General features: G+C 41.1%; 4 protein-coding genes across 10 annotated transcripts; 1 reads left to right on the plus strand and 3 right to left on the minus strand.

Annotated features, from left to right (window-relative positions):
- Positions 1–6,247: 6,247 nt before the first annotated feature.
- DCLK1 (doublecortin like kinase 1) lies at positions 6,248–331,365 on the minus strand. Of its 2 annotated transcripts, XM_060079609.1 has the most exons (17): positions 331,051–331,365; positions 325,970–326,364; positions 309,875–310,221; positions 166,820–166,919; positions 104,750–104,866; positions 84,845–84,939; positions 69,433–69,520; positions 66,406–66,514; positions 59,452–59,509; positions 58,823–58,942; positions 55,049–55,195; positions 42,927–43,060; positions 40,620–40,697; positions 40,163–40,259; positions 37,815–37,895; positions 27,417–27,530; positions 6,248–9,609 (listed from the first exon to the last, which is right to left on the minus strand). In XM_060079609.1, the coding sequence occupies exons 2-17, from the start codon at positions 326,343–326,345 to the stop codon at positions 9,445–9,447; spliced, it is 2,226 nt and encodes a 741-aa protein (XP_059935592.1). In that variant the 5' UTR covers positions 326,346–326,364; positions 331,051–331,365; the 3' UTR covers positions 6,248–9,444. The 2 variants fall into 2 exon arrangements, with proteins under 2 accessions (XP_059935592.1, XP_059935591.1); XM_060079608.1 differs by lacking the exons at positions 6,248–9,609; positions 27,417–27,530; positions 37,815–37,895; ... (6 more) ...; positions 66,406–66,514; positions 69,433–69,520 and adding an exon at positions 75,620–80,505 and having other exon boundaries at positions 331,051–331,350.
- Positions 331,366–359,377: 28,012 nt separating this feature from the next.
- Positions 359,378–437,695, minus strand: LOC132477540 (spermatogenesis- and oogenesis-specific basic helix-loop-helix-containing protein 2-like). 2 transcript variants are annotated; one of them, XM_060079939.1, is made up of 14 exons: positions 437,613–437,695; positions 437,490–437,530; positions 424,062–424,160; positions 423,788–423,841; positions 390,573–390,787; positions 382,879–382,940; positions 382,694–382,798; positions 381,035–381,134; positions 379,358–379,468; positions 367,453–367,600; positions 367,187–367,278; positions 365,839–365,960; positions 361,664–361,920; positions 359,378–360,208 (listed from the first exon to the last, which is right to left on the minus strand). In XM_060079939.1, exons 1-14 carry the CDS (start codon positions 437,638–437,640, stop codon positions 360,188–360,190), a joined length of 1,455 nt encoding a protein of 484 aa, XP_059935922.1. In that variant the 5' UTR covers positions 437,641–437,695; the 3' UTR covers positions 359,378–360,187. The 2 variants fall into 2 exon arrangements, with proteins under 2 accessions (XP_059935922.1, XP_059935923.1); XM_060079940.1 differs by lacking the exons at positions 423,788–423,841; positions 424,062–424,160; positions 437,490–437,530; positions 437,613–437,695 and adding an exon at positions 397,213–397,304 and having other exon boundaries at positions 390,573–390,800.
- A 21,145-nt stretch (positions 437,696–458,840) lies between these two features.
- SPART (spartin) lies at positions 458,841–498,579 on the minus strand. 2 transcript variants are annotated; one of them, XM_060080196.1, is made up of 9 exons: positions 498,471–498,579; positions 486,860–487,671; positions 483,234–483,431; positions 480,859–481,014; positions 478,265–478,388; positions 473,671–473,865; positions 472,483–472,641; positions 472,315–472,405; positions 458,841–459,431 (listed from the first exon to the last, which is right to left on the minus strand). In XM_060080196.1, exons 2-9 carry the CDS (start codon positions 487,667–487,669, stop codon positions 459,158–459,160), a joined length of 2,007 nt encoding a protein of 668 aa, XP_059936179.1. In that variant the 5' UTR covers positions 487,670–487,671; positions 498,471–498,579; the 3' UTR covers positions 458,841–459,157. The 2 variants fall into 2 exon arrangements, with proteins under 2 accessions (XP_059936179.1, XP_059936177.1); XM_060080194.1 differs by lacking the exon at positions 498,471–498,579 and adding an exon at positions 498,117–498,266.
- Positions 498,580–539,988: 41,409 nt separating this feature from the next.
- On the plus strand, positions 539,989–549,511 carry CCNA1 (cyclin A1). Of its 4 annotated transcripts, none has more exons than XM_060079926.1 (9): positions 539,989–540,057; positions 540,644–541,051; positions 543,936–544,182; positions 544,370–544,494; positions 544,940–545,166; positions 546,274–546,478; positions 547,439–547,552; positions 548,448–548,581; positions 549,344–549,488. In XM_060079926.1, exons 2-9 carry the CDS (start codon positions 540,890–540,892, stop codon positions 549,390–549,392), a joined length of 1,263 nt encoding a protein of 420 aa, XP_059935909.1. In that variant the 5' UTR covers positions 539,989–540,057; positions 540,644–540,889; the 3' UTR covers positions 549,393–549,488. The 4 variants fall into 4 exon arrangements, with proteins under 4 accessions (XP_059935909.1, XP_059935911.1, XP_059935910.1 ...); XM_060079928.1 differs by having other exon boundaries at positions 546,274–546,448; XM_060079927.1 differs by having other exon boundaries at positions 544,943–545,166.
- Positions 549,512–576,716: the final 27,205 nt, after the last annotated feature.

Genomic DNA, 576,716 nt, shown 5'->3' on the forward strand with positions numbered 1-576,716 from the left:
GAGGCACACGTACGCGCCGGCAACATTTTTACAGAAAAGCACACCAAGGTGTGGGCAATTCAGGAGAACCCACAAAACCACTGGGCAGAAGTCCCGTGAGAGAATCAGCAGGTGCAAGTGTTGGAATGAGGCCTCCCTCCCATCCTGAGCAGGAAGTGTTCAGTTTTCCAATTTAAGAAGCCAGTGTGAACCTTCCTCTACAGAGAAATTAGAAACAATAGAAGCTATTGATGAAGCCCAAACAGTTTGCTCAGCACAAGAGCAGAGAACTTAGCTATGTTGAAAAATGAAACATCCACAACAGTGAGAACAGAGGGGACCATGTCGAGAGAGGGAATTAAACGTGTCTAGGTTGGTTTGGGCTTTGATTTACCTGTTGAAAGTGAAAGGATATTTCACATTCTGAACAATGTTCCCATCATGACAAGTTCACCGCTTCATCGGAAGAATCCAGCAAATTAATAGGTAATTCTGATGGAATAATGAAACCTCTCTCGGGTGGCACGTTAATTATCACCCTGCTGGAGGGAAAGGTGATAATGTGGATTTGTCCCAGAAGGAGGAGAGAGGGAGCTATTTTCAGGGTCAGTGGATTTCTCTTTTCCTTTTTTTATCAGCAGTGAAGCAACATAGGCGAGAAGGAAGTGATTGTTTCCCCCTGTGAGCTGAGAAGCTTTGTGAGTTGGAGACCCTGCTCCTTGTAGGAAAGGATATACACATGACTAGCCCTTCCGTTTGCACAGGGAGGCTGCCCTCTGCAATTGCTGTGAGGGGTCCATCAGGATCCGTGTTATTTCGGGAAGTGTCTCTCATGTCCCCCCAGGAGTCATGCACCCATCTCCTCTTCCTCCTTAACCAGCGCCGGTGACCCAGAATCTGGGGCTGTTTCATTTTTAAGTTTACCCACCACATTCTGAGCACACACAGCGAGGAGATGGGCTGATCTCCATGCCTGTTCTCCTGCATGATAGCTGAGGGTCTGAGGGTCCCAGCTCCCTGGGCTGTACCCTGGCCTCCTTAGGACCACCCTAAACCTCCCTCTTACCCATTCTGAGCTCCACCATGTTCTCTAAGTATGTTCCCATGGCTTACAATATGTTCCTCCTTCTCTTGGCTGATTCCTACTTATCCTTCAGACGCTCTCTCAGGGGCACCTGCTCCAGGAAGCCTCCTCTGAATCCCCTCACCCCTCAGTCTCAGTTAGATGAACCTCCAAAGTGCCTGCAAAGTACCCCGTGCTCTCCTCTCACGGCCCCGCTCATGCTGGTTGATGTCTATTTACTTGCTTCCCGCACGGGACCTCAGTCTTCAGGGAGGCAGTGGTTAGCTCTTCTAGCTCGTGCTGCCAGGATCGATCCCAGGATCCAGCAGTGGGACTGGCACCTGACAGGAGCTTGCTGGAGATGGGAGTAGACGATGTGCCCTGATGGCAGATGGCGGAGGGGGCCCCCCAGGTTGAAATTCCTGTTCCCAGGAATTCCCAGGTTCAAGGGAATAGGTCCTCCAAGAGGATCTCGGAAGTCAAGGAGAGAATGGACAGTGAAGTGTGAGAAGTAGAACATTTTCGGGAAACACCCCACCCCCTGCTTCCTAAAGAAATGCATTGATGGTTGTATCAGTGGGGTCTTATTATTCATCCTGTCACAGGGGGTGGGGGGCTCTCCCCTGGATGAAGAGTGTGGAAGAGACCATGTTAAACCTACACTGAGGTATGTTCTATGATTCCCACAGAGCACGTCCTCGGACTGGGCCTGAGGAGCAAGCACTCTGTGAGACATTAATTCTCTTCCTTCCCTTTAAACTCCAAAATGACATACTAGGTCTTAAGACTGGGGCAGCTTTGGTGTCAGCAGCCTTCATTTCTTCCTTCCCTCCCTCTCTCCGTCTCCTATTTCCTTCCCATCCTTGCCTCCTTCCAGGGGCTTTCTAAGGGTGACACATGGATATATGAATTGTTGTAACAGAGCAGGCCACAGATGTATTTGCATGTGACTGATGGTTGGCCTGCTCACAGCACAGTCTACACATGCTGAGGGGGCCAGTCTCGGGCTGGTAGGGATGCCTCTCCCCCGACAAACTGTTGTTCCACCATCTGTGAGTGATAAATCAGGTGCCTCAACCCATGGACATCCAGAGGAGAAGAGTTCTCACTAGATCTGAGATGCTTAAGAACAGGAATGGTGTCTTGTTCATCTTAGCGTCCATGTGGTGCGTCACTCACAGTAGGTCCTGGAGAATGCTTGTTGAATAGATGTGCTAGTTACGACAGTTGTGAATCGCATGCTAATTACAAAGGGCAGAGAAGACTCTGGGAGCCTTCTACCCCAGAGGCCAGGAGCGGAGCCAGGAGCAGCACAGGGTGTGTGCACCACTGAACAGGCAGATGGTAAACACATCCTCAAGTGAGAGAATCCAAGTTGCCATAACCACAAAGCCTGATTGGATGTGATGTCCAGGTTATCTGAACCCTGGACCAGGAGTCTGAGATAAATAGCAAACCTTGCAGCTAGAAACACATTTTCTCATCTTTAAGGTCTTCTAATCCATAGCAAAAAAAAAAAAAAAAATGGACAATGGAGTTTCTCTTTTCTTTTCTAAGCCCAAATGGGGTGCCCTCTATGGTGCTGGCACTTACTCAAGAAACATTTGAATGAATGATTTGGATGTGCAGGCAAGCTGGCAAGGACATCTGTCGCAGAGCTGGCGGCCAGCACGGATTTGGCTGGTCCAGCTGGCTGGGCGGGGCTCCCCCCTTCCCTTGGTGCCCCTTCTGGAGCTGGGGACGCTGGCTGCCTTCTGAGATAGAGCAAAGCCTTTCTTCTGTGTAAGGAGGTAGTGTACAGAATTTCCTAGGACGCTTCTTCTCCTGTTTTACTTTACCCATTTACCACGATTTGCAGAACTTCCTTATCTGAACATTAAGTCCCACCTTTCAAAGTCCTGGAAGGCCTTTCTCCCAGTTTCCTGATGTAGTTTTATCATCCTCAATCCCAGAGTTGCCGGTGTTTGATGTTTCTGTGTCAGGGCACATTTTTTTCTGATGGCAGGTTTTTGGCAAAGCTGCCAGCCTCATAAAACAAGGTAATGGTCCTTAGGAAGCAATCAGTTTAGCTATTGTTTCACAGCAGTTGCCCCGAAATCCTAGAAAGGACCCAGCAATTTCACTGCAGAGGAGCAAAAGGCAAAACAACAGCAACAGCAGTAGCAGCAGCAGCATGTAGATGGCCAGGAAGGTGACTGCTAATTTTACAAGTGCTCGGAGATATTCTGGCACCTTCATAGGACACCAGGGGACCTGCAGTCACTTTTGCTGGCTGACTTTTCAATCTCCTAGCATTGAACAACTCACGTAAGAAAGAACTTTATTCCCTTGTACAGCTTGGCGATTTTCTCTAAGGTCAGTATTGCACATGGGATGCCTAATGGGACATCGCTATAAAAATGGCAGCTAATTACAGGTTAGCAGATAAAACAACCCTCTTCTCTGGAGATCTTGGTAGGTGGAAGGATAAAATAGGCCTGAATGGTATTTGATTTCTTTGTGTTTATCCAAGTCACTGGCCCAGACAGGAAGGTAATATATGAAAAGGGACATTTTTAGAATAGCTGTTTTTGAATTATGCTCATGAAATATACACTCTGCTAGGAAGGACATGTGGGAAAGCTACACTCTGACCGCATGACTAATTTTTAAAGCCTTGCATAGAGAGAATTCCCCTCAAGAACACAGCTGGGTTATTCCTTCATGGACTGAATGTGTCAATTATGAATTGAACTAAAATGAAATTTTACTCCGTTATGGCAAAGTGAACTGAGGAGTGGACACTGGAGCTCGGGTATTACGTAGCAGTTCATACACCAAGTACTATTATTTTATTAACTTTTAAGAACATGTTTTACATAAAAACAGGCAACATCAAAAAAGCTCAGTTGATAAATGAACATAATATATCACAGATGATTTCATCCACATTAACCTACATTTATTAGCTTAAACTGAGAGATTAGGGAAAAAATCGGATCTCATTCCAGCTTTAATCATGGATACAAATCGTTTGAAAGTTATCATTAAGATTCTGAAAATCAAAGATTAACTTGTGCCATCTGATCCATGCAGCAATTGATAAATTTAGTATTTTCGAAGGAAACACTGTTTTTTTTCTTGCACCAAATTGAAACCTTTCAGAAACTTGCTTAAATGCATCAGGTTCCTAGCCCACCTTTTCAGTATGCATGAGCAAAATACTATTTAATTTCACACTCAGCTAATCCTTTAATAACTTTCAGCCAGATTGAAAAAGACCATTATTAATTTCCTAATAAAATTAAAAAAAAATAGTTATCGAGGATGTGACTCTAACCTTGGACCAGTTTCAATTTCTTTTTATTTTTTCTGAGAATATATCAAAGATTAATGTCAATGGTCAGTGAGAAATTGTCCCTAGAGAACTATTCAAGGTCTTTTTCTTACCACATTTGATTGGACTGGAATGAACTGACATTATAGCATCTTTATCATCACTTTTAAAATCCGACTTTCTCTTAATACCGACAGTGAAGGCTTTTAGAACTATTATTTACTTTAAGTTAATAAAGTATATCACAGACAAAAATATACAATTTTACATTGAAGCAACATTAAGGGTCTCACATCAGTTAACCAAAAAAGAATGTTGAGGACATTTACAGGTAGGGTTTAATTGTAGAGATTGCTCTTCCTTTATGAAAAAGTATGAAACTAGAGCTCTCACTCGTCTCCAAGGGCAAGAGATTGCAAACCTCATGATCAAAACACCTGCCGGTTAGAGGCTCACTCACTGAAAAATGAGCGCATAGCTTCAGCGTTGAAGCCCAAGAATGACAACAAAAAAAACCAAAGGAAAAATAAAAACCACCCCACGCAGAGGCATTCTCAGCTTCTACGTTGAATTTCCTGTTTCCCACCAGTTTACGACCCTTAATGTTACTGGATGGATGGTTGCATATTTGAGATGATTAAAAAATAAAAGACTGCCTTAAAAGCACCACCTCCTCAAGTATGTAACTACATACAAATGAAAGATTCCTTCTGACAGACAGTCCTAGGGACCCCATTTATTACTGTTTCATGTATAAGCACCATTGAGCCAATTTTTAAAGCACATCTGCAGTGATCAAATGTGTCCTCAAGTTTCGCTGATTTTTTTGTCTTTAAACCAAGAAAGTGTGAAGTGTGTTAATTTACGTGCTTATATCCGAATTGACAAAAATGTTAATTTGGAAGTGCTTTTAATCACTATTTTCCTCAACAGACCAGAATGGCTTCATGAAACTTGATTAAATAAAGAAATCCATATCTCCCAAAGAAGCATATATCTGACCCTCTATCACTGCATGCAAAATAAGGGTCTGAGAGCATTTTTCCCAAACTCTTAATGGAAATGGCAGACAACACGCAGGAAAGGCTAACCCTTGAACTAACCAACTTCAAATTTTAAAAAATCTTTGATTGGATTCCCCCCACCCCACCCCCAAATCATATAGCAGTTTAAAAAATTAACGATTTACAAATTATAGAAAAGATACGTTATCTACAATATATGCCAGGTGACTCATTAATTTTTTTTAAACCCACATCCAAATGAATGATTACATTAAACTACCATCTTGGATCTTGGTGCTTTCTAAAATTCTGAATTCACAATGAGGGGACATACCTGATTTTTTGGTGGTTCTTTTCTCCGGAGAATTGGGCAGAGAAAAGAAGGCAGCGAACCTTCACTCTTTGGAACAGGTCCTCTATAGCAAACTTCAGCCTGGGGCACCTTTTTATGGTCAAATTAAAAACCTTTGAAATTAGAAGTTTATCATGGAAATGCTGACAGATCCTGACCCAGAGACAGGCTAGCAGGCAACACAATAATATTAAGAAAGCTCTCCCTCAAGCACAATTGCCTTTCAGCACAGGGGATAGAGTCGTCTAATGGGCACTGCTGGCCAGCAAACAACCATGATTTAATGTACATAAGCCTTGGTCATACGATAGCTCCGTGACCCTCTAAGCTAAGCCAATTTTTCTTTTTTTTTTTTCCAACTGAAATATACCTCAAAGGGTAAAGGATTGCAATTTTAGCCTTCATTCATGGATATATTGCTTTTTTTCAACAATATCTGATGGGCCTGTTAACCACCACCCGTGCGGGTCCTGAGCAGGTTCTAGGAAGGGCTCACTGAACACAAAACACCAAGCGTTTTCAGTAGTTTATTTGCAATTTTTTCTCTGCTTATTTTAGTATGCACCACGTGTAAGTTAGATAAGGGCTACAGTAAAAACATTTTCAATGACTGAAATCTTACTTTTCCTTCTAATGATCTGGAGCAAATCACATATTCATTGATTATGACGAATAAAATGATTTCTGCTACAATGTTGAGAAAAAAACGTGTTCATCAACATGAACAGTTCTCATCTACAGAGATGGTTTACATGATGCAAGTAATGAAAGTTTTTTTCTTAACAAGTCTACTACCAAACTGAAAATGAATCTTAAAATTCCCTTGAAAATACCATATGGTTGTCATGTATCAATAAAGGAAAGACAGTCCCCATCACTAGGCCACCACCATAAGAGCTATGTTAAATACTTAGGAAAAAAAATATGGAGACACTTGCGGCAATGATTAAATTGTTAATTACAGAGATAGATACACTGCCATAAGGGTACATGGTTATTCTATAATAAAGTGAAATAAAAAATAAGATCATTTGGTTATAGAAATTCCTTAAAGAACACCACCACTTAATTATTTCAAACTTGAACTATCCCAAGAATGTTGTGAAAAAAAAAAATAGAAAGTACTGGCTAAAAGCAAAAGCAGTCTGGGTACACCCACGTAATCAGCATGCCTTGTGCTTGTCTGTTAACCCTCTGAGTACATCTCTGACATTCAGGATCTCAATAGCTTAGTGCTGAAAAGATTGCATTCCATCTGATTACTCAATATTTCTACTTGACAGGTCACATTCCGCTGTTTATTCAGCATAGATCACTCAAATTCTACAGCGATGCACTGGGATCCCCATGCTGAATGGCCCTGCATTCTTCCGAGCTACCCCTCTGCAGCGTTCTGGGAAACACGCCACAGCTTCACACGTTCCACAGTCCTTCAAGACTTGGATGGAAAAAGGCCTGAGCCATGCACTGTAAGGTCAGTACACTAGATATTGGAGCAATACATGTAATGCCCACGGGAAAAGCAGTAATTCAGAGAAGGAAAATCACTATCTACTGTAGGTAGGTCTCTGCCCATAGGATTTTTTCATATTCCCACATTTAGAGTTGAGGCCAAGCTATTTACCTACTCCTTAGTCTTACTTAGAATAGTGCTTTGCTTTAGAGTTCTAGAGAAAGCAGTAGTTTCTGACCAGCTCGGGGAACTCTACTAATATGGAATCTACCTACACGCCGCACCCTTCCTCGTGTTCTGCCCTCCTCCTCCTCCCCAAAAAACCCAGCTTATTTGTGCTACTTTGTGATGTTGTGTATTAAGCTTTCAGGATCCTCTAAAAGGGAGTGGGGGGTCGGGGGGAATCTCAATAAATGATCTAATATATACATGGCAAGACAACACAGACCGAAGAGATAAACCTAAATGTGAAAGAGCAAAAAACTGGGGGAACAATTTTGCAAAAGTCATGACATGCTGTGATTTTAAAATCTAGAGTAATATAGACCATACCTTCATCAGTTGAAGAGTAAAAAGCAGCCACCGAAGATCCATCTGTATTTGAAAGTAAGAACTGACTGTGGAAGTGCTGCACACAAATTTCAAGACTTTCAGGTACTGAAGTATATTTCAAAGCCGAGACAGTGAGTGCTGTTCAGCCATCTAGATGCAAATTTCATGAGCCATCACACTCACTGGTTGTCTCCCGGGCCACAGAGTCGAGCAAGCCTTAGGAGGACATTCGAGTCGGGCCCCTGCCTCCCAACACCATGGCCAGCCTCCCCGCTAAGCATCGCAGTGACTACAGGCTGCCTCAGGCCCCCATTCTGAACGTGACACACTGCAGTAGAAGCTCACCGGGGGAGACCAGGGCTAGGGAGAAAGATTTGGTAACAGGAGTAAAATACAGGTGTCGGGCAGGACTTGGCCCAAAGAGAGAAAACAGCATCTCCCTCTGGATGGCTAAAGACAGTGCTATAAAAAGGTCATCTTAGGGAGTGGAAGTGTTACCCTCAGGAATACCCTCTAGGTCTCCCATTCCTGTTCTCCCTGAGAGACTATTATGTAGGTAACCCAGAGATGCACATGGAATTATCTTCCCAATGGTTTATTTCTTTAAAAACCTTTTTGAGACTACTCTAGATTGTTTGCCCACTCTGCTTTCTCCTCGGCCATCTTGCAGAACACCTGCCTCTGGGCCCCTATGCCCCGGTGCTCCTCCTTTTTATGGATTCCATACTCTATGTGGATTGCACACTGAAGACTGAAATGCATGAAAAAGCAGGTGAGAAAAAGAACAGGATCTTGTTGCCTCTTTCTGTTTGACATTCCAGCCCTATAGAGCACCTGGCAATTTATTGCTCTTTTCCACCAGTTGTGTGTTTTGTTTGTGTTTTCCTGTAGAGGTCTCATACTGAGCAGGCAGACCCTCACTCACCAAACACAGGACAAGGTATGGTGCGTTCCTGAGGGTCTGCGCTGGCAGTAGCAGCAGCTGAAGTGGAAGCAGCATTTCTGGGGCGTCATCAGCACATCTTCATATGGAGGCAGTTTGGGGGTGAGGGCGCCATCTATACTCTGGGTCAGGCTGTTGGTCACAGGCCCAGGCCCCTCCACTCGGGATGTAGGACTCAGGGCAGCTGACAGACCTCCAAAGCAAAAAAAGCCCCTTTCTTAATAGGATTGTGAAGAGGAAAGAGGGGGTGCTGATGCTTAAGTTATAAACCTGCCATGTTCTAAACCCACAAAAAAGGACACGCGAGATATCATTCTAGACGCTCTTCTTGTCTGGACATCTCAGCATCTAATAACAACCCCTTGATCTGCAGCAAAGCCAAGAAACATGTGTGTATAAATCCAGAGGCCTGAAAATTCCCCCAAGGGTTCCCCATAAAATCCTGTGCACTCAGAGGGTTAACAAGTGCCATGTTACATACTGCAGATCCTAGATTGACTGATGAAAACATTCATTGCTTCTATGTTTAAAAAAGTTGCAAAATAGCCTTAACCCTTTGAGGACCCGATTAGCAGCAAGTTGCCATCTCCACCAACTGACAAGTCACAGTCTCATTCAGCAAAGGGAAATTGCTACAAGGATACCAGAAAACACACTGTTCTGCTCGGCCATTCAAGCATTGAGTGCTAGGTAGATCAGATGAAACTGTTTTACATAAATTTGGAAAAACAAATCTCAGAGTCTCAAAGGGTTAAGCTAGGACTTCGAGTAAAAGGGTCTTGTTAAAAGGGCGAGTTTGGGGAGCGAACAGTCTCGGAGGAGCTCGGGGAGTAGTCTTCCGATTCCGAGTTGAGTTCGGGCGGAGCTGGCTGGGCCTTGTACCGGCTCCTCACATCCGGGTGGCGTCTTCGTCGGAAAACCTGCCTCTCCTTATCAAGAGCGGTGGTCTAGCAGGGGCATAAAATGAGAAAGAGGACAATTAGGCTGAAGGAAATGGCAAAAGGAACGATTTCTGGAACTTTCTGAGGTCAGAAAAATATGCTGGCTAAGATAACCTGTCCACGATGGCTCACTTTTGGTGACCACAGTCACCACTGCTGGGGTGCCCTCTGCCCCCCCAGAAGCGGCTCCTAAGGGCACCTGGTCATGACATCGCAGGCACAGGCAGGATGGATGATGTCGTGGGTTCAACAGCTCCCCGGCCCTCCCCAGACCTCCACTAGCGCCACATCTAATACCCTCGGTCGCTCCCAGCCTAGCCAGAGACCCCCTGGTAAGTGGGAGCCTCGGGCCTGTGTGTCTGACACGTGAGGACACCAGGCATGTCTCGTTCATCAACATTCAGCTCCAGGCAGCTGTCTAATGAAGATGAGAGGTGATGAAGCTGTCACACATGGAGACAGAGCCACAAGCTCGTCCTGTTATTTTAGCACCTCCTCATTCTAAATGATCTTATTATCTGTTGATGAGGGAGTATGGTGCAATCTCTGGCAAGGATGGGTTTAATTTCAATGAACCCAATGCCTGAAATTGAAAACTGCTTTGAATGCAATTAAACCTGATGGAAACCTTCCCATGGATTTTCCTTTACAAAGTTCATTTTCATTGTAGTGTGAGGTAATTTACAAAACTGAGGTTCGATGTTGTAGGTATTCCAACTCTTGGGCCCTGTGCCTCCTTTTCCTGAGGAAACCTCATATGATCTCCAGGATGTGCTCTCCAGCCATAGCTCTGGAAGTTATTATGACATCAGGATTGGAAAGGGCATGACTTCATTACAGATTTAATGGGTGTGAGGAGGAACGGATCATTACAGAGAAACCTTACACAGAGGGCAGAAGAGCAGGTACAAAGCCTGAAGAAAAATACAGAACACATATAAAAGTTGAAGGCATCCTTGTTTGAAAGTCCCTCTTTAAAAGGATGTAGCCTGGAGGTTATTCTGCTTTTAAGAGATTACTTTTCCTCTACAGGGATATATACCGCCATTTTTCCTCTTGGAAATTTACTGTTAGCTTCTTCAAAGAACAGAGATAAATTTATAGCCAGCCGGGTTCTGAGAACAAAGTGAAAACTAAGCCCCTCATACAATTGCAGTGTAGCATTAGAGCAATCTCAGATCTAAAATGGGGCAATCAAAGTTCCAGAATGAAGTAATAAAGAAAGAGAGGCAGTGTGCAGAAACCAGTACAGTAGATGGCTTCGTGAGGCTGAACTGTTCTGCTTTAAAAACTATCCACACGCTGAATAAGTGTTACAAATCAATGAGGAAGATAAACTTTAATAATTCACTTCTCGTTTCACTAGATTGTTAATGATTCAATAACTGGTGTGTTGAAATGTCTACCTTTGATTCTTCGAAGTGTCGAATTTTTAAGGACCCTCAACTCACATACATAGTTCTTGGTCTTACACCCACCGATTTTATGATATTTTTCAGCATCATAAATCCAAATTCCTAACTTTATTTAAAACATTGTAAAGTTACAACACATGGTATTTTGCTTTCAAAGCAAACTGAAAATGCTCTGTTTGTGTAGAGTTTAATGTAAAAAACAGGCGTCTATTTAGTCTGACACATAAAAACCACTCTGTAGTTAATCCAAGAGTAATATAAACGCTTCTCTTGGTCATAAAAAATATTTTTATTTCTACCTTCTTGAGAAAGAAAACAGTCACTGGCATGGGACTAATACTGACTAGTGGACTGAAGTTCTCTAGCGTCGGGGAGAAAATTGCACAGCGGGTTTGTAGTCAGAAATTTTGAGTCCTGTTCCGTCCACTGCTGACCGTGGGAACCGTTCACTCAGTTCTCAGTTAAATAAGGAGCAGGGATAACGCCCTCCCACCCTCCAGAGTTGCTATATGTAAAAATGGATGTGCAAATGCTTTCAAAAGGGTGAAGACTCCCAGAAATGGAAGGTGGTGTTTTGTTTTGTTTTTCTTTACAATGTAAGATATTGTTTTGAAATGAAGGAACTGCAGGTCAGAGGAAAACAATGCAAAACAAAGCTCTCATTAGAACTTCTCTCAGAGTACTTTCCCTCCCTGCCTCCTCTCACTGGCACCTTCTCCAAATTTACCTCATCTCCCCATAACTGGCTCAATTATTCCAAGTCACGCTCTTGGCTGTCAGCACTGAAATAAGCCATTTCTCCACCAATGCTGTAACGCGGTTTATGCAGACGCTGGTGGCACTCGTGGGCTTGGATGGTCCCATCCCCCTTACTTTCAGGTTCCTTTCTCCAGATGCTCATAAGGCCAGTCATAGTCTCTTCCTTACTTGTCCCTCTGCCTGGACAGCCCTTGCTCTGTCCCATTTGAGCAGCCAGTTCCGGCCACTCCTGCCAGTCTCTCTACTGAGCAGCTTTTAGATGCTGGCCTTCGTTGACGGGCCTTCATGCTCAAGTGCTCCTGAGCTTTTCAGTTGTGCTGATTCACCAGTAACTTCACAGCAGCTATGTTTGGAAACATAGCATGTCATAATCACAGGTCATGGAAAAGGATGTATAGACTCTTAGAATTGAAAGAGCATTTATAAAGCATTCTTCGCCCAGGGCTTTGCCTTTACAGGCAGGGAAACTGAGGCCCAGGTATATGGAGAGACTTGCCCGTATCGCATCACTGACTAGGAAAAGAACTCAGTTCTCCTCCCACATGAGGCCCAGGCAATTTCTTCCCATTTAAAGTCTATTGAAACAGAACTCAAAGGAGCCACCGCACTCCAGTGGTTCCCTCCTCCGGTCGCAGCCAGGGTGAGCCAGGGAGGAGATAGAGAGCACGAGCAGCATCAGAGGCCAAAAGCCCAGGGCTTTCCCGTGCTGATGGCCCGAGAGCTCTCTCAGGGACAGCAAGCCAGCCTCCACCACGTGTACAATCCCATTCTGGGCCTGTAAACACCTAGGGAGACCTGGGTCTGCTGATTGATAGGCAGTTCCTGACTCACCCAGGTCCTCGAAACATTCTCAAATGCTACACGAGCAATGCTTAGTGCTCCCAACAGACCTGCTCCCAAAGATGACTGAGAGGGCATCACTGTCCCCAGGCCGCTCCTGCTTACTCTGCTTCTGGCTCTATGGACTGCGGTTCTTTTTAAGAACGTCTCTGTGTTCCCGTGAAGCCCAGTACAGCTATCACTGCACATCCTGCCTGCAACGCAAATGACTCTGATGCACTGTCTTCCCTGCCACACTGTAGACTCTGTGGAGGGCAAGATCAAGTCTGGGCATCCTGTCTGTGTTCCCCGCAGCTCATAGCACACAGGAGATACTCTCCAAGTGCTGTGGCTTTAGAAATATGAGAAAGCACAACAGAGGTCACATTATTTCCCTCTAGAGCACCCAACCCCCAGCCCATCCTGCACACAGCTGACGGGTCAATTACCCCCAGGTCCGATTTGTTTACAGTTTCTCATGAAGTTGAACTCCTTGTCCTAACAGTCACAATGTGCTTACAATAAAAATTTCCACGGTCTAGTTCCTGTTATTACTCAGAGTGATCCTGTGATATCAGCAGACCTCATGTCCCCGTTAGTGGACACAGCATCCACTTAACTTGGTTAACCACGCCTCGGTTTCCCTTTGGAAATCCCCCGCTCACGTAATCTGTGGCTGCAGTGAAGGGGACCCTACCTCCATCTCTGAGGGTGGGGTGCAGATGGGTTTGTGACCCAGAAGCAAGCCTGTGCTGACTGTGTTCGCCAATACCCGTGATTGGTTCAGGATGGGCACCCGACCCAGTTCACGGGACATGAGGAGACTTTCACCGAGACTTCACATTCACAGTGAATCCCAACTGAGAGGACAGCGAGCCTGGAGCTGCTTCCCACATCCTGGTACCACGTGAAGTTCCAGACTAAAGCCATCACGGGGAGGCAGAGTGGAGGGATGGAAAGAAACCAAGCCCTACCGAGTGATGAATCCACACATCACTGAAGCCAGACCCAACCTTTGGACCTTTCAGATTATATAAAATCATACTTCTTCTTTTTGCTGAAAGCCAGTTTGGTTTGGGTTTTCTTCCCTTGGAATCCAAACAGTCCTAACTGATACCTCTCTGAAGGTACTTTAATCATGCTCACCTCTGCATCCTGGCTTACCGTGTTCACCAACCTGACATCACCTCTCCCACTTCCTGGAGCCCACTCACATTTCTCTATTTTCCAAGACTTGATCAAATTTTACCTTCTGCATCACACTTTTTCTTTCTAAATTCCTCAGGCAAGTATTGTCTTGACCAAACTTTTGACACTTACTGCACACAGGCCTATTACCTTTCCTTTGCATATTTCCCAAATCCCATGCAAGCTGCTCGAGGGTAGGATCTGAAACTTCTTTGCATTTCCCAGAATGCCTAGCCAACTGTGACACACATCTAAGGGACATATTAAATATTTCTTAGTTAATACAGAATTAGATTATTTTAGGTGATTATGTACTTTCCGAATAGCAATGACAAAAGAAATCAGAACCCCGAACAACTCTATAATACAAAAGAGTAAGAAGTTAAAGGTATTATGAGTCCAATATTTAAGAGTGAAATTTGTTTTAGATACGATCAAATGCTTACATTAGATAACATTAATATAACCTATAACATTAGATAACCTCATATATTTATCTACTCAACAACTACATATTGTGGTCCAATTCCTTATCACAGTAAGCACCGTTATATATGATATCTGTAGAATTTTAAGTGTAGCTGTAAAATTAATTGCCTCTAAAATCTGTACAGTTAAAATTTTACAGTTGAATTCTGTGGCCCGACATGTAGTTCAAGACAGATGAATTCAGCAAAGAAATAGAATAATAGGCCAACACATAATTTTTTAAAGTATTGCTATAAAAATATATATTATCCAACTGATAATTTTCTCCCCAGAAAACATTCAAAACATAACTTTCCCTCTGAAGTGCTGTATCATAGATTTAAATTCAGGGCCCTTTCAACCATTTCTGAAAGACTGCTTTCCTCTTTCTCAATCACAAAAATTTCCCAGATATCAAGGAAATTGGGTCTCTCCTCCCTAATGCCTAGCTTTATAAGGTAAGGTGGTCCTAAGTCTTGTTCCATTAAAACTTAAGACTTCCTAACGGATTTATTATTTTATTGGTTATTTTGCTCACGGTTTGCAGCTTCATGGAACAGACATGAATGGACTTGCAGTAGAATTCCCAAGTGTTTCCACAGTAAGTTATCACTTCATTAAAAGCTCGTAAGAGAATCTGAAGCCTGCATTATCACATTTTGGTGCTAAGTATCACAGGTTAGAGGTGAGCAAGAAATCTCTTGAGATTCTGGAGTTGACCAGTAGTAACCAAATAGGAAGCTCTAATCTAGTTATTTAAAATATGTACCCAGTAACAACGGCTATGTCGTGTGCGGGGCTATAGCCAGCTAACAGTGGACTGGGGGATCCTGACAGACCAAATAACTGACCAAATAAAATGATATGGAGAAACTAATATAAACCTGCTCTACATGAAAGAAACACTGCATATCCCTACCTCAGATTGCAAGCTCTTGGTGATCAGAGTGTCCTTAGGAGAGGCTAGATGAAGTGTGAAAACCGAGGAATGGTAAGGTCATGCCAGTTACCTCAGCAAATCTGGGGGCGACACACACAGCAGTTGGCGCTCTTAGAGAAATTCACATCCATCACATTTTGGTGCCTGCCCTAACACCAAGCATGCACGAATCAGAGACAGTGCTTGCCTAATACCCAGAAAATGCATCCCAACAATAGATACATCTTTGGCCTTTTCTGTTACAATAAAACAACACTATCCTCCACACAGTACTCAGATACTTTAAATCTTCTTTCTGACATTAAATTTGGAAATCAGCATAAATACCTAGGAGGTACCCATCTGGCCTATCTTTGCAATGTTATAGGAAAAATACAGCATGGAGGCAGAAGGTCGGGAATGAAGTGAGGATATGAATTGGAGCATTACTTTGTTTTTGCAAGTCTGAGTCACCCACATCTGTGTAATGCTTGCCCTGTCTGGTAGCTTTAGCTTAATCCCCTTGGTAGCAGCAGCAGGGGGAAGTCAGGAGAACCAGCTTTTTGTCCTAGCTCAGCTGCTTATGTGACCTTGGACACGTTTTCTAACCACATCAAGCCATTTCCCAGTCCACAGCCTGAGCTGAGGTACCGTGCCTCACTCCTAGGGAAACTTCCACCTATGAAATACCTGGATATGCTTAATATCACCATCAATCTACTAAAATGGGTTATGTTTTTCTCTTAGTAAACAACAGGCCTTCCCGTCTAAGGATCAGAAATATTTCTATTCTGCACTATGTGCAAGACCCACAAGAGAAGCACCTCATTTAAGTTCGGAGGCGACGTTTCCTGTCGTGGCAGTAATTACTGGATTTAAGTAACTGCATTTTTCAGAGGCAAATGGTGACTGTTTTTCCTTTTTCACTTTTCTTAATTTATTGCCAGCCATCCCAAACAGTCTTCATTTCATTAATAAAAGAACATTATCGTATATGTTGCCTTTGAGCCCATCCATTATTCATACTACCTAGGAGACTGAGCCAGGGATGCAGCTGTTGGGGCATTAATCTCAGGAACGCTTTCTCCTTTGCTCGCCCTTACTCTGTAGGGACTGAGTTACAATTTGCTTGCCACTTTGGAAATGTTTTGCTTGATAGTAAAATTAAACTGACACCTAGATTGATATATCCACCCTTCTCATATATTTTTTTTTTTTTTTTGGCTTGCTGTCATGCTTATTATGGTTCTGTTTCGTTTTGCTTTAATATCCTTTTGGGGTCTCGCCAGGCAGGAACTGCACAGTATCTGGGTCTAAAGACACGGTATTTCCCTAAAGTGAAGGTGACCATTTAAATGGCAAAAGCAAGCTTCATGAAACCAGCGGCCTTCAAAGCTCCTTTCTAGGTACCCGTCTCTTAAATGTGATTCCGCATTTCCTGGGGCAGGGCGGTCCCACACTTCCCCACCACATCATAAATATAGGCTCCTCCCCCTGATCTGGTTCTTAATAGAATCTCACATTGGTCCAACTCTGCAGAGGGCTGCTGATGGCCTCCCATCAGGGGGTTAAAATGATAGCCACTTGCTGAGGTCAGGTTTCTAGAGGGCAAAATTCATGTGTTTCCTCTGCCCTACGGCCCCTGATCTTCTCACAGCAGAAGCTAAGCTGAGCTGCCATGTTGTTTTTCCTTCATCATGCTAGTAAACTAAAGGACAGCTGTAGGCATAGTTTATCTTAAGAAAATCTACGAAAACTTAGAACGTACTAAGCAGGTAGATTAAGGGGTAACTCCTTTTATTACAAAAACAATTTTTTTAGCTTTGCCAAAAGCTTGGGTTGCTATAGTGGGATGCTACTGTAGAGCATCTCATATGTGATTTGATTGTCCAGACTCTTAAAAAACCACGTTTATCTTCACAATCAAGGTTTCTCTATATTAATGGTCCCTTCATGGGAAAATTCAATCATTCATTAATTTAACAAATATTTATTGAAGTGCCTTCTATATGCCGTGCATTCCACTAGCTGGTGGTGATACAGTTTTTAACAAGCCCGCCAGGTAGTGCTTTTTTTCTTTTTCTTTTTTTTTTTAATTTGGCCACGACACACAGCTTGCGGGATCTTAGTTCCCTGACCAGGGATCGAACCAGGGCCACAGCAGTGAAAGCACCAAGTTCTAACCACCAGACCACCAGGGAACTCCCTGCCTTTTAATTTAGAAACATTTTTCTCCTACAACAGGAACTGAGAAACTTTCTGGGAAGGCCAAGAGTTAATACTTTAGACTTTGTAGGCTATATGATTCTCTGAAACAACTACTGAATTCTGCCCTTGTAGAGTAGAAGCAACCATAGGTAATTTATAAATGAATGGGTGTGGCTGTGTGCCAATAAAACTTTATTTAAAAACCAGGCAGTGAGCTAGATTTGGCCCATTGGCTGGCTGTAATTTGCCAATCCCTGCCCTAGAGGATAACTTTTTAAACTTATACTTCATCAGGATTTGGGGCTATAGACTAAGTAAAATTTAATGCCCCCAATTCATGAATAATCTAACATATAAGTATTCAACAGTTTATCCCAATCAGAACATCAAAAAAGGTCACGGTTCTACTTTAATAACAAATGCTTGGATCTGGAGAGAGATCAGTTTTCCCAGGGAAATCTGTCTCTCGTGTGGTGTGGAGTGATTTTCTCCTCAAACAGTCTTTTCTGGGCTCCTCATTTGGGCTGGGTCCATGAAGGCGCTTTTGCACAGGCCACTCATGTCATCTTCACCACAGATTTGGAAGGTTGATAATTAATACTCGTCTCATTTTTATAGATGGGGAAGCTAAGAATCAGAGGAGGAACACGTACCTTGCCCAAGGTCACAACACAGTAAGTAGGACAGGCTGGATCCAAAACCAGGGCTTCCTGACACCAAAGCCACAAACTCTCCATGCACCTCTCCATGCACAGAGCTGCCAATCTTTAATCAAGTTAGTTTCATTTCAATTTTCAAGACTTTTTAGTTTCTACAAGTGTCATGTGTTTGACATGTATTTTGAGAATTGTTTGACTTCAGCATATGGATATTTACACTCTTTCTTAATAGAATAGCAGTGTGTCAATACTTATGATTAAGTTCTTTATGATTATTCTTTCCTACACGTTTATACCTGATAAAACCTACATCCTATCTGGGAACATCACTGAGGAACATACGGAGGCAAAGTATGGCAAGAAAGAATACATAGAATAGAGTGTAGGCATCTTTTTAAATCATAAAGAGGGAAAGAGGTTCTGAAGCAAGATGAAAATAAATACGATACCACAAAATTGTCCACCAATACCGAATCTCCAGGAATCTATACAGTTTACACCCAATCAGTAAGTCTTGGAATGCCACGGAAATTTCTCATTTCTAATAGCAAGTACGTTAAGTTTTAAAAAGACAAATATATATATTGTTGGGACCTGCTCTTAAGGGGGCTCTGAAGGTAAAATGAAACAAAATAAAATCTCAAACAGCAAGCAACCTGTTGTTTGACTTGGTAACATAACACAGATGTCTCCCTAGCCCCGTGTCTCTCTCTATGACCATTTGTGGAACTATAATACAAAGTACTGTGGCCCAGCTTTTGAGCCTCCTGGCCAATAACTCACTTTTTAGCATCACGGTACAGCTGCCCTACCAAGCCTCATACCTCCCCTGTACTTTTCTCTGCAATCACAGTTTGGATGGTTCTGAAGTTTAAATCTATGCCTCTTCTATGTGTTACGTGCTGGGGTACGGAGGGTGGTTAATCCCTTCCTAGAACAGAGGCCCCTGCCTTTCCTTCCTGCAGCACTTTTTACACTCATGGAGGATGGGGGGACTTCTCTCGACGGCAGAGCAAGGCCAAGGCCACCGTCCCTAAAGTAACCTGTGCCCTGCAACTTGCTGTGTGCGCCTTTGGAACCCTCTTCACACCACGCGGGGGGTTCCTCTCTTGCTTTTGTGGGAACCGGTCTTCCAAACCTGCGCCAAGCAAGATGCATTTAACTGACCCCACTCCTTTGCACACCCGAGCACGACAGCATTTAATAGCCTTGCCAGGGCTGCGTACGGCTGCTGCCGTTCTGCCTCGTTACTCACTGTTTCAGGACAGTGCTTGAATCTAGTATGCACACGAGTCACGTCAGGCCTGACCTCAACCCCCCTCCTGTCCTAGCTCACCTCTGCGTTTTCTCTTATTTGGCGTTCTTAGCGTATGTCTTGTTTTGGTATTTGTTTCATTTAATCAGGTTCTGGCTGTTGCCTTGTTGTGCGTGCAGAAGATGCAGGCATTCTTCTCCACGTGTTGCTGGCACAGCACTTGCTACAGGGACAACTTCACTTGAGAGTGGCAGGAATGTGTATGAGAGGGTGGAATGGCCCAGGCAGCTCATTCCTGGGAGAGGCTCACCTCCAGACTCTGGGGCACAGGAGCAAGGTCTCCCGGAAAAAGAAGCCATGCAGGATGCTGCTCCCCTGGCTACCGCTTGGAAGCATCCCTCTGTTCGAGGCAGGAGAATGAATGCAAGGAGGAGGCATGGCCCCCATCATTTCTCCAATCCCCAAAAAGCCTACTAAGAGGGACATGCCAATTCTGGGCACCCCGAAGAGCCGTTTCCCCAGCCTCTGCCCTGATGTGAGCTGCTTTACAAAACACAAGCTCGTCTCCCAGGCATTCCGCTCAGAGCAGTGAAAACAGCCAGGAGCACTTGTAAACACAACAATTGGGAGTGGGGATGTTTCACCTGCAATGATTGTTTATGTTAGAAAGTTGGCTGCCACCATGGTTAGACAAATGCTCCCACTTCCACGGAGATAAAAGGCGAGCATCTGCAATCAGGGAGGAGAGTGTTCATTCCGGGCTAAACGGCATAATAAAACTTCCTAATTAAGCATATACGCCGATGAGTTTTTAGCATCGTTTCTCCAATTTAGCTTTACATACTGGGTGTGCTCTTTAGTACAGCATCAACTATAAACGTTGTTGTTACTGCCCCCAGCTGGAAAGCAGAGCAGTTTATGTGGGAAAGAAAAAAGAGATTATCTTCCATCTGCTCCTGCCCATTATTCAGGGATGTGTCATTTTGTCTGCTGATGGGAACCATCGCTGGGATTTTAGTCAAATGACCTTTTTATACTTGGCTACATTTATTAATTACTGTGTTTATTTGGTGTTTTGCACCCACCCCTAAGCCCACAAATTTAGTAATATAATTTTCTAGAGGTTTTTTTGAAATTTATATGTGTAATTTGTGTTATACAAATATGCACAACTGTAATTAGACATATTTGATGCCTATTTTTAATTGTATATCAACTATACTCATAAATGTTTGGTTAATATGCCCGAGGTTAGGAGACATACAATTTAAAAAGGATGGAGCATGATTCGATTTATAGAAAGAACAAAACCAGGCAAAGCTAATTAATGCGGACAGACTCCAGGTCAGCGTTTACCCTTAGGGCTACGTGACCCTCCTGGAAGGGCCCTGGGGGTTGGGGGTCCTCTGGGGGTGCTAGAAATGTTCTGTGCCTGATCTGGGTGCTGCTTACAGTGGTGTGCTCACTTTGTGAAAATTCGTTGAGATGTGCACTCATGTGCACTCCTCAAAATGTATATTATCTTTCAGGAAAAAGTAAAAGATGGATGGATCATCTTCCATGTAAAAAGAGTCTGCACAAAGGCAAATCATGATTGATTCACCCCCCCCAAAAAAAAGGTTAAAAATAAAAAAGTTCTTTCTGTATCTATAAAGCTATTTATTTAGGTAACAAAAAGGTGGGTGTGCAACTCCTGTATGCAGATCTGTCTAGAAGATACAAAGAGCCTTCTATGTAAAACTGACTTTGATATTTATTGAAGTTTGGGTATTTTCTTGCTTTCAGCAGGCTTAGAAATTATCATGATCTTAGATATTTGGATAGTTTGTCAAAGGGTGGCCTTTTCTGCATCTCTAATGCCTTTGATTCTAATGTCTAATTATACTAAAAAAGAGTAATAATTGGGGGTTAAATTGTATATTATATATGTTATTCTTTCTTTTCTTTCCTTTTTTTTTTAACAACTTGGTCTATTCCATGAACAGCATAAGGCACCATCATTTGGGGGAAATGCCAAACCCAGTGGAATTTTTTCTTAGCAAACGCTAAGATGTGGAGCTTTACCTGGAGATCATTTCAGAAACATTAAGATGGAGGAGAAAAGTTGCCTAGGACCTCTCAGAGTTCATTCCTCATATCATCAAAACTCATCCTGCCTGTGGATAACTTAAAGAGACACAAACAATGCCCCTTGAAGGAAATGCCAGCGCAGTTGACTGGAATAGAAAACGATTGGATAGAATTCTTAACCCAGTTAAAAAAAAATCGATACCTCCCATAGTCCCTTTTGCTTGAGCAGATAAGCCAGCTAAGTAATCTGACCGTTACAAAATATCGAAAAATAAATTCATGCAGTAGCTAGTACATAAAGGGATTTCCAAGGGGAGAGAGGTAACAATAAAACAAAAACAAAATGAAACAAAAAGGTGGAGAATTTGAAAACACAAGCTTACCAACACACACAATGCATTCTATAGCTCACTGCTCGGAGGAGCTTCTATGACTAAGGTGTAAATGCATTGTTTCATCCATCTACTAAGGTTAAGGTCAGGCTTGATGATTTTAAAATGACAGTATATACTTCTATAGAACATATACTAAGGTACTATTGTTCTTCCATTTGTTAAGGGACAAAACACTAGAAATCATTGTTTTAATTAGCAACATCAGGCAAATGCTTTGACATTAACACTAAATATACTGTCCTTTTAACTGTAGGAAAATTGATACTGAGCATGTGCAATGGAGAGAAAGCTGGCAAATGTCAGTGTGAATAATGGGGTGAAAAAAAAAGAATGAGGGGGTGTGGCATCTCAATCAAGATTAAAATGAAACTGATAAAGCAGCATATGGACTGGATAACAAATCAAAAGCATGTTTATCCACTGAAGGAACTGGTTAATGGAGACTGCCAGCACGTTGCCATGGAAACACTGACTTGAGCTGCACCATCTCATACCTTATCCAATACATTCCTGGTTGTTGGTAGTAGTCCAAAGACCCTGATCTCTTGATGGTAAACCCGTGGTCCAGCTGAGCAGAGAGAAATGGGGGCAACTCAGTGGATCGACATTGTGCTAAAGTATTAAGACTCCAGACCAAGCTGTTCTTCATTGACTATATATGTATATAGAGTTACGATGCCTCTTCTGCAGGGTGACTAGCTAATATCCTAAATCTGCACATTGAAAATAAAAAGGCGAGAAAAGACACTAATCCCCCATGAATATCTCGGAGGCCAATTTGTTAGAAAAGATCTAATTTGTCAAACAAGGTTTTGAATGCACATTTAATAATATCCTCTCAATTTCAAAAGATATAAACACGTCTTCATATTCTAGAGCAATGGAAAATGCTTTACAATAAAGTGCTGAAATCAGCTTTAGCCACCTAAGAGAAAGCAGATTGGACGCCCCTCCCCCCTAAATCTTACCCCATGAAGCTTAAGTTTGAGGCCTTCATAAATATGAAATAAAAGATGAAAAGAATCAAGTTTTGAATCCCCATAAATCACAGCAATTTGGATTTCTTTAAGAGTCAATCTTCAAAAGCAGAGCTGCTCTTAAAGGTGAATCAATTACATTTCTGAACTAAAAAGATATGGTAAAAAACAGTAAATTTTCTCCAAGAAAATATAGAAAATAAAATGAAAAATAATTTTCGCTGTATATTAAAAATGCATATGTACAGTTAAGTCCTTATGATTAACAAAAGGTACAATAAATAGAAGACAGGATCAGTTCTCAAAGTTGTTCCTCCTGGAATAAGTTGTTAGCCTTTGGCTACCTAGGAATAAAAGATTCAATCCCCAGATTTGAGAAACAGTAATCATGCCGTATGCCCACTCCCCCATTCTGCCCATAAGAGGATGCAAGCTGACCACCTTTCTTTCTGGGGAGGCTCATGAGTGCTTTCAAGTGTGGTACTGGCATGATACTGATGACAGTTTCTACTACAAAATTCACAAAGGCATTTCAAAAACATGCCGGGGCACTTGTTCAGACTAAAAACTGCTCAGAAGATTTGGTATTCTGATTATAAACTAGGCTATCCCAGTGTTCACAGAACAGCAATGTGAGATTTTAATCTTTTTAAAAATGTACAGTTCGTTTTATTTAGAAAAAAAAAAATTGAAGTACACTTGCTGTTAGGAAGGTGAAGGCCTGCATTTCTGTTTCAGCCCAGGGATGGCTACTCAGTAACTGGCTCTTTATTGCCATCTGCAGGCAAAGTGCCCCATAACTCCGCATTTGGGAATGCCCCAGTGCAGAGGTCTCTCGCTTTAGAAGGAAGCTTCCCACTATCACAATTATTTGCATATTGATTAGTATGGATTTGTTCAATTAGACTGAAATGCTCTATTTGCACGACCAAAATGCAAAAGAAGAACTCGAAAGCATTAGGAAAATTGTTGGTTAAAATAATAAACAGCATTAAATGAGGAAAAATAAATTGGAAGTGACATCTGAGTCATTGGTTCTTCATCAAGCTGAGCAAATCTAATAATGCCTCCCTCCCATCCCTCGGCTCTCAAGAAGTCCGCCGTTAAAATGTCATCTCTAATTCCATTTTATGTCTATAAATTGCATTTTAATAACCTTTTGTTTCCCTTTCTCTGTTCTGTTCTGGGTTTCTTTGGTTTGGTTTGGTTTGGTTTTAATCCTCCGACCACTGGGAAAGGCAGTGGAGGAACAATGGACTCAGATTGTTGTAGTTATAAGGACAGCAATGGGTTTCCACCTAATCATGTCACCTGACCTAAATGTCAGATACCTTTTCTCCTTCGAGAAGGGCTCTATGATGCCCGTGAGCCTCCAGCTGGTAATTACTCTCCCAGCCAACTCGAGGACCTTAATATAAAGTTATCATTTGTCCTCTCTTTGGTCTTAATAATGTAGGGGGTGGGAGGAAGAGAAGAAAAAAAATGACAACACGAACAGAAAACATTAAGGTTCAGAACCATGAATGCATGTTAAACTACACTCATGTCATAAATTACACCTGTGATTAGAGTCTGTTTGTTATGACAGTATGCTCTTTTCTCCTTTGTCATTCCGAGAAAGAAAAAGTGTCATGAATTCCTTTATGAGCAGATAGTGAGGCTTCTTTCTAACTAAGGAAAGAGAACTACCGGTTAAAGACCAATGATTTAATTGCTGATTTTCTGAAAAAACAAGCTGATACTCTGTTCTAAACAGTATATATATTTTAATTTTAAAGGGTGTATATAATTTACAAAAAAGCACTCCTATAATAGAGGCAGTTTAAAATAAAATACATCATTTGATAGCCTCTGGGGAAAGCATTCATGCCCATGGGAAAAAATTCTGTCTGCATGAAATCTATGCTGAAATCAGGTTTTTTTCCTGTGTCTATCAAATAGAAGTCATAATAGTATTATATTAATTACAGAAATTTCTATCATGTGGGTAAATCAATAATTATATTCCATTATTAAATTGTCAAATGATCTTTATAGAATGCACCATTTATGAAAGCTATTCCTTCAACCTCTCACTTACATTCTGTCTCACAGCAGAATATTGTTCGTTTGCAATTACACTTCAGCTTGAGTTGGGGATATTATTTAATGCCAGGGCTCCTTTATCTTGTGATGGTCCCCTGAGTCTAATTCTGTGCACTTTAAGAATGGGAACATGGCTATGGAGTATACATTGACTTATCCGGTGCTATTTTGAAAGTTAATAACAAAGGCAGCCAACCTGGCTCGTTTGTAATTCCCAGCCCTGCCCTGCACCTAGTGACCTACCCCAGGTTCTTATGGAGGGTGTGGACATTTATGAGGGAAAAGCATTCTGGAGAAGACGAATAAATGCATATATTATGGCCGGCCAGCTTCTCCTGAAATACCCCCTGAAATTTACAGCCATATTCTCTTTCATGTTTGAAATATTAATAATAGTGGTCAACATGTGAATTGTGCAACATTAGAATTGACAAGGCACTTTTTCAGATATTTCTCCAAAAAGTCAATTATTTTGAGCCTGAGTTAAGTTGATGATTTTTTTCACAACTTTGTAGTGGATAAAGAGATTAAGTAAGCTTGCAACTAATGCACAACTCAGCATCACACAGCCCATTTTACAATTTATATTAACCAGTTGGTACAGTCTCCATGGAAACATATTAGTGATGAACTGAGAAACTGATATTAAATTGCATTCAAAATGGTCCAGTCATAGAAAAAAAAAAATATCAGTTGGACCTTTAATCTTCAAATACTAACTGAAGTTCTTTTTGGAGATCTACTTAGCTGATGTTTTAATAAACTCACATGGATTAGGTTTCAAAATTTATCCAGGTTTGATTAAAGTAGCATTTCCCCTCCCATCTGTGTTGTCTGTCCATTGGAGGATTGCCCTGAAGTTCCTGCTCTCCGTCATTACAAGACTCCCACACTACCGTGAACAAAGCATTCTCGAGCAACCAAGGCAAACTAACCAAAGACTAGTTAAACTAAAAGACCAGGAAAAACGAAACAAAACCCAAAATGACAGAGGTGGAAAAAGCACCCTCTGTAGCAGTTGTAAGCCCTCAGCAGGAGCAGAAAAGCAGTTCTTTTCATGGACAAGTGTGCTGGCAGTCCATTCCAAAAGAAAATTGTGGAAACAAACATTTTGGAATATACTTGTGTCTTACATGAATGATGAAGACAGAGGATAGAATGTCTGGTTTCCCTGAGAAGCACCATGAGATTGTTACTTTCAAAAATTACTGATTGAACATTAGCTGATAACAAAGAATGCTGACGATCGATGAAGACAGGAAGGACACTGCGCTTCTACACTGAGTTTCCTTAGAAAGAACTAAAGAGAGAGAGGGCCAGAAGAACAACTTGCAATGTTAAATCCCCAGGAGCGCCAAGAAGCATGGGGAAAGAGTATGCATTCTGTTTAGCGCTGTCAGTGTACTCCTGAACCAGTAACTCATACTCGTGTAACTCCCTGCAGAAAGGGTTCAATCAAAAAACAGGAAATGCAACTAGTCCAGCAAAGTATACGCATGCATTCGTGCCACCTGCAAATTCTGGAAACTCCTATTAAATATTTAGTAACCCAGATCTGGGATTGGTTGTATCAAATAGGTCACTTAGTTATCTTTTGCTTTACCTGGAGTTCTAGCACCACCAAAAAAGAAAAAGAGAAGGAAAAGAAAAACACCCATAGAAGTAGTTAAATATTCAGTATTGCTGACGAGCATGATGGATGTCTAGTAGCATAAATACTTTTAAAAATTCGAGATCATAGTGTCTAAGTTCTTTGTTTTAAAAAAGAAAAACAGCTCAAGTGATTTCACATTGAATATGCTGTTAAAATGTATGTACTCTGAAAAAAAGAGGAAGTTATTTAAAACTCAAGTAATCTGGGACTTGAATATATTTACTCTAGAATAGGACACTGGGAAGTATGGGGTTTCATTATTTCTCTGCCCAATTTAATCTTTGCCTAGAGCTGCTATCAAATTGCATGTAGTGTATGTCTGCATGTATGGAACAGAAAAAAAAAATCCTCCTGCAGCCACATCAACAAAATGGTAAATGTTAAAAGACCTCTCCACTTTGAAAACAGAAATTTCTAAGGAGCAAGAAATCCTGATTTCTTTGGGTGTTCACAGCAATTCAGTTTCACTGAAAATCTCACTGGGTAAGCGTCCTGCCACGTTTCTGGCTTTCGTTTACGTCTCGTACAAAGATCTATAGTGTTCCAGTCTCTCTCTGCCGTGTCCTCCCTTTCAGCTCCCCCCACCTCCCCTGCCAGGTCCTGGCAAAAGGACACTAGGAACTCTTTTTCTCAGAGCCCAGAAGTTTGCACTGGCACAGAGTCCAATGTGGGGGAGGTTTTCTGCTTTAACAAATAAATCATGAAATTAATATATACTGCAAGGCACCCTGGAGGTGTTGGATAATGATGTGACTCCCAGGGAAATGATCAGCAAAAACACATCATATATATAAGCCCCAGACCTCCCCCAGTACTTTAAATGGTCGAGCTGTCTAAAGAAATGACCCATTCTGCTGTCTCTGGGTGGAATCTCCTGAGTAATGCCCATCTCTTAGGGGAAGTGCTTTGAAAAAGTTATAGGTAGATATTTCAGATGCTTACTGCTATGACAGAAACTCCAGCTGCTGTGCTGTTCGGTTTCGGGCCTGTGTTGAAATGCTTCTTTATCTTTCCTGCTACTGACAGCTGATGTTCATTTTCTGGGAGGCCGTCATCCTGGAAAAAAAAAAATAAAAAATTTAAAAAAAGGAGAAGAAGAAAAAAATGAGATAAATAGAAAATGAGGCCAAGATATCCCAGTAACAGGCAGTAATCTTAAAATTCATAACATTTCAGGAAGAAACCAACCAATGTCCTCTCATTAAACACTGTTGTAGCAAGTACTGCTTCAAGGGCTCCTTCATTTCCACATTTGCTCTAAAATTAATTTGCTGTGTCTTCTTACCCTCTGACTTTGTCCCTAAATAAAAAATTTTATTTGTTTTTGGTTTCTAATAAAATTGATCTCAGCCATCGCTCTGAAGACATATGTCAAAGAGCAAGTTAATCTGGACAACCAAAAAAAAAAATCAATCTAAACATTTTTTTTTCTAACCCAAGAGTTTTATCCTCTTAGCCCATCATACCGACCCAAAGCCAAGGGAAACTGATGGACCTGGGCTCAGGCAGGAGCCCGTAAATAAACTCAAGCTGGTGCCACAGCTACTCGATCATCCATTCTATAATCCCAGACAACCTTCCAGGTGGAAAGTTCTTCCTTAAGTTTTAAATCCTCCTTGCTGCCTTCATATCATGTTATTATGACATACTCTGCATTGGAGCTCATTTTAACTAAGGCTTCTGCTCTCTGCCTGAGCCATCTATGATGGAGACTGGACAGATTTCTCTCCTTTGCTAAATACTGTTAGAATAACAAGAATCAGAGTCCTAAGTATGTAACACCACTTACTAGTGTGTGATGAAGAGACTGCGTGATCCTTGAAGATAGAGAGTGTGTTTTGTTCACTACAGAATCCCCGGGTCTTAGCATGTACTTTAGCACATAGTAGATGCTTAATAAATATTTGTGGAATAAGTGAATGAATGAATAATTAAGTGTTTGTTACTATCTATTTAAACCAAAATTCCTGGCAAGAATTCAATGCCATTCATCATTTTCTTTCTCTCCTTCCTCTCCATGATTTTGCATGGAATTTCTTGGCTCCACCCAAGAAAATAAATTTGCTGCTTTCCAAGCACAGCATGCTTGCTCTTTTACATAACCTGGTCTCTCCATATGGGATTTACTCTTTCTTTCAGCATTTGGCTGGACCAGGCGCTACAGTAACTGATGGGGAAATAATAGTGGCCAAAAATACTCATGGGCTTTGCTCTTATGGACCCCGTGGTCCCTCTTTTTCTTCAAAACTTGGGTCCAAATCACCTGTTCCAAAACATTTTCCGCCTATTAAGCACAATCCATTAAAATTGTCCTTCCTTAAACTCCAAATGCTTTTTTCATTATATTTATTTGCACTATTTACATTCTTTCTGGTGTTAGGTGATTGTGTGTGTGTGTATATATATATATAAAACTTATACACGTTTCTATATATATATGTATGTATATAAATGAACTCTTGCCCTTTTGTACCACATCTTCCACATTTTCTGTAATCTTTAATAGAAGCACTTGGCTCAGTGCCCTGCACACAGTGGATGCTCAATTTATGATATTCTTGGGCTGATTTATTAATGGCTAGAAGAAGGAACAATTATTATGCTTATTGAGTCACATGTGAAACCAAATCTAGAAGGAGGAGGCTTTCCAATGATGCAGAATGTATTCAAAATTTAAAAAAAAATTCTATATTGTGGAAACAGAAAATGAAGGTCAATGAGGGTACCACTGGGATGATACTTGGAATGGAAACAGGGTCAGCTGAAGTACCTACTACATGCAGGGCTGCCTTGGGGATGGCAGGGTGGGGAGAAGAAATGATCGCTGTCTGCCTGACCCTCGCAGGCTAACTGGGAGGCAAAGTTTGCACACCCCACGTCAAACAGTAAAACAAACCAATAAGATAAGAAAGACCTGTTATAGCAGGCAGTGTGCCACATGGCTCAGCTAGAAACACAGGAGTTCAGAGGAGAGAGGACGTGTTTTCAGTTAGCGCAGACTTCACGAGGAACACAGGAATCCAGCAGGTCCTTGATGGTGGGAGTGCACTGACAGGTAGAGAGCGGGGAGGTGATGTTGGTGCACAGATGTGCCTGAGTGGGAAGCCACAAGGCATGTTTGCCAAACAGTGAGTCAACCATTCCACCTCTAGTTAAGAGTTTCCATGGGAGAGTGATGGCGAGAAAGCTGGAAGAGCAGGAGAGAACTGGCCACAGATGAGTCCCCAGAACATCTGGAGCTGGAAGCCTTGGTCTCAATTAGGAATAAAGCAGTGCTCTTTAATAAGAGGGGTGTAGGGCTTCCCTGGTGGCGCGGTGGTTAAGAACCCGCCTGCCAGTGCAGGGGACACAGGTTCATTCCCTGGTCCAGGAAGATCCCACATGCCGTGGAACAACTAAGCCGTGCGCCACATCTACTGAGCCTTCGCTCTAGGGCCTGCAAGCCACAACTACTGAGCCCGCGAGCCACAACTACTGAAGCCCACGCACCTAGAGCCCATGCTCCGCAACAAGAGAAGCCACTGCCATAAGAAGCCTGCGCACCGCAACGAAGACCCAACGCAGCCAAAAATAAATAAATAAATAAATATTTAAAACATTAAAAAAAATAAGAGGGGTGTAAGTGCAGGAAGTGTGAAGGACCACCCTCCCTTTATTCACTTCCCGACTCTAGTGAAAGAGAAGTTGCAGGACAACCACAGAGAATTAGGATTATACAGTCTAGAGTTTTAAACACAAGGGTGAATTCAATGGCGTATGTAAAACACTTTTTTTTTTTTTAATGCTGTATGAAACAACAGCCCTTGGAATCTAAATTAGACTTTGGGGAGGAGTTAAACATTTGACAAGGGATGAACTGATGTGCCTTTACTGAAAGTCTTACAAGTGTCATATCTTGGGCATAATTTGGGGTCCTGCCTGAAGGAAAGGGGGCAGCCGGATACAGTGGTGCCCCATTGGGCCTCACTCCCCGAATTATACAGGTACTTCTAGTCATCTCTTAATAGAGCTCCAGGCTCCGTAAGGCAAAGCAATTTGTATGAGCTTTAGATTATAAAACAGGAGAGAAAAGGGTAAGGAGAGAAGCAGAGTTAAAAGACAGGCACGGAGAGGAAGGTGACATGAGATAACCATTATGTGGCTAACAAGTTACATATACGATCTCCTTAGTCCTCAGATTACCTTCTACAACATGCACTGTTAGTCCCATTTTGAAGATGAGCAAACTGAGGCTCTGCAAGGTTAAAAAATTTGCTTAAGGTCACAGGGCTAGAAACTGGCTGAGTCGGGCCTGAAACAGGTTGGAACTCTGTGGTCTTCCCACCACACTGCATTGCACTGTCAAGGGCATCAGGGGCATTGGTTACTAAAAGAGGTCCAGAATTGAGAAATGGAAGGATGCAATGAGTCATCTTTTCCACGATGAAAGTCACAGGATGGTAAAGAGAATTGAATTAGGGGCTGAAAAAAACAGAGGCTATTTGGACAGGGCTTTAATGGAGCCTGGGAAGCATTTGGACAGAGGTCAGTAAAAGGGGTGCCAAGCACTTCAGGGGGCCCACAGGAATGTAGTTAGAAATTAGAAACTTCTCTGCCCAGGAGATGCTGGGCATCCACTCATCTGGGATATGGGAATGTGGCCCATGAGGGCCGGGGCTCTGGAATCCTCTGCGGAGCAGGCAGTGCCAGAAGGCCTGGCTGACACAGGGTGACAGGAAGGTGCCCTGGGTCACAGTGTGGGCCTGTGACTGAATGAGGGCCAATATGGAGGAAACAAACAGTAGGGACCCCATCGGAGCAGCCTCTACTTAACGTCCTGCGGGAGAATCGGCCCTTACTGCAGTCCCATCTCACGTCCCCACCACTGCCATCTTTGCCAGAAATCTCCCTTTACCTGGCTCGCTTTTTTGTCCTGCCAGTTTTCCAGCTAAAAGCTGGCTCTCTCACCAACCTCACAATGGACTTTGTTACCATTTCCCAGCTCTTTCCTGGTCCTAATCTCCTGTCACCTCGACTCCTAGCAACTCTTTCAGATGCTGGGGCCTGGGGGTTCAGGCCTCCAGCTTTAAATTCTAGTGAAGCTTTTAGCTTCCCATGGGTTATTAGTTCATGTTGAAGCAATGAAAGTAGTGAAACAATCCTTACAAGTTGCCAGGGATGCTTTTGATTTCATAAATCTTAAAACATTTCAGGATTTTTTTTCCCAATGAATTAAGGTGCCTCCGCCAGAGAAGGTAAAACACACATACATGAGTGCGCACACACACAGACACATAGACACACACACAGACAGACAGACAGACACACACACACACCCCATCAACTAAAAAATCTGCAGTCTCTAACAATTTTGAAGGCTTTGAGCATAATTGGATTAAAAGACAAGCAACTGGCTTAGCAGGGCCCTAATCTGTACCTGAGGCATCCAGATTGATGATGGAGATTTAGCTAACTTACTATCTTGCATCAATAAAATAAATAGGGCCATTAAAAACGTACATTTTTATATATACATCTTCATCGCCACTATTGTGAATAGATTATGTGCCAAAAATGTGCAACGAATTTTCCAAACGTGACAAACCTGGCGGTATGCTACAAATAGCTCTAGTATTATTACCATACATTCTGGTGTGTCGTCTCCGGGAGTAGTTTCTGAAGTTTGACGCGGGCTGGTTGTGGTTTGTTAGCGGTTTTTGATTTAGAAATCCCCATCCACTCCTTGGCAGAGCGTTGCAACTGACAAGAACAAAACTAGTTTGCAAATGGAAAATGAACCCTCCCAGCTGTCTGGAGGAGACCTAGCCTCCCGGTCCCCGCTCCTCTGGCGGATGTCGGGGAGGAGCCGTCAGGAGGGCTGGGGGGCTCGGTTGTGAAGTCATTCAGCGGAGTGAATTCCTCTCTTTCCTCCAGGAAACCATTCCAGGGGTCACGCTTTAGAAAACCCTCCTCCCTTCATGGAGTTTTGTTTTTGAATCATGGATCTGGTTTTCAGTCTACTCATTGCTAGACCCTAGTAGTAATAATAGCTGTACATTTATGGGAAGCATGGCAGTCTTGAGCAGTTCACTACCAGAATATCCCGACTTCGTTTTAAACAATCCCAGGTACATTAGCATACTCTTCAGTAGCGGGTCCATTTCACAGGCCAGAGTGTGCCCCCTCGACTCTTGTTAACCTTCCCCAGCTGGGCAACATCCCAGGATTTCTGAATCTCTTAGCTTGGCCCTGTGTATCCTTGATGTCTACAATTCACCCTGCTCTCGGGGAGAAAATGTGAAGTAAATTAAGATCCACCTTAGAGAAAGGAGAGGGTACGATGCCCAAATGGAAAGTGGAATCCCATGTCATCATTTACAACTTTATTTATAAGTTGTACATACAGATAAGTGGTTTTATTTATTATTACAGTATCATTGGGGGTTCTCTTAATTTCTAACAAGTTAGAGGAATGCTTATATATTTTTGTATGGGTAGCACTGATTTTTACGAGCATAGAATAAAAAACTTATTATCTAGGCTCTTGTTTTTTCTTCTTCCTCGGGTTCTTTTTTTCTTGTTGAATATCTTGGCTTACCTACTCTTTTCAAAAGAGTAGGTACGTGAGAAAAAGGAGGTAAAATAAAATTTAAAGACCAGGAAGATGATAGCAAGTCTTGCACCAGCTAAGTAACTACACTTGACTTATTTAAACCAGTCCTTTCCAGTAGGACAGAGGTTCTCTATATTGGTCTCACATTATAGTCACCTGGGAGCTTTTAAAATTCCCCATGCCTAGATGCCAGTGCAGATCAGGATCAGAATCCTAGAGGCAAAACCCAGGCATGGGACCTCATGCTAGAGACCCCACTGAGCTTCGTGCTAGAGACTTCTTTGAGCCTCAGTTTCCTCATCAGGAAAAAAATTGAAGGTAAAACACAGATGGTACGAGAATAACAATGGGATAAGGTAGGTCAAAACTTTGAAAATAAAAATCCAATAACAGTAATCTATTTGAAATAGACTGCTGATAATTTAATCCTAATTACACATCAAAAAAAAAAACCACTTTGGAACCATCATTTAAGCTTATGAACTTAATCACTAACCTGCATTTTCTACCAACAAAATATCATTTGGGGAGAAAGTGGCTCAACCTTCTCCCTAATCCCTGGAATGATCCAGATGTATTATTACTGCCTCTTCCACTCTCATATGATATGTGCCCAAATCATATGGTTCTCCACTGTATGAGTAATAAGCTAGGGCAGTTCCTGCTGGGACTTTGCAGCTACCTTAAGAGATGGCCGTGACACTGGAGGACGCAGCAAGCCGATAATCACATTGTCAGGCGCGTGGAGTTCAGAGCACAAACACGGGATCATCTCTTTGGATGAGGGCTTTCCACCTTAATCAAGTTTCTCACACGCCAGCGTTGGTCACAGCTTCCATTTCATCAGCTCGTAGCCACAGATGATGGAGTTCCGGCCTTCCTCAGACTCAAATTCACCAAATATTCACCAAGTACCTACAGCGTATGAGCACTTAAGACTGTCTGCTCAGGACTTTCAGATATAAAATCCTCTCTCCATCCTCATAACCTGAGAAGTTGATTCTATTATCTCTCATTTCACAGACAGAAAAACAGGTTCAAAGGCGTGAAATGACTGTCCCAAGGTTACCCAAGGTGAGCTGGTGCTCCTTCCGGGGGTCTACATCCCTCTCCCAGACACCTGGCTGCACGCGGATGCTGCCTTTGTCCTTCTGGCTGGTTAGAACCATCCACTGAGAGGCCTCACTCATGGCTCTTCTGATAACAGAGCAGAGGTCCAGGACACCAAAGAGCACTCAGAGTGTATAAAAAATAAATGGGGGCCTAGAGGAAGCACCTGGAGTAAGGTTAAAGCAAGTGACTTTTGCTGACTAGATTTTTCTATTCTGTTGCCCCTGTGCTCTGCTCTGTGTTTCATGAGACTGCCTTTCCAATTCCAAGTGTGCCAGGTGAAAAGGGCATCGTTCATGCGATAGAGAAAATTAGGACAAATGGGAACGTGGGAAGAGCTTTCTGACGACTTCCTTAGGGCTCATACACTTATTATGACTTTTCCCCCCTTAGGTAGCACCCTCTGCAGTGATCAGATACAAGCTGATTGCCAAATGCAACATGTCTTGTTAAATGGGCTTCCTTTTACATTCCTAATTTATTTATTTTGATTGCTGGGTTGTTCATTTATTGCACTCGGAGACCTCAACAAACACTAAATGCTGGTTGTGAATGCTTATATACATATTTTTTTCATTTGTTATTTTGAGATAAAGAAAATAATCAAATTTCTAACTTAGTTATTTACTGTGTAATTTCAAAAGTTAAGCAATCACTTTATATGTTAAGTTTTTTGCTAAAATTGCTATCTTTTTCCCCTTAGAATCTAAGGTCTGTTAGAATTATATTAAAGGGTATTTAAAATTTTTAAATCTCCTAGACAATGCCTTAAATGTTATCCTTGCTTTTAGAACATGTTTTTAGGGAATCTGAGAGGGAAAACTAAAATGACAGCAGAAGTCCAAGGTCCAGAGGGAGCTGTGGAACCTAATTGTCAGCAAAGTGGGACCATGTGCACAAAGCAGGTGGAGAAGGAAGAAAGTTATCGCTGAGCCATGTATACGCTGCCCTAGGAAAACGAACAACCTAACTTTTCAAAGGCAACAGCCAGAAGTCGTCTTAATTTTGTTTCTCTACCCAACTGAGTTGGAATATATTGATAGAGGGTCATTTGGTCTGGAATCAGGGTAAGGTATTATTTTGTTTCCAATAACACCCCAGGCCCCTCACATGTATAGACAAATGTGCTCACATTCACAAAGTTATCTTATAGCAAATATCCATATCCTGCCTGAGCCGGCTCTGCAGGACATCTCTTCCCAGCCTCCTCCAGGAAGAAGCTCTGGCATCTCCTCCTCTGGGAAGCCTTCCAGGGCACCCTCCCCACACAGGCCAGCTGGGGTGGCTCTTCTCTCACTGCCATGTGACTGTCTGTTGTATCAGACAGAGCTCCTGGACAGCAGGCCCGACAGGGGGTGTCCTCTGATGAAAATGTATTTCAAACTCTAAAATGGCTATTTGTAATCTCTCTCCTCCCCTGCTCTTTGTGAGCCTTCAAAGGCCGTGTTTCAAATTCAGATTTTCCACTGTATTCTGTGTGGTCACACTCTCAGTGTTTCCAGCACTAACATGCAATTTGACAGTTTGTGGACCATGGACTTTTAATCAGCATGCAGATCGGTCCAAACCAGCTGCTGCCACTAGGAGAGCCTGCAGCTGGCCTGTGCCTCTTCCACCCTGCACGTCTTAAGGGAGAGGCACCACGACCCAGGTAAGTTACTTTGGAAAGACTGCGACCTTGTATGAACAATCATTATAATGATGCTGGTGTACATATAGTGCACTCTTCTGCACTAGTCACAGTGCTTTCATGTATAACAGAGAGAGGGTGATGCAGTGTGGTGCACAGGACTTTAAAGGAAATGGGCTTGAAGTGAGGATACCTGCCTGCAAATTCTGGCTCAACCATAAGCACAGCTACTTTGGAAGAGTCGTCCATCACAGCCTCGGTCTTTCCATTTGTAAAATGGGTACAATAATACCCACCCTGCCTCTCTTGTAGGCTTAGTATTAGGCTTACATGGGATGCTTCCTAACCTTTCCAACTCCATAGAAAAGGATAACTTTTGTTCAGCACCGTAGGGTAAATGCAAAGGTTGTAAGGCTGGAGGTGACAGCTCCTGGACTCTGGCAGCCCTGCCTGACTATCCCAAGGGCTGAGGGGACTAATATCTTCACACATCTGTACACCAGTTGGGAAGCTCTGCTGTGTAAAAATATTTAACAAACCTTATCTGTATACCTATACACGCTCGCATTCCTGTATATTCTCCTGTCACATATATATATATACACATACACATACACATACATAAAACCTCCCAGTGGGGGGCCTCCCTGGTGGCGCAAGTGGTTGAGAGTCCGCCTGCCGATGCAGGGGATACGGGTTCGTGCCCCGGTCTGGGAGGATCCCATATGCCGCGGAGCGGCTGGGCCCGTGAGCCATGGCCGCTGAGCCTGCGCGTCCGGAGCCTGTGCTCCGCAACGGGAGAGGCCACAACAGTGGGAGGCCCACATACCGCAAAAAAAAAAAAAAAAAAAAAAAACCCTCCCAGTGGGGTGGGAGGAACCAGGTTCAGGCGTGTAAAGTGCTGGAACCTAGGCCCATGGGCATCAAGTGGCAGGACATGAACAAGACTCCAAGCTGTTGTCACTCAGATGCAGTCTGTCTCAACACTGTGCTTTTAATCACACTTCATCCTCAGTCATTAGTTATCTTGGGAAAATACACTTGACTAATCACCGAAGTGATAATTCAGAAAAGTGGAACATTTTGTTGCCTTAATCTTACAGCCAGATCCCTCGAAGCAGCTGGCAAAATTCGTATCAATGAGCTAACGATTTTATACCCGTCCCATGTCTGTACCTATATCCAAATCTATGTCTGTCTCCTATTCTGGTAGCAAGAACCATTAGACCCCAGGTATGGAACTTCCACACATGTCAGCAGGGGTTCCAACAGCCCCTGGGTTATCAGTTAAAGTATGTGAGGTACTTAAATGGTCCTGGGCAGACACTATACGCTAAGCACTCTAAGTATTTATTATTATTGTTATTCAAAACAAATCTTTTCAATCAGTTATAGAGAGAGAGAGTCAAAAAATAATGACTCTGCTCTGGAGAATCCTTTCATAGCTAAAGAAATTTCGTCAGACCCTGTACTCAGATAGCAGCAGCAGCATCTGGGAGCTTTCAGAAATTCAGAGCCTCACATCTACTACATTACAATCTGCATTTTAATATGCCTCCCCCCACCCCAACCCCAGTGACTTGTGAGCACAGGCAAGTCTGAGAAGTGCTGCACTGGAGAAACTCCAACGCTGAGGCGGGGACCCCTGGGTCACTGGTATATTTGGTAGAAATGATGCAAAAGCAGCACTGACTCAGAAAATCTGCTCTGTATTATTGATGGATGCAGCCCTAATCTGGACCATGGGATGCAGTTCCCCGGTAGAAGGCAGTCCCATCTGAATCAAATGAAATGCTCTGTGCAAGGGACCGTGAGAACACATGTCAGCACAGATACATCAGAGGCCCTTGTGGAACAAGGCTGAGATCCTGTAACTGTTCTTGCATGTTTGAGAGGGAGGAACAGACACAAACACAACACTTTAAAAAGGAGGCAACATCATTAGGAAAGCTGCAATTTGAGAAAGGAATGTTTGGAGTAAATACAGGGAAGGGAGGAAGTTACTTACATTAACCCAGGGATGTTCGAGGACCTGCACGGCTGAAAATCGCTGATCTACATCCACCAACAGCATCATGGTAATGAGCTCCTGTGAAAGGAAACATTCAGTGCCATTTATGTCTAACATTGAAGGTAAAAATCCGGGCGTTTTCAAGAGCAGAGGTTCTCTTTTCGTTTGGAAAACATCTGTAAAAGCTTTAAACCTTGAATGTATCAACTCAACTTACCTATAGCTACCTAACACCTTTTAAAGGAAAGGTGAATTTTTGGAATTATAAATATATAGCTTGTAGTTGAGAGAAAAAAATATAAATTAATATTAAAATCAATTTCATAAAAATATTTTTAGTAGAAAGGAAATAAAGTATTTTGTACTTTAAAGACAGATTCCAAATTATTTAATATAGAAATCACATTTTAAAAACACTTTAAAATTTCACTTTGGCAGCTGAAAGGAAAAATGGATTTTTTAAAAAAAAGGATTTTTTCCCTTCTAACTGCAAGAGGGCATATTTTGGTTTGAAAGAAAGGAATGAGGAAAAACATACGGAATTGCCAACAGCTAGTTGGTAAAATAGAAACTATTCTTTAGTAGCCAAAGAATACAGAGGAAATCTGTTAAAAATGCTTCAAAAATTTCCAGATCAATCAATAAAAGTAAAATAGAACCATTATGAAGCAAATGATTAAATGGTTCTGAAATTAATGAATCTCCCCCATGAGCTCAAATTTATTTGCACCAGAAAAGCACGGCTTTGGCTTTAATGATGAGTCTGTCAGACATCTGTCTACTCTGGATTAGAAGTTCCCGTGTAACAAAATGGTTAGGTGCGTGTTACCTGGTCCCTCATATGCATAGGCTCTGAGTACCGCTCCGTGACAGGGATGATTTATTTCCAATGATGTAGAGATCCTACCTTCACTTTCTAACTTGGGCCAGGACTCAATTAAAGCAACTGCTATGTGTGATGCTCTCTGCAGGCGCCATGGGAGTGCAGGAGGTAGTCCTATCTGTCGGTGACTTCGAGCCCTTGAGTTATGAAGTGACAGCATTGAGACTTGGGACAGGTTCCTGAACCGTCTGCTCACAGGTGAAAACACCTCCAGCCCCACCTCTGTGGCTATATCATCCCATCTCCTTTTACTTTTGTGGCTTTTCTTTGACACTTCTCTCAATTCCCCACATTTTCCTATGGGTAGAGGTAGATGCCTGGACAGTTGAAGAAAATGAGAGATTTGGGCCCGGTATGCATCATTTTCCATGGAAAGTGCCAGGCCTAAGGAGTCAGATTTTAAATTAAACTCATACTCAGGACACAGCAAAAGGAAAGGCATGTTATTGAATAATCAAAAGATAATTAGTTCTCAACATCAGTTTTCCAAAAATTTAAGTCAATGCTTGGAGACATAATTTTAAGGGATCAACTTACAAGTTTTCATTTTTTATTTCAGGGTCTACTAATGTCTCTGTGAGATTTTTACAGTTTTCTTAGAGATTGATCTTTTAGTTTAATGGGACAAAAACCATACGCTTTGTTCCCCTCTGCCTCTAAATCCTGGCTGTCTTTCAAGGTTCAAGTTACATCATAGCTTCCCCATGATGTCTTTCTTGATCATCTTAACCCATGTTGTGCTTTCTCCACTTTAATTGATTAACTGTTTAATTCACTCATTCATTCATTCATTCATGCAATATACATTGAGCATCAGTTAGTTGCTGGTCACTATTTAGGCACTGATGATACAGCAATGAATACAATAGACAAAAATCCTTGTCTTGATAGAAATTACACCCTAGTGAGGAGAGTTAGAAAATAAACTACATAAATACAATATATCCACCTATCTGTATCTATCTAGATAAGTAGACAGCTACAGAGAGGTAGTTAGATGGTATACCAGATGGACATAGAGTGTAAGTGTTACAGAGAAAAATAAAGCAAAGGACGATAAGGTCAGCCAGGTAGGGGTTAAGAGCTGCAACTGGAAACAGGGTCTGGAAAAGCTTCACTGAGAAGATGACATTAAGACAAGACCCGAGAAGAGGTGAAGCAATAAGCTATACAGAAGTCTGAGGTGGGCTCAAGTCAGGTGTGGGCAGGGCATAACTAGAGGCTACAGCAATACAGCTGGAGTGAGCACAGGAAGGGATGAGCCAGGGGAGCAGAAGCAGTTGATGAGTTGGGATGGCTACGGACAGACGACTTTTTGACTGTGAGCTCTTGGGAAAGTGAGTAATTATGACTAAAATGCATACAGAAATCATATTTACGATATCATTTGTTTCTTTGATTCAGAATCAATAATTCCATTGAGACACAGGCTATAAGGAAGAGGAAGGCACTGGAAACCTACCTTTGCAGAATCAGAAACGTTATCCCAGTATGGAGAAGGGAAGTCCACTTGCCCCGTCAAAATCTGATCAAATAGCACCTCCTGGTCATCACCGCTTCTGTTTAGATGAAGGACAACAACGAGGAATAAACAGCAGGAAGATGCCAACTCAGGGTGTATCTTTTCATTCTTATGCATTGAAGCCCTTCCTTCCCCGCAAATGTGTAAAACGTGTGTTTTTAAGCAATCCAAAATGTCAGTATGGAACTGTTTTGGCAAATTAAGAAAGAATGAGTTTTTAAATCATATGAGGAAGATTTATGGAAGGCATGTAAATTAGCGTGCACAACATGGAAAAAATAACAAGTTCTTATGTTCTTTTCCAGCTGTAGGCTCCTTTGTGTGGGGAGGCCGAATGGATCATTCAGAGAAGGGAGAAATGCTTTGTTGGTGCTGAATAAAAGATCGCTGCCCATACCCACGGAATGGAGGGAAACCACAGAGCAGGATGTAAGTGATTACACCAGCTGCCCAGATGTCCACCTTGAGGCCATATCTGAAAAAGTAAGTGATGTCAGAGTTAGCAAAGTCAGGCCAGGACAAATTATGGGGCATGGTAAAATAAATGATTCTTCTATCATAAACCAAAACCCAAACCAAACAAAATTTTAAAAACCCACAACAAACACTAAACTACAACCCACTGGCTTAACAGAATTCAAGAAAAGAGTAATAAAAAAAAAAAAAAGACTGGGCTTCCCTGGTGGCGCGGTGGTTGAGAGTCCGCCTGCCGATGCAGGGGATGCGGGTTCGAGCCCTGGTCTGGGAGGATCCCACATGCCGTGGGGCGGCTGGCCCCATGAGCCACAATTGCTGAGCCTGCGCGTCTGGAGCCTGTGCTCCGCAACAAGAGAGGCCGTGATAGTGGTAGGCCCGCGCACCGCGATGAGGAGTGGCCCCCGCTTGCCGCAACTGGAGAGAGCCCTCTCGCAGAAACGAGGAGCCAACACAGCCATAAATAAATAAATAAATATTAAAAAAAAAAAAAAAAAAAAAGACTGGGCTCCCCTGGTGGCGCAGTGGTTGAGAGTCCGCCTGCCAATGCAGGGGACGCGGGTTCGTGCCCTGCTCTGGGAAGATCCCACATGCTGCGGAGCGGCTGGGCCCGTGAGCCATGGCCGCTGAGTCTGCGCGTCTGGAGCCTGTGCTCCGCAACGGGAGAGTCCACAGCAGTGAGAGGCCCGCGTACCGCAAAAAAAAAAAAAAAAAAAAGACTATCTAAGGTACATGACTAAAACTAAAAATGCCTACCCGCATATCTAAATATCAGTTAAGTGAAGGGTTTCAGCAAAAATGTTTATTATAGTCATATCAATTTTCAGATAGAGATGGACCCCTGAGACTATTTCACTCCTGAATTTTAGAAATAATAATTACACATAAGACATTTTCCAATTTATAAAGCACTGACATACATTATCTGATTTTGTTTTCCCAACAACCCTGTAATTTGTACAGGATAAATATTACTGCCTATTTTAAAGAAGAGAAACCCGAGGTTCAGAGGGTAAATAATTTTGCTCAAGATCTCACAGTTAGTGGCGCAGCTGAGTTCCAGCCAAGGTTTTCAAGAGCTGAACCAAATCCTCCTTCAACCCCACACCACTCCTTCGCAGCAGGCCATCAGGGCACCCACCAGAGATAATGGCACTGCCTCGAGGGAGGTCAGCCATGGCCGTAGATTGTGGGCTCGCAGTTGACTCAAATTTGATGAATAAAAAAGTGCTCATTACCTCACATCTCACTCTGGGGATTTCTCCTCTCATCTGTTCTGTATTTCTGCCTTTCTGGTCTACGGTACAAGCAGAAAAACTATCTCCACCTGTCACAGTGGAAGATACTACCTAGATTGTTAGGTTTGGGTTGGTGCCACTAATGGGAAGAAATAGTCAGGCTGTCTCTCCTTGCTGGCCCACCCTTCTGTTTAAGGACAGTGCTTCAGAACCCTGCTGATGATCCTTGGCAAGAAATGGGGCTCTTCACTGAAAGAGCCTTTTACTCGCCTAGACCTGAGTTCAAATGCTGACTCAGCTACTATCTAGCCACGAGCTTATAAGTCAATCATCAGAGACTGAGTTTATTCAGATGCAAAATGGGAATCATATCATCTATTGGAAGAGTAAGAATTAAGGAGCCTGGCATATAGTAGTAGGTCCTTAGTAAGCATTAGGCCACCCCACAATCTCCCCCCATTCTACAGATTTTCATTCATCTGTGTCAGCTGCACTCAGAAACCAGTCAATTCCCAGTGGCCCTCAGATGCCTGAGGGTATCTGCACTCCACAGATAAGCCATGGACTGCCAAGAGGGCCAAAATGGGACCGGAAGTGGAGAATAAGGACAGCTGCGAGAAGTAACCACAGTAGACTGTACTCACTGCACACAGCGATGTCTGCTGCTTTCTTCTCCAATAGCTAGTTAATTACCCTCACTGTATGTTTCTCTGTTAGTCCAAACATTTTTTACTAAGGGGTTAATAATGGCCATTCTACCTTTAACAAAGGCCAAAAGGAAATCTTAAACAAGATTGTAGTAACTGGCAACTTGATGGGGAAAACAGAGAAAATGGCTCCCACTTTCAAGTCAAAAAAAAAAAAAAAAGTGAAAAATATCTGATAACTAGTTCTATCTAAATGGGTCAGAACACTCCTATTTCTTCTATCCTTGAAGCCAACTAGCTATTTCACAAGCACAGTACTGTAGTAAATACACAAGAAGTGTTTACCCGGTCTCTGCAATGATTTCAGGGGCCACATATGTCGGGGTGCCACACACGGTGTACAGGGGGCCGTCTACAATGGTGGCCAGTCCAAAGTCGCCCAGCTTCAGCGATTTGCTGCCGTCTTGGTGTTCGTACACCTAAAGTAAAAGTAAAAAGTGAAATTGCCTTAAAACCAAGAGCTCCAAAGTTCTTTCCTCAAGAAATGAAGGGGCTTCCCTGGTGGCGCAGTGGTTGAGAGTCCGCCTGCCGATGCAGGGGACACGGGTTCGTGCCCCTATCCCGGAAGATCCCACATGCCGCGGAGCGGCTGGGCCCGCGAGCCATGGCCGCGGAGCCTGTGTGTCCGGAGCCTGTGCTCCGCAACGGGAGAGGCCACAGCAGTGAGAGGCCCGCATACAGCAAAAAAAAAAAAAAAAAAAAAAAAAAAAGAAATGAAGGACACTGTGGTTTAAATTTAATATATGTTGATCTAAAACAAACAGACTGCCAGATGTTTCTCTAGCAGAGACAGGTTTATTCGAGATCGGCACAGGATTGCAATTCAGGGTCTGCACCCACGGCAGGCCATTTCCAAGTCCCCACACGGCAAGGGAGGGAGATGCATTTACAAAGAGGAAAAGGAAGTTGGGAGGGTTGCAGAAAACAAGGAGTCCATGGCTTTTCATGGGTGGAGTCCTTGACAGGAAAAAAGAGGAGTCTTTCTTCTTCCTGTTGGGCTCTGCTATGATCACAGGGAGTGTGAACGCCGCTTCTGGTCTCCTGACTCTATTTAATTGAGGTTTTGGTATTTTAATTTTTTACCTGTATTTATTATAAAATAAAAAATCAGGCAATTCTGCAAGGATATACATACAAGAACATGTTTATATTACTGCAGAATTGAAAACTTGGTGAAGAACCCGCAAATGGAAATTGGTTAAATAAATTACGGTATGTTCACACAATGGGAGGCTACGTGACCATTACAGTGGTGATGTGGGTTTACATTTATTGAAATGAATCAAGTTTGGGAAGTGCGGACAGACTTCAGACTGGTTTTTTGCATAAAATGTCAAAGAAAAAAATATGTACAAAGGAAAATGTCTGGAAGAACATCATATTGGTGTGTCTGCCTCTGGGTAGGAAGATTATAGGAGGTTTTTCTTCCTTTTGCTTATCTGTGTTCAATGCTTGCTACAAGTCAAACTGATTTGCAGAATACAATGAAATACAGCAACTTTCTAGTGTAAAATCTCCAATTTATGAAAATAATTACCTCTGCATTTTAATATATCAGAAGCTTTAAAAATGCAGTTCTTTAGTAAACTGAACAAAAAATCCACACGTCTATTAAAATATACCTTATTTTCAGCACCCCACTTTTCCAACAAGATCTATTTACATTTTTTTGTTAATAATTGAAAGGGATATTAACATTTCATTTCACCTGTGGCAATTTGGGAAGATTTATCAGGTGCAGAGTCAGCATTCTGTCCAGGTTTCCTTATTAAGGCAGTAAAAATCTCTAGTCTTTCACCCAACAAATCAAGAAAAAGGATGCATGTGACCATAGGCAAGTATTTAAACTGCTTTAATTCTAGCCCACGATCAAACCAAATGGATCTGTTCTAAAAAGTATTCCAAACAACGTCTATTATTTCAAAGAAGAGATCAAAGGGCATTCAGAATTCTAATTCAGAGCCCTCCACTGGAATCAAGAGATACAGAAAAGAGAGCCACAGTAGTAAAAGGCAGTCGCCAGGAGATGCCTCAAGGAAATGGCGAAATTTTCCACATACATCAAAATAATTCACCCAGCCCGTCGAGGCCTGCATTTTCTCCTGTTATCGCTCTATGATCATTTCTACTTGCTACAGCAGTTTGAACCTCATGCACAGCAAGGCACATCTCCACACATTAGGAGCACCGCTACCGTTCACACACCATGTCTGCCTTCCTTTGGAAAAAGTAGATTTCACTTTTCAGTTCACTGCAGCATCAAGTGCAGATGTTTGGCCAGCTAGCTGCAGTATCAGCAATGATCATTTGGATCTAACTGTTTTGGCAGAAAAAAGGCAGTCAGATCCTCCTCTCTGGAGAGCCTGTGTCATTTCTGGGCAGAAAATATTTGTTTACATTTTCTCCACATTCAGAACATGGAGTCCTCTCCCTGAGGGCTCAACCATGATCAAGTCTGGGCTGCCCTCGGGCAGGTATCCAGAGGCTTTCAGGACCACCTGCACTTGGGTTGTTAGGGCAAGGACAGCTGTATGTCCCCCACAGATGTGGCTTTGCCCAGTTGTGCTCTGCGATGGACACTGTCCTCCCTAGTTTAATGAAGCAGCCATCCAGCCCTGGTCAGCATAAACAAGTTTGAGTCGTGGACTTTGAGGCCTCAGAGCTACAAAACACAATATCCTCCCCAGTCTAAATGCTCTCAGGCAAAAGAAATCCCCAAATTGTAGTCTTAGCATGTCAGCCATTCAGGTCATTCAAAAGACAAGCAAATGTTTTTCATGAAAAGAAATCTGAGCTGGAAATACCTAGTAGATCATCTAGTTTATTTCCCAGACAGAGCAGAATTGTTTACTTCCCTAATTCCATTTTGTTACCAATAACCTTTCTAAAATGCAGAATAACCTCTTGCTTTGATGTTCTGTTAGGTCCAAATGTTCATGGTGTGTGTTCTGTGAGGTGGTGCAGATTTCAAATTACACAGCTCCATTTATACAGAGATTCTGTGGCTTTTTTTCTAAACATACTATCCATAATCACCCAACTCTATTCCAAAGTTGGACAAAAGCAGATATTGGCAGATGCAGTCATAAGTCACATTTTAGTTCAGAATATGACCACGTAATTCTCCCCCATGCACCAAAGGCTTTCTTTTTAAGCATCTACATCTTAATAGGAATTCCATCTTACATACAGCCATATGCCAGTTATATTTAATATAGCTGAGCAATAAAGTTCAAAGTTTCAATAACTAAGAAAAAAAGCACTAAAAACTTACCTAAAGTAAAAGAAAATGAAGATTATTTAACAGTAATAATTCTCTTAAAATAAACCAGCATCACTTAAATGAAATATGTAGAATCTATCATTTTAATGTTCTTCTCATCTCTCTTTAATCACTTCTACATATCCCTTTTTTTTTTTTTTTGCTTTGAAAACCATACAGTAGAATTTTCATGAACATATAAAGAGGTTAAAGTAATGCTTATGAGAGACAGTAAGAGCTAAGACACAAAGGTCTAATCCACATAATTGAAAACATTTCTAGACCCAAGTACATTTGAAATGCTTCAGCAAAATGTTTTTGCAGGTGAATAAATGCCCAGGCCTCTCATTTGGAATTCTGTTTAACTTACTTACCGTCAGGCAGGGCGGGAAACAAGGTTGCTTTGGGTTTTTCTCTGTCAACACTTGGGGAGAAGGATACAGAAGAATATATTGTAGTGTTTCCTCTCCTCCCCTGGGATAGCGCCTTTCCTAAGTGCTGCAACGGGCCCACCTCACAATTGGACTCCCCAGGGCGCCTGCTGCCCCCTGAAGAGTGCTCACTTTTATTTCTTACCAAGCCATTTACAAAGGGGCAGGACGGAGGCCACTTAAAAATGTAATTAAAACTTTGTTAAAAATCACAGGTTGCTGAATACATGTGTTTCAAACGTGCGCGTCCACGCACACACACATCCTCACAAAACCATCGCCAGAAAGTATTTTCCCAAATGGCAGCTATAAATTCACTTTGAACTAAGTTTTTAATTAAACGTTAGGAGTCAGAAAAGCTTCTAACACATTCGCATCCAAAACACAGAGTCCTTGGCTTCTCCCACTCTCTGAATCCACTTCCTTAGCTTGTCTCCTCATCCTGACCTTCTTTCAGAAAGAACCTTAACAGGCTGCAAGTATAAGCTTGGACAGGCTGACCCAGCAAGTGGGGTTCTGGTGTAAGAAGTTGTTTTTTTGCTGTGATCGTATTTTAAAGCCTCTGTAACATATGCGCCACACGTGAGGTGGGGTACGTTAATTGCCAGTCAAAGAGTATTCACAACATGAGATATAATTTTATGTTCATCCCACGCCCTTTAAATACTGTAGATGCCCCCCCACACACGTTTTAAACAACGAGGGGCTATTAAAGAGACGGGGATTAGTGCAAATTACCCAGTATGTAGTGCTTTCACTGTTTTAACTAAGCAATAAAACTGTGTAATTGTACAACACTAATTGAATGCAGCTACACATAATTGTGGGCTGCCATATGTATCCTATTACCATAAAGACTGTCAGTATTTTGTAAGCTACTCTTGTGATCACTGCAGATGGCTACAGTCAGAAAAGTTGTTCTCTAGGGTTTATTATATGGCTATAAAGACATCCCATGATTTGACAGACTAAATGTGTTAAATGGCAACAATTATGAAAAAGGTTCCAATTAAAAGCTGAAGGCATGTCCTACCAAGAATAGATCTAGTGAAAGGTCAGGTACGTAGGTTTTTGGCATACTGGTATTTCACACAGGAATTTTCTTTTTTAAAGAAGAGTTTTATTTTTGTTTCTTTTTCGTTTATTTGGGGTTTCGCAGTGGCTGTAACTTGCTGAACAGTAGATGTTTGGGCATATGCCTGATTTCCCTTGGATCAGAAACTGAGACCATCTGAAAAAGTTATTTGAAAAAATAAAAGATTTAATATAGTCATAAAATGCAGCCGGTGGCCATAAAATAATGTGAAAATTCACAGATAACGTGAACCCAGTCAAATGGTTTCTGAGATTCCCATAATAGAGAACTAGAGCTGACTAATATAACAGATGTGTTGGAACAAACACAATTCTCAATGATAGTATGAATTCAAGGAAAACTCTGTTGAAATGCTGGCTAATGAATTGTTAGTAACCATTGAAATAGTTTTCACAGAGGAGCTCAGGAGGTGCTAAAAATTATTTCACCAAATAGAATTTAACAAAACTGGCATGAAATTGACAAAGCCATGAAAAAAAGTGAATTTACTTTTCAACAAATATGGTATCTTTTTAAAAAAGACATTGATTTTCTTCTAGCCAAGGTATTTGGCCTTTATGATATCTCCTAAAACCAGTGGATTAAATTTAACCTTTAATTTTTAAGAAGTGAAGTGTAACAACATTTATGCAGGGAATTATTTTGCAAAATGCACTTTATAGTCTCCATACTTTGAATTAAACCTCCTGGAAAAATAATTAACTCTTAAAAGAACCAAATTTAAAAAAAAAGAACCAAATTCATTTTATACCCACATGTAAAAGCTTTATGAAACAAAAAATTAAATGAAATAATAAAAATAATAAAAGTTGTACAGAAGTCAGAAGAGGGGCAACAACATTAGAAGAAAAAATAAAATAGCTTTTCAAAGTGTTACCCTAGAGATATGTGGGAAGATGGAGAAGTGAATAGAAACTCCAGGAAACCTGATTCTCATCCCTCCTTTAAAACAGTCTTGAAACTATCTAGAAAGGAGTTCTATGCAGCTGCAGTGAGATGCACAAAACACGCACATTCTGGATTCTGTAGTAATTGTACATCCCAGGATTTTGTTAAAATTGTGGGAACTCAATGTCACTGCAATTCTTAAAAACTGTTACATTTTTGTCACACAAGTAATATCCAATATGTCATTGTAGGAAAATTAGAAAAGACAGATAATTACAGAAAGAAAGGAATTAAACTCACCCATAATCCTGACACCTAAAAATAACCATTATTAACCTTTAGGGTATAAACTTCCAAGAGCTTTCTTTCTCTCTCTTTCCTGTTTTTCTTTTTTCACTGGACAGTATATCCTGAATGTTTGCCCAAGTGAATAAGCATATATTTACATCATGATTTTCAGTGGCTGCTGGATACTCCATTGTATGGATGCACCATAATAATAATAATCCCCCAAACTACTACCACTGCTGTTGACTGAGCCCCTGCCAGGCCTCCTGTTTAGGACTTCATGCTCAATATCCCATTTGATCTTCACAACAATACCATTAAGTAATATTACTGCTATTTTGCAGATAAAAAAATTGAGGATCAGAGATGTTACGTAACTTGACAAATGTTACAAAGCTAATGAGTGGCAGAGCCGGAACTTAAGCTCGGGCATGTCCAAGTCCATGATTCTAACCAGGATGTCTGCCTGCCTGCATATCATGTCATTCTTTAAAAAATCAGTGCCCTGACGTAACTGTTTCTATATATATATATATTTTTTCTTTCCATATCAAAAAACACTGAGATGACCATCCCTATGTATGTATACATATCTGATATTTTTTCTTTAGGTTACATTTTTTTTTTTTTTTTTTTTTTTGCGTTATGTGGGCCTCTCACTGTTGTGGCCTCTCCCGTTGCGGAGCACAGGCTCCGGATGCGCAGGCCCAGCGGCCATGGCTCACGGGCCCAGCCGCTCCGCGGCATATGGGATCCTCCCAGACCGGGGCACGAACCCGTATCCCCTGCATCGGCAGGCGGACTCTCAACCACTGCGCCACCAGGGAGGCCCTAGGTTACATTTTTAGAAGTAGAATTACTTGGTCACAGGGTGCACATTATTTAAGGCTTTAGTTACATATTACCAAACTTCCTTTCAGAAAGGTTCCACCAAGTTAATCTTGCACTGATTCATATGAGATGATTGGTATCCTCATAAATTTGCCAACCCAGTATATCATTATTATTCATCTTTGCTAGTCCAGTAAGGCCATGTCATTTTAAAATGAAGTGAATGAACACACCATCGTAAAGCAATTATACTCCAATAAAGACGTTAAAAAAAAAAATGAAGTGAATGATACTACTCAAGTCCTAAATGACAGAAGAAATGGCTAGCGGAGCAGACAGATGCTGATCAATCCTGGGGACACACTACACTTTTACTTCCTGTCTTCTTCCCCTGATGGAATCACAGATCCTTGGAGAAGGGCCCTCAGTGAATGTTTAGTACAGTAACTGGCATATTATTCTATTAAATCATGTTTGGGGAAAATGTTCTTTTTCTTCTATTTTCCCTCAACTTTTAACCAAATTCAGAGAGAAGGAATTTTTTTCTAAACACCTATGAAAAACGATCATTCCGTTTCTGTTTGGACAGTTTCAATGACTACAAGTGACCTGTAATAAAAGCCACTGACTTTTCAAACAGGTGTAATTGTTAGAAAGTTTCTCCTTACGTCAACCTCAGATCTGTCATTAATGTCTTCTCTTTAGTTTGAGTTTAGTGCTCACACACACAGCACAAAAACGTTCTCCCGTCTTACATCTGGCGGCCTTTGATGAGAGCCACTCTGTTCCACTTTCACCATCCCTTCTCTGGGCTGAACCCAGGCCCCTGACGTGATGTGTTCGGGTCCCTCCCACCTGGTGTCATGTGGTATAAGCAGGGCAGGGACTCTCTTGATGGCGACACTCTTTCAGTGAAAGGAGTCTACGGGCACGTTGGTATTTGTGGCAGTCATGTTACACTAAGACTCACAGTGAACTTACGGTCAGTGAATAGCCTTTAAACTGGGCCAAATTTTCCCATCACTATTTTTCTGCAATGGTCCTTAAAACAACTATACCAAAACCAACTTAGTCTATAGAGATTTATGTTTATCTCTTGTTAAATTTCATCTTACTGATTTGGGGCCTTTATGGAGCCAAAGATAGTTTTGGATCTCAAGTCTGTCACTTGATATATAGAATACATCTTCATCTGAGCTCAGGCAATGCTGATTAGGGCGGGGCTAGTGACAGGCTCCTGTGAGACCCACAGCTCCCTCCTCAGGGTGATCCCCGATCCGTTCATCAACACTCTAGTGGCTCAAGTTCATCATGCAGTGGACTGACTACAAATCCACTCAACTGTGTTTTTGTTTACAACCTCTAGTGCTCCATCTGTGGCCCTGGCCTTATCTACCAGTGTAGTTAGTGATCCTATCACAAAATGGGTTTATTTGGGGATTAAGTGTCCTGGGATTAAGGCAGAAGGAAATCCATTATCTGGTGAGCTCAGTGTTGGCTCGAAGTGGAAACTAAGAAGAGCTGGAGCACAACCTATGGTCATCACTTGGGGGAAAACAAGATAATTTATTACTAGATTCAACCCATTTCATGAAAATGAGGGTCATTAGCTGCACATGCCATTTTGATGGGCAGCGAGGAACAGGCACGAACACCTCGACAGAGAGTTGCTGAAAGAAAATTTCTGACCAAGAGAAGCAGTAACCCTGAGAAACTGCTTTCTCCTAGACAGTATTAAAGAATTTAGAAGCAAAAAGTTTTTTGAACAGAAATTTTTATATGTCAAGAAAATTACTGTGTTATTTCTGGAATCTAATAAAAACTAGTGATGTAAGTTATTTTTTGCCATAAAGACTTTAATTTTCCTAAGAAGGAGGCATCTGCATATACATTTTAAAAAGACCCTCCCAGCTCCCTGCAAAAAACCAGGCTGCTGCTGCTGATTTCTGCTGCCAAGGGTGCAAGCTTGCCATCTAGTGGTGACTCATGTAAACTGAAAGCAGTTGATCTCAGACAATTTATGGGCTGTTGTTTTTTTTTAAAGCAAAAGGTTCCTTTTTGTCATAAACTATCATGGCACTCGCACCCCCCCACACACACAAAATGGTTCCATGCATAAGTGCAGCTGGGGAAGCACTGTAATCTCTCCCCCTACTCAGAGAGTTTTAGTCTGTGGCCAACATAAGTCCTCAACGTAATAGATGAATTGAGAAATGACAAGGGCTTGCCACGGTGGGTCTGTCCTCTATTATGTGAAGTATCACCATTCACTCACTCTCTTATCTAATCCACCCTCTCATTCACCTGTCACTCATCCATATGATCACTAAGCACCAGGCCTGACGATTAAAGCAGAAAGAATCACGTAAAATCACTGGCATGATTAACTTATTTAAGAAAAAAACCCTTAGTAACAATGCAATAATAAAATTATAAGAGCTATTCCTATTGGGTCAGTTCCCAGTTTTTGCCTAAAATGTAGCTGGAAACATCACTGTAAGTCAAATTTTCTCATTAAAATGCTTTGACTTGATCAAATACTTAGACTTGAATAAATCATCCATATGATTAATATAGATCCTTAAGGCCAAGCTATGATATTTGTATATTGTTCTCTAAGAATTAAAAATAAAAAATTCTAAAAGTTCTGCATATGCAATGATGCTATATAAAATGAAATCTATAGCTGAAATGCCTACATTTATAAATAATTCTTTGCTACTTATAACAAACATTAAACACTTAATTAGCAAAAATTTATCAGCAGCCTAACAATTTAGGGGTTTTTTGAGGTCTCTTAATAGAACAGTAATGCAAAGTGTGCGGTGAGGCCTTTTTTATTTCTTTCAGTTTCCCGGTAGTTAGAAAATGGATTGAAACTCTCTGCATTAAATTTATTATAGCATTTTTCCAAAAATAGTCTCTAGCTCTACATTCTGCCACGAGATGGCAAATCCATGCCTGGGAAGATAGTAACATTTTAAAAGAAATGTCAAAAAAGATGAAAAATGATTGTTACAATGTAACATTGTACTGTTAAACAGTTTTATTTTTAGGGATAATTTAATTTTTATTACAAATAAAAGGGGAATAAAAAAGGGAACTAATAGTCCCATGGTATCTCTTTATCTTCATACAGTCCCCTTAAAGGAGGCTCAAAGAAGTATCTTGTTCAAGGTCAGAAGACTGGACAGTAGAAGAGTGAAGCCCTTGGTTTTGAACTTTTGTCCATCTGACTATAAATCCTGAGTATGTGATTTCGTGCTTCCCATGACAATTCTCTATTATTTCCACATAAAGGTCAACAGAATATGACGTTAATAGAAGTCTCAAGTGCAATTAGTGATGTCATTCTAATTTTGTTAAAATTATTCTATTCTTCTACCTATTTTATCCTATAGTAGATTTATCCCTGCAAACCTCACCAATCCTTACCACTCTCCTATAGAAAGAAATTACTATACTGGAGAAGCAGAATTACTTTGGTTGTTCATATATATATTTTAAACCTGCATTATGAATGACTGCAATGGTGTGTGTTTGTCTATATATATATGTGTACACACATATATATATGTGCATATATACATTTTTCATATTCTTAAATTAGAAAAGAAAGGAAAAAGGGAGAGAACTTTTTTCCTCTTTGGGTAATTTAAAGTAAAATATGTTCAAATGAGCACAGTACCTAAAAAGTACCCTGCAAATTGTCATTTTAGTAAAAGCCCACTGCTATGTAACCATTTATGGCATTTATAGAAACAGTGCTCTGGTGAAAAGCAGGTTGAACAATGGGTACACAAAACTGAACTGCAAAAGCAGGAAGGAAAATGAAACTTTAATTTTCAATCACTGAATCTTCGGAGCTTAGAGAAATTTTTAAACAAAGGCTCAGTTGTGAGTCCGTTCCCATGAGACAGTCCTACATAAGTCGGGACACAGGAAGAAAGAATGCAGACAAGGCAGAAGCGAATGTTTAGGCGACTGTGGAGATGTGGAATTTGAGGGGCAATTAAGTCAGAGCTCCATCATTGGACCTCAACCGCCTCCATCAGCCAGTAGCTACAAGATTACCAACTTAATAGCAATTAACTAATTGCTTGTGTATTTATTTCTTGAATGCCTACTCTTCCTACCTGAATGCCCCTCCCTGAAGGCATATGCCTCTCTGTTCCCTGACACAGTCCATGGCACAGAGGAAGCACATAGAAAACCTCTCTCCCTAATTCACGGCTTTATGCAGTCTAGTGGTTAAAAGTTTGGGCCTTGGAGTAGGACATAGGTTGTGACCTTGGCCCTTCCACTTAAGAGCTGTGATTACCTCGAGGGGGTCTTTCAACTTCTAGGCACCCCGTTTCCTCACCTGTGAAATGGGACAGTGGTAGACCTTACCCCGTATGGCTGTGGTGAGGATGGAATGAAATACCGAGATTGAAGCCCTTAGCATGGGGTGAGCACAGGTGGCCTCCACAGCAGCAGGTCTTAACAGCCTTTATTGGTGGTGGGAGTTGGGCTGTTCATCTGCCGTTGAACTTGAGTGTTCATTCAGCTGGGGAGCTGGCGGCAGTGCAGATCTGCACCCTGTCACCAGTCACCAGATTCTGATTTGGTGGGGCTACAGGGAAGCTCAGAAATTTACATTTTTAACAGGCATCTGGGAGTCATTCTGATGCAGGGGGTCTTTGGACCACCGTTGGAGAAACACTGCTTCAGAAAGAGAATCCTCATTTCCCAGATTTCTGAAGAGATGGACAAACTAACAGTCATATAATACATGACTCTTGGGGTTGGATGATGAAAGTAGAAGAAGAACTAGCATCTCGGGTGGGGGTGAGAAACTGAATATATTTCATTAACATTCCACCCTGAATAGCCAACAAAATTTATGATACTCCCACATTCACTAGTTACAGCTCCCCGATGCCCAGCCTCTGTCTCCTGAATTCTCTCAATACGGTCCCCTTAACAATGGGATTAGGAGAACATCCTCATTTGCTTGCATGGAGAACTCTCAGTGTTTCCCCAGAGACACGAAGTTCATGAAAAGCAAACCAAATGGGCCTAAAGGGAGGACGGAATGTCTCTGATCTTTAAATCTGTCGTCATCATGGTTATTTTTATGCTGAGGGGCTGGTGTCTTGAAAACTCACAATGATTTATTCTCTCAGCTCTGAGATCATATTATTAGGACGTAAAATGGGAGACTAAGACAAAGTCTACAAAGGCTTCCATTTTTTTTTCCCCCCCAGGTAGAAGCTTTCTAACACAAAAGTGCTGTTGATAAATAATGTCAGTGTAAATACTCCTCATGACTGGCCTGGCCCATGGTCTTAACCATCGCCCTAGACTTCTTGAGCTCTATTCCTGTCCCCCTGCCTCGGGTTTTTATTTGCTAATAAATTAAGTGCTCCTAATGGTACGCCAACCCTGACAGATCAACTTAAAAGACTAGTTTCCAGCTAGTTACTGAAGGCCAGCTGGAAAACAGCCTTTACGGTCTTTTTTTTTTTTTTTTTTTAAGAAAATGGAAAAGCAAAAAAAAGGAGAAACGTTCATATTCACTCATGAATGCTTGGAACTCAAGACGTCCTGCAGTTGGAATCCCTCTTACCAGCAGATTCTCTGGCTTGATGTCACGGTGGACGATGTTGACGCTGTGCAGGTATTTGATGGCGCTGGCCAGGTTGTACAGCATCCCACTGGCGTCTCGCTCAGTGTATTTGTTAGTGGAAGTGATGGCGTCGAAGAGGTCGCCTCCCTGAGACAGAACAGCAGGAGGAGAAGCACGTTAACAGATGGTCCAATGGGGCTGCCTGGAGAGGCGCCTGACACGCTATAAAGGGAGTGAAGGATGCGTTCAGGGTCTCTGGGTTCCGAGGGCTTTTCCTGTCACCTCTCTCTCCAAGGCCCGGAGACCTTAGAGTGATTTCTCTCCCCACTGTGAGAGCCAGTGACATTTCCTCCAGAGCTCAAAGGAAAGAGAGAGGATTCTCTGCCTTTAAACTCCCAGCCAGGGAGGGGAAGCGGAGCCAGGTTTCCAGGGCAGAGGCCTTGTGACACCTGGGAATCCTGGTGGCATGTGCTACCTGCCTCATGCCAACTGCCAGCAGAAGGTCAAACTCATAATCCCAAATCTCCCAAAATGAGAAACAGGTAACACTGCAAACTGCACCCTTAACAAAATGCTGCCTTGTGAAATTAACACACCACACACACACACAGACACACACACACACACAGAGTTCTCTTCAGTTCTCTAGATTTAGGTCTCTTGGCGTGGGCGTAGTGTTTTCTTTTTCAATAATGTGCTTCTTTGTAAGAACAGAGAAAAGGACCAGAAACTGTCACTCCAAAGATGAAAGAGAAAGAGAGGGAGGAGGGTGGAGAAATTTCAAAGAAAGTTTTCTAGTACCATTATCCATCTGAACTTTTGTTTCCACTGTTCCTGGCTAATTTATCGTTATTTGGTGAAACAAAGATTTTAGGCTCCAATTTTAGATCCATTTATTTGAAACGCTTTCAGCCAAGTTGGGTCTGATTTACAGACAATGTGTGCATCCTTCTTGCACATGAGGTCCCAGAGAGCCGAGCCCAGTGGCTGACTGTGTTCATCTGTTACCTAATGAGCTAAGAGATTTAATTTTTGTTTTAAAATAGCAAACGCAAAATAGAGCACATGTAGGCTGACAATGTTCAAACCCTGACCTGGCCCTCTGTGACTGTATAATCTCTGTTCAGGGGCGGGGAGTGTCTCCCACTGACCCTCCAGCCACAGCCGTTCCCAAGCTAAGCACATACATTTTTTTCCAAATGAACACTTTCCCTCTCAACATTGTCTCTTGCAAAGGCAAGGCTGCTCTGTGCGGGTTTGCAGGTGTTTCCACGCCACCTCGGGAGGTGGGGTTTTCACCGTGGTTTGCGTGAACAGCACGCCGGACCCTGTGTGGGGCGGTATGGGGTGACCCTGCCAAGCCTCCACCATCGTCCTGGTTATCTAGGCTCCAGGCAGCCTGTAATCTCATTTCTTCTTCACCCTCAGCAGATCAGTCAACAGATCTCACCAGTCCTCCCTTTAAGGCCTGCCTCTGACACAGCCTTGTGGGCCGTCCCCCGGCTCTTTACCCAAAGCACTGTGTGCAGGGACCGTCGCCTTCCCACTCGACGTCTCCTGCTCTCGTCGTGAACTCAGCGCTCCCTTCCCACGGCTCTCCCCGTTCTGCTCCCAACCCTCATTCCAACCGCCCAACCTCGTTTCCTGCCTCCACCTAGACCAGCTACGTCTACGCTCCAGGTAGCGTATGTCTCCCCTGGTCAGCCACACGGGCCACACCCCCTCCTCACTCCACACCGGCCTCAGCAGAGCCGCTTCCTGGAGTGTCCCCTCCACTCCCGTTGTCTTCCTCCCTCGTGATGACCCCTTAGCAACGGGCCCCAGGGCCACCCCGTCCACAGGCCTCCCTTCCTCCGAGCACACAAGCAGTGTGCATGTGTTTACGTCTGCAGCCAGAAGTCTAAAGTCCCGTTCTTGGTAATTATGGAATTTCACTCCTAAGAACGGTCACTTCACTGTTTTCTGGAACACAGGCCTCATTTATCCTACAGCTTCAGGCTCCCCTGGGCATCCTGCTGGCCTCTCAGGGTTTGACAAGCACAGGCCAAGCAAAATTCCTCAGGGGGGATGTCCTGGGAGACTTTCAGGTCAAGCCTGGGGTTGGCCTTCACTTCTCGGGATGCTTTCAGACCTGGCCTCACGGTGGTTCTCGGTCAGACTAAATGTAAGGGTACAATATTATAGTGGCTCAACTGAGGAGTCCCAGTGCTGGACTATGCAGACACAATCTGGCCTTGTTAGGCTATCCTGGTCACCCAGAGAGAATTCACAAAGGCTGTTAATGGACAATGTTGGTAGTTACCAAACTATATGTGGTCATTAAGTGCCAACATGAAATCTTCTGAATAAATGAAATTGACCTTTCTTCGTTGGAATAAACGGTTAGCATTTTTATCTCCCTTATTCTCAAACGTGACAGTAACCTGTGTTACTACAAACAAAAAAGCCCTCGCCCTCAGAGGAACAAATCTTAACTTGAAGTAGAAAAAGAACAGGCTTCATCTATAAACATAAATAACCACTACGTTAAAAAAGGCCAACAGATGTAAAGCAAGGAAAGCCTGAATAATGAAAGTTTGTAGGCCCTAGAACGAACATTCTTCTATATAGTAACAGATTCGTTGATTAAATGCTTGCCTGGTCTTAAATCTTTACAGAAGGAAACCCCACATTCCAGGCTGCTGATTCCCACCACCAGCTCAGGTGAGCGATTCTAGACAGGCTCCTGGAGCCCCCGCTGCTCACTGGCGCACCGCTGATGGAGAAAGTGACGTGACTAACTTATATCACTTTACAACTAATGTAGAAACTACTTACGCCTTCAGTTAGAGTAACATAATAGAAAAGGCTTGAGAAAACTACGACTTCATGAACAGGAAACATTCAATTTTTAAAAACTTCTAATTAAGAAAATTTCAAGCATGGAAGTAGAGGGAACAAGGGGGTTACCTTCCACCTAGACTCAACCATCGTCAACATTTGGCCATTCCCATATTCTATGATTGAGCGGAATACAAACTTAATTTTATGCGACAGGATGAGATTGTAACCTTCAGCGAGAGGTGGCAGACGATTCACATCATTATTAAGATGGGGCTCTTTTTCTATTCTGGTGGTGGCTCAAAGTTTAAAGCTTGTTCTTATAATAATGATACTTCTGGATGTAGTTCCTGGAAAAGTGAACAGCTTCTACTACAACAATAACAACAACTGTATTGGCATCTGATACTTTCTGTGTCACAGAAGCTGGTGAAAGACATCCCTCTTACCCTCACAATAACACTCCTAGCCATTTTTATTCCTAGCGATTATTATTCTCATTTTACACAGGAGAGAACCGAGGTACAGACAGGTATGCCTAAGATCAGGGAGCTATTTATGTCAAGGCTGGGACTTGAACTTCTGAGTATAATTCTAGGGCTAATACTCTTAACCATTATGCCAATGCACAGAAATAAGAGACTGGATGTGGGTGGGAAGAAATAAAGGAGAGAGCTCTATTATATAGAAGAGTGGGGTGGGGCTTCCCTGATGGCGCAGTGGTTGAAAATACGCCTGCTGATGCAGGGGACGCGGGTTCGTGCCCCGGTCCGGGAAGATCCCACGTGCCGCGAAGCGGCTGGGCCCGTGAGCCATGGCCGCTGAGCCTGTGCATCCGGAGCCTGCGCTCCACAACGGGAGAGGCCGCAACAGTGAGAGGCCTGCGTACCGAAAAAAAAAAAAAAAAGAGTGGGGTGCCTTGTACAGGTTTATCTCTTTCTCCAAAACACACACCTTTACTAATTCCATGACAAGATACAGCTCCGTTGGTACATCCATCTCTTCGATCAGAAGAACGATATTGGGATGCTTCACTCTTCTTAAAATAGACACCTCATTCTGGATCATGTGCTCCTGTTCAAGGCAAAAGTTACCTTAATCAATATACGCATCAAAATATATGAGGAGCTAACTTGAATGAACAAAACTATACTATTTGAAGATCAAGGGAGATGTATTTTGGGTAAAATATAAGGAGTCTATCTTAAATTCTGATATTCACATAGCCTAGAATTGCCAAGAGATGTTGAAGGTCCTTAGAAGATGCTTGTAATTTCAGAACCTACCCTGGTAAGTATAACTGCATATAGAAGGATGAAATGAAACTCAGATCACAAAAGTAACAGAAGAAGTAAGCAAACAGGCAAACACAGAGAAGGAACAGAAATAACATCCAATCATTCCCACTAACTTTTATTCCAGGAATATTTATAGAATAAAGTTATATCCTAATACGTCTATAACATTCTGTTCCACCAAAACACAGCTCCTGGCGTAAACTTATGTTTATTCGGGAGCTCATCTTTGTGTTTCGTCCTGCCTCCAAAACACTGTATTTTCATAAGAATAAACCTTATACATACTTTGCCTCGACACTTGCTTTTCTTGATAATTTTCAGAGCATACTCCCTGGCAGTCGACCTGCAAAGAGAAAGTTTAAAAAATAAATAAATAAAAACAACTTAATTTCAGATCTTTTGAATCATCCTGTTAAGGATTCATTTCTTACCGCCTTGATCTTGCACTGTGGTGTAACTATTTTGTAAAACATTCTCTTTTCCTTTTTTAAAAGAAATAAGTGAACTTTAAGGGGCTGACCAAGTGTGAGGACAACGGACATGCCAGCAGAGAAACATTCACAAGCTGCTAACACTGTCATACTTGTAGTAAAACCGCTGCTATTGCCAGTCCCAGGCCTAAGTCCCCCTGCAAGGTGGCTGCGCTCTGACCCCCCCTCTGAAGTGGTGTGGGCAGGATGTGAGTTTCTGCCCGTCCTCTTCCCAGTCTCTCTCTTGAAGTTCTCTCTCCACGAAGTGAAGTGTAGCTGTGACAGCTTTCTGGATGGCTCTCACGGCCACACTGACAACTCTCAAGCAGCAGTTCACACTCTTCACACTTGGGTTGTCTGCACCCCTGGGTGTTCTGCTGGAGAACCAGCGGATGAGGTGCTCGAGGAATACAGAAAGGGATACAGCCATTAACTGAGCATCCCGTGACCTCTTGGGCCTTTCATCACCGTCTCCCTTGACAGAAGTGAAATGGAGGTGACAATGAAAATGAACTCGCCTTGCCAGAGGCTCACGGCCGCACTAAGATCAGACCTTGGAGCTCCCGGGGTCTCTGCTTCGCATGCAGCCCAGCCAACACTGCCCCTCCGCCGTGGTGGGTGTGTGAAGGAGGGCTTAGTCACACTGCAGCTTTAAACAGCTTCCTCGTTTGTGTTACCACTTCCAAGACACTGTAGTGCCAACCACGACAGGTCTACCGTCAAAGGACACAACGCATACTTAATAATCATCAGAAACCACTACTTCACAAGCGCTGCCATTTCATATCTGCTGGGGAAACCAAGAGAGTCTAGCTTTTCACCTACAGATAAAGGCCAATTTCAGGGGTCCAAATGAATACAATGGGAGTGAAGGTGATCAAGAACAAATTTTTAAATAGGGTTTTAAAATGTTCAGTATGGAGAATTTCCCAGTTGTACATTATGGCAAGAGCAAGAGAGTGATGAGCCTCCAAACACATCGTGAGGCCAGATATTTACAGTGTGGTTCAAGGGCATCTTAGAAACCATTCATGTCATTTACTTCTAAAAAATACTTCTTCCACTATACCTCCAGGACCTTCAGGGTACTAGCCTGCGGAAAACCATAAACATTGACCAAGTTCTTATAACTGTACCTGATGAATGAAACTAGATTGAAACAATCATTTTGAAGCTGATTTCCTCCACTAGAGAGCGCTGTGGTTTGGATGCGAGGAGGTGAAACCCCTCTGCCTCAGGGCGGCTCCCCTGCCCGGGTGCAGGGTACCCCGAGAAACCCGAATTGCCTCAGCCTCGTGAAGAAATGGACTGAGAGCCCCAAGTATGCCTCTGTTGATTCTTCAGGCCCCCGTGTGGGCAGAGAACATGATGGAGGAAGGCTGAGTCAGCCCTGGCTAAATGCAGGGCTTGGGGTGCTAGATAACCCCACATAAACACTAGACCTTCAGCAAGGCTGTGTGTGTACTATGGGATGGGGGTGGAGAAAAAGCATTCAGTTAGAGGGCCAACAAAATACTTCCCATTAGAAATTTTAAATGTACGCGCAAACAGATAAACGAGAACGTGAAATTACTCATCTACGAGGGGAATCCTCATATCACAGAAGGAGCACAGGGTCCCTTTCAGTAACTCTTCTTAAGAGGCTTCTGAAGAGTATGTTTGCAAATTTGAAAACATTTAATCAAGAGGAAAACTAAAAGCTGAAGTGTTTCTGGATTCTGCTTTTCGTGAATCACTAAAAATTATGACAAAGCAAATCTAAGACTGGAATACATGAGCAATTTCCTATCTAGTTTAAGATGTTTCATTTGATGGCAGGGCATCTGGACTCTTGGTCTGACAGCTTTGATAAAAGCCAGCAGTCCCAGGCAGGAACAGAGAGCTAGAATGGAGCCGACACTTGGATTCAGTGCCTCCACAAAGGGGATGGATGTGGGATGGTGCTGGTCAGAAGATCAAGGAAGTTCTTGGCTTTGTCCTCCCCATGGCTACCAATTGATCCTCTGTTTCCCTAGAATGAGTAACACTTCAGCCTTGCTACACTCAAAGCAGAGAGCTGGTGTGGGACCCAGGAAGGCTGAAAATCCTCCTCTACAGCCGGATAGACAAGGAGCAGAATTCCCAGGGAACGAGAGGGTGTACTGGCTTCCAGGACACCAAACAATCAGGTTAGATGCTAAGCCTACAGCTGAGGGGAAAATGCAAGCAAACCTGGGCTGCAGTGGCCCTAGAGCTTACTAGGAAAAAGGACCTTGTGGGTTGACTACCCAGAACCTTACAAAATAGGATTAAACACTCAATTAGATTTACCCGTATTTTATATCAGACAGCGAGCCCTGTGGAGGACCACCAAAATGAATACTGAAAGGTTTCTTTCTGGATTTCTTGAGGACAGAACTATAAAGTCACAATAAAATCCTTAATTACTAGAAGTGCATATTTATAGGAAAGTAGCTGAATCTGGAAAATGAGACTAAAAACAGGTGCTAGGACTAAATGTACACCATAAGAATAAAAACTTCACTGCTTGCTTTAAGTTGGTAAATGAAAACATTTGGCAAAAAATAAAACCTCAAATAAAATATCTGCCTTCCTCCGTACCCTAAACTCTGAGGACCACTGCCCCCAGGTAATCATTCAGCAAGCAGTAATGAGCATGGTTCTTTGGTGGCTACAGAGGTGATAGAGACCTGGTCTTTGACCTCAAGGAGTCTACAGTTCCGTGTGTCAAGAAGGAGAGAAGACACCTGGATTGCTGTGGAACATCCAGGCCATTTGCTTGTATGCTCCTGAAATCATATTCTTGACCTTTTATGAAATTACAGAAACCTCAAATGCCACAGCCAAAGCGGCAACAGCAGAACAAGCTTTGCTTTCCTCCTTGTCTACAGGAACTCAATTTGTAAAGTCACTTTCCTATTAAGTTTGACCCAAGGCTAGAGCTCGAACTACTAGGGAGAAATGTCTGAATTTTACAAAGTTGAACTAAATCTACTTTTTCAGGTTTGTACTAAAAATGGTTTGGAGAAAGCTGTCTTGTTTAACTGAATGATTCTCAGCCCTGGGGCGGTCTTCTTCTCACCCTTTCCCTCAGCCCTGGAGAGCAGCAGAATGTTTATGAAAAGGGTGCTCTGGACCAACGTGCTTTTGTTGTTTGCTCTGTTTTGAAGATTTTTACAAAGATCGTGTGGAAGAGGAAATGTGGCTTCCCAGGCATTCCTCTGACATAGCATTTACTGAATTTCAAGGCAATCCTTTGCTTATGCATCAGGTTCTCAAGCAAAGGGGCCATGTCTTGACTCTCTTTGTAGCCCTGGAAATGGCCCAGCATAGGCCTGAACTAGCAGGGGCTCCAAACATGTTGGTGGAGTTGTGAAAACTCCAGAGGCTGGTGGCAGTTAGGATAGTGACAGAAAGACCCCCTCCCCCAGGAAAGAGGGGTTGGTAAACAGCACCCTTTGTTTACCAAGTAATCATAATAAAGCTAAATCTCAGCCTCCTCTGTAAAGCAGAAAACTGAGGCATCCCAGAGTGTCTTGTCAAACATCTTCAGAGTAGAGTTTTATTTTGAATTTGAACTTGGGCCCTATGGCTAGAGGTGCCAGAGCATCTTTAGGAAGGAAAGAGGAAAGAACACTGTCAGGTAGCTGAGAGATACTTAAAGTTCTTCATGTTGATTCATCCTCCAAATCCCACTTCAGAAGGAAATGCTTTCCAACTGTAGGTACCCGGCTCTTGAAAATTCTGAAGATTTTCTAGGTGGATGCAACCCATGTTGCTGACACTAAAGTCTTAGCTCGTTCGGGTGGGTTTGGGCCTGCCTACCTTCATTGCATTGTGTAGTTCTTTGGGTTTACAGGTGGAGGAGAGAAAGAGGGAATCACGAGCAGCTAGAATTTTAATCCAGTTCTGATGCCTACGGTGCCAAAACGTGCAAGCAGTGCAGGTGGGGAAGAGGACCAGGAGCCACCTGAGACACTGTCCCTGCTCACGACCGTATCACTGGTACCCGAGGCTTGAGCGGTAATTAGTCCACACAGAGCCAGGAAGCCAGGGATGAAGGGTGTCTCATCGTGAGCCCTCTACCCGTGCTCGGACCTCTCCCTAGTGCTTTTGAGTTTTCTTTGGGGCTTCGAAAGGCTCCGCCAAACAACTTCAAAAGTCCACCAACGTCCTTTAGCATGTCCTCAGGGCTCCTGAGGCCACTCGAGACTGCTATGGGGAGATAGGCAGAAATCGAAACAGCCCTGGCATCCCCTAGGACGGGATGTGCTGGCACGGGACCAGGGGAGGGCCGGCCTCTGCAGCAATGTTACTGCATCCATTACTGCAGGAAAACCTTCCCTGTGACACAGCATATTATTAACGGAGGAGAGGTGTACTTGCTCTTTTTAATACATATTCGTCCTTTAAAATAGGACAGAACGCACCCCCGCAAGCAGTGTGCGCCATTCAAAACATTCTTAGTCCCCTTTTATTTTCCTGGACCTCTGGAAAATATTAAAAGATTGTTTCGTGATACCTCTGGGGAGAGAGGGCAGATGCCATATGTCCCTGTTCCGCGGGAGCCGAATACTAACTTTTGGGGAGCGATCTGGTGTTTAGACTCTGACGATTCGTATGAGGCCCACGAGGTGAACTCATGCAAAACGAACACAATCCAAACCAGAAAGAAAGAAATTAATTTAGGATGGAGAAATGATAAATTTCTATCAAGGGAAGACCGGGACTGTGGGACTGAGATGCTATCGTGTTCCGAGGATGAGCACATGGCCACCACTCCAAACGCAACAGATGACACACCCTGGCAAGGAACCAGGCGCCGCGGGGGAAGGGCACGGGGATCTGCCAGACACGGGGTTTTCTGCTGCAGAGGAAATTAAGTTTAAAAGGGCCGGGTCTGCTATCAGTAAAAGGTATCAATGAAATATAAAATTATATAAATGCACACACACTTCCACCCATTACTTTGGGGATGGCTTTCCCGACTTAACTTCTGTCTTCTTTGTACAGGGACAAATGTGTTGTGTGTGACTTTGGCTCAGCGAAGCCACTTTCTTACGGAACACCCCTGGTCTGAGGCAGGAGGCACTGGCGCAGGGTGGTCCAAAGGCGTGGGTTTTGGAGCTGAACTTGCATCCACGCCTTGCTAAGTACTTCCTAGCTGAGTACTTAACTTACTTGGGCATCTAGCTTCTCCGGGCATTATTTATATGAGATGGAAACAGTTTGGGATTATATATAAGAATCCCATAACTATGGGATTATTATGAAAATTAAATGAAGTATCGTAAGTTAAGGGCCTTATATATAGTTTATGCTCAGTAAACACTGGCTGCTCCTGTTTGAGGAGGTGTGAGGCCCAGGAAAGTCATGGGAAAATTTCTGTATTTCTCAGTCATGCAACAGATGGTCAAGCTTCCTGGTGGGAGTGGGGGACTGAGGGGGAGAGGGGAAAAGCGGGGTAGCAGGATCCGCAAAGGGGTTTTTCAAGCTGCCTGTCACTCATGCCCGTCCCCAACCCAGAGCGGCTGCTCTAGGGGTCGCTGTCACCGTCCTCAGGAATGGCTTGGCCCAGCTGCTATGCTGAGTGGGGCAAAGTCTGAGACCCACTGCCCCAGGGGAGCCTAAGGAGGGCTCCACTACCTTAGTCGGGCAAAGGGTGAAGGGACGCAAATCAGTGGTCACTGGCCAAACTCAGGACCCTCACGGTGTCTGAGGCCCTGGGCAGACGTCCAGCTCTAACGTGGCCTGGATCTTCATTGCTAAGTCAAAGGACCTGGAGAAAAATAAGTTCTGGGCCTTGCAGACAGAGCCTCTAGTCTGAGACGTCCTCTCTGAGCGGAGGTGGAGATAAAAGCATTCTTTCCACACAGTGTTGAGAACTCGGCAGCGCACAGGGCCCCCTCCCAGGGAGTAGGCGAAAGCGGAGCAGAGAAAAGCAGTGGGGAAGGTGCTCAGCCCAGACCAGCCCCCAGGAAGCCAGCGGACACACTCCCTGAAGGACCAGGTGGGTGTCCCCGGCTACCCAGTACTCTGCTCAGCAGCCCTGAGAGAAAGTTGCTGGCTGACCGGGTCCCCCTTAAGAAACGAACTCCAAATCTCACGCTGGGCTTAGGGTTTGAGGCAGTCTTGATCTGGGCTATGACTATTACTTGTCACTTCTCCAACCAGTAGCCCCAGCTACTGTCCTTGATTAGGTATCAAGGTCCCAGGGATAAACTTTTCACTCTAAGTCCTTCCCTTTGGCCCACAAGAGTGCCTAGCTCATTCATTTTAAAACATTTTAATGTACTAAATGCTGTTTTCGTCAGGATCAGAACAGATACATTTTGAAGTTTTTTGAAGTTACTGTATTTAATTTTATGAAAGTTATATGTTAGAGATATACACCCCATATAAGAATGTTCTGACCTTTACAAAATGTCTCCAAAAAGTGCTGAAAAAACTATTCAATAGTTCTTTTTGTTTGTTTGTTTGTTTTTTTAACAAAATAAGAGGACTTACCTGAAAGCTCTGGCAAAGTTTTGCTGAGTACATTAAAAAGAAAAATCAAAGTCCTTAATTTATAGATTGTCCCCAGGAATCACTACATTTTTCAAATCTGTTGTTAGATGGGCTTTCCTTTCTTTTAAATATTTTTTTACATCTGGAGTTGAGACATTAACCTATTCCATATGTGCCACAGACCGCAAATAAAAACGCTGTCTCGGAAAACATAACGCCAAGTGCTTCCTTTAAAGCTCAATGCAAATGATATCCTTCTCACCTTTCTACACATTCCTTGACAACAGCAAAATTTCCATCTCCTATTGTCCTTCCGACTTTATATCGTTCTGTTATTGTGGCTGGAATCTGGAAGCCTTCCTCCAGCACTTCTGAAAGAATCATTAGTATGTTTTTATTGGTAGAAAAGGGAACACAGATGTTGCACAAAAGAGACGTTTAGAAGTATCATCTAATAGACTGGAACTGATTCAGCGTCAATATGTCATTTTCTGTATAGGGAGGCCAGTCCCCGACTCCCACCTCCTCGCCGACATTGCATCATCATCCGTTATTACTAAGACAAATGATAAACTAAAAGGAAACGTAAAATGTATGGGTTCCACTGCCACCTAGGTAAGAGCAACTTATGCTTTCGGCCGCAGTGGGGATTCTGAGGAGGAAGGTTCACTTTTCATTTCGTGCCAATTTGATCAATAGCGTTTACTGCATACCCATGGTGTCCAGAAAAATGACCTTCCTAGGTAGGGAGGAAAATGCAGTTCATAAGGGACTATGGGCCGCCTGACATTGTACAAGTATGAAAAATGCCTGCTGTTTGGACACTTAGCTTTACGACATCCTGAAATAGAGATCTCCGTAAAATTCCTTATGAACTAAAGCAATGATTGCCACCCCTCCCCAGTATCAATGAGCAGATTTTAGACAAATTTCTCACCAGCAACCTGAGCAGCAGATGTTGAGTTAAAACTGCAATATCTATTATGTCTGTGAACAGAACAGTTTTGTAGTTTCAATTATGTTAGTGCCACTAACGTAACGCATTTTCCCCCTTAAAATGCATTTTGAAATATTTTACAAATGCCTGATAATGCTTTAAATATCTAAGGCCATAAAACTAAATAAGCCACACTTAGGTCACATAAATACAATGGATAACCTTTAACATCTTAGGGGTATAAAAAGGCTTTTATAGCTGGGCTCTAAAATTTACATGCTTTAAAGTTATAAATCCTGGCTTTCCCTCAGGCAACCTGAATACAAAATGTGATGGAAGCCTAGTGTGCTTTCTAAATGTGCTCCTTTTCTGACCTTTAATCATAAACTGAGACTAAACATTTCTTCTCAAAATAAAATTAAAACCGTAGGTGGCAAATGGGCTTTCTTGGTGATTTCCGTGTTCTCCTTGAGTTTAGTCTGCAGGGTTGGGGAACGGGAAATGGAAACTCACAATCAGCAGAATGCTGCTTTAGGACCCTTACTTATTCTGGTTTTGTGATCATTTCCAGTCTGCACCACTCTGGATTCTAGAGTGGAGGAAATTTCTGGAAAGCGTGTTCAAATGTAGGACATTTGCTGCTGCTGCTTTTGTCCTCGGCATTTGTGCAACCTCTGCACCTCTTTGCAGGTGACATTTTACGTTTAACCCACTAGAAGCTATCTCAGTGGTCTCCGGAATAGAGCGAGACCTGGGGACTTACCTCCACTCCCCCCACCCCACCGTCCATCTCACCCCAAACCAAAGAAGCCACAATTTTGCCTCCGTTTGAAGGATTCAGCCTGGGGATTTTTGTCTCGCCCATGGTTATTACAGAAAATGGTTGGAGAAGTTTCAAATCCACTGCAAAGCACCCGAATTTACAAAATATCTCTCGGATGACGCGGTCTTAAGGCTCTTTACTACACGGATAGTAAAAGTAACCATCCTTAGCTGTCAGAGGCAACCCTGGCTTCCGACGGGAAACGCAGGGAGGTACTTCCATCCGTCCTTCCACTGGGCACCCATCTGGAGCACATGGCTTGGGACTTTTTTCCTGACTATTGAAAAAAAATGTATCTTTTAGGCTTTTGGCTAAGAAGACTTAGCCAAAAAGGCTCCGTCAAGGACCATTTCATTTCATTAGGTAAATAAAACGCATTGGAACAAAAGAGGCTTCTGGATGGCTGAATTCCATACTTCTGGAAATACCAAAAAAGTCTGATATTACATGGTAGTCAGGAAATAATCCTTGGGTAAGTCAGGTATCTCACGTAACATAATAAAAGTGTTTCCCCCAAACGGTACTTTATCGGAAAATTAAATATTATTTAAAACAAATAAGGGGTGCCGATTCTGTAACAGTGGCTTGATCATATCAGTTTTATACTTTAGTTTCTAAATACTTTCTCATAATTGATTTGAGCCTGATAATAACCCCCAGGGAGGAAATAGGCATATATTACAATCTCCATTTCATAGAAGAAAAACTGAGATGTGGAGAGCAGAAGAGGCTTATCTAAAACAACCCAGGAGTTAGCAAAAAAGTCTATTCTGGAATCCACGTCATCTCACCACTTTCTGAAGTGAATTCACTTAAGGTCCAAAGAATATTTTTGCAATTGCCATCAATTCATTCTTTCTGTAAAGCCAGATTTTCACATGTTGACTTCACTTAAGTTAGAGTGTGTGCTTCTCTCCTAACACAATCTCTTTCAATATCATCTAGTAGAGAGACAGAGGGACTGCAGGGCTATCACAGTCAAGCAAAAGAGTAAAGATGTAGGGGCTTCCCTGGTGGCGCAGTGGTTGAGAGTCCACCTGCCGATGCAGGGGACACGGGTTCGTGTCCTGGTCCGGGAAGATCCCACATGCCGCGGAGCGGCTGGGCCCGTGAGCCATGGCTGCTGGGCCTGCGCGTCCGGAGCCTGTGCTCCGCAACGGGAGAGGCCACGAGTAAAGATGTCTTTCTTGTTCCAAAAGTGAACAGAATTTGGAACAACAAAGGCAACAATTACCCCCTTTTATTTGCAAAGTGGGCAATAGCTGGCCTTAGTTAGGTTGCTTATACCTTCAGAGGATGGGAAACGCCTCCACATTAGGCTAACTCCCTCTTCCTGGCCCCCGAGAGTAGATACCGTCCCTGGTGGGAGCCACGTTCAATCCTACCCCCTTGCTATGAGCCTCTGAAGCTGCTTCAGGCTCATTCTGCTGGAGAAGAGACAGTTTCCTGGTGGGTGTAAATTAAGCCGGCCCATCCTCTGCCCAAGTACAAGCTGAGCCTTCTCCTCAGACACCAAGTCCAAAACTCACCACCTTCTCCAGGTCCGTCGTTCTCATCCATCGAGCTGCAGACTTTGGTGGATGCAAGCGAAGTGGAGGAGCCGCCATGCTGAGAGCTCTGGGGGGGAAACAGAAACAGAGAATAAACATCCTCGGTCCCACTACCCGAGTCTCCAGGTGCTGTGCCCAGCCCAGAATCTCGGGAGGTAACCGTACCCACCACCAGGGAGAAATTGGTCTTAACACTAGGAAAGGGAGGTTCTTAAGACTATTCAGTTAGGACTACCTCTCCCCCGACCCTATTACCCAATAATAGATGGCGTTAACTAAGTCAGGCTCATCATTGTCCATTTGGATGTTCCATGACTTTTTATTTCTTTTTCTCAAAATTCGCATTCTTTTGCTCACTGTTTAGGTTTGGCAGATTTGAGGTATCTCACCTCACTCTTCCACACTCTCATCTGCAAACAGGCTTCAGATAAGGGGTCATTCTGATCTCTCTCTCTCTTTTTTTTTTTTTTTTTTCTATTAGTACCATAGAAAAAATTTTTCTTCAGTTTGTTTTTTATGGAATATCCTTTAAAAAATATTCAGCTTTGCCACATCCTTGGAGAAAGGTTAAAGAGTGGGTTTCTTAATTCCACTTTGAGATAAAGGCATAAGCACTAAGCAAGTTATTGACACATTAAATGTTACATAGCAAGAAACATTTACTTATTACTTTTACTCCTGAGGCAAAGATAGAACTGAAAGCCTAAGCCTGTGATTCCTTTGTAAATTTTGGGTGTATCTGGACCCAAGACCCATGAGAGCAAACAGGGTAACGACTATATTACAAAGCTCAGAGGATGAAACAATACCAAATATTTAATACTGTGATCAGCCACGAGGCAGTTCTTTAACAATGAATCTTTCCATTCCTCTATCTATCCCTTGAGAAACCAATTTGCACATTTCAATGCTATTTCTAAATAGTGAACACAGCTTGTCCTAAAAGATCCTCCTTCTGTTTCCCTGGGTTTATCCACTTGGCTGGCCTGATGGGAGCCTGGAGGCGGTGAGGGGCGGCACTGGCGCATGGTGCCGGCTGTCTGTGGAGCAGAGAGAAGGGAGAGAGCGTCTGTAGTTGAATTAATAATGAAGAGGTGGCGAGAAGCAAAGGTGACCTACTTCTGCTCTGCTTACCTGTCTCCCTTCAACCTCCTCCCCATTCCATCCAGCCTTAACTGCGCACAAAGTAAGTAGGAAGAGAAGGTTTACGTACTGTCATTACGCCCAACAATATCAGGAAATTCAGAGATTTTAGTTTTCACCCAAGGGATGAATATAATCGGGCAAACGCTACTTCAGTCACTGCAGCGCCACTTGAGTCAACTGCCATAGCACATTCTCCTGGGTGCGCTAAGATGGCCACGTTCCATGGGATGAGTTCATTCATCAAAGCTGACAGGTGACACGATGGGAATACAAGTTAAATTCATGACATTGATGCATCTGCTTCCTCATAGGACTTTCTAGAAGTTTTGTGGTTACTCTAGTACACCACATGCCTGAAGGTCACCTAGTCTGTGTGATGTGCGTTTTATTTTCCAGTACTGTAATAATCCCCCAATCCATCAGCCTGGTGACTTGAGCTGTTTCCATCCTCTCTCATTCAAACTCCCTTTGTGACCAGAAGCACGCATTTGTCCTGTGGCAGGCCAGAAAGGATTCAGATTGTGACCCTGAAACAGAGTTTTTCTTGCTGGGACACTAACTGTGTTGTCATAACCAACACTGTCGAAGGCACTATAAATGTAGGAGCCTATAAGTGTGCTCTTCTGACTTTTACGGATGTTTGTTTGTGAAAACCTGATATTTATAATATTGGAATACACGGCTGAGACAAGGCATATGTACGATGTCGAGGTCTGGAGAAAAGAAACATTAACGCTACCGCATTTGAGGGGAAGGTGTGTGTTTTCCAGAACAGGGAGATCTTTTATCCCTTGTGTCGTTGCTTGTGCTGTAGACACATGGTGTTCCAAGCAGAAAAGCAGTAAGGAAATGTCTAAAATGTAGACTTTGTCTTCTGGGCCTTCTGATCCTTGAATTTCTTCCAGCAGCATCACAAATGGTGTTTAATGACGCAGACACACTGTGGTTTGGGATGGCAGGTGCTGTCCTGTCATATGGCGTTTTAGATTTTAGAATACAAAGACACATTCTTTCAGAATCAAGCATTCAAATTAATAGACTAGTAGCGTATTTCCTAGCAAAGATGTCCACGACTTATGGACTCAATTCCAAAATCTTGTTTTAATAAGAACATCAGATACTCAATACAGAATTCTGACCCAAATAATATGAAAACATCTTTTAAACTGTAATGTTTAATAAACTCGCTGGATATTATTCACTAAACTGCCTTATCAACTAACGAATTGCATTTTCAATAGTGCCACCAAATATCTGATGCCCTGAAAGCTGGCCATAGTGCCAGCTGTGTTTTTCTCCACCTTATGAACAAAAAAACCCCTCAAGTTTTTTAGGCTCTGGTTTAAAAAAAAAAAAAAAAAAAAAAAAAAAAGTAGGGTTAACACAAGTCTGCTTATGTTTAAAATTGCTTATTTTCAACTTTAGGTTTAAAAACATACTCCAAGTCATTTCAAATTTCATACTGTCTGAAGGTAACAGACAATTGTAAGAGAAAAACATTTAATTACAAACACGGTACTCTGAAAACGGAAAGTTCTCATTTTATTTACTATGCTCAAATCACGTAAAATAAATGTATTAAATTTCTAACGGTGTTATCTCTTCTTTTCCCCAAAGAAGTAAGATAGTTAACATTATACACTATTCCAAGACAATGACCATTCATGGATTCAACGAATTTCAGGGACTGAAATGGACCTTAAATATTACCTGTTCTACCTTACTTCCACTGAGAGACCAAATGCCCACTACAAAAATCCCAGGCATGTGGTCAAATGGCCTCTGTCCAAACACCTCCAATACTGAACACATTACTTCCTAAGGCAGCCCCCTAATTGTTAATGAGGCAAAGAAAGTTCTTCCTTAAGTTTCGTTCAAATGATGCCCCTCTACGTTTCCTATTTGATGTTCTTAGCTCTCACCTCTGGAGCCACCCAGTACAGTGCATTTCCCAATAGGACAATGCTTCCGATATTTGGAAAGAGAAACTTGGCCCCTTCTGTGTCTTTTCTTTCTCAATTTCAATAATCCCAGTTTTCTGGGTTGTCAGTCATCAGACAGGGCCCCGTGACCCCTTGACCCTCCAGTTGTCGATTTCTCTGGTTAATGCTGGTGCTCAAAACAAATGCAATATTCTAGGTGTACCCTGACCAGCACAGAGAGAGAAGGGTAGAGCCTTCTTCCTTGTGAATAGAATGTTAATGCACTTTAAGATCATACTGGCTTAACAGTAACAACATAACTTTTAAGCCTACACTGAGCTCACAGTGTGTTAGATATCCTTGTTCTGTATGTGAGAGGCTGGTGTTTTGGATCAAGTCTAAGACTTCTCATTTACTCATGTTAATGTCATATTTATTACATTCATATCCTTCCAGCCCGTTATTTTTGGATTCTGATTTTGTCACTTAACACTTTCGCTGTCTCTCCCAGTTGAAGTCATTCAGTAATCACCACAGCCCTTTGAGTACCCTGGTAACTACTCCTAAATATACTACCTTAGACGGCGTGGGAACATTGTGATTATTGCCCATAAGTCTGATTGAAGGATTTTGAAAATACTAAAGGGAAAATGTGTAGGTTCTTGTTCTTTAGAATTAACCCAATGAGATGAATCAGCCTTTATCTATGACCTACAGAAGCTAAAAGACCCACTTATATTTTTGCATGCTTATAAATGAAATCAATTTACTTATTTGGTTTTTCTGAGAAGGTAAACCATTTTATAGGATACATGATGATAAGATTTTGTGTTTGCTTCAGTCAGTATGCGAATTCCAAGGCATATGGGTGTACAGTGCAAAACACAGTTATGTTAGAATTTAATGCAATTAGCTGCTCTAAGAGATATTCTGACATTTGAAATGTCGTCGCTTCCAGGCAGATTTAATGGGAACCAGGTGGACAGGTTGCTGGCACCTGGATGCTTTTATGGCACACCTTCATAAAAGCACTGGCCTAAGTAAGAACACATCCTAAGTGTAGCTCTTTAGCTTTGGATCATGTAACAGATGGAGAACATATCACACTTTTTTGAAGTAAGTGAGAAAGCTGACATAACAGTTCTAACCACATTTTACCAAGATGTATCTGACGACTATGTAGTAAAAAACAGTTCATTTCAAACGTAAAATGGTATGAGTTCCTCCTGCCATTTGTATTAATGGCACTCAGCTGGGGTCCACACCGAATAATGACTACAAAAATATCCAATTGATCCAAATGATGTAATCAAGGTAGAAAAATCTCACCAGATAACTTTAGCTTTGTCTGGATAATTACATTGTTTCCACTTCACATTCTGTCTTGGCATGCAGTTATTACTTTAACTTTTTTTTTTTTGGAAAATGGCAGTAAAAGAATTTAGAAATCAACTGGATCAATTTTATAAAGGAAACACAACCAACAAATATTTAACAAACTCAAATAATTGTCTTGGTGATCCTGACTTGAGGCCTATAGAATGTCTAAAGATGATCTCATATAACAAAATTAAATCATAACCTTTGTGTAGAGAGCTTGAAATCCAAGGGACTCTGTGTATATAGAAAAAAACATATATTCATTTACTTTCCAAGTGGGTAGAGAACAATAAGTTGATGACATCAATCTACAATAACTAATAAGGCTCCATTACTTGAAACAAGGCACAAAAGTAATTCCTTTTTCCAAATTCCCTTGTCTGCTTTCTCCATAGAACGCATAACCTAAAGTTTACGGCATAGCAAACACATGCATAACTCAGAATGAATACTGAAACACGTAAAAAGTTATAAACATTTGGTCAAAGTTTTAAAAGGACTGTAGAACTGTCATTCATAAAATAGGTTTACTTAGAGGAAGAGAAAATGAAAATGGGAATACTGGCATTAAATCTATGTTAGTGAAACCACGGAGCCAAGATATCAAAAATAAACACGTTTAGTTATGACTCTGTTGTACGGGGCAGTCTGCTTTGCTGCTACCGTCTAGTCACTATGCTCACTTAAAGCCAGGATCTGTACATTTAGAATCTCAACTATTTGTCTTGGTGGGCACCAGGTCTCCTCTTAGGACTTTCTCGCTGTGAAATCATAGTTTGGAAGGGGAATCTCCTCTCAATAAAATAATGCCCTCCATGATTTACTCCTTAGTTTGCATTCCCAGCACTACTCTTTCAGGCACCTGCTCCATTTCACTTTGAAGTCTATTATATTCAGAAAGTAGAAGCACAATCTGGAATTTTATGAATTTGTAAACATTCCTTCCAGCTGTACCATTATTGCTTTGAGTACTGACTATATTTAGGTTATCATGGAAATAATAAAGAGAACCAATTAAAGCAAACTATAATTTTAAGGTTAAAATGAACCTAGTAAAAATGTTAGATTTAAAACCAGAATTTTAGACTTCTATAATAATGTTAACGTAAAAAATTTTTTTCTAACTAGGCCAGTAAACTTTCTATTCTCCCTTATATACCATATTAAGAATGAAACAGATTATGGATTTTTGTTCTATATTAAAGTTGGGTAATCAAGTTTGTTATTATAGTTATTTTATGATATATTTATTTATTTAGCGCTTTTAAAATACCTTTCATACACACACATGCACCTATATACACATGCACATTTTTCCCCCTGCAAATTAGATGACCTTGGGGAAAATGCCTTCATGCCCAGGAGGAAGTTACTACGGTTAAAATTTCTTTTTTTCAACCAGTTGCCAATTTGTTTGACATATTCACCATTAATGCAACCCTGAGAGGAAAGTGTATTAATGATTTTAATATAACCAACTAAAACAGAATTCTTCAACAAATAGTCTTATTTCATTGTTATTGTCAGTATTTTATACTTTGGATGTCATGCGATGTCAATCTGCAGTATCTCAGGTATCATCTGCTGATGCTAATTACATCATAAAACACCATAAATATGATTCTGAATGTAACCCTTACCCCACACAGTCATTTCAATTTCAATGTCTACTTATCAAGTTTTCTGAAAGAAACTCACTGAACAACGTAGGTGGTTTTTCCTGTTTATTATAGTTATTTTTAAGGTGGTAAGTGTCACAACATTAACTTTGAGGGGAATAACATGGTCCAGTGTGAAACGCAAGGTACAACATTTTACAGTGAAGCCACAGTACAAAGTGATGGAACTTTCAAAATTGGGTAGGTCAATGAAACATTTCATCATTTCGCTCTGTAAAACTCTGCTGATGGCCTCAACTAATGGACTTTTAAAACATGTTGCTGTTTAAAACATTTTAACAGCAAATGCTTTTTTTAAGAGAATACACATCCGAGCAACTCAAACTGTAAGCAGGAAATATGTCAACCTCTCTACAAAAATTTTATCCAAATTTACAACATTCATAGTGTATTTCAAAGTAAAATGTCCTTAGAACAAATAAACTCAATTCCTTGCTTGTTGATGAATATAAACTCAAAGAAACACATCACAAGAAAATTAACTTTCATAGTTCTTTGCCTATGACCTTTCAGATACCTACTACCCTGGCTTCAAAACCATTTTGTGGCCATATATAATACAAACACCCATGTATTGCATGCATCATTTATACTATCTTGGAATTTATCCATCGTCTTTACTAAAATGAACCACATTTTAAAGACACTATATATCATGCACCCTGAAAAATTACAGCTAGGGCCTCAGATTTCCTATCTTTTCCACATGCATTACAGGCACAAAGTTACAAATATTTTTCAGCTGACAGTATAACAAACTGCATCAGGCAATTGGTATTTTGAATTCAATATATCTCTAATTTTCACACTATAATTCTGTGGGATATCGTTGTCACTGACATGCACAGTTAGAGATGCTAGCCAGGCTAATGCAAATACGCATAAATAGGAAATATATGTATATATAGCATTGGGTTGCCCAAAAAGTTCATTCCCAGTATATTCATCCAATTAACATTTTCAGGAGTGTGTATATTTGCTATACACACATACAGGAAGTATAGTAGGGTTACTACTGAAAACATGTCAATACTTTAGAATCGCGTTTTGAAAGAACATACAAAACTGCCTTACAGGTTATCTGGCTTTGCAATTCAACTTACTTCAAATCAAACGCAGTTTGGATTCTCTTCGATTTATGTTTCAATATAATTACTCACCTACTCACAACCCTATAAATCAATACTTCCTTTTTTTTAGTGAATACTGACTGACAATCACCACATGTCATACACATTAGAGAAACATCAGTGATAGTATATAACCATTTTAATAACAGAATATCAGGACATAACAATATAAACATTAATGTATGCTTATATTTAATAGTTAACACAATATTGGATTTATCTGAATTTGAAATTTTTGTTTAACTGGATTCCAAATTGTTTCAAATAAATCAGTACATCTGCCTATTATTTGGAACCATTTTGCCATACTAGTTTAGCAAGCTACTTTTGAAGTTAAATATGCCTCAATTAATATGTCATTGGTGATGATTTATGACATGAAAGGTTTTACATACAATTCCACAAAAGCCAGTAACTTATAAGGCTGTGTCACAAATACCATACTCTACTATTTATGGTCTATAAACATACACAAATACTTACATAAGCACACCCATATACACACTGAGCCCTGCAAATTTATGTAAACACCTACACACCAGGGTAGATATACGGCCACATTTGAAAAATTTAGTGGTCCAATAGCTAAAATATATGGAATTATTTTTTAAGGATATTATTCTATATATTCATTCATTTGTATTAAGAAATGTGGCTTTTAGATTTCATTATTTTAAATGAAAAAAAAAAAATCATGTACAGATCTGCAGTGGATGCAACCAAAATACCCCTGCTGGTTAACACAGGGAACACATGTGGCACATGAATTCTGGTTCAAATGTTTTTAGAAGATAGTATTTGATATTTTCAATATTTACATGAGCCAATATAAGAACACAGGGATGTGTATAGATGGGTGTGGACCTGCCATGTCTCACAAGTCTATGACAGTATGAAAACAATGGGAACTCCTGCCCCACCCCACATAATTAAGCAAGACAAAGAAGAAACAAACCATGTGGCTTTCAGAACCAGTCTTTTGAGTTCACACTTAAGTTTACACTTGATTTATAATTAGGTTTTGCATTTCTAAAATGCGGAAAGCAGGGATACGTTTATTGTATCATTCTCTATGACATTTAAAGGTGAAAATGTAAGTGCCAAAGATCAAATTTTTCCTAGAGTGCAATGTCTTCACAGAACATTTAAGGTCTACCATAAGGACAAAAATGCATTGCTTTTGCTGGAGGTCTCTTCTGCCCAGTAGAACAATTTAAAAATTCAGTGTCTAATTTTTTTTCAAAAGAATTCTGTAAGTAAGTAAATCTTAGGTGCCTATAAATCATCAATTCGGCTCCACCAATAAACTGAAAACTTCTGGTTTGTTGCTAAGGATTTTTTTTTTTAATTTCTGCTTTAGTATAATGGAATTATGCTCTGCACAGGAAGAGATCTCAAAGTCTATAAATGGTGTGCTGTTTCAATCTCTGAGGGATTTTAGTTTCAAAAGTAAATGATATATATTGCCCCTGAACAGTCGTTTAATAAAAGTCATATGTTCAAAAGATTAAATGCTGTGGAATAGCATTTCCCTCGGAACTGCTTGAATGGAAAGTTGGCCATGATATCTATCGGCAATTAGTACAAGTCCAGTTTCTTTTTGCCATGTCTAAACAAAGCCCTGGGCTTCATATCAATTGGCAATATCTGCCACTTATCCAGAACAAATAGCGTTTATTGGACCTTTCTAAGCAGTAGTTGTCCATAAGATTGACAGTTCAGGGAAGTTAAAATTATTGGAATTTATTTTTTATTCTGGACCATCTGACCCCACCAGATTTAGGTTAACTGTTCCACTGCTTTCTTTGCATTTTTGACAGTTCAGTCAAATACATACTAATCTTTTATGGACTCAACTGTATTAAGTAATGCATCTTACAAAGACATAACTAGAACAGACACCAGCATAGGCAACCTCACAGATGTTTACTGTTTCAGCTAAAACAAAGCAGCCTTTTGATCTCAGCAGGAGTCTCTGTTCATTTCTATTGGAAACAGTTTTAAAATCTGAAGTCTGGAACAGGTATTATGAACTGTTCTTTCAAGATGGAATGGTTCAGTTTGCAGTTCTCAAATAACCTGCCAGAGAAGTGTCTTTCTCTGCAACAGACAGGATAATGAGGCACTAATTTTTATAAGGCTAAGTTTTCAAATGCTGTTAGGTTGCCTGTACTGTTTTTTTTCTTCTTCTCCTTCTTATGGTTGGAATATTTTATTCACTTGGAAAGTGAGATAGTAACATATGTAACTATAAACCAGATGGTAAAATTTGATAGTTGAGCAATTTATCAAGGAGATAAATGGATAACATTTAAAACAGTATATGACAACTGAAATTCTCTCCATTTTGAATCAAACATTTTGTTTTTAAATTCAATCTTCAAGTAAAATTTGAAAAAAAAAAACCAAGTAAAAGCCTCCAAGTGGCATCATACATTTTTAATTTATCACCTACTGAGATATGTCAAGCCTGTAAAATATCAAAACCATGCTACACAAGTCTTAAATTGTTAGTGTTTGAACTAGTAAAACTAAATGATCACTAGGGTATGGCTTAAATACAACAGACCATACACATTAAATTAGTTCTTAACATTCAGATTAAAAATAATTGTTTTATGTTTAAGCAAAGCTGACTATAATTTTTAAACAGAGGACTAGGAAAGCAGAATTAGTAGGTTAATGTTTAACAATAGGTTATAATCATAGATTTACTTAGTTTAACACAAAGGAGTTTTGCATATGAAAATTTCCAAAATACCAGTAAGATCCAGGATTTATCAGAGTAGAGATTTGGATATTTGGGACCTGATTTATGCAGCACCATTTAAAAGGATTTTGCTTTTCAAATTGGTTTTTTGGAATAAGTCCAGACACAATTTTTTAGGTCTGTATGTTTTTTAAAAAAAGCTTCCTAGCTTCAGCATTTACATATTTGAAAAATTATATATATGGTTGTAGGGAAGAATTATATAATTTATAGCAATGCCATTGAACAAATTCTTCATGTTTAAGCTATACTTAGGCTGTTTTCAATGAAAGATAAGTTTAAAGAGTAAAATTTACTTTTTACAACAAAAATAAGGAAAGTTCCTATGCTTAACAAGAGAGTCTTCATGAGATATGTCTTTGACATGGGTGTTTTTCCTCACCTATACTAACCCACAAAATGACAAGTAGCTCTGAATATTGTCTAGGAAGAAGAACCCTACTTGAATATTTTGATTATTTTGCAATAAAAGTACTTTAAAATCAGCAATGTAAAGTTTAAGAAGAATATAACTTTAAGAAAAAATGTCTGCTAGTGGCATTTTAATCTGCTTAGCCAGAAAATCTGTACAGAACTGTACAGAAAATTTGTATCTACATGTTTACTTATGATCAAAATGAAAACCCCATCTACAGAAATTGACTGTCTTGCTACACCATCAGCATGTTCTGAAACTAAGATCAGGCCCATAAATGAAATTCATCTAGAGCCAGGCCTGGCACAAAAAACCTCACCAATTGAGCCCGTTTGTGTTCAAGCTCCCTCAGTCAAATCAACGTAGGAGATATAAAAAAATATCTCTTTCAAGGATTAATATAAAATGCCTGGATATCTCCTTCTATATGATTTAGGCTTCATAATTTCAAGGTATGCAAAACTCTTTTGTGTATTTTGCTGTTAGACTTTTGCTTAGGAAACGTGAAACCTTCACCCAACCACAAACCATATACACTGCTCCATTGTCTCTTTTACACTGAGTCTCCTACTGAATCCAAATCATCCGAAGAGAGGGGGCGATACAGGTCCTGTAAGATGAAGGGCGGTATAGATTTGTTTACTTGGCTTGCTTAGGCGCCCTGGGGCTCTCTTAGGAGTGGAACAACACTGAATGGGCACCCTTGGTTTCTGACGTCATTGAACCCGTTAGAGTCGTCAATTGTGAATAAGAGGAAAGATCATGAAACCATCTAAATAGATGAAAAGGGTGCTTATTCTGCCTTATTGGCTTGATCCGCTCATGAGCTTTTGCCTTCCTTTGTGTCCAGTTGGGTTCTACAGCCCTTGAGGTCTGTCAACACCAATTCTGCTACTGTGTATCTAGGCAATTCTTCCTTGAACGTTTCCTTCCCATTCTGGGTAGAAGAGGAACGTGCGTACCTCAGGCAATAATTTATTAGGAGCCCCAGCTGGCATTCAGGAAATTCTGGTCCCAGAGCAGCAACTCAAGGGTTGCATTTGCACCCCGCATACACCCAATAAACATTGCCTTTTCAAAATGGTATGTTTGGAAGACAGAAAGAATGTGAACTTGACCTCCCTGCTCCCTTCCCAGTGTTTATCCCGGTTCCCCAACTGCTCACCCATCACCTTCCCTCTTCTTCCCTCCGCCCTTTTCTGCTATGAGATCCCTCTGTCGGTCACCAGGCAACGAGCTCAGATCTGCAGAGAGTGTCTGGAATCCTGGCTTCTTTTCTATTTTGAACCACCCACTCTTCACATCATTTGACTGATCAGATAATCTACAAAAGTCAGCCATGTGGGAGTATCATGGGAAGCTTCATTCCACCTACACAATACAACACTTTTCTTCCTGATGTATTAAGAAATGGGACCCCAGAAAGTTCATGGATGGAAAAGATCCTCCCGGATCTGCATCTGTGACCAAACGCTTCTAGACAGCAATTTAAATAACAGTGTTTTGGAAAAATAGGGCAGTTGCTTGGTACACTGCCATCAGCGCTTTCAAGAAGAAAAATATCTGGCATGCAGACTCCTATTGTATAGGACTATTCTAAAATACCAAAAGAGGTAACAAAAATATAATATTAAGGGAAGGAAAAAAGCTGATTAAACCATAATTAACATAAATAAAAATATAGATTTTCTTGTTTGTGAAGAAGCAGTCAAATGTCTCAATATTCCTTTAAAAAAAAAAAAGCAGCTTATATTCTTGTGTTTCAAAATGAGGTAGGAAGTGTGAGTGTGTGTTGCAGGGAGAGGCAGCCCACTCATTTTCCTGGCCATGTTGCTAGGCAACACAGAAAGAAAAAGAGAAGTAGCTACTGTTTCCCAATTTGCAATAAAAAGAGTTAATTTATTCTTTGAAGTGTCTTCTTTTAGCACTTGCCATCTTTCACTTATTTCAGTATTTCCTGCATAGGAGTATAGCCATTTGAGAAGAATATTAACCAAATTTGAAACAGGATCAGTTTTTAGGGATATTCTAGGCTCAGTTTAACTGGGAGGTATTATTTGATGCAGTCGCCTCCACACCAAGATGAAAGCTCCTCTCACTAAAGCAGCTGGGAATGTTTCTACTCATTGACATGGTACATGGATGGAGGATGTTCATTTACGGCCTCAATTCAAAAGCCTGGAAACGGAACCACCTCTAACCTATCCGCTGCTCTGCTCACAACATGTGTTTAATAAATGTTTTCAGATGATGATAAACCTTTTGTCTCCTTAAAACAAACGAGATTGTTTCTCCCTGCCAAGTACGGAACGTGCACTGGTAGTTTAAATGACAAAATGAAGAACCTACAAGAGAACCAACCCTTATGATCATTTCCCAAGCGCTGGCAGTGTTAATTACATAAGCCATTGGCCACACAGCTGCTAGGAGCCGGATGGAAATGTTCTGCCTCAGTTGGACAAAGTCATAGTGACGTAGGGACTGCAGAGGGCAGCAGAAGCAAATTCTACCCTCATTTTGCCAACAAAGGGACAGCTGAGGGGCTTCCCTGGTGGCGCAGTGGTTGAGAGTCCGCCTGCCGATGCAGGGGAAACGGGATCGTGCCCCGGTCCGGGAGGATCCCACATGCCGCAGAGCGGCTGGGCCCGTGAGCCATGGCCGCTGAGCCTGCGTGTCCGGAGCCTGTGCTCCACAAAGGGAGAGGCCACAACGGTGAGAGGCCCGCATACCACAAAAAAAAATAATAATAATGAAGGGACAGCTGAGCCAAGTGCTTTACATCCCCAAGATGGAAGTCTCCACCATAAGCCAGCAGGCGGGAAGCTCAGACCTGTAGCAGGGAGTCTCACTCATTCTAATCTAATCTCAACAACGAAGCATGAGCTAAATCCTGAATCTAATTTAATTAGCCCAAAGGATGAAGACGGATTTCTATGCCAGGTGTCGTCTCCAAAGTATACACCTCAAAAGAGAGACTATTCTATGTAAGAGGGCCCTATCTGTCCTATCTCTTTTTCTTTTTTTCAAGTCTTTATTGAATTTGTTACAATATGGCCTCTTTTATGTTTTGGTTTTTTGGCCACGAGGCATGTGGGATCTTCATTCCCCAACCAGGGATCGAACCCATACCCCCTGCACTGGAAAGCAAAGTCTTAACCACTGCACCACCAGGGAAGTCCCCAGTCTGCCCTATTTCTAATGGCTGCCTCTATAGATGGGGGCCTCACTGGGTAACATTTATAAGAAAAGCATCACTCACTCCACTAGCCCTTCCTCCACTCAACCATAGACATGTAGGAGATTAAATGAACTTGGTCCATTCTTCTAGTAGTTCACTAATGATTCCTGTACTTTAAAATGCCAGATTAGACTGCGGCCATGAAGAAACCATAGTGAAAACACTCAGCTGGAACTGGAGTCACATTATTGGGTTTTCTATCTGGAAAGAGCCTTTTATTTTGTTTTGTTTCGACTGAAGCCAGGAGAGGATAACAGACTTATCAAAGATAACACAGCCATTTAGTGGAGGAGCTGGTGCCCAGCTCCAGGCCTCATCCAATGATCAAAACCAGCTGGACCTGATGCCAGGGGGTTCAGTGGAGTGAGCAGGACAGTACGACCTGCTAAGTGGGGGCCAGGCTGCAAAGGGGACTGGGGGCTGACTCAGTCACCTCCCCCCGCAGAGGGTGTGTGGACACAACCTCAGCAGGAGGCTTGCAAAGAGGAGCTTCCCTCTTGGAGGCAGTTTAAATGTATGGAACATAAAGTCTCTCTCTTTTTTTTTTTGCAGTACGCGGGCCTCTCACTGTTGTGGCCTCTCCCGTTGCGGAGCACAGGCTCCGGACACGCAGGCTCAGCAGCCATGGCTCATGGGCCCAGCCGCTCCGCGGCATGTGGGATCTTCCCGGACCGGGGCACGAACCCGTGTCCCCTGCATCGGCAGGCGGACACTCAACCACTGCGCCACCAGGGAAGCCCTAAAGTCTCACTTTAAAGCACATAGTACAAGAAATGAAATTCATGAATCCAATCTTTGGGTTCAAAGGCTGCCAAAGAGCCCTAGCTGCTTAAAATGTCCAGGGAGCAGCATCCTGAAACCTCCCTCCACACCTTGCCTGTGAAATCAGGGCAATGAAAGGCCTCCTGTTGCCTCCACTGTGCCATGCCCCTCCTCCCCGTCCCACTCCTTTGATTCTTGCCTTGGTCTTACTGGAAAAGACAAACCGCAGAGGTTGTGAGGCGTTCCAAACAGTAGTTCTTCCATCCTGAAAGAAAAGCTAATCCCACCCCCTTCCTTAGCACAGAGAAACGAACACTGTTTCCAGTAACTTTTTTGACTTTGGTCTCCAAGCTCAATCAACTTCTCCATTATTACACAAGAAGCTCAAAGATAAATGCAGGTCATGATGAAAGAGAAGGTGCTCGGTGTGGGTTTCATTCATAAAAACACAGGCCACATGCAACCATCTCTGCAGCACAAACCCTCAGGGGCTCTGGACCACCATCCTTTGCCCTAAAGCAACTCCCACCAGGGCCCGCCCACCTCCAATCCAGGCACTTTTCCTTTTCCTTCTTAAGGAAGTCTGGTGACCAGTGATGATGTCTCTAATGAAACTCATTTCAGCTAAGGAAGCTTACAAGTCCAGTGCCATTAACGTCTTTGTGCACTCGAGACAAAAAGAGTGAGGTATTACAAAGTGAAGCAGCAACTGTCTATTCTTCCTGGAATTAAGATCAGGACAAGTTTACAGGGAAAGTTAAAGCCCCGAGTCCTAGCTAAGAGAAACCACAGCCATAATAAGTGACCCAAGGTCGGTCGCCTCCTGCCCTCGCCTGGTTCTTCCTTAGAGACAAGCAGCGCTATCATGAGAGGGCTATTTGCTGGCACCTGTACCATCGGCACCGAGACATGGACAGGTCTTAAACAAGGAGCTTGCTCATCTCCTTACCCTCTGCTTCCGCAGGCTTCCAGGGCTGGTGGGTGATGGGCTTGGAGACTTGCCCGAGCGCGGAGTAGACAGCTGACTCCCAGGGGTTCCATTAACTAGAAACACAGAGAATCACAGAGGGGAAAAGCGGCTTATTAAAGAATTCTCACAACAAACCATCTTCTCAGAGCAACAAACAATTCAAGAGGGACGTTTGCTAAAATTCCAGATACCCTTTTATCTATAGTCCTGAAAAACAGCTTCTGGGAGAAACCTTCTTTAGAAATTCACTGCTTTGTTAACCCAGTGTTGAATATAGCAGTAAAAAGAATAATAACGTACTTTGCACAACTTTCCTGATGAGTTTATGAATGATGCTCTTAGCTGTGCCCATGGAGGTTTTAGGCGTGCGGTTCTGAGACATTTTCAATGGACTTTATGCTTCCTTCTTTAGTTTAGCTTCCCAGTACAAGCCAGTGAAAGTAAATATGAGCACAGCTCACAAGTGATAGTCCCAGAGTCTTGTGAAAACAGATCACTGTCTTTTTAGAGTTAAGAACTCACTTCTAGAAGTTCCCACATCCACTTGCGCCCTGTGCACCCCCCAGCCTAACTCAGAAGGACCTGCCTCCAGCAAGACAAAGTAACTGGCACAGACACTCAGGAACTCACCGTGAGTCTGTACTGCTGTCGAGAATAGAAGCTGCTTTTTAACAGGTTTACATCACAAGAACCAACCTGACTCTCAAGACTTTTAAACATTATCCCTAAAAGGAATCAAAGCCCCAGAACTCACGTAAGCCAATCTTTGCTCTGAGTAACAACACCTCTAAAAACTGATAAAACACTTAAAGACATGACTCTATAAAGCTGTATCAGATCGCCACTATTTTGCCTGTAAAAATGTCAACATTTTTACATGTTTTACATCCACAGCAACGGAAGTAGCATTAGCAATGAGACACAAACGTCCTCCAGGGCGCAAAATAAACATCTTTCCGTGAGGGAGAGGGATCATGCATTTAACTTACCTTCTATGAGTTCTAACATGGACACAGTCTCAGTGCCTAACCTGACAAGAGCGAGAGGCGAAATCCCTTCTTAGCACTAAGCCCAGCACCGCAGGGGAGGAGGGAAGCGGTTGGATTAGTTAACGATGGCTAAGGCTGCTCCCAGAGCAGGCTGAATGAGAAGCAGGATTCCTCAGCAGATGCCTTTTCTGCGTAAGGCTGACGTCTTCCGAGCAGCAGTGGGAGGTGCGGGTTCTGTCTTGGGCTACATCAAAGGTGTCAATTCAGCCTCATGCCAACGCGGAACCACTGCAGCCCTCATCCCACCCCTAACTCCCGGAAGCCAAGTCCTTTCAGGGCTTTACACTGAATCATAACGAAGTGCCTCTGGGGGCAACAAACCCAGTGATTCATCTAAAAAAATGAAAATGACAAGAACTCTTCTAAAGCCTGGAGACTACCAGGTAACAGGGGTAATAAGTCGACCCTCACAAAATTCAGTGGTGAGGTACACGTTTGGTGATTTTTCACACACAGTGTTTGCACCAAACCTTAGGGGCCGTGGAACTGGGAAGCTCCTTGTTTTGTCATCTTCTCCAAAGACCTTTACCAAATGTCACAGAACTCATGCTGCACTAATTTGTGTGTTGCCTTTGACATGTATTTGGTGACTCCATCTAAAACACACACATGCACACACACGCACACACCTATTTTTTGTTTTTTGGTTTTTTGGGGGCAGATTGAAGTAGGAAGCACTGAGAATGCTTTAATTTGCTTGCATTCTATGGTCCCGTCTTTGTTGAATGAGCCTGACGCCTGGGCCTCCTGGCACTGCACTGCCCCGCCAGGGCCTCTGATAGGAAGGGCTCTGAAACAGGCAAGGACTAAAGAACTGTGGGCAGAGGCAGAATCCACAACTAATAAGGCATGGGATCCCCGAGGAGTTGACTGGAAAACAGGCTTTGTGAACATACTATTTTCTTTGCCCACTTTCTACATCACTTTACGTCTTTACATCCCTCCTACAGGCTACGCAGTTCGGGAAGAAATGAGCAAATGGGAAAGCAAACACAGTACTCACAGTTTTACTTTTGAGACTCTAATCTTACCAAGCCAATGGAACATAAAGAAAAAGAGAAAGCGCACTCCCAGGAAAACAGCCGTAGCAATACTCAGCTTACAAAAAACAAAACAAAGCAACAACAAAAAGCTTGTGTTTACTAAGTATTCATTATGCATGCATCTCAGTTTATTGAAGACTTATTTTCTATGGACTAGTTAACGCACTTAAACCTTTTATATTGATATACTGGGTTGGCCAAAAAGTTCATTTGAGTTTTCCGTAACACCTTACAGGAAAACCCGAATGAACTTTTCGGCCAAGCCAATATATACACATATATGCATATATACACACACATACACACACACATATTATCTCATTTAACTATCAGGATAACTCTGCGAGGCAAGCAGTATTATTTTATAGATGAGGAGGCATCAAGATGATAAGCAACTTGACCAGAGAATACAGGGCGGAGGCCGAAATCTCTGCACTCTTTACCACCACTTGCTCTGCTGCACCCACCTCCTAACCTGCAGGGAAATCACACAACTCAACTAGTAATCACAACAGAGTATTCTGAGAGGGGAAGTACTGCATGTTGCTGTTGGAATCCTAACAACCTATGGGGTCAAGACTGGCCTACACCCTACAGAGAGGGTAAGAGGTAGTGAAGCCAGATCCTCAGGATTAGTAGGAGTTTGCCAGGGGAAGGAGGGTAGGGCACAGTGAGGGAAAGTGTTCCAAGGCAAGAGGACCACGTGTTTCATGGCTGGGCACGGAGGAGGGAGCAAGTATGGTGCTCTGAAGGGACCTAAACAAGTCAGCATAGCAGCCAAGTGGAGTTGGAGGGAAGGACCTTATGAATGAGGATGGAGGAAGCGGCAGGGGTCACATAACGCGGGGTTTTGAAACTCAAGTTAAGGAGTTTGGGTTTTATCCAAAGCACAGTGAGAAGCCATTGGATGATTTTAAGCTGGAACCCAGGGGATCAGATCTGCATTTTAAAAAGCTCTGAAGAGCTCTTACCCTGTCAAGAATGGTTGAGAGGGGAACAGTAATGGCAGCAGGGACACCCCTTAGCCGAATGTCCAGGTAGGAGAGACAGGGGCACATTTCAAAGGTCCTGTGGTCAGAGAGATGGTGTGGCTCCATCTAGGGTAGTGCAGTGGAGGTGGAGGGAAATGGAAACACTCCAGAGAGATTTAAGAGGTAAAAACTATCAGATGTGGTTAATTGATTGACTGAAGAGGATTAAGGCTAGAGGTGCATTGTATGTACCTTAAGAAAGAAAGAGAGAGAGAGAGAAAGAGAGAGAAAGAGAGAGAGAGAGGGAGGGAGGGAGGGAGGGAGGGAGGGAGAAAACTTGCGTTGTAGGTTGGTGTCATTTTTCCTGTTGGGGATGAGGAACAGGTTCAGAGAGGTAACTTGCCCAAAGACGAACAGCTCAAAGGCAGCAGAGCTAGAACTGAGTCTCATTCGCATCTTACTCAAAGAACTGCACCCTTTTCCCATGAGCGTGGCCTGTCCCGGCACCTCAGGAAGCGTCCAGGACTCTTGCCCCTGTCTGGAGAGCTGGGGACGTGTAGGTTTCTCTCTCACTGGGGCACTCCAACCCACCTCCTTTATTGACAGCCTCTAGGCTCACAGCTTCTACTTGTATTGCCATCTCTCTGGAGAAATGAAGTTCGGGTTCCAAAAAGTCATCTACAATCAAACGTTTTTCGAACACGATCCGCTTGTAAGTTGGGAACGACTGCGTTCTTAAGGTCAGAGCTCTGTTCAGACTCTGCCTCTTGGCCACCTAAAAAGCATCCTCTTGGCAACTTTTTAAAATGGTTCTTGACCTCCAGAAAACATCACACACCTTATGGTTGGATCACTGCTGGAATAATTAATTTCATTTCATAAGTAAGTTTGACACATGTACCGAGTTCAGTTGTGTTTTAATCCTGTAATTCCAGAAGTCCCTGAGTGCCAGTATAAAAGGGCTTTGTCACTTATTTAATAGAGCTCATTAAAATTCAACTAACAAACGGTGTTATTTTACAGAGGCCTGTAATAAGTAATTCTTTATTTTGAATGGGAAAAATTCAACTTCATATGGTTGTTTTTAAATGGCCAAGCAGGTCTAGCAATTAGTTATCTCAATCGAAGTCACTAACATCTGAATTACTAAAGTACTCATCAGATCCACTGCCTTATATCCAGTTCTGGTTTCCTTTGCTCAGATCTGTCTGGGCACATTTTAAACCCTGTATCCTTTGCTCTGCTTGTTACCTCCCGAATGAGAAGCGCTAAACTTTAGGCTGGCTTATTCTCATATCCCGTGATGATCAATCGTATAACCAGCCACCAAAGAGCTGTGGAAGAAATCTGTGGGGCTGACTTCTACCATCTTTAGTCCATGTCCCTCTCAGGGGCACCTAAGCCTATCAGGGACACTATAGCTTGAATCTGTTACAGCACATCACTCCCCATGAAAGATCCGACCTCACCTCATCCTTCATCATTTCAGATGGATGATCCTACTCTACTCATTGGAGCCATGAATTCAGGATTCTGTAATCAACCAGTCAGCACACACAGCATGAACTTACCAGGTGCCTGACTCTGTCTAGTGTTCCCTGTCTCCCGAAACTTACAATTGAATATGAAAGTTACTAAAAAAACTCTAGAATTGGGAAATACTTGGCTTCCTTGTTAGAATTCATTGCTTCTTTTAAATGACTCTAAGCTCATGTGTATGTTAGCAAACCCTTTGTGAATTTAAAGGGTTTCTTCCCTTTACAGTTTCATTGGTAACAGGCTCAGACAGCAAGTGAAAACTAAATGTTTAAATGCCTCAAACTGGTCCCAAAGTTAGAACAATCTCTACGCAAGGCTATCTCATTACAAGGTGACTAACCTTTTGGACTTGAAAACCGATCTTGCTGTTTCCCTGTCTGCTTTTTGCACTTAAGACGGCTCATTTTTGTATGCCACTGCACTTGCAGGCAGGGGAGGAGGGATCGTGTTTGCATGTCTATGGGTCTATGTATCCGTCTGTGTGCTCAGGGGGCGGTGATTCAGGCATACTGCCCAGATCTGGCTGCTTGCCCTAGACTTTCCCTCTCTCCCTGATCGTGGAGGAGGCTGTAGATACTCTAAAATATGTTTTCCCAGCCCTTGTCCATTGCCTGCCACATTACTGAGAAGAAAACAAAAAAGAAAAAAAGCAGATGGAGTCAACTGAGGCAAAGAGAAAATAGACAAGCGTCTAATGGGTGGGGGAACTCTTGAGAATAAATGCTTTTTTCCTAATTTTATCTTCATAGGTGCTCACCCATAGGTGAGGTGGAGCCCTAATTTTCTCCATTTGTCTGCATTCTCTTAAACTGAGACAATGGGTCCAATTCAAAGGGACTATCTTATCTGTTGAGAACAATGGTAAGCAGGGAGGTCAATAGAAAGCAGTGGGGATGGAGAACGGTACATGGCTCTATAAATTAATTATTTAATAAATACTTACAAAAAGGCCCTTGAACCTCAGGAAGTCTAAGCAACTTGAAAAGATCCTACTGTTCCTCAATTCACTCATCTGGTCAACATTCACTTAGTAGTGACCATGAACTTGAAGGCGTTGTAGGATGTGTAAAGAACACATGCCCTCAGAAACCTTAAGACTTGGGAGGGTCATACAGCCTGTCACCTGTAGCCCAGGGGCCAAATCAACTGTCACACGTCTGGGGAGGTGTGAAAGACCCTCACAGAGGTCGGCGGGGCCAACCTGGTGGTGTGCGCTTTTGACCAGAAGTGACAGGGGAAGGCTTCTAGAAAGTGATAGGAATAAAGGTACGAGGTGGAAAAGTCCAAGGAGTATCTGGTGGAAATTTAAGTTGATTTATAGGCTGGAGCACAAGTCCAGAGAAGACATGGGAGATACAGCTGGAAAGGAAGACTGGGGCCAAATCAAGACAGTTCTTCATCTGAGAATAGAGTTCAGACTTTATTTAGCAGACGGTAAGCAACGGCAACAAGTCTGACATCAGTGCGCAGGGCAGATGTAAAGGGCAGAGGACAAAGGCAGGGAGGGGGCCAGCTAGCAAGTGGTTTCCGCAGCTGTGAGAAAGCGGAGTCCTAGGAGAGCAGAGGAAGAGCCACGAAGGCTGGTGACCAACGAAACGTGGAAGAGGAGGAGAAGGAGTCAAAGACGATTTCAGGGTAAAAGGAAAGAGATCTCTAATTCAACAAGAACACAGAATCATCTGGAGCTCTCTGCTTTAAAACTACGAAAATGTGTCAGCTGGGATCCCAGGATACGCCGTGGTTATTAGGAGGGAATTAGGCACGTAAGCAGCCAAGGATCAGGGTGGACGAGGGTCCTGGGACTGATGGGCTCGGGGTACTCTGCCCACACCCTGCCAGGTACTGACTGCAGGGCAGCCTCCCCTTGGAGTTTAGCCTGGGAGCCAGCCCCGGGGCAGTCCCATAATGACCCCCTGGGAAAACACGCCCCCTGAAATGGACCTTGCACGGGTCACCAGCGGTGTCCTCGCTGCCAAATCCTATGACCTAGCCCCAGTTCTCATGACCTCCCTTCAGTTTTCATGCTACTTGTCCTCTTAACATTTCTGGCCTCTTCCTCCATCTCAAAACTGTCTGCCCCTTTGACTTCCGTTACTGCATTCTCATTGGCCCCTTGTCTCTGCTGATGTGCTTTTATTTATTTATTTTTTTGCAAGATAGACGAATGAGTTTTGGTTTTTTTTTTTACATCTTTATTAGAGTAAAATTGCTTTATGATGTTGTCTTATTTTCTGATGTATAACAAAGTAAATCAGCTATATGTATACATATATCCCCGTATCCCCTCCCTCTTGCGTCTCCCTACCTCCCACCCTCCCTATCCCAACCCTCTAGGCGGTCACAAAGCACCGAGCTGATCTCCCTGTGCTATGCAGCTGCTTCCCACTAGCTATCTGTTTTACATTTGGTAGTGTATATATGGCCATGCCGCTCTCTCACTTAGTCCCAGCTTACCCTCCCCCCTCCTCATTTCCTCAAGTACATTCTCTACATCTTTATTCCTGTCCTGCCCTTAGGTTCTTCAGAACCTTTATTTTTATTTTTTAGATTCCATATATATGTGTTAGCATGCAGTATTTGTTTTTCTCTTTCTGACTGACTTCACTCTGTATGACAGACTCTAGGTCCATCCACCTCACTACAAATAACTCAGTTTCATTCCTTTATATGGCTGAGTAATATTCCATTGTATACATGTGCCACATCTTCTGTATCCATTCATCTGTCGATGGACGCTTAGGTTGCTTCCACGTCCTGGCTATTGTAAATCGTGCTGCAATGAACACTGTGGTACATGTGTCTTTTTGAATTATGGTTTTCTCAGGATATATGCCCAGTAGTGGGATTGCTGGGTCATATGGTAGTTCTATTTGTAGTTTTTTAAGGAACCTCCATACTGTTTTCCATAGTGGCTCTAACAATTTACATTCCCACCAACAGTGCAAGAGGCTTCCCTTTTCTCCACACCCTCTCCAGCATTTACTGTTTCTAGATTTTTTGATGATGGCCATTCTGACCGATGTGAGGTGATACCTCATTGTAGTTTTTATTTGCATTTCTCTAATGATTAGTGATGTTGAGCATCCTTTCATGTGTTTGTTGGCTATCTGTATATCTTCTTTGGAGAAATGTCTATTTAGGTCTTCTGCCCATTTTTGGATTGGGTTGTTTGTTTTTTTAATATTGAGCTGCCTGAACTGCTTGTATATTTTGGAGATTAACCTTAGTCAGTTGCTTCGTTGGCAAATATTTTCTCCCATTCTGAGACTTGTCTTTTCGTTGTGTTTATGGTTTCCTTTGCTGTGCAAAAGCTTTTAAGTTTCATTAGGTCCCATTTGTTTATTTTTGTTTTTATTTCCATTTCTCTAGGAGGTGGGTCAAAAAGGATCTTGCTGTGATTTATGTCACAGAGTGTTCAGCCTATGTTTTCCTCTAAGAGTTTTATACTGTCTGGCCTTACATTTAGGTCTTGAAGCCATTGTGAGTTTATTTTTGTATACAGTGTTAGGGAATGTTCTAATTTCATTCTTTTACATGTAGCTGTACAGTTTTCCCAGCACCACTTATTGAAGAGGCTGTCTTTTCTCCATTGTATATTTTTGCCTCCTTTATCAAAGATAAGGTGACCATATGTGTGTGGGTTTATCTCTGGGCTTTCTATCCTGTTCCATTGATCTATATTTCTGTTTTTGTGCCAGTACCATAGTGTTATCATTACTGTAGCTTTGTAGTATAGTCTGAAGTCTGGGAGCCTGATTCCTCCAGCTCCGTTTTTCTTTCTCAAGATTGCTTTGGCTATTCTGGGTCTTTTGTGTTTCCTTACAATTTGTGAAATTTTTTGTTCTATTTCTGCAAAAAATGCCATTGGTAGTTTGATAGGGATTGCAACTGAATCTGTAGATTACTTTGGGTAGTTGACTCATTTTCACAATGTTGATTCTTCCAATCCAAGGATATGGTATATCTTTCCATCTATTTGTGTTGTCTTTAATTTCTTTCATCAGTGTCTTATAGTTTTATGCATACAGATCTGTTGTCCCCTTAGGTAGGTTTATTCCTAGGTATTTTATTCTTTTTGTTGTGTTGGTAAATGGGAGTGTTTCCTTAATTTCTCTTTCAGATTTTTCATCATTAGTGTATAGGAATGCAAGAGATTTCTGTGCATTAATTTTGTATTCTGCTACTTTAGCAAATTCATTGATTAGCTCCAGTAGTTTTCTGGTAGCATCTTTAGGATTCTCTATGTATGGTATCATGTCATCTGCAAACAGTGACAGCTTTACTGCTTCTTTTCTGATTTGGGTTCCTTTTATTTTTTATTTATTTATTTTATTCCTTTGTTCCTTTGTTCTTTTCTGATTGCTGTGGGTAAAACTTCCAAAACTACGTTGAATATTAGTGGTGAGAGCGGACAACCTTGTCTTGTTCCTGATCTTGGAGGAAATGGTTTCAGTTTTTCACCATTGAGAATGTTGGTTGTGGGTTTGTCATATATGGCCTTTATTATGTTGAGGTAAGTTCCCTCTATTCCTACTTTCTGGAGGGCTTTTATCATAAATGGGTGTTGAATTTTGTCAGAAGCTTTTTCTGCATCTATTGAGATGATCATATGATTTTTCTCCTTCAGTTTGTTAAGATGGTTTACTACATTGATTGATTTGCATATATTGAAGAATTCTTCTATGATTTCTTTCCTTCTGCTAACTCTGGTTTTTTTCTGTTCTTCTTTCTCTAATTGCTTTAGATATAAGGTTAGGTTGTTTATTTGAAATTTTTCTTGTTTCTGGAGGTAGGACTGTATTGCTATAAACTTCCCTCTTAGAACTGCTTTTGCTGCATCCTATAGATTTTGAGTCATCATGTTTTCATTGTCATTTGTTTCTAATGACAAATGTCCTCTTTGATTTCTTCAGTGATCTCTTGGTTATTTAGTAGTGTATTGTTTAGCCTCCATGTGTTTGTGTTTTTTATGTTTTCCCTGTAACTGATTTCTAATCTCATAGCGTTGTGGTCAAAAAGATGCCTGATACAATTTCAATTTTCTTAAATTTACCAAGGCTTGATTTGTGCCCCAAGATATGATCTATCCTGGAGAATGTTCCATGAGCACTTGAGAAAAATGTGTATTCTGTTGGTTTTGGATGGAATGTCCTATAAATATCAATTAAGTCCATCTTGTTTAATGTATCATTTAAAGCTTGTGTTTCCTTATTTATTTTCATTTTCAATGATCTGTCCATTGGTGAAAGTGGGGTGTTAAAGTCCCCTACTATGACTGTGTTACTGTTGATTTCCCCTTTTATGGCTGTTAGTATTTGCCTTATGTATCGAGGTGCTCCTATGTTGGGTGCATAAATATTTACAATTGTAATATCTTCTTCTTGGATTGATCCCTTGATCATTATGTAGTGTCCTTCTTTGTCTCTTCTAATAGTCTTTATTTTAAAGTCTATTTTGTCTGATATGAGAATTGCTACTCCAGCTTTCTTCTGATTTCCATTTGCATGGAAAGCCTGTTCCATCCCCTCACTTTCAGTCTGTATGTGTCCACAGGTCTGAAGTGGGTCTCTTGTAGACAGCATATATACGGGTCTTGTTTTTGTAACCATTCAGTAAGCCTGTGTCTTTTGGTTGGAGCATTTAATCCATTCACATTTAAGGTTATTATCGATATGTATGCTCCTATTACCATTTTCTTAATTGTTTTGGGTTTGTTTTTGTAGGTCCTTTTCTTCTCGTGTGTTTCCTGCCCAGAGAAATTCCTTTAGCATTTGTTGTAAAGCTGGTTTGGTGTTGCTGAATTTTCTTAACTTTTGCTTGCCTGTAAAGGTTTTAATTTCTCCATCGAATCTGAATGAGATCCTTGCTGGGTAGAGTAATCTTCATTGTAGGTTTTTCCTTTTCATCACTTTAAATATGTCCTGCCACTCCCTTCTGGCTTGCAGGGTTTCTGCTGAAAGATCAGCTGTTAACCTTATGGGGATTCCCTTGTATGTGATTTGTTACTTTTCCCTTGCTGCTTTTAATATTTTTTCTTTGTATTTAATTTTTGGTTGTATTTGTATTTAATTTAGTTTGATTAATATGTGTCTTGGCCTGTTTCTCCTTGGATTTATCCTGTATGGGACTCTCTGTGTTTCCTGGACTTGATTGACTATTTCCTTTCCCATGTTAGGGAAGTTTTCAACTATAATCTCTTCAAATATTTTCTCAGACCCTTTCTTTTTCTCTTCTTCTTCTGGGACCCCTATAATTCGAATGTTGGTGCATTTAATGTTGTCCCCAAGGTCTCTGAGACTGTCCTCAATTCTTTTGATTCTTTTTTCTTTATTCTGCTCTGCAGTAGTTATTTCCACTATTTTATCTTCCAGGTCACTTTCCCATTCTTCTGCCTCAGTTATTCTGTAATTGGTTCCTTCTAGAGAACTTTTAATTTCATTTATTGTGTTATTCATCATTGTTTGTTTGCTCTTATTTCTTTTAGGTCCTTGTTAAACATTTCTTGTATTTTCTCCATTCTATTTCCACGATTTTGGATAATCTTTACTACCATTACTCTGAATTCTTTGTCAGGTAGACTGCCTATTTCCTCTTCATTTGTTTGGTCTGCTGGGTTTTTACCTTGCTTCTTCATCTACTGCATATTTCTCTGTCTTATAATTTTGTTTAAGTTACTGTGTTTGGGGTCTCCTTTTTACAGGATGCAGGTGCGTAGTTCCCATTGTTTTTGGTGTCTGCCCCCAGTGGGTGAGGTTGGTTCAGTGGCTTGTGTAGGCTTCCTGGTGGAGGGGACTGGTGCCTGTGTTCCGGTGGGTGGGGCTGGATCTTGTCTTTCTAGTGGGCAGGGCTGTGTCTGGTGGTGTATTTTGGGGTGTCTGTAAACATAGTATGATTTTAGGCAGTCTCTCTGCTAATGGGTGGGGTTGTATTCCTGTCTTGCTAGTTGACTGGCATGGGGCATCCAGCACTGGACCTTGCTGGCCATTGGGTGGAGCTGGGTCTTAGCACTGAGATGGAGATCTCTGGGAGAGCTCTCACCAACTGATATGTGGGCCTGGGAGGTCTCTGGTGGTCCTATGTCCTGAACTCAGCTCTCTCACCTCAGAGGGTCAGGCCTGACACCAGACCAGAGCATCAAGACCCTGTCAGCCACACGGCTCAGAAGAAAAGGGGGAAAAAAAGAAAGAAAATAATAATAATAAATTTTAAAAAATAAAATAATAATAATAAAAAAGAAGATAGCAACCAAACCAATAAACAAAGCCACCAAGGATAACAAGTGCTAAAAACTATACTAAGATAAACATAAAAATCAGAAACAAATCAGTCATGGACAGCAAACCCCAAGTCTACAGTTGCTCCCAAAGTCCACCTCCTCAGTTTTAGGATGATTCGTTGTCTATTCAGGTATTCCAGAGATGCAGGGTACATCAAGCTCATTGTGGAGATTTAATCCGCTGCTCCTGAGGCTGCTGGGAGAGATTTCCCTTTCTCTTCTTTGTTCGCACAGGTGCCGGGACTCAGCTTTGGATTTGGCCCCGCTTCTGCGTGTAGGTCGCCCGAGGGCGCCTGTTCTTGGCTCAGGCAGGGCGGGGTTAAAGCAGCGGCTGATTAGGGGGCTCTGGCTCACTCATGCCAGGGGAGGGAGGGGTACAGTAGTTATAATTGGAATGCTGGGTGAGCCTGTGGCGGCAGAGGTCAGTGTGTGTTCAGCCAGAGGTGTGCCGTGTGTTCTCCCAGGGAACTTGTCCTTGGATCATGGGACCCTGGCAGTGGCGTGTTGCACAGGCTCCCCGGAGGATGTGGAGAGTGACCTGTGCTTGCACACAGTTTTCTTGGTGGCTGCAGCAGCAGCGTTAGCATTTCATGCCCATCTCTGGGTTCCAAGCTGATAGCTTCGACTCACGCCCATCTCTGGAGCTCATTTAGGCGGTGCTCTGCCTTCTGCAGGCAGACAGGGGAAGAATCCCCTCTCCTCGCGCACCCCGCAACAATGGTCTCTTGCCTCTTAGGCAGGTCCAGACTTTTTCCCGGACTCCCTCCCGGCTAGCTGTGCAGCACTAGCCCCCTTCAGGCTGTGTTCACGCTGCCAGCCCCAGTCCTTTCCCTGCGCTCCGACCGAAGCCCGAGCCTCAGCTCCCAGCCCCGCCTGCCCCGGCGGGTGAGCAGACAAGCCTCTTGGGTTGGTGAGTGCTGGTCGGCACCGATCCTCTGTGCGGGAATCTCTCTGCTTTGCCCTCCGCACCCCTGTTGCTGCGCTCTCCTCAGTGGTTCCAAAGCTTCCCTCTGCCCACCCGCAGTCTCCGCCCGCGAAGGGGCTTCCTAGTGTGTGGAAACTTTTCCTCCTTCACAGCTCCCTCCCAGAGGTGCAGGTCCCGTCCCTATTCTTTTGTCTCTGTTTTTTCTTTTTTCTTTTTGCCCTACCCAGGTACGTGGGGATTTTCTTGCCTTTTGGGAAGTCTGAGGTCTTCTGCCAGCGTTCAGTAGGTGTTGTGTAGGAGTTGTTCCACATGTACATGTATTTTTGATGTACTTGTGGGGAGGAAGGTGATCTCCGCGTCTTACTCCTCCGCCATCTTGAAGGTCCTCCTGATGTGCTCTTATAACTGCAGATGTTCCCTGTGGTTCCATTTTCATCCTTATCCTTACAAATCTCTCCTTGGGTTGAGGGGAGAGGTATTTTACATTTCTATTATTTAAATCACTAACTACTATATGCCAGGGTCTCTCAAATACGCACTGTCAGCTCACATCTGACTTACACACCGTTCCTTACTACTTGCCCACTGATGCTTCCGAAGCATCTCACATGGGACGGGTCCAAAATGGGACCCAGGGCCTCCCTGGTGGCGCAAGTGGTTGAGAGTCCGCCTGCCGATGCAGGGGATACGGGTTCGTGCCCCGGTCTGGGAGGATCCCATATGCCGCGGAGCGGCTGGGCCCGTGAGCCATGGCCGCTGAGCCTGTGCGTCCGGAGCCTGCGCGTCCGGAGCCTGTGCTCCGCAACGGGGGAGGCCACAACAGTGAGAGGCCCGCATACCGCAAAAAATTAAAAAAAAAAAAAAAAAAAAAAAAACAAAATGGGACCCATTCCCTACCTCTCCTCCTCGACTGGCAAACCTGCTCCTCATCTCTGATGCCTCTCTCTTCCTCTGGCCTCCTATCCAGTGAGATTCCTGGTTTCATTTCCCTTTTGAAGTCTCCCCCGTTTTAAGCATTGTTGTTTAAATTCTGTCCTAACAATTCTTTCCAGGATGACCTCCTGGAGCCTTCCTGGCTCTTGGCTCTTCACATGTAGCCATCCTCTCTACCACTGTACCACTGTTTCCAAAATTCAGATAAAAATCAAATCATGGCCTTATTAAAAATCCCTTTTCACCCCCTAATACCTACAACAAAATTATGCCTTCATGGCCCTGTGCAATCTCAGCGCAACCAACGAGGCTACCACCATCTTCTCCCTTTCCTGTAATTCTACCATTTGTTTTTATTGGATTAGCCACTGCTCCTTAAACATGCCATATACTTCCATGCCTTTGTGTCTTAACTCTCATTGTTTTCTCAGGTGGTGATATCCTCCTGGCCCTTCTCCTGGCAAGATCCTTCATGTCCCAATTTATAAGTCTTTTTTCTCTGACCCTATTAATGAGATTTAGCCCCTTCTTTCTCTGGGCTGTCATAGCCCTTACTACACTATCATAGTGTTAAATATGTTTGTTTCCCAACTTGAAGACAAGAACTGCGGTTTAATCACCTTTGTATCCTTACAAACTAATACAAGCCTGGCACACAGTAGATGCTCAGGAAATATTTATTTAATTAACATGGAGCATTGGCAGTGAGGACTTTACAACAGGAGTTGACATAGAGTGCCGCCCTCACAAAGACAGTGGGTCAAGATAACGGTTCAAAGTTTGAAGGAGTATCTTTGGAAATACTCATCTGCTGAGAGTGAGTGCTAGGGGCAGTTGATGGGTACAGGGAAAGAGAATGGAAGGAGGATTCAGCATTATATGCAGCAAAAATTCTAAAAACACAGGGAATGAATCATCAGCCCTCTTGATTTTCTTGGTGCATTTTGTTTTCAACAATTCTCTTGGAATGCCAAAGCAGAAAAGATCCTCTATAGAAAAGACATGGCAGAAATCTCTACACTAAAGGAAAAAGACTGAGCTAAAAAATTAATAGCTAGCAATCTGCCTTTGAAGGTGTTTGATATAAATTTTAACAATTGACAAATTGGACCAGTAAGCTGATTAAAATTCTCTTTGCTTTCCCAGCTTTGATTCTTATCTGCATATGTTGCATAAAATATTTTTATATAACTGTAAAAAAGTAAAATTTGACTAGCATAAATAAAAAGACTTCAGGATTTCAAGAGTCACATACAAGTAAGTTTTAAGCCTGGGAAATATGGAATGATGCTTCTGTCATGGTAGAAGGTCATTAACTAAGGCATCCAGATTTCCCTCTTGCAAATGTTCACTCTTGCAACTCTCACATCACTAGTCCATGGTGGGTTCTCAATGCATACTGAATGAATGAATGGTTGTTGCTATGAGTGTTTCTACCTTAGACTATAAGCTTCTGGAGGGCAAGAAAGTGCATCAGCTCATGCTTGGGCTGATGAACGTAAGGTACCACGGGGCACTCAGTTATGTTTGTCATGGCTCGTATAGATAGAGACTCTGAACAGAAGGAGTCACTCCACAAAAAAAAAAAAACAAAAACAAAAAAAAAAACTGACCATCCATCTAAATGGGAACAAAACTAAAACAAACAAACAAACCCATGTTTTTCTAAGGAATCCAAGAAGAGGTCAAAATTTTGAAATCTCTAAGTTTTTAAGGAGGACTACAGTAATGAAAATTCAAGATAGGTAAATGTGGTTTTCTTACACTTTTAATATTAAGAAAACAATATAAAGTAAAACGGAACCTTATCCATTCTTACTGAAATTGAATGAGTGCACAGAATACTCTTATTTGGGGAGATACTTTGTTATAACTTCCCTATGCAGATATGCAGATAAAGGAATTTGTTGAAAAGAAATTCACTTTTAAATTACACATTTTATGAGATGTCTGTGTTCCAAAGACAGACACATGAATAAAGATTCAACCCATATGAAACTCTCTTTATGATGCTCTTATGTATTCTTGTTCCTTTAAGAAGCTAAAACCCGTTTTTCCCATTTCTTAGTGATACCTCATTCAATGTCTCCGCACACAATTGTCTGGGGGCTCCTTATTCTTCTTTTGTTATTAAAACTTCTGGTTTCTTTCCTTCTAGCTCCAATTTGCCTTCTTTGGACCCTTTCTGTTACAGAGACTAATAATAATTCAACAGCTATGTGAATTATGTTATCTATAAATTATATAGGGGCTTGAACTGTGTGCTTCTTGAGTGGAAGGGCTGTTTATTTCATCTCTGCATTATTAGCGCCTAGCAAGTGCCTGACACTAGCAGGCCTGAACTGGATATTTCTGAATGTCTAAATGAATACCTTACATTAATAAAACACCTCTAACTTCTTCTAGTCCCAAGAAGAGAAATGAGTAAGGAGCAAAGACAAGATTTACCAAGCATTCCCATTCTTATTCTAAGACTGACTTACAAAGGAAAGTTTCTGTCTACCACTGACATACATCCTGAAGTCAGGGTGAATCACTTCACACCCCAGAATGCTGGTGTCTGGGACTAACGCTTAGGCTTCTGTTGCAAAGGGTTATGGTGTTGTAAATTTCAATCTTAAACTAGGTACTGCATCAGTTATTTCCTTAAGATCAAAATTTTAATAAGCAGATGTAAAAAAGCAGGTATCAAGAATGGCCAGCCTGCTGTATCCAGAGCACTGGAAGCCCCACGTGCCAGCTCTGAGTTGCCACTATTAACTCTGTGATTCTGGGCCAAGCAGTTCCCCCAGCTCTATGCCTGCCTCCTCATTTAAAAAATAGAGTATATGATTATATAACAAAGAATAATGTCTTGTCTTGTTTGTTGTTGGGAGGATCAAAATAGATCAAAGAGATAAAAGTTCTATGTAAACTCTGACGTTTCATTTAAATGTAAGCCAACAATATGACCACAAACAACAAGGGAACCTACAAAGCTTAACTCTATACGATGCTCCAACCTCCATATCATGCAGGAAGATGAATATTGGAAGTAGAAATTTTAAAACTGAAGGAGAAATCATTTCAAACCTTAGGGTCTTGTGTAAGGGGGAAAAACAAAGATTACTTAATGTTAAGTCAGGTTCATGGTGGAATGGGGCTTGGGACAACATCAATGTTTAAGGAGTATTAAAGGAAAATTGTTCACATTCCAGTCCTACGATTTATGGAAAACAATGAATAGGCTATTTTCAGAAAATTCGGATACATTCAATATAGAGATAATTCACTGTTCCTTTCCACGGTTTCAAGAGACAAACCTGAGTAGAGACAGGAATCTTAGGCTAGTTCAGTGGAGGGGGCCAAGGCAGGTGATCCCCTGACACCCAGCATCTGCACTTGCCCTGAAAAGATATGTAAACACCACTGGACTTCCTAAACCCTGCGTTTAGGTCCCGGGGAAAGGGAGTGATCTTGGGGTCCCTGGCATAATCCACTCATTTGCAACCGGGTATTGCTGCTCTATAAACCCTAAATTAGAATCATCCAGAGGAAGGTGGGAAGATTTGATAGCAAGTCAGAATCAAGAGACAGTCATCACATATTATACGCTCTTATATAACCAGGAAACGATTGTATGATATCTTCTAAATCTAAATGCAAGAAGTTGAAAACTTGATATGCGTAAAAGGCTTATATTAAAGAAAACATGATCAGTGCTTTTTAATTAATCTTGGCCTAAAAGTTAAAGATACCTTGACTGAAGTGCTAATTTTTCAAGAACATATTGATTTTAGAATGGATCTGGATTCTGCTTTCTGTATGAAAATGATAACTCCCTGGCATGGCATACCTATCACACATTACAAGTGATTGCTGGTCAAACCAACCAGGTTCTAACTATAACGGAAAAGAGATTCAGGGAAACAACAGAAAATAGAAATGACTGTTTGAATCAATCTATCAATTTTGAACTAATGTATCCTATGCATTTTAAACTTCTAAAGGGAATGGTTCCAAACGTTGGCGGTGACAAATACAAATACATTTAATACATTTGCCTATCTCCTCTTTTGAGTTTCCAAAGTTACTTTTGGTAAATGATATATTCATCTTTATTTATAAGATTATAATTAAATACATTTATAAGATTTATATAATCTTAAGAGATGCTGAATACTAACTATGTGACCAATTAATTCCAAAGTGAAACCATTTCCTATATTCATTATTATCTTTTTAAGATCAGATTTGATTCTTTTTTTCTTAACTGAAATTTTAGCTTCCTTTTTGAAATAAAATAGGCTCTTCATTATTTACAAGGTTATTTATTTCTGAGCTGCAAAAATTCTCTCTCCCTTTTTTTTGCTCTGTATTACCATCTTTTCCACCTGTAGGCCTCCACTCAATCTTGGCTGCCATGATTAGACAGCCAGAAAGGGACTGTCTATAAATTATATAGGGGCTTGAACTGTGTGCTTCTTGAGTGGAAGGGCTGTTTCTGTCATCTCTGCATTATTAGCGCCTAGCAAGTGCCTGACACTAGCAGGCCTGAACTGGATATTTCTGAATGTCTAAATGAATACCTTACATTAATAAAACACCTCTAACTTCTTCTAGTCCCAAGAAGAGAAATGAGTAAGGAGCAAAGACAAGATTTACCAAGCATTCCCATTCTTATTCTAAGACTGACTTACAAAGGAAAGTTTCTGTCTACCACTGACATACATCCTGAAGTCAGGGTGAATCACTTCACACCCCAGAATGCTGGTGTCTGGGACTAACGCTTAGGCTTCTGTTGCAAAGGGTTATGGTGTTGTAAATTTCAAGCTCAATCCAGCTCATCGGTGCCAACACAGAGTGAGGAGAAGGTCTTTGCAGACCTGTCTAGGGAACAGCAGGGATTAGCAACACCCCCAGGGGAAGGCAACTCTTAGAGAACTAACATGGGCCCGGTGGTCTAGTTCTCCAGCCAACTAAGAGTCCCTTCCTCCAAGACTGACTTTGGAGGTTTCAATTTTAGTTTTTACGAGGAAAAATAGTTTATAGCACTGGCAATTTTAAATAGGGAGGTTATAACTCACACTGGGCAGTGGTGCCAGAGGTAGGCCCTGTAGCCCCAGCCTAGAGATCTTTTTACACCCCTCTGGGACCACACTGCTGAGTACAAGAAGGCTTCAATATAGACCCTATAGGTCTTGGTCCCTATTTATAAGAGCTTCCCTGCCTTCATAAAACCAGGTGACAATCACTTCGATGTATGTATCATTTAATAATTCACATTCAACAGTTTATAGCATTTAATAAATAATTCCCTTCCATCGTGAAACAGACCTTATACCTAAGACCCAAACAAAACCAACTGATTCATGTCAGTTTTGTTTTAAGATTTTTTTTTTTTGACGTGGACCATTTTTAAAGTCTTTATTGAATTTGTTACACTATTGCTTCTGTTTTATGTTTCGGTTTTTTGGCTGCGAGGCATGTGGGATCTTAGCTCCCCGACCAGGGGTCGAACCCGCACCCCTTACACTGGAAGGCGAAGTCTTAACCACTGGACCACCAGGGAAGTCCCAATTGATGTCAGATTTAAGACCAAAGAAGGAAAAGGTAGGTCTGAGGTGGTCATCCTATAAGTACACATCCTGCTCCAACACCAGCACTAGAGCCCAAGGACAGACAGGTCACAGGCCCAGAGTCACTGCAGCTACCCCAGCACCAGTCTCTCCTCACAGCTTTTAGCCCCAGGGCCATGCTGGGGCCAGAGTAAAAAATGTGTTAAACAAAGGCTCAGCAAATACAAACTGTAAACTCCTCACCAGCCAGTCCCAAGATGAACAAATGCTTTAACAGAGATTTCTGGAGCTGGGGGCCTTTAGCCTGAAAACTAATTTTTGCAGCAGAAATGATGCAAGTCAGGAGCGTACTTCTATCTGTAGGCAAGTCTGGGTTTTTTGAATCTTTACTAAGTTTTCCCGAACCTGATGCTTTTTCTTACAGCCAACATGCTAGACTCTGGCAAATCTGTTCCACCACTTTAACATGTTCTAAAATTATAAACCGGAATCTACACTCTCTTGGAATCTCACGCTCTGGGCTTCACCCACCCTCTGCTCATCGTGCGTCAGAAACAAGGCAGTCGCTGCAGGCTCCTCTGCAGCTTTACCTGAGCTGGTTGATGCCGGGGATTTGCTGCGCCGGGAAGGTCCTGGGCTCTTGGTGGTGCTCCTGCGGGATGATGACGCTATTTTGGTGTAAGAAGTGGACTTCACCACTCGGCATTCTGGGGAAAGAAGAAAGGCCACACATCATTACAGGGTCACGCACATACCATTCTAAATGTACAATAAACCTGGAAGGAGAAATACACAGCCATCCTCGGTCACACGTGCTTCCTGCTGGCCCAGTATGTGTCTATGACGACAGAACCAAAAAAAAAAAACAAAAAAAAAAAAAAAAAAAAACAACCAGAAAGGGCACAGTGGGCATCTTAGACAGCACAGTAAATACGGTTGTCCCTCTGTATCCATGGGGATTTGGTTCCGGGACCACACGCCCCCAGCCACCACCGCCATTGGCTGCTTGGGTCCTGCCCAGGTGGACCTGCAGGAGATGCCAATTTCTTTAAAAAAAAAAAAAAAAAAAAAAGAACAAAAACAAACTACACGTATCAGCACAAATTAAAAGGTGGAAGTAAGCAAGAAGCATAACATAATGGTATCAGAAGACACGATCAGAACCACCATGTGAATAGTGCCTGAGAGGGTGTCTACAGAGGTTTTAATTCCCAAAACAGAGCTTTGGACCATGTGAGGAGGACATCCACTTGGCTCAAGGCTCTGTCCACACAATGGACAACACATCCTGGAGTTTGTCCCAGCCTTTGGACGTTGGTCTGGCCTTTCAGAAGTACATTAGCAACCAAATCGGACTGCTGTAATGCTGCCTGTCCACTGGCGTGCTTCCAGTTACATTTTTTTTTTGCGGTACGCGGGCCTCTCACTGTTGTGGCCTCTCCCGTTGCGGAGCACAGGCTCCGGACGCGCAGGCTCAGCGACCATGGCTCATGGGCCCAGCCACTCCGCGGCATGTGGGATCTTCCCAGACAGGGGCATGAACCCACATCCCTTGCATCAGCAGGCGGACTCTCAACCACTGCACCACCAGGGAAGCCCCCCAGTTACACTTTTACCACGTGTCTGCTCCATGCCAGGTGCTGAGCTCTGCAGGCACAACAGGGAACACACACGGTTTGGGAACTAGAAACACCGTCCACCTGGTAGTCCAGCATGGAATCTTTTAACCAGTGAGGGTTCTTTTCTGCTAATTTTTATTTTGCGGACCTCATGTTTGAAACATGTTGGCTTATGAAACAAATTGCATAAAGTAACAACACATTTCTCAGTTTAAACGAAAACCAGGACTATAACGAGGGCAAGATGACCAAGACTTTTGGTCCTAGGTCCTGAATGTTTAGAGGTCACATAAATTTAAGATAATAATTTAAAAAGCTCGGTATCTAGTTAGCAGGGATGAATGGGTAAAAGAGAAAGCTACCAGATGGTGCACACTGGTAATAACACCCATCTGTGAGCTGCAGCGTGAGTTAAAAAGTTGACTTTAGGGCTTGTCACAGGCTGTTTGCCACAGGAGCCAGAGCTGCTAGTGATGGGCCCCACCTACCAGCCAGGGCTTGGGGTCAGCAGAATAGAACCGATCTCACCACCCCAAGCTGACATTTTTCCAGCTCCCAGAAAGAAAGTCGGTATTTTCGCCAGGTGGCTAAGTCTTACCAGAGCGAATGTAGGCGTTTTATTTGATTTTCAGAGTATTGAAAAAAACCCCGTGGACTCATGCCATGCTTCTACAGCTTCCACAGCTTCTCTTGAGCTTAGTTCTCACCATACTATTAATCTATCAAAAGTCTTCATTTACTCCTCTGCCTCCCCACCCCCTACTCCCTTGGGTACCACCCAGGCCTGGCATATGTAAAAGGACGGAATAGCTGCTCAGTAAGTATGGGCCCACACTGTTATTGATCTTGTTACTACTACTATTCATTAGAGTAATCCAACCTCCCATTTTACAGATAAGGAAACTGAGTCTCCGAGAGGCTAAGTGACTTGCATCAGAATCGAAGTCTCTTGGTTTAGTGGCTTCTTCATCACCCCAGGATCTGATGTGGTGGCCTAAGCAGGCTGCTTCATTGTGAATCAAGGCTGGAAAATTGTTATCAGTGCCCATGGTCGGAGACAGACAAGTGGGTGATGTCGGACAATGGGAAGGATGGCAAACAACCAGTTCTCATATCAACATTAAATTAAAATTTAAATACTAAAGCTGCAATTCAATCAACATGCTTATTGCATCCCCCCAAAAAAGAAACAACGAACTCTCTTTCAGAAGTGGGAGCATAGTGAAGCGAGATAGCTTGGGGGATCATGGAGTCTGAAAGATAACTACAATTACAAATCTCATACCACTTGCCTTCAGTATAAGAGCGAAGCTTCATGAGTCATACAGGGGATTAGGATAATTCTGAAAGGCTAGGGCTGAATACAGGAAAACAGAAACAAAACAATGATAGTAACTGCTTTTTTTTCCAAGGTCAAAATAAAACCAATCGAAGAAAATTGCACTGCCAAGCCATAAATTTTAAAAAAGCAACAACAACAACAAAAAGACTTCAACCATCTTTCCCATTAAAGTTTAGATTTTAAGTATTTTAATTAATTTAAATGGGAATGGTATTTTATGGTGGTAAAAGATGCCATGAAGGACAAATGTTTCATTCCTTTGGAGAGAATGCCCAAATCTTTGTCAGCTTAAAACCACAATTTAGAAACACTGTGCGTAACATGACGTACACGGCCAGTAAAGTAGAAAACCTTATTTGTTCTCACGAAGGACATTTCAGAGAGTCTGGCAAGGAAGCAGACAGCACCCCGCACCCTCCCCTCTCTTCTGGGGTCATTTGCCTTTGAGGGCAATCCCTTCATTCTGGTGTTTTGGGCACTCTCACATTAAGCAGGCTGCGCTTCCTTTGGCTGTGGGGATACTGGACAACACGGACACTTCTTAAGGAGGATGAGATTGAAGGAAGCTTCAGGTGGGTAATTTCTCTTGCTACGGAAGATCGCAGCCTACCCAAGTACAGAAAATCAGATAAAGCACATCAACTGGGTCTCTGATGACTGAACCCCCCCATAGCAAGCAAGTAAGCAAGCAAGCTCTGATTAAATCTCTGCTTCAGAAAGTCCCTGTAAGCATAGTTCTATGAGGGGGAAGGTACCATTCTCCATATGGTCTGTACTAATGTTAGCTTTACAGACGTTCTCAGAATTTGGTAAGACAGAAGTTACAACATCTCCCACCTTCACCCTGGACCCCAACTCAAGAAACAGGCCTTCTGTGATGGCCAGATTTAGAGACAACCCAGATGCAGATGTAGAGGCAGGAAACTGGAGAAGGAATATATTCTTTGGCCATGTTCCCAGTGGCATGAGAACCTCCACGTACACAGATTCTCCCGACTCAGAAACAGGTGGTAGGTGGGCTGATGTATAACGAAAGGTGCTAAAGAATAGAAATGATTATAGAACTCTACCGGCGGCACCAGCAGTTCACCTGAGCTCACACAGCAGAGATGTTCATGCATTCAAAGGAGCTCACTAGTATCTTTTGGAGAATCTTGAAAGACAAAGGTGATGTCCCCTAAATGCCTAGGCAGCTTTAGTGACATTTTGCATGCTGGCTAGAGGATATCCTTTAAACAAGGAATTTTTTACTCCTGTAATATCTTTTTTATATAAATTTATTTTATTCATTTATTTTTGGCTGCATTGGGTCTTCACTGCTGCACGCGGGCTTTCTCTACTTGCGACGAGTGGGGGCTACTCTTCATTATGGGCTTTGCACTGTGGTGGCTTCTCTTGTTGCGGAGCACAGGCTCTAGGTGCACGGGCTTCAGTAGTTGTGGCATGCGGGCTCAGTAGTTGTGGCTTGCGGGCTGTAGAGCGCAGGCTCAGTAGCTGTGGTGCACGGGCTTAGTTGCTCTGCGGCATGTGGGATCTTCCTGGACCAGGGATCGAACCCGTGTCCCCTGCATTGGCAGGCGGATTCTCAACCACTGCGCCGCCAGGGAAGCCCTGTAATCTCTTTTCAAAACCAGTAGAATAAAATCACTGTCAGGCAGAGACCTCTCAGTGATCACAACTCTAAATTCAGTTGTTCTGAGCTATTCAGAAGATGGGCAAGTTCATCTAGAAGCATCCATTATCAGCAGTAGATGCTTTGTGCTTTCTTCCCCATCCTGATTACAAAGACAAGCTTCCTCTTTAACTTGGCAAAGGTAAGAAGCTTCCAAATGGAACAATATTCCTCTCTGTGGCTATGTGCAGAAGACAGTCAGGGAGAGCATTTAGTGCTAGAGACTTTTTATAAATATGGCGCAAGCTTGGTCACCAAAAGGGAGAATCTGCAATTCTGGCTCTCTAACCGTCCAGCGAGTAGCTCTCACACGTTCGTACGCTCTGGGTTGGAAGGAACCCTCCAAGAATATCAGGGTTGTCGATGGTTACCCAATCAGCTCTCTCCTCAATTCATGAATATCCTCTCCTACTGTCTCGGTAAGGGGCTGGCCAGCTTCTTCTCGATCACCTCCAGTGCCTGGGGGATTCACCACCTTCTGCCTCAAGGTTTTTGAAGCTCTGACCACCCTGCTTAGCCTCCAGTTTGTCAGCATGGGTGAGCTGAGAGACCAATCCTGGTATGACCTAGGCCAAAGTTTACTTCCTGTAGAAACATGATGATTCTTGAACTTCAGGGCAGTATTACAGGAAAATTCAAACGCTGGAAGGGTTGATCTGCATCTCCCCGGTACAATGCTCTGATAAGGGCTGAGGTCCATCTTCTTGTTTCTGCACCACCTAGATTCGGAGCCGATCCTGACACTACAGTGAAACTCCCTTCCCTACTGGCAACGGGGTTTGGAACCAGTGTTACTTTCCTAAGCTCCAATATTTTTCTTTTTAAAAATAAAGCCTGTAGCAGATTGAGCTGGAAGCAAAGACATCAGCTGGAGTGGCTTAGCTGGAGAATAAAGTCCCAGAAACTGAGATTTTTAAAGTACCTTCTAAAAATATAGCCACGCGTGTCTAAACCCAGCACCTAGACTGGCCCACCACTTTCAGAACCCCCAGCACAGGACTCCAGATGGCACACACGTGTTCCCACGTGGCACGGCTGCTGGCTGTGAAACTAACATGAATCAGCTCTGGAGGCACTTGCTGGCTGAGCGTTGACCCTTTCTATAACCTCTGCAGAAGCTTTTCTGGTGCTGGGATGTTCCGTCCTGACATCTCAAGAGTCACCACTCAGATCTACTGTTTTAATAGCACGAGTGATTCTCTTCCCCAAATACTTTCTTTTCTCCTGATAGTCAAATAAAAGCTAATTTTCCCTAAGTAAGAGCTGAATGTTACATGGGAGCTGGTGTGCTCTAGGAGATTGCCTGGTAACCCAGGTTCCTGCTGTCTTAGGTCTGTCACCCCTCACTGTCTTCCTCTACATGGTCCCAGCCCGCTCATCGTGCAGTCTCCAAGTTTTAGCCCTCGGGGAAAAGAGGGAGGCTTCCAAACATTAGACAGGAAAAGCTGCTTTGTGCCTGTTCCACCGGATCTTCATTTCTTGACACTGATCGCATTCTTTCCTTTTCCCACAACAACTGCACCATTCGGTGCCAGTCGCTAGTTGAATCCCTGGTCTCTACCCACCGGATGCCAGTAGCACCTCCCTAGTTGTAAAGACCAAAAAACGTCTCCACGCGTTGACAAATGTCCCCTGGGGGGAAGAGCCCTTGCTTAAGAACCACTTTTGCATCTCTCCATTAGCGATCTTTCCAATGGTCTTCAATAAATTCTTCAATTCTTCCTTGAGGGCGTTAATGAAGCCATCACCAACCACCTGCCTGGGGCCCTAAACAATGCATTCTGCACATTATTTCTGTAGATTTGGCCAACATGAATGGATAGTTTCGGGCATCTGTGCATCTACTGCAGTGTAGATGATGTGATTGGCAGTGTTGAAAGCCTTCCAATTGTCTGTTAAAATCGGATCAGCATCCATTGTTTTTGCCATCTCTGAGAACATGGTGACAGGGGGTCTTGAAACGCTGGTGGTTTCCTAGTTGAGAGTTTGGAAAATGGAGGAGGTCATGGGGGCACAGTGTAGAGAAAGAGGACTTGCATGTTGTGCTGAGCAAATCCGAGGGTTGCAGAAGGGCCAGGAGCATTGCCCCTAATCCACTGCACTCTCAGTCCAGTCCTCTCCCTTCCAGGTACCACTTAACCTCTGCCATGACACGTTTGGAACCAATCCCAAAATAGTGCTATCCAAGCCATTTTAGTTGAGTGCAAATACCCAGGCAGGAGATTTTGGTTCTTACCTATTGAGACTGGAAATTTGCAACCCTATTCATTAAGCCAGATAGCACTGCCTCAAAACAATGGAGTTAATCCCTCTTCCGGCTTCCCCAGGCCAGCAATCAGGGCACACCTTAAGCCTTCCCCTTTTCCAAGATAAAGTGTTCCCACTCCTCTGCCTGTCTTTGGGTCTCTGCCAAAATGCAAATGATGGCGGCTGACTCCTTTGCTTTAACCAGCTCACAGTAAATAGCCTTCCCTGGTTCTCACTGGTTGCTCTTTATTTCCACAACATGCACGGCTCTCCCTCTTAAGCTGGCCATAAAATGAAGTAACTAACTTGACTTGAGCATCAGGTTGTATGAAACAGGCTTACCTTTCTCCATTAGAGTTATGACAACATCCACGGGAGAAAAGAGCACATGAACATCTCTCATCTCACACTTGACCTATGCTCACTGAGGCATGACGGTGCACATCATCGGAATGTCTTTTTTCTAAAGTGCATGTATTGATTTCCTGTTGCTGCCACAACAAATTACCAAAAATCTGTTGGCTTACAATGACCAAAATATATTTGCACATAGTTCTAGAGGCCAGAAATCTGAAATCAAGGTGTTGCAGGGCCACAGTCCCTTTGAAGGCTCTGGAGAATCTCTTTCTTGCCTCTTCCACCTTCTGGTGGTTCCAGGCATTCCTTGGCTTGTGGCCCCATCACGGAGATCTCTGTCTCCATCTTCACATGGACTTCCCCTAGGTGTGTCTGTGTTATCTTCTTTTGCCTCCTTCTTAGGTGGATATTTGGGATGGCATTTCAGGCTCAACTGGATGATCTAAGGTAATCTCATCTCAAGATCCTTCAATTAATTATATCTGCAGGGGCTTCCCTGGTGGCGCAGTGGTTGAGAATCTGCCTGCTAATGCAGGGGACACGGGTTCGAGCCCTGGTCTGGGAGGATCCCACATGCCGCGGAGCGGCTAGGCCCGTGAGCCACAACTACGGAGCCTGCGCGTCTGGAGCCTGTGCTCTGCAACAAGAGAGGCCGCGACAGTGAGAGGCCCGCGCACCGTGATGAAGAGTGGCCCCCGCTCGCCACAACTAGAGAAAGCCCTCCTCGCACAGAAACGAAGACCCAACACAGCAAAAATCAATCAATTAATTAATTATATCTGCAAAGAAGCTTTTTCCAAGTAGGGTAACATTTACAAGTTGACATCTCGTGGCCTTTCAACCTATCACAGTGTGTGTGACGCAACGTTAGGACAAGCCTTTCTTGAAAACTCTTGTCAGGATTCTGCTGTTACTCCCCCGCTTAAAACCCTCTATGACTCCTTGCTGTTCTTTGTGAACAGCCTTAGTGCAGCCTTTAAGGCCCCTGCCCACCTCAGCTCCTCTCTCTTCCTTCCCCTGGACACATTATTTTAGTTTCTGACAAACACTAAGCATCTTCCTGCCTCTTGGGCTTTAGGACATTAATTTCCCTGCACAGGGAACAATTCTGCCCTTGCGCTGGCTCACTTCAGCTCATACTTCCCGGCTCAGCTTAAATTCATCCATTTTGCAAATATTTACCAAGTCCGTGCTGTTTAAGTGCCGATGCAGCGGTAAATCAGAAGACAGGGTACCTGTCTATACAGGGTACCTGTATAAACTCTGATGGAGTTTATACAGTAAAAGTCGAAATGGGCCTTAGAAACAAAAACAAGAACAAGAGCTGATTTTCTAAGTGCTTTGCCAAGGGGTGAAAGGAGGCTGTGACGGTGCCTGGGTGAGTGGTTTCTCGATGGTGGTGGTCAGAGAAGGTCTCTGGGTGTAGAGAACATCAAAGGTGAGCTCTGAACACAGGAAGGAACCAGCCACGGGTAGATTACAGGAAAGAGGGAGGCAGGGGCCAGATCAACTCAGGGTTGGGGAGACCAAATGAGAGGTTTGGATTTTACTCTAAGCAAGATGGGAAGTTATAGAAGGGCTTTAAGCAAAGGCATTGTTGTGCTCTGATCTGTGAGTCTAAAAGATCACTCTGGGGCGAATCTAGGAGAGGAAGGGTGGTGGCCTGGACCAGGATGCAGGTAACAGAAATGGATGGACGAGAATGACTTGAGATATGATGTGGAGGTCCAGTCCACAAAACTTGAGGGTGGACTGGGGGGGTGGGGTGGGGAGGGCTGGGCAGGACAGTCCCAGCTAACACGATCTTTGTCAGGTACACTTCTGAGACCTACTGACTGGTCTACACAACGTAGTGGCTTCAGGTGCCAAAGGCAGGAGAGACCAAGAGTTTACCAAGGCCCATGGTCTTCCTTCAGGGTAAAGGACAGACTTTCCCACTGTTTAAAAATGCAGAATCTTTGTTCTTCTTTTGACCAACAGAATTAGAATCACTGGAGGTAGAACCTGAAGTGTTAAGAAAAATCCCCAGGTGACCCCGATGGTGTGAGTCCACAGACCAGAAACTTTTTGCCATTCTCTGGTATACAGATAAAATTACTGAAGAAAATCCAGAGGCTCAGCATTTGAAGTAATTGTGCAATGTGGCATTTGGAACAAAGGATTAAGCTAACAGCCTGAGGAGACAGATTAGCAAGATAAATCAGTCTTGAAAAAACAACAAATATCCATCCTATTGAGATTTGGTCCCAACTCAAATTTTCAAAAACAACCAACTGTCATCCTGAGACTTAGCCTAAAGCAGACTTTGGAAGAAGAACAAGAGTTCACATTTATTAACAACTCATGACCACCTGGTTTTCATTAGCTACAAGATGGAAATGATCTGAAAGATAGATAAGAAATAGGTAAATTACCCAAGAACCAAAAGGAAAAAAATGGGTACAAATTTCTCCTAGAGAAAGGAAAAAGAAACAAAAGAAACCAAAAAATAAAAAATAAAAAATCATAGAAGTATGAACTGAAAAAAATCAGAGAGCTTTCTCCCTGAGTAAGGCTACTTTTATGCCTGACTTTATCCTGCTCCTGCAGAAACAAAGATAAGTGTACATCCTTGGTCCAGTGGGTCCAGCCCAGGCCCAAGTGGTTCAGGAGCCGGGAGGTCTGGAAGGGTCTCACTGGGAAAGGGAAATGTGTGGAGTTACAGGGCAGCCCACGTGATGAATACTGAGAAGGCCAGGTGTGTCATTCACAATGGGTAAGGCCCTGCTCTGAATTATCCTGTGCCCCCTTAATGAAATTAGGACTAGTCATAGCTTAGATGGGGTCCACCCTTCTCCCATCAAAACAGAGCCACAGGGCCTCCCTGGTGGCGCAGTGGTTGGGAGTCCGCCTGCCGATGCAGGGGATGCGGGTTCGTGCCCCGGTCTGGGAGGATCCCATATGCCGCGGAGCGGCTGGGCCCGTGAGCCGTGGCCGCTGGGCCTGCGCGTCCGGAGCCTGTGCTCCGCAACGGGGGAGGCCGCAGCGGTGAGAGGCCCGCATACCGCAAAAAGAAAAAAAAAAAAAAAAAAAAAAAAAACAGAGCCACAGGCTCTGTGCTGTCCAATAGTTTGGGGCATTTTGCTTAGAGAAGTTCTCTAGCATCTTGTGCTAACGTGGTCCATGGGCGAGCAGCCTCAACATCGCCTGAGAGCTTGCAGACTCTCCGGTTCCACCCCAGACCTACTGGATCAGAATGTGCACTTTACCAATGTTCCTAGTAATTTGTATTCATATTAAAGCTTGAAAAGAACTGCTCTAGAACTATGGATGGACACCCTTACATCAGTGGCTCTGATCTAGGGGAGCATGTGAAAAACAACAGGTCCCTCAGTCCAGTCCCCAGAGATTCTGACCTCAAAGGCCAGGCATCTGCATCTTGGACAAGCACCTCAGCTGATTATGATTCTGACATTATGATGATTTCTTAAATTATGATTTCTAATTTAAGAAACAGGGCCATAGATGGTAATAAGTAGGAATTAGTAACTCTAGGAAGGCATTAAATAACAGACATAGGGCTTCTCTGGTGGCGCAGTGGTTGAGAGTCCGCCTGCTGATGCAGGGGACGCGGGTTCACGTCCCGGTCTGGGAGGATCCCACATGCCGCGGAGCGGCTGGGCCCGTGAGCCATGGCCGCTGAGCCTGCGCGTTCGGAGCCTGTGCTCCGCAATGGGAGAGGCCACAAAAGTGAGAGGCCCGTGTACCGCAAAACAAACAAACAAACAAAAAGAAACAACAACAAAAAAAAGAGAATAATGATGCAAATCTACTTCTAAGCAAAGTCTAACTGGGAAAGAATTTAATTTAGAGGTTTTGCCTTCAAGGAATAGGGACAATCACAGGGGTTGACAAAACTCAGCTGCTTCAGGGAAGAAACTGGTAACACAAATGTGTGCATTTGGCAGAGCAGAAAAAAATCAGGACATAAAGGAAAGCTGCTAGATAATAAAGGTTGACTAGGTTCTTAAGAAAGGTTTCATTTCCTTCCAAGGAAATACTTAAAAGTGCAGCAGCCATTCGTTTTCCCACAAGCGGTTAGATATTGTTCTAAATATCAGCAGGTTTTAGAATGAATGACTTCTTGGGATATTACGGAAGTACCTACCCTGAAGAAACAAAATATTAGTAAAAGTCCCCCATTGGTACCACACAAGCAATGCTTCTAAGAATGTTTTAAGAGTGCCACCAGGGAGATCCACTGGAGAAATTAAATTAAGTGCTGCATATAGATTAGTTTTCTGGGAATCAGTTCTGCCTGTGGATTTCTAGGGTACTCTTTGAAGATAGCAGCGTGAGAGAACCCAGGACACAGGGATGAAATACATTCTTTCCTTCTTTTCACAATCAGTACAGAAAATAGACAATGCCCACAATAGGACAGCTTTTACAGTCTGTCAATAGCTTTCCTGACCATTATACGGCTTCAGGGAAAACAGAAAGTCAAGTTATTTCATTTAGAGATTAAACAGGATAAAAAAAAATTTAAATTGATACAGCCACTATGGAGAACAGTATGGAGTTTCCTTAAAAAACTACAAATAGAACTACCATATGACCCAGCAATCCCACTACTGGGCATATACCCTGAGAAAACCATAATTCAAAAAGAGTCATGTACCAAAATGTTCATGGAGCTCTATTTACAATAGCCAGGACATGGAAGCAACCTAAGTGTCCATCAACAGATGAATGGATAAAGAAGATGTGGCACATATATACAATGGAATATTACTCAGCCATGAGTTATTTGTAGTGAGGTGGATGGACCTAGAGTCTGTCATACAGAGTGAAGTAAGTCAGAAAGAGAAAAACAAATACCGTATGCTAACACATATATATGGAATCTAAGGAGGAAAAAAAGGTCATGAAGAACCTAGGGGCAAGATGGGAATAAAGACACAGACCTACTAGAGAATGGACTTGAGGACACGGGGAGGGGGAAGGGTAAGCAGGGACAAAGTGAGAGAGTGGCATGGACATATATACACTACCAAATGTAAAATAGATAGCTAGTGGGAAGCAGCCGCATAGCACAGGGAGATCAGCTCAGTGTTTCGTGACCACCTAGAGGGGTGGGATAGGGAGGGTGGGAGACGCAAGAGGGATGGGATATGGGAACATATGTATATGTATAACTGATTCACTCTGTTATAAAGCAGAAACTAACACACCATTGTAAAGCAATTATACTCCAATAAAGATGTTTAAAAAAATTTTTTTAAGCCCAGAGACAAAATTGCACAGGTTTAATAGAAATAAGAGATACATTTCTAGGTGCTACACTTTCTAGGATCATTAATATAATCTAAGCTTCTCCAGAGCCACTCCCTCTTCAGTCCTGCAATCCTTGCTGAGAAGGCAACTGTGTTTTCAGCCGGATGGCAATGCAAATTGAAAGAAGAAATGTTCTGAGTTGCTTCTATTTTTGACAAACTGAAGAGTTCACCTCAGTAGATATATCCTGCTCTTCCACAGCTGGCAATCACTTAGGTGACACACTTGTCAAATATAGCTAATAAGGCTGCATGTTAAAAGCTTGGGGGAAATGACGGGTTGTCTAAGTTCCACAAGTGACCTGTTTGAGTGGGCAAGGAAGTGATGGGGACACCTGAAAACGGCGGAACCAGTGTGAAATGGGCATTCCTGGTGAATTTCCTAGCTGTTGCTGGCACTGCCTTTTTAAGCAGTTCAGATGGGTCTTTCAGTTCAGGATGAAACAGTTAAAAAAACAGTGCACAGGGCTTCCCTGGTGGCGCAGTGGTTGAGAGTCCGCCTGCCGATGCAGGGGACGCGGGTTCGTGCCCCGGTCTGGGAGGATCCCACATGCCGCGGAGCGGCTGGGCCCGTGAGCCATGGCTGCTGAGCCTGCGCGTCCGGAGCCTGTGCTCTGCAGCGGGAGAGGCCACAACAGTGAGAGGCCCGTGTATCGCAAAAAAAAAAAAAAAAAAAAAAAAAAAAAAAAAAACAGTGCACAATCAGACAAGGTATTTGCCATCATTTCTGTGACCCATTGGATTTCTGGCTGCATGATCTGGGTTGCTCACAGACCACAAAGGATGCTGTATTCGTTTCTCAACCCTTCCCTTTCACCTTGTTTCACATGAGTCATTTTTCCATGAGGGAGAAAGTCTATGAGAAAGAATGATAAGGAAATGGAATCTGGGAAGAGCAGATATTCATATCAGTTTTAAACAAAAATTCCCTGTTCCTAACTCTGTGAAAACCTGAGGAAGACCATTATCTAGGACCTGATCTCAATGAGCACAACTTAACCCCTTATGTCTGGAAGCCAGGTTATTTGTTAAGGGCAGAGTTATAGCAATATGAATAGGATAGGCACGGATTTTCAAAGGGAAGTATGTCCACACATATATAGGGAACGTAAAGATATGAATGACAGAGTTTTCCTGGACTAGACATATGTCTGAACAATTTCTTCTTTCTAAATTCTTTCACATTCATGCAACGTGAGGGAGATATTTTAAGAGTGAGTTAATTCTTGTGGGTAAGTCTCTGTATCCTATTCTGAAAACTTAAGATTTCCTTTCCTCACTTTTGCCAAAAACTGTCATATTTATTATCCTGTTTCTCATGTTTCCTTGTTACTTGACTTTCCTTTTAATGAGAAGTATCCTTCACATTAACTGCCTAGTAAAATCCTTGGTTGTAGAGTTTAATTTTCAAGTACCCTCTTCATGAGCCATTTATCTATTTTCCCTTCTATTCCAAATGACAGACATTAAATTACATCTCTGGGTAGATGTGATTAATCTTCTATTCCAAAGTGAAGAAAAGAAGAAAAAGGTTAGAAACATTTAAAGCCTCTTTTCTTTTTTACTAGGAGAAGGCAGACTATGGGTTGAAAACTTGATTTATTCCCCTTAAACCTATTTGAAGATCACCTTTAAAACAAGGGGTCAGATGTGGCTTGAAATGAATTCCCTGTGCAGTACTTACGTTAAGTCCCTGGGCTACAGTATTTCAAGGCTAATAAATATTGTAGTCACATGAAGGCAGCCATCTAATATGACAGTATATAGCATTTTGGAGGTTTTGTGGTCTTTCAAGTAAAAGGGCCTGGTTAGAAGGGAGGCATTAGAGTTGACTTGCTGGAAAGCTGCCCGAAATCAGATGATAATTCTATCTGCATTTGGCCCTTAGCCATCAAACGAATAAGTCATTATTGCAATCTAGTAGATAGTTATCTCTGGCCAAGGAGGTCACTGAATCACTTCAGCAGATATGGCTACACTTAGCATTTTCAAATATTTACCCAATAAATTGCAATGTCGAGCTAAGGTAAACTTGTATTTTTACGGCAAATTTGGCTCTTTATTTCCAAAATAAAGAGCAAAGTGTCAAGCCATATTTAAAGACATTTGATTTCACATGGAGAGGATTTTGCTTTCCTTCCCAAAAATATTAGCAGAAATGTATTTAAATAATTTTTAAAACTCTGTTTGAGTTAGAAAACAGATGAGTAATCTTGTTCTCCCCATTCTTCCTGGCACATCAGGTACCTGAGTATTTTTATTTATTTATTTATTTATTCATTCATTCATTCATTCATTCATTCATTCATTCATTCACTGGCTGCGTTGGGTCTTCGTTGCTGCGCACGGGCTTTCTCTAGTTGTGGTGAGCAGGGGCTCCTCTTCGTTGCGGTGCGTGGGCTTCTCGTTGTGGTAGCTTCTCTTGTTGCGGAGCACAGGCTCTAGGTGCACGGGCTTCAGTAGTTGTGACTCATGGGCTTAGTCGCTCCGCGGCGTGTGGCATCTTCCCAGACCAGGGCTTGAACCCGTGTCCCCTGCATTGGCAGGCGGATCCTTAACCACTGTGCCATCAAGGAAGTCCCAATATTTATTTTTATTTTTTTTAATGTTTTAAAATTTTATTTATTAATATTTGGCTGTGTTGGGTCTTCGTTTCTGTGCGAGGGCTTTCTCTAGTTGTGGCGAGCGGGGGCCACTCTTCATCGCGGTGCGCGGGCCTCTCACTGTCGCGGCCTCTCTTGTTGCAGAGCACAAGCTCCAGACGCGCAGGCTCAGTCGTTGTGGCTCACGGGCCTAGTTGCTCCGCAGCACGTGGGATCCTCCCAGACCAGGGCTCGAACCCGTGTCCCCTGCATTGGCAGGCAGACTCTCAACCACTGCGCCACCAGGGAAGCCCCCAATTTTTATTTTTAAAGAAACTTAAAACATCATTTAGGCTAAAAGAGACAATATCTAACACAATGGTCTCTCAACAACCACAGGATTCTAGACAGGTCTACCGGGCCCCACTTAATGGAGAAAATATGATTATACATAAAAGTTTCAACATTTAAAGGATAATTTCATAATTTTTCTTTGAAAATAATCTACCAAAAATATTTTGTAATGGATTTATTATTTGTATAAAGATGACCTGTAACCATTATAAAAATTCCAACAGTGCAAAAAAGTTAAAAGAAAGCAATAAATCATCCCAAACTAGGAGTCAGAAGCTATGCCATGCTCTGCCATGCTAGAATTTTCTGTGTCTTTCCTTGGCAACCACTTTTTTTTTTTTTTTATACAGCAGGTAGTGTATGTATGTCAATCCCAATCTCCCAATTCATCCCACCACCACCACTTTCCCCCCTTGGTGTCCATACGTTTGTTCTCTACATCTGTGTCTCAATTTCTGCCCTGTACCAGTTCATCGGTACCATTTTTCTAGGCTCCATATATATGCGTTAATATACGATATTTTTTTTCTCTTTCTGACTTACTTCACTCTGTATGACAGTCTCTAGATCCATCCACGTCTCTACAAATGACCCAATTTCGTTCCTTTTTATGGCGGAGTAATATTCCATTGTACATATGTACCACGTCTTCTTTATCCATGCGTCTGTCAATGGGCATTTAGGTTGCTTCCGTGACCTGGCTATTGTAAATAGTGCTGCAATGAACATTGGGGCGCATGTGTCTTTTTGAATTATGGTTTTCTCTGGGTATATGTCCAATAGTGGGATTGCTGGGTCATATGGTAATTCTATTTTTAGTTTTTTAAGGAACCTCCCTACTGTTCTCCATAGTGGCTGTATCAATTTACATTCCCATCAACAGTGCAAAAGGGTTCCCTTTTCTCCACACCCTCTCCAGCATCTGCTGTTTGTAGATTTTCTGATGATGCCCATTCTAACTGCTGTGAGGTGATACCTCATTGTAGTTTTGATCTGCATTTCTCTAATAATTAGTGATGTTGAGCAACTTTTCATGTGCTTCTTGGCCACCTGTATGTCTTCTTTGGAGAAATGTCTTTAATTTTTTCTTTATATTTTTCTGCATTTCCTATTTTCTGTACTATACAGTGTTGCTCTTTAAGTGTGAAGATGTTCTGAAGCTTTACAAAATGTGAATTTTGATAAGTGAATCCAAACAGTAAAGAAGGGCATGAAATAAAACTGTCTCTCTCCCTCTTCCTCTCTCAGTTCAGCACTCAGAGGTAATCACTGATAACAATTTCTTGGGAGTCTGTCATAAATATCAGTGCATATACAAGTGTGCACATATATATGCATTTGTGTACATATATGTATGTATGTGTTCTTTTGTACTACAATAGAAAATAATACATAATACTGATACTCTGATGTTTTTCCCCCACTTAACAATACATATTGGACAAGTTACCATATTGGCCCATTTAGGTTGGCCTAATTCTTATTAGTGACAGCACAATATCCCAATAAATGAATATATCATAATTTTTTTAGCCAGACCTCTGTTGATAGTATTTACCTTTTTCTCTAGAATTTTGTGGTTACAAATAAACTGCAGTAAACTTTATACATATACTTTTGTACACTTGTGCACAAAGTTTTCTAGAGACACAGTGTTAGATCAATGATCAAAGACAGATGTGCCTTTAAATTTTTTACAGATTGGTGCCATTTGGCACTCTCCACTCTCTTATCAACTCTCTTTTTTATGAGAGTGTGTTTCTTCATATTTTCACAACACTTTCTTTACCTGTTAAGTAAAAATGGGATTTCACTGTTGTGTTCATTTACAGTTCATTACTACTTAGTAAATTGAAAGCTTACTTCCCATATATTTGTTAAGTCATTTGGATTTTCTCTCTTATGAACTGCCTGTCCATATCCTTCATCCATTTTTCTGTTGTTTGTCCTTTTCTTTACTGCTTGATAAATACTCTTTGTGTGTTGCAAAATTTAGTCCCTTATAGGGTATGTTTTACAAATGTAGTGTTTTTTAACTTGTCTCCTGACTTTAAATTTTCATAGTGTTTTGCCATACAGAATTAATTGTTTTGCATTATAATTGGAGAACCTTTTCTTTTATAGGTTCTGGGAATTAATTATTGTAAAGAACCCATCCAATATGATATTTAAACAAAGGTCACAAACTGTTTTCAAGGAACGTTTTCATTAGGTGGGTGGCATTATAGGTTCTGGAAATGACCACAAATGTACATAAACATAGATGGACTATACAGTGGAGTTCTGTCTCAAGGAAATAGCACAAAATGTTGACGTTTATAATATTTTTTAAAAATCATTAAAATGTTTATAAAAAACCAAGCTGGAAAAACTTCCAACCTTTTGAGTTACCATTTCCTTGTAAGAGCTATAACAATCATAGTTGCTTTATCCCCAATTATAACATTACTTTTGTACAAAAAGGACTATATTATAAACCTAGGTTTATAAATACAGGATTCTTCTCTTTCTGTTTGAATAAAAATGAACTGTGGGACTGTTCAGGGGTAGGGGGTTTACTTCTGGGGTGAAGAAAATGTTCTAATCTTGATCATGGTCATGGTTAGAATTGTTTACACAATTCTGCAAACACACTAAAAGCCACTGAATCGTACACTCTAAGTGGGTAAATTGTATGGTATGTAAATCCTGTCTCAGTGATGCTTCTAAGAAATATTAAATGTGGTGAGTTTTGAGTGGAGCTGTGTGCAAAATATATTACTGTGTTTTGTCCCCTTACTGCCCACAGCATCTTCTGTACCAGCTAGGACACAACTTCATTTGGAAACTGGTTTTCGGTGGGCTCACCTTTGGAGATCCCTTCCCTCATTGTTTATTCTCATCTGCCCTCCTCCCCTTTTCAAATTCTCATGACTGGGGTAGGAGCCAGAGCAGATGGAGGGGGATTTTCTGACCTTCTCTCCATGTTTTTGTTCTTCCTCTGACCACTGGGATTATCATTCTTCCTCAGTGTAGATGCTCTAGAACTTGACATGCCACAGTGTGGGTTAGCAGGAGATGAGTAACCCTGGATGATTCAAGGAAATTCAGCTTGGTTGGTACCATCTGGGGAACATCATAAGGGACTTTCATTCTCTAATGTTATTCAGTGGTAGACTTTTTCTGCTTTTTGCATTTTTACTCCTTAAGACCTTTCATTAAAACACAATACAGAGAATAAAACTATAAGCATTATTACATTATTTCCAGTAGCTTTGGATGACTGTTACCTTCATCATTAAATTCTGAACCTCCAGAGTATGAGTCAAAATCAACGTAAACGGCCTTTCTCTCTTGCACAAATCTGCAATGAGTCAGTGATGAGCAAGAATCTCTAAAACTAATTTAATTCCGTGGAATCATCCTTAACACACATAATTGGGAAACGCTGTCAAGTTTTTTGATCCCATTTACTAACATATTTGTGAGGTTTCTAGTGCCTTTGACTTAGGAAAATGTTAATCAGATAGATGTCGGTATCTAACAGAAAGTGACCAATTAAACAAATTTTATCAAGTATTCTGGAAACCCCACAAACGGTCCCAGATACATTTTGTGTCCTTAAGGAGTACATCATCCACGATCGTGGCTTTAGTCTACCTTGTCATATAAAGGTGTTCTATGGTAAAGGAACAGTCAAGTATTTTACTAACACAGGGAGCTGCTGCTTCAACCACATCTTATTTCCCTGTTCCACACACAGGACACTGTCTGGTAGCCCCTTCTGCCAAACACCTCAGGAGCTCTGCCTGTTCATCTGGAGATTTTAGCATAGGGTAAATAGCCTTGGATGATTCAAGGAAATTTTTCGTGGCTGAAAAGATAAATGGAAAGCCCCTGATATCGTAGAAGAAGAAAGAGGCATAACTAAAATATGCTAAAACAGGAAAGTGCACGGACTCAGCTACGTACATAAAAACACAATCCATTTTCAGCAGCGGAAAAGTGGAATTTTGTTTTCAGATGGGAAGTTGTGTCTGGACACGTAGCAGGAGCCCAGTAGTACTTGCTTAATGAATACTGAATGAATAAATGAGACTCCAAACAAGGACATCAACCCTATTCTGGTAGTTTCTTTCAAGGGGTCTGAACTGGGGGGCATCGGGATTCCAGCAGGCAAAGAAAAAGGTGAAAGGGGAAGGCAGCTTGTCCAGAAGAATATGAAATATTCCTGCTGTTCACTCACAACCCCCGCTCCAAACTTATTCATTAATTAATCCACGTGGCAAATATTTCTTGAGCATCTACTATGTGCCAGACACTGTAGCTATTCAAAGATTAAAACTCCATGTCTATCCTTAAAGAAGAAAGACCAACACATTAACAACTCTGACAAAGTCATTAATAGTTACGATTCACAGAGCACTTCTTGAATGCCAGGCAGGATGCTAATTCCTTTACATGTGCTATCTTATTCAAGGCTACATGCTAGGTCCAAGTGCGACCGTTTATACAGATGCAATCAAGGCTTATCAAGACAAGGGACTTACCAAGGGTCATACAGCCACACAGTAGCAGAGCCAGGACTTGAACTTGGTGCAGTCTGAGGCCAAAGCCCCAGTGTAACTGTCAACCTACCCTGGAAAGGGCTCTCATAGCAGAAAGGGGAGGCCTGGCAGCAAGGGGAGAAGAAAGCCATTGTGCACAGAGCACCTACCTCTGCTCTACGTTCTCATCCTTTGAGCTGGGCCTACGAGTAGGAGTAAGAGTTTCCTCCAGAAAAAGAGGAAGCAACAAGAGGGAAGACACAAAGGCACAAAAGTGCACAGGTCACTGACCGCACCAGAACGTAAGTGTTCAGGGGAGATGGGAGAGCTTGAGAAGAATGCTGTGTAAACGCTGTGTGCCACGTTACTCTTACGCTCAGATTCCTCCTCTGTGATTCTTCTTGCCTCCTAAGCCTGCCAGGGATATGCAAGCAAGAGGAGTACGGGGCAGAGAAGATGGCCAAGAACTCAGATTTCAGCAGCGTTTCATCTCCAAACACTCCCAGACAACCACCCTCATCTTCAAACATTTCAACACTGCAGTGATGATGAACAAAAAGAGTGATTCCAAAAGTCAATAATATTCAAGATTAAAGATATGCATATTTTTTTCACAGGAAGGAAAACTTCAGATGAAAATCCTTTGGAAGGGTTTTTAAATATGCTTTGATCATTCAGAATTATCCTTTATAAGTAATAACAGTAGAAGACCAATTATGATTAGACGGTTCATGGTTCTTTGGGACGGCATTTAGTTTTAGATGAGCCCATTTAAGTCACCGTAGAGGGGTATTTTTTCTAAGTTGTATCTATTTTAAAGCACAGTGGGTCCTTAACGTACATACTACCCTTATTCCCACTTTCCTTGAGTAAATTGTCTTCCTTAAATGGTGTCAAAGATGGTTAGTCACATCTTCACGTTCATAGCTTGAGGTTAGCTAACTCTATGAATTATTTTATGTCAAGATTGTGGAGAACACAAATAAAGCATCTATTTTATGAGAACATGTAACCATCTTACAGTAATCTTTATAGCTCAGTATCTATATAGTACAGCAAAGAATCAGGGATGAATGAACCCATGTGCAAGATGAATAGAACAACATTGCTCCAGCTGTGGTAAGCAGTCTCCATAATGCATATTCTAGGAGAACTTTTTTCCTATCAAAGGCTATTAAACCAGAGAGGGGAAAATGAGAACTAGACACATTTTTAAAGTAGTACATCAACTAACTTTTATCATTAGTTAGGTGGGGAATTTTATTGGTGGTGATGGTAGGCAGTGGGCTAAGTCTTGCCTTCCCATGTAACTGAAACATAAAAATTCCAAATCACCCACTTAAAAATAAAACAAAACTGAGAACAACAATCAACTTTATCTCAGGAAATACTATAAAAACATACGCTTCTGACAAAGGAGTGTGACTGATAAAACTGCATTTGATGTTCAAGAACCTAGAGAATTTGTTTACTATATTCTAAACACTTTAATTTTTCTCTTATTCTTTGTGTTTGTATTAATTAAATTTCATTCCGAATTGAGAGATCATCTCCAAAAGCAATAGGCGAGAGTATTAATTTGGTAGAGGCCTTCAAATATATATACATAAACATTAAATTACTGGATCGAAAATATATGCTCTGTAACAAGACAAGTCACCAAGGCGGGCCAGATGTGGCTGGTTAACTCTTTTCTTTTAGCTTGTTTTTCTTTGTTTCCCTTCCATTATTGCTTCTAAAGGTCAATTCTGAACATCCACTTAAAGCCTATGAAAGTTTAAGTAAATTCCAATTACAGGTACAAGATTATTTCCTGGAACTACAAAATGCCTATAAATGTCTTATCCTATAAGAGTTGGCTACAGTAAGATATCTCTTCAACTGTCAGCTGAATAGTGGTCCCTGACTAGTTTTCCGGGAAAAGTTTTGCAAAAGACATGAGTCATATTTCTCAGTACCCCAAGTTCTTGAGAAGTCTTGTGAGTATACATGTACACAGAAATGTCTGGAAAACTTGCTCTTATTAATGAGTGAGAGGAAGCATTAGCAGGAAGCATTTCCTATACTACGAAGATTTCATTTGTAAATAATGAGAATCAAAAATTGGCTGTAGTCTTATTATTGTAGTATATTTGCAAGAAGAGTGAAGGAGAAAAAACTCGTACAGCCTGGATGGTTTAAAAGAAACTGTGGGGGGCTTCCCTGGTGACGCAGTGGTTGAGAGTCCGCCTGCCGATGCAGGGGACACGGGTTCGGGCCCCGGTCTGGGAAGATCCCATATGCCGCGGAGCGGCTGGGCCCGTGAGCCATGGCCGCTGAGTCTGCACGTCCGGAGCCTGTGCTCCGCAACGGGAGAGGCCACAACAGTGAGAGGCCCGCGTACGGAAAAAAAAAAAAAAAAAAAAAAAAAAGAAACTGTGAATTATCATTTTAAAACGTGTCCAAGTGTGAAAGGGTGAAATAAGCACAAGGCAGTCCTTGGTTGGTATGACCCTTGGTGCCATTTTGTTTGTGTGCTGCAGCCTAGTTACAGTTACAGTTCTTGTGCTTTAGAACATGTTTTACTTCCTAAATTACAGGCATAAAATGATGCCCTGCTTATGGGGACACACACATATACAACGACTGACACTGAGGTATACCTTAGGTCCCAGGTCATGGCCTCCTTTTTCCTAAACAAGAACAATGATTTCAACGATATTCTCAAAACGATGATCAAAAGAAGAGATATTAGTGCCACCTCCCAATCATGTCCTTATTCCTCACGTTCCCAAGCCCCCGGAGAATAATACAAGAGAGGGAGCAGCTGAAGGATGCCAGTGTTTCCTGTAATTGTGTGTGAATGAGAAAAAGAGGCATGTAGGGGTGTGTGTGTGTGTGTGTGTGTGTGTGTGTGTGTGTGTGTGTGTGTATGAAAGAGAAAAGACAATTAAAGTGTACATAGCACTACACGAGAGAGAATGTCAACCAACACTGATTACAGATACTGGCAGACTAAGCAAGTGGGGAAAAAACCCCAAAAAACAACCTTCTAAAAATGTGGTTTGGCTGTGTAGAAGGAATATTAATTACAGTAATCTCTCTGAACTGCTTACCACATGCCTAATTACCAGGCAGTGCAGTGATGAATATGTAAATCGTGAACTAGATGTCTGATTAACTTGTGCTCATTTTAACTGCAAGCTTGAACTTTGTTAATGTGCAGTCAATTTTCATAACTTCTTCATAATTTGTCACTCCTCTAGGATGGTCACTGGCCCATAACTTAAAATCGTGGAAGCTTTTAAGAAATGACAAAGTGAGGAAGGAATCAAATGAATAGTTAAATAATAATTTTGAAAAAATGGCATATATAAATAAGAACCAGAAGGAGGCTACTGGTAAAAGACACACTTACTGTTCTATATCACAGGCTATTTCTATGTGAAATTTATTTTAGATGTATTGATAGTTTGGGGAAAATGGACCCATTGGAATAAAGATCTAGCAAATTTTATAATCAAATTCTTAAAAAACATTTGTCAGGTATTATTTTAAATATAAATTTAAAAACCATTAAAAATACCCTCAGCTTTCTCTAAAATCACACCTATTCTATAATAAATAGTAATAAACACATTTACTAAGTATTTTTCTTCATTAATCAGAATGCAACATTGTGGAAAAATATGTCACAAGAATTAAAACAAAGTAATATTAATATAAGACAGAAAGAATCACTGAATACTATCAATGGAAATATCTAGAAAACTGGGGTAACATAATATGGTTAAAGAAATGCGGTTACAGGGGACAGCATAAGCCAATTCCTTTAGCTTTAAGAGACCTGAGGCTCAACTGAAAAAACATTTTACAGAAATTATTCACCAAGTTTTCTATATGGGCATTGTACAGATTTACCCTAATTTATAGCAGGTTTTCTTAACCTTGGCACTATGGATATTTGGGGCCAGGCAAGTCTTTATCATGGAGGTTGCCCTGTGCATTGTAGGATGTTTAACAACATCCCTGGCCTCTCTCCACTAGATGCCAGTAGCACTATCTCCCACCCCTGGAAGGGACAAGCAAAAATGTCTCCACATATTGCACAACTGACCCCCTGATGGGAACTACTGCTTTATAAATGTGGAAAGATGTGCAGAAATGAAAAGTTCTGTTAATGCAGTCACAGTTTAAATGCACCAGCCGAGTTCCCTATTTTAAATGAGAATTCCCTTTTTCTTTGATAAGAATTATCAAGCCACATCAAAAAATTAACTCAGCACAATGTGTTTTGTTTTATTTTCTTAAGGCAGGTGTTGAGAGAGTGAGAAAGAAACAAGAAATAAGGACATGTTCTCTCTTGCTTGTAAAATTAAGAACAGAGGGCATAAAATTAATTCAGTAGACCCAGCAGACTCTAAAAATATACTTCAGTTCTGTATTATGGTTGAAATAGGGAGATGAAAACTGAAAGATAAACCAGAGGAGACATAAGTGGGAAAAGACAGAATATATAAGATGGCGGAGGTGGGGTGGCAGTGGGGGTGGAAGCGGGGTAGAACGTTTAGAAGAAAGAGAGACAGGCCAGTTGGTAGTTAAAAGTGGAGCTTCTCCTGGCCCTCCCCCCTCTCGGCTTTCTCTCAAGTCTCTCTCCTCTTAGACCCTGAGCCCAGCATCCCTCAACCCGGGCTGCCAACATCCTCCTCCCAAGGCTGGACCCGCTGCCCTGTGCCTGTGAAGGAGGATGTTGGGATAGAGACTAGAGAGCAGGAGAGAATCACTACCAGGAGGGGAGCCATGACCCCCAGAAGGCTGGGAACTGGTGAAATGCCAGGATCAACAACCAGCTGTATCACACGGAACAATTTTTTGTGAGGAAGCGTTTGTGGGTGGAAAACAGTAAAGAAGCTAACTGTTCAAGAGAAAGGTAATGAGAGCCTATGTTAGGTTAGGGCGCCGGCAGACGAAATTGAACATAATGGCACCAATTACATCATATAATATTCTGAAGGGTAGTACCTGTTATTTGTTCCTTATAACAATCAACAACAAATTTAAAGTTGCTTTATGCACAGGAAATATTTAATAAATACTAGTTCAGTTTAATTCGATTCAATTCATGTTAAGTTAACCTACAATATCTATTTCAGTCATAAGGAAACTAAAGCCCAGTGAAGATAAATGACTTGCCTAGGATGAAATGGTCAGTTATGGAACCAAGGGTGAAACTGGTCCCCTTAATTCCAAAATCCAAAATCCACTACACTAATTGCAACAAATCTGTGGCCTGTGCGTTCATCCTCTCCATTTCTTTACCACTGCAGGCACTGCTCATCGATTCCCTACCAAGAGCTTGGACATGGTCTCAGGATCCTTCTGAAGAAAGGGCTCCAGAGAGCTACCCTGAATCAATGTTCCTGTATCTGCAATGCACCAAGGTACCCATCCAACAGAAAGGAAGAAGATAGGGTAGAGATGCTTTGCTGGCAGAACCATTACCACTCGGTAGCTGTGGGAGTAGACCCAGGGATGCGGGGGGAAGGATACATGTACATTAAGAATGACTAAGCAGCTACGTCTGGGTGACGAGGGGGACGATGACCCTGTAACAGAAGTAATGGAGCTGGGCGCAGCAGCAGAGCTGGAAGTAATATTGTGAATGAGATTTCAGACGTGTGCAATTCATAGCGAGGGAGGAGGGCCATCACAATCGCAGTTGAAGGAGGCTGTTCAGAGGGAAAAAGTAGGGCCTCCTAACGGGCCTGGTGGTCTCAGCCTCACAAACAATGGAAACTGTGGATCCTAAAGCTACATGTCCAAAGGATACTGGCCTAACAGTTTTAGGAGGGATGAAATAAGGACATTCCAAAGTCTTGATTCAGAGGACACTGCTGTGAATCATTTTGGAAGGCGAGAAGATTCTCCTATAATTCAAATAATCACCAAATAATAAAAATCTGAATTCCTATGTGCCAGGTTCATTTAAATGGGAGGAGGGGAAAAGAAAATGACTCTTCAGCAACTTGTAATTCTCCATGAGAATGATAAACAAGCTCTGTAAAACTTCACAAACTAAATTAAGTATTAAACCCTACATGCTTAACCAAAACAAGATGTTTTTATTTAGAGGGAGTCTGGATGAACTGCTTCTATAATTTGTCTTTCAGCATAAGATTAAAAATGCAAGGATTTCTATCAGCTCTATGATGTGCCTTAAATTTTATTATGTCAGGCACACTTGGCAAATTAAACAGAACACCATGGAAAATGTCTGGTTATAACTAAGAGGCAGGAATACTGCTTATGGAAACCTCAATAGGTAACTTGTTGAACCATTTCCTAACCTCAAAACAGATGTGTTTTCTATTATTTAGCATTTAATGTTTCATATTGGTTTTCCTTTTTTTTAAATCTTCAGCTAGTTTCTTCCCATTTCATTGCCATCCACTTTATGAATATCTTGCTTAAGTTATAAAATCAAGCTATAATGATCCTATTTGGCACCATACGGCTAATGTCATCCAAACAGTCTTTAATATTTTCTAAGTAACAGGATATTGTAGTTAATGCTCTCAGAACTAATTTCAATCTAAAAAATGTTGAAGGCTATCCACACACACACACATGTTTTAGAATGGAGACTGTCCACCCCCTCCAAAGCCAAGCTTTCATTAATAGCCTAATAAAATAATACCAACAATCCGAATATGCTCTTGAAACAGACTACTAAAACCACAGACAACATCATTTCTATTCAAAAGCATAAAATCACTCGTGTTCCATTTGCCAAAAACAGAAACAACAAAACATCCCTCAGGTTCATCAATGGACCTACCAATATCAATTTTTCTCTGTACTTTAGTGAATTTTATACAAATAATATATATATATACACACACACACACACACACACACATATATATATACATATATATGTGTGTGTGTATATGTATGTGTGTATATATATATATATATATATATATATATAAGAATATTTTGACCTTAAGAATTCATCATACGGTTAGTTTCATTTCCAGTAAAGCAAAGATCAAACAGGGTCTCATATACTTATTGCTAGGTATAAATCCACAAAAGGGATCTCAATCATACATTTTTTGGAAAAGTTTAAAGTTACGTGTATATGTGCTGAGTGTACAAAAAGCATCACAAAGCTATGGATATTCTAAACCAAACACTATTAAAACAGCCTTTCAAGCAGCTCAAAACCTCATGCAACATTTCCAGTCATATGGAAGTTTCAATAAGCAGTACCTTTAGCAGGGAAATCTTCTAAAAGCTCTGTTCAGCAAGGATCTCTACTGAGCACTGCACGTGCCCCTCTGACAAGAAAAAAGGGCAATGGGGAGGTGCTGGCTGGACGAGGGATTATGGTTGCAGCTCTTTTTCTACTTCTTCTTCCTTCATTTCTGTGCTTCCAAAAGAAGGGCTGGACCAAGAATGGGAGACACTGGGAAGCTCAGGAAGGCTGATCTGGGTTAGCAGGGACTTTGAAGACCCGGCAGAATTGGGGGAAGCTCCCTTTGTGACTTTCCAGATTGGTCTGGACACCTCAGCTCAGGCACTGACAACCCCCTCTGGGTGGCACGTCAGCCAATGCCCTCAGCAAAACTGCAAAGGGGCAAAGTTTGGGTTTTTGCCCTCCTCTTTTACTTTCTGAAATCTTGTCATCTTTTCTCAAGTATCCTCCTCCCATCTCTGCAAGTCATTGCCATTTCCTTCCTAACTCTTGTCACCATCTGAAATTATCTTGTTCACTGAATTTTTTGTTTGCTTGTCATTTCCTTCCTCAACTGACTCTAAGTTTCATGAGGGCAGGGACCTGGTCTGTGTTGCTCACCTCACAACCTAGCACCTGGACTAATGCCTGGCACACAGCAGTAACCAGTAAGAGGTTGATGAAAGATAAATGAACCCCTTGCCTGCTCCCTGCCTCTTCTCCCCAACTCACAGGTACCATGACCTTGTGTTGTCCTCTGGTTGGTCAGAGTCTTCCCATCAGCCCTACCCTCCATCCTAGCCTGGGGTGGACACTGTTTGCCATGCCAATATCTGTACTGTCTGGGTGGGACCAATATCACCCCCAGCTCCAGAGGCAGGACTTGATTGGACGAAGCCAGTCACAGTTTGCTCCTGGCACAGTGTAGAGGCAGACGTGTTATAATTTGGGGCAATCAGAGAGAAGCTCAGGAACTTTGTTCAATGGTTGGAGCAAGAGAAGGTTCCCACCTCCCCTTCCTCCACAGGAGCCAGGAAATATGGAGCCCTGGGAGCCCCCAGTGGCCATCTCACTCCCATGAGGTCAAGGCTGGCGCACACACAGCATGACAAAGTCAAGAGCATTTCAAAGAAATCAAGCCATATCCCTGAGACCCCGTTAATCTCTGGCTCAAATCCACCTGAGGGCCACCTCTGGATTTTCCACTTTGCTGAACTCATTCAGACTCTTGCTTTGAAGTCTGCCAGAGGTGGGACTCCTAACCGCCAACTAGCCCCATCAGAAGTCCCATTTCCCATGATAAATCCCAGCAAAGTATCATTTGATTAACTGGAAAAAAGCACGATGTAAATTAGGTTAAACTCTCCCAAAGAGTATTTTTACTTAAAAATTTTTACTTACTTGGAAACAAACTGATACAAACGATTCATTGTCTTTTCCTCCCTAAACCACCATCATTGTTAGTTTCCAGGACCACACTATCCATCCCAATTACCTGATAATCCAGAGAGGGAAACAGAACCGGCAACCACACAGCATTCATCCCTCCTTCGTCATCTTTCTAATGGGATTTGTAAGAAATGACATCACTAATAAATTTAGGAAGTAGGTGTTTTCTAATTTGCACTTTATCAGTCGGTCAAAAATCCCACTTTTTGAAATCAAGGAACAAGAGAACTATAGCAACATCTCGTGCTGTTAGTTCAATGAGTACAAAACTGAATGAAAACAATGCGTAAGAGATATATTTAAAGGTTGGTGAGGTTTCTGAGAAGAGAATGATTACCTCCGACTTGAAGGTTTTCCAAGACTTCACAGAGGTTGCATTTGTGCTGGATTCTGAAAGGATGGAAATGAGCAGCAGGTAGAGAGATGAAGGGAAAGAACGCAACCGTGAATTGCACCTGATGAACTGGGGGTGGCCCACAGCTGGGTATGAACGCAGGGAGGAAACGACTGATGAAGTCTAGAAAAGTGAGTTGGGAGCAGGCTGTGTAGGACTCGGAAGACCTCTCCCAGTTCAACTGTCTCTGGGAACTCAGCAAAGACTTTTTAGCAACACAGTGACATAACCAGGGTCGGGTGGTAGGAAAGACCAACTTGGCATTTGGTGGTAGCCTGAAGAATGGTCAAGGAAGAGGTCACAGAGACCTAAACCAGGATGGATGGGGAGGTTCTGTGGACACTAGCGAGGCGTTTGACTCCCCTCTACTCCCACCCCCCAACCAGGCCAGGGCTCAGAGGAGACTGGGACTCGGGTTCAGTGTAGGTTAAACAGTCTTCTGTGAGCCTCGGACCCTAACCATCACCTCTACTGGCCTTTCTATGGAAAAACGTTTTTTCCCCCAAAGGAGCAGCCTAAAATCAAAATTGTAGGGGCTATCGGAATTAATAATTGGCATTATTATATAAATTATCTCTAAGTTTAAAAATAACGTTTCTAAGAACATAATATTCTTTTCCCTATATTCTAGGACTGCTTTGAAATTTTAGTCTAGACACATTCACACCCTTAAAAATACGCTGTTGAGCTTAGGATCTTAAAATAGGACTGTGCTGACATTATAATACAACTCAGGGAGGAATAATGGTTGGGGTAAGCTTTGTTTCTCCTTTCCTGATGAGGTTTGAATTCATAGGAGACGGATAACACAGAACAGATAAATTATGGAAGGAAATAAAATGTTTTATAGGTATTAGTATAAAAGATCTAAGACATTTTGAATAAGGCATAGAAATTAGGAAATTTCAGCCAATACTATCTATCATTTCTCAATAGAAGATGAGAAAATTCTTATCATCCAAACAGGCCATTTTGTTATTCAAATCAAGTAGGAGAAAATGCTGGGTTGAGGACAAAGAAAAAGAAGGTGGATTATACTAATTCTAAACTAGGTTAGACAATAGAGGCTCCTCAATTCATCCCTTCTGGTGGTGCAATTTGTGGGGTCATGATGTACGTAATCAACTCCTATTGTTGATTTAGCACACAAAAAAACCCACTTCTTTTCCTTACAATTTTGTGCTAAGAGACAGTATTCAGACGCACAGATTTTCTTGCACAAGAAACCATAAAGCTTTTGCAATAAAAACACATATCTCTACAAAGTATTAAGAAATAGAAAACCTGTTCCCAGAAGTTTGTGTGACTCTGAGCAGAGGCAGGCTCCTGAGCCGTCAGGAGCGATTGTCTTAAGGAAGTTCCTATTGTGTCGGCACCGGACAGCCGACGTCCTTATCATACAGAAGCAGCTATTCAGGCTGCAGAAAAAGAAATAAGGCTGCAGGATGGACAACATAACTGTTGGCGTCTCCTCAGCCTGACCCTCTCCAGCTCTCATTCCAAGACTGGCCTCCTGGACAGGGTTCCGGACCAAATATTCATGAACATGAGCGGGCCTATTTAAATACCTACAACTTCAAGTCAGAAAGAAAAAAGCAAATAGCGTATAATATCACTTATATGTGGAATCTGGAAAAATGAAACTGATGAACTTATTTGCAAAGCAGAAACAGAGACACAGACGTAGAGAATAAACGTATGGATACCAAGGTGGGAAGAAGGGGTGGGATGAGTTGGGAGATTGGGGTTAACATGCATACATGACTACGTATAAAACAGAGAATGAGAACCCACTGGTATAACACAGGGAACTCTACTCAACGCTCTGTGGGGACCTAAATGGGAAGTAAATCCGAAAAAGAGGGGATATATGTATATGTATAGCAGATTCATTTTGCTGTACGGTAGAAACTAACACAACATTGTAAAGCAACTATACGCCAATAAAAAATTATTTTAAAAAATACCTACAGGGCCTCCCTGGTGGCGCAAGTGGTTGAGAGTCCGCCTGCCAATGCAGGGGATACGGGTTCGTGCCCCGGTCTGGGAGGATCCCATGTGCCGCGGAGCGGCTGGGCCCGTGGGCCATGGCCGCTGAGCCTGCGCGTCCGGAGCCTGCGCGTCCGGAGCCTGTGCTCCGCAGCGGGGGAGGCCGCAGCAGTGAGAGGCCCGCATACCGCAAAAAAAAAAAAAAAAAAAAAAAAAAAAAAAAATACCTACAACTTCTTCCTCTCAACCTTATCTCTCCCCAGAGAGGGTGTCAGAAATCAATATTTGAGATAAAACTGAAGACGGTATATATGTGTGAAAATCAACCTCCCCACCTGTACCACCCCCCTACACACACACAAGTTAAAAGCATGGGTCCTGGAGCCAGGCAGGCCTGCTGGGAATCCTGGCTCCCCACTTTGTGGCCCAAAACAGCAACATATATGCCGTTCCACGTTCCTCATTTGTGAAGCAGGATAACACCTACGTTGCAGCATTTGGGTGGGATTTACGAGATAATGTATGTAACGAGGCAATGCCTGGCACACTCTAAACCCTCATGAAACTCTGGCTATTAACTGCTATTGTTATTTTTTTCACAAAGAAAAAAAGATACTCAAGGCTTCCTAGAAAGGCACCTGGCAGGGACCTTAAAATCAAGGGTGAAGGAGCTCAAGGAAGCATTTTGGGTAAGAACTAGTCTATTCCTTAATTCTGGGAAAAGTGAAATGACACAAACCGCCCTAGACTTTATTACTCCTAAAAAGAAAACAAAATCTCCTCTGGGAATAAGGCCATGTCACTCCTGCCAGAAACAAGCTTGCTCTACTGCTCCACCGGGAGAAGCTTCCAGCGACCAGCCCAGCACTCCCTCTGTCCTCACTAATAAACGGGAATGCACTGAGACCTGACACAATGATAACAGGTTATTCAGCAGAGACTGAGGAGACACTTTTACATCTTTAAAATCTATCTGGGGGACCTCCCTGGTGGGCCAGTGGTTAAGACTCTGCGCTTCCACTGCAGGGGGCGTGGGTTCGATCCCTGGTCAGGGGAACTAAGATCCAGCATGCTATGTAACTCGGCCAAAAACTTAAAAATAAAAGTAAAAATTAAATAAATCTGGGATCTGCCTCTTTACAGGAGATGCATGAAAGAGAAGACAAAAGAATTTGATAAAAAACAGAGATAACACTCAGCCTGAGGATATACAACTTTTTTGTCCTGACAGTGACTGTTTCAAAGGGAATTATCAATTTTGTGCCGAATAGAAATGAGAGAGTATCCCCAAAATAATTTGAATATTTCTGTCCTTTTTCTCCTTCTTTTTCCTTCCATGCTGGAAATAGGAGAGGTTGACAAGCCTTCCTTAATACACAGATTTCCTTAAAACAGACCATTTCTTGAAGGAACAAATTCCTTTCCAATCTCGCAGGTCTCTCTTGGACAGATTATAAAGAAAACTAAGGCTGTGCTGGCCTGCTGGGGGCCACCATGGTAGCACCCTCCTGGCACAGAAGGAGCACGGAAGACCCTAAAGTGGCAAAGAGTAGACCTCTAGGGAATAGGCCAGAAACTGTTGGATTGGGGGGGGGGGGTGTTGATTAGGGGAGGTGGCAAAAAAGAAGAGTATAGTTCACACAAAAATGCTATCTCTGTTCCTTGTGCAATTAATCATTTTTAGAAATTAACACAAGAAGACACTGATTCATAATCTAGTAATAGAGGGATGTGAGAAGAGATGAAATTTTTCAAATCAAACTTCTCGAAACATCTAAGGTTTGTGGTTTCAAACCTTAGACCACAGATCTATAGAGCTTGCTCAATTTTGCCAGCAATAGCCACCTTTTCCAAGGTAAACTCCTGTACCTGGGAGAAAGGGAAGGTGTGTCACTCAACGGCCCTGACTTCCCAGGGCCAACGCAGAAATGTCTGTTTTTGTGATTAGCAGTAATCTTTTTTTTTTTTTTTTTTTTTTTTTTTGCGGTACGCGGGCCTCTCACTGTTGTGGCCTCTCCCGTTGCGGAGCACAGGCTCCGGACGCACAGGCTCAGTGGCCATGGCTCACAGGCCCAGCCGCTCCGCGGCATGTGGGATCTTCCCGGACTGGGGCACAAACCCGTATCCCCTGCATCAGCAGGCGGACTCTCAACCACTGCGCCACCAGGGAAGCCCAGCAGTAATCTTTTGATGTTTGACTACGTGTTTGCTTTTTTTTTCTCCAGCAGAAAACTCCTATACATCCTGGTTCCTCCCTTACCTCTTTACAGCAGTCCCTCAGAGCTCTCTGAGAGGCTGTCTCCTGGGCTATCTATAGTCCTCAGTAAGGTCCCCGAATAAAAGATAACATGCAACTTTTAGGTTGTGTGTTTTTCTTCAGTCGACAACTGTATATTCTTTCACCAGAGCCTATGTAAAATATATTTTTCCCTTAGGATACAGTATTCATGTGCTAAATTATTTCCTCTTAACTTCACATCTTCATGAATACTTTCCTGAAACTGTCCAACCACAAATGCTGTAGCATTTTATCACTTGGCACCATCTATTATATGCCTTTGTTTGGTAAAGAATTTTAAAATATTTGTTTCGTTTTTTCTTCTTCCTACCCCTCTTCTCAAATAAATTATTTTTAATGGAGATACACGGAAAAAGGTTAGATGCACAGCCTCTTGCCTATCACTGTTTAAATTTGCCCACTCAGTCACTTTTTACTTCTTATCTTAAAACTATAGCAGCCCAGACTCCCTTCACAATATGAAGCAGAAACAGGATAAAGATAATTCTTGTTATAAATTGTTGCTAAGTGGTTTTACCTAGCTAACCCTGTGTGTGAGAATTTTGGAAATGTTGAAAAAGTTAAGGCTCATGCTTCTAGAAAAATAAAGTCACAAAAAGATAGCACAATATAAGAATATGTTGGCAAAAACTTTGTAGCATTGAACTCAACTTGCAGTTGGCAGGTGACATGCCAGCTGATCATGGCATTGACCAGAAAAGAGCATTAATTTTCCTTCAGTTCTAGGCTGGATCATTTTTATTCCAAGTTGGTGTTGTCAGTATAGGAAAGAGGAAGGAATACTGAGAGACCAGAAAGACACATTAGCAAAATGACTGTTAATGAAAGTATTAGCCTATTATTTTCTGAGGTTGCCAAATTCTGAGTTGATTATGAGTTATCTCACCAAAAAAAACAAGAATTCTTTGAGGGCAAGAATCACAGCTTATTCATCGTTACATGCCCAGCATCTAGCTTTGTGACTGGCAAACAGTAAAATCTCTTAATTCAATCAAATAAACAGGAAGGAGATTACTTGAAAGATGAGCAGAAGATAACGGGACACAGCCAATGATTTTAGGAATTGTTTTGTGAGGCACTAAGTAGCAAATAAATATTGAAAAGAAACATTTATTGTTGCATTATGCTTTGGAATCTCTACTGATTGTACCCCAAATTTCCCATGAGGAAGTTAGGTGCTCTATACAGTGACTGAGAAAACATAAAAATAAGTTAAGCCTAAGTATAAACAGTATCATACTAAGCACTTAAAACAATTAATTTGTTAATCCTTGGAACGTATCACTTTTTTGCAGATTGAAGAAATAGGAGGATTTTTTTTCAAAGTCACAGAAATCCAATAGTTCTAGGTCAACAATAAAATCATGCTGAAGGAAATAACTTGTAAGTACTCTTCCACTGAGCCTCCTTTAACCCCAGCATCCTTAATGTCATCGATCACACAGGCTGCAGATCCCCAATCAATATTTACTATTTTTGACTCCTGGGCTTAGCCATTCAAAGCTAAATTCTGAAAGTTTGATTTGAAAAAAAGGCTAAAGAGCTATTCAAAGGAAAGTAAGCTATGTGTTCATGCAAACGTTATTGTCTTACTTATGTTTTAATTTCTCACTAACCTAGGGAGGCTACAACCAAATAAACAGTGAGCGCAGCTTTTATTTAAAGCTAATTCAAACCCTCAGGCATATGTGTGGCATACACATTGCAAGGAAGAATAAGAATAAGTGTTTTAAAACACTTAAGTAACCAAGCGAGCAAATCAAGGGAATTTGATTTTAATGACAGGAGTCCCTGGGAGTTGCAGGTCAAAGGGCTTTTTACTCTAAATCTAACCTTCAGGCTCTGGGAGGTGAGGTGCCCATCACCTGCCAAAAAGACTTCAGGTCCCAGTTTGTAAATTAACTGACATCTATAGAGAAGCCCGCACTAAATTTCCAGAACACCAGGGAGCAAAGCCCTAAGAATCCCATGAGCAAAGAAAAATAAAACATCCATAACAAACACACACCATGAACAACCTTTGCATCTGAACACAGAAATTGATCAGCTTGTTTCCAGCACAGAAAACGCCAAGGAGCACTTCAAAGGGCCCTCCTGAAATCCAGAGCCCTGACACACAACAGATAGAAAGCGTGGATTATACCACTTGGAAATTCCAGGCACAACCTCTGCTTCTCCAGGCAGCTCTCTACCCCTCTCAGACTCTCCCTTCTCCCCAATGGCCCAGTTTATCTCCCTTAGTCCTGGTTTCCTTCCTCCTCCGTGTAAGATGCTCAGACTCACCTTTAACAAAGGCACAGAGCAGGTGCTCCTTAAATTTTATCTTTCATCCTCTCATCCTACCCTTCTCCTTGTTCTTTTATCTTTTTCGTCTCTTCTTCAGCAATGCCTCCCTCTTTCTATCCCTCTATGTCCCTCTAGACATCCTTTCCTTAACTGGTCAAAATTTAAAACTAAAATTAAATTATATGTACAGTTGACCCTTAAACAACGCGAGGATTAGGGGCACTGACCCCGCTCAGTAGAAAATCCACATACAACTTTCGACTCTCCCAAAACTTAACTACTAATAGTCTACTGTTGACTGGAAGCCTTATTGAGAACATACACAGTCAATTAACACATATTTTGCATGTTATACATATAGCTACATATATTTTATGCATTCAAGACATACCGTTTTATTTTTTGATGTTTCTAGGCTATGCAGTTTGCGAGTTTTTTTCAAATTGTTGAAAATCTCCAAAAAAATTTTCCTATATTTATTGAAAAAAAAGCCACATAAGTGGATCTGGGCAGTTGAACCCATGCTGTTGAAGGGTCAACTGTCATATATATAAATGATGGTGAACATCTGTCCGTCCCTACCTTTAAAACACGATCAGTGGATCGCATATAACTAAACAGCGATGCTGGATCGAGGCAAGGTTTTTGTTGGGTTTCTTTGTTTGTCATGGTTGTGGCCCTTGGTTCCCTGTTCATGTGCCCACACCCCACGTGGAAGCTTTCAAACGATCCCGTCCCACCTCTTAACAAAACGCAAAACACACCAGCAGGAATTTAGGAGGTGGAGGGCAATGCTGCAAAGACAAAGAAAAGCCAAAAAGGAAGCCAGCTGAGACAGGTGTGATTGTTTTCTCGTTGTGTTTCAAATTAAACACAAACTGAAAACAAAAAGAAAATGGAAGCTTATAACAACCCAGAGACATACATAGTCTGAACCCCAACTGCATGACCCTCCACCTACATGTTTCAAGCACCATGGTAACGTGGCATTTTTAAAGTCATTAGTTATCCTGAGAGTATTTTCAGCAGAGATTAGCACAGCATTTCCTGTGGGCAGCCACCAGCTGGGAGGCATCCTCTAGCTGGCTGGAGACTGCACAGTTGGCCTGACACACATTTCAAAATTCGATGGATTTCCAGAGGGTGAGGCAGCCCAGAGACCCTGCCAGCTCACACCCCTTAAAGCCAGACAGATGAGAAAACAAATACAGACCACGTCCAAAACCCTGCCACTGACCTTTATTCTCTTCTCTAAACATTCTCACAAACACTATGCTTATTCTTAATAGGCATACAAAGATGTGATCATTTCGAGCGACAAAAAGGCAAAAAGAATGGATCTATTCTATAGCCTCACATAACTCATATAGAACTACATATGCTTTTATATTTCTTCCTCAAATGCATCAAATAATAGACTTGGAATAATCAAGATAACAACTCACTCTATAACTTGTATCGAGGTTTATAATGAAAAGAACAGATGAACACCTGGCAATCCACGGTCAAGGAGATGGCATAGCTTCAAACCTGAGATGTGGAGGAGTGAACCGTGTGAGGGGAGATCCTTCAAGCTTATGCAACAGGAGAGAGCATTCCAAACATCAAACTGATAGATGAAACACAAAAGGTCAATTTGATTTCCAATGCTGCAGTTATACCTCCTTGCAGTGGTGGTTTCCCGCGGACTGGATTCTTGCCATATTTTAGGGAGACAGGGATAATAAAACTAGACCCGATTTTTAAGAGCTTGATTCCAACTGTATCACTTACTAGCTACATTCAATCATTCAATGTATTCAACAAACATTAGGTGAGCAACTACTATGTTCTGGGCACTGCAGACAGAGCAGTGAACAAGACAGGCAGCAACCCTGAGCAAATTGCCTAGACTTTCTGCATCTATTAACTGGCACAGTGAAATGGACACTAATGGTGACTGACCTTACCTACCTCACAGGCAGTGGTAAGGCTCAAATAAGTACATTCATGAAAGCATTCTGAAAGTGGAAAAGGTCGATGATAATACAAGTTCTCCTATTTAATTAGTTGACATATAATTTGTCAAAAGGACCAAAAGAAACTTTCCTCCCCGAGTTTCAAAACAAGTAAACAAATTTTGTCACTAATTTAAGTTTAAAAAATGTTTTCTTTGTGTTTTCAATCTGCAGCTAGCAGACTCATTTCTTTGGGGATAATAAATATCCCTTCCTTTGTCTCGGGAGGACTTCTCTAGGCTTGTAGCATCTAAGCAGTGCCTGGGACTAGCTCTATAGTACCTTCAACAAGGCAAACAACTGAAATCCTTGGACCCCGTGATTTCAGAGTTTGTTTGCTTTTTTTAACAGAGGATCCTTTCTTCAAATCTTACGTAGAGCCCAAATGTACAGACAGATGCCAGAGGGGCTGCTCTGGCCGTGGGAAGGGCTTGTCCTCTTGGCTGCGGGCTCTCAGGCTCTTCCTGGAACCCGAGGGATCCCTGCATCAGTTTGAAAATCACTCTCCAGTCCTAGCACTCACCTGGACTCCTCTTCTTCCAGAAGACACTACAGCATAATGGTTAAGAGGGTGAGCTCTCCTGTTAGGCAGGCTGGACCTGCACCTTGGTTCCACCTATAAATAGTTTGCCTTCTCTAACCTCGCAATCCTGCTCTGCAAAACGTGGAGGCTGACTCTCCCAGGGTGTTTGTGAGAATCACAGAAATTCATCCATGTAAAGCGCTTAGCACAAAGCCCCAAAGATAAGATGAACTCATTATTCATTAACAATTGTTTTCCTCTTCTGATCCGTGTGGCACAGCCAGATTAATTTTTATAAATGACTGCATTCCATGTGTCATCTCCCTGTTTTAAACTTTACAAGGCTTCCTCCTCAGCTATTATACACCAAATAAATAACCCCCTTATCCTAGTATGTATGTGTGTACGTATGCACAGATATGTATCAATCAACAGCTATAACTATATCCACATCTGCAGATCTCCTATCAAATTCTCCAACCTCACCAGCCTCATTTTCATTCCACAGACTTGCCTTTCACATGTCCATGCCTTGACAGCTTTGAAACATAACCACGCACAGAGCACTGTGGAAGGGTCTAGCCAATGAAGTACCTGATTTGGATTTCCTAAGTAAATACCTGATTTGGATGTCCTAAGTAAATACCTGATTTGGATGTCCTAAGTAAATCAGAGAAGCAGAATACATAAAAGGAGAAAATCACAAGAGGGTCGGGTGCTGTGTTCCAAGTGCTAAGTGAATAGCAAGAACACAAACCTGAAGTAAACAGGCTGGGACAGTTGGTGAGAGTATTTCTGAGGAGGCCGAAACTAGATTGGAAAGAACATGAGCAACAGTGAGGGAAACACATGGGCTTGTGGAGGAACCCAATGAACTTTATGCGGGAGGCTGAGGAGAGAAGGCCGAGACCACGGAGGGCAAGGATGACCATGGCTGCACACACGGTGGTTCATTGAAAGCATCCTAAAAGGGGGAGGATGTGGTCCAAATGGAATTTGAGGACCACTGATCCGCAGGCTAGATGTAGAAGGAACTGGGGTGGGAGAGATAGGAGGAAGGACACCTGCTCTGAGGACATCTCTCCCCGGTGTCTCGCATCTCTCCCCGGTGTCTCTGCATCTCTCCCCGATGTCTCTGTCCCCACACAAAGCTCAGTGTATTTCCTTCCACGTGCTGCCCCCACGCAGCCGGCAGCAGTGACCAGCACACACCCGAGAAGGGACCCAAGCAACAGGACTGCCCGTCGTCCCTCACCCCTTCTCTCCCTCGCCCCCCACATTCCATAAGTCACCATGACCTCTCACCTCTGCTTTTACACATTTCTTAATTCTGTTCACTGCTGTCCATCCCCACTGCCAGCTACCAAAGCCAGGTCACCGTCTCTGCAATGACCGCTTACCTGCCACTTAACTTATCCTGCATCCACACTCTTGGGTCTGTCTCTCCATCCATTCCCATCTCTACTTCCAGAGAGATTTTATTTTATTTTATTTTATTTTTTTTATTTTTATTTTTTTTGCGGTACGCGGGCCTCTCACCGCTGTGGCCTCTCCCGTTGCGGAGCACAGGCTCCGGACGCGCAGGCTCAGCGGCCATGGCTCACGGGCCCAGCCGCTCCATGGCAATGTGGGATCTTCCCGGACCGGGGCACGAACCCGCGTCCCCTGCATCGGCAGGCGGACTCTCAACCACTGTGCCACCCGGGAAGCCCCCAGAGAGCTTTTAAAAATGTAGGTTGGCGACTTCCCTGCTGGTCCAGTGGGTCAGACTCTGTGCTCCCAAGGCAGGGGGCCCGGGTTCGATCCCTGGTCAGGGAACTAGATCCCGCACACCACACGGTGCAGTCCAAAAAAAAAAAGTAAGTTGGATCATGCCACACCCTGGTTCCTATTGTTCCCAAAATGTCGCAAAGCCTTAAAATGGTTTCAGAAGATTCACCACAGCCTGACTCCAAGCTCATTTGCTGCCACTCTTCCTCTCCGTCCCTCCACTCCAGTCTTTCTGGATTTCTTTCAGTTCCTCAGCTGTGACACTGAACCACGCTTTCTCTCTCTATGAAATCACTCTGCTGTCAGCCCACCCCTGGCAGCCGCCAACGACACACGGCACCCACACACTCACTTATCCAAGCCCACCTCGGTGGCCTGGCTGACACCTCCTAACCCTTTGGGTTTCAGCTTAAACCCCACACCCTCAGAGAAACTCCTTCCTAAACCTAAACACGTGGTCCACAAGGCACGGTCTCACAGCCCCCATACTTCCTCTTCACAATACACGTCCTTCCTTCAATTATTCATTCACTCTGTACCTCACGCTAGACTTTAAGTTCCATGAGGCAAGGACCATGTCTGTTTCCTGTAATATGGTGGGAACACCTAGAACAGTGCCTGGCCAAAGTGAAATATGTGTTGAATGAATGAAGAGAAGAAGCAGCTCACTTAAGGGGTGCCTGCAGTGACTCAGAGAATGAAAGAAGGATTTGGAGACACTTGGGAAGATACACGGATGGGGCTGATGGCTGTGGGAAGGGGCTAGGGAAGCAGAGGGAAGACCGGAGGACAAAGCAGGAATGAAGATGCCACCTCAGGAGCTGGGAGAAAATGGTATCAATGACAGAGCCAGATATCTGGTTTTTGGAATTTAACATGTTGGGTCAGAGGTAAAAATGAAGAGAGGAATACTGTGCCCGCCGTTCCGAGTGCTCCACATGACCTTGTTCATGAAGACGAACTCTATCCAACAGAAAGTGTATCAAGGCTAGAAGCCCTGCCCTGCCGCTGAAACACACAGCTGAGGGCTTGTTTCTGTTTTTGTAAACTATGACATGAGCTGAATCAAGCACCACTTTCAAACTCTGTTTCTCTTAAGCTCGTTCTGAAAACGTGACTGAACCACTGGACTGCGTTTTTAAAAGTAAATAATAGGCACTATAATTTCACAATCATGCACAGTTGGTGTCTAATAAATATTTCTCGGGGTGATGGCATCTTGTTTTAGGTATGTTCTGCCTATCACCTCCCCCAGCCCCATCACCCATGATTCCCTTGGGGAGAGGGACCATATCCTCCAAAGCCTCTGCACAGCACCCAGCTTGGAGTTGAGCACATACCAGATGAACAATAAATATTCATTGACTGGCTGTTAGACACAGAATGGAGCATTAACAGAAAGGCAGATCCGGGTTCTGAATCAGTGTCTTCAGCTGTACCACGTTACTCAGAGCCTCTGTGTCTATACAAGGTGATTGTGAGGACTGGAGGAAACAGCACACACAAAAGCACTTTGCAAGCTGTACAGAACACAGAACTGGATGCTTTCCATCATTATGAAGACAGTTTGGAATTTCGGCACTGGAAGGGGGAGGGAAGGAAACTGACATATACCAGGCATCAGCCCAGGTCAAGGAGTGAGCCAAACCCCTGGCACGTGTTATCTTTTTTCGTCCTCACGAAAACCCTATGAAGAAACAGGCTCTGAGCTGTGAGACACTCCCCCAAAGTCACCCAGCTTCAAGTGGCCCCATTGGTGCCAAAATGGATGTCTGACCTCAAAGCCCAGTGTCATCCCCTTGGGGCGCCGCATAGCTCCGGTCAGGGCACCATTTGCTCTAGACCTAGAGAAGCAGAGGCCCAGAGAGCTGCTTCCTGGGACCAACGCACAGACACAGAGCTTGAAAACCACACCTCTTGAAATGGAAAGCCTGGTCCTCTTTCCTCTGCTCCAGACAATGACTGGGCTTCCACGCTGGCACCTTAAAGAACCGGAATAACTGCTGTGAATCAGGAACTGAAGGAATGGTCGATGAGCCAGTAACTTAACCAGTGAAAGAATGAAAAAGAGCCTAAGAAAGGAAGGCAGCTTGAAAGATCTCCCCAGATTCTGCCTTCAGATAAGGAAGACATGAGAACAGATGAGGACAGCTGAAAAGGACCTTAGAAACCAGGGTCTCGGGACTCTCGGGAGAGGCACTAGATGCCCTGCCTGAGGTCACACTCTCCTCTAGCTCAGAAGAGAACCCAGACTCCTCCCGCAACTCTGGAGCTGCTTCCCAGACGGCCCCAAGCTTCACTATCTCACCACCTTTCCCCTGAGCTGTGCAAAGGGTATCCTGAGTCACCGGGAAGACGGCCAGGACTTGGTGGGCTGCCCTGGGCCTAAGAAACACTGTGAAAGAGGACACGATCGATCCTGCGGGTGTTGGGAGGCTTATGGGGGAGCAGTGGGGGGCAGAGAGGCTACAAGACAAATGATAAAGCTGGTGGTACTAAACATAAAGGACACGGGCTGGCTCAGCCTCCCTGATCCACCAGTGAGTCAGTCTGTGAGCAGGAAGCACAGCCTCGAATTGTGTTTTGGAAAAGGCCAGGGAGCTGTACTTTCAGAAGGTCTCTGTGTTCTGTTTTATCGTCAGAGCAGAAAGAGCAACCACCGCCAATGACCATTAAATAGAGCCCAGACTTTTACATTCATTAAAAGCCATGCTATATATATACATATATATATGCCAATTTTTAAATCACTGAGAGCTGTACTGGCCCCAACAAGAGGTGACCTCAAGGCAAAGATTAAAGTCTCGGGGGGTAGGGGGTGACAGCAGGCAGTTCTGCTCTGTACTAACTCTGTGATCTCGGGGGGGCTGTCTTGCCTCTCTGACCCTCACTTCCTTATTCCTATTCTTCTTGAGAAAATTAGAGATACTGTAAATAAATGAATACACACTGGCTACACAATATTCAGTCAATACAGGACAACAGCAATTTGATGATGAGTCGTAGAGGAAGCAGTGATATTTCCGTGCTGTATATTTTTTTTTTTTTTTTTTTTTTGCGGTATGCGGGCCCCTCACTGTCGTGGCCTCTCCCGTTGCGGAGCACAGGCTCCAGACGCGCAGGCTCAGCGGCCATGGCCCACGGGCCCATCCGCTCCGCGGCACATGGGATCCCCCCAGACCAGGGCACGAACCCGTATCCCCTGCATCGGCAGGCGGACTCTCAACCACTGCGCCACCAGGGAGGCCCTGTATATTTTTATATGTTGCAATTGCTGGGTTATAAGGCATCAGTGTATTAGACAGAAGTCTCCCATACCCGTCCCAGAAGGGCACCTGTTCTAGGAAGAATACCCTTGAGGGAAAGGAGAGACCCAGGAGTCTACTACTGCTCCAGGTTCATGAAGGTTCCAGTGTGTCTGGGGTTCGCCTCCTTCTAGAATAAGTAGCCAGGCAGTTAGAGCTGGAGTACGCTGTTAGCAGTACGCCCCTGCCCTCTCCATTTGTGATGATGGAGTTCTGCTAAGAAACAGAACTCCAGACGCACCAGATGCAAATTTACATAGGACTAATAATAACAAGGAAGCATCAACTGAGTCATACTTTGACTTGACACTACTCTTTATACAGTCTATTTAAGTCTCACAGTAAACCTATGAGATACAGACTATCGTTAGCCACAGCTTAGAGAGGGGAAACAGAGGCACGGAGCTACTAAGTCTACAGCTAGGACGGGTCGGAGCTGGGACTGAAACCAGGCAACCCCAAGCCCATGTGCTTAGCTGCTGCACTATTCTACTAGCTTCTGACCAGGGAGAAAAGCCTGTAGTATGAAGATACACACGCAAGCCTACCTGTTTGTCACAGACACTGGGTGACAGAGGGGCAATAAGCTCTCGAGACTCTGTGTCCATCTGATCCTGGTGGCACTCAGGTCACCTGGACACTAGAACAGCCTCTGAGCTGCTTTCCATTCCTTTGAGGTCTAGCAGACTCAAGCAGGGAACCCCACCACAGCCAACCGGGCCCTCATGCTGCCAGCGCTTGGGCTACCTGCCACAGGACGTGCACACGGTCACCACCCCACAGCCATTCCATCTGGAATACGGACTCCCAGATCTCACCTCCTGTCTCCCTGAGGGAGCTGCACCACTTTGTCTTACAGAGGAGAGCATCACCAGGTGGCCACGACACAGGGGTCCTCGTGTGGGGAGATACTGTCCCAGACACCTATTCAATAGGGTAGCACAGCCTCACTGCATGCTCCTCAGTTCAGCACATTTCTCCTTATAACCCCCCAGGAATGGGAACGCCCACCACTTGTCTGTCCAGCCATTTGCTCTACTGACAGTGCCTGGGCTGTGTGGCTGCTGGTGGCCTCCTAAAGGGGACCCACAGCGATGAGAACAATCCAATCCAATGTGATCAGATCACACCCTTGGAGCAGTAACACAAGAAACAGCCATGCACTCTACCTCAGGGTTGGAGTGGGGTGGTCCCAGGAGATTGCTCAGAGGTGGTGACAGCGCCCTGGCTCTCAAAGGATGGCCAAGAGTCCCCCAGGTGGAGGCGGAGAGGGGAGCCAAGTGAGCTGCACGGGTGAGGGTACGGGATCCCCTGCAGAACGAGGGTCAGGTGTGTCTGGGAAGTTGGATGCGGAGGGGAGCCTCGGGAAGGGGAAGCGAGGCGCAGAATAGTAGTGTCGGGCACTGGGGAGTGGAGAGAGTGTATAAAATACTAACCGCTGTCTTCAACAATATCACAATAAATTCAGGAACCCCTGACACTAATACCCATGAGACAATGAGAGAAAGATAGAAAGCAGAACACATGTAGATGTGATTCTAGACCCCATTCTAGCAAAAAGAGAGGGCGCTGTGGGCCAGGATAGTCTAAGAGGGGTCTTAAGGAGGCGGGACTGCAGCCGTGTTCAAAATTATAGGCCTGTACCCAAGTCACCCACTGTTACTTAAGTGTCACAAGCAACCTGCCACCAACCACCATCTCTTCCCAAAGCCTGCCTCGCTGCCTTTACAACGTGTCCGTGGTTGTTTCCTTTTAAAGCCCCTTGACGTCCCCTCTAGTGCAAGCCTTCTGTATCTCCATATAAACTGCAGAGTCTGAGTCTGTAATTTCTGATGTGAACTAAGTAGGACCAAAATCATCTTTTTTTCTTTTTCTTCTTTTTAAAAAATGGCTGTCCCAGGGTACCCAGCACAGCACTACAAAAGCTCTCTGTCAGGAAAACACCACCCAAACCAACAGTTCTTAACCTGGATCCATGGATGAGTTTTAAGGATATATAACTTCTTGAAACTGAAGGCTCGTGGGGGGGGGGGGGGGCGTGCGCATGTGCGCATACACACACACGCACATGCATGCAGGTGTATACATACCTGTGCATGAAAATGTTTATTTTTCTGGGGTAGCGTCCATACCTCTCATTAAGTTCTCATGAAGGAGCATATTCCCCAGAAGATTAAAAATCAATGATTCACACCAGGGCTCAGCAAACTGGAGCCTGCAAGCCACACCTGGCCACAGCCTGATTTTACAAATAAAGTTTTATTAGAACACAGCCCCACTTGTGTATTTCCGTATTGTCTGTGGCTGCTTCCACGCAACAACAGTAGAGCTGAGGGGTTGCAACAAAGACCACATGCCTTGTTAAACCTAAGTAAGATATTTACCATCTGCCTCTTGATAGAAAAAGGTGCCAATCCCCCATTTAGACAATATTTTTAGAATCATCCACTACACTTGGGCAGTTGCTTGAGAATAATTTACCATCCAAATCCAAAGGTGAGCAAATAGAATCAAAGTTTCCCTGCCCTGATTAGCAAGTTCATAGACTAGTTGATGTGCTATAGCCGGGCCCTCCTGTCCCCCTTAGAGGCCTACTAGGCAGAGTAGTGGCCAAGAGCAAGACGAGTGAGAATTCTTCCAAGGGGACCCTGCCACGGATGGCCTGGGCCAAGCTTCCTTTGCAAACTGCTAGAGAAGAGACAGTTAAGCAACAGAATAATCATCACTCTAAATAATTCAAAGACAGAGTCCTGCTGCTGGCTACAAACCAAAAATGAGAAATTATATAATTACCCGCAGTGCATTTAAAGGACTATATAAAATATGCTAATGCTCTCACCATGTTAAGGCCAAACTGCAGAAACGATGCCATCTATTAACTGGCCTATAAGATCAGTCCAAATAAAGAGAAACATCCTAAGGGTATTTTCTAATATAATACTATCAGTGAGTCTGATAGAAAACTTTTCTTGGGCCTCAGATTAAGAAAAAGTCTTACTCCGTTTTAATGTGTTTTAAGTTGCACATTTCCATTTTCAATGCATTTTTATCTTAATTTTATTATCTTTAAGTCAAGAATCTTTTTTGTGTATTTTTGGTTGTTGTTCTGGATAGCTCTCATCACGCTGATCTATTTGCTGGCAGATCGCATTATGTATACGGACTTTAACACGTGCACTGAGCACAAAGCAAGCAGATGCCATATAAACATGACCACACGTGAACCTCAAGTTATGCAGCCTTATTCCGTTAGTGTCTTCCATGCTTGAAGCCCCAAGAACTATATGCCTTACCTAAACGTGCAGTTTGCATGGGAAGCTAGGTGTGTGGAGTTAGGAGAGACAGCTACACAAAGTCAGAGGCTCTTTCTTGACCAGAGGGGGAGAAATATTTGCAAATCCAATCTTTTTTTTTCTTTTTTTAATAGATCTTTATTGGAGTATAATGGCTTCACAATGCTGTGTTAGTTTCTGTTGCACAACAAAGCGAATCAGCCATATGCAAACACATGTCCCCATATCCCCTCCCTCTTGAGCCTCCCTCCCACCTTCCCTATCCCACCCCTCTAGGTCATCGCAAAGCATGGAGCCGACCTCCCTGTGCTATGCTGCTGCTTTCATGTCAGGGACCCTCAGGAGCCTTATTCTACTCAGCAGGACACCATAACACGCTGGAACTTCTGAGCCTTCCTCTTTGGGTTGCCATGTGGCCCTCATACCATTTTCCAATCTGAGTTGATTAAGCACTGCTGCCTACCATGGATGGCCTCTTTCTGTGAGTTGCTGGTAGCAAAATTTTTCATCATAAATTAGTATCTCCTATACTCATTCACATATTGTTCAGATAAATGTCTGTGAAACAGCTCAAAATGAAGATCTAAAACCTGTTCCACTTTAATCAAGAGATGAGGGTTTCTACGTACCTGAATAAAAATAATAGTATCAAATCGTAATATTTGTCTATTACGTTACAACTCTGCAACATGATGTTCACCCACATCATCTCATTTAATCCTCGTGGCAATGTTTCGTGACTGGCACCACTTCTGTCTCCATCTGACCAGTGGACACTGACTCAGAGAGGGTGAGTACTTTGTGCAAGGTCACATAGGTGATGAGGGCAGGAGCTGGTGGGAACCAGGACCCTCCTTCTCCAGGGCTGGTGCTCTTCTGAGGGTGACTTTGAGGCTGATGCTGATGCACTGCCAGACTGATTGCAAGCTCACATAACGGAACAAGCCCCAGACTGGACGTCAGCAACCCAGCTTCAAGCCTCATCTCTAACACTAGCCTGCTGATTGACTTCGGGCAGTTAACTTAATTCCCCTGGGCTTTGGCTTCCTCACATACAAAATCAAAGAACTGAGCAAGACATTCCCTAAGTTCTTCCAACTCCAACAATTAGGAATTTTACTGAGCAAATGTAGTCTCGTTCCCAAATGATGTATCTGATGGGAATGTACGTTGTGTGAAATACGAAGTACACTCAACAAGCAGACGGAAGGGATTTTGCACATTACGTGTTGTTAAATGATTCATGCCACAGGTCCCTCTCAGTTCACTAAGAGCTGACTGTCCACACAATTGTTGAAACATTTCTAGGACCCCTGTGCAGAAACCAAATTTCAAGATGGGAGCGTGAAATGACAGGAGCCAGCCTGCCTCTCCTGAGCTGGGGGCTAGTCAATTTGCCTTTCTCTGTTTGCAAAGAACCAAAGTCTTTGATAAACTCTTTTTTTTCTTCTTCTGCTTGTTTTCTCCTCATTATAAGTGGTTGGTATTGTTACTGTTACAGAATTAACATGGATCTTTTCCCAGGATCTGGACAGAGCTCACGTTGTATAATAATAAAAAAAAAATGTATCTGGTCTTCTTCCTGGGCTCCTGGGAGGGCGTCTCTAAACCCCAAGAATTTCCCAAGTGATAGGAGTGTCCCTGTCACTCTTGCCCCTTCGAACCACACTTGAGTTTATGCTAATGAGATGACTCAAGATGGGGGCTGGTCACACCAAGAAAACCAGCCATGTGATTTGAGGGTGGGGACTTTGAGTCATGTGATATCTTCCTGATCTTCTGGGAGTGGGGAAGCTACACACTGAGTTCAATCATGTGGCCAGTGATGCAACCAACCAGGTCTGTGTAATGAAACCCCAGTAAAAACTCTGTATATCAAGCTCAGTGGAGCTTCCTGGTTGGTGAACACACAAAAGTGCCGGGAAGGTTACATGTCCTGATTCCACAGGGAGAGGGTGTGGGAGCTCTACCTGTGGGACCCTCCCAGACCTCACCCTACGTGCCTCTTCATTTGTCTGTTCTTGATTTATGTCCTTTGTAATAAAACTGTAATCATAAGTATAGCACTTCCCTGAGCTCTGTGTGTTCCACCAAACTACTGATCCTGTGGGCAATTTAAGAACCCTTCAACTGGTAGTCAGTTAGTCGGAAGTGTGGGTGGCCTGGGGACTCCTGAATTGGCAGCTGGCATCTGAAACTAGGGTGATCTTTCTGGGGACTGTGCCCTTGACCTGTGAATTCTGTGCTAACTCCAGGTAGTAAGGTCAGAAGTGCAGTGCAGTCCTGCAGCCCCCAGCCACTACAGAGCTCTGCAGGGCATCCATCATGCGCACACCCACCCCAGGCCCTTTGCACTAACTGCCCCCTTAGTGTGGAGCATCCTTCCTCTCAGATCTTCATGCCTGGCTCTATCACCTCCTCCAAGTCTGCTCAAATGTCACCTTCCTACGGAAGTATTCTCAAACTGCAGTTGATCCTTGAACAACACAGATTTGAACTGCACGGGTTCACTTATACATGGATTTTTTTCAATAAACACAGTACCTATATTTTCACTTTACAGATCTTTAAATTAACTAAGTGTGGGGAAAAGTTTCTGTTTGATTAGAGATCACAATACGCGGAATCAAAAGAACTAGAGTTTGAGTCCTGATTCTAACTAAACTGTTTTGGTGTCCTGCCCTTGGGTGAGTCAAATTTCAACTGCTTTGACTTTGAGGCAGAGAAAGCAGTACACATATTTTCAACCATGTAGGGGTTGGCGCCCTTAAGCCCCATGTTGTTCAAGGTCAACTGTACATTATTTACAGATGCGCCCCCATCCACATCCTCCCACACACCCCACACACTTCCTTTCCTTCCCTTCTCTACTTCATTCTTCTTCACAGCACTTATCTTCTGATATTCTATGCAATTCACTTATGATTTTGCTTATTATCAATAAATACCTTCCTCTCCCAGAATATAAACTCCATGTGGGTAAAAGGTTTTCTCTCTTTAGTTCACTGCTATATATCTACTGCTCAGGATGGGGCCTGGCACATAGTAGATATTCCCTAAATATTAGTAGAACCTATACCTATATGCATACACACATATATTATAAAGATCAAGATCCTTGACATAGTAAATTGAATTCATATTAATTGTCTCTAAACCCTCCTACATTTAGTTTATTCATCTATCCTACATTTTATATTTGGAAAACCCATTGTATACAGAAAAATTTTACATCTTGCTTGAGGAAGAAGAAACAACAGGACTCATTTTTCCATAGGTTTTTAAAGCTAATCATAATGTAAACTAATCTTCTGACTTCTAACGGGATGCTCAGAATAATTCTGTTGAAAGGCAATCAAGCATGAATGAACAACAAAAAAGTTATAAAAACAAAGATTCAGCTAAGGTTGAGGGGCAAACCTGCAAAAGAAGACATTTTGTATTTTCCAGAGATAATCACCTCAAAAGCTTTACAATCTGAGTTCTCAGTAGTTGGGCAGGGAGTTCTGTGGTCCTACCAGAGAAATGACTCAGCTGTCACACTGGTGGGAAGCTCCACAAGTGAACAAGAGACAATCACTGAACCAGCTGGCCCTGGTGTAAATTAATAACTAAACTAAAGGTAGAGACTGATGTTGTCTTAGATCAAAAGGATGCTAGTTTTCCCCCAACCGTCTGACAATGAATGGTTTTCCTTCATGTACTCCCCTACCCTGCACTTAGAGGTGTGGATTCTTTTGGCTCCATTGCTGGCATTTCTCAACAAGGTTGCTGAGTTTTTTTTGGCTTTGTTCTGATGATCTGACAAGATTCTTATGAATTTAGAGAAGCTCTTCTTCAGATCTGTTTGAGGTCTCCGAGAAAAGAGGGATTCCTGATTTCACAATGACTCTGTCTATTGAAACATGAAGATAGGTCACTCACACAATCATTTTTTTGACTAAGAGCTTTATCCATTTGCTTATTTTCCAGATCCATCGAGACAGAATATCTAGCTTTAGGCAGCAAAGAATCATATAATATCAGGATCTTATTATATTTCAGTTATTCCAAACACTTACAATAGTGAAAATCTGTAAAGACAACGTATACCCACACACAAATCAAATTATTAGCCTATCTTGAAACTTGATTTTAGAATTACCTTCAGATCAAGTATTTTTCCACAGTAATTTTCACTTCATCTGCTTTCTGGTAAGTAGATATTTAACTTCCCAGAACTTTCTGTGGTGAAAGCCCAAGAACGCTTGACCCACAGAAGGCTCTTAATACACTCTTGGTGTGGGAATTGAATTGGCAGATTTCAAATAGGAACAAAAGCCTGAGTGCATACGCCCTGTGGACCCATGTTAAGAGGAAAGTCCTAACTACACCCTCCTGTACTCAGGGGTATGTGTGGGTCCAGGGCAGGGGACAAAAGAACCTGCTGTCCTTCTCTGCGGGACTGTTACCCGGCTGCAGGGAGAGAGAGACCCTGCCAAAGCTGGACACTGGATCTGAGGCTGGCCTGCCATTGCCACCCCTGAGGAAATATATGAAGGTTACTGTAGCTTTTCATTTCTTTTTCTTTTTTGTCTGAGAGTTTGCAGGCAGCTATGCTACTGGTGGTCTATAGCTAGAAAAGCCCCTAGCAGCATGACTTAGTTGGGAAGAGCAGGGGCCTGGAAACCAGGAAGACCTTATTTCAGCTCTGTCCTCTGCCATTTATCCGCAGGCAGAATTTGGATGTTGAAGGCCCTTAAATGGCCAGAATTAATGACTAACATTAATAAGATGTTGGCTGGCATGAGTACAATTAAAGTACTGGATGGAGGTTCAAGTATGCAATTAGCGAAGGAGAACGTGGCTTGACATCACATCAGAAGCCCCAGAGAATTCAGCAGGCCACAAGACAGCCGGGAGCCTGCACTGTGGGGCAACTACTTAAAGAAACCATCATCACTCTTAGGCTGCATCTGAACAAGTCTGATGCCTCTATTAAGTAAGTTTATATTCTCTACACGATTTGAAGCCCCCAAGGACTACTGCTTTCAGTTCTGGGTTTATTTCAAGGAGGATATTGCTGACCATGAAGTATCCAGAGAAATGTAACTAGGATGGTAGCATGGTCTTAAGAGAGCTTTGCCTAAGAAACATGGAAAAAACATCTTTGGGGAAGTATCGGGTCTCAGTCCTCAAGTATCTGAAGGGTTGACAGGTGGAGCAGATTCCTACACCAGATTCAAGCAACATTTCCTGGGCACTTACTATACTCAGGACACTGTGATAGGTGCTGTGTTATAGAAATTAATGACACACAGGACCAGTCTGAAGGCATTTGCAATTAAGTAAGATGAAATGCAAAGAGTCTGGGATCCCCAGTTTTCATACCAATTCTGTTCCCCACTAAGTATGTGACTTTAAGCAGTTTCTTATCTTCCTTAACTCGGCATTTTTTATTCATAAAGCAACACCACAGAGTTTTTCTGACAATTAAATGAGATAAATATCGATAAAAAGAATGAGAAATCAGTAACCGACTGGAACTGAGTAGATGGGGGAAGGCTTTACAAAAAGAGGCAACTTTTAAAGTGAACCTCAAAGGACAAGAGGGAGTTAATTCTGGGTGATATGGGAGAAAAGGAAGATTAGCATTGCAGGTGGATGGGCCAGTATGAGCAAAGGCAGAGATACTGAGAATAAACAATTCTTTGGGGAGACCAGAAAGTAATACTGTGGCTGGAGTACAGAGGAAGAGTAAAGTGATGGTAACAGCTGGAAAGATACAACCCAGCTGACTTATGAAGGCCCTAGAACGACATGCCAAGGGGACCTGGGCAGTGGAGTGTGAGTCAAGTGAATTTAGGAGGGTCAGTCTGTGTTCAAACATGGCTGGAGCCAGGAAAGCAAGTCAAAGAATCTTTATAAGTCTAAGCAAGAGATTATGAGGAACTGACCCAAGATGATGGCAATGACGCTGGAAATCAGGGGGCCAAACTGCTGGATAGGAGGAGGGAAGGTGAGGGGAAAGTAAAAGACAACTCCATGACTCACAGCCTTGGGGTTAAGGAGGATGCCGATGCCATGAACTAGCAGAGGAAACCCAGAAGGAGAATAAAGGTGACCAAGAAGCTGATGAGTTCAGCTGTGGGCTGTGCTGAATTTCAGGTGGCTGTGGAATAATCGTAAGGATGTTCATGATAGTTGGAAATATGGTTCAGGAGCTCATGAGAGGAGCTGGGGTTAGAGATGTAGACGTGAGAGGAGGTACACTTAAGGAGAGTGTTGTCAAACATAAACAAACTTGGGGTTGAACTCTAGTTAGTGTGAAAGGCTAAGTTCACCAAATCTCCTTTAACTCTTCTGTCAAGAGTTAAAACTTGGGGCCTCCCTGGTGGCGCAGTGGTTGAGAGTCCGCCTGCCGATGAAGGGGACACGGGTTTGTGACCCAGTCCGGGAAGATCCCACATGCCGCGGAGCGGCTGGGCCCGTGAGCCATGGCCGCTGAGCCTGCGCGCCCGGAGCCTGTGCTCCGCAACAGGAGAGGCCACAGCAGTGAGAGGCCCGCGTACCGCAAAAAAAAAAAAAAAAAAAAGGTTAAAACTTGGGTTTTAACTCTTGACAGAAGAGTAAAGGAGATTTGGTGAACTTAGCCTTTCACACTAACTAGCTGTGTGGCCTCGGACAAAATTATTTATCACCAGAGCCTTAATTTCCTTAATTGTAAAATTGGGAAAATTATACATACTTCAAAGGCTTTGCTTATTGCATACCATCTGGTTGCCATTTGTCACTGTCACTGTTTACCATAACCATCACTGCTGAAACCATTAAGGTAGATGAACTTGGCTAGGAATAGAGAGTAATTAAGTAGAAAAAAAAAAAGTTGAGGCGTGAATCTTAGGGAACAATTATTAAGGGATATACGGCAGAAGAACAGACTTGAAAGAAGCTCAGGAATAGTCACGGAGGTGGGCAGAAGACCAGGACAGACCATGAAGGACAAGGGGGGAATCATCGAAAATATCAAATCCTTCAAAAAAAATAGGGGAGGGAAAAAATAAAGGAGAACATGGGATTTAGTGATGTGAAGGTTACCCTTGTTTAGTGAACTATTACGTAAGTGGAGTGGAGGCAGTTACGAATGTAACAGGATTCCGAATGGAACTTTCATCCAGACTCCAAAGGGATGTGTATCAGATACCCAAGTGAACTGTGAGATGGATCAGCTTCTGGAAATGTCAAAGTAGATGTAAGCAAACAACTACAGGCCTTGGTCTTCTTACCCACTTTCAAAGGTATAAAAGGCTTAAGTTAGTGGAGAGAAAGGGAATTTGTGAGACGGATTTCTTTAGAGAGAGCTGTGCTGTGAACACCCTCATTCCAAAAGAGGGGAGATGCTCCCTTCACCTCAGCTGGGGCTTCACTGGGAGGACTGAAGAGCTCGGTCAGCATCATCTGTGGATGGAGGGAAACAGTAGACTGGTGTTTGAGTGTCTGGCTTTCCCCCGAGAACCTCCGACAGAAGAGTAAAGGAGATTTGGTTGCAATGAATGGCTTATCATTGGGGCAAAAGATATATGAGTGCTGCAATGGATCTGAGGGAGTGGGCTGGCATGAAGATAATTTAAATTCTTCCCTAGAGGATCATCTGAGGCCAACAGGGAGAGCTTTGAAATCCGGGACTGAGGGAGAAATATCCCAAGCTGGAAGAGACTGAACGGACCACATCAAAGGAGAGTTGAATGTTCCCAGTGAGAGTCCCTGAAGAACCCATGAAAACACCCATAAGAGAAGGTGGCTTTGTAGAGCATCTGCTGGCCCAGAGAGTCCAAGCCATCACGGCACAGCACAGTCATGTAGGAGTCTCCACCCCTTTCTCATCATGCTGCTCCTGTGCCCCCTTCCCTACTCCAACCCTGGAAGGAGCAATAACAACACAGGGGAGGACAGTAAAGAGAAAGAAGGTTAGCAACTCCAATTGTTTTCCTTCAGAGAAAGAACTCACTACATTGGGCCCCAGATAGGTAAGGACAAGGAACTCCAATTTGGAGTGACTACTGTGTGGGACTAGATATTTCCACTTGTGCATTGAGATGGTGACTTGTAGCTAGGAGGGTCCATAACACTTGTTACTATCTTAGGAGGAAGCAGAAAAGTCTTCAGAGACTTGCCCAAGTGTCATTCAGTGGCAAGAGAAGAACTTTCACCACCATATACATGTAAAAGATAGTAAATTAAAAAATGAAAACATGATTCTTGAGTTTTCACTGTACCATTTACCCAAAGGTGTAAAAAGTGAGTCAGGATGAGTCGATGGAGGATTCAAGGACAGTGATACCTTTTAAGCTGTTTGGCAGAGACAGAAAGAGTACTGTGATTGGATGAGATGATGGACAGCTCTCTTAGGGTCGGGGAAATGTAGGCATGGCCATGAGTTGAGGAGAAAGAGACTGTAAAGCCAGGGTAAAACAACAAACCTTCAAGAACAACAGGAAGGAAATGTTGATAAGGCGAAGTCATCAGTAAGAGAAAAGACAAAGTCAAGGACACTATCATCGCCATTAGAAAGGAAGACTCTTCTTCCTTTGAAAGATGGGAGAAGGAGCGGAGAAGATGAGTGAAGATTTAGGGACATTTTGGTCTGGAAGGAAAGGAAAATAAAATAGTTTACTGTGAATGACTTTGAACATCCTGATGGTCTAGGAGGAAAGCTCATCTTCTAAGAATGAAGGCAGTGGGTGGTTTTTATCGCTCTGGAGGGCAAAATTAGGACCACTGTTGCACAAGCTAGAGTGAGATTTATTTGGGCTCAATATAAGAAAGGACTTATTAAAAATCAGCGCTCCTGGACAGTGGAACTGGCCTTCTTATAAAGGTGTAAGTTGCCAGAACAGAGGGTTCTAGTTGGAGCTGGATGAACCAGTGTAAGAAGGGAGGGTGAACTTACAGGTCTCCAAGACTCTTCATGAGACTCTTCATGTACATGATTCATTCTCAGTGTTATATTTTGTAGGTTTTTCCATGTGAACAAGTCAGGGATCACTGTTACTGAATACAATAAAGAGAAGTCCATGAGGACTGGAAGAGAAAGTGTAAAGAAAAGACTGCATATGTTATACAACGTCTTGCTTTCCTAAGGAGAAAATTATCTATTTGTAGCAAAGGAACTATCTTGTACTTGAGTTAGATTCTGTCTCCAAGGTATAATATGTCTCTATATGTCTCCAAAGTATCTATATGTCTCCACAGCTTGGCAGTGGGTTAAATTAGAAAACATCACTATGTTCCAAGAGACTTTATATTTATGCATGAGCTAAAATGTAGCCATGGTGGAGGAAGTCTCCAGAACCCCTTTAGTTTTTCCACAGCTAAGAGGCAAATGGGAACTTGCTGACAAGAGTAAAGCACGTTAGCCAATGGGCTCTCTGTTTGGAACTCACAAAAAACACACTCGATTTTCTATTCGAAAACGAAATGTCACAGAAACTTGGCAATTATTCCACAAGACAGTTATAATTTTTTTTAAATAAGAACTTTACATCCCTAATGTCAACATCTACTGAAACAATAAAGTATTCCAGCATCAGGTGTCAGCATCTCAAAGAAATCTGCCCACAGATTCAACTTAAAGTAGCCACATTGTGCAATTAAAATTCAAATCTATAAAGAACTGTCAGTCTGTTGTGACCCATCAGATATTTCACCGCAATATTTCTCCAAAGAGATAAAATACACAAGAACAACAAGCAACAATTAATATTGAGTCAAAGTTCAGCACCTAAGATCCTTTGACATCTTTAGACATAAGCAATATTAAAAGTCATAAGAGGGACCTATTTCACGGAAGTGTTACTGTCTACAATTATTGGTGCCTAGAGCACTGCCTGCCACATGGTAAGTTAGTTTAGGTTACTGAATAAGTGAATGGATGCATGCAAGACTGAATGAATTTTGTTAGCAGTACCTCAAAAGCCACTTTGTGAGGAGGTCTCGTCAATCCAGACACTGAGCATCTTCCCGGTGTTCCCAACGACCTTGTGGTTCAGCATCACCAGCCCCAGGACAGAGCAGCCGGGCCATTAAAACCCCTTTGACCCAAATCAATGTGGACCTAAGGCCTGGGCCTCCTAAACATTGTCAGTTTCAGAAGTCTGACTGGTTCTAAATGTGGTTTGGTTTAATCTTCCAGAGATTCCCTCCAGAAAAGAGTGGATATCTTCAAAGGTCTCTTAAGTTCCCCTTACCTCCATCACAGGAATAAAAGTTGAGAGTGGGAAAAAGCAACAGAAAATCACTTTTCTTGCTCTAAAGAGCACCAAAAGCAAATCTTGGTGACATCTGCCTCCAATTAAGCCCAGTCAATGCATCTACGTGGCTGAGTCCAGCTGCAGTCCACCAGGAGGTATATTTCAGCTGAGGTGTCATTCACTAACATTATTCACTAAGTAATAAGGAACACAGTTCTGAACGTGCTTTGACATTTATTATCTCATTTGAGGTCCATTACAACCCAGGGGGGAAAAAAAAGGTGTTTTACAGAATAGGAAGCAGGCTTGGAGATGTAGAGACCACACAGCAAGTAGGACATGGAGCTTGGACTAGACCTTTGTCTTCTAATCCAGGGGTCCCCAACCGCCGGGCCGTGGACCGGTAGCAGTCTGCGGCCTGTTAGGAACCAGGTCGCCCAGCAGGAGGTGAGTGGCGGGCAAGCAATGGAAGCTCCATCTGCCGCTCCCCACTGCTCCCCACCGCTCCCCACTGCTCACATTACCACCTGAACCATCCCCCCCGCCCCCTGTCCGTGGAAAAATTTTCTTCCACGAAACCAGTCCCTGGGGCCAGAAAGGTTGGGGACCGCTGTTCTAACCTTGTCCCAATACTGTTTCTACTACACTAGGTTCTAACCCTATTTTCCTATCACCCAGAGTTGGGGAAAGCAATCAGTGGTGCAGGGCGCTTCTGCTTCATCTCATTCAGGACATGAGTCCTTGGAAAGTGGGCAAGATGGAATATTTCTAGAAACATTTATCAAGTGGATTCTGGGTACCTGACACCATGGGGGTCCATAAGAGAGGAAATATCCCCTCTAGAATCACATACCCAGAAAGAACACTATACTCCACGTGGGTCTTCCTATTGCAGGAAAAAGCTGGACTGGCATTCCCCAGAGACAGGACCTGGTGTCCGTGTGGACACACACACTCAGTCTCCCCAAAGTCTTAGTGCAGTTTGAAACTTTCATAACTTCAAAAGTATAAATGCTACAAACGTAACAAAAGCATCATGTGGAAGCTTAGTTATTTACCTTTCTTCTGTACTTTTATGCTAGACTTACTATATTTCTATACTAATTTTTGTGAATTTTGAGTAACACTTTTAATTTTTGTTTCAGTCAACATTTGCCATCTTCAATCAGAGGGGCTCTATGGTTTAATAATACATGATATGCCTACAATAATACAGCAAATGAGCCACATCTCATAAGAAGGCTGCAGTCCACTAAAAGCAATCCTCACATGTGCTACTGTTAAAATACATTGCTCCTAACCAAGCTTGTAGCACTGGCTTTTTTTTTTTTTTTTTTTGCGATATGCGGGCCTCTCACTGTTGTGGCCTCCCCCGTCGCGGAGCACAGGCTCCGGACGCGCAGGCTCAGCGGCCATGGCTCACGGGCCCAGCCGCTCCGCGGCATATGGGATCCTCCCAGACCGGGGCACGAACCCGTATCCCCTGCATCGGCAGGCGGACTCTCAACCACTTGCGCCACCAGGGAGGCCCACTGGCTTTTTTTAAATTAAAAAAAAAAAAAAAAAAATGGGCCTCCCTGGTGGCGCAAGTGGTTGAGAGTCCGCCTGCCGATGCAGGGGATACGGGTTCGTGCCCCGGTCTGGGAGGATCCCATATGCCGCGGAGCGGCTGGGCCCGTGAGCCATGGCCGCTGAGCCTGCGCGTCCGGAGCCTGTGCTCCGCGACGGGGGAGGCCACAACAGTGAGAGGCCCGCATACCGCAAAAAAAAAAAAAAAAAAAAAAAAAAAAAAAAAAAAAATCCCAAGAGCTCTACTTCCTGTCTATGCCAATTCAACTTTATCTTCCTAGATACAATCCATCCTGTTAAAATTCTGTGGATCCTCATCTGTCTTCTACCATATTAATTCCCCTCCCAGATGATTTCACCCACACACCATCAACTTTCTCAAATGGGCATCTCTAACGATGCTAAACTATACAGAATCCAAGGAAGAACCTTGGGGTGTGACTCTCAGCCGACAAACAGCCCCTCCCTTCAGGGACCTTATGGGGTGAAGTCATACTGGATTAGGGTGAACCCTAATCCAATAACTGGTGTCCTGATAAGAAGAGGGACATTTGGACACACAGAGAAGCCCAAGTGAGGATGAAGGCAAAGGCGGGAGTGATGCTACAACAAGCCAGGGATACCAAGGATTAATGGCAACCATCCGCAACTAGGAAGAGGCACAGAAGGATTCTTCCCTAGAACCTTCCGGAAGGAGCACAGCCCTCCCAATACTTTGATCTTGGACTTTTGGCCTCCAGAACTGTTAGAGAATCAATTTTTGTTGTTTTAAGCCACTGTGGTTCTTTGTTACAGCAGCCCTAGAAAGCAAATACAACACCTAAGCAAAAATATGTTAAGTTTGAAGTCATGCTTATTAACACTGGAGTCAAGGACACTCGGGAATTGGTAAACAGAGAGGATGAACAGAAAGGACAAATACCATATGATATCACTTATATGTGGAATCTAAAATATGACACAAATGAACTGATCTACGAAACGGAAACAGACTCACAGACATAGAGAACAGACTTGTGGTTGCCAAGGGGAAGGAGGGGGTGGGGGGGGATGGAGTGGGAGTCTGGGATCAGCAGATGCAAGCTAGTATATAGAGAACGGATAAATACCAAGGTCCTACTGCAGAGCACAGGGAACTATATTTAATATCCTGTGATAAACCATCATGAAAAAGAATATGAAAAAGAATGTATATACACACACACACACATATATAACTGAATCACTCTGCTGTACAGCAGAAATTAATACAACATTGTAAATCAACTAGACTTCAATTAAAAAAATTAAATTAAAATTTTAAATAAAGGACGGGTGAGGTTTAGACGCCTGAGCAGGTGTCAGGCCTGGCAGGGGTGAAGTAAGTTTGTGAAGAAACTGGTCAGGTGAGTTTGAGGGTGTTGGCTTGGGGGCTGGGGGGTGAACAGAAGGTGACAGCCTGTGACAGGCAGCTCACCAAGGAGTTACTTATCCCTCCCAGGTAAGAGGTAGGCACTTCTCAACAAAATCCGCTCACTTTTTAATGGCAGCAAATCATAAATTCATCAGTTTATCATCAATATACAAGCAAAACCATGTGAAGCTTCCTGTCTCCAATTTGGCATTTCCCTTGACTATGTTTCATCATTTCTAAATTAGACCACAAGCCACGCAGGGGAAGGATCTGTTGGCCTGTCTTGTCTCTATATATAGTGCTGCATCCACCATGGTAGAAGGTGCTAAGAATCCAGTGATTGATGACGATATTGCTAAAATGGTTACATTTGGAGCTGGAAGAAGGAAGGCATTTTTTTTTTCCATGTGAAAACAGGGGAGGGACGAGGCTCCCTTGCAGTTTCTAATATTGATCTGGCTCTACCGTAGCCCCATGAAATAAACGCCTGTAATGGCAGAACGCCTCACTGCAAAGACCTTAAGAGCCATCTCCAGAAGCTTTCCCAGCAGTAATTAGGGGGATGTATTATTGCTAATCCTGAACACACTGGGAGCTGGGTTAATTTTGAGAGATAAAATAAAAGTGCTGCCTTGTGGCAAAGGACCACTTCTTGGCGCCATTAAATCAAGCACAGCCCTACGCCAGTATTAATTCAGTAGATTCCTGGGCCCCCTGCTGACGCTCCTTTTAGGAAGCTACTATGGAAGAGGCCAAATGAAGCCTCAACGTGCAAATACCATTTAGCAAGTACAAATAAGCTGGGCTAAATCATGCTCAGAGCACGCAAGGAAAGATTCAAATGTTAATACATTAGCACCAGAACATGCTGTACAAGCAACAGGGAAATTGCAGTTGTCAACGTGTGAATTTAGTCTCAGGGCAGGTTCATCCAAGGAAGTAAAAATCTCAATTTAGACTTCTTTCTACCCCCTCCCCCAATCCACGTGTTTCTCTGAGGATGGGGGAGGACACTGTTACTCAGAAATGTATTTCACACCAAGAAATGCTTAGGGTAGATTCATCCTGGGAAAGGATGTGAAGTTCTCACTTTCTCACCAAAATAGTTTGAAGTGGCCAAGCCATATGTGACGGTCAATATCCCTTGATGCGTGTGTGTGCGTGCACACGTGTGCATGTGTGTATATATATGCATTCCTATTAATAAGAAAGGTTTCTAAAGGGAGAGTACAAGGGATTTTTCTGTTGTACTTTTCAGAAAGCCTGCCTGCCCACCATCGCAGATGAACACGAATAGGCTGCGGCGTTGTGAGTTGAGAGCACGTTGTCAAGAGGGAAAGCCCAGCCCCAAGGCCACACCAAGCAAGGCAGGGTCGGGGGGAGAAGCCCCAAGTCTACCTGGGGGCTGGGTAGAGATGGAGGGCTAGGGAACCCCAGGCCAACTCTGCTGATCTGCAACTGAGCTGTATTCCTGTTCGAGTCTGACAGGCTGTTTTCCGTATCAAAGCAACAAATGAAATTCTCCTTTCAGAACGCATCTGGTCTCTCAGACCATTCTATCAGGAACAGCTATTTCCTTTAAATCCAAAGTCAAGGCAGTTTATTTTTCTCAAAACTGTCCTGCCGGCTCTTCTGCCTGACTCCTAACTCGGTTGTTTTGCACAAGGGCAAAGCTGTCTCATCCTGAAGAAGGCCCTCCCAGAGGACATTATATGTGTGATAGGTGTACATAAATCTGTGCCCCCAAGGATAGTCTATCAGAGATAAAGATGGAAGGCATTTAGAGAAAACTTATTTAGAGGGAAAGAGACACCAAACCACTCTTCCAGTTAAGCCCTTTCAACCAAAATGACTTAAATCTCTTCAAGGGATATATCGATATAAACTTTTATTGGGCATTTAAAGTTTTCATGATAAAGGGACAATCTCTCTTAGTCCCATCCCTCCCTATATACCCTAAGTCATGTTAAAATGACGAAATAATTGTAGTGTGTTTAAATGCATGTAACTCTACGTGATACGTAGATACGCCATGTGAATGTACATCAGCTGTATTGGAGCTCCAGTATTTCCCAGCCACTCACTCAAAAACTCACTGATTTACATGCATTCATCTAAGCAAGAAATTCACTATCACGTCAAAAAGTATTTCCAACTAGCAACAGTTTGAATTGTCAATAAATATATACTATGTCCCTAATTAAACCAGAAGTAATATGATCAAGGAAAGGTCTCTGTTCAGGACAATAATCTTCCCTGTGATGCTGTTAAGATTCTGAGATGATTTATGGTATCAAAAAACATCATCCTTGAAATTACAACCTTTCACATTCATTTGCTAAGATGCACCTTTCCCTCTTTATCAACTGTTCCTCCTCTAACAAATGTAAAAAAAAAAAATCACATTCCATTTTCAATGGAAGGAAGCTTCCCTTCTCTCTTTTGATCCTTCATAGATTCTAATGACATACAAATTCTGAAGCATTTAAAGGAAAAGGACACACAACCATCTTTCTCAGTTAGGACCTGAAGGATAACGGAGGCCATGCGAAAGCTGAGTCTAGACATATACTCAATAATTTTATGTTACACATCTTTCAACTACGCATTTTGACAAAAATATATAATTAAAAATGTAGAAATATGCACCATGATTTTTCTATAGAACATCAATGTAGTTATGAAATGGTTATAAATTAGCCACTGGTAATTTACCCTTTAAATGATTTAACCTTTCCAATGATCATTTCATCTGTTTTCTATATTAAAAAAAAAATCAAAGAAATTCAAGATATGGAAAAGCCATGTTGGTTGAGGATCTGAAACTGATTTGGTAGCTTTTGAGTTGACATAATCTTGGCCTGGTGCAGCTCATTTTGGAAAGCTGCCTCAAATTTCCCCTGGTTTTGAACTTTTTTTTTTTTTCCTTACCACTTTCATCTAGCAAGAAATCATCCTGGTAACGGAACTTCTCCGGTCCACATGCAATAAAAATGTCATCGTCACCAAAAAAGTCCTGAAGGCACATCACCTACAAGAGAAAAGCATGGCACTCAGCAAGGGGTCAGCAGAACAGCAATTACAACAATGCATCCCTGCAAGTGGACATCTGCATAAAGCCACTTCCCATCTAATGGAATCAACAGGGCAGCGTCTCCAGAGGAATTTCAAAAGAAGGTTTCAAGCATCTGTTACTAGTAAGAAACTTGTTCCGTTTCAGTGGTGCAGGAAGACGGGATAAGGAAAACAGAACCGGTAACTGTCACATTTATTACTTGATATATCAATAGGATATGAGGTAAGAACCCTTTATTTTCATAACAGAGAGGATGCAGCAACATGTGGAGAAGGAGCGCTCCTTCCCTCTTCTGAATGTAACAGTCCTTGATAGCAATAAAAGTCAGCATCTGATTTTAGCAACAAATACATTTTCTAGTAACTGATGCCACAGTTACCATACACACGATGATCCTTGGGGTAACAAATGGAGAAGAATAGTTATATCCTAACAAGAATAGAACAATCTACTTGAGACCCAGTCTACCTCTAGCTAAAACAAAAATGGTACCCTTCATACAAGGAATAATAGAAAAAGTCAGTTATTTCTGAGATTTAGATACGGAGGAACTGTATGCCCTGCACTCAAGCTAAGCTAAACTTTAACACTCCTGTGGGCTCCCCAGCTTGTAGTCACACAAAGGGAAAGTTTTTAAACAACTTTTTGATATTTATTCAATTTCTTCTCCAATACGAACTCTGAGAGCTTAATGCCGCTTTCCAAAGTAAACGTGGTCCAGATGAATAATTTCAAGCTTATTGCTCTCTGTCTGTGGATACGTGGACGTGCAGTGTAATACTTTTTTTGTTCACAGTATGTATAATGCCAGCAGAAGACACCGGAAACACTGCTGATTTCTATCTATTTTCAATTTTCTTTGCTTGGAGCAGATTGTAAAGCGGTCAGTTGAAGGCACCATTCAGAGCTGCATGAAATAGACTTTATTTATCTATTGCACTTTCCCTTGGATATTTAAGGACCAGAGACAAGCTTCCCTGTGTCTGGTATGTGAGATATTTTTGGTCTGTGTTTCCTACGAGCCCCTCCCTTATCTGTTGGTAGCTTCATCCACAGAGAACCTGTGGGGTTCTGTTCCTTGTCAGTTCCTGTAGCATGACCCTGACAAGTCAAAGATGCTGTAGGACTTCCAGAAATAAGTTGGGAGAACACTTTAGAGTCCCAAATGCAATGCTGTGGAGGCTTTAGAGAGTTTTTCTCAAATAATCTCTCATTTCCAAATAATCGCTTGGCTGAGGTTTTAGGAATGATATTCCTCTAACAGTCTGATAGTAAGCATTAAGTATGAGTGAAGGACATTCATGGTTGTCAGTGCTTATTCTGTCTGCAAAAGCTTTGAAAACACAGTTGTCTTAAGGGGGACTTTGAAATCATCGAGGAAGACGGACCCAAGGTCTTAAGACTCGTGTTAGAAGCTCTGTCTACTTGGGTTAAAAACAGGCTCGTTGAATTCAGAACCCACTCTCCGTTTTACTCCTCTCATGACCTTGTTCATTTTTACCTTTATGACACAGCACTCCTCACCCCAGCTTTCTTTACCAGCGTGGGTATCATCCCAACCAACCCTACATAGGCCGTTGTCATTTTACGTGCAGAAGTCCACATTGTGCCGACTGTATGTCCATTAGCATACAGCACACATGCATACAAAAATGAGTAAGAATGGGAAACCGTGTCTTTTTCGGGCACAATGTGAATTAACCCTAAAAAAGCAGTATTTCCTAAAGTGAGAATGATTAATAGCATTTATGCCCAAAATGGTCCTATGGCCAAAGAGATTTGGGAAATATTTAACCAGTATAAACAGGTTTCTTTATTTCTGGTCTTCTCAAAACCCTTAGTGTGCTAATGTACACTGCAACTCCAAGGAGGAGATGATAGAAGAACATAGTGTTTCCCAGACTTATTTGATTCTGGAACCCTTCTCACCCGCACTGGTATGAACTCCTGTTTGACAGGGTCCCTTTGGTACCATGCTGACAGCCATAAGTGACAAGAACACACAGAGGAAATAAGAGTCACTTACCTACTCCTGAGCAGCCATGTTTCTCTAGCTGATAAATATTTATTGGCTAATTTTTAAATCATTCAAACATTTATGCTGGGCCTACTCTGTGCCAGGCTTTGCGCCAAATTTATCATGACAAAGCTCTGATGGATGAAAAGTACTGTTTTCCAAAAGAAACTGTCCTTTCTTTCCTCACAGTCCCATCATTTGCATTTTAGAGCATCAGATGGCCAACGAGAAGACATTCATCTACTGGTGCCTATTTTATGCCACTGCTAAGCAGACAAATAACTATCAAAACTACAGCGTGTTATAAGCAGGTTGCCAGCTAACTCCCATCCATCATAATCCCATGACCAGCCTCCCAGACTCAGACTCAGAGAACAGAACAGACAATGATGCAGCCTGGACGGTTTAGGTATAATTCTGTTGGCAAGTGGGAACTGAAAAAGGATGAACTTTTGATGTTGTTTCCAGCTCCAGGATTCCAAGAACGTAAAAGGAACGCAGTGATGATTAAGGAAAACGAACTGTCATCGCTCAGCACACAAAAAAGGGAAAAGTCCTTTCAATGCCAAGCAACATGGATTCATTTACGTCTCAATTTTCAGTGACTAAAATCAAGAATTTGTTCAACTGTCAGAAACTGTGATGTTTTCTATGCTTTCTGCTCTGGCACCATTTAGCCATTTCCCTGCTCACAACCTCCCACCAGAGAAGGTGGGTCCGGTCAGTAGATCAAATTCAAATTTATAAAACTGCTCCCTGTTAGAAGCCTCGGTAAAACAGTTGATAGCAGAGGCTTAGACACAAGGTTGCAATAAATATGGATTCAGGATCATCTATGCCCTTCAATTCTCCGTGCTCCCACTCTTTCTCACTGATATTGAGGTTAGCTGTAAATGTATTCCATCTAACAATAAAGAATAACAGAGGAAGATTTATAACCCTTGTCTCTAGGCCAATATACTTTGAGAACCTTCCTTTAGGCATTACCATACATTCTGACATCAAAAGATTAGAAAAGATAGAGAAATGTAAAACCAATGTTGTGCAAAATGATCTGACTTTATATATTTACACGTTGCTATTCCTTTTTAAGTTTGAGGTTCTCAAAAGTCAGCGTGGTAACCAGCTTGGAGAAATAAGTTCCATTTATGGATTTAAAAAAAAACATGCTCCTTGCTACAACAAGATAGTGAGAGTTGACCTATTCTTTCATGAACTCTCTGGTTGGTAGGTATCAGCTGTTGGAATCATCCATCAGGATGAGATCCAGGGAAGATGCAAAGGCAGAGATAAGAAGTTTGAGAAAAGAAAGTCCAACCTGTTCCTGTTTAACCACCATTCTCTTGCCCCCAGAAGAGTCGGTACTGTCAGCATACACCCCCCTCCACTGTCTCCATGGCCACAGATGCTGCCTCTGTACCGTCTCCCAAGCCCAGGCCTTTCCTGCCCCTCCTCTTCACCCCCATCACCACATCAGTCCAGAGCTTGGCCTCTCACCTGTGGACCTTAGCATTTCCCTCTCATGGTTTTTCTCACTCCCATCTGCTTTCTCTCCCACCGGTCCTATTTAATTCTCTTAATCTCCTTCTCCTCGGAAAACTTTCACCATCTCCCTCCATGGCTCAGAAAAGCATCAATGGCTTATCACCAAATTAAAGTTCATCTTTGAGCTTGGCATTCCAGACTCTTCAAAATGAGGTTCCAACCTATCTTTCAAGTCTATGGTAGGTTTACCCATGACATGGTGCCTGATACTTAATAAGCATTGGATGGGTGGATGGGTGGGTGGATGGGTGGATGGGTGGGTGGGTGGATGGATGGATGGATGGATGGATGGGTGGATGGGTGGATGGATGGGTGGATGGGTGGGTGTGTGGGTGGATGGTTGGATGGAGAGATAAATCTAAGTACTATGCTCCAACCTGGAACAACCAACTATGTTCCAGTTTATCTGCTTTACTTATTCTCCTTGGAAAAGGGCTTTTTCTTTCCTATGAGTGTGTGGCTTTGGTATGATTTTTTTCCCCATTAGGCATCCCCTCCTACTAACTCTCTGCCTATTCAAATCCCTCCTATGAGTCAAAGCTCAGTTGAAGATCCTTCTCTATCCACTCCAATCCAGAGTGACTCGCCCCTGCTCTGAACACCTAATCTTCACTCAGTAACTGTTCACTGGGCACCTATTATTTGCCAGCCACCGTGCTAGGCCTTGAGAACATGACGGCCCTCATCCTTCCCCTATTCATTCCCAGCACATGTGTGCACAGACCGACACTCCTAACACACTGTGGTGAATTAGTAATTCAGCAGAGAGTAGCCTGCAATACCTTCCAGTGGTTTGTCATGGGTCTGGAGGCAGGCGGCTGGGGTGCAGCTCGGGCTCTGCCATTACCACTGACTTGAGCAAGTCAGGAAACCCTGCTTCTAAAGATCCTAAACTTTGGGTAGAGGCAGTGCCTCCCTGAGTGCGATTCTGTGCCACAACGCAGAACATCTGCTCTGGCACCACTTCCCAGGAGCACAGCCCTGTCGTCAAAGCCCGGGTTCTGCATTAACCCAGCCCTGCCCCGCAGATGCTATTCTCTATGCTTCCTTATCATATTGGTGGTTGTAAGAATTCGACTGTGAATCTGAAGAGAATAAATCCTCAATAAATGTTAGCTATTTTTATTAGCTCAAATATAGTTTTCCTTCAAAATAAGTATAAATCAAATATATACCTAATATAAACAAATAAAACATTTTTTTAAAAACTTAGTATGTAACTCCTGGGCACAACGAACAGCCTTCTTCTCTAAGTAGATTTGGGTCAAATGTAGCATATGGGTGCCCCTTCTCACTTTGAGAATAGGGGTTCTACTGGTATAATTATCTTGGTGCAAAGCACACTTTGAATTAGTATCGGAATTGGTGCAAAGCTGGTAGAAGTTGCTAACAAGAAGTTGGGGGGCTTCCCTGGTGGCGCGCTGGTTGAGAGTCCGCCTGCCGATGCAGGGGACACGGGTTCGTGCCCCGGTCCGGGAAGATCCCACATGCCGCGGAGCAGCTGGGCCCGTGAGCCATGGCCGCTGGGCTTGCGCGTCCGGAGCCTGTGCTCCTCAACGGGAGAGGCCACAACAGTGAGAGGCCCACGTACCGCAAAAAAAAAAAAAAAAAAAAAAGAAGAAGTTGGGTTCATGCCTCTGATTTCCATCCAGTTTCCACTGAAATGATGCTGTGACAGTCATCTGCAAATATGTTTACCTGCTTCCACACTTATATATATAATTCTATGAACCATTATCTTAATCAGGGCCTATCGGCGTCTGTCACCAACTTTTAGTTTTGTGGAAACCGGAGATTTGTATTCCTCTGTGAAAAGCGTCCTTTGTTGAAATGTCCCTACACTAGGAAAGAAATTATAGATGTACTGTATACAATTCATAAAAGATGTAGTCAGTTTTATGGCACACAAGGCTTAATATTCCATCAATTAATTTTCAGTTCTTATCTAACACTTTGGTTACTATGTGAAAATCTAATCCCAAATATAAACATTCCATTTATAGCATCCGACTTTATCCCTGGTGGTGGTTAGCATGATACCATAACCACCGTATCTGAAAAAGCATGGATGATTATAATTGCCAGATGTGCTGGAAAAAGCCTTTGAATGAGGATCAGGATACAGAGGTTCTGAGCACAGATTTGCCATAGTCATTGATACACTTGGACCAGTTACTTAAATTCTCTTGCTTATCAGTTTCTGTAATGGTTCTGTTTTACCACAGTAATTATGTGACGAAGATATAAAGAAAAGATGAAAATTCTCTTTGGGGTGTGATACAGCAACAAGAATATTTCTATATATATTACTATGCTTAATCTTCAATATACATTATTACATTTAAGCCCCTCTACTATGAAGGAGACAGACTATTAAACAATAGTTAGATGCTACTATTTTCCCTACCTTAAGATTTAAAAAAACTTAGCCAGATTAAACAGAAGATCAATAGGAATTTGAAACCAGGTCAGTTAGAATTCAAATGCAGGCTCTTAACTACCAAGTTTCAGGAAAACAAGTCTATTCAAATTCACAGAAACATGTACCCTTCCATTTTGTATTATAAATTTCAGTTGATAAAACCATTTAGTTATCCCATATATTGTACATTAATAGCTTATAATAAAAAGTGTCTAATAAAAATTATTAAAGCAAGTTTGAATTATTTCTTTGACTCAAGGAAAACATTATTCAGTTTTCTGACATTCTTTATGTGAAATCTGAATGCATATCTTTCCCATTAACTTGTCTTTATGCACTCTCGTCCCAGGGGACCAAGCTGCTTACATGGAGGGCGGGGGGGAAATCACAGCAGACAAATATGGACTTCCTCTGCTCTGAGCTTCCGGTATGAGTTGCTCTGCAAGGGCAGAGATTCAAACAAAGGCAATAAAAGCATCTGCTATTTACACATTTCCAAAGCAGGACTGTGGAATCCATTCCCCCTCACTGGAATGAGATCTCCATGGTGACGCTGACATCAGGGAACAGGGCGAGCGTCTCAGCAGCGCCTGTATGATGAGATTTTCTTTACAAGAGTGACCTCTACCAACGAAATTAGGGATATCTCTGCAGCCATGGCCTCATAGGTTTGAAGCCACACCAGCCACTGGGTCTTTATCAGGTGTCTCCTGGTATGTTAGAGACGCTAAAATATTTCACTGTCACCTATTTAATGTATTTTAAGTGAAATTACAAACCACCACAAAAAATAAAAGCCAAGAAATTCAGTCCATTTATTGGAATCATTGAGTATCCCTATCCTTTCTGTTTCAATTTTCTTTTTTAAAAAAAGGATATAATACTAATTATAATAATTTCTTCTTGATACCAGTTAAAGGTTCTGTTGTCTACATTTTGATGAGATAATCTTTACCAAAAAGGAATACTTAGACCTTTGAAAAAATGTCCAGTCACCTGTGTATCTAAGGCACCAGAATCAACAAACTCCTTTCTACACAACTCGTAATATGACCATTATAATTAGCTCTCAGTTAAAACCTGGCACACATAGGCCCCCTCCTCCTGTCAAAACTTAGTTTTGAGAAGATTTCTCTTCCAATTTCATTCCATACTTGGCTTCATTTCTTAACTCTTAGCATTGAACGTTGTTATGACACATGATATTATAAGTCAACCAGTTTGAATTTTCCTCTTCTATAATCATGTAATTCCATACATTTCTGGTTCTAAAATATGTCTACAATTAGTTTATAGCCAAATATTAGGAATACGTTATGTTATTGTCACAAAAATACATTCTCCACTGTTCCTTTATCACTTTTTCATTTCTTTGATGACAAACTTATGCAAATGGTAGTTTATCTTACAATTGCTCTTCTAGCTAGAAATTCTAGTGGGAAGCTGCTGCATAGCACAGGGAGATCAGCTCGATGCTTTGTGACGACCTAGAGGGGTGGGATAGGGAGGGTGGGAGGGAGACGCAGGAGGGAGGGGATATGGGGATATGTGTATACGTAGAGCTGATTCACTTTGTTATAAAGCAGAAACTAACACAACATTGTAAAGAAAGTATGCTCCAGTAAAGACGAAAAAGAAGAAATTTCTAATAAAGAAAAATATTTTCAAGAAACTCTGGTTCTTCCCCCAGAAAAAGATATAACCAGTAAGAAAAGCAATACATTATTCTAATAATAGTAAAATAATAGTAACAGAGAGAAGAAAAGAAAGATCCTCAAACTGCTTTTTACAAGTTTGAAGCTCTAGGATCTTTTTTTGCAAAAGTGGATAATATTGTTGAAATTCAGAACTGGCTAGGAGCTAACAATGGAATAACATGCTGATGCTTAAAAGAAATGGAAAAAAGAAACGTTCTCTTTTGAAATGCAAGCAATTTAATTTGCTGGGTCAACCAGAAAAAAAAAATCCAAACAATTATGGAATAGAAGTACATCTATTCCTTGAGTGTGTCCTCAGCCGCTGGCTCACACGGACATCAGCTAGGGAAGACTGCCGTGGAGCATCCTCTCTGATGGAGCAATGCGCTCTTCATACGGGGTCACCATCCTTCATGGGACAGCAACCTATTCTAAATGATTTATCTTTCATTACTTATCGTATTTTTTAAATACTAACATCTCTTTTTCTTCTTCTTCTTTTTTTTTTTTTTTTTTTTTTTGGAGTAAAGTGACCCTCTAGTACCAAATACTGACAGGGGGCATTGGCTCTGCCACCTAATAGGTATGTGACCTTGGGCAGCTATTAAACGTCCTCAGCCTCAGTTTCTGCATCTGTAAAATGGGACTTATTGTGCAGAGTTCCTTGAGAACTCAACGAATGAAGGTAGTTAAAGCCCTCAGTAACTACTGGCCCACAGGGAAGCCACAGGGGGATGGGCAGCTGCTACTATTAGTGCTGGCACTGGTCAGGCATGGTAGGTCTCTGAGCCAGGCATCATGCTGGGGAATCTGGGGCTACCATTTGAGAATGGAATACTAAATACTACCATTTGAGAATGGAATACTAAAACCTTTGAACATCTGGGAAAGAGGAGTGTAGAGAACAGAGCTGACCTCAGAGGCCTCCAATTCTGCCCTCTTGACAAGTTAATGTAACCCCAATCCCACAGCTGTGTTTGCTTTCTCCTGAGACTTCCCTCCTGTTGGCTACGACATCCTTAAAATAGCTTACTCTAAGGGCTTCCCTGGTGGCACGGTGGTTAAGAATCCGCCTGCCAATGCAGGGGACACGGGCTGGAGCCCTAGTCTGGGAAGATCCCACATGCCGTGGAGCAACTAAGCCTGTGTGCCACAACTACTGAGCCTGCGAGCCACAACTACTGAGCTTGTGCTCTAGAGCCCTCGAGCCACAACTACTGAGCCTGCATGCCACAACTACTGAAGCCTGCGTGCCTAGAGCCCATGCTCTGCAACAAGAGAAGCCACCGCAATGAGAAGCTCGCGCACCACAATGAAGAGTAGCCCCTGCTCGCCACAACTAGAGAAAGCCCATGCACAGCAGTGAAGACCCGACGCAGCAATCAATCAATCAATCAATCAATCAAATCTATTAAAAAGAAATAGCTTACTCTACCTGCCACTCTTCACTTAAGGAGTTAAACCATAGTGCAAGAACATGGCAACTGTCACACAGTCCTCTCTTTAAAGAGGGCACAAATAATCTCTGATCTGAGCTCAGAAGCAAATGCACACCACTTACCTCAAAGATGGATGCTACGGTCTGAATGTGTCCCCCCAAATCTATATGCTGAAATCCTAGCCCCCAATGTGATGGTATTGGAAAGTAGGGCCTCTGGGAGGTGATTAGGTCATGGGATTAGGGTCCTTATAAAAGAAGCCTGAGGGGGTTCCTTTGCCCCTTCTGCCAGGTGAGTTTACAGCAAAAAGACAGCCATCTAGGAAGCAGGCTCTTACCAGACACTCAATCTTGGATTTCTCAGCCTCTAGGACTGTGAGAAATAAATTTCTGTTGTTTACGACCCACCCAGACTACAGTACTTCTTTTGTTTGTATTTTATTTATTTATTTATTTATTTATTTATTTATTTATTTATTTATTTTCTTTATTTGGCTGTGTTGGGTCTTCGTTGCTGTGTGTGGGCTTTCTCTAGTTGTGGTGAGCGGGGCCTACTCTTGGTTGCGGTGGCTTCTCTGGTTGTGGAGCACGGGCTCTAGGCACACGGGCTTGAATAGTTGTGGCTCGAGGACTCTAGAGCGCACGGGCTTAGTTGCTCCGCGGCATGTGGGATCTTCCTGGACCAGGGCTCGAACCCGTGTCCCCTGCATTGGCAGGTGGACTCTTAACCACTGTAGCACCAGGGAAGTTCTACAGTATTGTGTTACAGCAGCCCTAACGGACTAAGGCAATGGATGTTCAAGCTGAGGGCTGCCACGCCCAAGAACTGGGTTATTTGACAAGCCTAATTCAAGTCATTCTTTTCAGGGCTAGAAAAAGAGTTAAACTTACATGCTGTTGCTGAGAGGATCTTCTAAAAGATCCATGTAAATAGGTAGTGGAGATTGTGGCTCAGTTTCTAACTAGGCAGAAACATTATACTATGATCACTGGAAAAAAAGACATAAAACTATTACAAGACACATGAAGCCAACGAATACAGAACTTTTCAGAGCAGATGAGGAAAAGCAATCCCCAAGGGGAAAATGTGGCACCCAGAGTTAATACTGGGCTGTCTGCTTAACATTTGAACAGAGGTACGGGGCATAATAGTAGCTTCAAACAAGTCGGAGAAATACTTCAAGCTCTCACTGCCAATGCCAAGAGGTGCTCCGGCCGCCCTCGGTGAAAGTCACAACACAGCCTGGGCCTGGCAGAGAACACAGATGAGGGAGGCGGACCAGGCACACATCAGTGGTGACTGTAGCAAAAAGGATAATAAATGCCACATCTAATGCCAGCAGCGCCAAGCGCTGTGTCACCCTGCAGTACTTTATGACTTCATATTTAAATAAGAATTGTTGTCAAATTTAATATCCCCCAACTTAAAAATATATATATATATATCTGCAACACCACATAAACAAATCCATACAAAAGGTTCTTCTGGGCTGCATTCAGTCCATGCAACTTTTGATCTAGAAACATCCATATAAAGCTCCTTGAAAATAATTACACCTTCCAGAAAGATTTATGCAAGTGTATTCTTTCATGCGTGTTTATTCCATTTGCTTGTGTTTGTGGCAGAGCAGGGTCACCGTTTGTCAATGTCAAGAGGAAGGACAAAAAAGTGATGCTCTGAGATGCTTCCACTAAATGTTCGTCAGCCTGGGAAACACCCTGAACAGGATAGGTGTGGGGTCAATTAAACTTAGGACACTGAAAAGCTGGCTTAAGGTGCTCTGTGACGGGGTTCCTGGAGTGCAGGTGAATTAGGAAGCGTGGATCACAAAGGTTGGGCTTCAAACGCAGCCCACAAAACCTGTGCAAGGCAGCACTCTCAGATATGGTTTCCCTGATCAGGAGTTAAAGATGTACTTAAAGCATTTAGCTCTCTTGCAATTTTATTGACTCTTATCTCTACATGCACATGACCAGTGAATCAGTGCATGACTTATTTCCCCCTTGATGTTTCAGGAGCCCAAGACCAGTGCAAAGGCCTATGATGCGCCAGGCCCCAAAGAGAGACTTAACTAACATTACGTTGATTCCTCACAAATACCCTTTGGTAAAACCCAATTTTTAAAAAAGGTTTACAAGAAAATCACAATCCAAAGAATTGGTATCTATTTGAGGGATAAAAATATAAAGACAAACACTCTGCTTTTCATGTTCTTGTGCACTGGCTTGTCACTTGAGGTTACAGGCAAAAAATGATATTCCCAAACCCATGGAAGCATGCTTCTTCCAGGAAAATTTGTAAATTGCTTGACATTAAAGTATGGAGTTGGTTGTTTTCAATCTTTCTATTTCTATTTCTAATCTACTTGTCTGACTTTACAGCTTGACATTAAAAGGGATTTTTTTTTAATAAAGCAGAAGCTAACACACCACTGTAAAGCAATTATACTCCAATAAAGATGTTTTAAAAAAAAGGGATTTTTTGGGCCTCCCTGGTGGCGCAGTGGTTGAGAGTCCGCCTGCCGATGCAGGGGATACGGGTTCGTGCCCCGGTCTGGGAGGATCCCATGTGCCGCGGAGCGGCTGGGCCCGTGAGCCGTGGCCGCTGAGCCTGCGCGTCCGGAGCCTGTGCTCCGCAACGGGAGAGGCCACAACAGTGAGAGGCCCGCATACCGCCAAAAAAAAAAAAAAAAAAAAGGGGGATTTTTTAATACAATTCAAATTAGTCTTCTCAAGTAAATGATGTTTTTCAAATGATGACATTCCCGTAAATCTGAGATCTCCAAAATGATGGTTACCACCATCACCACTGCCCCCATGACCATCAACACCATCAACACCTCCACAATGGGAGCGCTCCTAAAACACTGGATTTTTTTAAATGAGCTGAGGATACAGCCTTCTGTCTCCTTTGTGTTATATGTAACATACTGGTCAGTGTTCTGGATGGTGGATGCTTAACCACTTCTAGTTGAGCATGATGATTCCAGTAGTATTCAGTCCAAATGCAACCGAAAATTACATTCTAAAATTATTATATGAAAAAATTACTTTTATTGTACCCCAACTCAAACGTTTGCAGCTAAGACAAACATTTATATAGCATCAAAAATATTATTGGAGAAAAACATACTTATTCTTCCAAAAATGTATTTGAGAATAGGTTTTTTAAATTGCTAATGAAAACATTCTCTAGAATTGTTTGGAGTTGTTTGAATGATAATACTGTTTTGCATAATTGTATTGAGATCTAAGCAAAACTGACAAAAGGCTAAAAGACATGGCAATAGTAAGATAAAAAATTTTATGAAGTCCAAAATGAAGGCTTGGTTTCAAAACATGGTTTTTGTTTTTGTTTTTGTTTTTTTGCGGTACGCGGGCCTCTCACTGTTGTGGCCTCTCCCGTTGCGGGGCACAGGCTCCGGACGCGCAGGCTCAGCGGCCATGGCTCACGGGCCCAGCCGCTCCGCGGCATGTGGGGTCATCCTGGACCAGGGCACGAACCCGTGTCCCCTGCATCAGCAGGCGGACTCTCAACCACTGCACCACAAGGGAAGCCCCCAAAACATCGTTTTTATAAATAAATGCTGATATGGGTATACAATGATGAACATATACTTGCAGATGTTCCTTATTCAATGGCCTTTTAAAAAATTATATATGGTGACCAAAACACTCTAGGCCAATATTTCTTCTTTGTCTTCATCCTATAGTATGTATATTAGAGTTTCTATAATCCTTTTTATCTACATACAGAGTTCGGTAAATAACATGGGGCTGGCTGCCACTTCCCCACAATGCGTGAGCTGTAGGTGTAAAGCATCATGACTTCAAATGCTTACAGAGGCCTGGAGGGTAACACAAACAGTGAAGTGGGCCAAGCATCATAAAACCCAGCGCAAATGGGGTGGAAAATGGCAGTTAACACAGGCAGACAACAGGAAATTGGTGGGGCTCTAATAAACCGAAACCCTCCCCTCACCTAAAAGGGTCACCTCCTCAACACCTGTCCCGCAGGAAGGTTAGCCCAGTGTTGCTAGATTCACTGATTTCCTAAGAGAAAGTGAAATCAGGTTTTTATTTGAAAGTCTGCTATTCTTAGAAGTTGGCAATTCATTTTTTTTTTAATAAAAAAAACATTGTGCATTCCAAATAAAACACACCGGTATCCTGAATTCAACCCATGGGCAGGCAGTTTCCAATCTCTGGGGGAGAATTCCATACTAAGTGGTCATTAGCCATGGTTCATGTGCATAAGGCCAGTCCCCGTGGCTGTACCTAAGGTCCAAAGGAGGCCCCCAGGCCTCCTGATACACTCCAACTCCAGCAATCTCCAAAGGCAGGGTAGCCTGCAGTCAAGACCCACCGCTTCTGGAAATGGGAGTCCATGAACAATCAATACAGTTGATGCTGTATGTGTCTGTGTGTGTGGGCGTGAGCGTCCTCCTGTGCTTACTCTGGTGCGCTGGGAAAAGGGTGGATTCCTCAACTGAGATTATTTTTTGAGTCCTTCTTCTCTTGCCCATCCCTGACCATGACTCTCTTTTCTCCCTTCCTGGGAGAAAAGAGGGGAGAAACCGATGACATGGAGAATCTATAACAGGAAATTTCAGACCAAATATTACCAGCTCAGTAGAGATGGAACAAAATTAAACCCCTTTGATAAAGGCCAGAAGCACACTCTGCCTCTCTTTCCCGCCCCTTAAGTCATCCCCTGGTTATAAGGGCTAATCATGGTTTGAAAAGCTGCCAGTTTCACCTTCCAAGGGAAAGGTCTCTCTTGAAAAATAAAAATCAATCATACGCAGTATTTTTTTCTGGTCACATCTGCTCTGCCCAAATGTGAAAATCACCAGGGCCATTAAAAACTATTACAAATGTTAGCTCTAGTTGGAAGGAAACAGAGTAAATAAAACTCAGCCATCTGGGGAAATAGATTTGGGGCCTAAGACATCAAAGTGAGAGGATAAAAATCAAAGCTTTTCATAAATCATTTCTAATGGTTGATTTTTATTTATTAGGTATTTCACTAGTGAGAAGTTGACATGATTCTTCTTTCTTTCAGAAACTAGTCTTATGGTATTGATGGCCTTCTGTCGTGATTAGCTCTGAAGGTCCCTAATGGCACATAAAGGGTCAGTGCATTTATCTAGGGAACATCTAGCAAGGACCGGGAGATACTCTCAATGTTTGGATGAGGACACGTTTATGTTTCCACATGTTTATGGTCTAATTTTCATTTCATGAGACACCAATACAGGACAGCATATAACTGTAGCTTTGGATGGCTGTCGTAGCTTTGAAAAGCTTTGAAAAGCAGCTCTGGAGTCTGAGCACATCTGATTTAAAACTCAATTCCATTCATTACTAGCTGGGTGACTTGGGCCGATTACTCAACATTTAGAAATCTCCTTTTCTTCATAGAGAGAATGAAAATACTATTGCATCCACCTCCCAAGATGGTAGAAAGAATTTGATAAGATAATGTATGGACATGTGTCAGGCACAGAACAAGTGTTTAGCAAAAGGCAAATAATTGTATGCAGCCCTGGTAAAGCATAAACTTCCAAGGTTACTCTCAGAAAAGATCATGCCAACGATCATGGCATAGAAGGCAAAATAAATCAGCAGTTTCCAGTTTGTCTTTCCCTTGTACTGTTTTCATACTGAAAATTATTCCATCTAATGGCTGTCAGGCTTCAGGCAACTGTAAGGCATTAGAACTGCAATCAACGCTAACCAAAGTACATGAAAATAACATTTACTTTCCGTCTGTATATTATCCAGTTTTCTTTCACATGTGAAGAATACAGTGCAGTAACTATATAAGCTATCTCCTTACAGCCCCTGAAAATCACATTCTTTTGAAATACCTGACAAGTAGACGAGTGAACATTCTCCCCATGCTGAAACATTTGTCCATGCCAGTCATAACTTCCTTGATGTTAAAAGAAATGAACTGGAAGCATGAACTGCCACAGTGAGCAGCCATTTAAAGCTTTAAAACCATAGAAAAGGCATAACCATTCACCGTAAATCTCAACATTGAGGTTCTCTCCTTGTCTGTCATTTAGACAACCTCGTTTCAATATTCAGTCTCTGCCTCTAACATTCAGTCTCATCAGATATAAATACGGTTAGAACTACCAGACACAACAGCCATGCTTATAAAACGTATTTAAATAAAACCACTATGATAATTCAATTTCTCAAGTAATTGAGCCACAAACTTCTTTCTGCATTATTTGTAGTGTTATACTGCCTTTCAGTGTTCAAACACGTGAACAGTTAACCACATTTTTTAAACTCAAGAAGTGTCTTTGTATAGACATTTACAGGGAACAAAATAGTTATTTTTTGCAGTCTCTCAGTGAAGGCTGTGACTATGGCTTCAACTTTGCCCCACAAAATTCATACACTGAAATACTAATTCCCAGAGTATGACCTTGCTTGGAAACAGGGTGACTGCAGATGCAATTAGTTAAGATGAGGTCATGTTAGAGTAGAATGGGCCCCTAATGCAGTACGATGGTTGGCCTTATAAGAAGGGGAAGTGTGGACACAGACACGCACAGGAAGAACGGCATGTGAAGATGATGGCGAAGGTCAGGGTGATCTGCTATAAGATAAGGAAGGCCAAAAATTGCCGGCAAACCACCAGAAGCGTAGGAGAGAGACATGGGACAGATTCTCCTTCACAGACCCCAGAAAGAACCAACCCTGCTGACACCTTCAACTGAGACTTCTGGCCTCCAGAACTGTGAAGCAACACACTTCTGCTGTTTACACTCCCCAGTCATGATACTTTGTTACTGCAGCTCTGGCAAACCAGTACAGGTGTATATCTTTCATGCATACAAAAATAGAGAATAACATACAAATATTCCACAGAACACAGTAATCTCACTTTAAAAGTAGAAGGAGGAAGGCTTGAAATATACCAGATTACTGTTAAACTTAAACCTGGAGGGTTTTTTTTTTCGTAGCATCAGCTGTTAGTGGCTTCATTTTTCCATTAACTTTGAGTTCTAGAGGGATTTTTTATACATTTATTTATTTATTTTTGGCTGCGTTGGGCCTTCGTTGTTGCGTGCGGGATTTCTCTAGTTGCGGTGAGCGGGGGCTACTCCTCGTCATGGTGTGCGGGCTTCTCATTGCGGTGGCTTCTCTTGCTGTGGAGCACAGGCTCTAGGTGCGAGGGCTTCGGTATTTGTGGCACGTGGGCTCACTAGTTGTGGCGCACGGGCTATAGGGCATGTGGGCTTCAGTAGCTGTGGCTTGTGGGCTCTAGAGCACAGGCTCAGTAGTTGTGGCACACGGGCTTAGTTGCTCCACAGCATGTGGGATCTCCTTGGAACAGGGCTCAAACCCGTGTCCCTTGCATTGTCAGGTGGATTCTTAACCACTGCGCCACCAGGGAAGTCCCTCTAGAGGGTTTTAGACAGAAACTCTGAAGTCTAGGACATTCTATTTCAACATTATAGATGTTGTGCTAATCTGATAAAGGGCAACACGTGATTTTTACTCACTTCTCATTTATGCCAGTCATCACCTATGCCACAATGACCAATTCTTGATTGTATGACAGTTGTTTGCACAGATCCTGGATTAGCCAGGCTCTCTTATTTTCTCCTTGTCCTTGCAGCTTTGTTTGTTATTACTCAGTTGTATTACATTATATATGCAGGATAGAGTATTAAGAACAGGAAACCCTTTCTGGGACACCTCCTTGACTTCTCAGATAGAAACCGGCAGAGATGAGTCAAGACAAGGCCGCGGGAACAAGTGGGTCCTGGACAGAACCCGGGCCATGATGAATCAGTAAAACTGGATTCTTCTAATGTTGACTGGAAACCGCTCTCAATGGGATCCTAACATCTCTGAGGGCCAACTGTGTCTTCTCTAAGACGAGCGGTTACACTAAATGAGCCCAGGCAGTGCCTCTTGTGGCTCCTTTGCTCCATGATTTACAAAGGAACACGTGCAACAGACAAACTAAGGAGGCAAACGTTTCCTGCAAGCCTCCTAGGCCTGAGGTCGTAAAGTAAGAGGCACCTTTATCACCATAGCGAGGGGCTTCCATAGTCAGAAGGGTGGGGAACAGATATAATTAATTCTGCAAATTATTAGATGCTCTTATTGGATGTCTGGTAGGATAGGACACCATGTTTTTGCCATGTTTTGTCAATGTGAAGACTGAGATGGTTAAGAATTGATTGTATGCTGACAGGATAGAGGTTATTACTAAATTTTTGGTATGTGCTAATCAATGATAGCATTAAAACTGTTTCTAGAACCATGAAATAGTTCAGTTATTACTGCAGTATTATAACAAGTTGGGAAAAACCACTTATTTTAAGACAGAAAAAGACTTCTAGAACCAGGACATAGTAGTTAAATGTTTCCTGTTGTATTATAAAGTTAAACTTGGGGAAAACCATCTTTTTTGAGATTAAAAATACTTCTTAAAATGTAGTAAAATCCTCTTGTATTAAATGATAACAAGATAATTGGGAATAATCAGGAATTATTATGGCTCCTTTTCTATGCAGAACTTCTGGAAACGAATTAAATTTAGAAGATAAGAAGGTATATAAAATTGCAGAATTAAAGCCATTCAAAAGTAATGTGGCATGAAGTGCCAGGTTTTGAGAAGTTGTAATATAGGGTTGTGAGAGGAAACAAAAAAAAAAAAAAGAAAAGAAAATTTTCACCAACAATGAAACTATAAGAATTCCAGGAGCAAACATTTTGTAGGGACTTCCCTGGTGGTGCAGTGGTTAAAAATCCGCCCGCCAATGCAGGGGACACAGGTTTAAGCCCTGGTCCAGGAAGATCCCACATGCTGCGGAGCAACTAGGCCCATGTGCCACAACTACTGAGCCTGCGCTCTAGAGCCCATGAGCCACAACTACTGAGCCCGCACACCTAGATCCCGCGCTCCGCAACAAGAGAAGCCACAGCAATAAGAAGCCCGTGTGCCGCAACGAAGAGTAGCCCCCACTCGCTGCAACTAGAGAAAGCCCGCGAGAAGCAACAAAGACCCAGCGCAGCCAAAAATAAATAAATAAATAAAATAAAAAGATGAGTAACCTCTATTAAGAAAAAAACAACAACACATTTTGTAAGAGGAAATGAATGTGTAAACTGTACGAATGCATGACTTAAGAATTCATAGACAGTGCCAGGGTTTTAAAGCCCTCCATCATGCTCTCCTATTTGGCAGGCTCACTTTGCTCCCTAAATCTCTGCCTTCTTGAAGCCATTAAATGTAACCAGCCAAATTACTCTAAGGCAGGTGGCCAGAAATACTTACTTTCATCTTTCACATTCAAATCTTCATGAGTAACTTGATAGAACATACTTTTAAATTTGCTTGCATCTGAGTTTTTCTACACATATGAAAACCTCAGCATCAAAATAAACATTCCCGAGGACTTCCCTGGTGGTCCAGTGGTTAAGACTCTGCCTTTCCAATGCAGGAGGCATGGGTTCAATCCCTGGTTGGGGAACTAAGATCCCACATGCTGCATGGCGTGGCCAAAAAATAAATAAATTAAAAATGAGTTTAAAAAACCAGCTGGATATTAAAAACACTGAAAAAAATAATAAACATTCCTGGAAGCTCTGACTTCCGCGAGGTTCATAAACTGAGACTCATGGGTCAAATCTGGCCCTGCTGCCTGGTTTTGCACAGCCCGTGAGCTAAGAATGGCTTTTCTATTTGAAAATGAGTTTAGAAAACTCAGGAGCATAACATTCTGTGTCAGGTGAAACTGATATGAAATTCAAATTTCAGTGTCCGTGAATCAAGTTTCATTGGAACACAGCCATGCTCACACGTTTCGGGGATTGTCTATGGCGTCATTAGCGCTACAGTGGCAGAGACAGTACGGTCCACAATGCCTAAAGTACTTTCTCTCTCTGACCCTTTTCAGAAAAAGCTTGCCCATCTCTGATTTACGTCCTAACTTAAGCTGCTTGGACATGAAATCAGTACGTTCCTTGACATCACGCAGTAGAAGACGCAGTTCCTGGGTCACCAGTGCAGTGTGTTAACCCTTCAAAACCTACTAGAGTCTCCTGAACACAGGACAGGTACTTCACAAATGTGTTGTTAATGATGCTAATAATTTTTCAAAATAAATACACACAACTGTCTCTCCACAAGCATTATAGGAATATTCCTGTGCATGCCAATAGCTCACTACTCTGTTCAGACCAATGGTCCAGACTAGGCAAGCAATGACCAACTGTATCCATATGACCAGTCCATCCAAAGGCCCAGCGCCACCCATTCTATGCTCTGACTCCAACTCAACTGAATTCACACCAGCGTCAGGAGCTTCTGTACTGGGTACCCAGAGCCCTCATTCCATGTGATACTGATACACTCTTTTTTAGCCAAATTTCACTCATTTGGTTGTAAGTGATGTTTCCACATTTAAAAATATTTTTAAAGGGATCTCACTTTGCCTTCCAATGCAGGGGGTGAAGGTTCGAGCCCTGGGTGGGGAGCTAAGATCCCACATGCCTCGTGGCCACAAAACCCAAACATTAAAAAAAAAACAGAAGCACTATTGTAACTAATTCAATAAAGACTTTAAAAATGGTCCACATCAAAAAAAATCTTAAAAAATAAAATAAAATAAAATAAAGGGATCTCAGTTTACCCACTGCTGTGCAAAGCACAGAGAGAGAGAAATTCTGCTCAGTAAAACCTAGAAACGTCCTACCATGAAGGAAAGTTCATTTGAAAGCAACTAAGGGCTAGTTAAGAAACCAACTGCTCTCTCTCTTTTTCCAAGACTGACTAGAAGCCACTGAGAATCAACCCACACTTAGCCCTCAAAGTAAGGGGACAGTTTAAAAATGAATATAAGAACTTTCTGAAAATACAATTCATTACAAAACTGAAATTGGTTCATACTCACTAGGGTGGCTATTATTTAAAGAAATGACAACAGAAAATAACAAGCGTTGGTAAAGATGTAGGGAGGTTGGACGCCTTCTGCATCACTGGTGGAATATAAAATAGTGCAGTCATTGTGGGAAACAGTTTGGTGGTTCCTCAAAAAATTAAACATAGAATTACCATATGATCCAGCAATTCCACTTCTGGGTATACACTCAAAAGAAGTGAAAGTGAGGGTTTGAAAAGGTATTTGCACACCCATGTTCACAGCAGCATTATTCACAGTAGCCAAAGGGTAGACTCGACCCAAGTGTCAGTCAAAGAATGGATGAACGAACGTGGTCAAGACATACAATGGAATAGTATTCAGCCTTAAGGAAGGAAATTCTGACGTGTGCTACAGCATGGATGAACCATGAAGACATTATGCTAAGTGAAAGAAGCCAGTTACGAAAGAACAAATATTGCATGATTCCACTTTTATGAGGTACCTAGAAGAGTCAAATTTTTAGACATGGAAAATAGAATGGTGTTGCCAGGGGATCGGGGAGGGGGAAAAAGAGAGCTATTGTTTAATGGGTACAGAGTTTCAGCTGGAAAAGACAAAAATTTCTGAAGTTGGATGCACAAGAATGTGAAAGTATTTAATGCCACTGAACGGTAAACTTAAAAATGGTTAAGATAGTAAATTTTATGTTATTTATATTTTACAATTAAAAAAAAACTAAAATTGGCCTCCAGGAAAGCACTGGTACACCCACCTGTCAGATGAAATAGTGGTTGAGTCCAGTGGCAATATATACATAAGGAAAAAGTTTCATTGATTCATTTATGCATTGAGAAAAAAAAATTGGAAAATTACATTTGTTCAGATGGCGTATGTCCTAGAGTAACCGACTTGCCCCGGTTTGCCCTGGAAAGCAGCAGGTTACAGGTCTAAGCACTGAAAGTCCCCTACCCCAGGAAACCCTCAAGACCCAGGCAAACCTAGATGGTCCGTCACCAGCAAGTGAATTTTAAAATAAGCATAATTAATAAAATGCTTATAACAACTGTTGGGCTTTCCTCCCCTGAAGGTCTTGAGAAAAGGAAGGAAAGGAAGCATCGCCAGGTGGGCATCAGTGGGATTTCCTTTAATTGCCGCAACCTCTAAGGCAGGTGTCAGCATCTGCTCATTAGAGAAAGAGACACTGGGAGTGTCTGCTGAGTCACACACTGATAAAGGGCAGAGCTGGGACCCAGGGGAGAGTGGGGACGAGGCTGGGAAGAGATGAAGAAGGGGGAGAGGTGGGGAGAGAGAGGAAAGACTGAGCAGGAGCGGAGGGGGAGGGGAGGGGGGAGAGAGACCCCGGGGTGGGAGGGGCAAGCGCAGAGAGAAAACACGGAGTGTGATCTCTGTGACTACTTCCCACACCAGTCCCGGGATGCCTACACCCCACCACAGCCAGGTTCTGAGGGACTTCTCTGTGGCTTTATCTGCTCCCTGTGGCTTGAGCTGGTGTGTGCAGGTTCCTGCTCGGGACACCCCAAGATACTGGACAAGTTGGTGGGTCCCAGGCGTGCCGTGGTGATCTTCAGCAGAGGTGCAGCCCTGCTCACCTCAAATGTTCGTGCAGGCGTCAGGGTCACCTCAAAGCCCCTTGGACTCCAGGTCTGTGAGTACATCACAAGCACCGATCCTGCTCTTGGGACAGGAAGTAGTCCTGGATGACCGGAGGGCAGAGGCCCACAGAATCTCCCACGTTTCCTGGAACTGGGAGGGGGGCTGGTTACAGAGCTTTTTGACCTTTGCACCTGATACAGCAAGTCCTTTGTAGGCTTCTGCCAGCCCCTGGATGTCCCTTCCTCACCTCCAGGGCCTGTCCGCCCAGCACCCCTCCCACTGATGGCCTGGCCATGTGATGTCCCCAGGGCTCCCCTCGGGCATGGCTCAGTCACGAAAGGAGGGAGGAAAGGTGACTGGGGGCATCCACCCTCAACCTGATGCTCCTGCCCCCCAGGCCCCTCAGGTGTTAGCACTTTGTGGAGAGGACGGTTACTAAGCTAAGCACATATTTCACTGTGAAAGTTTCCCAGGCCACAAGGTGACGCGGGGAGCTCTGGCTGTCCTCCAGTCCACTCCAGACCAGCTCCCCGGGGCCACGAAACTGGACCGCTTCTTCCTGCCACAGATTCTCTAAACTGCATATCACGCTTTCTGGACCCTGGACAACGTCCACTGCCTGTGCCCTGTGCTACTAAGTCACCTGTTGGGTGGGGCCCGGGAACAGGCAGGTCGACCAGGTGTGTGTGTGTTGGGGGCGTGTCTTAGGCATAAGGGACACCAACCACTGCTCTGAGGTCGGATCCTTTGTTTACACGCAGGTCACAGAAGAGACTCCAGAAGGGAAAGCCACTGGCCCTGGGGTGGGCTCGGGGTCTTCTTCTCAGCATGATGTATAAAGTGGAGGCCAGCCGGAAACTGCTAGAATATTGGACGTAGGTTTTGGACCCCCTTGGAGACAACTTCTTCGTGCCTCCACACGCTCCCTCTCTCTGCACTCACTACTCACTATTTTCGCTCTCTCTCTCTCACACCCCCCCCATATATAAGTGTTTTGTGTTTTTTTGTCTGTTTTTGGCTGCGCTGCATGGCTTGCGGGATCTTAGTTCCCTGGACTAGGGATCGAACCCGTGCACCCTACAGTGGAAGCATGGAGTCCTAACCACTGGACCGCCAGGGAATTCCCTAATTGTTCTGTTTCATTTTTAGCCAGGCTGTATTCCAGTCCTGTCATCAGAGACACACACAACATAAAATTTAGTGTACACAACCTTGAATCTGTAATCTATACTTTTACTTCAAAATCATTAACATATATGAATAATAGTCTGAGTAGTTTTCTCAATTATGGTCTCTAATAAACAGAACTAGAAGTCTATGTACCCACAGAGCGTGTGTCTTGGAAACCACACACCCCCTGGTCCAGGCCTGGGGCTAAGTGGCAACTTGGTTTACACCTCTCCGTGTTCTCATGAGAAACAGTTGTCTTACATGAAAAAATAAGTATGAAAAATACAGAAAACAGATGCTTACACGGATTTGAATAATATAACTGGAACAAATACTAAACCACATGAAATGTGGATGATAACAGAACATGTAAGGTCTGGGCAATAAAACTCCAAGGTAAAAACTCAATAATGTAAAATCTTGACCTCAAAAGCAACCAGAACAAGAGTCAAAGCTAAGCAGTGAGTCCAAAAAAAAGAAAAGGAAAGAAAAGAAAAGTGTTGTTAAGGTTTTGTGTGTTTTTCAAAAAATACAGTTGTGGGGAATGAAACATTTTCATTTAAATCTCAAAATCAAGAGCATCCTTTCTTTTCAGCCATCAGGCAAGACATTTGATGAACACCTCTCACAGTTCCCATAGTGGTGCCCCTGCTGGTCTGGAAGGGGTCAGTTTCAAGGGCAAGAAGTGGAGACACAGCTCGATGGAGCAGAAGCCCAGGAGTCCGGGGGGACCTGGGGCCCCGAGCCCGCCGCAAGAGTTCCTTCATCCACCACCTCCTCCAGCAGAATCTCCCTTTGCTTCCCTTTCCTGAACCAGATGAGGATGCTCCTGGTGGCAATGACTAGTTTCTACAGTACTCCTGCAGTGCTCAGGGATATTTTACTTCTCCTGTTTCTATAAGGATTATAGTTCTGGAGCCAATAGTCAGGACACATAATCTGAGTGTCTGAAGTCATGAGTCCATTGGTGTGTGTAGTGGGTTGAATGGTGGCCCCCAAAGAGGTATGTCCAAAACCTAACCCCAGGTACTGTGAATGTGACACTGTTTTTAAAAAGTTAAGGGTCTTAAGATCATCCTGGATTAACTGGGATTATCCACCCTAAATCCAGTGACAGGTGTCCTTACAGGAGACAGAAGAGGAAAAGAGAGGAGAAGTCCACATGAAGACAGGTAGAGATTGGAGTGATGAGGGCACAAGCCAAGGAATGCCTGGAGGCATCAGAAGCTGGAAGGGGCAAGAAAACTCGAGAACATGGCTCTACCAACACCTTGATTTCTGACTTCTGGCCTCCAGAATCTGTAGAAGAATAAATTCATGCTGTTTTAAGCTAAGTTTGTGGCACTTTATTGCAGCAGCCCTAGGCAACCAATACATCATGCTCACTAGACACTGCACGTCTCCTCACCTGCTCCCTCTTTGCTGCAAAAGTGCTTGTCTCCACCGAACACACACTCACTCCATTGTGAAATGAGCAAAACTGATAGTGACTTAGCTGTTTAATTCTCTCACCATCTAAAGCCCCCTTCCTCCTTTCCTGCAGGAGACCAATCCCCTCCCTTTTTTTTTTTTTTAAAGATGCTTATTAGTGTTCCTAGGTTTTGCTAACCTTCTAGGCATTAAAAAAAATTTCACCCATGGCCCCAGCCAGAAACTAGTTGTTGAGGGCAGTATCAGATTAAAATAACCCACTCTCCCACATTTGACACCATTCACTTTGCTTTGATGAACCAGGCCTCTAATAATATTTGCATTTTATTTTTAAAGGTAAGATTTTCCTAGACAATCCTACTTCTAATATTCTGCCAAAAAAAAAAAAAAAGTTAATTTCATAGATATTTTGGCCAGGGGAGAATTAGCAGAGTAGGAAAGCAGGAAGAGTAGCCTCATTTCAGTGCCCTAAATGTCACTCAAGGGCTCAGTCTACACACAGGGCAGCGAAAGAAGAGAACTGAGACTGGGCAGCACGGATACCTCCGAGGCCACGGAAATGATACCACAAGGAAAGGGCCCTCCGAGGAACAGGGAAACAAGCCACCTCCTTATGAAGGTTTCATTCCTGATAAAGAAGAGCAAACGCCTCAGGAACACACCCAGTTCAGTTCAAAAGAAAACTGGGTCAAATCCAGCTGTGCAGCACCACAAAGCTCAAAGGACCGAAGTTAGGAGATTTCTGCTCCTCCACAGTGCGATGGGCTGTATCCACAGTCCACTGTGTTTTAAAAAAAAAATTTTTTTATTGATGTATAGTAGATTTACAGTGTTGTGTTAATTTCTGCTGTACAGCAAAGTGACTCAGTTATACATACACATATATTCTTTTTCATATGGTTCATTTCATATTCATTTCTATTACGGTTTATCACGGGATATTGAATATCCCTGTGCTATACAGCAGGGCCTTGTTGTTTATCCATCCCGTGTATAATTGTTTGCATCTGCTGATCTCAGACTCCAGTCCTTCCCTCCCCCACCCCCCTTCCCCTTGGTAACCACAAGTCTGTTCTCTACATCTGTGAGTCTGTTTCTGTTTCACAGCTAAGTTTACCTGTGTCATATTTTAGATTCTACACATAAGTGAAACCATACAGTATTTGCCTTTCTCTTTCTGATGTACTCTGCTTAGTATGATAATCTCTAGGTCCCATTATCTCTTGAATATTTCTTGGCAGTGAGGTGGGCAGAGAAAGACAGATTGACAGCCACGTAACTGGAGCAAAGGCTCAGAGCTGACGTAGCTCGAGGCAGGAGACGGTGCTTGGACAGAGTCCGTGACAAAGGCCCCCTCCCGGGGCCCGGCGCTGGGCTCTGGAGCCGATGAGATGACTCTGGGATGAAATCCTATCCCTGTATTTTGTTTTCATTTGGCAGCAAGACAGGGATGGAGGTACACCGACTCCTACCTTCTATCAACTAAGAATCATCCCCCCGTGGACTTGCTTTCTACGTCTAGACTAAACCCTTCCAGGCCTTCACTGACGGCACTCGCAGAAGCGTCTCCTTTTGTGACCACAGAATTAAAGTTCTCGTCCATAAACTGCTGACGGCAGACCTGGACGCCCATCCCTTTCCCACATCTCAGTTATTTCTTCAGCCTTTGCCCTCCATTCAGTTCAACAGCAACGCACCCTAACCCGATCCTGCCCACATCCTGGGACACATTCTTCCCTGCTTTCTTTCGCTTAGGATCTTTATGTGCTTCCCAAACGACGTGTAGTGAATTCTTCCCGCCTGTAGATTCCCCATCATGCAAATCTATTAACCATGAGATACCGACTGCCTACTAAGTGCTCAGCCCACATGTGTGCAGTGAGACGGGGAGGGAGGGAGACCAACTCCTTACCCTCAGAGCTACACACGTCGTGCTCAATACATATTCCCTATGAATTTACAAATCAATCATTAGGATGGGGCCAGATTACGAAGGATCTCGAAAGCCCAGGAGAGGTATTCGGCCTCGATAAGGTGCAGACTGTGAACTCACTGCAGGTGGCCAAACACAAAGAAGTGATCAGCGCGGGTGGCATTTTAGAAAGGCTGGGGCTGGGGGACACCTTGGACACAGATCGGGAAGGAAGTGCTGTCGGCCCTCCCCATCGGCACGTTCCGCATCCAAGGTTTCAACCAACCGTGGATATGGACCCCACGGATACAGAGGGCGGACTGTGATGATAAATAATGCAGTTACAACGGACATGAGACAGCAGATCCAAAAGATGGCCGGAGCGTAAAAACTACCTAACTTGGTGCTTGAGTAGGTGTGAGGGACAAAGAAAAGAGAGCTGATAACGTCCACCTTCCGGTGCAGCCCTGCCCTGTCCCTCTTCTCTCTTCTGTCCACTGAGCATCACCAGTCATGAAACTAACAGTCCCCACGCTGAACAAATGCATCATGGTTCCCACCTTCCAAAGCCTGCTCTTCCTCCCGTCTTTCCATGACATCACTACTAACCCAGCTGCCCGAGTCAGCTCCCAGAACATTCTGGGGGCTGCAGCAGAGGGGCTTCCATGAAGAAGACAGAGAAAGAAAGTTAGGAAAAGGATGAGGACCACCGGATGAAGGTGGGAGCAAGGGAGAAGAAGTGCCGGAGGAGAGGTGGTCAAGTAAGACAAAAACGCAACCAACCCTCTGGGACCCCATGAAAATCCTTTCAGTGGAGCGGCACCCGCTGAGGCTAGCAAGCTGAGCAGTAAATGGGAGCAAAGAAACTGTTCACCAGAGGAACCCAGGTCCTCTCACTTACAAGGAAGACCTCCCCACATGTGCATGGCCCACCTAATCCCTCAGGACTCATGGGCTTCTCTTTCTGGAAAGCTCTCCCCAACGCCTCTGGCCACTCCCTGATGGGCTGGATGTGCCCACATCTCCCCATGGGCTCACCGGGCTTTTCTCTCCCAGGGCACGTACCTCAGGATACTGTGATGATCTGTTTCCTTCTTGGTCTTGGGACCATGGATGGGCATCTTTGTATCCCCGAAACCCAGCCCAGTGTCTGACAAAGGGAAGATGCCCCATGAACAAATAAACGAATGAAGAAAAGGAGAAAGTGGGATGCAGACTCTCCTTCAAAAGCTTGGATGAGAAGCAGAGGAGAGAGAGGAGGAGGCGGGGTCAGGGGAGCGTGTCTATGTCAGGAGGAACCCATTCAAGGGCTGCAGTGAAGGGGAAGCCGTCATGAGGGGAAGATACAAGAGAAGAACAGGGCTTCCCTGGTGGCGCAGTGGTTGAGAATCTGCCTGCCAATGCAGGGGACACAGGTTCAAGCCCTGGTCTGGGAGGATCCCACATGCCGCAGAGCAACTAGGCCCGTGAGCCACAACTACTGAGCCTGCGCGTCTGGAGCCTGTGCTCCGCAACAAGAGAGGCCGTGACAGTGAGAGGCCCGTGCACCGCGCTGAAGAGTGGCCCCTGCTTGCCACAACTAGAGAAAGCCCTCGCACAGAAACGAAGACCCAACACAGCAAAAATAAATAAGTTAATTAATAAACTCCTACCCCCAACATCTTCTAAAAAAAAAAAAAGAGAGAGAGAGAGAAGAACAATTGCCGGCTGGGGGTCCAGGAGGAGAGGGGTCCAAGAGGACCTAAGTGTAGGAATAAGCTTGTGGAGGGAGAGAGAAAACTCACCTTCTGAGACTGGAAAGAAAGGAGGAGATGTAGGCAAGGTTTTGGGGGGTTGGAGAATGGGGAACAGTCTGGAAGTTGAATGAGTTTATGCCCTGGTACATCATTTTTCAAAACAGCAGGAAAGGCCATATATCAAATAGCAAAGTATTTGGAGACAGAGATTTACAGAGGTAACTAAGTGAAAAAGAGGTCATTAGAGTGGGCCCTACTCCACACTGAGTGATGTCCTCCTAAGAAGAGATCTGGACAGACGCATAGAGACAGACCATGTGAAAACACAGGGAGAAGACGGCCATACACCAGCCAAGAGGCGAGGCCTCAGAAAGAACCAACCCTGCCGACACCTTGATCTGGGATTCTCCCCTCCTGACTTATGAGACAAAAAATCTCTGCTGTTTAAGCCTCCAAGTCTGGTACTCTGTTACAGCTGCCCAAGCTCATTCATACACCAGGCAAGGTGCTAAGAACTTTAGCCCAATTATCTCATTTAAATCAACAGCCCTTTGAGGCAGATGCCACGGCTGTCCTCAGTCTACAGGGACCAAGTGATGTCTCCAAGGACACAGCACCAGCGTATGAGCACATCAGGCTGACCTCAGAGGCACAAATCCTACGTACTCCACGTTCAAAGACTGGGTAAGGGCTTATCTCAATCCAACTGTGATTGAAAACCACAGCTTTGAAAGGCATCGGTCCCCACCATTAACTGTTTCTCCGGCACCACCGAGCTGCCAGGGACAAGGGCAGAGAAGGCAGGTGGGGCTCTTGGCATGGACCAGGCAGAGGACGAAGGTGTAAGGGCTCCGAGTGTGCAGGTAGGAACACATGAGCCACGGTGGAGAGTCAGAGGTGACGGAGAGGAGAGAGGGGCTCTGACCTGCATGGGGCTGGAGACCCCACGGCACTGTGCCGGCCCACTCGTCACAGCACCGGCCTGCCACACCAGAAACACAGAGGTGCGGGCAGATGACATCAAGAGGCTTCTCACCCCTTCTGGACTAATCCAGGCAGTAAACGAAGGAGTGCCAGGATGGCTCCTTATCCACGTGTCGCCAGGGACACCTCCTGAGCTGGATGTCACTCCCACCGTGACCCCGATTTCTACCAGAATTTTGACACTGTCACTTTGTATAAAATGGTTCTGAAACTGAAACAAAAAAACAAAGCAAAACAAGGGAGGTCTGTAACCCCGAAGCAAGAGGATGAGTTAGCTTTTCAAAATCTTGAGTTCCAGCATCATACAGAACCGCTTATGTTTTTTTCTCTTGATTTCTTCAAGGCTCTGTCCTAACTCACCTGAAATCACCTTGAGGATTCCTACAAGAACTTGGTGCAAACTTGGTATTGAATGTCGTTTGGGCCAATCTTTCTCAGCCCTTCTTGTGTCAACCCACTAGGGTAGGGAGCCCCGCCCCCGCTCAAAGTCAGGGGCCATTTCCTTAGTATGATTTGGAAACTTCACAGAGGACCACCAGCCTCCAATCCAAAGCCAACACCTCCCCACAGTGTGTGAGGGGACACACCTGAGTTTCCCATCAGAGGAGCATATTGTTCTAAGTTGTCCCAATATTAAATTTTGCTGATTAAGGTATAGAAATGTGTGCATTTAATACTGATCACCAGGTGTGTTTTGATGATCTATGTCTCTTCCACTCCCCCAGGACACCTTGAATAACAAGACTGAGGACACACCTATGAGGTCAGAACACAGCCAGAGATGGGTGTTGCCATGACACGGAGAAGGAGGTTGAGAAGGAAAAATTACTGAGTTTAGACAATCCCAGCTCACCAATACCAGTCCACTCTTCAGCAGCTAAAGTAATAATAAACCCATGCATACAAGTCATGCCCAAGGAGTAACCACACCCAGATGTCATCCCAGCAGTGCAGAAAATGATGGAGAGGCATTCTTTTCTCCATGAGAAAAGCCAAGGTGGCAAGAAAGTTCAGAAACAATTTTGGGAACAGGTCTAACCTACTCTACACTGCGGACCAATTACACTGGTAGCAGTTCTGTGAATGTTCAAATGCCAGCCCCATTGACAGACTGGGGTAGGTAATATGAAGCAAAATGGCACTGGCCCTTAATGAAATCTTAGTATCTTGTTGCTAATGATTCATTATAAATCGGTATCAATTTCAAATGCATCACTGTATTGACGTGATATACATAATACATGAATAAAACACTTGCCCATTCAAGAAGAATTGACCTTCTGCTTTGCGTAATTCAGTGTTCCCTTTATTCAATAAGTCTACGTGCACTACTTTTATAATCAGTTTTCCATTATTTAACCTTACTCCTTGAAACAAGAGTAATAATTATAATTAAGTGGGAAAACAGAGAAATGGTACACAGAATAATTTGCCATTTTAACAACGCAATAGAATGCGAAAACTCAAAATAGCCAAGATGTAATAACATAGTTGCCCACTTGGTGGCACTAGAACTCCAGGAAAGTCCCACACTCAGCCTGAGCAATTACATCAGACTTCTATACCTGTTTTTTTTTTTTTCCTCTCAATGCCCCCATTTCACGCAAAAATATTCCAAAATAAGAATGGCATGAATTAGAAGAATAATGGGATTGTTTTCTAAAAGGGTGATAAACTCAGGTTAACTCCCAAACACTATACATACCTATGACACAAATTCCTAGTAAGAGTAATAACCAGCATTTACGGAAGGCAAGGCACGGTGCTAAATGTTTTACACATATTGTCTCATCTAAGCCTTATATACTACCTTACTTGGATGGCAGTTATACCCGTTTGTTTGTTTGTCTGTTAAAGCACATTTTTTTTTTTTTTTTGGTTGTGCCGGGTCTTAGTTGTGGCAGGTGGCTCGCCTGCTCTTTAGCTGCGGCGCGTGTGCTCCTTTGTTGCAGCTCTCCGTCTCCTTAGTTGTGGCATGCGCACTCTTAGTTGAGGCATGTGGGATCTAGTTCCCTGACCAGGGATCGAACCTGGGCCCCCTGCACTGGGAGCGTGGAGTCTCAACCACTGCACCACCAGGGAAGTCCCTACCTGTTTGTTTTTAAAGTGAGGGATCTGAGTCCTCCAGAGTTTAGTAACATCCCAAGCTGTCGCCAGTGACTTAGGCTCCAAAGAGAGTGGAGGGGGTGCCACATAGCTGCCTGGAGGACTAATGTCCAGCTGGGAGATGGGCCTCACCCATGAAAAGGCAGCCGCCCAGAGGCTGTAAACTAAGTGCCAACTGGCTGTCCAACGACTATTAAAGATCACATAATACAGCCTGTGAACCAGGAGACCTGAGGCTCATCTGAGGCTTCCTGGAAGACAGGGGACACCAGCTGGTCCTCACAGGGCGTTCAGAGCTAAGACAACCAGAAAGAGAACCTACACACAGGTGAGGGGCGGAAAGCTTGTGAAGAGCCACTGCCCTTGCTTTGCAGATGGATCACAGCCAACCCACAAGCGACACTGTTCTCAGAGCTCTCCTTCCCGCTAGATCCCTAAAGGCCCCCCCGATTTCTCACTGCTTTCCACTCCCCCTGCCAAGGCTCTGACTCACAGCATTTGGGGCTAAAAGGGAACCGACTGGATTTTTTTTTCTTCTTCTTTTCAAAAGATGCTGAGTTGGCTTCTCGGTCAAATGATGATGATTCACCGGGAACAAATCCCGGTGGTGAAAGGCCAATCATGGTCATTTACCTCATTCAAATCTTAACAGCTGGAGAGCAGAGTGTTTCTGCAGTGTGTTAGCCTGCCGGAGGGCTGAAAACGACCTTTGTCTCTATACAGACAACCGTATGCAGGCGGCTGGTCCCCCTTCTCGGAGACGTGGAGGATTCTCTGAGCAATTCTGGCATCAAGTCAGCTGGATCGGAGCACACTGGTCCTTCTGTCATGCTAGCTAAACCCCGTCAAAACTGAAGTTTGCAATTGGAAATACAATGAAATTTCATATACTTGAACAGTTGGACTAACTGGAGAAACCCCTTCATGCATTTTTTTGAAACCCTGGTAAAATACACTAACATAAAATTCACCATCTTAATTAATGTTTTTCAAGCAAACAGCTGGGCAGTGTTAAGTACATATTATTATGCATCCATCTCCAAAACTCTTTGTCTTGCAAAACTGAAACCCTGGACCCATTAAATAATAACTCCCTGTTCTCCCCTCCCCCTGGAAACCATCCTTCTACTCTCTGGCTCCAGGAATTTTAATATTCTATCAGTAGATACTTCATACAAGTGGGGAAAAAAAGTATTTGTCTTTTTGTGACTGGCTTGTTTCACTTCGCATAATGTCTTCAAGGTTCATCCATATTGCAGCATATGTCAGAATTTCCTTCCTTTACAAGGCTGAAGAATATTCCATTGTATGTATATGCCCCATTTTGTTTATCTATTCTTCTGCTGATTGATACTTGGGTTGCTTCCACCTTTTGGCTACTGTGAGTAAGCTGCCATGAACATGCGTGTACAAATATTTCTTTGAAAGCCTGCTTTTGGGCAAACCTTCAGAAGTGGAACTGCTGAATCACAAGGTAAATCTATTTTTAATTTTTTGAATAATTACCGTACTGTTTTCCATAACAGCTGCACCATTTTACATCCCCACCAACAGTGCACAAGGGTTCCAATTTCTCCACATTCTTGCCAACCCTCGTTATTTTCTGTTGTTGGGTTTTGTGTGTGTATGCATGTTTTTTTTTTATAGTAGCTATCCTAGTGGATGTGAGGTGAACCTTTTAAAACTCTTTCCAAGGTTGAAACTGTATGAAAAAGCCCTAACTGTATAACACTGCAGTAGTACTTAGGGTTAGAGGAATGTCTCACAGATTTAAGATTTAAATCGCTTCCTGCCTCTGGATTCCACCACACCACCTGGGAGGATGCTGGGTCAGAATGGAAGAGCATCGGTATGGGGTCCCAGCCCCTCCTCTGGTCAGCTCCTTTCTCAAGGGAAAGAAGGAATCAGGAATCTGACTGCCTACGTGAGGGCAAGCAATTTAAATGAATTCCAACTTAGTGAAGTCAGAATTCAAAATTCCACTAATTGTTAAACCCACAATGAGAGCCCAAATGTGAAGATCAACAAAACAAAAATGACTATAAATAACTCAACACAAGTGAATGCTTTTCTGTCAGTCTTCAGATTTGGAATATGATTTTTCAAAAACCTAAAAGCATTTTGCTTAAATCACATTCTTGGAGGGAGATACAAATGATTCCAGAGTGTCCGGTTTCCCAAATCTATTCATTAGGGTGAATGGCTTTTTCATCTGCTTTATCTACCAAGCTTCCTGTAGGGTCCAGAACTCTTAAAAAGTCAAGAGATACACAGGAACATCTCCAAGACTTTCTTTTCCAAGGTTGGTTGAGAGTTAATCTCTGGAAAGCACTTCTGCCAAGGAGCCAACCATGGTCAAACTCATGCTGGGCCTGGTTACCACCTCTTGGTCCTTCCACTACCCCTTGACCTTTCATGAACAAGCCCATGAGTGGAGCCAAGTTCAATAGAGATCCCTCAGCCCTGAATCCTTCCATCAGGAAATTAAGGGTTTGCACAGAAGAGGAACTGGCCAATACAGGAAACCAGTGAATTGCAATCTGGAAATCTGGTTTTGCCTTGACCTCCTTGACTGTGGGCAAATGGCTCAACCTCTTTGAGCCTCCACATTCTCAACTGTAAAATGGGGTGGATACCACCTACCCATAGTGGTGCAGATCTTGGCACCACTTCTGGCATTACTGTTGGTTGTTAATAAATGCTCAAAAATCGTCAGTTTTTACAACCAGAGACTAGCAGAATAATCCCCCCAAAGTTCCCTTTTGGTCGCTGACCCCAAGGGTGGGTGTCTGTCTTTTAGCTGAGGGTTCAGTCAGTGTCCACAAAATAAATGCTAATATTACCGATTCTCTGGATACCCCCGCGAGGTCTCTGATAGAGGGTTGTGCCCTTGTGAGACCCGGATGAAGCCATCCTTTGCCTCGCATCCCTCACTCCGACTAGGATGAGGAGGCTCTGGGTGTTTGTTCTCCACCCCGGCGGCTGTTTCTGCCACAGTGTTGGGGAGATCAAGTCATGGCTTCACAAGTCCCCCAATCCTGCAGGGGTGAGAGAGAGCATTTCCCTCCTCTTCCTGGCGCACTGAGGCTGGGGACAGCAAACCCTTGACCCTGGAGTTACAGGAACCCTGACACTCAAACCACCTGCACCGTCTGCCTCTGCTTGCTAAATTCGATTTCTCCCTTTCCCCTCTATGTGGGATGATCCTGCCACCATAAACCTTTCAAGGGAAAGAGAGAAATTCTCCATGTGCCCCTTCCTCTTCCCACCTGTATTCACTTTCCTCTATGATTTTCTAGAATCTCCCCGATCCAAGTATGACCTTTCTGGTCTCCCCCAGGCCTCTCTCCCAGTTAACGCCCTGTCCACCTATCTTACCTCCCAGCCCCTCCCTCTCGTGGCTCTTGACAGCCCCCACTCCCGCCCCAACACACACACACACACACACACACACACATATGCGCGCACACACACTCAAGAAGCCTCCTGTGTGTCGGTGCCCTGGTCCCAGCGGCACCATAACCGTGTCCCTGCAGTGCTTCCCATCACCATGGAAACGAGTGTTTGCAGGCACTACAGACACAGCCATTACTATGGCTAGTGCCTGTCAATCCACACGTGAGTGTGTGCGCTTAAAATAGAAGTTCTGCAAATAAAAACAGCAATTAGGGAAATTGGGCACCTTTCCGACTACAGATTCATTTAGCCCTGCTGCCAGCTGACTTCCCTGTCACCCCATCTTTCGCTACCGTAGTTCCTAATCAAGGTGTGGAAAGCCAATAAGCCAGTTCTCCCTGGAAACAATGGCTCCCGCGAGGGGGATAAGCCATCCTTGGGGACTTTTAGGTTAGGAGGATCCAAACTAGCAGGTGTGGCACTGGCAGTCCTTTTAGAAAATCTGACACTGACCCCTGTTCTCTGCTTCAAAAAATAAAATTAGGACACATAAAATACAAAGTGGGAGAAGATACGTGAAATGCAATTCAAAAGGAGCTAAGACATAAATACCAGGAAAGTAAAGGAAGTTGGGAAAAACAGCAGGCTGCAGAGTCTGCTTCGTTTGCAATTAGCAGAGTGGGTAAGTGGCTAAAAGGTAATTGACAGCTCTCCAGGCACCGTTTACTGCAAGGAAAAGGCAGCTGGCCCCTGGGAGAGAGGGGCTTGGGGGCCTGTAGGCCGAGGATAGGCTGGTGATGGACCGCCGTGCCCATGTTGCCTTCTCCAGGGCCTCTAATCTTCCCTTTCCAGAACCTTCCTCCCCTCTAGCCAGGTGGTAATGCCACCTAGCAGAACATTAAGGGCTCATTCTAAAATGTATACTTGCCCCAAATAAAAATGTATTCTCGTGGAAGAAATAGACATTTTACTGGGAAGAAATTCACATCCTCAGTACAGCAGTATCCCTATTCCTGGTTATCCCCAGATTTAAGAAGAAATAAAGAAATCCAAATAACCATAATCAGAGAAGATATCAAGAGTTCATAAGGTCTAGCTGCACTTACAAAATGGATAAAGTACATTATCCCCATTTTATAAGAGGAAAGCGAGGGCCAAGAAGTTGGGGATTTAGTTCTGAACTCAGCCTAGCAAGTGACCCCTTAAATCCTAGTGTGGTTTATTCCCATCACACCTTCTTATAGCTATATGCTGGGTATTCACTGTTGAATTTTGGCCTTCATACACACTTTTAATCAGATCTGAGTCGCCAGCTAAAGTCAAAAGCACATACTGAGGAGAGATGCAGGATTGATCACCACTTTCACAAAAACTGCAATTTTCATCATTCGGTGGAGACTGCTTCTTGGGATGGTTTCTTGTGTGACTCACGGGCAGCTTTCTGCACCTACCACCCTCCTGGAAGTAAATGACTTGGGAGGGGTGGGTGGAGAAATGCAGACACTGCTGGGACCCTCCTGATCTTAAGAGGGAGAGCAAGATCCTCCTGTAAGCAGCAGGCTACACTGGTAAGTAACCTACCCCTTGGTTTTCCAGTATGTAAACAAGGCAGTGACGGCTTGTTTGATGTGTCCAAGCACAGGACACGTGGAGGGGGGCACCTACAGAAGACAGGGAAACACGGCAGGAAGGCAGGGTCTGTTGCCTCAAGGAAGTCTGGATGATCATTTTTAAAAAGGCACTGATGTTTGCACAGAGAAGGTTTAATGTTTGTGTGAAAGCTCCACTTTCCTAATGATATTTTGCATAGAAAAATCTCAAAATGATTTGCCTTCCCTGTGCTCTCACTGAGCAGAGGAAGGGGTGGAAAATGAGGCAAGTCAGAGCTGGAGGCTGGCTCGGGATCAAATACTGACGGTGACTTCTCCATAAGGCGGGACGTGCCCACAGACGGCCAACCAATGGCCTCTCACGCGACCACAGGAGACACACATCTCCAGGTGCCTGCGCCCCTAGGCAGCTGGGCCAAGACGCCCAGAAGGACTCGGCCGGGTCATCCAGAGACTACGGCCAACCCAGCTGTGCAGCCGCCAAAGCGCCATGACCATCCCTTCCTCCGCAAATGCGTTCCTGCAGGATCTGTTAGGTCCAGCCACCTCCTTCAGCAAACACGTTTCATCCCTTGCCCCCCCTTCTCTAGGGAGGGGGAGACTTAGGAGACAGTCTTAGCAAAGAGAAATGCTTTCCTTTTTTATTCATAGCAGTGAGATGCCAGGCACTGGGCTTAATCTTTTTAATGCACATTGTCTCATTTCATATTAAAAATGACCCTGAGGAGGATCACTGCCCCTCCTTAGAGATGAAGTGGCAAGAGGCTGAGAGGAGACGTCTCACTGGCCCTGAGGTGATGAGGCCATAAGCGGGGGAGCCAAGTTGGAATCCAAGTCTATAAAACTTGCTTATTCTCCCTCAGATTTTAGGTAACCCAATACTATATGCTTCCCAGGCCAAAAGCTGACTGTGTGGAGAGTTACTTTTCTAATTTATTTCCCATGTCTGAATATTCCTAGAGCTTTTATGGTATGGTCTCCTCAATGTTTCCCACTTCTCCTCCACTAGGGCCAAGAGCATCCTCCATCCTCAGGGGTCCCCAGGCTGGCCCGGCTGACTGCAGGCTGTGCTAATGATGCGAGGTCCAGCCTCCGCTGGACCGACTTCCAGGCCACACTTCTGGGCATTCCCTGCCTCTTCTCATCACTTCTCTTTCTCCTGGCGCCTCCCAGCTCAGCCAGACCAGCCTGCCCTGGCTGAGTGGCAGCAGAGGACCAGTCCCTGAGTGTGAGAGCCACAGGCTGACGTCAGCGCCAGCAGTGGGGACAAGGCACCCAGGCAGCAGGTGAGACGTGTCACTCGTGCAGGAGGCTGGGGAGCCCGTCTGGTGCCAGTGCTGTGTAACCAGCTGCTCTTACAGTTCCCACCACCAGCGCCAGCCCTCCCACTGCATCCCGGGAAAGCCACCTGGAAGATTCCTGAGCACTCCTTCACCACGCCGCCCACCCAGACGCCAAGTCAGAGTTTCGGGGGGAGAAAGTATTAACTCATTTTTTGATTCACATCTCACAGCTTACTGTTTATTTTACCATCTATGAAAATCCCAAAGAATGGCCTAACAGAGCTTCTCCACCACACGCAGATGGCCTTCTCTTTACTCATTTTATCTCAATCTGTGGATTTCTCAACAGCTGACCCAAAGTTACAGCAACTGGTTACTCGTCACTGTCTTCTGACGTACTAGCGTGTCTTGATAAATAGCAGTTGCCGTGGAGGTGACAAAGGAACATTACCCATGCTGCAGTGAGCTTCTGACTGTACCCCGAACCATTAGCTTTCACACCCACAGTTCATTCATTATTCATCTGCAGTGAGGAAATGGCTGCAGCCCAGAACATCTCAGGAGACCTGCATCAGCGCAGCCACCCAGAACCACACATCACCAGGGCACGGCCGGGAGGGATGCCAACTCCAGGATTAAGAGCCATCGGAAATTCCATACTAGCCCTCTCTCGTCTGGGAGCACATCTTCCACAATGAAAATCTGAATTTTCAAAGTATGATAAGTTAGGAATTTTACAAATTATCCCATGATTTAGAGGATAATAGGGTGCAGCATCCATGCCATCTTCACTCCCTCCAATGCCCACTAAGTGCTGTTCTTCTCTGAGGTGATGTCCCCCATCCCTCCCAGTAACAACTCCCTTATGAATTTAATTTTTGTAAAAGATACATAGTTGGGGGCTTCCCTGGTTGCGCAGTGGTTGGGAGTCCGCCTGCCGATGCAGGGGACGTGGGTTTGTGACCCGGTCCGGGAGGATCCCACGTGCCGCGGAGCGGCTGGGCCCGTGAGCCATGGCCGCTGGGCCTGCCCGTCCGGAGCCTGTGCTCCGCAACGGGAGAGGCCACAACAGTGAGAGGCCCGCGTACCGCAAAAAAAAAAAAAAAAAAGATACATACTTGGGAATTTCAAAACGTGACCTTTATAAGGACTTTTTTCCATTTTTCACCTTTGAAAGAAATAATCTTTAATCTTAAAAAAATAGCTGATATGTGATAAACTGAGAGTTAATAAAGGCCAGATATAATCATTGCAATAGGAAAGGGGAGTGCCTAAGTCATAAATTACGGTTTTTTTTTTTAAAGAAAGGACAACTCTGGGGTAGCTCATCTTAATTATGTCCTTTTATATATGTCTAATAAAAATATGAAAATTCTATCTGAAGGCAGCACTGTTGTAAAAAGAGACTGTAATAAGCGTAGAAAATACATTTATGGTCCTAGGTCCTAACAATGTCTCCCTTTTACAACCATGTGTTAATTGTCCCCAAGGATATAAAAATAGATTTAATATCAGAATACAATCTGTACTAATACTAAATACCAAAATACAAGTTTTTTAAGAACTAGTATTTGTGTGTAACGTATTTTCTGATACTAAAACGTTATGGCATGTATTCATTACCTATATTTTGAAACATCAGAGCCCCACAGGCCCTACTCTTTATATTTTGAAACAATCTTTTCCACATCCTGCCCTGGAGAGTACTAAAGGCTGCACAGCTTTTAAAGGCAGGCTAAGATTTTCCAGAGCTCAGCAGTTTTGTCAGTAAATCAAGGCTAGGGACCATTTCTGGATAGTAAAGGGGTTTAGACTTCAGCAACATACTTTAAAAGTACTGAAAGAAAAATATTTGGCAACAGGTAGGAAAGAAAATGGGCCTCTTGTCCTACTGAGAGAGAAAGCACCTTTCACACTTGGCCAAGGTGGGAACGCTGCCAGCATCCTCATGAAGCCTCCATATTTCCTAGAACTCTGGAAAACATCACCTGCCACAGACAGGACACTCTTCAGTGCCCTTGAACATCAATCGAATCTGGCTCCTTGGCCCCTGCTCGCCGCTCTGCCTGGAGGGCCTCTCGCTGTCCATCTTTCCACCTGCCTCAAGGCCCCCAGGTTCCGTATCCACCCCAAGCCCTTCCTGGCCATCCCCCACCACGTGTTTCTGCACTTGTTGGAACTGGTCTTATACTCCGAGGCAGCGGCTCTCACTGTAATAGACACCTTCCCTCCTCCCACCTAGTTCCTAGACACAGAATCTATAGCCTCAGGTAAACATGTTTTACTTTAAGCCGGGCTTGGAAATCTCTGGATTCCTCCCAGCTCCTGGGTGGAGCTGTCTGCACTCACTGACCACCCCTGATTAAGTCAGGGCAGATGGTTTCCAAGCTCATTTTGAATTCCAAGTAAGACTTCACATGTTACTGGTTTTTGCTGATTTTTAAACAAATAACCAACGCTGGGAAACTTTTTTAGGGAGATATTTCTGAATATGTCAACCAAGTTATTTAGAATCTGATGGCTTCTCTTTTACATCATGTCTACCAAGTAGGCCTGGAGAGTAAAAGGCTGACTATGGAGAATGACATTTTCAAATTCCTGTGAAGGGCACTGACTGCCTCTGTTCTCCTCATGAACTAGGTTCCTGAGGGGGTGAGAGGATTGCCTTCTCCTTGGCAAATCCAGGTCTGGTTCAAGAACCTTCCGTGAGCTTGAAATTGCCTGCCCCCTTCTAACTTCATGTAACAGGCTATTTCATCTATTTGGAATGAAATCTAGGAAGATCTTAAACATAACACGGATAAAACTTTTATAAATGCCCGCAAAGTGCCACACAGATCACCCCAAAAAAAAAAACAAAATGACATCTCTAATCATGAAAATTATGTTTTAGGATTTCACTAGCTTGAGTTTATTTTGGTTAAATTGCCACTCGGAGAATCCTCAAGGCCACCAGTAACAAATGGCTAAATTCTTTCTAATTCACAACGAAATCACAGATAATCATTTGGTTCCCACACTCATACTTTTCTAGTCCACACTTCTTCCTCCTAAAAACCTCAGTGGTTAACAGGTGACAGCCAACATGCAATTCTGCTTTTCTGAAAGTCAAAGCAGTCTGAATCCACTTAGGAGACAAAGAATTGCCTTTGATGCGGGGAAAATGTGCACAGCCGTGCTTCCGCAAGCCAAAGACACATTGATGATGAGTTCCTGGCAGCCCATCCAGGCTCAAGTTTCTAAAATGCAGAATTTCAGGGCAACATGTCAGCAACACCAGGAAGAAGGCACATTTCTTACTCTCTTGCTTTCTTTAAGAGAAAATGCTCCTTTAAAAGGTCTGGGGTCAAGGAGGAATGAAAGGTGAAATCAGAAGGATTTACAGACAACTTTCGTGCATTTCTCACTTTCCACTGGAAGTTTAAGCCTAACACCACACTGTCATCTCAAAGCTTAAGAACCAAGGTCATGATCCTTTCCCCAGACTAAGTTTCCTTGCTGGCAGTCCTTCTCTTGCCAGTGACACCATGACTGTTCCAGTCTCAAAACCTCAGCATCTTCTTTCTCAACTAGTATGATCATAGGTCCAGTTGGCCAGGGACGGTCCCAGTTTTTGCCTGTTTTGTCAGCATCCTGACCAGTTTAGCGTTTTTCCTGGGAAGAGCTCCTGGTTGGACAATTAAATTACATGTTCACTATTTTCATCCCCCCAACCCAAACCTTGTTGATTTTTCCTTAGTGATACTTGGTCATTCACTCCCCCTATCTTTATCAACTGCACTGATAGGATACCACACACCCCCGTCTGTGACCTCCAATCTCTAATCAATTATACACATGAATCTGCTGCTCTAAAACCCTCAATGTCTTTGTACTATGCAATGGATAAAGTGCAAATTCAGGCATTCAAGATCTTCCACATTCTGGCCCTTATGCTGTTTCAAACCTTGTTTCCAATTACTTCCTTACATAGCACGTGAGTCTCACAGAACTGCTCACTCAGCTTTGCACCCATCCTGTGCACCTGGTTTTGTGATCCCTTCTCTCAGGCAGCTCCTGCTCTCTCTTACATAAGACCTATTCTCTTTTCAAGACCCAGCTCAAGTCCCACTCCCTCCTTAAAGCTTCCTCTGCTGTCCCCTGCCTTCAGTCACCTCTCCTACAGAATATCCTTGCTGCAGGCATCCTCTGAACCACTCACTTAGCACCTCGCATGGTCCACCTGACAGTCTTCTTTGTCATTTCATGTCTCTACTCAGTCTCTCCAAGGTGACCTTCTGTTCACCGAGAGCAGGGACCTTATCTTACAATTCTCTCTCTCCTCAACAGCCACCGAAGTCTGCTCACAGCAGGCAGGAGGCAATGTGAAATATAGGAAAAGCACGGGACCTAGCACAGTTTGTCTCAGATTTGTCGCTAACTAACTGTGAAACCTCAGGAAAGGAGTGGAGCCTGCCATCCTCAGTTTCCACATCTGTACAATGGGTATGATGGTGATGATGGTGATGATGATAATGACACCCACCTTGTCTTCATGACCAGGTTGTTGTGAGGAGCAGGTAAATGAACCTGTTATAAATTACAAAGTCCTACACACAAGAAGAATTAACCCACACTTTTGATAATGGTAATAATAATGATATCTAGCCACAATCTAATCAGACCTACAACATATCACATGACGCTTCAGAGACACAGCAGGAGGACCTGAGCTGACTGCATCCTGGGCAGGTATCACAGGACTCACATTCAGCTGACTTCTCTGAATACTCACGAAACAGGAGCCAGGCAATGTGTGAGACTTCAGGTCACCATATTTTTCATCCCTCCTTTTCAATGTTGATGTGTTTTAACAGCTGACTGTGGAGTATGAAAGGTAGGAAGAAGGTGGTGGGGGACCAGCTAATGTGTCTAGTTCTTACAGCATTTCAGACTACTTTCAAGTCCTTTTCTCTCATCTGCAAAAACATCCTTTTGAGATATTGGAACCGGTACTATGAGCCCTTTGAAAAGAAGGAAGAGGAGGAGGGTAGCATGTCACCTCCAAAAGAAAAAAAAACCAAAACCAAAACAAAACCTAAGCCATTTAGTGGGGATAGATTGAGGGTATGGTGATTTTGGAATGAACCACATTTCACAATTTCACCTCCATGCTTGATTAAGGTATTTCAGCTACATAGCTGTTCTGGAACTTTCCATGTAGCAGAAATCTGTGCATAGATAGATAGATGTTTGCGGCAGGAATCAAGCAAATTAGATAAAATACAAGCATGAAAGCAGGGAAGTCGTTCTTCTGAAGCTGCTTTTCTCTCTGTCAGCTTCCCATACTGCAGGATCATCAATCACATTATAGCCCACAAGAAAAATCTTGAAAGAATAGTGCTCAACTGACCTCAAGCCACATACTCTTAACTAATAAAACACCCTTGCGTCATCTCACAAGGATAAAGATTCTCAGCTAATATAAGGTACCAATATTGCAAGACAGCTTGCCCCTGGTAATTATACTAAAAATAAAAGAAGGCAGCCAACTGGTGGAGTTGTCTGTTTCTTTAGAAAAAGTATTTCACGTTTCTTCGAGCTTCATTATCAATGATTGGCTTAGATGAATAAGAGCCTTCCAGCAGCTTCTGCCCACGTCCAGGCCTGACAAATATGACATCATTTTGGCAGGGCTCAAGCTCTGAATCAGTCTTCAAATGCCTGGCACTGTACCTGAACTTCTGAACCTGACCTGAAGCTAAAATGTTCAAGCAGTTGCATCATTAAGCAACCACGTGTGACAGAACTGTTATCTCATCCACTGCCCCAAACCACAGTGCAGTTAGAGGGGTGGGATAGGGAGGGTGGAAGGGAGTCGCAAGAGGGAGGAGATACGGGGATATATGTATATGTATAGCTGATTCACTTTGTTATAAAGCAGAAGATAACACACCATTGGAAAGCAATTATACTCTAATAAAGATGTTAAAAAAAAGGCAATTAACATAAATCAGCAAAGAAAGACAAAGAGGATGGCAGTAAGAAATGGCTCATCTTTAAGATCCGTTCAAAAGCATACAGGTTATACCTGTAGCACATTCAATTTGAAAAGGTAGATAAGCCACAAATTCAGAAAGTTACGAAGAGCAATTTATGATTTTCTATCAAATAGCATATGCTGTGAGCAATTTTTTCCCCAAGTGTTTTTAGAGGTAGCTTGGAACAGATAGGATTTCTTCCTTAAACCTCTGCCCCAGAAGAATAAGACCAAGAAAACAGAGCTTCCACATTTAATTATAACTATAAGGATTGCCTTTTTCACATCAAATTGCCAATACTCCCTTCATTTTTTCCAATATCATACTGAAAAGATAAAATCTAGGTGCCTTGTTTAAAAGGAGTCAAAGCGGGAAACAACTTAGTGTTCAACTGAACGAAGTTCATTTTGTTACTAAATCTAATGCTATACATTTTTAATGTCCTGGTTAATATGTGATGATTATTTTAATGAGACAGACACACACCCAAATATAATAAAATAATGAAAAGAATTCAGGGAATGAAGAGGGGGAAACCAATTCTGGTAACTTTATTAGCAAAACCAGAATGAATAAGAACTTTTTTTTTTTTTAAAAAGAAAGCTCGTATTTTAATGTTTACTGTAGACAGGCATCCACTTTTATTTATTTATGGCTGTGTTGGGTCTTCATTTCTGTGCGAGGGCTTTCTCTAGTTGTGGCAAGTGGGGGCCACTCGTCATCGCGGTGCGCGGGCCTCTCACTATCACGGCCTCTCTTGTTGCAGAGCACAGGCTCCAGGTGCGCAGGCTCAGCAACTGTGGCGCACGGTCAGCCGCTCCGCGGCACGTGGGATCTTCCCAGACCAGGGCTCGAACCCATGTCCCCTGCACTGGCAGGCAGATTCTCAACCACTGCACCACCAGGGAAGCCCAAGAACATTTTAACTTGTATATAAGTGTTCCTTTATCTTCCTTTATTTTTACTGAGACCAATTCAAACATCGAGGAACAGTCTGAAAGGCTCTTCAAGTTCATCAATGATTAACAGGAAATTATCATTTAGAATGAAAATTTTTCCTCTTCCTAAATCATTAGACAGAATATACCGGCTTTTCTGACTAAATCCTAGGTGGGTAAATAATAGAAGATTGCTTATTTTTAGTGGCAGGCTATGATGGACAACCTGGAAGAATACCAATTAACCTAGGTATATGAGATCATACATATTTTCCATAAATCTTTGTTTCCTCACTAGTATTGTAAATGCAAGCCTAGCAGAAATATTTCAAACACGAGCAACCAGATTAAAAGTTTGCCCAAAATATCTTCAAATTAGACTTTTCTGAATTTAAGGCTAATAGTATTTTTGATCTACTCTGATTTTAAGAAAAGTTGTCAATGCTCTAAGTAGAAGAAACAGATGAAGACTTCCTTTCCTTGGCATTCACTCCACTGTGCCAGTATTGCAAACAGCACCTTGGGCAATGCCATCTAGTTCCACCTGCTATGGTTAATTTTTTGAGTCAACTTGGCTGGGCCATGGCATCCAGATATGTGGTCAAATACTCTTCTGGATGTTTCTGTGAGGATGTTTTTGGATGAATTAACATTTAAATCAGTAACTTAGAATAAAACAGATTGCCCTGCATAATGCAAGTGGGCTTCATCCAATCAGAGGAAGGCATGAATAGAACAGAAGACTGACTTTCCCTGAGCAAGAGAGAATCCTGCCAGCATATGGCTTTTAGACTTGAACTGCAGCATTGGCTCTTCCCTGGGCTTCCAACCTGCTGGCCCATCCTGAAGATGTTAGACTTACCAGCCTCCATAATCCTGTGAGCCAATTCCTTAAAATAAATCTCTTTCTCTTTACACATACACATCCTACTGGTTCTGTTTCTCTGGGGAACCCTGAATAATACACTGATTATCTGTAGGGTTATTATCCGTGCTGCATCATCCTCTGTACCCATCTTGCTTTCATCTATATGGATAGAAGAACTTTATTTCTGCACATTTAATATTGAGAGTAAGCATTTAATCTCTTGGCCACAATAGGCATTTACTATGAGCTTTTTTTTTTTAAAACACTGATTCCTGTGCTATATATTTTGCATGCATTTAAGTCCTTTAAAGCACTGTAACCACTTTTCTCTGCATTTGCACAAGGAAAATGGTCTCCCCCTTGCTAGGAAAGGAGTTTAATGAAGCTTTGAGTAAAAGGTGGGATGGAAAATGCCAGTCAGTTTCTAGAGTGGCTTCTCTCTCCTGGGGCTTTTAAATTTAAAATCTGTGAATTTAAATAAATTCTGAGATCAGACTCATCCATATACAAATGCAAAGCCAAGGACAGTCCATTTTCAATGATCTCATGATCCTCTCTATGAGCACATATTATCTGGATCAAGTTCCTTTCCACGATGAGGAAATATGAGACATTGTTGATTAAGACAGGCCCCAGTCCAACCAAAACCTAGACAGATATGATCACCTCCAATCTCTTCTCTCATCTCCCATTTCAAAGGCAAGGGGTGGGTGGAAGGTGGAAAATCACAGGAGAGCAGAAGGTTGAAAATTTGCTTTGGGGCCAAAGGACATTTTCACTGTCCTGGCTCTCTCCAGTGTGAATAGAACACACGTGGCTCTAATTTCAAGGGCTGATTTCATTCTGACAAAGGAAAACAGTTCAACAGCCAATCACATGTTTACATCTATCAGTAGTTTTTAATACCAGTGGTCACAAGGTGGTGTTGGCCTGATTAGGTTCTTTGAATAGACTGAAAACGAGTGGTTTGGAGTCAAAACATCCCTTCTCATCCAGAAAGTTCCATAAGGTTATATAAATCAGGAGGCGAAACAAACAAACCATAAAACAAAATTTGCTTCTCATGGACTAATTACTACAAATCACTTTGTTCCATTATACAGAAACACCTCAACTAATCAAATGCACAGGTTTGAGGTGTTTTGGTTAGTTTGGTCTAAAGTTTACCATTTTTGCATTGAGAGCTTTATTACTGAAAATGTATCTGAAATACAACCAGTCTATTTTCCTGCTAAGTATGGTCAACAGTTTCTCCTGTTCCAATCACAGTTTCAGACCTTTGTTCTGGTAGCATCACTCAATAAATTCTTCTTTTGACATCCTGTTCTCTCACCCTTACCTTCCTCAGTAACTTTAGTTACTGACCCCCTTTTTGATATTTTTTTAATCCATTCAAGTGCCTTAAAGTTATAAAAATAAAATAAAATAAAATTTGAATAAAATTAAAAATTGTATGAAATTGTAGGAGTCTTAGAAAAAAAGTTGGCAAAAATGTCCTTAAGATGAAGAAAAATACGACACAACATACTCCTACCATCATAAAATACTAAAAACTTTGATAAATATTCATTAAAGTGAAAGTGCTTTGAACAGAATGATTGATAACATCCTTAACAAAGGGGCCCTTTAGTAAGTGGCTGGCCCTCCTCCCCAGTCATCACCTGACATGACTGTGGTCCAGCATCACCCCCACATGGATGGCTCTCCTACCTTCTCAGGTCCTAGTTCTCCAGCCCCCTCAACTCTACCACTCTTCCTTTCACTCCACTTCCACCACTCCGAATCATCACACTTATGAGATACCGAAACTCTGAGATCCTCTCTGACCACAGGCTTCCATATTTCCTCCTCCTTCAGCACTGCCCACTGGTCCTTCATCCTTATCATGGCTTCATCACAGCTTCCATCTGCCCCATGATTGGCCATTTTAATCATATGTTCCATAGCAACCAGAGAATCCCTCATCTACTTAATTTTTTCATAACCTCTAGCTCTAAGTAAATGGCATCATCTTGAAATTTTGGTTGGGAACATTTTTCCTGGAAAAAGTCAAAATTGGATCTGCTCTCCGTTGCACATCTGGGAACCAAACTGCATCTCAGCTGGGCCCCCGTAGGCTTTGTCCCTGGGTGACAACAAATCACTGTTCAGCAGCTATTACCTACCTATGACACCACTGTAAATATTCAGCCGAATCTTTTGCCTTCCCTCCCTCTAGAATTTCCTGGAGTTGCTGTTTATTTCCTGGAATTGTTCTCCTTCCTTCCGATTTTGGAAAACAGCACATCCTTCACCTTCCCAAGGTGAAATCCTCCATCTGCATCCTAGCTGTCCCTTTGTCTACCCATCAGGAGTCCTCTTGCTTTTTTCTTTCCCCCTTGGACAGTGAGCTCACTTACATCTCCCTTATCTCAAAAAAAAAAAGAACTCTCCCTTCAACCTGCCTTGCCCCTCACGCTCCCTTCCATTTCCCCACCAAACCTGCAGAGCACACAGTCCATTCCACTCATCCACATCCCACCTCTCAACCTCTGAAAATATGCTTCCTCTGCACCACTTTTTCTGCACCTTTGTTAGCTGGGAACCTCATATCCAAGGAGCTAGTTGCACTGGGGCTGAAACCAGTTCCCCACCATGTGACAAAGGAAAGCGTCTCCCTGACCCACTTCTTCCCACACCTTCCTGGTACCTGCAGGGGATGTACCTGCTCCTTGACTTGCTTCTCACCAGCATTCTGTGATAATCAGAGATTTTACTGATAATCTGGGGGGTCAAGGAAGGGGCACCTCAACACTCCTCATCCTCCTTTCTCTTCCTTGATCTTCCACAACCACAAACAATTCTTCCTTCTTTCTTTATCCTTTAGGCTATCGTTTTCCCCAACAGAAACCAACCATACACACGGCAGACAGTCAATAAATATCTGCTGAACTAAAGTGGTAACAAGTGTATTTTTAGGATGTGGATTAAGGATCCTGTGGGGCTTACATCAAACTATGAACATTAAAAATGATGATACTACCAATGGCATTCTTCACAGATTAGAACAAAAAATTTTACAATTTGTATGGAAACACAAAAGACCCTGAATAGCAAAAGCAATTTTGAGAAAGAAAAATGGAGCTGGAGAAATCAGGCTCCCCAACTTCAAACTATACTACAAAGCTACAGTAATCAAGACAGTATGGTACTGGCACAAAAACAGAAAATAGATCAATGAAACAGGATAGAAAGCCCAGAGATAAACCCACGCACCTATGGTCAACTAATCTATGACAAAGGAGGAAAGAACATACAATGGAGAAAAGACAGCCTCTTCAATAAGTGGTGCTGGGAAAACTGGACAACTTCATGTAAAAGAAAGAAATTGAACACTCCCTAACACCATATACAAAAATAAACTTCAAATGGATTAAAGACCTAAATGTAAGACCAGACACTATAAAACTCTTAGAGGAAAACATAGGAAAAACACTCTTTGACATAAACTACAGCAAGATCTTTTTTGACCCACTTCCTAGAGTAATGAAAATGAAAACAAAAATAAACAAATTGGACCTAATGAAACTTAAAAGCTTTTGCACAGCAAAGGAAACCATAAACAAAACGAAAAGACAATGCTCAGAACATGAGAAAATATTTGCAAATGAAACAACAGACAAAGGATTAATCTCCAAAATATACAAACTCATATAGCTCAATATCAAAAAAAAAAAAAACCCAATTAAAAACTGGGTGGAAGACCTAAATAGACATTTCACCAAAGAAGACATACAGATGGCCAAGAGGCACATGAAAAGATGCTCAACATCACTAATTATTAGAAAAATGCAAATCAAAGCTACAATGAGGTATCTCACACCAGTTAGAACAGCCATTATTAAAAAATCTAGAAACGGGCCTCCCTGGTGGCGCAAGTGGTTGAGAGTCCGCCTGCCGATGCAGGGGATACGGGTTCGTGCCCCGGTCCGGGAGGATCCCATATGCCGCGGAGCGGCTGGGCCCGTGAGCCATGGCCGCTGAGCCTGCGCGTCCGGAGCCTGTGCTCCGCAACGGGAGAGGCCACAACAGTGAGAGGCCCGCATACCGCAAAAAAAAAAAAAAAAAAAAAAAAAAAATCTAGAAACAATAAATGCTGGAGAGGGTGTGGCAAAAAGGGAACCTTCCTGCACTGTTGGTGGGAATGTAAATTGGTGCAGCCACTATGGAGAAAGAATAGTATGGAGGTTCCCTAAAAAACTAAAAAATAGAACTACCATATAACCCAGCAATCCCACTACTGGGCATATACCCCGAGAAAACCGTAATTCAAAAATACACATGCACCCCAATGTTCACTGCAGCACTATTTACAATAGCCAGCACATGGAAGCAACCTAAATGTCCATCGACAGATGAATGGATAAAGAAGATGTGGCACACACAATACAATGGAATATTACTCAGCCATAAAACGAAATGAAATTGAGTTATTTGTAGTGAGGTGGATGGACCTAGAGTCTGTCATACAGAGTAAAGTCAGAAAGAGACAAACAAATACCATATGCTAACACATATATATGCAATCTAAGAAAAAAAAAGGTTCTGATGAACCTAGTCGCAGGGCAGGAATAAAGATGCAGACATAGAGAATGGACTTGAGAACACAGGGTGGGAGAGGGAAGCTGGGGTGAGTGAGAGTAGCATGGACTTATATACACTACCAAATGTAAAACAGATAGCTAGTGGGAAGCAGCCACATAGCACAGGGAGATCAGCTCGGTGCTGTGTGACCACCTAGAGGGGTGGGATAGGGAGGACGGGAGAGACGCAAGAGGGAGGGGATATGGGGATATATGTATACATATGGCTGATTCACTTTATTGTACAACAGAATCTAGCACAGCATTGTGAAGCAATTATATTCAGCATTGTGAAGCATCTATATTAATAGATGTATTAAAAATGATGATAGAATATTATCATAGAGGGTTTAAGAAATTCACTGTGCTTCAACACAACTCAGTGATTATACTGTGAGGAGCTTCTCACCTGTACCAGTCATACAGAACAGAACCTGAACAAATGAATGAATGAATGATACATTATCAAACTAGCTTTATAAGAAAATCTCTCATAAGGTTTTTTCTTACATCATTAATATTTTATTAAAGGTGCAGTACCCAAACTGAGAGATTACTATTAAATTTTTACATAAGATAATGGTATAGTGGTTATGCTTTAAAAGAAAAAGTGTCCTTATCTTTTAGAGGTACACTACAAAATATTTCCAGATGAAATGAAAATGTGTCCTGCAGAAAGAGGTGCAGTCAATGAAGCTGCAATCACTCAAGGTTTTATTGAACACTCACTACTTTCTAGGCAGCAAATCCAAAAGTAGATGGGAATGAGATAAGTAGTCATTTTAATCGTGATACAAGATTTTGATTTCCAGGTATGATTTTTAAATCCCCACAACAGATCTCAGCTACCAACACTAGCCTTGTTGGTAGACACCACATTCACTGAGCACGACCGAGGGCCTAGTGCCCACAGTTGTCACCATGGAGTCACCACGGCTTGACCAGAGAGGTGCACCCGGGCCTCCCAGGTCTCCCACATGTCACCAACGATGGTTCTTGAAGTAAAAGTCATTGGTGGTATCGGTGGCGTCAGCCTTTTGCCCTTCTCTTCTTTTGCATCTCTCCTTTCAAGGACATTTTGAAATAGAAAAACACCACTCTTTCATCTCAGGCCCAGCATGAAATGCCTTCCTCCACCTGACCAAGCGAGGCCTCCCTCATGCTGTCAGGGAGATGGAGGCTTTATCCTGATGCCTTGGACTTCCACTCTTTCTGGCTTTATTTTTCTTATCATAAACAGAAAGCCAAAATGAGGCTGGAATGTAAAAAATAGTAGTATGAAAATAAACTACATTCCTTTCTCCTTGTTACGGATACCTGGTGTGTTATTACGCGCGGGTACCAAACTCTTCTGTGAGGCAATTGGTAAAAGAAGACCCCTCCTCTCGGGAGGTGGTCTAGAATGATAATGCTTGGGGAGCCGGGGCCTCCAGTCAGCTAGTCCTGGACGGTTGATTACAGAACAACAGTCTTTTACAGACTTCTGTACAAAAATAACAAACAATAACTGCTGAAATCTCCCAAAATGTCTTAAACTACAGGGAGCAAAACTTTTGCATCTGGGACAGTGATGCTCGGAAAAGAGTCACCTGAAGTGGCTGGAAAAGGAAGGAAACTAGGTACCTGTTAGTCTCACGTGGAACAAGGTCTGTTCCCACTTCACTCCTAACCTTGTCTACCACCCCTGCATTCGAACCATCTGGCCGGCCTCAGTTCTTCCATTTAATCCTCAAGGTGAACCTTAAACCACACACACTCCAAACGGCCTAATTAAGGATCCCAGTCCCCACCCCTCAGGAGGATGCCCTCCTCCTAGAGCCCTCCTTGGGCACTCTCTACAATCACTTTTCTTTTTGCCAGGGAGTCCTAAAGTTTCATAACTTAAGGGCAGAAATAACTCAGCTTTCTTTGGATCCCAAGCTCCTAGCACAGACTCTGGCACATTCCAGTTTATGGTGGTCCAAGGGATGGAGATGAAGAAATCCAGGCTTCTGGTCTGGCTTGATCTGACTGAACCAGACATTGGCAGCTACCAGCATTGCAGGTTCCATAACCTGATGGCTGTTTGACTTGTAAGACCTCTCACTTGCAAAGCTGCATTGAGACAAAGATGTCCTAGTTTGATATCTAAAAAGAACTCATCTTTAAATATCATTATGTAAACTGGCATTATACTCCATTTATACGCCATTATATACCATTACTGAAATTACTGAAAGTAATCTAACATCAAAGTCTTTAAAAGGTCATCTGAAATATGTTATTGAGGAATTTAGACATCAAAAACAAAATGAAGCCATCTAGAATAATTACATCATGTTAATCAAATTATGTTTTTCATAGAAAACAAACAAAAGCAAAACAAAAAAAAACCTGAATATATTTTCCTACATATAAATGTAGGGAATCATACATTATTTGATTTGATATTACCAGCAGTCAGTACAAAGCTGACATTCAGTACATGTTAGTTAACTGAATGAGTGAATATGAATTTTATTCACATAACCCATATTTTCAATACGTTAAGTATGTATTCTACACATTGCTATAAAAGTATAGATATACACGAGTGATGCTTCAGTAGGAGAACAAAACACAATGTTAAAAGAAACATCTGATAGCAAAGAATGAACTCTTCCAGCATCAGCAAAGCAACAGAGTTTAATGGAAAGAACTAGCTGTAATAGGAATCAGATCAGGTCCCAGTACCTTGTCGGTTTATGTGATCCTGTGCTGGTCATTTCACTTCCCTGGGCCTCACTCTCCTCATGTGGTCCCCTCCATCTCTGACATTCTAGGTTATATGGCTCCTGTAGCAAACATCCCTTGCTTGCTAGAAGACATCTCATTGACTTTGGGTTTTAAATGGAAAAGATGTGGGGCATGAAAAATTCTGTGTACTCTACAAATGCCCAAGTTATGAGACAGAGAAGAACGGTTTTAAGAAAAACAAAAAATAGAAGACTCATCACCCTGGAAGATCTCTAAACAAAGCTTTCCTTTTAGTTTGTTTTGATTTGGTGCGGTAATTTTTTTTTTTTCTTGGAAGATGAAAGGTCAGAACCCATGGTCTGGATCTTATTGAAACCCTCTTAATTAACTGGGAAAGAAAGCACATCATTGTATAAACCAAGCTACTTGGAAGCTTTACTTGGTTTCTTTTCAGTGTCAGCTAGATGAAGCTTGGGTGCACTCTTGCCTTTTTGTTGTTGTACAAATAACCAGTTTAGCTTTGATTATCTACCTTATCTCCTTTTAGAAAGAAGTATGATGAGGTTGGAGGGGAAAAAAATCTCTTTAAAGACAATAGCTGTACTCACAAGGCAAAGTGTAATGTGTGAAAAAAATATATATCCAATTTTCATTCTGGCAATGGCCAGCTCAAAGCTTAGTTTAGGCAAGAACCAAAATATATAAACATAGGCTTTTGGATCTTTTCAAGATGTGTCATTTCTTTAGCAAGTGAGGTGACATATATGTATATTCCAAAACAAGTACAACGTTAAGTCAATTAAATGTACTGACAAATTTTAAATGTTCTAAATACTTTTGAGTTCAATTTGGTACCATCCAATTTAAGTCAAAGGACTTCTTTAGTAAAACCTAGAAAAAAATATTTCCTAGAATAATATGTGCTAGAAACTTAAGTGAGTTTGAAACACATTCTAAAATAATCGGTAGAGCTAAGCTTGTTCTTCAAAGTACCAACATACTCTTTCAAAGAGATTGCAAATTATTTTTTTCAAGATCTGAGAAGTTATTGAAGTGCTAATGCCACATTAAATTTTTGTTTCTTCCAATGCAGGATTTTAAGCAATAAACAGATATGGAAAATTTCTGTGTAGTTCTCTATTGGGGCACACAAGGAAACTTATCTTTCCCTAGAGGATCAAGAATTACAAAATAAATATTGAGGTCAGTAGGAAAATGCCTTCTTTTGGCTCATTTGCAAATGTGTGTGTGTGTGTGCAGGCATGTGTATGTTTGTGCGCACGTGTGTGTGTGCATGCATATGTGTTCTTTCAGGATTACTGCTCCTCTCAACAATCCAACATCCTTGCAGCAACTAACTGCATGATTTAATCCTCCACTGTTCTAAATCCTATGGAAAATGAACTGAATAAATTATACATTCTAAACGATTCACAGTTCTTAAGAAATCAAAAAGGGAACAATTCCAAGTCTAAGGAAAGCCCTAGCTGCATCCTGAGGGGCAGAGGAAGCTGCACCAGGACGGACCGCCGCTCTGACCCTCTCCTCCCTCACCCTCTCCTGGCCACGTGACCACGTGGCCAGAGCAGGTGGGTGTGGTCCAGGGAACCAGTGCAGGCTAGCACTGTGTCCTCAGCTATCTGCCCAGATTGTCTAAACAATCTGATCTCATCTGATACTGGAAAGCCACTTGTATAAACTATCAAATGAGCATTCTGATACCAAACTGATTCCAGTCAATCCCATGTGACTTTGGTGACTATGAGCTCAATTTTCCAAGCTCTGAAAGTTCCTGGAGCTAAACCCTGGAGACCAGGGAGGAGAAACTGACCTTGAAGACTTTCGCTCTGTCACACACAGCCGTGAAGAAAGGATCCCAGGACTGGGAAAGGGATGATGAGAACTGCGTTCTCTGTGTGTATATGTATTTGCCATTGCTCCAATTATTAAGGGTTTGGAGAAACATATTCTCATACATTTCTGGAGAAATGTAAATTTTTAAAATCTCTATAGAGAGCAATTTTATGATACATAACAAGAACCACAAAAGCTTATCCGATTTAACTTCTAATAGTTTGTCAGAAGGAAATATTTGAGGATATACAAAACATTTGCGAGACTAGAATTCATGGCAAGATTGCTGATAAGAATGAAAAAGTGGAAATATAGAGGTAATAATAAGGTACTGACAAATTAGATGTATATAAAAAATATAAAGCCTGTAAAAATTACATTAAGCATATTGATTGATGGCATGAAGAATTGCACAGTACACAGATAAGTGAAAGAGTTACAAAACCAGATGAACACTATTCCATTTTTTTAAAAAAAGATATATGGGTGCATTGAAAAGTTTGAAAGAATATAAGAGATTTTATGTAAGTAATTATGATTTTTAAGATTTTATTATCTGCAGTTTCCAATGTTTCTAATTTTTTTCTAGTAGAGTACAATTGCTTTTGCAATTAAAAATTAAAGTTCTCTCATTAAAAAGCAATGAGTAATCAAATTTTATGTCTTTGTGTTAACTTAATCATAAAGTGTTTTGTTTGTGTGAAAAAACAGTAGTTCTCAATTATTCCTCAATAAAGTTTTTAAAAATGATATTAATGGTTCTGAAAAGAAGCAAAAAAAACCCCCAAGGTTTAACTATGAAAAACATGTAATTGACAATAACAACAAAATAATATGTTTCCTGGATGCTTTGCCTTAATAACGAGCCCTTCTTTGATTACTGCAAGAGAGTCAGCATCACATGATCTTTTTTTTTTTCTTTTTTAAGTTATTTTTTGGCCATGCCCTGTGGCATGTGGGATCTTAGTTCCTGGACCAGAGATGGAACCCACGCCCTCTGCAGTGGAAGCGTGGCGTCTTAACCACTGGACAGCCAGGGAAGTCCCAGCATCAGCTAATCTTTTAAAAAGTAAAATCACTATCTGAACTGTTTCTAATAATTCAGCACACAGTCACAAAACTATTCCATTATCTTTGGGCTTCCACAGACTACCTAACAATATAGCCCCTAGCATGTTATACAAAAACTTTTAAAAATTACAAAGATGAAAAAGTTACACGCACTGGTTCTAAAATACTAGCTCTATGAAAGCAGGGGCTTTATTATTCACTGGCGAATCTCCATATCCTAAAACAGGATTTGGAACATAGTAGGGGCTCAATAAATATCTGTTGAACAAAAGAAGGGATAAAGGGTAATGTGGTAAAAAGAGGAGATGAAGGTAAGATATACCAAGAAAACCCAAAATTTTCCTGTTCTCTTAAAGAGAACATAAAATACAGTCAGAGAGGAACAAAATTGTTCGTAAACTTTAAATAGTAATAATGCTACCGTTTATTGTCTACTGTATGCAAGATGCTGTGTTTATTTTATCTAATATAATGGTCACAAAAACTCCTTTAAGTATTAATATCTTTATAGACAATGAAAACTGTGGCACTGAAATACTGAAAACCAGCATAAAACTAGTACAAAGAAACTGTTAAACCCAACCCAACTTAAGTGAAATACCACCATATATGATCCTTCCAATAGAACAACAGAATATACATTTCAAAAGCTACATTTATTTAGAAACTCTAAATAAGATAATTTTCCTATGTGTCACAAAACACAGAGAAGAAGTCTGAATGCTTGCTAACTTTAATAGATAATCATTTAAAAGCACTTGCTAAGAATAAGTATGGGAAAGGGTAACAATATTATGATAAAGGAAATCGGTTCTGAATGTAAAGAATAACACATACAAATTCATGTGCAAAAAGAAAAGAATTCCCAAAGGCAGGAATCACATCTTATCTCTCCCATTTCAAGAGGCCAGGAGAAAATGACATAGTGATGATCACATACAAGAAACTCAATACATAACCATGCGTCACAAGAAGCATATGTCAAACTATTATTAACTTCTTTTTAAAGGTCAAAGATCAAAGCCTCTTTTAAAAATGATGTCAAAGTGCTAACAAACATGTAGGTACCGAGAACAGAGTAGTGGTTACCGGAGGGGCAGGTGCAGGGGTAAGATGGGTAAGGGGGGGTCAACTGTGTGGTGATGGATGGAAATTAAAGTTTGGGTGGTGAGTACACTGCAGTACACACAAAAGTCGAAATGTACTGCTTACGCATGACACGTATGTAATGTCATAAACCAATGTTCCCTCAATTAAAAAAGGATGGCCAGGGGCTGTTATAAAGATATCCACTAACACTGTGTAAGTACCTTTGGAAAACGTTATACAACGATGCAAGAAAATACGCGATTCAAGAACAAAAGGTATAACCGCTACAGGCTGCGTTATAGCAAAGAGCGGAAGTGACCCAGGGCACAGCAGCATTCCTGTGTTGCTGGAGGAGGGGAAGGAAGTGTGGATTATCCAGAAACGTTTAGAGAAATCATGGGTTAAAGAAAAAGGAAGAAAGCCCAAACGCAAGCACATTTTCCCAGAAGCTGTGACAAGGAGTGGGGAGCCCAGTAAAGGCAGGGGTGGGGGTGATGAGGGGGGCCAGACTGACGGACACTCGGTTTAGAGAAATCCTACGGGAGCACCGGTTTAAACTGAGAAATGAAACAAGGAAGGATCACAAAAGCCACATCTATGCATGCATATAGCTGATTCACTTTGTTGTGCAGCAGAAACTAACACAACAGTGTAAAGCAATCATACTCCAATAAAGAGGTTTAAAAAAAAAAGCCACATCTACATGTGAGACTATATCAAATAAAGCAAGAAACACTATACCACGACATTAGCATATCTGCACCGACATTTACATTTATGTTTTAAACAATTCATGGCCCTCTAGTGAAACCGTTTTTGCCTGCTGTGCAAAAACCACTTTGCAGCTTCCCATGAAGAAAAAGGCACTGGAGGTCAGGGCTTCCCAGGAGAGGGCAAAGGAAAGGTCAGAGCCCTGAAAGCAGATGCCTTAGAAGAGAAAAAAATTACTTCACTTTGTTGTCTCAGAAATTGACTTTCAACCTCTTAGGCAAAGAACCTTCTATCTGAAATGACCTGGATCCAGGAGGAATTACGGAAGAGAAGAGTAGAAATTTTAAAGCCAGGGGGCCCCAGTCAAATAATTTACAGTCTCTGAGCTTACGTTTCTCCCCACCTGTGACATGGAATAATGGTAATACTTTGAGAATCAGATAAGATTGTGTATATTTGAAAGAATATATTTCAGTACCTTTTGAATTTAAATATTTGTGAATATGGAAATGTCTGAATTGCTGTTCCCTATGCTTAGATTCATAACAATTCTTTCCAACTTCCACAGTGGCATTTATTTGATTTGATGAAAAGTTAACACAAAGAAATCAAGTTTTTTACCGCTTAGGGAAAGTAAGGATGCCTGAGAATTGAGAAGACAGTGATGCCTGGTATCCTGCAAGGGTCATGTGTCATCCCTGTGGCATGTCACTGCCCAGTAAAATCACGATTGACTGCCCACCTTTCCAGTTGGGCCTCAAAGAAATTTCACATTACTATATATCACAAACCTTTGGGAACAGGTCCAAACACTAAAATCATGAATATCAAATCCATAAATGCCAAGAGTGCCTTCTTATCAATAAAGCTTAATGGAGACTTTGTATTATTTTACAGGCAGAAGCTTCAGCCAGCAAATGTAATTGCAATGTTCTAGAAAATGATTCCTGGGCTATGTGGCTGTATTAACACATTTGAAGGTAGAATCATCTGGTCTTGAATGTGCAAAATCTCTATCCAAGCCATCTATGTTCCCAGCACAATCCCAGCCATATTGCTTCTGTGAATCCTCATAACATAATAGGGTCGTGAGTAGAGATTAACACATTGATACTGGAAGGGTCTAAATAGTCTTAAGAGCAGCAGTGAAGGCCGATGAGCTACCCAAAGGGAAATGGAATATATTCCATACTGGAAGAGTACTGAATATATTCTACTCTCTAAAATAAAGTTTCCTTTAGAATATTTTCCAAATCCACACTATTCATGGGTAAAGAAACCCTTGAAAAGAGAAAGAGCAACAACAAAAAACCCAATGAAACTTGAAACTATAAGCAATTACTACCTTCAGATAACTAATGAAACAGATTTGTTCTGAATATCATGTGCATACAAACACTTTTCGCATAAGAGAAAATCTAATACAATACTTAACTGTGTCATATTCAGTGTATTTTTGTCTGTCTTTGACTTCCAAGAAATCAGGAATAATTATTCTGAGTGTCATTTATAAACCCTGAATCTTCTACACTGTAAAGGCAATCCTTCATGAGTAATTAATAAAATCATTATTTTCTAAAAATACATGTACATATTCAGGTTCCTTCTGACAACTAAAATATTTCCAATTATACTTAATTGCAATTTTGATCAATTCCAATCACCTAATAACAGGATACTATTTATTTTTAATTAACATCTTTATTGGAGTACAATTGCTTTACAATGCTGTGTTAGTTTCTGTATAACAAACTGAATCAGCTATACATATACATATGTCCCCATATCTCCTCCCTCTTGCGTCTCCCTCCCACCCTCCCTATCCCACCCGGCTAGGTGGACACAAAGCACCGAGCTGATCTCTCTGTGCTATGCAGCTGCTTCCCACTAGCTATCTATTTTACGTTTGGTAGTGTATATATGTCCATGCCACTCTCTCACTTCGTTCCAGCTTCCCCTTCACCCTCACCGTGTCCTCAAATTCATTCTCTACGTCTGCGTCTTTATTCCTGTCCTGCCCCTAGGTTCTTCAGAACCATTTTTGTTTTGTTTTGTTTTTTAGATTCCATATATATACGTTAGCATATGGTATTGGGTTTTCTCTTTCTGACTTACTTCACTCTGTATAACAGTCTCTAGGTCCATCTACCTCACTACAAATAACTCAATTTCATTTCTTTTTATGGATAATATTCTACTGTATATATGTGCCACATCTTCTTTATCCATTCATCTGTCAATGGACACTTAGGTTGCTTCCATGTCCTGGCTATTGTAAATAGAGTTGCAACACTGTGGTACATGACTCCTTTTGAATTATGGTTTTCTCAGGGTATATGCCCAGTAGTGGGATTGCTGGGTCATATGGTAGTTCTATTTTTAGTTTTTTAAGGAACCTCCATACTGTTCTCCATAGTGGCTGTATCAATTTACATTCCCACCAACAGTGCAAGAGGGTTCCCTTTTCTCCACACCCTCTCCAGCATTCACTGTTTGTAGACTTTTTGATTATGGCCATTCTGACTGGTGTGAGGTGATACCTCATTGTAGTTTTGATTTGCATTTCTGTAATGATTAGTGATGTTGGGCATCCTTTCATGTGTTTGTTGGCAATCTGTATATCTTCTTTGGAGAAATGTCTTTTTAGGTCTTCTGCCCATTCTTGAATTGGGTTGTTTGTTTTTTGATATTGAGCTGCATGAGCTGCTTGTATATTTTGGAGATTAACCCTTTGTCAGTTGCTTCATTTGCAAATATTTTCTCCCATTCTGAGAGTTGTCTTTTGGTCTTGTTTATGGTTTCCTTTGCTGTGCAAAAGCTCTTAAGTTCCATTAGGTCCCATTTGTTTATTTTTGTTTTTATTTCCCTTTCTGTAGAAGCTGGGTCAAAAATGATCTTGCTGTGATTTATGTCAGAGTATTCTGCCTATGTTTTCCTCTAAGAGTTTTATACTGTCTGGCCTTACATTAAGGTCTTGAATCCATTTTGAGTTTATTTTTGTGTATGGTGTTAGGGAGTGTTCTAATTTCATTCTTTTACATGTAGTTGTCCAGTTTTCCCAGCACCACTTATTGAAGAGGCTGTCTTTTCTCCATTGTACATTCTGCTTCCTCTATCAAAGATAAGTTGAACATATGTGCATGGGTTTTTCTCTGGGCTTTCTATCCTGTTCCATTGATCTATATTTTGGTTTTTATGCCAGTACCATACTGTCTTGATTACTGTACCTTTGTAGTATAGTCTGAAGTCAGGGAGCCTGATTCCTCTGGCTCCCTTTTTCTTTCTCAAGATAGCTTTGGCTATTCGGGGTCTTTTGTGTTTCCATACAAATTGTGAATTTTTTTGTTCTAGTTCTGTGAAAAATGCCATTGGTAGTTTGATAGGGATTGCATTCAATCTGTAGATTGCTTTGGGTAGTAGAGTCATTTTCACAATGTTGATTCTTCCAATCTAAGAACATGGTATATCTCTCCATCTGTTTGTATCATCTTTAGGTTCTTTCATCAGTGTCTTACAGTTTTTTACATACAGGTCTTTTGACTCCTTAGGTAGGTTTATTCCTAAGTATTTTATTCTTTTTGTTGCAATGGTAAATGGGAGTGTTTCCTTAATTTCTGTTTCAGATTTTTCATCATTAGTGTATAGGAATACAAGAGATTTCTGTGCATTAATTTTATATCCTGCTACTTTACCAAATTCATTGATTAGCTCTAGTAGTTTTCTGGTAGCATCTTTAGGATTCTCTATGTATAATATCATGTCATCTGCAAACAGTGACAGTTTTACTTCTTCTTTTCTGATTTGGATTCTTTTATTTCTTTTTCTTCTCTGATTGGTGTGGCTAAAACTTCCAAAACTATGGTGAATAATAATGGTGAGAGTGGGCAACCTTGTCAGATTCCTGATCTTAGTGGCAATGGTTTCAGTTTTTCACCACTGAGAATGATGTTGGCTGTGGATCTGTCATATATGGCCTGAATTATGTTGAGGTAAGTTCCCTCTATGTCTACTTTCTGCAGGGTTTTTATCATAAACTGGTGTTGAATTTTTTTGAAAGCTTTTTCTGCGTCTATTGGGATGATCACATCGTTTTTCTCCTTCAATTTGTTAATAAGGTCTATCACATTGATTGATTTGCGTATATTGAAGAATCCTTGCATTCCTAGGATAAATCCCACTTGATCATAGTGTATGATCGTTTTAATGTGCTGTTGGATTCTGTTTGCTAGTATTTTGTTGAGGATTTTTGCATCTATGTTCATCAGTGATATGGTTTTCTTTCTGTAGTTTTCTTTCTCTGTGACATCTTTGTCTGGTTTGGTATCAGGGTGATGGTGGCCTCGTAGAATGAGTTTGGGAGTGTTCCTCCCTCTGCTATATTTTGGAAGAGTTTGAGAAGGATGGGTGTTAGTTCTTCTCTAAATGTTTGATTGAATTCACCTGTGAAGCCATCTGACCTTGGGCTTTTGTCTGTTGGAAGATTTTTAATCACAGTTTCAATTTTAGTGCTTGTGATTGGTCTATTTTTTATTTCTTCCTGGTTCAGTCTCAGAAGGTTGTGCTTTTCTAAAAATTTGTCCATTTCTTCCAGGTTGTCCATTTTATTGGCATATGGTTGCCTGTAGTACTCTCTCATGATCCTTCGTACTTCTTCAGTGTCAGTTGCCACATCTTTTTCATTTCTAATTCTATTGATTTGAGTCTTCTCCATTTTTTTCTTGATGAGTCTGGCTAATGGTTTATCAATTTTGTTTATCTTCTCAAAGATCCAGCTTTTAGTTTTATTGATGTTTGCTATCGTTTCCTTCATTTATTTCTGATCTGATCTTTATGATTTCTTTCCTTCTGCTAACTTTGGGGGGTTTTGTTCTTCTTTCTCTAACTGCTTTAGGTGTAAGGTTAGGTTGTTTATTTGAGTTGTTTCTTGTTTCCTGAGGTAGGATGGTATTGTTATAAACTTCCCTCTTAGAACTGCTTTTGCTGCATCCCATAGGTTTTGGGTTGTTGTGTTTTCATTGTCATTTGTTTCTAGGTATTTTTTGATTTCCTCTTTGATTTCTTCAGTGATCTCTTGGTTATTTAGTAGTGTACTGTTTAGCCTACATGTGTTTGTATTTTTTAAATATTTTTTTCCTGTAACTGATATCTAGCTTCATAGCATTCTGGTCAGAAAAGATACTTGATATGATTTCAACTTTCTTAAATTTACCAAGGCTTGATTTGTGCCCCAAGATATGATCTATCCTGGAGAATGTTCCATGAGCACTTGAGAAGAAAATATATTCTGTTGTTTTTGGTTGGAATGTCCTATAAATATCAATTAAGTCCATCTTGTTTAATGTATCATTTAAAGCTTGTGTTTCCTTATTTATTTTCATTTTGATCTGTCCATTGGTGAAAGTGGGGTGTTAAAGTCCCCTCCTATGATTGTGTTACTGTCGAATTCCCTTTTATGGCTGTTAGCATTTGCTTTATGTATTGAGATGCTCCTATGTAGGGTGCATAAATATCTACAATTGTTATATCTTCATTTTGGATTGATACCTTGATTATTAAGTAGTGTCCTTCTTTGTCTCTTGTAATAGTCTTTATTTTTATTTATTTATTTATTTATTTTTTCTGCAGCACGCGGGCCTCTCACTGTTGTGGCCTCTCCCGCTGTGGAGCACAGGCTCCGGACGCACAGGCTCAGCGGCCATGGCTCACGGGCCCAGCCACTCCGCGGCATGTGGGATCCTCCCGGACCGGGGCACGAACCCGCGTCCCCTGCATCGGCAGGCGGACTCTCAACCACTGCGCCACCAGGGAAGCCCAATAGTCTTTATTTTAAACTCTCTTTTGTCTGATATGAGAATTGCTACTCCAGCTTTCTTTCAATTTCCATTTGCATGGAATATCTTTTTCCATCCCCTCACTTTCAGCCTGTATGTGTCCACAGGTCTGAAGTGGGTCTCTTGTAGACAGCATATATACGGGTCTTGTTTTTGTATCCATTCAGCCAGTCTTGTCTTTTGGTTGGAGCATTTAATCCATTTACATTTAAGGTAATTATTGATATGTATATTCCTATTACCATTTTCTTAATTGTTTTGGGTTTGTTATTGTAGGTCTTTTCCTTCTCTTGTGTTTCCTGCCTAGAGAAGTTCCTTTAGCATTTGTTGTAAAGCTGGTTTCGTGGTGCTGAATTCTCTTAGCTTCTGCTTGTCTGTAAAGGTTTTAATTTCTCCATCGAATCTGAATGAGATTCTTGCTGGGTAGAGTAATCTTGGTTGTAGGTTTTTGCTTTTCATCACTTTAAATATGTCCTGACAGTCCCTTCTGGCTTACAGATTTTCTGCTGAAAGATAAGCTGTTAAGCTTATGGGGGTGCCCTTGTATGTTATTTGTTGTTTTTCTCTTGCTGCTTTTAATATTTTTTCTTTGTATTTAATTTTTGATAGTTTGATTAATATGAGTCTTGGTGTGTTTCTCCTTGGACTTATCTTGTATGGGACTCTCTGTGCTTCCTGGACTTGACTATTTCCTTTCCCATATTAGGGAAGTTTTCAGCTATAATCTCTTCAAATATTTTCTCAGTCCCTTTTTTTTTCTCTTCCTCTTCGGGGACCCCTATAATTCGAATGTTGGTGCGTTTAATGTTGTCCCAGAGGTCCCTGAGACTGTCCTCAATTCTTTTCATTCTTTTTTTCTTTATTCTGCTGTGCGGTAGTTATTTCCACTATTTTATCTTCCAGGTCACTTATCCGTTCTTCTGCCTCAGTCATTCTGCTATTGATTCCGTCTAGAGAATTTTAAATTTCATTTATTGTGTTGTTCATCATTGTTTGTTTGCTCTTTAGTTCTTCTACGTCCTTGTTAAACGTTTCTTGTATTTTCTCCATTCTATTTCCAAAATTTTGGATCATCTTTACTATCATCACTCTGAATTCTTTTTCCAGTAGACTGACTATTTCTTCTTCATTTGTTTGCTCATCATCTGCTGTGTATTTCTCTGTCTTCTTATTTTGCTTAACTTACTGTGTTTGGGGTCTGCTTTTCACAGGCTGCAGGCTCATAGTTCCCGTCGTTTTTGCTGTCTGCCCCCAGTGGGCAAGGTTCATTCAGTGGGTTGTGTAGGCTTCTTGGCGGAGCAGACTGGTGCCTGTGTTCTGGTAGATGGGGCTGGATCTTGTCTTTCTGATGGGCAGGACCATGTCTGGTGGTGTGTTTTGGGGTGTCTGTGAACTTAGATTTTAGGCAGCCTATCTGCTAATAGGTGGGGTTGTGTTCCTGTCTTGCTAGTTGTTTGGCATTGGGTGTCCAGCACTGTAGCTTGCTGTCATTGAGTAGAGCTGGGTCTTAGTGTTGAGACGGAGATCTCTGGGAGACCTCTCACTGATTGATATTACGTGGGGCTGGGAGGTCTCTGATGGACCAATGTCCTGAACTCAGCTCTCCAACCTCAGAGGCACAGGCCTGACACCCAGCCAGAGCACCAAGACCCTGTCAGCCACACAGCCAGGTACATGGGCAGTTTCTTGCCTTTTGGGAAGTCTGAGGTCTTCTGCCAGCGTTCAGTAGGTGTTCTGTAGGAGTTGCTCCACATGTAAATGTATTTTTGATGTATTTGTAGGGAGGAAGACGATCTCCATGTTTTACTCCTCCACCACCTTGAAGGCCCCCCTCCGCAGGATACTATTTTTAACATCAATCATCTCCGCAATATTTATAAAGAGCTGAAGATCATATAAACAAAAATACATGTTTGCAAGAACGAACAACTTTAATATTTGCTATCTGCAAGACTTCCCCATTCAAATAAAGCTTATTTTGCACTCTTCTTCAGAATAATATTTCAGAAAACAACTATTTTGCTGCATTTATAATTTTAAATTACAGCTATAATAGTAAATAAGCTGTTTACCTTAATTTTGTCACACCTGAAATGCTTGTAACCTAGGACTGTAAGCTAACAATCTGTGAATGGCAAATGAATTTAATATAAATGAAGACCCAATCCTGATAAACTGTTTTCAGAAAATTTATCTGTAGGAGAAATGTTATTAAAGCACTTGCAATCCTCTTGGAGTTGCTCAAAGAAAAATAAAAGCAGCAGGTAAGTCAGGTAATAAACTGATCATAATTCTCAATCTTTTTACTATCCTGCAATAAAAAATTAGTCTTCCAGAAAGAACAAATATTATTGAGAAAAAAGAATCAAATTATTCAATATAATAGCGTGTTTAGATTATTGATAATTTAAAAAGCAAATGGATGTTTATTTTTTAATTTTTTAAAATAAATTTATTTATTTTATTTATTTATTTTTGGCTGAATTGGGTCTTCATTGCTGCAAGCAGGCTTTCTCTAGTTGCAGCGAGGGGGCTTACTCTTCCTTGCAGTGCACGGGCTTCTCACTGCAGTGGCTTCTCTTGTTGCAGAGCACGGGCTCTAGGCGCATGGGCTTCAGGAGTTGTGGCTCACGGGCTCTAGAGCGCAGGCTTGGTAGTTGTGGTGCATGGGCTTAGTTGCTCCATGGCATGTGGGATCTTCCTGGACCAGAGGTTGAACGTGTGTCCCCTGCACTGGCAGGCAGATTCTTAACCACTGCGCCACCAGGAAAGCCCAAAAATGGATGTTTAAATTTAAACTGCAGACTCATCAGGATGCTTCTTTCAAGTAAAACTCACAGGTTTTCAACCTTGTCCTTTTCCAATAACTCACAGAAGAATATCACATGGTTTTGTGAGCAGCTTCTCATCCTTCAGATCCTAGCTCAAACATCACTTCTTCCCACAACATTCTAATGTCCAGCTATTCTCCCTCCCTCCCTCCCTCTCTCCCTCTCTCTCTCTCTCCTCTCTCTCACACACACACACACACTTCTTTATTTGATTGTATCTGATCTATGGGCCAGTGATGTCTGTTTCATTCAGCAATATACTCCCAGCCATTGGCATATAACAGAGACTCAATACATTAATGAAGATTAAAAACCACAATGCATACCTTTAGGATGGAGCTAAATCAGTACTTAAGGGAAATAAAATCATAGCTGTAAAAAGTGTATACTTGGGGCCTCCCTGGTGGCGCAAGTGGTTAAGAGTCCGCCTGCCGATGCAGGGGATACGGGTTCGTGCCCCGGTCTGGGAGGATCCCATATGCCGCGGAGCGGCTGGGCCCGTGAGCCATGGCCGCTGGGCCTGCGCGTCCGGAGCCTGTGCTCCGCAACGGGAGAGGCCACAACAGTGAGAGGCCCACATACCGCAAAAAAAAGAAAAAAAAAAAAAAAAAAAAAAAAAAGTGTATACTTAAAAAGAATAAATATTTCAAATCAATAACCTAACACTCCACTTAAAGAAAATGGGGAAAAAAGAGCAAACTAAACCCAAAGCAAGCAGAAGGGATGCAACAATAAATCAGAGTGGACATAAATAAAATAGAGAATTTAAACAAAGGGAGAAAAACAGTAAAATCAAGTTGATTCTTTGAAAAGATCAATACAACTGACAAACTTCTAGCTCGACATATCAAGAAAAAAAAAGAGAAGTCTCAAATTTCTAAAATTCAGAAATGAAAGAGAGGTCATCACTTCCAACTCTGGAGAAATAAAAGCATTATAACAGAATACTGAGAACAGTTATATGCCAATAAATTAGATAAGCTAAATAAAGTGCACAAATTCCTTGAAAACATGAACTACCAAAGAAATAGAAAATCAGATTAGACCTATAATAAGTAAAGATCATGGGTTAGTAATCAAAAATTTTCCACAAGGAAATCTTAGGACCAGATGGTGTGACTAGTGAATTCTACCTAACATTTAAAGTATTAACATCAATACTTCACAAGCTCATTCAAAAAAACAGAAAAGGAGTGGGCACTTCCCAACTCATTCTATGAAGTCGGTATTACCCTGATATCAAAGCAAGACACAGACATCACAAGAAAAGAAAACTACAGGCTACTATCCCTTGTGAATACAGAGATAATAATACTCAAGAAAATACTAGCAAACTAAATCCGGCAACATATAAAAAAGATTATACACCATGACCCACGGGGATTATGCCAAGGAATGCAAGACTGACTTAATGCCCAAATATCAATAAATACCATATTATACCATAAATAATAATACCATATTAGTAGGATAAAGGAAAAAAAAACTACCTAACCATCTCAAAATACATGTGGAAAAAAGCATTTGACAAAATCCAACACTCTTTCATGATAAATACAGTAAAAAGGACTAGAGGTTTTTTTTCCACAACCTGATAAAAAAGCATCTACCAAAAACCCAGTGAGAACATCATACTTATCAGTGAAAGGCTGAAAGCCTTCTCACTAAGATCAGGAACATGACAACGGTATCTATCTGACCGTGCCATTTCTATTTACTGTTGGACTAGAGGTTCTAACCAGCCAATTAGGCAACAAAAACATACGATGGGCATCCAGATTGGAAAGGAAGAAATAAAACAATCTCTATTTGTAGATGACACAATTTTATATATTCTGTATAAAATTGTAAATCGGAAACCAGCTGTCTTTCTCTAGACTAGCAATAAACAATCCAAAAATGAATTTAGGGAAACAATTCCATTTACAGTAACATGAAAAAGAATAAAATACTTAGGTATAAATTTAACCACAGAAGTGCAAGACTCATACAATGAAAACTACTACAAAACATTATTGAACAAAATTGAAGGAGACCTAAATAAGTGGAAAGACATCTTGTGTTCATGGATTTGAAGACTTAATATTGTTAGGATGGCTATACTCCCTCAAACTGATCTACAGACTCAATGCAATATCCATAAAGTTAACTTTCATTTTGCAGAAACTTCAAACTAATTCTAAAATTCTTACGGCAATGCAAGGAACCTAGAATAAGCCGAAACAATCTTGAAAAATGAGAATAGGGCCTCCCTGGTGGCGCAGTGGTTAAGAGTCCGTCTGCCGATGCAGGGGATACGGGTTCGTGCCCCGGTCTGGGAGGATCCCATATGCCGCGGAGCGGCTGGGCCCGTGAGCCATGGCCGCTGGGCCTGCGCATCCGGAGCCTGTGCTCCGCAACGGGAGAGGCCACAACAGTGAGAGGCCCGCATACCGCAAAAAGAAAAAAAAAAAAAAAAAATGAGAATAAAAGTAAAGACTCAAACTTCTCAATTTCAAAACTTACTACAAAGCTGCATCAATCAAGACAGTATAATACAGGCAGAGGAGAGACATGCTGACCGATGGAATAGAATTGAGAGTAAAGAAATAAACACATACATTTATGGTCAGTTGATTTTCAAAAGGTTGCTGAGACAATTCAATGGAGGAAAGAACAATCTTTTCAACAAATGGTTCTGGGACAACTGGACACCCACATGCAAAAGAATGAAGGTATATTCCCAACAGAACTAAAACCTACGGCCATGCAAAAACATATACATGAATGTTCACGGTAGCACAATTCCTAATAGCCGAAAGGTGGAACCAACCCAAATGTCCATCAAGTGATTAATGGATAAACAAAATGATATAAATTGATTCAAAGGAGGCTTATTTAGCCTTAAAAAGGAATTAAGTACAGATACACAACATGAACAAACTGTGAAAATATTATACGAAGTGTAAGAACCCAGAAGGCCACTTATGGCATGGTTTCATCTATATGAAATGCTCAGAAGAGGCAAAAGTTTGGCATGTTTGGTCAAGGTTAAGGCTAGAGCAGGCCATGCCTAGGATGGTAAAGAGAATGGTATGGGAAAGACAGGTGGGAACAAGCTTTAAACACCATGATTAAGGATTTTCTATGTTACTCTGAAGAATTTAAAAGTTTAAAAAATGTTTTTAAAAAGTCGAAACTAATGTGACCTAATCTCTGTTTCCAAAATATCATTCTGGCAGCAACATAGAGGAGAACAGAGAAAATTGTAAAAATTTAGAAGTCTAGGGGCTCCCCTGACGGCGCAGTGGTTAAGGATCTACCTGCCAATGCAGGGGACACGGGTTCGAGCCGTGGTCCGGGAAGATCCCACATGCTGCAGAGCAGCTAAGCTTGTGAGCCACAACTACTGAGCCCACAAGCCACAACTACTGAGCCTGCGTGCCACAACTACTGAAGCCCGCGTGCCTAGAGCCCATGTTCCGCAGCAAGAGAAGCCACCGCAATGAGAAGCCCGCGCACCGCAACGAAGAGTAGCTCCCGCTCGCCACATCTAGAGAAAGTCCACGTGCAGCAACAAAGACCCAACGTAGACAAAAATAAATAAATAATACATAATTTTTTTTTTAAAAAGTCTAAGTTGGAGAATATTTGGGCCTGAATCTGCTAGGGTGGCAGCAGAGGAGAGAGTGAAGGAAATGAATTGGAATATGAAGCTTTCCTTTTGTAAACTCCCACCAATTCTATTTGATTGGTAAGTTTGCCTCTCTTTCTCTCTCTCTCTCTCTCTCTCTATATATATATATATACACATATACTTTTTTGTGTGTGTGTGTGGTACGAGGGCCTCTCACTGCTGTGGCCTCTCCCGCCACAGAGCACAGGCTCCGGACGCACAGGCCCAGCGGCCATGGCCCACGGGCCCAGCCGCTCCACGGCATGTGGGATCTTCCCGGACCGGGGCACGAACCTGTGTCCCCTGCATCGGCAGGCCCACTCTCAACCACTGCGCCACCAGGGAAGCCCTTTAAACAACTTTTGAGCACAAACATTCCATGCTCTATACAAAATACTCAGCACCACACTTTCCTCAAGGCCACCATGAATGCTCAAACCTCATCTCTGGAGTCTTAGGACTTCACAATCCAGGATAATTTCCTCAAGATCCTAAATAGTGGTGAGTCATCATCATCTGAATCTGGATTTGACTTTGGAAATTAGCCACAATCGAATTAGCAAATAATATGTGTGACTGAACTGGATAATTCCATTTAGGCTCAAAGAATAAAAACATAGAAGAGTAATTTTCTTGTGAGGCTCAGGGACTGGCTCCAATATCAACCACCAAAAAAGGAGGAGCTTCAGAAAGAGTTTGTTTCCCTACAATGTGGCTGCAAGAAGCTTGAACTCTGCAGTGCTGACAGTTACAAAGGGATCAGGGCTCACTTAAATATATATGTAGTTTCCACCTGTTAGCGTGGCAGATGCAGTAGTTTTAATAAAGACCAGTTCCCTGCACCTGAAAATAATGTAACTGTGATGGGAGGCAAGACTAACTTTGTTTTTGATTTGATGTCTTTTTTTCCACTTCTGTTAAGGTATAATTGATATATAATATTGTACAAGTTTAAGGTGTACAACATAATGATTTAATTGATGTGTATATTGCAAAATAATTAGCACACTAAATTCAGTTAACAGATATCACCTCTCTTCACAAGAAGCAAGACTAACTTTGAGAAAAACTTAATATATGATTGTTTGCTTATTTAATAAGACGAATCCATCTTTGCATAAGAGTTTGAAAATTAGAGACCCACAAACCCAGATTGTTATAAAGATGTTTTTATTTGGCAAATGCTATGCCTTTGTTGTTAAAATTAGGCCAACATTTCTGAATTGGGTAATAACAATTAAATGAAAATATTCATCTTTTCTGAAAAGTTAGAGTATCTATAAGTATTTGTACTATATTTCTGCATGACAACAGTAACCTGGAGCTAAACAGCAGCTGCCCTTGTACACAGGGCCCTGGGCCCTTCACCTCCCTAACACTCTACTTGCATGCCTTTCTCATTTCCTTATCTGTCTGGCTCTGATGCCTTTTGATTTGATGATCTTTACTCTAAATGTTCTAAGAGACTCTAAAGAAGATAAATGTCAATAAAAACCTAAATCTTTTAGCTTTCCTAGCTTTTCTATCTGGCCATCTATTGTTACTTCACGAGTCGCCATTAGTTTATTTTTTAAAAATTACATTTTATGAAGATAATAAAATAATACAATTGCCAAGAAAAAATATATATGTAGGTGTATATGTACACATATATATGAATTGCATGTATACAAAATATTTATTTTATATATATATATATCACCAAATCTGTTTTTCCTTAAGAGATCAGTCCTATGATTGGATTGCTACTAGGCCCTAAATTATTTCTTGGTAATAAATCTGATAATATAAAGAGGCTCTTTACTCTTATTAGACAGTTAAGAGTGTCAATTTGGTAAGTTGTACAGATGATTTTTGTCACCAAGGCCTCATTTATAGCAACACAAATAGATGATCATTTAATGGGGAGGTGCTGGTTACTGCATGCTGTGAAACTGCAGAGCATGAACTGCTGGTTCCCTGGCAATCTTTTGTTGTTGTCCAAATATTTGACTGTCACCTCGATGGGGGTGATGAACGGCTTTGCATACAGCTTCTGCATAGCCTGGATGTGCTTCCCTGCTGACAGAACCAACCCACGGCTCCCTGCTGGGCCCACCTGTTAGACTTGAAGGGTCAGAAGCTGAGGATCAGGAGGCTGGATGTACAGCTCAGCAGGAGAGGCACACACAGGAGAGAACAAAAGACAGGGGACAAGCCTGTGGGGGCAGACCCCTTCTATAACACTAATTAAACTTTCTCCTGCTGCTCTGGGTGGCTCAGAAGCCCACAGTGGGTTGTCAACCGGAAACAAGGTGCTATGTTTCTAAAACTCAGCTTTTCTTTTAAGCCCAAGCATTCACTGCTACTTTCATAATCAGAAAAAGAATCTGAAGACTCATAGCATGACATTCAGTTGTAACTCCCATAACTGCTCATACAAACCCTTCCATCAGCTGGGCAGTTCTGAAGGATAAAGGCCAAATGGACTCCAACTTGGCCTTGTCATGCTCCCAGGGAGGGACAGTCCCCTTTTCCAGTGATCCCTTGAAGCACACCAGGCAAGGGAACTGGGGCGAGGGGCTCCTTGCAATTCAGCTCCACTGGGCGGGACACCCTCTCCCCAGACACTCTTTCAGTGCCTTTTGCATTTTGTCCCTCTTCCACTTTCCTACTTTCTTTCATTGCAAATGCAAGGTGTAAACTTGGGTGACTAAAAGTTCCTTGGGTGGCAGAGAATTCTTTTTAAGTCGCTAAAAGTAATTCCTTGTAATAAAAACAAATGAACCAACAAAAATGAATTGTCACCCTTTTCCTGAGGCTGGGTGGGGCCCAGGAATAGGAGGGTGGATGGCTGAGATCTGGGTATCCCCCAGAAACAGGACTGATGAACAGAACACACGCTGTGCCAAACACATTCTGACTGAAGCAGGCAAACAGCAACTGAAGATTTTTCTCTTGGCCTACACTCTTGCTTCTGAAATATGAACCACTTAAAAACATTTATACGCAGTTTGTATTCAACCCAGAAGAAGCTTTTATAAGCTTGAAATAATGTCCCATTATAGTTTCACATTAAGTCAGATATGATGACCTCATTTTAATTTTGTTATTGAACTTATGATTTTGGCCATCTGGGGAGAAGCACTGGAAGAGGAGTCAGAAGACCTTCCTAGCTATCTGATTTTAAGTCACTTGTGGCCCCTAAGTCCTTTATAAAACATAACCTGTAAAGCAGTGATAATACCTGCTTTGCATTCTTCACAAGGTAATAAGAAGGTTAAGATCACATAATGTATGGTAGGCAACCTGGTGTAGTGTAAAGAACTTAAGCTTTGGAATCAAACAGTTCAGACCACTTATACTTACTACTGGTGTAACCTGAGCAAGTAACTTAACTTTTCAGGGACTGGGAGAGGGCATAAATAATACCTACCATATGGGACTGCTGTGAAGATTTAGAAAAACAAAGTATATAAAGTGTAGGCCAGAGCTTATTAGAGTTGGCACTCAATTACTGTAAGTTCTATTTTAAAATATAAGCATCTATCAAATACAAAGTATTTTGAACATTTCCTGAAAATAATATAAGCTTAATAAAATGGGCAACTGGCTATCTTTTAAATCACTGTGAGATATGATAGAAAAAGCAGAGAGCCAGGAGGTGAAGGTACTGGTCCAGACACGGCCACTAGTGAACAAGATATTTTAAAACTAACTCAAAATTTTATGATGAAGTCATGAATACAAACACTTAAAACTAATCAAACTCCAGGCTAAAAAGAAGTGTCATGTATATTAATGCAATTGTAAGAATGAAAACAAATGAAGAATAATAGAAATTTCTCGGTCGTTTTTACCCAAAGTTGAATCGACAGTAATTCAATCAGAATTTTTAAGTTACTGTCTATTAAAATTTGCACTTTGAGTTTGATGTAAATATGAATAACTCCTTTTTTTGCTTTGAGGTATACCTGATATACAAAAAATTGCACACAGTTAACATATACATCTTGATAAGTTTGAATATATGCGTACACCTGTGATACCATCGCCACAACCAAGATACTAAACATACCTGCACATCCAAATACCTATGAATAACTCTCATACAATGTACTTTTCTTGTACCTTAGTTTTTATCTCTGAAATAACAGAAGTCAGTTTTCCCTGAGGTGATCTCCTAGAAGTGACAGTAAGTACGCCTTTAAGGTTAAATACTAACTGCGGATGTTTGGGTCTTGGATTTACACACTGTTTTAAATTGTACAACTGGCCCAATGATCAATTCTATTCCCTAAATTTTGAAGGATCTAAGTCATGACATCAATTACACATATAAATGAGTAGGCAAACAAAATGAATTTTACGCAAATTTTATCCAGCCAAGCCCTGTCCAGGAGAAAAAGAAAAGCTCTCATTTGCCAATTTCCAAGGTGTAAATATTCCCATTATGGCTGATTTCAAGCTACCAACAGTTTAATGATCAGCTTGCAAAATTTCTGCATATTTACCATGAGCCAGGGAGAGGGAATCCCAGCATAGCACTGCCACTTACCATTTGAACTGAAAGGTGTTGGTAAGATACATGGGCAGGAGAAGGGACACAGGGAAGGAGCTAGTTGTAAAAGCAAAAAAAAAGACACATGAGGAACATCCCACCTGCAGCATAGTTTGAGCTGGGCCTCAAATCACTGGGGCTTCATCTTTTGCTGAAGCCCCCTCTCTTTTTTCACCATGAAAATATCAGCCAAATGTCAAGGGGCAGTGAAAAACCCTGCCACCTTCAGCCACGTCTGCCCACCACTTCTCTGCCTCTTTTTCCATCACTGTAGCTCTTCCCTGTGTGAATCGAGCTCCTTCCCTGTCTTCTGCTCTTTCCCCATCCATCTGTCCATATTCACTCCTTTCTCTCTCCGTCCACCTTTGGCTCTCTCTTCTCTCCCCTTCTACCTCTCTCCGTCTCTTGGTCTCTGTCTCTGTTTCTCTGTCCCTGTCTCTCTCAGCATCTGTCCTTTCTTTCCTGTCTTTCTACCCACATACCCCCATATCTCTGCCCCTCACTTCTTTTCTAATAACATCTCCTTGACAATGTTTTTAGAGTCGTATTGTGAGTAATCTTCTTGGGTCTCTCCTGACCTCCCAAGAATGAGAATTTAACTTAGAACAGAAACCTTCGTCTTATTACCCACACCATAACCATACATGAAACTCTTGATAACCAGCTTCTTCTTAATTATCCTGCTCTTTTTCTCCCAGTGTTTTCCATTGATGGCTATTAAGTAGTATTGGGATCCAAATAATTTCAAGATTGAATCTAATTGTTTATCAAATATTCAATCTGTGCTTTTATAATTTGGTTGCTAAAGGAAATTAGGTACCTATGCCGCTATTTTTTTTTTTTTGGATGACCACAACAAAAGCAACAATGATTGCAATTACCAAACACAAAACACTGACTATTTTTATGCATCCTTTTAATTCCTAGAAAAGCAGTGGTTGATTATACTCAACATGGATTTCAGGGTAATCTGAGTTAGGTACCACATAAAAGTGGTATAGAAAAAAATATGGATCACCTCTCTCCTTGGCCACATGCTGACACTTATAAAGATAATAACATTATCCAAATAGAAACTATTTCCCTGGGTATGATATATTGTTTCTTAGAATTCCTGAATGGCAAATCTAATAATTTCTTGACTTTCTCCATAACATTACCCCACCCTCTGCTACCAATTATAATAATGACTCCTGATATTTTATGTGCTTTTGAACCAAAAAGGGTGTGTTTGTTTATATGTGTATAAAATCATATTTCATTTACATGTTAAGCTACCAGATTTCATAGATGTTAAACATTACATACTACAGAATGATAATTTTAGTGAACTGTAAGTTTATTTTGAATGTAATTTTTGGTAAGGTTTCTTAGGGAGGTAAAAAAGAGTATTACCCACACTCTTAAAGAACATCCAATGTTGATGAGAAACTATGACTTACACTCATGAGACAACTAGAGAACTGAAATATACACTGAAAGCACAGAATTGTGTATCACAGATACACTAAGAGTTATAAGATAGAGTGACCTATAGCCTGAGGTAGCAGAGAAAGGAAGGTTTCATGGAGAAAAAAAGTCTTGAAGGGAGTTGACCTTTATTTTTACTTAAAGTAAGTCCAATAATTAACTGAGTCTGAGAGCACGATGGAGAAGGAAGAGACCATCATATCCTCTCTTGCAGCTTTCTCACCTTACAAAGGAGGAAGCCCTGTGCCAGAAAAGCTCAGTGCTTGCCCGAGGTTACCTTGCTTGCTGAGCTGGGGGCCCTTAGTGACAGGTGTGGAGAGGCAGAGGAGGGCTTCTGTGTGCGGAAGGGCAAGACCCCAAGGAGGCAGGCAGCATGCCATGGCTTCACCCCTGCTCCCTGAGGCTGGTTCCGGGGCCATGGGATGGCTGAGTCTCCCAAACTGCGTGCTAAGTGGTCAAAGGAATGAGGCAGAGAATCGCAAGATCCAAATCCAGTGACAAGAGCTCTAGAGCCGAGCTCTGGTCAGGAAATACTGAGGGCCTATGGGACAGAACTTTCTTGTAAGTCATGATCCAAAGAAGCACTGGCATTTCTTGGCACACACATTTTTTTCTTTTAATCAAATAGATACTCTCGGAGGCTTTTCTCATATGCGTTCCTAAGCAACTGATGCACAGTTGATTGTTTAGAAGTCATATACTTGGTGGCACTATTCAAGTAGTTCCTGGCATGTTTTCTATAAATGTCATGATAGTGAACATAGCTGACATTTACTTAATGTTTACTATGTGCTATGACCAACACTGTACAAAGTTACCTTGCTTAATACTAAAAACAACTCTATGCATTGGTTGCTATTTTTTTCTTTTCGCTCTGCAGTTAAGGAAACTGAGGTGGAGGAAGTTAAGGGGAAGATGCCCAAGTTCACATAGCCAGGATGTGGCACGTTTGAGGCTTGAATGAAGTGTCCCTGGCTCCAGAGCCAAAAATCTCGGTCATCTGTTTTACGAAGTAAGGCCCCAGGGGCAGAATTTATGTCTAACATCTTATGATTTGCAGCACCACAGTCTATGAAGGAAGAAGGTAGTTTACATGACTGAGCAGTCATTAGTCAAGATGCCCAGAACAGAGAACTTTTTCAGATGTTCTAGAAAATGCAGCTTTCAACTTTAAAAGTGACTTCATTAAAAAAGATATAAATTTCTCACTTCGGGTAAGGAATGACTAGGGAATTGATTTAGGAACACAGAGAATCTCAAAAACATATACGGCTTTAAAAGAAAACCCCAGAAATAACTCCTGGCCAACCGTGTATTTCTGAAGTGTGAAAATGAAACCATTGCCAGATCTTCTGAAGAAAATCTGTGAAAATCAAAGGACATAATCTGGTAGGATTTCTTCTGGCATTATAGCTATACTGAGCTGCAGACAATTTTGGTGGAAATGTTTCACTCTTCCAAAAGGCAGCAGCTGGGCTCTGGTATAAAAAGCAAACTGGTGAATAAAATTCACACTCTTCAAAATGTGTGAACATTGGTGATTTTTTTTTTTTTAGCACTGCTTTCTTCTAAAGCTAAACCAGGGAGGGAAACACTGTGTTTTAAAAATTCCTTTTTAATTTAAAGTTCTGTCAATTTTCTTGGTGAAATGTTTTGTTTACAGTGTTGTATAGTCAAGCTTAGCATGTATGTGTATACACACATATGTACACACACAAATACACTGCCCTTCTAGCTTCAAAACAAGTTACAAAGCCAAAAAATGATCTTTTGACTGAGTTAAACAAAGAACTAATTTTATCACAAAATCCTGAAGGTATGACTAAGAGCCATAAATATACTGCTGCATGGACGGAATCATGTACTCAATGTCTTCTGAACCAGTGTCTAATAATGCATACATTACTTGCTCTAAATTTAAAATTGAAATGGTCCCACTAAGTAGCAGACATTTATATAACACAAATAACTTCTAAGTTTATCATATCAATTAGATATCTAGAATGGACTTCCATCTGTTGGAATCTATGGGATTTTCTATGTGGGATTTTCCCAATATTCTTATTATTGTTATCTTGAATATTCCCCAATATTCACAGCTTTTCTAGTTTTAAATGAGAGTCTCAGATGTAAACTAAATGTGTATACCCATTATTGATTGGTTTGATTTTTGCTATGAATATCGAAACACCTATCTTTTTCAAAAAATAAACTTCATTTTTAGAACAGTTTTAGATTTACAGAAAATAATGCAAAGACAGGACACAGCGTTCCTATACACTCCACTGCCAGCTTGCCCTGGTATTAATATCTTACATTAGTATTAGTATTATGCCTTGAATCATATTACAATGAATGAGCCAATATTTTTAACTCAAGTTCATACTTTATTCAGATTTCTTTAACTTTTTTTTAAAGTTTAACTGTTTCTCTTCCAAGACCTCATCCATGATACCACATTAATCTTTGTGTCTCCTTAGGATTCTCTTGGCTATGGTAGCTCCTTAGACTTTCCTTGTTTTTGATGACCTTGACAGTTTTGATGAATACTGGCCAGATATTTGTAGGATGTCCCTCAATTGGGATTTGTCTGATGTTTCAGTAGAGTGGGACTCTGGGTTTTGGGGACGAAGACCACAGAGGTAAAGTGCCATTCTCATCACATCATATCAAGAGTGCATACTATCAATGTGACTTATCACTGTTGATGTTGACCTTGATCATCTGGATGAGCTGGCATTTGTCAGGTTTCTCAACCATAAAATTAAGCTTTTATTCTCCTTCCCATGCTGTCCCCTGTGGAAGGAAGTCACAGATGCAGCTCACTCTGAAGGACTGGGGACTTATGCTCCATCTCTTTGGGGGCAGAATACCTACATAAATTTTTCAGAATTCTTTTTCATGGAAGATTTGTCTCTTCTCCCCCATTATTTATCTATTCAGTGAATTATGTGTATCACTGTGGACTCATTCATTTTGTACCCTGGATTATAATCCAACATCACTTTGTTTAATGCGTTGCTCAAATTGATCTAACTAGGCCATTGGGAGTTCTTTCAGTTGGCTCCTGTGTTCCTCTGACATACCTCCATCATTGTGGGTTTGTTTTGTTTTGTTTTTTGAGCACTTCCTTACTGTCTGGCACTACAAGGTGCTCCAGGCTCATCATATATACTTCCTGCTCTAGTCTTAGAATCAGCCAGTTCTCCAAGGATCCTTGTTTCCTTTTATCAGAGGATGGTATTTAAAGACAAGATCTGAGCACTAGATGTATCATTGCTTCTGGGTTGTTGTTGCTTCTAGCCTTCTCCGCTGATAGAGTAAGGAAATATGTATGTGTATGCTAACCCATGTATATATACATATCTGTAAATAGATCTATATGTAACCATCTGCATCTATACTAAACTCACCATGAGTTATACTGATGTCTCCAACTCTAATCTATAACCATCTGGGTCATTTTAGCCTTCTCCCCTTGTTTATCTGTAAAATTCTAGTCCAACAGTGAGGAACCCGGCTCCCATCATTTGCCATCCATTCGCCTAAGTGTTCAAGTCTGCTATATATGTATCAGATTTGTTAACCCGTACCACCATGGGACACAACTTTATCAATCACAGGACAGTGCTTATTGTAGTTTCCTTTGCCTTCAATCTTACAGACTCCACTAATTTCCAAAGTCACTTAGGGCAGCACTGTTTCCCCCCATCTCCTTTAGTCAGGTGGTTTTATGTGTAACATAGTTAGACCGTTTTGTCACATCCGTTGTACTTTAAAAAGAAAAGGAAATTAAATGTATTAAGCTGTGTTATCTTATTCTAAATTCCAGAATACTTAAAATAGAATTATATTTTATTCTAGGTGCCCAAGTATTTTGAACACTATGTTAATCCATATGGCCACTGAGTTTTTTCATGGTGCTTATCCTGCTCTCCCCCTGCACACACCCATACTTAAATCCATTCACTATAATGAACTTTTATATAAATCCACCTGTGGAAACATTTCATAGTTTAGCTTCTAGTAGGATAAAGTGCAGCTTTAAGTATTATGCATTAGAAAGAATATAAGAATATAAAGGTACTCTCTCAGGGATGACTCCACTATAAGAATTTTAATTACTGTCTCTCCTCTTGTTTCCTCACTCCTTAAAATAGAAGCAAGGGAAATATCGCCTTGGCTTCTCTGCTTCTTCCATTACTGGGACAATTCAAATTGAGCACTGGACAGACGGGCTGTGAACAAAGTGTAAAGCCAGAGCTTTGTTTCAGTGGCTCAGGTCTTCAGTTCTCAAAGGGATGGTGACATACAAAAGAAGCATGGGCCACACATGGTGGGACATTTGGCATCCTGTCCCAGTTGTATACACTTATTGAAGACAGATTGTGTGACAGTGTCACAAGCTATTTCCAAGCATATCCAAAATTTCTCAAGCACAGATGTTAAATTATGTCTGTCTATCCAGGTATGCCCTGTTTTTCAAAAGTTCACTGTATGCCACTTTGCTTTTATGAAAGATCGACATCAGTACCTGTTTTCACTAACAGAAAGAAAGCCAAAGAGGATTTTCGCTTTTATGAAGAAAGGCTAAAAGCAAAAGTAGCCTTTGGCATTTGTTTTGCAGCGAACCCTTACAGACGCAGCGCACTCCCTGAGTAGTGATAGTGGCACTGCCAAGCTCCTTCCCTGGGACCTACACTCAGCATCTCAGCATCAAGCTGCCATAGCTTTGAACTGTATCTGTGAGCATCTGTGTTTTATCTTGATTTATTTTGTGCATTAGCAGACGTGTCCTAAGGCAATTTCTTCTTCACTTTACTCCATTTTGGCTTACAAAAGGTTTCACAGGAACCCTCTACTTCCAGATAGCAGGGGAAACTTGTATATGTCTCAGAAAATAAAGAATGGATAAAATAATTTTCATGTTTCCTCTTTTTATTGCAACCTGATTTAAAGAAAGGGTACCTGTTTATTAACTTGGCTTAGAAACCAGTGGCCAGATCTGTAACCACTACTCAGCCTTAGAAAATCAAAATCACCTAGCCTCAATGACCTCTCTCTACCTCCCAACCAAGTACTATCCATTGTTCTTCTGTGCATGAACTTACCTTTGACAAGAAATGCCAGTTAGGGTGACTCTAAAGCACTGAGGAGAGAGAATGTTCAAATAACAATGTTGTGATCAGGGTTTACCAAAGGGCGTAAACAGCCACGAATCCATAAGACACAACTAAATGTTAAGGACTACACTGCCAAGCCAGAGGCTCCCCTCATGAAAGAGGCCTCAAGTAGGCATCTAAAGAAGCCTCTAATATAAGTTGTGCTTCATGTGTTCTGCATCTTGAAGAAGCAAAAGAGATCATAATGAAACTAAGAGACATTCACTTGAAATAAAGTCAAAGCATGAAGTCAAAAAAAATGTTGTGTTTATACTATTCCATTTTCATTAGCTTTTTCTGTAAATGAGGTAAATCAGTTCTGGTGAGAAAACATTCAAAAACATTTAATATACATCTAATATTCAATTACTAAGATTAGTTATTATTCACTTTCGTCTGTAAAAGCATATTTTGGTAATTCAGATTAAATTGCAGTCAATGTAAAAATCAGATGGAGTAACATCCCACACGTAATATTTAGGTAAGTTTGTTTTACTCCACAGCATGTGGTATCTTCCTGGACCAGGGCTTGAACCCGTGTCCCCTGCATTGGCAAGCAGATTCTTAACCACTGCGCCACCAGGGAAGTCCTGATATTCTACTTCTTAAGCTGAGTAGGGGTATTAATGATTTTTCCAAAATTGTATTTTGGAAAATTTCAAATACACAGTAAAGTTGAAAGAATTTTTACAGTGAACAGCCATCTACTCAACACTGAGATTCTGCCATTGACATTTCACCATACTGGTCTCATGAATATCTATCCACCTATCCATTGTTCTATCTACCCAAGATCCATCTTCATTTCTGATGCATTTCAAAGTAGACTGCAGATACCAGTATAAGTACTTTAGTGTACACATACAAATTTTTAGAAAAAAATTTTTAAAGAAATAAAAAAATCACGCAAATTAATGAATATAATACAAGTTAACAAGATTTCCATAAAGTACAAATCTTCTCAGTCAAAATTTGACTTTGCATATTTCAGTTTTAAAACTTTTCTCATCAAATAAATGTTCCTCAGAGTCGAGTTCAGTGCTCAATAAAGGAGGCTAGTAAATGCATATTAAAGTAAATGGAAAGTTCTACTTTCTTAGCACAGTTTAGGTTAATTTATGGCCCAATTCTAAAAGAGATGACTAGCTTCCATTTTGCAGTGTGGTCTTTTTAAATAAACCCTAAGTTTATAATTAAATAATAAGATTCCTCAAGCATTATAACAAAAACCTAAAGGTTGGTTTGATAAAAGCAGTTATCAGAACCGATTGGCATGAACATTTACTTTCTTTTCCAACAATTTTCCCTCCTTGCCTGGTAAGCTTGCAGAAGCAAATGCATACTTTTTTGTGGCCTAACATTTAGCTAGAAACATGTGACTAACTTGAATGTCACAATGCTAATTGCTAAGTAATTTTAATGGCACTTTATGGTTCTTTAATCGTTCAACAGCATCTAAATTAACGCAAATTATAACATACGCAGCCAGAGTGCCTGAACAGTGATAATTTTATGACTGTGGTTTAACAGACAATGCTAAATCTAGAACATTTCTTAAAATACTTCCATGACTTTGTGGCAATGCCCAGATCCATAAATCACATCCTCAAAGAAGCCACAAAGTAAATCAGTAGTTTGAAACTTCATTAACCCTTTGCTTCGAAATCTGATGGCCGTGCCAGCCTAGAGCACATGAGGAACAGGTGATGGCAAAGAAAATTAAGTGGGACATTCCTACAAAGTGGCTGCATCAACTTTTCTTAACAGAGAAAGTCAAGGCTCAGATCCCGTGGGGGAATGTGTGATAACCCCATTCCTTCCAAATTAATGATTTTTCATGTCCTATTTTTAGTAACTCCTGACTTAAAATATATGAAATAACTAGCTTCAGGGAGAAGGACTGGGACTAATGAGACCAGACCATCAGAATGAAGTTGAAACTGGAAACTCCAAACCCATAAATATGACACCAAAAGGCCAGCAATGGTGGTAAAGTGAGTAAAGCACAAAGTTCACATGCATGGAAATCAGCTGTCAGAACGAAAAGACAGCTGCATCTACCCGCGAAGGGGACTGCCAGAACCACAGACATTTCTGCACAGACAGCTAAACCCCACGCTCCACTGCTAAACTCATGGTTTTCTCTGGCTAACTATTCTGTGGTAGCCGAGATGGAGCCAACTGATATATTCAGCACTGGATATGGGCTAAAACTGGGAATGATTAACCAGGGAGCAAGCCTTTACTGATAAAGTTCTTGAGACCCTTTTACATTTTAGTCCAAGAAAGAAACAACTAAAACATTATAAAATATTCTTTTCATATTGCTTGGGGAGCCAACAACTATTACACATCTTAATATGTACTTGAAGACAATATTATTTTACTTTACATGGAGTAATTTTTTTTAATTTTTATTGGTGTAGAGTTGATTTACAATGTTTTGTTAGTTTCAGGTGTACAGCAAAGTGAATCAATTATACATATACATATATTCACTCTTTTTTAGATTCTTTCCCCATATAGGCCATTACAGAGTATGGAGTTCCCTGTGCTATACAGTAGGTCTTTATTAGTTATCTATTTTCTATATAGTAATGTGGAGTAATTCTGCTTATATTTCCCTTTGCATATTTATGGAATATAGATCACATTTCGACTATCTGATCTTAGAATATTCCCCTGCTGATAAACACTGTATGTTCTCAGTCTTGCGTCTCCCTCACAGGGGTGGGGTTCTGAGCCCATAACAGCCATTTGGCAGAATGTTTCACTCAACTCAATAATAATTTCCAGGGCATTTGTAGACTTAAAACAAATGAGGCTGTACATTCAATTCAGTGATGTACAAGCACAAGACACTATAAGTAGCACTAAGTTGGGAAATAAGAGACTTTCGTTTCAGCTTTACTAGGAATGAGCTGTGTGCTCTTGGGAAAATCAACTCTCTTTCCTTGTCTGTGATGGTCAAAAGCCCTCACAGCGTTCGAGTTTACGACTGTATCATTCTTGAACATTTGTAAGCCAGGGGTCACAGTACCAGGGGGCAATCACTTCAAAGTTCTCAGGACTCAGTTCTCTGCCTCCTTCTGCTGGGGAAATAGCCCTGGCTTCACAAATCTATTCAGTAGGATCATCGGGCTGGAAGTAGAGGGTGGGTGGGAGCAGTTTCGTGTATTGTTTCCTACCCCAAGTTATTTACGCTATCTCCTCTTACCCCGTTCTGTTTCTTCCCTCTCCCTTTCAACTCTATCTCATAACTTCCATGCACTTTCCATCTTATCCTCCTGCACACTACTTTCCAAAGACAAGAGCAAGCCCGAGAAAATGTAACAAAACACTGCAGAAAAAGGGAGCCATTGTTGTCTGGACTGGCTGATTACAAGATGCTGGCTTGAAGAGGCTGCATATTATTTTCAATTGTTTTGTACTGCACCTGACCGTTTCAGGCAAGTACGGCTGCTTAAGAAACATGAGCATATTATGATTATTTTCTAAGAATTTGCCAATCCATCTCCAAACCCTAATGACCTGACCGAGTAGATGCTTATCTGAAAGCATCTAGCAAACTTTCAGGAGACATCTCACATTCCCACTGTGAGAATCTAGCTGTTGCTAGACCCCTTCCATTAAAGTATTACTTTCTAAAATAAACTTTCCAATTCTTTGTCCATTCTACTTTTTCATGCTCCAAGTCCTTTAACACAGCTCCCTGGCTGTCCCATGTGGTCTAACAGAACTCTGTGCCAGTTACTATTTTAGAAATTAAAAGAAAATTCATGTTTTCCTATCTTAATCATCTATTAACCTTTTATATTATTTTTGTGTATAACAGTTTTCATTTCATGAAAACTTTATCTAAAGTTAAAGATAGCAAAAAAAAATCTGCTAAATTATTCAGTTCTACAATTTATTTAATTTTCCTTAAAATCTTATTTGTGGTTCTTAAAAAGTATTTTTCAAAACTTGTGTAAGTCTTGACCCTTAAGAAACCGGTTATGGAAAGACAGCGAAAGTGGCAATAATCATAAATTTGTCATGATGAAAATAAAAAACAACCACTCTAACATACTTGATTTAAAAATCATTTCATAAAAATAGGACTTACTGTCATTGGAGAGCTGGTAAATGTTTAACAACTGGCTTTCAGGGTGGGGATTGTGTGGAAGTCTTGATTTGTAGCAACTGCTAATTTCTGTGGTGTAAATACTCCCACCATGATATCTATGACCAATGTCAAGCTACCAACTGTTTAACAACTGGCTCAGAAAATTCTTGAAATTTTAACAATCAGCTCTAACAAGCTGGTTCAAGCCAGCTCCAGCACATAATTGGTACTTACTATGTTTAAAATATTGTTAAGCTTTGGTTGTATAATTGAATATAAATTTACTACATCTCTGGTGTCATCATTAGACTCCTCTGGCCCATTAATAGTTGATTCTTTAATAATCTCTTTAAAATAATTAAATCTATGGAGTAGAGAAAAATAAGATTTCTTAGTCAACCTCAAATGTCTTGACTTGCTACAAAGCTATCTGAGAGCAGACATGAGTTAAATAAGTGCAGACATGAGTTAAATAAGCACATCCAGGAACAGAAGAGTGTCCCAAGTCTGATGTTCACTGGTGGATATCACATTTTTGGTGGACTTAGATACCAACAATGATGTAGCAGAAATTAAACCCAACAGTGAAAATCAAGAAAAATTGATTTTAATTTTAACACTGCTTCTAACCCACTGAGTACTGACTGACCAACCTCAGAAGATGACAAAATAATAACCTGGTTCACAACCTTTAAAAATCCCAGTGCCAATTCCTTTATCTGCCAAGAAATCTACCCATTGAGGCAGTATTGACATGTGAGGATTAGACCCCGTTATTTCCTTTGTGTTTTAAATGTGCTTTTTCCCTTTCCATCCAAGGATTAAGTTAATCCCTTCCTCCATTATGCATGAGGTTTGCGTTTTCCTTCAAATTATGGGATTTGCACTGGTGCACACCATCTTGACCACTGTCCCTTGTGATTAAACCGATTCAGCTCATTTCCACATTTACTGAGTGTCTTCTGCCTGTCAGGAACTATGTGAATCCCTGAAGATTCAAAGGTGACTGGGGACAGATACCCCCCTCTCTCTGGAAGTCTAGTGGATCAGGTAAGAGCCCAGCCCGTTAGAAAGAGGAGTGCCAGTAGGATCATGTAAAAAACAAAATGCTAGAACTCCAGACTCGGCACAGTGACACTCCACAAGGTGTCCACAACCACGATACTTCAGTCAACTTGGGATGATGCTCTAGCAGCAGAAACACATTTCACTCCACCAAAAAGCTCAATGTGCTTAATGAGACAGTCAAGCTATTTCCTTCCATATTCTTTACTATAAAATAAATAAATAGCTATTTAAGGAATTGAGAAAATGGTGAAAAGATAATAGCATTTCCTTATCTACTAATCCCTCCAGCTCATGTTTGCATAATCTTTGAGCAAAGACTTCGTTTTTGACCTATCTGGTCATCAACGTCTCTGGAGAATCCTCAGTTCTTCAACACACCAGAAAGAAAAGCACCAATGAATCCTCAATTGCCAAACTCACCAATCATCCCAACTGAATAACTAGCCTCAGATCACCTTACTGCTCAACCATATTCACACCTTCAAGTAGCAAAGGATTATTTCCCTTCAAGGACAAGTTAATGTTTTTTCTTTCACGACATTTGTCTCACTTGATTCCTGCCAGTTCAGATCATAAAAGCCTTTGACAGTCTATTCATCTCCATCCCTAACCCCATGTGCACTCTCATTTGTTAGGAATCATGACAATTTCCTGAATTCACTGTTCTTTTAATTCTGTTCATTCATTCACTAAATCTCATCCAGCACATGACACTGGTTTTTCCTCTGAAATTGCTCAGATCCAAGCAGAAGAAAAGCAGCTTGCTTTAGAGAACGTGAAAAATCAAGTTTCGTTGCAAATGAACAACACTAAGGTACTGTTCACCTTCATGTTTCTTGAGACTAAAAGCACAATGTCCCCTTTTTTCTCAAAAGCAGCTTTCTGAATTTCAATACTTTCCTTATTATAGTGATAGCCATCTAAAGAGCTATGCTTACTGATTAATAAAAAAAAAAAAAAGAACCTTAGAAGGGAATTAATCTGTTCAAAAAGAGACTCCATCCTACATAAGAGGGAAAAGACCTTTAATGAAAGTTCCATTATCTCCACAGAATTAAAGGTTGCCATTCTCAGGAAGCCTGAGTCTCCCGGTGATTTAAAATACAATTCTACCTGGTATTCCATTCCTATCACTTTAGAGATAGTCAGTGTAACTGCTACTGAATTTTTAAAATATCCCCCCACCATCCATAGACTTTTTGAATGTCCGTGCTTGTTCTGAGAACAGAGCTGTCCTTCTCTTAGAAAGGTGTTACTATTAGCAACAGCAAAACATCATCATCATCCTATAGGGATTCAAGGATGAATTTGTTTTAGAAGGAGCAAAATAGCAGCGATAACATTGGGGAAAGAAAGGCAATATTTCTGGGTCACCCAGAAGGGTACAGATAGTAAAAAAAAAAGAGCCAAACAACTTGAGTATCAATAATATAGAGAAGACCAACCTCAGATTGATTATTCATTCATTCTATAAAAATCCAATGAACTTCAACTAAGACTCTAGGTCAGCTACTGGGAATAGGAATCTAAATAAGACATGGTTTTTATTCTTAATGGGTACACAGTTTCCTAGAAAGACAGACACGTAAGCCAATACTGAAATAAAAGGAGAGAAGTGTAAGAGATATTTTCAAAATGTTGTAGGATTCAAAAAACAAAAGAATTGAAGCCCTATCCTAAAGGATGGAAAGGAAACCGTACCTTTAGGCTCAGCATATGCTGCTCCAGATCATTATGTGATGTACATAAAATTATATGTACATAATTATTATAATTATAAATATTATAATTATTATATGTACATAAAAGTCACAGAACCTATACTATAGAAGGGACTTCCCTGAACCCCTAGTCAAACCATCCCACACTCCCACATGCCATCTGTACTCGAATCTGCTGCTTACCTTCTGCTAAGTAATCACCCAGCCTGAGTTCTGTGAGTGAGCTTATTCAGGGATATGGTGCTTACTATCTTTGAGGCAGTCAATGCCTTTGTAAAATTCCATTTGTTCGCCCTTATATTTAGCCAAAATCACTTTTCCCTCAGTTTCTACCAATTGGCACTGGTTATTTCCTCCAAATTCTGATGGAGAGTACATTCCAATTACCCAAGATGCAGAGCTAAGTAAACCAGTATCAAAAGGAGTGCGATAGGGGCTTCCCTGGTGGTGCAGTGGTTGAGAGTCCGCCTGCCGATGCAGAGGACGCGGGTTCATGCCCCAGTCTGGGAAGATCCCACATGCCGTGGAGCGGCTGGGCCCATGAGCCATGGCTGCTGAGCCTGCGCGTCCGGAGCCTGTGCTCCGCAATGGGAGAGGCCACAGCAGTGAGAGGCCCGCGTAACTGCAAAAAAAAAAAAAAAAAAAAAAAAAAAAAGTAGTGCTATATTTCAGGCTACTTGGTCTCTTCACTTACCGTGAAATACCGTGCGTGTATATTAAGTGTCTACTACACTAAAGCAAGTGTGTGAGGTACTAAAAAGCTATTAGAATAAGAGAAAGCCTCTGTCCTCAACAAACTAACAGTGTAATGAAGAATAAACACCTATAATAAGAGGCAGAACAGGATCACCATCACAGAGAAGGACAAGTGAAGTAGAATTAAGGTTTGGCAGATGTGGCGATCACATCCCTCTTAGCAAACCTGGAAAGAGCTATGGAGAAAGTGAAATACAAAACTAACTCACAAAATCAACCAATAGTTATTTACCATCTACTATGTGCCAGGTACTGTTTGGGGGACTGAGGCTGTAGCAGAATATCAGACACTCAAAGCCTTTACTTCCAAGGAGCTTAGATTCTAGAAGGGGAAGAGAGACCACAAACAAGTAAATATATGTCATAGAGTGATAATGATAAAGAGAGTGGCACTGCTGGGCGGGGCCAGACTTCTATTTTAGATCAGAGAAAGACCTCACTAATAAGGGAGCACAGACCCCAAGGAAGCAAATGGGGAGACTATGCAGATATCTAGAGGAAAAGATGGATCTTAAAGATGAGATTAGGTTTTACCTGGGAGAGCTTAGAAGGAAAAGCATCTGTGAGGCATAAAGCAAGGAAATTACATGATACAGAGGAAACCGGCATGTGCTGCAGTTTGGCCTAATACAGGATACATGTAAGAGTCACGAAAGATAAGTATAGAAAAACAGAATTAGGGTGCAATTCTCCATGACGTTTCTACTTGCCTGGTGATAGCATGTGTCCTAAACTATCCTTGCAAAGATGAGTGTATAGCAAAATAGCCTTGGACAATAAAGGTGATGTCTCCAATGAGGTAGAGGGCAGACTTGCTTCAGGATCCAGATAATAAATGGAATCTCTCTCTCTGAGACAAGGATTTGGTAGCAGCCCTCTTATAAGATTGGCGGTAAGTACAGTAAAATCTCAGAATCCCACAGCATAGCTGGGTCCTTATCATAGCGAGAGCTGGACACTGAGCTGAGAAACTTTCATCCAACTTGAGAGGGGCAACAGGAAGTCAGTGGTCTGTTTTAAGCAGAGCAATGTCTGGTAAGATAAAATTATCAGGGTGGCTTAGGATCAACTAGAGGAGAAAATGGTGATGGAGACCGTGAAAGCTCACACTTTCTGGGCAGGCACTTTGATACATGATCTCATTTAATTCTCACAGGAGACTGTATTTTTATTTATTCATTCATTCAACATGTAATTATGGAGCACCAACTATCTTCCAAGAATTCTTTAGGCACTGAGATACAACCACGAACAAAATCACAGGCAAGGTTCCCGTGTCCATGGAACTCACATTCTAGGCGGGGGGTGGGAGGGGGGAAATACAGACAACCAACCAAACAGTTGATAGAATGTCAGGTGGTCATACATGTTTTAAAGAAAAATAAAGCAAGGTCAAAGGACAGAGTGATATGGATGCCATTTTAGACAGGGTAGTCAGCGAAAACCTCTCTGAGGAGGTGAATGTAAGAGAGGCCTGAAAAAAAATGAAGTGACTACCATGACTATGTCTATGTAAGAGCTGAGGACACTGAAGCTAGAGAGACTCTATCTTACTGCGATCTTCGTCCTCACTAACGAGTAGTGGGGTAGAGATACGGACACAGGAATCCAATTGCAGCCCCAGCATTCCTACTGCCACACTATACTACCTGGTGTGGTGACCAGGTGAGAGGCTACCCATGTCTGTGAGAGGTAATAAGGGCCAGAACCACGGGGAATGCAGGTGGAGTTAAGAGGTGGGGCAGAAACCAAAGATAATGAGAGACAGGTTTCACAAAACTGGCCACTGGGTTCACTGGAAAGACAGAGAAAGAGGTTAGAAAGAAACTGAAGCCTTGGATGGCCAGGAGAACAACTGCTACCAGAAACAGGGGATCAAGGAAGAGGGCCAGGCTGGAGGGAGGACAGGTAAAGGGAGAAACAATGATTCGGCTTCTGTACAGCAAGCTTGATGCATTAGCAGAAGTGGCTTTGAAATTTCATGTCAGGTTTGAGATATCATGGACTTGGCTCCTCTGCCCTCTGATGCTACTTTTATCTTCTTCAAACTCTAACTGTACCCCAGCCACTGGACCCTATTAGAAAACCAGCAGAGGAGAATTAACCATCCCATGCTGGTTGATCCTAATCAGCCAGCATCCTTTCTCTTAATGACCTAAGGAGTGAACTCAGCGTCTATTTTTTTCTTAATAGATTTCACATTTTTCTTTCTTTTTTGAACTAAATAATAAGGGGAAAAGCCCATCATTTTCCCAGTGCTTCTTTCTCAGTGGCTTTCTAAAGAATACCAACGCATTGGTATTCAATTTATCTTGTCTACTTATATTAGGTATAACAAATTCAGACACCATACTGTCATAAATCCATGTCACATTTTATCCCTTGGTGTGAACTCTAGGACCACCTAACTTCATTCTAACTTCTTTAGAGCTTGCCAGATCACAATGGGGTTTTAAGGTCAGCTAAGAGGTCTTTTATTTCTATTTTAAAACAGTTCTAGTTTCTTGCAGAATTTTTTAAATAGGGAATATTAAAAACAAAGTATGAACTTTAAAAAATTAACTGTAGAATAGGTAATAAAGTTATATCATTCAAACACCAGAATGTACTCAAAAGTATGTAATAAAAGTATGTATATATGCTTATATACATATATATGTACATATGCATAACTGTGTGCATATGTTCTCCTTTTCTACATAAATGGAAGCATATTATCCTGGAGGCATATTATCCTTTGATCCCTGAGGATCAAAACATGCTACTTTAGAACGACTTCCATGGACTCGCTCTTTCTAGGTAGAAACATGTACTCGCATGTGCACAAACACATACACAAAAACACACACTCAAATACATGTGAAATTTGGTCGATATTTAAATTTTTAATACTGTTTAAAGTAGTTCTCTCTTGTTATATTTTATCATCATCATCACGATCCCTCTGTAAACCACAATCAGTGGTGTGTTTGCCAAACAAATCTGTCTTTTCTTGCAGCAACATAAATCAGAACCATGGACAGCAAAATGACTTTTCCTGCCCCTTTTCCTTCACTTCAAAAGGATTTAATCTTCCAAACAAATAACTTCACTCCCATCTCTGCTTTCCTAAAAAACAAAACCCAGCAGGCATGGGCACAGGTAAAGTTTTAAAAGCTCCAAAGGGCTGAATCCTGACAAATCCTGAAATATCGGCAATTGCTTACTCAAATGTGTGTATACCACACATTTATGTATGTACACTATAACACTGGGAATGGGCAATATATAAGGGGCCATCAATGATTAAATCAGGTTGGCAAGTAAGGAACAGAAATTCCACTGTAAAGTCTGTGAGACAGGGAAAATGTGCTGCCATATTTTCTGCTTTAAAGAGACCTAAATCTTTGTTCAAGCCTTGTTTTATGTGATGCACCCAGGAAAAAATTACTTGTACTTTTAGCCCATGCAGAGTTCAGATGAGGACAAGGTTCAGGATACTGAATTCATGTAATGGGTTAGAGTCATGCTCTTCGGCCAGCATGGGCTTTTAGTTGGCCGAATAAAGCTGGTATGGGTGAGGAGGACGAGGGGAGGGATTTCAAAGCTCTGTATTCAGGGTGAGTTTATCTTTCTTCCTATGACCACTTGGCTTTGAGAGGATTTAGAAAGCCAGCCAGTCATGAATACCTCTCTGTTAAATGTACAGCCCTGTGATAAAACGCATAATATGGTTTCTGTCCTTCAGATGATTATAGATTTTGGGGGGAGGGGTAAGACAAGCTATATATAAATAGTAATTTGTGCTTAGACATACCCTAAACAATAACAGTAAATATGAAGAGAATAAGACAGTTCATAAGTGCTCTAGAAAGTATTCAGAAGAGAGAGGAAATCTGTGGGCTGGTGGTACCGAGAAACTTAATGGAGCAGGTGGGATTTGAACTAGGTTTAAAAGAAAGATGGAATTTAGACAAGCACACATGGGGTGGCAGCATCTCTGTGGAGGAGAACAGAGTCCAGTTCCCTTCACTGGACAGAGCCAAACTCCTTGTAATACTGGTTACAAGTGTCTGAGCCAGGACAAGGTTCTGGGAGCCTGATGGACCGAGAAAGGGAACTTTTCCCAAAGTAACCAAGGGCAGGGCTGTGTGAGAAGCAAGAATGAATTTCAGTAGGAGATGAAACCAGAGACAAGGGCCAAAGGCAGTATCAAAACTGAAGGCTGGGGCTTCCCTGGTGGCGCAGTGGTTGAGAGTCCGCCTGCCGATGCAGGGGACACGGGTTCGTGCCCCGGTCCGGGAAGATCCCACATGCGGCGGAGCGGCTGGGCCTGTGAGCCATGGCCGCTGAGCCTGCGCGTCCAGAGCCTGTGCTCCGCAATGGGAGAGGCCACAACAGTGAGAGGCCCACGTACCGCAAAAAAAAAACCAAAACTGAAGGCTGATGGGGCTTCCGTGGTGGCGCAGTGGTTGAGAGTCCGCCTGCCGATGCAGGGGGCATGGGTTTGTGACCCGGTCCAGGAAGATCCCACATGCCGCGGAGCGGCTGGGCCCATGAGCCATGGCCGCTGAGCCTGCGTGTCTGGAGCCTGTGCTCTGCAACGGGAGAGGCCACAGCAGGGAGAGGCCCGCATACCGCAAAAAAAACAAAACAAAAAACAAAAAAAAAATGAAGGCTGAGAGGGAGATACAACCAGAAGGCAAATTAAGAAATGTGAAGCTGTAAGAAATGTGAAGCTAACATCCAAGATTAGTCTGGGGTGAAGCACTAATGAGGAAGGGCAAAGCAATTCTAGACATAAGCGGAGAACAAGGTGAGAATGTCAGAGGTCCGCGGGTATAAGATCATGGCAGCCAGGAGTGGCTTCTTAAGAGCATAAAATTAGACAGAGATTTTAGTATTTGAGTGACTGTCTGGAGAAAAAGAAGAAGCAAGAATCATTTCAAGGACTTGAGGCTTAGAAGAACGAGAGCCCCACCGACAGGGAAGGCCACTGAGAGAACCTGATTGATGACTGAGGCTTTGATTTTGTTTATGTTGAACTTGACCTTCAGGCCAACATTTAATTCAGTCAATCAAAGGTACAGGGCTATAACTCTCTGGGGAGATCAGGAATAAGGTCCAGTCTCCCTTATTATTCTCAGGAATAGGTTATTCATGATTGGGAAATCTAGATTTCTCAATTAGCACCCAGGGCCAAAGCGGGTAATAAGGTAATATTCGATTCCACTACTTTTCTAAAAAAATTCCCACCCCTAAATCTCTGCCTTCATAGGACAACCACCCTGTGGATTTAGAATGGTTGGCCTGACCTCTCCAAATGAGACGGCAAATCACGTTTTGCAAACCCATCATCAAACTCCATCAGTACGGCCATTCAGCTTTGTTTGCTGATGAGAAACCAAATAAAATTAGCGGCTACGCCCATAGACCATACCATTGTATGCTTGAGCTCATCTGCACAGAAATATTCTTTAGGTCAGACGAAGATCAAAGCTAGGAACCCTCTCTCCTTCCAATTCCCAATAGCATTGCACCCCTTTCTCATTCACTCTGCCTTCACACAATAATACAAACACACCCTTTATTCCTGCACAGAGAAATCTTAATGTTAGAAACTTGGCATTTAAATAATACCTTTCTCCCAAGAAGTCAACAGCAGTTTATAAGCCAGCATTCTGTGAAATCATCTCAGTGGGCCTGGAAATAAAATCAAGGTCTTTGTTCCTCCAGGCAACTGTTTTCTCCACTAGACCCCAGTGGCCAGCTGCCAGCTTCAGGGGAAAGAAATCAAAACACAAAAAACAGCCACTCATCTAGAATACAGAGAGCTTGAATAACAGCAAATGGGGAGGAAGAACCATAGGTGGGTTCTGACAGGTTAACCAGTGAAATCCTTAACTACACTCACCATAGGTCGCAGCTAATAGTCGGACTGCAAGTTAGAATAAGGGGGAAACTATCCTACTTCCATTGTTCTAGACCAGCTGCTCCCTTCTGAATTTTAGAACACCACACAACCTGAAGAAGTACTCCACATGAGCCCATAACGTTTTCCATAATAAAGATGCCTTAAAAACTGGGAGTAGGGGGTTAAAAGGTACAAACTACTATGTATAAAACAAGCTACAAGGATAGATTATACAGCACAGGGAATAGACCCAATATTTATTGTAACTATAAATGGAGTATAACCTTTAGAAATTGTGAATCACGATGTTGTACACCTGAAATCTGTATAGTATTATAAATCAACTACTCCTTAATAAAATTTTTTTTCAATATTCTCTCTAAAGGTAGAATATCAATATTCAATTCACATGAGGAATCTGTACATAACATGTGTTTCAGGTGAATTCTATTTTTAATATACTAAAATGCCTATTAATCAACAATTCATTCAACCATTTCCTATTTACTCTGTATCAGATTACTCTGTCACAGCCCTACAACTGACTGTACCAAATTCCCACTTTCAGTGGTACAATGACCAGAAAGTATGCTTCTTCCTGTCCTATCATCTTCATAATCAGAACAGTTCATCACTGTGCCCTCCTTGAGTATGAAAATAAAGACTTCTAGATGTTCATCACAGACACTCCACGTTTTACTTGGCGGGTATACATGTAATCATTAATTGTGAATTACATACTACTACGGGTGTGTGTGTGTGTGTGTGTGTGTGTTGACTGGCACAGATTTCTAAAAATCCTGTTATTTTATACTGAAGTTTACACTCAGCAAGTGCATGGAGCAACAAAATCACCAAAAAATAGTTAATAGTGAGAGAATTTAAAAGATGTCTGGTTTAAAACTAGACGGCAACACACATTCCTTTCCCCCAAAGTTAGTAACATCAACTGGTAAAGATAGGACTTTAATCAAAGAACTATGCATCTGTGGCCACAGCTCAGGCAGTCAAGAATGCAGGAAGGAAGGTGCACAGAGTGCTTATTCTGTGCCCCCAAAACACCAGGATGCAGTGGCTTCAGGAAACGGCAGAAATGGTCCATAGGCTAGATAAGGAAGCCATCATTATGCCAGTGGTGATGAATGCAGCATCTGCTTAGGAATGACGTGTATAAGACTACACAAGGCCACATAAGGGAGGAAGCATGTTGGATTGATTATAACACAATCAACATTTCAGATAAGAAATCTTTCAGAAGACCAAGAGAAAGCCTGTGAGGGTGGTAATCGTGGTGGTGGTGACAGAGGGGATGTGAGGCAACGAGGCGGACAGAACTCTTACACTGAGGTCAGCAGCGCAGCAACAGCAAATGCAGAGCAGCGGAGAACCAACTAATCCCACCCTGACTTTCTTAAACTGAGAACCAAAATTTCCTCTCATCTATGGCCAGTTGCAAGATCCAATCTTGAAATAAGTCCTTGCACATTAAAAAACAAGTACCCTGGGCTTCCCTGGTGGCGCAGTGGTTGAGAGTCCGCCTGCCGATGCAGGGGACACGGGTTCGTGCCCCGGTCCGGGAGGATCCCACGTGCCGCGGAGCGGCTGGGCCCGTGAGCCACGGACGCTGAGCCTGCGCGTCCGGAGCCTGTGCTCCGCAACGGGAGAGGCCACAGCAGTGAGAGGCCCGTGTACCACAAAAAAAAAAAAAAAAAAAAAAAACAAGTACCCTGTTATACATGTCTTTTGCTATAATAAGTCAAGAGACATCTAAAGACAAATGTTTACTCCCTTCTGTGACATTAGGAGAGTAGATAGGTGGTTGTTCATACCACATACATCTTCACTTCTGGTAACTAACAGAGCACTAAAACTAGAACCAAAACATTCATTTCTCCACAAATCTCCATTTTGGTTTTTTTTTAAATTATTATTTTAACTACTGTCCTTCCACATAGAGTGACTCAAACATATTTCTAGTAGGGTACACCAGTCCACAGGATGCTTAATAAGAATAATATTATATCTAGAAAAACTGGCAGAAATGGCTTCTTGCTAAAATACCACAACCCAGACAGAAGTGAAGGGACGAAGTGTGAATGTATGCTGGCTCAGCTCACTGCTCGACGGAGATCCTAATACATCAATATTCCAAACCACTGAACATTTAAAAGTTACTTGCATCTACCCAAAACGAAGCAACAGCCAGACATTTTTCTGGCGCTGAATCCTACCGTAGTAAATTTCAATATCCTCCACAAATGTGTCACATTTCATAAAATACCATTTAAGTCAGCACCTTGGAAGCCCCAAAGTCCTATTTTTCAGACGTTTCATCTAGGAAGCAGCTGAGAACTGTGTAAATTTGGAACGCTTCTGTCAGGTACAATTCTGTTGGCGTTCTGGTTGTGACTCACACTTCAGCTGAGCTCCCTATCATTATAAAATGTCATCCTTGTCTGGGAACACCCCGGTTCTTTCACCCCTCATTATTTATATAGTGACTCTGATGTTTAAGAAACACTGTACTTAATTCTGAGAAGCCCAAGGACTACAGAATTGTTTTTGGATTTCACTCACCAATGATTTGTTTAGAAAGACCGAGACAACCCTAAATCACAGCCCCTTCCCCGAGCCTTCCAAAGGCTCACCAGATGTTGCCTGGAATCCACTGGAATGTGCATAACCATAATGGGGTCAGGGACTTTCTGTCTTGGTTATGGTTCTCTTGCCAGTGCTGAGAACAAGGCCCAGGTAATCGCTGCTAAATGAATAAATAAATGAATCACCACTACCTCCCTGACGAGTGGCCAGGGTTCACAACCAACCAAGTGGAGAGAAATACAGGGAGGCGTGAGGGAGCCCTGTCTGTGCTAGAGCGACAGGGGCATGGGTGCTGAGTCCACACATTTTGAGTTTCAGCTTTACTTAATACGCAAGTTAAAACTATTGGTTGATTCTTAAAACGGAAATAATAAGACGTGACAGCAGAGCTTCTGTAAGAATTAGAGATAATTATATCAAGTGCCTGACATATAAAATCCCCAAAGAATAGTTATGAGGATGCTGACGTTGATAGTGATGAATGGTGAATGCAAACTCTGGTGATACAGATTAAAAAAATAATAATAACAGAGGGCTTCCCTGGTGGCGCAGTGGTTAAGAATCCGCCTGCCAAGGCAGGGGACACGGGTTCGAGCCCTGGTCCAGGAAGACCCCACATGCCGTGGAGCAACTAAGCCCGTGTGCCACAACTACTGAGCCTGTGCTCTACAGCCCACAAGCCACAACTACTGAAGCCTGTGTGCCTAGAGCCTGTGCTCAGCAACAAGAGAAGCCACCGCAATGAGAAGCCTGCGCACCGCAACTTAAGAGTAGCCCCCGCTCGCCGCAACTAGAGAAGGCCCACGCACAGCAACAAAGACCCAACGCAGCCAAAAATAAATTAATTAATTAATTAATTAATTTTTAAAAAAGAACAGAGGAGAGAACTGACAACAGGTAGGAGTCAACAGGTAAACTTCTTTGAGACTAGTCTTGATCTATCTTAAATAAAAGTTGAGGATATAAACTGTCATTCAGATTTGATATTCCAATTTCATATGTTCAGGTCACACTGACATCTAATATCAAAAGGTCAGTGACCTTGACCCAGCTATCATTTGAAAACTTAATGAGGATATTTCCTCCAATGACCACAAATAATGCAAGGCCTTCAATGCACTTGTTGGCTGATGTTTGCATCTGATGTCCTTCAGTTGCCTGTCTGGAACAATGCTACCCGAGGCCTCATGAGAACAGGGCCCACGTCTGTTTAATCTGACTTGCCTGGAGCTAATACATTACCATGTGCACATGGAAACAAAACGATTTTGATATTGATCGTGATTTCCATCATCTAAGCTATGATAAAAATTATTAACTTTTAACAGAAAGGTCCTCCAAGTGTCATTAGGATACTGTGAAGTGCCTTTGGATTTGACTCTTAGATATGCTGGAAGGTTCTAGATGTCACCTTCTCAAGCTAGGGACCCAATGCTCCCAGATGTCCCAGGGACATTCCAAAGGATAGAAGAGGAAGGAGAAACCAGAGGGGATTCAGTATCTGCTGTCCTTCAAATGGTTTCTCTGCCTCATTACAAAGTTAGGTCATTGGATCATGGCTTCAGTTAGACTCTGACCATTTTCAAAATATATGAAGAAAAAATATGCACAGTTACTTTGCTTCCCAGAAACTTCAATGCCCTCAGATTCTTATTTATGGAGAAACTGTGGCATCAGTGACTTGGGAAAGGGGCAAGGAGGCCTAAGAAGAGTACAGGCATGCCCGGTATTTCAGAAGTTATTACGCCAGCCACAGCACCCACCACCTGCTAGACGGAGATTAGGGCAACAGTGTCAATGTAAGGGAATTTGTTGCTTTTCCCCTTAAGAGGAAAGGTCATGGGTACCCCTTCTGAGAAAAGAGGAACAGAACCTCGTAGAACCGTTCTCTCATTGAACTGTGGAAAGAGCCAAATGGAACTGTTCTCTTACTAAACGATAATATATAGTGGATTCTTCAGCATATCTACTTAGGAATTCAACCTTTTAAAAAGGCTTTCAAATCACAGACTTGCTTATTAACATATACCCAGTTCCCAGCACTCAGCTTGGCACATAAAATACAGGCAGTAAATAGTTACTGCATGAATAAGTGAAATGATGAGTTGATGTTGAGACAAGCAATTCCCACAAAGAGTTTCATAAATCCATTAAACAAATGATTACATTTTTTTTTTTGCGGTACGCAGGCCTCTCACTGCTGTGGCCTCTCCCGTTGCGGAGCACAGGCTCCGGACGCACAAGCCCAGTGGCCATGGCTCACGGGCCCAGCCGCTCCGCGGCATGTGGGATCTTCCTGGACCGGGGCACGAACCCATTTCCCCTGCATCGGCAGGCAGACTCTCAACCACTGCGCCACCAGGGAAGCCCAAATGATTACATTTTTAAAGCATGACTTGCAGGGTAGGTTTGGGCACATTGACAGCTATAATTCATCTGTAATAATCAAGTAAAATGAAAAGTCATAAATGTATTCCAACAGCTCTCACAAAAAAAAGTAAGTAAGAGGACACTGGGAAGAGTGATGAATACCATTCATACACCACGTTCCTGCCACATGAACAAGACTCAGACTAGAGGCAGTCACTGGGTTTAACAAATAAGATAGAAAGACGCATCCACTAATCTGAAAACTCACAAAGTATCATGGTGTATATTGCAGCAGAGCAAGTGGCTAGGAGGAAATATGTATAACAAATTGTTAATTATGTGCTCTTCTTCAACCCTGATGCCACTTAGCTGTAGGTAAGACGAAGCTCCATTGGACTTAAGTTTATAAGAATGTAGAAGACTAAGAAGGAAAGGAGTAACTTCATCTTTACTCTTTAACAGGGAATATCAGGGTCTATTATATCAGAAAAAAATGACAGAAATGAAATGTGACAATTCCATATAAAATCTTCATATTTATCCCATAATAATGGTATCAGTCTCCTTTCATCAGACTTTTATTCTCAAGTAGAAACAGGATTGCAATGCCATTACTCTGAGTTCATTCTCTTCTCCCACACATGATTACATAAGGAAAGGCATTAGTGCGCTAACGATACATGAGATTCCTAAATAACGCTGGAAACATTCTCCAATCACTTCCTCTTCTCTAAAAAGTCATTCTCTGGAATTCTTGACTTTAGACAGAGTATAAATATGTATTGATAATAGCTGGACAAAATATACAGATCATGACAGGCTAATGAATGGTTTCTCAGCTACCTGTGTCATGTAATGCCTAGGGCTTCCTGAGAAATTAGCCAGGTGTAAACCCCAGCTTCCCCACTCACTATGTGATCTTAACTAAGTTAGTTAACCTCTGTGTGCCTGTTTACTCACTTATATAATGGGAATAATAACAGCACTTATCTTAGGTTACAATTACAATCTGACAATTACAGATATTAGATGTTGAACACGTACTGAGCACAGAATAAGCTCTCAATAAATGTTAGCTAGTATTCCCACAATCTGGAATTTGGCTTGTTCTTCCTATATAAGAATGAAAAACAGGAAGGGAAGAATGGTTTGGAAAGACAACTTTTCAGTGACTGATGTGGAAACTCAAGGCCTCTCAGCTTCTAAGAACCTATCTGTAAGATTTAAGACAATTAGGCAGAGCAAAGACTCAGCTGAATAATTTGATACATCCTTTAAAAATTCTGCAAAATCTAAACTGCCAACAATTAAATAACCACTGAAATTACATTGTAAAATGGAAAAATACATATACCATTATATTATGGAAAAGGAAGAGAGGATGCCAGATTGAATATACAGAAGAATATCCATGTGCATTCTTAATCATTTATATATGAATGTATCAAAATGCTAACAGCAGTAGTAAAGATCTGAGATGTGCAATTATGGGTGATTTTTTAATTTTCCTCTTTGCAGCAAATGCTGCATTTGCACAGGGAAAAAAACCACAATATAAAAGGTAAGTCCCAGATATCAGAATAACAACAGATTCATCACCTCTAATTTGAACAGCATTTTACAATTTGCCAAGGGTTATAATATACATGGCATCATCTGCACCTCAAATAACTTCATGAAACGTGTTGAACACAAGACATTCCTGTCAGACCAAGCACCTGAAGTTTGGAAAGGTCAAGTTCTTTTCCACAAAATGTTGGGGGCGGGTAATGGGAGGCACCTGAGGTCAACCCAGGGCTTTCCCACCCGGGGCACAGTTCTTCCCAGGAGGGCCTTCCAGACCAGACAGGATCTGGAATTGGAGGATCCAAGGCAGTAGCTGCCTTGTTAATCACTGGGAACAACACTGTTTTCCTGGGCTGTAAAATGAGTCTAAATGACACTACTTTCCCAAACAGATCTTGTCCAAATAAGAAACAAGATACCATGCTAGCCTTTGAAGTAACAGCTAGTACATTCCTCGGGGAAGTTTTCATTTTGCTTAGAGGTGCTGTAATGAATTGAGCATGGCCCAAATAAATCAGGCAGCTACATCCTCTTCCATCATAAACTCAGGGATCTAGAAAGAATCTGTGCCAATAATAGAGAAATCTGTTATTATTTTCTATCTTCCTTCCTTCCTTCCTTTCCTTCTCCTTCTTCTTTCATTCTTTTTCAAAATTTTCCTTCCTTCCATCCTCTCTTTCTTTTGTTCCTCCCTTCCTTCTTTTTTTCCTCCCTTTCTCTCTCCCTCCTCTCTTCCTTTTTTCTTTTTTTTTTTTTTGGCATCATATTTCAGAAATTAACGCACTCAACAGCTTTGAGGAAAGTGGTTCTTGGTACCACACCACATCCTTCAGGATAGTCACAGGGCAACTAAAATGCCAAGACCCTGTCCTTCCACGAGGCTTCCTATCTGTTTCTCTAATGCCATCCCTTTGCCCTCGGAGATGACAGGACATGGAGTGTTCCCTGCCACTGCCTCCAAAACCACTATATTAATGGAAAGCACTCCTTCCCACCAAAGAAAACAAATCAGTTGTGTTCTTTAGCCAGATGTTTGGCCAGGGTGCTGGACATCTGCTTTAGGTAGAAAACAAAAAGTTTTCCAGTCTAGACATTAAGGAGCCAAAAAGAACTGCATATATATACATACATATATATATATATATATATATATATATGTATATATATGTATTCATATTTTTAAAGTATAGGAAGAAAAAAATTAAGTACTCAGAACACAATTAGGAAATATGACCAAACTGATTAACAGTTTTAAAGTTCACACTACCAACTTTGAATTCCAGCATTTTATATTGTGAGTCTTGAAAATTTACGGTTACAAAAAAACAAAGCCAAATGTGCTAAGCCTGTAAAGCATGCTGTTCCTATTATCTTGGCAGTAGATGACCTGGCTACTCTCATGCTGGGCAACAAAGATTAATTTCTCTGTGTTTAGTTAAAATGCTTTTGACACTGTACATCGTTTTGGCTGGCTACACTGTCTTCGTCTCAGGTTATAAATAAGAGGCCATGCAAATCAATCCTAAACTCTTTAAACAAAACCACAATAAAAAGAGCTGCTTGATATTCAGTGACTATAAGCCTCTCTAAATAAATCTTAAAGTCAGCTTTGAATGACTTCTATGTAAAACCCATATAATACAGTTTTTACAGGCCAAAAATTAAATCCTCAGATTTTTAAAATTTTACTTTTATTATTTATTTTACTCTTATTATTTCTCTTTTTATTTGTCTGCATCTTGGTAGAGCACAGTCTCTCATACAAATTTTCATAATTCTTTTACAAAGAAATCTCCAATATTTAATAACTAGTTTACTTGATCAACAAAGAAAGCTTTGAAAGAAACTTCTTGTGACAGGTCCTAAGACACAGTAATTCAAATTAAATAACATAACAACCTTCTAAAATGCTTTTAAAAGACGCAGGGAAAAAATCCATAATTTATTTCACTAGTTTCAAAATAGGGCATTTCAAATCTTCTTTCCAAGAGCATGAGTGATGAATGCTATAAAGTACCTGGTTTTTCCAAACACACTAAACTAATCTGGATGAACTGAAAACTCCAGGATATTGTAAAGATAAGCCAAGACAAAAGGAAAACTTAATAATAAAATGCATGTTACAATGTCCAAATATAGTAATCATATAAAAGCTATGCCTTCAGTCAAATATGTTATAGAGACTTATATTTAAGAGTATAATATCACGTTGGGGTAGTCTAAAGCATCTTTCAGTGTACACAGTGTTCACATTACATCACAGTAATTAAATCTTCATAGTAAAACCACATGAGATACTTAGTATTAATTTCCATTTGCCAGAAGAGGAAACTGAGGATACGATAGGAATTGAGCTGAGGAGAAAGAAACCACGCACAAGGTTTTGTTGGAAAAGTGGAGTCCAGAAAATAATGCTTGGGAAATATTACTTTGGACTAAATTTTAAATGGAGAAAAAAGCTTCAAGAGATCTTGATTCTTTTAAGAGGATCTGATTCCTCTTCCTGAATCCAAATATTAGATTAAGTTCAAATTAAGCTAACTAGCTTTGCCAACATGCAACAGAAATAAAGATAAGAAATGAAGAAATCAAGAATACTACTGGACTTCCCTGGTGGCACAGTTAAAAAGCCTTAGAATACTCAGGAACAAAAATATATAAAAGACATAATATCTGAAGTAAGTCAGAAAGAGAAAGACAAATACTGTATGCTGACACATATATATGGAATTTAAGAAAAAAAAATGTCATGAAGAACATAGGGGTAAGACAGGAATAAAGACACAGACCTACTAGAGAATGGACTTGAGGATATGGGGAGGGGGAAGGGTAAGCTGTGGCAAAGTGAAAGAGCGGCATGGACATATATACACTACCAAACGTAAGGTAGATAGCTAGTGGGAAGCAGCCGCTTGGCACAGGGAGATCAGCTCGGTGCTTTGTGACCGCCTGGAGGGGTGGGATAGGGAGGGTGGGAGGGAGACGCAAAAGGGAGGGGATATGGGAACATATGTATATGTATAACTGATTAAATTTGTTATAAAGCAAAAAATTAAAAAAAATAAAAATTAAAATATATATATATATATATATATATATAAAAGACATAGTATCTGTACAGTGCTCACTCAAAATACTGCAGTGATAAACTAAAGAAAAACTAAATCATGCATCATATATAATTATGAATTAAAAGATTTATATTGTTAATATGTCAGTTCTTGGGACTTCCCTTGTGGGGCAGTGGTTAAGAATCTGCCTGCCAATGCAGGGGACACAGGTGGGAGCCCTGGTCTGGGAAGATCCCACATGCCGCGGAACAACTAAGCCCGTACGCCACAACTACTGAGCCTGTGCTCTAGAGCCCACGAGCCACAACTACTGAAGCCCACGCTCCACGTGAGAAGCTACTGCAATGAGAAGCCCGCGCACCGCAATGAAGAGTAGCCCCCACTCACTGCAACTAGAGAAAGCCCATGCGCAGCAATGAAGACCCAACACAGCCAAAAATAAATAAATTAAAAATAAATAAATTGTAAAAAAAAAAAAAAAAAAAAAGAATACTACTAGTTATCACTCTTCCTTCAATGAGAACATGACTTAATTTGTTAAAACATATCATGGTTTTTACCCCAGGGCTCTAAGAATTAGACCACATGAAAGCAACAAAGCTTGCTCTAAAGTAACATTCGGTCACTGACAGGAAATGACTGCTGAATAACATCCACCAGGTTGGCATCACTTCCCCTTGCCAGTTCCACCAGCCCCACTGCCCTCCTGTTCCCTTCCCCTGAAATGCCCTTCCCCCTCCTCTCCACCCATCAACCTCGACTCCCCCTCCCAGAGATGGGTCCAGCCTCTGTCCCTAAATCAGCCTCCTTTACCCACCATGATCTTTCATTCACTCGGGCTGTCACAACCTCAATGCTTATTTTTATGTTGCTGTGGGATTATCCCCTAGCTGTCTCTTGGACATCCCCATCACTCTCAGAGCAGAGTTATGTGTGTTCCATAGTGACCTGCCATGCACACGATCTAAAAATTTTAAATGTCAGAATTTGGTCTTATTCCTTTAAAAAACTGCTGAGCATTCTATCCAGCAGCAGCAATGAATTACAATGATCACGAGCTGCAACAGAACACTGTAGTCGGCTAGTCAACAGAGAGTTCTTGACGACCAACTATGTCTGGTGCAAAGAATGAGTTTAGATGTACTTTTGATTCAAGACGCTTGTGTTATTAAAAAAAATAAAATCCTCAGGTATCCAAAGAAGCTCAGAACCTTACAATTCAGACTTGTTGCATAGTGCCTGAAAAGGTGAAAAAAAAAACAAAAACACCTTTCGTCCAACAACTTTGGGTCAGTCCCAGCTTTGATCCAAAGGTAATAATATAACCATAGAAACCAGTTTGTTTCTTCTTTTTATTTTTTAATTAAAAAAAAATTTTTTTTTAATTAATTTTTACTTTTGGCTGCGTTGGGTCTTTGTTGCTGCGTGCAGGCTTTCTCTAGTTGCTGCGAGCTGGGGCTACTCTTCGTTGCCATGCACAGGCTCTCACTGCAGTGGCTTCTCTTGTTGCGGAGCACAGGCTCTAGGCGTGCGGGCTTCGGTAGTTGTGGCTCGCGGGCTCTAGAGTGCAGGCTCGGTGACTGTGGCGCACGGGCTTAGTTGCTCCGCGGCATGTGGGATCTTCCAAGACCAGGGCTCGAACCCATGTCCCCTGAATTGGCAGGCGGATTCTTAACGACTGTGCCACCAGGGAAGCCCTCATTTCTTCTTAAAATGGACATGACCCTAGTTCCAAAACTGATCTCATGGGATTGTTCTGAGAATTACAGGCAACAAAGCCCAAGAAAGAGTGTTTGAAAAGATCTGAGTACTACATGAATATAAACTAGTAGTAACAACACTAGTATTCGCTGTTCCACATCCTTAAAGGATGACCAAGTGGACTCAAAAGGGATTTGAGTCACTTCAGTTATGGGTCAGGGAATTTGTACAAGGTCAGGTTAGATTTTTATCAAACAAGGCCTAAGCTCATTTTTTTCCCATTAGGTTATTCTTACTTGGAGGGTTTCTTAGATGATTGGCTGACCTCATGCCCCTTCATCTTTGTTTTTTACCAGCTATTATGTATCACTTCTCTCCATTTTTATAAAGAGACCTGAGGGATGCGGTGTTCTGGCAGAAAGATAAAAAGACACCTGCTTGGCACCAAGTAAGCTAGTTCACTTGAGCCAGTCCACATGGGAAAAAATTTTTAATAATTGCATATATATATGATAGGGTCACATTTCTGTTCTTCTATTTTGTAGCATCTTTAACACTTCAAAAAATTTTACCAAAAATAATAATGGTAACAGATCTTCTCACATTGCCATTGGATAGCTTCATTCTCCTTGGAACCCAAACTTCCCATGAAATTAAACAGTTAAAACTGCAAAGGTGTACTAAGATTTCTTGTTTCTTAGTACATAAATCTAATGGAAGAGATCAAATATATTTAAAAGAAAATCTCACTTTAAACAAATGAAATGAATATTTGTATGGCACTTTATAAGACACAGTGTGATTTTATAAATACATCATTTAATCCTCTCTGTGTTAAGAATTACTACTATTGGGCTTCCCTGGTGGCACAGTGGTTGAGAGTTCGCCTGCCGATGCAGGGGACACGGGTTCGTGCACTGGTCCGGGAAGATCCCACATGCTGCGGAGCGGCTGGGCCCGTGAGCCATGGCCGCTGAGCCTGTGCATCCGGAGCCTGTGCTCCGCAACGGGAGAGACCACAACAGTAAGAGGCCTGCGTACCGCAAAAAAAAAAAAAAAAAAAAAAAAAGAAGATAGTAGTAATTGACTACTATCTTCATTTGAGATATAAGGAAACAAATTCAGCAGTGTTAAGTAAGATGTATAGATAGTGAGTGATGAAATGGAGTAGAAACCCAAGTAAGGCCAATTCCCAATCCCATATTCTTTCTACTACACTATGTTACTTCGTGTCAAAATATAAATTAATAGCTACAATAACAGCTAAACTTTACTGGGAGTTTGCACAGGTCTTAGCGCTGGCCTCAAAGTTTAAACTGTATTATTTCATTTAAGACTCACAACAACTTATGAAGTGAGAATTGCTACCACCCCTATTTTCTAGATGAGGAAACCAAGGCTCAGGAAAACTAAAAAATTTTCCCAGCTCACACGGCTAAGAAGGAGCAGAACTGAGACTGGGATCTCATCTGAATGACGTAAAGTGCATGGTCTTAACCACTAGACTATACTGCTTTTGGGTTGCAGGGGAAATATTTATGTTAATTAATCCATATGCAACACAACTTAATTTTGTTACAGAAACTGACAACCTGCAAATCAAAACTCAAAAAATACTAATGATTATGGACTATCAAGATAGGCACAACAAAGAAACTAAAATCTAAATCTATCCGTATAGACCAAATGCTCAATGTTTAATAGATTCAAATATCTGATTAAAGCTATCCTTATTATCCTACTTCCTTCACCAGCTTCCTCCCCATTTCCTCCCGAAAGAGTTGTCTATGTTTGTTCCAATTTCTCCCCTCTCATATTTTCCTAAAGCCCTCACCTACATCAGGCTTTGGCGCCACTTTTCCACCATGCTGCTCCTGTCAAGATTGTCTATGGCCTCTAGGTTATTCCCTTCCATCAGTTCTCAGGGCACGTCTTACCTTAGCCATTAGCACAGGCCCCCTCTGTTCTCCTGGCTCTGCCTTCTCCTGGCTTCCAGGGTGTCCCACGCTGCTGACTTTCCCCCACGTAGCCAGTCATTCTTTCTCAGTCCTCTACACACTAACTTTTCTTTTCCTTGATCTGTTCTTTTTGGAGCACCCCAAAATTGAGGTCGGTCCAGGGAACTCTTCTCTTCTCTACTGACACGCATTTCCTTGCTGAGTTTATCCCGTTTCATGGCTTTAAATACTATCTATCTATGCAAATGTCCTAATTTATATCTTCAGCCCAGATTTCTCAACTGAATTCCAGACTTGAATCAACTGCCTTGTCAGCATTTCCACCTGTATGACTAACAGAGACCTTACGCTTAGCACGCCTAAAACTAACTCCTATATTCTTCACACATCTACCCCCAACATCCAGAAAAGTCACTAACACATATTAGGTGCTCAATAAAATGGTTGAGTTGAATAAACAGATACAGCCCAGTCAGATGAACATGAGTCTCCAAAGCAGAATCACAGTGATATCTGCTCCAAGTACCAGCTTTAACTTCTTTAAAAGGATTTGGTCTGAGTCAGGTATAAAACCACAAATGATTTTGCTACCCTCACAGTCATGAACACTCAAGGTTGCTATAGAACTGGAAGTCATATAATATCAGATAATCACAAAGAGTAATTATATTCGGTTGTATCATAATATATACACACACAATAGGATCTCATTATAATTCACGCTCGTCACTACATGGATTCCGGGATATCCTGGCTTGAACAACATGCTCTAAGATATTACTAGTACATCAAAGATAGCCTATGAGAAGCAAGGTTTAATTTTCAATTATGGCTCCGTGAAGAAATTCCACTGTGAGAGAATATCGTTCACACAGACACACCTACTTATCCATTCACACCATGACATATTTTGCCCTATCGAGGTGATTTATTTTAAAGGTTAATAAACATTAGCTCAACTTGAAATACTTCAATTGTTCCCGCTACAGGATTAACGTATTTGGAGAAATAAAAACATACTCAAATTCACTGTTATAGGTGCACATTAAAATTCATTCAGAAATTAATGTACATACCATCTCCACTTAAATTACAATAAAACAATTTCAAATTAAGCAACAAATAACTTGATGAGAAAAGGAAAGGGAAAACACAGACCTGCTGCTACTTATAGCTACTACTTTTAAAAACAGCTTTATTGAGGTATAATTTACACGACAAAGTTCACCCATTTTAAGTGTACAATGATTTTTAGTAAATATATACAGAGTGTGCAACCATCAGCCCAATCCAGTTTTAGAACACATTCATCACCCAGAAAGATTTCTCATGCCAGTTATTCTCCAGCCCCACCTCTAGCCCCAGGCAATCACTAATCTATATCTATCTTTATATATTTGCTTTGTCTAGAAAACAGATTCTATTTGTAAGTGCCTCTTAGGGCTTAGATACCTAACTAAATATTTCACATACGTTATCTCACTTAGTCCTACAACAACCATATGAAGTATTATTACTTGCCCACTTTATAGACAATGCACATGAGGCTCAGAGAGAGTAAACAACCTGCCCAAGGAGGAACACCAGCCTACTTAGTTACGTAGGCTTCCAAAAATAAACTGTCTGTATCTGATGATCTCCAAAGGATAATTAATACACGATGATGACCTGTAGAACGCCACCATCCAAAACCAAGCAAGGAGTAGGAATGGTACTCCACCATTCCATCAACACCCTCCATAACCCAAAGCAGCCCTCCAGGCTCGACGGCTGCAGAGGATGACTGACGAGCCCGCACCTGAGCTACAGAAGTGGAGCTTACACATGTCCTTAGCACCTATTTTGAAAATAAGGACCTTCTACCTCTTACCTCAAAGACTCATGTATCACTGACGTCCTCATGCAATATGCCCCCAAAACAAGCACATGGAACACAACAAACAGATCTGCACCCGAATTACTATGCTTATCACAGCTTATAAAGTCACATTCAAAGATATGCACAAACCAAATTAAGAATGTATTTCTAGGGCTTCCCTGGTGGTGCAGTGGTTGAGAGTCCGCCTGCCGATGCAGGGGACACGGGTTCGTGCCCCGGTCCGGGAAGATCCCACATGCCGCGGAGCGGCTGGGCCCGTGAGCCATGGCCGCTGAGCCGGCGTGTCTGGAGCCTGTGCTCCACAACGGGAGAGGCCACAACAGTGAGAGGCCCACCTACCACCAAAAAAAAAAAAAAAGAATGTATTTCTATATGAACTGCAATATCTGTTACCTGTCAATACAGAAAAGGTTGGTTACAATTTGGGGGTTATTTTTTAATTGGACTGACCATTTGGTTGTGGTACAAGTTCATGGAAATCTCTACTTTCTCTAACTGGAATCCACCATCAGTGTCCTGCTCACACACTGATTTGCAAAGATGAATAGCTGGCTTCCTTTCTTGAGTGTCCCCTGCTACATTTAAGAAAAAAAGATAGGACAGCTTATGTGGTATCTTGTAACTATAGCAATAGATTCTCTTTTGTTGAATAGGTCACTGACATCAGGTGATTGATGAAACAGATGCTTTGAAATGCTACACAATTGTCAGTTCTCATCAGCGCCTATACCTCAGCCTAACTGTCAGGATAATACAAGTCAGAAAAATCCATCAGAATCCTTCAGGCTTAAAATCAAGATGGAGGCATCACTTGAACAAGTACTAAGATCCCCACCGCCTGTCACTGCCAGGAATGAAGTCACCGGGTAGCAGACTCAGCTCCTGCTTTGTGTAGCTGAGGCTGCTCCTTAGCAACCAATGTCGACAATTGGGTTGCCAAGGAAACCAGAAAGCCCAATTTATAAAACTATGAAGCAAAGCAACTGTAAAGGCAACGTTAGACACAGAAGGTGACTCTATTCTTATCATTGCTACTGAATTCCTGACAGCGAAGTGGTGCAAATATTTTATTTTAAATGTTCAAGGAAAAAATCTAATTTTTAAAGTATACCGCATTACCCTGTCCTTTGCGTCTTTCTGCAAAAGGGTGGCAAGTGCATTTTTTCAGGTTCAAATAAGGAATGGCATCAAAAACTTACATCTTTTAAAAAAAATAGATGGTTCTTGAAGGTGAAGAATATTTTTAAAATCACCTGCAAAGTGTAAATTCCTTCCAATTCACAAGGAGAATTCTATTGACTTTATCCTGTATAAAACAAGTAGATGTATTTGCCAGGTTCATTCCCATTAGCTCTTATATACTATTACTATGGCTTCCTGAATATCACATTTTTCTCAAGTAGGGGGTAACTGATGGGAGCCCAAATTGAATGGAAAATACGAATGAGGATAGAATCAATAAAACAGAGGGATTACTTATAAGCTACATCTGATTGACTTTATTAGGAAATCAAGCATATGTCATACGCCACCAACTGCCTTATAATTTAGAGCTCCCAAACACTTTTATAGAGGAGAGTGAATGAACCACTTCTACAAAAAATTTCTCTGTATCGTCTGCCTTTTAAGATAGATCATTTCCTTACTGCAGAGCCTTGGGTGAGTTATTTAACCTGTGAAATTCAAGTCCTTTTAAGATAGATCATTTCCTTACTGCAGAGCCTTGGGTGTTATTTAACCTGTGAACTTCAAGTCCTTTTACATAAAATGTGGATGAAATTAATAGCAATTAAATGAGACTGCATGAATAGTAGTCGAAGCACAACTCAGGCACTAAGTAAATGCGAGGGCTGTCTTACCGACCCCTCCCTTCAACATGTCTTGTATTTCTTATCCTCATCACACTTTTATTTTAACTTGTAAGACTACTTTCTTTTTCTTAAGAGTAAATAGAATAAATAAAAATTGTTGTATAGGAAAACAAAACCTTTAACAAAGAGAAAATTATGGTTCAAAATTTACACAAAGAAGTGTTGAATGAGGTAAGTATACCAATTCAGAAAGTTAAGAATGGAAAAGACGTCGTATTTTTCTTGTCTTCCTGAAATAGGCAGAACTTACACTAGCAATCATGGGCACGTGCACAACTGTCACAAACCTTAACTGCAAATACCATCTTTACCTCCCTAGTCTGCACTACTGGATGAAACCAGTTCCTGAAAACTGCTGACTGCCCAATTCTCAAACACAGTCTGCACGTTAACGCAAACCGTCATCTGCTGAATCCTGAAAAAGCTCTGATTGCATCTGAGTTCTCCTTCCATCTCTCCACTCGGGCACCATTTTGATTATGTCATCCTGACATAACGCCTCTTCTATGTATTCCGGCGGAAGAACGACTTTTCAAGCCTGGTTCTCCCTGGCCGGATATAAAGACTCCTGTTCTTGTAATCCCAGTAGTGCAATGATAATAATTCAGTGATTTGCTGACTCCTTGGGATCTGCACAGTGCCCTTCCAAATGCCAAGGAAGGAGAGAGACACGAGAATAGCATACTTTTAAATTTGGAAGGGACTTAGAGACATCTCGTACAATTGTCTCTCCCAGTGGGGAAATCCCTTCACTCCGACCCCATTGGCTGCTATTCTCCTGACCCAGCTTCTGCAGGAACACGTATGGGAAATTCCTGACTCCAGCAGCAGCTCCAGCGTTACAAGTTCAGATCGCACCTGCCGCCTCTATGTCTACCCATCGGCCCTAGTTTTGCACCGTGAGGCAACACTCTTAAGTCACCTCCCCCTTCTACATGACACCCTCTCAGATGTCTGAAGATGGTTATCCTGTCCAAGGAAGAATAATGGACTGACATCCAGTTTATAGTTCCTTCTTTCACGTCTTGCTAAGAAATCTCAAAACAAATCACTTAACCCTCTAAACTTATCTTCCTTGGCTATAAGATAGATAAAATAATCCTCCTATGGAGGGCAGGAGGCAAGGGGGGTGGAGAGAGAGGAAGGAGGAAAAGTAGCCCGAGGAGTAGAGAAAGTGGTGCCGCTTCCTGAACACTTAGTAGCAGCACTTCTCCAAGTGCTAACTGCTTCTCAGCTAGCCAATGAGGGACGCACCCTGCTCTAATTTACAAATAGATACTCTCCAAAATTAGTTTAGTGAGAGCCTGGTATGCAAAAGAAATTTTTTTTTAATCATCAAAAGCTACTGATTTGTGATGTTCCACACAAAAGTAACACAGGCATACCTTATCCAATACATGGGGAGCCAAATATGTTTGGGAATTCTGAATTTTTCAGATCTTAGAAAAATAGTCCAGTATATATATCACGCATTACTTGTCCCTGCAGAGGTATCTGAAGCAGTTTCTGTGATCAGCACATTAATAATTCTGTAGTGACATGCATATCTATTCACATTAGGTGAGATAACTGTGACTATAAAGTAGGTGTGCATCAGTAGGGTCAGGTTTTGCTAACTAATGAGTAATGAAAAAGTTTGTTTCTATAGCTTTTGGGGATTGGGAATAGCAGAAGAAGGACTGTGGGGCTGTACTGAAGGTGACTGAGAGTTAATGAAGAAGGAATAAAGAAGAGTAGGACCAGGACTAAAGAGCCCATGGGAGATAACCAGTGCTAGGGTGAAGAGGCCTAAGAGAGGAAAACAAAAAGATCAAAGCAACAGCACAAAAACCAAGAGAAAATGACATCATGGAAGATCCAAGTACAAGGAAAATCAAGATGAAAGAATATCTGTTAATGTAAAAAACAGAAATACAGGAATTGGATAGGAACTAAATAAGAAGCTTTGGTCTACCTGGATTCTCTTACGTAGCTCTGGGACACTATAAACGCTCAGGAAATAGTCTTCAAGGTCAATAGCATTTCGAATCTGATATGTCAGTTTCCTTTAATCGCCTAGAATTCAACCAGCTTTTCCAGATGGTATTCCATATAGTACTTTAGTTTATATCGATCTAGGTCTAGAAATACTCTATAAAGAAAGAAAAAGTTTATTGATTCTTGTATTATTTGAATATTTAGCTCGACTTTTGATTTTTACTTAACCTCAGACATTGGTCTATAATATCATGTCCAGTGAGATTTCCACAGACACTTTTGCCCACACACTGATTTTACTTTCATTCTCTTTTTCTAAGATAAGGAGTCCCTTTCTATTACTGGGAAGAAAGGATGCAGGCTTTAAATCAGTGGTCGGTCCTCAACCAGGGATGATTTGATAATGTCTGGAGAAATTGTGGATTGCCATAACTGGGGCACTGAGTGGGGTACTGGTGGTTCTACTGGTATCTAGCAGGTAGAGGTTATGAATGCTGTCAATCATCCTACAATGCACAGGAATCCTCCCTTCAACAAAGACTTATCTGGCCCCAAATGTCAACAGTGCAACGTTGAGAAACAGTGCTTTAAATAAGTACAGACTTTTGATAGAAGTTTTACTTCACTCATCACAAAATAACCATTTCAATGCATATGGAGATTTACTGCAACATTAATTAAAAGGTTAAAATGAAAGCAACTTTTAAGAGAAAGAATGTTAGAATTAAATAATTATTAATATAATGAAGCTAAGAACTCAATTTGATGTAAGTATATTTTCCCCCAAATTATTCCGAACACCTCATTAATATCGTCTAATATCATAAAGCTTTACAAAAATAATGTGAATTTTGAAGACACAGTCGCATTACTTGGTGCATTATTAAATAACATGTTGGTCAGATTATAAAAAGATCTAATGAAGCAGAAAAAAAATTCAAAGTCACATATGAAAAAAAAATTAAGTATGCTTAAATATAACTTAAGACGACCATCCACAGTTCAAAAGAATAGAGGGTGGTTAATGGTGGCTTTCAAATGCAGACTGTCGTAGTTCCAATTTAAAAGTCATATGCAGAAAATGGGGTCTTAAAAAGCAGGTACTTGGGGCTTCCCTGGTGGCGCAGTGGTTAAGAATCTGCCTGCCAATGCAGGGGACATGGGTTCGAGCCCTGGTCCAGGAAGATCCCATATGCTGCGGAGCAACTAAGTCCATGAGCCACAACTACTGAGCCTGCGCTCTAGAGCCCGTGAGCCACAACTACTGAAGCCCGCCTGCCACAACTACTGAAGCCCGTGCACCTAGAGCCTGTGCTCCTCACCAAGAGAAGCCACTGCAACGAGAAGCCTGCACACCACAATGAAGAGTAGCCCCCGTTCGCCACAACTACAGAAAGCCCGCGTGCAGCAACAAACACCCAACACAGCCAAAAATAAAAAACAAATAAAATAGATTAAAAAAAAAAAAAAGCAGGTACTCACTTCACAGCAGTGGCATTCTTGGAAAGTTTCACTGTTTTTTTTTTTTTTCTAGTTCATTCAATTTTATTGCTTGACAGTTTTCCCACTGTACGAATACACATAATTTATTTAATTTTTGACTTTTTTTAAACATCTTTATTGGAGTATAATTGCTTTACAATGGTGTGTTACTTTCTGTTTTGTAACAAAGTGAATCAGTTATACATATACATATGTTCCCACATCTCTTCCCTCTTGCATCTCTCTCCCTCCGACCCTCCCTATCCCACCCCTCTAGGTGGTCACAAAGCACCGAGCTGATCTCCCTGTGCTATGCGGCTGCTTCCCACTAGCTATCTATTTTACGTTTGGTAGTGTATATATGTCCATGCCACTCTCTCACTTCATCCCAGCTTACCCTTCCCCCTCCCCATAGCCTCAAGTCCATTCTCTAGTACATCTGTGTCTTTATTCCTGTCTTACCCCTAGGTTCTTCATGACTTCTTTTTTTTTTCTTAGATTCCATATATATGTGTTACCATATGGTGTTTGTTTTTCTCTTTCTGACTTACTTCACTCTGTATGACAGACTCTAGGTCCATCCACCTCACTACAAATAACTCAATTTCGTTTTTTATGGCTGAGTAATACTCCATTGTATATATGTGCCACATCTTCTTTATCCATTCATCTGTCGATGGACACTTAGGTTGCTTCCATGTCCTGGCTATTGTAAATAGAGCTGCAGTGAACATTTTGGTACATGTCTCTTTTTGAATTATGGTTTTCTCAGGGTATATGCCCAGTAGTGGCACTGCTGGGTCGTATGGTAGTTCTATTTTTAGTTTTTTAAGGAACCTCCATACTGTTCTCCATAGTGGCTGTACCAATTTACATTCCCACCAGCAGTGCTTGAATTGTACCCTGTGTGCCTGGGTAAAAAGCACTGGAAACCAACCACCATCTCTAACTCCTGAGTCCACCCCAACCTCGCAGGCACACAAAGCCTCACCATTAACAGAGGGCTGCATCGAGCCACTGCTGGAATATGCTCTCTCACTTCCTCCAGGAAAAATCACAACATGTATTCAACTTAAGTAGAAAGGTTGCAGAAATTAAGCAGAAAGGCTGATTTACGTAGGCATTCTTTAGTGCAAACTTTATTTCCCTTTAGCATTCCATTTGCTCTAGTCGACTGGAGTAAGGAACAGCAATGCTTTCAGATCAAAATGATTTGGAGAACTGGTAGCGTCCCACCAGCAGCAGGCACTGGCTGAGCACTAACTAAGGAGGATGGGGAGCGTGCAACCTGTCCTCCTGAGATCTCCAGCACTGCTATGGTAGCAGTCACTTGGGCATGTCATTTGTCACTCAGACGCTAGAAAAAATGTGTACAAAGGAGCCATTTTCCCAGACGCACTGCATCAAGAAGGCCTGATGGACTCTCCAAGCGCCTCCTCTCCTGACACATCAGTGGAAGAGTTACAGTCCTTGGTTAGACCACCCTGTGAGAGCATGGTTTCCAAACCTCACTGAAATGGAAGCTGAAAGAAAGCACTAAAGTCGCTTAAATATTTTCATATAAAAAAAGAGCCAAGGGGCTTCCCTGGTGGCGCAGTGGTTGAGAGTCCGCCTGCCGATGCAGGGGACACGGGTTCGGGCCCCGGTCCAGGAAGATCCCACATGCCGCGGAGTGGCTGGGCCCGTGAGCCATGGCCGCTGAGCCTGCGCGTCCGGAGCCTGTGCTGCACAACGGGAGAGGCCACAACAGTGAGAGGCCCGTGTACCGCAAAAAAAAAAAAAAAAAAAAAAAAAAAAAAGAGCCAAACCCATGCACTGGATTAGACAACCACCTGAGCCAGATGAACCCAGTTACCCATCTAGCATTTTCTCTGCTGCATCCCTCACTTTGCTTCCTTGCTCCCCTGTAGATAGGGAATATAAGCAAATGGCCACCATCAGAAAAAGGCAAGAGTTGCCTCAGAAACTCAGTGTCTGATGAGTCAAAGTTATGGTAACAAGGAATAGGCTCTGACCATAAAATTTTCTTTAAAAACCCTTTGAGCACAAGAATCTCTAAAATCTCAGTTGAATTCCCCAACCACCCATTCAGTGTTAAACAATGGACTTACACATTCCAAACTGATATTTTAAAGGTCCTTGTGGAAGGTCAGTTCGAAGAGTAAAGAATCTATTCTTCATTAGGCCGTAAGAAGAAAGCATCTTATTTAAGGAGGAAAAGTCTAGGTTATCTTAACAGATCAAGATGGTGGCCTCAAGCCCTAAATGGTCTCTGTCAGAGCCTTTCAGCCCTAAATCAGTGATGCCAAAGGTCTTCCTAGTTCTCTAAAATATACTGGAAATTTCTAGTTTGTTTTTAACTGACCCCGGGGTTCGAGTCTCTGTAACTTCTCTTCCACTTTATGATTAATTACTCTCTGGGGTCCCTCGTCAGCTCAACTCCAGTCCCTCGTCTGGCAGATCAGCCTGTGGTGGTGGCATTCACCATCCAGATGATGATAATGAAAATGTAAATGGTAATAAAATATCCACTGCCTAGGCTGTCAATTAATGCCCATGCAATCATCAAAACATGGATGCTATAACCATCATGAATGTGGCTCACCAAGATCAGACATGGAATAGATTCTAAGAAACATATAATTGTATTGTTCACATCCCAACCAATCTGAAAGATCACCATATAACAAATAAATGATATACAGAACTCCTCCAGAAACAATATTTTCCCTTGAGTTTCCTTGTTCATTTTTTTTAATTCAACAAATATTTATTAAGAACCCACTGTGCGCCATCTCCTGTGGTGCTTCTTATCCCTTCCCTTGATCCTCTAAGGTGGGGTTGGGAAACTTGTTTTTATAAGATACTCTGGTCATTCTATTAAAGCACAAGATTAGTGAATATATATTTTTATATATATATTATATATATATATATATAAGTGAGTATATATATGTAATATACATATATACATGTCTCCAAGTCAACAGGTTCATTTCCTCTTGGATATTTCTAAATTTCTTTGTTGTTATTTTTGTAACATAATTAGAATGTGCCAGAAAAGCATAGAGATGGGTCCAACTGAGACTCCCCTTTCTCAAACAACTGTTTTTATCAAAAGGAAGAAAACGAAATTTATTTGTCTCTTGGCATTAAAAATAGACCAGGGCAGATGGCTACGTAGGGTTACACTATCACGAAGGAAAACTCAATTCCTGAGGCATAAAAACACATGCAGAAATGTCAGTAAGCATCCATGAATGTTTTTTCTCTGGCAGAATGAAAACAGTGAGGAAAAAGACAGGATTGCAAGGGTCACCAGACAGTCACTAGATTCGCCTTCTTCCGTTGCCTTTCTCCCCAGACAGTTAATGATTCTTGATTTAGAAACTGGACCACAAGGGACAACAGCTGGATATCTGATTTTTCTAATGACTGATATGCATCACTGGGCAGAGGGGTCAAATCTTGCAGAAATCTTTCAGAAATTCTTATGCACAGTCTGCTGAAAGTTATGGCTGAGAAGGGGAGACACGAAACAAACTTGAAGTTTTGGAAGTCTGCTACAAGAATCACTAAGCTGACAGCATAGAAGTGGAAGGAACTTATAAAGGCGGGGCATAAAAGCCCAGATCTGGAAATAGTTATTCTATTAGTTATTCTGTTCTATTCTAGGTTAGTTACTCTATTTCCAGATCTGTCCTGCAGAACTGTATTTTATAAGAAGTTAATTACACTTGTGAAAGCTACAATCATTCTGCTATTATCTATGTTCCCACTAAATCCCTATTAGAAAGACTACCTACAAGCATCAGTATGTTACATTAAGAAAAGTGAAAACCCAACAAGGTGTAAAAACTGATGTGAGGGCTTCCCTGGTGGCGCAGTGGTTGAGAGTCCGCCTGCCGATGCAGGGGATACGGGTTCGTGCCCCGGTCTGGGAGGATCCCACATGCCGCGGAGCGGCTGGGCCCGTGAGCCATGGCCGCTGGGCCTGTGCGTCCGGAGCCTGTGCTCCGCAATGGGGGAGGCCACAACAGTGAGAGGCCCGCGTACAGCAAAAAAAAACAAAAAACAAAAAACAAAAAACAACAAAAAAAAAACTGATGTGAGAGTAACAACAAGCCAATGCAATATGGTCTTCACTACTACTGGTACATGGCATCTCTGTTTTTTAAAATCTACTCCTGGAATAGACTTACATAAACAGCTTTCCCATCAAAAATTAAATTATCATTCCATTTTCAAAAATATCACCTGACTATATAAATCAAGATGAGCCTTTGTGGGACTTCCCTGGTGGTCCAGTGGCTAAGGCTCTGTGCTCCCAATGCAGGGATTGAGCGAGTTCAATCCCTGGTCAGGGAACTAGATCCCACATGCCACAACTAAGACCCGACACAGCCAAATAAATAAATAAATATTTACAAAAAAAAAAAAAAAACCCCACAGACTTAGAGAATGAACTTATGGTTACCAGTGGGGGAAGGGTGGAGGGAAGGGATATTTAGGGGGTTTGGGATTGACATGTACACACTGCTATATTTAAAAAGGATTACCAACAAGGACCAACCACATAGCACAGGGAACTCTGCTCAATGTTATGTGGCAGCCTGGATGGGAGGGGAGTCTGGGGGAGAATGGATGCATATATATGTATGGCTGAGTCGCTTTGCTGTGCACCTGAAACTATCACAACATTGGTAATCGGCTATACTCCAATATAAAATAAAAAGTTAAAAAAAAAAAAAGATGAGTCTTTGAAAACAAAACAAACCTACAAATAGGTATCATCTGTGGAGGAAAACTAATGTTTTGTATTACCTTATTGCCAAAGCTAAATTCTTAATAACTGATGTTTTCTTTAAGCATCCACTTTGAGATAAACTTAGATACTAAAAATATGCCTGAGGAGTCCCAAAGTAGTATCTTTATCAATATTTTAAAATAATGCTTTGATCTCAAAATTATATAAATAGGGCCTCCCTGGTGGCGCAGTGGTTGAGAGTCCGCCTGCCGATGCAGGGGATACGGGTTCGTGCCCCGATCTGGGAGGATCCCATATGCCGCGGAGCGGCTGGGCCCGTGAGCCATGGCCGCTGGGCCTGCGCATCCGGAGCCTGTGCTCCGCAACGGGAGAGGCCACGACAGTGAGAGGCCCGCATACCGCAAAAAAAAAAAAAAAAAAAAAAAAAAAAAAAAAAAAAATTATATAAATAAATTATACTGATACCCACCCCCAGGAGGAGCTTGAAACAGAAGCCTACACTCTCTAAAAGCTGTCTTTGGATACTTTAACCTTTTATCTTTATACTTAAAATAGACTTATACTGTGAACAAATCAAATGATACAAAGGAAATGAACCCTTTACAGAGTCCAATCCTGCCGTCTTTCTCAGATGTAACATCTCATCAGTTTGTTGTGGTGTTTTCTAAAACTTTTTCCTTAATATATATAATCCATAGGTTGTTTTTGTTTCATTTTGTTTTTTACTATGAAGGAAACCCTACTGCACATATTTTGCAAATTGCTTTAGTAAAGGAAAACATTACTAAGGGTAAACGAAGGCCAGGAGCCAGCTCTGCACTAGTGCCCCAAAGCGACAAGAGTCCATCTATAATTACCTTTAAAGCTTCAACCACAAAGTTCCCATGACTGCTTACATTTGCTATAATTCACCCTAACACTGTTTATCAGAAATCAACCCCCTAAATTACTACACATTATCCTTTAAAACTGAGGAAACAACCACCAATATCCTGATGTTATCAAGTGAAATTACAGTCGGGATAAACCAAGAAAGCTACAACCCGCCATTAAGCACAGTAAGCCTGCCAGCTGCTAGAGAATATCTGAAAAGGGCAAAGCCAAAGAGAGACAGACACGATGGTCACCTCAAGGGCACCACGGCACCAACTCCCGAAGCTGTCCTTCCCTTCATTCTTTCTTTGGACTCCTATTAACCTGGTGTCTGTGCAGCTTTGAGTAGACAGATAGGAACCCAAAACAGAATATTTCATTTTCATATTGTATATTTTCAATTAGCTTTCCAGTAATAAAATACATTACTTGTGTGAAGAAATACTTCAAGAACAAATCTCTACCCAAACCAAATCTTGTGGCACTCGGCACAAGGTTGGATGCTTTTATTTATTTATTTATAATTTATTTATTTTTGGCTGCGTTGGGTCTTTGTTGCTGCCCGTGGGCTTCCTCTAGTTGCGGCGAGCAGGGGCTACTCTTCGTTGTGGTGCATGGGCTTCTCATTGCAGTGGCTTCTCTTGTTGCAGAGCACAGGCTCTAGGCGCACGGGCTTCAGTAGTTGTGGCTCTCAGACTCAGTAGTCGTGGCGCACGGGCCTAGTTGCTCCGCAGCATGTGGGATCTTCCCGGACCAGGAATCCAACCCGTGTCCCCTGCATTGGCAGGTGGATTCTTAATCACTGTGCCACCAGGGAAGTCCCAGGTGGGATGCTTTTAATAAACTATTCTACTGTTGCTCTATATATTCAACGCTCACCCTTCATCAGCTACAAGTAGATCCTCTTCCCCATTCAACTCAGCAGCCAGTGTCACTGTTTATCCATCTGACATCACTGTTTGCCAGTTATCAGCATTACTTAATTAGTTCCTTGAACAGACCAAGTCAATGTCAGGAAATGCTTCTCTGCCTTAAAACACTCCCTGCACTAGCCCTCTGGAGTGCACCTCTGTACAACCTAGAATCTCCTGGGCTCCAGAACACCTCACCTGAACTCAGGTGTCTGGACAAAGTACACGGGGAGAGAGGATCAGTCCCCAGAGACGTCTGCATAGGATGACGTGAATGCCTCCCACTTCAGCTTCTGAAACACCCACAGTGACAGAGAGTGTTTGCACGTCTTTGCAAGTGGGATGCAAAGTTTCCAACAAAAGACAGCATTGATCTTCGGCATGGGTGCTGCTACAAGGAAATAAGCCTTTGTAAAGGGACCTGTGATCTCTTCACCCACAGTGCAACTAACAGAGTTAGGAGGTGTTACGTATTACATTGCTAATCAATTCTAAGCATCTCATAGAGACAAGCATTGGTGGGCACAGAAACATGATAAGACCCATCCTCGGATTATAAGAAAACTTGTAGCTTATTGGCACATACAGACATGTAAAGATGGGGCTGGAAGACAAAGCCATGTGGACTTGGGCACACAGTGGGTGTCCAAGGATACTGATGCCTTTTTCCCATTAAGGAGCCCCCTGGACATTTGCCCCTGTCTCCTCCTTACTCCCTTCTAACAGGGAAGGGCTGGGTTGGGGGAGGCGAGGGTAAATTGGACCCTTAATATACTAGGGACACCCATCCTGCTGTGGACACACCTCCTCCCACGGCTCTGTCAGGGCTGATGACCAAGTTCCCCCAGGAAACAAGGAGAGGAAAACGAAGGTGGTCAGAGACCAGGGAGCAAGAGGCACAAAACCTGTGTTTTCCGTTTTTAGCACAAAACTTAGGGTAGCCTTTGGGCAGTACCGGAGTGCCCATGTATAAAGGATGCTTTGGCTTGGTCCAAACAACATGTTTAAAAACATGATGTGGGAAAATGGTAAAGTTCCAGTGGTTTTCCTGTTTCTTCCTAACTGAAGACTCAAATTCACCTTTGCAGACTGATCCTTTCTACTTAGAGAGTTGGCTCTGGGGGCTGAGGCCTGAGCCCAGGAGGGAACAAGCAGACAAGAAGATGAGCACCCCACTGTGGGGAGGTGAGCTGGCCACTGCCACAGTGCCAGAGAGGAACTTGACCCTGGCCTTCAAGAGCAGTGCAGGCTAAAGGCTTTTCCTGCAGCTTTTTTTTAATGTAAAAAGCTTCTGGAAAGTTTTGTTAAATATCACCTTTGGCCTTAGCTCTGCTGTGGGGAAAGAAAGGCCAGCCCTCTTCCACGTTGAGGGAGAAGTGGTGCAAGGCAGGGAGCCACAGCCTGGGAAACAGGTGGTAACATGGTGAAGCATGCCCTGCAGAGGGGCCAGGCAGCCTCGGCTGCAGCAGCCCAGCTGAGGGGGGACAGTCAGCCAGGTGGGGCTACCAGACAGGCAGGGCCTCCCAGAGGCACCTGGAGATTCTGAGGGAGCAGAATCTTAACGTCACTGCTAGGAAAGTATCTGCACCTCTTGACAAAGCGAAATACTTTATTCGACTGTTTAGAAGCCCCATGACAACCACATTTCCATTTATGTCTTAGCTCATAATAGCTCGAGACGGCTCACTATTCTTAGCCTCGCTGTCTTCTAGTGCAACCATTTTCTCAGCCTGTTACACTCCTCTCCCACCGCTACTCTCTATTTCAAGGTTCTTATGGATTGTAATGTTTATGAATACTTTTAAAAATAGATGAAATATCAACAACCAGTAAAAAATTGATGAAATATCAATAACCAGGGGCTTCCCTGGTGGCGCAGTGGTTAAGAATCCGCCTGCCAATGCAGGGGACACAGGATCGAGCCCTGGTCGGGGAAGATCCCACATGCCGCGGAGCAACTAAGCCCGTGTGCCACAACTACTGAGCCTGCACTCTAGAGCCCGCGTGCCTAGAGCCCGTGCTCTGCAACAAGAGAAGCCACCACAATGAGAAGCCTGTGCACCACAATAAAGAGTAGCCCCCGCTCGCTGCAACTAGAGAAAGCCGGCGCACAGCAACGAAGACCCAACGCAGCCAAAAATAAATAAATAAAATAAAGGGGTTTTTTTAAAATCAATAACCAGTAAAAGAAATACATTTTTACTCTATATTTTTAAAGAACATTCTCAATCTGCTTACCATGATTGGTGCTGTTTAGGTAAGCAAGTTTGAGGGAGAAAAGTCTGAAATCATCTTAAAATGGCTTTTTACCAGAATCATTCCTCTGCTTTCAGGAGCAGGTTTTAATTTTCCTGTTTAGTATCTTCAATAGGCCTGATTTCTGGCCCACTTCAAATCGCTCCTCTTTTGTGTAATCTCCTACATTTATGAATAATGTGTAATCTCTTCCCTGCTTGACAAGAACAACTCACATCATAAACAGCTAGGTGACCCAGCAGGACAGGCCCAATGCCTGGGGACCCAGGGGGCCTGCGAGCCCTAGTAGAAACACAGGCCTTTCCCCAGTGTGCTCTGTGCAATTCATGGAAGTCTAACTACTTTTGGAAAGAATCTTGTTCCAAGTCAGTCGGTGTATGTCTCTTCCCAGTAAATCTCAATGTGTCCCCGCCCTCGTGACCTTCTCCACAGGACTGTTTTCCAACAGGAAGCCCGGACTGCCCATTTGTGAAAGGTTCCTATTTGCCCCAAGTTTCCCATCTCCCTCCTCCTCTTTCTACCTCAACTCTCTGGCAAAGACATCTTTTTTCTTTTTCTTTTCCTTTTTCTAAATTTTATTTTATTTTATTTTTTTGTTCTCTGTACAAAGAAACCTACAACAGGTAGTTCTGGTCACTGAATTTCCCCAACTCTCTTCTTTGTCTCGGAGGCACTGACTCTTGCCTCACACCAATAACGTTCAGCCCAGTTTGATTTCTTCTCTTCACATTTCAAATAGGAAACAAGACAAAATCTTGTTTCCTCTGGTATGAGAGTGACTCCAGCAATGCCTCCCGGGAAAGGCTGACGACACTTTGTTCCCCACTTGGCGGCATGAGAGAACCAAAGCTTTTTACTCTGCTGGTGACGAATCACTACCGAGGTCCACTGGGGAGGATTAGCAAATGTTAGAAATCCAGATTGTGTGCGTGTTTGACTACCAGAGTCCCCAAGTGTGCCACATACTTGGTAGGAATAAGCACTGGGTTGACAATCTATTACTATTTTTAAAATTTATTGCACTTTATCTTTGTAAAGTGTGAGATGCCCTACAACACACTATAAAGCAGGCTTTATTTCAGAATGGGGTGACATAACAGTTGTAGGTTTGTGGTAAGGAAAATTATTCAGCGTTTCTTGGTCTGGTGAAGGATAAAGACAAAAAGGAAAATACTTATCTTGGGGTCTGGATATTCAGGGCTTTCTGGATGAAAATTCTCACAGCATTGAGATGCTGAACCTAGGGCCTGATGGGGCTGCTCATTCTCCATTAACAGGGAAGATGTCTAAATGCTCCAGAGAAGGTGTCTTAGAAAGGAGCTCCCAGGAAGACCAGACGGAGGGCATTTCATGCAGAGGGGATGGGACTACAACGACACTGGAGGTTAAGAAAAGCAACCTGGGGGCTTCCCTGGTGGCGCAGCGGTTGGGAGTCCGCCTGCCGATGCAGGGGACACGGGTTCGTGCCCCGGTCCGGGAGGATCCCACATGCCGCAGAGCGGCTGGGCCTGTGAGCCATGGCCGCTGAGCCTGCGCGTCCGGAGCCTGTAATCCCCAACGGGAGAGGCCACAGCAGTGAGAGGCCCGCGCACCACAAAAAACAAAACAAACAAACAAACAAAAAAACAGCTAGCTGTCTGGAGAAGTGGGACTGAGGGTGTGCCCGGGGAAATGGCAAGAAATGAGGGTGGACAGGGAGCAGGGGCGCATACCTTGAAGGCTGTGCCATGCTGGGACAAAATCAGCTCTGTCTTAGCGAGCACCCTCTGGAGGCAGCATGGAGGCCCGGGTGGAGGGGACACAGGCAGGAGGCCGAGACCAGCTAGGGAACTTCTGCGGCAGTCCAGGCCAAGAGTGAGAGCACAGAGAGCGGGAACTGGATTCCCAAAGCATCCCTGGGGCACACTGGGTGACTCACTGAGGGACCCACTGGATATGGGGACAGTGCAGGGAAAGGAAGGATGTCCAGATGATGCTCAGGTTTCTAGTGAGGCCAGTGGAAACTCAGAAACAGAAGAGGAGGGCAGTAATGATCTTGTGATCGTACCTGCCTCGCGCCCCAGCCTCCTCACCACCCCATGCCAATGGCCGGTCCCCTCGTCTGCTCTCACAGGGCTCAGCACTTAGCACATGGCATTGCAACCCTTTCTTGAAATGCCTGCCTCCTGCCCTGTACTGCGAGTGTCTTGGAGCAGTTGCAGGACCTGACTCATCTCCGTATCTTCAATGGCTGGCACATGATCTCTTGTTATGTGACAACGCCTGACCTTCAACTTTTAATCTACATTTGGCCACAAACGGAAAATGACAACCCCAACTTCAGAGAAGCATCCTCTGTTTGCTTCTCTATATGTTTACAAAGTTAGTCCACACAATTTCTTTTTTTTTTTTTTTTTTTTTTTTTTTTTTGCTGTACGCGGGCCTCTCACTGCTGTGGCCTCTCCCGTTGCGGAGCACAGGCTCCGGACACACAGGCCCCGCGGCCATGGCTCGCGGGCCCAGCCGCTCCGCGGCATGTGGGATCCTCCGGGATCGGGGCACGAACCCGTGTCCCCTGCATCGGCAGGCGGACTCTCAACCACTGCGCCACCAGGGAGGCCCCACACAATTTCTTTTAGTTATAACACCCCGGAGGTATAAATATATATGAGTCAAGGCAGATAAAGAAAACAGTGTGACGTGATTAGTAGCACCTGACACTGTTGACCCCACACAACCCCAAATCCGCTTCATTTTTCCCACTGGAAGACAACAGTGTGTAAGTGTTCTGGCCTATTAATTATTTTCAAGCTGTGATATTTTGAACATATTATACAATCCCTCTACATCTCAGTTTCCTCATCTGTAAAAGAGAAAAAATAGAACTTACCTCAAAGGGTTGGCGTGAAGAATAAATTTTAAAATGCATATAAAGTGGTTAATATATAACAATTGCTGAGTACGTGTCTGCAGTCATTACGCAGATTGATTGTTTAACATTTAACGTCACCACTCCCCACCTCACTGCCCAAACACATCCCTCATTCATCTGAGATGCCTTTTCTTTGTTTTTCATTTTCTTCACTTTTCCCTCTCCTTCCCACGTCCAATCAGACACTAAATTCTATACATTCTACCGTCTAAATATCCCATGCACACTGGTCGAGAGTTCAGACGACACAAAACAGTCTGAACTAAATAAAAGAGACTCTGAAAATAAGACAAGTCAAGGAAAAAAGTGGCTTCAGAGAGGAAGGCACTGTTCCCGTCATTGATAATCGGGCCTCAATAAGAGACAGGAGCAATAACGGTACTTCAAACTAGTAACATAATGGGTCATTGAGATGTTCTTGAAATTCTCACTTTTACATCAGACCTTAAATATGTAATTGGTTTATAGGGGGGGAGAGAGATTACAAAATAATTGGATCTCACCCAAGAAACAGACAAAGCACATGGAAAGCATATTTTAGTTAAGAAAAAGCAAAAAGATACACTGCTTGAAATATGTTAATATGATTTGAAATCTAATCAGCCTATAAGTGGTATTTTTGGACTATAACAAAGAAAGTATCTCCAAATGGAGCACAGAGAAGGCAGGAGTAAAGAATATACGTCTGGGGAGCCCCCCCGGGGCATGTGAGGACAGTAATGGTTATTCCATCCCGCCATGAACGTTAAACGTTTTTCCTCTTAGTTGTCTAGGTTTGGAATTAATTCAGAAATACCATATGTGCAAAGAGTGCAAAGACCACAAGTGGTTCACTGCACTGAAATGCTGCATCACCTTCTCCGCTCCAACTTACTTATAAAACCCAAGTGAGCCCCAGTGCTGTTCAGCTGGAGAGGACGAAGATCACACAGTAAAGATTAAAGAAGGGTATACTTAGTAAACCCACGTTATACAAATGACTTCAAAGATAGAAAAAAGTCTTTCCTATAAATGCATATAGAAGGATGGGGTCGGCATTTAAAAATTGATGCAATTAAAAAGCGGATCAGTGGGACTTCCCTGGTGGTGCAGTGGTTAAGAATCCACCTGCCAATGCAGGTGATATGGGTTCGAGCCCTGCTCTGGGAAGATCCCACGTGCCGCGGAGCAACTAAGCCTGTGCACCACAACTACTGAAGCCCGCACGCCTAGAGCCCGGGCTCCGCAACAAGAGAAGCTACCGCGATGAGAAGCCCGTGCACCGCAATGAAGAGCAGACCCCGCTCGCCCCAACTAGAGAAAGCTGGCACACAGCAACAAAGACCCAATGCAGCCAAAAATAAATTAATTAATTAACAACAAAAAAGGGAGATCAGTGATTGCCGGTCTCGGGGCAAGAGTGGGGAACTTTCTGTGGTGCAAGTGTCCTAACACTGGATTGTGGCGATGGCTGCACAGCTCTATAAATGTATGAAATCACTGACCAGTACACTTAAAACAGGGAAAATTTATGTATGTAAATTATGCCTTAATAAAGCTACAAAGCTTTTTTTAAGTTGACATGTTTTAAAATTCAACAATATTCCCTTTCTATAAAATGGCTGCATTTCTGGGCAATGGGTTCCATTAAGAATGTTATTTTTCGGGCCTCCCTGGTGGCGCAGTGGTTGAGAGTCAGCCTGCCGATGCAGGGGATACGGGTTCGTGCCCCGATCTGGGAGGATCCCATATGCCGCGGAGCGGCTGGGCCCGTGAGCCATGGCCGCTGGGCCTGTGCGTCCAGAGCCTGTGCTCCGCAACGGGAGAGGCCACAGCAGTGAGAGGCCCGCGTACCCAAAAAGAAAAAAAAAAAAAAAAAAAGAATGTTATTTTTCCACTGTTAGGGATGGAAATCTTTATGACAATTTTTTAAAAAGATTCTTAGGTGCTTTTTAAAATTACTCAAAGTAAATTAATTTCATAACTAACAATCAAAATAGCAAGAAAAAGTTAGAAGAAATCAAAGCAAGACATTTCAGTAGTAACCTTCTCAACAGTTACTATTCTTCTGGCAACCCACTCAAACTATAATATTGACAGATCCCCAGAATTTGATAAATTCAGAAGAAAAGTATTTTTAAACTCCAGTGGGTAAAGTAGATAAAACACAGCAATGAATCATGAACATTCTTACAAAAAAAAAAAAGATGCATGTAAATTTTATATACTCAAAACGTCAAAACACCATATAAAGTCAAGTATGGCACTGTGGTTAAGAATGTCAGTCTGCCTCGATCATATACTAATCAATTGGATCAACCAGTTATTTCCCTTGTTTCTGCATCTGTGAAATTGAGATAACAATAATATCTACCACATAACACTGCTGATGTTGTAAAAAAGAACTCTTTAGTTAGTGCCTGGCATGTGGTAAACATTCAAGAAATACTAGCTGCTGCTGCTGTTTCTTACTGATGTTACTATTCCTGAGTTAGGTTCCATATACAGATGATTTTATTCTCTTTTCTATGAAGCCTCACACCCAGGGACAGCTCCAGGTCTTTACCTTCCTGAAAACTCAATTACTCAGCAATACTCATGCCAACCCTTTCCAGCTATTGCAATAGAAAATATCTTCCAGGGCTTCCCTGGTGGCGCAGTGGTTGAGAGTCTGCCGCCGATGCAGGGGACACAGGTTCGTGCCCCGGTCCGGGAGGATCCCACATGCCACGGAGCGGCTGGGCCCGTGAGCCATAGCCGCTGAGCCTGCGCGTCCGGAGCCTGTGCTCCGCAAAGGGAGAGGCCACAGCAGTGAGAGGCCCGCGTACAGAAAAAAAAAAAAAATCTTCCAACTTTTGATTCATTACCAGTGTGTTATCATTCATACACTGGCACAGAGCTGGCCAAACTGGTCTGACACACTTTCTTCAGACTGTGTTAAACCAAATTATTAGGCAAATAGGAAAAAGAAAAAGTCAAATGAGCAGAATCCATTTACAATGGAGTCACTTATAGTAAGGTCCTTCCAGAGGAACAAAGCATCCAAAATAGAGACATGCAATAACTTAAACACACAGGGTAAGGCTTCATTTTTCCCTTTGAAAAAAGTAATTTTAAAACCTTGAAAATAAAACATTTATTACTGTTGCTGACCCTCAAAACCATATCAACATTTCCTCTAGTCCTTCCCCTCATTCTCTTGTGCCCAAAAATGTACGTATGGGGGGTAAAAATTGCCAAAATCAGTTCTCATATATTTTGATATTCTTGTAAAACCTCAAAAATAACTTCCCTCTCACTTCAACTGATGCAAGGAAAGGAATGGTGATTTTACAGGATCTGACTGCCAACATACCTCCCTGGGAAAGTGCAGGCTAGTGAAACTGAGGGCTAGTCCATTTACTATTTATTTTCAAGCCTTCTACAATATGCCACGAGCTTTGAGGACAGGGACTAATTTAAATGTAAAGTTATTTACTAGCATGCTGGTACCCAGAAGTAGGCTTTCAGTACTATTCATGTTCTGAATGTCCCAGAAGTGTTTATTAATTAAACTATAAAGTAGAACATATTTTTTAGCTATTTCAAATGTAAAGGTATTGTTAAGAGTGTCCTGACAGTCACATTTCCAAACAGTGTAAGGATATCCTCAAGCAAGGTTACCTATACTAATCACCTCCTATGTTTTGAACATACAAATATGAGAATGCAGATTTCCCTAGCAGTGAATCTACAGGGTCCTAAAGGGACTCCTCTGCTTAGCTTAGGATTCCATTGTGAGGAATTCTTCCAAGTCCTCCCCCTACCCAATGGAGGAATACTGACATATTCCCAACTCCTGGCACAAGCCCATGCTCCACAGATGTCTACTGATCTAACAAATCTATGAGAACATACATATTCTCAATAGTAGAGGGCATGTGAATTAAACAGCTAAAGCAGGACCATCTCAATAGAACCCATGTGAAATTCTTGATCCAATTTGGCAAAATCAAAGGTGAATCTGTGGATAGCCTGCTCAGCTGACAGACACTGGCACAGGTCTTTGTTTCTATGACAACGATCAACAATGGGCACCACACAATTAAATAATGGGATTAGGTTCAATTTCCTCCACCTGAAAGTATACCAGAGGTATCAATACACGATATTCTTAGGTCCTTTCTTTTCCTATACAGTTTAATAACTGTTGCCAAATGCAAAAAAAAAAAGTTTAATAAATAGACATACTTTTTAAATACACAGTGGCTAAGTCTACCAATTTGCCATGAAATTTAAACAAAGGAGAAAACGAATTTTTGCTATAAAAGAAAATGATGTTCCCAACCAAAAAATGGCCAACATGCCCTTTATTCCTTTCCCAGCACACCAATCCCAGAAAAGGCCTGAGAGATACATAATTTTATTTTTTCCCAGGGCTATATCATCAACCAGTGACAAAAATGAACATTCTATTGCTTCTCCGTATGCTACTTACTTCGAGAGCTTATTATTTTCTTTCCCAATTTGGAGTTATGATCCCAGAGATTTAAAAAGCCCCTGATGATGAGCTCCCGGGCACTGTGTGGCTGTTTGCAAAGTCACATCTGCCTTACATGGTGTGCAGTCATGGGCAGCCGACAGATGAATTAAGCAGGCTACATCTCCCCAGTCTTAGCCTCCCAGGCTGCACTGTAAGAGAACCACTCCAATTCTGATTACAGATGATTTTATTCTCTTTTCTATGAAGCCTCACACCCAGGGACAGCTCCAGGTCTTTACCTTCCTGAAAACTCAATTACTCAGCAATACTCATGCCAACCCTTTCCAGCTATTGCAATAGAAAATATCTTCCAGGGCTTCCCTGGTGGCGCAGTGGTTGAGAGTCCGCCGCCGATGCAGGGGACACAGGTTCGTGCCCCGGTCCGGTCACTGCACACCAGTTTACCCCTCCACTGTAGTTCTCAACAGCTGAGTCTGTGATACATAAGACTCTTGGCCACTAAATTCCTAGATATACTAACTAGAAATTATTTTCAAAAGTTGCCCCTCCATTTCCTGCACACACTAAAAATTTCCCCGTGTTTTTCTGGACATCTTCCATGTTGAGAATTTTCTCATGCATAGGGACTCTACCTGACAACAGTTGGAGATCTAAAACCAACTCTTGCTTAGTGGCTTTCAATCCTCCCCATGGAAGGTATCCAGAAGGACCATGAGGAAAATATTAAATTTGTATGGCCTATCAATGGGAGCATGCAGATGACTTCCAACAGCATGCATATGGACTCTGCAGCAACCATGTACATTAAGCCCTTCATCAGGATCAGCATTTCCATGGTTATTGTTCAGCCTTCCCTGCATCTCTTAACTTTCATTTATTCTCCAAACAGGAAGTCATCCATCGTTACAGGAAGTCATCCATCGTCCACACACAGGCGGCCCACTGAGGCCAGATCGCAGGGGGCACACTCTTCATACTAATGGACTGGCTGCTATCCAGAACTTTGTTGATGGCAATCATACCTTGCCATCTGATATTAATACTGACATCGAGAAGATGCAAATAAAACTGCTAAGTCAGCTAAAATTAATGTTTAAGTCCATCTACTGAGCAACAGCATGGGTTTATCGTCTGTAGGTCTTTGGATTCCGATGCTCCATTCACACTGTCCAGTATGATCTGTGCTTGATCTGTGCCTGATCTGTGCTTCCCCAACTCTAATATGAATGTGGATCGTGTCAGGATCTTGTTAAAATGCAGGTTCTGATTCAGTAGTAGGTCTAGGGTGAGGCCTGAGCGTCTGCATTTCCACAAGCTCTCTAGTGGCATTACTGCTGCTGTCTTCCAACTCCTCTTGGTAACAAGGTTTTAAAGAACATGGGTGGAAATATATACCTGAACATACAGGACTTTCTACAACTTATTTTGTTGTATAACTAGTTACCAGTTCCCATAGTATTACTATGAAAAAGCATCAGGGGTAAAATGTCTCTCCCTTTTTTTTTTTTTTTTCAAGATAATGCTTACCTTGAATTGTTTTCTTCCTAGGAGATTTTTTTTAAAGAAAATATTGATTTTATCTTACTACCTGCCAAGATAAGTTTAGTTTATGGTTTTCCAAGTAGAGAAAAAGAAAGAGTAGAAAGATCTCTCAAAGAGACCCTCCTAGTCCTACATTTATGTGATTCTACTTATCAGAATCTAAGCCACAAGTTAAAATCAAGAAACATCATTTAATAAATATTAAGCATCTAATAAGGGTAGCCAAGAATACAGAAGTCCATATAGTACTGTCTTCTTTCTCCAGGACGTTCTGGTCTTACACAAGTTCACAAACAGTTATAACACAAGCAGACGTGATTAGGCACAGAAAGAGAATTGCCTGGTGTTTCTCCCTCAGGGAGAGACTTGTAAAGCATCATGGTGATTGAGCTCCAACTGACCTAAAAAGCCTAAATTATGTGGTATTTAGGAAACAATACTAGACTTATTTAATCAGACAGGTTTTGAAATGCGATAATAATTTTTTTCCATGAAGATTCCCAGCAGAGCGAATGAATTCTGAGACACTTTTAACCTCCAGTAACCGACTACATTGAATAACATCTCAAGAGTCACTACTCCACATGATGTCTGCCTCTCAATCTGCCTTTAGAACTCTATAACTCAGCCATAAGTCAGAACTCAGCCAGCAGATGGTCCACTGATGAGTTACTAGAGAAGAAAGCATGCTGGACAACGTGCCTTCCAAGGATCTTACACTGGGCAATAAAATAACACAATTAGAGAAGGAATGACAATAATTTCAAGACATTTCCCACATGAATGTACACAATAGCATGTGAGATTACAAGCAAGAAACCAAATTGGATTCAGAGTAGGATCTGATTTTTTTTTAAAGAAAAAAGCAAAAAGTAGGCCAAAATATTAACAAGAGCCATCTTGTCAATGAGACTGTAGGTCATTTTATCTTTTTTTTTTTTTTTTTTTTTTTTGCGGTACGCAGGCCTCCCACTGCCGCGGCCTCCCCCGCTGCGGAGCACAGGCTCCGGACGCGCAGGCTCCGGACGCGCAGGCCCAGCGGCCATGGCCCATGGGCCCAGCCGCTCCGCGGCACATGGGATCCCCCCAGACCAGGGCACGAACCCGCATCCCCTGCATCGGCAGGCGGACTCCCAACCACTTGCGCCACCAGGGAGGCCCCATTTTATCTTAATATTTTCTCATTTGCTCCGAAATTCTTTACAACAATTATACATTAATCTTACCATGGAAAAAGCCAATTAGAACATAAATCTCCCATCTGTCCTTCTGTTTCTATGGCATGTTGTTTACAACATAGTTCAGGTTTAAAACTGGATTTTTAAATTTCCATTTAATTTCTGAAACTGCCTTCTTTCATTTAATTTAGTTTCAAGGATTTAAACTAATCAGAAAAATTTGCTGCAACATACTGTACTCAGCATCACAAACGCCCTTGAACACTGCAGGTTTGTGTCTGCAACAGTTGGGCCAGATGCTCTTCACACCAATCTCTTATTGGCCTATCACCAATTTTTAAATCCATAAAATGTATTAATTAGCTCTCCTCTTTATGCACTGGATGGCAGAGGCAATGTCAGGAAGATTTTGAGCAATTCTCCTGACTCAGATGGTGAAAATTCTCTAGCAGAATATCTATTGTTTCCCCATGGGATAAAAGTTCTTTCAGTTGAGGAACTGCTCTAAAAGTACCAGATGAGTTTTTGTTTAATTATCCTAGAGCCTTTAATGAAGCAGGTGTCTGAGCTAGAAAACAAGCGCCATAACGAGCCACGTACAATCTGCGGTTTCAGGGCAGAGAGCACCACTAGCGTCGAGGGCTACACACGAGCACAGCCCAGGGTGACCAATCAGCTCCTAAATGGCCCTGACCTGTGCTTTGCAGAACACTGGAAGCAATGTGTTAATACCAAAGGTGTAGGTCATGCAAACCGGTCAAAGGTCCAGTCATTTAGTCATTCAATCATTTCTTGAACAAGCATTTACCAGGTCAGGCCCTAGAGATTCAGAAGCCAATAGGACACCTTCCCTAGCCTCATCCTATGAATTCTGACGGGGGAGGCAGGCACATCATCTGTCAATAGGCCAGCATAATCAAGAATTGTGGGGTCATCTACAAAGGACTGAACAGAGCCCCAGCAGAGGGGGCTGTCAGTTCTACATGGGGAAGTCAGGAAAGGTTTCACAGAGAGGCCACCTTTGAATTAATCTTGAGAAAGAATCAGCTTCTTGCTTTGCAGAGCTGTGGTGATGATTCAACGAGATGGAGAGACATGTGGCAACTAGCCCATGGCACCGGGCACAGAGCAGGTGTTCAACCAATCATAGTAATAATAAGGTTAATATTACTGTATTAGTGTAGTGGTTTGTGAAAAAGTTACCCGTAAGAAATGACTGGTATAATTAAAGAAGAAAGTGAAGAAAACAGTATCTAGGCTACATTCACAACTGATTGACAATACATGGAATGACAAAAATATAATCATAAGTCGTTTAGCTACAATACAGACAATGGAAACAATGCAAAATGACCAATTCTACATTGACAGCATTCTACAACTACGTGTCCTGTACTTTTAGGAAAGCCTGGAACTTGAAGACAGCAGGGAGAAGGACTAATAGTTATAGAGGACCTTCCGTATATCAAGCCAGGGCCCTTATGTACATATCTTCTCAATTAATCATCCCACCAACACTATGAGGTATGCTTTTTTATTGCCATTTTAAAGAGAAAACTGATATTCAGAGAGTCTGACTTGCCAAAGGCCACACAGCGAATGTGCGATAAGGTCAGGATTTGATCTTATAATCATCTCATTTCAATTTCCACACTCTTTTCATTATACCATGGAGCATGTTCATGTGAAAAGACACATTTACAAAGGTAGATATGATTAGTAATTATTAAAGGGTAATTTTAAATAGTGAGTTTCCTCAACACATTTAAAATATGATTGTTTTTCAAAAACAAAAAACAATTTACCCTTAGCTTTTCAGGTACAAGAACTACCAATAGTTAAGTGCCTACCACAGTGCTAAAGTTGTCACACAGATTGTTTCATTTAATCCTCACGACAACGTATAAAGCAAGCATTATTATCAGTCCCATTACACATATGAGAAAACGAAGGAGTATCAGAGAATTAAACTTCCCAGTGGGAGGGCAGATTTCATTGTGACCAGTGGGGGAGGACAGACTTGACCCCAAGTCTATCAGTTTAAAACCATGTGTCTGAAACTCATGTATAAAAACTAGTGTTTCTCGGGCTTCCCTGGTGGTGCAGTGGTTGAGAGTCCGCCTGCCGATGCAGGGGACACGGGTTCGTGCCCCGGTCCGGGAAGATCCCACATGCCCCGGAGCAGCTGGGCCCGTGAGCTATGGCCGCTGAGTCTGTGCATCCGGAGCCTGTGCTCCGCAATGGGAGAGGCCACAGCAGTGAGAGGCCCGCGTACCGCAAAAAAAAAAAAAAAAAAAAAAAAAAAAAACAGTGTTTCTCTTCTGTACTATATCACTGCATATATCAATACCTATGCTTACATTACAACAGATGTAAGCAAATTTCCTCATTACAAGTAAATTCAATATATAGGATTTTTAAACTTCATCACTTAAGTGGGGAACTAAGGTTTCCAGACCTGAATGAGAAACTGGATCAAGCTAGATTTTTCAGACTGAAATCTGAGCTCAGGCCCAGCTGACGTGAAAGTCCAAGTTTGTTCCTCATTCCGACGTGCTCCCTCAGGGCAGAGGAAGCTCACAGGCCAAAGCAGGCTCCCAGCCTTTGTAAAAGCAGAAGTCATCACTAGGAGATGATCCCAAAGCCCCCGACTGGGCAAAGTGCTCCAGCACCCTCAGCCCAGCAGAGGGAGGGTTTCAGCACATCTTCAGTTCAACAGGGGGCCACTGGGGAACTCAGAACTCATTTGACAGCAAATTAGAATTCAATTTCCAGAAAACTGACTTTTGCTGAGACCAATCAAAGCCTTAAAATATACGCCACTGCAGGCACCCATAATTAATTACATTGCCAGAGGGGCTAAGACTGGAAGACAAGGACTTAACTTTTCCCGATTTGGGGGAATTAAAAGCTACATAAGGACAGGTGTCGCTGATAAATCCTGAGTATCAACCAAAGCTATATAATGTAAAATAGCACACTCCATTCTGGGCACTTTAATTCCCGAAGTGAAGTATCATAATGATTCTTAAGCTCTTTTTTCTCTGAAAACAGCTAAGATTTTCCAGCAATTCTGAGCTTTGGCAAATCGTGAGAATGGCTGAACATGTGCTCTGAGCGTCTGCAGGAAATTTTAATTTGACCTTTTAAAGTGAAAGCTAAATTATTTGTAACAACTGTTTTTTACATCAGTTGCAAACAAAACTAAAAGGTGTTACACGCACTTTCACAACATAGATATATACCAAATCATAATAGTAAAAATCTGTATACCAAGAATAAAGGTTTTAAATATGCTTAAAGAACTTAGAGCTATCACAGCAGTTTTAATTTAAACAAACACACACACACACAAATCACAGTTACCAACAGCTACAGAAAAATCCTTTTCCAGTCCAACCAAACCCTTTCACATCCTATATTCCTTCTTTTTCATTCAGAAACCTTTGATTTTCACATTTTCTATACTCATTAATTGCTACAGCCAAGGTCAGATGTGGTAGTAATATGTACCACTTCTTTAACTTGCATGGAGAACTATTCTACGCTCTCTAAACTCAAGCGTGAACCAAATTATTTTTACTTCAGATTAGAATTAGGTATTAAAAACCAAAAGGAAAAAAACCAAAGGCCATTTTGTGACCTCTGATTGATAAATTCCTATGGATGGTATCACCATTTCCTGCATTCCAATAAACTCATAAACTACCTACCTAAAATAAATGGCTACAATTATTATGACTCATTTATAAGCATCTTTTGAGCTTTATGTTTGTAACAGGTGAGGGGACCAATGATCAAAAGATACTGAGAAGACATATTAACTGACTAATATATTGACAGCAACTGGGATTTCCTTTACAAAGCAGCTGCTTTAGTCAGAATGTTTGTGTCCCTTAAAACTTCATATGTTGAAACCTAACCCCCAAGGTGACCATATTAGGAGGGAGGGTGCTTTGGGAGGTGATTAGGTCTTGTGGGTGAAGCTCTCATGAATGGGATTAGTGCCCTTATAAAAGAGACCCCACAAACCTCCCTAGCCCCTTCTGCTATGTGAGAACACTGCAAAAACAGAAAGTGGGCTCTCATCAGACCAAATATGCTGGCAACTTGATACTGGACTTCCAGCCTGCGGGACTGGAAGAAATAAATTTATTTTGTATGTAAGCCACCCAGTCTGTGGTATTTTGTTATTACAGCCCTAATGGACTAAGAGAGCAGCTATGATGCCTGTTCTCAGTTTACCATCTAAATCAGTTTATGAGTACCTTTACTTTAGCTGAGTTAGTCCAGTATTTTTCCATATTACAAAGACAATAAGTTGTTTATTCATGCTAGCTTGCAGCAGTGGTGGATTTTACAAAGTGTATGACCTATGTGAAACGTCTATAAGATAAAAATACAATATCCCTGAGTGAGTTTTTCCTCTGATACTAAAGTATATTGCTATTTTATATAGATCTTCAACGTCAAAGAGCAGATAAGATGGGATGTGAATACATCTTCTATTTAAAGAGCAATCTGGTTTGTCATGACTTATACTTCAGTTGGGAAATGGGGGATCGTTGGGAAGTGCCTTATCTATGATCTGCACAGTATAAATTGCCTGCTTAGGCACTAAGTGTTCTAAGACTTGCTGTTGTTTATGTTTCTAAGCAAGGATCCAGTAATCACAGATGCTGAAGACTAAGCAGTTCAAGACAGCCTGATTAGCTGTTCCAAAAAAGGTATCAGGAGATACGCAAGTGTATCTTTTCAGCAAATCTTGTACCTTTTGGGCTTATTTTAATCATTTAAAAATGAGTCACACTCCAAACGACCTCTGGGAGTAGCTTCCTAGTAGGGTGAGTGAATAACCCACAGAAAAATTCCAACACCCAGAGCCTGGACTGGGACAAGAGGAAAAGACTCTCACACCCTGCAGAGCCACCCCTGAACATGGAGAAAGGGGATATGATTTTAACCTTCAACTAGAAAATGCCCTCTGTCCGTCTTTGGGGGCCCTTAATCAGTGCCCAGATAAATAATGCATCACTGAAAATAAGACGCAAGAGCCTTGACCTCCTAAGCATGCCGGCAAAAGTGCCTGATCACCTGGTGAGCAGAGGCCCCCGACAGGTGTGAGGGGGGGGCAGCAAGGCTGCGGGAACCTTTAACCGAAGCTTCAATGCCACTGGATAAAGAACGGAGTTGAAATAATTAAAAAAGGTTCACTCACAAACAGCCTGCTCATGAACCACAACGGCCATCCAGGGAAACTGCATGTTCCTGCAAAATGTCTCCTATATGGTGCAGCACTTCCAATATGTTGATTTCCTCATCTCAGTCGAAACACCTCAAAAAAGCGCTGTATAATGACCTCACAGGTTAGGGCTTAAAGCAAAGCCTATAGGCCGATGAGCAAGGAGGACAAGCGATAAGGGCACGTGGTCCACGTCCTCCAGCCCCACCTCTGGGTACCACATGTCCAGCCGGCACGGGCTTGCACTGTTCCACTGTCAGAAATCCCAGTCACCAGCTTCCTTCCCATGGATATATCTGCAGGCTGCCCAAAGGCAATCTGAAAAGCCATTCCTGCTTGTATAGCTTCCTCTCTACCCATTCATCCAAAGCACTCAAACTATTAATTATTTAAACAATTCTATTTCCTCAATACAAAAAATTACCTTTAAAAGCTTTATTGGACTTTGGATTTTAATACAAGGGCTCAGTTATACTATTAAAAAAAAAAGAGGCAGACACGGGATCTTAAGGGTGATGTCCTGTGGACAGCACGTGGACCCTGATGCCACAATGGGCTGGGTAAGATGGTGGCAGCACAGGGTGCCACCCTCCTATGGCAGAGCGTCACGTAACAGGAGGGCTTGGAGGGAAGTGATTTTTTCTCAGAGGCTTAGCAAGCCTTGGTCACAGCCCAAGCTGTCAAAGAATCCCTCTCACAAATGGCTAATGGGGGCAGATTTCTCTTTTGAACAGAAGTGATTCTAAAGACTCCCGGGGTCCATGAGGAAGGAATCAAGCAGAAAGTCTCTATATTCTTTCTACTTTACCATCCAGTTCCTCTGCAGCTTTTCACCACTCCTGCTCTGAAGAGAATATGCCACAATCGAGGCAATGCCACGAAGGCAACCTGAATCAGCTCCACGAGAAAACAGCTGAATACATTAGCTAGCGGGATGACTGCAGGGGAAAAACTCACGGCAGAAAACCTTCAGATAATATTCCTTGTACAAATTACTGACTCGAAAATTCTTTTTCCATACATTTGCATCTCTTTGGTGTTTTACTATAATCTGCTGTATACAGTGGTCATGACCACAAGCTCTAGAGACAGACTGGTTCCAATTCCAACTCTGCCGTTTATATCTGTGTGGCCTTGGACATGTTTTTTTGTTAACAAGTTCTGTGTCTTAATACCCTCATCTGTTAACTGGGGATAATAACTGAGCTGTTAGGATTAAACAAGCTACTACGTGCAAAACATTCAGAATAATGCTCAATAAAGCTACGGTCGTTATTACTATAGTTCCAAATTGCTTTCACTTATTTATCAGAATTGCTCTCACAGGCACCCTGTGAAATAGTGGTGATCATTTCATCCATGTTTTTCTTATGAGTAGAGTGAGACTCAGTTAAGTGATTTGCTAAAAATGTAAAAAACCTGTGGCTGAGCCAAGATTTGAATCCTGGCCGTTTGACATTAAACCTCGGCTTCTTTTCCATTACTTTGCATTATTTACATGTAAACCACAACAAACATGAAACCAAGAAGGCCCCTGCAGGGCCTTTTGGGGACAGACCCCTGTGTCCCCTGACTCTTGTTTTTAGAACAGCTTTAGCCTCCTAGGCCTTCTGCAAGTTCCAAAGGGAATTTAATCAGAGAAATGAGAAAACACAAAGGAAGAAAATCAAGCAAGACAAAATAACAACAAAATAACAATAATTTAGCCATAAAACAACGTCACGGACCTTTAGTCCCTCCTCAAGGGCTATAGGTAATGACCTGAGCCATATCCTTGAGTTGTTTTGCAGATACTAAAACCCCCATCAGGTTGAAGAAGTTAACTGCATGCTGACCACCAGCACATAGACCTCAGACCAGTGGGAACCAGAAGGTTGTTGATGTTAGTTCCCAAAATACAGCCCTGTTACCTTACCACCAACCAATCAGAGGTACGTACATGAGCTGATCATGCACCCTGAGACCTTCTCCCTCACCTTGCCTTTAAAAACACTTCCCTAAAAGCCATGGGGGAGTTCAGGTCTTTTGAGCATGAGCTGCCCGTTCTCCTTGCTTGGCCCTGCAATAAGTGCTACACCTTCCTTCATCACAACCTCATGTCAGTAGATTGGCTTTGCTTCACATCAGGTGACTGGACCTAAATTTGGTTCATAAACAAAAACAGCCATTATAAAATACAGACACTAGATAAATTCCTAAAAAGACGAAAACCACTGACAACATCATAATATCTATTCTAGGAATTCATTCTTGGAATAAACAAATGATCAGTTGATGGCAATTTAGCTTACATAATTATAGCCAATTTTTTTATTCAGTGTGTAGCAATTTGGAACCCCAAAATTCTGAAGCAAGGTGGGAGGAGGAACATTTATCAATGCATATTCTTTGTTGTAAATTTTACTTTTTATGAAAACACGTGAAATCCCATCTTGAGAAAAATCACAAACATGTAGAACTACAAGGTGGTTGAGTAGTTCATTACAAAGGGAACCACTGAAGGGCTTAAGTGTTTAAATGTGAACCTTGCCATCTTATTGCTGCTGTAATTCACAAGGCAGCCATGGACTTTTTCATCACTGATATATTGGTGACATTCAGGCTACACACTCTTAGATCTAGAAGACTGGAAATTTCCTAAGAATCCTTATCCACATGGCACTTAGGGGAAGTTTTATGAGACAAGCAGAAGGTAGGTGAATATAAATGAACTGGCAGATCTTCCTTTTTCTCCTAATGAATTTTATAATTTAGAGCATTTGAATGGATTCCCAGGGGAGGAATTCATCCCTATTGTTTTCATTACTAACACTCTCTAGTATTTGCATCTATTTCTAATTCATAAGTTTGCATGTGTTAGCCTTCAAGCACCTGGATGAGTCTTCTATATAATAAGATCAATCTTTTAATTTATGAATCTAGTTTTGATTTGTAATATGTACCCTATATACAAATCATTCAAATTATCCCTCAAAATAATTTCTAAAAAGTGGACAGATCCATGTTAAAAACAAAATTTCAAACAAAGATAGTGTACTAAAAACTATAATCTGAAACAAAAAGACACTAGTGAACTCTGAATGACCAGCAAATTTCTCTGTCCATATATCAGTGTTCTTTTATTCAGCTCACCATCAGGGTTCTGTCAAATCTTTGCAAAAGTCCACACAAGACTTCCTTTAAGTTCATCTGAGCAATGCACATTAAAAGGTCCACTCGGGCTTCCCTGGTGGCGCAGTGGTTGAGAGTCTGCCTGCCGAGGCAGGGGACACGGGTTCATGCCCCAGTCCGGGAAGATCCCACATGCCGCGGAGCGGCTGGGCCCGTGGGCCGTGGCCGCTGAGCCTGAGCGTCCGGAGCCTGTGCTCCGCAACGGGAGAGGCCACAGCAGTGAGAGGCCCGCGTACAGGAAAAAAAGAAAAAAAAAAAAGGTCCACTCACCCAAATTGACTGATGTGCATTCCACAGCAAAGGAAAACCTTTTCATTGTAATTCTGAAATTATGTTTTCGATACAAGATGTATAATATTCTAGAAATATGCCTCTTAAAAGCCACCCAGATGGAAATATTTCATTCCTTAGATATGTACATAAAAATCTATAAAATGTAAATAAATCTCACTAGTGAACATTACTGAGACATAAAACTATGAAATATTATTTAGGTCAAAGAAAGGACTCAGATTTTTCTCTACTGGTCAGAGTCTACCTCTACACCTGGGTCCTGCTGGTGATGAGACATTACTATAAGGTGATGAGACTACTAAGGTGATAAGACATTACTATATAAACAAATTTAAAATAGATGGCTGAAAAAGGCACCGTTATGTTAAGCAATTAATGACTGGAAAAGTAGAAATCTCTGAGTAATCATTTAAGCTTCATAGGTCTATAATTGTACTTGATTTCAGTGGTTAATCCTGTGCTAACTCTATCCTTGAACTGGTTTGAGGACAACAGCTATGTATGCATTGACTAAACGACCCAAGTCCCTCAACATCAGTAAAATGTATGTTTCAGGTCCCCACCATATGCTGCATAAATCCCCCAACTCCCTGGTTCTTGCCCGTAAAGTCAAGGTCACAGCAGGTAAGCTCCCTTACCTGCTTCCCATCCAGGGTGTAGAGGCGTTTCACCACTCCCGAGTCCAGCTTGATGGCATCGGTGATGTCAGTGAGAACCTGTTCAAAGGAGTGAGCCGTCTTCTTGTTCAGCAGAATCCTGACAGCTTTCCGCGGCTTCACTCCACTTCTGATGATGGTGACCAGCTTGGGTCGAATGAAATCCTTATTCTCCCGCACCTCTGAAGGGCTCCCTTTGGCGGTAGCCAGCGAGGACACCGCCCGCGAAGCAGAGGTGGTCTTGACGTTCACGGACCAGTTGGGGTTCACGTTCTTGGTGTACTCCAGCTTCTTGAAGGGCTCTATTGAGCCACACACATAACTCTCTCCTAAGGAGGAAAGAAGCATATTTAAATTTACACTCGGGTAAATTCAATTCCTTTCTCTTACTCTCTGAATTTTCCTTTTCTACTTAGAAGCAAGCACTACTTGTGACTTTTTAAACAACGGGGGTATGATTAATAATTAATGAAAAAGAATTCTGCCTTCTTTTTTTAAAAATTTTTATTGGAGTACAGTTGATTTCCAGATTTTTGACTTCTAATCTGGCTCTGTCAGCAACAGATTGGTATTCTGGGGGAAAAAAAAATCATCATTCTTCCCTTTCTTCATCTTCGGTTTGGTGATAGGAATCCCGATATTGAATAGCCCTCAGAGAGATATGAAATTGAATTCAAAATAGAAACTATTTGGGAGGATTTAGTTATATTTATATTTGCAGAAAACTTCAAAATCGGAGGCACCTACATTTGCCACCTGAGATAATTTAAAAACTGAAAATGGATCAGAAAACAGCTTCTAAAAATAGCTGTGTAATTTTTTTTTTTGATGGGAGTGTTTGTTTAACATTTTGTAAAGTCAAGTAAAATTCCAAAAATAAGCAGAATAACTCCTTTCCTTTTCTTCCTTCTTCACAGGGCCAAGCACAGTGATCCACACACGTCACACTTGTTTATAGACAAAAAGTTTTGAGAGTCGTCAACTTACAAACTTCATAAACTGACTTTAAAATAAATATAACTATATAAGATGAAAAAGAGCTGAGGATCTAATGTACAGCATGGTGACTACAGTTGATAACACTGTATATTTGATATATATTTCAACATAGTATAATTGAAATTCGCTAGGAGAATAGAACTTGAATGTTCTCACTAAAGAAAAAAAGGAAAAAAAATAAAAATATTTGAGTTGACGAATGTGTCAGCTAGATAAGAGGAATCCTTCATATATATATGTAAAATCATCATGAGGTACACTTTATCTTACAATTTTATTTGTCAATTATAATCCAATAAAGCTGAAAAAAAGAAAATATACAAAATTATATTTTTTATTAAAAATGATTCCTTAACAGAGAATCATTTAATGAAGATACTCAAACTATTTTTTTTTTTGCAGGGTCTTCTACTGCCTTGTTCTCTGATATATGCCCAGCACACAGGACAGACCAGTGCCTGGCACCTCGGGGTACCCAATGTTTGTCGAATGAAGAAAAGAATTATGGATATTCAGACTATTAAATAGATACGTATCACATAAAAAAGAAGGTAACACATGTACCATTAGTCATGATAAAATGATTAATCCTGCATACACATTTCATAAACTTAGGTCAAAGCATTTTGAAATTAAAGATCTCATAATGGCTTTTTTCTGTGTTAGTTAAGTCTTTATAACTGGGAATAGGTAAAAATGCTAAAAAGCCTTCATAATTGCAGGTAAAGTACCCTAGGACTAATCCTACACAGCCCATTTACTTTTATCTAAATCCTTGTCCTATTTTTAAATTAATAGTGCAAATATCCAAGGCCATGGAATAGGTATTCACATAAAAATAACTGAACCAGGGTTTCAAAAATAGAAAAGCACAATTATACATGTTATCAAACATTTACTTTGCCAATGTTTTTAAAACATATTCCAATGTGTGTTTATGCATTATGTCTCACTAGAAGTGGTACAAATAGTAAGACTAGGGGACGTTTACCAGTTTAGGAAACCCCCTTTCTAGTCATTTAGCAGTTACTACTGGTCCCAACTATGCTTTTCTCAAGATCTATGTGGATATCAACACATCCATGGGGGCTGCAACAAGAGCGGTGTTTCTGAAGGCTTGGTGGAGAGACAGTGTGACTGTCATGGTGGGAAGGGAACTGGAACTCTGGGCTCAAGACCTGGCCTCTCAGCATGTGACTTGGGCACGTCCCTTACTCTTCTCAGTGGTAGTTTATTCACCTGTCAGATGAAGGCTATGCCAGTGGCCACTTTCATCTCACCAGTTTTTTGTGACCATCAAATTAGATAGAAAAGGTCAAAGTGATCTCAAATGCAAAACTGCTACACAAGTGAAAATCACCAGAGGATGCATTGCACTAATTGTGCAGTAAACAGGTATTAACGCTGTAAAGTGTTCACTGTTTCTATGGTTACCAGTAGACCACAGATCCACTCAACTTGGGATCCATCACAATGTGAGGATGCCCCAAGTTTCCTCCAACAAGACACATAGGCCTTAGTTGACAAAACCAGACTTGTCAGAATTCTGTGCTCATTGGAGATATGCCATTGTCTCATTATTTGGAAGATTATATACTAAGATAATAACTTAAATCAAAACAAAAACATGGAGTGGTTTACACTTCAAAAAGGAAAATTTTTAACTTCAGGAATAAAAAATAATTTTAAAAGGGAGGAATTTTCAAGTATTCACATAACAGTATGGAATGGGTTTGTTGAAAGAGAAAATAAACACTTTTTTTTTTTTTACATCTTCTTAGGCAAAGCACACTGAAAATTTCTGAAAGCATGACAACTTTGAGAAGATAATGCGGGCTTGGTTCAAGCAACAGCAGTGAGAGGAAACTTGTGTTTTATCAGTGCTATCACTTTGAAACTTCTCTGCCTCGTTTATCGAATTCAAAGACTGGAATAAAATCTTGGGGAAGGGTGTGAGACTCCCATCAAAGATGATATTGTGTTAACAGGAAAGTGACACTAAAGTGAGAGAAAGGAGTGGCCACCAAATCCAAGATCACACACCATCCAGTGCTGTCATTTAGAATCTATTAGACTATTCAGGAATTCAGGAAAAGCCAAGATGGGTTTCCATATGTTAATAAGCTTCTATTAAGTTGTAAAAATATATTTGCATTAAATCTACTTGACCCTCATTTTGACTACTTTTATTTTAATCGTAATTCCGAACTTCTTCCCATCACAAGAGACACAGCCTCTGTCATAACGCAGTTAAAGTTGATTGCATTTTCTGATCTTGTAAAAATTAGCTTTTTGGTTAATGTGTTAATATCATTGATAATTGTAAATTAACAAATGTAATTGTTCTAAATGGGAAAAGTACATAGCCTTGATTTGGTCAAATGGCTCTGGATAGCCAGGGTTTAATCTCTTCCTTAACTGGGCAGAGAGTTAAGAGATAGGTTATATTCTTGACTAGGGAATCATCAATAGGTTTTGTTCAAGACCTGACATGAGGTATGTGTGTTAAAGGCCATTCAAAAATAGCAAGATATTGGGGTGTATGCATCTTTTTGACTTATGGTTTTCCCCGAATATATGCCCAGGAGTGGGATGCATACACCCCAATGTGCATTGCAGCACTATTTAGAATAGCCAAGACATGGAAGCAACCTAAATGTCCAACAACAGAGGAATGGATAAAGAAGATGTGGTATATTTATGTAATGGAATATTACTCAGCCATAAAAAAGAATGATAAAGTCATTTGTAGCAACATGGATGGACCTAGAGATTATCATAGCAAGTAAGCCAGACAAAGACAAATATGATATCACTTATATGTGGAATCTAAAAAAAAATGGTACAAATGAACTTATAGACAAAACAGAAATAAACCCACAGACACACAAAAAAAGCCTGCGGTTACCAAAGGGGAAAGGGGTTGGGAGGGATAAATTAGGACCTTGAGATTAACATATAAACACTGCTATACATAAAACAGATAACCAACAAGGACCTATACTATATAGCACAGAGAACTATACTCAATATTCTGTAATAGCCTATAAGGGAAAAGAGTCTGAAAAAGAATAGATATATATGTATGTATAACTGAATCACTTTGCTGTACACCTGAAACTAACACAAAATTACAAGTCAACTATACTTCAATTTAAAAAATAAATTAATTTAATTAAATTAAATAGCAAGGTAAAGTAAAACTTCTCATTACCATAACATGCTTCCTCTACACACTAAGCCATCCCAGAGTTTCTCGGTATAATTTCTACTACTACAGTGAAATAAAAGTTAATTTATCTAAATCAAAGTATATTTGAGCAAAATAGCCCAAAATGTGCTTTGAAACTTTTGGATTATTTACTATAGGTGAAATTAGACAAGGATGGCAAGATGGCAAAGATCATAGATGGTTTAAAGGAAATGGCATAAAAATCTATTTGGAGGTGGAGCTGGAAATTACTAAACATAATGACTTGCTCATTGGTTATCATACTGTCAGATTTGTTCTAGTTTATTAGAGCCAAAAATTTTTTGTTAAGACTGACCCTTAATTTGAAATGTAATACTCTAGGTACCTAAGACGCCCCAACAAATAGCAGGAACTGCAGAAGCAGCATCTGTCTGAATTGCTGTAGCATTTACAAAAGCCAAAAAACTAATACTTGCGTGAAGCAAAGAGAGAAAGAAAACAACAGTTAAAACAAAACAAAAACAAAAAACAAAAAAAGAAGGTAAGAAAATGAAGCATGAAATTATGTCTGGATCCAATCAATACCTCCCAAAATATCAGAATATAGTAACTTTTCCCTGCAAGGCTTAAGTATTTGGGGGACTTTTGAAAATAGAATAATTTCGGTGTAAGCATATTAGATTATTTTAGAGCTACCAAAGAGTCCTTGTTTTTTTCCAAAAAATCACATATGCATTTTTAAATTATTAGATTTTCTGTTATTCTTTAAAGTATGGGAATAAATTTTCTCTAACAAAGTTTATTAGTAAAAAAATCTGCAAAGTTAATGTCACTTGTCCACGGGCTCCCATTAAGAAATTAAGAGAATTTGCACGTAAAAGAAATTCTCTTAGTCACTCTGGACAACTTCCAGTAATATGGTACCAGCTCCCTGGGTGACCAGGCCTGTGGAGTCAGCTAGAAAGGCATTCCTCCACGAGATCTCATATTAGGAGATACTAGAAGTCTGCCCTGTTTTTCCTCATTGCTAGAGGTTTTTCATTGGCTAAGGGTGGAGACATGTAAATTCCAGCTGTGACATCACTTGACCTCGGTCTGAAAATGACCTAATCTCCATTCTTCACATTATTAAAGCTGCTTGCCCACCACCTACAGGATTCCTTTAAGTTCCAAATGTGGCATATTCAAAAGTGTCTTAAGTGAGGGCTTTGTGTAATATATCTCATTTTTCCAGAGTAAAGACTTTCTTATTGAAAACTCTGGAAATTAAAATTCACTATTGTGAGTTACAGTAAAAGCTGGGAAAGATTCAAATATATATTTAAATCTCTGAAACTGAACTGAGTTAAATTACATGAAAGATATTATTTATGGAATAAAATGTCATAAACTGCCTTCTGGATATTATATTTTATGAGCCTATCTCAGTATACACAGCAACCTTTCATAATCTACCTGGAAGGTGCTGGTTTAAGAAGACAATTTTGATAGTGCTATCAAAGGCAAGAAAAAGGATTCCCAAAGGCACTTATGGATCACTTTTCCATAGAAGTCTTTCATTATATAATAGTACATAAAAATAAGCTTACTGAAAATAAAATGTGAATGTGTATTTTAGGTCTATGGAAAATGTCAACTTCTCAAATTTAAAGCAACAGAAAAATAACATAAAAAATTGAAGGATTCAATTTTTTTTTAATTCAAAACTGATATAACTGAAAACTAGAGAAACTAAAATAAGAAGGGGAAAACAGACTGATGACCTATAATACAACAGTGGGTTAATATAATGTACAAAGCCTATTATAATTTACAAAAATACAAGGGACTAAAATATGTGACAAAGGATAAAAACAAAATAAAATAGAAATAGAAAGTGCCACTAGGGATACTATAAATTGCTATCAACCCTTTTGGAAAGCAACATGGCAAACTGTATTTGGAGCCAGGAAAATATTTATTCTCATTGCTAAAAATGTTTCCTAAGTAAATAACAGAGCAATAAATAACAATATTGCAACAAGTACAAACATAATTAGCCATGAAATCTAAAAATTTTAAGCAACCTCCTAAATTCTCAGTAACGGGTATAACACCTGAAAAGAATCCTAATCCTCTGACCTTGTCTTCGAAGAATTTAGAAAAATGTGTTTATGAAAAGATTCCACCACAAGATAAGTGATAATTGGTAAATAAGTGGTCCCAGCAATCCTAATTCAGAAGAGAAAAAAAGTCATTTCCCACTTCCCACTGCGTGATCAATGAAGAAAAAATGGAATTCATGCTGGCCCTGGAAGTGAGGGTCAGATTTTCATTAGCAGACAAGAGGACAGCATTTCAGATAAAAATAAAACACTAATATGCTCTACTGAACAGTACAGTAAAGGGATAGTCTGATTGATAGTAATATGTCTTTCTCAAAAAATAAAAACGGTTCCAGGGACAAACAAGTTAAGAGTAAGACTGCAGTAGGCAACAAGGTCAAAGTGCTTATGCACGACCAGACCCAGGTTTCAGAAAGACCACACTGGCTGTAGTGTGAAGGCAGGGCTGAAGGCAGGACACGGGGAGACAGAGGTCAGGAAGCTACTTAGAAAGCTATTCTAACAGACCAGGAGAGGAGGTGAAGAACAGAAGCTCACACCTCCGCCTTAGGAACAGAGAGAAACGGCTGCTCTGAGGGGTACTTAACAGGATCAACTGACTGGGCTGAAGAACTGGCAATTGATTGCATGCAGCGCTCATGGCAATAGAGTCAATGAATGAAATGATGGCACTGAAACCTGTTTTGGTCAACTTCCCATATACTACAATAGAACAACTGAGAAGGGAAACACGTTTGGATTAATGGTAAGGAAGAAAATGAATTTGGTTGTGCACATAATGAATGTGAAGTTCCTAGGAGCCAACCAGTTGGAGATTTTCCAGCAAGCAGTTAGAAAATATGGGTCTGGGGTATGGGAAGGAGAGGCATGGGCTAGCTGCAGCTACGCGAACTGAAGAAAATGCTCAGAGAGACCCCACCCAGCTGGACAGGATGAAATCCAGGGCAACAGCAGTACTGAGGGTACCCAGAGATGGAGGTGCCACTGAAGGGAACTGAGAGAAACCAGGTGCCTGGAGCCATGGAAACCGAGGGGTGGTGAGTACATGGCTGGGAAAGACCCAGACATCACCATCCGAGGCGCCAGGAACAGCAGCAAAGATAAGGTTTCCTAAGAAATCAGCGGCCTGGCCATTAGGAGGCCACATGTGGCCTCGTAATAGCCACTTCAGTTGGATAATGATGTCAGACTGCTTTCGTTCATTCATTTATCCATTCATTCTCTCTTTCCTCTTTCTTCCAGTGATATTTATTGAGTCCTTGCTCCTACCATGATAGACAGTGAGGACATCAATGGCTCCTGACTTCCAGAGACACTGATATAAAATAAGCAAGTATATTACAGTGTAATGATGCTAATCAAGGGGCTGATGTATGATTGGAAGTTGAGGAAGCAGAGACAGCAAATGCAGATATTTCTCATGGTAGAAGAGCCCTGGGTTGAGAGGTAAGGAAGACAAAGGCGAGAACTGTTTAGATTGTGGGAGACTTGTTCAGCAGGTTGAAGGGACGAGACTGGAGATGTTATTGGCAGAAGAGGTTAACTTAATGTTTGCCATCAGTAGATCTTGCTGTAACCCATGCCATGCTACCTGTAATCCTCACCGCGATACTGTGAGCTAAGAACTAACAGACCTCTCCCCCCAGAGCACACTGACCCACGAGGAGCTAGGGAGCTTGCTCAGCGCCACCCAGCCAGGAGAGGTGGAAGCAGCATTCAGTTGCGGCGGGTCGGCCTGCGGAGCCAGGACTGCAGCATGATGCCATGGCGCACCCTCAGGAGAACACCCATCTTACCCTCCTCCCAGAGACAAGGAGGCCCCGAGGTGGGGGGTAACGGGAGACAAGCCAGAACAGAAGGAAGGGGCGGGACCACCGAGAGAAACACGATAAAGACTGGGGGCTGTGTGCTCTATGCTCGCGGGAGAGCCGCGGTGAAGCACAAGTGCCGTATGCGATGCTTGGTCGGTGGCCCGGTCCCTGTGCAGGAAAACTGGTTTGAAGCCCACTGTACAGGACAGGTGTCCTAAAGGACCTCATCTAAGAGAAGCTGTAATGGGAATGGAAAGCAGGGGCAAATACAGGTTCTATAAAAAGAAAAGAGAAAACAAGCTGAAAAAGGAAAACGAAGGTATAGTTTCAGCTTAGGAGACTATTACAACAGTACAGGGAAGAGATGAGAACAGTCAAGGGGCAGGGATAGGAGGGGTCATGATTTAATTTTTTTAAACGTTTTGCATCTTTCAAAATTTTCTATAATGCTCACTGTATAAAAATGTGCCACTCCTTCGGCTAAAAAAAAAATGAATAAAGATGATGTGGTACATATATACAATGGAATATATATACTCAGCCATAAAAAAGAATGAAATAATGCCAGCTGCGGCAACATGGATGGACCTAGAGATTATCATATTAAGTGAAGTCAGACAGAGAAAGACAAATATCATATAATATCTCTTATATGTGGAATCTAAAAAAATGACACAAAGGAACTTATCTGCAAAACAGAAATCGACCCACAGACATAGAAAATAAACTTATGGTTACCAAAAGGGACAGCGGGAGTTGGGGGGGGGTGTGTGTGAGATAAACCAGGAGTTTGGAATTAACATATACACACTAGTACATATTAAATAGATATAAATAACAAGGACCTGCTGTATAGCACGGGGAACTATATTCAATTTCTCACAGTAACCTATAATGGAAAAAAATCTGAAAAAGAATAGATATGTATGTGTGTATAACTGAATCACTTTGCTGTGCCTGAAGGTAACACAACACTGTAAATTAATATACTTCCATTAATAAATGGTTAATAAAAAAGTAATACTTTTAAAACAGTATTGAGGACTTGAAAACTATAATAATGGTGGTGAAAAGGAGCAAACAAACTGAAGAAATGTCTTAAGCAGAATCAACAGTAAGTTGTGACAGCTTGGATTTGCGGGATGAAGAGAAGGAGAAGCCAAAGGTGATGTTGAATTCGATGGGGACACCATTTAACAAGACGCAGAAGATGAGAAGAGGATTAAATTCGGGATAGCCTAAGAGAATGGGTTCACATCTACACACGCTGAGATGAAATGACTCAGGATTAGAGTACAGGGTGAATATATCCAGGTGGCTGGAGCGCTGAAGAAAGGCCTGATCTGGGACTAACTGGCCTTAAAAGAGTGGTTAAAATAATGGAGTTGATGACATCACAGTAGATGATCCAAAGACAGGAAAGTGAAGGGACCTGTGTATAAAGGTGAGGCAAGTAACGAGGAAAACAGAAAATCACCCTTTGAACACCCTCCTAATCACTGGTACAGGCAAAATCCAGCAAGAAATGCCAAAATTCATGGGTGAAAGTTACTTACATAGGCACCAAGTTCCTCCTTAAAATATGTATTAATTACAGAGGGGGAAAGAGTAACTTTAGAGTGAAGATAACTGGCAGACACCTCCTTGGTTAAATGGGTCACAGTTAACCTCATCAGCAACCAGACATGGCAACAGCATATACTCCTGAAATGATGCCCTGAGAAGGATGAAACCTCGCTTCTGTGGAATCCTTGCCACAAATGCATAACTTCAACCTAATCACCAGGTTAAACCAAGTTGGGGGACATGCTACAAAATAACTGACCAGCACTCTTCCAACTGTCAAGTCATTAAAGACAAAGAGAGATTCAAGAACTGTCACAGCTTGGAGGAGATGAAGGAGACAGGACAGCTAAATGCAATGTGTGATTCTGGAACAGAAGAAAAGGCCACTGGTGGAGAAACTGGTGAAAGCAAAATAAAGCCCATAGTTTAGTTGCTGGTATTGTTCTCAAGTTAGTTTTTACTTTTGATAATTAATACCATGGCTGTGTAAGTCATTCCCTCATGAGAATCTGGGTCAAGAGTATATGGGAACTTTCTTTGTGACACTTCTATTAAGTACAAATTAATTTCAAAATAAAAACCTTTAAAAATGAGGCAGGGGCTTCCCTGGTGGCGCAGTGGTTGAGAGTCCACGTGCCAATTCAGGGGACACGGGTTCGTGCCCTGGTCCAGGAAGATCCCACATGCCGCGGAGCGGCTAGGCCCATGAGCCATGGCCGTTGAGCCTGTGGTCTGGAGCCTATGCTCCACAACGGGAGAGGCCACAACAGTGAGAGGCCCGCGTACTGCAAAAAAAAAAAAAAAAAAAAAAAAGAGGCAGGTAGCCTGGAAAAAATAGAACTGAATCCTTTCCTCAAATATTATACTAATATGACTTTCATTAAAATATTTTTTAATGAAAACATAAAAACACTAGAAGAAAATAAGAGCAACGATTTTATAATCTCAGAGTACAGAGGACCCAAGGGGCATGAAAATCAAGCCATAAATGAAAAGACTGATTCATTTGATTATATAATTTTGTTAAATCTGGCAACAAAAAAAAAAACCCCACAATAAACAAAATCACTAAGGACAATCTGGAAAAAAATACTTGAAATTAGCATCACAAAGGGTTAATATATTTAAAAGAAAAAAAAATCCTAGAAGTCAACCAAAAAAAGACCCCAACCTGGTAGAAAAATGGTCAAAAGCTATGAAGAGACAATACATATGGGAACATGAAAATTAAAACTATAAGAGGATAAATGTTTTTCTTTCCTTGACAGATCAGCAAATGACAAAACATTTGGTAAAACATTGTCTTGTAGAAAAACAGCCACTCTCATATATTACTAATGGGGAGTACAAACTGGTACCACTTCTATGGAGGGAAATTTTGCAATGGCTCTTAAAAATTCAATGCTTGTACCTCTCTATCCAGCAATATTACTTCTAGGAATTGATCCTATGCATATTCTCCTACATGAGTGGAAAACGTAACATTCAAGGATATTCCCTGCAAAACTGTTTCTAATAACAAAGGATTGGACACAACCTAAAGGCCCATCAATAAAAGACTGGTTAAATAAAAAATGGTACATTTGTAAAAAGGGTTACTCTGAAGTCAGGAAAAAGATCACAGTGGTTCTAGACTTGTGTTATGCTATATCGTTAAGTGCACAAAGCAAGGTGCCAAACTGTGAGCACAGTATGTTAACTTACAGGCAACTGATATGTATCTTCTTAACAAGCACTGGTATCTCTGAGGAGATGGATACTCAAAAAACTACTAGTAGACTGTTGGCCACAGGGGAATGTTAGAGAGGCATGTTTTATAGCTTTTCAAAACTTAATTAAGGGCTTCCCTGGTGGCGCAGTGGTTGAGAGTCCGCCTGCCGATGCAGGGGACACGGGTTCATCCCCAGGTCCAGGAAGATCCCACGTGCCGCGGAGCGGTTGGGCCCGTGAGCCATGGCCGCTGAGCCTGCGCGTCCGGAGCCTGTGCTCCACAACGGGAGAGGCCACAGCGTGAGAAGCCCGCATACCGCAAAAAAAAAAAAAAAACTTAATTAAAAAAAAAAAACTCAATGCAGCAGAGAGAGGCACAGAGTAAACTAGTGAATTAGAGAAAAAAACTAGATGACACCATGTCAAGGGAAAGGAAAATTGCCAAGAGAGCTGGGGGCCCTGGAAATCATGGTTGGAGAGAGATTCCCTGACTGTAGGGTGAAGTCTGGGTTTATTCCTGAGAGGTTAATTCTGATGGGGACTTGGGAAAAGCCCTTACGCTGGGGCTCGGGAGTCAGGCAGTGTCCATGGTGGGGCGGGGGTGCGCCGGGGATGGGGGTCACAGCATGTGTGGGAGCCGAGGAAGAGAGGGACTTGTTTCTAATACATGCAGAGCTCATGTACCAATTAACTTACGTATATCCGGAAGATAGCATCCCTGCATCGTTTTTATCCTAATGCTTAAAGGGAACGCTCTGGCCCTTTCAGACCTACATTCACACAAGATGTTAAAAGATGTTACTGAGACAGTAAAAGGATCAGTGGACGCCAGGGGTTAGGGGCGGGGTGGGATGAAGAAGCAGAACACAGGGTTTTCAGGGCAGGGAAACTGTTCTGTGTGATACCACAGGCTTGGATACATGTCATCAGAACTCCGTCCAAACCCACAGAAGGTACGACACCGAGGATGAGCCCGCGTGTAAACTACGGACTTGGGGTGATAAACGACGTGTCGGTGCCGGCTCACTGACTGTAACAAGCGTACCCCTCTGGTGACAGTGGGAGACGGTGTTCACATGTGGGAGCAGGGGGATATGGGAAACCTCTGCTCAATTTTTCTGCCAACCTAAAACTGCACGAAAAAGAAAAGCCTGTTTAAAAGTGTGGGGAAGGGGAATGCCGATTCCTCCACACACATCACTAACACCTGAGCAACCCACAGAGAAAAATCAATCAATCAGTTGCTGCTTGGTATGTACATTACATCTTTCCCCTAATGGTTCAAAGGTTTTAAGTGTTACTCCTTCATTTATCCTCACAACATCTGCATAGCTACGGTGGAATACAAACGGTGTAAAACTGGGTAAAAAGAGGCAATATTGGGAAAATGAGGCCACGTCTCAAGGTGAATCACCTGCAGAAATAGGCCTGTAATTCAACTTTCCTTGTTGAGCATCACGGCTTTTTTAAAACATATAAAGGCCATTTTAAAAGCAAACAATTAGGAGTGTCATCCATGGTCTACTCTGAAGTGCATGCATGTACATGTGTGTGTATGTAAACATACATGCACAGATAGACACACAATGAAGCATATACCCACACTCATACACACACACACACACACACCCCCACTCATACAGTTATACTCCAGGCCAAGAGCTAGCTTTATCAACATTTTTAAGCCAAATTTAGGCATAATAATAATACAACAGTGAAAGTGACCAGCAGACCATTATAAATAAAGAAACTCACATACGTCACTGTCAGAATTTCTAGTCTGAGATAAGTGAGAATGAACAAACTCACAAAAAGCCATTATAAGTCAGATATACTTGTCACAGCACTCACTAAAAGGATTTAACTTAAAATGCAAACATCATCATATTGGAAGGGGAAAAGAGAAGCTAATAACATGCACTGACGTTTACATAAAATTAGTATGTAAAGTGGGAGCTACGAACCTAATGATGAATATGAAGCAACGGTTTGCATTTTATCAGACTAAGCAAAAAACATAATTGACAAAGAGGCAAATCTAAATGAATTTCCAGCTATTTCAACACTAAGTGCAGCTGCATGCGAATTGTCAGTGTTATAAATGAAAAAAAAAATCTGTTTAAACTGAAAAAATTTTTTAAATGCAGCCAATAAGTGAACCTACCTACTTTACTGAAGTTACCATTTATTTAATCAGAAAAAGGTATTTTTTTTCAAAAAGGAATTTTTTAACATCAGAATATTCAATCTGCAGTTAACTTCTTATTGATCAGGAGAAAGGTGTTTGGAGGCAAGTGAAAATAGTAAAGTGTTTCTGGGAGCAGTATCTGTCATTCCTGGAATTAAGTCAAGGTTAAAAACATTTGTTTTCAAGAAGAAGCTAATACAATAAGATTTCATTTAAAAGCCACTAAGAATATATATATATATCTCTTAATCACTTTGCTGTACACCAGAAATTAACACAATATTGTAAATCAACTATACTTCAATTTTAAAAAGCCATTAGGAATACCCCACTCAGTATCTTATTAGTGGCAGTTATGAGCTCAAGTGCTGGTACCAGCCCTCCTGGGTTCAAATCCTAACTCTACTATTTCTTGCTGTGCGACTCTGGCAGATCACTTAACCACACTGTGCCTCACTTTTCTCATCTTACTATGAGATCATTGTGTACCTACCTCCTAGGATCACTGTGAGAATGAAAAACGTTCATACATGCAAGACACATGCTCAGTATCTGTGAGCTATCATTATCATCATCACTCAGGACAGTAGTCTCTCTCTCAGGGCAGGTGTTCTTTTGTGCTAAAAAAACTGACAAAGAAGATGGTGGCGAGCATGCCATGATTTTGCTGGTCCCTGGATATAAAGTACTGTCATTTCCCACCTCTCACACCTTCTCCTTGGCGGATGGGAATCATGGGAATATCTCTGCCACTTCTGACTGAAGATCGATCCTGGGTGAGAAACTGATTGAAGTAACCCTCCCCGCTCACAGATGTTGCACAAGTGACTCTAGACCAGAGAATGCCAAGCCCAGGATGTCTTAGAAGGTGCTTTGAGATCCTGGCATATTTTCCCTACAACACCATCAGCCCTCAAAGGGATGGCTTGGTGACTGCTCATACACCTGACTCTGTACTTGATCTTTACCCAGATCCTTTGGAATATCTCGCCAAATTATTTATCCTGCATTTTCCAAGGTCATGAAAAGACAAGGCACAAAAATCAAAGCTGATACACGAAGATTTTATGTTCATTCTTCCCCCTTTAATTTACTGGAAGTTCCAGCATCTGAGAAGGAAAAAGGCCAAGTCTACAGGCATCTTGGCAGGGTGATGAGTCATCGAAAAGAGATGTGAATTCCCACAAAATAAACATAACCAAACCCCTCCACACCCTCTCAAGTGCAGTCACACTGTGAGTGGACAGGCATCCCTGCCAAGGGATCAAGGGAAGAGAAATGGGAGAAAGACAGAGAAGCCCTCAGCCTTGAATCACATACAAACTCTGATTCCAAAGGAAGACCAGAGTGCTTGCCTGTGTGCAGTCAGGGCATGGCATTCATCCAGGATCCAGACAGACTACAGGGCCTGGGCAAATACATCTGGAGTAAAGATGAACTCGGGGTGAAATCAAGCTCTCCCCACATTCCCAACTTCCTTTCCCGTGTTGCTTTGCACTAATATTTCATGAGGACCTTGAGACCTCAACTTAGAAAAATCTACTCTCCAAAGAGGATCGGCTACCCTCATTTACATCTCAGCATGAATTTAATCCCGGTTATTTTTCTCCCAAGTTACTTTACTTCAATTATGATTTCTAAGGTGATTAGAGACCTCATGCCCTGTTCAAACAGGGTCCTGAGACACGTATATTCCAGAGGAGGCAACCTACTCTGCTTGCACAAGACACCAGGCCTCATCCGTGGACCCAAATAGTCCTATTTCCACATGAAATGTCTAAAATAGGTAATCACTGTTAACCTACGTTAAACTTAACAAAAATAAACTGAGCAGATTAACTCCTCAAATACCACAGAAAGACAACAATCCTTTTAAACTTAAAATCAGTCAAACCTTAAAACAATTTTAAAATTTAAATGTATCATATTGGAAAGAATAGCCAGCAAATCTAATTTTTGGTCCAGCAACAGCACTATCTTACCATGTAGGCACAGACATATGTCACCTGAATTTTGGGGCCTCAGTCTCCAGTGATAAAAATTAATAGGTTTGATACCTATCTAAGATTCCTTAAAACTCAAAAATTTCATGATCTATTAGTTATTTTCAGTTCAAGTACTTTCAGACATGTGGTAGCAAAAGTTCAATTTGCAGCTAGAAATAAGAACTATGTGATTAAAGATATAAAAATGGACTTTTAAAATTAACGTAGCATGGGTGTGAGAAAAAAGAGAGAGGATGCTGTAGAATTAAGACACTTTTTCCCTCAACCCATTATTATAAGCTACCTGATCGAATACCATTAGGTTTGTTGGGTTTTTTTCTGTTTACACTACTGTACAGACAAGTGAACTCTCCACCATGTGGAATAGTAAGGATCACAGCCACAAGGCTGAATGCTGCCTTCTTAGAGATCAAGCAGAAGATGGTGAGAATAATATGGACCTGTGGGAACCGAGGCCATATGCCCTAGGGTCACTTGGGAGGTATCTCCCAGCTCTCACCTTCCAGCAGCTGGTCCAGGCTGGAAATCTTCTTGAGCCCATCAATGGTGTAGATTGTTCTCACCCCCTGGGGCAAATTCACGTTATCCGACAGAGTTCGGGTCAAATCAGCCAGCAGGGCCTCAAAAGATCGGAACCGGTCTGGGGAGATGGCATACACAATCCCTTTGAAGTATCGATCTCCGTTTCGATAGAAACGAACTTTCTTGGCCTTCTTCTCGGAGCTGAGGGTCTGCAGCGTGCGGGTTCGGTAGAAGCTGCAGTGGGCGCTGTGCGTGGGGCTGGGCAGCCCGTTCACCCGCGACCCTCGGCTGTATCTCTGCGCCTTATCCCTTTCATCGAAGTGCTCCAGCTCCATGTCTCTGCCGAAGGACATGACGGAGTTAAAGTTGAACCTGGGAGGCACAGAAACACAAACAGCCACACCATGATGTTATTTTAGCACCCTGATTTGAAAGGCTCAGCTTGAGAGCAGCTGATGGAGATACTGCTAAAATCGATATGTTTAATATGAATTGTCAAGCTGGGAGAGAAAAGACAAAGAAATAGAAGAGGCAGACCCAGTGGAAACAGCTTATTAATCAACCCCAGCTTTGTCAGAATACGGCTGTACGCATTGACCACCTAGCACGTCAGTCACAACAAACCTTCCAAAGTATTATTAACCCGATTTACAGATGAAGAAATTGAGGCACAGAAAAATTTCTCCAAGTAATTCAGTTGAGAAATGCCTGAATCAAGAACTCTGCCCCAGGTGTGCCTGACTTCAAGGGTAGGTAGGAAATGAGCTTTCATTTCACTACAGGGCTAAAGATACAAGATATAGTGGTGGTGGTGGACCAGGAATCAAAAGAGGGCAGGTAGCATTTAAGAGTCAGATTGTGAACATTTTACCTAGTGTTTGTACTCTCCATGGCTAGACCAAGAGCAAAAAATCTGTAGATTCTACCAACTTAAAAGAGATTTTCCAGCATATTCACATATTGAATTGAAATTTACTTAAAAAGTGGACTCACCATAACTCATTTACTTATATTTAATGCTCAGATAGGTGGATTAAAAAAAAAGAAGAAGAAAAAGGAAGGTGGGGGAGGGAGGAGAAAGGGAAGGAGGCAGGGGCAGAAAAGAAGAAGGAAGAAGAGAACCAGCACAGCAACAAGAACAAGAAGGAATGGAAGTTACTTCTCTGGGGCACTTGGCCTTTCCTCCCACTAAGGCTCTGTCTTTGTGGTTGAGAAAATCGAGATTTGAAGATGCTGACCGAGACTTGACCCCGTATGAGCTGCGTAACCTTGAGAAATCTACTTGTTCAACATCTTTAAGCCTCGATTGCCTGAATCACAGGTGGAAAAGATAAAGGTACCTACCTCATAATTAACATCAGCTATTAAATAAGTTAAAACACATACAGCACTTAGGGTCATGTCTACCCTGTGATAAGTATTAATATTTTTATTAATAAAATCTGCCTTTCTGTTCCTGACTTTGTCACAAAAAGAACTAGTAGGAACAGAATCTCTCCCTCCGGTAAGGGAGGCTCCAGGTGAGCTTCCCCCACCCCCACCCCCCGCCACGGATTTCCATCTCATGACCTTCTAAGAGGTACACCTGTGCCCCTACGGGCCCCATCTGAATTTCCATGGAGGCTTGTCATCAGCAGCTGCCTGTGGGATCAATTCATCCTTGCTCAGGGGTTAGCTGATCAGGGCTCATGCTGTTGCCCCTCACGGGGGGTCCGTGTTTTAAACAGGGCAATCTAGGAAGTGGGAAAACCTCAACATTCAAAGGAAAGAAGTTTTAACGACAAAGTTTCAGGCAATATTGAAATAAGAGTTTAAGGGAAATGGAAAACTGGGGGCAAGAACCTTACACGTGCTCCCCAAATCCCACCACAAAGACGATGTCACCTTTCCAAAGGTCAGTCCAAACCAGCCCAAAGTACTGCCAAGCCTCCCTGACCTTTCCTTCCCCCTCAGTAAACTGACCTCTGATCCATTCAGAATGGCTACAAATTCATGCTCAAAAGCTTCATGCACTGCTAGAGACTGTGCACTCCTGAAATGAGTGGAGTGGAAAAAGCTCACATTTATCGAATGTCTATGACGTGCCTGACACTGTTACGTGGCGATCAACTGCTGTGTCATATGCTAAAAGCTCCCTCTAAACCTCCTGCCAGTCCAATGAGGGAGGGGATATTCTTGTGACTGAGGATGAGTGCAGGATGTATCCAGGGTCCCAAAGACAGAACTGAGGGCCTTGGGACTTGAACCCAGATTCACTCCAACTGCCTCTGAGCTGGCACTCCCTCCTTTCCAACCTGTGCACTCTGTCCTAGAGGCCTAAACCCCCTGGGATTGGCCCATCATCACATGTAAAGTAAGGTGTTTAAAGCCCTCACTCACTAGCTCTGTGACCTTGGGCAGGCCACTTAACTGCCAAAGACATTGTGTGCACAGAGATCAGGCAGTGGTTGCCAGGCCATCAGCGTTTTCACCTGCTCATGATTCTAGCGCTCACCCTGCTGGGGGGAGGGGGCAGTGGACTGGGATTCAATCCGGAGCAATTATTAGTTCTGTGGGGTTTTTTCCTCCAAATATGAAAACTGCCTCATGCCACTCAATAACTTCACTTTTAACAGTCTAAATTTGCATTTTCCAGAAAAAATATACCATATATAGGTAGGTATGAACTGGTTGCATTGATTTTGAAGTTAGATAACTTCTAAACAATTATTAGTTGATATCCAATCCTTCAGACAGCTATTAATTAACAGAGCCAATATTTTGCCCATGATATCATAACTGCTCCTACTCTTTTTAATTATTTGTTTTTAAAAGGAGTTCTTTTGTCTTCCAAAAGGGATGTGTGTGTTGGGGGGATGATACTGCCAGTACTCAAAAACCCATGCCACCTCACTAGACTCTTCAAACTTCGTAAAGTGTAAAGGTCAGATTGGCTGTTGAAGGTTTTGTTTTATTTTTTAAATGCAGTGATCATTCTTCCAACCCTAGGCATTTCCTCCCAAATCCAAATAAACCAAAAGAAATCATGCAGGACATGCAGAAAGGATGGCACAATTGTGTCACCAGAGTGCAAATCTAATTCCAAGGGGCTCTTGTTGATTTGCAATCTGCAAAGGTCAAATAATTTAGCAATTGTTGGAATTCCCTTGAGGGAACGGGCTTCTAGAACCAAGAATTCCACACCAAATGGGAAAAAAAAAAAAAAAAAAAAAGGTCAATTTAAAATAGAGAAAAGTTAATTTTATTTGTATATTTCTCCCAACTGGATCATGTGTTCAACCACAGCAGGGCCCACATCTTTTACTTCCCTTCACTGAGTCTGTCCCAGAGTAGGCAACGATGTTGGTGACAAAGAAAAACCACACTCCAAGTGAAATCATTCTCAAGGCTACAGCTACCACTAAATGAATGTCGAAAACCACGCTAGACATCCTCGTGTTCCAGATATTATGTGCGGCTTCAAAACAGGTATTCTTTCCCTTGCTTGGCTGGCTCAGCAATTCCATTGGCTTAGTCATACATTCGAATCAAGAGCTCCTGAAGAAGATTCACTGGGCTTCCACAGGTCCCCACTTTCTGCAAGGAAGCTGGCTAAAGGATACGGCCACCCGTTCACAGACCATAGATGGCTAAGGGCCTGGGCACACATGTGTCCTGGAACCGAGAAGGTAACCGCACCACCTAAGCCACAGAGGTCCCAGAGGCTTGGGTGGGGAAGACCCGGCCTGGATCTTATCAGAGATTTTCCTATAAACACTGCCAGGCCAAGGAATCAGCTTCTTCGACTGCTCTCTATGGGATTTCTCACCATTTTGAAGAAACTGTGTGTTCATCCTTCTCTAGATGAGCACACGAGTTCCTGTTTTGGCGATTACACACACCCCAAGAAATAATTTGGCATAAACGCTACCACATCTAAATAGATGCTAGACCTGGAGGTCCCAAGGCACATTTTGCTAGTGGGATTAGGACGTAGGTGGACGAAAGCACGCACGAAGAGGCAAACACACCTTCAGTGTGCATGCACCGCCCTGGACACACATATCACAGGATGTGTGCATACCTTTTACACGGTTCCTACATATAACCTCTCTTAAAATCCTTCTGACCCGCATTCATGTGACATTTCATACTTAAAAGGCTGTCCTACTTTCCCGGCGAAAAGAGGTATATTTAGGAACATTCATAAAACGTATTCATGGAACACCCTGCCGTGTGGCCGCTGAACGCGTGTGCACCAGAATCTGGACACACATTCATAGAGGCGGGGAGAGCAAGCCGGCCTGAATAAAACCTTTCAACCGCTCCATCTCCTGCAAGCATCTCCTGGCCCAATGCAGCAGCGATTCCGAGCAGACCCGGTTTTCAGCAGCGGCCTCTTTTGTGGGGGGCCGTGCGGGGCTGGGCGTGCGTTTCCCGCTAGGAGGGAAATGCCATTTCCTCTCCGCAGGCTGTTAGCACTGCAGGTACTAATTTGTACACGGGGCAGCCACGCTGTCCCCGAGGGAACTCGAGGCCCCGCAAACGTGCTTGCAGCACCCACACTGCAGTCACCCCCCGCGCACGGATCGCCCCGTCCTCAAGCACACACCACCCTCCCGGGCCCACGGGGAAGCAGGCGCACAATAAGAGGCCCGGCCCGACCACTCCTTCTGGGCGCACACTTGGTCCTCGCTCCGCGGCTAGTTCTGACAATGACAAACACCTGGCCCAGCTCCTCCGCCCTAGCTCTCCATCTCCACTAACAAGGCGGCCGAAAGAATGGGGGCCCCGCTCGCCCGACTCCCCGTTTTCAGTCTGGTGGCACCAGACAAAAGAGGCAGGTGCCAGCAGCCCCAGGGCCGCCTGCACACACCGCCCCCGGCCGCGGCCGGGCAGCTCCTTTCGAGGAACGGCGGGAAGGGCGGCGGCGGCCGAGGGGGCGCCCGCCTGCCCTCCGCGCCCGCGCTCCCCCGGACCCCGCGGTTGCGGGAGGAGTCGGCGCTGCCGGGCCCCCGGAGGGGCCCCCCGGCCGGCCCGCCCCTCGGCTCCCTTCCCCGGCGAAGGCAAACCACGCACCGGTCCGCTGAGAGACGCCGCCGGGGGTCTTTGTGGCCGCGCTCGGGGCCGCCTCCTGGTGCTGTCTTCGCGGGGCTGGGTGCGGCCTGGCCGCGGGGCTGCGGGGCGGCGGCGGGGCCGGGGCTGGGCGGCGGCCGCTGCTGGACCGCGGGCGTCTGGGCTGCAGCCGCTAGCGGAGGGACGCGCCTCGGCCGCTCCTCATCGAAATGCGGCGCTTCGCACAGCCTCACTCCTGCCTCTCTCCGGAGGAGGGCGGCGGCGGCGGCGGCGGGCGCGCTCCCTGCTTTAGCGGCGCACTCGCTCCCCCGCCCACCACGCTCCCTCCTCCTCCTCCGCGTGCGCGCCCGGCGCCCCCGCCCCTCCGGGCAGAGCGAGCCCACCACGGCTGCGCCCGGGGCCTCCTCCTCCCCTCGCCCTCTCCCGCCGCCGCGACCTCAGTGCATCTGGCTGGAGCAAACCCCCTAACCTCCCCAGGCCCCGGGAATGGTTGTCTGAAGATTGGGACCGGTCGGTGGTGGACCTGGGGACAGGCGGAGAGAACGTGGACCGGGTCTGAACCAGGAAACGTGCAAGGCGGAGTCGTGAGGTGTGGCCGAGCCGTGAGACCCCCCTCCCTCAGGGGAGGCAAGGGAAACAGTTCCTCCCCACACACACACTGTACACACACTTCGATGTGACCTCATGGTTTGACACCTTTCCCAGAATCATGAAAGCCAACGTGATGGCCCTGTCATCACTTCTCACCCAGGACACATCCATGCAGCACCTCCTGGGAGGACCATCCCCAGACCCTCCCAACCTACCCGCACTAGTGTCACCCTCAGGCCCCCTAACTGGGAAGGGCCAGATCTGCGCATAGATCCCACCCATCATCTCCACTTGACCCCCAGACTTGAGTCACCCTTGAAACAGTGATCTCTGCTTGGAGCTGAATATGTGTCACAACAGGCCCTTGATAACTTAAAGGCCAAGTTTCGCTACTGGACCCCTCGTGCCTGCCAAGGCTGGCGGTCAGCTCTGGAAAGCCCCATGAGCTCACATAAGCCTCCGCCACACACACACACCCCGGGGGGCAGGAGTGTTCTCAAAGCTCAGGCTGCTCACAGCTTCCTCCAGTTTTTGCAGGGAAGTCCAAGAATCAGGTCGCAGACTTCTGGCAAACCTTAGCCTGGTTCATTGGGCAGCCTGAATTTTGGTCCAGTTAACCTCCTGACTGTCCCTTGAGACATGTATTTGTCCCAAATACTGTATTTACACAAATAAACGTGCATCCCTCTCTTCCTGAGCTTACACTTTTCAATAGAAAATCAAAATTTTTTCTCTTGTCACCTGAGCCATTATGTATTTGACTAGTTATTATTAATAAGAGCTATTCTGAAGTACTTTCAAAGTATTATGTAAATACTAACTAACTACCCTTTGTTATAAAAGGCAGCTCAAAAGAGATGCATGTTACATATTCAACAAGTGCTGCAATATTTATTTTTGAACTACTGAATAGCCCAGGGATGAGAGTACAGAGAACTCACCAAATTAACTAAATGCAAAGTACTGAGCCTGTTCCTTCAAATTCTAATCAGAATGAGGGCCAAGGGGTAAGTGCAGAGAAAGAAGCCAAGTGTATTTTGAGAAGGGAAATCAAAGCTTCTGTTTATCTTTCCTGTGACAGATGCCAACTGATTTCTGCCAAAATGCTAAACCAAGAAATATATTCCATCTCCTTGCCCCTATGGATATTCTGTCAGGGTCATTTCTTAAGCACTTTAAGTAGCTCAACTGTATCTTACCTCTTTCCTAGGTCTTCTCTCTGGGATATGCCGATACTGTCCAAAGAAACACCTTTGAGTTTGATTCTCCCAGTTGCAATGTGCTCTCACTAGAAATAGTTGGGCATCATTAACCCTTTCAGGACACCAAAGGGCAACTGATAACTAGGTGGGCACACTGAATAGTACCCACCAGCCAATATATCATGGTCATATCATTTAGCCAGGACAGGAGGATGGTCACAAATGGCACCCAGTGACCTAACAGAAGTAACTACAGAAGGGCCTAAATTATTCCAGGGTAGTCTTCGGCAAATCTAACTGCTATTCAATAATAATTCCTAATTGAAGTGAAATTTAATCAGGAAACTCCTAGTTCAAATAATTTTCAAAAACCGACATTTCTTCCAATACATCACAAGGATACTGACCAGAGAAGTGAATGACCCTTTTCTCCATGAAAATCTGAAGGCAACAGAGGTCTCACTCTAACTCCCCAAAGCTAACTCTTTTTAAGCTGTGTACCCCAACTGCTGCTCGAAGAAGCCGCAGCTCTGCATCCTGCAAGATGACAATGGCTTGGACACCATTCTGTCGGTGGATCCTGTTAACTGAGCGCTTGCTTTTTGCTGTGCTGGGGGCTTTTGTACATTTTCTCATTTCATCCTTATAAGAACCATTCAGGGTCGGCATTACTATCTTCACCTAACAGATGAAGGAATTTAGGCAGAGGGAGGTTACCTCATTTGCCCATAGTCATGTAGCTAATAAATCTCGAGCCCAACTCCATTTTTTTTAATTCCTATGTTTTAAAATTCAAGTCACTTTTCCAATTGCTATGCCCATATGCTTATAAAGCAATACCAAATGCTAATGTGAAGTGTAATCACTTTTGAAAAAATGCAGCCTTTTAACCAATGGATTTATTATTTCATAACAGAGTGAGAACAACTCTTGCTGTTGTGCACGCTGCTTCGGGTAGTGATGGGTACCATCAGGTGTGTCTGCTCTGAGCTAAACTTTTTCATGAGAACATTTGCACTTCATGCTCGTTCACAAAGTTGATGGACAATCTTATCTAAAGGTTTTTTTTTTTTCCTGAAATTAAGTTTTCAGATAAAGCCAGGGAAGATAAAGAAAATTAAAGAGTAATAATTTTTAGGGACTTCTCTGGTGGTCCAGTGGTTAAGACTCTACACTTCCAACCAGGGGGTGCATGTTCGATCCCTGGTCGGGGAACTAAGATCCCACATGCCGCGCAGACAAAAATTTAAAAAAAAAATTTTTTTTAATTCTTAAAGAAAAAAGAATAATAATTTTTAGTTGACCACATACCTCTTTTCAGGTACCTTTATTGGCTTCTTCATAGAAAATGTACTCAATTATGCAGATTCAAAGAGAATTACAGAATAAGGGATGTTAGCAGTAAGAGATGCACTTCCTGTTTTTCCCTCTAGGAGGGGGAATTTACTGTGTCCCGTTCATCATCTCTTCAGTCCTCCTCTGGGACCAAGGGCATGCAGTGCTCCTGGGCTGGAGTACCAATTTAGTGCCCACCACAACTGTGAGAAACAGTTTTATAGAATAGGATCGTCATTTTAATTTCCCTTTGTATTTCTTCCCGTATGGTAAAGGCTTCTTATGGCATTTCCCACAGCATTTCCTAATTGCCTCTAATTACAGAACACTTCGGCCTCCTTCCAGGTGAAAGAAACTCCCTGATGAGGGCCCAGGCCGCAGCCTGCCCAGTTTTCCCCCCGTGGGTGAATCCCCGCCACCACAAGTGGCCCTTCAGCCTCCACTCTGCTGCTTCTGAAGGTGGCACATGTGATACAGTGAAGAGAAAGGAGATTATCCTCCGAGAGTTAGGCTAGGTCAGGGGATTCTAGAAATAGTGAACGATATCTCTAAGTTTTTAACTGGCCACTCCTCTCTGGCTTGGCGCTCCAGCCATGATGAGGGTCCAAACTACAAAGGCTATGGACCTACACAAAGGAGCCAGGGACTCTACCACCCCGAGAGACCCTCCCTAAGCTGACAGAGAGCTTCCCAAAGCTCATTTCTCCTTTTCGTACGTGTGATTTCCTTTAGTAGAGAGGGACTCAGCACAGCCCAGTCCCCTGCCAGGCAGCGCTGCAAATTAAACCCAGAGCGCCACTTCCCTCAAACTTGCCTGGTGGTTCGGGCTCTTCTGTTTGGATCTACAGGGGACAAATCGAATGGCCCTGCCATCTCCTTGACAGCCCTATTGTACTCTACTCCGCACTTCCTAGGAACCCCCAGCCCTTCAGCTGCTTCTCACATGACACGGCTTGGAAACGTCAGTGGTGCGCAGCTGTCAAAACCGCCCTCAATATCTGCCTCTCGGAACTGGACCCGGATGGCAACGGTGGTCTCACTGGGGAAGCTCCACGACTTCAATTGTCCTCAACACACTGCTTCTGTTAAAGGAACCGAACATCGCATCAGCATCCCTGGCAGGCATGCGGCACTATCGACTCATCCAGTCAATTAAAATCTCCATGCCTTTCACGTGTTTGGCTCTTAAGGCCCCTTATTCTGTATTTGTTCAATTAGATGTGGGGGGCCTAAGTTCAGTGCTCCGTAGTTTCCTTCTTAAATTGTGTGTTGTTATTTGACCCACCTTTCTAACCTGCTGAGTGGGATCCTTTCAGACACGTTATGTCACCTCTGCACGAGAGCCATCCCTCCAGCCTCCTGTCAGTCTGATTAACACCACACCCTCATCCTCATCTTGATTGTGGAGAAAAGCTTTCAACAGAACGTGGTCACAGCAGGCCACGTTAGCCACAGCAAATAAAAAACATGTTCTCTAATGGCAAATAATTATCTAGAGATCCAGTGATCGCTGAAATTCACCTTTTTACATCTAGAATTATATCCTTGACTTTGTTGCTATTTCGAGGTCATAGGTATATTTATACTGATAGATCACTTTCAAGTTTTCATTCCTTCATCCATTCATCCAATAAATAATTTTCGAGTGTCTCCAGTGTGCCAGGCGCTGTGCTAGGCGGGAACAATACAACCATGAGGTAGAATTGCAAATATCCTCTGCCCATGGCATTGACAGTCTGTAGGGAGTAGGATGGTAAATGAAATTTACACAAATAATTACTTAATCCCAGTATCACTAAGTACCGTGAAGGAAAAGAAGAAAGAGCTTCAGAGAGAGCTTGCCTTCTGTAAGGAAGTAACATTTAAGAAGAGACCTGAAGCTACCCCACAGCAGGGTGGAAGAGTATGATTCCAAGCAGAAGAAATAGCCTTATGAAGACTGAGTGGGAAGCAGCTTGTTCAAGGAGCAAGAGATGGGCCGAGGACAGGGGAGGAAATTATTCTCTAAGAATTTAGATACACAAGCTAGGCCTCATGTAGGTTTGCAGCCCAAAGTCATACTTCCTGGGGGCCCCAAAAGCCTTCAAGTTCTCGATTCTCTAAAAAATGGTCCCCAGGAACTTAGGAGAAGTAAACTAAATCCTCATTGAAGAAACCCATCTTTAACCTAGGCCTCAAAAAATCACCACTGATAAACTTCCAAAGAATATAGGCTTATGGTTAAAAAAAAAAAATCAAAATATATCAGTAAAGAAGGCATCATGAGTATGAACTAGAAAAAGAAGAAGAAAATAGAATCAGAATCAAAATGATTTCTAACAGTGGAGTTATCTAACATGGGCTATAAAAAATATATATGTATGGAAGAAAGGATACAGGTTGCAAACAAAGAGTAGGGTATTATTTTAAAAGAACCAAGAATATTTCAAAGGAAAGTAACAAGAATAAGTTATGAAAATTATAAGTAAAATAACTGAAATTAAAATCTGAGTAGGGACTTCCCTGGTGGACCAGCGGGTAAGACTCTGTGCTCCCACTGCAGGTGGTCCAGGTTCGATCCCCGGTCAGGGAACTAGATCCCACATGCAAGCTACAACTAAGAGTCCACATGCCGCAACTAAAGAGCCCGCATGCCACAACGAAGATCCCATGTGCCACAACTAAGACCGAGCACAGCCTAAATAAATAAATATTTTTAAAAACCCAGAGCAATGGCTTGTTCAGCAAATTTGTACAACTACAGAAATATTTAACAAACTGGAAATTAGATCCAAAGAATTAACCCACAATGCAACAGAGAGAAATGAAGAGATGAAAGATACTAAGTAATAGTTGAGTTATAAATAATAATTTAGTAAAAAGTTTTAAAAAATACATCTAAATAGAGTCTCAGAAAGAGAATGGGAAAGGGAATATTCGAAGAAGATATGGCTTAGCTTTCTAAAGAACTGATTAGAGGTATTAAGCCCAGATTTATGAAGCCAAAGGTGTCAAAAACATAAATAAATGAAATCCACACATAAACTACTACAGTGAAACTTCAGAGCACCAAAACTGAAGAATAAGACTTTAAAAGAAAAAAAGACCAATTACAGTTGATGTTCAAGAATTCGTATTTTCAAATTCACCTACTTGCTAAAATTTGTTTCTAACCCAAAATCAATATTTGCAGCACTTTCATGGTCATTTGTGGACATGCACAGAGTGGCAAAATATTTGAGTTTCTGCACACATGTTCCCAGCTGAAGTCAAGTAGAGTGACCCTCTGTCTAATTTCAGCTCTCATAGTGTAAACATGTGTCCTTTTCACAGTCTATTTATTGATAGTACCACATTTTCCTCATTTCTGTGCTTTTTGTGAGTGATTTTCCTGTTGAAAATGTCCCCAGAGCATAGTGCTTAAGTGCTGTCTAGTGTCCCTAAGTGCAAGAAGGCTATGACGTGCCTTTGGATAAGAACCATGTGTTAAGTAGGCTTCATTCAGTCACGGATTACAGTGCTGTTAGCTTGAATTCAATGTTAATGCTTCAACAGTATGTATTAAATAAGGTATATTTTAACAGAAACACATATAAAATAAGGTTATATATTGATCACTGATGGAAATGTTTTAGCTAAAAACTTCTAGTGATGAAGAGGTCTTACATAGTGATAGAAGATTTAATTGACCAAGAACATACATTCGTTCCGAGTTGGTATAAACAAAATAACATGATCTCAATAATATAAGGCAAGAATTGACAGAATTATAATAAGAAAATGGAAAAAAATTTCACAAATTGCCAAGTATTGATATCATACAGTCAATAGTCTCTTCTACAATGCATTTAAGAAAGAAATGAGGGCCTCCCTGGTGGCACAGTGGTTGAGAGTCCGCCTGCCGATGCAGGGGATACGGGTTCGTGCCCCGGTCTGGGAGGATCCCATATGCCGCGGAGCGGCTGGGCCCGTGAGCCATGGCCGCTGGGCCTGCGCATCCGGAGCCTGTGCTCCGCAACGGGAGAGGCCACAACAGTGAGAGGCCTGCATACCGCAAAAAGAAAAAAAAAAAAAAAGAAAGAAATGAGTAATTAAAGGGAAATTAATTTAAAAACCCATACTTTAAAAAATTTTCAAATATACTTTCAATAATACATTGTCCAAAGAAGAAATTATAATGGATTTTAGAAAATACGTTAGAAAACCAATGAGCTAAACATCTAATACCAGAAGTTAAAAAGAAAACAACAAAATAAAACCAACATAAGTTTTTTAAAAGGTAAATACAAGAACTTCTCGGGAACTTCCCTGGTGGCGCAGTGGTTAAGAATCTGCCTGCCAATGCAGGGGACACAGGTTCAGCCTTGGTCCGGGAAGATCCCACATGACGCAGAGCAACTAAACATGTGCGCCACAACTACTGAGCCTGCGCTCTAGAGCCTGCGAGCCACAACTACTGAGCCCGTGTACCACGACTACTGAAGCCCGCGCACCTAGAGCCCATGCTCTGCAACAAGAGAAGCCACCGCAATGAGAAGCCCGTGCACCGCAACGAAGAATAGCCCCCACCAGCTGCAACTAGAGAAAGTCCACGTGCAGCAACAAAGACCCAACGCAGCTAAAAATAAATAAAATAAAAAATAATTTTTTAAAAAAAAAGAACTTCTGGTAGGAAAAATTCTAAGATGGCTCTCAAGATTTCTGCCTCTTTGTGTGCACACGCAATATAATCCCCACTTGTTGAGTGTGAGTTGGCTTGACCTAATCAGATTAGCCCCTTTAAAAGAGTATGTAGGGGTCGTAGACAGAAGTCAAAGAGATCCAGAGCTTCAGCAGGGCTCTCCTACTGGGCTGGAACAAAGCAAATAGCCATGTTGTGAACTGCCTATGGATCTACATGGCAAAGAACTGTGTTTGGCTTTTAAAGGCTGAGAGTGGTTCCCAGTCACCAGCTAGCAAGAAAATATGGACTTCATGTAACCACAGGAAATGTTCTGCCAAAACAAGTGAGCTTGTAACTGACTGTCAACAAAATAGCTACAATAAGAGATGGTAAATAGAAGATTTCTAGTGGCCTGGGTGTCCAATTCAGATGTTCAATAAATGATGGATGAAGACACCTGGAATGATGCAATCATCTTGAATTTAGATTTAAAGTTATTGGGGAAGTGATCCCAGGAAGCAGGAGTGAAGGACTGGCAAAAGAATATGTTCTATTTCCACCCCACCTCCCAATTATGGAACATATAATACAAAAGTAAATGTCATGTTTCCCCTTTATGTTTTTTCATATTCAATATAATTGTACAAATACAATTAGGAAGGCATAATTCACCAACAGAGTGAAATGTGTTGGCTCCAAATCAGTCTACTTATACATTAAATTCTATACTTATGGGGCTCCCCTGGTGGCACAGTGGTTGAGAGTCTGCCTGTCAATGCAGGGGACACAGGTTCGAGCCCTGGTCTGGGAAGATCCCACATGCCGTGGAGCGGCTGGGCCCGTGAGCCATGGCCGCTGAGCCTGCGCATCCGGAGCCTGTGCTCCGCAACGGGAGAGGCCACAGAAGTGAGAAGCCCGTGTACCACAAAAAAAAAAAAAAAAAAAAAAAAAAAATCTGATGCTAGCCTAATTTTCTTACTTTTATACAGGTAATGTGCTCTATTTGCTTGGAGGCCCTGAGGATTTTTCTTTGATTTACTAGGGTATGTATCACAGCTAATCCTTTCAGGTCAAGTTCCAGGTACTTGGTCAGCCCTTTCAATAAGCAGACAAGTTTTATTTGCAGAAAGATTTCTTATATTATAGCTTTAAATATTAGTTCTGTTTCATTATTTTCTTTTTCTTTTTTAGAGACTCTATTATTTATGTATTGGATCTTCTTTGCCTGTTGTTCACTCCTCTTTTCCTCTAACAGTTTTTAATTCTTTCTGTCTCATTTTCATATTCTTTGTTGTTTTCCTGCCTAATGTCCATTATTACATTACTGTTTAACTTTGCTCTTTCTTGGCCTCTAATAATTTATTCTCAAATTCTTTGAGTTTAATCACATTTTATTGCATTTTTTCCTATTGTTTGTTTGTTTTGTCCAGTTTTAGTTTTAGAATTTTTTATTGCAAATATTTTTAATATCTCAGAATGCTTATTAAAGAATATTTAGTTCAGTTTGGAGTGTTGTGTTACAGTTTTCTTCTGCTTCGTTGTCAGTTTTTGAGGAAGAATACTCATTAGCTGAAGTGTTTCATCTTGAATTTTTAATTTTCTTTTTACAGAAGTTTTGTATGGAGTTGATTTGATGTTTTCCTATTCCTAGGCACTTTTTGGATAAGGTTTCTAGTTCTTCTCTGTCTGTAGAGTGAAGTGCAGTTTCTTTAATGTTGGTAGAGGTAAGCTGTTGATGTGTCTTGTTTCTCATACATTTATTATCTCATTCTTGGCCTGGCTGAGTACCTCACACTCACCCCTAACTTCCTACATGTGGCTGGTGGGACATGTGTTCTCTCTGGCAGGCTAATAAGAGTCCTTCAGAGGAGACCTTGACATAATGTGGCCTGATTTTATTCCTAGAGTCCTAATCATTGAGCTGAGATCAGGTCGCTATGTTATGCCTCAGTCTCCAACTGGGTTCCAAGAATAGACTATATGATCCATCATGAAGCTGACTTTTTGAAACAGGCCTTTGGTTCTGTTAAATAATATTCAAACTGAGACGTGAATAAAAGTCCAAAGATTGACTAAGTATTGATCAGCAGCAGCATTCAAATTTCAGATAACAAATTCTGACCTTGAATGAGAATTAAACCTGTCCAGTGTCAATTACACGTATAACGTGTTCAAATCCCAGACTTACTGGTAGTAAAAAATTTAAGCAACTTCTAGGAATCTTGTTTTTTCTGATTTGTAAAATGACAATGATAATATTTCTCACACAGCTGTTGTATGCATTACATGAGAATATGCATGGAAAATATTTAACAGAAAAAAAAAAGATGGTAAAAATTTTACTGAAATAGATACCTGACAAATTGATCACAGTTAATTTTCCCTGACATTGAACAGGACATTGCCATGTGGAAATGGCAGATGGAATTGCTACTGATCTCAGTCTGAGATACTTCCTCAATTTTTAGAGTCTGGTGGATGTTCAGAAAGGGACTCAAATTTAAACTCATTTAAATGCTTTATTTACAGTTGAGGAAGTTGAGGATTACTGGTCCAGGGCATTCAGACTGTTAGTAGTAACTAGTGTGGCTGTCTCCCCAGTATGGCTGTAATCGGCCACTACAGCCGTATTTCTGTCATTGTCTACTTGGTCAGGAAAACAATAAGAACAGAGAGAATGACACTACAGCCCAGGTGGCACGGAAGGAAGTAAGTCTTGCCTGGAGCAGTGGTTTGCTGAGCTATAACACTCGACCCAGGCCCAGGGGCAGGAACTGAACACATGACTTTAGTAACTGTTGGTTTCTAGATGCACAAGTAGACTGTGAAGGGAATCTCCAGTCGACTCACAGCCTGCTTTTAGAGCTGGGTTGTGTGCCTCCCATGTGGACGACGAACCCAATTACTAATCACTGGCCACCTATCCATGACAGCAGAGGTTGGAGAGAGGAGGGCTGGGAGCCGGGCTGTCAGGCCCAAGGGCAGAGGTCATGACAGGGTCTCCCTGGAGCAGGAGGGAGCTTTCAGTGTCAGCAGTGGTGCAGCCTGGTCGAGACACTCCTCCCCACCCCCGCCCAGCACTGAGCTCTGCCAGCCGGGCTGGCCCGGGGAGCAACACCCTGGCTGGTGGGAGGCACTGTAATGACCACGTGCTGCGCTTTCCCCCAGGCTCCCCACATAGAAATGGCCTCTGTGCCCTCCCTCCATCCCCACCAGGGCCTCTTCGAGGCCCCTTCTCACTCAGAACTGGGCTCATCAGACTCCACAACAGCTGCTCATCCCCCTTGAGATGCAAAAGGTCAGTGTGAGCACAGAAGGGGATGCATATTCCATGCAGGAATTCACACCCGAGCATAATTTTCACCACGTGATTAAATTAGGTGAATACAAAATGCCCAAAGCCTCATAAATAAATAGCTCTGGGAGTTTAAGCTGTCAAAATAAGCTATGACTTTCCCAACTCCACATAACATTACACCTACCTATGTTTCCAAAAAGCGGGGAGGGACTCAGAAGAAATACAGGGCACCCTCCCTGTCTCTGCACCGCTTAAAACGTTATTAAAGACTCCAAATATAAAGAGACAAAGGCCAATCTGATGCTAGCATTTCCTACGTCGTGGGGTGCTGGGTTTTACAGACCTGCCCTTACTTTTTCAGTGATGACCCCCCCCCACCCCGGTTTACAGCCTCCTTCCCCTGCTTCATTGCACACACAGGAGCAGCAGAGATCACCAAAGTTATTGATTGGTGCCCCGAGCAGGCAAGGAATCACAAAGCAGCCTGAGAAAGAAGCAGTGGCAGCGGCTTATCTAGTAGGATTTGTGGGGAGGGGTCTATTGGCACAGATCTCATTTGCCCCCACTGGCCTCAGATGGGAACAGCAATAGCATCCTGACCACCAATAATAATAATACAGCTAACACATAATGCATGGTTCCTGTGTGCGAGGCCCAGCCTCTCATTTAATTTTACCACAACCTTGAGAGGTAGCTTCTATGAACTCCTCATTTACACAGATGAGGGAACCAAAGCATAGAGTGGGTAGGGTAAATCTGTTCATAGTCACCCATTGGTAAATGATGGAGGTTGGACTTCATGTGCAACCTGGCTTCAGGCTCTTTGGAATCACTGTTTTCTGTCAGAAGATACAGGCAAAGGAACTCTCTTCAGTAGGATGGCAGAAAAAAATAAACATTCTGAGCAGTTGGTGTAGAGACGCCACCACCCAGGCTTTTGGTTACCTTTATAAGAACATACCAGGGGCAAAAGCTTGTAGAAGTGGGTTTAAGAGAGAATTAAAGAGAGGAATTTGAGAGAAAAAAACCTTTCTGAAGAGTTTTGCCCCAAAGGGGAGCATTTCCTCACAGGTGGTAGAAGCTGAGAGTAAAGTAAGCAAAAACAAAATGCCCAGATATATGCATTAGCAGGAAGTCTTTAACTGGTAGATAAGTGAGAAGGCTATATTTGATACAACTCTAATCTTTAATGTTGATAATATATGAGGCAGGCATCCAGGCTTCCCCACAAAAATATGCATCAGTGCCACTACCCTAGACAAATTACCAAATTGGACAGAGAAATGGTCTAGTATTATCTGTTATGTTCCTAGATTTGCTTATTTTCACATATTTACCTTTTTTGATAACTTTTAAGTTCTCTCTTAGCAAATTTAAATTATGCAATATGGTGATTATATATACCTATATCTGTATCTATCTATCTATCTATATATATATATATCACAGATAAAGCCAAGGTATGGAAACATACCTAGGTTGTTCAGATCATAGCTGTTAGATATAGAGATAGATATCTCACATTTTCTTAACGCATTCATCGTTGACAGACACTTAGACACTTAGGCTGTTTCCACACCTTGGCCATTGTAAATAATGCTGAAAGGAACATGGGAATACAGATATATCTTTCAGATAATGATTTCCTTTGGATATATACCTAGAAGTCGTATTGCTGGATCATATGGTAGTTCTATTTTTATGTTTTTGAGGAACCCCTGTACTGTTTTCCATAGTGGCTGCACCAGTTTCCATTCCCACCAGCAGTGCACATGGATTCCCTTTTCTCCACATCCTTGCCAACATTTGTTAGCTCCTGTCTTTTGATGGTAGGTCTCCTAGCAGGTGTAAGTATATATCTCATTGTGGTTTGGTTTGCATCTCCCTGATGATTAGTGATGTGGAGCACCTTTTCATGGACCCTTTGGCCATTTGTATATATTCTTTGGGAAAAGGTCTATCCAGATACTTTGCCCATCTTTTAATTGGGGTATTAGTTTATTTGCTATTGAGTTATATGAGTTCCTTGTATATTTTGGACATTACCCCTGATCAGACTTGGTTTGCAAATATTTTCTCCCATTCTATAGGTTGCCTCTTCATTTTGTTGATGGTTTCCTTTGCTGTGCAGAGCTTTTTAGTTTGATGTAGTCCTGCATGTTTATTTTTGCTTTTGTTGCCTTTGCTTTTGGGTCAAATCCAAACACTCGTTGCAAAGACCACTGTTGAGGCACTTACCCCCTAAGTATTCTTCTAGCACTTTTACAGTTTCAGGTTTTAGGTTCAAGTCACTAATGCATTTTGGGTAGATTTTGGTGCATAGTTTAAGATAGGGGTCTGTCATGTTCCTAGATTTAAAATCGACCAAGACCAGCCCCATTTTCTGCCCAGAGTGCTGTGAAAACCAACATAGAACCAAATATTTGGATATAAGTAAAAATGTTAAAACTTCCATTTCAAAAGCTGAGGATTCTCAGGACCAAGAAAAAATGTGCAGTTATAGCTGAAAATCCAATCAGAGGTAATCCTTGGTTTCAACTAAGTCATTTAAAAACATCTGTCACCTAGAAAGCAAATCTTTGTGATACCATAAGTACTAAGAATAGCAAGAATAAATATATTGGGTTGGCCAAAAAGTTCATTTGGGGTTTTTCGTAACATTTTATGGGAAAACCCGAACAAACTTTTGGGCCAACCCTATAAATAATACACAAAACCTTACAGATGGATAGTGTTTTACTATATCTCCAATTATGTATGTCCAGGCAATCCATAACTTTAATACTGCCTATCAATCAGCTTTTGATGAGTCATTACTATCCTGTCCTTCCCCCTTGGAGCTGAATTACATTGATTTTCTGGCCTTGAGTTTGCTTTCTATGTTTGATGAAATATTACTTTTAAGACCCACAGTTTCAAAATATTGACGCTTCTATTTATTCTCAGCCATAAATTACCCTATTTTAATTTTGAAAATTACAGTTGCTTCCAAAGGCTATTTGTTGTTGTGAAGGTGTTAATTATTTTCTGGGCCTAAATTGTGGTAGCTGGCCTAATTATTGAAGTACCAACACTGAACTCGGTTTATTATTGCTTTGAGTTAGGTCCACTGAGGGACTGACCTAAAATGCCTTTTATTTTTAAAGCTGAAAAATTTAATAGCGTTGGTTGGATTGTTGCAATAGCTTCCTAACCAGTCTCTCTGGTTTCATGTTCACCCTCCAGCCCACAGTCTGTTCTCAAGGTAGCAGCCAAGTGAACCTGTTAGTGCAAAAATCATGTCATGTCACTCCTCTGTTAAAACCTTCCAAGGGCTTCATTTCACTCAGAAGAAAAATCCTTACCTGGACTTCTTAGGCCCTATGTGATCTAACCTCTGCTCCATACCACAACTTGAGTGAATCTCACAAATATCATGTTGGGCAAAAGGAAACACAACAAAGAAATACATATGGCATTATTCCAAAACACTTTTTAAAAACAGGCAAAATAATGTGTTAAAAGTAATAATAGTCGTTATCTTGGAGGAGGAGGGAATGGTAGCAAGTAGAGAAAGGAACAAGATTTCTGGGATATGGACAGTGCTCTCTGTCTCTTGATCTGGGTGTTGGTTCAGTTTTTTCACTTTATGATAATTCACTGAGCTGTATACCTCCTATTTGTGCACCTCCCAGTAGGTTCATTATACTTCAGTAAAAACACTTGTCAGAGAGAGAGCAGGAGGTCAGGAAGTAAACATGGAAAGCACGAAATGGTTCTTTTAAGACACTTTAACAGAGAACAGAGAAATGGAGCAGAAACTGAAAGTGAGGTCAGGTCAAAAGAAGGTTTTTATTTGGTTTGTTTTTTTTAAAAAATGAGAGACATTAAAGCATGTTTACTTTGCTATGGGACCTTTCCTGTGTAAAGGACTATCCAGGGTTCAAGAGGGAGAGGGGCAACTGCTAGAGGAACTTCCTGGAGTCGTCGAGAGGGGATGAGACTCCGGACTGGAGTAAAGGGTGGGCCTGGAAAGTAGCAGGGTACAAAGGATCCTGCTCATGATGGCTGAATTCTATAAGAAGAGCTTGGGTTCAGGGCTGGGGAGTGGCTGGGTCCAAATAGGAGATGTCAAAGAGCTATAATGGTGGGAAAGTAACACGAGAAGCTTAGACTTCTGGTAGCGACTGTATAAAAGGCGTGGAAAGGCGTGATGGGATTATTAGTCTCTGTGGCCTTTTAGGGGAAGATGGGCAATCACGTCTAATTATAACCTCTTTTGAGGGTTGGTTTCAATTTATAGAGGAGGGGCATTTTGTGGTAAGAGGAAGAAAACACAGTGCCCCTCTTATGGCCCGTATGGCCCCTCTGGAGGAGGAGAAAGTCTTGAACTTACAATAAATTCCTAGATATAGAATTGTGGAATTAAAGCTATGTACATTTGACATTTTGATGGATATTGCCAAAGAAGTAATGCAAATTCAAACTCCTTTCCACATATATGAGTTTTCCCCCACCCCCTTGCCAGCACTGTGTTAACGTTTATAATCTTTGCCAAATCCAGTAGGTGAAAAATAGCTCATTGTTTTATCAATGATTATTGAAAACATCTTTCCATATATTCACTTCCCTTATATTTCTTCTTTATGAAATGCTGTTCATGACCTTTGCCCATTTTTCTCTCTGGCTATTTGTCTTTTCCTTACTGATTTAAAGAGTTCTTTGCATATTAAGGAAACAAGCCATTTGCCAGTCACAATAATTGAAAATACAGTGTGTTTGTGTGTGTGTGTGTGTGTGTGTTTAATCACATGTGTCTGGACCTCACTGTCACTCTTTAAAAGAAGCCATCACGGGCCTCCCTGGTGGCGCAAGTGGTTGAGAGTCCGCCTGCCGATGCAGGGGATACGGGTTCGTGCCCCAGTCTGGGAGGATCCCATATGCCGCGGAGCGGCTGGGCCCGTGAGCCATGGCCGCTGAGCCTGCGCGTCCGGAGCCTGCGCGTCCGGAGCCTGTGCTCCGCGACGGGGGAGGCCACAACAGTGAGAGGCCCGCATACCGCAAAAAAAAAAAAAAAAAAAAAAAAAAAAAAGAAGCCATCACTTCAAGTTTATAGAAATATTTATCTGTTTTCTTTAATGAGTTTTTGGTTTTGTTTTTTAATTCCTAAATCTTTAATATATCAGTAATTAATTTTGTTGACTGAAGTAGGAATGCAGCTTAACTGCTGTTTTTCCTCCCAAATAGCTAGCAGTGGTCCCATCATTGTTTCTGGGATAATCTGCGTTCCCTTAACATACTTGAAATGCCAACTTTATCCTCCCCAGTTTCCAAAGCACTCACCACTTAGCTCTAGAGGAGGCTCATCTGGATCCAGTCACAGGCTATCAATCCAAGGACTTCCCTTCCTCCTTCTCGGCACATGGAATACTTGGCACTGACTCCACGGCTCTGAACTCTGAATCTGGGGTTACATTAATCTGAGTCTCTTACTGTGTTTCTGTGCCTTTCAGACATTAATTTCTGCTTATTGCTATTGACTGGAAATAAACAAGATTAGCAAATAATTGAGTCTCCTTCCTACATTTGTTATTAAAATAGAAATTTATTACCTTAGGAAGACTTTGTTAACTCTCTGGAAATGGCTGATCTTTGAAAATATTGGCTGATGATAACTTCTTCCTTAAAGTGCTCACACATTCTTTTTCTCATGGTCACCCTCTGCGCATGTATTCTATTCAAGTACAATCTCCCTCAGCAACATGATTGAAGCTACTCAGCTAATTGGCCATTAGAAAAAATCCTATCAAAATTATTAAAATAAAATGTATGCCTTACGTATTCATTTTCTGGAAGGTTCATATGAATGGGATTCTCAATTGCTGACAAAGCTGGATAACTGAGGCCTTGCTGTAGTTACTGGTGTATGTATTCTCTCTATAACCTTGTATGACCACACTTCACTTTTCCACAAACGAGAAAGCACTTTCATCATTACACCAGTAACAGCACCCGCTCCAATCTGGTGCTTGGATGCCAATGACTTCTGAACCACACAGGACCAAGACCTCGATCCACAGATCCCCTTTACAGTGCCCTCCTCGCCCTCCTTTGCAGCCAAGATTCTCTGGTTCTCTGGTTCTTTGTCATAGTGACTCTTGCACATTCATTCCCTTGACTCCCCAGCCCCTACTTCCCTGCTGAAAGTGCTCAGTGAAACTCCAGTTAAATCTCTGCTACTCAAGTCAGCCTCCAGGCAGGTTCAGAAAAAACACACAAACACATGCTGACTGCACTCACTTCAGATTCACAACTGTGCCCTTCAAGCGAGCTCTCGTGTGCACAGCAGCCCCACACTGCAGGGTTTATTCCCGCTCCTGCTCTCCTAGCAAATCATTTCAAACGCCCTCCTCTTCTCCAACCTTCCGTAACTCCCACCATCACCTGTCACCACTCCTGCCCCTGAGCCCCACGTGCTGCCTCTCCCCCGTTACCCACCATGGGCTGCACCCCTCTCATCTGAACGACCCTCTGGCTACTCAGGAACATTTGCTCCAGCAGTTACCCGTTCTCTCTTTGCAGTGTAAACCTTTCCTCCTTTACAGGATCATTGTTATCAGCATACAGTCATGCAGAAATTTCCCCCGTCTTAAAAACATCCTATTCTAACTCCACATGCCCCCGCAACTGCTCCAGCCCTCAACCCACCCTGTGGAGCACAACTCCAACAAGAGCTGTCTGTTCTTGCTGTCGCTCCATCTTCTCCCATCTTCTGCTCTTGTTCCCAGTCTCCGCTCTGCCCAAAGGCACTCAGGCTGGTCCTTTCAAAATCCACATCAGGTCCCGTACCTCCTCTGCTCTCTCTTCCATGGGGAAGAAACCGAAGTCCTAACAGTGGCTTTTGAGGATCAACATCGTGTTGCTCCCCATCCTCTCCTCCTCCAATCCATGCCAGCCTCACTGACCTCCTTGTGCTCTTCACATACACCAAGCTCATTCCCACCCAGAGCCTTTGCAGTCCTTGTGCTTTTTACCTGGAACAGTCTCTTCCCAGATCACCAAATGGCTTGCTCTTACTTTAGTTAAGTTTCTTCCAAATGCCAACTTCTCAGAGAAACTCCCCTGACCTCCCTGCCTAAAATAGCATCCTAACTCTACCCTGCCCCTGCTTCCTTCCTTCCTTCAGGTATTTATCACAGCTCATGGCTAGCTGACACAGCATTTTATATTTATTTATTTTACGTAGTTCCGCCCCCGCACCCCTAGAACCTAAGCTCCTTGAAGTTAGGGAGTTTGCTAGAACACTGTCTGTCACATAGAGGGTACTCAATAAATATTTGTTGGCTGAATGTATCATGCAGATATATTTCATAATTCTGCAGACACAATTGACATTTACTGTAATATTGTTTATAAAAACAAAAAATTAAACATGGAGGAAAAAACCCCTAAATCCCTGTCATTGGGAAATTAGTCAAATATATTTTGAGACAGTCTTAAAATAGAACACAATATCAGTTATTAAAAAAAAAAAAAGGATGAAAAACTGAAACCATTTCCACCAAGATCAGGAACAAGACAAGTTTGCCCACTCTCATCACTATTATTCAATATAGTTTTGGAAGTTTTAGCCACAGCAATCAGAGAAGAAAAAGAAATAAAAGGAATCCAAATCAGAAAAGAAGAAGTAAAGCTGTCACTGTCTGCAGATGACACAATACTATACATAGAGAATCCTAAAGATGCTACCAGAAAACTACTAGAGCTAATCAATGAATTTGGTAAAGTAGCAGGATACAAAATTAATGCACAGAAATCTCTTGCATTCCTATACACTAATGATGAAAAATCTGAAAGCGAAATTAAGAAAACACTCCCGGACTCCCCTGGTGGCTGCAGTGGTTGAGAGTCCGCCTGCCGATGCAGGGGACACGGGTTCATGCCCCGGTCTGGGAAGATCCCACATGCCGCTGAGCGGCTGGGCCCGTGAGCCATGGCCGCTGAGCCTGCGCGTCCAGAGCCTGTGCTCCGCAACAGGAGAGGACACAACAGTGAGAGGCCCGCATACCACACACAAAAAAAGAAAACACTCCCATTTACCATTGCAACAAAAAGAATAAAATACCTAGGAATAAACCTACCTAAGGAGACAAAAGACCTGTATGCAGAAAATTATAAGACACTGATGAAAGAAATTAAAGATGATACAAATAGATGGAGAGATATACCATGTTCTTGGATTGGAAGAATTAACATTGTGAAAATGACTCTACTACCCAAAGCAATCTATAGATTCAATGCAATCCCTATCAAACTACCACTGGCATTTTTCACCGAACTAGAACAAGAAGTTTCACAATTTGTATGGAAACAAAAAGACCCCGAATAGCCAAAGCAATCTTGAGAAAGAAAAACGGAGCTGGAGGAATCAGGCTCCCTGACCTCAGGCTATACTACAAAGCTACAGTAATCAAGACAGTATGGTTAAAAAAAAAAAAAAAAAAAAAAGACAGTATGGTACTGGCAAAAAAACAGAAATATAGATCAATGCAACAGGATAGAAAGTCCAGAGAGATAAACCCATGCACATATGGTCACCTTAACTTTGATAAAGGAGGCAAGAATATACAATGGAGAAAAGACAGCCTCTTCAATAAGTGGTGCTGGGAAAACTGGACAGCTATATGTAAAAGAATGAAATTAGAACACTCCCTAACACCATACACAAAAATAAACTGAAAATGGATAAAAGACCTAAATGTAAGGCCAGACACTATCAAACTCTTAGAGGAAAACATAGGCAGAACACTCTATGACATAAATCACAGCAAGATCCTTTTTGGCCCACCTCCTAGAGAAATGGAAATAAAAACAAAAATAAACAAATGGGACCTAATGAAACTTCAAAGGAAAGGAAACCATAAACAAGATGAAAAGACAACACTCAGAATGGGAGAAAATATTTGCAAATGAAGCAACTAACAAAGGATTAATCTCCAAAATTTACAAGCAGCTCATGCAGCTCAATATCAAAAAAACAACCAACCCAATCCAAAAATGGGCAGAAGATCTACACAGGCATTTCTCCAAAGAAGATATACAGATTGCCAACAAACACATGAAAGAATGCTCAACATCATTAATCATTAATCATTAGAGAAATGCAAATCAAAACTACAGTGAGATATCATCTCACATTGGTCAGAATGGCCATCATCAAAAAATCTACAAACAATAAATGCTGGAGAGGGTGTGGAGAAAAGGGAACCCTCTTGCACTGTTGGTGGGAATGTAAATTGATACAGCCACTATGGAGAACAGTATGAAGGGTGCTTAAAAAACTAAAAATAGAACTACCATACGACCCAGCAATCCCACTCCTGGGCATATACCCTGAGAAAACCATAATTCAAAAAGAGTCATGTACCACAATGTTCACTGCAGCTCTATTTACAATAGCCAGGACGTGGAAGCAACCTAAGTGTCCATCGACAGATGAATGGATAAAAAAGATGTGGCACCTATATACAATGGAACATTACTCAGGCATAAAAAGAAACGAGGGCTTCCCTGGTGGCGCAGTGGTTGAGAGTCCGCCTGCTGATGCAGGGGACATGGGTTCGTACCCCGGTCCGGGAAGATCCCACGTGCCACGGAGCGGCTGGGCCTGTGAGCCATGGCCGCTGAGCCTGCACGTCCGGAGCCTGTGCTCTGCAACGGGAGAGGCCACAACTGTGAGAGGCCCGTGTACCACAAAAAAAAAAAAAAAAAGAGAGAGAAAGAAAGAAATGAAATTGAGTTATTTGTAGTGAGGTAGATGGACCTAGAATCTGTCATACAGAGTGAAGTAAGTCAGAAAAACAAATACCTTATGCTAACACATATATATGGAATCTAAAAAAAAGGTCACGAAGAACCTGGGGCAAGACAGGAATAAAGACGCAGACCTACTAGAGAATGGACTTGAGGACACAGGGAAGGGGAAGCTGGGACGAAGTGAGAGTGGCATGGACATATATACACTACCAAACGTAAAATAGTTAGCTAGTGGGAAGCGGCCGCATAGCACAGGGAGATCAGCTTGGTGCTTTGTGACCACCTAGAGGGGTAGGATAGGGAGGGTGGGAGGGAGACGCAAGAGGGAGGAGATATGGGGATATATGTATATATATAGCTGATTCACTTTGTTGTAAAGCAGAAACTAACACACCATTGTAAAGCAATTATACTCCAATAAAGATGTTAAAAAATAAATTAATAAATTAATAAATTAATTAAAAAGGATGAAAGTCTTGACATCCAGATATAGAAAATATCCACAAATGAGTTAAGGGCCGGGGGGGCGGGATATGAGTGCAGAACAAGAGAATACGATCCCCATCTTGTAAGAAATCTAAATGTCTCTCCATGTGCATAGCTTATGTTCTTATATGCATAAATCCAGAAGGAAACTCAATTTGTTAAGAGTGGTTACCACAAAACAGCAGGATTTCAAGGGAAGGGAGAGAGATTTTTACTCTATTTTATACAGTTTTGTTTAAATTTTATAAGGCCATATTACTTTTATATTCCAAATTAAAATATCTTTCAAAAGATACCAATGATTAATGTTTGTTGGTGGTGTCTGTGGAAGCTAATGAGAGGCGGAACTGAGCTAGGACCGCGCCATCCGGACTAACCTCATGCTCTTTCCAAGACACCGGCCTGCCTCTCTGGGTGGCTTAGGGGCCCATGTGCAAGGTACTCAGTGCCCCGAGCATCAGGCATGGAGGAAGAGGAGGTAAGGGCCAGGGAGATGGCAGAGAGCGAGCAGCGTTAGGGCCGTGTTGCAGGAGGCCTGGACGGGCCACAGGAAGATCACAATCACCCAGGGCTCTGCCTTGCCTTTGTTTAAGTGGGACCAGAATATCCATGTGTAGACAGTGAAAAATAATTTTCAGCTGGAAGCCTGCTGTGCCTGGCTTGGCCTGGCCAATGGGATCTGATTAGTATTCTTGAACTTTCATTAGCATTTGACGGAAATACCCAAGTGACACAAAGCCAATCCTAGTAGCTGATAGTTAACATTTTAACCCAATCTCTCTAAGGCAGTTAAGCACCTCCTTTTTGCAAACTATTTTGTGCAATAAGCAAACCATTTATGCAATCACCCTCACATTCACCTCCCCGAAACCCGTCCAGAGGATGTGGCTCCTTGTAGAGTTAATTTACATCATTGGCTGCTGGGCTGGAGAAGTGGGAGTCTTTTCCCAGCCTTGGCTGGACCAGGGCCAAGGGTGTAAGCGCAAATCCCTTCACATGATTTCCCTGGAACTGCCTCTTGGGCTGACACGATCACGCCCCTGAAAGCAGCATTTTACCGCATCCTTTGTTGTACGTTTTCCATTTTAGGGAGAATTGATAGCGAGACTAAGAATAAACACATTCTCTGCCAGTCAGATTCTGTGGCTAGGTTTTTCAAAAGGACCTGGCCAGCAGTCACATTTATATTGAAACTCAGCTCTTGCTTCACAGGCTGAGGGCACTGATGGTCAAGAAGGGAATTCCCCTCCCCATATACAATTCTCCTCACATGTCTGGAGAAAGCAGGGGAGTATCAGCAGCTCAGAGTAAATCCTGCAGTAGTTTCTCGGTTGCCTGAGATTAGGATTAACCCTTTAAAGTCTTTTTATGCCAAGACAATACATTCATATTCAAGTTTTTCAAAACTCTATTTTTTGCTTCTAAAGATAAAAAGATTACTTAATTGATATCTCACCTCTTTACCTTTCCCTTAACTCCATCAAAGGCTTAGAGGCATCGTCCAGGTCCTGACTCACTAACCCAATTGAAGAGTTTAACTTCTTGTTACACTGGAAAAAAAAAAAAGTCTGGAGTGTCTCCTTTAGCAAGATATTTTAAATCATTATTTTACTAGTTAAATGTCATAAAGGGTAGTCCAATAATAGTGCTCCAATAGGAGACAAAAATCAATGCTTCAACCACCATGGCCTCCTTTTTTATGATAGTAAATAAAATCTAAAGATACTGAAGAAAACAAGTAATCCCACAGGGAAGTGAATCTGATGGGTTTCTCCACACTCTTAACTGAATGCTTTAAAAACAACAGACTCAGGGGTATTAGAACACCACAACATGAGAGAACTAGTATTAGTCCACAGCAGTAGGGGAAAAAACGAGTTTACGTTTGTTTCTGTACACCTATCCTAACATACACATAAGCATGAGAGAGATTTTCCACTTCCCAATAGTTTCCAGTTCAACACTGAGATCCACTTTAGGTCTATGGGGAAAATAACCTGGAAGGAGTTTTCACAGTGTTTGCAAAGTTGACACCTGTTATCGGGGGTTTAAAAATGGCGTGGAGTCTTTTAAGTCCTAAGTCACAGAACTTTTTAAAATTTGGCTATTATTTTGAAGAACACAAGAAAACAGCCTGAGACAGGATACAGGAGGAGGAATTCAGTGTTTCAGAAAATACACCACTCCCAGCACCCTCACATAGCCGATCTGGGGAAGAAAGAAGTGGAAAGGAATATCTGTCTGCAAAGACGGTTTAGCAGACTCCGTTTCAGACCAAGTTTGTGCACTTTAGAAGCCTATTTCCCGGCCGTACTCAAGTCCACCTAGTTTACAATCTGACTTCTAGAAATGTGTGCTTTGAGCAAAAATGAAAACTACTTTTTTCTAGGGTCAGATGAGTAAAATTCAGCAGCATCCAGCATACTATGCAATGTAATTGTGTGCGTGTGTTTGCATCTTCCCGTTTTCTTGTTTTCAGAAAGGATGTTATTCTGGGATGTTAAATCCACCTGGAAAACTAGAGAGATGAGGGGTTTCTCTGTCTTCCATAGGGGTGTCATGTTTCCATGGTGATGAAAGCAGCTCTTGATACCTGATTAACCAAGGTGATCCCTGGGCTGCCTGCTTCCTCATTCCATGTAACGGGGAGACAGGCAAAGGGAAAGGGGCAAACGACAGCAGGCCAGAAAGTCAGAAAGAAACGTGTGGGAGGCTTAGGTTTGGTCTCAGGAATTTTGTGATAGGTCAATGCCAAGTATTCAGAGAAATGACATGTTTTCTGTAGTCTGTTATATTGCAAAAGTGGCTTTCTGCTTTTAACAACCCCTGTAATTTTACAAACATGAAAATTTAATAAACGTGAGAAAGCAACTCCCTTCATACAAGTTTTTACTGCCATCTAGACAAAAGAGAGTGAGTGAGACACACCTCCTTTTCACGGTTTTCACTCTTTCCAGTTATTCCTGCTGAAAACTCCCTGGGTCCTTTCCCACCTTTGAATTTCCCCACAGCCATACTCTGGGTGTGCAGTGTTTTTACCCAATCATCTAACTTACCAAAGCAGTTTCTGAAACTCACCTCCTCAGCAAAACCTTTCTCCGTCGCCCAGTGGGGCAGCAATGATCCTGTCCTGTGACCCGCGGAGATGTGGGGGCATATGCTCCCCCTGCTTCACCTCCTGACATCCGCTCTCAACACACACGGGATTAGCATGTTACGAAACTAACAGCGGCTCCAAAACCTGGCTGCACATCAGAATCACCCTATGCAGATTACTGGGACCCATTCTAGAATTATAGAATCAGAATCTCTGAGACAGGAGCTCCCAAATGCATGGTTTTCATAAATCTACAAGGGCTTCAGGTTTGGAAGTCAATGACATACGGTTTTAGTTTGCATCTATTCTGTTTTCGTGTCTCCTCTGGATATCTGCATCCATTTATGTGCACTGGGGGTTTTTAAGGAGGATAATCAGATGCCTGCAACACCTCGGGCAGTGTTTGTTAAAACGTGGATCCCCAGGTACCAGCTCAGCCAAGCCTACCCATCTGACCCTGTGGGCCACGGCCTAGGAATGTGCATTTTAACGTGCTGCCACTCTCCAGCCCCCAAGCGATTCTCTTTGTAGGGGACAAACTGGAATACCTATAGGGACCAGGCAAGTCATTGCAATGAAGGAGGCAAGCTGGGTGGGATGTGACCAGAGGGAACCTGACACCCCATACACAGGGCTAGGTACTACTTACCTGAGCAATGTGTTGCTATTTCACCAAAGTAGAAATAGAGCCAGTATTGCTGATGTTTTGAATTTTTCAGAAGCTAGAAATTCAGAGAAATTTAATTTCTCACAAGGGTTGGGGAGAGGGGGAATTAGATGAAGGTGGTTTCCAAAAGTACAAACTTCTGGTTATAATACTAGGGATATAATGCACAGCATGATTAATATAATTAACCCTGGTGTACGTTATGTATGAAAGTTGTTAAAAGAGCAAATCCTAAGAGTTGTCATCACAAAGGATATTTTTTCTTTGATTTTGTATCTATATGAGTTGATGAGCATTCACTAAACTTCCTGTGGTCATCGTTCCATGATGTACGTAAGTCAAGTCATGATGCTGTACACCTTAAACCTATACAGTGCTGTATGTCAATTATACCTCAATAAAACTGGAAGGAAAAATAAATTTTAAAAAAACCACAGTAAACAAACACAGCTGCCATGGGCAAGTTGTACCCTCTGCCTTAGAGGGCTCTACCCACATGTCTCAAATCTCTGGTAACTTACAGTATCATGTGACATTGGGGGCCTGACCCAGTGACTTCTTATGATGAATGACAATAGAATTGCAGGGTCAGAAGGCCCTTGTGGATCGTCCCAGCACTTAATGACTGAATCCCCCACTTCAACATTCCCCCACCCCTGGCTGACGGTGCCCTAAACTGCGTCCTCTCTCACCCAGAGCCCCCGCCTGTGCTGCACGGATCCGCGTGTGTTCTAGCTGCTTCCACTAGGCTACCCCCCACGCACCCTATGCAGCATGTTCCCAGGTGACACTGTCATCATCCAGCGCCATCCCTCCAAACGCTCTTTTCCTTGTGCTCCCCCAGCGAGCGTCTATGTGATCTGTCCAGCAACCGAAGCCAGAAACCCGGGTGTTGTCCTTACCACTTTGCCCTTATTCACCACCCCTGTATGGGATCAGCTACCTACTCTTGCTAACTCTGCCCCCTTAATATCAACCAGATTTGCCTCTTCTCTTCATCCCCACAGCCAACGACGTATTGCGGGCCACCTCGTCTGAATTACTGGAATGGCCACTCCTTCCCCCGAGGTGCTTTAAGCCCCCTTCGATTCATTCTGCCTTTAACTCACCAGAGCCAGAGTGCTCACCCTAAAACGCGTATCTGATGATGTCAATGCCATGTCAGCAACAAAAGAACTGTTCAAAGTTCCAAGAGGGCAGTGTCATGTGGCCCTTGCCTGTCTCTCTCCGCTCCCGCCTGTCTCCCTGCTCCATCCCTCCTCCATCCCACACCTGAGCTCTCTGCACAGCCACGTGGAATTACCTTCACTTCTCCAAACGTGTCATGCTGTCCTTTCGTTCGTTCCTTTGCAAATACAGTTCTCTCTGCCTGAAAACTTATCTCCCGAACCAGTCCCCAAATCTCCACCTCTTGGCTTAGTTTATGCCTTCCGGTCCTTAAAATCTCAGCTTAATCATTGTTATAATTGTGGTGGCGATGATAATGATAATGACGTGTATTAAATGCTTCCTATGCGCCAGACGCTGTTCTAAGAGCTTTCACATATATTATTATCTCTTTTAATCTTCATAACAACCTTAAGAGGCAGGTACTGTTACCACCAGTTTCAGAAATGAGGATAGCGCAGACGTCACTACCCCTAAAACCTCCCGTGAATCCCCAGAATGGTGTGGGTGTTGCTTTTGAGTATTTCATAGTCTCCCCCCGCATAGGACTCACCAAACTCTACTGCAGTTCCAGCCTACCTGTCTCTCCCAGTAAACTTTAAGCTCCTAGACAAAAAAAGTAAAAAAGACGATGTCATATATATAGTTGTTTTCCCAGCATTTAAGACAATGCCTGCCAAATAGTTACTGAACAAATTAATAAATAACTGAATGATTTTTGAGGTGTTCAACATTTGCGTGTTCTCCACTGGACACACAACAGTTTGTTTATAAACACGACCAATGACTGCCATTTCTGCTATGCTGGGAGACCATACAACTCACATATTAGAAAAGTATGGTGAGGGGTAGGAAATAAGTGTAAACAGAGTAGTGATACACTCTCAATAAAAACTACCGTGACTGACTACTCCTCCTTCCCTCTTGACCTCAAACGGGTCCCTAAGGGCTTGACCACGTCCCCCTCTTTCCCTTCTCATAATCATCACCCAGGTTCAGACGCCTCCCTCCTCTTGGGTCCTCATTCCCCCAGGCACCCATCCAAGCACGTGTACATCCAGCCAGCCAGCCAGCAAGACGGCTGACAATGAGGGTCTAGAAACAAGTAAGGCCAAGTCCCTCTCCCTCAAGGCTATGTCTCATAATTTGCCTAAAACCACAGAACGGGCTCAGTAAATATCTGCTTCTGCCCCTACTCCCTGTCTGGATAGGGACAGGGACTGCTATAACCACCAATGTCAAACCTGCGAGCTGCCAGCTTTTCAAGACAGACTCTTTGCACCTTTTCATTGTGAAAACAACACTGCAACCGTCTCGTGACCGGTCAACCTGACTGTACAAAGGAAAAGTGTGTTCTTCTTTACAGGCTGAGGCCCAACTAACCTTTCCTCCCCGGCTGAGAGTTGAACTTACTTGGAAGAGCATAATTTATTAAAACTAAAATTCTGGTATTAAAAATGAATTTGGACATTTGCATGAAGTTCAGGATCATGGGAACCAGCGTTGAAAAAAAAGACGGATCTGGTAGTCTCCTCTTCATGTTGAAAGGAAAAAGGGGATTGATACCAGCAGGTAGACAGGATCTGTGGGTCACCTCTCTAGGTAGAATTCCCAGCCACAGGCTGTGTCTCATGGTCCACGTGTGAATTTAGGAAAACGCTGATGCAAAGAAAAAGTCCCAGTAGAAATTAAGACCAGCTGCGAACATATGAAGTCATCCCAAAATACTCAAAAATACCTCAACAGGTTCTCCTACAATGTCAAAGCCGTTACTACCCCCAAAGGCAAGAGTCGAGCACACATTTATAATAATAAGCATAGAATCTTAGTTGGAAACTTCTAGTTCCTTTATCAAGTTTGTCAAACATCTACAAATTCCATCGCCATGCCATCCTCAAAGAAAAGTTATACAATTTAACATGAAAATTTAGCTATGCCGAAAGTAATTTTCCAACTCCTCAAAAATCTAGTAAAATTAAAGTCCCTACACAGTACTACTAAAAGAGGAAACACATATTTATTAAACAGAACAAAAATGGGTTACCATTTTGAGGGTCAGAACTGAATATTTTGTTTAACAATAATACTTATATTATGCATAAGAACACTTTAGTGAAATATAAAACAAACATTTTTCTCCCCTTATTTTCAACAATCTTTTCTGATACCCATAGGGAGAAGGAGATGAAAAACAAAGAAAGACCTGGAGGTCTGTAACTAAAGAGCCAGAAAGAAAAATTTACCTATTAGCTATCATTTCACTCAAGGGATGGTGAAATGCAAAAACAAACATGTCAATTTATTCATTAGTAGTCAAGTGAGGAGGTAAACGCCTCTCTCGAACTATGGTATCTGAGTTTGAATAGTGAATAACGAAGGAAGCTCTCTAAAATGTCAAATGTGGAAAAGATACCACCTAGAAATAAGTGACAGTAATTCACAGTGATACTAAAAATAAGAATCAAGTTGCAATACCTGTACTTAGCGACACCAATGCACTCTACCGAGTCTACGTGGGTCTTCTTTATCATGTACCTTTTGCATAAATTGTGGAATATTTTTTGAGGAAAGAAAAAAAAAAAGAGTCTAGGTCACCTAGGCCATTTGTTCTTGTAGCACCTGGGTTGGGGGAGATCCAAGTATGTGTGAAGATAAGTAAAAACCTATGGCTAGCACTTTTGCTGCCTGTCTTTCTGACTGCAGAAGCTTTTAGCACATTTATCAGAAGCCATACAATGTAAACCTTTTTGATATTAGGTCTCTGGGTGTAGCTTTCAAGATCACTCTTTGTTCCATTCTTCCCGTATTGTCAAACGGCACCCAATAGGTGGTCTAGAGTGTGAATTTCAAACATGTGCTATTAATACGCCCAAAACTGTTGCTGCAAAGGTGAAAAAAAAAAAAAAAAAACCACATTAATTGAATCCTGGCCTGTTCTTACTCATAATGCCACAAATACATTTTCTATGTCCTCAAGCAATAGGAAATAATTTGTAAAACCATGAACTCTTTGGGTGAATACACTACAGGGTTTAAAATAGGTATTATTCATAGTTACTAAAAGTAATTATATATGGTTGTAACAATTCTCCAAAAAAACTATATAGAGTAAGGGTAGGTCACAATTAAAAAAAATAATATTGCAATCTTTTTTTTTTCATTTACTCTGGTTTTCCTGCTGGTATACTAATGACCATTAGTAACAGTATTGTATCTGTAGATACTTCATATTTTAAAATTTCTTTCTAATGCTCTTTCAAACATTTTTCTCATAAATGTTTTTTGGGAAAGTCACTATTATTCCCACTTTATAGATGTCATATGGAAATAACGGTCCCTACCTCAATGACTGTGTCAAAGATTCATTAGATCACCCACATTAAGTACGTAGGGTATCTGGCACATTACTTATTGAGTGCTCAAAACATGGTAACTATTATTAGTATGCAAAAGTATCAATAATTATATTAAGGCTATCAGAGTCCATTTTAAGCAGGCCAGTCAAGTTCAGGTCTTCCTCTAGAATTGGACAATTCTTCCCAAAAATGAAGATACCACTGTTTCTATATGCTGATCCATCTGCCTGGAATGCTTTTCCCTTCCTCACTCCCAACTCCTAACCTCTCCACTGGGCTAATTCTTACTCTTTGGATCTCAGCTTACACAGTACTTCCTCCAGGGGTAAGCAGTCCCAATCCTTGCCCACACCCGTATTACCCTATAGACACGAGGGTCTCCTCCTGTGCGCTCTAATGCGCAGCACGACTGCTTGCTTCTATGCCCACTCCCCTGTGAGACTCAGACTTCATGAGGGCAGGGATTGTGGTCTATCTTTAGATACTACATTCCCGGTGGTTAGCACAATGCTAGAACACAGTGGGTGCTCAATAAGTATCTGTGCTATGAGGACACCTGGGATCTGAAATCGGCCTGGTTGGTGTTACAAGAACAGGCTGTCATAGAGTGTGAGTGACTGGTGCCGGCCTAAGAGATAAATCAGCAGCGAGCCACAGGGCCAGTGGAGGGTGCGGCTGGTGGAATGGGAGGTGGCATCGTAGAAAGCGGGGTCGGGCTGGGGGAGCGAGGAGGGGCTCTAGAGGAGATTAGGTTCCGCCTGGTCACTTCCAGTCATAGCAGCGGAGCCACGTCCAGATTCACCAACTCTGGACATGGAGAGAGCAGTGGGGCGGCACGGGGAGCCAGAGCCTGGGCTGACTCCCCTGGTGCCAGGCGATGAGGTTTCTAACCAGAGCATGAACAACAAAACGCAGGCCAGGGGCCCCTGCTGGCTGGGATGAAGGAGCCCAGCCTGACCCACAGACCCCAGAAGACTTACCAGACAGTTGGGGTGTGTTGTGCACGCCTGGCCCAACACAGAATTGCAGTGCTGAGGAAGAAACTTCGAGACTTTGGGCACAGCTGTTGGAAAATGTACCGAAATGTTCTGATTTGTTACGGCAGCGGCATCATAGGAAGGGACGACTTTAGAATAGTATCTGACGGCACGGAAGGAATTCAGAGAGAGAGCTGTGCTGGGGATTCGGGTTTTACACGCGGCACCAATAGTGTTCTCTGACGCAGAGCTCGACTGACCTTTAATAAAAAGAAAGCAAATATCCATCAGTAGATGCAAATCAGTAACCCTGAACTACTATATTTGAAATACATTGCCCTCTATTTCACTTCCTCATGGTACAAACTTAGACTACTGCTATAGTCAAATGCTGATGTAAAAACAAAGTGAACTTTCTGGTAGTGGCATTTAGTGCGATACACACACTATAAATTAGTGTTCACATGTCATTAAAAGACAGATTTTAGAGAAGCATCATACCTCTATGCCACTGTGTGTGCGTGCGCATGTCTCGCCATTATGGAAACTGTGACCATCCCTATGAAGCAAGGGAGAATGCTGGAAAGAAGAACTCCATTCAGCCACAAATAAAGTTTGGTCACTGATTTTCTATCAGTGAAGTGGGTTATATTGTTATATAGCTATATTCTGTGCAGTAACTAGAAGGCAGAAAAAAGTTTTTAATATATAATGAATGTTAACAATGTAATCTCAATATTGGGAATAGCTTTTTTTGTTTTTAAATTTTCTGGCCGCACTGTGTGGCTTGAGGGATCTCCCTGACCAGGGATCAAGCTCATGCCCCCTGCAGTAGAAGCATGGAGTCCAAACCACTGGACTGCCAGCAAATTCCCTGAACACCTATTTATTTTCTTCTGGATACTGATAGTAATAAAGGTAAAGGAACATAACTTTATGTCTACTTTAAATACAAATGTATCTGGAATATTTGTGAAAAATCATTTCGGCAAAACTGTACAGAGACTTGTGAAAAAGGACAAGTAAAGGCAGCCTGATGAAGTCTAATGTTGACCAATATCAGCACTTCTGGGTTACAGGTCAGATTTAGCACAGAAACCAGGGGACTTCAGGTGGCCACTTAACTTCTCCAGCCTTCAATTTACTGGTCTAGGTGGTGAAAGTGAAATCTGAAAGACTTAACTGATTTCAACTATTCCAGTCCTCTTTCAAAAACCATTTGGCAACATGCATGACCAGCTGTGCATGTGCTCACATTCCCTAACTCACTCGTCACTCACTTCCAGGTATCCAGGCCAAGGAAAAGTCCAAAATATAGAAAAATGTATAGGGAAATATCTACTATCATATTATGCATAAAATCACTCTCTCCACAAAACTGCAAACACTAAATGCAGCCACAGGAGGCCGACTACGAAAACTATTCTATAAATCGTTTGATAAAACTACTAAAACCATTACAATGGTGCTGAGGGCTGCATAATACAAAATTCAAGTGTACAGGACACAATGTTAAGTAAAAAAGCCAGAGACAAAATTGGAGATCCAATATGATTACTACTGTAGTATTACCATAGAAAAAAATATATAGAAAAAGACTTGAAGGGAATATGTTTAAAAATGAATACAGTTATTATCTCAGCTGGGTTTTAGTAAAGGACTAATACTGCTTTTCAAACGGAAAAATGTATATAAATAAAATCGAAGTAGGGGTTTTGATTCAGTGACCTTCAAGGTCTTGTCCAGTCTGAACCTGACATAAGCCTATGGTCCTAGTGGATTTGTTTCTTCCCAAGAACAGTCATTTTAGGTGATGCAAAACCAAGAGATCCTGGGGCACAGAAAGGCCTGAACTCACTACCATCACAAGAGTGTTTCAGAGTTTCTGCAGGATATGAATAGTGAAAATGCAGAAGTACTGTGTGTACAAGAAGTAACACTGACAGGCATACACCTGTGGCCCGACCCCTATCTGATTTAATCTGGGCTGATTTAATCACTTTGTGACATTCAGCCATAGCTACTTTAAGTAGATTAACCATGGCTCATGGCTACTTTTTTTCTATTCTCCTTCCCTCTCCCCTAAGTCAGGAAAAAAGTCTAAATTGACGAATAAATACCCTGAGGTTGATTACATGAACAAGGAGGGCAGTGTCCTATTTGGAGACCCTTTCTCTCTTTTTTTTTTTTTTTTTTCGGTACGCGGGCCTCTCACTGTTGTGGCCTCTCCCGTTGCGGAACACAGCCTCCGGACGCACAGGCTCAGTGACCATGGCTCACGGGCCCAGCCGCTCCGCGGCACGTGGGATCTTCCCAGACCGGGGCACGAACCCGTGTCCCCTGCATCGGCAGGCGGGCTCTCAACCACTGCGCCACCAGGGAAGCCCAACCCTTTCTCTTCTGACTTTAGACACCATCCCCTGTAACCTCGTTTGTTCCCGTTGTTTCCACTATGTCCTCATAATGTGCACGGTACCTCGACGACAGCACTTAAAGTAACACACGAATCATATTTTGCTTTATGACCCTGTCTGCTGCTAATCTGCAAGCTCCCTAAGAACAAGAACTGCACCTTGTCTGTCCTCGTGTCCCCATCTTTGAGGCAGAAACATTTAAGCTGAGAACTAAGCGATGACTGGGGGTGAGCCAGGCAGAGCGTGGGAAAGGGCATTCCCAGCACAGGGAGGTGCTGACATGAGGCAGTGGAATCCCTTCGAGGAAACCAGTAGAAAGGTGACCTCAGACTCAGGCAGGGGGAGGAGATGGGAGGGCCTCTGGTCATCAGCACCTAACACGCAGGTTACATGCTCCATAACTTACTGGCTTCTCAGTGAAGAATAACCTTTGGGAATATGTACTAAAAGTCACAAACTGGCAGCTGTGTTCTTTTACTCTGGCTCTGCTTTTTTTCCATCTTCTTATTTGTACAAGCACATGGGCATGCCTAGACTTTATAATACAAATAACAAAAATGCCTCCCAGTGGGTAAACACTGAATATTCACAATGGAATATTCACATAATGAATGTTTCTTGATCACCTACTGTGAGCTGGTCATTGTTCTAGGTACTAGAAATACAGCAATGAACAAAAGAGGCAAAAAAAAAAAAAAAAAAAATCCCTGTCCTTGTGGAGTTGATATTCTAGTGGCAGAAGACAGGCAATAAAAAAATAGGCAAGAAAAGAATATTAGAAGGAGAACAGTGCTATGAAGAAAAATATAGCAGAGAGAGTGGATAAGGAGTCCCACGTATTATGTGATGCTGGGAAGGAGTGTGCGGTTTTAACTGGGTGGTTGAGAAAGACTCACTGAGAAGGTGACAATTAAGCAAAGACACAAAGGAGGTAAATCAATTACTACGTTAAATGCTTAGTACAGGCAGACCTTGTTTTATTGCACTTTGCAGACACTCTGTTTTTTACAAACTGAAGGTGTGTGGCAACCCTACATCAAGTAAGTCTATTGGTGCCGTTTTTCCAACAGCATTTGCTCCCTTAATGTCTCTGTGTCACATGTTGCTAATTCCCACAACATCTTAAACCTTTTCATTATCAGCGTATTTGTTACGGTGATCTGTGATCAGTGATCTTTGATGTCGCAACTACTACTTGCTGGAGGCTCAGATGACGGCTAGCATTTTAAAGCAATAACATATTTTAAAATCAAGGCATGGACATTAATATTTGAGACATATGTATTGCATACTTACTAGACTACGATAGAGTGTAAACATAACTTTTATATGCACTGAGAAACCAAAATATGTGTGACTCTATTGCGATATTCGCTTTATTGCAGTGGTCTGGAACAGGACTCATGATATTTCTGAGGTCTGCCTGTACACTGTTAGCACTGAATTAATATGAATACTTCCCTCCCTTTAGATTCTGTTCAATAATACACAGTCATCAGTGTGCTCATCATCTATCATTAAGATGAGATTTCTGGTAATGAGAGTCCAATTTCAGCCCACTTTCTGGGGTAACACTATTTAAATGCCAGTGACCAGCCGTGTCTTTCAAGCAGACAGCACCAAAGGATTCAGGGTGTGATCTTCCAGCTATGCTCCATCCCCTGGTTACGGCAGTGCCTGCACAGAAGACCCAGGGTGAGCAGGACACACAGGCAGGCCCATGCACACTACAGCCGGCCGCACAGGGCGGTGGGCGGAGCTCACCTCTCACAGCTTCATCCAAGGGAGCCCCGGAGGCAGGAACAGAGTACATGTTCAAGCGCTTATTAGCCAGGAATCTGATCCCTCTCACAGGTGAATAAGTGCTTGTCAACACACTGTTTTCTCTTAAAGAAACAAAACATTCCTTAGGCATTTCTCAGGGAAGATGATATGAACATTGCTGAGTTGAACTGCTCTTCTTACATTCAAGTTCTAAAAAGCACAGACAGGGCCTCCCTGGTGGCACAGTGGTTGAGAGTCCGCCTGCCGATGCAGGGGATACGGGTTCGTGCCCCGATCTGGGAGGATCCCATATGCCGCGGAGCGGCTGGGCCCATGAGCCATGGCCGCTGGGCCTGCGCATCCGGAGCCTGTGCTCCGCAACGGGAGAGGCCACAACAGTGAGAGGCCCGCATACCGCAAAAAGGAAAAAAAAATAAAAAATAAAAAAAATAAATAAAAAGCACAGACAGAGCCTACGCTCTGGATTAAATATAAGAACAAACTGTAGAAGAGGACTCACGATGGTTCTTTAGGATATGGAGGAATGGTTTACTTTTCCTTTAGAGTTTTTCTTGGTGTACACATTCTAATCAATTTAAATAAGGAAGCATTCATTTGGCACGTCACCTGTTATACTAGAAATGTCTTTAAGGACTCCCACCTGAAAATGGGGCTGGACTGCCCTGGTGACAGAGGAATGCTAGAATCTATCGCATCCTGACTGCATTGTCAATCACCACAGGCACTACTCGTAAAGCCCCATTTTAGGAAACAACAAAAGAAGAAAGAGTGGGTCAAATGATGAAAGGATCATGGGCCTGAGAATATTACATATTTTATCACTGTAATTAAATGATACACATCAGCAATGGGAAAAGTTTACTGATTCTTTTTTTTTAATAGATCTTTACTGGAATATAATTGCTTCACAATACCGTGTTAGTTTCTGTTGCACAACAAAGTGAATCAGCCATGTGCATACATATGTCCCCATAACCCCTCCCTCTTGAGCCTCCCTCCCACCCTCCCTATCCCACCCCTCTAGGTCATCACAAAGCACCGAGCTGATCTCCCTGTGCTATGCAGCTGCTTCCCACCAGCCAACTATTTTACATTCAGTGTGTATATACATCGATGCTACTCTCACTTTGCCCCAGCTTCGCCCTCCCAGCCCACGTCATCAAGTCCATTCTCTATGTCTACCTCTTTATTCCTGCCCTGCAACTAGGTTCATCAGTACCATTTAGTTCTCATTATGGGTGGGTTCAGTGCCTGTCTCATTTCTAGCATTAGTACCAGTGGAAAATAACAAGGCCACCTCAGATTCACAAGATTCAGATGATCATACCTTTGTGCCATAATCGTGCCTGGGGCGGATAGCTGGATGGGCATTTGTTGTATCTTACAAAACCTGCTATTGCTCTGAAGTAATTCTGTAATCTAAGAAATGAAGAGAGAAAGAGATTGAGATCCACTTAGATAGCTCTAGCTATAGATTTTTTTCGTATACACACACACACACACATTTCTAACTATAAAAAATAAAAGAAATAAAACTGTAGCATTAAAGCACTGTCTGCGAGAATAAAATTCAAGGACTTGAGAGTCGACTACCTGGCCCATGACGGCTAGAGGGATTCTGTCCCGGACATACTTCATGTAGTCAACTGTTGCCTCGAGAATGGAAGCTGCATCATTCTTTCTCCCCTTTACATACGGCAACAGGGTACGCAGCTGCTCACAGCAATACTTGATTCGTTCTCTGAGCAGAGAAGTGTAATAAATAAGGAAAAATTAGTCTGTTTTCTTCCTTGTGCACAAGGACAACCAATCCCTCCTCTCGGTTTGTTTATAAAGGAACCGGCCCCTGCCTCTCTAGTCTCCGTTTTAGAGGAGGCCCATGTCCCCACAAGCCAGCAGTCTCCACAGCCCCTGGAATCACAGCTTTCTGGGGCACGGCTCACACTGCTGTCGAGTACAGTGTCTGTGCTGATGGCAGCCCAGCTCACTCTTCCCCGTGAGTGTGCAGGAGGCCCAGACGCTGAGGACGCCAGAGAACACCCCTGCTGCCTATGGAAACCTACAGGCACGCACCCCTCAGAGGAGAGGATCACACACCATACACATAAATCCTTTTGTGATTCACACTAGAAGCTTGGAAGGCAAACAGTCCTCAGGATATTCATGTCACTCTGACCTGGACCACATTTCCAATAATACACAATTAGCAACTTAGAATACATGGGCTTCACCTGTGTTCTGAGCCAAAGGAAAAGCAGAAGCCTGCTTCCTTTACGTGAGGTAGGTAGATGGACAGAACAAATAAACCAATATGCAAATGAGAACGTCATCCAGGCTCATATCAGAAAGAAACTAACCTAAGTCTTCCACAGTTCTGAAGGGAAATACATAGGAAATGTAACTCTAAATTGATCTCAGCCTTTGTGACCTTCAGTTATCCGTGTGTTCAGTTAATAAGCATTCTTAAGCATGTTTTGCTCTGAATACTGCCTTTACATGTATGGGCTCAAAGGGTGGCTCTGCCCATTACTAGCTGGGACCTCTGGCAAGTTACTAAACCTCTCTGAACCTTAGAATGACAAAAGTATATGGATTTTTTTTTTTTTTTTTTTTTTTTTTTTTTTTTTTTTTGCTGTATGCGGGCCTCTCACTGCTGTGGCCTCTCCCGTTGCGGAGCACAGGCTCCGGACACACAGGCTCCGCGGCCATGGCTCGCGGGCCCAGCCGCTCCGCGGCATGTGGGATCTTCCGGGATCGGGGCACGAACCCGTGTCCCCTGCATCGGCAGGCGGACTCTCAACCACTGCGCCACCAGGGAAGCCCAAGTATATGGATTTTTAAAAATCCACTTTGTCACATAGCCAGTGAATAACTCAAATATTCCAGATCAGTGGGTGGTATTTTAATTGGGCTTTGAGGAGCTTTGGGGGTTCTGTGGAGATGTCTCAGGCATCACTCTGTAAAAGGGATAGAAGAGTCAACAATTTGACATGTGTATGATGGGCTCTGAAACTTCATATACCCTTCCACACGGTACTTTCACTTACAAGGATCTCAAACACAGAACAAACTTCCTGTAAAATGACATCCATTAGTCTATCAGTAAAACAGGAAAAACAATTTAAACACACAAAATAAGTGGATGCTTAAGTAAGCTCAGTAGAATACTATCTGGCAGTGGAAGTATGTTATAAAGCTTACTGGGGAAAAATAGGATATTTCTATAGGAGACAAGTATAAGATATAGGACAGCATGTAAAATATGATCATAGCCATTAAGGAAAAAATAAGGCAAAAAAAAAAAGACAAAGCAAAAGCGTGAAGTAATCTGGATAGTTGGGCTATAGAAAATATTATTTCTTCCTTTAATTTTCTACATTTTCCAAATATCTTTGTGGGGCATATATCATTTTTATAATGAAAGATCATATTAAACATTTTTCCAACATTCATTAGGAAAATGTTCAAACATACAGGAAGATGGACAGAATTAAGATTTCATAATTCTGAAAAGTTGAAAGAATTAAGAATTTGTACAGGGAACACTTATATACCCACTACCTAGAGTCTATGGTGAACACTTACTGTCTATGCTTTGTCATATATGAATCATCCCACTGGCCATATACATCAACCTATTTTATTGCACTGAAGCATTTCAAGGTAAGTTGTAGACTTCAGTACACTAAACCCCTAAATATATAGCTACAGTTCAAATTATTTTATTTTCGGGTAAAAGTTACAAAAAATAAAATGCACCAATCTTAAGGGTACCATTCTATGAGTTTTGACAAACGTACAAAACTATGTGACACAAACTACCTAATGAACATTCTCATAACCCCAGAAAGTTCCTTATGTTCCATCTTGGTCAGTCTCATCCCCCATAAGAGGCAACCACATTTCTGATATTTTTCTATCTCACATTACTCGTCTCTCCTTAAACTACGTATAAATCAAATCTCACAGCACGTGTCCTTTTATGTAAGGTTTCTTTCACTTGCATAATGTTTTTGAGATTTATCCATGGGGCTGCTTTTTTTCCTTTTTATTGAGTAATAGTATTCCGTAGTATAAATATGCCACAGCTTATTTATCCATTCTCTTATCGATCTGCACTTTGGCTGTTTCTTATTTTTATCATTATGAATAAAACTGCAAGATCTTCTGTACATCTTTTTGTGAACGTATGTTTTTATTTCTCTTAGGTAAATGTCTAGGAATAGAATTGAAGGGTTATTTTACAAATTTAGAAGAAACTAGCAGAACTTTCCCCCAAAGAGTACCAATTTACCCTCCCACCATCAATGTATGAGAATTCCTGTTGTTCCACATCTTGGATAGCATTTAATACTGTCAGTTTTAATTTTAAAATATTGGCCTTTCAGCGGTATATGTGGTAGTATCTCATGCTTTAATGTGCATTTCCATGACAACAAAGTATGTTGAGCATTTTTTCTGCTGCTTATTGGGCTTGTGTATTACTTTCCTTTGTGAAGTGTTTGTTTGAATACTTTACCTCCATTTTAATTGGACTGTAGTTCTCTCTATTATTGAACTTTAAGAGTTCTTTGTATATCCTAATATCAGTATTTTGTCAATATATTTGTTTTGCAAATATTTTCTCCCAGTCTGTAGTTTGCCTATTTATTTTCTTAGTGGTGTCTTATGAAAGAAAAAGCTGTAAATTTTGATGAGTCTAATTCATCTACTCTTTCTGTTATAGTTATTGCTTTCTGTGTCATAAGGTACAGCCGCCTACCCTCAGCTAGCGAAAACATTCTCCTATGCTTTCTTCTAGAACTGTAGTGTTCAGTACAGTAGCCATAAGCCACGAGTCTATTTAAATATGAATTAATTAAAAATTAAACAAAAATTTGAATTCATTTCCTAAGTCGCAATACCCACATTTCAAATACTCAATAATATGACTAGCAGCTACCTTACTGGACAGCAGATATAGGCCATTTCTAACACTGCAGAAAGTTCTACTGAACAGTCCTATTCTAGAAGCTTTATAGTTTTAGCTTTATACGATAGCCCTGTCTATACTTCATGTTGAATTAATTTTTATATGGTATGAGGAAGGGGTCAAGTTTCATTGTTTTTTCATATGGATATCCTGTTGTTCCAGCACCATTTATAGAAAAGACTTTTGTTTCCCAAGTTGTTTGCCCTGGTGATTTGTTGAAAATCAAGTGACTGTAATGTGTGGGCTATTGTGTTTTATTATCTACTGGTCAACCTTCATGTTAGTAAAATGCTGATTAATGTAGCTGTATGCTAAATCCTGAAGTCAGATAGCTTAAGTGCTCCAACTTTGTTGTACTTTTTCAGGATTGCTTTATTCTAAGTCCTTTTATATTTACAGTCCTTTCCACAGTTTTGAATTAGACTGTCAATTTTTACCCAAAAAAGTCTATTTGAATTATTGTTTAGATTTAAATAAAGTTATATTTCAATTTAGCGAGAGCTGACATCTTTTTTCTTTTTTTTCAGTAAATTTAATTATTTTATTTATTTTTTGGCTGCATTGGACCTTTGCTGCACACAGGCTTTCTCTAGTTTCGGCAAGCAGGGGCTAATCTTTGTTGCCATGCACGTGCTTCTCATTGTGGTGGCTTCCCTTGCTGTGGAGCATGGGCTCTAGGCCTGCAGGCTCAGTAGTTGTGGCTCGCGGGCTCTACAGCACAGGCTCAGTAGGTGTGGTGCACGGGCTTAGTTGCTCCACGGCATGCAGGATCTCCCTGGACCAGGGATCAGACCTGTCCCCTGCATTGGCAGGCAGATTCTTAACCACTGCCCCACCAGGGAATTCCCAAGAACTGACATCTTAATAATATAAATCTTTTAATTCATAATTATGTATAATGCATGATTTAGTTTTTCTTTAGTTTATCACTGCAATATTTTGAGTGACCACTGTACAGATATTATGTCTTTTATATATTTTTGTTCCTAAGTATTCTAAGGCTTTTTAACTCTATTTTCAATATAATTATTATTTTTCATTTTCCAATTGTTCACTGCTAATATAGAAAAATACAATTGATTTTTGTACACTGACCTTATATCCTATGACCTTGCTATATTCATCTTTTGGTTCTAGTAGTTATTTTGTAGGTATCTTAGGACTTTATACATAAACAATCATGCCATCTATAAATAAGAGAGTTTTGTTTCTTTCTAAGAATAGGCAACCTTACTTTGTTCCAGATCTTTTTAAGGAACAAATGGTCAAAATCTCATCATTAAGTACAATGTTAGCTATAGGTTTTTCATAGATGCCCTTTAACAGATTCAGGAAATTCTCTTCCATACCTATTTTGCTGGAAGGTTGGTTTTTTATTTGTCTTTTAATCTTATGTTGTCAAATAAGTTTTCAGAATCTGTTAATCTATTGTTTTCTCCTTCACTGTGTTTAATGTGGTGAATTATATCGATTGATTTTTGAATGTTACATCAGCTTTGCTTTTCTAGGATAAACCCAGTGTGGTCACGACACATTATACCTTTATCTATTACTTCATTCAATTTGTTAAAATTATGTTAAGTATTTTTATGTCTCTGTTCATGAGAGATACTGGTCTGTAATTTTCTTTTTTTATAATATCTTTATCAGGTTTAGGGTTATGTTGGCATCATGAAATGGGTTAGGAACTGTTCTCCCTCCATTTTCTGTAAAATTAAGACTGGTATTACCTCTTCTTTAGATCTTTCACAGAATTCATCAGTAAAACCATCTGAGTTTGGCGTCTTCTCTTTGGTACTTTTCTGCTTTTTAGTTAAGTTCAATTTCTTTAACATAGAGGGCTATTCAGGTCTTCTGCTTCATCTAGTATCAATTTTGGTAAATTGTGTTTTTCAAAAATTTGTCCATTTCACCTAAGTTGTTGAACTTATTGGCATAAAATTATTTAAAATATACCCTTTTATATTATATGTTTATTGGATATGTAGAGGTAATTCCTCTTTCATTCATGATATTGGTAAAATGTTTTCTCTCTCTCCTCACCTGCCCGCCTCCCTCCCCTTTCTGTTTACTTTGGATTTACTTCATTTTACTTTTTCTAGCCCCTTAAAATGGACCCTTAGGTCATTGATTTTTAGATCTTTTGCCTTTCCTAATATAAGCATTTAAAGCCCTAGTGTTGGGACATCCCTGGCAGTCCAGTGGTTAAGACTTTGACTCCCAAAGCAGGGGGTGCGGGTTCAATCCCTGGTCGGGGAACTAAGACCCCACATGCCTTGCAGCCGAAAAACCAAACATAAGACAGAAGCAATATTGTAACAAAATCAATAAAGACTTTAAAAAAATAAAGCCATTAATGTTTGCCATAAGCTTTGCTTTAACTGCATCTCACAGATTTTGAAATATTCTACTATCATAATCATTCAATTTGCAATATTTTCTAATTTTTCTTGTGATTATTTTCTTTTACCCATGGATTATTTAGGACTGTGTTCTTAAATTTCCAGATATTTGAGGGTTTTCTTTATATCAAATTCTTATTGGCTTCTAATTTAACTTAATTGTAGTCAAGGAACATACTCCTTGTGAATTCAACTTTTTTAAACGTATTGAAATGTACTATACCCCCCGACATACAGTTTATCTAAGTGAATGTACCATATGCCTTTGAAAAGAATGGGTATTCCGCTGCTGTGCTGGGTATGGTGTGTTACAAACATCTACCAGATCAAGCTGGTTAACAGGGCTCACACCTTCTATATCTGACGGATTTTTGGTGTCCAGCTGTTGTATCAATTGCTGAGAGAGGGATGTGAAATCTCCAACAATGCTTGTCAATATGTCCCTTTAATTTTGTGAATATTTGCTTCAAATACAATATCTGTCCCTTTAATTTTGTGAATTTTTGCTTCAAATACATAATCATTCGCTACTTGTGATTATTATATCATTCTGATAAGTTGAATATTTTAAATACCAAAAGTATGTATTTATCTGACAGGCCTGGAATGATTATGTCTGCTGCTAAGGTTTTCACTACAGGTGCAAAAGCAAAGTATTCTTGTACTTTCTGTCTGATTGTGGCAGTCAAGATGAATGGAAGAGTACAGGAGAAAAACATGGTAATACAGAGAAAAACATAGAGAATTTTTGCAATTCATAAATAATTTTGTAGACAGTGAAGAGCCTGTTTTACTCCACCTCCAAAAAAAACCCCTAAAATTTGAGTTAAAAGAACCAACAGTTACAGATATTTTAATCTGATATTGTCATCTAATTTTAGACTAAAAGAAGACACAGTTTGTTAATCCCAAACTCCTAAGTTATCTCTCCCCCTCTCCACTATCCCCTTTGGTAACCATAAGTTTGTTTTCTAAGCCTGTGAGTCTATTTCTGATTTGTAAATAAGTTCATTTGTATCATTATTTTAGATTCCACATATAAGTAATATCATATCTGTCTTTATCTGATTTACTTCACTTTATATGATAATCTCTAGGACCATCCATGCTGCTGCAAATGGCATTATTTCACTCTTTTTTATAGCTGAGTAATATTCCACCACCACCACACACACACACACACACACACACACACACACACACACATACACACACCACATCTTCTTTATCCATTCATCTTTATTGTGTTTAATGTGGTGAATTATATTATGGAAATTTAGGTTGCTTGTATGTCTTGGCTATTGTATATAGTGCTGCTACGAACACTGGCGTGCATGTATATTTTCAGAGTAGAGTTTTCTCCAGATATATGCCCAGGAATGGGATTGCTGGAACCTCCACACTGTTCTCCATAGTGGCTGCACCAACTTACATTCCCACCGACAGTGTAAGAGGGTTTCTTTTTTCACCACGCCCTCTCCAGCATTTATTGTTTATAAACTTTTTAATGACGGCCACTCTGACTGGTGTGAGGTGATACCTCACTGTAGTTTTGATCTGAATTTCTCTAATAATTAGGGATGTTGAGCATCTTTTCATGTGCCCGCTGGCCATCTGTTATGTCTTCTTTGGAGAAATGTCTATTTAGATCTTCTGTCCAGTTTTTGATTGGGTTGTTTGTTTTTTTGATATTAAGCTGTATGAGCTGTTTGTATATTTTGGAAACTAACCCCTTGTCAGTAGCATCATTTGCAAATATTTTCTCTCAGTCCATAGGTGGTCTATTCATTTTGTATATGGTTTCCTTTGCTGTGCAAAAGCTTTTAAGTTTAATTAGGTCCTATTTGTTTATTTTTGTTTTTATTTCCATTACTCTAGGAGACGGATCCCAAAAAACTAATGCTGTGATTTATGTGATTTACTAAAAACTAATGCTGTGATGTATGTGATTTACAAAGAGTGTTCGGCCTATGTTCTCCTCTAGTAGTTTTGTAGTATCCAGTCTTACATTTAGGCCTTTAAACCGTTTTGAGTTTATTTTTGTATACGGTGTTAGAGAACCTTTTTGAAGGATGTTAATGTTGGCTCAGAAAAGTAGGATACCCAGCTCAGAGGCCCCACAGGGTCCTGCCGTTTTCTTTTTCCTTTGTGTATGGAAGCAGCAATAGGCAACAACAGGCAAAAATGTGTTTTGTTTTTGTCATCTACCATAGAAGCCAGCTTGGTTATGACCCAGTCCAAATAAATCAGGGAAAGAACCAGCTAAAAGTGATTCTAAGAGGCTGAATGGCATTTAAAGGCAAAGATCTTGGTCCAAACTACATCCTTGGTCTCTCCTCTGTACAAATGTGTCTCAAGCAATCAAGAACTCACAGAGAGAGGTCTCTTGGCCACATATGACTTAAGACCCTCTGAGAACTTCCTATTCTACCTTCCTTAAATTTCTAAGATTTGACCAGCTCTGGAAAAGCCTTCATTTGTGAGAAACTACAGCAAAACTCACTTTCACTTCAAGTGAGTGACATCCTGAAAATGATCAAACCACCACGATTTTGGACTCACAGATACACAAACAAAATGAGGGTATATCACTGCAAAGTATACACCTTACCAAGATAAAGACATATTTATATATTTAAAACATGTGTAATGAAAGGGATTTCATCAAGAATATTAGAATTAGCCAATTTTTATTAATCTGTTCTAATAAAAAAAACAGAGATGGTAGAGTTGTTTTAAAAAGAAATTCCCAAATGCAAATATTCAAAACTATCAGCTGGGATCATTATTTCCTCAACATTAGCAAATATGTTACCTATGCTGCTTAAAAACAAAAAAGAGCAAAACAAAGCAAAAAAGGCAAAACCATAAGTAAAGCAGCTGATTGGGAGGAGGAGGAGAAAAAGGAAGAGAAATAGACTACAAGCATCTATTTTATGATTCACAGGCATAATCAAAAGGGTTAAGAAGAGGAAATGGTATAAAGTAATAAGGGACGGATTGTTACTTTCTGGTATCTCCCAAGCAAATCTCTAAGTGGAGGGGTCAGTTCCTGGTTACAGCTTTTCTTTCTGGGAAACAAAGATTTCTAGCCCTTTAAATAATGCAACAGGGGAGGACACCCCCCAAACCATCGTTGTAGTCCTCTAGACTAGTGGTTGTCAGATTTTAGTTTTCATCAACCACTAAAATTAAAAAAGAAAAACAACACAGAACTTTGGGGGACCAATAAAAGATTGCCAACATTCGATTCGGACGTGAAAAATAATGAAAGAAAGGTACCATCTCCCAATAACATTTTGTTGTAACCATTTACTAATATCACCATGATTTTAACATCAAATAAAGTATGGAAAACACAATCTTAGAATATGTTATATAAAATATAGCTTTAAAAATACTCATTGCACTGTATTTTTCTCACTTCACTGCAGATTAGTGAACTCTATAGGATAGCCTGGCCAGCAGGCCCTAAGTCTCCTCTTGGCTAAAGCAGCAGACATGAGTGAAGGCCTTTTGGACCAGACAAGCCCAGCTACCAGCCCATCTCATCAAGCCCCAAACCACAACACTTTCCCACTAATCTGCAGCAGACGATGGAGGCCATTTGGCAGAACTTGATCAACTTCCTCCTCCTTTCTGGCCCCATCAAAAGACTCATCTTTTCCCTCTTGCATCATGTATGTATAGGTATGGCTGATTCACTTTGTTATAAAGCAGAAACTAACACACCACTGTAAAGCAATTATACTCCAATAAAGATGTTAAAAAACAAAAACAAAAAAAACGTCCAGGCCAGGCACCAGCTGGGAGAAGACAACCACTCCAGAAGGGGGCGGCTGGGGAAGGCAGAGAACACAGGGCACGAGAAAAACAAACAAACAGAAAGACTCATCTCTGTCCACACTTAGCTTTAACCCCGTCTCTTCAGTTTCAGTAGAAGAGGTGCCCTCCCACCTGGTTCTGGATGCCAAAGCCTTCTGCCTCCTCAGGGATGTAAATCCATCGCCAGGGCCCCTCACTGACTGAAGGGAACTAAAATTCTTGGACGTTCCTCCCATTGAGAGGTGGGGTCTATATACCCTTCCCTTAGGCCCGGGTAGGCTCTGTGACTGCTCTGACCAAGAGCACATGGTAGAAGTGGCACTGGGCCAGTTTCTGGTCCCAGGCCGTGTGAGAGCGCAGCTTCCTCTTCCTGCCCCCTGGAATACTCTCTCTAGGAGCCCTGGGCTGCCATGGAAGAAGTCTGACAACCCTGAGACTAGCAGGCTGGGGAGCCCCGGCTGCGTTTAGCCTTCCAGCCATCCCTGCAAAGGCCCCAGACCCTCCTGACTAGACCATCCTCCAGCTGAATGCTACCAAGTAACCCCAGTTAATGTCACATAGGCAGAATTGCCTAGCTGAGTCCTGCTCAAACTGCTAACCCATAAAACCACGTATCAAGCCAATAAACTTCAGTTTCATTTTTTAAGCAGCCACAGATAACCAAAACATGAGTATCTTTAAGACCTCTGTCTCTCTTCCAGCTGTCTTCTTTTGGAAGATAAATATGAACATATTCAAGTCTGGCCCAGCCTTATCAGAGTTTCTCATTTTCCCCTAAACTCCCTTTTATAGACCACACACCCTCCTTTTCTCCTTCCTTTCATCTGCATTCCCACCTTTCATTCTCCATCTTTCTGCAATGGCACTTCTTCCCTAACCATGCCCAGGGAATTGTTTTTGCCAATGTCAGTGACATTTAGGTTTTGCTAAACACAGTCAACTGTCAGCTCGTCCCTTACTTAATCTCTGTGTCATGCGATATTCCTGAACACTCCCTCCTTTAGGAAACTCTCTCCTCCCCTGTTCTCCTCAATACCACTCCCTCCTGGTCTTCTTCTTATCTTCCTAGAGACTCTTTTTCCCCTGATCTCTTCTCGGCTGCCTGGACCTTAAATATTGAGGTTTTCCCCAAGGTCCTCTTCCCCACTTGTCTCTTCCCTACACGCTTTTCAAAGTCATTATATCCATCCTGCATCCACCGCTTCAAATAGATGCTGTATCCTGATAGCTCTCAAATCCCTGTTTCTAGCCTGGATCTTCTCTAGAACCTAAGGGCCAATCCCTTACTGGGAAGCTCCACATAAACTCAGCAAGAGCAAAACTCACCTCCCACTCCCAGCCTGCATTCCACTGTACCTCCCAGGCAGTCGACGGCTCCACCACCAACTTGCAAGTTACACCTGACTTCTCCTTCAGCCACATTCACGCTGATTCTACCTCTTTCATATACTTAGAATTGGCTCACTTCTCACTATCCCATTTCTAACACCACAGTTCAGGATTTCATCATTTCTTATTACAGACTCCCCTGGCCTCCAGATTCAATTCACCCCCTAACATCCTGCTCAAGTGTTCATTCTAAGGTACAGATCTTATCATATCACACCTTTGCTAAAATCCTTTAGTGCAGGATGAACAGGTCAGGATGAAATTCAAATTCCTTAACAGGACACACCCAGCCCTTACCTACTACCTCTCATCTCTTGCCCCTTCCCACTCGCACCCTTATGGCCAACTCTATGAAAATACCTGCAGTTCCACAAACTCACTGTACTTTCTTACACTGCCGGCCTCTGTACCTGCTACTCCTGCCATATGAAACATCCTTCACTGATTTCTAAACCAAACTAAACCAATTTTTGTTTAAAGCTCAATTTAGTTATCGTCTTCTCAAGAAAGCCTTTCTGCCTTCTCATTCTGTCTTAGGTAACTTTCCTAGTGTCCTACTGTGTGTTCTTTTCTATCATGATATTTATTAAAACATAATTTCCTATTTAAGAGCCTATTTAGAAGTCTGTCTAAGCACTAGACTAAGACCTGCCTGAAGGCAACAATTTATTTTTTACCTCAGTTCTCGAATCATATTCTGGCATATTAGACACTCACAGCTACTTGCTGAATGACTAAATGAATGATGAGTAGCGTGTATCACAGGGACCAGTTCCAGATCTTCCCCAGCTGCCAGATTTACTAGTTTCACACCGACTTTTGACAGTATTATAAAAAATTATGAAATTCATGGAAGCAATTTCTTCCTACAAAGGAACGATGCTAAAAAGGGGGCTGTATCAAAATTCACCTTCTCAGTTTTTCCTTGCTTGAGTGAGGAAGATAAATCTTTCTGTTTTTCTCAAAATTTGACAACGGAGCCTTTAACTCAAGCCCAATGTCATTTCTCAGAGATTCGGAGCTAGAAACAAGAGAAAATCATACCATATATTTAAGAGGAAAATTGTCAGGCAATCGTAAACAATAAGCACCAATACACTAATCAAAGGATGCTTCTCTAAGTCCCTAGCTTTATACAAAGGTGCAGTAAATATCAAAGCATTTTACCTTATGTATTTGGCACAGAATAGTTTATTTCAAAAGAATTTATTGTCAAGGTCATCATAAATTCAATGACTGGTCAAGATTCTAAAATATACTGATAAAGAATAACAGATACAAGCAGGACTAAAATATTCTAACCTCACTGAGTATGAGTATTCCAAATTACATGACTGTATCTATAGGTACATTACAGGAAAAGCACGAAGGATTAGAGGGCCAAGATACACTACTGCAGCTTGATCAGCAACCGGCAGGTTCCCTCCATGTAAAAAAATTGTCATTTAATGGACATTTTCTGGCTCTACCATTTTTCTAGAACTTCTCCAGGCATTTTCACTGATTTGATTAAAAAAAAAAATTTTCCCTAAAAAACTTACAAACCAATATTATCTCCTTTATCACAAGGGATATAACTTGATTTGAAAATTGACTTTTATTTATAGTAGTAGGATTCTGAGGAAGAGCAAAGATACAAGATGAGTAGGGCTCAAAAAGCAGTTGTAAGTAATACAAGAAAATCACAAGGCCTTCCAAAACCCTTCCCAACCTCATATCCCAGAAAAAAGTTTAATACAGTAAATTTCTTTGAGGTTGAAATGCTAAATAAGATAAAGAAAGCTGTTGCTATCTCTGTACTTAAGTAAGTACATCTTTGGTTTAACCATGCTTATTGGTTGCCAAGTCTCTTCCCTGTTCAAAATAGTTGACGGTCACATTCTACAAATTCTGGAAGTGACTAACTCAAAATTCTCACCATCATCATCCATGTTCTCAACACTTCTGTGCATTCTTTATAGCCCTATGCTCTATTTAAAATCTCCTTGGAAATCAGCTTCAAGTGAAACAAAGAAATTCACTAAAATAGAATTTTTATAAGCATACAGCGTTAGAATTGAAAGGGTTTGAATGACCCCCAGTTCAATGCAGGTTTAAATGCTAGTTCTAATAACTCAAAGAGACAGAGACAGAGAGACCATCTTTAAGGGTTATTTTCAGTAATTGGTGGGGTAGGTTCATGAGTTCAAAAAAGACATTAGGGAGAAGCTTATTGGCAGATGGATAACAGCTAAGGATTCCATTGTTTTAAAAGTTTGAACATCACTGCTTTTATTTAACCCAGTCTCTACTTTAACATGCCCAGTGATGGGTAACTTACTACCTTACAATGCAACCTGCTCCCCTGTGGTTATGAAGTGCTTCCTTATATTTAGTTGGATACTTCTCTAACGTGTCCCCACAGTGCCAGCTCAGGATTCTGAAATATAGTACAGGTTGCATCCCTCTTCCACAAAATAGCTACTTTCTTTTGCATCACCCCCAGCACTTAAGCTGCTGTGGCACAATCAGTAAGTCCTCCAGAAATGTTTTTTAATGAAATGTACACAGTAAAAATTGCTACTACGAAAAAGTGAAAAAAACTAACCAAGCAAATAGATCAGTAGAAAAACATCTCAGGTGTTCACTGCAGGACTTCTGCAGGGGCAATTCAGGTTCTTCAGGCTTCACAGAAATTTCATTCTTAACTGCAAGTTTTAAAAGAGGAGCCATTTCAATTATAAAATCACTGGTGGGGATGATGTTTATCACACATATAAACCCTAATCAAAAATAGCTGTCATGTTTCACTCAATACATTTTACAAAGCAGTATTTTTAAAATAAAGAGCAATTTTTATAGATTTCAATCTGTGAAGCATGAAACTACCCAGGTGAGAAAGCAAAATTGAAACACTACATACAAGTTACTCCACGGCATCCTCTTTCAACCAGATTCTACTAACTTTGTGCTAGGTGTGCTTAAAAATGCATTCAACTGAGTTTACTTATTATTTACAGGTAAATGTCAGAGACAGAAAATGCGTATGAGTCTTCAGTAAGTAGCTGCATTGTCAAAGCATCTGATGGTTGTGTTGTTTTTTGGTTTGGGGATTTTTCGGGGTTTTTTTGCTTTTTGTTGTTGTTGTTGTTTTTGTTTGTTTGTTTTGCAGCTGCTCATCCTAAAAGCAGAGCTGAGATGACTGGATGAGACATGGTTAGGCCCAATAAGAAGGGTGCTAGACAGGTGGTGATGAGCGGCTGCTCTATTTCCACTGAGAAACAAAATGAGAAGAGGCTGAAAAAGGACTCTGGTCCCAGACAGTTACACATTTCATTTCCAGGAAGAACTCTGACACCTGCAGGGGATGGGAGCCACTGGAATGTTACAAAACAGACTCACTCATCTTGCTTAGACACTGAAGAAGAACATTCAAAAAAAAGGAGGGGTGTACTGATCTTGTATCATCTGGAGTATGAGCTTATCCATGATAATCCTGAAAGCGTCTTTCAGGTCCATTTTAAGAAAAATACGTTCATTTTAAAAGATTTCCTACTAGTAACCCGGGTCTAGAAAAATCATAAATAGTCACTGACAAACAATGATTCCAGTAGAATTTAATTTCAGAAATTGGAGTCTGTCCTTTTACAAACCAAACTGAAGCAATTTAATTATCTTAAGTGTTTAGATGCTGGCAATACACATACTACAATACAGGTGAAGAGTTTAGAAATGCGAGGTCTCATTGAAGCACTGACTAATTATCTGTGTCTAAAAATCTAAAATAGAAAGGATAACCACTCTGTTAACTTAAAGAAGTGAAATAATTTATACGCAAGTGTTTTGCAAAGCACGAAGACTCAAGGTTAATGGCTCTGGCTCTTAGACAATCACACAGCACAAAGCATGAATAATTCCATTCAAATGACTAAGAAGCTAGGCTACCAAAAAAAAAAACCCCAAAAACCAAAAAAAACCTGTGCTTAACCACAACACTGCATTTGTCCCTTGTGCACATTTTAAACCTTTGAGAACAAGCTTTTTCTTCACAGGTATAGAACGTATGTTTCCCTTTATTTTATTCACACTTGTTTTCTTCAGACTATGTTTAACAAGGATTACGTGTTCCTTATAGTATACAGCATACAGTTAATCCTTAACAAATAAAAGGCATAAGTGGAAAACCAACTTAAAAATGTATAAATACAATTTTTGTAGAATCTTGGTTAGAATTTTTCTAACCCTTGGAAACCTGCTTTTCACTCACCAGTATTTGAGAAACATGTTTTCCAGTATTTTATCACAACACTCATTTTTTCCACTGTCAGTGGTTCAGTTAAAGTAATATCAGCTCCGTGACCTGAAATACAACCTAAGAATCTTTGTATTAAATATTGACCTCATGATTTCTATTTGGGGAAAAAGCAGATACTATATCCAACATGCACATACCTTTCAAGTTCTCAGGGATTATGAAAACAAAGAGCAAATGTGTATTTTTTTTCTTGCCAGATCTGAAAGGGAAAAAAAAAGTTTAAAATGAAGCAAAATCATCGTTCAAAAAATTGGGATTCAAACATTTAGCTCATTAGGAACGAACTACACTAGAGTGACTTTCTTTATTTCATTAGAATTTAAAATGGTGGCATTAATATGGAAGTTTAGTGACAGTACCATCTCAAATCAGTGAGGGAAAAGACGGACTTTTTTTTTTTTTTTTTTTTACAGTTCATAAAAGAAGAGATTGTGTTTTTATTTCTTGCAGTTGCACGAAGAGGCTTCTGATGTGTGTGGCTGGGGTGGACAGTACAATTACAGATGATTTGAAAAATACGAGGGAGGGGAACATTCTCCAGAAACTGACGCTTGCCCTGTTTGAAGCTTTATTTATAATAGATGCTTTAGCTTCTCTATTTCCTTTTAATGGGCAAGAAAATCCAAAATTTGAGTCTTCAGTCAAACATACCCCTGGCTTCTCTGAGCAGGAGTGCAGTCTGTTAATAAGAACAGTCTTTTTATGGTTCATTTCTATGGCAACCACAAATGCCTGGCTCTCCACAACTGGGGAAGGGGTAAGTGAGAGAGTAAGTGACTTTTTAAAAATAAACTTTAATTTTAGAATAATTTTGTATCTACAGGAAAAATATGAACATAGTAGAGTTCCCATATATCCCAAACACAATTTCCCGTACTGCTAACATCTTACATTAGTTTGGAATACTTCCAAATATTCCAAATTAATGAGCCAATATTGATACATTATTATTAATTTAAGTTCATTCTTTATTCTGATTTCCTTAGTTTTTCTTAATGTACTTTATTTTTCTATGCCAGGATCCAATCCAGGATCCTACATTACATTCAGTCATTATATCTCCCTTAGGCTACTCTACATTGTGACACTTTTGCTGACTTTGTTTCTGATGATCTTGACAGTTTTGAGAATACTGCTCAGGTATTACGTAGAATGTAAGACGGACCACTTTTGTTCTTGCTTTAAATGAGCCAAAATCTTATCCAGATTCTTGATCTAACCACCAGTTTCAAGAAATTTAAGGAAAAGATAAATATTTTTTTTAAATGCTATGGGGATGAAATCAGAATGTGGGAAATTTTATAAAACAAATGACCCGGGCTTCCCTGGTGGCACAGTGGTTAAGAATCCACCCGCCAATGAAGGGGACACGGGTTCCAGCCCTGGTCTGGGAAGATCCCACATGCCGCGGAGCAACCAAGCCCGTGCGTCACAACTACTGAGCCTGCGCTCTAGAGCCCGCGAGCCACAACTACTGAGCCCATGTACCACAACTACTTAAGCCCTCACGCCTAGAGCCCGTGCTCTGCATCATGAGAAGCCTCTGCAATGAGAAGCCCGCGCACTGCAACGAAGAGTAGCCCCCGCCGGCCGCAACTAGAGAAGGCCCGTGCGCAGCAATGAAGACCCAATGCAGCCATAAATAAATAAATAAATAAATAAATAAATTTATTTTAAAATATATATATATATAACTCAGAATATTTCCTAAGTTAATTATGTCAAACAAGTATCAATAGGATATTGCTAAAATGGGACAATCACCCAACTGAGCTCTATTCAGGCTTGTGTTCTATGAATTCTGAAAGAGAATTTGGGCTAGAAGAGAAGAGAGGAAAGAACACGGTCTCTATGAGGAAATGAGAAGCTCAGGCAGAAACACTGCCGTCAAAACAGGCACGAGCAGGAGGCAGGATGGGATCCCACAGGCAGACTGAAGTGGCAGTAAGGAAGGCCCCTTAGCACACGGTGGGGTGTGGACCGTGCAAGTGCGGAGGAGAGAATGCCGCCTGTGTGCCACAGTGTCCACAGTGTGAACCTTTCCCATCTATTCTGTAAGGGATGAAAAAGCGTGGGGTATAACAGGGGTATGAATAATGGGATGAGGTGGGAGGGACAAACAGACTGAACAGATAGAAACATATTGGGTAGTTCAGTCCAGCTTTTGAAATAAAAAATACTTTGTGGATTCACAAAAACAACAAGTTATCGTAAGTTAAAATATTCTAGAATTAGAGAACTTTTTAAAAAACAGATTCTTTGCTTTTGGAAATAATCCTGTGTCTATTTTTTTTTAATTGATCTTACTGACAGGAAAATAGGTTAGATTTGGATATATGGATTTTTATACCCCGATGACTTTCAAATTTCAAGCTTCACATCAGACAGAGTTGGAATTCCTGGACTTTTGTCATTAGCACAGAATCGATTACCAACCCAAACACTTCCTCTGTCAGTGAAGCCCTAATTGTGCAGGAACCCCAGCAATCAATAGAGTTCCCAGAATCCAACACTCTGGTCCAGAGCTCAGCTTCTCATTCACCTTCTGTACAAATTAATAAGCTGACAGAGTTTCCAGTTTCCAGGATCACCAAAAAAGGTCCTCTTTCCAATGAATGAATGTTCCTTAAAACTAAGCAACACCAAAACACAACAAAAATCTCCTTTCTCCACCCCAACTAATACCACTTCTTTCATATACCAAAACTAAATTGCAGGTTCTGAGGCCTTAGAAGCACCTTCTCAATCGAGGTCTCCAGAGTTTTAAAAATCTGCAGTTTGCTGGGGGGCAATTTATTTATCCTCCTGTTTCACGGCATACACTGTTTAAATGACATGATGGTGGACATATATACACTACCAAACGTAAGGTAGATAGCTAGTGGGAAGCAGCGGCATAGCACAGGGAGATCAGCTCGGTGCTTTGTGACCATCTGGGGGTGTGGGATAGGGAGGGTGGGAGGGAGGGAGACGCAAGAGGGAAGAGATATGGGGATATGTATATGTATAACTGATTCACTTTGTTGCAAAGCAGAAACTAACACACCATTGTAAAGCAATTATACTCCAATAAAGATGTTTAAAAATAAATAAATAAATGACATGACATGACATGATGGATCCTGAGACTACACTCCACATACAAGATTGGATATTGATGTTCTAGTGTCCACTCCTAGCCTATGCCCAGTACTCTCTGGAACTGGAGGCTGCCATAAGCTCAAACTGCAGCAGTGGCCATTCCCAGCCTTGTCCCCATCCCTAAGTCTGGTAGCTGGAAAAAAAAATCATATAAAAGTGTTTTAAACTGAATTGTACACTCTGATGATCAAAGAACCTCAGGAAAGATCTGGCTGGCCGCTGAGATCTGTCATCTAATAGGAGGACAAAAATATTCTTATAAGTCCCTATGAAGCCAGGGGAAATCTCTAAAGGCACTTCCTTTATAGCCACAGGGACGTCAAAGGACAAAAGCCAGTGTCATTTTTGGGTTGCATCCTTCTTGAGTACGGTTATCCATTGTGCAACCTGTGGGCCCAAAGCAGCCAGATTAACTTGGTGTGGTCTATTTGGGACTTGTAACAAATAATATCCTTTATTAATTACTTAATGAATTAAAACAACCATTTTCTGTGAGAAAATTAAGAGTTTTACTGTAAATATGAAAACACCAAGTTCACTTGCTACTAACAGGGCACCCGTGATAAAATGCAGTGAAGTTCTGAGTTGATTCTGGTCAATAGTGAAGGTTGGTGTCCCCCATCCCCACTATGCTTTTTGTCAGGAGAGTTTCTGCTGTGACCCTTCTAAGTCAGGTTCACCACATGACATGATGCTAGAAACAATAAACATCTAGAATATTCCTCAGTTCCTATTTATAGAATCATGTTTTTAGTAAAACTACTTAGATGTTTTGTTGTTATAGTGTTTGTGTCAAGTATTCAGGTCATGCAAACTGGCTGATCAGATTTACTGAGTAGCACTGTCAAGTCAAGGATGTTCTGGATTTGGGGACATAGCAGGACAACTTGTTAGACCCTTGTGGCTCACAAGATTGGGTTTTCTTGGTGACGTAATAAGTTAACTGATCAGACAACCGAATCTACATGGGAAAAAATAAAATCAGATTCAAACTTGATTTGCCGACTGAGCAGATGGAACCACGTTCTGCGTTCCTTTCCTATCACTGCACTGCTCTGAGCTCACGAGAATCACAGGGTTTGAGGAACTGCAGAGACAGTTCATGGACCAGAAAATCGCAATGGCAAACAGGATCCATACACTGTGGATGAGTTTGAAACATACTCTAATGTTCTGTACTGGCCTTTGTAAGGTAGTGCCAGGATGCATCTGAATGACCAAGTATCTACACTTTGAATGTGGTTCAGTTTTGAGAACTGACCCGAAAGAAGGGTCAAATACTCCTGAAATTCTGGAACCAAGCACATGAATCCTGAGACCATCTTAAAATATTTTACCACTGGGTGGTGTCTGAGTTCATCTGGCTCAATAAAAATGTGTTCATGAAATGAAATCAAATTAGGGAGTACTACCAGGAAGGTCAACCTATAAGTGAGATGTGCCGTAATTCTTGAGGATGTCAGGCTATAAAGTACCATTATTTTTACAAATGATTAAAACTGATTAATGATTAGCTCCAGGCTAAAACCACAGCTCTTCTATAAGAATAAATCTTAAAATCTTTTTAAGGAGCCTGCTTGCATTTTATCCTAAAAGAAGCTTAGTATGATAGCTGACACACTATACTTCATTCTTAGTTTCAGTAAAAATCCGTATGTCTTACAGATATACATATAGATTTGTGATCATGTGCTCTGATACTGAAAATCAACGTGGACCACTTTTATTCTATAGTGAGTTCTTCACTCACTGGCAGGGCATAAAAAGGGCCCAGAGAGGATTAAGGTAAATGCTTGTATATTTTCCTGAACCTATCCAGATTCTGAGATATAACAAAACAACAACAAAGCTCTAAGGGGAAAAAAAATCTAAAATACAGCATTAAAAAGCTAAGCCAAAACTCTTCATATTGGCTTAGTCATTAAATATTAGCCAAAACTCAAAAGATAGAGTGCTGTAGGAAAGATAAAGGTTTAAATGCCTTATAAATAGGGCAAGATGTTCATGAGACTCATTATCCTAAGAAAAACTATAGCCTCAAAATATAAATATGCTCCATAGGGGTTTAAATAATTCATAAGTCATCAACTCATAACAATTCTGAGGGCAAGAAAGGGAATTTCAGAGACATTTCTAGGCTCCAAGTCCAGTATCAGGAAAGGCAAAGCTTCCACAAAGAAAGCTCTGTCCCTTTTTCAGAGAGGAACGCAAAAGCTAGAACTCATGGTCTGCCCTAGAACAGCACGGTCACCCACCCACACCTAGAGCAAAGCACTGAATACCTGCTATTAGTCAAGACGTATACCGGATATTGGGACTAGCATAATGAGACCAAAAAAGAAAACCAGGTGTATTCCACAAATTATTCTCTTTTTCTTTTCAAAGAAATGCTTTTACAGCAAAACAACAGAATTACCATATGCCTGTCTGTACATTTATTTCCTTCATCTACCTTCTTCTCTCTGCTAACGCATCTTAAGCTATGTTATTCAGACAAAGAAAGCAGCCGTGGGGAGAATCCACAGAGGGGAGTATCAGACAGAGGTTCTCTCCTCTACCCTCCCAGCTGCTAACAACTGTGACTAGACATTAAGCTTGTTCTTAAACAGAACTTTAATCTTATCCTGTTCAAAATGTAGTCTCGATCGATCATGAGCAAACACAAAGCCTTTACCACATCTGGGGAGGCACAGCTGGACTCCTGCGGCTGGAATGGAGAGAGGTCAGCCACAGCAGCTTGTCCACTGCTCCTCCAAAATGATACGCTTAGGTTAAAGTAAGTGTGGCATTTATGGCATGTCCGAACTGTAAAAGGGGCTTCAATACAGAAGCCAAATAATTACAGACTTTTAGAAAGAACATGAAGGGAAGAGTGAAGAGTTCCTGTCTGAGTTTTGTGAAAACAAGCCATGTGGTCTCAGGCAAGTCACTTCAGCCTCAGGTTTCTAATCTGCCAAGTAGGAATGATGAAGCCCTGCCTTACCTCCCTCATAAAGGTGTTGTAAATTTTTAAAAAATATTAATACTATACAAATGAGATATTACTATAGGCCTCCAATCAGAGGTACCCTATCAATAGATTTTTTTAAAAGGTGTATTAATAAAATAGGCGTATCTTCAGAAGGAAGATCGTTCACAACAACATGTTTGGAAGTGAAATCCTCTTTGAGGTAATTTGCCTGGTTTGTCTAGAGCTCATATTCCCAGTAGAAGGCCAAAGAAATGCAGAAGACCAACCGTTCTAAGAAACCCCAGGAGCAGTGTCTTTCTGTCTGTCTTTAACAAGTAACCCAGTGTCTCTGGCTTCTTCCCAGTCCCACCTGTCTTTTCCCCTAACATAATATGCTTGGTCCTTTTTATTCTGGAATCACAATATTTCTCTGAACTTTCTCCTTTGGTCTAGAAAGTCCTCTCCTCTAATTATGAGAAGTCCTTATATATTCCAATAGTATCTACAATTACACTTCATCAAGTCTCACAGAAGGGAAACACATTCAATCTCAGCTAACCCTGTTTAAAAACATCCTAAATGGCTCAAAATCCTATGTAAACAGGCACGGAAGACCCAAAATCTTTCACCTCTAGACTCCAGATCTCCAGAGTTGAGTGGGTCAAACAGCAGCATAACTTCTATGGAACTACCAGGTGAAACAAGAATAATGCATGTGGGCTTCCCTGGTGGTGCAGTGGTTAAGAATCCGCCTGCCAATGCAGGGGACATGGGTTCGAGCCCTAGTCTGGGAAGATCCCACATGCCACGGAGCAACTAAGCCCGTGTGCCACAACTACTGAGTCTGCGCACTACAGCCCGTGAGCCACAACTGCTGAGCCCGTGAGCCACAACCACTGAAGCCTATGCGCCTAGAGCCCGTGCTCTGCAACAAGAGAAGCCCCTGTTCACTGCAATTACAGAAAGCCTGTGCGTGGCAATGAAGACCCAATGCAGCCAAAAATAAATAAATTAATTTAATTAAATTTTTAAAAAAAGAAAAGAAAAGGATAATGGACGTGGTATTGACCTGGACTCAGCGGATCCAGAGAGCTTCGTGGCTCTTTCACATGAGGACATCCCTTGAAAGAGACACCTTCAGCCCAGAGCTATCAGGACCCAGAGATACAAGTGCTCACCTGCTCTAGTGTCTACTATAAGAATTAATGAACTCTGCAACAATATGCCATGTTAATGACATAGTTATTAAAAAGGAGTACCTACTGAATTAAGGGAGGCATTATACCCCAAATAAATGTCTATGACCAATTAATTCTTATATCCTCACCCACACCTATTACTTTTAAGTTAAAATGTTAATTCTTATAATAGTAGGTCAAACTGGCAGTTAAGAACAAAAACATTTATAGAGATTCTGCCCTTGAAAATATCCCTCATCTTACAAATTAAAGTAGAATTGTATCACCTTTTCAGAATTTTTATAGAAGCAGGTTTTAATAAAAACTACTCTAGGGACTTCCCTGGCGGTCCAGTGGTTAAGACTTCGCCCTCCAATGAAGAGGGTGCAGGTGCAGGCCCTGGTTGGGGAGCTCGGGTCCCCTATGCCTCACGGCCAAAAAACCAAAACAGAAAACAGAAGCAATATTGTAACAAAGACTTAAAAATGATCCACATCAAAAAAAAATCTTAAAAAGAAAAAAACTATTCTAAAGATAATAGAGTCAAGATTTTGGAGTTTACCTAATTAATCTGACAGCTTCCAGCTCCTCGGCAGTTGGTAAAGAAGTGAACCTCAGAAAAACCATGTTGAACATGCAATAATCCACAAGTGCTGCTGCCTTCTTCACATCACTAATGGTGACGGTGACTTTTGCTAAATTTGAAAAGAATTTCTGTACAATATCATCCAGGTACTGAACAGTGACATCGCCAACTAATAAGAGGTCTATTTTTGCCTGAAAGAGAAGGAAAAAAGCAGAAGCATCACACAATTAATGTCTGGGCATAGAGAACATGCCGTCATGTATGAGAAGATAAAGGCTACAACTAGCCAATGCCTGACTACTCAGCTATACTGAATGGTCAACTATAAGCATACCTCAAGGGCAGGAACTATTCATTTCATGTCTTTAGAACCTAGGGTAGTGAATGGATCTGAAAGTCATGCTATTTTTTAAAGTTTTGCCTACAAATACTATTCTACTGTGGTTTTCCTACAAGTTTCTTTTTCATCCTATTAACGATAGATAGGATTCTTTCTATAGGCCCAGTTTCCCAATCACCCATCCTGCTGGAAAACCTGTTTACTAATGAGAGAACCAAGCTGGTGACTCTCCCACATGATTTATTTTGATGAAACACATTCCGGAGAACAGAGAAAGATTTAAATTCCCTGAACTTAAGAAATACTCAAATCAAGTCCTTTCTTTGAATGGAATATACATGCTATTCAAATCCGAACATTAGGAACCGAAGAGGCTCTTTATTTCCATTTTGGGGATATTTTCAAGCACGTTCGATTAGAAAAAATATAATTTCTATCTTCATCTTTTATTTTTCCATGTTTTATTCTGTACAGATATTAAACACAATCCACTTAAAATGACAAAGAACAGCATTACTGAATATGCCAAACTTCTCTTAGTAGTTTCAAATGTCATATATATGTATATATGTATGTATGTATATAAGTTTTGGGGAGCTTCATTCTGATCCATTGATTTATTTGTCTATTCGTGGTTAACAGCACACAGTCTAATTGCTAGCTCTTTATGTTTTATATTTGCTAGAGCATATGGTTCCCTCCTTGTTATTTTTCAGTTTGGTTCTTAGATATTTTCCCACAATGTCTCTTCCCACAGAATTTTATCAACAGCTTGTCAGGTTCCATAAGGAACCCTGTTAAAATTTTGATTACAGTTGCATTTATTTTAAAAATTAGGGAATATCATTATGTATTACGTCTCCCTATTTAGGAAGTATGACTCAGAGAAATCAGATCTTATCTCCTTCAGTTGTTTTTTTTGTGTGTGTGGTACGCGGGCCTCTCACTGCTGTGGCCTCTCCCGTTGCGGAGCACAGGCTCCGGACGACCAGGCCCAGCGGCCATGGCTCATGGGCCCAGCCGCTCAGCGGCATGTGGGATCCTCCCGGACTGGGGCACGAACCCGCGCCCCCTGCATCAGCAGGCGGACCCTCAACCACTGCGCCACCAGGGAAGCCTTCTCCTTCAGTTTTATAGTTACTTGCACATAGATTTTGCAAGTGTCTTCACACATTGATTCGTAGATTTTTCAAGATTTCAGAGTCATTGTGAAGGGGATATAGTTTCTCACTACATTTTCTGATTGATTATAGCTGACATAGAGAAAATGTACTGATTTCTGTATAAGGAATTTGCTGAAAGTACTTTTTGGTACTCTCCATTTAGTTCCAGTACTTTTTAGTTGATTCTTCTGAGTTTCCTAGATAGGTAATCATATGGTTTTCAAAAATGACATTTTTGTCCCTGTCTCCAGAATTTATTTATGCCTTTTACTTATTAACCTTAAAGCACTGGCTAGGACATTCAAATCAATGGTAAACAGCAGGAGTGAAGTGGGCATTCTTGCCTTGTTCCTGACTTTAGTGGGAATATTTCAAATGTTTTTACTACTACATGATAATGAAGTTCAATACCCTTTATCAAGTTAAAGAAGTTTCTTTCTATTTGGAGGCTAAGAATTTTAAATCAGAAATGGGTGTTAAAATTTACCAAATGCTTTTTCTGTATCAACATGATCACGTTTTTTTTTCTCCTTTCATCCGTTAGGTAGTGAATTACATTAATAGATTTCCTAATGTCAAGCCATCATTGCATTACGGGGATAAACCCATACTTATTGCAAATAGATTCAGTTCATTCATATTATTTTAGATTTTTGCATCTATGTTCATAAGTAAAACTGGATAAAATTTTGTTTTATTGTACTGACTTATCTGGTTTAGGCGTCAAGGTCATGCCAGCCTTGAAGCAATAGAAAGCTTCAAAATTATTCTACAGTCTTGAATATTTTATAAAACATATAAGTTATTGGCTTCTTGAAGTTTAGGTAAAACTTGTCTGTGAAATCTGAGCCTGAAGTCATTTATAAAGGTAGGTTTTAGACTACCTTCTACAGTTCCTTAATGCTTACTAGTAAAATAAGTGTTCTGCCTTTCTTAAGTGAATTTTATTCACATATATTTTTAAAAATCCATTTCATTTCTTTTCAAATGTATTAATTTTTAAATTTATACAACATTTATTACTTGCGTTGAGTTCATCTTGCTTGCTTTCCAACTAGAAATTATATTTCTTTATATTATTTATTTATTTTTGGCTGCATTGGGTCTTTGTTGCCCCGTGCGGGGGGCCTTCTCTAGTTGCAGTGAGCGGGGTCTACTCTTTGTTGCCGTGCACGGGCTTCTCATTGCGGCGGCTTCTCTTGTTGCGGAGCACGGGCTCTAGGCACGTGGGCTTCAGTAGTGTGGCCTGCAGGCTCTAGAGCGCAAGCTCAGTAGTTGTGGCACATGGGCTTAGTTGCTCCGTGGCATGTGGGATCTTCCCGGACCAGGGCTCGAACCTGTGTCCCCTGCATTGGCAGACAGATTCTTAACCACTGCACCACCAGGGAAGCTCCAACTAGAGATTAATATATAATTAAATTTTTTTCTATCTTCTTTTTCTGGTAATGCTTTATTAGAGACTAGAACTATGTGGTTCAATATGTGGTTATTTTATGTTAATTACAATTAAAGTGTGAAATCAGTTCAGTTACACTAGCCACATTTCAAGTGCTCAGTATCCACATATGGCAAGTGACTACCATTTCAGCATAATTATAGAATAGTTTCATCATTGCAGAAAGTTCTATTGAATGACGCCATCATTCAAGTGGCACTTTGTTGTACCCTACAAATTCTGATATATTGTGGTCATGTTCATTCATTGCTAGTTTATATAATTTCAGTTTATATTCCCATTTTAACCTAAGAGTTATATTAAACTCCTATATAAAGATGTTAATTTTCAAGTGGATAGTGTTTTGGTTTTTAAAAATTTATTTGGCTACTGACTCATTTCTTATTTCAGTGCATTGTCAAAAGTGGATGCACACTATATGACTTCTACTTTTTAGAATTGGTTGATATTTTCTCTGTGACTTAATACACAATTTTTAATGTTCCATGGATACTTGAAAACAATGTGTATTTTCTGTTAGGCATGCAGCCTCTACATAGCTTTCAGACTGAACTTGCTCGTTGTTTTCTTATTTTAGTTTTACTTGGTCTTTCAGTTTATGAGGTAGATGTATAAAACCTGCCCTTGCTAATTACAGTTTGTCAATTTATCAATTTCTCTAACTATAGACTCTATAAATAAACTATGCATTAGGTACATAAAGGTTCATAACAATTTTACATATTCATATAAATATATAATAATACTTTATACTATATAATGATCTACAATGTTTATGTAGTATGTATTAACATATAAATATCATGTAATTATAGAGAAAAAACTATATATAAAATATATCTTTGTCCTTTTTAATGCTTTTCACCTGAAATTTTATTTTTTTGTGATATACAGCACTTAGTTTTTTATACCTTTATTTTGAGGTTTTCTGTATCATTTTGATTTTGTATGAATTTTTTAAATAAAATATATTTGACTTTTTTAGGTTTTTTCCAATCTGAGATTTCAGTTTTTAAGTAATTAATAAGTTTTAAATAAGTAATTACTTACATTAATGACACTAGCTAATGAACATTAACTAAGGTAATCAATGTAATGTAATTAATTGTGAAACATTCATAACTTAACATGAAATGGTCTTATTTCCTTCATTTGTTATTTCAAGTTTCCCACTTACTGTAATTTTTTTTTCCCACGCTTCCTGTTAGGCTGATCAAATTGTCCTTTTTCCCTCCTGCTGCTCCTACAATACTTTGGGAGTTAAACTCCTTATTTATGTTCTTTAAGTGGCATTAGGGCTCACAATTCAGTGCTAGCTTTATAGTCAAAATACTCCTACAAGTCAAAATCTGTTTGTCTCTGACCTTTGAAGATACTGGGACATTTTCTTCTCACAACCAGAGTTGGTGATGAAAAGAAAAAGCTGCCTTGTTTTTCTTTCAGTGCTTTTCTCTTATGCTGTGGATTCTGATCATTTCCTAGGATGTGTCTGGGGACGGACCTTACTCACCCTCAGCCCACTTGGCATTCAGTGGATCTTTGGCTCTGGAAATTTCCTTCTATTATTTCTTTGATTATTTCCTCCTCTGTTGCCTTTGTCTATCCTTGGAAACCTTCTATTAGATGCTGGACATCCTAAATTGATCCTTCAAGTCTCAACTTCTGCAAGACTTTCTTAAGTTTATTGTTCATATCACCAGCTCAGGCTTTAGTCCTTCTAAAGACTTTTACAATTTCAGTTAATTTAACATGAATTGCTCATTTCTAAGACTTTTTTCTCTCTTTTGATAATTTATCATAACCTGCTATTTTTAGGACATGATATCCCCTGTGAACATACAAATTAGAAATTTTAAGTTTTTTCTATCCCCTTTATAATCTGCCTCTGGAATAGTTGTCTGGTGATCCTTGGTTATCCAAACGTAAATATGACTCAAGGGCTCAGCTGACATGTATGAGCAGTTTCCCCTGCAGCTGGGGTGGTGTGCTTCCCCAGTCACTGTTTCTTCTAAACTGTGGGTTTGGTGTGAATGGTAGGGATGATGGAAGAAAGGCTGGAGAGCAAAGTGGCTGGGACCAGCTATTTGTCAAAATATAGGCAGGCTTTACTCTGAAAACCAACAACTTTGGCTTATTTCTCTCCTGGGCAGAGCTGCCTTTCCTTTCACCCTTGTCAGTTGTAGAGGTCTGGAAACGACCAATACCAGGAGCCCGTGTCCCACGTAGAGTTCATTTTCTTTAGAAGGAGCAGTGCCTGGGTTTGATTCTCTGGTTAAAAGTCCCGTTGCTCTGGCTGTAGCAGGAGTGAAGGGGTACAGCCCAGGGGTGAAGAAATCCAGGGCCCCAGCCGGCCCAGGGGTTCTGCCCACAGCTAATCCTTTACCAGGGAAGCACCCTCAGGCCCATTTCATCTTTGCTTCTGCTAACATTCTGCCTGCACTATCACTAGAATTGTTTTACTGGGGCATTTCTTCTCTATGTCTTTTATGCTGTGTTTTGTTTTTCTTTTTCCACTTTTGTTTTGGTAGCAATTTGATCCCATCTGCTTTCTAAATTTCAAGCTTTCCTGTGGATTTTTTTTTTTTTTTTTTTTTTTAGTGTTCAGAGAGAGCTATTTTGCTCAAACCAAGATCCCATTAAGGACTATGAGTTGCACATGGTTGCTATGTCTCCTGGGACTTTTTTTTTTTTTTTTTTTTTTGCGGTATGCGGGCCTCTCACTGCTGTGGCCTCTCCCGTTGCGGAGCACAGGCTCCGGACGCGCAGGCTCAGCGGCCATGGCTCACGGGCCCAGCCGCTCCGTGGCATGTGGGATCCTCCCAGACTGGGGCACGGACCCATGTCCCCTACATCAGCAGGCGGACTCTCAACCACTGCGCCACCAGGGAAGCCCTCCTGGGACTTTTTTTTTTTTTTTTTTTTTTTTTTTGCGGTACACGGGCCTCTCACTGTTGTGGCCTCTCCCGCTGCGGAGCACAGGCTCCGGACGCACAGGCTCCACAGCCATGGCTCACAGGCCCAGCCGCTCCACGGCATGTGGGATCCTCCCGCACCAGGGCACGAACCCGTGTCCCCTGCATCGGCAGGCGGACTCCCAACCACTGCGTCACCAGGGAAGCCCCCTCCTGGGACTTTTAATTTAGAATGCCCCTCACTTTTTTTTTTCCTTTCAATGATATTTACTTGCTGAAGGTATGGACATACTGTTAAGTATCTCCTGCCAGGGAGACTGGGGTGGCTGGAACGTTGATAGGTGTGCTCAATTCATCATTGCCTGCCAATCCCACTCACCCACCCAACCCTATTTTAAACAGAACAAAAATTCAGACTCCTTAGCGTGGCCTTTCATAGCCTAACATCAACCCATGTCACCAGCCTCATGTCCTTCTACATTCTAAGAAGACAGCATAACACTTTCAAATGACCTTTGAAATTTGGAATTTCTGCATTAGAGAGTATCAGGAACCTTCTAGAGTGTTTCCTTTTCATTTTATAAACATTCCTCATTCCCAGTGGCACTTGGAGGAAGGGGGGACTCTAAGCCGCTGTGACGCTTTTGAGTGAAGAGTGTTTGTGAATCTCTGCTATGGCACAGGATTTCTTCTAGACAATTACACTGCCTTTGAAGCAAATGCCAAGCATTGAAACAGTCATTAATGATCGGGCTTCCCTGGTGGCGCAGTGGTTGAGAGTCCGCCTGCCGATGCAGGGGACATGGGTTCGTGCCCCGGTCCGGGAAGATCCCACATGCCGCGGAGCGGCTGGGCCCGTGAGCCATGGCCGCTGAGCCTGCGCGTCCGGAGCCTGTGCTCCACAACGGGAGAGGCCACAACAGGGAGAGGCCCGCGTACCACAAAAAAAAAAAAAAAAAAAAAAAAACAGTCATTAATGAGTGGTCATAAAAGGAGTGATTATCTTTTTGTTTTTTACTTAACCAGGTTAACTGAAGCAACCTATGCATGTCCGAAAATAACCTCCTTCTACAGATGGGGTGACCATTTAATTTACCTTCCAAACTGAGACACTTGAGAAAGGGGGTGCTATTAATAATTACACTAAAAAAAAAAACCCATATAAACCAGGATATCCCAGGCTATGAATCACTTGTGAACCTTGCTATTAGAAAAGTTTATTTTCTTTTTCCTTTAGAACCTCCTGCCACTTTTATGCATCTGCATAAATACGTTTGATGTCTATGTAGTCTTGCCACAGATATTTATTAAGCCCCTACAACAGGGCAGATGCTGTGCTGGGAATTCAAGGTGGACAGACAAGCTCTCTGCCCTCATGGGGCTTACATTCCAGGAGGCTTTTTTTTTTTTTTCCCGATGATAAGAAAGTCTGGCTTTCAGTCCTTTTCCACAGGGAAAACAGTGGATGTGCCCAGTTCTACCAAAGCTATTACTGATCCTTTTTTAACAGTCTGATGCAGTGGGAAGAAGGCAAAGGCTTTCGAGGTGTGCAGAACGGCGTCTGCCGCCTGTCCAGCCACTAACTAGCGGCTCTGAGTAAGATACTAATGTGATCCTCATCTGGGGGGCAATAATACTTACATCACAAGACTGTTATAAGGAGTAATGTTTGTACAATGCCCTGTAGGTGGTAGTTATTGCCATGTGTTCTCAGGTAATACCAAACCCCAGCACAAAACCCATCAAATCAACCTGATGGGGAAGGGGAGATGGCGAGATAGAAGTAAAAAGAAAATGTATCTGTGTCAGACAGTGAAAACAGCCCTAAAACCAAACTGCTCTCTGCATTACCTGAGCCACAGGGCTCGGGACACAGGGCCAACTGAGAAGCAAAGGTAAGTTTTGAACAACAGGCATCAGTTGCTCACTTGAGCCCTTTCCTGGATAGCACGTAGCGCTTCTGACCACATTCCCCTCAGAGGCCCAGTTCCCAAATTCTCCAGAATCACTCAGCCAGTCTTGTGGAGAGAAGTCTAGAGCGAGCTTTGAAGGGCAGAACCCGGGTACTGGGGAGAAACTGAGGAGAGGGGGAAAGAGATCCGGAAAGGGATGAGAAAGCCAAGTATCACTCACCGGTCCTTCTGTGCCGGAATCAAAGGTTTGGCAGTGCTTGGCAGCAGGACACAGAGGGGCAGGGAATAAAGCAGCTCTGGAAAGAACTGATGTGCTCTCCTGCCCCAGGCTTCGTCCCCGCCCCACAAAACCGTCACACTAGGAATGTTCCTAATCAGACAATTCAGAACACGGCCCTGGTCCACTATCCCCAGGTAATTCAAATTAACTGAATAGCTTCTAATCAACTTCAATTGGAATATTTATATAGTTAAAAATATCTTGTTGATGGTGTAATATGAGCACAGGTGATGAGAAGGATCCACAGATAAGAATAAAAGGAAAATGAATAAAACGTTCTAGTACATTAGGCTCAGGAAAACTGCTTTTAGTACTCTTAAGATTTTCACCTGTGAGCATCGTGATTTGAACCAATGCTAGCCCTCCTTTGGTGGAATTTTTTTTCCTATTTGAATTGCTTACTGCCCTCTTTTAACAAAAGCAATACATATTCATTGTGGAAGGTTGGAAAATTCAAAACAGTCTAAAGAGAAAATAAAAAGCATCGAAGTCCAGCACTCAGGGATAAACACGACTACATCTTGTTGTAGATCTGTTAAGTGTGGGCAGTTTTTACAATGCGACATCATTGCCACCAGTGCTCTTCATCCACTCTGATTTCTGAGATCAGGGGAAGACGCAGGGCACTCCAGTCTCTGCCATTTTTAAAACACTGGATTTCCATTTGCAATCTGTGGCAGGCTAAACCCTTAATTAGTAACAGCAGGTGCTGAAGTGCTTAAAGCAAATCACTCCTACATTTTAGTGAGCTGTTATTTATGTCACTCTTATCACTGGGAGCAGCACTGACAACTAGCAGCAGCTGCAGGGCTGATGCCCTCACGGGGCAATTGTTGGCCTCCAGTTTCCCCAGGAGTCAAGGGATTTAAGCAGCTCTATCTGGAGAAACTGAGTGAGCTCTCCCAAACAAAAGGTTCAGTTGGGGCTTCAGACTCTTAAGGGTGGGAAGCCACAGTTATTTATGTACTACTCGATAATATTTTATTCAGAGTTCCATTTTGTGCAGCTTTGCCTAATCCTGCAGCCCCAAAATACTGTTTTTCCTCTGAGTTTAAATAGGTGCCTCCATTTTTAAATAATTAAGAAAAAACCTCTCAAACTCGGCCCACTCCAAGTTGTAGGGATTCGGTTCAGAACGCTTGTTCTTAAGGAGGAGATTTAAGTATGCAGAACATTCTCAGGGGTAACGAAACTTAAGCAGCGCAAAAGGTTTCCCTCTCACATTTATGAAGACGTGAAATACTCAGAAGAAAGCCAACACCAGGTCACCTTGCTTTCTGGGGTCGGTGGGGTTTTGTTTATGCTTCCTTTCTAGTGGGCTGCTTTCATTTTTATCGAAAACAGTCACCAAAATGATTCTGTGCGTCTGCCGAGGGGATGATAAATAAGGTGCGTCCAAAAGAGGCCAAGGGGCCTTTTGACTTCCAGGGAGGGTGGGCGAATGTGTGAAGAGGGCAGACGCGTCTTCCCGCCAACGGCACGGTCTCTACACACGTCTGCCTGTTTGAGGGTCAGCGCGGAGAGGGCAGTACAAGGACACTCTGGACGCCACGGCAGTGAGCACAACGAAAAAAGGCACTTAGAGCTGTGCATACAAGATAGCTGAAGATCAACTTTTCCATATTCAATATGTTGAATAAACTTTCCTACACTCAAACTGAAAAGTGTGAAATCAACTTTCCTATATTCAGGCTGAAACCAAAGTTGTCACTCCCGTTTTTATCCGGCCACCAGCCCGAATATCTACTCTACGACGTCTTGCTCCCGCGTCGCCCCACCAACGGTCTGGGGCCGGAAGACGGGTTTGGGTTGACGAGAGTCAAGAGCTCGACGGGGTGACTCTGTGACACAGTCCTGTCGCCCTCCCTCCTCGGGCCTCCGCTCCGTCCTCGAGGTGGGCAGGCGCCCGCCGTCGGGCCCCAGGAGCGAGACGGGACGCCCGGGGAAGCGGCCGGGAATGGCTCGCGCCCCGCAGCGGCCCCCGGGCCGTCCCCAGACGTATTGGCCTGCGCCCGGCGTGGCTGTGCCGCCCCACTGGGTCGCCGCGCCGGCCCGCGCGCGGTTTTAAACGCAGCTGCCTCCCCTTCCTCCTCCTCCGCCTCCTACCTGCTCACAGGTTTGGCCGAGCTCCGGGCGGATAATTGAGTCCGCCATGGCCCGTTGCCCACGTGCGGGTCCTGGGGCAGCCTCGCCACGGTAGGAGCTCGCAGCCAGCCGGTCGCGTCCGCCGCCAGCCGCGCGCCAATGGCTTCGTGCCCGAAGCTGCGGGACGCCCGCCCCCGGCCCGCCCTTAAAGTGGCCCTGCCTCCCGCTGCTGCTCCGAGGGTCACGGCCGGACCGGGGCCGGGGGAGTGCTTCCGGGGGTGGGGTACCCGGGGATGGGCGGCCCCAAGGTGCCCTGCAGGTCCTAAGGAGACCCCGTCACTGGAGCGCTGCCCACCCAAAGTTCCATTCCACGTGCCCCCGGGACATCACACAGCTCAGGCCTCAGGAGGAACTGCCACTCCCCGCCTTGGGGCGCGTGGAGGGGCGCAAGGGCTTGTCTAAAAGTCTTCAGAGTGTCTTATGGGAACGCTTTCAAGTTTAAATATTAGGAATTAGCAAACTGGATTTTTTTCTTTTTCCAAGACAAACATATGAGAGGACAGGGAAGGTTGAGGACTGTTAATGGTGCTTTCTTTACAAACTACTAAGAACCTAAAAATTTTAGAAGCATTTCATGTTGTCCTGTGAGTCAACAAATATTGTCCTCATTTTCTCAAGTGAGAAATCTCCAGGTGGCGGCTGCTATGTAATCCGCTTTGTTCGGCCTTGCTAGACATTTTACTGAGATCCATGGAGTGCCAGGACCTGTAGGGGATCCTTCCTCTTGTCTTTACTACTGTTCCCATTGCTAAAAGTCGGTGGGGGTGAGGGGGTGATGGTATCTTACGGTGTTTGTCACTCTGGATTTGCCTAGACTCTTGACCTTACTTGAACATGTAATATGCACAGGCTCTACCTGAACCACCATCTCTGATCTCTGGGTAAGCCTCCTGTTTCCTGAGCAGGTGGCGGGTGTGTTCTGATTTAGATCATGACAGCATGCAAAAATATAGTGGTTGTCTACGATTTTCATGGGGAGAAAAGTGCAGATAAATTTCTGCTGGGATCATTCTGCACTGTTTTTGGAAGTAAATGTACACATTTTAATAGATACGAATTTTGGTTCTTGATTGCTTTCCCACCTCATCAGGAACTGAGAGTGTCTAGCTAAACATCTGTGAAGCAGTTAGTTTGCCCAACAATATCAGCAGAGGTGAAATCATGCCCAGGCACTGGTGTAGGGGTGAACTGAGGCAACTCTGAGCACTTCCCCCAGTCTGGCAATCAGTTTTGCCTTGACCTAAAGGTCTAGATTAGCAAGTCTGATGCTAAAAGTGACAAAGACATTGTGGAAACTGACACAGACTCATGGCTTTTACATTTGAGTGGACGATGCCCCTAAGCTTATGTGAGAGGAAGTAATCATTCCTGTGTTGGAGGAAGCAAAAAGATAATATCAAGTATAATATTCAGTATCAAGAATATAAGATCCAAGCTCCATAAGAACCAGATTCGATATTTGAATAGTTTCCAATCTCTTAAAAGAAAGAAAAAGAAGCTTACTTTGTAAATGAGCAGGCATCTACATCATAAAACAATGACTCTCACTGGGGGCGATTTTTGTCTCCCAAGGGACATTTTTTCATTGTCACAACAGGCATCTAGTGGGTAGAGGCCAAGGATGCTGCTAAACATCGCACAATGCACAGGACAGCCTCCCAGAACAGAGAATTAATTATCTGGCCCCAAATGTCATTAGCACTGAGGTTGAGAGACTCTACTATAAACCTTCTGAATTACAGCATAGAATTATAAACCATTTAATTTCTTTATCACATTTAACATTCTTGAATCATACTCATTTTTATTATTGGAGACAAATGGGTAGATGGACTCTTTCTGTGCTTCCCTAGAGTAACAATATGCTACTTATAGTCTTGATGGAAAACTGAATACCAAGAATCATAAAATATAACAAGAATAATTCTACATAGAGAAATATATTTAAAAAGTTGCATTCAAAATTAACAATTCAAACTGCCTCTTAGAAAATGGTTTTCCAATCACTTAAAATTATTAGCATTCATAGCATATGCATTACATTATTTCCCCAAAAACTAAATTATAATTGTATATTTTTCACAATATGCAAATTACAAATAGATTTGTAAGTAATACAGTACACATGGTCTCTTCAGATGAACTCATGAAGAACCTATGCTTAAAATGTTTGGAAATTTTCCATCCAGCTATTTTATAGGAACTGTTCTATATAAGCTATGTTCAGTATTGTTGTTTACCTGGCTTGTTCTCAGAATCACAGAAATTTAGAACTCAATAAGAACCTAGAGATTTCCTAATTGTCCTTTCCTTGCAAAGATGCTGAGGCCCAAATAATGTTCTCATAAGTAGGTAGGACTGTAACTACGGACGTTGAAAGCCAGAGAATTAACTAAATTCAACCATTTTTACTAATAATTTCTTACATTTACTAATGCACTGAACTCACTTTTAAAATGCATATACTTTCAAACACTATGCTTGCAATATTTTTGGAGTATTAAATCCAAGAGTCTACCATAACTTGACTAACCATTAAGTTCCATTATACAATTATAAACAAAGATATTTTCATAAAGTTAACTGAGGAAGGTGATTTTTGCTTCCACTTTTGCCATCTTCCCCAATCTCTTTTCAGGCAATTCATCATAGAATAACCAGAATAATCTTTTTTTTTTTTAATTTTTTTTTTTTTTTTTTTTTTTTTTTTGCGGTACACGGGCCTCTCACTGTTGTGGCCTCTCCCGTTGCGGAGCACAGGCTCCGGACGCGCAGGCCCAGCGGCCATGGCTCATGGGCCCAGCCGCTCCGCGGCATATGGGATCCTCCCAGACCGGGGCACGAACCCGTATCCCCTGCATCGGCAGGCGGACTCTCAACCACTGCGCCACCAGGGAGGCCCCAGAATAATCTTTTAAAATATGTCAGACTATTAACTTTCTCAAAACCCTCCTGTCAGAAAAAAATCCAAATTCTTTTCCATGTCTAACAAGGCTTTATACCATCTGACTTCATCAACTTTACCTCTCGCTATTGTTATGACCTTTTGTGACCTCTCGTCACACTGCCTCTTCTTCCTAAAATACCAGGTAAGTACAAAGCTAGAATACTTTGCCCTTGTTCCTCCTTCTGCTTGGAATGCTCTTCCCCAGATTTCTCCATTTCATGTAGATTTGTTATGTCACTTCCTTGGATACTCCTATCAGAATCTAACCCCTCGCTCTCTTTTTCTTTACATCATTTTTCTAATGTTATACAGCATATGTATTTGTTTTTATTTGTCTTTCTCCCCTCTCTAGAAGAGAAAATTTGTCTGTATTATCCACTACTACCACCTTGGCCTAGAAAAGTGCCTGGCTCGTAGCAGGCACTAAAATATTTGAATGAATGAGTGAAAGTCATTTCAGTAGCTGATTGCTGTATGCAGATTTGGGATTCTGGTCTTTCTGCCTCCAAGTCTACATTCTGTCCTTTATTTCATAATGCCATCATTTCACCATGGAAAGAAAAAGAGAAGGTTTGGAGGAAAGGAAAAAATATTGCAGGCACCAAAATGACAAGCTTGGTATCTCACAGTTGTAATAGTGTCCACTATGTATGGGGGGGGGGACACAGGAAAGATGGAAAGGACGGTTTTAATCTCATCCCTTCCCCATTTAACACGTGCAAGGCTCCTCTGCTTATCAAATTAAGTTCTCAGTCCTCAGTGTGGCGGTAGGGCCCACATTATCTTGCCCTTATCTGGCTTTCTAGGTTCAGCTTTTAATCAGGTCAACTAGATTGAACTACATCAAGTCAACAAGATTCCCGGATAGTGTCCTGGCATTCTCCCCAGTGTAAGATCCCCCCAAGCAGACAGAGTAACCTCTTTCTTGAGACTATAGTGCTGAAGCGATGAATCACCTGAAGCCTGGAGAAGCCCTGAACTACCTGCAAAGGATAAGACAGCATTGGCCAGCTGCCCCCTGTGAGCACAGCTCATTACTTTGGGAACTGCCCCAGATATTCCCTCTGCTCCTCCCCAGCTGCTAACTCATTGATCCCTTGGTCTTCTTTGGATCCGATTTCAACCTAAAAACTTTCCCTGTTATCCCTGTATCAAAGAGGCTAGGACCCCTCCTGTTCGCATGCCTCCTTTCTGACTCTGGGTCAGTTCTCCTAAGCTGAACGTTCAGCTCTGGTGACTGCGTGGTGTAAGGTTTAGCACACTCACCCCTGAACACTCTCCTTCATCCTGGCTTGGGGTCTCTCCCACACTACCCTCTGCCGTGCACTTTCCTTTTGTGGTTAATTTGAGAAGACAACAGGAAAATTCCCAAGGCCTTCCCAACTCCATCTCACATCTCTGCTTCAACAATCAGAATTCATTTTAAGTAGCGTGATAAGGCAGGGATTATTTTACTACACCTTGTATCCTAGTAGCCAGGACATAGAGGGTGATCAGTAAATATATGTTTTCCCAGCGAGTTAGGAACCATTGCCCTTAGGCAGTGATGAAGGTCAAAGAATAGCACCAACTCCTAATGATGCCCTGCAGCCAATTACACTAACATGCGACAGTTTTCTCATCACCCAATATACCAATTCACTTTCAACAGGGTTTAGTTCTACTGAATTAAGATGAGGCAGATCTGCCTCATTTTAACCAAAAGTCTTTACTAGGAAATGTGGAGCTAAACCAAAGTGACATTATAACTATGGATGAGGGAGGCTGTGTCACTCAAGGTCCAGAGTGAGGCTAGGCACTGCCACGTTGATTAATCTTCTAGACATCCTCCCAGGTAACCACACAACAGAACCATTAGAAGCAGCTCCCCTGAAGTCACTGGTTACTACGGCTGTATTGCCTGAGGAGATCAGTAGTTACAAAGTCACTCATTCTCCTTTAGCCACAGAGACTGCTGACTTGAAGTCCTGTGGAATTTCTACATCACAAACAAGCCAGACAATCTTAAAGGAGAGAAGTCTGTGGTATGTGAAGGTGGGGATGAGGTGAAGGAAAAAAAATGATGTTCACACTTTCCTTGTAAATACTTACATGTATACTAACATGATTTAAAGTCAGCTGGAGGAATTTTTATTTTTTTATTATGAAAGATTTCATACATGTCCAAGAGTACATATATGAAAGATGTACACTATGAAGTATGAGTGTATATATACCTATCACCCAGCCTAAGACACTATCAATCATTTTGAAATCTTTTCCTCTCCCATTCCCAGTCTCTTTTCTCTTTCAAGGTATAAAGATTATTTATCCTTTTCTTTTAACTGCTGAAACCTGAATGGATTGTATTGTGAGAGAGAATAAACCTCTGTGTGAAGCCTCTGAGGTCTGTTGTTTCTTATAGTTGTTTCTTATAGTCATAATGCAGATATTGATAACTTGAATTTAGGTGCTGCATTAACAAAATACTAAAACAAGTGGCATGGTGTTAACTTAGCAGGTCTGCAGTGGGAGGCAGGGACACAATGTGACGATGGAAGCCTGGAAGTCCCTATTATGTCACAGCAGAACAAGTGCTTAATAATAATGATGATGATGATGAAGATGATGTGTGCTTGATGTTACTGGCTGCCTTTGACAAGGCAGAAGAAAAAAATGAGCTTGGGATATAATCAGCCACTTTGCAAGGAAAAGGGAATAGAGAGAGTCTCAGGGAGAATCTAGAAATTTGGGGCATCAAAGGGCATAAGGGGCTGGAAAGGCCAACAACACAACTCTGAGAGCCAAAAAGCACGAGATAAGACCGAGAAGGGTTTTGAGCAACAAGAGGCCACTAAGACAGCCTGTGGCAAAGATCAGATTATGGGTGTTAACTTTATATCCTAACCTATTATTTCAAATAGCTGCAAGGTAGCTGCCATTAGGTAGAGAGAGAGGCCAAAGAAACAAATCATGTTCTAAAATTATCATTATTATACATGGAATTGACTACCATTTTGATGGAGCTATATTATCCAAGAAACCATAAACTTAGACTGAAAAGCTTTTGACTACTTGAACTATGATGCCACCACCCATGGGAACCCAAGTTTGTTCTAACAGAAAATGAGCTCTAAAAGCTGTGCATCTCTAAATGAGGGTCTAACCTCCACTGCCTACTTCAAATATGAACAAGAAGACTGAAATGAAAGAAACCCCCAAGGAGTAGAGTTAGAGGTCATTAAGAAAAATGGAGAAGAACATTCCTACCAGGAGGCAGAATCAGAGCCTGATCAAGGAAGCCACCCCATTCCCAGGGAAGAGGGCTTTCACCATGTCTGCCCAGGATTCCATAAACGCTATGGATCAGTGATGCTGTGCATTCTTCCTTTTCTGAGTGAAAGTGATTAAGGGTATCTTCCCCTCAGACATGGATTGGTACATTACACGGTTGTTTGGGCCCAGCCTCTATTTGGCTTAGACTGTGCAGCATTTGTACAAGGCTTTAAAGAGCAGTATCCTAGAAACAAATTGATGAAAGAGCAAGAGATTCTATTTAGTAAAAAAAAAAAAAAAAAAATTATTCCGGTTATGTTCAGCAGACTGGAAAATACACTGAGTTAGAATCACTTTAAAAATATCAATTGAAATTCTAGATTCTGACTCAATGATGCAGGCAGGCCAGGGGCCATTGCTATCAATGAATGGCTGAATTTATCTCTATGTAGTTGCAAAGAAAGATACCATTATCTACTGAAAACAATATCCAAAGACTTGTAAGCTTTACTAAAAATATTGTTTGATACTATATTAGTGAGCATAGGCTGCTTCAACAAGTCCAGATCTCAGTAACTTAACACACACACACACACACACACACACACTCACTCACAAAAAGGATTTACTTTTCACATACACCACGATCAAATGAGGGCTAGCAAGGTAAGAGAAATGGATTTGCTATATGTGATTTTAGTACTTATTTTTGTCACATTAAGATATCAGAATTGAAAACAAACTTATGGTTACCAGGGGGTAAGGGCGGAGAGGGATAAACTGGGAGTAGATTAGGATTGACATATACACACTACTGTATATAAAATAGATAACTAATAAGGACCTACTGTATAGCACAGGGAACTCTACTCAATACTCTGTAATGACCTATGTGGGAAAAGAATCTAAAAAAGAGTGTATATATGTGTATATATAACTGATTCACTTTGCTGTACACCTGAAACTAACACAACATTGTAAATCAACTGTACTCCAGTAAAAATTTTTTTAAAAAAGCAAATAAACGTTTTTTTTAAAAAAGATATCAGAATTGTTCCAAATAAAAGGGTTTTCCAGCCCCCTCCCCTTCCCCATCACATACACATAAAGGAACCTTTGAAATCAACTAGTTCTATCTTCATTCTACAGAGTAGAAACTTAAGACAGGAAAGTTAACACCCCTAAATTATTAGCTTGTTAAAACATGCTCCCTTCTAGTACTCCACAAGTTTCCTCCCTCCCTCTCCACCTATCTGTGAATCATCACTTGGAGCCTACCTCATCTTCCCCTGTAGAGCTGGACAGGAAATTTGTGTAACAGAACATATTTTTGGCACTATCAGTAGACTAAAGCCCTCTTTTTGTAGCCTCTCCTATATTTTTAAATCGTTAAAATCATATTTTATGTGTGACACTGTATATTGTGTTAACATTCTAACATTAAGTCCTCCCATGATCCTATAAACTCTTTTGCAAACATCCATTTAAGTTAAACAAAATTTATTAAGTGCATGTCCTATACTAGGTACTAAACTAGCTGGTGACAAATGATGAATAAGAGTATTCATTACATTAAACTGCTGGAGATAAATTACACTGAAGTACTTCAGAATGCAAGAAATACATGAGAAGAAAGAATTTTAGTATAAGATAGCAGATGTTAACTGCTGCATAATGTTTAACCATGTGGATGAATCACAGTCCACTTAAGCATCTCCCTATAATTGTGCATCGAGAGAGTATCCATTTTGGGGTATTATAAATAATACTGATAAAGTGATTGTCCTTGTATGTTTTCTATATGCAGGATTTTTCATTAGAATAGATTACTAGAAGTACAAATATTAAGTCAACATATTAACATTAAGGCTATTCAAGAATAAAATTGTCTTCCAAAAGAATTATATGAATTTGTACTCCCACCTGCAGTATATTAGAACTTCACTTCAGATCTATTAGCACTGAAAATTATCTTTTTGAAGACCATTGTTTATTTTATAGGTGAAAAATGGTATCTAATTTCAGTTTACATTTAACAAATGGACATTAATACTATTACACCTGATTTTGTTAGTTTTGGCTAGTGGTAAAGCAGCCCAGTTTTGAAAGTTTATATTTACAGTCTACACATACACAGCCTATATGATGCAACCAACATGTATTTTAGGGAGTTATTTTTGGCTCTAGTTTCCCTATCTGATAAACGGGCAGGGAATCACAGTATCTTAGCATCAGAAGGGATATTGGCAGTCATTGAATCCAACTTCCACCCACTGCAGGAGTCCTTTCTATAACATCCCTGACAAAGGGACACCTAGCCACTGCTTGAACAATGCCGATGATGATAATCTCACTGTTGGGTAGTTCTCTGGATGATAATACTCTCTCTGTAACTGAGATAGAAATATGAAATTGCTTTATAAAGTTAAAAGGATGCTCTATAAATTCAAGATTTTTCTAATTCATAGGTCAGATTAATCCGATGTTCACTTGTTTTGAAAATAGTGCCCTACTGTCAAAATATGATCTTGCATTTAAATAGCGCTTTATTGTTTTAAAGATACTTTCATACTTCAATCACATTTAGTGATTTTAATAGCAGTTTTTAGTATTCTGGTACGCTTACCTCTCTTTAAATGCCAAAAATCCTAGCATCACTGTTGTCATAATTCTGTTATTCTGGTATTAAAAAAATAAAAAATCTAAATTATTTACACTTGAAATAACCATAATTCAATTACTCAATTTACTTTAAAAAATCACATATAATATGTGGTCTAGACAGGCTCTCACTTGGGCACACAGCAAAAAGAAACCAATTATTGCAAGAAATAATTCTGAGTCCAAAATAAAGTTTCTGGTCCAGTAGAATATGATTTTCAAAGTACTAAAATTGATATAAGTAACTCTGCACTGTAATCTCCAGCTATACATGATAAAACTAATGAAGATGATGAAAACTAGAAAATTTTTTTGAAACAAAAACTATATAGCTCTCTACAAATTAGAAAAAAAAACCTAATCCTAGTCAAAGGTCAAAAGGTGCTTTATAAATATCTCTACAAGGGTATTAAACAAGAGATGGGATTATTCAAAAGAAGTCAAGGAAATACTGGGAAGTAGCATATAAGCTTCATTGTTCTTTTGACTAGCGTAGTATCTGAAACAGCTTCTTAGGTGGAAAACTATGATAATAATATACTCCTGCCTCAACAATGGCACTAATGACAATGCATTTTGATGTTTAAGATCATATTTTCTAAGATCAAATAATATTTCATTAAAATTTATCTGCTAGTTTATATTAGAAGGTGAACATATGTTTAACATTTTTTTATAACAGCTTTATTGAGGTATAAATCATATAACATGCAATTAACCCATGTTAAGGTGCTTTCCATGCTTTTTCGTTCATTCATGAAGTTGTACAACTATCACCATGATTAATTTTAGAACATTTTCATCACCCCCCCAAGAAACCCTATACACGTTAGCAGTCATTCTCCATCACCCACCCTTCCCCCAGCCCTGCCAGCCTTCGGCTACCACTATTAACCTATTTTCTGTCCATATGGATTTGTCTATTCTCGACATTTCATATAAATGGAATCATACAATATGTGATCTCTTGTGACTGGCTTCTTGCACTCAGGATAATGTTTTCAAGGTCCATCCATGTTGTAGCATATGTCATCAGTCCTTCATTCCTTTTTACTGCTGAATAATATTCCATTGTTTGGATATACCACAATTGTTTACCCATTCATCAGTTGATGGACATTTGGGTTGTTTCCACTTTTTAGCTATTATGAATAATGTTGCCCTAAACATTTGTACACACATTTTTATGTGCACATATGTTTCATTTCTTAGGGCTGTACACAGAGGAATGGAATTGCTGGGTCACAACCTTTTGAGGAACCAACAGACTGTTTTCAGAGTGATGGTGCTATTTTACAACCCCACCAGCAGTGTAAGAGGGTTCCAATTTCTCCACATCATCATTATTATTCATTAGTATCTGTTTTTATAAATGGTACTTTTTAGTATGTTGTAATATATTTAGACATTAAAATTGTTTTAATATATTAAATACTGTTTACTGATATTTTGCTTTATGAATTCTGAACTCTTCAAAAAAGCCAAATACTGATATTGATACATATTTCAGTATTAAAACAGAGACCCCAAACTATCATTTTTGCACTGATTATTTCAATAAATAATTGCAAGTCCTCATAACGCTTTACATGACAAATTACCTTCAGAGCTTAGTATTAGGTACAGCTTTTTATCCACTTGTATATTTCCTTATACAAAAAAATGAGAGCTGTGTAACTCTTTCTTTGTGCTGATTACTAGAAAGCTTAAAGATAGAGCTTTTTCTTAGTTGGGAATCTTGCAAAACTTTAACTTTTATTTTTATCTTTTATCTTATGAGTCTTGTTTTTATATCTATATTTAGTAAAAGGTGAAACAATCCTTTTTAGAGAGAAAATAGGGTATAAAAAAGTAAACAAATACATATGTAGTATCTAGTAATTATTTAATAAAATGAGTCACGGTACCTGATATCTATAGTTAGCTTAAGAATGGGGGAGGGCTTCTCTGGTGGTGCAGTGGCTGAGAGTCCGCCTGCCGATGCAGGGGACACGGGTTCCTGCCCCGGACCAGGAAGATCCCACATGCCGCGGAGCGGCTAGGCCCGTGAGCCATGGCCGCTGAGCCTGCGCGTCCGGAGCCTGTGCTACACAACGGGAGAGGCCACAACAGTGAGAGGCCCGCGTACCACCAAAAAAAAAAAAGAATGGGGGAGAGGGGGCTTCCCTGGTGGCGCCATGGTTGAGAGTCCGCCTGCCGATGGAGGGGACACAGGTTCGTGCCCCGGTCCGCGAAGATCCCACGTGCCGCGGGGCAGCTGGGCCCGTGAGCCATGGCCGCTGGGCCTGCACGTCTGGAGCCAGTGCTCCGCAACGGGAGAGGCCACAACAGTGAGAGGCCCGCTTACCGCAAAAAAAAAAAAAAAAAAAAAAAAAAAGAATGGGGGAGAGGGACTTCCCTGGCGGTGCAGTGGGTAAGACTCCACGCTCCCAATGCATGGGGCCTGGGGGGTTCAATCCCTGGTTGGGGAACTAGATCCTGCATGCATGCTGCAACCAGGAAGTCCATATGCTGCAACTAAAGATCCTGCACCGCAACGAAGGTCCTGCATGCTGCAACTAAGACCTGGCGCAGCCAAAATAAATAAATAAGTAAATATTAAAAAAAAAAAAAAAAGAACAGGGGAAAATATTTCCAAACAGTTTCCATTTGGAATAATTTATAGAAAGTTACTTTATATTTCTCTGCATTACTTTTTAAAGTCACATAAAAGAATTATTTGTCTATATGAAATGCATGCATTCTTCCTTAAAGAAAAAAAGTGAGTATCTATAAGTAGTTATAGAAATACTTTTGGCATCCATTACTGGTGATACTGAATAGAATTTAGGTTTTGGTGCCAGAAACTATACTTACCTCTGAGTGATTTCTGTAAAGTTAAGGTCTAATAATTTCACTTATTAAGTTAGGGCAAAAAATCATATGTATCTTCCAGACCTAGGTGACAACAAAACAATCTAAACACAAATAGGAGAATTGAATAAAATTTTTAATACCTTAAAAGAACACTTCTTGTACCCTCATTCTATTTCCACTCTAGACTTAAGTATCATGAACACTTGGCAAAGTTTGGTCCAAAGGGCCATCACTATAAATTAATTAACATAAATTAAAGTTTGGTCCAAAGGGCCATTGCTATAAATTAATAAACATCACTAGGCCATCACTATAAATTAATAAACATCATAAAATGACTTAAATTACCATGTGCTAAGTGGCAGGACCTTGCAGTTGAGTAAGTATTGGTTTTCTAGAATAGTAGGAAACCTTAGCAATTGTATAGTTTGCCTCAGTCATTTTACAGATGTGGGAAATGAAGATGAGGTGAAAGAACTTGCCCCAAATGTCCTAAGTTCACAGCAGGGTGGGAACTATACCCAAGCTGATTCCTGTTTCCACAATACCATGATAGTTCAAATCAAAGTTTAAAATGCATCTGATTTGCAGCTTTGTTTAAACCTTGAGTTTTAAAGAGCTGAACACGATATAGCGTAAAATAGCAAAAAGTTTTGATGAACGCACATTTTTAGCTAACAGCCAACTAGAATCCAAATAAAATAGCAATGTTACTATCAGAGCAGATCATGGGTATATTATTAAAAGCAAGTGTAATGATGTCAAACTTAAGGCCTTCTAGGATATTTTTAAAATCATAAGAATGCTATTAGATGGTATAGGGTCACTTGAGAAAGTTGCTCTCATACAGGCAAAGGAACAAACTTCTGGAAGAAGAGCTAAAGAGAAGTCCGATAGCTCTTTCTTATCTATTCCAATCCCTGAAAAGTGTGTGGAGCATTAATTTCACAAGTTGAAGATTACAGATGAAAAAAGGGAAGAAATAGTAAACCACACAGTTCTGGAATCACAGATTGAGTTCTGGAAGATGGTTTGATCTTGAAATCTTTTTTACTGGTCCTCTCATGGCATTCATTGTCTTCTGATTAACTGAATTACATATTCCCCCGAAATAAAATAAGTATTAATCGTGACTTTTCAGTCGCCGTTGTGTACAACAAAAACATTGTATGTCACGTGGGGAGGACTGTATATTTCACCTAGTTGACCCAGCTCACAGTCCTTCATAAAGAAATTTCCCTATGCAGACTTTCTGCTTACTGTATAATCCTAAACAGCTATATGTTACACCATATCATCTTGTCAAGCTAGAGAGGCAACTAGCTCAAGAGCAGATAATCCAAAGGCTTGGAAGCAGCCCATGAGGTGGCCTAATGTGGAGAGCTTTGTCCAAAGAGGGATGAGATGGACCATTCTGATACTTGCCTCCGGAAACGTAAATTAAAGCTAGGAAAATACATAGAGAGAGGCCATGAAGTGGAGCAGGGACAAGGTGGAAATAAGGATCCATGAGTAAACCAAAGATATGTGACCTAAAATTACAATAAAATTGAAACTATGATATATACCAAGGTCTATGATATAAAAGTGATATAGAAAGTGAAGATAGGGCTTCCCTGGTGGCGCAGTGGTTGAGAATCTGCCTGCCGGTGCAGGGGACACAGGTTCGAGCCCTGGTCTGGGAGGATCCCACATGCCGCAGAGCAACTGGGCCCGTGAGCCACAACTACTGAGCCTGCGTGTCTGGAGCCTGTGCTCCGCAACAAGAGAGGCCACGACAGTGAGAGGCCTGCGCACCGCGATGAAGAGTGGCCCCCGCTTGCCACAACTAGAGAAAGCCCTTGCACAGAAGCGAAGACCCAACACAGCCAAAAATAAATAAATAAATTTATAAAAAAAGAAAGTGAAGATAGCAGTTGGTAATGAGAAGAAAAATGAAGTAGAGAATAAACTAGGGGTCTACTATACTACAAATAGTAGTAACACCATTTTTATAGCACATAATCTATGTCAGGGACTGTTCTACATTTTATTTATTTATTTATTTATTTATTTATTTATTTATTTATTTACTCCTATCAACTTCACAAAATCCCTATGGTGTAGACACTATCATTAGCCCTGTTAGATAGAAGAAAGAAACAAAGCTATATAGTTAGTAAGTAGATCTGTAATTTGAATTCAGGAAGTCAGAGTTCAAAGTCTGTGCCTTTAATTTCCATTCTATATGGCAAATCACTAAGGTGATGATCCATGAACATCTGCTAAGGTCTTTAAAGCTTCCCTGAATTCTAATTCTAATATCTGTGGGCCCAGTTATATTGTAATTCCTGTTCTTAGATTTCCATGGCATCATCTTTCCCTTACTGACTTATATATCTTTATAAAGCCAACTTCCCCGTATGCTCACTTGATGTAGTAAGAGCCAGCTTCAATTCCCTGCAAGGTGCTTTAAAAAATATTTTTCTCAGGGAGTGATGTCAGCAAAAATGACGGAATAGAGACCTCCAAAAATTATTTCCTCCATAAAAGCAATGAGAAAATTGGCAAAAATGGTCAGAAGCAACTTTTTCAGAAATCTAAAAATTAACCAAAGGCTTGCAGCAATCCTGGAGAACTTAATAAACATACACACACACACACACACACACACACACACACACACACACACAAACTGAAACTCTGCAAGAACACTGAGCGTTGTAATATGTTAACTTGCCCTACCCTGCTTTCCTCAGCTCTGTGGTATTGCTGTGAAGAAATTGACAAACTAATCCTAAAATTCATATGGAAAATAAAGGGACTCCGAACAACCAAAACAATCTTGAAAAAGAAGAATAAATTTGAAGGACTCAGACTCACTGATTTCAAAACTTTCTGAAAAGCTAGAGTCATCAAGACAGCATGGTACTGGCGTTAAGGACAGACTTATAGATCAATGGAATAGAACTGAGAGTCTATAAATAAACATATGTTTATGGTTAATTTTTTAAAAGGGTGCCAGGGCAATTCAACTGAAGAAGAATAGTCTTTTCAGCAAATGGTGCTAGGACAACTGAATAGACACATGCAAAAGACTGAAATTGGACCCTTATTTCACACCATATATAAAAATTAACTCAAAGTGGATCAAAAAGGAGCTAAAACTATCAAACTCTTGGAAGGAAACCTGTACAAATCCTTATGTTCTTGAATTAGGCAATGATTTCTTAGATATGATACCTGAAGCACAAGCAACCACTAAACTGATCCTAGGAAGCCAATATCAATTGGACTTCATCATCATCAAAACTTTGTCTTCAAAGAACATCATCAAGAAAGAAAAAAAAAAAACCCAAAATTGGAGAAATTATTTGCAAATCATATATCTGATAAGGTCTAGTAACCAGAAAATATAAAGAACTCTTACAACACGACAAAATTAAGACAAACAACTTATCAGTAATTGAAAAATGGGCAAAGGACTTGAACAGATATTTCTCCAAAGATAATATACAAATGGCCAGCAAATGCATGGGCACTAAGTTTCTAACGAGGGTCTCTGGAATACAAAACTTGACATGTTGTCACAACTCATTGCTGGAAGAACTTAAGTCTGTTCCTATATGACTCCACTGGGGGACTTTTACACGCTTGTGCCTGGTTCCCTCCAAACTTCACCTCATACACCCTTTTCCTTTGATGATTTTGCTTTGTATCCTTTTGCTGTAATAAATCTTAGCTGCATGGGCACATAGATGCTGAGTCCTGTGAGTTGTTCTAGCAAATCATGCACAGGAGTGGTCTTGGGGCCCTCCCAACAGAGAAGTATAGTAGTTTCCAGAGGAACGTCCTTTCCCAGAATTTACTTTAATGTTTTAACTACACTGTATTTCCACTGATGAAAATGTACAAAGATAATGAATTATAATTTAAAGTATTTATGACTACGCAAGGAAGAATACTTATCTAGCCAAATATAGAACAAAATGTTGCTTTCCCATGAATTTTCACCAAAGGAACTTGCTATATTGCATGCATCTTGAATGCCTGTATTTGAAAAGGATTCTGATCTATAGCTAATTTATATCTTCATTTACAATTTTTATATTGTTAAGTTATATATGAATATCTTCCCTATGTGAGGTAAAGTTATAAAAGACAAGGATTGCCTGAGTAATTCTTCTGTACTTAGTACAGGACCAGGAAAAATCATGTGTAGATATAACCTCCTAAACTCATAAAATATTCCTCTGCTCTTTATTCATTCTTAATTGTTTTTGTTCACATAGGGAAACATAGTTTAAACTGCACTGGCATCTACATTTATTTCAGTGTCCATATTTCCTCACTAAAAAGGTTAAGGCTGATAATTTAATTGGATTTATATCATTGTTAATGGTGTAGTTGTATGCTCTACTTGGGAACAGTATTATTCTAGCTTGCAAAACAAGATCTTATCATGTTTGAGGATGAAAAGTATTCCTGGAACCTACAAAATATATATAAATAGTGAATGGAGAGAACAAACTTCTTTAAGTTCTCTTATCATCTGCTATTTTACATCGTTGCTATAAAATCTGGACGTTCAACTTCCAAAATACAATGGACACCTGTTTTGTGAGTACCATTCACACGTGAATATAATTAATTAGAAAGGAAAGATATAGTTAGACTTAAGTTTTCACTAGATTCTCTTTCATTTTAGGCAGTTGATACATCTGTTGCCTTTTATTTATTTTTATTTATTTTTTTAAGGGATTAAAAAGAATTTAATTGAAGTATAGTCTACAAACACAAAAGTACACATATAATAAATGTACAGCTTGTTAAATTTTCATAAACTCAACACTTCCATGTAAGTAGCATCCAGATTAAGAAGTAGTACATTATCAATACCCCAGGAACGCCTTTTTTTTTTTTTAACATCTTTATTGGAGTATAATTGCTTTACAATGGTGTGTTAGTTTCTGCTGTATAACAAAGTGAATCAGCTATACATATACATCTATCCCCGTATCTCCTCCCTCTTGCGTCTCATCTGTTGCCTTTTAGAAACGTGGTATGAGCCAGAGACCTGAAATACAAATAGTTGAGCATTTATCCTCTTATTTCATGACTGCTTTCAGAGATAAGAGGAATGGTCAATTCCCAATTAACTCTTTCCTAGCCAGGTCCTTTTGTAGCATGACTAAGAGAAGCTGAAGAATAATGAGAAATTCTGGCCTTCTCCAGTATTATCAGGCTTCTAAAGATTCTGGAAACCCCTCTATCTCAACCCCATAGTCCATGCAATTTTAAAAATAAATATTGAGTAAATTATGAAAATCATACCATCCATTTGGTAAAGACCATTAAAAGTTTTTACAGACACTAAATATAAATAATACATGTACTCTGCCGTTAGGGTTGATAAGACAACAGGAGCTGTAGGTATCTTGAAGTGGAAAGACAAGATCAGATTTTCATTTATTGTCTATTTTTAAATTCCTCCAAGATACAAAAGTGGACACACCTTGTGGGCAGTTGTAAATATAATCTGCAATTCAGGAAAAATTGAGGCTGATGACCTTAGAGATGGTAACTGAAGCCATGAGTAAATGAGATCGTTTGTTAAGAGCACACAGAGAGGTAAGAGAGTTGGTGATATACACTTGGAAAAGCAACTTTTAAGGGACAGGAGAATCACTAAAGATAGGGACATCATTTAAACAACCGGAAAACCCAGGAAAATATACTGGCATGGAAGTCAAGGGGGGTGGGTGATAGTTTTAAAAAGTGAGCACAGTTAGCAGTATGAAATGCGTCAGACATGTCTGCTACCAGGAGGCTTGAAAAGGAGTCATTGTACTGTATTTGGCTATTGAGAGATAAACTGTGTCAGAACCCAGTGGTGGGGGCAGAAGGCAGCTGAAAGAGGCCGAGGAGTTAACAGCAAAGGCAGTGAGTGTATCCACTCTTTCATGAAGTTTAGCTGAGAAAAAGAAAGCTGAGGTAGTCGTTTTATGAGGATAGGGCAAAACAGAAGTTTGTTTTTGTTGTATTTTGGTGGAAGAGATGAGCATGCTGCAGACAAAGGACACACCACAGTCAGTGGAAGAGAGATTGGTAATATGAGAAAATAATTATGAAGTGAGTCCTAGAGGCAGCAGATAGACTTGGGAAGAAGTATGGGATCCTTTTTCTTTAAGGCAGAAGGAGGAACAGGAAAGATGGATAAAGATGTGAATACATTTGAAGGCAAAAGGGAAGACAGTTGGATTTCACACCTGATGAACTCTTTGCTTTGTGAAGCAAAATGTTAACTAATTTTCTAAAAGTGACAACTTTGGACCAGAAGATGGAATTCGTTCATTTATTCACTCAGCAGATGTTATTGAGCACCTTCTATGTGCCACCACTACATTAGGCACTGGGGTACAAGGACAAATTGTGGTTCTTACAATCTATTGGGGAAACAGCAAAATAAATAGATTGTACAATTTGCTGTCTTAGCAGAGGTTTGCATAGGTGCTTTGTAAGCATACAACAGACGCAACAAGTTCTGGCTTTAGGGGGATCCACATGGAATAGCAGCCAGTTAAGAACTAGGGAAAGGACATTCCAGACAGAGGGAGCAGCACAGGCATCAAGGTATAAAGCAGATGATAGACACAGGAATCACATATATCATTGGTCTGGCTGCAGTACAGGGCGTAAGTAAGGACATAGCTGGAGAGACAGGCACTGCATGTCAGACAGGACCTTGTAAAACACACTGAGCAGCTTTGCTGAGATCCTTTGGACAATGCAAAGTCACTGAAGTTTTATACCAGGAACAACACTTCACCTGTATTTTAGAATGATTGCTCAGAGAGCAGAGAAGAAAAATGAGTATGGTGAGGACAAGACTAACAGCTATGCTGCTGAGATTATATCTCAAGTCTACATTTAAACCTGGGAGCTCTATTTTCAAATGAACAATAACAAGACAGAGCTGTCCAAAAAGGCAATGAAACAGCTGGTTAGTCTAGAACCTATGTCATGAGGAATGGCTAATGTAACTTAATATTTTAGCTCAGGGGGTAAAAAAAGCTATGAGAAGACGGAGAGCTGTTTTCAAATCTTTGAAAAGAAAAAAAAAATCTTTGAAAAGCTGTCATATAGAAAGAGTGTAGACTTCCTCTTCAGAGGATGGAACTAAAAGCAATGGGTTTTAAGGAAGTCTCAAAGAAAAAGAAGAAGGAACAGAAGTTTCAAGGAAGAAAAATAAGGAGTTGATGCTTTAACAAGCCTAAAAATTAGAATTGCCTTACAATCAAACAGAGCTGTGTCAGGTGCCTTATCTGGAAACCAAAGCATTATATTCAACAAGTCACAGATGCATTGCTAGAATTCTCTGTTTGTGGGAATAGAAGTTAAGTTTATAGGCATACCTCGCTTTACTGCACCTTGCTTTATCGCACTTCGCAAATAAATCTGTAGAAATTTTTCTACAAATTCGAGGTTTTGTGGCAACCCAGCACTGAGCAAGTCTATCTGCACCATTTTTCCAATAGCACTTGCTCACTTCATGTCTCTGTGTCGCATTTTGGTAATTCTTGAAAAATGTTTCAAACTTTTTCATTATTATTACTATATAATCTGAGAAAAGATTCCCTTCAAAATATTACTGCTCATTGACAATGCACCTGGTCACCCCAGAGCTCCGATGGAGGTAGACAACGATTGGTTTTCATGTCTACTAACAAAACCTCCATTCTGCAGCCCATGGGTCAAGGAGTTATTTTGACTTTCAACTCTTACTACTTAAGAAATGCATTTCGTAAGGCTATGGGCTGCCATAGATAGTGATTCCTTTCGTGGATTTAGGTAAAGTAAATGGAAAACCTTCCGGAAAGGATTCACCATTTAGATACCATTAAGAACATTCATGATTCATGGGAAAAGGTCAAAATATCAACATTAAGAGGAGTTTGGAAGAAGCTAATTCCAATCCTCGTGCATGACTTTGACAGGTTCGAGACTTCAGTAAAGGAAGTAACTTCCATCTGATGGAAGTAATGAGAGAACTAGAATTAGAAGTGGAGCCTGAACATGTGACTGAATTGCTACAATCTCATGATAAAACTTTCACGGATAAGGAGTTGCTTCATGTAGATGAGCAAAGAAAAGTGGTTTCTTGAGATAGCATCTACTCCTGGTGAAGACACTGGGAAGACTGCTGAAATGACAACAAAGGATTTAGAATAGTACATAGATTTAGTTGATAACAGTGTCAGGGACTGAGAGGATTGAGTCCGATTTTGAAAGAGGTTCTACTGTGGGTAAAATGCTATCAAACAGGGCTTCCCTTGTGGCACAGTGGTAGAGAGTCCGCCTGCCGATGCAGGGGACATGGGTTCGTGCCTTGGTCCAGGAAGATCCCACATGCCGGGGAGCAGCTGGGCCCATGAGCCATGGCCACTGAGCCTGCGAGTCCGGAGCCTGTGCTCCGCAATGGGAGAGGCCACAACAGTGAGAGGCCCACGTACCACAAAAAAAAAAAAAAAAAAAAAAAAAAATGCTATCAAACACCGTTGCATTCCACAGAGAAATTGTTCGTGAAAGGCAGTGTCAATCCCTGTGGCAAACTTCACTGTGGTCGTATTTCAAGAAACTGTCACGGCCACCCCACCTTCAGCACCCACCACCCTGATCGGTCAGCAGCCATCAACATCGAGGCAAGACCCTCCACCAGCAAAAAGAGTCTGACCTGCTGGAGGCTCAGATGACAGTTAGCATTTTTTTAGCAACAAAGTATTTTAAAATTAAGGTACGGATATTGTTTTTTAGACATAATGCTCTTGCACTACAGTATAGTGTAAACATAAATTTAATATGCACTGGAAACCAAAAAATTCCCGTGACTTGCTTTACTGTAATATTTATTTTATAGTGGTGGTCTGGAATCAAACCTGCAATATCTCTGAGGTATGTCTGTATATAGTGTTTTTAATCTTTCATTTTTAAAAACTGAAATATAATTGATGTACAATATTCTGTAAGTTACAGGCATATAATATAGAGATTGACAATTTTTAAAGGTTATACTCCATTTATAGTTATTATAAAATATTGGCTATATTGCTTGTATATTCTTAAAAAGCAATGTCTTATACACGGTGTAACTTAGAAGAATCCTGAGATGTGGAAACTCAGTTTCAGTCAAAACAGTGAAGCCAGCAGAAATATAAACAGCAGACTCAGCAAAAAGCTCTAGTTATCTACTAAAGAATCAATTATTTATGTATTCAGCATGGGAAGAGCTGCAAATCATGCACTGACCTTTCCAGTCACCATAGTATCCACACGGTCAGAACCATTTTGACTATAAAGATTAACAATTCACTCTAGAGTGAAAATCCTTATTAACATTTATACAGGGAAACAGGATTAACATCTTCCTGGGAAGCTGTTAAAATAGGCTTTGATTGTATGTTCAGTGATCCTGTATAATCAAACTAGGAACTATTCCACCCAAATGATTTTTTCAGATAAACAAAGCTAAAGGAGGATGGCTGAGGCAAGTAGGAATTCTGATGCCCCCGTCGCAGGGAGAGGGGCTGGGGAGATCGGGAAAGAACACAGGAAAATAGTGTTCACCACTTAGTGGAATGTAGAACCAATTATGTGCCAAGCATTTCACTCAGCACTTTACTTACATTATATCTCTAAACCCTCACAAATCCCCTGCAAGATAACTACAGTACCACTGCTTCCCTTCTACAGAGGAAGAAAGAAATTGAGGTCCCAAAAGGTTGAACCACAGTTAGGTACAAATCTGATATTCAAATCCAAATTTGCAGTGACTCCAGAGTCTGTGGTCTTTCATCATATCACGACCTCATACGGGAGGTGGCATTTTGCTACACCTCGAAGGAGGCAGAACTGGAGTGTAAGAGAAACAACGTACTCCAAGTAGAGAACGTGGTCTGAGGAAAGGAATGTGGGTGCCAGTGCTGCAGGGCCTCCAGCCAAGCATCCAGAACCATAAAGTCTGAAGTGATTGTCCATTTTATGGATAAGAGACTACTGTGAGTGATGCTATTTTGTCTCAATTTCCTGCTTACCTTCATTGGCACTAGAAGTCCAAGCCTCCCTTTATCCCCTATTGCCCTGACTCTCATTCTCAAGTTGTTCTATGCATCCCCTTGTCAGCTCCAATCCCTAGTAATAACTCCCTTCCTCTCAGTCCTTTCATTGACCTCTGGAGACTCCACATCAGTGATTAGCCAATTACCTTTAAGGCAAAACCAGCCCTCAAGGTCCTCTACCTCCTTGCCTCATGTAGCTATGTCCTGACGACTCCAGCCCTCTTTCTGGCTCTTCTTCCCTTGACTATCGCTGTTGAAACTCTTCAGAGTTATATCTTAGACTATCTCTTCTTTTCACCCTGTGTATTCTCCCTGATGCATTTCATTCATTCACATGGTGTCATTTACCATCTCTGTGCTAATAAGTTCTAAATCCATATCTTCAATCCTGATTTTTTTTTTCTGAGCTTCATATATCCAATTGCGCTTTGGACACTTCCATTTGGACAATGCACACTGAAAGCTGAATTCATATCCTAAACTTAAAACATATACCAAAATAAAGTTAATAAACATTAAATACTTAAACGTCAAATATTAAGCCATATAAGTACTAAAGAGATGTGATGAATGTTAGGAAACACTGAGGTGAAGACAGTCTTTTAAACTATGACATAAGAAGCCATAAATAAAAGATAGGTCTGACAACATCAAAACAAACTCTATATACCAACAACATCATAAATAAAATGAAAAACCAAATGAAAAACTGGAAAATATGTGCAATGTCTTTCATAATTCACTGATCACTTTCCTGTCCTATCATTTATAAGTACACACTTTCTAGCAATAGCAATGCTGGGTCTTTCTTAGACTTCACCATGCATAACTATGAGGTAAAATGCCTTAAGTTTCATGACAGCAGAGGGATAACCACTTATTTGTTTGAATTCTAGCAATTACAAATCAAACTAAAAGAACAACTAAGGAAGCAAATATGCAAAATACACTCTTAATATGGGGAACATATCTCATTTTTACCTTTTTATAAAAGTTATATATTTTCCTTTTCACCCTCCATATACAGAAACTTGGTACCTTTGTTTCCCATAATTCCAACAGCTGTTTCCCTACCAAGCCAAACCAATCAAAAACCTAGAATAGTGAAAAACATAATTTACAGTAAGAGGAAACTCTTAGAACTTGGAAGTAAAAAAAACAAAAGTTACCTGAGACCTTTCGGCAAAGTATGTACAGCGCTCACGGCTGGTCTTGTGGTAACCCTAGGTGAAAGATACAGAAGTAAAGAATCCAGCATCAGAGAAGATTTACAATACTAGCGAGACGACTGCTAAGTTAAGTTTATGTTGCTATGCTTTTTTAAAGTAGTGTACAAAATAGTTTTGTAAGTATATTGTGAGAATTATATACTAGGTTTGTAGATAACATACTAAAAATCATGGCAGTTCCAAAGGGATGTCTTAGTATAGAATAAAAACAAACCTTTGACTCTTGTTCCAGTCTCAGTGCAGAGTCTTTCACTTGATTTTCAAGACTCCTTTTTCCTTTCTCTAGTTGTTTAAGCAATGTATTTAAGGCTTCCTGAAAGTATAAACAGTAAAATTTTACATGTGCTCACATTCTAAATAACAATAAATATGACCACCAATTTCTTCATTGGCAAATTCCCTCTACTCTGTATCTGTCTGTGGTTTCAGAAGTCTTTAATATGTACCTTTTTAGTAATAGTGATAGTAATAATTACAATATTCATTGAACCCTAGCAATATGCCATGTGCTAAGTGCTTTCCATAGATTATTTCATTTAATTCTTATTATAGCCATGGAGATGGCTAATATATTTATTTCCATTTTATTGTTGAGAAAACTGCTAGAGGTTAAATAACTTGCCCAAAGGCACAGAGCTAATAAATGGTAGAGCTGGAATTAGAATCCAGGTAATCTGACTCCAAAGACAACACACACTAACAATTATTGTATGTGTATTCATAAGATTGTTACCAGGGTAACAAAAGCAGAGTGTTAGAACAGGCGATACAGTTGATAATGAGGGGAACTGTGAAAATATTGTAGAGTAGGACAGTTCTGGAATCTAAGACATCAATCCATCACAAATACCCCTCATCACAAATAGCTGAAGCCAAGTAGAGAAGAAGGTTAGCCAAGTGCCAGAGGAATAATGCACTACACTGATTTGGTTTAAAATTTTAATTCCTAAACTAATAACTGATCTTTTCCAGTAATTCCAATTATTTCCCATATTCTTACATATTAGATTTTAAAATCGCCAAGTCAAATTCTACACAACTCTCGTTGGTCATGATCTAGGTCACCGAATTTATTAAAAGAAACATTCAAATAAAAATGGAAGCTGCCGATTTAAATCTCCACAGAGCAAACTGCAAGCTATTTTAGAGCGCATACCCTTCTCCTGAAACACAGCTCATTCTCGAAAAAATTTGCTTATTCTCTCTTAGATACTTGTTAATAACTATTAGAAGTGTAAAAATTGTATTAATAGGAATAATTAGGTCAGCTGAAACAGGGCAATTTCTAGTCTCTAAAAATAACAGCAGTGATCAAACAAATCCTTTGGAAGTGACAATTCTACACTATGCCTATGTGCTTAACATCCCTGTTAAAACGTGATCAGTGATATTTCTCAGGCAGGCATTGTTTGTCTTCAAAAATTATGCACTGGCGTCCTGAATGGTTTTCAATCCCCCTCCCCTAAACACAAACTTGCTCCAGAAGAAAATCAATGAAAGCCCTGTAAATACAAGAGGATAAACCGACTGAGTTCGCTATAGAAAATCAAACCCTTATGAAATAAAACAATGCTCGAGGATGACAGTTTTTGAAGGGACAATCAGGGAGTGGTGGATATAGTTCAAAATTTTGCTGCAGAGACCCTTTCTCCAAGGATTCCAAGCTTAGCCTTCCATAGTAATATGCTTCACTTACATCATTTGTTAAATACATTTTCAGAGATGTAAAATAGGATCTAATCATTTTTAATATTGAGTCAATGGGAAAATGCACTCCAAATTCTAAAAGGAATTAATTTACAAATAAACAACTGGAATAAAATTATTTTTATATTAATGAGATATGGTCCAAAACTGAATGAGATATGGTCCAAAACTCTAGAAGCTCATACAAGAAATGTAGATAGGAAAGACACAAATTCAAGAGCTGAAGCAAAGTATTTGAACAATAAATAAGAGGCAAGGTAAGATAACTAGGGAAGGCCTTGGTTAGCGAAGGCTTGGTGTGTATTAGTTTCAGGAGTCTACACACTGGGAGCTATTGAAAGTTATTAAAGAAGTGACCATGATGAAAGCAGAGGTTTAGGAATATTAATCGAGTGGCAGTTTCTATGACAAATTTCTGTTACTTGTTGGTGTGGATTTGCAGTTTTAACCTTTGAGGTTTAAGCATTTTTAATATGCTTTCTCTGTGTTAGAATATATCTTGCTGCTATTCCCATGCAGACTGGATTCCTTGTCTTGTCTCCTAATTTTACAATTCATTTATTTATTAAAAAATATTCATCAAGCACCTCCTATGTGTCAGGCATTGTGGTAGGGATACCACAGTGAGAATTACAAACCCAGGCCCCATCCGCATGAAGCTCAGAGTCTAATAGGGTGCCTATTAAACCACCAATGTGGTTTACATTGGTGAATGTTACACGTAAGCTTGAGAAGAATCTGTATTCTGCTGTTGTTGGACGGAATATTCTATAACTGTCAATAGATTGAGTTGATTGATAGTGATGTTCAGGTCAGCTATATCTTCATTGATTTTTCTGCCTTCTTGATCTATCAGTTGCTGACAGGAGGTGTTACGTCTCCAACTTTAATAATGGATTTGCCTATTCTTCCTCCAGTAATTCATCACATTTACCATATAAGTGTTCCTATCAGTTTGTGTTTGCAGCAGCTTCTGTTCCAGGTTAAGCAGATCTCGGTGACTGTCTGGATTTGTCTATTCATACAGATTTTTGGGTGGGAATTTTTCCTGCAAATTCAGATTTCTAAGGAGTCAAGAAGAGTCATTGATTTTCAGGTTATCCACCTTTTTTTGTTGTTATGACAAGATTGATGACTCCCAAGCACTATACATATTGGAGCTGAAACCAGAAGTCACAAACTTCTTGATCCTCTTTTCTAATTGGAATGGAAAGAGTGCATTCTCCACATCAGCGGCTGCATCCCTTATATTGAAGACTTGTTAGTCTGCTCTAGCAGTGATACCACATCTGGTAAAACAGTTGGTGCTACTAATTGGTTAAGTCTGCAGTAGCCTACAGTCTTTCTCCAAGATATACCTAGTTTTTACAGGGGTCAGACTGGCAAATTAAACAGAGCTATGTTAGGCCCTCTTCCTTGGGATAACAAATTGTTCTTGTTTTACAATTTTGGCCCTGGGTGGGGAAGCCACAATTTCTCACATTTCCATTAGGTTTTCTGCACCATGATCGCTTTTACTTCAGAGATGAGGGCCCCATGGGGGGTTAACTTCAACTGCCAAGTATATCTACTTCAATTACTCAGGGACTGGAAAAATTATCACTGTGGGAGTAGGGGAGTCCGTGGGCACATTGGGTCCAGTGTGATTTGGACTTCAAGCACAGATTGCCATTCTGAGGATCAGTGTCAACTCAGACCTCGAAATGTCTGGCTATTTCCTTTCCCACAGTGTACAGTCACCTGTAAAAGTGGTCAGAGGTCTCTTCAGGGGAAGACTGGAGATATTGTCATGATATGTACTTGGACTGATGTTGTGGGGTCCTTCCTTTTAGGAACCCAGCCACTTCTTTGGTCAGTGATTTCTGGATCTGAAAATTGGTTCAGGTCTGGGAAATGAGCAAACAACTATGTTTTCTATTGGGATAACCGTCCTCAGCCTCTGCTTCTCCATTCTTAATTTTTTTAAATTATAGCTGTTGAACAGCACCATCATGACTTGGCTTGGCAGCCAGGATTGGAGGTGGGGCAGCTCCTGAGGTGGGGGGGTGGGGGGTGGGGACTGGTTGCCTTGCTGGAGAGACGCCTGTCGAGCAGCTTCCAGGACAGGGAGTGCTCTCTAGCCCTCACTAGAGCTAGAGGTGGGCCACCTCTGCCTATCCAGAGGGTCCAGGTGGAGCTGTAGAGTTGACATCATCACGAGCACCCATCCAGCTGTCCTGTCACAGTTTTAGGACCCCTGGTGACCCCCATCAGGGCCCCGCCCTGCACATAACAGGCCTGCTTGGACTGGGCATTCAAATGCCTCTGGAGCTCTGCAACCCTCACAATGGGGTCTTCAGCCTCCCTGTTCTATTGTGGCTGCCCTTTCACTCCTGGTATAGACGGCCTCTTTAGAGGCTACCACCAAGGCTCTCTGCTTTTCACTCTTAGGTATTAAGTGCTTGATAACTATTCTCAGCCTCTCACTATCCTTATGAAGGATGACAATACAATTTGGCAATAATCCCATATTTTCCAAATGCCTGCATCATGGCTTCTTCCACAGTATTTCCCTCCATGAGAACATTTTCCAAGGTCACCATCAGTGAAATCTTTAGCAACTGAACGGCCACACTGAGCCAGGATCTACTGGTGCCACATCTGCTAATCAGGACAGCCCCTACTGCCTGCTACATAGGGAGCCAGTGCCAAATCCCATCTAACCTCCTGTTTTCTCACATCACTCCCAGTGCCTCTAGCTGTAGATGTGGTCTTCTGAGAAGCAGATAACAAGATGGGGTTAAATGTGAAAAGATTCTATTATTAGAGATGTCTGTGTGAAAGGAAACAGGCAAGGAACAGGAGAGGGCTGGGAAAGTAGTCAACTGTAATGCAAGTCTGACCCCCAGTGAAGGGGAGAGGGAGAGAAGGTCCTGGAAGTGGAAGCATCCCAGGCTGGCATGCAGCCTAAGGAAAGTCTGGCAAAGCCAGCAGGGAATCCTTAAGCCAAAGTCACTGACAGTGGGGTCCCATGTTTCCTAGGAATAGGTCTGCCTTGGTATCCCCACTGCACCTGATCATGGACCTGGAACAGCCTGTGGGAGGTGTGGTCTTGATGAAAAGCAGTGATGGATTTCGAGCTCAACACCAAGGGTCCTCAGTCAGTTAACCTTCCTGTCCTGGGAAGTCTGTGAGGTGCATTCTCTGGGTGGACAGACTGACTGCTTTCCTTAAGGGCATTTCAGTTTTTCAAATGAAGAATCCTCCAATCTCCTACTCTTTGAGGGTTAATCCTAGCTGCTGGTTTTCTGGGAGTAGGGCAAGGTGGGGAGAGCTGAGAGTTCCATTATCCAGATCACGTATTTTCATTTAATTCCATCATTTTAGACCTGTATCTCACTCTCACCCTCATCTGTGCCTGAAGGCCCAAAGTCCAAAGCTACTGCAGCTTAATTTTTTTCCAGAAAATAGATGATTGACTGAAGGAGAGTATCCTGGCACATGGGGTGGCAGAGGGGTCCCAGTAACTAACTGCTCCATGTACGTATATATGTTCAATTAATCTCTCAGTTTCCAGCTCCATCCTCACCTCCACCTTCTTCAGCACCTGGTGCTGCCAAGTCCTAAGGCACCAAGTGGGTCTGAAGAGTGACTGCTCTAATTTCACTGATATTCCTCTCGGCAGGCACTTTGCTGTTGCTTCCAACTCTAAGTCAATGACTATTCCTCCAACTGAGGGTCTTCCAAAATTTGTTAATACATTTGTCCAAACGCATAGAATGTACAACACCAAAAGTAAACCCTAGGGTAAACTATGGACTGCGGGTGATTATGATGGGTCAATTTAGCTTCATTTTGATGAGTGATGTTGATAAGGGGAACGACCATGCATGTGTGGGGTAAAGGGTATACGGGAAATCTCCATACCTTCCTCCCAATTTTGTTGTGAACCTAAAACTGCTCTAAAAAATAAAGTGTTATGTAAGTAAATAATTTTAAAAATTGCCTAGAGAGAAAATGAGAACACATTTTGGATTTTGCAGAACTACATTAGTCATTAAGTACCTTGAATCATTAAAAGCAATACATTTGTGATTCCAATTATAAAATTATTATACACATCAGAAATCCTTTAAAAATTTTAAAATCATACTATAATAACCTTAAGGTTCATTCTAGATTTTGATTCTTTATTTTACTTACTTCAAAATAAACTAGTATTTAAAAACGATTTTATCATAGGCACATAGTCTCTCATCCCATCACTTCCAGTTCATTAGAAGACCCACAACTTAAAGTTCTTTATCTGATTATATAATGAGTCATCATGTACTAGAAAACTGCAGCCTAAAAAGACATCCTAAAGCTACAGCTAAATTGAAGACACAACTAGAAACTACCCACCCCACCCCAAATCACGCACACACAAAATTAATTATTCTACTATCATGGAAAAGCTGTTCTGTTTTGTTTTTGAAACTAAACAGATCTTAGCATTCCAAACAGTATCATACTTCACCTATATTCATGTCTTAATTTCCTTGTAAAAAGTCACCTTCCAACAGGAGGTTGAAACAACAGGGAAAGAATAAGAAATTTCAAGATACTATTCACATACCTGAAATCAAATATACTTAGATTTTTTTAAAGTCCCTTTCATCTATACCAAGTGGAAAAAAAGCTCTATTAGCCACTTATTTTTTTTAAAACAATTGCAATTACTATAATGAGGAACACATAAAAACTACAAGTTTAAAAAATCACTCTATTGAATGCTTACAAGAGAAAAACCTGAGAATACAATTAATCACAACTCCTAGATAGCTGTACCTCTTAGTGAAAGCAATTGCAACAAAGAATGGACACAGCGTTCTGCATGCTTAAATGACAGGCGTCCCCTGGTGGACAACATTGTTATTAGATTTATATATAAAATCTGTAACTTTTCTCTGATTTGAGGCTACACTTGTCTCCAAATTAACCATTCTGATCTTTGGGGAGAACACGAATCTGGTGATGCCTATAACATAATACCTCATATTGACTCTACAGACTTAGTTTTTAGCTAATTGAACCTTTCTTTAAATGCCTTAAGATTATAAGGACGTGGTAAGGATTTGAATTTCGGCAAATTGGCTTTCTAGCAATTGATTTTCTACAAATTGACCAAGAGTCCTGCAGAGAACATTTGAGGTGAGACTAAATATCTTCCCTCCCTTGTACCTCCCCCCACCAGGCCATTTTGTTGGCTTTAGGAGCGGGATCTCCTGTGCTCTAACCATCTGATTGACAGAGCATGTGTGCTGGTAAGAGGTTTCCTTGAAGGGTCCAAGTTGTCTGGATGTAGTGGAAAACAAAGGAGAGTACACTGATGGAAAAATTAGAAGCAGAGAGAAATAGGGTGCTATGGTCTGAATGTTTGTGCCCCCCACACACCAAATTCACATATTAAAATCCCAACGCCTGATGTGATGGTATCATGGGAGATGCTTAGGTTATGAGGTTTAAGCCCTCATGAATAGGATTCATGCTCTTATAAAATAGATCCCCCAGAGCTCCCTTACCCCTTCCACCATGTGAAGACACAGCAAGAAGGCGTTGTCTATGAACCAGAAAGCGAGCCCTTACCAAGCACTGAATCCGCTGGTGTCTTAATCCTGGACTTCTCAGCCTCCAGAACTGTGACTAATAAATTTCTGTTGCTTATAAACCACCCAGTCTGTGGTATTTTTTTTTTTAGCAGCCCAAACAGACTGAGATAAGGTGTCATTGATTTTGATTCCAGATGAGTCAAGGACCAAGACTTCCGCTGTCATAGAGGTGACCACAGGGAAATGGTGGAAGTTGGTGAGAAAGACTTTATAGTAACTCTTGTCGCAAGACATGCTGTCTTGCACATCTTTCTCTGAGGGATATAAATTCCTTAAATTGGTTTGTTTCTTTTTCCCAAATTGTGCTCTGTAATAGAACCTATTGAAATGCCTGCTAAAAAGACCAGTGTTCAGGGCTTACCCTAGACCTATGAAATGAGGATCTCTGGGAGTAATGCCCAGAATGTATACTTTCAATAAATTACCCATGTGATTCTTATAGAGTTTGAAAATTAAAGAACCACTACTCGAAATGCTAAGGATGCAGCAGTGCTGGGCAGTAAAGGGAAGCTGGGCAGTAGAGGAGCCAACTCTCCTTCCTGCTTGTGGCACAGTATCAGAGGTACTAAGCTTGACTTGGCCTGAACAAGCTAATCTAGGAAACAAGACATGCACTGCCAAATGTTAGTAGTGACAGTAAAGCACTGAAAGATTACTCAATTTATTGCTGGGGAACCCTCTGCGGGGCTGCATGGTGCGAGCCATCAAGCTCTGATAAAGAGTGCAGTGCATCCTTAGCTCTGTAACCTAACTACCTAACTAGAGATTAATGAAGAGGCCTGGAGGGCCAGGTCAGAAGCTGAGAAATAGCTATTGCTCATCAGAGGTGAAACAGCCGGATTAGCCTTAACTTTTAGTTATTTGGTATGCTTAAAACAGATTCTAGCCTTCCAGAAAGGCTACAGATCTTTGCAGGACACACCTGGAAATTTCTGAAACATTAGGGAGGCTCTACATTCTTTTTCTGGTGGACACAAACAGAAGGGGCTAGAAAATGTACACCCAGCTACCCCAAGGGAAGTAAAGGTTCTGTGCTTTTTATTAGAGGCTTTAACTCCCTGCAGAAGCCCCTGCTTTCTGGGCAGTTACAAAGAACCACAAAATTCTGCGAGGGCTTTAAGAAGGTACCAGAAGATTCACAACTGTGTAACAGCAGAGCTGAATAAGTCAAACAGATTGCACATCTCTGGGCCTTACCCTTGCCCTTATACCTTCCAAATAGATTAAGGTTAATCTCACAACAGACTTGTTTTAATGCAATTTTACTTCTCCTTCATCAAGGGAAGGAAGGAAGCGAACTAACATGCTGCTCACTCTGTCAGCCTCTATGCTTTTGGCTTTACGTATCTCTAGCAGTCTGCATGACAACCTTGCAAGAGAGTTTAATTAACTCTATTTTACAGATGAGGAAATTAAGCCTCAGAGAGATGAAATAACTTCCTTAGTGTCCCATAGTTTGAATTTGAACCAGAACAGTTTAATTCCAGAAGCCATGTTTCCATGGCTTACACCGGCTCCATTTTCTCACCGCTACTTTCCTCTATACCACTTTTTTTCCCCCAATATCCTCTCTTCTGGTTAGCACTTGCTTACATCCTTCGCCTCTGGATAGTTTGCCCAAACTGTGGCCCATGCGCTTTATCCTACCCTGCACCAGAAGTTTTCTGGAGAACATCCTTCTGCTGATCGTTCATAAACCTTCTCCTCCCTTGGCTTCTGGGATGCTACTCTTGCCCACTTCTCCCCCTCATCCTTTTTCAGTATTTTTCCTTCTCATTGATCTTCACTGAATTACCTTAAATGCTAGTATTTCCCAGGGTTCAATCCTCAATCCTATTTGTCAGACTATGTATTTTTGCCTGAGCAATCTCTTAAACTTTCATGACTTCAGGTGACACTGATGAGTCCACGGCCTCTATTTTCAGAGAGACAACGTTCTGCAGTCTAAAACTATTTCCAGTTGCTGACTGACCACTGGTATCTGTGTAATACACACAAACCTAAGTCATTTCCTATTATCTCCCTAGTTCTGATTTCTAGAGCCCTCCTCATTTTAATCCACGAAGTTATTCAAGCTTAACCATCCTCACATCCTCTCCCACTCTCACCCCAGCATCCAGATACTTATAAAGTCCACATTCCTCAACATCTCTTCAATCTGCCACCTCTGCTCCATCCCCATATACTACTGTCCAAGCTGAAAAACACCTTCCCTTACTTAGATTATTACAAGAGCATCCTAACTAGTTTTCCTGCTTTCAAGTCTCACCCATCCCTGGGGAATCCTGGGGGGGTGGGGTAGGAGATGATTTTAAAACTGTATACAGGGCTTCCCTGGTGGCGCAGTGGTTGAGAATCTGCCTGCTAATGCAGGGGACACGGGTTCGAGCCCTGGTCTGGGAGGATCCCACATGCCGCAGAGCAACTAGGCCCGTGAGCCACAACTACTGAGCCTGTGCGTCTGGAGCCTGTGCTCCTGCAACAAGAGAGGCCGCAATAGTGAGAGGCCTGCGCACCGCAATGAAGAGTGGCCCCCACTTGCCACAACTAGAGAAAGCCCTCGCACAGAAACGAAGACCCAACACAGCAAAAATAAATTAATTAATTAATAAACTCCTACCAACAACATTTAAAAAAAAAGATAGCCTCAAGAATTTGCAAGGGCAGATACTAGGGTGTTCCACTAATGTTTCCCAGAAGAAAAGCCAGAGAACACAGTGTATTAAGAATAAAAAAACAAAAACAAACAAACAAAAAACTGTATACAAAATACTTCAGTAGCTTCCCATCACATATAAAAAGTTCACACTCCCTAACATGGATACAAAATCCTTTATTATGTAGTCCTTGCATGTATTTCCAAGCTCATCTCCCATCACCTCTCTTATTTATTCCTGACATACTGAACTAACTGTAGACCTGGGGTGTCTTTAGATAGATCGATCCAGAGAGACGTTACCTTTATTTGAAAATTTGAATATGTGCATATCTCATGATCTAAAAACTCCGCTATAAGTGTGCTAGAGCAGCGGTTCTCAAACTTTGGTGTGTATTCGAGTTAGATGGAGAACTATTAAAGACTGCAGAGGTAGCAAGCTGGATAAAGAATGGGGCTGAACTTTATATTTTTATGAAGTTCTCCAGGTGATTCTGTTACTATGGAAGTTTGAGGACCACTGCCCTAAAGCAAGGGCCAGCAAATTACAGCCTGGACACCAAATCTGGCTGCGGCCTGTTTTTGTAAAGGAAGATGTGTTAGAACACAGCAGTGGAAATGTGTAGTTGCAAGGGAGATGGGGTGACCTATAAAGCTGAAAATATTTACGCTCTAGCCTTTGCAGAAAAGTTAGCAAAGTCCAGAGGAACACTCTGTACTCAGAGACATTTATAAGGACGTTCACCTTGGCAATGTTTGTCATAGTGAGATTTTGAAAAGTCTTCAATGTACTGAAATAGATGAATACATAAATTAGGATATATACATCTAATGGAATACTATACAGCAGATAAAATTTACTAGATCTTTATGTATTAACATGGATAGAATGAAAAAAAACAAATAGAAGAATGCCACATACAGCATGATATTTTTTTATATGAATGTTTAGACACAATATATGTAGAAAGGTATTTTAAAATAAACTGGAATGGCATATACCAAATCCAAGATCATCTTGCCTCGACTCTATAAAGTATTTTCATTAAAAAAGCTGAGGTCAAAAAGTGACAAAAATCCAAAGATTTGCAAATACTACAATATATTTTTTGCCATACTGTCCTCTGTGGGTTTTGTTGTATTTAAAATTGAAGCCAGAAATACCCTAAACTATTGAACTATAGGGGAAAGTAATTGAACATTAATAATCCAATGCAATGGAATATAATGTAGCCCTTAAAAATGTACATGAAGAAAACATAAGAAATAATTGATTTAATTGTCCATGGTGAACATAGCAAAAGAATACAAAATTGTCCATGAAGTAAGGTTACAATTACATATTTTTTTTAAAGTGCAGTCCTTTTTTTTATTCCTTTTTTCCCCTTTTGGTTGTCTTATCTATTGAGTTGTTCCTTTTAATCAATATATATACATACCAAAAATTACTAAGAAGACAACAGTAGATGTGTTTAACTTAATACTTTTCTTCTCTTTTATTTTCCAAATAATATTAAATAAATACATATTCCTTAAAATGAAATGTGGTGATAGAGCTTGTACGTGGCAGATGGAACTGACTGCACACCCAATGTCCATCTTCCCCTTTGTCCTACTATGCTCAGTTAAAACACTACAAATCTCAGCCTTCCTTGCAAACATGGGTGGCCAGGTGGTGAAGTTCCATCACCAACTCCCTGGTTAGATTCCTAATCCCTGCTCTTCAGAGAAACGCCCCCTGGATTCCACTGTGTAAGAAAACCCAGGTACTCAGGGCATCTGCCCAGAGAATAGAGAGGACCAGCTCCTTAAGAGCCTGAACTTTCATCCTCTCTCCTTTCTGCTTAGTATGTGGCCCCACTCTTGGTTCTTCTAACATTTCTTTTGTTCTTTACTGAAGAGAAATGTAATTCTCTGCCTCCAGATCTAAACCTCTTAGAGAAAGACATTTTCTTCAAGAATAACACAAATTCATCAAGGGAAATAAGTGTATTTTTGTGAACATGAATAAATTACAGAGTCTGAGGTAGCAATGAGAAAACTGATTAAATGCTTCTTAGATATGCTACAGAGTCTTCTCCCATGTCATACCAGCACTTGTTGCTACCCTCCAGGAGGCTAGATACCCCGTTTCTTGAGCTATGACTGGGGGTAGGCTGTCAAGAAGCAGGAAGCCAGAATATATTATATTCTGTAGGTAGAACTTGATATTTTATATTCTGTAGGTAGTAATAAAATTCTACCTACAGTTAAGAAACACTAAGCTTAAAACAGCCCTTGCAGCAATTTCTAAATACCACAAGATGGAGATATGACTCCATGGCAGAGGAAAAAACTTCACCGCTTTTCCAACAACAAAAAAACACACGTTATTTTCCTGACTTTCCAACACACAGACGTAAGGGTATTTCTGGGTTGTAAATAACAGAGAGGTCTGCAAAACAGTTAATTTCTCCCTCCATTCATTAACAAGAATACAAGATTTTTCTAGGTCTTTCACTAAAGGTTTGCAGTTATTCGAAATGCGCTCTCCATCAACGCCCAGGACTCCTGTGGATACAGCAGGCAGCTCAGTGCTCTACCTGCAGCGACTAAGAAACACGTTATTTCTCACCAGCAGTATCGAAGGGCTGTTGGTACAGCAGAGGTAAATGGCAGAGGTTTAAGAGGGAGAGACTCTGACGCCACATTTCTAGACTGTGTGAAACTGAGTAAGTCATTCAATCTCTTTAAGCTTAGAATCACATGTATTAAAATAACAATATAAAATTTTATGTCATGGGGTTTGTTGCAAGACTGAAATAATGTACGTAAGTTAATTTGCATAGTACGTATGTTTAATTTAGGACAAGTTATTATAATTATTAGTGTAATATTAAGTCCTGCCAATTTAGCTGAGTATTGTAGTTTCATTTTCATGCAAAGTACCCTTGATTTATTTACAAGATTTCCATGTTTTTCTGAGTATTCTTGAAATAAAAATTCAGGAAGAGTTCAACTAAGTCATGCTTTGGGCCTCCTCTACATTAAAAAGAAATATTAACAAATATTTGAATGAATGAAAAACAAACGAATACTCTTTGTAAAGTAGAAAACATAAATTCATTTATCGGAGATTAAAATTACCTCTCAAAAGAAGAAAGATGTTACTAGGGCAACCAAAAGAAAAAGCAGGTGAATCAGCCCAGTGAGGTTATAGGGTAATTTATGGGTTCTCAGTTGTTAGATTTTATACATATTCTGTGTGTGTGTGTGTGTGTGTGTGTGTGTGTGTGTGTGTGTGTGTATTCCAGAGGAACTAGAATGGAACTGTTTTAGATGGGTATGAGAGAGGTATTTCTGAGTTAAACAGGCTCTTTCAGGTTGTAAGGAATAGACACACTCAGGTTTCCCCCCAGCCTGACCACTGAGATCCTTTCACTTCCATTTTGCTTGTACCTGCAACAGGATCCCTGCCCAGCTTTTTACGGGAGAGACCAAGCTGAAGGCCTTGTTTATAGGATTCTTTACATCACAGGAAAGCTCCACTGAACAAAATATTTTATTTGGACCTTGTCACAGTCTTTAAACTTTTGTTTGAAATCTGTCTGGGGAAAAATACACATAATTTCCTTCAATTATTCCTTTTGTTTAAACATCTCTTACTCACCACTGGCATCCATTCATAGACACGAATAGAAGACAGTCTGTCTACAATAAAGCAAATATGAGCAACTGATGTTTTATCAATTTTAACTCAACTTATAAAACATATATATAGGTGCTTCTGTACCTGAAGGATTTCCACAGATTTTTTCCATTTTCTCTTTGAGAGAAACAATCTGCTTTTCTAGTTGGTCATTCAATTCAAGTTGTGTCTCATAACAAGTTTTCCATTCACCACCTGAGTGAAGAGGTGGGGATGGTCAAGATCACCTCACCACCTCTCATTTATTCATTAAAACAACATTAATTAGCTCAGTCCTACTCCATTACTATACTGGACTTTATTAGTAACACAGATGCACTGGAGGGAACTCATGTCTAAGCGTGCGTTCTCCATTACACAGGATCTGTGCTGACACCAGACTCACCTATTCTCACCCAGCCGGCCTCACTGTCACTATTGTGATTCCTGGTCTTCTTACTCTCCACCCCCTTTTGTCTTTAGTTCCCTGTGTATCCTTATAAGGAATTCTATTAGAGGAAGTATAAGGAACATGTTTCTTTCCTTGGAACTTGAAATATCCATAATTACAGCCTAAGGAGTACTAGCCTCCAATGTCATAATCATTTTTTTCCTTTGCAAAAGAATTCTGAAGTCCGTTCAACAACTACCAATTATGTGCTTGCTATGTTAAAAGCACATAATACCTTACATATATAAACTAATTTAATCCTCATTTACAAAAACTTAGTTACCCATTTTACAGATGAGGAAAACAAGGTTCAAAGATGTCAAATAACAGTATTAAGATGACAAAGTAATAAATGGGGAACTGGGGTTTCAACCAGTTAGTTCTGACTTGAAAGTGTGTCCTCTTAACCGCTGTGCTATGGTAACACTGTTTACCTTCGGCTACCTATTCAGGTATCTTCTCTTATCCGTAAGCAGTTTTCTTTCACTAAATCCCTTTGGCTACTGAGGCCAAAACATTTGTCTTCTCGCTCTGGGAGCAGGAGGAGGATGCAGCCTAGAATTAAAACCTCCTTTTCGGCTCCAAGGCCCAAAGCTAATTTTTTTTTTTTTTTTTTTTTTTTTTGAGTCTTGAAAGTCACACTTTGTAGAGAGAAAAAATGGCGTTTCTAAACTTTAAATGCTCTTTGCATATATGGGGCAACTTCTGCTACATAATGGCTGATGGAGGAGTCTAAGCAGAAACACTTACTAGCTCACACCACTGCCAACCTCTGCAACCTTAACACAACCCTGCCCTCACTCTCATTTCTAATCAGATGTGGTCTACCAAAGAGAGGGGCAGGAACGCCCTTCCAAACCGAAGTCCAAAGTCATGAATCCAAATGCTTAACAAGTGGATGGAGACCCACAAAACTGGAGATTGATAAAATTTTTGCTTTCTTTTCACATACCAGCATTGCCCCCGCCCCCAAATTTGGTCAGCTTCCTGCTGTCAACTGTTTTCTTTTTCTGAAAAAGGACCACACTGAGTTTGACTTTCCCTGCCACACTTTGTTCTGTGATAAGCCAGAAGTACTGATTTCATACTGAAGTTTGTAATTTTTACAAAATTTTTGAAAAATAGTTTTTCATCTGTCTTTAAAATGCAATAATGTTTAAATTATGCTTTCAACTGGGAATAAAATTAGCAATTCAAAATAGCAAGTTTCTGGAATAATCTTGATACTAAGGAATGTTCAGAGCCATCTAAAACTAGCCCAGGTAAGAGATGTGGTGCTCTCATTAGATGGTCACAATAAATGTGACCCTAAAAAAGATGATCCTTGACCCTGAGCACCACAGCAGCCAAGCTATCAAGGCCTAAGATGTACTTAATTATCAAAATACAGATTGTGAGGATAAAAATTTAGCAGAAACATTTGTGTCTCTTGGGAGAAAAAATACCCTGAGCAGTAACTCCATAAAACCACTGCTTTTGCAGTAATTCTAAAAACAAAAAACAAGCACTGTAACTTTGAAGGGAAAAATTAAATTGCTTTGCAGTCTCAAAGAGGGATCTTGGCTAGAATCACTACAGTGAAAAGCAAAATCAAACCAAAAATTGAAAAATTCTAGAAATTTGATTCATGGTCAAAATTAACCTTAAAAGAGGAAGTTCATAAAGCAAGAGAATATTAGGTGGAGGCTTATCTTTCAGATATGGACATTTTTTTCCCAAAGAGAGATAGCACGTTAACAAAAACAAAACAAAACAAAGCCCAACTAAACAACAATGCCAAATAATAATTTTTAAATTGTTAAGAACACCACAGTTGAACTGATTGAAACTTGACCCTACATGGACATTCATGTTTGTGTTGTTCACTATATTTATGATTACAGTGATGGAGTTATACTAACTTGAAAAGACTTTGTAAAATAAGAAAATGTTAACAAGGAAAGGAAAGAGCCTACTGTGTGGCACTGTACGAGGCACTAGGGATTCAAAAATAAAATAGACACAATCCCTGCGGTCAATCAGCAGTAGGAGAAGTTGGGAGGGGTGGGGAGTACAGAAACATATAGCCAGAACATTTAAGAAACTTTTGGTTAATTGGTTGTAATGGTACACAAAGAAAGATATCCAATCTGGAAGGTGGCAGAAGGGAATCAGAAATGGGAAGGTCAAGATTGAAGAGGGACAGGAAATGCTTCTTGGGGGGAATGACACCTGTTCTAAGCCAGAGAGGGTGAAAAAGAATATTCAAACAGCAAGAACTGCATGAACAAAAATACCAACATGTACAAAAAGGGGGCACGGTGCAAAGACTATCTCTTTGAGTAAAGTTGCTCCCCAGCAAATTTTCAGAAGACTCCATGCGGAAAAACATCCCCAAAGTAGGACTCGTGGGTTTGAGCTATGTCTCCACCAGTTTATTTCTGTGATCCTGAGCAAGTTACATTTCCTGTGCCTCAATTTCTCAACTGTAAAATAAGGATAATTAAAGTTCCTACACTATAGGATATTGACAGGATTAATTAAAACATGTGAAGTGCTTAAAGCAGTGCAGGGCACACAGAAATTGCCATAAAAGTTAGTTGTTTTTGTTGTTATTATCATTTTTATCATCATAGGAAATTTACTGCAAAATTGTTTCTCCAAAGGGTAGTACTACACTGCTATCAGTAATGTATAAAGTTCCTATTTCACTTATAAAAAAAAAATCTCTACTTTTTTTATAGACAACAAATTTCTTTGACTTAAAAACAAGTTGGATATTTTCCCATATTCACGAGTTGTCTCTATGTCCTACTCATATTTATCTACTGGGAACTTAGTGTTTTCTAACTGAACTGCAGAGGACATAGATGTGGTGAAAATATAGACCTTTTGTCCATCATTTTGGCTACCAGTGTCTTTCCCAGATTACTGTTTGACTTCTCATATTGGTCTTTTTTCCTTTAAATCAAGGGAAGCTATTTTCTCTGAAGTCTAACCTAAACATGTTTTCCTCAGTGATTTATTGCTCTTTAAGAAAGGCCTTCTTTATCCATAAACAAATATACATTCATCTATATTTTCGTTTCATTTTTAAATATTTAAATCTTTAAATTTTAAATATTTAATAATTTTAAATATTTAAAGATTAAATCCATCTGGAAGGTTTTATTTTATTTTAGAGTAATTTTTATTTATTTGGCTGCCCTGGGTCATAGTTGCGGCATGCGAACTCTTAGCTGCAGCATGTGGGCTCTGGTGCCCTGACCAGGGATGGAACCCAGGCGCCCTGCATTAGGAGCACGGAGTCTTAGCCACTGGACCGCCAGGGAAGTCCCCCCAGAAGTTTTGAGAATTAAGTATACAGTGAAGATCTAAAGGGATTATTTTCCTAAATATTATATCAATTTTCCAAGTGGAATTTATGAATAATTCGTCACTTTAAAAGAAGCTCTTTTTTTTTTTTTTTTCTTTTTTTTGGCAGTGCCATGCAGCATGCGGAATCCTAGTTCCCTGACCAGGGATCAAACCCGTGCCCCCTGCATTGGAAGCAGGGAGTCTCAACCACTGGACGGCCAGGGAAGTCCCTCTTTTAGCTCTTTTAAAGCTCTGTGTGGTGACACAGATTCCAATAAAACATTACTGGTAATTGGCTCTTTGGTTCCAGTTCTCTGCCCAGAAGCCCCTTCCCAAACTTGGGCAGGCAGGCTAAAGTTGTTCTTTCTTGACAGTGGGAAGGGGAAGACAGCAATTAGAAAGTGATAGCTTCATGATTTTTACGGAATGTTTGTGTCCCTCTAAAATTCATATGTTGAAGCCCTAACCCCATGTGACTTTAGTTGGAGGTGGGGTCTGTGAGAAAGTGATGAAAATTAAATGAGATCATAAGGGTGGGGCCATAATCCAATAGGGCTGCTGCTCTTATAAAAAAAGGAAGAGGCACCACAGCTTGTTCTGTCTGCCATGTGAGAACACAATGAGAAGGTGGTCATCTGCAAGGCAGGAAGTGGGTCTGCACTAGAAACCAAATCGGCTGGCACCTTGATCTTGGACTTCCAGGATCTAGAACTATAAGAAAATAAATTTCTATGGTACTTTGTTATGACAACCCGAGCAGACTAAAACAATGATCATTTGGTACTTTCCTATTTCAATGTCTGGTGCAGTTTTTGTAACAATCTATTTCCCACAAATCTCATAAATGAAAATGGTTTTCTCCTTTTTTTCATAGATAACTGAAAACATTTTTTAATTAACTTAGTAACCTGGCCCTGAATTTCACAGTAGTACAATGTTTTAATAAATTAGAATCTCTTTCTGTTATAGGCTGAATTGTGTCTGCTTCCTCCCCCCAAATTCGTATGTTGAAGTCCTACGCTCCCAGTACTCAGATGTGACTGTATTTAGAGAAAGGACATTTAAAGAGCTCATTAAGGTTAAATGAGGTCATATGGTTAGCCCTAATCCAATATGACTGACTTCATTATAAGAAGAAGAGATAAGGACACAAACAGGTACAGAGGGAAGACCATGTGAAGACACAGAAAGAAAGCCCTCAGAAGAAACCAACCCTGCGAACATCACGCTCTTGGACTTGTAGTCTCCAGAATTGTGAGAAACTAAGTTCCTGTGGTTCAACTCAGCCTGTCTGTGGTACATTGCTATGGAAGCTCTAGCAAACTAATATACTATCTATTGTTTTATTGATTTGTTTTCTGTTTTAATGATTATAGCTTTATTATATATTGTAGGAGTTGCGTCAACCCCCCAAAATTTCTTATCAGTTATCCCTGTCTACTTATTCATCTAGTTAACTTTAGAGTCAGTTATTGAAGTTAAGAAAAAACAGCTCTGTGTTTTAACAAGAATTACATATCAATAAATTAATTTGAAAAGAATGAGCATATTTATAACACCAAATTCTCCTATACAGGAAAAGTCTATGTCCCCCTTATAAAACCTTAATAATAAATTTCCCAATTTCATTTCACTTTAGGGTTTCTCTCCAGTATGAAATCCCTTATGTTGAACAAGGTGAGAATTCTTTTTTTTAAACATCTTTATTGGAGTATAATTGCTTTACACTGGTATGTTAGTTTCTGTTTTATAACAAAGTGAATCAGTATATATACACATATATCCCCATATCTCTTCCCCCTTGCGTCTCCCTCCCTCCCACCCTCCCTATCCCACCGCTCTAGGTGGTCACAAAGCACCGAGCTGATCTCCCTGTGCTATGTGGCTGCTTCTCACTAGCTATCCATTTTACATTTGATAGTGTATATATGTCCATGCCACTCTCTCACTTCGTCCCACCTTACCCTTCCCCCTCCCCATATCCTCAAGTCCATTCTCTTGTAGGTCTGCGTCTTTATTCCCATCTTGCTCCTAGGTTATTCATGACCATTTTTTTTTTTTACATTCCATATATATGTGTTAGCATACGGTATTTCTTTTTCTCTTTCTGACTTACTTCACTCTGTATGACAGACTCTAGGTCCATCCACCTCATTACAAATAACTCAATTGCATTTCTTTTTATGACTGAGAAATATTCCATTGCATATATGTGCCACATCTTCTTTATCCATTCATCTGTTGATGGACACTTAGGTTGCTTCCACGTCCTGGCTATTGTAAACAGAGCTGCAATGAACATTGTGGTACATGACTCTTTTTGAATTATGGTTTTCTCAGGGTATATGCCCAGGAGTGCGATTGCTGGGTCGTATGGTAGTTCTATTTTTAGTATTTTAAGGAACCTCCATACTGTTCTCCATAGTGGCTGTATCAATTTCCATTCCCGCCAACAGTGCAGGAGGGTTCCCTTTTCTCCACACCCTCTCCAGCATTTATTGTTTGTAGATTTTTTGATGATGGGCATTCTGACCGGTGTGAGATGATATCTCATTGTAGTTTTGATTTGCATTTCTCTAATGATTAATGATGTTGAGCATTCTTTCATGTGTTTGTTGGCAATCTGTGTATCTTCTTGGGAGAAATGCCTGTGTAGATCTTCTGCCCATTTTTGGATTGGGTTGTTTGTTTTTTTGATATTGAGCTGCATGAGCTGCTTGTAAATTTTGGAGATTAATCCTTTGTTAGTTGCTTCATTTGCAAATATTTTCTCCCATTCTGAGGGTTGTCTTTTCATCTTGGTTATGGTTTCCTTTGCTGTGCAAAAGCTTTGAAGTTTCATTAGGTCCCATTTGTTTATTTTTGTTTTTATTTCTATTTCTCTAGGAGGTGGGTCAAAAAGGATCTTGCTGTGATTTATGTCATAGAGTGTTCTGCCTATGTTTTCCTCGAAGAGTTTGAGTGTTTGGCCTTACATTTAGGTCTTTAATCCATTTTCAGTTTATTTTTGTGTATGGTGTTAGGGACTGTTCTAATTTCATTCTTTTACATGTAGTTGTCCAGTTTTCCCAGCACCACTTATTGAAGAGGCTGTCTTCTCTCCACTGTATATTCTTGCCTCCTTTATCAAAGATAATGTGACCATATGTGCATGGGTTTATCTCTGGGCTTTCTATCCTGTTCCATTGATCTATATTTCTGTTTTTGTGCCAGTACCATACTGTCTTGATTACTGTACCTTTGTAGTATAGCCTGAAGTCAGGGAGCCTGATTATTCCAGCTCCGTTTTTCTTTCTCAAGATTGCTTTGGGTATTCGGGGTCTTTGGTGTTTCCATACATATTGTGAAATTTTTTGTTCTAGTTCTGTGAAAAATGCCAGTGGTAGTTTGATAGGGATTGCACTGAGTCTGTAGATTGTTTTGGGTAGTATAGTCATTTTCACAGTGCTGATTCTTCCAATCCAAGAACATTGTATATCTCTCCATCTATTTGTATCATCTTTAATTTCTTTCATCAGTGTCTTATAATTTCCTGCATACAGGTCTTTTGTCTCCTTAGGTAGGTTTATTCCTAGGTATTTTATTTTTTTGATGCAATGGTAAATGGGAGTGTTTCCTTAATTTCTCTTCCAGATTTTTCATCATTAGTGTATAAGAATGCAAAAGATTTCTGTGCATTAATTTTGTATACTGCTACTTTACCAAATTCATTGATTAGCTCTAGTAGTTTTCTGGTAGCATCTTTAGGATTCTTTATGTATAGTACCAGGTCATCTGCAAACAGTGACAGTTTACTTCTCCTTTTCCAATTTGGATTCCTTTTACTTCTTTTTCTTTTCTGATTGCTATGGCTAAAACTTCCAAAACTATGTTGAACAATAGTGGTGAGAGTGGGAAACATTGTCTTGTTCCTGATCTTAGTGGAAATGGTTTCAGTTTTTCACCATTGAGGACAATGTTGGCTGTGGGTTTGTCATATATGGCCTTTACTATGTTGAGTTAAGTTCCCTCTATGCCTACTCTCTGGATAGTTTTTTATCATAAATGGGTGTTGAATTTTGTCAAAAGCTTTCTCTGCATCTATTGAGATGATCATAAGGTTTTGATTCTTCAATTTGTTAATATGGGGTATTCTGTTGATTGATTTGCGCATATTGAAGAATCCTTGCATTCCTGGGATAAACCCCACTTGATCATGGTGTATGATCCTTTTAATGTGCTGTTGGATTCTGTTTGCTATTATTTTGTTGAGGATTTTTGCATCTATGTTCATCAGTGATATTGACCTGTAGTTTTCTTTGTCACATCTTCGTCTGGTTTTGGTATCAGGGTGATGGCGGCCTCATAGAATGAGTTCGGGAGTGTTCCTCCCTCTCCTATGTTTTGGAAGAGTTTGAGAAGGATAGCTGTTAGCTCCTCTCTAAATGTTTGATAGAATTCGCCTGTGAAGCACCATCTGGTCCTGGACTTTTGCTTGTTGGAAGGTTTTTAATCACAGTTTCCATTTCAGTTCTTGTGATTGGTCTGCTCATATTTTCTATTTCTTCCTGATTCAGTCTTGGCAGGTTGTGCATTTCTAAGAATTTGTCCATTTCTTCCAGGTTGTCCATTTTATTGGCATATAATTGCTTGTAGTAATCTCTCATGATCCTTTGTATTTCTGCAGTGTCAGTTGTTACTTCTCCTTTTTCATTTTTTATTCTACTGATTTGAGTCTTCTCCCTTTTTTTCTTGATGAGTCTGGCTAATGGTTTATCAATTTTGTTTATCTTCTCAAAGAACCAGCTTTTAGTTTTATTGATCTTTGCTATCATTTCCTTCATTTCTTTTTCATTTATTTCTAATCTGATCTTTATGATTTCTTTCCTTCTGCTAACTTTGGGGGGTTTTTGTTCTTTCTCTAATTGCTTTAGGTGTAAGGTTAGGTTGTTTATTTGAGATGTTTCTTCTTTCTTAAGGTAGGATTGTATTGCTATAAACTTCCCTCTTAGAACTGCTTTTGCTGCATCCCATAGGTTTTGGGTTGTTGTGTTTTCATTGTCATTTGTTTCTAGGTATTTTTTGATTTCCTCTTTGATTTCTTCAGTGATCTCTTGGTTATTAAGTAGTGTATTGTTTAGCCTCCATGTGTTTGTATTTTTTACAGATTTTTTCCTGTAGTTGATACCTAGTCTCATAGCGCTGTGGTCAGAAAAGATACTTGATATGATTTCAATTTTCTTAAATTTACCAAGGCTTGATTTGTGACCCAAGATATAATCTATCCTGGAGAGTGTTCCATGAGCACTTGAGAAGAATGTGTATTCTGTTGTTTTTGGATGGAATGTCCTATAAATATCAATTAAGTCCATCTTGTTTAATGTATCATTTAAAACTTGTTTCCTTATTTTCATTTTCCATGATCTGTCCATTGGTGAAAGTGGGGTGTTAAAGTCCTCTACTATGATTGTGTTACTGTCGATTTCCCCTTTTATGGCTGTTAGTATTTGCCTTATGTATTGAGGTGCTATGTTGGGTGCATAAATATCTACAATTGTTATATCTTCTTCTTGCATTGATGCCTTGACCATTATGTAGTGTCCTTGTCTCTGTTTTAAAGTGTATTTTGTCTGATATGAGAATTGCTACTCCAGCTTTCTTTTGATTTCCATTTGCATGGAATATCTTTTTCCAACCCCTCACTTTCAGTCTGTATGTGTCCATAGGTCTGAAGTGGGTCTCTTGTAGACAGCATATATACTGGTCTTTTTTTTTTTGTATCCATTCAGCCAGTGTATGTCTTTTGGTTGGAGCATTTAATCCATTTACATTTAAGGTAATTATCGATATGTATTTTCCTATTACCATTTTCTTAACTGTTTTGGGTTTGTTATTGTAGGTCTTTTCCTTCTCTTGTGCTTCCTGCCTAGAGAAGTTCCTTTAGCATTTGTTGTAAAGCTGGTTTGGTGGTGCTGAATTCTCTTAGCTTTTGCTTTTCTATAAAGGTTTTAATTTCTCCGTGAAATCTGAATGAGATCCTTGCTGGGTAATCTTGGTTGTAGGTTTTTCCCCTTCATCACTTTAAATATGTCCTGCCACTCCCTTCCGGCTTGCAGAGTTTCTGCTGAAAGATCAGCTGTTAACCTTATGGCGATTCCCTTGTGTGTTGTCATTTTTCCCTTGTTGTTTTTAATATTTTTTCTTTGTTTTTTTTTTTTTTTTTTTTTTTTTTTTTTGTGGTACGCGGGCCTCTCACTGCTGTGGCCTCTCCCGTTGCGGAGCACAGGCTCCAGACGCGCAGGCCCAGTGGCCATGGATCACGGGCCCAGCTGCTCCGCGGCATGTGGGATTCTCCCAGACCGGGGCACGAACCCACGTCCCCTGCATCGGCAGGCGGACTCTCAACCACTGTGCCAGCAGGGAAGCCGTGGTTTTTTTTTTTAATAAAAATTTCTTTGACTTCTGCATCCAACCATTTTCTAATTTTTTCGTATATTATATATATATTATATATATAAACTAATATATAATATATATATAATATATATATTATATATATATAAACTAATCTACTAGTTTTTCAGTTGATCCTCTGGAAAGTTCTGGATATCAAATTGTAAAAGTTAAAAAATATAATAATTTTATCTCTTCCTAATAGCTATAATGCTTATTTCTGTTTCATATTTTATTGCTTGACTGGAACCTTCAAAACAGTATTAAATTTTAATGGTGGCTAGAGGCATCTTTGCTTTTTTCCAGGAATGGGAATGCCTCTAATGTTTCATCATTAAGTGTTATGCCAGTTCAAGATAAATAGAAATATAATTTTTTAATAAGAAAAACTGAATTTTATCAAAACTTTTTAGAATTTACTGAGATGAGTTTTAAAAAACTATTTGATCTAGTAATACATTACTTAATAGCCAAAGAGTTTTAAACTAGAAGCCAGCCTATAAATGAAGACTCAAAGGGAGCTGAAAGGAGAGGTCTGGGATGGAGATGTAAATCTGTATGTTGTCAGTATACAGATGGCATTTCATACCATATGAACAGAGGGGATCTCCTAAGTAGTGGGTGCATGTATCAAAGAAAAGTCAGAGGACTTAGCCCTGAGGCACTCCAAGTTTTTAGAACTCATGAAGATGAAGAGAAGTGAGGAGTGGCCAGTAGGTATGAAAAAAAACAAGACAGCATGGTGTCCCAGAAGCCAAGTGAGCAACGGGTTTCAATGATGAAGGTGATCAGTTCTGGCAGTGCTGCTAATGTCAAGATGAGTACTGAGAGATGACACTGGATTTTGCAAATTGAAAGTCACTGGTGACCTTGATAAGAGCAGTTTCAGTTGATCAGAGGAGAAACTTGTGATTAGAGTGAGTCCAAGAGAGAATAAGACAATCGTGTTTGTGCTGGGCAAATCCAGCCCATTTCTGTGCCTAGATGAGCAATGTCCCAGAGCCTCAGTAAATCAAGGCTCTCTTCTCCAGATGAAAAAACTTCAGAAGCAAACTTAAGAAACTTAAGTGGAAAGAAATAGAGGCTGAGTTTGGGATCTGATGGCAAAATACCTGGATCCCAATTCCAGATCTATCCCTCCCCACCTCTATAGCCTTGAGAAAGACATTTAGAATTCCTGAATCTCAGTTTTTCATCTATAAAATGAGGTGATACTGTTTTCAAAGGGTAGTGGTGAGGTTTCAATTTTTTGAAATGCACTTAAACCCCTACACCAATACTGACTCTTCTCACTTTTTTAAGTCTCCCGGACATTTTCTTTCCTGTTCTTTGTCTTGTGGCCAAGCTTTAAGGTGGTGAAATTCAGATTTACTTAACACATAAACCACTCTTTTTGAATATAGTTTCCTACGAATCCTAAAGGGCTTCAAAAGGCCACTATGCAAATGTGAAGCCCTTTGAAGTTTGTTCTGCTTGCTGCTTTGCCTAAAAATTAATCCTGTTACAAAACAGGTAGATTAAATACGAATAAACAGGTAAGAGTGCAAATAAAAAAAATGATTCTATTGAAATGTTTTGCTGTACACAGAGCAGTGAAAGGTGAAAGGGGATAATGGTAGAAGGGGAAATACGGGGCCAAAGAAGGGTTGCTATCTGTTTTTTAGATAAAATAAACTCGGCATGTTTGTGTGCTGTTGGGGATAATTCAGTGGAGCAGGGAAGATGGTGCAGAAAAGAGAGAGGACAATCAATAGCTGGAATGATATCCTGGAGGAGGTGAGAGTAATGGCATCTGTTGTACAAGTGGAGGGATTGACATTAAGTAAGAGTAACAAAGAACATGCAGAGGAACAAGAGGGAAGTAAGAGGATGTGCAAAGATGCACGTATGTAGGTGGGTAGCTTTCTTGGTAGAAACGTGGAAATCCTCTTCTGATTGCTTCTTGGTTCTCCTTGAAAGAGGAAGGTAAGCTCATTCGCTGAGAGTGAGAATGGAGAGAGGGGTAGCGAGATTTAAGTAGAGAGTGGAAAGTGTGAAAGAATTACCTAAACAGATGTATCCATGGTTATCACTTGTGCATTTATTTCTTTTATAATGTTAAACAATAATAAATTTATTTTAAAAACTCCTTTAATATTACCCCATTGCCTTCAGGATAAATACAAGCTCATCAGCATCATATTAAAGACTATTCTTTGTCTTCTTCATAAACTTTTATCTCATCTCCTGTCACATTCTCGTTACAATCTATGTTCCACCCTTATCAGTTACTTAAGAGTTCTCCTCAAGAGGCATTATGTTTTTTTTTTTTTTTTTTTTTTTGCGGTATGCGGGCCTCTCACTGTCGTGGCCTCCCCCGTTGCGGAGCACAGGCTCCGGACGCGCAGGCTCCGGACGCGCAGGCTCAGCGGCCATGGCTCACGGGCCCAGCCGCTCCGCGGCATATGGGATCCTCCCAGACCGGGGCACGAACCCGTATCCCCTGCATCGGCAGGCGGACTCTCAACCACTTGCGCCACCAGGGAGGCCCAGAGGCATTATGTTTAATACTCCCTGTGGCAGACTATTTGCCAAAGATGACTGCAAGAATCCATCCCATTCCACATGTTCTTCTGCATTGTGACCTTGACAAGTAGATTTTCTCCATTCCTTCAAATCTGTGACTGTTTTGACCAATAGAATATAATGGAAATGACGCTGCCAGTTCTGGGAGTAGCCCTTAACTGGACTGGCAGTTTCTGTCACGGTGCCTTTTGGAATGCTTGCTCTTGGGATACAGCCTCTTGGAACCCAAGCACCATGCTGTGAGAAGCAAAAGCTACAAAGCCATGTGTAGGTACTTCTGATGGGTGGTCCCAGCTGGGCTCCCAGCCAACACCCAGGATGAGTTACCAGCCATGTTGGTGAGTCATCTTGAAATGTCCAGCCCAGTTGAACCTTCAGATGACTGAGTGCCAGACTACATCTGACTGCAATCACATGAGAGACCCCAATTAACAACTTCCCAGATGAACCCAGTCAATCCACAGACTTGTGAGAGACATGTTATTTAGAACCCTAAACGATAGGCTGGTTGGTTATGCAGCCGTAGATAAGCAGAACTACCGAGTGCCGATGTGGGGAGACTGCTGCTGTGTGCAGCAGTTGTCATGGTAGTAGTGGTGGTGGTAGACAGGTGATTTAGACTAAAATCATGGCTCTGCCACCCCCGGCTCTGTGATCTCAGCAAGTTACTTAAATTCATGAACTTCATTTTTCCATAAATGGGAATAATAATAACCACCTCACCTGACACAGTTCCTGGAGTTAGTTGATTTTGAAGAAGGGATAAAGGTTTCTGCTCTTCACCTTAGGTTTTAGCTTGGCCCACTGAGGAAAAACTTTCTCGCCTACCATTTTACCTTATCTCTTTATACCCATATTCCAGCTCCTCCCCGTGAGAAGAGGTGTTGATAATATGACTTGCTGGGCTTACATTTTACTTGTGGGCATAGTTACTGCATTGTGTGTTTACCTATGAGCATGACGTGTTTCGTCTGTAGTTAGATGCATGAGGAAATTCCAGCCAGCCTTGCCAATGCAACTACTTGGTAAGTGTTCTCACAGTCTACCTCCACAGAACCAGTTTATTAAGGATATAGACATGGAGATGTAGGAAGCTACTTCGGCCTTGGGACAAAGCAGTGTTCTCCAAGCAAGCTTTAACATAGCATTGGGTATTATGAAAAGTAGCATTATATTTGTCATATGGCTACTAATCTATTTTGTTCATGGCTTCCCCAATAGAAGAAAAGTATGAATGGGTTTAAGAAGCAAAGCCCACCCCCATAACCCTAATAAACTCCTACTGTTCTTTAGTAGTCAGTTCAACACTGCCTCCTCTGCCCTCATGCAAGGTGTGATGGGTTCCCCTTACCTGAGTTGCCATTTCTCCTCATGCAGAACTTATATTACTTCTGCTCATATTTTAGTTTGACACTTCCTCCCAATAGTCAGTGAAACTCTTTAGAAAAGGGAAAAGAAAGGTCTTCCATTCAAAGTGTTGACATATGACAGGATCTCAATCAATATTTGTGTAACAAATTAACATCTTACAGACATTATAAATTTTAAGGATATATGAGTGTGTTCCTGTGTGTAGGTGTGTGTGATGAGTGTGTGTGCAACACTCGCCTGCCCCTCCCCCATTCTTTCAACACAAACAAATAGCCAAAACCTAGATAAGGATTTTAAGGTTATATCCCAAATCTAGCAGTTAAGATATAAAGGTTATTACTTGAGTTATATAGAAAACGTGTGATATTTTATTACTAAGGAAATAATGTATTTATCTCACATAACAAAGGTTTTGCTAATTGAAGAATGAACATTTTGAACTCGTAAGTAGACAAATAATTATAAAGTAACAGGTTTGACACTCTGAAATATGTTTTTAAAGCCTCTATATTAAATTACTATTAATGCTGCCAAAAAGCAATATGGAAATCTTGACACTATTATTCCAAATATGTAATTTAATGTACTATAGGTATCTTGGTAAAATGAACAATAGCTATACAGGAGTCATAAATAAAAATATTTACTTATATACCTTCATCGTCAGTATTGAGTTTGGCTTCCAGTTCCACTATCTTGTGTCTTATTTCAAGCACTGAGAGTTGCACTATATCCCTATTATTAAACACATTGTGTTAATTATGATTTAATTAAAAATAACATGAGAAAAATAATACACAGTAACCTACCACTACTTCAGGAACAACCTATTATGAAACATCACTTATTGAAGGCCTGGTTGAGAATTAGTAAGCAGGCAAATGCAGGCTTCCGATTACCTGGGTCCAGAAGGACAATAAAATGCACTAAAGCTCAAAGCTCCCCATGTAACCACTTAAAACCCTTTATTCTTAAAGTTGGCCTCAAGAAGTCTGACAATTTTGGTTACCTGGTTTCTCAAAGTCCAGCAAAGGAGCTGCAAATTACTATAGAAAGGAACAGCTAGGGCAACAGGTAACAACTGACAACCTGAAATAAAAAGGAAAAAAAAGAAACACTAATAAAAAAAAATACACACACACACACATAGCATTCCAGAGATTATCTATTTAGGACATCAGCAAGTGGCATAGTAGTTATCAAAATACGATGACAGAATCATTTATATTTCTGAATGCCTATTATGTTAAAGGCATTGTGCTAAGTGCTGAAGATACTACGGTAAGTGAACAGAACAGCAACTGCAGCAGCTAACTTCCACTGAATGTTTATTACAAGCCAACGCTAAGTGCTTTACATACATTTCACTCAGTCCTGGTACCAACCACAAGATGTGTGAGATACGGATTTCTACGCCAGTCTTAGACTTGAGAAAACTGAGGCTTCAGAGGTTCATTAACTTGCCCAGGATCATGTACTTGCTGAGTAAGTGATGAGCTGGGATTTGAATTTGTGCAGGATTCCTCTAAAGGACTGGCTCCTCCACTCTACTGCTTCAGGAAATACAGAACCTGTCCTCAGAGTGCTTACAGCTTAGTACCAGACCAAGAAATAACTGAGCAATTAAAAGAGTGTGGTTGGAGCTACGACAGAGGAAAGCACAGGAAGCTACAGGGACACCCAGGAGAGTCTAGCCCTCCTGTGGCCTGCGGGTGGGGGTGGGGGCAGTGTATCTAAAAAGATAATTAAAATGTTCCAAAGACTTAGTAACAAGTACTGATATTAAGTACTTTAAGAAGTATATATAGTAGGGGTTTCATTTTTACCAGTGTCACCAATTCTTAAGCTCTTCTAAAGGGATGAAAGAGAAGCATAACTAAACGAAACCTTTGGAATTTGAAACAGAAACCCTGAGCAAAGTGGAACATCACAAGCAAACACGTTTCAGCATTATAGTCTGTGCACACAGTACACTCCACCGGACTCGCTCCTGAAGGCAGAACCTCAAAACCTGCCTATTTATAATACCAAACGCAAGAGCTAAATGAATCTCTCCTAGAAAACACTGTTTTCAGATGTCACCAGTTCTGCCCGGGGATTAATGACACTGCAGGAGTCACCTCGGCCTCAGGGGCTTCGGCTTTCAGCCGCGGGGCTCCCACAGGTGCTGGCCCTCGGCGTGGCGGCGCCGACGTGAACCCCACACCCGGCGGGGCGCACGCCGCCCTCCGACTCACTTCAGGTGCCTTTTTCCAGTAACTCCAGTTTAAGGCGGTCGGTGCTCAGACCGTCGAAGGTGTCGCCTCTTCCTTCCTCCACCGTGTCAGATCAGAGGCCACCCACGCCCTTCCCTCACACGGCTTAGAACATGAGACCTGAGGAGACCACCAGCAGCCGGGAGGGGGTAGGCACCGTCAACCATAGTCGGGGCTAACTGCCTTACGGTCGCGGCCTGGCGCCTTCAGGTGACGCCACAGGGCGGCGCCCGGGGGCGGGGCCAGGCTGGGCCGCCCACACAGGAAGAGGGCTCTGTGCTGGGAAGTTTGGAATTGAATTAACTAGAAAGTAATGTAGTATCACGTTACACCGACAGACTAATGTCCAAAAGAACCAGCCAAATTTGTGGGCAAGAGATGATGTGAAGCATTTTAAGGAATAAGTTCAATTAATAGCAATCGAGGGTACAGAGTGATGTGTAAGAGATGCTAAGTATGTTCACTGCTTTCAAAGAACCTACGGTTTAACTGAAAAGTGAAGGAGATCTCGTCAGTATGTCAGTAGTCACGTGGTGTGGCAAATCTTGTACTCCCAACTTTTGTGCCCAGCCTGAGGCAAGCTGTGGGGAGCAAGGTGCTGGTCTCCCCTTAGACACTCACCGGTGTCTGTCTTGGTGGCTCCCTTCCTTCGTCCTCAGCCAGCGTTCCTAATTCTCTGACTGGGGAGGTGGGGATGAGAGGGACCTGCATGGCAGGGAGATAGTCATGCATTTCATATTCTCCCAAATCTTTCTGGTTCACACCTAAACCATAGCTTTTGAAATATCAAAAGCTAAGAACTGATGGTTTTGTTCTCTAGTTTCTCTGTAGAACCCCTGCTCCTTTGGGTCAGGAGGGTCAGGAATCCTCTCCACCTCTAATGCTGCTTCCAGGATCTCTACTCTTACGTCCTCCTGTAAAAACTCACTCCTTATGCCATCTGGGTGTGACACCATCTACTTCTCCTTGCTTCACCCAGCGACTTAATAGTCACAACCTGTCTACTGACTTGGACCAAAAAAGTAGTTTTTCCACCATAGGTCTTGTCTACAACCTCGCCCTTCAGTTTGCACCTCTCATCACTTTATTTCCACTCCACGTCCAGAGCAATATGCTGAACCGTCATCAGTGTGGCTTTAGTTCAAAAGCCTTAAAATTTAAAACTGCTGTATATACCAAAGCGTCTTTTTCTGCTCCCAGCTGTTACTCCCTAAATAGCAATGTTTTAACTAGAGACGTTATCTGTGGGGCTTTTTTTTTTTTTTTTTTTTTTTGCGGTACGCGGGCCTCTCACTGTTGTGGCCTCTCCCATTGCGGAGTACAGGCTCCAGACGCGCAGGCTCAGCGGCCATGGTTCACGGGCCCAGACGCTCCACGGCATGTGGGATCTTCCCGGACTGGGGCACGAACCGCTTCCCCTGCATCGGCAGGTGGACTCTCAACCATTGCGCCACCAGAGAAGCCCCTATGGGGCTTCTTGAACATGCAAATGCTGGGATCCTATCCCTTATTTCAGTAATCTTGCTTCTTGGTAGCACTCTAGCAAGTTGCTTTTCAGCTGGCTAAGTAAATTTGAACAGAACAGATTGGGTGGGATGCGGGTTGGAGAGAGAACACTTTCCCCCACTAGTCATTTTTTCCTCCAATGAACAGCCTCCAGGTTGATCGAACTGTTTCTTCACATATGACAACTTTTTGCATAGAATACATTTAAAGACATTATTTCGGGTTTCTATTTTTCATCTGACCTGTGTTCTTAAAAAAATGTTTTATTCATCTTTCTGGATCTTTAAAATATACTGTAAATAGAAAAAATGTTTTTGAAGAAAAGCTATTCAGAAATCAACAAAATATTCTCTTTTAAGCAATTCTGTTGCTAAAGTAAACACAAAATAGCAAAATCCATTAGGAAGTCTGTTTAAAAACACCTAGTCTTGATTCTGGCAAGAACAGACCAGAGAACCAATTTCTGTTTGAGCACAGCATTACAGACTTAACTGGTAAGTCTGGTTTTTCTTAGCTTACCCTAAAATACCTATGAAGACAGAGAAAAAGACAAAACTCACACTATCAGCTAGGTAGTGATGATCTATTTTGCTAATCTAGGGCTGATGATCTATTTTGCTAATATCTCAAGAAATTTTCTACCAACTATTAAGCCAATGGAATTATAATAAAAAAATTAATTTGATAAGCAGCTGGAATCAGAGGAAATAAGACCATTTGTCTTTCCCCATCTACCTCTGTTTAAGAAAGACAAGATGCCTGGCCTAACAGGCCTCCTTTTTGAAGCATGTGTGTGACCTCTTCTTTCATACTGTTCCCTTACATCTTGGGAAGGTTACTTCACCTCTCTATACCTCAGTGTCCTATTCTGTAAAATGAAGATTGTAATGGTATACACCTCGTAAGAATATTGTGAGGTTAAAATGAGTTAGTCTGTGTAACAGCACTTACAACATTTTAACACTACCTAAACATTAGCTATCATTATTTTTATAGCTAGTAGGTTCCTAGAGGCAATGCCAGAAAACTACCCAGTACAGCATGGGGGAATGAGTCTGTAGAGGCAAAGTGAGGAAGAACCCTGGTAGCAGTAGATACTGAGAACTGTTTGTCAGACACTAGATCTGTTGCATCTCAAAAAGCCAAGAGAACCTAGGAGAAAGACCTCTAGAAAATGAAAACCAGGCTAAGAAGCTGTGATGGTTAATTTTATTGTCAGCTTAACTGGGCAACGGGGTGTCCAGACATTTGGCCAAATATCATTCGGGGTGTGTCTGTGAGGGTGTTTCTGGGTGAGATTAACATTTCAATTGGTAGACTAAGTAAAGCAGATTGCCCTCCTTAAAAGATGGGTGGACATCACCCAATCAGTTGAAGACCTGAATAGAACAAAAGGGCTGAAAAAGAGGCAACTCTTCCTGTTTGACTGCTTTCATTACTATATTGGTCTTTTCTGGCCTTCAGACTCAGACTAAAACATGAGCACTTTAGGGTCTCAGGCCTGCCTACCAGCTTTCAGACTGGAATATACACCATTGGTGCTCCTGATTCTCAGGATTTCAGACTTGGACTGATACAGCACATCAACTCTCCTGGGTACCCAGCTCACTGACTGCAGATCTGGGGCTTCTCAGCCTCCATAGTTGCACGAGCCAATTCCTTATAATACATATTGGTTCTGTTTCTCTGGAGAACTGGAATATAGAAGCAATACTTACCAAAACTTTGTCTAGCTATTGATCTGAAAAAGCAACCCACAAACAAGTGAACAGAGTAGAATGAAGTGAAATGGACAACTAGGTTCCCGCTGACAAGTCCAATTTTTTTTTTTTTTTTTTTGCAGTACGCGGGCCTCTCACTGTTGTGGCCTCTCCCATTGCAGAGCACAGGCTCCGGACGCGCAGGCTCAGTGGCCATGGCTCACGGGCCCAGCCGCTCCATGGCATGTGGGATCTTCCCGGACCAGGGCACGAACCCGTGTCCCCTACATCGGCAGGCAGACTCTCAACCACTGCGCCACCAGGGAAGCCCGACAAGTCCAATTTTGCTGACCTCTGCTCTAAGGTAATTTTTAAACTTTAGGCTCAACTATGTGCCATTCCATTTCTTAAACTTAAATAAGGCAGAGACTGACTGGAAGCTATTTACCAATTCAATTTTATTTCCATTTTAATGAGTACATTATCCTTGGCCCTAGGGAAAGGCTCCACCAATTCTGTGTCCCTGAAATACAAACCCATGAATAAGGCCAAGTAAATCAAAGACAGTTTATTCACAAAGTGCATTCTTTATATAGTTTCAAATAAAGCCTAATAAACTAAATAGCAATTGGAGTTTCAGAAATGCTAAAATGGACTATACTAAGAAAACCAATACCAATCTTTTAAAATCATTAAATAAAATAAAATGCCATTAGCTATTTTACTTACATATTTGTAGCTTATAGGTCTGTGAATATCCTGTCTTCTGCCAAAGTGGACACTATTATGCCTAGCCACCATGGATTAAAACCTAAACTCTTCACATTCTTTACATTAATTATGAGTAAAACCTTTCTAATAATTTATTGGCTTTTTAATAGATAAAATTCCAATGACTGAATCCCAAAATAAAAATTATTTATCATACATAAACTCAACTGTTTATATTTTAGTTTTTACTAAATTTCAGCCTTTTGGCAAAACTTACAGAAGTAGACATGGTAAAAGTGATTACATTTCTGTCCAATTAAGCTGATAATAATCACTTCGAATTTTGATACAATACCAACCATACCCCCAAATTTCCTAGGCTCCTAACAAATCAATAACAGTCTAAATCTAGAAGACTTAAAAATCTATTTGTGGGCTTCCCTGGTGGCGCAGTGGTTGGGAGTTCGCCTGCCGATGCAGGGGACACGGGTTCGTGCCCGGGTCCAGGAGGATCCCACGTGCTGCGGAGCGGCTGGGCCCGTGAGCCATGGCCGCTGAGCCTGCGCGTCCGGAGCCTGTGCTCCACAATGGGAGAGGCCACAGCAGTGAGAGGCCTGCGTAATGCAAAAAAAAAAAAAAAAAAAAATCTATTTGTATTCATTTAAAATCAAAAAGACCATTCCATTTCCTAACAAAGAGATAAGCTACCAAATGATTTTATAGAACCTCATTTTATTTTTCATGATTAGTCTACTCCTTGTTTTGAAAAAATCTTTTAAATGTTATACAAGAATTCTTTTCATTTAGGGTTACAGTTTTTGTTTAGCTTACACACTGAAAATTCTCACAAGCACCTAAAAAAAAAATCCACAATTAGTGCAAAAAGAGGAAACAATGTTTAAAGCATTCCTTCCCAGTACAAACGTAACTAAGGTTACTAAATGCCAAATTTTACATAAATATATAATTTCCTACTTTGCTTTCTGAAAGACAGCAAATACAAAAATAGTTTAACGTTAGGTTTAATGAGATTTATAGCACGTCTATTATTAGTTTTATTTTAACTGCAAAAATATTTTAGCCACATTTAGAAAAAAATCAACTCACAGAGAATGTAACTGTATTTCTAAAGGCCAGATGCAAGAATACTGATTCTTTTCCTTAGAAGTAGAATACATGCCATAAAGCTTATGGAACAGTCACTCTGCAGGAATGAATACATTGAAAAAATCCTGGTTAATCTGTGGGGAACTCCGCATTTGCCATTTAACAAAATTGCATCCATCTGTAAGGCTTTGGTATAGGCAATTCCCAGCACTTCTATCATTTATCTTTCTTCTTTGCCCTGTCCTTCTCTAGTGCCTCTCCCTGTTCATCTTTCTCCCCTTTCATGTCTACACTTGCTCCTCCTCCTTGATTTTCCCCCTTAGAATCATCAACAATTTCATAGTCCTCAAGCAGCGTGTGTCCCGTTTGTTTTGCAGTTTTCTTCACCATTGCTCTGATGCCAACGTTGTCGATATTATAGGCAGTTACACCAACGTTGATGGCAGAATCTACTGCATTGTGTGTAGCTTCTCCTGCGGTATGCCCATATCTGTAAAAGAAAGATTAGAGAAATACAATGAAATCACAAATATAAATTAAGATCTTCTGAATTAGTATTAAATAGGTGACATGATTAGCATGTTATCCAAAAGCAAAATCAAAAGTTAGGTTTCAATTTAATTAATAACTTAAAACACAGTAAAGAATAAAATCACACTGTGCCAAGGCTGTTATTTTCTCCTTTAGCAAAAACACTGTGAAAATAAAGTGAGCCTGAGATTAATGTAATAAAGACTGTTTATGCTGAAGAATAAAATGTAAATTATAATAAAGGTTGTTAATCAGTCAATATTTCCTTTTTTATCTTCTTCTGGAAATATAAGAGAATTCTAACTGAAACAACTGTAGGTCACTATAAATGGTTTTGAGTTCTACCTTAACTAGACTTTGGTTAAGTCTTTCAAACTACTGGAATCTGAGTTTGTCTCTAAGCAGCGATTCTACAACACTCTTCCTCACTCCACTCCACCCCACTGCAGACTCACTGGCCTTCTCGCTGTTCTTTGAATCCACCAAGCACACATGCGCCGCCCTATGAACTTCGTACTGGCTGGTATCTGCCTAGACTACTCTCACCCCAGATATGCATGTGGCTAACTGCTTCACCTTCTTCAAGTCAGCTATTATCCTCTCAGCATTTAACCTATTTTAATTGCCTTATCTCACATGCCCTACACCACTGCCAATCAATCTCCCCCTTAAACTTCTCTTTCTTCTATAACTTAGTCTGCTACATACTATAGAATTTTTTTACACCCATTGTTTTTGTTTTGCTTACTGTTCGTCTCACTAGAATATTTTTGTTTGCCTTACTGTAGATTATAAACCCCATTAGAGAAAGATCTCTTTACTTTGTTCATTAATGTATATTAAGTACTTAGAACAGTGCCTGACATCTAATATTTGTTGAATGAATTAAATGAGGAAGTCCTGCCCTATCCATCTAAGAGTTTCTTGAGTTCATATGTATAGCAAAGGGCTTGGGAAATTACAAAGCATTACACAAAAGTAGCTATTCCTGACCATAATCAATACCATTGATGGTGTTTAATACCATTTCCATAAGAAAATAATACAACTTGAGGTCTTATACAAGGACACTAAAACTTATCCTATTTCTTGTTTTACTCTTTACCTTTTTTTAGGTACCAGGCTTTTTATTTATTTATTTATTTATTAATTTTTGCAGTATGCGGGCCTCTCACTGTTGTGGCCTCTCCCATTGCGGAGCACAGGCTCCGGATGTGCAGGCTCAGTGGCCATGGCTCACAGGCCCAGCCGCTCCGCGGCATGTGGGATCCTCCTGGACCGGGGCACAAACCTGTCTCCCCTGCATCGGCAGGCGGACTCTCAACTACTGCGCCACCAGGGAAGCCCAAGTACCAGGCTTTTAAAGCTTTTCTTGTCCATACATTTCCCCAAGTAGAGGATTGATTAAGCAACATACAAGAACAAAGAGGCAAAATTTTACAATTTTCTCCAGGACACACTGAAGTTTCCTAGATGCACTGAGACCCAATATCTGGACATCTTTTCTAACACTGGATCTGTCCTCTGAATTAACAAGTACTCTATTACTATTAGCCTGGCCTAAAACAGTGGCTTGTGATTCTATTGGCTTATTCATGCTTGTCCTTTTTTTCAACTTCAGTGTAGAAATATGAAATCATCTTATTATGCTTCTGAATGATATCTCATTCTGTCCTTTGCCTAATGTTAATCAGAGCCAGGGCACAGCAGAGCCTACAATCTGTCAAACCTTATGTTTCTCAGCAGTTGTGTTTATTTTTTAACTATATCCTCACTTATTACCTCTGCTTCCCAATATGCCCTAAAACCAGGATTCCTGGCAGGTACCTACTCTCTTCTCCTGCTTGATAAATAACTGTTCAGTTCCTTTCTTTATTCAAACTACACAGTTAAAGACTCCTAGAAAGCCTATCTCTAGCAAAAATTTAAAAAAATAAAGCTTATTTTTTATTCTTATTTTTTCAAAAGTTAACTATAATTACAGCTTATTAAATTAAATTTTATATACTGAGTAACACTACCAATTTAAGAATAAAAATGAGTATAAAGAATGCTCTAAATAAGTCAATGGAATTCAATTTTCAATTTGAATGAGACTTTTCTGAAATTTCTCCAGTACATTCAGTAATGTATAGCAAAACAGCATACTGGCAGTGATTCCAGATTTCACTAATTATAGCAAAATTTCAATCACAACTTTCTAATAAATCTGCCTAAAATTCAATTTACATGCAACCTTCAAAACTATTCTTAGAAATATTAACCTTAAATATTTAAAATAGACATAGCTTCTTATTAGTCTATCCATCAAAGGCAGATGGGTTATGAAGGACCTTGTAGGTGAAGCTAAGGAGTTTAAACTTTATCTTGAAATCAATGGGAATGGCATGACCAAATTTATGTTTTAGAAAGATCTAATACAGGTTGCACTGTGAACTGTAAAGGTTTAAGACTGAGGACCAAGTTAGGAAACAAGCTGTGAACTGGATGAAAAACGATGAAAATCTATTCTAAGGTAGTGCTAATGAGGCTGAATCGAAAGGGATGAATATATAAAACAACAAGACTCAGGGACTGAATGGCTGTAGTGGTATGTAGTTGGGATGTATGAGCCTGAAGATTAAAAGTTAAGAGGAAACATAGATTTGAGAGTTGCTGAAATACAGGTGGTAATTGTAGCCACAGATATAGATGAAATCCACAAAGAGCAGAAAAGGGAGGACAGAGTAAAACCTTAGAGAGAAGCAATATTTAATGAATGGGGGTGGAAGACAACCACGTTAAGAAGTATCTAATAAGACAAAACTGAAAGATGAGAAATGACAATACTGTTAGGAGATTTGTAGACAGCTGACCCACCAGTCTCACTAAGCATTAGGTCTTGGAGAAAGATCAGTCAGGAGGAAAGGCTACAGTAAGCATGTGAACAGATTTTATCCACAAAAAATTGTGGAAAATATCTAAGATGTAAAGAAGACATGTCTTTCAAATCTACAGGTAACACAAAATGGAAGGCTAATATGACACACATCAAAATCTGAAGCCAAGGGCTTCCCTGGTGGCGCAGTGGTTGAGAGTCCGCCTGCCGATGCAGGGGACACGGGTTCGCGCCCCAGTCCGGGAGGATCCCACATGCCACGGAGCGGCTGGGCCCGTGAGCCATGGCCGCTGAGCCTGCGCATCCGGAGCCTGTGCTCCGCAACGGGAGAGGCCACAGCAGTGGGAGGCCCACGTACCGCAAAAAAAAAAAAATCTGAAGCCAAAATTATAGATTTAATGATGGGTCAAAATCAACAAAGTGCAATTAAGAATAAATGTAAACTTTTTATTTAGGTACAAATATCAATTGTCCAAAAATAAGACAAAGGTCCAGATTTTAAATAAAAGGTTCATTTAAAAGAAATCCAAGTTTGGACAGAGGTCCTGAACCAAGATGGTGGAATAGAAGGACATGCTCTCACTCCCTCCTGTGAGAACACCAGAATCACAACTAGCTGCTGGACAATCAGCGACAGGAAGACACTGGAACTTACCAAAAAAGATACCCCACATCCAAAGACAAAGGAGAAGCCACAGTGAGATGGTAGGAGAAGCGCAATCACAGTAAAATCAAATCCCATAACTGCTGGGTGGGTGACTCACAGACTGGAGAACAATTATACCACAGAAGTCCACCCACTGGAGTGAAGGTTCTGAGCCTCACATCAGGCTTCCCAACCTGGGAGTCCAGCAAAGGGAGGAGGAATTCCTAGAGAATCAGACTTCAAAGGCTAGTGGGATTTGATTGCAGGGCTTCCACTGGACTGGGGGAAACAGAGACTCCACTCTTGGAGGGCACACACAAAGTACTGTGCACATCGGGACCCAGGGGAAGGAACAGTGACCCCAGGGGAGACTGAACCAGACCTACCTGCTAGTGTTGGAGGGTCTCCTGCAGAGGTGGGGGCTGGCTCTGTTTCACCGTGGGGACAAGGATACTGGCAGCAGAAGTTCTGGGAAGTATTCCTTGGCATGAGCCCTCCCAGAGTCTGCCATTTGCCTCACCAAAGAGCCCAGGTAGGTTCCAGTGCTGGGTTGCCTCAGGCCAAACAACCAACAGGGAGGGAACCCAGCCCCACCCATCAGCAGTCAATCGGATTAAAGTTTTACTGAGCTCTGCCCACCAGAGAAACTGTCAGCTCTACCCACCACCAGTCCCTCCCATCAGGAAACTTGCACAAGCCTCTAAGATAGCCTCATCCACCAGAGGGAAGACAGCAGAAGCAAGAAGAACTACAATCCTACAGCCTGTGGAACAAAAAACACATTCACAGAAAGATACACAAGATGAAACGGCAGAGGGCTATGTACCAGATGAAGGAACATGATAAAACCCCAGAAAAACAACTAAATGAAGTGGAGATAGGCAACCTTCCAGAAAAATAATTCAGAATAATGATAGTGAAGATGATCCAGGACCTCGGAAAAAGAATGGAGGCAAAGATCGAGAAGATGCAAGAAATGTTTAACAAAGACCTAGAAGAATTAAAGAACAAACAAACAGAGATGAACAATACAATAACTGAAACGAAAACTAGACTAGAAGGAATCAATAGCAGAATAACTGAAGTAGAAGAACGGATAAGTGACCTGGAAGACAGAATGGTGGAATTCACTGCTGTGAAACAGAATAAAGAAAAAAGAATGAAAAGAAATGAAGACAGCCTAAGAGACCTCTGGGACAACATTAAACACAACAACATTCGCATTATAGGGGTCCCAGAAGGAGAAGAGAGAAAGGACCCGAGAAAATATTTGAAGAGATTATGGTCAAAAACTTCCCTAACATGGGAAAGGGAAGTCCAGGAAGCACAGAGAGTCCCATACAGGATAAACCTAAGGAGAAACACGCCGAGACACATAGTAATCGAATTGGCAAAAATTAAAAAAAAAAATTATTGAAAGCAGCAAGAGAAAAATGACAAATAATATACAAGGGAACTCCCATAAGGTTAACAGCTGATTTCTCAGCAGAAACTGTACAAGCTGTACAAGCCAGAAGGGAGTGGCATGATATACTTAAAGTGATGAAAGGGAAGAACCTACAACCAAGATTACTCTACTCGGCAAGGATCTCATTCAGATTTGATGGAGAAATCAAAAGCTTTACAGAAAAGAAAAGCTAAGAGAATTCAGCACCACCAAACCAGCTCTACAACAAATGCTAAAGGAACTTCTCTAAGTGGGAAACACAAGAGAAGAAAAGGACCTACAAAAACAAACCCCAAACAATTAAGAAACTGGTCATAGGAACATACATATCGATAATTACCTTAAACATGAATGGATTAAACGCTCCAACCAAAAGACACAGGCTTGCTGAATGAATACAAAAACAAGACCCATATATATGCTGTCTACAAGAGACCCACTTCAGACATAGGGACACATACAGACTGAAAGTGAGGAGATGGAAAAAGATACTCCATGCAAATGGAAATCAAAAGACAGCTGGAGCAGCAATACTCATATCAGATGAAATAGACTTTAAAATAAAGAATGTTACAAAAGACAAGGAGGGACACTACATAATGATCAAGGGATCAATCCAAGAAGATATAACAATTATAAATATATATGCACCCAACATAGAGCACCTCAATACATAAGGCAACTGTTAACAGCTATAAAAGAGGAAATCGACAGTGACACAATAATAGCGGGGGACTTTAACACCTCACTTACACCAATGGACAGATAATCCAAAATGAAAATAAATAAGGAAACAGAAGCTTTAAATGACACAATAGACCAGATAGATTTAACTGGTATTTACAGGACATTCCATACAAAAACAGCAGATTACACTTTCTTCTCAAGTGCGCACAGTGAATATTCTCCAGGATAGATCACATCTCGGGTCACAAATCAAGTCTCAGTAAATTTAAGAAAATTGAAATTATATCAAGCATCGTTTCTGACCACAACGCTATGAGATTAGAAATGAATTACAGGGAAAAAACCATAAAAAACACAAACACATGGAGGCTAAACAATACATTACTAAATAACCAAGAGATCATTTAAGAAATCAAAGAGGAAGTCAAAAAATACCTAGAGACAAATGACAATGAAAACACGATGACCCAAAACCTACAGGATGCAGCAAAAGCACTTCTAAGAGAGAAGTTTATAGCTATACAAGCCGACCTCAAGAAACAAGAAAAATCTCAAATAAACAACCTAAAGGAACTAGAGGAAGAATAACAAACAAAACCCAATGATAGCAGAAGGAAAGAAATCATAAAGATCAGAGCAGAAATAAATGAAATAGAAACAAAGAAAACAATAGCAAAGATCAAATAAACTAAAAGCTGGTTCTTTGAGAAGATAAACAAAACTGACAAACCATTAGCCAGACTCATCAAGAGAGGACTCAAATGAATAAAATTAGAAATGAAAAAGGAGAAGATACAACAGACACCACAGAAATACAAAGCATCCTAAGAGACTACTACAAGCAACTCTATGCCAATAAAATGGACAACCTGAAAGAATGGACAAATTCCTAGAAAGGTGTAACCTTCTAAAACTGAACCAGGAAGAAATAGAAAATATGAACAGACCAATCACAAGTAATGAAATGGAAACTGTGATTAAAAATCTTCCAACAAACAAAAGTCCAGGACCAGATGGCTTCACAGGTGAATTCTATCAAACATTTAGAGAAGAGCTAACACCTATCCTTCTCAAACTCTTCCAAAAAATTGCAGAGGAAGGAACACTCCCAAACTCATTCTGAGGCCACCATCACCCTGATACAAAAACCAGACAAAGATACTACAAAAAAAGAAAATTACAGACCAATATCACTGATGAATATAGATGCAAAAATCCTCAACAAAATACTAGCCATCAGAATCCAACAACACATTAAAAGGATCATACACCATGATCAAGTGGGATGTATCCCAGGAATGCAAGGATTCTTCAATATATGCACATCAATCAATGTGATACACCATATTAACAAATTGAAGAATAAAAACCATATCATCTTCTCAATAAATGCAGAAAAAACTTCTGACAAAATTCAACACCGATTTATGATAAAAACTCTGCAGAAAGTGGGCATAGAGGGAACCTACCTCACCATAGCAAGGGCCATATACGACAAACCCACAGCAAACATCATTCTCAATGGTGAAAAACTGAAAGCATTTCTTCTAAGATCAGGAACAAGACAAGGATGCCTACTCTCACCACTATTATTCAACATAGTTTTGGAAGTCCTAGCCACAGCAATCAGAGAAGAAAAAGAAATAAAAGGAATACAGATTGGAAAAGAAGAAGTAAAACTGTCACTGTTTGCAAATGACATGATACTATACATAGAGAATCCTAAAGATGCCACCAGAAAACTACTAGAGCTAATCAATGAATCTGGTAAAGTTGCAGGATACAAAATTAATGCACAGAAATCTCTTGCATTCCTATACACTAATGATGAAAAATCTGAAAGAGAAATTAAGGAAACACTCCCATTTACCACTGCAACAAAAAGAATAAAATACCTAGGAATAAACCTACCTAAGGAGACAAAAGACCTGTATGCAGAAAACTGTAAGACACTGATGAATGAAATTAAAGATGATAAAAACAGAGGGAGAGACATACCATGTTCTTGGATTCGAAGAATCAATATTGTGAAAATGACTGTACTACCCAAAGCAATCTACAGATTCAATGCAATCCCTATCAAACTACCACTGGCATTTTTCACAAAACTAGAACAAAAAATCTTTAAATTTGCATGGAGACACAAAAGACCCCGAATACACAAAGCAGTTTTGAGGGAAAAAAACGGAGCTGGAGGAATCAGACTACCTGACTTCAGACTATACTACAAAGCTACAGAAATCAAGACAATAGGGTACTGGCACAAAAACAGAAATACAGATCAATGGAATAGGATAGAAAGCCCAGAGATAAACCCATGCACCTATGGTCAACTAATCTATGACAAAGGAGGCAAGGATATAAAATGGAGAAAAGACAGTCTCTTCACTAAGTGGTGCTGGGAAAACTGGATAGCTACATGTAAAAGTATGAAATTAGAACACTCCCTAACACCATACACAAAAATAAACTCAAAATGGATTAAAGGACTAAATATAAGACCAGACACTATAAAACTCTTAGAGGACAACATAGGAAGAACACTCTTTGACACAAATCACAGCAAGATCTTTTTTGATCCACCTCCTAGAGTAATGGAATAAAAACAAAAATAGGGCCTCCCTGGTGGCGCAGTGGTTGAGAGTCCGCCTGCCGATGCAGGGGATACGGGTTCGTGCCCCGGTCTGGGAGGATCCCATATGCCGCGGAGCGGCTGGGCCCGTGAGCCATGGCCGCTGGGCCTGCGCATCCGGAGCCTGTGCTCCGCAACGGGGGAGGCCACAACAGTGAGAGGCCCGCATACCGCAAAAAGAAAAAAAAAAACAAAAATAAACAAATGGGACCTAATGAAACTTCAAAGCCTTTTCACAGCAAAGGAAACCATAAACAACACGAAAAGACAACCCTCAGAATGGGAGAAAATATTTGCAAACGAATCAATGGACAAAGGATTAATCTCCAAAATATATAAACAGCTCATGCAGCTCAACAGTAAAAAAAAAACAAACAACCCAATCCAAAAATGGGCAGAAGACCTAAATAGACATTTCTGCAAAGAAGACATACAGATGGCCAAGAAGCACATGAAAAGCTGCTCAACATCACTAATTATTAGAGAAATGAAAATCAAAACTACAATGAGGTATCACCTCACACAAGTCAGAATGGGCATCATCAGAAAATCTACAAACAACAAATGCTGGAGAGGGTGTGGAGAAAAGGGAACCCTCTTGCACTGTTGGTGGGAATGTAAATTGATACAGCCACTATGGAGAACAGTCTGGAGGTTCCTTAGAAAACTAAAAATAGAATTACCATATGACCCAGATAATCCCACTACTGGGAATATACCCAGAGAAAACCATAATTCAAAAAGACACATGCACCCCAATGTTCATTGCAGCACTATTTACAATAGCCAGGTCATGGAAGCAACCTAAATGCCCATAGACAGATGAATGGATAAAGAAGATGTGGTACATATATACAATGGAATATTACTCAGCCACAAAAAGGAACGAAATAGGGACATTCTTTGAGACATGGATGGATCTAGAAACTGTCATACAGAGTGAAGTAAGCCAGAAAGAGGAAAACAAATATCATATATTAACGCGTATATGTGGAACCTAGAAAAATGGTACAGGTGAACCGGTTTGCAGGACAGAAATTGAGATACAGATGTAGAGAACAAACATATGGACACCAAGGGGGGCAAGCCACGGGGGGTGGGGGTGGTGGTGTGATGAATTAGGCGATTGGGATTGACATGTATATACTAATATGTATAAAATGGATAACTAATAAGAACCTGCTGTATAAAAATAAATAAAAGTAAAAAAAAAAAAGAAAAAAAAAAACCCAAGTTTGATATGGGCCAATAAAGTAACAGCTACTATAAAGATATACTCTTTGTCTTCGTGCCACATTTATCATATGCTAAATATGACCAAAACAAGAGAGGCAACCCTACTGTATTTAATCTGGTCACAAGACCTTTGGAATATTAGATTCAATTCTGGGTTCCATATTTTGAGAACAACACTGATGAAGGAAGGATCTGGAATTCAAACTATATATGGAATTGTTAAACTGGGAGTATTTAGTAGAGAAGAAAAAATAAGCGAAGATATAATGATTGTGTTCAAATATTTGTATAGTTACCATATTGAAAAGAGAAGACTGATCCTATATAACTCCTGAGTAGATGTTATATAGAATTCATTTTGGGTAACGTGACATCTGCCAAAGGAGATACCCTCAAATGGATTTGAATTTGCCCCTTCACCCAGTGCAAATTTAAGGGGAATTTTAATTAAAATTCATTAAATAAACCAATAAAATACTATACCTTATAAGAGTAAATTCTTATAGGAAAATATTTTTACTAAGCTTATTCTTCACAAATGTGTTCTAAGATAAAATATTACTGAGGGGAAAAGAAAAATGCACCTAACTTACTGACATTATATTATTTTCCTCTAAACAATTTAAAGTGGAAAAAAAGGAGCTTAAAGGTGAACTTTAGAAGCTATGTAGAAGAGTGATGAATTATTTAATAGATACTATACTGCAATTAAATATAGCAGGTTTAAAGTTACTTAATTGCTTTTCATTGTTCCTGTAGGTCTTCATGTTCCTAAATCTAAAATAGGACAAAAGTATTAATGTAACAAAAAAAATAAAGTCTTAATAAATATTTCTTATACATTTACCTTAAAAATTTAGGAGAGTAATTAATTATATAGATCTTTAGGTAAATCATTCATAATCAATGAACACAGTCCTGAATCATAATCAAAACCATAAAAGGCATGGAGAATATACTTCTCTAATACAAACTGCCTTTAAATAGCCTAGATTAAAAAAATAATCCTCTGTATTGGCTTATACTACCAGAAACCAGATAAAGAAGTTTATATAATATTGGGTTGGCCAAAAAGTTCGTTTGAGTTTTTCCATAAAATGTTACATGACTACTTGGGGGAATAATTTCTCACAGACAATAAGAATACACATTTTCCAAAAATAATGTTTTCTTTACTATACAACCATCAGTTGGATGAGAGCAGAAAAACACAAATGCTCACTCTATCAAGTAATTTTCACAGTGTAAATAAATGTAAATTCATAAATGTAAATAAATATAAATTTATGTAAATTATTGAGAACTAAATTAAATGAAAGAACAACTAGCTTTTCCAATTCTTGAGTAATAAATATCACTGATTATTACTGGTTTAATACTTGCAGTTTCTTCCCCTAAAAAAGCAATTTCTACTTCTGAGCCAGATTATTCATAAGTGAGAAAACAGTATTACTTGGACAAAACCTGTTATTCCCCACTGTCCCTCCCATCTTTCCAAGTTTTCTAATTAAGTTACTGATAAGACTAAAGTACCCTTATAACTGGAAATACAAACCTACTTAACTAAATTCTCACCTGCTTTTTTTCACTCCATGAATCTTTGGAGGAAAGGATAAAACTAGCAATGTACACCATAACAGAAATCAATTAGCTCAGAACCACTGTTAAAATACCCTATTTATCATATTAAGTTCCCCTCACTAAGGACAAGAAATACAAAATCTACACCAAAACCTGTACTTCCTCGTTATGTGAATCTCAAACCTTTTAACAGGGCTCCACTTAACTGTACTTAGGTAAGCATTTTTTCTTTTCATTCAAGTAGGAAATGGACAAACCCAATAAAGCACTTCCTACTTAATCATATGACTGCCTATTTATCTGGGCTAACATATGATAATCTGCAAATAACCCACTTTTGGTCTAAAAGACACTTCTGACTTTCTCCTAACTCTTGCAACAAAAGAAGAAACTATTTTCCTAATTAGGACTCATCCATCAATGTAACCTGAAAGGCATAACAAAAAGAGTGTTAGAGGTCAATGCCACAAGTAGCAGGAAGTGAGCTGGGAGACTTGAGTTTTACATCTCCACCAAAATTTCAGATCTACTCTGCATTTTCTTTTCCAAATCCTTTGGTAAAATCGGCACTCCAAGATGATATGGCTGTGTTGCTTTGATTCTAAGGTATGCATGCCCCAGACTGAGCAGATAAAATCAACTCAGGCTGGAAATTAAGTTAGTATTTCCTAAACCAAAGGTAATTTATTGTGGTGGGAGGGAGTCTAAACACATGCTAGGTAGTGTTAGAAAATAACTCTAGATACTAAACTTGCACAGATATCCCATTAAGGGCAGTGTTGGCCCAGCACTGTTCTCTGACACTGCATGACAGAGGGACCTGGCTTACATCCCAGCTCTACCACTTACTAGGGGTACAATTCTTAACAAGTATTTAAGGCTCTATGCTTTTGGTTTCTTCATCTGTAAAATGGAGATAATAGTGTTAAAGATTAAATAATACACATGGAAAGCACTGAACAGAATGTCTTATATATAAGTATGAACTCAAATGCTGTCAGTGAGTAAATAATTAATACAAATAACCAAGAGTTGAGAACACCATTATATTTTTTTTTCTAAATAAAATTAAATATTAAGATCTAAACTAATTCAAAGCTAAGAAAGCAACTCAGGTCCTTCATACTAAATTTAAGTTTAGCCCTCTAGTACTTATAAAGACAGAATAAAGAGCTAAAATCAGAAAATCCTGTTCTCAAGTCTTATCTTTAATACCACTTATCAGATAAACTTGAATAAATCATTCATTTCTATGTTTGTCTATTTCTTAATGGTATGTCTTCTCATACCATCTGTCTATTCCAATACAGATGCACAGTGGTAGATTCATAAGGTGTGAAAATTTAACATTCTTTGTATATAGAAGGGGCTAGTATTAACAAAGCACAATAGTTTAATTATAATTCAAGTTTTCCCCGTCAAATTAAAGGCAAACATCACCCATCAAGAACATGCAGTTAATAAGGCATACAGAAATTCCAGGCATTAAAAAAAAACCTTAAACCTATTCTTTCCATTAATGATGAACAAGTACTTATAACAGTAATATAAGGCAAAGTCACAGTAATACTATTAATTTGCTAAAACTTTATTCTTCTCCCTACTTAAAAACAGCAAGTGAAAAAAACTTTTATCAGATACTTAATAAAAACAACTACACAATCATTTTAACTGTCCTAGAGTTTTACAAATGCTACAAGAGATTTCATCATTAAAATGATAAAATTCAACTTACTTGTATCTGACAGTTTGTACAGTTTCTACTGAAACATTATTAACAATGCATTTAGCTGCACATTCCAATCCTTGCCAGACAGTTGAAAATCCTGCAAATACATTTAAAAGTAAGTAAAACCAGCCCTCAGCAAAAAGATCTTCCTAAAGTTTTGGACCTTTATGTTACCTTGAACACTGCTTGCTGCTACAACCATAGCACCATCCAGGGGAGACTTCCCATTTTTGTCTTTTTTAAGAGATTCTGGAACAAGTTTGCTTCCATGCTTCTTGACATGTGGAGCTAATTCCTTTCCAACACAATTTGCTACAGTACAAACTCCGTCAACTAATATAACCATAAAAAAACAAAAACAAAAAAACTTAGCAAAAAATGTATTTTCCCCTTAATTTTACCACTCTCACTTAGCAAAATTCTTCCATGAGCATCTAAAGTTGTTTTACTGTATAATGTTACCATTCCTATTTAAAAAAGAATGAAAACAGGGCTGGTTACTTTTTAAACAAAGGCCATTGCTTAGTTTAAGGATGTGTTTGTAGAGATTACTGACTCTTAAATATAATGTTCTTTTTGGCAATTTGCTTAGAAGAGAACCATCCACCTTTTCTATCTGCAATGCAAGACTGGTAGGTCCAACTATCATATTTTCCAGCTAAGCGTATTCATACTTTTTCTCCCAATCAGCAAATACTCACTGAAATAGTAATAAAGTATTTAAGTCTATGTAAAAGTAAACAAACCAAAAATCTGACTCCAAAGAATATCAAATACCAAAAAGATAGTCTTACTAAATTTTATGACAATCCTCTAAGGAGCTATCTGACCATCTTAAAATACCAAACTTTAGAGCTGTGATCCTCAAAGGAGAGGGGTTTAGAGGCATATTACTAGGGAAGGCTGACACCAGAATCACTAAGTCAGCTTTATTCAAGACAATACATCCCTCACTCTTGACTCTCAACTGCTTATGCAGTGAGCTGTCCTTAAAAGAATGTGTCATATTCAAGGATAGCAAATACATTCCTTTTCAAACGCACAGACACTCCCCTCTCCAACACAACAAAACAACCCCTAACCAGTGTTTCCCAGATTTTAATATGCAAATAAGAATCACCTAGAGATCTTATAAAAATGGAGATATTGAATCAGTAGGTGTGTCAAGTGCCTGAAATATTTCTAAGGCTCTCAGGTTGATGTTGCTGGATTACTGATTCTACCATGAGTAGAAAGGCAAAACTGCTTTGTCCTAATTCTTTACTCTTAAATTTAAAACACTTAAATGAGATTTAGATTAACCTGGACTAAGATTATTTTTATTTAACTGAAAAAAAGTAAAGGAATCTAAAGTTACTTTACCCAGGAACTGACTGACTTTCGCTGCTCCTCCGGTAGCCTGCTTTGCTATATGAAGTCCCTTGGTCACAGCTGGACTAACTTCTACTGGTTTTTCTTCTGGTTGAATCCGTTCTCGCAGTTTAGAAGCGCCCTTCTGGATGGCTTTGCCAGTAAACTCAGCACCTTTAACCAAACCCCAACTCACCCAGGAAGCACCTTTTTAAAGGAAAATTTTGAATTGCACAAAATTAGGACTGATTGTACCTTTAAGCCCTTTAACAAATAACTGATCAACAGGAAAAAAACCCCAAGGAGTTCAATATTCAAATCCCAAACATGCCATAAATTTTCAAGCCAACTTTGTACTTGTAGTGTTCTGCCTGTAATATATACCTTTTCTAAGTAAATTTGTCTTTCAATACTTAGGTCATATATCACTCAACAACAGTTCTGTATTACTCTATGCTGTCACTACAACTTGTAGGCATCTCTATATATTACTTACCACAGTATACTACTGTTAGGGACTAATTTTGGGTTTTGGTGCCATTACGATGGTATTTGGCTAGAAGACCCAGTATCCTTGTTCTTTTTGCCTTAGTCCAGGCACCACTTTTCCCCCACAAAGCCTTGAAGCTGACAGATACACCAACAACCTGTATCTCAAACACCAAGGCAGAACTTTTGCTTGTTTCCTTTGGGCTAAAGACATAAGGCAGGGGGTTCTGCTCCTTCCTCAATCCCAAATCCCTTGATCTCAGCACCTTTTAATTTGCACTTTAAACCTGAACGACAAAGACATGAGAACTCCCAAAAAGTTCAGGAGAAGAAAAACTCTAAAAGAAAAGAAGATTGAGCTATTTCTAGCTATTTCTCATGAGACTAGGCCCTAGCTTTTTGCTTTGTTCATGCTTCTTGCAGCAAGAATGAAAGAAGCAGAGATTGTCAGAGAGAAAGCAGGGTGACAGAGACCTCTCTAGTGAAAAGAAAAGGCTTTGAGCCAGAGACAGCATGTGGGAAAAGAAGAAGTGGGAAGGAGATGGGAGAACCAAGAAAACAAACACAAGGAGAACAGTTTTCCCTAAGAGGGGAGGAAAGTGTTACCCTCCCCTGGGGAGAGTTACAATTTTAAATATCTCCTCCTTTTTGGCTATACCCTGAAACAATGAGCTTTTAAAAATACTTAAGTATGTTTTCCAAGATCTGTGCCATGGTTTTTATATAATTACTTCAGCCCATTAGTAAGCAGGCATCCAATGATGTGAAAACCATACCCATTTATTTAAAAATGCGAATGAAAAGTACCTAGTAGTAACTGATTGGAAAAATTGATGTGTTTCTCTTCCTGTTTCAGACAACATGTCCACTTCCGGCTCCAACCCTATCCCCACTGTCCTACCCTTGGCGGAGGATCAGGGCTCAAACACAGGCAAACAGGTTCCAGCCAGGAGTTCACATAACAATAAAGGGACTGAAGATGTCTAGTCAAGAAAAAAATTATGTGTTTTTAGAGTTAACTGATAGATTGAAAAGTGTTAGGTGAAAAACAGCTGAACTTGAAGTTAAGGAAAACTAATCATAAAATAAATGACAATGAACAAAGGAGAGCTCAAGTAGACTATAATCTTACAAAGAAACTATATCAAACAAGGGGGATGGAGTCCATCGATGACTTTCAGAAAAATAAGTGGAAGTGAGATAAATGAAAAGTCACAGGACTAATAAAGAGAAAAACTAGATGTTAACTGTAAACAAGATATCACCACGGAAGAGATAATTAAAACTGTAGAGGCTGCAATAGAAGATACGGAAATACAGTATTTCATTGGTAGCTATTAAGATCTTTTAAACGGCATGTGTAATGCCAGATATAGATTTATTCTATACATGTCTGTGTCCTACATATCCAGTTAATGCTGAGATATAGCAGGCAGTGAATGAATGCTGAATAAATACGAGGTTGGCAGATGACATACAATGACCTAATTCAAACCTAACCCAGTGGGGGCGCTATTCAGTCCACTGCCACCAATCTTCTGCCTCCTCCCAAATTAGCTCATTAGACTCCACTCCATCTAAAATGTGTGGCAGCTGCCTTCTTAAAGTGTAAGTCTAAGCTTCTCAAGCCAATTTTCTACATGTGTAAATTTTAAGCAGTTTTTTTTTTTCACCTCTTACATTCATAAAGTATAAGACTATAGCTTTTACTGATCTTTACTCATCATTGGGCTAAGGTGAATGAGCTCAATTTAGATCCCTGGTTACTCATCTTTGTACAGAATCTACATGAGTCAGGTAGAAATAGTTTCTTGACAGATAATTTTTTCTGCAGTACATCTTGGATATTTCTTACACCTTTCTCTGTAGCTTGTACCTTAAGTATGCAGTGAGCTAGTTGTTTTTCATGCTACCTATTAAAAAGCATATAAGGAGACAGGTATTCTGATTGGCAGTTAAATAGTTTTAATGTTACTATTAGGGCTATTGCTAGAACTCTAGCCCTGAGGATACAGGATGAAAAGGAAGAGAGTTACAAGCCTGAAGATACTAAGGTCCCAGTAGTAAAGAAGGTCTCTAAGTGTTACCAGAAGGTAGTTTTGGCTCATTTTCAAATGATGCACTGCTAACAGTTCTTTTGAAATCTCTGAAGAGATCTCTCCTCAGCGTTAGCTGGCTCTCCGGATGATCTACTTCTTCGAATAGAACCAGTGTGTGGAATCTGTATGGTATCTAGGAGTCCTAAGATTTTGTGGCCCGTGGTATTTTCCAACGATGGTCAAAAACAGTATCTCCTATTCCACATATTCTTTCAACATGACCTTGACATTCTTCCCATTGAGAAGTGGGGTCTATGTCACATTCCCTTGAATCTGGGCAGGCTTGTTACTTGCTTATAACTAATGATGCTGGAAATTTCCAAGAGTATGTCAGAAATGGTAATGCAGCTTCTGCCTGTTTGGTAGACCATTCACACTTGAACCCTGAGCTACTACGCAGATGCCAGATGAGCTTAAGGCTGCCATGCTGTGAGGAAGTCAAGAGGCATGGAGAGGTCACGTGTAGGCAGTCCTAGATCTTGAGCTCTCCTAACCCAGATGCCAACTTCAGTGTGACTGAAGGAGCCTTCAGATGATTCCAGCTCCCAGTCACTAGTCGGCCTCTGAGTCTTCCTAGCTGAGGCCCTGACATCACGAAGCAGATGCAAGCCATCCCTGATATGACCTTTTGGAATACCTGGCCCACAGAATTCCTAAGCGTAAACAAATTGTTTCACATCATTAAGTTTGGGATGATTTGTTACACATGGATACTATACAGTCTTATAGCAGTATAAACTCAAAAACTTAATTACCTTTGAATTTAGTTATCTACATATGTGTGGATAAGGGCTAATTTTCTGAACACTGACCTAATAAACAACTTAGCAGCCTGTAAAGTTAGGGTGCAAGGTAGTAAGAGTGAAGGCTTTTCTTTACAACTTTTTTTTTTTGATGTGCACCATTTTAAAAGTCTTTATTGAATTTGTTACAATATTGCTTCTGTTTTACATTTTGCTTTTTTTTTGGCCAGGAGGCATGTGGGATCTTAGCTCTCCAACCAGGAATTGAACCTGCACCCTCTGCCTTGGAAGGCAAAGTCTTAACCGCTGGACCACCAGGGAAGTCCTTTACAACTTCTTTAAAAATCTCTTTCAAGGATAAATTTTAACTGTTACACATATATTTGAAAATTTGGCTTTATCTTTTCTTCTTGTCTCAAGCAGCTCTTTGACACTGGGCAAAATATTTTATTTGCTCCTAGCTACTTAATCATTTTTCACTTATTTTAGTTTGTTCGTTTTTCATGTTAAAGATTTCCTCTGCTTTAGACACCTCCATTATTTTAATGAGTTTAAACCTATAAACCAGAGATGGAAACCTTTATTGATAGTCTATTAAATAACTAGTCAAGATCCCCTTACTGGGTCATGAATTTGACTTACTGAATAATAATGACTGGCAATGTTTTTTAAAAAACAAAATATAAGGTCTCAATCTGAGAGCTACTGTAGTTAAATTGTTAACCAATTAAAGTATAAACACATGTGTCAGTAATGATTATTTTGTTTTTAAAATAAATGATCTGAAGCCCTTTCTAACCATAATTAAATAGTAGGGTCTACTTCCCAAACAGCTTGGCTATAATTCTCAGGTCTCCTCATGCCTGTATTGCCATAAGGTTAGGGGAGTGCTACTTTGCTTCCAAAGACGGATGAATGTCATTTTTTTGGTGGAGAAGGAGGAAGGAGAGGGGAGAAAAAAAGATTAAGGGGGAATTTCAAAGGGGAAAGGAAAATAACTAATTTTATGTTCAGAGTTATTTTGAAACTTTGGAGATTCTTGAAGCTTTTCACTATCAATTTTCCCAAGAGTAAAACAGAGAATAACAGACCAAGAAGAACTTACACCAATATGACAATATGTGACATTCAAAGAGACTAGTTCCTTCTATTTTTAAATATTTATAAACTGATCATTTAAAACCAAAACATAAAATAGTATCTTTCCAAGTATTCTCTAATGGGATTCAAATGTTTCACATTATGCAGGCAAAAAAGTTAACATTACTATAATACCTGACAAAATGTTTTGAGCCACTTTCTCACTCCATTCAGGTATTTCCTTTGCTTTTTCTTCTGAAACTGGCTCATAAGGTACAATGTGACTCAGATTAACTTCCTCACTTGAAGTACCTTTGGTCTAAACAGTAAAAATATTTCAAAATGTGAAATAAATACTAAGAGGAGGAAAAATCGTAAGTATTTTATAATAAAATATTAAGCCAACAAATACTAATTAATGAAAATATTTCCAGGCAACCTAGTTATAAGTACATTTTATTACATAAAGTGCAATACCATAACCACTGTGAAGGTGAAAACTGTTCTGGTCTTACGTTAGGTACCATTGGTAAGTAAGATTTAAATACCAACATACCTCCAATACAGCATTTATCAAATTATATTTAAATTGATTATTTTTTTTCTTTCTTTGACCACTCTGAGTTCCTTCATAGAGCTATCACCCCCTGGATATTGGTATGTATGCATACAGTACTCAGTAAGGTTAAAAGATTTCTGTTAAATGACTCAGTCACTAAGGAAGAATGTATCCAAATAAACTGGTTTTGACAGAAATGAAGTAAAAGCAAATTAAAGTATATAAACACAGAATCTACCATTCCATTCGAATGGAAATGGAAAACACAGAAATACTTGTATTTTGCTAATTTAACAGCTAGGGCCAACATTCAAAATCTCAAAGCTAAATTTGTTTTCATTCTAAAAACTTAGGAGTAGGCTAACTCAGACATTATAATTTGCAACTTCTATCTCTGACAATGTGCCAATGTCTCTAATATACAAAGAGTTCCTAGAAATTGTGAAGAAAAGGACTAACAACCCAGTAATAAAAATGGACAAAGGACATAACTAGACATCACACAGAAAACAAAATTCAAGTTACCCTTATGCATTTGCTCAACTTCACTCATAATAAAATCGATGCAAATTAATATATTCCAATATATTTCTCTCATCATCGGATTGCCAAAAAATAGACCACCCACTCTGTTGAGCAGGCTGTGGGGAGATAGGTATGCTCCAACAACTACTGGTGCAGTGCTGAACAGTATACTCCTTAGGGAGGGCAATGTAGCAAAATCTATCAAAATTACAAATGCATTTACCTGTTGACACAGTAACCCCATCTCTAAGAATTTATTTGATGAATTACCTGCAGATGTATGAATCAATGGCTCTACAAAGTCATTCATTGAAGCACTGCTTGTAATACCAAACAATCACACCAAACACCCCTCAATAAGAGACTGATTAAAGAAACTATGATATATTCATACAATGAAATATAAGGTAAAAAAGACTGAGGAAGTTCTCTATTTACCCCAGACTTTATTATCAAAAAAAAAATATATATATATATAGGACACTCTATATGTTCCCTTATGTATAAGAAAGGAAGTGAAATAATTACAGATTTTGTTTGCTTTTATCTGCCTCAAAAAACCCAGGAAAGAAACACAAGATCCTAATAAAAGTAATTACCGACAGTGGCAGGAGGAATGGTGTAGACAGGGACAAAGGTGGGGGTAAAGCTTTCCAGAGATATATATATATTTTAATATAATTAGATTTTTTTAAACCAAGGAATTAAATTTTTAAAAATGAAGTTCTAACTTCCATTTTGGACTCCCAGTGTCCTCATAAAGCTGGTCTAAGATGCTCAACATAACCCACAGTGACAGTTGGCAAGTAAAAGTAGAATATTCATGTGATATTCATTAATTCCAAAGACAATTACTGAGCACTTATAATATGGAATACAACAAAGAACAGTAGGAAACTGTTTATAATTCAATACTCACACAATGTTACTTTCTTTCACCATAGGTTTGCTTATTTCACCTTCGGGACTCATCTTAGCCATAGTGCCTTCCAGGAGGAGCCTCCTTAAACTGCTTCCACACCACTCATCTATGTGGAAGGTACAACCTAGCGTTCTATACAACTTATGTACTTTCATCTAATGATCACATTGGGTAGAAATTATCTCTTTGCTAATCTGTCCTCCCCACTAGATGGGAAATATTTTGAGATGAGAAATTAAAAATCTTTCCCACTATGCTCATCTTTCTAGCACTCAATAAAAATTTCCTAAACTCTAATCCAAATTTACCATTTGGAACATATCACAAAATCTAAGAAATGAAAGAACGACTAAATGTATTTTTTAAAAGCCCATTTTCTCTGTTCTGCTGACTATTCATGAAGAAATAAGGAACTGAATAAACATGGTAGTGTAAGGAAAAGCACACCTAGCCCCAAGATCTTGGTGTATATAGGAAGGTGGAGAATAACACAAAACAAAAAAACATACACATCATTAACGTAATGATAAAAATCTTTCAAATAGTTGCAAAAAACTATCCCCCCAAACATAGATTATCTTTTAAAACAGTTTAAATGACAACTACTTGGAAAGGGAGATATTACAGCTGCTTATCATCATTTTACCAGTGACCACTTGGTACATCTGCAAGGTGCTCTGCTTCAGTAAATGGGGATCTTACACATAATTTAAACTGGTGAAAGGCACCATTAGAACAGAACACACACGCATGCCTTGCTCATCTTGCACTTCCTCTACTAACCTTTTTCCCCCGTTTTCCCTTATGACGCACATCCTTACTGCCTGGGTCCAACTGTCGCACATCAGCGCCACTGGCTTCCTTCAGTTGGTTAGAGGGGCATCTTGGTCTTCCAGGGATTTGGAATTCATTTGCTCCTTCTGCCCGGTCCCAGTTGGCCTAGGGAGTAAAGGCCTAAGCTTAGCTCAAATTCACATTTCCTCTAAGCTATGGTACACCATGCTCCAATAATATACCTATTCAAATGACAGTGTTTTACAACTACTTTTACTGGTCTTTCTCTATACTTTTATCTCATCACCAAACCTCAAACCTTTGAGTTCTTTGGCTCACAGGATATGGCCTAAAGCAAATTTCAAAAAAACAAAGTATAAGAGATAAACTTATAGCAGTAGTTGGTACAAGTGATCGTTAAATCAGATGCAGCTACATTTGAATTTAGTTAAATAATAAATTATAAGTTTTAGGAAACACATACAAGACTAAATGAATTTAAAGGCAATTAACAATTGGGAGATTGGGATTGACATATATATACTAACATGTATAAAATGGATAACTAATAAGAACCTGCTGTATAAAAAAATAAATTCAAATTTTCAAAAATAAATAAATAAAGGCAATTAACAAACCTCATGTCCAGTTTAACTACTCTGCATTGTTGGAAGGCTGATTTCGTTTTTCCATTTTTGCACTCAACACTAAAGGTAATCTGCTTGCATACACTTTGCTGAATGAATGCTTAAGAGTAAAGGCAAATCAAAAGTATAGCTAGTAACTAGCTTTTGTTTCCTGTTGGAGTTCTAGGACAATACAGAAAACTAAAAATAACATTCAACCAAAAAAATAAAACTAAACAGAGGAAGTAAACATATAACCTAAAGGTCAGTTTAATTTCTTTCCTAGAGCCCAGTAATATAGGCCAAATGAATGTAGGGGTAAAGGGAGAAACAGCTCCATAAAAGGTCTGGGATACTTAAGGAATGTCACTTCATTCAGCTAGTAAACAGCAAAGCTTATTAGACTTAAACCCATATCCATCTGACGATGTTGCTGCCTTTGTAAACTCCTCTCCTAAGCACATCGAGGCTGCACACACTTCTGTATGGGGGTCATGGGTTTTGTTAACACAGCTTAAATATCTAGTATTTAAGACCATGTTGATCACCAGGTCACTCTCAAACACAGTTCTTACAACGTAATGCTGAGATGACCCTCCGACCTTTCACTTAGCTGGTGATCTCCTCCCACCACCTTTGATCTTAACTTTTTAATACAGGTATGGATTAACAGTGTATTCTAGCTCCTCAGAAAAAAGGAACAAATCTTTCATGACTGAACTCAAAGGAAACCATTTTGTGAAATCCTTCCAGACCTCCTTTCACTTTTTTTTTCCATCACCTATCATACTGTACTGTGGTTATTCAACAGACTGTAAGGTGCTCAAGAATGGGAGCTGTTATATATGTATCTTTATAGCCTCCTCTGTTCTTTCTCCCCACCCCATCATTTAACATAGAACCAGGTTAAATAATGAATTCTAAGTATCTGCTGACTGAAAGAGAAAATAAAAGATTACACTACCATGCTGTCAATCTCCTTCAACCTCAGATAACTGTCAGTATTCACAATCAAACATATCTTCCCCCTCTTGTCCTACGTTAGGATGGGCAAGAACACTTAAAGAAAATATCTCCATTATACTCTATTTCAACTCCCTGTAACAGATCAGCATGTGGGCAGAGGAACTGGGCTAAATAAGGCAAGTTCACAGGATGACCAACCGTATTTTAAATCTCATTTTATTTTGCCTTCGTTCATCATGAGAACAAAGACAATTCCCTCAAACAAAACCTGTTTCTCAAGTCATACCCCTAAAATGTCCAATATTACCCAGATGCTAATGCTGACATTACCGTCACTTCACCATTTAGTCCCATTGGCCCACTTTCCCAACTGAGAAGTAAGACAGTGGTCATAACAAAAGCAAATATTCAAAGAACATTACTACTTGCTAGCACTGATTTAAGTGTCTTAATGTATTAACTTTTAATCTTCATCACAGCACAATGAAGTGGATGTTATCATTATCCCGACTTTATGATAAAGAAACTAAACTATAGAGAAGATCAACACCTTGAGTTAAAAGGCATTAAGCAGAGGAGTTCAAATTCAAACAGAGGTAATCTGACTCCAGAGACCACAATCTTAATCACTATTTACAGCCAATTCCCAACTTGTATTTGTGAATACGCAAGCAAATTATATACTCTCAGTTTCCTAACTCTGATCACATTAGAGCTTATTACAGTTTCTTTAAAAGCAGAAGTGCTTATGTTACAGTAGGTTTACATCCTGAAGGTGATCGCACAAGTTACCTGGAGCCGAAGGTCAGACATTTGTCTTAACAGATCCTCAAAGAGTTCTCTATCATCTTCTGGTAATTCAGAAGACAAGACGACCCCCACAAAGCATCCTGATGCTTGTAACATTGTATCAGGAAACATGTAGGCTCCTACAGTACATTTAAGAACTGGAGATCTATCAGGAACTAGAGGATACAACCAGTCACAAACCTGAAAAGGTTAATTTAAAACAAATCAATTAATAGAACTAGGTTTTCACCGAGGTTTTAAATATTGTTATACTAGCAAACACACATTTTAAAGTTTGAAATGCATTTTACAAGGCTTTCTAGAACCATCAGCATCGACAAACCCCCAATAAAAATCAGCCATTTGCTAGTCTGATCTCCCTGCAAAACACTCACAGGAACTGTGCTAAAAATGTTATTGCTCCACTAATTATATAGTCTTAAAACTGGTGCCCTTAAACAGCCCACTGTTAACCAATAATGAGTCTAGCTTTAAATAAATGGTCAAAGTAAATTAAGGTTTTCTTTATTATTCAAATTAGACATCCCTTTGTGGAAAACAATAAAATCAAACTGTTTCCAAGTACTCCAAATGTATTTACTGATTTAATCCTCTTGGTTGGTGTTGTCATTTTAACTACAAGAAAACTGAGGCACAGAGAGGTTAAGTTGCTCAGAGTCAACAACCAAAAAGTGGGGCTAGGATTTAAGCACACTGCCACTGGAGAAACTAAACAATTATTTTAATTAGAAACCCAGCATTCAAAATGTTGAATTTTCTTTTAACTAAACCCAACCTGATCTGACAGAGCAAGAAGATTAAGTTACATTTATGGGTTCACTATCTATTGTGAAGTTAAATCAAAATGACACAAAGCTGCCCTGCAACGTCATCTGGCGACGTCAGATTATCACAGTAAGACTTAATTAAGCTCACCTCCTAGAGATCTAAATTCAGAAGAAACTAAGTTTAAATCAGGATACCCAAATTATTCATTTCCACTATTCTTTGAGTGACCAGAATATAACTTCACCCCTCACCCAGGACACTCTCTTCGTAATATTAAGAAACTTGGGAGAATAGATTATCAAAATACTGTGCGATAAACATGAGTCAATGGGATTAAATATTTCATATAAATGATGGAAAACCCTGGTATACTATCATCATCTCTGACCAACAGAATACGAATGTGCAGGGATCAAGCACTCAAGTCTGACTCTTTCCTAGAAAGTGCTTAACAAACATTTTCAAATTCTTTTTTTTAATGGATTCTCTCTTTTTTTAGTCATCTCAAAAGCCACTCTCCAACTTTTATAAAAGTCAAATTTCAGGCAAGTTACAATAAAACTGATTACTGTATTTTCCGAAGTATGATATATAACCATCTGTGGTATATGAAATGACTTCAAGTAATATACAAACTAGAGTAGCAACATATTTTAACATGTATTAGGGAAAAATACGGTATCTTTCCCTCAATTTCACAGTTGTTATTGTTTAGGAAAAAATTAACAAATGAGACATTTAAATAAAAATATGAATAACAAGTGTTGGATTTAACAAAAAAAATCATAATGGTTATACTTAAATGACTAAAGATTGGGAAAGGTTTCTTTTACTTTGCCATGATTTCTCTAAGATTAACTACATTCTGTTCACCTTGACTGAAATGGAGTATCCTCAAATCTTCTCAAATAAAACTTTATAGACCTTTCTCAGGCTAGATTATTACAGATTGGTGAGCTCATCCACCACAGGCTGACTTCTCCCAGTTTCATTTTCAGAGGGCAATCTCATGTCCAAGTTCCCTATGAACTGACTATAAATTTAACAGGTTTAAAAAGTATATTAAAACTAAAGTCAAGAGAAAAATCGTTTTTAGAAGCCACAGAATTCTAGTCTGCCTATTTAAAACCAAATTAATTTCTAATTTCCTAAATAAAGCAATAGTGATTTTTTTGCAGCGTAAAAAAAATTACATCTAACTTCTAATACTTAGTTGTTTCAATGTTTGTTTTTTAGAACAAAAAAATTCAGTAAACACCTAACTCTCTTTAAGGACACTGCTACAAATATCCAAATACATGTAAGTGAGAGCCCCTTAAAAAGACTCAAACTTTGGGTACAATTTTACTTTTTATTTAGGACTCAAAATAGGAGATGTTGGAAAGGTTAAGCACAAAATTAAAAGAACTAAGACAGAACAAATTTTTACTAGAGAACAAGTCATTTTAATGGTTGAGCTCATGAGCTCATTCTACATGTAGTAGAATGTTTCTGATGTTCATTCCCCGCACCTCCAGTAGCCCAGGCCCCAAAGGTTTTTTAAATTCCACTTTTACTCTATTACCAGATCAGCAGAAAGTATTATATCTTTTATCAGCCCCCTCCCAATCCCAATCAAAAAGCCTACTCTTTTTAACCTCAAGGCTTCTTTTTAAAAATAACTTATGGGATCCACACTATTCTTCCTGTCCATTAATGTAGTTTTCCTTTCAACAATGCCCCCAAATATCTCCTTCATACATCCCTAGTAAGTCTCCAACTATCTTTAAACAACCTTCAAGTTGACTCCATGTACAAGCTGCATAAGAACTGAAAATAGAATATACCAAGAGAGAAAATAAATCTGGATAACTAGTACTGTAACTAAACCACATCATCTGGACTCTGGATAAAAGCACCTGCCTCGCTCAAATAGTCATCTCCTTTACATGCAAACCCTTTTGTTATACCCAATGTATACTGAATCTGTACTTCTACAACCCATCTCCCTGTACCAATGTCCACTCTTTTAAAAACAGATTTTCGACCATCACCTTCAGAATACCTTACAAATTCCACAACAGTTTCCTAACAACCTTTATTTAGCACCAGTCTTTGTTCTTGGACCAAGGGCATCCTGGTAAATTTATGTGCTTGGAAAGTGAGAACTGCATCTTAGATGATTGTCACAGTCTCTACTTGTAGACCAGGGTTTCTCAACCTTGGCATGACTGAAATTTTCAGTTAATTTTTTTATTGGTGAGAGCTATCCTGTTTAGATGTTTAGCAGTACACCTGGCCCCTACCCACCATATATGCCAGTAGCAGTAGCACAATCCCCAGTGCCACTTGTGACGACCAAAAATGTCCCCAACTACTGCCAAAATATCCCACAGTGGGGAGACTGGGGGTGGGGGGTATTCCTACTAGTTGAGAACCACTATTCCAGACACTGGATCTAGCCCAGTTCAGCCCCTCAGCTGAGGCTTGACATGTATAGAAATTTACAGTTATACATTCACACGAGTTACATAAATCCCTTTTGAAACCAAAGTTATTACGTTTCTTCTTCAGATAAAAAATTACAAGTTAAGGATGAATATTCTGATTTCCCTCAAGTCCTGTATTCACAAATTTAGTACTAAAACAAGAGTTTACATCTAAAGAAAAGGAAAAAGAAAGGCTATCAAACACATAGAGGCTCATGGCTCATAAATTTCATGAAATATATTTAAAAAGGAACTAGAATTTATAATAATCTTCTTGCACTTACTGTCTTGGACACATTATAAATATTTACAAATAAAAATAATATATTCTACACATATTTCAAATTATGTTTACATTTTTCTTTGGCTTACCTGAAGAAACCCAGGAGGACGGTTTAGAACTGTATCAAGAGAATTATCCAAGAACCTCACGATTCGAAGGTACCCAGGATATGAAGGTGCACTAACCTCCCCTGCAGGATTTACAAAAAAAATCTGTACTCCATTTGGTATCAAAATCAACTCATCTGCATCTAGCCCTAAGGTCTCAAGAGGAGGTGGCTGAGAATGATTCCTATAAAAGTTTTCCCCAACTGATGAGAACTCTCCAGATTCTGTTCCATAGGATACAGTGTAGTGACCCTCAGCAGCCTGAGGAGTATAAGCAGGAGGTGCTTCTGATGGATGACCTTGAGATGGTAAGGAGAAAGTACTAGGTGTAGAAACTGGTTCTGTACTTGTAGTTGGAGTGTTTCCATTTACTTCATTGTGCTGAGGAAGTGAATTAAAGGACTCAGGCTCCAGTGACTTTTCGGACATATCTTTAGGTGGAAATTCTGGATGTAACTTGGGCACCTCCTGAAGATCATTCTGTAGAGAAGTGGCAAGACCCTTCTCTAGAATTTCCAACCTGGTACGTACGTTCTGTAGTGTTTCTTTCATTTTCTGTTGCATCTGTCTAGCAGATTCCCACCCAGGACCTATGTGTTCGGGATCTGCTGATGAAATGCTGATTCCTCTGAGCAAGTGCCCTATTCCTTGCTTATAGTAGTTCTTTGCTTCTTCTTTCTGACCTAATTCATCTGTATTCAGTCCTTTATTAACAAATAAAAAGGCCTTCTTGTACGCTTCCTTGATGATCTTAATTTCAGCAGGTTCTCCATCTTGTGGCTCTTGTTCCATTTCTGCAAAACAGGAAATATATTTTTAATTACCTTATTTAGCTCTTTGTTTACTTATTTATTATCAGTTTCTCCTACCTGAATATATTTCAGAGGATTGGAGCCTTGCTTGTCCGTCCTGTTCACTGATGTATTCCCTAAGCCTATTATTAGATCTGACATAGAGAAAGCACTCAATATGTATTTTTTTTTTTTTCTTTTTGCGGTACACGGGCCTCTCACTGTTGCGGCCTCTCCCGTTGCGGAGCACAGGCTCCGGACGCGCAGACTCAGCGGCCATGGCTCACGGGCCCAGCCGCTCCGCAGCATGTGGGATCCTCCCAGACCAGGGCACGAACCCGTGTCCCCTGCATCGGCAGGCGGACTCCCAACCACTGCGCCACCAGGGAAGCCCTCAATATGTATTTGTTGAATGGATAAATAAATAATACTCTTGGTCCTAAATATCTTTTTTTTTAACATCTTTATTGGAGTATAACTGCTTTACAATGGTGTGTTAGTTTCTGATGAATAACTTTTTAATTAAAAAACATAAGAGAGTAAGCCGGAACACATCTGTTGAATAATTTTCTTGTTCCAGTTTCTTACAAGAAATAAAAGTTTCCTGTACCTTTAAGGTTGGAACAAAAAAGTCTCACTCTAAAATTCATTATAATTCCAGATTATAGTAGCTAATTAAAAATGAGGTTGAATCGTGCATTGGAGAGGACAGAAATGAGAAAAAAAATGATCTGAGTGAAGCTTTAAAGTACCCAACTTCCACTTAAAGGTGGCAGTTTACTCACATGCAGTTAGCCCTTTTCCCTCCCAAAACTCCATTAAAATGACTTACAAGATTATTAAAAAAGCATAACCATTCTTTTCAATGAGAAAAAGGCATGAACAGGCACTTCACAAAACAGGATATTTAAATGACATGTGAAAAGGTGTTCAACACATGATTCCCTCAGGGAAGTGAAACTAAAATCCATAATATGACTACAGCTGACCCTTGAACAGCAGGGGATCCACTTATACAAGGATTTTTTCAGTAAATACGGTACTGTATTTTCATTTTACAGCTCTTTAAATTAAGTATGGGGGAAAGTGTGTTTGATTAGAGATCACATTACGTGGAATCAAAAGAACTGGGGTCTGCGTCCTGATTCTATCCAAATTGTTTCGGCTTCCTGCCCTTGGATGAGTCATGTATCGATTCCTTTGTGTTTGAGGCAGAGACAGCAGCAGAGGCACCTCTGACCGTGTGGGGACTGGCGCCCCTTATCCCCTGTTGTTCAAGGGTCAGCTATATATACTTGTCAGGAAGCTGAAACTGAAGGCTGACGAGCGTTAGAGAAGATGGCAACTGGAACTCTCATATACTTTGCTGGTGGAAGTGAAAAATGCTACAGCCACTATGGAAATTTGGCATTTCTACCAAAGCTACATTCACCCACTCTATGACCCAGCAATTCCATTTAGAGGTATATAACCAAGAGAAATGAATGAATATACACACCAAAAACATGTACAATCATATTCATAGCAGCTTTATTCACAAAAGCCAAAAAATCGAAACAACCCAAATGCCCACCCACAGGAGAAGGGATAAATAGTGGCATATTTATATTATGCAGTAATACGCAGGAATTTTTTTTAAAAAATTGATGCCTGTAACGCTGATGAATCTCACCAATTGCACAAAAGAAGCCACATACAAAAGACTTCATATTGAGACTACTATACTATACTATATGATTTTACAGGTAAAGTTGAGGAACAAGCAAAACTAGTCTATTATGATAGAAACAAAAATAATGATTACAGGTGTTGGTATAGACTCGGAAGGGACACGAGGGGACCTTACAGGGTATGAAAATGCTCTCTATTTTGATCTGAGTGGTGATTACATGGGTGTATACATACATTAAAAAAATCTGTAAATCTGAGATTAGTGCACTATATTGCACCTTATTATATCCTTTAATAAAACAAATAACAAAGCCGTAACTCACAAAGAGGGAGGATGAAGAGTCAACAGGGCTTTGTTTCTGAAAAAGGAGGAAGACAAGTAGTAACTCACAAAACAGATTTGAGAAAGCTGAAGCCTACACTGTCAATCGGGAAACCAGAGAAACAGCCCCATTTATATCTCATCACAGAACCTCCGAAAGGCACAGGAACTGATGGGATTCAATCTTCCTCTGGAAGAGGGAGTAAAGGTAGAGCTGAAAAAAGGACTGATTCAAAGCTAATTTACAAAGTAGACCTTTAGATCTCTCCTATACCAAGCACCCCAAAACACTATTTCTCTCCAGCCCTGAAAGAAGATTGGATATTTTAATTCAAAAGAGCATAAAATAAAATGTCTCAGGACAGGGAACTATCAGACATGATTAAGGGTAAATATCAAAAGCAGGACGATGAAAAATTAGTTATTGAATACTGAGACCTGCAATCTTTTCTCCCCAACTTGGGTCTTAGAGTTCAGGCAGATAGGTACCACTCCAGAAAAAAGATTATAGTGTCTTCTCTGAGAAATCTGACCACCACCAAGAGGAAAAACCTAAAGAAAGTGACACTGAGAGTTCCCCCAGGAACTGTCCAAGCAACTAACTCTTCAGAGAAGCCATGGTTGATAGGTTCTACCCGAGTCTCCAATTAACATTTTAGTGCCCCAATCTTATACATAAGCAGAGAGCTAAGAATCAGAAAACTGGTGAGGAAAACGTCTAATATGAAAGAAAAGAAAAATAAGAACAATGCAATTTGGTTGAAAAGGATAATATGCAGGGAGAAGAACACTTCCAAAAAACCTTTGTATCAATATAAAGAAAAAGAAAATACTGCGTCCATGAAATAAAAACAGGACATACACATACGAAAAAGGAAAAAGAACTAAAGGAGCTTTTAAAAATTGTATACAAAATAGCTGGAAAGAAAAACTCAGTAGAGGGATGAGAAGACAAGTTTAAAAAAGTATAGAAAATTTCTGCAAAGCAGAGCAAAAAGACAATGAGATGAAAAATAGGAAAGAACAGACAAGAAAATTAGAGAGAACTCAGTCTAGAAGGTCTGACATCTGAATAACAAAACTTCCAGAAATAGAGAATAGATAAAAATATATATATATCAGGGATAGAAGAGCTGAAGAAACATTTCAAAGAATTTCCCTGACCTGGAAAGCACAAAATCCCAGATTAAAAATACCCATGAACAAAGGATGAAAAAACCCCCACAACCAGGAAATTTCAGAACATTAGGCTCAAAGGGACCATCTTAAAAGGGCTTATCCATAAAAATAAATAAATAAAGAGAAATAAGATTGCTAAGGAACTTCTTAAACCCAACAGAAGTTACAAGAAAATAGTATAATTAATTCATGACTCTGAGTGAAAATAACTTCCAAACCCAGCCAAGTGACTGCTCAGATATTACACCTTCTTTTTCTTGGATTCCATGTTTGATGAAAGTAATCACAAGGCTGATGACAGCAGTTCACAGATGACAATTACGCAAACAGTTCTTACTGGAGAAGACAGAACTCCAGAGATGTCTTCAAGCAACTAACATTGACAGAATACCTAATGTGTTCTTAAGTTTTGAGAACAGATGTATTAGGTTGGCCAAAAAATGCCTCTGGTTTTTAAGTAAAAATAAAACACACATTTTTCATTTTCACCAAGACCTTTATTGAACAACGTATTCACCCTTTTGTTCCACTACCTTCTGCCACTTTTCAGGCAACTTCGTAATTACATCTTCCCAAAACTTTTTATCCTTTTGAGCAAAGAACTGCTCCAGGTGTCTTTTACAGTCTTCCAGGGAATTGAAATTTTTTCCATTAAGAGATAAAGACAGAAATGAATGGAAATCCGAAGGTGCAACGTCTGGTGAATATGGTAGATGAATCAGAACTTCCCAGCCAAGCTGTGACAGTTTTTGCCTGGTCATCAAAGAAACATGCGGTCTTGTGTTATCCTGATAGATTATGTGTTTTCTGTTGACTAATTCTGGATGCTTTTCTTTGAGTGCTGCTTTCAGTTGGTCTAATTAGGAGTGGTACTTGTTGGAATTAATCGCTTGGTTTTCCAGAAGGAGCTCATAATAGAGGACTCCCTTCCAATCCCACCATATACACAACATCACCTTCTTTGGATGAAGACCAGCCTTTGGTGTGGGTGGTGGTGGTTCGTTTTGCCTGCCCCATGATCTCTTCCTTTCCGCATTATTGTACAGTATCCACTTTTCATCACCTGTCATAATTTGTTTTTAAAAAGGAATGTTTTCATTACGTTTAAATAGAGAATCTCATGCGGAAATACAATCAAGAAGGTTTTTTTCGCTTAACTTATGTGGAACCCAAATATCAAAATGATGAACGTAACCAAGCTGGTGTAAATGATTTTCAATGCTTGATTTGGATATTTTGAGTATGTCAGCTATCTCCTGCGTGGTATAACGTTGACTGCTCTCCATTAATGTCTCGATTTGATCGTTATGAACTTCAACTGGTCTACCCGACTGTGGAGCGTTGTCCAGCGAGAAATCTCCAGCACAAAACTTCGCAAACCACTTTTGACACGTTCGATCAGTCACAGCACCTTCTCCATACACTGCACAAATCTTTTTGTGTGTTTCCATTGCGTCTTTACCTTTCTTAAAATAATAACCATAGTATGCCAAAAATGTTGCTTTTCTTCTCCTATCTTCAATATTAAAATTCACCAATTTTGATAAGCCTTTTTTTAAATGCACGCTGATATGACAGCTGTCACATACAATCTAACAAAATTGTTTTGAATGAAGTTAAAGACAATTAAGTGCTACTAGAGCCATCTTATGGAAAAAAACCAAACTAACCTTTTGGCCAACCCAATAAATAACTGTGGGAGGACTCAGGGTTTAATCAGTGATAAGTACATGGTAAACTAAGGAAATAAAAATCAAGACAATTATTAACTCCAGGGAAAACAAGATGCTGAGCTAGAAAGAAAAGTAATCATGTACAGCATGTTTCAGTTTTGATTAATGTCATAATAATGTAAATAATGAATCTTGATACAAGCAAAATTATAATACAACCATATTGAGAAGATGGGAAGATGGATGGATATAAAGTTTCTGTGCCTGTGGTATAGGATAGAAGACCTAAAATTTCATCTTTCCTACTAGGGCATTAATGGACAATGCCTAAAACTGAAAAATAAAATAAAGTAGCAATATAAGCATCCTGTTCACAGATTTAGACAGAAAGACCAAAAGAATTGGTAAGAAAATTGATACATGCTGCCTTTGGGAGTAAGGGATGAGGCTGGGAGGGTGGGACCTCTGATTTTCACTGCAGGTCTTATAAAAATATCTAATTCTTAATAATATGTACAGGATAAAAAAATTAATTACTAATTTTTAAAAAGTAAACTGAAGCTTTAGAGCAGATTGTCTAACAGAATTATAATGTTAACTACATATGTAATTTTAAATTTTCTAATAGCCACATTTAAAAAGTAAAAAGAAATCTCAGTGATGCTATTTATTTATCTAAATACAGCCAAAATATTATTGCACCATATACCCGATATTCAAATTAATAATGAGATAGTTTACCTTATTTTTTGGCATTAAGTATGAAACTTAGTGTGTATTTTATGCTTGAAGCGGATCTCAATTCCAAGTACCTTCATCTCAAGCGCTCAATACCCCCATATGCCTACTGTGGATACTGCAGTTTTAGAGACTGTCTTCCTGTGATCTCATTAAAAATTATAGTAACAGGATAAGGCTGTTTTTGCAACAATTTACATTATAAAGGCATCACCAAAACTGGCCTAACCATACTTTCTAACCTGAAAAAGAAACAAACCATTGGTCAGCCTTATCATGCAGTGACTTCATAGTAGTTGAGAGAATATATATATATATATATTCAGTCTCCAATTTAGAAAACATCATATACAATTGACCATAATCAGACCTCACTTGCCCTACCTTGAATCCCCTATCAAAATCAAATTTCCTTTCCCTGGAATTCCTCTTTAGAAGAGAATGTCGGGGGCTTCCCTGGTGGCGCAGTGGTTGAGAGTCCGCCTGCCGCTGCAGGGGACACGGGTTTGTGCCCCGGTCCGGGAAGAACCCACATGCCGCGGAGCGGCTGGGCCTGTGAGCCGTGGCCGCTGAGCCTGCGCGTCCGGAGCCTGTGCTCCGCAACAGGAGAGGTCACAACAATGAGAGGCCCGCGTACCACAAAAAAAAAAAAAAAAAAAAAAAAAAAAAGAAGAGAATGTCCGTAGATCTTCCCTTAGAAACCACGGGACAGGAATTCTGCACTCCACGTCCCTTAGGGTACAAGGAGGCTCAGAGTTCAGAAAGCAAGACAGCAGAGGTTAAACAGGCTTTTGTGAGCTGATCTGGGAATTTAACCAGCATTTTTAAGTTTTTCCAATTGACTTGAATAGGGTCTTGAACAACACTGTGACCTGGCACCCACTTTTTTGCTACTTGCTACAGGATACCACTACCACCAACGCACAATTTACAGAGCGTTTAATGTGTGCTGAAGACTATGCTAGATGCTTATCTCATTTAATCCTTACAAACAACTCCTGAGGCATTGTTACTATCACTAGTACTTTGCAGAGGGAAAAAAATTGAGGTTTGAAGGCAGTAACTGCCTTATATCACATGTTTCTGAAAGACCTTGGAGCTAATAATTATTTTCACACTTTTAAAGGGTTATAAAAACAAGGATATGCAGCAGAGATCGTATGTGTCCCACAAGCCTAAAATATTTTACTATCTACTGTCTGGTACTTTACAAAAAAAGTTTACTAACCCACTGCCTTAGGTTATAGAGTTAAATAGTCTGATTCCAAAACTAATCCTCTAAACCAGGGCTTCTCAACCTCGGTTTGACTGACATTTTGGGCTGGAAAATTCTTTGTTATGGGAGGCTGTCCTGATCACTGTAGGATGTTTAACCACACTCTGATCTCTATCTACTAGATGCCAGAAGCAGCACACCCTCCACCCGCCATGTGACAGATCAAAAATGTGTCCAGACATTGCCAAATGTACCCTGGCAGCAAAATCATCCCCCGTTGATAACCGCTGCTCAAATGGTCTTTAAATTAGGGCATGTGTACCCCTAGGGCACATGAAGATTTGTCAAGGAACATGTTGCAACAACATATATAATCCTAAGAAAAAGGCTTCCAGATCCTTGTACTTCCATTTAGTACTCCTCACTAAAACTGACCTCCCTGGGAATATGCCTGCAGTTCAGCTATCATACTGTTGTTTTTCCTCTTCCAAGCTCCTTTCAATCTTCCCACTTTACAAAACTTCACCAAAAATACCTCTCACTCATTCCTATTTTTACTATGGTGTATTCCCCAGAATGGAAAGGCATGGTACTATGAAACAGCCCAAAAAAGTCAGAGGTGTCAATTTCAACTGAGGAACGACTCCAACTATCAATCTCGTTAAGATATAAATTTCCAGTAAACTTCCATTTTTTATATTTATTATTTGTCAAAATCCATCAGGTATTATACTGTTCTGACCAACTATTACTACTTGTAATAATTCAATCCAGAAGAAAAATAACTCCTAGAGTTACAGTTAAAGGAAATTTTTAAAATTTAGTTTCAACTTACACAAATATTTTTATTAAAGACATGTATGACAGAATAAAAAGCTGTCAGGCATAAATAAATTACATTAAGATAATATCCAGTGGGGGTGGGTAAAAATCAAAGTACAATTTCAAGAAAAAGGAACTGTGTAAAATACCATGTATTTTAAAAATTGATGGCGATGGCTATAAAAGTGCAATATGATACTCCTTGAGATATAGTTGAGTGATGTACCGATTTTATATTAAAATGTCAGTATCTATACCACGTGGGAAACTGCATCCTTTCCAACTACCTGAAAGTATGATGTAAAACATTATAAAACAACCTACGTGTGCAAGGGAGATAGTTTTACAAAAATTATTTTGGGGGTTCGCAAGCAAATTAAAAACACTGTTCTAAAACCACTCACTATTATATTGCAAACACAAAACACACATGGTCTGTGGCGCTTAGAAGCACCGTAATTCACTACCTCTTATTAAGCTCTTTGGATGTGCTTGGCACTGTTCTACGCTCCATTTACTCCTCATATCCTTGGAGGTTTGATCTGATTTAGAAAATCTTTTACAAATATTGAGCAGCTTGCTCAAGAACTAGTAAATGAACTAGTAAATGGAAGAGACAGATTCAAAGAGACAGGCTCAATAGATATTTGTCAAGAAAATGAAATGAAATGTCCGATTCCAAAGCTAAACCTCCTGCTTTGCTTACAAGTTAGCAGAGTGAGGGAGGTATGAAGGGTACTTGGAGTGTTTCATGGTAGACTTAGGTCTTAAGCCTTAAAAAAAACAGGTAACATTTAAAGGCAGAAAGAAGTCACGATAAAGGAACCCAAGGTAGAAGCAATATGACCTTGCATATATCTTTATTTCAAAGCTTATTTCACACAGTGTGCTGAAAGCTTTCCTAAATAATGTGTCACTGAAGGAAATGGGAGAGCTATTCAAAGGGAAGGCACGTATGTGTGTGCACACACGTGTGTGCATTGGGGTTGGGGGGGTGTGATTCCATGGGTCAGCTGCTGCTGAGCAGCCTTCCTTGCTGGGCATCTCTACTCTGAAGAGAAAAAAAAATTAGCAGGGAGAAGAGCCTGTGTATCTTTCCGGTGAAATGCAGTTGGGAATCTCAACACAGAAAGAAAAAAGTTTGTACTAAAATATTATATTTTTATTTTGTCGTTGTTCTGGGATTTGCTTTATTCTCAGTAGCCTCTGAGAAAATGCATTTCACAGGAATAGGACTATACGATGGTGACTTTAGAAAAAACAATGTCTACCATAACCTTAACCATAGTTAAGTGTTTATCAAGTGTCTTGAAAAGATAAAAACTATTATTACATGATTTGACGCTTGAATTTTTAAAGCTGGGGACAGAAAAAGTCTTTGAAATGTCAATCTGAAGTATTAAATAAAACAGTACCTACACCACTATAACCATCTTCAATCACAACCAAAAGCTGTCTCCAGATACCAATGGCACACTTAAGTTATTTTTTAAACGTTCTAATAAAAGAAGTAAAATATATTTATTTCAAATATAACCGTGTGTGCGCGCGCGCTTTAAAAAAAATACTGAGGAGCAAAGGTTAAATTCTGAACCAAACTCTTGGACTTAGTTCAATCCCATAAACACTGAAAGTAGTAACAATCATGCTAACGGTCAACATCGCTAGTAGTCTTTAATAATACAACTACTCATCTCCCTAAAAGGAGCATCAGAAGTTGCTCTAATGCCCGCCCATCTGGCCCTTTACAAAACAAAACAAAACAAAAAAAGGAGCGGGAACTTCTTCCAAAGACCTGTCTGTAACTGCCTCCTGTAGCATCCCACCCGACTCTGGCTTGCTAGAGGAACTACACACAATGACGTTTCAGAAAGCCCCACAGGTTAAGAGACGACACACATAAAAGCTTCCTATTTCAAACACGTTTCATATAAAGTCACCAAATGAGGTCCTTTAATGTGAACGAGAGCGAATCAAAAAAATAGCTCCATTTATAACTGGGGGGGGGGCTTTCTTATATTACCTTTTTTTGACTTGCTTTTGGAAATTTCAAAGAAAACTGCTGAATCCCTAAATATTTAAGGCAACGTAATTTCACAGGCAACAACAATCTTGAAGGCAAATCTGTTCAATTACAATACACTAAAGCAAATCTCGAGCCTTCTCAAGAGACAGAGTAAAGCAATTCATTACAATAAGAGAGTGCAGAACTGGGCCAGCCCTACAGAAACGCAATAATGCCGTGTCACGAAACTGCGCATTCCAAGAGAAACTTCTTCTAGACACAGAAATGAAGTCGGAGGGACCTGCTGCAGTGCTCAATCCCTAATAAACTCGAACAATCGTATTCGAAGCAGTAAAATCGCGAGCTATCCGTTCCTAATGTTGACCTTTTTGGAAAGAAAGACTATCGAACTTTCACGAAGCTGTAAGCGCTGGGTGAGGGTGAATAATCAATTCTCAGAGCCAACGTAAACAGCGGGGGTGGGGAAGCAAAAACTGATCAATAGAGATGCGGCGGGAGGACTGCGACCGAAGCGAGAAAGGCGGCGCTCTGCGACAAACAGTAAATAGAGGAGGGGGAGTAGGGAGCGCGAAGGTTCCGTAAACCTATGCGATGCGGGTTAACTAAGAACAACTTCTCAGACTATTCTCTCCCAAAATTGCTCCCTTCCAGGAAAGTTTCATCTCCGAAACTTGGATTGGGGGCCGCGGCCTCCTCGGCCCTTCCCGCCCGGCCAGCCCGCGGGCTCGGGGCGCTCGCACAAACCCGCCCGCCTTGGGGGCCCGCGCAGGGGCGACTCCCTCCAGCCGGCCGCAGCCCCACCTGTGCCTTCCAGACCTCGGGCGCTTCGGCACCGGCCGAAGAGCTCCCCGCCCGGCGGCCGCAGCCCAGCGCCCGCTCCCTCAGACGCGGCGCAGCCGCCGCCGAGCGCTCAGCCGGGACCAGCCCGCGGTTCTCTGCGCCCCGCACGCTCGCGCCCGCACGCCGGAACTGACAAAGCCTCCGGAGCCGCGCGCCACGTCACGTGGCCGCGCCGCCCGGCCCGCCAGCCCGGCTCCCGCGTGACCCTAGCGCGAGCGCGCAGCCCGCGCAACTCGGCTTTCACGGGAGGCCCAATCGGGCTTTTGCCCGGGGGACTCGTCCCCGCCTGCCCAGCATAAATTTGTCCACTCTGACCTTCTAAATGGTCTCTGGGGAGACGTCAGTCCACTTCAAACCCGTGAGTCGCCGTAAAACTCTAGGGCGAGAAAAGGATGGAGGGCGGAAGGCCCAGAGACGACCACGCTGAGCTGGCTCAGCGCGGACCCCCAACCCTGGCCTCCCGGCCACGTCGACGGCCCCGCGCTTGCGCAGTCTCTTGTTCTGCGCGGACCCCAGGTGGCTGGAGGGAGTGGGCGAGAGCGGTGGGCCGTGAGCGCTCTGACGCCTAGGGGGAGCCTTGTACGCCAGAAGTCTGTAGCAGCACGGCAAAAAAGAATGTTAAATTCCTGATTCCTAAGGTTAAATAGCAAGTGTGCCGATACCATTTATGATTATGGAAAGCTAACAGGGGAAAATCAGACTAAACATACTCTACTTTTCGTCAGAAGTTCTTTAAAGTTAGTAAGATAGCATAGCTGTGTGGACAGGGAATGCTACCTGCTTTTCCGGTGCTACAAGGATCAAGCCAAAGAAGCAAAAGCCCCTGCCCGCGCCCATGAGCCCTAAGGGGAGTTTAGGATGGAGAAAAATCAAAGCGGTCTATGCTTTGGATACTGGCCCTAGATAGTAAAGATGCATATCTACGGAATAATGAGCCCAGACTCTTGCATCTTCCCATAGAGAGAAAAGCACTAAGATCATGAACTTTAGACCTCTGTTCTTTGTGATTAGCGGTAATCTTTTGATGTTCTACCAATTTTTTAAAGCAAAAACAAAACAAAACAAAACAAAACAAAACCCAAAACCAAAACCAGAAAACCCCACAGAACTACTCCTACATATCCTGGTTCCTTCCTCATCTCTTCAGAGCAGTTCCTCAGAGTTATCTGAGAGGCTGTGTCCTAGGCCACTGTCCTTAGTAAGAGCCCTGAACAAAACTTAATCTGGAAACTTTTAGGTTGTATGTTTTTCTTCAGTCAACAGATGTCAGATTTTACACTCTTGAATAGACCTGCTTTAAAAAACTGTATACATATATATACATACATATATATGATGTGCCCTGAGCTCTTAAGACTAAGTGACTTGTTTAAGGATGGCAGAGACTTAATTCCAGATGAATTGTTACTCCCCTCAATCAAAATTAATTAATGATGGGGAATATTGGATGACTGCTGTGGGGGAGGCTTTTAAATTTAAAATCTGGTAGTTCCACTTGGTAGTTCTCTGGAATCCCAGAAAGATAACAGCCAACCATTCCAAAGAGAGAAACCTCTTAGGGGTGTATACATTAACACAGTGGTTTTAGATGATTTTGCTCTTATACACCTTAAAAAGAATGCTGAAAAACTGTGACTGTACCTTCTCCCTCATTGTTAGATTGAGCATCAAAACTTCTCATCTCACTTAGAGAGTTGCAAGGGATGCAAATTGTTTTATTGTAAATTGACATTCTAAAATGAAACAGTTACATAACTTTGAATTGTAGCCAGTGGAACCTAAATACCAGATAATTTTATATCCATCATCAGTTTTTAAAACTATATTAACAAGCTTTTCTTTAATAGGAGGAAATTTTACATCATTCCTTTTCTTCTTAAACTCATATCTCCATATCACTTGATGATATTTTATCCCAATATTAATTTATTCTGGTTAGATATGACCCCCCAAAATATAATCAGTAAAAGAAAAAAATGGTAAAATGTACATCATCAGAATTAAAACCATTTGCTCTTCAAAAGACACCATCAAGAAATTGAAAATACAACCTATAGACTATGAGAATATATTTTCAAATCATCATATTTTACATGTATTTCAAACATACAAAGAACCCTTATAACCTAATAATTAACAAGATAAGGAATATAATTTTAAATGGGCAAAAGATTTGAATAGGCAATTCTCCGAAGACATATAAATGTCCAGAAAGCACATGAAAAGATTCTCAGTGTCATTAGTCTTTAGGGAAATGGAAATCAAAAACACAGTGAGAGGGCCTCCCTGGTGGCGCAAGTGGTTAAGAGTCCGCCTGCCGATGCAGGGGATACAGGTTCGTGCCCCGGTCTGGGAGGATCCCATATGCCGCGGAGCGGCTGGGCCCGTGAGCCATGGCCGCTGGGCCTGCGCATCCGGAGCCTGTGCTCCGCAACGGGAGAGGCCACAACAGTGAGAGGCCCACATACCGCAAAAAGAAAAAAAAAAAAAAAAAAAAAAAACACAGTGAGATGTCATTACTTACCCACTAGAATGTTTGTAATAAACAAGATAGATACTAACTGGTGTTGTACAAAGATGTGGAGAAATTCAAACCCTCATGCATTACTGGTAGCAATGTAAAATGATGCAGTCACTTTTTGATAAACAGTTTGTTTATTGAAAAGTTATACATAGACTTACTATATGACCTAGCAACTCCTCTCATAGGTGGAATTGTGTAGACATATGTTTTCATTTTACTTGGTTCAAAACATCAAGTGATGATGCTGTTATAAAACTCTTTTCACTCCTATTTATTTAGTTTGTTTAGGTGGATAGAGTTTCTCAGTTTTCACATCTATAAATATTAAAATTGAAATAGAATGGATGTGAATTCTGTCTTGTTCTGGAAATAGAGTACATATAATACAAACAATAATACAAATACTTGTATACACAAAGTGCACAAGTGTACTTGATAGAAATGTTCATAGCAACATCATTTAAAACAGCCAAAAAGTGAAAACAATCCAAATATCAATCAACCAATGAAAGGATCTTTGAAAATGTGGTATATCTATACAATGGAATATTGCTCTATCCCCAAAATGAATGAAATAGTGATATATACCACAACATGGATGAACCTCAAAAACACTATGCTCGGTGAAAGAAGCCAGACAAAGACATATATTTCTGTTTCAATTATTATTTTTTTTTGAAAGAGACAGAAAGTAGATTATTGGTTGCCTAGGGCTGGGGTTAGTAATGGAATCGACTGTAAATGGGCACAAGGTGTTCTTTTTAGGGTGATGAAAATGTTCTAAAATTAGATTGTGATAATGGTTGTACAGATCTGTAAGTATAATAAAATTCATTGAATTGCACACTTAAAATGAGTGAATTTTATGATATATAAATTATATTTTAAACAGTTTAAAAAATATCTCCTGCATTGACTATGATAATTATTTATATTATATGTATTCTACATTTGGATAAATATTTATTGAAGAGTATATATTTGTTGGAAATATATCTTGATGAGGTGAAAGCGACTCTTTTTTTCAATTAATTCATCTATTTGCAGATGATTATCATTTATTTCTAGAATGGGATAGAATTCAGCATCAATTCTATTCTACTTTTAATATTTAAAAATGTAAAGCCTGAGGAACTCCGTCCACATTAAAAAAAACAGAATTAACAGAAGGAATTTTATAACTGCATTGTCACTCAATTCTTCGACCTACTTCCAAATCATATGCCCTGAATCACTTTACAATATATCATTCAAATTTGTTTTTTAATCCAATAGATCCTTCTGCCATTTTTTTAAATTAAAGAATTGGAAATCACTTGACTGCAAAAATATCTGTCACCAAGTGGGTATAGTTATTCACTTCCTCAGTTTCTGGGAAGAACACCAAAAAGACTTTACTAAGATTGACCATCTGGTACCACTGAGGCCCCAGCGTCCTTAGTGGTGCCACACTCAAGGTAGTGACTGCATCCCACTAGTGGTGGCTGGGCACAAGAAGGGAGCCTCCACCTCTCTGCCACACACCCAGAACTTAGGTTCAGCAATAGGTCGCTGGAGGCAGGAGGAGATATGCCGGTGCCCTGCCCCCTCCCAGACAGACAGCCCTCCCACTGCTAGCTGTGGCACAAGGGAGCCCTTGTGCTCTGTGCTGTACCAGTCTGGAGAGGAGTTTCTGCCTCGATGAGCTGGGAGGGTAGGGGGAGGGAATAGCTCTTGATAATACCACAGACTGTCACTGTTCTTACGGAGTTTTACATCTTTTGAGGAGTGGTCTGCAGAGCGCTGTTATGCCAGAATTGGAACTCTCAATAAGCTGTTTTAATTGTCTTACTGAAAATGCACAAAAATCTAAAATCATGTTGAAGTTTACATCTCTGTGTTTTATCCTATATAACTTGATTAATTTGGCACCCCCTGGAAAACATTACCCCTGTATTTTAAATGATCACCATAATGTGTGTTACTTGGTTAATTTTCAGGCTCCTTTACTTGCGTAGGCTCCTTCCAAGGCAGCCCTTGAAATGTGCTCACTTATATGTTTTAGTAAAACTCACAGAAAGAAAAAAGATTTTATCAACAATCAGTTAAGACCGCTGACTCTTTACACTTGAATTCCCTTCCTGTCCTTGGTGTTGACATGGCTGTAGCACTTCTGGGATGTGGGTAAAGAGAAGTTGAGTTGGTTGTACATATAATTATGAGATATGTTTATAGTCAATTCTGTGTATGATTATGTTATTGCTAGCCATCCTGTTGTAGTACTGACTTCCAGGAAAATTCCTGCTCTGCTGGCTTACCTGTTGCCCTAACATAAAGATGCCAGCTCAGGGTCATACTGCTCTGTGAATGTATCCTACAGCACACTGCATCAAAAGACTGGTGGAGGAGAAACAACGTTTGAAATACATGGGGCCAGAAGCTAATCTATTTAAAATTATTCCAGTCATCAGACCTGTAAAAGTATAAGCAAATAATTCCATTCTCATCAATGACTAGTCAGAAACCTATATTAGTGGTTCTTATAAACTTGGCAATTGTAAAAATTTATGACAGTATCAATATTGAATTGTGAAGATGAAATAAACTTTACTATATTTTTAAAACTTATCCTAATAAACCATGCTAGAGGAAAAGAACGAATTCTCTATTTTTTTAATGGAACGTATTACAAAATATTTTCATATGAAGAAGTAATGAGTATAGAGCCAAGAAAAGAAAAAAAGAATCACGGGATATGTTAAGTACTTAATAAAAGATTTATGTTATTTTTCTGGATTTTGTGATGTCTGGACTATTTGTCAGCTTTTTCAAATTTGTAATTTTGGTGTAAAATTTGTAACTTTGGTGATTTATTTTTCATATTCTTAATAAATATTCACTTTTGTTCCTAATTTTGTTTTTTCTTACAGAAGTCCACCCAAATTATAAAAACAGCAAGCACCGGGCCTCCCTGGTGGTGCAGTGGTTGAGAGTCCGCCTGTCGATGCAGGGGATACGGGTTCGTGCCCCGGTCTGGGAGGATCCCATATGCCGCGGAGCGGCTGGGCCCGTGAGCCATGGCCGCTGGGCCTGCGCGTCCGGAGCCTGTGCTCCGCAACGGGAGAGGCCACAACAGTGAGAGGCCCGCATACCGCAAAAAGAAAAAAAAAAAAAAAAAAAAAACCAGCAAGCACCACATAACTGGATCTTCCCCTGCTCCTAAGGCTGAAGAGGTACTTGAGATTAGCAGAAAATAATTGTTTTTATTTTATTATATCTTGCTGAGATAAAAATAAAAAAGGTCAGAGAGTCATAACAGACTGATGAGAATCAGAGCTTTTATCTAGTATTAAACTTTACTATTATAATAATTTAAAAGAATACAAGTGACTATGAGACACAAGCTAATAATGGAGATTTCTGAAACCACCAACCCAGTCCCCCGGGTTTTCCCACATCACCTAGGAACACACCCTGGGGCCCAGATCTACCCTTTGAGATCACCAAGTAAGGTATGCCAGGTATCACATAAAGGGAACTATTTCCATTATGAACTATCTCCAGTTTATACTTAGATAATTATATGGCTGACACTGACATTGCCCAGTGGGCCATTCCATGGACAGCCATAAATTCCAGGTTTACTTACTTTAAACCATCTGCACATACCATCTCATAGACAGGACTTTCCACTGCCTTTGCACCACTGTATACCTTGGCCCAATTAGCATGTTTGCATGATTTGATTTGGTCATTTTCACCTGGGCATCCAAAGTTAGCAACAATTGGTTGTAGACCCGCTGCTAATACATAACTTCCAATTGATTTTCCCTGTCTCTTGTTCTCACCAGATTCTTCTCAAAAGTCATGCATTCTCGGGGGATTTCCCTGGTGGTACAGTGGTTAAGACTCCATGCTCCTGATGCAGGGGGCCTGGGTTGGATTCCTGGTCAGGGAACTAGATCCCACATGCATGCTGCAGCCGAGAGTTCTCATGCCGCAACTAAGAGTCTGCATGCCACAACTAAGGAGTCCACCTGTCACAACTAAGACCCAGCACAACCAAAATAAATAAATAAGTGTAAAAAAAAAAGTCATTCATTCTCTAACAATAGTGAAGAATTGGAAGAGGCAGGTGAGGTCTTTAAGTGAAACTACCATTTTTTTCACACACTCTACACTATATCTGATTTAATAACATCCCCCCCCGCCCCCACCAAATACTCCTCTTTTTCTAAGGCCTTTACCTGAAATATGGATGTCTAAGACAGGGAAAGATGGAAAGCCCTAAGGTTGGTTTAGAATGGTTTAAAGGCGATTTCTCCTCAAATAGTATTTTGACTTGTCCTTTTATTTGGCATTCTTGAGATTTTTACACCCTGGGCAATGCGCCGGAATAAGATTTGGGGAGGTGAGAGATGTGCGTTTTTTCTTTTTTTTTTTTCTTTTTGCGGTATGCGGGCCTCTCACTGTTGTGGCCTCTCCCGTTGTGGAGCACAGGCTCCGGATGCGCAGGCCCAGCGGCCATGGCTCACGGGCCCAGCCGCTCCGCGGCATATGGGATCCTCCCAGATCGGGGCACGAACCCGTATCCCCTGCATCGGCAGGCGGACTCTCAACCACTGCGCCACCAGGGAGGCCCGATGTGCGTTTTTTAATGCAAAGTGGGAGGAGTTTGTTTTGTTTTGTTGAGAAGTTCTAATATGAAAGTAGGAAAAGAGATATTAGCAAATAACACATAAGAAATTAAAATCTGGAAATTGATTATCTGGAGACTCCTTTATCCTTGTAAAGTCTTTGTGTGCCTCGAGTGGTGTGCCTGCCCCACTTTAAAGATGTTAATACATATCACATACTTGTAGCTGAGTGCCTAGGACCACTAGTGCTGGAATCCGAGTGCCTGGGCTGGAAGCAACCTTCATCTCACAGTTGCTATTACTTAATCACTCTGAGCCTGTTTTCTCATCTGTAATATGGAGGTTTGATAATAGGACCTACCTCAGAGGGTAGTTATCTAAAGTAACTGAAATAACTTATTTATAGTTGGTGCTCAATAAATAGTAATAATGACATTTGATATTCTTCTCTTACTAAAATTCTTTAATGATTAGCCAAGAGTGGCTTTGTCCTAAGCAAATCTGAATAATTTTTTAAAGTGTAATTTTATCTTCATTAAGAGTGAAGTTATTTTCTTTCAATCAAGAATTTACTTCAGAGGGAAGGAAGGAAGGAAGGAAGGAAGGAAGGAAGGAAGACCTGGAGGGAAAGAGAGGCAGGGAAGGAAAAGAGGGAGAATAGGGATCGGGGAAGGTAGTGTTGGAAAGGGGGAAAGTTAAATAGAATTTGAGGAAAATCACTTAGGTATAAATTCTAACAAAAAAAAAAAAGGAAATGTGAATACTATTTTAACTCTGTCACAGTGCCACTAATAAAAACAATAATATTACATAGAATTATTTTGATAACACAAGTGTTCTCAGAAGGAAAATCTATCGATACTTGTTAGTGAATTTTAGGAATGATATATGCCTATTTAAGTATTTAGGCATGTCATAGCCACTATAATTATAATTCCTGGGTGATAATGTAGAAGACTTAAGTAGAAGCCAGCATTTTAGTTAGATGAATGTGCTAAAAGTTTTATAAATTATAATAGATTCAATTTCATCCAGGTTGTCCAGCTTGTTTTATCCACATGCTGAAAATATATTGTATTTTTCTCTTCATCTATTACATGATATTGTCAAGGGGGTTAGAAAACCCAAAGAATGTATCACATAATTATGACTATCATGAAAAGGAAAAGTGTCCAAATTACTTTAGACATGAAGTGAGTTAGTTATTAGTGCATACCTCTCATGAGCTGATCTAGCTTATCACTGGTGATATAACCTAATTGGTCCAAGCTCATGTTGAAATCAGTAGGATGGGGCCTCCCTGGTGGCGCAGTGGTTGAGAGTCCGCCTGCCGATGCAGGGGATACGGGTTCGTGCCCCGGTCTGGGAGGATCCCATATGCCGCGGAGCGGCTGGGCCCGTGAGCCATGGCCGCTGAGCCTGCGCGTCCGGAGCCTGTGCTCCGCAATGGGAGAGGCCACAACAGTGAGAGGCCCGCATACCGCAAAAAGAGAAAAAAAAAAAGAAAAAAAGAAATCAGTAGGATGACTCAGTATAAAATAAAACTCCTGGTAAGTGCATTATGTTGAGGACTAATGTGATAATATTCTAAAAGTTCTACATGGGGCTTCCCTGGTGGCGCAGTGGTTGCGAATCCACCTGCCGATGCAGGGGACACGGGTTCGTGCCCCGGGCTGGGAGCATCCCACGTGCCGCGGAGCGGCTGGGCCTGTGGGCCGTGGCCGCTGGGCCTGGGCGTCCGGAGCCTTGCTCCGCAACGGGAGAGGCCGCAGCGAAAAAAGTTCTACATGAGGCTAGGTCTATTATATTATATTTTTCTTTGTTAAACTGTTCATCTATAAAAACATGCATTTGATAAAAGATCAATAACTGTGATGTTCTTAGTACAGTATACTTTTCCTCTTGCAGACCAAATAGTGGGTGATGGACAAATGCAGCATTTTAAAAATTGAATAGGGCTTCCCTGGTGGCACAGTGGTTGGGAGTCCACCTGCCAATGCAGGGGACACGGGTTTGAGCCCTGGTCGGGGAGGATCTCACATGCCGCGGAGCAACTAAGCCCGCGTGCCACAACTACTGAGCCTGTGCTCTAGAGCCCGTGAGCCACAACTACTGAGCCTGCGTGCCGTAACTACTGAAGCCTGCGCGCCTAGAGCCCGTGCTATGCAATGAGAAGCCACCTCAATGAAAGGCCACCGCAATGAGAAGCCCGCGCACTGCATCTAAGAGTGGCTCCCGCTCACCGCAACTAGAGAGAGCCCGTGTGCAGCAGCAAAGATCCAAAACAGCCAAAAATAAATAAATAAAATAAATAAATAAAGATTGAATAATAAGTAGATACAAGTAATTTCTTACCCATAGAGTTAGAGATACATATGTAGTCTTTGTAAATTCCATATTTCCATATAAAGTATACAGTCTGTTCTTTAGCAAATACATAAACATCCTTTAAAAAATCTATTAATTAAACTATGGAAAACAATTCCTTTAACATTTCTTATTAACCTGATTTGGCTTAGTTCTGGTCAAATTGATACTTTTTATATTATAAAAAGGCTAATGACTTGCTCAGTAAACTACCTTATTTCCTAATGACTTGCTCAGTAAACTACCTTATTTCCTATATACTTGTATGCATATTAGGTGGAGTTTTACACCAGACACCAAAGTTCTTATTCTGCCTGGCTTCAGGAAACATAAGCCACTTATAGTCAAGGTGAGACCCAGAGGACACAGGCAAATGAGATGAATAAATGAAAGAATACTCACAGCATTTTGTAATACTGTTACTGTATTAGAAGTGAGCAAAGGTTGGCAACAAGTGGAGTGAGGAATGAGAAGCAGTGCACACTGAGAAGAGAGGAGAAGACAGGCAACCTGGTAGACTGACAAAAAACTCAGAAGAAAAAAGTTGCCTCCTTTTGCATTTGAAGCTGTTTTTGCTATTGTGATGTACGAAGCCTAAATTTCCTGAATCCTTTAGTGCCGTTTGCCAAAAAATGCATTGTGTTTTGTTTTTGTTTAATTTTGGCTAGAAATTTTGGAAAGAGCCTCAGTATGTCTTGCTTACATGGTCCAGAAGAAGACAAATATGTGAATGATGGTGAACTGAACTAAATTAGGGAAAGCAAAGGCTCAGAAACAGGGTGTCCTTAAGACCGTAACCCCCTTGGGAATGTCTGGACATTTGGATGAGAGCATCAGATTTTCTACAAGAGGTGGAGATGGAGACTCAAAGAAAATGTCAATGCCCTTCAGTCAAAGACTAGCAAGAACACACCTGAAGTTTGAACTTCTGTTTCAACACTGCTTGACTTTTTGTAGGAGAAACCTGTAAGTGGAATGTGAAAGAACCCCTTGATAAAACAGCAAAGCAGTTTCATTTTCTGCATTATTAAAATGGTGATTACATTTAAGTATTCCATGTATACTTGTAAAGGTTTTCCAAGTTCTGTGTAATTACGGATTACAAGCATCAAGGGAAGAGGATATCTTTAGTGCTGGTTGGCTAGTTAGACACGGCTCCCTTCCCCTTCTTGAGTATATCACCTATGGGGAAGCTAAGAAGAAAAATGTGTGATGAATTGCTGGTAAAATCCACTGAACACCACGAATTCATTGTTGGACAGCCTCGATTGTCTTGGGGGGATTCCCCTTCCAGAACAGCTAATTCTTTTCTGGCATATTCAGGCAATTTGGATAGAAAGATCTAGGTCCAGAAATTCCATCCTCAGCACTCTCAGTACTTGGGGCTGACGCATCCCAGCCTGATGGTCCCCAAAACTGATGTTACAGCAGATGACACAATACTTGACACAGATCTGAATGCATCAGTTCATAGAGAGTTCAGAAGCAGAGATGCTATTCATGGAAAAAAAAAGAAAAGTCTGCTATTTTATGAAACTTTGCAAAAATACACCAAGGGTTACATTTTACAGTTAAAAATTTCAAACAGTTCTATCCAGAAATTCTTTCTTTGTTGTTCAATCATATTTATTTCCTGAACAGTCTGTGTTTCTTAGTCTTTTTTGCATGTTTGGATTGCTAACTGATGATGTTGCTTTAAAAATAAAGTATCCTTTCCTAAAGTAATACAAACTTTAAGCAATATTATCTTCCTAATAGAGCTGCAAATACTTGGTGCCATAACTAATAGATGAAGATGAGAAATCTAATAAATTTGAATTAATTTTTTCCTAGAGTCCCAGTTTGTCTGGAACACTTAAGTATTGTTATTACCAACAAAAAAAGTTATTGGCTAGTAAAGAAAATGACATTCAGGACAGAAGCAGATCTTGAGAATGCCTATTTCTTTTAAAAGAGCCAGTTCCGCCATCCAAAAAATTTCTTTATTTTAATTTACATATAGACAAGTCCCATGGTGTCAGATCACAGCATAACTAAGCATCACTGAACTTTATTTAGTCGCAAGGCTTGATTGCAACAGTGGGGTGCTTCTTATGCAGTTCTGAAGTGACAGAAATTAAAATGCTAACAAAATCAAGTTTAAAACAGCCCACAGAAAACTGTGTATATATTATGCCTACTCTTAGAGTCTATAAATTACTCCATCAGAGTAAGTTAAGTAAGGACTTTTGGAATTTGTTTAATTCTTTTAGATAAAAACAGTTTGGGGCTTCCCTGGTGGTGCAGTGGTTGGGAGTCCGCCTGCCGATGCAGAGGACGCGGGTTCGTGCCCCGGTCCAGGAAGATCCCACATGCTGCGGAGCGGCTGGGCCCGTGAGCCATGGCCACTGGTCCTGTGTGTCTGGAGCCTGTGCTCCACAACGGGAGAGGCCACAAAAGTGAGAGGCCCACATACCGCAAACAAAAAACAAAAAACAGTTTGTATTAAATTTTTGAAAAAATAAATTTGGGGCAATAGTAATAAACATCATTTTTGTGAAGCCCAACTCTGTGGACGGTCCTCTACTGGCCATTTTGTTTCAACCCCACCTCCCCAACAATGAATCAATAAGGAGGCAATTGTCAGATGAAGAAATGGAAGCTCAGAAGGTTTATGTAATATATTCTAAACACAGCAAGTATCTGACAAAGCCAAGATTCCCAAAGATTTTCAGAATTCTTTTGTTGAAATTAACATTTTGTTGAATAACTACGACTGTATGTCCAGTATGAGTAGTTTCCATATAATATCTTTGAATTCCTCCAAAAACCATATGGAATGAGGTTTATTTACATTCAGTAACATGATCAAAATCTCATGGCTAGTAAGTGGTAGAGGTATAATTTAAACTGGAATCTTTGACTTTAAAACGTCAGCATTTCCTACTATAACAGTGTCCTGTTGGTTATCTAGTTCCCAAGAGGTGACATCCTTTGGAAGAATCTGAAACGTCCTACTAAAGAAAATTTTACCAAGACTAGAAATTTGGTGGTTTCTTCGATTTAACTCCAAAAATAAACATATCCTTGAACCATGAACTCTCAAATGGGCTCATGTTAGAATCCTTACCAGTATTACCTACTACCTACATAAACTTGGGCAATTTACCCTCAAAGCTTCAGATCTCACCTTTCTATAATTGGGATAACAGTAACTACTTTGGAGGACTGTGCTAGCCATTAAATAAGATAATGTATGCAACACTCTGTACCCTACAAACAGGCAGCAGTTTGGAGTGGTTAAGAGCAGAGACCCTAAAACCAGCTGCCTGAGTTCAAGTTCTGAGTCTGTCATGTCGGCTCTGTGATCTTAGGCAAATTTACTTTACCCATCTGTATCACCATTTCCTCACTGGTAAAACGAGGTAATGATAACAACTACTTCATGGGTTAGTATGTGTAAAGTGCTTAGGAAAAAATTGTTCCATTAAATTAAATGTGCCTGGCATATTGTAAGCACTATTTAAGACGCTGTTAAATTTTAAAAATACTTTGAACATAGTAGATGCTGAATATGTAGATGCAGAGTAGCCACTTTGCAGTTACTTGGGTGATTTAAATATTATACAGATACAAAATATTATAATGGGACTTCCCTGGTGGTCCAGTGGGTAAGAATCTGCCTTCTAATGCAGGGGACTTGAGTTCGATCCCTGGTCGGGGAACTAAGATCCCACATGCTGCAGGGCAACTAAGCCCGTGTGCCACAACTACTGAGCATGCAAGCCACAACTAGATGGAGAAGCCCGCATACCGCAATGAAAGATCCCGCACGCCACAACAAAGATCCCACGTGCCACAACTGAGACCCAATGCAGCCAAAAATAAATAAGTAAATAAATAATTAAATAAATGTTAGAAAAAACAAATTTAAAAATGTTACAATATATATGACATATTATAATATTACATATATATTATAATATTACATATATTATATACTTAATATATATATATATTAAACTGGAATTAACATTTTTGATCTTTGGAGAAGATTCCTTTATTGCTATTAAAGGAACATGTAAAACTAAACCAACAGCCCCAGAATGATTAGTCTTGTAGCTACCTTAATAAGTTCCCTGGAGTTGGGGAGTGGGGAGGAGAGGTGGAGAGGAAGGGATTAAGCATATTTTTCAGATTTGGAGGTTAAGCAACTGATTGTGCCTCTAAGTGCTATTTACTGAGATGGGAGACACTGGAGAAAGACTGCACACAAGAGAACGAACAACTGTTTAGTGTCTCCCAGGTACCGAGCATTGCGCTAGGCACTTTGTATACATACTGCATCATTTCACTCTCAGCATCACCCTACGGGTATTACTCTCTCCATTTTATAGATCTGTGAAAATCTTTGAAGTGTGTTGTGCCATATAAGCAAGTGAATTAACTTGTCAAATAAAAGAGTTTTTTACGTAAAGTGGTAAGAATCCCCCCCACCTCCTACCCTGCCCTTAAATTCTGAAATTTACATCTATATTTGTTTTGTTGTGTTGGAATAGTCACTACTGAAACCCAAAGCGACCCTTTCCTCTTATCCCTGTAGTCTTTTATTTGATACCTCCATAGACAAAGAAACTTTTGAGATGTGATGCAGGCTATAAAACTTCAGTAATAACTTGGAAATCTGTAGTTAGATTACTCTGCCCAGAAATGTCATGGGAATTGCTGTATTTCTCTAATGCTTGCTTTAGGCACAGACATACTAACATGGAGCTAAAATTCACCGTGTAATAATATTGCACATTCACTTAGTAATGTTACCTGTATCAATTTCAACATTAATATAATGTAATTGGTTCCAGCTGAAAGCAAATCAAAGTATATGTTTCTACTCCAATCTTCTGAATAATTCATGCCATCTGCATTACCTCAAACATTTGGGAACAAAATGCTTTAAAGTAAGCAGAACCTCAAATGGTCAAAAGAATTTGTCTTTTTAGGGGTGATATTTCTTAACTTTCTAACAAAAAAGACGTCCTGAATCAGAACCCTTGATGTTTTCAAACAAAAGCACCACTAGAGGAAATTGTCCTTCGTTTTAAAAATTTACTATAGTGCAAATATTAGGTAGAACCACATGAAGCGCTGATGCAAGCACTTTCATATGGTTCCACCTAACAGATCATAAATAGTTCATAAATCTCAGGGAACATTAACTACGATAGTTATTTTTTAAATCCTTGCATCCTTCAAAAGTCCTCTTTCGGGCCTCCCTGGTGGCGCAGTGGTTAAGAGTCCGCCTGCCGATGCAGGGGATACGGGTTCGTGCCCCGGTCTGGGAGGATCCCATATGCCGCGGAGCGGCTGGGCCCGTGAGCCATGGCCGCTGGGCCTGCGCATCCGGAGCCTGTGCTCCGCAACGGGAGAGGCCACAACAGTGAGAGGCCCACATACCGCAAAAAGAAAAAAAAAAAAAAAAAAAAGTCCTCTTTCATTCTGATGGAAAACCAAAACTGAAAGCTTTCTAAACTTTACTAAGTATTTATTGCTACTATTTACTTTTTAAATTATATTACAATATTCTTATAATCAAGCTATACTGATTACAATAGATATATTTACAATCAGTATATTTGTTCTTTGATTTTAAGATCAATTCTTGATATCATGAATATCAATAATAAATATATTTTATGCTGTGTGATGCTCCACGGGTGTCAGCATGCTTGGGCAGATATCACCTTGTGCGGTCCCTATGACCCTTCATTTTAGGTGGCTGTTATTATCACTCCAGCCCTCACACCAGACACGTGGCAAATACTACTCACATCTTATGGAAGAGGAAACAGAGGCTCAGTGAGGTGACCTGCCATGAAGGGGCTTGGCTAACCCAGGTCTCAGGAGTCATAGTTCCTGAGTGCAATATATTTGCTACTTCTCTGTTAAACAACCTGTCCAGCGGTGACTCAGTTATTGGGGGAAAAAAATGGATTCCAACACCACAGTCTGAAGGAGGCACTGCTGTCAGACAGGACACATCCCAGGAAGTAGAATCCCTGACTCCTCTCTCTCCCCTCTGGGCTCTTTCTGTGCTCCAGCCCCCTTCGGGCAGCTTCCCCCCCGAAGTGACGAGGAAGCTCATGGCCATGGCCAGGTGGAAGCTGCAGGGACCATAGAGTGAGCCCTTCCCTCACCCACAGGGGTTGCCTGGTGCCTGACAAAGCTGCAGAGCCTGCTGCCAACCCGAAGTCAGCAGCAGGAAAGCAGACCGTAATGTGGAAGAGGAAGACTTTTTTTGAAAATGTGATTTTGTTCCTGGGGAATTTAAAAATTAATTTTATTGCCACTGCTCTTTTTGTGTATGGCAGGTTATTTTCCCACGCGCTGGCACCAAGTGACCTCTTTATTAATTTTCTGTTGATGACTCTGAAGGTGGTAGAAGGGCAGGATTGGCTGGACCAGGGCTCTGCATTCCTCAACGTGCACACACGTCCTCTGAAGGCTTTAAAAAAACAGGTTCAGATTCCACAGGTCTGGGGTGGGGCCTGAGATTCTGCATTTCTGGCAAGCCCCTAGGGAATGCCAATGGTTCTGGTCCACAGACCACATTTTGAGTAGCACGGCACTAAATCACTTCAAGCGATCCTTATATCCTGAAGGACCTATGAGAATAGGCTACATCTAAAAATCTAATGATTTTTATGTTTTCTTTTTTTTTTTGCTGTACGCGGGCCTCACTGTTGTGGCCTCTCCCGTTGCGGAGCACAGGCTCCGGATGCGCAGGCTCAGCGGCCATGGCTCACGGGCCCAGCCGCTCCGCGGCATATGGGATCCTCCCAGACCGGGGCACGAACCCGTATCCCCTGCATCGGCAGGCGGACTCTCAACCACTGCGCCACCAGGGAGGCCCGATTTTTATGTTTTCTGAAAGCAACAACAACCAAAAAGAAAAACGAGCTGACTTTACTTTTCCTTTGTTAATTTTTCTATGGAAGTGTCTGAATGAAATAGAATTCTTTTTCCTAGTGTCTGGGAATAAAGTAGGTGTTGGGTTGAACAGGTGTTTCTCTCTTAGATACCCAGAGCCACAGAGAAATGCAGAGGCTACTTACTCTTGTTTCACCCCCTTCTAGAATTTTCCCTTCTAGTCTTCTCTGCCTCTGCCTGATTCTTTTCTTTGTTCCTGTAAAGATTTAGGGTTGTTATTGGCAGGAGACAGACTGTAGCAGGAATGTCACAGTTGTTTTAGCTTGTGCAGTTGGTTGCATTCTTCTGAAATTAGATCGCTGCTCAAGAGAACCATAAAATATCAGCACACAATATCTTACTCCAAGTTACCCAGCAACTTTGGATCAGCCCTATCTAAATGGGCATGTCCAAGGCTATCCACAGTGATTCTGCTGCAGCTTCGTTTTTAAAAAATAAAAATACTTTTTTATTTTGAAATAAAGACAAAGAAGATGCAAAAATAGTGGTTCGTGGACTCTTCACCCAGCTTTCCACCAAAATGACATCTCACATAACCATAGTACTTTATCAAAAATGAAATTTATACCAGTACAGTACTATTAACTCAACTACAGACCTTACTTGGATTTCACCAGTCTTTACATGCACGCTTTTTTTTTTTTTTTTTTTTTTGCGGTACGCGGGCCTCTCACTGTTGTGGTCTCTCCCATTGTGGAGCACAGGCTCCGGACGTGCAGGCTCAGCGGCCATGGCTCATGGGGCCAGCCGCACCACGGCATGTGGGATCTTCCCGGACCGGGGCACGAACCCATGTCCCCTGCACCGGCAGGCGTACTCCCAACCACTGCGCCACCAGGGAAGCCCTACATGCACTCTTAATGGGGGGAAGGGCTGTGTACAGTACTATGAAATTATATAGATCCATGTAACCACCAGCACAATCTGACTCATTGTTAAATATTGGTATCCCCCAGAATTTTGTTCCAAGCTCTTTCCAGTTTTCATTTTTCACATGCTCCCTGGACCTTCTCATCCATAATTGTGACGTTAACTGTCTTTTGTATTTGGATAATTTTCAAATTGATAACCCTAACCTCTCTCTTGAACTCTCTACCTAACCATTTCATGGCCTACTTCTGGACTCTCACTCAATATTTTATCTGCACTTTAAACTTCAACATATCCAAAACTGAACAAGTATTCCTTCATTTTAAAATGAAATAGTCCCTATATGGGCAAATAGCACCCTGTAGCCCAAGCCAGAGTACCCAGGGATCATCCTAGATGCATCCATCATCCATGTTCCACCTCGACATAATAAAAGCAGTTGACACTCCTATGGCAGGTACCAACCAAAACTGATTAGCTTATTTCATCCTGAGAGCAATCCTAAGCCTTGTCAGAAATGGCTCCAAGCTTCCTGAGGCCTGAAACTTGTATGGTTTTAGGGGTTCTTGTAAAGAAAAAGGACAAAAAAGTATAAGTACCAAGAAACCCTGCAATATGGTACAACATAGATGAACCTTGAAGAAAGACATTATTATGCTAAGTGAAATAAGCCAGTCACAGAAGGACAAATACTGCATGATTCCACTTATATGAGATATCTGAAATAGTCAAACTCATAGAATCAGAGAGTAGAATGACGGTTACAAGGGGCTGGCAGGAGGGCAAAGTGGGGAGTTGCTAATCAACAGGTATAAAGTTTCAATTAGGCAAGATGAGTAAATTCTAAAGATCTGCTGTAGAACATTGTGCCTATGGTTAACAGTACTGTATTGTACACTTAAAATTTTGTTAAGAGGATAGATCTCATGTTAAGTGCTCTTACCACAAGAAAATAAAATTTAAAAAAAAGAAAGAAAATTACAAATACCAAAATTAGTACTTACAAAGTAAATACTTGGACTGGTGCAAGTGAGGGGTCCTGAAAACTGACCTTCATTAGTTGTTTCATGATGAATCCCCCTATGAGGCAGTTGCTATTATTATTTGCATTTTACAGACAAAAGCTGAGGCACAGAAGGCTGCACACTTAACTTGACCAGGGTCCTCATGTCATGGGAGGTCTCATCACCCCTTGGCCTCCTACGTGATCTCCCAGCCACTAACCAAGCCCCTTCAGTGCATTTTCCATGCTGACCCTAAATGGACCTGTGCATGGTCCAGGTCTCTCTCCTGACTGGAAGCTGTACCTAGTTTCCTATTACCTTTAGGATTAGTGCTAAACTCTTCCGGGCTGTCTCTTGCACTTGATGTTTTGTGATGCTGAACTGATAGTGACTCGCTCCATACTCCAAGCCTCCAACTCCTTTCCACTTGCCCTTCCCTCTCCCATGCCCTCTACTATCTATCAGTGCTCTCTATCATTTTTTCCAAAATAGAGATAATAGCATTATTAGTTATTTTTAGCCTATAGGAGTAATACATAGTTAAAAAAATTTTAATTATACAGTACAGGGACTTCCCTGGTGGCACAGTGGTTAAGAATCCTCCTGCCAATGCAGGGGACATGGGTTTGAGCCCTGGTCCGGGAAGATCCCACATGCCACGGAGCAACTAAGCCCGAGCGCCACACTACTGAGCCTGCACTCTAGAGCCCATGAACCGCAACTACTGAGCCCTCGTGTCACCACTACTGAAGCCCACGCCTAGAGCCCGTGCTCCGCAACAAGAGAAGCCACTGCGATGAGAAGCCCGCTCACCATGATGAAGAGTAGCCCCCGCTCACCACAACTAGAGAAAGCCCGCGTGCAACAACGAAGACCCAATGCAGCCAAAAAAAAAAAAAATTTTTTTTTAATTAAAAAAAATTTAACGAAATTTTAAAAAATGAATAAAATTATACAGTACAAAAAAAGCACAAGGAATTAAATAAAAGCCACCAGACCATAACCTCATTATCTGAGAAGAACCACTATAAACAAGTATAGTGTATATACTTTTCATATTTCTTACACGTTACTGTGTGTCTGAGTGTGTGTGTGTGTGTACGTGTGTGCCCTAGTCTATAAAACTGGGATATGTTACTGTGGTATTATTATTCTTTTCTATTTTTATCAATCTGCCACACTCTCCCCCCAAATGTTTTTGTTGCTGTTTTAATGGACATCTCATTGATCACTAAGAAAGCCAAGCATCTCTTCACGTTTTTCTCCTCCTGAGAACTGCCTGTTAATATCTACCTACTTTTTATCTCTGCAGCACCAGAATCTAGTACAATGCCTACAATAGAATAGGTGGTTGATGAATATTTGTGGAATGAATGCGTGCACAAAAGACACATCACCTTGCTTTCGAGTGCCCATTGTGTTGGGGGTAAGGTCTCATTCTCGACTTCCTTACTCCTTGCACAGAACCAACGGCCAAATCCTGTGAATTCTACCTCTGAAATGTCTTTAAACCTCCCACAACTGCTGCCCTAGTTCAGACTGTTGTCATTTCTTACCAGGATTTTTGCAATAGCCTCCTCTCTCTGGTCTCTCTAACCTAATTCTTTGTCTATCTATGACCAGAGTTTTCTAAAACGCAATTTGTTCATTTCACTCTCCTGCTTAAAACCTTTAATATTGTCTGGAGAATAAATCTAAACCCTTGACAAAGACACCGGAGACCTTCCATAAAATGTGGTCTGATTTCCAACTCAGCCTCAGCCCTCTTCCTTCCCTCTCTGTACATCTGTGCTCCAGCCACACCACACTTTCAGCTGTTCTGGAACAGACTCTGCATTCCACAATTCTTTGCTTCTTAGATCTATTTCAAATGCCACAAGTACCATGGAAGCTCATCCTATCCCTTCAACAAATTTATCACACTACTATCACAACCATCAGGACTACCACCACCACTAACACCCTTGTCTTATGCACCGCCCTGGAAGCCTCTATACTTCTTCATTATTTCAAAGATAATTTTATATGTCTCTTCTCAGTCCAACTTCCTGCCTGCATAGTAATTCTGGATCAGCAATTTTAAAGCATCAGTCAAATATCTGAGTATTTGTTATATGTAAAGTACTGACTCCATTTATGATATGCAACTCAGTTTCCAGCTGAAATTTTGAATGCAGCTGAGTTCTGAAAATATATTATTTATAGAAGGCTGAAAACTTACATGCACTTTTTTTGTTGTTTTAAAATAGTGTAATTTGAGTTCCTCTTAGATCATGGGATCTGAGAGCAAAGGGGGAGTTAGATGTCAGTGTTTGCTCAGCCTTGTTAGCTAAGCAGGCAAAGGAGAAGCTTCTGGTTCCCTGGTGACATCTTCTCACTCATAGTGTGATGGTACAGTCATCAGGTGCAGCGGTCTATTCCAATTCAATATATACTAAAGAATTTTTGGTCCAACCACAACAATAGACACAAATATAAAAATTATTTTAAGATTAAAAAAAATACATTGTCTGAATAAGGATGAATAATCATATGCCTCTGCAAATTTACAGTGCATAATTTGTTAGTGCATTCCCTATTCTTGTTGCAACATGGTTTAGGTTTAAATATCATAAACAAGAAAAAGATTCAATATATTATACATATATTACTATTCATAAACCCTGACCACTAGTCAATGACTGTGGCTGTAAAACTTTAAGGCTTATTGCTTTTCTTTCAAGGAAATGACCAGTCAAGGACATTTTAAACATGTCAACAGAAAGTATTCTTTCTTTTATCCCTTTCTTTCTCCAACTTGCATTGTACCGACATGCATCAGGAACTACGTTAGCTGCTGAGGATACAGGAATAAACAACACAGAAGCCCCTGCCCTCACTGGGCTTATATGAGCTTCCAAATAAACAGAAACCAAAGAGGAAGAAGGGCCATCAGAAAAAGGAACAGAGAGAATTTCAGCATTCAGATCATGTTTATCAATCCCTGCCTGAAACAGAATGCTACCAAGCAAGGGCTCGTGTGCCCACGGTGCAGAAAGCCAAACTGTGACAGTGGGTGTTTGCAGCAAAGTAAGGGTTTATTTGCAGGGTGTCAAGCAAGGAGAACAGGCAACTCATGTTCAAAAGACCCAAACTCCCCTATGGCTTTCAGGCAAGGGTTTTTAAAGACAGTGAAAGGGGAGAGGGTTGTAGGATGTGTGAACAGCTCATGGACCCTCTTCTGATTGGTTGGTAACAGGGTCATGTTTCTGGAATCTCGATCATCAACCTTCTGGTTCCAACCAGTCTGGGGTCTATGCGCTTGTGATCAGCATGTAGTCACCATCCTCCACCTGGATGGGGGTCTTAGTTTCTCCAGAACAACTCAAAGTATGCATCAGATTGTTATCTATATCCCTTTAGGACAAACTAGGATGGCTTGTGACTCTATTTTTCTAGTCGTTAATGGTGTGAGTCTGCTCTTTGGAACTAGGGCAAGGCCTAGGAAACTAAAGCCTTTTTTCTACAAACAGGAAATGGGGGATATGGAGAAGCTTTTGTACTGGGAAAGCCCCCGAGGGTCCTGCTTTGTTTCAATCCCCCTGCCCCCATCCTTTGATACTTCAGTCCTGAGGGGAACGAGGGAAGGACAAGAAAGAGAACAGTTTTGGATTAAGAGGTTACTCATAAACTCTGTAAGAGAACTCAGTTTTAGGAGGACTCAGTTTCAAGAATATTACTTCCCCACAATCTCCATGATTCCCAGCCAAGATATTTTTATTTGTCCTTACTTTAAAAAATTTGCCCACAGGAAGTTATTTCTAATGTCATTTATATGGCTTTCCTAATAGATTTGCAAACCAAAGTGTTAGAACTTAAAACATCTTGTCAAGGGGCTTCCCTGGTGGCGCAGTGGTTGAGAGTCCGTCTGCCCATGCAGGGGAGACGGGTTCGTGTCCTGGTCCGGGAAGATCCCACCTGCTGCGGAGCGGCTGGGCCTGTGAGCCATGGCCGCAACATCTTGTCAAGCTAATCAGTTGGTTACTATGTGTCACATGTAATATTTAGAGAAGTCCAAGCTATTAATATATTAAAGATATTTGTTTTACATTTTCTAATCAGTTATTACTGAAGCTAACATATAAAATCTTAATATATTACACTGTACGTTTTTTGAGCACAAGTATAATGATTAAAAAAATAAATTGCAGATTTTTTTTCTTTAAATAGCTGTATTTTTTTCTAAATTAAATCAGCTATTGATTTGCTTCCAAAGTCATTTGCCTCCCATCTTTTTTTCTCCCAATGATCAACATCTTGTCTACTTCACTGTTTATTAAGACTTTAAATAGCAAGAGGCCCAGGCAGAATGAAAAAAAATTATATTAAATTCATTTAGTCACTTGAAAGCTATCATAGAAGTTGTAGTAGGAAAAATAACAGAATTATTAGGAGTACTGCAATGGAGAGTTTATCTGACACTTGAGTTTTATACTCCTCAGGATAATAGGTATTGAGCTTTCACACTATTAGCAGACACCTTATATGTTATATGATGGCATATAACATAATTTGTCTCCAAATCTTATTGTGATCTCACCATTGCTTTTTTTGTTGGCTCTGAGTTTTCATTTTCAATTGGAACCATAACTCATCCCAATTGTGAAGATTGCCTGGACTCTGGCTTGGAACATTTCCAAACCCAAGGTACCTTCCTCCCTGAAAATGTGGAAGATCTCTTCACCCAGACGCAGAGACACATAAGGATCTGGTTTGTCATGCTTTACTTCAGGGTGATCCTAACATGACTTTATGTACTCTTATTATCTTTACTCCTAAAGGTAGAAAACAAAGGATTCAACTCTTAGGAACTATCCCTCTCATCTGACAAATGGGAAAATTTCTGTACGCTTTCCCTTGCCAAGTTACCTCATTCCTCTCTCACATTCACTCAGTAATTCACCAAATATTCATGGATCCCTTATTCTGTGCAAGGCAGTGAACTCATCACTGTAGGAAGGACTGAGACATGGGTCCAGGTCTGACTCTCCGTCCCCTTGGTTTGTGAAGATGTTGAGGTCTGGTAGTGGATGGGACAGATACCCAGCCCTTAAAAACAAAGTCCCCCCTTAAATACCTTATGAAAGAAGGAGGGATATCGTGCATAAATAAAATAATAGTGGTTAATAATTATAGTAAAGTTTGTTCCTTTACTCACTCAAGAGCAATCCTCTCTGGGCAAGTGCCTTGAGATTTCCTTCCGGCTTTGAAGCGTGCACTTACAGAAGGAAGCTGAGGGCTGTTGCTACTGCTATGCCTGTCATGGAGGAGGGGAGAAGCAGGGAGTGAAAAGGCTCTTCCATTCCCTCGGCAAAGGCAGTGCTGCAGCTGGGGCCACGGTCTGCTCTGCTGATCCACGGCCTCCCGAGAGATCATGTGCTCCTCTGAAGATCTCAGTCTTAGCCACCAGCCTCTGGCAGCAGCCAGGAGATGGGGAAGACAGTTAAATGAACCACTTAATTTCATAGAATGAGGGTAAATATTTTATTTTTCTTCCAAATCAAGAATGTCTACTCAATTTAAACTTTTACCTGCCGTCTCTCTTCCTCAGAACCTGGACTGTGAATTTCTGTTTAACAAGCGTGTCAGAAACTCCTTACCCCATCAGGCTCCTCAGCTGTAAAATGAGAAGGTAACAGATGTTCCTAAGGTTCTTTCCAAATGAAAATAAATATGATTTTTAAATCAATAGAATTTCAAGGGGCTCACAATTGACTGTTAAGAAAATGAATATAAAAAAAGCAGTTTGCATATTTTCCTATTGACCTTTTTTCTACCATTTTAAGGTTACTTATTGTTATTTATTGATCCCACTTTTGAGATTATTACTCCCTCCACTGGCATCCCTGGATTAAAACAAGCAAAAATTTAAAGGTTAATATCCTCTTCTAAAGTTTTAAACACACACACACACACACACACACACACTATGGGTGATACAATATGGAAATGAAAGCCCTACCAAAACGTAACTCCAGTGTTTCTCAAACTTTAGCAAGTATTAGAATCTTCTACCTAGGTAGGTAAAGCAGAGCCCTAGAATGAATGTTTCTAAGAAGTTCCAGGTGATACTGATGCTGCTGGTCTGGGACCACACTTTGAGAACCACTGCTATTTAGCACTATTCCCTTGGAGACACAGCCCCAGTGTCTATTCTCTTCAAATCTCTTAAAGTCATGATGTATCTCAGGCAATCGTTTCTCCCCTCTATTTGTCAATTGTCAGTGAGTCCTGAGGATGATGGTTTTTTTTTTTTTTTTTTTTTTTCATGTCAAAGCACTTTCCATCTATTCCTAATCAATTGTGGGCTGATTTCTCTGTTCCCTTGAGTATTTCCTTGAAAGGACTTCAAGTCACTGTAAAGCTTGCATTTTAATATCTAGCATGAAACTTTCCTTTTTGTTTTTGCAGCAGATTAAGAACTACCACTAGCAAGCATATCCGTTTTTAATCCCCCAGCCATCGTGGTCCAAAACTTTTAACTCCTGTGTTTCCCAGAACAGGAAATAAATGGAAGGATGAGAGGACACTCAAACCAGGGTAGTGAGGCAGAGTGTTTGTAGGGCATTTAGCTCATGTTCCTAGAGGTACAGTGTCTCTTGTACCAAGTTTCCATCTTTGCTTTAAGCAGGATAGGAGCCCAAGATTGTAGAAGGAAGGATTCTGTTTAAAAAATTTATTTTGTGGTATTTGGATAGATAGTCCTTACTAACATAGAAGCAGTTTTATACCTACAGGACTAACTAAAGGAAATGCTCTTCAATTAATCCTTCTTTGTAATGAATGTTCTCAGTCCCTGTCTTCAAAGAGGGATCTAGAGAATAAATTATCCTGGGAAATTTGTGGTATAGCACAGAAGGAGGAAGAAGGGGTGCTTATTTGCATGAAATAAAACCCATAATTTTTTTTAAAGTACTTAGATGACTTAATTTCTTAAAAAGCTGATACCGTATGCTAGAGATACGGGTACATATCCTATTCTCTTTTCATCTGCCAATATAAGGAATCAAGGCTGATGTCTTGTTAGAGTGCAAGCATTTCAACAAAATGAAACAAGACAGTTCTAGGGGCTTATTTAGCAGCCCTCTTTCAAGATGATAAAGCAAGGTCCACTCCTCTGTTACAGGCCCCTTTCCCCACTTCCCTTCCTTCCCATAAGAGGGTCTTGGTGTTTGGCAGGAAGAGGAGTGACTGAGGAGGAGGCCAAGGGGAACAGAGAGCAGAGGGCTGCTGGTGTTGATTGCATGGCCTGGGATGATTTCACCTCAGTTCTAAAAAGAGCCAAGCTTTATTTGCAAACAAGCTTGCTGAAGCCAGCCACTCATCACAGGCTTTCCAAGTTCAGGCCACCCAGTGGGTCTCCCAGGTGCTAAAACATTTCTCTCCCCTTCATGGTTGTTTATGACATATTTAAAAACCTGCATGTATGTTCGCAGTACGTGGTAGTGGTGGTGGTGGTGGTGTGTCCGGGTAAGGGTGACTCTGCTTCAGGATTCACTATCTTCTGTTGCCCTCTCTCTTAGGCTTCCAAAATTCTTTTCCTCTAATGCTTCTGAATTAGAACTTTCTGTCAAATTTAATCTATTCAACAGAACTTCAAGCCTCCCTTTAAAATGACTTAAATATGTCAAATAATTTTTTTTTAAAGTCACTCACTTCATGACATCCTTGACATTTCACATTTCCAGAAACATTTATCGTATCTTACTAAAGAGATGTCACACAAAACTTACTCAACACATTGCCTTGGCTCTAGTGGCTGTGTTGTGAATTATTGCTGTGGTCAGAAGGTATAGTAGGTCTCCATGACTTTTATCAGTATAGATTGACCAAAACATTTATTTTTCTATATTTCTTATATTTTACTTTATTCTTTAATTAGAATGAGGTACTAGAGTGGCCACTCCTTTTGTAAGTGTGAATATCCTCATTTCTATTGCCATTTATAATGCAAAGATAGATGTTTCCTATTTATTTACTCGGGCCAGGGGCATTATTTATTTATAGAGCTGATAATGTTACATGACTCCTGTGAACTGATCTGTATCAGGGTTTTGCTGTTGTTCTAAATTTTGCTTTCCATTTAATTGCAACCTTGAGCTAATACAGATGTCATTTGCTTTTAGCTTTTCATTAGGTATTCAGGTCAAGAAGATAACAGATCTCCTGTTTGTTTGAACCCTGTGTGAAAGCAGAACTCCTCTGAGGAATTTCTAAGAATTGTATCTCTTCAAGGCTGAAGCTGCTGTTCTCATCAGTTTGATTTGATTTTTTGATCTAGATTTGATTTTTTTGCGATTTGTGATGTAGTTGTGTACACATACTGAGGAGTTGCTGAGACAGTGAACATAAAGGATTGGCCTCTACGATATGACTACCAGAGGGCCAGGAAGGGGGCTGGGGAGAGGACATCTGTCAAGGGCTTGTTTTGCCTTTGCTGCTCGGGAAAAACGATAGCCTTCTCTTGTTGCCTCCCTTCTCCCCAAAGATTCTGTGAGTCTCATCACAGGAAAGCCTGACACATACTCAGGTTTGCAGAGACCGATGCTTGATGACCAATGTACCTCAAACAGCTTTAGGCCCTGGCACATAAGAAGACTGATTCTTTTGAAAGGGAGCCAAACCAATGTAAACCAGAGCAGTCTTTCTAAACAGAAAAATGTTATTAGTCATGAAAGTGATTTTACCCCTTCATCCTGTAATCTCAAGTCTACAAATAAATACTGATGATAATGAGGACGATGATGACTTAATCCCTATATATCTAGGGATCCACATTGCTTATTTTCAGAACAAAGACACATTCCAGAGGCAGAATTTAGCAGCAAGGAAAATTTTTTTTTTCTTTAACGTCTTTATTGGAGTATAATTGCTTTACAACGGTGTGTTAGTTTCTGCTTTATAACAAAGTGAACCAACAGCAAGGGAATTTTAAAAAGTGATTACGTTCTTTGCTTTTTTTTTTTTTTCTTTTTGCGGTATGCGGGCCTCTCACTGTTGTGGCCTCTCCCGTTGCGGAGCACAGGCTCCGGATGCGCAGGCCCAGCGGCCATGGCTCACGGGCCCAGCCGCTCTGCGGCATATGGGATCCTCCCAGACCGGGGCACGAACCCGTATCTCCTGCATCGGCAGGCGGACTCTCAACCACTGCGCCACCAGGGAGGCCCACGTTCTTTGCTTTTATTCATTGAAGAACATTAGATGGATATGATTTATAACACAGGATAGCACCATTTAAAAGCCCCTTCCGGGACTTTCCTGGTGGCACAGTGGTTAAGAATCCACCTGCCAACACAGGGGACACGGGTTCGAGTCCTGGTCCAGGGAGATCCCACATGCCACGGAGAAACGAATCCCATGCACCACAACTACCGAGCCCGCGTGCCACAACTACTGAAGCCTGCTGCCTAGAGCCCGTGCTCCGCAACAAGAGAAGCCACTGCAATGAGAAGCCCGCGCACTGCAAAGAAGAGTAGCGTCCGCTCGCTGCAACTAGGGAAAGCCCACATGCAGCAACAAAGACCCAACGCAGCCAAAAATAAATAACTTAAAAAAAAAAAGCCCCTTCCTCCACCCTTCAATTTTCCTGTGCTCCAGGATCTCTTCTGTGTTAGTGCTCTAAAACTGTCCCTCCAGCTCTGCCTTACACTGAACTTTTTTTCTTCTTTCCTGCTCTTGTTGTGGGAGGTACCTTGGCTTCTATTCCAGCAATCCAAAAAAAAAAGAGGAAAAAAAAGGTCTTCTTTAAGGAGAAGAGAGAAGGGGACGCCTGGGCAGGCATTGTTTTTACTGGACTCCTGGATCTGGTTTTGGAAGTTGAGGACCAGGAAAGGCATCCTACTTCATAATTTTGAGAGTTAATAATTTTTGCTGCAGCACAATAGCCACTTTTGATTATGCTATTAAATAATCTTTGCTGCAGCACAATAGCCACTTTTGATTATGCCATTACCACAATGCAACCACGTGTCAGATGCTGTATTTGTGTTTTATCATTTAAGTTTTACTAGCCCTGTTACAAAGAAGAGACGTCTGAGCTTTTGAAAGGATAATTAATATTCCCAGAGCACATTGGCTAAATGCAGGTAAGTCAAGATCTGAATTCAAACATTTCTTCCCCCAAATTTTGTGCATCTGCCACTAGTCACTATGCCTGTTATCTTAAAGGATTAATTCAAACGGAAACAAATCATTCATGTATGTCATTTAGATTAAATGCTGGTCAACGTGTAAAGGTACAAAACTATGATTAAGTAAATCATTATCCAGCAACTTAACAGACCTATGTAGCCCTTGAAACTTACAAAATAATGATTGATAAAAAAATTAAATGATGTTTATAATACATACAATTATAACCATTTAAAACTAAGCATGCACAGAATTAAAATTCATAAAAGTCATAAAGATGCAAAATATGTCTATTAAGGGGAAGGGAAAAGGGTTATATTTTTCTCTAAGACGATTTAAACTTTATATGACTTTTGTTTGTCATTTGATGAAAGAGTGTCATTCCTGGGATTGTACTGACTCCGCTGACTACAAGCTTTGCAAATTCCAATTCAAGCTGGCAAAGCAAAACTCCCATTATTTTGGTGGATTTAGACAATTCCTGTTTCTACCAAAATGTACTTGAAGGTAGCAAAGCCTAACAAAAACAAACAAAAAAACCCAACAAAAAACCAAAACCCCAAATCCCTGCTCTTCTGCCCTGCAGGGGGCACTGTGGGCCTGTTTACATCCAAGACTCCTAGTGCCAGCCCCAAGCAAAGTGGTAAATTAGCGAAGTCTGACCTCTGCCTGCCTTGAGGCCCTTTCCTCTGATGTCGAACTCTAGCTTTCCCTGGTCCACCTGGCCACTCGGATAGTCATCCTAGTATAAAAGACTGGTGTCATTTCAAGTGTGACGTCTCTGGGGGTACTTGTGTCAAATCTCAAAGCCTCAATCTCCAAGAGAAATGGAGACCCTAAGCTAAACTGAATGGAGGCATTGTTAGGAAGGCAGGAAAGATACACTTAAAGCCAGGCTCCCTCTGCTGTCCCAAATCACCTTTTTTGCTGGTGGTAAGACAGCCTTCCTGAGGGCTGTATCTTCAGAGGAAAATGTTTTGGTTTTTTTTTTTTGCGGTACGTGGGCCTCTCACTGTGCGGCCTCTCCCATTGCGGAGCACAGGCTCCGGACGCGCAGGCTCAGCGGCCATGGCTCACGGGCCCACCCGCTCCGCGGCATGTGGGATCTTCCCAGACCGGGGCACCAACCCGCGCCCTCTGCATCGGCAGGCGGACTTTCAACCACTGTGCCACCAGGGAAGCCCTAAATAATTTTTTTTTAATTAATTAATTTATTTATTTTTGGCTGCGTTGGGTCTCCGTTGCTGCACGTGGGCTTTTCTCTAGTTGTGTTGAGTGGGGGTTACTCTTCGTTGCGGTGCGCGGGCTTCTCATTGCGGTGGCTTCTCTTGTTGTGGAGCATGGGCTCTAGGTGCACGGGCTTCAGTAGTTGTGGCACACGGGCTTCAGTAGTTGTGGCACACGGGCTTGGTTGCTCCGGGCTCAGTAGTTGTGGCGTGCGGGCTTAGTTGCTCCGCGGCATGTGCGATCTTCCCAGACCAGGGCTCAAACCCGTGTCCCCTGCATTGGCAGGCGGATTCTTAACCACTGCGCCACCAGGGAAGCCCCTTTTAAATAATTTTTGTGAAAGGTATCTGGCATCTGGGTGTTCTGCTGCAGGAGGAATTAAAAACACCTGTCTACCCTCTTGCTAGAAGCAGACTATCCTAGCTAGCCATCTTGTATCCCTTATTTTTGATTCTTAGTAGGTAACTGTCATGTTTTTGTTAAATGCAATAATAAGCACATTCATCAGATCACTGTTAAAAACAAAACTGAGATACTATCAGCTTCATTTCTGAGCAGCAGTTTATCCAAAATATACGTGTTTTCTCAGCTGACCTTTTTGTTCATTGTTTGACTTTGGAATTTCAAGAAAACAATATAAGTAAGAGAAATAACGTCAAAACAGCCCTTTTAATTTTCTTTCCAAAGCAACTTTAGATGATGCATTGCCATTTGTAACTTGGTCCCTTTTCTGGAGTGGTTTTCTTTGTCTTAGCAAACAAATAACAAGAACAACAACAAAAATCTCTGACGTCTCTAAATACTCTATTTTTCCTAGAGCTTCTATGATATCTCTGTAGTGTAAGTAAATCTGAAAAGCTTTGTGGATAAATGTTTGAAAATGAATTTTATATCATTTCTAAAATCTGGCGAGGGAAATTATCTCTAAAGATATCAATCTCATTGACTTGGCAGCTTAATTAAACCTTAATCACCTTTTCAATATTTTCATTGTTGGGGAGTGCATGTTCCCATAAGGTAAAGAGTCAGCCATCTAGAACTTGAAAGATAAATATATAATTTTCATAAAGGTCCTGAAATCCTTAGACACTGGTTGAGCAATAACAGAATTAAATAGAACTGTCAGCACTGAATCTATCAGTGAGACTGAGAGTCATAGCCAGTGACCTGTGCTCCAGAGGGAGGAGCCTGGACCCTTGTGCAAGAGAGGGTATTTGAAAATGTCACTGTTTTAAATCTAGAGTTTAATACAGAATTTAAAACAATTGGTAAGATCGATTCACAGCCACTATTAGAAAAGTAGGGAGTAGATTATAAATTCTGAGGACAGGAACCCATGTCTCTCTTGTGTACTGTTGCATTCCCAATACCTAAGAAAGTTCCTGCCACAGAGTAAGTGCCCAATAAATGTTTGCTGGAAAATAGATGGGATGAACACAGAAACAGGAAGGGACAATAAAGCTTTATAGTTTTATGTACAGTTCGGATTCTCAGCTGAGAGCCTTCCCATGAATCCGAACTCTGCCCATTTACAGCTTAACAGTAGGAGAAGACTGCAAGATTGTTAGAGAGAAAATAGCAATCATTATTTCACTTTCATTCTAAATACGTTCTAAAAAATACTTATATAGACACCCAGCATGGATAAATATCAGGTTAATTTTTAGAAGTCAGATATAAAAACATAAACTAAAATGTTTGGTAATACTTATTACTTTGTGAAACATCCTAACAACTGCAAAAATATAATCAATTGATAAATTACAAGTCAAACATGGTAAGGTATTATATGAAAGAATATATTCATTCAAACTTTTTAAAAGTTCTACGAATATGTTAAATCAAAGGTAGCAGTAGGGGCTGGATTTGAGAGTATTTTAGAGGCATATCTAGAAAGCTACTAAGGAAATCAGAATTTGGGAGTTATGCCAGTTCTGTTCTGAGAAACAGTATTTCATAATAGTAAAATAATTCCTATTTATTATATGTAAAATATAATGAATTTCAGTTCTTAAATTATAAGCTTTTCCCAAAGGTAACATGCAGTGTATGGTTTTTTTTTTTTCCCCAAAAGAACATAAGAATGTTGAGAAAAAAAATGGGTGTGCAATTTTGTTTTTACATAATTCAGATCCCTATCTCTCCCCAAAAGTGCACTTTCAAAGTGGAAAATGAAGAGGGCAGCTCATAGGAAAAAATTATTAAACAAAGTCTTTTTGATTAATGACTTAAATCAAAATTTGAATGGATATGTTTAAATCAGTTCCACCCTGAAACACCCTTAGAATTCTTTGCTACAGATTATTAATTTATTCTAATGGGTCAGAATTTGCATTTTATTTGTCACATAGAAATCACTGCTATTGTTGAGCTGACAGATGGTCAATCCTCAACAGACTGCAGTTTATTAGAAGGAAAGAGGAACATTACACCCCAACGTATCTGGGGAACATGCCCAGCCCTGTTCCTCCAGCTTTAGAAGCTTTTCTCCTTTATTTCTCCCAGTGGGATTCAATTCTTTTGCAGTGTTCCTTCCTCAGGACTGCTTTGGTCTCTGCTTGAAATCAACAGAAACTTTAATCTGAAGGTCAGAAGTTTTCATTTTGCTTATTCCTCTTGTATTAGCAACACAAGAAATCTGTTTTTTTCTGTATTTCTTCAGTAAAAGGATACAAAGCCAGCTTCCTACAAAACACAGACAACTTAAAAATGGTTCAGTTCTAGTGGGATAAAATACTGACTGTGGATTCAAAGTAAACAAAAAGAAACAAAGAAAATATCTACTATTTTCATCACCTCAGCTATTGCTCAGAGTATTATTTCCCAATCGCATTTATATAGTACACATTAGTCATCACTGTTTATTTGAACTTGTTTTCATTAACTGGGTAAATAAATTTCCTGGTTATTTCCCAAAGGGCTGGCATAGCAACACTTGGTTAGACTGATCTCTCTAACTTCCTAGCTTCCTGTCTCTCTCTCCAGCCTGAATTACAAACTCTCCATTGCTCTCTTTTTAGCACCTGTTTCTGCCACCTTCAGTAAAAATTTGTAGTTTGTTCTAAATGAATTCTCTTGGGTTTGAAAGCCAAAAATAACTCATAACTCTAGCAATATATCATCTATATTCATTGAAATTGTAAAGATTTCTCCCAGAAAATTTCTACTTGAAAAACCTATCATCTTAATAATGTTCCTGTTATTCCCAGCACATTTCTAGAATTTTTAATCACTATAGTGTTCTTGCTTTATCAAGTAAATTAATATACAAAGGAAAGTGCTATGGAATCTATTAAAAAATAATCCTACTCAATTAAGGGAACTACAGAGAGAAATGATTCGTTTCCCATAATATCAAGAAGCAGAATTGTGAGCACACTGCTGCATAAATTAACTACTCTTCTTATCTTCTGGAAAGCAGAAGATCGTTCCTACAGATAAAGTGTTTCCTTCCCTCAGGAAGCAAGAAACAAAACAATAGATCCCAAATAAGGACGGATCTTGGGTGCTGATGAAATACTGGTAGAAAGATGAAGATTTCACAAACACTGGTACCAATCTGAGAGGTGAGTTCTCAAATCAAGGAAGGAGGGTATGAATTTGGTCACAAAATTCAACATACAATTTTAGTAACAAAAATAAAACTTAAGCTGAAATTTATATAAACTATTATATAAGTCCAACATTCAGCAAATCCAAGTAAACAGTTACAGCTATAAAATGAAATGGCGAAGGTTTAATTCACCAGGTGAACAGAATCCAACTTGATCTTTCAGGTGTGCTGGTTCTATCTCTGGATTATTGCCTGATTGGGGAAAAGGATGAACTTTTCATTTTAACAAGGAAAAAAATGCAATTTCTGGATGAATTTTCCTTGTTCATTTATAAATGGGTCTTCTTTATGAATCACATGGTGAAGTCAATTCTTCTCATAGAACCTACACTGAATAGATGGTTTTGTGTCAATATTTATTCGTGTACTTTATCCCAAATTATGGTATAAGAATAACTTAGGAGGAAGCTAGACAAGATAAACTTTCACATTTGCATATACAGTAGAATTAGACTGTCCATGATGCCTCAATGCTCCGTGACTGTTCTCAACCATCAAATATTCTAATCCTGCATTGACCAATATGGTAGCTGCTAGCTAGACATAACTATGTAAATTAAGGTAAAAATTCAGTTCTTCAGTTTTGAACTGGCCACATTTCAATGGTCAATCGCTATACTTGGCCACTCATTATTATATTGGACAGTGAGGATATAGAACATTTCTGCCATTGCAGAAAGTTCTATTGGACAGTGCTGCTGGTCTGATCCTGTAACTCACCCGGATAATTTACTTCGTTAATAATGATTTTTTCCTTATTCAGCAATTAATATTGTTTATTATACGAAATTAAAAAACTATAGATATGCCAAATGAATTTACTTATAATCAGCTAATTCTATGATGCACAGATAACTACTAAATACTTGGTATTTATTGTTGGTGCTTTTTCTAAGCATATAAAAAAATTTTTTTAAATGCAACCTACTAAACACTGTTTTTATACTTTTATATCTCCTAAAATTATGAACATTTCTGTATGTTATTTTAAAAATCTACATTATTTTACATGGCTGCATAATAGTTATTCAGACTACTGCTATCTTTGAAGTTATTTATGATCACTTTCTTAGGTAAATCCTGGAATTAGAAGTCATGTGTGTTAATTTATTTCTGAAACTTCACTTTCAGGAGCTGAATTCTGAAAGAGAGAGAAGTCTGAACCCAAGTGTCCTCATCTGTGTAAAACAAGATTTCATGAAATAACTTCCATCCCCTTCCAGCTTTCCAAGCCTAAGAATGTTTTCAATGAGTGCCCAAATCTGAAGTTACTAAAAAGGAAAAAAGAAACAAACACATAGGCTTGAGAAAACAAATTTAAGAAATCCGTGTTTTCTCTCTTGGACACATACAGTATTACATGAGTTCAGGGATTTGGGAGAGCAGGGAAAGATACGACCACGGGGTGGCAGTGGCACACAATGAGCTTTATTCCGGTGCTGCTTTGAGAGGTTTGCATGGGGGAGGTGGAGGGGTAGATGGGAAGTTCCACCAACCATGAGACCTTCAGCAAACAATGGTGTGGGGTCGCCACCCCAAAGAAAGAGAGAACAAGAGCATTCCTGTGAGAGAGAGGAAACGGAGAGGGAAGTTACATGTCCAGGGGTGTCACGCTGCAGCATGATGAGTCTCTGGGTCAGAGAGCTCCAAAGGGCAGCAGGGACTTGGGGGCTTTTAAAGTCCCAGGGTTTGTTTATCTAAGGCTAACGGATGTTGGGTACAGTTTCATAGGAAATGCAAAGCAGGCAGGCTCTAAATGACTAAAACCTATGCTTATTGGGGGGTATATTTAAAACAATTTGGATCTGCCAGAATTTGAGTTTAGGACTGGCTGGCTTTTGAGCTAATGGTCCTGGCCTGCTGTGAACAAATTAACAACATTGGGCCAACATACACAGGCCATCTTTGGCTCATTTATGTAACAAGTATAAATTACATCTTATTATTCAGTCATTTAATCTGCAAACATTAAATGCTTACTCTGTTCTGGGCACTGTGCCAGGAGATCCTACAAAGTTGAATAAGATGCAGTCCTTGACCTCAGGGGGCTTATGGTCCTGGATGAGGGCCTCTTGAATGGAAGAGTGGTACCCTGAAACACCAAATGGGAAGCTGTGGATCTTTTATTCTTCATGGGTTTTCCTGGTATAACCATGTAACTGCTAATTACAATGGGGATACTAGACAAACACTTGAAAAATGTGTTACAATCTCCATTACCTCCATCCCCATCAGCACCCCCTGAAAACAGGTGCAGTTCAATATTATCATAATTCATATATACATAGGGATGGAGATGGAGGGTCCTGGACAGCTATTAGGAAAGACTTCTGTCATTATGATGTACAAAATTAAACTTGTTCTTCACTTCCTTTTTCCTCTGAAACCAGTTAATCTGGCATTCCTACTTCTGTCAACCTTACTATTGCTCCATCAACCTGACCTAGAAATTGCAAAATTATGTTTGCCTCCATATTCTCCCTCAAAACAAACGTACAGTCAGTTGATAAGTCATGTGGATTCCACTCTCGTGGTGACTTTATTGCGCCTCTTTTCCTTTCTGTGCCCACAGCCTGGTCCTGGTTCAGGTGTTCATTTCCTCCAGCAGTTGTTTCCTAATGCATCTCCTACTCCCAAATCCTGGGCTATTCATTGCTCTCAGGTTGTTTTCCTATAAATATAGTTCTAATGTTGTCATTCCTCTGTTCAAAAGTCTCACAGCAAACTCCTCACTCTGGCACTCAGGACCCTACACGATGATCCCAATGATCCTGATTGTCTACTATCACCAACCTGTATCCTATATTATAAACTCAGGCGCCACAAAGCACCAGCATTCCCCAGAACTTGTTTTGCAATTTCTTTCTCAGTGTCTTTACTCATGCAATATTTTCTTCCCAAAACAATCAACCCAAACCCTGCTTATCAAAACCGGATCTAAATTTCAAGGCTAAACACAAAAGCGCCATCTTCAGGAAACCTTTCCTGATTTTTTTTTTTTTTTTTTGGCGGTACACGGGCCTCTCACTGTTGTGGCCTCTCCCATTGCGGAGCACAGGCTCCGGACGCGCAGGCTCAGCGGCCATGGCTCACAGGCCCAGCCGCTCCGCGGCATGTGGGATCCTCCCGGACCGGGGCACGAACCCGTGTCCCCTGCATTGGCAGGCGGACTCTCAACCACTGCGCCACCAGGGAAGCCCCTGATTTTCTTAATTAACTGAAAACTCACCTGGCCTTTAACTAGAACTTTCTCTGGACTTCTTAGACAACAGCCTCACTCTACCTTGTGGGTAATCATTTGTGTATTTGTTTTCTTCCTCTATAAGACTGAACTTTGAGCAAGACTATTATTCACTTATGTAAGCCCTATGTCTATCACAACAATTAAAATGTGTTGCACTCTTCATTATAGAACACAATGCACTTCATATGGACACAGTGGTTTTGACTGACTGTTGACTAGGCAAAAGGTTCATTAATGATAAAAATTAATTCTGGTAATATGGACAAATATTTAGTCAAAATTTAGTCAAAATACATTAGATGCCTAAAAAAGAACACATATACACGCAGTCAACTTTATGACTCGTTGCTATAAGGAAAAGTTATATGTGTTTGAGATATTTTTTATCCAGATAGAATTTTCATATAGTGAGGACTATATGAATTCTTTAGGCTAGGTAGTCCTGATAGTAATAAAAAAGGCATAAGAAGCCTGCAACAAGATTGTGATTTTTTTGGTCTTTAGCATGAAAATTTTTGTTTTGCTAAAAATCTAAGTTCAGAATGGGAACCAATCTCATTTGTTGCGACCACTGTTGATATTAATTTACAGATGAGCAATAAAAGGACTGAGGTAATGAAAAACAAATTTTACAAATATTCTGTGATTTACTGGCAGGAGGATTTAATTAACAAAAATATTAATATGCAGAAAATATTTATAAATGATTACTGGAGTGAACAGGACATGAGCCTGCTTTCAGATATGGTATTCATCCAGATAAAGTCACAGACAGGTGATGTGAAGGTTCCATAATGTTTTCAGTTAGAGATTCAGAGAATTAGAGATAAATGTAAAACACAGGAAATCTATTTTATAGAATTAACTGTGTCACAGAACTGATGGTAAAATAATTGATTTTCACAGAAAAACTGGTATAAGCAGTACTATAAACTAAAAAGATATAGCCAATAAATGACAGCTAACTTTAATGATGCAATGACCTCATAACAACATATGGGTCATCAGATGAATTTTAGATCTAGGAAAGGTTGGGTAAAATCCAGGTTCTTGACTTCCTCTAATAATAAACTGATTTTCAGTAAAGATCTGGCAACTCAAAACTTTTCGAGTTATTTAAACCACAATGGCTCCATCGTCCCCTGAAACTTATTTTTCCCTTGGTACAGAGTTTTGGGGAGGCTACTGCCAGAGGCCTCAAGTCTGCAGTGATGGGTATCTAATTTTAATAGTGCACCTCTAGGTGAGCACATTACTGGGGGCTGACTCATGGTTACTAGAGTCACCAGAACCAGCTTCCTCTCACCCAAGTTGCTGGGAAGTGGGCTTCTTCATGAGATAGTTGCTGTGGAGTCTGCCCCAGAACCAGGACAGACAGTCTTGAAGGGTATTTTGAGACACCACAGTTTATTGCTTTCCCTTGGGAGACTGTGAATAAACACTGCTGAAAATTCTTGTCCTTTGGGTTTCCCCTTTCTAGAATAAATGCAGACTATACCATCTGTCCCGTAAAAAAAAAATTGTTTATTCTAATCATCTTTATTATCAGATCTGGATACTGCTTCCAAATCTCCACAGCAACATGCATTCTTCCTTTTCGCTCAGTTCTTAATGCTCTCTGTTCATACATCTGTGTACCCCATGATGAAGTAAACACTAATTATGTGGTACCTTATATAACAATCTATTTACCTTCTCCTTGTCTGAACAAAAAGCTCCTTGAGAGCAGGGATCCTTTTTAATTGTCCCATATCCAGCTACTGCCTGGTATAAGATGGATGCTCAAAAAAATATTTGTAAAATGAGCGAATGAATAGTAGACTTTGGCCACTATCTTGTATGTATTCAAACTATTTTCATTCAGAGAAAGTGACTTTACAAACTTCAATGAAAACTAACTTCACCTGCTACGTATTAAGGGATCCACTTTGCACCACCCAAGGATATAAGCTTCCTAAGGAGGTAAATTTTTTGGCTGCTTCTCAAACTGGACTCACTGGATCCTTTGGTCAAGTGGGCTAAAATGTCACAAATCGCCCACCATCCCCAGCATCTGTCCCTCATCTTACCACATAGTTATGTTCTAAATTTAAATGTATATTGAGAATGGCAGAGGCATGTCCATGAACAGGCAAAAGAAGTCCCTAAAAGGGACAGAAGTCCTTAAAAAAAATAGCTCTTCTACTTTTTCATCCCTATGCTGAAAATCAACTTGATTTCATACAAATGAATGAAAACTGAAATGTCTGAACAGAAGGTTAATTACTAGCTACAATGAGCAAATGGAAGAGAATAACAGCTTCTGAACTTCCAGGTAATTGCTGGCCAACAGAAAAGACTGTCTTTGAACAGAAATTTGGAGGGGGGAGGAATCAGTTTTAATAGGACTTTGGGGATTTAAAAATCCCTAGTAAAGAATTCAGCTGTCATCCTGATCATGGAAATTAATCCTAGCATCAAAACTAGCTGAGCACTGAATATCAGGCAGGAAGTGCTGACCAAGTAAATTTTTAAACTAAGAAATTGTTATATTAGCATATAAGTTATATCAAATATTTTAGACATCAAAGATGTATTTGTAATAAAATGCATTGTTCACTTCTCAATATATTAACAAATAGTTTATGTAATTATGCAGACATTGAAAATCTACTCGACTTTGAGTCCTAATCCTGATTTTGTTACACTAATAGCAAAATTATTGATATAATTATGAATCTCACTAAAACTGCATAATTTGTGAGGAAGTCCTTTCTATTCTCTCTGCTCCTATTTTTCCTAATGATAAGGCCAAGTCTTCCAGCACTTAGTTGCTCCGAGGCATGTGCACCTATTTATTAGTTGAGTTTGTTTTTATGCCATCAATCATTACTTGTTCAAATATTTAGTGACGATTATTTTTAAAAACTCTGGAAATCCATAAGTATTGCACAAGCTATATAAATATCTGAATTTATATGTATGCACATATAAAAAAATACACCAAAGTTCACCTGAATTACTCTCCAATTTAAGATCTGAGCAGAGGACTTTGATGATTTAATACTGAATTCTAAGGCAGCACAGCAATAAACTCATAAGCCACATATCATTTCCCTTTGCCAGGTTTAACAAAGTGGATGGAGAAAGAAGAAAGATGGTAACATGTAATGATAATAATAATATTTCATATTCATTAAGGCCGGATTAGGCTGCAGCTATTCACATGAGAGAGGGTAGGGAAAAATGCGTATGAAATAATCCGAGGGTCCCATCTGGTTAAGAGTTATTTTCTTTTTAAAAGGTATTTTTCAGACTAAAGACAGCTGAGAGGCTCCAGAGACCTTAGTAGCCTCCTCTTCTGGTCCTGACCAGATTTGAGTCAGGACACCCAGCTTCAAAGAGCTGCCTCTCCAGGAGGCCAGCGCTACCCTTTCCTTGCTTGAGCTTCAATCTCAGAAAAGAAGTTCAGGACGACAGGCTCTAAAAACAAACATTGCACTGGCTCCTTTGTTTTGGAAGAAAGGCAGAGTATGAGGTTCTGGGTCACTTTTGTCAAGGAAATCAGATCAAAAGGGATGTACAGAGGGTCAGGTCACGGTGAGTGCACGAACTCTAGTCCTGCCAAAGCAAACCCGGATCTTGGCAAAACTTGTTCCTGAGTCCAAAGTGGATCCCCACCACTGAGGTCTTCAGCGTCCCCAGAAATCAACAGTGTCGTCAAGTGGAGGAGGGGCCCCAAGAAGACTTCCAAAAGCAGCCCCAGGTGGGAAGGGAGCAGAAAGGCTCTCTTCCTCCACCAGAGAGCAGTACCTTTTTGCAAAGCCCAGCATTTGGTGCCTGCCTACATCTGTTGTCGCAATCAAGATGTTACCAGAGCTCCTGTGTTGCCTTCATATTCAGAAGCATAGGAATTGCAGGGTAAAAAAGGATCGGATCGCTGCTTCCCAATGAATGAAAGTTGGTGATAAACGTATAGTAGTTTTATATTAAACAAAATCCATTTCTGCTCTCCTCCTGCATCCAGTACTGATTTCCAAGATGCTTCCCAACTGCCTCTTAACATCTGACTCGAACAAACGCTTTCATCCTCACCTTCTGTAGAATACTTCAATTTTCCCATTAAATTAATGCATGCCCAGCTCACTGGGTGAACACATTAATAAATACTTAAGAAAAAATTTTTGGTAAGATTAACAACCATTTCCATTCAAAATAAGGTGATAACTAACCAGTTCTTAAAATGGCCATTTGAATGGTTTTAGTGGCCTGCTTTAGAAACTTTGGGATGGGTGTTTAAAAAAATAAAAAGACAAAAGCAGTAACATATGTGTGGGTGCACGTGCACACGCACACACGAATATTTTCAAAAAATAAAGATTCTTCTACCTGGCTTGTCAGGTGCCAGGCTTCCCTAGTTTCCAAGGACCTCTCTTCCCTTCCTGAGTGGCCAGGGCCCCTTCTCCCTACCCTCACCTCTACCGCAAATTAGGACCCCTGCTTCCTCCCCACCTTGTCATGGACCCCATCCAAGGATTCCCTCCCCACATGGCCAGGCCCCCCGCCCAGCCCCTAGTTCCGAGCCTCACCACTGTCCCCCTCAACGTCCCAGGCCCCATTGCTGCCACCCGCGTTCCTTCCTCTTCCTGGGCCACTATCTCTGCGTTCCTGGACCAGCTTCACGCTGTGGCTGCCGAACCCGTCGGGGAAAACCTCTCGTGGGGACTGCGAGCACCACGTGCGACCCTAAAACCCCAGATCTCCTCTCCCGCCCTGCCGGGCTACATGCACCAGAACCCGGGCCAGCCAGGCGCGGCCTCTGGTGCGCAAGGACCCAAAATGACCGAGGACACGCCGCCACCACGAATTAAGAGGCCCCGGAGCAAACCAGGCCAACTCGCTGCTACTTGGCCTCTCTCTGGGAGGAGGTGTAGGTGTGTGAGCCGGGGAAGGGGAGCGAGCAGCGCTCTCAGGCGGGCGCAGTCAAGGCGCCGCGGCCTGCGCAGCCCCGAGGGCCCTGCGTCGCTCTCCCGAGCCAAGGTTCTCAGGAGCGGGCCGCGGAAAAGACGTTAGCGGGAGGAGTTAGCGGCTGTTGGGAGAACGGGTTCAAGGAAACAGTCCCTTCCAAACCCCGGCCATCGCGGGGTGGGCCTGCTTCCTCCCTCCCAGGCATCTGCCACAAGAGGCGCCGCTACCCACAGCGACCGCCCGCCCGGGCACGCCGGAACAGGTCCGGGTAGGAGGAGCCGGGGCCCGTCGCCGGTTGGCCCCACCCGGCCCTGAACGCCCAGGGGTCGCGTGCGTCCGCCCGGAGCATACCAGGTGAGGGGACGCCATATCGAAGCGGCCTCAGAGCTCACACGCCCCCTGCGGTTGGCATGGAAACAACCCCGCGAGGCTCGGGAGCTCCGCTGATTGGCCGATTTAACAGACGCGGGGAGTGTGTGCTGAAAGTAAATAGCTCTGAGCACTGGGCCACCAAAGCTGGGACTCTGGCGCCCAGACTGAAATTTATTAACATCTCGGTCTCCTTCCGCCCCGCCCCGCCCCCTTCGGCGGCTCCTCATTCCCAGTCTTCGTGTGCACTTCCTAATTGTTTGAGGCAGATGTATAAAGATATAAGACGGAGAAGAGCGAGGCCCGCTGTGGGTTCCAAGCAGGTTTTGGGGACTTGTCTTGTGGGAAGAGGGCCGCGGAAGAGCACCCTGCTTATCACTTGGGAAAGGGACGTACTTTCCCACAGCGATGTATCTTGGGTCATTTGTTTGCAGGCAGGGGGGTGGTGGGGTGACGAATAAGCATCATAGCCCGGAAAGACACGGGCTTGTAGGTTTGGATTCCCAATTAACGTGGGGCTTAGTGTCTCGGCTTGGAGGTTTGTCAAATGTCTCTCTCTCTTTCCTTCCAGCCGTCAACCAGATCTTGGAAGAAAGCCTGGAGAGATTCAAGTCACTGTTTTGGTTCAAAGCAGCTTTGATCGCTTGCACTGTGGCTTAGGCCCTTTCAGCCCTAATAATTGCAGGGAAGATATCTGTCACAGTGCACTCTTTTCTGGAGATTCGCTGCATCCTTGGAGCCCCTGGTGGAAGAGGTTGACTAACCGGCTTGTCGGTTTCTCCTTCCTTGCTAGCAGTAGCCTGTGGAGACTGAGGCTATGCATCTCAGCAGCTCCAAGAGTGTAGTGCTGGCTCCAGTGTCCCGAGGTCCTGATGCCTGTCAGATGATCACCAGAGCCCAGCTTGGCCAGGATCCCCCACAAAGAACAGTACTAGGGGTGCTAACTGAGAATGGGCAGTACAGGAGGACCTGTGGCCAGGTAATGCCTGAGAAGAGCCGGGAAGGCTACTTGTTGAGAAGGGCTCTCATGTCTTGGTGGGAGGTGGGTTTCTCTTGAACTTTTACCTCCAAAGTCTTCTTGAGTATTCAACCATGGAATCTGGACTATAGGGACACTGTTTGCTTTTTTTTTTTTTAAAGATTACATTGTCAGGTCCCTTTTCCAGCTAGAAACATGAATAATTTTCTTTGTTATTTTGCCAATATCAAGGAAATAACATACTGTTTAGGTCAAGTATGTGTAAAGTCAGTTAAGTTCTGGGCTAAAAGGAAATGTGAATGCCCCACAATAAACTATGGAACTGAGGATCTTCCAGATTGGAGTGGTATTCAGATTGATCTAGGCTGTGCCTGAAGCATCCTGGATAACCTTTGTTAAGCTCATTGGTGTTGGTGTTAGAATCAGGATTGGATCCGGCTATACTAGATTACTTCCAAATGCATGCTTCAAAAGTCGGCTTCTCCTCAGGACAAAGGACAGTTAGGTAAACGGATCATGGGCCATCTGATATCAGTTGCTTGTGCTTAACTGATCATAGGTACCTCCCTTAACAGACTGTAAACAAATTCAGACACTTAAAATGCAAATGAGGAGTTTGGATCCTTAAGAATGAATTTTGAAATTAAAAAATATATTCCTCAAGAATGTTATTAGACAAGCTTCTCAGAACTGTGCCTTAAGCCTGTACTGCACATCTATAGTTGAATGAAGTTGGCAATAGTACAGTGGAATAGGTGGGCAGGTATTCTTTCCATTGTATAGATGGGAAAATTTGAGAGGTTTAAGAACCCTCCACCTGAAAAAAAAAAAGCTATGATGGAGGCCAGGTCAGAAGCCTCATCTACTGACTCATCTACTGACTGTTCAAGGCATCTGTGTTTTGGTGGCATCTGGTTTTGGGAGAAAATTACCCAAAGTAATCTGTTACAAGCTTTGGAAAAAACTGAGTAAGGGTGGTTTTAACAAACTTAATTTGCTTAGCGATGTTTACTTCTTTAAACTTGAAGTCTAAAACCTCTCATGAATTGGTAGTTACTCCTATGCTCACTTTAAATTCATAACCGTTAGCTAACCTCTATGTCGCCAGGCACTACCTCTACATTTCCCGGTTCTATTCCTCTACAACCTTCTTATAGAAACCATCTATTTTATACTTTCCCTTCTCTCTTTATCCTCCAAAGCCTCTATCTCCATCCTTCCTCTCAGCTAATAACTTTATATCCTATTTTCCTAGAAATATAGATGCAACCAGAAGAGAATTTCCACATGCTCCCATGTATCATATACTCTGCCATCCCCCTCCTGCTTCATGACCCATGTGTCCCTGCTGTCATGTAAGGTGAACCCCCATGTGTGCAGCACACCTGATGCCCTCTTGCCTCTTCAAGGATATCATTCCATCAGCTCTTCTTTCTCAGTTTTCTCTTCTCCACTGGGTCAAACCCAGAAGCATGCAAATATATTGTGATTTTTTTTTTTTCAGTCTTAAAAACCTTTCAGCTACAAAGCTCTTGGCAGCAACTGTCCCATTCATGGCAGTATTTCTTGAGAGTTAGTCTACTGTAAACTCCATCAGGATGAGGATTTTGCACATCAGGCTTTGTGCTGTATTCCCAGTGTTTAGAATAGTGCCTGGCCAGGGTAGCAGGCAAGTGTTTGTTGAATGAATACTCTGTCTCAAATTCTTCCCTTGTTGTCTTTGACTCAATTCTTAATCCTTTCCTTACTTGACTGATTGGCGGCATTTGACACTATTGATCACTCTTTATTCCTTGAAATAGTTTCTTCTCTCTCAACCTGGAAAACACGGCTCTCTCCTGGTTTCCCACCTAGCTGACTGGCCACACCTCCTCAATATCTTGGTTCTTCCTCATCCAATATCTAAAAGCTAGAGTGTGCCAGGGCTTAGTATTTGATCTCAATCTGCACGCACTCCCTTAGCAATCTCTTCAAGTCTCCTGGCATTAAATACCATCTATCTGTTGATGACTCCTTCTTCTATCTCCAGTCTGGACCTCTCAGCTATGTTGCAGGCTCACATGGTGAGCTGCCTACTTGATGTCTCCACTTGGATCATGCAGTAGGCATCTCAAACTTAGGCGAAACCAAACACCAACCCTGGCCCCAGACTGCTCTTTCCAGAGTCTTCCTCATCTCAGTAAATGGAATATCCATTCTTCCTGTTATTCAACCCCAAAACCTTTGTCATCCTTGACCCTTCTTTTTCTTCCACCCCACATCTAATTTGCTGAGAAAGTACTATTGGCTGTATTTTAAAAATGTCTAGAACCTCATTTATTATTCTCATTATGTCATATAATTAGGTTCTACATCTTATAGGAGAATTTATGCATAGTACGCATTTCTAAAATCATCATGTTTCTGAGTAACTAGGTTTAAATGGGACCTTTACAGGAGCCTGTTGACTAAAAGTTACCTATTTAAGGAGGACAATAGGAACTCAGTAACTATATGTCAAGAACCTTGCTGGGTTGGTATAAAAGCGTGTCATGCTACCAGCATAAAAACTGATTTACAATTTTCCACCCACATGTGGTATCTAGTTCCCTTAGGAGGAGAGCTATAGTTTTTCTTTTTTTCTATAATCTTGAGTTCCCTTTGATAAATACATGAGGAAGATGACAAATTTTAGGTAGCTCCTTTCCCAAATGTCAAATGTAGACGAAGATAAGGGCAAAGTCATCCTTTGGAAGCTTCATTTTCTGAAATTCAATTGCAGACATAGATATTTCAATTTAAGATTCCTCTCATCTTTCCAGCCTGCTGGTTTGAGTCACATGGGTTCTTAGCACCTATGAGGGCTACGGGGTGGCCTCTAACAAGAAACTTAACCGTTTTCTAGGGGATCACAGCACTCAGGTGTTTCTCTGGGTCAGAAAATGTCTTCCCTCCAGCTGGAAAGAAAGTGCTGTCTGACAGCGGGGTTCAGGTGCCAGCCAAGCAAGGATTTGACATGTACATGGATGAGCCTGAGCAAGGGGACAGAGACAGCTGCACAGGGCGAGAGGGGATGGCATTTGAGGATGCCTATGAAGTAGACACCAGCACACTCAAGTCAGACCTTCACTTCCTGCTGGATTTTAACACAGGTAATGGGACTCATCTGTGGCTGATGGTACCCTGTCTTTGTAATCATCTGCAGCATTTAGTAGCATATAACTAGCAAGAGAACACCCTGAGGTAGTAACTATTTTCACAACTGCCTGTAGAGGGTTAGTGGATGGAACTAGTTTTTAACTTAAATGTTCTTACCTGATAATGTTGAACCCCCTACAGTTTCCCCTATGCTGGTAGATTCATCTCTCCACTCCCAGTCTGAAGATGCATCAGATTTTGGTACAGATGTGATGAATGTGACTGAATATGCTGAAGAAATTCATCAGTACCTTAGAGAAGCTGAAGTGAGTTTTCCCAACTTCTCCTTCAACTTCCAGCACCCCAAGCACTTCATATTAAGATAGTTACACACTCTTGGCCATAACCACTAGTGAATGGCATTCTTGTGTCGTCTAAACATGAGAACATTTATGAAAAATAATAGTTGTGAGGTGAGTAGCAGTTATTTGGACTATTTCTCTTTGACTCAAAGGGTGTGTATGTTAAGTATTTCCCTCTTGAGGATAACGATTATTGCCATCCCCCCCCTCCTTTAAGTCATCTGTTAACTAATTGCATTACAGAACCAGAATTTCACACCTTCTTCCATATCATGGTAAAGATTTATCTGGCTCTTGACTGAGTTTCCTGCTAACCTTTGCTCATGAGATTTTTAAAAATAGCAACTGTTCTGTGGTGTAATCTTTCTAACATAGCGACTATTTGAATATCAAAACTTTTTTCCCCAAGCAGATAAGACACAGGCCCAAAGTGCACTACATGAGGAAACAACCAGACATCACAGAAGGCATGCGAACGATTCTGGTGGACTGGCTGGTTGAGGTGGGAGAAGAATATAAGCTTCGGACAGAGACTCTCTACCTGGCCGTCAACTTCCTGGACAGGTTTCTTTCCTGCATGTCTGTTCTGAGAGGGAAACTGCAGCTTGTAGGAACAGCAGCTCTTCTCCTGGCTTCGTAAGTGTTCTTCAGCTCAAATAATGTGAAACTTCAGCCTGTCAGAACACTTGACTTCCGTTCCCATTTATTGGAGAAATGCAGTGCTTGATAAGTAAAATTTATTCATGCCTCCTTTGATAGAATGTCATCATTTTTGCAGTGTTTACTGAGAATCTGAATCTTAGCATATGTTCACTCTTCCATTTGGATGTTTAAGATCCTTTTAACAAGAAGTTCAATATCATGACTAAGGCAGCCATCAGCTCAAATTCAGGATCCAATTTAACTATTTTGTGGTGTAGTCTTTTGGCTGTACTCTAGTATGAGTAAATGTCCTATTAAAAGAGATTTTGGTTACATAAAAGTCTTCTTCATGATCTAGCAAGTGACTCATTATAACACAGTTTATTTGGTTATAGTGAATAAACTATTTTAGCTGGTTCCTGTTACTATCAATCATTCATAGCAATATCTAAATGTGTAGAAAAGGGCTAGGTTGTGGCTAATCTTCTTTTAAATAAGTGACCTGCTAGTGAATGGTAGTTTCCTTTCTATTCTTCTGGTCTCAGACATTATACTTATTAATGCCTAAAATTTTGCAAACATTTCCCTACAGAAAGGAGAAACAAAAACAAAACCAAAGAATTGATACCAGTGAAATTGTATCATTATCTATCTCTTGGATACATAGCATCTTTTTCTAATTCAATAGAGAAAACTGAACATGATCTTTCAAAAAAATCTAAGACCGAAGGAGTTTTTTCCTACCTTTGTGTTCAACATAACATTCTTTTCCAAAAGCTCATTTGAAGTCTATAGAATTAAGAGGAATTTACCCACATGTCTGTCATTCAGAATCTTTCAGCATATCAGAAGCCAAAACCTAAAATTCCCAGTTGGAAATTGTTTCTTTACTATCTCGTAGCAGTAAGTACGACATATCCTTGTCATACTCATGTTCTTGTTCTGGAAAGCAGCTCCTCCTCTTTTCACACCTGTACTATTTCATGATTTGTAAGTGATATTTAAGTCTGCAAGGGCCATGTGACAGGCATGGTTGTGACAGCACAAGAGGGAGAGCACAGGGTCGAAGATTTACTTCCCCAAACTCTTTCCCTTTTGTAGGAAATATGAAGAAATATATTCACCTGAAGTAGCTGAGTTTGTCTATATAACTGATGATACCTACACAAAACAACAACTGCTGAAAATGGAACACCTGCTCCTGAAGGTCCTGGCTTTTGATCTGACAGTGCCAACCACCAACCAGTTTCTCCTTCAGTACTTAAGGAGGCAAGGGGTGTGTGTCAGGACTGAGAACCTGGCCAAGGTAGGCCACGTGACTTCCAAGAACTTCAGTGCCAAATGGATAAAAAAAGCAGCCTCCTTCAGTTCTTCCTTCCTTTTCAGTTCTTTGCCTTGGGCCCAGAAAAGCTTTTTGGCAACTGGAAGAGAACTAAGTCTAAGAGCATGACTTCTGCTTACGAGACATTACTATTAATCATGTTTGGCAGACATGGGTTGTCTAATCACCCAGGTCTTAGAAAAAATTTAAGCTTGGAAACTGTTCTCCTGTTATATACAGACCACATGCAAGCAATACCTCTTAGGTTTACAGAATGGGAACAAGATAAATATGGCTCTATTTGGCTCTAATCTCATCCTAACTTGTTAAGTAATGAAGCACTATTTGGTCATTTGGAGTTCTAGAACTTTAGTTGAAGGCACTAAAGTATTGGTTTGGAAAACTTGGTTTCCATCCATAATGATCTAATATATCTGGTATTTATATGCTATGCAAAGAGTAATAAGGGTGTCTCTATAAATTTCCCAATATGTTTCTTTTAATTTGATAAGTTCCCACTGGTACTGTTCTAGCCTCTGGACTGCATGTATTTGCCTGATAAATTAATAGCTTTAACATGGACATATTTTTGCCTTTGGCTGAAGGCTCTAGTCTGCTCCAGTGGCCAGAGCAATGCTACTTGACCAGCATAAACCTGCACTACTAGTATAAGTAACCCATCACGTATACTGTACGGTTAGGCCAAATACTTGCCTATCCATTTTGAAATTTACTTGAAATTTATTACAACGTAAATGTTATTCTGGTTATGGACGGGCATAGCAATTATTAACCCAGTGAATAATTTTGAGCATCTATTTCTGCGCTCATCACTAGATGCACACTGAACAAAGATGACACAGTTTGTCCCCTTGACATTTCTAGGTTTGCTTGTAACCTTAGTCAAATTCCTAATTCCAATGAGATTTTCTCTCTTGTGCTTAGTATGTAGCAGAACTGAGTCTCCTTGAAGCTGACCCGTTCTTGAAATACCTTCCTTCACTGATCGCTGCAGCTGCTTATTGCCTGGCAAACTATACTGTGAACAGGCACTTCTGGGTAAGATTCTAGTTGCTTCTTTCTAGGTGAACCTCAAGGCCTATCTAAAGTCTGCTCAGTAACCCTGAAGGCTTAGAATGGGCTGGCCTCTGATGAAGGAGTTAGTTTAATAAGGAACTGGTTGCCTTGCCGGCAGACTACAACATGCTGCTGAGTACTGCAGGTCAGTCTTCATGGCTTGGACTCAGTGGCTTAGCTCACTGGGGAGCAGAGGTTGCAGGAAGTCAAGGGGATGGTGGTGGCAAGCTCACTGAATGGAAGTGGGTCAGGGAACCTCAACACCCACCTTTATGCAAGGAGGGCTGATGCAGTGTAAGCACTGACCACTTCAACGCAAAAGATGTTGACTTTTCCCCTCTGTGTAAAATAACCTGGGTCCAGTTAGGATGGTCAGAGGTTGTATCAGGCTTTCAAAGGAACAGGGCAGTTAGCATTGCTTCTTGGCTTGTGACGGTTGGCAAGATTAGAGATGGGCCCCTAAGATTTGGTTCTGAAGGCTCACTTTGTGCTACAAGAGTGGGGCATCGACTTTTATTTTTCTAGAATTCTTATTTTTTATTCTGAATTTGGCTAAGACTCATTCATATTCTACTTAAATAGAGTGTACAGGTAAGCAGAGGCTCTTTAGAGGCTAGTAAAAAATCCTGCTCATGAGAGAATAAACTGTCCCCAAATTGAGCATTATAATTGTACAATATGAGCAAATTTAGAACTCTGTTTTTCCTAATATCTTATCTCTAAAGTCTCTGAGGAAGGATTACAGTTTCTTCTGAGATGAACATGGATACTTATTAAGTGATTAATCTCCTTTATTTAACAGTTTTATCTTCAGATTTCTGATATCTTATAAAGCTATATGATGCATTTTTCTTCTTTTGTCTTTTGTTTTGATTAGCCAGAAACCCTTGCTACGTTTACAGGCTATTCATTAAGTGAAATTGTGCCTTGCCTGAGTGAGCTGCACAAAGTGTGCTTGGGTATACCCCATCGACCTCAGCAAGCAATTAGGGAGAAGTACAAGGCTTCAAAGTAAGCTCCTGAAATTCTCTTATCTAGGCTCACTATTTAAAGCTTTAACGAGTGATAGTAATTTCAGAATTAAAAATACAACAGGGCTTCCCTGGTGGTGCAGTGGTTGAGAGTCCGCCTGCCGATGCAGGGGACATGGGTTCGTGCCCTGGTCCGGGAGGATCCCACATGCCGCGGAGTGGCTGGGCCCGTGAGCCATGGCTGCGGAGCCTGCGCGTCCGGAGCCTGTGCTCTGCAACGGGAGAGGCCACAACAGTGAGAGGCCCACGTACCGCAAAAAAAAAAAAAAAAAAAAAAAAAAAAATTGTATATCTGGTGCTAGGATGGAAAAGTAAGGCTTCATGTCAAATCAAGAAAATCAGGGCCTCCCTGGTGGCGCAGTGGTTGAGAGTCCGCCTGCCGATGCAGGGGATACGGGTTCGTGCCCCGGTCTGGGAGGATCCCATATGCCGCGGAGCGGCTGGGCCCGTGAGCCATGGCCGCTGGGCCTGCGCATCCGGAGCCTGTGCTCCGCAACGGGAGAGGCCACAACAGTGAGAGGCCCACATAACGCAAAAAGGAAAAAAAAAAAAAAAAAAAAAAAAAAAAAAGAAAATCAGTTTGGAGGGGCCTAGATTTATAATTTGTCAGCGTGTAGTACATCTAGTCAGCCAGCTCCTTCCTTTCTATTAAAACTACTAGAAAGTTTTCTGTGGCCCACATGAGATTTTATGAAACCAAAGTCCTTGGCTTGTGCTGAATTTGCTTTGGGTCTCATTTCAGGTACATGCAGGTGTCTCTCGTGGAACCACCCGCAGTCCTTCCTCTATGATAAGTTTCAGAACCGAAGCGCTTTCAGAACTTAATCTCCAGATCAACAGAATTGGTCTTGATTTTTATAAGTTTCTGCAGGTTGGGTCAAACTAGTGTTGCTATGATATAGATGACATATCTTTTAGAATGTAAATGTATTGAGGTTCTCTTAGACATTGGTAGCTTGTAATATAGTCTAAACTTCCTAAAGAATAAACAACTTGCCTTCTGACCACGTGTTAGGCTTATTTACTGATTACCATGGCTGACACACCTGCCTGGAATTTTAGTTGAGAGTATTACAAATGTCATCTTTATTTCAAGAATGCTTCTGTGTTGGTTTTATAAATCTGGCATGCTATTAGGATGAAGTGTTCTGAGGAATCCAGAGACTTTCATGTGTGGTAAATAGCTACTCTGAGACTCTTTCCTTCCTGTCTTTTTACTCCTCATATAGCTCTCCATAAATTGGCAAGGGATGAACTCCAAGCCTAAACAGATTAGGGAAGGGATGTAAACAAGCACGGTCTACTCTAGTTTCCCTATTGGACCCTAGGCAGTAAAGACAGTGGGTTGAGGACTGAATTGGTCAGGTAACTCTGCGGGCTAATTTACATTTAATTCTAAGTCAGCGAAATGATGCTTACTTTGTAAAGGGATACCATTATGTCAACGTCCAGTTTTGATTTAGTCACTCATCAAGCATATATTTTAGCCCTAGAAGATGCTCAGAGAGGTAGAAAAAGAAAATTTTACCAGAGGATGGGACCTCAGAATAATTAAGCTAATCTCTCATACTCGTCCCTTGGGAGATATCCATGCGAAACGCAGCTCAAACTCAAGTTATTCACGATCCTACGGTTCAACTCACTACACATTCATATATGGCTCCTTTCAGCAGCACTTACGTAGTACACAAGATGAGGAAAACTGAAGCAAAAACACACTGTCTCAACTTTCTTTTAAAGATGGGTAGGCAAATCAAGAATAGACTTGGCCTCGAGGGAGAGTGGTGCTTACTGGGGATTGAATAGAAATTTGTTGACCTCCAGATGAGTAGCCCTGGATCAGTAGGCCCTGGAGGCACACTGGCCTTCTGGCGGTGTGTGTTCTGCCTCGCGGAAAGGGGTGATGTGGATTTAGGCCTTTAAAGTAATGGCACAGCATCTCATTTCAGCCTTCTTTTTCCTCTTTTCCTCCCCGGCGAGCACTGAAAGCAAGAGCCAGGGAAGTGGGAAGATTGACGTATCTGCTTGGAGCGGACAATGTGATGTAGCAGTTCTGACATTTAGGGCTAGAGAAGGGCTGGGAAAGATGCACAACGTTGAGATGATACGTCAAAGTAGAATGTCTCACAGAAATAAAACGTAATAGGGGTTATTTTCCTGATGCCTGAATCCATCTCTGTCCTCGTGCTCCGGCTGTCACTGCCTTGGCTTAGTTCCCGTCATTTCTCATACGCACCCCTCACTGTAGCAACCTCCTGATGGCTCTTCAGTTTCCTTTTCCCTGTTTCCAGGGTTTTCTGAAATGAAGTTGATGGCATCTCTTTCCTGCGTCCAATTCTTCAATGCCGCATCACCACCGGGATAAGATAGGGGGCATGCAGGCTCTTGAATGAGCCAGACCCTGCCCACTCTGACCTAACAGCTTCTGCTTTAGTTAACCGTGCCCAGTCCCCTCTAGTTCACTGATCGCCTTGTTCTCCCTTCCTTTACTCCCTCCCACACGCTGATCTCTCTCTCTAGACATTTCCCACTTCCCTTTACTGCTTGGCAACCTCCGAGGTGATTCTTTAGATCCAGCCTTTGGCCTCACAACCCCAACAGCCTCAGGGTAAATGTCTTTCATGATAACTGGCTGCTACTTGTCTTGTCTCCCCTCCTAGCATTTCATCCCCGTCCTCCTAGCATCTGGCTTCATCCTAGAGATTCAATAATATTTTGTTGAATGAATGAATGGTTTATACCTTTTATAGGCAAACACTAGCCCTCAATTTAATCAAATCTAAAGTGATATTGCTGGGAAGCATAAAGCTTTTCAAAGTACATTTGGATAAAATGAGTTTAAAAGGAAAAAATTGCAATTGGAGGTAAGAGTATATGGTATTCATGTATTGTACAAAGTTCACTCTCTTCATAATTCTTACATTCATTTCAGTATAAGAAACCAGATGATAAAGGAAAACTGTCATTAGGGTCTTGAAACAAAAGGCATGTCTTAGATGCGAATGGGGAACACAGTGGCTGTTTTGAGAGGCACATCCAGGGCTCTGCTGTCTTTACATATTCCTCCATCTGCCTTAGAGGATTCACAAGAGAGGTCTCCTAAACACTCTTCTGAACACTTTCTTAGCACCGTACCACAGTCAGGGTCTCTTCATATGCAACCCTCCTTTCTCCCTTCTCTCCTTCACAGGGCTCGGACCAGCATCACGATCTGAAGGCTCTCCCCTCCTCCTCCAGTTCCTCCCCTTTGTATCTCATAGGGGGTGTGTTCCCCCAATAAATTTCCTGCACATCTACTCTTGTCTTGATGTCTGTTTTGGGGAGGCCCCAGACTCACTGAGAAGACTAAGAGGTAGGAATAAACAGTATTTCCCAAATGTACTTGACTAGAGAAAATGTTCTTTACACAAACCTGTCAGTGTTTAAAAGGACACTAATGTTTCAAGGAACACGGATCGGAAATGCTGTCCTAGGGAAAAAGGATTAATTAATGTTTACCCAAGCTGATCTACATTTTAATTTCTATGTTATTTATAATTTGATTTGTACAGATATGTTTAAATTATCTGTTAGTAAATTTTGTATAATTTTTTCATAGTCTTATCCAATTATTTCAGTGTTCTGAACTTAAAGAATCCTTCAGATTATATTAAGCAAGATTGCTAACTGCTTAGATGCAATTGATATTATAGCTGTTGCCCAGACAGAGGAGGGGTCACCCAGGTAAGCAACAGCTGTCTTCCTTGGGTCCCCTGGGGGTAAGCTGTTAAATGCCATTAATGCAAATCACCAAGATAGTGACTGACTATATATTAAATATTGACACAAGAGGGATTTCTGGAATACTTAAAAATGTCTGAGATGTTATTAGGCTTTTAGTGATTCTATTATATTATCACATTCAGGAGAAACTAAAGTTCTGATTACTAACATCTGACAGTATAGAATGCTAAAAATTTATAACCCTTTGGCACTGGCTTTTTGAGAGGAATTGAGACCCCAAGGTAAATATAAGTATTATATATGGGAAAATCCTTCGGGCACTGTGTTTTGAAAATTATTCAAAGATTCTTAAAATTATCTGTCCATTGACAAATATTGAATGAATAGATAAAGAAAATGCAGTACACACATACAATGGAATATTACTCAGCCTTAAAAAGAAAGGAAACTCTGACACATGATACAACATGGATTAACCTTGAAGATATTATGCTAAGGTTATGAAATAAGCCCATCACATGAAAACAAATACGGTATGATTCCACTTCTGTGAAGTATCTAGAGTTGTCACATTCATAGAAACAGAAAGTAGAAGAGGAGGTGCCGGGGGCTTGGTAAGGGGAAATGGGGGAGGTGTTGTTTAACAGATATAGAGCTTCAGTTCTGCAAGATGAAAAGGTTCTAGAGATTGGTTGCGCAACAATATAAATGTACTTAACACTACTGAACTGTACACTTAAATATGGTTAAGACGGTAAATTTTATGTTATAAATATTTTTCCACAATTTAAAAAATATAATCTGAGAAGTTTCACACTGGTATTTTTAAGCATTAATATAAGAATAGTCCATCTTGTGGGAAAATACCAGCTCCTTAAGAGCAGAAATATTATTTGATTGATTTTTGCATCCCCTATTGATTTGCTGCTCAAAGTGTGGTCCATGGGTCAGCAACATCAGCATCATCTGGGGAGCTTGTTAGAGATGGACAACCTTGGACCCCACAGCAGATTTACTGAATCTAAACCTGAATTTTAATAAGACACCCAGGTGATTCACATGCACATTAAAGTTTGAAAGGCACTGCCCTACAGCACCTAACTCAGAAATATAAGAGTTTAGTCTGTTGTTTGCAGACTAGACTCTACAAGATTTGATAAATGCCTTCAACTTCTTTTCTCTAAGAGTTGCCGTCAACTCTAGACCTCACAATTACATATCTGCTAGAAATAATAAGCAGTGAGCCAAGATTTATATACATTTAAGGTGGGATTTTAAAAAAGTAATATTCTATTTGATTATCCATCCTGCCTCTGGAACAAACACTGAACTTGAAGACGGAGCCAACTGCCACCCTCCCACTCTCTTTTGACCACTTAATGATCTCTATGTGGCAGTATAACTCTGAGAATGTACAGAAAGGTCAGCATTTAGTCTCTAGATATCATTCCTGTGCTCTGAAATGTTCATCCCACAACCACGTAGCAGAAGACCATGGGTGAGGTCTTTGCTTATGGGGGGAGGCCCTCAAAGCTTTTCTCTCCTTCCCTTCCTCTCTCTCGTTAACTCAAGAAGCCAAGCATCCCAGATCTGGCCGTATCATGGTACTATATACTCGACTGCCCCCCTACTTCAACCTAGGATGCTTAATGAGAAAGGAACTCCACAAACTGTGGAAAGCTCAAGCTCAGGATCCAGGAGCTCTCATGGCTCCTTCTCCTGGAGCAGCCCTGCGCTTGGGTCTAAGGGGGTGGGCGGATGGATAGGCCTCAGATGGAATCCTCCAGCAAGCCTTCTCCTTGAGCAACACCTCGTGGTGCACCCGGTAACTACTATGAGCCCCAGGTGTTAGAGTATTTGCAATAGTGAGAGTGGAGGATCTAGGCAAAAATGGTTTGTGTCCACAGATATGTGTGCAGTGGTTGGAGGCATCAGCAATTGGTACATTCTCTGACTATTAAACATGCTGACCTATCACGCAGAGCTTTTGTAGCCCTGGGCTGGAGAGACTAGCCACTGCATGTGTTAATGGGGTGACAGTGCCTGAGAATTCAATGCTACACTAGCTGGAAAAAGAATTACTATCTTGCATTTTTATTGTATATACACTTTTCAAATCACTTTCAACTACGCCATCTCATTTGATCCTCACAAGATTTTGCGAGCTTAAATAGGACAGGCATTATTAGCCCCATTTTACAGAAAACTAACCCAAGTCTTGGCAAGTTTAGAGTTAAGTCTGCAATGGTAGTTGACAGCAGTGGCTCAAACCCACTCACTTCACTCATTCCTTAACCACAAGCAAATAACTTAATGCCTCTGGGATGCAGTTTTCTTATCTGTAAACAGTAATGAAAATAATTGGGTCTCGCCCACAAGGTAGATGATACACCTGACGCCTACAGCATAGTGGCTGCCTGCACACAGTAAGAGGTGATGCCCATTAGTTACTGTGATTCCTGCCAGAGATCCCACAGCTAATGTGCGATTACGTTAGAATTGGGACTCAAACCATCTTCTTCTGGTTCTAAGCCCAGCGGTCTTCCCATTATGCATCAGTGTGAGAGATTTTAGACACAGCTCAGGCTTCATCCCCTTCAAGATGTAGTCTCTATCCCATCCCATTTCTGGCCACATGTCCCACCTCTCTTTCCTAGTTGCATTCTGTACATCACTAGCTCACCACACTGTGTATAAATCTCCTAGATTCTAAGCTCCCTCAGGACTGGGACCATGTCTCATTTGTCTTGGTATCACCAGAGCTAGATCATTGCCAGCCCACAGTAAGCACAGTCGATGTTTGTTAACTTTAATTCAAGGATGGCACCCTGATAAGAATTTTGATAGGAAGCAATCTCCTGTACAACATTTGCCACAGAGACCACACCATATCCCTCTGCCTGTGTTTCTTTGTTCTGTTTGACCCCCTTTTGTCTTTTTTTCCCCCTTTTGTCTTTTATCTCTTCACCTAGAGATCTGTTTATTAGCTATGCCTATAATTCTCCAATTCTCATGCAGTGTTTGAATAAAATCACAGTTTAGCTCCAGCTGTGTAGATTTCTGCAACCCAATATGAAGCTCCTGCCTGCTGCTGAGAAAACACACAGATGTGATTTATAATCAGATTTCAGGGGAATGTGGCATGTTGTCAAGGTTTCATTTCTGGCCAAACAGGAGAGAGGAACTGAAAATGGGGCTGCCAGAAGATGAAAATGTCAGGTAGCGTGAAACTCAAGACTCTAAACAATTGGAGGAGGCTATGATTGTCTTTGTTGCTGCTGTTGTTTTGGCTTTATTTGTCTAATTCAAGAAAAGTGAATTATACTTGAGCAAAACAAAGTCACTGCAGATTATACATATGAATGCATAAATATACAGAGATATACATGCATATACGGAGGTATATGTACATATGTCTTTGTTTTCTGGAATTAGAAATTTCCATCCTATATAGCAAAGCCTTGATATACAAGCCCATCTTCTTATTTAATCAGTGTTATTAATATTAATAAATTATTTGAAATGCTTACTATGAGATAAAAGAAGTCATAATCATAACCCATTGTCAAGCATTAGCTATTGTATACAACGCATTGAATGACATGACCATTAGCCATTTACTAAATGGAGCTCCATTCTAATAAATTAAGCAGTTTTAAGGAGGAATTTCATAAGCTTAGGGGAGCATTTGAAGGCAACAATTCATTAACTAAACATAATCAATCTATCTTTTCCTTCCATATTAGAAATCTTATCACTTTGGATGATGTATTGGAAAAACAGTTTTTTCTATTTTTGCAAGTCATCATGAGAAGGAAAACATAGTAATTGCTTAACTTCCAAAATTCCAAAAGGATGTAATAAAAAATTTAGTGGTACTTTAATATGTGAAATACATGTATAAGGGCTCTTTAGATTGGTACAACTATTTTTAAGCTCTTCTATCCTTAAGAGAATAACAACCCTGCTTAATTTAAAACATTACACTCACTGTATTTCCTTGGTTTGAGAAAATATAAGCAGATGTGACTTCACATTGTTCTGGTAAGAGCATAGTCAGCTGATGAAAGGTGGGCTGTGACCTGTTAGTCAATGACAGCCTGAGCTAACCAGGAGATGGTCAGGGTAGTTTTAAAATCAGTTGGTAACACAGTCTCATGGTAAAGTCGAGGGATGATTTTTTTCAGACACCTAATGTTGCAAAAAAGCCACGCTATTAATTTTTATTACAGTTGTAATTTAAACTGGCTCTCCAATTTTGAAATGATTACATAAAAGCATTGATTGGTGCCTAAAACACATTTGCTCAGGGGAAGTGAGCAGTTTTTAAAAAAAGAGCTTACATTTCCCTCACTTTAGAAAATAATGAGAGACTACAGTCTTCCACGCATTCAAAGCTTTGATGCATTTGCCTTCATGGAATATAGTATCACTTATTTTCTGATGATGGATCAGCTGTGCCGTAAGGAAAAAAATAGTATTTTCTGTGAGTGACCTCAACGACCTCAGCTTCAGAAGAAGAAATGATAAAAGCATTAACACCCAAGTTCTACACTGAATGGTCTTGAACAGGTCCTGCTTTCACCGCCTGGTTAGAAAAACTTGGCTGAGAGCAAGAAGTGCCTGTAATCCTCTTAGTTGTCTTTTACCTACTGTTTGCCCAGAGGCTAGGTTTCATTTGAGTGATGGCTCCTGCGGTCTCAGTTTATGTAACTTTGACTGAGGTTAAGGAAAGAAGGAAGAAGCATTCCACCAGGTAGGTTTAGGAGGAGATGTCTAAGCTTTAAGTCACCTGAGAGATGTCAGAACACAAAACTTCAACCGAGAGTAAAATAACTTTGAAGATCTAATTGGGTTTATACAGTGATTCATGAATCGGGGAGCATCCCATCTAGCAAGTAGAGAGATACTCCCAGGAGTTGTACAGAGTGAGAGGCTTTCAGAGGCAGAAGGAGGGTGGGGCAAGGAAGTAGCAAAGAAAAGAGAATTATTTTAAGCCTGGACATCTTGGAGGGGAGGAAATGTAAGTGGTCTTACCTTGCAGACTACCTTGCTAGTGCTAATCAAAATTTCCGATTGATTGACTATAAAGGTCATAATCTCGAAAGAGGCTGAAACTGCAACGAAGTCTTGGTGTGCTGGCCGTGGGAGCAAAGGATTCTGTTTGCGGCTTGTTAATTTTTCTTGTAACAGGGACTATCACGAGAGTTCTATGTTTTAGGAGTACTGAAAGGCAAGATTCCAGGCCAATTTAGAGAAAGGAGAATGTGGAAAGAAAAAAAGGATTCCAAGAGAAAATAATCTAAGCCAAAAACTCTGATGAGAAGCCAAGGGTACAGTTCAGAAATTCTGTTTAAAGTATGAATAATAGGCTGTTTTAAAGCCCAGTCTTCAGGAAAAAACTCTCAGAGGAGCCCTGACCCAATCTTTATTTTAGACTCATCCTGTCCTTAGATCTCTGAGTTGCTGTCATTGTACATTGTAGAATACCAGGATGATATTGCTACAGAAGAAATGGTCAACGTTTCACTGAACCAACTGGGAGTTTCTCATTTCCTAGGGGAGGTAAGAACATGATGAGCTGAGGAAAGGAATTTAGCCAGTGATGTGCTAAATGTTTCACAACTGGTTCCCAGGGAGGATGCATATATATATATATATATATATATATATATATATATTTATTTATTATAAATTGTACAGATGTAAAGAATATGTAGCACACAATTTATGAATATATAATAATAGAATATATAATACTCTTCACTCTATATCCCATAGAGCTAAATGATTAAATGATTCTTATAGAATACTTTTGTTGATTTTTGCCAAACTTTTGCATCCATGGCCGATCTATAGTTGCAATTGAGAAATGGATATAGCTCTTACCTGAATGTTGGTAGATATTTTCATTTAAGTCAATGAATAAGATTACATAAAACAAGAAAGATGTATGTTGGAACTCACTTGTTTGTCAATGACTTTGAGTACTGGAAGAATAGTTCTTCAGTTTTTTATACTATTCACAATGCAATGACCGAACATATGACACATTTAAAAAGTTTAATCTGGATTATTTACATTGTCTCTATCACTTTCTTAAGTGCAAACCAGGGATTGGCCAACTTTTTCTGCTAAGGGCCAGATAGTAACTGTTTCAAGCTTTGCAGACCATATGGTCTCTATTTCAACTATCTCTTTCTATACAATTCTGCCATTGTAGTATGAAAGCAGCCATAGACATGTTGACCTGAAACAAACAGACTACAAGGTATTTCTCTAGCAAAGATGGGTTTATGCAGAATCAGCAGATAATTGCAATTTGGGGTCTGCAACCATGGGTAGCCAAGGACAAGTCCCTGCACGGACTTACATCACATTTCAAGCACTCAATAACCACATGTGGCTAGTGGTTGCCACACTGGACAATGAAGCTGTATAATATACATAGTACGTTGCACTAAAGGAGTATTAAATAACAACATAATATGTGGTGAAACTCAATAAGAGGTTGCCTTTGCCAGGTTTCATTCATTCATTCACTAATTTATCTGATGTTGGCTGAGCACCTAGTTCACAAGCAAGTGTAGGGACAGGAGGAAAACTAATCCATCGTCCACGCTTTCAGGGAATTCAGAGTCAAGCAGAAGAGATAAGAGAATTGACAAATAAAAATAATTCGGATGGGGAAAGTTAAAAATGCCACAAGAGAAGCACAGAGAAAGAAAATGCTATGGGGCTTCAGCAGAGGGAGAGGCTCTATCTAGCTAGAAGATCAAGGAAATTTGGGGTCATTTAAATTGAAAGAAAAAAAAAAAAAAGATGGGTAGAGAGTAGGTGTTCAGAGTTATGGAGAAGGGCACTCCAGGCAGAGGAAACAGCTTGAGCAAAGGCATGGAGGTGAGCCAAGCATGGAGTGTCCGTGAAAGGTTCTGTAAGCTTGGAGCTTAAGGTGAGTGAAGAGAAGGAAGGTGAAAGTCTTGAGGGGAAGGCAGTGGACAGTCATTACAGCCTATGAGCTAGGGACAGATGCCATCTTCTGAAGTTTACTCTAGCAATGCTCTACGTAATTTGAAAGAAATATTGAGAGATGGTGATGGGACTTCTGGAATCCTTTGGGTGAGAGGTACTGAAATCATGAACTAGAAGAAGGAAAATGAAAATAAAAAGGAGAGGACGGGGCTTCCCTGGTGGCGCAGTGGTTTAGAATCCGCCTGCCAATGCAGGGGACACGGGTTCAAGCCCTGACCCAGGAAGATCCCACATGCTGCGGAGCAACTAAACCCATGTGCCACAAGTACTAAGCCTGGGCTCTAGAGCCCGCAAGTCACAACTACTGAAGCCCGTGTGCCTAGAGCCTGTGCTCCGCAACAGGAGAAGCCACCACAATGAGAAGCCCGTGCACTGCAACGAAGAGTAACCCCCGCTCGCCGCAACTAGAGAAAGCCTGCGTGCAGCAACAAAGACAAAAGAAAGGACGGCGCAAGAAATACTATTAGAGGTTGAATGAATATGATTGGCAACTGCATGGAATGAGGAGAGAAAAGAGTTGGAGATGCTGGGGTGTCTAGTGTAGTACTGATGCACTAACAACAGCAAACAAAGGAAATCTGGGAGGGAAGATGATGACCCAGTTAGGGACATACTGAATTTCATTGATAACTTTTTATTGGAGAAATAAATAAGTAATAAAGATGTTTGATCTTCTTAAGTACACACGTAGAGAGGAAATAAACTAGTGTTTAGGGAAGTTGGGACTCTTTCCCCTCAGCATCTATAACTTTAGGCAAGCAGCCCCACATCTCTGTGCATCACTGCACTGACCAGTATTGATCATTTTTTTTCCCTTTTTTTTTTTTTTTTTTGCGGTATGCGGGCCTCTCACTGTTGTGGCCTCTCCCGTTGCGGAGCACAGGCTCCGGATGCGCAGGCTCAGCGGCCATGGCTCACGGGCCCAGCCGCTCCGCGGCATGTGGGATCCTCCCAGACCGGGGCACGAACCCGCATCCCCTGCATCGGCAGGCGGACTCTCAATCACTGCGCCACCAGGGAAGCCCTACTGATCATTTTTTGAGGTCAGATCTATATTTCTTTCTATTATCTATTAATATTGCTTTAAGTCTTTAATAGAAATGTTGCTCCTCTGCCAAAAGGAGGAATGTATCGGGGGGGTACATTCCCTGAGGTCCCTCGCTAGAATACATGAGAAATGCAACTGCTAACCTGAAAAAAAGAGGGAATTCGGAGTCCTTAGCCTGCATACATTTTCAGGGTCTGGTTCCAAATGCATGTAAGTAAATTGAGGCATGCTTCCCTGGAGAAAAGAGACATTCCCATCCGCCATGTTGCATAACCTGAGGGCATCAATTCACATCACATAGTATACTATGTTGTACACCCGGGGTACAATGTGAACGGTCCTTCCTGGTCCTCTCCAACACTGCAATATTGGAGAGTTTGCCGATGTTCTCATTGGTATCACATGATTAATGGGGTTGGGCGGGAGTAGAAAGGAATCATGTTACCCTTTGTTCTCCATTTTAGGCAAGACTAGGAACCTAGGTTTTTAGGTCCTTAAAGATTGCAGGGTACTTATCAAAGAAGTAAAAGTAATATCAGTGCTATAGATACATTCCAACATTATTTTCAGAACAGATATTGCCATTATAATATACTGATATTAATAGTAACCAGGGATCCAAGGATTTCTGGACAAATTCTCTTATCAATAAAGATAGAGTTGCCATTGCTGTAATGTTCTATGGGGTAATAAGCACATTCTGCATCTGTCTGTCTCCTCCACAAAAGGGCTTATATACCCAGAAAAGGTGAGGTCTTCCGTAAGGGAAGAGGAAGATTATAAATCTTCATTACTCAATGTGGGACGAGTAATTTTAGATCCCAAGATAACGCAACAAAAGAGTGATGATAGTGTTTGTTATCTTAGGCTGTTGATATGTGAATATTATTGACCATAAATTTAATCCTGATATCTTGGGACTGTAGCAGAATTCTAGGACTTCATTCCCTAATGTCTTCATTACAGCTATAAATCTCAAAATAAATACAATCCTTACAAGGAACGCATCAGTAGCTGGGGTAATGAAATGCTACTTGCCTTCTGCTAGGTAGACTTAAATTAAGCAAAATGTGTGCTCTTCATTACATAATAATTCTTTACAGGCAAATGTTCCACAGTAAAAATCTGCAACTTATCAGGGAGGGTTCCATCCCTGGGGTCCCTGGGCATGTGCATGGAGATGCTCAAGCTTAAATGCAAAAGATAAATGGGACCTGATAATGTTGGGCTCCTGGAGCCCTACTAATTAGATGATTGGGCACAAAGATGGGTTTGTGCTCCTCAGATTGGAAATGCATTTGCCATGGGAAATCAGCCACATAATCAACAAATATTTACTGAAGACAAACCATCATCCTTGCTGTCATCAACTACACAAACATTTATTTGTGTGGGTAACACACACATTACCCATACAAGGGGTGAAAAAGCCATAAGACATGGACTAGGCAACAGAGGATCAAACATCCCTAGTAGGGGAAACTAGATTTTAAGATGTAAACGGAAAGTATATGGTAAGAGACATAGATAGACACAGCCACTTTAGTGAGCATTATTCTAGATTCTATGAGACAATAAGAAGTGTAAGAACTAATTTCTGTGCTGAGGGAAACCACAGTTTAATTGGGGAATGGGGTAAATATAAAACAGTACAAGAACAAGAGGATATTATACTCTCAAGAGCTAAGTAGTAAGATGCAGAATGAGGACTTGTGAAGGTTGGAAGGAGAGAAGGAGAGCAAGCAATATGGCGTCATTAGTCAGGGATGTCTCCCTAGAGTGGAGGGGGCTTTATGAGTCCTTTAAAGTCAGGGAGACTTTGGAGACATGAAGGGGAGAAGGGAGGGTTAATGGCTTCAAGTGAAAATCTCTTCAGTTTTTTTTTTTTTTTTGCGGTATGCAGGCCTCTCACCGTTGGGGCCTCTCCCGTTGCGGAACACAGGCTCCGGACGCGCAGGCTCAGCGGCCATGACTCACGGGCCCAGCCGCTCCGCGGCATGTGGGATCTTCCCGGACTGGGGCACGAACCCGTGTCCCCTGCATCGGCAGGCAGACGTTCAACCACTGCACCATCAGGGAAGCCCAATCTCTTCAGTTTTGCAGACCAACTTTGAAATGTTGGTCTGCAAAGCATTTATTCAACATTTATTCAGTGTCCTGATGGGGGGATCAGACTTTTTTTTTTTTTTACATCTTTACTGGAGTATAATTGCTTTACAATGGTTAGTTTCTGCTTTATAACAGGATCAGACTATTCTGAATGGGAAGTGAGGAACAGGACATTGTGCCTACAACTTTAGGGTCCACTGGCGGGCATGGTCTTGTGTTTTTTGTTCATTCAGTAAACATTGACCAAGGGCCTCTCATGTGCTAATATTGTGCTGGGTGCTAGGATACACAGGCAGGACAAGATACGTACACATCAAAAATATGGCAGAATGAACAGGTTTAATTACAATCCAACGTGATTGGATAAATGCAGGGATTTAGAGGAACACAGAGGAGAATACCCAAACTCAGGCTTGGGAAGTCGGGAAGAGGTGAGATGTGAAGGATGAATAGGGGTCAGTCAGGCAAGGGACTTGGGATTGGAGAAGGCATATTCAGGGGGCAGGAATCATGTGGGTAGCAAGCCTACCTGACTGGGTTTGAGAACCCAAAGTTGTTCTGTTCGGCTGGAGTGGAGAAGGGTTGAGGTTGGTGATATAGGCAGATGTCAAATGGTAAAATATTTCTAAGCTGTGTTAAGGAATTTGGACTTTATCCTGAGGACACTGGAGAGTCAGTGAATCATTTTAAACTGGGGATCGACATGATAGCATCTGTTCAGAAACCTCATCCAGGCTGCAGTAATGGAGAATGGATTGGATGGTCCAGGTTCAAAGCTGATGCTACTTACTGTGGCATGTTCATACCCACCCAAAATAGGAAGGGGAAAAGGAGGTGGTCCTGTCTCCTCCATCCATGCTTATTTGTCTACCTCTTGACTCAAGATCGCACAGTTTATTCTTAGGACCATGGAATTCGGATCCTTAGTATCTACAGGAAGGTTTTTCTGATTCTATCTGGGTTCACCCCAGCAACAGGTAATGGCTGCTCGTATTTCTGTCTGCTCACCCTGAGAGCACACGTAACAATCACAGGATTCAGCCCGATCATGTTGTGGAGAAGAAAACAACCAGAGAATTGTAGTAACTCAATTTAAAGTCTACTGAAAGCTTTAGTAAAGACTTCTATGGCTGTTCAGAGAAATTGCATGAGGTAAGAAAGCCATCACCACAGCCACAGAAGAAGAGCTGGTATTTCAACAAAATTAAAATGTTCTCTCAGGAAAGGCGCCATCATGCCCTTGAATAACTTGAGGTAAAGGGAAGGGACATGTGTGATAAGAAAGAAACTATGTTCCGGTTATACACAGCGTTCAGCTTATGTTCCAAGAGCTCCAAATCTTTTTTTCTTTTCTTTTTTCATCTCAGGTGGTATAAGAGCAAAATTGAGCTTATTTCGCAAACTGTACTTCTAGTAAAATTTTAAAGTACTTAAAAGGTTATTTTGAAAATGAGATAATAAAACGGGACATCTGTGCATTCTTTTTATTCTAGGATTCTGAAATAGTAAGCAGCCCAGAAGCATTCCAGGTTAGCAGAATCTGTGTGTGATTGCAGTTGTTAATATGCACAATTAAATGCTGATTCCAATCATCAGGCTGCCAGATATAAATACTGCTTGGGGAGGGTTGTCTTATAAGATGACAAGACTAATAGCGCAAACGTTGCAACACCATTCAAAGGAGGAAGGAAGGCATTCTGGAATTTTACTAAAAATAGGATGCTTGTAACTGAGAAAGGAAATTAGAAGTGCATGCTCTACCCGTGGAAGTTGACCATACATTCCATTCCAAATAGCAGCGCTCACTTCCAAACCACTCTTTGAGCTAAAAGGAGCTTCAAAGGAGGAAGAATAAGAGATTGCTAGATCTTTTGTTATTTGGACAATAGATCCTTTCTTCCTTCCCTTCATGCAATTGTACAGCTTCAACTGAATAAATAATAAGTTAGTGGAACAAATAAATATGAACAAGAGGGTCTAAGCGTAAGAAACAATGGTTGCATTTCTGCAATATTTAATGTGTTTTCTAAAACCAACACACACACTTAATTTTGCTCTATGAACAGATTTTTTTCAGTTGCATGTGGGGAATTATATTATTGTTTTGATCCATTACTTTTAGGTTCTTATCCCAATTGCATGAAACTACTTAAACAGAAGGAAACATGATCTTGGAAAGAGAAGATAGAGGGTTTAAGTCTGACATTCAGACATGAGAAAAAGCATCTTATTGGAGAGCATATCCCACTGAAAAAGCAATTTATTTCTGGCGCAACAAGGATACTAAACTTCCTTTTTGTCGGCACATTTAATCCATTTTTGGAATCCTTAGTAATTTTAAATATCTAATGCTTGAAGCTAAGCCCAAACCTGAACACTTTCACAGGGATAAGAGTTGAAGAGGAGAAAGCACTTTGGAAAGTTCTGCAGCAACCCAGATGAGAGATGGTGGTGGGAGAAAAGGAGATGGTGAGAAGTAGGCTGACTCAAGTTACATTTAGGAAGATGTGGTGCAGAAGAAGAGAAGAATCAAGGAGGACTCCCATTTGTTTGAGCATCTGGGTGGTGGTGGTGCTACTTAAAGAGATGGGGAAGAGTCATGGATGGGGAAAGGGTAGAGCAGAGTGCAGATAAGAGTCCTGTCCTGACCTCCCTCTTTCCTTTCTTTCCTCCTCTCTCCCTCTTTCCTTCCCTCCATTCTTTTCTTCCTTCCAAGGAGGGTGGGAAGGCAGGTGGACAGAGGATGGAGCCCACACAGATGAGTACTTTAGGAGGTTGGGGGCTTTGTAGGGACTGGGCCTGCACAAAGAAGTTGTGAAGAGGCAGCCTGGTGGGATCAGGAGATTGACTACATAAGGGGGATTAAGCAAAAATAGGAAATACATCGAGGAAACCCGGAGCCGGGTTTCTCACTGCTGGGGAAGAAGGTACAAATATGGAAAGGGGGAAAGCTAGAATGAACCCTGTGGTGTTGGAGGGGAATTGGCTATATCTATGTGCATTCACAATGTGTGCGTGTGCCTATGTTTGTGCCTATACATGTATGCATACTTCATATGTACACACAAATGTGTATATGTGTATGTAGGTATAGATGTGTGTGTTTGTACATTAATGTACATATATTTCCTAGATCTGTCCAACATCCATGCTGAAAAAAATACAGAGCAAAAGCCACATATTTCCCTGTGTAAAGCTACATTGTATAGTAACTGGAATACTGTTCAGAGCAGTGGCTAGAATTAAACAGTACAACTATATACAAAGAAAGAACCTAGTGGAAGTGATGTCGTGCAGCAATGAACACATCTGACGCTCAGTTCTTGATTTCTAAAGAGCACTCTCCACTGAACTACTCAAATGATGCTCCTTAAAGAACTGGCTGACTCTAGGGCTGGGCAGGGAAAAGAACAACGTGAGCTTGCAACACCTTTTTGTACCAGAAAGTAAGGAAGAGCTCAAAGAATGATGTCAATAACACACAGAAGCCGTCTTGAAGAGGCTTTATCTGGTCAAATATGGGAAAACTTGAGCATCAAAATAAGTAAAGATAGCCATGGATTACAATTCATTGAATAATAAGGGAATACATGGATGCACACTGATATAAATAAACAAATAACTGAAAGAAGATAAAGCTTTTCTTTATAGTAGAATGCCAACACATAAGTGTAAAATGAATAATGGAATTAGAGAAATGCCATTTGTCAACCGTCATAGTAATAATTGATTCAGGCAAAAATTATTGATGATGCTAAAGATAGTGGGTGAATGTGGGATGCAGAAGGGGATTTTATTATAGTCTCAAAGCAACTCCCTATGAAATACTCATTAATTACTAAGGGTGAAATGTAACTTCACAGTGGAGAAACCTGACAGAAAGCTTCTTAATCAAGTAATCAAAGTTAAAATATGAGGAAACCTCAAACAAACTCATACTGAAGGACAGCCTGCAAAATGACTTACCTGTAACCTTAAAGGTCATGAAAGTAAGGAAGTACAAAGGAACTATTCCACAAAACTAAAATCAGAACTACCATATGACCCAGCAATTCCATTCCTATGTATATATATTTAAAAAACTCTCCAAAACAAAAAAACACTAATTAGAAAAGATACATGCCCCTTAATGTTCATAGCAGAGTTATTTACAGTAGCCAAGATATGGAAGCAACCTGTGTCCATCAACAGATGAACAAATAAAGAAGATGTGGTATATATACAATGGAATACTACTCAGCCATAAAAAAGAACAAAATTTTGCCATTTGCAGCAACGTGGATGGACTTGGAGGGCATTATGCTAAGTGAAACAAGTCAGAGAAAGATCTCTATGAGATCACTTATATGTGGAGTCTAAGAAATACAACAAACTAGTGAATATAACAAAAAAGAAGCAGACTCACAGAAACAGAGAATAAACCAGTGGTTACAGTGGTGGTGGTGGGGCAATATAGGGGTGGGAGTGTGGAAGGCACAAACTGCCGGTGTACGATAGGCTCAAGGATGTACTGTACAACACAGGGAATACAGCCAATATTTTGTAATAACTGTAAAAGGAAAGTAACCTTTAAAATGGTGTACAAATTAAAAAAAATTTTTAATTGCTGTTGGACTCAATGACAGATTCATGAGATAGCTCTTAAGCTTCTGCTCAGAAGTGATACATATTCCTTCCCCTCTCATCTTATTGGCCAAAGTAAGTCATATGGTCAACTCTGATGTTGATGGAGAAGGTGTAGTATAATCCTTCCATAGAAAGGGGCACAGCCAGGAGGGGGATGCAGCACCACTGTGTCTGGTGGAATCTCAAGAAAATACTGAAGATCCCGGGTATAAACCTTTGTTCCTTAACCTGAGGAGTCAAGATGTTCCAGGGCTCACATCCACGCCCTGGAAGAAGGCAAACCTGGACTACAGAAGGCCCAGGAGGATGGGCTTAGTAGGGAAGAGCAGCAAAAATGTTAACCAACAGTATAATCTCTATAAATTAAAAAGTTTAGCTCTCTCCAGCTTAAAAAAAAATACCTGTATGCTTTCCACTATACCATGTCTCCTCCCCTCTTTCGGTTGGCTTAAAAGTATTAAAAGTCTCCATTAAAATGCAATTCTTATCCAGAAGGGGAGGCTCATTAGGCCAGTATCAGCCAATATTTTAATTTGATTTAATTCACTGTTTTCCAAAGTTTGAGAAATACAGCACCATTGCTACATAGATGATATCAGTAGCACATGGGTGAATATTTTTTATTTTAAACTAAATGTACATTAAACTAAACAACACAGCAAACTTGCAATTTCACAGATATTATTGATTAAAATGAAATTAAAAGAATTAGTTACAGTTAAAAAGTAAGTCATTTAAAATAAAAATACTAGGTAAATAACAGTGCAGGTTGTTTAAAGACAAAGCAAACAATGTGAGGATGGCTGACAAATGACAAAAGTTTAGGAGACACCAATTTTGTTTATCAGATTAACTAGTTATTTCCCCACGGAAAGGGAAGGTACATGGGGAAGGCACGTTTGTAGTGGGTGTGAACGTGGGAGGGATCATGGAGATGTTGAGTCTCTGGATCCCTGAGGTTTGAGAAGACATGTCACCACACGGGTCATGATAAGGGGGCCATAGAAGTTAAGGAGGACCACAGAAATGTGACATGGAGAAAAAGATCCCTGTTTCTTCATGTTATTGTGCAGAGATGGCTTGGCTCGGGTGTTTAGTGACTGGCAGGCTTTCTTCTAGGTGGTGAATGGCCAATGGCCAGCCTACTGAAGGAGGAATATGTCTTTGTAGACATCTTTGCAATGAAGAGAGACACTCATTACATTGAGATGATTTAGGTACCCGCCTATTGCAAAAGCCGCCCTGACATCCCCACAGGCATTATGGCTGTGGCAGATTGATGGATGAGAATTCGGGGACAGTCAGGGTAGATGAGCAGGAATCTTATTTTTCTGGAATACTAGCTTGAGGACTTGGCAGACAATAGCATTTCTCTTAAGGCTGCCATCTTACAACACCAGTGTTCATAACATCTTTGAAAATAAAATGCTCCAAGTTTGTAGAGGAAGCTAGCCTGTACTGAAAGCAGCAATAAAGAGTGCCTTTGAAGCCCTGTCTTCTCCAGTGTCTTCTGATTCTGGGTGTCATGCAAACGAAAGCCTTCATATGGTTCTCCCAAGCCTCCCTGGAGCCGTCCTCATCACTCAGCGTGCTGAACAATAACCTCAGCTTGGGAAGCAATCTTCTGTTTCCCAACCCCAAGAAATGCCTCAGCTGTGAGTGCTTCTGAGCTCATGGCAGGGCAGGGGGACGTCTGACCTCCCAGTGGATCGAATATAGGAAAGAGTGCTCGTGACTTGATGGCTTTAGGCCAGTTGGTTATAAGGTTCAGACATTTCCCTCCATAATGAGATCTGAAAACCAAAGTTGCTCACTTGCAAATTAACTGCCCCAATTTGGCTAACATATAGAATGCCCTTTGGAGGAATGGCATTTTTCTACCTCAAGGTCAGAAAAACTGCATAATTAGAGTTTCAGTCTTGTGAATATATCAAGAACTGCCAGGCTGGGTCAGGCACATGCATTAACTAGCAGTGGGCCTTAGGTGGATACTACCCTCTCTGGACCTTGGTTTCATCATTTTAAAGTAAGAGGTTTCACAGATTTGTGGTTGCCTAGGGGGAGGAGGTCTGGGGGGGGATGATTTGGGAGTTTGGGATCAGCAGATGTAAACTATTATATATAGAATGGATAAACAACAAGGTCCTACTGTATAGCACAGAGAACTATATTCAGTATCCTGAATATCAGTATAAACCAAGTGGAAAAGAATATGAAAAAGAATGTATCTATCTATCTATCTGAATCACTTTGCTGTACAGAGGAAGTTAACACAACTTTGTAAATCAACTGTACTTCAGTAAAATAAATTTAAAAAGATAAAGTTAGAGGTTTCAAACAGATAATTGTTAACTGCCCTCCCACAAGCTATATGCCAGCACATTTCCAAAGGTGATCATCAATTTGTTCTAGTGTGTCAGGTGCAAGAAACTGGAGCTTAGGGAAGAAAAGGAGAAGGTATTTATCTCTCACACATACAGAGGAAGACTTTGTGCATGTCTGGCATTAACTGTTCAAGGTCAGTCCTGTACAGGGTCATCTGATCTAGCAGGCATTTACTTGTGGGCAATGAATGAGTGACTGTTAACAAAAAGGAAGAACAAGTTTAGGCATCGAAGTGGCCTCTGACAATGGCATGGGTGGATCACTGCATCTTTTTACCCAAGCATCATTCAAAACAGTAACCTAAAAGCTTTCTTGTTTTGGTTTGTTTCCTGAAGCTCCTTTGATCTGTCCCATGTATCTAGGAAGACTCAGTCATCTTCTGCCTGTTTACTCTGAGTCAACTTGTACCCTAAGGAAATATGAGTTTTGCATTCATTCTGCTTGAATGCATCTATATTTTGTGTGAGCTGACTGCCTGTTTTCGGGAGGGGTCAACAGGGTGGCAGCCTTGAGGAGTCAGGTACAAGCCCTCCTTCTTTGAAAGAACTAAGAGTCTGAATAAGAAACACAAATATCTGTTTCCATGAACTTCAACAATTTCAAGAGCTAAATCTCCTACTGCCTATTATTTTGAAATTTTCATTCTCTGCTCTTAGGTCTGCAAAGGATATATATTTATTCCTCTATTCATTCGTTTGTAAATAATTCAATTCCAGTTTGCTGCCAACCCCTGTGTAGCACGAGGGGTACAAAGGTGTCTCTGCCACAGTCCCTGACCTGAGAACTCACCCTTGAGTTTGGGAGACAGCCATGTTAACAGGTTATTAAAGAACTATACTAGTTAGTGGTGGTTGCCAGAGGCTGGGGGCGGGGTGTGGTGAAGGGGGTCAAAAGGTACAAACTTCCAGTTATAAAATAATAAGTCATGAGGATGTAACATACAGCATGGTGACTATAATAATAACTATAATAAAAACCATACAGTTAATACTGTGTGGTATATTTGAAAGTTGCTAAGAGAATATATCTTAAGTCTTCATTATAAGAAAAAAAAATTGTAACTATGTATGATGATGGATGTCAACTATACATATGGTGATGATCATTTCACAATATATACAGATATTGAAAAAAAAGAATTATATTAGTCAGGGTTCTTGGTTTGTTCATGACAAAAACTCAACTTCAAACAGCTCAGGCTTACGGAGACATTTATTAGATCAGGAAGAGATAGGGGGCAGCCAACATTCAGATTTCTTTATATAATATTCTAAATTCTGGGTCTTCTTATTTTGAAAAAAAATAGGATATTCTAGAAAGATGGGGATGTACTCTAAAAGGAAACCATAAACTACAGCGGAGAGTGGGTGCCCCTTATATATGGCACAAGTGCTTTAGCCTCTGCATCAACCCACCATCTGCACTGAGTTTGCACATGTATTTATATCAGCCCCGGTCACTCATTTGTATTTCTCATTTCTTCTCCTTAAGCATTTGAATTATTAGGCCCTTGGATGAGAAGAAGGTCAAACTGGAGGTGGGAAGACCAGTTGGTAAGCTATTGCAACACTGTCTTCAAGAAAAGATGATGGCAAAGCAGATGGAGAGTCAAGATCAGTGGCGAGATATTTTGGTCATGGTGACAGAACTTGGTCAGTGAAGGATTATGGATTTTCACTTCTTCAAAGATATTTTTGGAAGCTTCTGCCTTTTTTTTCCTTTATGTATTTATCTCAAAGTTTATAGAAATCTCCAAGACATTAAATCTTTTTCTTTCTCAAGGAACAAACCAAGACTCTGGAGAAAATAAGTCAGGAGGGGCCTGGCTAAGCATCCATAAACAGTAAGCTAGTCTAGGCCCAGGTGGAGTCCAGGGAGACCTGCTAAGGAAGCGGAGGCAGCTATTCTGCACTTAGGGAAGCAAAGCAAGATCCAGAGACTCAGATGTCAGACACATCGTGTCAGGGGCCCAGGGAAAAACCCAGGCAACAAGACTCAGAGGCCTTGGCTTTCAGGGCAATGACAGGTCAGAATCCATTGAAGAGTCTGAGTAACAGTCACGGGATGGAAAGAGTGTGTGTGTGTGTGTGTGTGTGTGTCTGTGTGTGTCTGTGTGTGTGTGAAGAGGATCAAGCTGAGCCTCCAGCTGGAGGAATGAGGTAGCAGTGAGGAACTGGGGAGCCAGAAGCAAGGCATTTCCTGACACCTGGGGGATTTTCCTCTCTGAGGATTCTACTCGTGGCTTCCTCTGTGTTCTCAGGTCATTCCACCTAGAGACCTACAGACCAAGCCCAGTGGTCTGATTCTCCCCAAGGCAAGAGGAAGAAAGGAATCTCTTCCTTGGAGTCCTTTCATTACATATGGCATTTTCTTATTTAGTCTTCACAAGACACTAAGAAGAAGGCAGTTTACTCAGAGGTAGAGGCAGCTACCCATATTTGGCTTCCAGAGATTATTTTCTCTTGATTTCTCTGTTCTTGCTGGATTTCAGACCCATGGATTCACTCTGTCTTGCACATACTCTGTTTCCCATAGTACATTGTCTCCTGGGACCTTGGCTGGATCTTGGACCCAGAAGCTTCCTCAAAGTGGATGTGAGCGATGTTGCTGCCTTGAGGGAGCAGAAAAGACTTTCCACAGGTTCAGGTGACATATGAGGTGGGCCTTAAAGATGAGAAAGACATTTCAAGGTGGTGATAAAAGTAGAGAAAAAGGTATTTTAAGGAAAGAAAAAGGTATATGTAAAGAGCAACCAGGTTGAAAAATTTGTGTTTTTTCCTGAAGAGCTAAAGGGATGCAGGGAGCACCCCAAGATTCTTTATAATTCTTCCCAGCTGTTTTCTGACTCTTCTTGGCCAAGATTCTCTTTCTTTTCAATTAATATCTGATTTTAAAAAATATTTTAGGTAGAGTAAAAAGAGTTTCCAAAAAGCTTATAGTGTCCTTTAAGGGTTTAAATATTTAAAACCTATTTTAAATGTATAATTTTATTAGAGAACTTTGGGAAATTACTAATAATCCCACCATCTAAATATACTTAATAACACTATAGAGTATTTCTAGCTTTTTTTTTTTTGTATGCTCAATGAACTAAATTGAAATCGTTTTCTATGGGCAATATTTTTATCACTTTCATTCTTAAATTTTTAATTATAATTAACATAAATATCTGAGAAGAACACTTTTTTTTTTTAAGGAAAGAACTTTTATTAATTTATTTATTTTTGCTGTGTTGGGTCTTCGTTTCTGTGCGAGGGCTTTTCTCTAGCTGTGGCAAGCAGGGGCCACTCTTCATCGCAGTGTGCAGGCCTCTCCTGTTGCGGAGCACAGGCTCTAGACGCGCAGGCTCAGTAGTTGTGGCTCACGGGCCCAGTCGCTCTGCGGCACGTGGGATCCTCCCAGACCAGGGCTCGAACCCGTGTCCCCTGCATTAGCAGGCAGATTCCCAACCACTGTGCCACCAGGGAAGCCCTGAGAAGAACACTTTTGTTCTGATAATTTTTTTTTCTCAAGTATTTGTAGAAAAGGTATTTGGCCTTTTAAAGTTGGAGATTCTTACTTCAGACAAATCCTGGGAAATGGCAAATGTTTCAAATGGTTCAGAATAAAATATCAATTTTCGTCGATTTTGGATTTTTAGTGAAGATTGACTAGCACAAGATGGTTCAATAATTCCATCTATAGCTGAAGTATATGTGTTCAATCTTCTCTGTCAATCTCTACCGAGGATTTAATTTATCTTTGCTCTACCTCTCACTCCCTGTGTGATTTTGGACAAGTCATTGTCATTTTACCTTTCTGGGCCTCAGCGTTCTCATTTTTGAAATGAAAATGATTTTATTTCAGACACTTTAGAAATGACTACCTACGTGTTTACGGCTATTGCTGACAGTAGTAAAGTCAGAGGAAAAATCTGAATCTACTTTTCAGTGTAATGAGATGCAGATATGTTCTGAGTATCAAAATTTTAAATAATTTTGTTAAAAATAGATGAAGGTTTTCCTAATATCTTCCCATTGGGGAGAAAGCTTTCATCTCAGTTGACAGGATCAAAGAATGTTCTCCCCTCCATTAGTATGCAGGCACTTCTCCAGCAATCTAATCGACTTTGAAAAGACAAGGAATACATTCACTTTCTCTCACATTCATAGTCCCTGGAAATGAAAGGTAGCAAAATCCAGCACCATTTCTTCATTAAACTTAGAAACAGGGTTCATTCTTTAATTGAATTCTTATCTAATGAGCTTTAAGGCAACGTGAGAACTTGAATTTTGACGTTTATTATCTATATTAATTAAGACAAAATCACAATTGTCTAGTTCTTGTCTGCCTCCTTTCACCCTTATATACTGCATCACTTCTCACATCCAAAGTATGTTTATTGTTGATTAAATGATAGGGAGCATTTTTCAATTATATTATTTTTTTAAATTGAGGTATAATTGACATACATCATATTAGATTCAGGTGTACAGAATAATGATTTGATATTTATATATTGCATATGATCACCACAATAAGTCTAGTTAACATCTGTCATCATACATAGTTACAGAATTTATTTTTCTCATGATGAGAACTTTTAAGACTCTACTCTCTTAGCAACTTTCAAATATGCAATAGAGTATTATTAACTGTGGTCACCATGACGCACATTACGTCCCCATGACTTATTTATTTTCTACCTGGGAGTTTGTATGTTTTGACTCCCTTCATCTATTTTTCCCATTCCACCCACAACCCTCCTGCTTTTGGCAACCACCAATCTGTTCTCTGTACCTATGAACTTGGTGGGGTTTTTTTTTTTTTTTTTGGTTTGTTTTGCTTAGATTCCGCTTATAAGTAAGATCATATAGTATTTGTCTTTCTCTGTCCAACTTATTTCACTTAGCATAATGTCCTCATCTATGTTGTCACACATGGCAAAATTTGTTTCCTTTTTATGGCTGAATAATATTGCATTACATTTATATTTCACATTTTCTTTATCTGTTCATCCATTAATAGACACAGGTTGTTTTCATACCTTGGCTATTGTAAATACTGCTACAATGAACATGGGGGTGTACATATCTTTTCAAGTTAGTGTTTTCATTTTCTTCTAATACATTACCCCAAAGTGGAATTGCTGGATCATACAGTAGTTCTATTTTTAGTTTTTTGAGGAACCTCCATACCGTTTTCCATAATGGCTGCACCAATTTATGTTCCCACAAGCATTGCACAAGTGTTCCCTTTTCCCCACATCCTGGCCAACACTTCTTATCTTGTCTTTTTAATAATATTTATTTTAACAGGTGTGAAGTGATATCTCACTGTGGCTTTGATTTGCACTTCCTTGATGATTCGTGATGTTGAGTACTTTTTTATGTACCTGTTAGCCATCTGCATGTCTTTTTTGGAAAGAAGTCTACTCAGATCTTCTGCCCATTTTAAAATTGGATTATTTGTTTTTTTGCTATTGAGTTGTATGAGTTCTTTATATATTTTGGATATCAACGCTTTATCAGATATATGATTTACAAATTTTTCTCCCATTTGGTAGATTGCCTTTTCATTTTCTTGATAGTTTCCTTTGATGTGCAGAAGCTTTTTAATTTGATGTACTCCCAAGAGTGAATGTATTTTATGAGAAGCATATATTAGAGCTAGAGGTATAATTTACCCCTCTTTCTTTCTCAAAGGATTAGCAATTTAGCAATTTAGCTCTTGGGTTGATGATTGGGTTCAGAGCAGAAGCCATGGTAAATGTAAATAGCAGTGATTTGAGGGTTCTAAAAGTGCTAGTGTTGGGACTTCCCTGGTGGCGCAGTGGTTAGGAGTCCACCTGCCAATGCAGGAGACACAGGTTGAAGCCCTGGTCCGGGAGGATCTCTCATGCCACGGAGAAACTGGGCCAGTGTGCCACAAGTGCTGAGCCTGCACTCTGGAGCCCGCAGGCCACAATTGCTGAGCCCACGCACCACAACTACTGAAGCCTGCACTCCTGGAGCCTGTGCTCTGCAACAGGAGAGGCCACCGCAGTGAGAGGCCCATGCACTGCAGGGAAGAGTGTCCCCCACTTGCTGCAGCTTGTGTGTGGGGGTCCGCGTGTAGCAACGAAGACCCAATGCAGCCAAAATAAATAAATAAATAAATTAATTAATTAAGGAAAAAATCAATAAAAGCGCTAGTGTTCAGGAAGAAGGTTGTCTTCTGAGAGGGAATAAATAAATGAGTTTACATGACTCTACACTAATGAGAATATATACTGCTCAAACAATAGCTGACACCAGTAAGACCTTAAGTAGTGATGTTTCAGTGAAACTTTCCAGGGTTTGGTGTAATGGGAAAAAAATACTGCCAAGCATTATGAAAAGACCGTCTTTATCTCTGATAACATTCTGAGTTCTGAAATATACTTTGATATTAACGTAGTCACCCTAGATTTCTTTTAGTTAGTGTTAGATTGTATTTCTTTTTCCTTTTAACTTATTTGTGGTTTTGTATTTAAAGTGTTTTTCTTCTAAACAGCATATAGTTGGGTCTTGCTTCTTTTATATATTCTGATAATCTTGGTATTTTAATTGGGAAGTTTAGACCATTCCTATTTAATGTAATTATTGATTTGATTAGGTGTGCATTTATCATCTTGCTATTTATTAGCTGTTCATTCTATCTGTTCTTTGTTTCCTTTTTTTTCTTTCCCTTGTTGGATTAATTGTATTATTTAAAATTATTTCATCTTTTCTCTTTTGTTGTCTTATAAGCAGTAACTCTTTGTTCTGTATTTATCGTCCTGGATTGATGGTCTATAGTACACATTTTCACCTGTCACATTCTAGCTTCAAGTGAAATTATAAAAACATCACTAAGAGTAAAAGCAACTTACAATGTATATACTTCCTCTTCTCCCCTCCCATTCTTGGTGCTATTGTTGTCACACATTGTCATTTTATACATATTATAAACCTCACACTGCCTTATTAGTTTTATTTAGAAAGTCAGTTATCTATAAAGATATTTAAATAGTAAGAAAAAAAATTTAAATATTTACCCCTGTAGTTGCCATTTCCAGCGCTCTTCATTTCTTGGTATAGATTTACATTTCCACCTGGTATCATTTTCTTTCTGTCTGAAGAACTTGCTTTAACATTTCCTCCCTTTATGTCTCTAATAGTGTGGGTGTGTTGATGATGAATTCATTCAACTT

Source organism: Mesoplodon densirostris, chromosome 17 (assembly GCF_025265405.1).
Source record: "Mesoplodon densirostris isolate mMesDen1 chromosome 17, mMesDen1 primary haplotype, whole genome shotgun sequence".
In the NCBI taxonomy this organism is placed as follows: Eukaryota; Metazoa; Chordata; class Mammalia; order Artiodactyla; family Ziphiidae; genus Mesoplodon; species Mesoplodon densirostris.

What these genes read in the sequence shown, in the direction of transcription:
- DCLK1 (XM_060079609.1), bottom strand. Translation starts at nt 326,345, where the DNA reads ATGTCCTTCGGCAGAGACATGGAGCTGGAGCACTTCGATGAAAGGGAT. An exon ending in CCCGGCATCAACCAGCTCAG is followed by an intron (nt 84,940 to 104,749) that starts GTAAAGCTGCAG and finishes CTGTGTTTCTAG; the next exon opens with TTAATGGAACCCCTGGGAGT. An exon ending in GAAGCCTGCGGAAGCAGAGG is followed by an intron (nt 69,521 to 84,844) that starts GTAAGGAGATGA and finishes TTTCCCCCCCAG; the next exon opens with AGCTCTCAGCATGGCGGCTC.
- LOC132477540 (XM_060079939.1), bottom strand. Translation starts at nt 437,640, where the DNA reads ATGGAAAAAATCTGTGGAAATCCTTCAG. An exon ending in TCTACTGATCTATTTGCTTG is followed by an intron (nt 379,469 to 381,034) that starts GTTAGTTTTTTT and finishes TCTTGTTTCTAG; the next exon opens with CTCCGAATCTCTGAGAAATG. An exon ending in CTTGGATGAAGCTGTGAGAG is followed by an intron (nt 361,921 to 365,838) that starts GTGAGCTCCGCC and finishes TTTTTATTAAAG; the next exon opens with GTCAGTCGAGCTCTGCGTCA.
- SPART (XM_060080196.1), bottom strand. Translation starts at nt 487,669, where the DNA reads ATGGAACAAGAGCCACAAGATGGAGAACCTGCTGAAATTAAGATCATC. An exon ending in AGGGAAAACGGGGGAAAAAG is followed by an intron (nt 478,389 to 480,858) that starts GTTAGTAGAGGA and finishes TTTACTGTTTAG; the next exon opens with ACCAAAGGTACTTCAAGTGA. An exon ending in GGCTCAAAACATTTTGTCAG is followed by an intron (nt 473,866 to 478,264) that starts GTATTATAGTAA and finishes TCCTTTAAAAAG; the next exon opens with GTGCTTCCTGGGTGAGTTGG.
- CCNA1 (XM_060079926.1), top strand. Translation starts at nt 540,890, where the DNA reads ATGCATCTCAGCAGCTCCAAGAGTGTAGTGCTGGCTCCAGTGTCCCGA. An exon ending in GCAGCTCTTCTCCTGGCTTC is followed by an intron (nt 545,167 to 546,273) that starts GTAAGTGTTCTT and finishes TCCCTTTTGTAG; the next exon opens with GAAATATGAAGAAATATATT. An exon ending in CTGTGAACAGGCACTTCTGG is followed by an intron (nt 547,553 to 548,447) that starts GTAAGATTCTAG and finishes TGTTTTGATTAG; the next exon opens with CCAGAAACCCTTGCTACGTT.